Raw genomic sequence first — 576,716 nt, 5'->3', positions numbered from 1 at the left:
GCCGAAAAGAGCTCGGTAAAGTTTGACAGCCCATCCACAGACCCTTAATACGGGATAAGAAGGAATTCAAATGTATACTTCGCAATACCTCGAAGCTTGATTTAAAACACGTACGGCACGATGATACATGACCCCCCAAACACGGATTCATACATACATACTTTTACTATTTCACTAGGTCATACCCTTTTCCCACCTTCTTCTCTCCTCCCTTACCCAATCATAGAAATGTATTTACATATGACATATATTTTTCTCTTTTTGAACTGTTTTAGGAAGTGGCAGTTATTGGTGACTGCCAAAGGGTGTACTGTCAAAGTCAAAAATATTACATAGAGAGAACATACAAACTGCACACATTTAAGTCGCTATACTTGCAAATATGCGTAGCGAGCACAGCAATATATGGTAACACACGCATTTACACGGACGTGGCACAGAGATGGATTCGACACTTATTTCATACAGTACATAATTATAATAATATCAAGCACCAGACATCATGGAGATTTAAAATTAGCTAATGAATTAATGTCATGAATGTGTATTATTTGAACAGAACCAGATACACCCGTCATGTTTAATATTGAAACAAGCAGATTGGTGTGTAGATTAATTTGATACTTGTTGTGAAGTTGTGGGACATTGCTGCGGATAGTTATGATTATATGTATAAAAGCTAAAAATCACTTTGTTAGAACAATGCAGTGAACAGGGAACTGAAGACAACCCTTTTGGCAGATTTCAGGGCTGAACCTGATCAGCATATACAAAGCAAGAGAGACCCCTCCCCCAGGAACTAGTCAAACAGGAAAGTAGTTCCTGGCTAAGAGAAGAGGTCAGAGTTCAGTTGCTTGTGATCTCAGAGAACAGATGTACTGTAGCTACACTCAGAACCAAGCTGGCATCCAGAAGAAATGGCTTGCTTATCACCAGGCTCCAAGCGAAAGGCTAAGTATTGAATCCACATGGCTGATTGGCATAGAATAGTTTAAAGTAGTTGTGAAATGATTGGTATTGAATAGTTAGTGGAGATACAAATGGCTTAAGGTTAATGAGGCTTGTGCAGTTGTGTGATTGTTATGTGTTGGTGATAATACTCTATGAAATCTGTAATGAATTGGAACAGTAGACAATCTGTAGCATAGTATTCCTGGTATACATTTATGGATGGTGATTTATAACAGATTATAGTAGTTTTACATGATGCATCTTGCTGAAGGCTTGCAGTCAAAACATACTTCCTTTTGTTACTGTAGTCATGTGCTTGTAGCAATGGCAGGCTGATATGTGTGGTTACATTGTGATCTGGTCTTGTGATGATTCATATAGCATAGCCAGCATACCATATGCTCAGGTTATTGAGATACTGAGTTTGTTTGGAATGTGAAATTGAATAAGATGGTTCTAGGAAGTTGGATTGGAATGTGGAATAAGATTAGTTGGTTTGTAGAAAATGGCTGCTGCTGGGTGTTTTCTCCTCCCCCTTTGAACCATGTGTTGCAGTCTTTGGAATCATGGGAGTTTTCCCAAAATGGAGTCTAGCTTCTGTCCCATGCGGTATTGTAGGGTTGTGTATATAGGGACAGCCAGTATGGGTAAGCTCAAGTATTCTCTCCACAAAGATTCTCAGCATTGACTAACTGCGCAGCGATTGTTTCTCACATGTGTAAGTTTCTCTGCAACCATATTGCCTTTATTGTTATTGTAAGCCATTCTCTCTCTCTCTCTCTCTCTCTCTCTCCTTCCCCTTAAACGTACTTGTGTCTTTATTGTATTATATGTTAGTTACTTGGTGTGGCCGGAGAGCCCCCAGCCACGAGGCAAATGGCCGCCCTGGCACTGAAGGGGTTAATCCTTAGTGCCCGGCGCCATTCGCCAAGACAAAGGGGCTCTTGGCGCCAAATTTGAATTGCATTGCGGACGCTAGGCGCCGTGTTTTATAAATGTATAAAATGTATTTTTATGTATTTTTAAATGTGCCGTGGTCCCGGACCCCTCCGGAGACCACGGCAGGGAGGACAGCCCCCGGCGCGCTCAGCAGAGTGTGCGCGCCGGGGGAGAGGAGGCAGCCTCTGACCGCCGGAGTCCGGGAGCTCCGCTCCCGGCAGCGGTCAGTGTAGCCCCGGGCGCCCTGGAGTGTGCGCGCCGGGGAGAAGGGTGAGCGCTGCGGCTGGGAGCTCGGCTCCCGCTGCAGTGCTCTATGTGAGAGCCGCCGCTGGGGGCCGGGAGCTCTGCTCCCAGCGCCTCAGCACAGCACGGGTGGCCAGCCGCAGCAGCCGGGACGGACGTCCCGGGCTGCTAGGCGGCGAGGGGGGTGCGCTGCAGCCCGGCTCCCCGCCGGACGCTGCAGCGAGGCCAACAGACAGGCGCCGCTCATGGGGGACCGGGCTAGCCGGCTCCCTAGCGGCGTGGGCACATTAGGCGGGCCAGCAGGATGGTGAGCGCTGGGGTCCGGGAGCTACGCTCCCGGCGCCTCAGCGCTGAAACAAGCCAGGGTCACGGCGGCCGGGACAAGTGTCCCGGTCCGCCGGGCTTATGGTACAGGGGGGTGCGCCGCTGCGTGCGGCGAGGCCACTGATTAGTGCCACCCTGGGGGGACAGGGAGAGCCAGCTCCCTGGAACCCCAGAGGCAGAAAAGCAGGCTGGAGGATGGGGGAAGCCAGCCCCATACCTCCAGCACACAGAGAGCCCTCGCAGCCAGGCTGCAGGGCTAGGGAAGGCACTGCAGTGCCTGAGTATGTAGAGCCTGTGCAGGGCACAGGCTCAGTGTATATTTAACAAAGGGAAATGTACAGTGTGATTCAAAAATGTAATGTATTTAAAGATAAAATGCACTTACTTGATTGTGTGTCCCAGGAGGGGGGAATCCATAGCTGTGCAGGCTGATGGATTCTCCCAGACCTTTTCCCTAAAAACGGAATGCATTCCCATCCAGCCTCACAGTTCCAATAGGGACAGGGAGAAAGAGAAGCAGCTCAGCTATAGAACAAGCTGAGGGGTTTCTTGGAGCTCCATGGAGATCAGCCGTAGTGAACCAGAGACCTGGACCGGGGAGCCAGGCTGCCCAGCTCTGGAGCCCAAATCCAGGCTGCAGGCAGTGAGAGGGGTCCCGGGCAGGTTTCTGGAAGTCAGTTTAGGAGGGAAAAACTTCCCCCCAGCCAGACTGAACGGCACCGTGGGAGTAGCCTGCTCTCCCAGATGGGAGAGACAAAGGAGACCGGCCACTCCCCACTGTCCATTGGGGACAATGTTAGGTGTGCATGAGTCCAGAGCATGCACAGCTCATGGGTAAACATTGATTGGTTGTACACCACAGGGCGGGCTTACCCCCTGTGGTAGAGGGTCTTGGAGAGGGATAAAAGGAGGGCAGTTGGCCCATAGTATTGTGTATTGTAACATCTTCTTCTGCTGAAACATCTTAATTGTATGCTGTTGCCCCTAGCAATAGGGAGGAGCCTTTTTCAAGGTTTTTGAGCAATAAAACACCTTTGCCTCAAGAAGACTGCTTCATCTTGTGACCAACAGGGTTAGGCCAAACCTAGCCCCGTTCTCCGGCTGTCCAGGGAAGCACCTGACGTCTCCAAGCTCCGCCTTCCGCCAGCTACCGGTAGAGGCCTAGCAAGTGGCTAGTGGGGATTCGTCGACACCACGCAGGTGTGGTAAAGCAGTGCGTCGGCACATACAGAGCAGAACCGTGGTTCCAAACGCCACGGCAGGTTAGGAGTTTGGTGGTGGCAGCGAGAACCCGCCCACAGCGCAGTGGGTGGAGTCAGTAACAGGCGGTTACTGACGGTAAGCGGGAATCCCCTATGTGGTCAGGCCTCGTGCGGCTTGACCTTCCATTCTGTGCGCAGTCAACGGGACGCGGAAGCTGCGAGTGCTTTCGTACGGTATCGTCCTGTCACAGAAATTGGTGGCAGCGGTGGGATAATCCCAGGCGGCTTTTCATCACCCGATTGGAGAAGCCGAGTTACTCAGGAGAGGAGTAACTGCAGCGCAGGAGAACGCACAAGATGGCGGAATTCAGCGGAATGTCCAAGGAGGATCTGGAGATCGTATGCCAGGGGAAGGGTGTGGATATCCCTTCCAACGCGTCCAGAAGCGTCATGAAGGCGGCGCTCAGGAGCGTGGAGGAGTCTCATCGGGCGGAGGTGGAAAGCACTGACGGCGTCAGCATCGCAGAGGACGGCCCAACAGTGGACCTTCGTAAGGAACCGGTGAGAACCACAAGCCCCGCCCCCTTTCACAGCAGCCATGTTTCCCAGCAATCCCTAGCAGGGCCAGGATCCCAACGTCCCAGGGGGGGCAGTACGGATAGCCTAGCAGATCGGCTAGCGGAATTGGGGGAAAGGGCAATGGAGCAAGAGCGCTTGATCATCATCCAGATGTGGCGTGATGAGCGGGCACCACAGGCCGTGATACCCCGGGAGCCGTTGTCAGCTGTTGTACACAGATCAGGACGTATTCAGTTTGCCAAGTTTGCAGACAGTGATGGGGACATTGATGGACATTTGCAAGTTTTTGAAAGGACTTGTAAACTACACGATCTACCCAAGTCAGAGTGGGTGAGACACCTTGTGCCCACTCTGCATGGAGAGGCCTTGGAGGCCTATCGAGGAGTGGCGACGGAGGACTGTGGGAACTACGACGAAGTCGCGAAGGCCCTCCTCCAGCGATTCTTCATCACTCCAGAGTCTTACAGGAAGAAATTCAGAGACTTGCCCAAGAATCCTAGCAGCACCCATGAGCAGTTCGCCACCCAGCTGAGGCAGTACGTGGTGAAGTGGGTGAAGGATTCGGAAGCCACTACATGGGACGCATTGATCGACCTGATCTGCAGGGAGCAGTTCTACCGCCGGTGCGCCCAAGAAGTGAAGGAGTGGGTGCTAGATCGGGAGCCACCCAGCTTAAAGATGGCTGCCCAATTAGCCGACAAGTATGTGGCAATTCGGCCACGGGGGCAGAAGCGCCCCGCCAGCAGCCAGCTCCAACAGACTGTACCACCAAGGGGACCACCCTCTTCAGCTCATCAACCCCAAAGACAAGCATCTTCCAACCCGGGTGCTCTTGGCCAGCAACCGCACCGCAGCGTCCCTGCAACTGATCAGAGATCATCGGTGCCACGACTGGAGAAGAAGTGCTACGGCTGTGGGAAAATCGGACATCTGAGGATGAACTGTCCTGCATCCCAAGCACCCCAGACTCGTGCCCCAAATCCGAGTGCTGGAGCCCGGATCGCTTGTTTGACGAGAGGAGATGAGCCTACAGAGACTGTTCCCCCTCCAGTCAGTCCGATGGAGTGTGGCGAGAGACAGGTGCACTCTGCGGAGAGAGTCACCTGCATGGCCAAACAGCCCCTACACAACATGTGGAGGCACCTGCAGCCGGTCCACGTGGGACCCCTGCAGGGGGAAGGCCTAAGAGACTCTGGGGCCTCAATCACTGTGGTGAGCCCCCACCTTATAGATCCTGCTGCAGTATTGCAGGGTCGCACTGCCACGATCACCCTGGCAGAAGGAACAGAAAAAGCGGTTCCCATGGCAAGAGTCTACCTGGACTGGGGAGCTGGACCCGAGTTGCGAGAAGTTGCCGTCATGGATGGTCTCCCAACTGATGTGGTCCTAGGAAATGATCTGGGTGGTGGGATCGTCACTATGTTTGTTGGCGCCATTCCCCGGAGTCAAGTTCCAAAACCACCATTGACATCAGCTACTCCAGCACCGCCCAGCCCAGAGGAAAAGACTACAGCTGCTAGACAACTGCCAGCACAGCCAACCACAGCATCAACCAGCCCAGAGGAAAAGATTACAGCGGCTAGATCAGCACATCTACCCCGCATGCCTTTTGCCTCTGGTATGCCTACGTCCCCTAGCAACGCAGAGGATGTCGGTTCCAGCTCGTTTGATCCTGTGGGGGTGCCCAATGATGCTCCTGACCCAAGTGGTTTGCCAACTCCGGCGGTGAGTATGAGAAACCACACTGACTTTTCCATGACTGACCCCTACCAGACTGACCCTAGTAGTCCCCACCTAGATCCCCCTGTAGAGTGTCCCAATTTAGGAGAGATTGAGGGCCACAGGCAGGAGTTTAGGGAGGCTCAACTCTCTGACCCATCCCCACAAGGCATGAGGCGCCACTCTGGCAGCGGCCTTAACAGGGTTGGGGCAGGAAGTTTGACCTGGCGGGAAGGGATAAGGTACAGGGTAGCCAGGAAAGTGGGAGGGGTTAGGCCAGATAGGGAATGTGTCCAACTGGTCCCCTCAGGGAACGTTCCTGCGCAACCGGTGTCGGTTGCCAGCGAAACCCCTTTGGACAGCAACCCGGAGACAGACCGTACCCTGAAGTGCCTGACACAGAGCTTACCCTGGTCTGGAATGTCGGATGACGCCCAGACCACAGGTAAGGCTGGTGCCATGCGTTGGCAGCCGGGGCACTCCAGCGTTTGTGTTGTCTCTGGGCCTCTGCCCATAGGAGAACCCTTGCAGCAAGTTGCTGTGGACATAGCAGGTCCCCTGCCTGTGCACAGTAGATCGGGGAAGACACGCAGCCTCCCTGTAGTGGATGCCACACAGGATCCAGAGGCTGGTGGTCTGGCCGCCATCGCTGTGGCACAGATAGCGGACGAGGAGGAAGGAGTAGGCCTAGGTGACAGGGTAGGTTTCCCGAGTCATAGGTCGACAGAAGAGGATTGGAGGGCAGGTCTGACAGTTAGGGCAGACAGTTGCCAGATAGGTATGACGGAGGTGCAGTGCCTGGGGCACCATGTGGGAGGAGACAGGGGTAGGCCCAACCCAGAGGGGGTGGAGGCAACCAGAGGCTGTCCCCGACCCACATCACCCAGACCGGTACTGACCTTAGAACCTGTAAGGCCCTACGGACATGTTGTCATTGACTTTAGTCCTGTAGTGAACCCCTTGACAGAGATGGCTAGGAAGGGCATTCCCAAGTCAGTGGACTTTGCACCCGCTTGCGAGTTGGCATTCCAGTCATTGAAGGAGGCTCGGGTACCCGCTCCAGTGCTGATGGCGCACATTCTTGACCAGGACTGTGTGTTACGAACTATTGCGCCACTGCACGGACTGGGAGCAGTACCGAGCCAGAAAGAGCCATATGGGCAGGAGCACCCTGTGGCCTGTTTGAGCAGAAGACTGCTATTGTGGGAGGTGGGGTATGCCACAGTTGGGACACCGTGGGTGGCACTTGTTTGTAACCGGCCCCCCACCGTGGTGACTTACCACCTACCTGTTAGGTGGCTGCAACCGACCTTGGGGGAATTGGACAGACTTTTGTGGTGGAGCCTTGAACTTGGACTTCAGGTGGACTATTTGAACATTGTGCACCCACGAAGAGAGGCCCACTACACTATGGATGAACTGTCTAGGCCAGAGTCTACAACCCCCAGGTAGCGTCCCCTTCACCCCAACGGACTGCGGGACCAGGACCCAAATCGTTGGGACATGGGTCCCTGGTTGACCCGCTTGAATGGGGGGGGAGGAGTGTGGCCGGAGAGCCCCCAGCCACGAGGCAAATGGCCGCCCTGGCACTGAAGGGGTTAATCCTTAGTGCCCGGCGCCATTCGCCAAGACAAAGGGGCTCTTGGCGCCAAATTTGAATTGCATTGCGGACGCTAGGCGCCGTGTTTTATAAATGTATAAAATGTATTTTTATGTATTTTTAAATGTGCCGTGGTCCCGGACCCCTCCGGAGACCACGGCAGGGAGGACAGCCCCCGGCGCGCTCAGCAGAGTGTGCGCGCCGGGGGAGAGGAGGCAGCCTCTGACCGCCGGAGTCCGGGAGCTCCGCTCCCGGCAGCGGTCAGTGTAGCCCCGGGCGCCCTGGAGTGTGCGCGCCGGGGAGAAGGGTGAGCGCTGCGGCTGGGAGCTCGGCTCCCGCTGCAGTGCTCTATGTGAGAGCCGCCGCTGGGGGCCGGGAGCTCTGCTCCCAGCGCCTCAGCACAGCACGGGTGGCCAGCCGCAGCAGCCGGGACGGACGTCCCGGGCTGCTAGGCGGCGAGGGGGGTGCGCTGCAGCCCGGCTCCCCGCCGGACGCTGCAGCGAGGCCAACAGACAGGCGCCGCTCATGGGGGACCGGGCTAGCCGGCTCCCTAGCGGCGTGGGCACATTAGGCGGGCCAGCAGGATGGTGAGCGCTGGGGTCCGGGAGCTACGCTCCCGGCGCCTCAGCGCTGAAACAAGCCAGGGTCACGGCGGCCGGGACAAGTGTCCCGGTCCGCCGGGCTTATGGTACAGGGGGGTGCGCCGCTGCGTGCGGCGAGGCCACTGATTAGTGCCACCCTGGGGGGACAGGGAGAGCCAGCTCCCTGGAACCCCAGAGGCAGAAAAGCAGGCTGGAGGATGGGGGAAGCCAGCCCCATACCTCCAGCACACAGAGAGCCCTCGCAGCCAGGCTGCAGGGCTAGGGAAGGCACTGCAGTGCCTGAGTATGTAGAGCCTGTGCAGGGCACAGGCTCAGTGTATATTTAACAAAGGGAAATGTACAGTGTGATTCAAAAATGTAATGTATTTAAAGATAAAATGCACTTACTTGATTGTGTGTCCCAGGAGGGGGGAATCCATAGCTGTGCAGGCTGATGGATTCTCCCAGACCTTTTCCCTAAAAACGGAATGCATTCCCATCCAGCCTCACAGTTCCAATAGGGACAGGGAGAAAGAGAAGCAGCTCAGCTATAGAACAAGCTGAGGGGTTTCTTGGAGCTCCATGGAGATCAGCCGTAGTGAACCAGAGACCTGGACCGGGGAGCCAGGCTGCCCAGCTCTGGAGCCCAAATCCAGGCTGCAGGCAGTGAGAGGGGTCCCGGGCAGGTTTCTGGAAGTCAGTTTAGGAGGGAAAAACTTCCCCCCAGCCAGACTGAACGGCACCGTGGGAGTAGCCTGCTCTCCCAGATGGGAGAGACAAAGGAGACCGGCCACTCCCCACTGTCCATTGGGGACAATGTTAGGTGTGCATGAGTCCAGAGCATGCACAGCTCATGGGTAAACATTGATTGGTTGTACACCACAGGGCGGGCTTACCCCCTGTGGTAGAGGGTCTTGGAGAGGGATAAAAGGAGGGCAGTTGGCCCATAGTATTGTGTATTGTAACATCTTCTTCTGCTGAAACATCTTAATTGTATGCTGTTGCCCCTAGCAATAGGGAGGAGCCTTTTTCAAGGTTTTTGAGCAATAAAACACCTTTGCCTCAAGAAGACTGCTTCATCTTGTGACCAACAGGGTTAGGCCAAACCTAGCCCCGTTCTCCGGCTGTCCAGGGAAGCACCTGACGTCTCCAAGCTCCGCCTTCCGCCAGCTACCGGTAGAGGCCTAGCAAGTGGCTAGTGGGGATTCGTCGACACCACGCAGGTGTGGTAAAGCAGTGCGTCGGCACATACAGAGCAGAACCGTGGTTCCAAACGCCACGGCAGGTTAGGAGTTTGGTGGTGGCAGCGAGAACCCGCCCACAGCGCAGTGGGTGGAGTCAGTAACAGGCGGTTACTGACGGTAAGCGGGAATCCCCTATGTGGTCAGGCCTCGTGCGGCTTGACCTTCCATTCTGTGCGCAGTCAACGGGACGCGGAAGCTGCGAGTGCTTTCGTACGGTATCGTCCTGTCACACTTGGTTAGATATTTTATGTTATTTTGGTAGTGTATAGCTTGTATTGTATTATTCTTTTTGAACGTTCATTCTCTCACTAAAGGCGTTAGAACCTTAGACCGGTATTTGGTTGATTATTGTATTACTAAGGGGTTCTCAGAGCGTCATAGTCGCTCATACAGCTTTTAAGCTAACAAGGTTACACTGCATTACATCTACACATTATCACTGCACAAATGTTTACAGTATAAGTACATTCCTTAAGGTATAGTTAAGGGCGTACCCTTGCGGTACTTTTTGCGCCAATTGCGTACTGTGTTCTTTAACCTTTAACGTGTTTTTAATAGGACAAATATTATAGACATTGTCAACATGCATTGGGTTTAGCGGAGTATAATGGCATGGCCAGCGGGTGTCACAGAGGAACAGGGAATCTTTCTGTGTGTTTTAGATCCTCTTATGGCCCACAGATGTTTTGTGTACGTGTATATAGTTTTTGCCCTATATGATTATATAATTTTTACATCATTTATTTTTCAAGCACGACGTGGCTGCTATGTTGACCAGAATGTTTTCAGGCCAGCACAGACCCATGGGAAGGTGGTGAGTGCGGGCATGCTGCTGAAGAGTAACTCAGAAATAATCGTCCTGTAGGCATTAGTGCAATAGCATGCAAGCGGAACCTGCTACTTTTCTGACTTTAAGCCTAAAACAAGTGCTTGTAAATGGCTCGTCTATAAAGTTATGCATTCATCTGTGTAACAGTTGGTGGTGCAGTACACTCATACAGCCTACAGGTGTCACTGTTTCTGGAGGGCTGCCGGTTAGTCGGCAGTGACCCTTCTTTATGAATGACAACAGAGACCACTATATGCAGTGTAGCATTCTGTGACCATATCAGAAACAACACATTCCTTTTCTGTTGCTGTAGTGATGTGTATCTCCTGTCATGCTGCCCGTGAATGCCAGAATTGTACACATGCTGATATCCTGTCTATGCTGCTTGCCGGTTCTAATACTTTCTTTATTCCTTACAGGAGAATGCTAATCGGGAGACTGATGGAGACACGTGGACGACTATCCTGTCTGAAGTGAAGCAAACAATTCAGCAGCTCTAAAGGTACTGCAAGAGCATGATGGGGGAGGCTTGGTAGATACAGGTGGCAATACTACACGTATAATTCCTTCCTACAAATGGTCCCAGTAGGACTAGTCTCCTAGGAACAGAAGGATCAGTCATAGTTCCTTAACTCAATTATTTCAAAGCAGCTGTCATTATAGCAGACTGTGTGCCCTGGGCATATCTCATGCTGGACGCCAACTGTAGATGGCAGTGTCGGGTTGTAGTGAGAGTGCCTGTAACTATTTAATTGTTTTTTTTTCTGATGCATGAAGCAAATACATATTCCAACTCAGTGGGTCGGCATTACCAGATTGGGGCTTCTAGCAGTTAGAGGCGGTCGGCAAAAAAATGGGCAAAATCTTACACCAGAGCTTGGTATGGAATGTGGAGGAGCACCGATATGGCAACAGTAAGTGGGTAACTCTGGTGTTTGTGTGTTTTGCACTATGGGGGTAATTCCGAGTTGATCGCACGTAGCAACTTTTTACTGCTCGTGCGATCAACTAGACGCCGCCTATGGGGGAGTGTATTTTAGCATAGCAGGTTTGCGATCGCTTGTGCAGCCCTGCTATGCTAAAAAAAGTTTTGTGCAGAATAAGACTAGCCCTGCAGTTACTTACCCTGAGCAATAGATCCATCGATGAAGGTCCCGGAATTGACATCAGACAACCGCTCCCCAAACGCCTGGACACGCCTGCGTTCGGATCTCCACGCCTGGAAACCGATGAGTATCCGCCCCGGAATGCCTCCCCGCTGTCAATCTTCTTGCGATCGCGCTAGCAATCACTTTCTTCTTTCTACTGGTCGTTGCCCGACGACGGCTATCACTGGGCAACGACACGCGTGCGCATTGCGGACACCACACATGCATATTTCCGACCCATTCGCACCGCAGCGACGAACCGCTGTGTGCGAAGGGGTCGGAATGACCCCCTATATACAATGTGATACTCATCATCACTACAGTACTTAGACTCTGGTGAACACTTGTGCCCCCTGCAGGCCGGAAGCAGTCTAAAGGGCCCTACACACTGGCCGATCTGCCACCGAGCTGCCCGACGGCGGATACGGCCAACGAGCGACCCGGCAGCGGAGGGGCAGTGATGGGGGGAGTGAAGTTTCTTCACTCCCCCCGTCACGCGGCTCCATTGAAGTGCAGGCAAATATGGACGAGATCGTCCATATTGGCCTGCATGTACAGCCGACGGAGGACCAGCGATGAACGAGCGCGAGGCCGCGTATCGTTCATCGTTGGAGCCTCCACACTGAAAGATATGAACGAGTTCATATCTTTCAAACAAATCGGCCAGTGTGTAGGGCCTATAAGAGAGAGAGAAGGAATTGCACACTCTGCTGCAGATGAATGTTGGAAGGAACCTCAGATTTTGGGAGCTCCATGTATCGGCCTTTCTGCAATTTATAGACTAGAACTAAAGATCCAGTCCTCAGGTACCCGAACAGGTCATGTATTCAGGATTTCTTTAATCACACACTGGTAACGGTCATACGAGTACATTTAGCTGGGTCAGTAACTGTCCCACTGTTGCCACAGACAGGCTTGATGAAACCATGAGGTTCTGGAGGTCAGAACTACCCTGTGGGGCCTGTGGAGTGTTTCCAGAAGCATTATCGGGTCACAGTAGTGACTTCTGATGGAAACTTGCACATAGTGTTATAGTCACATTAGCTGTATGCGGAAAACCTGCCTGTATATATGTGACATGCTGTGGATTTGGTTTATTCAGGAGCCCCAGGATTCAGCATATTTTATGGTGTATAAATCATCATTGGTAATGGTTTAAAATGCTAAAGTTATAAACTGTACAACTCTGAACATGTCAGATGTCTTAGAGGACAGTGGCTGTGAGACAGAACAGATGATACTACTGTTCCTGTCTGTAGTGGAAGATACTGACCATGAGGAGCTACAGTCAGGAACACAGATACAGCTCCTCCCCCCTGGCCTAGGTCACACTGGACACCAGCATGGCCTACTGGCTTCATCCCAAGAGCACGGTGAGTGGACACATGGACTGTGATGGCACATCTAATAAATGCCTACTTTGGCTAATGGGTAATTGTAATATGTTGTCATGGATTATTTTTTTTCACTCTTTAAATAAAAAACTGAAAAACTAAGAAAGTTATAAGGTTCCATCTGAAAACCTAGTTTCCACAAGAATAAAGGCCCAGGCACTAGATATGCACCACAGTGGGACGTAGAAATTCTCTCTAATCAGACAAAGCATCCTATGCAAAGTATTCATGGTAGGACAGAAGTCATACCTGACACTACAGGATGTCGATTCAATTGCGGGTGATGTCAGTGATGTAAAGCACTCATATGACACACTAACAGTAGCACCGAGATAATGTATTTCAGTTGCAGTCATATGGGGCTATGAACAAAAAAATCTTTGAAATTGGGGAGATTTGCTGTGCCGTTACGGCTGTCTGCATGCCATTGCAACGGCACACCGCCCACAATTGAATTAACCCCCAGGGGTCAGAAATAATAATAATAATAATAATTTTATTTATATAGCGCTCTTTCTCCAATAGGACTCAAGGCGCTTAACAGATACATAGCATAATATAGTACAGAAAATAATGAAGTACATTTTCATAAAATACAGAAGCATGAAGATACTAAAAGGGACACTATGGAAATGCTTTAGTAAACAGAAAAGTCTTGAGTCTACTTTTGAAGGATTCTATAGTTGGGGCCTCTCGCACTGTGCGGGGAAGTGAGTTCCATAGAGTCGGAGCCGCATGACTAAAAGCTCGACCCCCAGATGAATTACGGTAGATTCTAGGTACTGCTAAAAGTCCTTCATCTACAGATCGCAGTAATCGAGTGGGGCAGTATGGGGTCAGAAGCTGTTTCAGGTACCTTGGGCCTTGGTCATGTAATGCTTTGAAACTCAGTAAGCCAATCTTGAAGATGATTCGCCATCTTACAGGCAGCCAGTGAAGGGAGTAGAGGATGGGTGTTATGTGGCTAGAACGGGGCTGGTTGGTTAACAGCCTGGCAGCTGTATTTTGCACCAGCTGTAAGTGTTGCAATTCTTTTGCTGGTAGACCAAGGTAGAGGGCATTACAGTAGTCTAAACGAGATGATACAAATGCATGTATGACTTTTGGCATGTCATCTGAGGGAATTAAGTGCTTGATTCTGGCTATGTTCCTCAGGTGAAAGAATGAGGATTTGATTGTGGCTGATATCTGATGTTTAAGTGTCAAACCACCATCCAGGACAACGCCAAGATTCCGCACACGATCACTGGTCTGTAAGTCTGAATCCCCCAGTGTAAGTCCAGTTGGTTGGCTATGCTGCAGTCTTGTCCTTTGATGTTGCGGTCGTATCAAAAGGACCTCTGTTTTATCTGGGTTCAGTCGCAGCCAACTGGCGCTCATCCACTCCTGTAGTTCAGCTAGACAGCCATTTAGGGTTGCTATTGGGTTATCAGTGCCCGGAGCAAAGGACAAGTACAGTTGTGTATCATCTGCATAGCAGTGGTAGACCAGGCCATGGCGCCTGATTATTTCGCCCAACGGGAGCATGTATACTGCAAAAAGCATGGGGGATAGTATAGAACCTTGTGGGACACCACATGGCAATGGCACTGGTGGTGATGAGTATAATCCAGATGATACTCTCTGTGACCTGCCTGTGAGAAATGATTTGAACCAGCTTAGGACTGTGCCATCCAGACTACAGAAATGTATCAGTCGCTCAATCAGAAGCCCATGGTCCACGGTATCAAAATGTATCAAATAAGAGTGACATACACTAAGAAAACATCAAGGATCCTTCTGTCTGTAAAACTGACTGTACCTAATAGTGCGAGGTGCTAAGATAATATAGGGCCTAATTCAGACCTAATGCACTTGCAGTGTACGCAGGCTGAAGCCCAGTGAGGTGCACACGCGCAGCAGCCGCACTGCGCGTGCGCATACAGTAAGATGCATCGGCATCTCCCTTGTGCGATCACCTCTGCCTGATTCACAGGCAGAGGCGGTCGCAGGGCGTGTCCAGACCGTTGCTGGAGCGGCTGTGTGACGTCACACACAGCCACTGCGGCCAAAAACATGGCTAGTCTGCGTAGGCAGAGAGCTACTCGGCAAGTGCGAAAGCATCACCGGCGTGCGATGCTTTCGCATGTCTGCGGGATAAGGGGGGGGGGGGGGGGGGGCAGAACCCAGCATATGGGGCAGACTTACCCTGTTCTGGGCGTCCCCCAGCATGTCATAGATTGTGATTGTAGATGTGTGTTTTTCCGCACATCTACGATCAGGTCTGAATTAAGCACATAGACAGTTTTTTTGCCCTGCTTCCCAGAAGGGGAAACCTTCTCTCACCAACTTTCTGCAGGTCTCATTCTTTCATTTAGAGCCCACAGTAAATCACTAATTAATGTCTTTCATTGTGCTCATCTATCATATAGTACAACCTGTTAATGCTACATGTTGCCGTTACATACTGGATCTCTGCTCATTATAAGAAACTAAGTGAAGTGATATGTATTAAAAGTACTGATGCACATGAGAAAGATGTAATCCCTAGCGGCCAATCAGGTTCTCACAGATACTTTTCTAGAACGGATTAGAAAATGAAGGCACCCTTGTCCTGAGACCCAGTTTTTGGGAATTAGTCCCCTTCAACATATCTGGTACAAATGTGATTTGATCCTTACTTATTTGTACATCCCAGCAGGTTCAGGTCCAGCTCCTGGGTAACCCAGTCATTTGGTATTCTGCAAATGTTGGCGTCGTCTTTACGCAGTGCTGTTCCTTTATTACTTGCTGTACCAGTGCAGAGCAATCCGAGGCATTCCACAAGGTCTGATTAGAACACTGGAGAATATACAGCCGTAATTAATACTTTATACACAATTTCATTGCTCCAGAACACTTACAGTTCATGTGTAATCATTATTAGGATAGCTGTACTGTATGTCAGTCGCTCAGATTACATACATTTATTGCTGTTTGTTTGGTCTGCAGGTTACGGACAGTCCTTGCAGCTGGCCAGGGCGTTGTGTCTCAGGGGGTGGGCAGTGAATTACTTGCCTTTCTTCTTAATGTAGGAACCCCTCTTCCTGTATCACTACCTGCCAGCTCTTGCTGCTGCTGCCCACTCTGAGCACACTCACCAGCACTCGCTCGGGTAAGCTGACTAGAGAAAGGGAGATGGATACATATAGAGTAAACCCTCTGTCGTATGTCTGATCCCTTTCAATCTCTGTAACTGCAGGAGGGGAGGAGATACAGGTGAGGCTTCCTGACTCATCCTTTATCAGTCACTGTGCTCCTCATAGTTAGGCTTACCATACTATCCCTTTAGACCAGAAGGCTAATGGATTACACAGGTTCTGTGGCTGATTACAACCAGGTGAAATGCAGGTTTGAAGTCAGGCAGCCACAGGACCTGCGTAATACATGTTCCAGTTTAAAGAGATAGGGGGATATTCAATTATCCGCAAATTCGCGGCAATTTTTCGCCCGAAAATTTTTCGCAGCAATCGGCCGAAAATTGCCGCGAAAACGCTCCATTTTTCGACCTATTCAATTCCGACCGGGTTTCACGTGAAAATTCTTGCAGTGAAAAGTGCAGGTGAAAATGGGGAAATCAGCCTGTACCCCAAAAAATGCTAAACTAACATAGGAAAACAGAAGAGAAGTGTGTTAGAGATCACATTAGAGAGTTTTTGGGGACATAAATTGTGTGAAATGGCGGTTATATGCATTTTTTTTTAAATGCAAAAAAATGATAGAAAGCAAGTTTTTTTGAGCAAAATAAATGCTCGCATTAAATTTGGGGTACATGAAAATGGGTATAAGTATATATTTGGGTCATTTTAGGGTACTTTAAAAAAAAAGTGGAAACAGACCGATTACTCCCATCTGCAAGCCTAAAAAAACACCTGTCCCACTCATAAAGCACCCCAATATACCTGTCCCATACCTTGAACCCCAATTTCCATCACTTTTTACTTTTTCACCCCAAAAATGACATGTCATTATTGGCCAATTAAAAATAATTAAAAACTTCAACGTGCCTAATTAGTCATAAAGGGGGGTGTCCCAGGAGTTCTGTACCATATCCAAACATTTTTACCTTAAAATAGTGACTTTTCCCAACTTTTCACCTGCTTCAGAGAAGGTGAAGTGAAATTAGTGAAAACATGATCACCGATAAATTTTCCAGGATAATTGAATAGGCTGTAATTGCATTTCACGTGAAAAGTCCGGTTTTTCACCCGAAAACCGGACTTTTCACGTGAAAAGTCCGTTATCACTGCTAATTGAATATGGCCCATAGTATGGTAAGCCTGCTCATAGTGAATGCAGGAAGAAGAGCATGGTGAAATCAGTGTGTGAAGGTGAAGCATTGGGGGACAGTGAGCAATGGACATGTGATCCATCTCTCATACCCCCAGCCAGGAACAGACCCAGTTGTACAAGCAGAGATTTAAACTGTTCTAGAGTCGCCTCCTCATCTTCCTATTTACTTCTGAACTTGAGGCAGTGGCAGGGCTTGCTGGGGGTTGCAGTTCAAATAGCTGAAGAGTTGCAAGTGGTCTTTCCTTGTAGTGTAGTCTTCTAAAGTGTGTGTATATGTATTTATGTATATATATATATATATATATATATATATATATATATATATATATACACACACACACACACATATCTCTATCTCTATATAATCTATATACACACACACGCAATACTGTACAGGCCGGTGTGGGAAAAATGCGATAGAAATGTTAATAGTTTATTTTTTATCCATGAACAGAATGCAAAGTGAATGAACAAATCCTAGATTGCAAGCTCTGTCCCCTTCGCTCTCTTTAATTACAGCTCTCCTATGTAGCGAATGTCTATATCTGCATCTCCTCTCGCTCATTACGGTTTCTTTTCCAGTGGCTGCCTGCCCCTAGTAGTACACCAATTACTCCTTTGCTTACTTACTGTACATCTCAGCTGTAATGTATGCTGTGAATTGTGCTAATTGTTACCTGTGTTGTTTTATATTTTTTTAGTTACTGTAATGTTAAATTCTGTGTACCCTGTATTGTTCTAATGTCTGCCATATGTACGGCGCTAATGTAATGTAATAATAATATTTGGTGTGACCAACCTTTGCCTTCAAAACATCATCAATTCTTCTAGGTACAAGGTACACTTGTACAAAGTCAGGGATTTTGTAGGATTATAGTCAGGCGGAGGATTAACCGATCATACCAAATAGGCGATAATAATCACCATTTCATATGTAGGTTGAAACGGTCCTTAACTGAAACAGAAACAGCTTTGTACGGGGCTTAAAACTGGGAGAGGAACAGACAAACTCTGCTACAAAGGTGAGGCTGTGGAAGACCGTTTCATGTCACAGGTCATACCAAAGGGCTGGAGAGCAGTAAAATAATGTGTCTGCAGGCAACAGTGAAGCATGGTGCAGATACCTTGCAAGTTTGGGGCTGCATTTCAGCAAATGGAGTTGGGGATTTGGTCAGGATTAATGGTGTCCGTATACAGACAGGTACTTATCCATCATGCAATACCATCAGGGAGGCATCTGATTGGCTCCAAACATACAGCCAATGTCATTAACAAATATCTTCAGTGTGAAGAAAACAGGAGTCCTGGCTCCCTGGGAGATATGGCCCCCACAAAGCCCTGATCTCAACATCATCATCTGGTATTACGTGAAGAGAGAACAATTTGAGCAAGCCTACTTCCACAGAAGATCTGTGGTTAGTTCTCCGAGATGTCTGGAACAACCTCCCTGCAGCGTTCTTTCAAAAACTGTGTGCAAGTGTACCTAGAAGAATTGATGCTGAATTGCTTACACCAAATATTGATTTGATTTAGATTTTTCTTCTGTTCATTCACTTAGTTTATTTTTATCAATTAAAAAAATGCAATTAGCACTTCCATTGTTGAAAGCATTCTTACTTTGCAGCATTTTTTTCCACACCTGCCTAAAGCTTTTGCACAGTACTGTATACATACATTGCTATTTTAAAATGTGTACTTAAGTTTTAGAATTCAGATACATTGTTGCCTGTGGGCAATCTTGATTTTTAGATCAATCCTGGCTGCACATAATTTATAAGCTTAGTCATCGCACATTAGGAAGAGACACAGCATGCCCTGCAGCTGCTGTTAGTAAAATCACTTCTGTAAACAGCAATCTTTCAGGACATGTGGGTGTGACTACATGTAATCCTCCCTTGCTCTGCTTTCAGGTCTGACACACTGCAGAATATGTTTTCTGCCCTCCCGCTGGTGTAAATTTCCAGTGTTGTCCTGATATACAGCAAGCTGAACCCACTGACCTACGGTGATTTCCCTACTGCCACCGGCAGAGTTGAGGAGTCTGCTGTGGAAAGACACTTGGGACATACTGATCGGAAAGCCGTGACACTCACTTTGTGTGTTTGCGCCAGGTAGCAGAACAGGAATACATACAAGTTACAGACGGCTGAAGAATAGACTAAATCACGTCAGTGAAGGGTAAACATTTGCTCTGCCTATAGTAGTTGTTATAGACTGAATGGAATGAACTTGGATGTTTGAATAACTAGAAAGCCATAGACTAGAATAGAGATGGGCAATATGTAGCCTTATGATTGACACCAATTGCCAGCTCAGTGCAATCTAGTAGTGTAGCATCATTTATGAAAGATGTTGATGTCTTCTCACCAGCAGCCACTAGGACTGTACAAATATAGAGTAACCTGTGGGTGGCGCTATGGTTCAATGTCAAAGGAGGGAAGCAATTGAGAGTAGCCGATGGGCCAAAGATCAGATGTGAGGCATCTGATAAATCCGTTCACCATTCAGCTACAATAGTATTGGTTGGCTGAACAGATTTGCTGGTCTGCACTCTCTTGATTGCTGGTCGAGCTCATTTAGTATATAGAGCAGTGATGGGGAACCTTTGGCACTCCAGCTGTTGTTGAACTACACATCCCAGCTTGCCTTGCTACAATTTTAGCATGCCCAAATAGCAAAACTGTAGTAGGGCATGCTGGGATGTGTAGTTCAACAACAGCTGGAGTGCCAAAAGGTTCCCCATCACTGATATAGAGTAACTGTATTCACTCTGTGGAGGATGCACTTTAAAAGGACCTGTTTCAGGGCATGAAGAGACTGATCACACAAGAACGGTGCTTTAATGATGAAACAACACTTTTTTTTGTAGTATGTTTTTCCAATTTAATGAAAATGATGGAAGTGCGATGTAGCAGACATATAAATGCATTATACAAGCTCTGTAAACAGAAAAGGATCAGAATACTGTTTCGTACGGAGGTCTGAATCCTACTGGAAAGGATCCCTGCTTTATCAACATTTCTACCAATATAAAATATTTCAAACACAGATACAAGAATATAACAGTCTTTACAAAGAAATGTCTTATGAGCTCATAGCCTTGGATACTGAGAAGCTGCTTGTTCTGGTTGACCAACACAATTTATTATCCTGATAGGATGCAGTGAAACATATTTATACTGAGACAACAGGTTCAGTCTATGCACAACTATTGTTGGTCTACTGAAATGTGTTACTAGCTCTATTACGTGAATCCCTGCAGTGTAGGCAGTATTCCAAGTACCCCCAACAGGTCTTGTTTTCTGGATTTCTTTAATCATGCATAGAGGAGTTGATTTATTTTGCGGAGTCAATAATTATCCCACAGACAGAAATTCTGAATACATGTCTTGTTGGGGTTACTTGATGCATGGACTTGATAACCACCGGATTATGTAATTTAATAGGAATCCACTACATGTATAGAGCAACAACTATGGAAACAGTCTGAAATGTTCATCGTGAAATCTAGTGGCAGATCTACTTGATAGACAGAAAAGTGCAGATGAGACGAGACTCAGGTTCAGTCATATGAAATACAGAACATTTTGACTAAAGCAGATTTGTGAAACCTGTGGCATTCTAGCTATTGTAAGACCACAAGTCCCAGCATGTCCTGGGCTATTTTAGCTGAAAAGCCACAAGCTATTCAAGCCTCAGCTAAAGTAAAGTAAAGTGCTGACATAAAACACAATTACTGTTTAAAGTGAATTGAAATATATACAGCAGGAGTGGAGCATGTGTCCTACACCACCAGTGCTGCTAAGTAATAAAGTACTTCAGAGTACTATCTTCATTCAAGCCGCTCTGCCCATATTATGGGGTCTATTCATGAAGCAGTGAAAAGTGTGGAGAAGTGAGCCAGTGGAAAAGTTTTCCATGGCAACCAATCAGCATTGATGTAACATTTATAATTTGCATACCAATTATACGGAGCAGTTGATTGGTTGCCATGGGCAACTTCTCAACAGGGTCACTTCTCCGCTCTTTTCACTGCTTCATGAATATACCCCTATATATCTAAGCAAGACAGGTAAAACAGTTAAAACGTTACCAGTGTCCAGGCAAGTAAGCATTATGGAGCTATAGGAATGGCCATTTGCAGGAGAGCACTCTGGGATTGATTTTGGCGGTTAAAGCCGCATCTCAGCCTAATTAAGTGTACCACAGAGGGCCCAAACAAACTGTCCTGGTACCTGCCCTCTGGGGCAGGAGTCCACCATCCTTCATGCAGATAGAGCCAACTCTGTAGGTGCCCCCAGTATGGTCCTGTCTATGCATAGCATTTATGAGACACATGGTGAATGTAAAGGAAGCACACCATACATAGCTAATGGATATCCCCTTCATAATGCCATGCTGCTACAACCTTCACAACGTTTCTTATTTGCTTCAAGGAACGCAGGAATGAAATCTATTGCTTATACGCAAGATTGCGCCCTGCCAGGTAATCTGCGTATTCCCTGGTGTAAACTGGACAAACCAGAGCCAGAACCTACAGTCATTCCAATGTGTCCGCATTACTTCTTGCCTTGAGTTAGAAGTCCACATGTTTAAGCTGTTACCCATCTCCTGAAAGCTACAGGGAAAGACTACTAGGAAGATAAATGCATATAATCTCCCATCACTTTCTTTCCTAACCATGCCAGCAGGTCTATAACAGCAGACTTCTCACAGAGCACCCATAGCCGACACCCAGAGCGCCCACCATAGGGTGCTGAGCCAATGTTTCATCTCACAAGGATCCAGTGACATCACTATGCATTACATCTCTTGCCGTCACTGGTTCATAGGGAATGTATATGTCGCATTCCCATGGAAAATGCTGCAGCCGCCACAATGGCTGCCCCCCCCATCTGTGTAGGTGATGAGATCGCTTTCTGCCTCACTCTCTGTCTAGAGCAGACTTTCCCAACCTCCGTCCTCAAGGCACACTAACAGTCCAGGTTTTAGTGAAATCCAGGCTTGAGCACAGGTGACTAATGAGTACCTCAATTATTCTGACTTAACCATGTGTATGAAGCCTGGATATTACTAAGAGCTGCACTGTTAGTGTGCCTCGAGGAGCGAGGTTGGGAACGCCTGCTCTAGAGTCTCCACTTAAAATAAAAAAACAACCTTCAAAAAGGTTTCATCTTCACATAACCCAAATGTAACGCAACTGAACTCTACACCGGATATTACTGGAAAAGCCGCGTACACGTCAGAGAATATGGTCAGCCTGTAGGGACTGCTGTTTCTACTGTACTTACAGGACCATCTCCATAAAAGACATTTATAAAAAAGAGGAATTAAGCAGATTTTCCAATAATAAATGGCAGCATTCAGTCATTTTAGCTCAAACATTTAATAATACCCCTTTCAGACCGCCAGCTATGAACACAGGTTATTGGCACATGAATGCGCATAACCCGTGTTCATGTGCGGTCTGACAGGTGCCAGGGTTGATATACCAGGTCGAGCGACCCGGTATTCCAACTCGGGTAGCGAGCAGGGTTGAACTTGTGTTCAACCCGGCTCGCTCTGCGGTGTGAACGGGAGCCGGGTCGATGCGACCCATTTCCCGTTCACTGTGTGTGGACAGGCGGTGCTTGGAGATCATGTGATCTCCAAGCGCCGCATCATCGCTGACATCAACAACCCGGCAATATGCTCTTGTATCAGGCACCCTGGTGCGACCCGCCTCAGGGGGTCTAAAAGGGCTATAATATCACTATCGTTTAAGTGGAAGAACAAATGGACACGTCAACATGAAAGACCGTGGTCACCCTCCCATATAATCAAGTTTATTATTTCTAAATAATTCTATTTCGCTTTCAATAATTCTATTTAGATTTAAAGGATGAGCATAATATAGATTATGTTCTCTATTTGCAGTCTTGATGTTACACAAAACAGTCTCTACACGTATAAAGCTTATTTAGCCAAACCCCAGGGCAACTGTTGCTCTGTAGGAAAAAAAATCCCTCTCTCTGAGATCTGGGAATTATGTGTAACTCACATACATGAGCTATGCGTGTCTGAGTTACACGCACATTGCTGCTGCATATTTCCTGTACTCTCTCAGGCACCCTATGAGATCCTGCGTTACAATCACTCTGTATAGGTATTGGCCTATCCCCTTCTTCCTATAGGGCTATTTTATAATCCTCTGTTCTAAACCTAAAAAAAAAACAGTCGCTTTATTCTTAGGTGGAGTTAAAAGAAAACAAAACCCCATTCCCAGCACCCAGACACAGTGCAAGCGGGTGTAGATGGATCCGATTCCTGAGATACAGAATAACTGTAGTCATTGTTTAAACTAATAGTTGACCAATATTCTGTAGGATTAAAAAATCTGCTAGTTTTGGGTGACATGATTCTACATTCAGAGGTAAATTCTCTCAATGTTTGGGATCGATGTCCCACACTATCATAAATAAGCCCTTTTCCTTCTATTATCTTCTGTACTCAACGTGTAAAAATAAAAGGATTTTTACAGGATTGGTATAACAAGAAATAATAATAATAAAAAATAAAAAAAGTAGATGCTTTATGGAATTAGCATATGGACTGTAACCCACTCTCCCCTAGCCAGCTTCTAATACCTCGTAGCTGCAACAGACATACAGTAAGAAGTCAGGTCTTGCCAACGCTGGCAGTGAACAATGGCTCCATGTGGGAGGAAAGGTAATTGATAGACCCAGAACCAGCTCAATGTGGCCTACTGCTGGACTCCAGGTGAGTGCGTTTGCCAGGCAGCAGCACGCCTCCGGATTCCCCCTGTCCCGACAAGGCCCTCTTCTGCGATCGTCCATTCACAGACCCTCGCTGCCACTTACAAATGTCTCCGTTCAGAATGTCCTGGATGTGCTGCACAATCAGGTTAATGGCGACTGGGGGAGAGACCAGAAAATCAGAATTTTATTAAAGAGAGCAACATACTGTGTATTAATACTGGTGTTCAGTACAGGTGCTATCATTTTACTAAAAGACATAAAGAAACCGTTTGATTTATAGTTTGATGCTTGGGCTCATCAAAAAATAGCTTTCTTCTCTGTCTAATGGACGAAATCAGAACACGGGGGTATAGCTGGTACTGGGAGGAGCCTGGCACTTTAACTCTAATAACCAGCAGGGCATGGCTTGGGGAGGAAAACCAGGCTCACTCCTCCTCCTTGGGTTTCAGTGATAGGAACAACGACTGATTCAGCTGATCCATAGACGTACCGGCTTGGGGACAGCCATTGACAGTTAGCAGCCATCGATGTCAGAAATGTTATGGTTCACTGCAATCGATTGCACGGGTAGAGATGTTTTATCTTTCCTTGCCCCAGCGCAGGGGGAAGGGCGTTTCATCCCACCCCCTCCCCTGACTGTCCCACTGCCTGGCTTGGCAATGGCTTTCCACCAATGGTTTCATGCCGACTGATGGCCTTAACTATGCCTACTTAGGGCCTCATTTGTCTACTTTACCAGTGTCATCACTGGGATACACTGGAAACATGCAATGGGTCATAAAGGGTTAAATAAGCTTCTCAGTGATGTACCCAACATCACCCCTTTCCCCACATTCAGCTTTAAACCCCACAAACACTCACAGCGGTGGCTGGATTGAGTGAATGAGAACATAGCTATCCACAGTACATGTTATGTAAAAGATAATGATAATTCAGTTTGACTCTATATAAATCCAGTGCATTATGGCTGCATTCAGGGACTGCACCTGGATAGCTGTAAACGTGGCAGGAAAATATTACCATTAATCCCTACAGTATACACATTCTTAGTGCAAATAGACGATAGTCCTTCATTTGTCTGAAAGCATTTTAAGGGGCATTAAGGATGCATTTACCCCAGGAATCAATCCCCTTATGTTTATATGCATAATGATACAACCTGTAGTCTACCTATCCAGTGCAGGGAGCTCAGCAGATATGGTGATACCCCAGGTAAACAAATACAACTGCCTGATGAAATAAAATTGTCAAGAAGCAAGGTCTAGGCAACCTGTGGTAGTCCAGTTTCTGTGGAACTACACATCCCAGCATGTCCTTCCACAGTTTTGCTGGAGTGCCACAGGCTGCCTACCCCTGGTCTAGGCAGCGTATTTAATAAATATGTGAGAGGTTATGTACAAGCCAGTACAATGCGAACAACCACTTTACATGCAGTTCTCCAGCCGATGTTGGCCTACTGCCCCTAGTTAGGGACTAAAGAGACACCACTTTAAAGATAGTCCCTAACCGAGAACACACAGGAAGCAGCAACTCACCCATATTATCCACTCCACGTGGAATGATGACGTCTGCATACTTTTTAGTCTAGAAATAGAAACATCAGACGCTCAGATTACTCATAACTCATCTACAACAACTGAAGAGGCTTTATTAAGAACCTAATGAAAACCTGTCCCAGAGATACATATACACTTATTAGTACCCACATTATCATATACACTGGAAGTATGGGGTATAGGCCCTGTCTCCAGGAGATTAGACACTATGGGGGGAATTCAAATGTTTGAAAAGTCGGTCGGGTGTCTGGTTTTTCCTGCCTATTAGATAGGAAAAAACAGACACCCAACTGACTTTTCAGACAATTGAATTCCACCCTAAGGCGGTGAATTGTGTCACCCCCTAATTCCCCCTCCCCAAGGCTGTCATGTCTGCAAATACTGCAAGTATAGAGATGCAGTGGACTCAGAGAGCTTAGTAGTTCTGTGCTGCAGTTTTAGATGAAAATTAAAAACCATCGGAAGGGGGGCCAATGGCTACCATCGATGGTGTGAAACTAGTTGTTTCACTGCCATTGATGGTAAAACCATCTTACATTGGGTGATGATCATTGATGGCCATCCCTCTTTCAGCTCACAGCCTCCTGAGCGCCCTAACCAGGACTTTAGACGTGTTTAGCCGCTTTGAGTCCCTAAACCCAGTACTAATAGATGCGTACACACGGCATTCATATCAAAGGGGGAAGGGCAACTGAACCGCTCTGATGGACGCCCACAAAACTATTGAATTCCTTAAAGGGCTGCGGCAGATACAGATGTGTATTTCTTCCATTTATACTTCATGCAACCCAGGTTTATGTTGTACAGTTGTAGACGGGTTATTCCATTAAACACTGTTAAACCAATAAACATGAGAGTAAAGTGACATAAAATGTTCCTTCTACAAAACTGCACCATTGCCCAGCCATGTAAGTTAGAGATGTATGCTAATGATGTAACATGGAGATACGATCGTCTGCTAACATCATGTAAGCAAATAATGCGTTCAACCAGCTGGAATGATAGGGTGAGCAGGGAAGGGCGGGAGGCGGAGGGTCAGATCCGTACAGAAGGAAACTAAACAGACAATGATATAGACAGAGTTACCGGGAGTGAGAACTCCTCGAATGCTGGCTTGACAAAGGTGGTGTACTGCGTGAGAATCTGCTCCAGGTCTCTCCCCCGCTTCATGTCCCGCAGAACTGGAAGACAAAACACCCCTGTGAGTAGCCTGCATGTAATATAATACATACTGACAATAATATAACCTCAAGCCAAGCAGAATATTACAATAGCACGAAGGAGGTCGTGGTGGTGAAGGTACAACCGACCCTGCCCCACACCCACACAAATTAATGAATTCCTTATTTTAAAAAAAAAAAGAAAAAAGAAAAAAAAAGAAAAACCAGCATAAAACATAACATATTCTAGAATCATAAATCATAATTACATATGCAGAGTTTTTCCTGCCTTTTAGATTCTCCCTCTATCCCAGTGAAGATGTTTTCTAGGTTATCATTTGGTGGAGAGTCAGGGGTGATAAGTACTGAGCACAAATATGCTAAAGCTACAGGAGGCGGCTTGTATTAGGACACCTTCTTCATGCTTGTGTGATCTACTGCTGCGTCTGAGGACCCAGCATTGCATCATCTGTGAGAACATCAGCCATCTAAATTAACCCTCATGTTACTCAGAATGACCATCTCACATCAGGAGCTGATGCCAGTAAATCAGACGCAGACAGTGGCTTTGGCACTCCCAGAAAGCAGAGGTGACATGCACCCGTTTTCAATAATGCTGCCTGTTGGGCCCAGAAATGCCAGAATAGGAAGGGCCTCTCACCTTCCCATCCCGGGAGCCAGTTGCTGGAAAAGGCCGCAAGACATCAGGTGGTGTCCCTATGCACGACCGCGGCAGGCTGGAACCACAGCAGCAGCACAGGGAAGGAGTCCGGATCAGGCAACCATAAAGGGACAGCGCCGCCAGTATTCTTATTATCTCCAAATTTAAAATGATGCCAGTGCTGCCCCACTATGGCAGCCTGTGGTGTGCTCCAATCTACACCGCTGTCATGTGGGCCCCTTTGCAGCCCAGGCCCGGGAATAGTGTCCCCCCTCCCCTCCCCTCCCCCCCCCCCCCTGAAGGTGGCCTTGCCTGAAGCACCAGAAAGCCCACGTTTGCCTGAATAGCACAGTGTACAGCAGAATCTGGGTGATATCCTATTAGCCCCAGTAATTTACCGGGGCTAATTGTGCTGCTGGGGAGCTATCTAATTAGCCCTGATAAACCGGCACGAGACACGGCTTATCAGGGATTATATTTCACCTGCCTCAGGCATGCGAAACCAAATCCCCGGAAACAACCCCGTTTTCATGCGAAAATGGGACTGTTTCTACAGAAAACACACAGCTTTCACTGAACCAGTGTGTTTTCGGGAGAAAGGGCATGTTTTTACAGGCGATCAATCAGGACAGCCTGTAAAAATAATAATTGGTGAAACATCGAGAAAAATCGAGAAAAACATACCTTTTCGCACCCGATGTTTACCGGGGCAAATAAGATATCCCCCCTCTGGCTGAAGCCCTGCAAACCTGGGCACTGCTAGTTTTCTGTGACCAGAAGATGAGAAAACACTTCTGGGAGGTATACTAGTCCCTTCAATGCAATCAGTCCTCCGTGATATAACACTTAAGTAGGGAGACAAACTGTTACCTTAAATTATTAGTGTTTATGACGCGACACAAAACTCTGCTGTACTGTACACTGAGATACAGTGATCTGCTGTGGATGGTGAAACTGACACTCAGCTTCACAGACCGCTGCTAAGAAGACGAAGGCTAGGAGAGTCTTACCCCTGCGGGACAGCCTGACGTCAGAGTCCGTGTCCACAAACAACTTCAACTGAAACATGTCCCTTATTTCTTGGTTATAGAACACCAAAATCCCCTCGAACAGCAAGACGTCGGCCGGATACACTGTTGTAGTCTCTGACAATCTGGAGAAGTAACAGACAGTAAGGTGCACAGCCCACCCTTCAGGAAGCGACAGTTCTGAGCACAGGTCAACAACATCTACTCTATGGCTCAACTACTGGAAGAGTTCAATTAAGATGAAACGCGTTGTCAGACAGATACATTCATAGCATTCAGGAATGTGTATATCATTTCTCCTAAAATAAGTGCACACTGAGACTAGCTTCTAAAACAGATGAAACTAATGATAAAAAGGAGTATAAAACATTAGAGCTATATAACAAAGCAACAGTTTATTACATTTCAAACTTCAGTTTTATCCCATTTAATAGACGATACCTGTATTTCGACGACAGCTCCCTTTACTCATATGAGTGTAACGTGAGTGCCTCACCTTGAATGAGTGACAAAGTCATATGTAGGAACGTCCACTATTTGCCCTTCTAATATGCAGGTAAGCGTCCGGTACATCAATTCGTTATCAAAAGCGTCTGAAAAGAGAGTGACAACATGGACAGACACTGGTATTACAGGGAATGCTTATCCTACGACCCTACAAATAAAAATAGGATTTTGGTACCTACCGGTAAATCCTTTTCTCCTAGTCCGTAGAGGATGCTGGGGACTCCAAAAGGACCATGGGGTATAGACGGGATCCGCAGGAGCTTGGTCACACTGAAAAGACTTAAACTGGGTGTGAACTGGCTCCTCCCTCTATGCCCCTCCTCCAGACCTCAGTTATAAGAACTGTGCCCAGGAGAGATGGACATTTCGAGGAAAGGATTTTTGTTTAAACTAAGGGCTACAAACATACCAGCCCACACCACAAACACACCGTACAACCGGAGTAACAGTAAACCAGCTAACAGTATGAATTAACAACAGCAACAAGCTGAAAACGAGAAATACACCACCGTATATAAACTAAGTTAACCAACAAGAAAACACTGCAAGTAACAGTCCGCACTGGGATGGGCGCCCAGCATCCTCTACGGACTAGGAGAAAAGGATTTACCGGTAGGTACCAAAATGCTATTTTCTCTTACGTCTTAGAGGATGCTGGGGACTCCAAAAGGACCATGGGGTTTATACCAAAGCTCCAGACCGGGCGGGAGAGTGCAGACGACTCTGCAGCACCGACTGAGCAAACACAAGGTCCTCATCAGCCAGGGTATCAAACTTATAGAACTTAGCAAAAGTGTTTGAACCCGACCAAGTAGCTGCTCGGCAAAGCTGTAAAGCCGAGACGCCTCGGGCAGCTGCCCAAGATGAGCCCACTTTCCTGGTAGAATGGGCTTTTACTGCCTTCGGCACTGGTAGCCCGGCCGAAGAATGAGCCTGCTGAATCGTACTACAAATCCAGCGTGCAATAGTCTGTTTTGAAGCAGGATGACCAATCTTGTTGGAAGCATACAGCACAAACAGCGCCTCAGTTTTCCTGGCAACAGCCATTCTGGTGACGTAGATCTTCAAAGCTCTCACAACATCCAGAGACTTTGGAACCGCCACAGCATCTGTAGCCACAGGCACCACAATAGGCTGGTTAATATGAAATGAAGAAACCACCTTCGGCAGAAATTGTTGACAAGTCCTCAATTCCGCCCTATCCGAATGAAAAATCAAGTACGGGCTCTTATGAGATAAGGCCGCCAACTCTGACACTCGCCTGGCAGACGCCAGCGCCAACAGCATGACCACTTTCCAAGTGAGAAATTTCAACTCAACCTTACGCTAAGGTTCAAACCAGGAAGACATAAGAAACTGTAAGACCACATCAAGATCCCATGGAGCTACCGGAGGCACGAACGGAGGATTGATATGCATTACTCCCTTCACAAAAGTCTGCACCTCTGGGAGGACAGCTAATTCTTTTTAAAAGAAAATAGACAAAGCCGAAATCTGTACTTTGATGGAGCCTAATTTCAGGCCTGCATCTACTCCTGCCTGCAAAAAGTGGAGAAAGCGACCCAAGTGAAAATCTTCCGCAGGAGCCCTTTTAGACTCACACCAGGAAACATACTTTTTCCAAATACGGTGAAAATGTTTCGCCATAACCTCCTTCCTAGCCTTAAGGAGAGTGGGATTGACCTCCCCCGGGAATACCTTTACAAGCTAAGATCTGGCACTCAACTTCCATGCCGTCAAACGCAGCTGCGGTAAGTCTGGAAACACGCATGGACCCTGCAACAACAGGTCCTCTCTTAGAGGAAGTGGCCAAGGATCTTCCACCAGTAATTCCTGAAGATCCGGGTACCAGGCCCTTCTTGGCCAATCTGGAACGACGAGAATCACCTGAACCCGTGCTCGTCGAATGATCCCCAGTACCTTTGGAATGAGAGGAAGTGGAGGGAACACATACACCGACTGGAACACCCACGGAGACACCAGGGCGTCCACTGCACTGGCTTGGGGGTCCCTTGACCTGGAACAATACCTTGGGAGCTTTTTGTTGAGACGAGATGCCATCATGACGATCAACGGAATTCCCCAACGCTTTGTCACCTCTGCAAATACCTCTTGGTGAAGAGCCCACTCTCCCAGGTGGAGATCGTGCCTGCTGAGGAAATCTGCTTCCCAATTGTCCACTCCCGGTAGGAAGACCGCTGACAGGGCGCTCACGTGTTGTTCCACCCAGCGAAGGATTCTTGTGGCCTCTGCCATTGCCGCTCTGCTCCTTGTTCCGCCTTGACGGTTTATATGTGCCCCCGCTGTGATGTTGTCTGACTGTACCAGGACAGGTCGACCCTGAAGAAGGCCTCTTGCTTGTTGCAGGCCGTTGTAAATGGCTCTTAACTCGAAAACATTTATGTGGAGATAAGCTTCCTGGAGCGACCATTTCCCCTGGAAGCTTCTTCCTTGGGTGACTGCGCCCCAGCCCCGGAGACTTGCATCTGTTGTCAGAAGTACCCAATCCTGGATACCGAACCGGCGTCCCCCTAGGAGGTGAGAACTTTGTAGCCACCACAGGAGAGAAATTCTGGCTCTGGGAGATAGACTTATCTTCCGGTGCATGTGCAGGTGAGACCCGGACCATTTGCTCAGCAAGTCACACTGTAACACCCGGGCATGAAACCTGCTGAACGGAATTGCTTCATACGCCGCAACCATCTTTCCCAGAACCCGCGTACAGTGATGGATTGACACACTCGTTGGCCTCAGGAGTTCCCTGACCATCGTCTGCAGTTCCAGAGATTTTTCTTCTGGAAGAAATACTCTCCGTAATTCTGTGTCCAGAATCATGCCCAGAAAAGGCAGCCGAGTGGTCGGAATCAACTGAGATTTTGGCAAATTGAGCACCCAACCGTGCTGTCGCAGAACCGACAGCGACAAATTTACACTTCTCAGTAACCGTTCCCTGGACCTCGCCTTTATCAGGAGATCGTCCAAGTACGGGATAATTGTAACCCCTTGCTGGCGAAGGAGAACCATAATTTCTGCCATGACCTTAGTGAAAATCCTCAGGGCCGTGGAAAGCCCAAACGGCAACGTCTGAAATTGGTAATGAGAATCCTGTATCGCAAACCTGAGGAAGGCCTGATGCGAAGGATATATCGGGACATGTAAGTAGGCATCCTTTATGTCGACTGACGCCATAAAATCCCACCCTTCCAGGCTGGCAATCACCGCTCTAAGAGATTCCATCTTGAACTTGAAAACTTTCAAGTATGGATTGAGGGATTTTAGATTCAGAATCGGTCTGACCGAACCGTCCGGTTTCGGCACAACAAAGAGGCTCGAGTAGAACCCCACCCCCCGTTGGGACGGGGGAACGGGAACAATGACCCTCTATTGACACAATTTTTGTATCGCTGCCAGCACCTCCTCCCTTTCCGGAAGAGACACTGGTAAGGCCGAAATGAAAAACCGGTGAGGGGGCACCTCCTGAAACTCCAGCTTGTATACCTGAGACACAATCTCTATGACCCAAGGATCCAGGCCTGATTGAATCCAGACCTGACTGAAGATTCGCAGACAGCCCCCCACCGGTCCGGACTCCCCCAGGAAAGCCCCAGCGTCATGCGGTGGACTTGGTAGAGGCAGGGGAGGACTTTTGGTCCTGGGCGCCTGACACGGCAGGCGACTTCCTTCCCCTTCCTCTACCCTTTGAAGCGAGGAAGGACGAACCTTTTCCTCGCCTGTATTTATTGGGACGAAAGGACTGCATCTGCTGAGAATCTGGTCTGAAGATCGACAGTGTCTAGGTCGACAATATTTAGGTCGACCACTTTAGGTCGACAGTCACTAGGTCGACATGGATGGAAGGTCGACAGGGTTTCTAGGTCGACACGTGCTAGGTCGACAGGTCTAAAGGTCGACATGAGTTTCACTTTTTTTTTCTTTTTTGAATTTTTTCATACTTAACGATCCACGTGGACTACGATTGGAACGGTAAAGTGTGCCGAGCGAAGCGAAGGTACCATGCCCGAAGCATGGCGAGCGAAGCGAGCCATGCGAGGGGACGCGGTGCACTAATTTGGTATCCCGGTCACTCTACGAAGAAAACGACACCAACAAAAGAAAAAAAAAAAAATCCTCATGTCGACCTTTAGACCTAGCACATGTCGACCTAGAAACCCTGTCGACCTTCCATCCATGTCGACCTAGTGACTGTCGACCTATAGTGGTCGACCTAGACACTGTCGATTTGATGAACCACACCCATCTGCTGATGGGGTGCCTTTTTCTGTTGAATGGGAACATAGGAAAGAAAAGAGGACTTACCCACAGTCGCGGTAGAGACCAGGTCGGCCAAGCCGTCCCCAACAAGACAGTACCTTTGAAGGGTAAAGCTTCCATAGCCCTCTTGGAGTCGGCATCAGCATTCCATTGATGTATCCACAACGCCCTCCTGGCCGATATTGACATGGCATTGGCTCTTGATCCCAAGAGACAAACATCCCTCGTCGCATCCTTCAGGTAATCTGCAGCGTCCTTGATATAACCAAGAGTCAAAAGAACATTATCTTTATCAAGTGTATCCATATCATTAGCTAAATTCTCAGCCCATTTAGCAATAGCACTACTCACCCATACCGACGCCACAGCAGGTCTGAGCAATGCACCCGTATTAGCAAAAATGGACTTCAGAGACGTCTCCAGCTTGCGATCCGCCGGATCCTTGAGAGCTGCCGTGTCAGGAGACGGAAGCGCCACTTTCTTAGACAAACGGAATAGAGCTTTGTCAACATTTGGAGACGACTCCCATTTTTCCCTGTCATCAGAGGGGAAAGGATACGCCATGTAAATCCTCTTGGGAATCTGCCACCTCTTGTCTGGCGACTCCCAAACTTTTTCACAAAGAGTATTCATTTCATGAGAGGGGGGAAACTTCACCTCAGGTTTTTTTCCCTTGAACAAGCAAATCCTTGTTTCCTGTACCGCGGGTTCATCAGAAATGTGTAAAACCTCTTTTATAGCCACAATCATGTATTGAATACTCTTAACTAATCGTGGATGTAACGCAGCCTCAGTGAAATCGACATCGGAATCAGAGTCCGTGTCGGTATCAGTATCTACCACTTGATTAAACGCCCGCTTTTGCGACCCCGATGGGGTCTGCACCAGAGACAAAGCATCCTCCATGGACTTTTTCCACACCTGTGTCTGTGACTCCGACTTATCCAACCTCTTTGATAAAGAAGCCACATTCGTATTAATCGTACTGAGCAATGTGAGTAAATCAGATGTCGGCTGCGCCGACAGGCCCAAATCTAGACCCGCATCCGCTCCCCCAATAACCTCCTCCGGTGAATAACATTCAGCCTCAGACATGCTGACACGTAGTAACGACACACAGAATGTCTCAGCTAGGGGACAGGCCCACAATGAAGCCCAGATACAGGACACAGAGGGAGTATGTCAGCTCACACCCCAGCGCCCATATATCCCCTCAAGTGATATATGTGACCAGAGCTGCTTAACCACAATAAAATGCACCACAACTGCGGCCCCCCCTCCCGATTAGCTCCCCGTTACTGTGAGAGGAGTTGCGGAGGTGCCGGCAGCGTCTCCTTCAGCCGCGTGTTGGAGGAGAAGATGGCGCTGTGAGCCGCGCGACGAAGCTCCGCCCCTTCCCGGCGCGCTTCAGCCCGCCAAGTTTGAAAATGTAAAAGTGCCGGCGGGGGTCTGAGAAACCGAAAAGGCTTCTGCCGGCCCCGGACTTCAGTAACATGCTGCCCAGGGCGGCCCCCCAGCGCCCTGCACCCTGTGAGTGCCTTTCCTGATAATGTGTGGGAGCATGGAGCGCAGCATACCTGGTCACTGAAGTCTTCTGATCTTCTCATACTCACCCGACTTCTGACTTCTGGCTTCAGTGAGGGGGGTGACGGCGTGGCTCCGGGAACAAGCAGCTAGGCGCACCAAGTGATCGAACCCTCTGGAGCTAATGGTGTCCAGTAGCCGAGAAGCAGAGCCTTTAAACTAAGAAGAAGTAGGCCCTGCTTCTCTCCCCTCACTCCCATGCTGCAGGGAGCCTGTAGCCAGCAGGTCTCCCTGAAAATAAAAAACCTAACAAAAGTTTTTTCAAGAGAAACTCAGGAGAGCTCCCCTAGTGAGTGTCCAGTCAGTCCTGGGCACAAAGTCTAACTGAGGTCTGGAGGAGGGGCATAGAGGGAGGAGCCAGTTCACACCCAGTTTAAGTCTTTTCAGTGTGCCCAAGCTCCTGTGGATCCCGTCTATACCCCATGGTCCTTTTGGAGTCCCCAGCATCCTCTAGGACGTAAGAGAAATATAATAACTGTATGACTAGGTCTTAGAGGTGGACTCAACAATGTCTATTCAGGATCCACTCAGTGAAATTAGAAAATGTAAACAAACTAAAATCCATAGTAAAGTTCCACAGCACAGTGGTTAGCATTGCTGTGTCATAGCACTGGGATCATGAGGTTAATTGCTGACCTCATCCTCATCTGTGTGCAGTTTGTATGTTCTTCTCATGTGTGAATTTAGACTGTAGGTTCCACTGCAGCAGGGATGGATACATTCTCTACGGAGCCGGGTGGAGATTTACAAGATACCGAATTCGATTACATTTCATAAAACTATTAGCAGGATGGGCAGGTTAGAGCCACACACTCCACTCACCAGGGTGATCAAAGTTGTACTGTCCTTTGAGGGCTCTGGCTTTCTGCTCGGGGGTAAGTACCTTGTAGAACCGGTCCTGGCTCAAAATAACGACTTTCCTCTGTCTGTGATCCACCTCATTCTGCCCCAGGAGCTCCATGATCTTCTCACATACTGTGGACTACAGTAGATGGGCAATATCACAAATGTTATCTTTTATACAGTGCCAGTATATTACACAGTGCTATACATTGCGGGGATCATGATTGACATACAGGGACATTGGCATTACTGGGCTATGGCCGGCAGTGCGGTACGACTGGAAGAAGGAGAGAAGGTGGAAGAATCTTAAAGACAGCTAGCTACTGTCACCCATATCTGTTCTTCACTATTCATATCAGTGCTGGGCAAAAGGCACCAGTGGGCCCCCATCAGCCCAGCTCTGTACCATGGGGGTAATTCAGAGAGGGGGGGGGGGGCAGATATAACATGTGCAGAGAGAGAGAGAGATTTAGGTGGAGTCTTTTGTTTCTGTGCAGGGTAAATACTGGCTACTTTAATTTTACACTGCAATTTAGATTTAAGTTTGAACACACCCAACCCAAATCCAGGGCCGGTTCTTGCCCTTGTGGCGCCCCGGGCAAAGTATAGGGCGTGGCTTCAAATGGGGGCGTGGTCAGTTACGCCCCCATTTGTGCCCCCTGTAGCGCCGCTGAAAGAAAAAATAAAATAAAAAAAAGTATACTTACTATCCCCGTTCCTGATCCAGAACACTGCAGACCTCCTCCGCCGGCGCCGCTCTTCTCTCCTCTCCTCGATCTATGGGAGAGACGTTATTGCGTCTCTCCCATAGAACAGCATAGACACTAGAGGTCAATTATGACCCCTAGTGTCTGTGCCACTATGCTGTGCGGTGCGCGATGACGTCATCGCGCACCGCACAGCAAAGGTCCTCTCCATGAAGGGAAACTAGACGCTACGCGTCTGGTTCCCTTCAAAGCGGGAGGCACAGCTGGGCACTACAGGGGGCACAGTGGCGGATCTTGCCATGGTGCGGCGCCCTCCGGATGGCGCCAGCGCCCTCCAGAAGGCGGCGCCCCGGGCAAAAGTCCTGCTTGCCCGTGGCAAGTTCCGCTACTGCCCAAATCTAACTCTCTCTGCACATGTTATATCTGCCCCACCTGCAGTGCACATGGTTTTACCCAACTGCTAACAAATTTGCTGCTGCGATCAACTCTGAATTAGGAATTTGCATTTATCAGAGAAGACTGAAGCAGAGAATAGGACTCCCACGTCACATGATATCCTCTGCAAACAGTAGGGAGGTCACATCTCATCTGAGTGAGGGGCATTTTGATATGAGTGATGTGGGGGGTACTGAGGTCTTTTTAAGATTTATGTAATGAAGGTTGGGAGCCTAACATGCCTGGTCTTCCATAATTTGTATCATCTGAGCCTCCCACCATCTTCTGTTCTAGACAAGACTTTTGCACTGAGGATGGACCCTAGTGGCTTTTCCAATAGCTGTGCTGTCCCAAGTGGCCATGAGAACAGCCCCATAAATGGCCATAGAGATTAACGATCCCATTTTAAATCTCTGCTGGCAACTCTGCACATAAACTGGGCCCATATATTTCACATTGCATTTTACAAACAGTAAAGTCCTTCAGACCTACGCTCGTCTACAGATCTTTCCAGTCTGATCACCGGTACAAGCAAAACAACAGGGGGTCCGAAGCATGGGTCTGCTTACATAGGACACTGGACACTACAATTACTACAGCTTGTCATCAGCAGTCACATATTAACAAAGGCCAATATTTACAGCAGAGCAAAGTCTGCCGCTGGCTGCCCCCTGCATCATCTCCAGGAGGATAGAGCTGGCAAAAGGTCATGCCACTGGCATCCACCCTGTTGGTACAGATGGTAACAGGCTATAGCACATAATGGTGCATTAATGCTTTTATGTTCCTGTGGTAATTAACAAGACAATTATAGCCCTTTAATACAGTCATCTACAGCGGCTATAAAAGTATTTTTACATCATGGAATCAAAACAGATTGAATCAGAATTGTAACAAAGAATTCTGTGATGTCGAATATAATGAACAGTAAGTACTTTTTTTTTTTATATTTAATTTTTTATTTTTATTTCAGTCATGCTTGGAATATACTGGTCACCAGATACACTCTTGGGTTCACCCAGGTATGACACCCACCGACTCAGATTTTCATGACACTTTGTACACGTGATACTACCACAGAGCTACTAACCCATGCCAAGCTTTTCTTCTCTAGGCCTCGCAGTATTTGAGATATAGGGGTCAAAGTTTCACAAAATTGCTGGGAAATGCCACTCCTGATGCTCCGTTTTTTCTGAGGTGTATCTGGAACAAAATTCACATCTCGTTGCCTAATCCACGTATCACTTTGAAATTTTTGCACATGCTCAGAGTAGGCAAAGTTTAATTCACGGTAGTAAAATTATCGACAATAAATTATTGCAGCTAATTGAATAGGGGTTTTTCACGATTTGCAGTACAATCGCAGTTTTTCACGCAAAAAATGGGTTATCGCCGCTAACTGAATACTCCCGTATATGTAATTAGAAATCTGCACATATACATAAAAATATACAAATTAAAAGACTCCCCTGGTGGGCAAAAATATACCTCATGGTAATTTTCATTTTTAACGAGAGAATTATAATTAAACGTTGACATACTCATACAGGCAATCAAAATTCCATTATTTTTGTTTCATAGCTTTTTTAAGTATACTTTTATCTGCCTTAGGTTGATAATGCTAATTAAACTTTTTTTTTTTTTCCCACCAAAAAAATTATTAAGTATGAAGTAAAGGAATGTATAATGAACTCTCGGAGTCAGGCAAGATTGATAAAACGTTTTTTTTTTCTAGAATCTCCATATTTTGATTGTCAAAGGGCCAAAATTTCAAACTGATACATGGATTAGGCACCGAGATGTGAATTTTTTCCCCAGATACACCTCAAAAAACAAACAAAAAAAACCAGAGCATCAGGAGTGGCATTTCCCAGCAATTTTTCGAAATTTTTACCCCCTATATCTTGAAAACTGTGAGGCCTACAGAAGAAAAATTTGGCATGGGTTAGTAGCTACGTGGTAGTATCAAGTGTACAAAGTATCATGAAAATCTGGGTCGGTGGGCGTCATGCCTGGGTGGGATGGCAGTCATTAGGTCGACCACTAATGGTCGACATGCATTAGGTCAACATGGTCATTAGGTCGCCGTGAGTTTTTCACATTTTTTTCCCATTTTTTGACCTTTTTCATACTTTACGATCCACGTGGCCTACAATTGGGAATAGTAACGTGAGCCGGGTGCAGCGTGGCACCTTGCCCGAAGCGAGCCATGCGAAGGGACATGGTGCATTAATTGGGGTTCCCTGTCACTTTACGAAGAAAACGACACCAAAAACAGTCAAAAAAACTCATGTCGTCCTTTTTTCATGTCGACCTAGTACATGTCGATCTAATGACCATGTCGACCATTAGTGGTCGACCCAATGTATGTCGACCTAATGAACCACACCCGCCTGGGTGACCCGACATGGAATGACCCTACTGATATTGCTACTTGGCAACTTACTAAAGCTCACCATCTGACTAGTTTTATAACTTCCTTTAATAATGGCAAAGCAATTGCCTAATGACTAAACAACTTGCTCCAATTCACCTGGTTGGGTCTCTCAGTGATGATGGTGATACACTATGATGACCATGTAACTCCATACACTATTACAGTGAAAGTAGCAATGCACTATGGTACCAGGTAACTACCATACACTAGTACAGTGACATTGCACTATGATGACTAGGTAATTCCTGTAGACCAGGGCTGGCCAAACCGGTCCTCGAGATCTACCAACAGTGCATGTTTTCCAGGCCTCCTGGAGATCTGTAGAATTGTCAGTTAGGAATGAATGCAGCACATCTTAATTAGTAATGACTACACCTGTGCACTAGCTAGGTGGTCTGGAAAATGTGAACTGTTGGTAGATCTCGAGGACCGGTTTGGCCAGCCCTGCTGTAGACTATTACAGTAACGGTGACAATGCACTATGATGACTAGGTAACTCTCATATACTTTTACAATGATAGTGACAATGCACTATGGTGACTAGATAATGTCTATACACTATTACAGTGACAATGCACTACCGTGACCAGGTAACTACCAATACAATCTTCCCATGATAATGGTGATACAGAATGGTGACCAGATAAATTCTATAAATCTTCCCATGATAATGCAGTATGGTGACCAGGTAACTACTATACAATCTCCCTGTGATAATGGTGATCTACTATGGTGAATACGTAACTCCATACACTATTACATAAGATAGTGACAATGCAATTTGGTGAACAGATAACTCTCATACACTACTACAGTGATAATGACAATGCACTATGGTGATCAGATAATTCATACACCATCTCAGTGCTAGTGACAATGCACTATGGTGACCATGTAACTGTTGTACACTATTACAGTGATAGGAACAATGCACTATGGTGACCATGTAACTGTTGTACACTATTACAGTGATAGGGACAATGCACTTTTATCAGGTAACTGCCATACAATCTCTCAGTGATATTGCCAATGTACTATGGTGACCAGGTAACTGCTATACAATCTCCCTGTGATAATGGTAATACAGGTTGAGTCTCCCTTATCCAAAATGCTTGGGACCAGAGGTATTTTGGATATGGGATTTTTCCGTATTTTGGAATAATTGCATACCATAATGAGAGATCATGGTGATGGGACCTAAATCTAAGCACAGAATGCATTTATGTTACATATACACCTTATACACACAGCCTGAAGGTAATTTTAGCCAATATTTTATATAACTTTGTGCCGTAAACAAAGTGTGTCTACATTCACACAATTCATTTATGTTACATATACACCTTATACACACAGCCTGAAGGTCATTTAATACAATATTTTTAATAACTTTGTGTAATAAACAAAGTTTGTGTACATAGAGCCATCAAAAAACAAAGGTTTCACTATTTCACTCTCACTCAAAAAAGTCCGTATTTCGGAATATTTGGATATGGGATACTCAACCTGTATATAGTGACCACATAACTCCATACACTATTACAGAAGATAGTGACAATGCACTATGGTGACCAGGCAACTCTTATACACTATTACAGTGATCGTGACCATGCACTATGGTGACCAGGTAACTATTATACACTATTACAGTGACAATGCACTATGATAACTAGGTAACACTCATACACTAATACAGTGATAGGTACATTGCACTATGATGACTAGGTAACTCCTGTAGACTATTACAGAGATATGGTGACCAGGTAACCACTATACACCATTACAGTGATAGTGACAATGCACTATGGTGACCAGGCAACTCTCATACACTATTACACTGATCATGACCATGCACTATGGTGACCAGGTAACTACTATACACTATTACAGTGACTGTGACAATGCACTATGATAACTAGGTAACACTCATACACTAATACAGTGATAGGTACATTGCACTATGATGACTAGGTAACTCCTGTAGACTATTACAGAGATATGGTGACCAGGTAACCACTATACACCATTACAGTGATAGTGACAATGCACTATGATAACTAGGTAACTCTTGTACACTTTTACAGTGATAGTGACAGTGAACTAAGGTGACTAGATGACTTCTACACACTACTACATTAACAGCCACAACGCAATATTGTGACCAGATAACTACCATACGTTATTACAGAAGATAGTGACAATGCACTATGGTGACCAGATAACTCGCAAACACTATTACAGTAATAGGGACAATGCACTTTGGTGACCAGGTTACTGCCATACAATATCCCAGTGATAGTGACAATGCACTATGTTAACTAGGTAACTATTATACAATATCAAGGTCTATACACACTGGGCGTTTTTGCCCAGTGTGTATGCTGGGCGATGATGTGAACATCACTGGCAGGAAAATAGCTCAGTGCATACACACTGAGCGATTTTCATAGAGATGAGCGGGTTCGGTTTCTCTGAATCCGAACCCGCACGAACTTCATGTTTTTTTCACGGGTCCGAGCAGACTCGGATCCTCCCGCCTTGCTCGGTTAACCCGAGCGCGCCCGAACGTCATCATGACGCTGTCGGATTCTCGCGAGACTCGGATTCTATATAAGGAGCCGCGCGTCGCCGCCATTTTCACACGTGCATTGAGATTGATAGGGAGAGGACGTGGCTGGCGTCCTCTCCATTTAGATTAGGGTTGAGAGAGAGAGATTGACCTGAGGCTGTGATACTGTAGAAGAGAGTGCAGAGTTTAGTGACTGACGACCACAGTGACCACCAGACAGTGCAGTTGTTTGTTTTATTTAATATATCCGTTCTCTGCCTGAAAAAAACGATACACACAGTGACTCAGTCACATACCATATCTGTGTGCACTGCTCAGCCCAGTGTGCTGCATCAATGTATATATATATCTGACTGTGCTCAGCTCACACAGCTTATAATTGTGGGGGAGACTGGGGAGCACTGCAGTGCCAGTTATAGGTTATAGCAGGAGCCAGGAGTACATAATATTATATTAAAATTAAACAGTGCACACTTTTGCTGCAGGAGTGCCACTGCCAGTGTGACTAGTGACCAGTGACCTGACCACCAGTATATATAATATTAGTAGTATACTATCTCTTTATCAACCAGTCTATATTAGCAGCAGACACAGTACAGTGCGGTAGTTCACGGCTGTGGCTACCTCTGTGTCGGCACTCGGCAGCCCGTCCATAATTGTATATACCACCTAACCGTGGTTTTTTTTTCTTTCTTTATACATACATACTAGTTACGAGTATACTATCTCTTTATCAACCAGTCTATATATTAGCAGCAGACACAGTACAGTGCGGTAGTTCACGGCTGTGGCTACCTCTGTGTCGGCACTCGGCAGCCCGTCCATAATTGTATATACCACCTAACCGTGGTTTTTTTTTCTTTCTTTATACATACATACTAGTTACGAGTATACTATCTCTTTATCAACCAGTCTATATATTAGCAGCAGACACAGTACAGTGCGGTAGTTCACGGCTGTGGCTACCTCTGTGTCGGCACTCGGCAGCCCGTCCATAATTGTATATACCACCTAACCGTGGTTTTTTTTTCTTTCTTTATACATACATACTAGTTACGAGTATACTATCTCTTTATCAACCAGTCTATATATTAGCAGCAGACACAGTACAGTGCGGTAGTTCACGGCTGTGGCTACCTCTGTGTCGGCACTCGGCAGCCCGTCCATAATTGTATATACCACCTAACCGTGGTTTTTTTTTCTTTCTTTATACATACATACTAGTTACGAGTATACTATCTCTTTATCAACCAGTCTATATTAGCAGCAGACACAGTACAGTGCGGTAGTTCACGGCTGTGGCTACCTCTGTGTCGGCACTCGGCAGCCCGTCCATAATTGTATATACCACCTAACCGTGGTTTTTTTTTCTTTCTTTATACATACATACTAGTTACGAATATACTATCTCTTTATCAACCAGTCTATATATTAGCAGCAGACACAGTACAGTGCGGTAGTTCACGGCTGTGGCTACCTCTGTGTCGGCACTCGGCAGCCCGTCCATAATTGTATACTAGTATCCAATCCATCCATCTCCATTGTTTACCTGAGGTGCCTTTTAGTTGTGCCTATTAAAATATGGAGAACAAAAATGTTGAGCTTCCAAAATTAGGGAAAGATCAAGATCCACTTCCACCTCGTGCTGAAGCTGCTGCCACTAGTCATGGCCGAGACGATGAAATGCCAGCAACGTCGTCTGCCAAGGCCGATGCCCAATGTCATAGTACAGAGCATGTCAAATCCAAAACACCAAATATCAGTAAAAAAAAGGACTCCAAAACCTAAAATAAAATTGTCGGAGGAGAAGCGTAAACTTGCCAATATGCCATTTACCACACGGAGTGGCAAGGAACGGCTGAGGCCCTGGCCTATGTTCATGGCTAGTGGTTCAGCTTCACATGAGGATGGAAGCACTCAGCCTCTCGCTAGAAAAATGAAAAGACTAAAGCTGGCAAAAGCAGTAGCACCGCAAAGAACTGTGCGTTCTTCGAAATCCCAAATCCACAAGGAGAGTCCGACTCCAATTGTGTCGGTTGCGATGCCTGACCTTCCCAACACTGGACGTGAAGAGCATGCGCCTTCCACCATTTGCACGCCCCCTGCAAGTGATGGAAGGAGCACCCGCAGTCCAGTTCCTGATAGTCAGATTGAAGATGTCAGTGTTGAAGTACACCAGGATGAGGAGGATATGGGTGTTGCTGGCGCTGGGGAGGAAATTGACCAGGAGGATTCTGATGGTGAGGTGGTTTGTTTAAGTCAGGCACCCGGGGAGACACCTGTTGTCCGTGGTAGGAATATGGCCGTTGACATGCCTGGTGAAAATACCAAAAAAATCAGCTCTTCGGTGTGGAAGTATTTCACCAGAAATGCGGACAACAGGTGTCAAGCCGTGTGTTCCCTTTGTCAAGCTGTAATAAGTAGGGGTAAGGACGTTAACCACCTCGGAACATCCTCCCTTATACGTCACCTGCAGCGCATTCATAATAAGTCAGTGACAAGTTCAAAAACTTGGGCCGACAGCGGAAGCAGTCCACTGACCAGTAAATCCCTTCCTCTTGTAACCAAGCTCACGCAAACCACCCCACCAACTCCCTCAGTGTCAATTTCCTCCTTCCCCAGGAATGCCAATAGTCCTGCAGGCCATGTCACTGGCAATTCTGACGAGTCCTCTCCTGCCTGGGATTCCTCCGATGCATCCTTGCGTGTAACGCCTACTGCTGCTGGCGCTGCTGTTGTTGCTGCTGGGAGTCGATGGTCATCCCAGAGGGGAAGTCGTAAGACCACTTTTACTACTTCCACCAAGCAATTGACTGTCCAACAGTCCTTTGCGAGGAAGATGAAATATCACAGCAGTCATCCTACTGCAAAGCGGATAACTGAGGCCTTGACATCCTGGGTGGTGAGAAACGTGGTTCCGGTATCCATCATTACTGCAGAGCCAACTAGAGACTTGTTGGAGGTACTGTGTCCCCGGTACCAAATACCATCTAGGTTCCATTTCTCTAGGCAGGCGATACCGAAAATGTACACAGACCTCAGAAAAAGAGTCACCAGTGTCCTAAAAAATGCAGCTGTACCCAATGTCCACTTAACCACGGACATGTGGACAAGTGGAGCAGGGCAGGGTCAGGACTATATGACTGTGACAGCCCACTGGGTAGATGTATGGACTCCCGCCGCAAGAACAGCAGCGGCGGCACCAGTAGCAGCATCTCGCAAACGCCAACTCTTTCCTAGGCAGGCTACGCTTTGTATCACCGGTTTCCAGAATACGCACACAGCTGAAAACCTCTTACGGCAACTGAGGAAGATCATCGCGGAATGGCTTACCCCAATTGGACTCTCCTGTGGATTTGTGGCATCGGACAACGCCAGCAATATTGTGTGTGCATTAAATCTGGGCCAATTCCAGCACGTCCCATGTTTTGCACATACCTTGAATTTGGTGGTGCAGAATTTTTAAAAAAACGACAGGGGCGTGCAAGAGATGCTGTCGGTGGCCAGAAGAATTGCGGGACACTTTCGGCGTACAGGCACCACGTACAGAAAACTGGAGCACCACCAAAAACTACTGAACCTGCCCTGCCATCATCTGAAGCAAGAAGTGGTAACGAGGTGGAATTCAACCCTGTATATGCTTCAGAGGTTGGAGGAGCAGCAAAAGGCCATTCAAGCCTATACAATTGAGCACGATATAGGAGGTGGGATGCACCTGTCTCAAGCGCAGTGGAGAATGATTTCAACGTTGTGCAAGGTTCTGATGCCCTTTGAACTTGCCACACGTGAAGTCAGTTCAGACACTGCCAGCCTGAGTCAGGTCATTCCCCTCATCAGGCTTTTGCAGAAGAAGCTGGAGACATTGAAGGAGGAGCTAACACGGAGCGATTCCGCTAGGCATGTGGGACTTGTGGATGGAGCCCTTAATTCACTTAGCAAGGATTCACGGGTGGTCAATCTGTTGAAATCAGAGCACTACATTTTGGCCACCGTGCTCGATCCTAGATTTAAAGCCTACCTTGGATCTCTCTTTCCGGCAGACACAAGTCTGCTGGGGTTCAAACACCTGCTGGTGAGTAAATTGTCAAGTCAAGCGGAACGCGACCTGTCAACAACATCTCCTCCTTCACATTCTCCCGCAACTGGGGGTGCGAGGAAAAGGCTCAGAATTCCGAGCCCACCCGCTGGCGGTGATGCAGGGCAGTCTGGAGCGACTGCTGATGCTGACATCTGGTCCGGACTGAAGGACCTGACAACGATTACGGACATGTCGTCTACTGTCACTGCATATGATTCTCTCCCCATTGAAAGAATGGTGGAGGATTATATGAGTGACCGCATCCAAGTAGGCACGTCACACAGTCCGTACTTATACTGGCAGGAAAAAGAGGCAATTTGGAGGCCCTTGCACAAACTGGCTTTATTCTACCTAAGTTGCCCTCCCACAAGTGTGTACTCCGAAAGAGTGTTTAGTGCCGCCGCTCACCTTGTCAGCAATCGGCGTACGAGGTTACATCCAGAAAATGTGGAGAAGATGATGTTCATTAAAATGAATTATAATCAATTCCTCCGTGGAGACATTGACCAGCAGCAATTGCCTCCACAAAGTACACAGGGAGCTGAGATGGTGGATTCCAGTGGGGACGAATTGATAATCTGTGAGGAGGGGGATGTACACGGTGATATATCGGAGGATGATGATGAGGTGGACATCTTGCCTCTGTAGAGCCAGTTTGTGCAAGGAGAGATTAATTGCTTCTTTTTTGGTGGGGGTCCAAACCAACCCGTCATATCAGTCACAGTCGTGTGGCAGACCCTGTCACTGAAATGATGGGTTGGTTAAAGTGTGCATGTCCTGTTTATACAACATAAGGGTGGGTGGGAGGGCCCAAGGACAATTCCATCTTGCACCTCTTTTTTCTTTTCTTTTTCTTTGCGTCATGTGCTGTTTGGGGAGGGTTTTTTGGAAGGGACATCCTGCGTGACACTGCAGTGCCACTCCTAGATGGGCCCGGTGTTTGTGTCGGCCACTAGGGTCGCTTATCTTACTCACACAGCTACCTCATTGCGCCTCTTTTTTTCTTTGCGTCATGTGCTGTTTGGGGAGGGTTTTTTGGAAGGGACATCCTGCGTGACACTGCAGTGACACTCCTAGATGGGCCCGGTGTTTGTGTCGGCCACTAGGGTCGCTTATCTTACTCACACAGCTACCTCATTGCGCCTCTTTTTTTCTTTGCGTCATGTGCTGTTTGGGGAGGGTTTTTTGGAAGGGACATCCTGCGTGACACTGCAGTGCCACTCCTAGATGGGCCCGGTGTTTGTGTCGGCCACTAGGGTCGCTAATCTTACTCACACAGCTACCTCATTGCGCCTCTTTTTTTCTTTGCGTCATGTGCTGTTTGGGGAGGGTTTTTTGGAAGGGCCATCCTGCGTGACACTGCAGTGCCACTCCTAGATGGGCCCGGTGTTTGTGTCGGCCACTAGGGTCGCTTATCTTACTCACACAGCGACCTCGGTGCAAATTTTAGGACTAAAAATAATATTGTGAGGTGTGAGGTATTCAGAATAGACTGAAAATGAGTGGAAATTATGGTTTTTGAGGTTAATAATACTTTGGGATCAAAATGACCGCCAAATTCTATGATTTAAGCTGTTTTTTAGGTTTTTTGGAAAAAAACACCCGAATCCAAAACACACCCGAATCCGACAAAAAAAATTCGGTGAGGTTTTGCCAAAACGCGGTCGAACCCAAAACACGGCCGCGGAACCGAACCCAAAACCAAAACCCGAAAAATTTCCGGCGCTCATCTCTAGATTTTCACTGTGCCCAGCGATGTTCATGGGAGGTGAACCACTTTCCACAGTAGGAGACTGTGGAAAGTGGTTCACTCGGCTGGTAAAACAACCCGACGGACGGCGACGGCCAGTGATGATGCAGGAATGCGCATCAGCACTCATCGCCCGTCCATACACACTGGCCGAGTTTGAGCTCAGAACGCCAAAAGTAAGCTACTTTGAGCTCAAAATCGGCTAGTGTGTATGGGCCTTTACAATGATAGTGACTGTAATATGGTGACCAAATAACTCATACACTTCAGAGATAGTGACAATGGACTATGGTGACCAGTTAACTCCTACATAGATTGACCAGGTAACTACTATACACTATTTTAGTGACAAAGCACAGACCAGATTACTACTATACACTAAAAAGTGATAGTGACGGTGTCCAGGTAACTCCTATACACTATTATAGTGACAATGCACTATGGAGGCCAGGTAATTCACTATACACTATTATACTGACAATGCACTATGGTGACCGGGTAACTCCTGTACACTATTCCAGTGATTATGACAATGCACATAGGTTGACCAGGTAGCTCCTATACACTATTATAGTGACAATGTACAGACCAGATATAGTGACCAGGGGGTAAATTTACTAAATTGGGAGTTCTATTGAAGATGGGATGTTGCACATAGCAACCAATCAGATTTCAGGTATTATCTTGTAGAAGGTGCTAGATAAATGAGAAGTACAATCTGATTGGTTGCTATGGGCAACATCCCATCTTAAATAGAACTCCCATCTTAGTAAATTTACCACCAGGTTACTACTATACGGTGACAGTGACGATGCACATACAGAAGGTTGTCCAGGTAACGCCTATACACTATTACAGTGACAATGCACTATGGTGACCAGGTAACTCCTATACAATTTTCCTGTGATAGTGACAATGCACATACAGTAGGTTGACCAGGTAACTCCTATACACTATTATAATGACAATGCACTATAGTCACCAGGTAACTCCTATACATTATTATAGTGACAATACACAGACCAGATATGGTGACTAGGTCATTACTATACACTATTCCAGTTATAGTGATGATGCACATACAGTAGGTTGTCCAGGTAACTCCTATACACTATTACAGTGACAATGCACTATAGTGACCAGGTAACTCCTATACACTATTATAGTGACAATACACAGACCAGATATGGTGACTAGGTCATTACTATACACTATTCCAGTTATAGTGATGATGCACATACAGTAGGTTGTCCAGGTAACTCCTATACACTATTACAGTGACAATGCACTATAGTGACCAGGTAACTCCTATTCACAATTATATAGACAATGCACTATGGTGACTAGGTAACTCCTATACACTATTATAGTGACAATACACAGACCAGATTTGGTGACTAGGTTACTACTATACAGTGACAGTGACAATGCACATACAGTAGGTTACCCAGGTAACTCCTATACACTATTATAGTGACAATGTACAGACCAGATATAGTGACCAGGTTACTACTATACAGTGACAATGCACATACAGTAGGTTACCCAGGTAACTCCTATACACTATTATAGTGACAATGCACTATGGAGACCAGGTAATTCACTATACACTATTATACTGACAATGCACTATGGTGAACGGGCAACTCCTGTACACTATTCCAGTGATAATGACACTGCACATAGGTTGACCAGGTAGCTCCTATACACTATTATAGTGACAATGTACAGACCAGATATAGTGACCAGGTTACTACTATACAGTGACAGTGACGATGCACATACAGAAGGTTGTCCAGGTAAAGCCTATACACTATTACAGTGACAATGCACTATGGTGACCAGGTAACTCATATTCACAATTATAAAGACAATGCACTATGGTGACTAGGTAACTCCTATACACTATTATAGTGACAATACACAGACCAGATATGGTGACTAGGTTACTACTATGCACTATTCCAGTGATAGTGACAATGCACATACAGTAGGTTGACCAGGTAACTCCTATACACTATTATAGGGACAATGCACTATGGTGACCAGGTAACTCCTATACACTATTATAGTGACAATGCACATGGTGACCAGGTAACTACTATACACTATTATAGTGACCAGGTAACTCCTATACACTATTATAGAGACAATGCACTTTGGTCACCAGGTGACTACTATACACTATTATAGTGACAATGCACAGACCAGATATGGTGACCAAGTTACTACTATACAATAACCAGTGATAGTGATGGTGTCCAGGTAACGCCTATACACTATTACAGTGACAATGCACTATGGTGACCAGGTAACTCCTATACACTTTTCCTGTGATCGTGACAATGCACATACAGTAGGTTGACCAGGTAACTCCTATACACTATTATAATGACAATGCACTATGGTCACCAGGTAACTCATATACATTATTATAGGGACAATACACAGACCAGATATGGTGACTAGGTCATTACTATACACTATTCCAGTTATAGTGATGATGCACATACAGTAGGTTGTCCAGGTAACTCCTATACACTATTGCAGTGACAATGCACTATGGTGACCAGGTAACTCCTATACACTATTATAGTGACAATGCACTATGGTGATCAGGTAACTTCTATACACAAGTATAGTGACAATGCACTATGGTGACCAGGTAACTCCTGTACACTAAGAGACAATGTACTATGGTGACCAGGTAACTCCTATACACTATTATAGTGACAATACACAGACCAGATATTGTGACTAGGTTACTACTATACACTATTCCAGTGATAGTGACAATGCACATACAGTAGGTTGTCCAGATAACTCCTATACACTATTATGATGACAATGCACTATGGTGACCAGGTAACTCCTTTACACTATTATAGTGACAATGCACTATGGTGACAAAGTAACTCCTTTACACTATTATAGTGACAATGCACTATGGTGACCAGGTAACTCCTATACACTATTATAGAGACAATGCACTATGGCACAGGTTCTGAAACTCGGTCCTCAGTATTCCACACGGTTCATGTTTTGCAGGTCACCTGTAGATTTTTCAAATGTGACAGTTGGTAATACACAGTGAAGCTGCTGGGTGACATGGAAAACGTGAACCGTGTGGGATCCTGAGGACCGAGTTTGAGAACCACTGCACTATGGTCACCAGGTAACTCCTATACACTATTATAGTGACAATGCACTATGGTCACCAGGTAACTCCTATACACTATAATAGAGACAATGCACTATGGTCACTGTCACGATCCGGGTATCTGGACGCCATTACTTGCCTTTTAGATGTCTCCTGAGGCTGGCTCAGCGTTCCAGGGCCGGATCTCATCTGTGTTACTGATGTCCACACTCTGCATATCCCTCCTGTCACTCTGAGACGCTGTCACAGCTGCGCCATGTTTGAATCCTGCATGGCGTCTCCCGTCCTCCGCGGCCGCTTCCGCCGCTCCTGTGTTACAGTATGCAGGTTGTCAGAGTGGTGTCTCTTGCCTGCCGCGGTCTCCGTTGTCATCCATGTGTCTCAGTGTGCAGTTGTCAGTCTGGAGTCTCCTGTCCTCCGCGGCCGGCGCCGCCATTGCTGCTGTGTTTCCACATGGATTTCCAAAACCAACTTTCCCTCCAAGTACTTGGGCGCAGCCATGTTGGTTTCAGTCACATGTTCAATCTCCACCAATCCGCTGCGCTGTGGAATCTGCATGATTGACCAGCCAATGCCTGCATTGCAGCAGGTATAAGTATCCTGTGCCTGAACCAGGAAATGGTCAGTGCTTTGTTTGGAAAACCTAGTTCCAGTCTCTCCTCTCTCCTGTGGTTGTTTCTCCAGGTTCCAGCTCCTGTCTCCAGCATCCACTAAGAAACCCGCACCTGCCTTCCATCCTGCGGTGCAGCCTGACTCTGCAGTCCTCCGTGGCTATTCCAGCTTCTATCCATCTGCTTCCAGCGGTCAGCTTCCAGCAGTATCCAGTTTCTTTAAAGTGCCGGTGTTCCAGCGGATCCCTACTTACCAGCAGTATCCACTAACCACCGGTAATCTCTTTTCAACTCTCCAGTTTCCACGCTCCCTAGCATCTTCCAGCATCCACTCCGTGTCTTCATCACCTGTCTGGTTCCATCCAGCATCCACTCCGTGTCTTCATCACCTGGCTGATTCCATTCAGCGTCCACTCCGTGTCTCTACCACCTGGCTGGTTCCATCCAGTATCTACAACAGTCTATTCAAGTTACCAGCTTCATCTAATACATCTACTGGCGTGTTCCTCGGCTATCTTCACTACTACAGCCAGGCCTGGTAAGGTTATTCCATCAAAGGACTTTAACATCTGTTCCTCAACCTACCAGTGCTCTGTGATACCTTCTATGGTTAAAGTGATCCAGGAACTGTATTATTTGCCACTGCTTATTATCAACTGTGAATACTGTTGTTTCTGCACGGAGTCTGTTAATAAAACTTTTATTGACTTTTAAACCTGGTTGTCATGGTCACACCTTTGGGTAATCCTTCTACACTTACATGTCCAGGGGTCAGATTAAACCTCCCAAGTTTAATTTCATTTCAGCCCCTACAACTGAGGCTTCCTCCGGTCAGCCTAAACCCTCAGTTGTGACAGTCACCAGGTAACTCCTATACACCATCATAGAGACAATGCACTATGGTCACCAGGTAACTCCTATACACTACTATAAAGACAATGGGGTTGATTCAATTCGGCAACAGATGAATAGCGCTGGGAATGCCTGTTCTTACCGACTTAACAGGTAGTTTTGTCAGGAGAACGACTTAACTACCCGTGGTGATGTTGATTCCCCACAGAATCAGCATTGCGGCAGCACTTTTGTCGGTTTTCTTCTCTCACCCCCCGGGGGTGAGAGAAGAATTCCCGACAATTGCAGGTAACTAGTAGCTGAATTGAATAGAGTCGGGAGCTAATTCCCGGCGCTATTCATCTGTTGCCGAATTGAATCGACCCCAATGTTACTCTTTTACACTATTCCAGTGATAGTGACAATGCACATACAGTAGGTTGACCAGGTAACTCCTATACACTATTATAGTGACAATGCACTACGGTCACCAGGTAATTCCTACACTATTATATTGACAATGCACTATGGTCACCAGGTAACTCCTATACACTATTATAGAGACAATGCACTATGGTCACCAGGTAACTCCTATACACTATTATAGTGACAATGCACAGACCAGATATGGGGACCAGGTTACTACTATACAATAACCAGTGATAGTGACGGTGTCTACGTAACTCCTATACACTATTATAGTGACAATGCACTATGGTGACCAGGTAATTCACTAAACACTATTATAGTGACAATGCACTATAGTGACCAGGTAACTTCTATACACCATTATAGTGACAATGCACTATGGTCACCAGGTAACTCGTATACACTATTATAGTGACAATGCACTATGGTGACCAGGTAACTCCTATACACTATTATAGTGACAATACACAGACCAGATATTGTGACTAGGTTACTACTATTCACTATTCCAGTGATGGTGACAATGGTGGTCATTCAGAGTTGGTCGCTCGTTGCCGGTTTTCGCAATGCAGCGATTAGGTGGAAAATGCGCATGCGCCTGGTACGCAGCGCGCATGCGCTAAGTACTTTCACACAAAACTTAGTAGATTTGCACAAGCTCGAGCAACATTTTTTCATCGCTCGAGTGATCGTAGTGTGGTTGACAGGAAGTGGGTGTTTCTGGTCGGAAACTGGCCGTTTTCAGGGAGTGTGCTAAAAAACGCAGGCGTGCCAGGTAAAAACGCAGGAGTGGCTGGAGAAACGGGGGAGTGGCTGGCCGAACGCAGGGCGTGTCTGTGACGTCAAACTAGGAACTAAACGGACTGAGGTGATCGCAGTCTAGGAGTAGGTCTGGAGCTCCTCAGAAACTGCAGGGAATTATTTAGTAGCAATTCTGCTAAGCTAAGATACACTCCCATAGGGCGGCGGCCTGGCGTTTGCAATGCTGCTAAAAGCAGCTAGCGAGCGAACCACTCGGAATGACCACCAATGCACATACAGTAGGTTGTCCAGGTAACTCCTATACACTATTATAATGACAATGCACTATGGTAACCAGGTAACTCCTATACACTATTATAGTGACAATGCACTATGGTGACCAGGTAACTCCTATACACTATTATAGTGACAATGCACTATGGTGACCAGGTAACTCCTATACACTATTATAGTGACAATGCACTATGGTGACCAGGTAACTCCTATACACTATTATAGTGACAATGCACTATGGTGACCAGGTAACTCCTATACACTATCATAGTGACAATGCACTATGGTGACCAGGTAACTCCTATACACTATTATAGTGACAATGCACTATGGTGACCAGGTAACTCCTATACACTATCATAGTGACAATGCACTATGGTGACCAGGTAACTCCTATACACTATTATAGTGACTATGCACTATGGTCACCAGGTAACTCATATACACTATTATAGTGACAATGCACTATGGTGACCAGGTAACTCCTATACACTATTATAGTGACTATGCACTATGGTCACCAGGTAACTCATATACACTATTATAGTGACAATGCACTATGGTGACCAGGTAACTCCTATACACTATTATAGTGACTATGCACTATGGTCACCAGGTAACTCATATACACTATTATAGTGACTATGCACTATGGTCACCAGGTAACTCCTATACAATATTATAGCGACAATGCACTATGGTCAGTGGCGTCACTAGGGTTGGTGTCACCCGGTGTGGTAACTCATGGTGTCACCCCCCCATGGACGTCCTCCCGTAGCACACCACACGGTTTCTTATCAGTGTGTGTGTGTGCATAATATATATATATATATATATTATATATATATATATACATACATACACACACATACATATATACATACATATATACACACATACACACACACAGTGATCGAAGAGGGAATTTTGAAGTGGGGGTATGGAAAATTGAAAGGCGTAGTGTCCACTCGAGGGTGTACTGTGGCAGATGCCGAAGTGTGGCCAATCAGAAGGCAGGTGTCCTTAAGAGGCACTGGGTGAGAGGGAGGACACATGGTGGAGGAAGGGACTGAGGAGGACGGGGGCATTAGGTGAGAGGGGGATGCAGGGTGGGAGAAAGACATAATGGATGGAGGGACAGAGGAAGGGAGAGATGCTGGTTGGCAGAGGACGTAGAGTGAGAGGAGGACATACTGGGGATTGGGACACCGGGTGGGAGAGGTTGCAGAGTGGGAGGGGGACATACTAGGGATTGGGGCATTGGGTGGGAGAGGGACAGACTGGGGCACTGGGTGGGAGAGGGACAGACTGGGGATTGGGACGCTGGGTGGGAGAGGACACTGGATGGGAGAGGGACAGACTAGGGATTGGGACACTGGGTGGGAGAGGACGCAGAGTGGGAGAGGGACAGACTAGGGATTGGGACACTGGGTGGGAGAGGACGCAGAGTGGGAGAGGGACAGACTAGGGATTGGGACACTGGGTGGGAGAGGATGCACAGTGGGAGGGGACAGACTAGGGATTGGGACACTGGGTGGGAGAGGATGCAGAGTGGGAGGGGGACATACTGGGGATTGGGACGCTGGGTTGGAGAAGAACATACTGGAGACTGTCATTTAATTTTAAAGCCTACCAGCTCCAGCGGCGGCAGGTACAGGAACCAAGCGCCCGGCGGTGCTCCTTCAGCGGCAGGGACGCGATCCAGGCGTATCTCCTGTGCGCGCCCGGCAGTGGCAGGCAGGGAGGAGAGCCGGGTACTCCGCTAGCTGCAAAGACGGGAGCCGGGCGCACCCCACGTGGGCATCATGCACTCGACTCCCATTCTCCCTCACAGAATGGTTGGTTCTATATCGGAGTGGGAGAAGGGACCTTGTGACGTACCTAGGGGAGGAGACACATCACAAGGGGGAAAAGCTACGGCCGAACAGGGTACCCGAAAAGTACCCTCGTGGGCTCGCTTCGCTCGCCACGCTTCGCTCGCCACCTAATTACTAAAGGTAATAGTTGGTGGCGGGGATAGTAGAGCAACTGTTCCACTGGACTAGCTCCTCCCACTTGGGTTGTGGCTCCTCCCCCTGACGGAAAAGGTCTCTTAGGCCACTTGGATCTAGCCTCAACCCTCACAGAATGGCATGGCCTGCCCTGCGGTGCCGGCGTGCGTGATGATGTCACGGGGGTGACGTCCTGAACCCGGCATCTATAGATTGCGGTAGTACAGATCCGGCGGCGCTGCGGCCGTGAAAATGGTCAGTCCAGGCAGGTGCCTGAATTATTGGCGGAAGTGAGTGTGGGTGTACAGCTCTTTTTGGTGTCACCCCCTTGAAGGGTGACACCTGGGTGCGGGCCGCACCCCCCTCATGACGCCACTGACTATGGTCACCAGGTAACTCCTATACACTATTCTAGAGACAATGCACTATGGTGACCAGGTAACTCCTATACACTACTATAATGACAATGCAGTATGGTGACCAGGTAACTCCTATACACTATTATAGTGACAATACACAGACCAGATATGGTGACCAGGTTACTACAGTACACTATTCCAGTGATAGTGACAATGCACATACAGTAGGTTGTCCAGGTAACTCCTATACACTATTATAGTGACAATGCACTATGGTGACCAGGTAACTCCTATACATTATTATACAGGTTGAGTATCCCATATCCAAATATTCCGAAATACGGAATATTCCGAAATACGGACTTTTTTGAGTGAGACTGAGATAGTGAAACCTTTGTTTTTTGATGGCTCAGTGTACACAAACTTTGTTTAATACTCAAAGTTATTAAACATATTGTATTAAATGACCTTCAGGCTGTGTGCATAAGGTGTATATGAAACATAAATGAATTGTGTGACTGTACACACACTTTGTTTAATGCAAAAAGTTATTAAAATTATTGGCTAAAATTACCTGCAGGCTGGGTGTATAAGGTGTATATGTAACATAAATGCATTCTGTGCTTAGATTTAGGTCCCATCACCATAATATCTCATTATGGTATGCAATTATTCCAAAATACGGAAAAATCCGATATCCAAAATTCCTCTGGTCCCAAGCATTTTGGATAAGGGATACTCAACCTGTAGTGACAATACACAGACCAGATATGGTGACCAGGTTACTACAGTACACTATTCCAGTGATAGTGACAATGCACATACAGTAGGTTGTCCAGGTAACTCCTATACACTATTATAGTGACAATGCACTATGGTGACCAGGTAACTCCTATACACTACTCCAGTGATATGTTAATATGATATGTCAATGCACATGTTAAGCACCAGAGTACTGCACCAAATGCTCCCACTGACCTGGTCACTGCTACAGTATATCACTGGCTGCTCCAGATGCCGGGGTAACTATAGCAAACAAACAGCGGGGCCATGTCTCACACACACACCCCAGTGCACCCCTCACCTTGCCGCTGGCGGTGCCCCCGCTCACACCGATCAGGAAGGGCCGCTGGTGACCGCGTTCCGAAGCCTCCAGGTTCCCCGCTGAAGCCATGGCCAGGACAACCTGCGGTCAGCGGGGTTACAGAAGAACTACATTTCCCACAAGCCACCCGAACGCGCAGCACATAGATCAGCGAGTGAGGCGCACACTAGAGCATGTTGGGAGTTGAAGTTCCGTGTGACGGCTGTTGCGCATGCGCGGTCAGTGAGAGCATGTGACTGGCTGGGAAGTGACAGCTCTGGGACATGTGAGAGTTGTCACTGTCAGATAAGTTACTGTGTGCAGGGAGGGAAATGTACCCGAGTCATGCCTCATATTGCTGCCTCCTCCCCCTCCCAATAACCTGCTGCTGCCTCACTATTACCCATTGTAGGTAGCGGTATTCCTGCAAAGACTGGGCTGGAAGATATAGGTGACAATTCCTACGGATATAGGCTCAATAATTATTTCTAACGATATAGGCTGGATAATCATAACTATATTGGCTAAATAATACTTACTAATGATAAAGGCTGGATAAGCATTAATTACTACTAATATAGGCAGGATCATCATTACCTCAGTATATAGGCTGGAAAGTAATTACTCTATTTTTGTTATTTATTTATTTATTTATTTATTGTAATGCTAAGTTCTGTGTCCCTTGTACTGTCCTTTGTGCGGCGCTGCAAAACACTTGTGGCGCCCTGTAAATAAAATGTAATAATGAAAAAAATTATGATAAAAGCTGGATAATAATTACCACTGATATAGGCTGGATAATCTTTACTATGGGTTGGTATCGCATAACTCTGGTCACCATACTGACACCGGGATCCCGGCATTGAGATGCCTTGGGGGAGGGGTGTAGCAAGGGCCAGTGTACTTGTGCGGTCACTGGCCCTGCTACTGGCATGCGCGTCCCTCCTCACCTGGGATGCCCCGGCACCGTCCCATGGGGCCGGAGGTAGCGCGGGTTTCGGGCGGTGCTGGGGACCGGACCTGGTCCGGTCCCCACCTGCCCAGCTGAATGCAGAGTTCAGCAGCGGGCGTGGGGACGGCGGTGCATATCCACCGCCGCTCCACGCGGGTGATGGCGGCGGGCCTGCATCTTCCGGGACGCAGACCCTGCCAATCGCCGCCCAGCATTTTGAATTTGGCGCCAGCCGCGAGCCAATCACGGCTCGTGAACTGGCAGCCAATCGGGAGTGGCGGCGGCGAGCCAATCCCGGCTCGCCGCGTCATAGCCCCGCCCCCCGGCACTGGCTTGTATTAGCCAGCGCCGGGCGCGAGAGTTCAGTTCGACGGCAGAGAGGGAGCGGAGAAGAGCTCCTGAAGAGTGAAGGAAGAGTGAAGGAAGAAGACGGCGCCGGAAGTCCGGCGAAGACAACGCGGTGGGCGTGGCCGGACCAGGCTTGGTCCAGCCGTGGCCCTTTGGACGGGTAAGTGCAGGTGCCCCCCCCCCTTCCCCTAGACCACCAGGGATCTGGCATTAGGCCCGTGGGCATAGTCAGGCCCTTCCGGCCTGTGGGTGCAAAGTCGGGCCCTCCCGGCCCGTGGGAATTTCTGGTCGGGCCCTCTTGGCCCGTGGCGCAGTTGAGCGGGCATTAGGCCCGAGGGCAAATAGTGGGCACTAGGCCCGAAAGGATAGTCAGGCCACCGGCCTGCGGCACCAGTTAGGCGGGCACTAGGCCCGTGGGGCAAAAACAGGCACTAGGCCTGCGCAGCAGAGGGCGTTAGGCCCCCATCATTCCCCACACAGTTAGGCAGGCCCACAGCCTGAGCAGCAGAGGGCGCTAGGCCCCCATCATCCCCACAGACAGGCAGACATAGGCAGGGGGGCTCAGCGCTATGGGGTGTACAGTAAGTCGGCGATAGGCCGCAGGTTGCTGAAGTCGGCGATAGGCCGCAGGTTGCTGAAGTCGGCGATAGGCCGCAGGTTGCTGAAGTCGGCGATAGGCCGCAGGTTGCTGAAGTCGGCGTTAGGCCGCAGGTTGCTGAAGTCGGCGTTAGGCCGCAGGTTGCTGAAGTCGGCGATAGGCCGCAGGTTGCTGAAGTCGGTGCTAGGCCGCAGGTTGCTGAAGTCGGTGCTAGGCCGCGGTTTGCATAATTTGGCGCTACGCCGCATGTGTGATGAGTTCTCAGTTTTCCCCACAGCCAGGCCCCCATGGAAGGTAGGCTGTCGGAAGTACGCGTTGGTGAGTACCCCAAGGTTGAAACAGTATTACGGTGTCGTGCTATAACCTCTGTATAAGTGTCTCTCCGTCATAAAGCGTAAGCAGCGCCACGTCCTGTGGGTTGTATTGTGTGTTCTCTTCCAGGAGTAAAGAAGAAGGGCCAGTCGTCTGGCGGAAGCCAAGTGTATAGCTGGTGAGTATAAAGGTGTTTCGTGTGTGTTCGTGGTGTATGTTGCCCCCTCCCCCACCTCGCCTTTGGGCATTTTCGTTCAGGGTCGCCCCTGGTGCTTCGAACCACTACGGGGGCACCCAGTCTGAGGCCACAAGTGCCGATGATGACCCTTCACTGAGCCCAGTGTAGGCCACCCCTGCGTAGTGTGTGTTCCCCCCCCCCCCCCCATTCGTTTCAGGTAACCTAGGAAGTTCTTCTCCGTGTCTGGACGTGTGCCAGTATCGTCTGAGCTACCTCGACGGACTGAAGGTGGAGGACGGGAGGCGTGAGGTACGTAGGCCTGGTAAGTGATCGCACAAATTTTGTTCTCCAGGGCCCCACCCCCGTGCCTCTTACAGGGGGGCGGGCGCGAGCGCAACAAAGCCCCTTGCAGGATCGCCACAGGTTCTATTCCCCCTCTATGGGGATTAGTCCCTGTTGGTCGGCGTGCCGACTGTAGGGATTGTGAGGGGGCGGGATGTAGGTGTCCGGATTGTGACTGGTGGCCTCCTGACCGCGGGTCACATAAACACATCCCACTACTACAGTATATAGGCTGGATAATAATTACCACTGATATAGGCTGGATAATTATTACTACTGCCTTACCACCTCAAACTTAATATTTCCAAAACAGAATTAGGGGTACATTTACTAAGCAGTGATAAGAGTGGAGAAGTGAGCCGGTGGAGAAGTTGCCCATGGCAACCAATCAGCACTGAAGTAACATCTATAATTTGCATACTATAGAATGATACAGAGCTGCTGATTGGTTGATGGGGAAATTTCTCCACTGGCTCACTTCTCCAATCTTATCACTGCTTAGTAAATGTTCCCCTTAATTCTATTTCTCCTTCGTCCTAGACGATGCTGGGGACTCCAAAAGGACCATGGGGTATAGACGGGATCCGCAGGAGACATGGGCACTTTAAGACTTTAAATGGGTGTGAACTGGCTCCTCCCTCTATGCCCCTCCTCCAGACCTCAGTTAGACTCTGTGCCCAGAGAGACTGGACACACACTAGGGGAGCTCTACAGAGTTTCTCTAGAAAATATTTTTTTAGGTTTATTTTCAGAGAGCACTGCTGGCAACAGGCTCCCTGCTTCGTGGGACTGAGGGGAGAGAAGCAGACCTACTTCTGTGAGTTAAAGGCTCTTCTTCTTAGGCTACTGGACACCATTAGCCCTAGAGGGTCTGACAACTTGGTATAGCCTAGCTGCTCGTTCCCGGCGGAGCCGCGCCGCCGTCCCCCTCACAGAGCCAGAAGAGAGAAGCCGGGTGAGTAACCAAAGCAAAGAAAACTTCAGTGAAGGCGGCAGAAGACATCAGTCTCGGAGGTACCGCGCAACGGTCGCGCTGCGCGCCATTGCTCCCACACACCAACGGCACTTCTTGGGTGCAGGGGGGTGGGGGGGGGGGCTGCGCCTTGGGCAGCAATAAGACCTCAAATCAGCCTGGCAACAGTACATACAGTGCATAGGCACTGTATACTAACCCCCGCCAGTATAAAAAAATAGCTGGACATACGCGCGCCGTTACGGGGGCGAGGCTTGGTCCTCCCAGCTCTAATCAGCGCCATTTTATCTCCACAGTGAGCTGCATGAGACGCTGGTCCTGACCTCCTCCACTTCTGTGACAAGTAACAGGGTGCTAAATGGGGGAGGGGGCACAGCAAAATTGGTGTTGATTATTATCATTAAAAGCGATGCCAGGGGTATTATATATATATATATATATTTCTCTAACGTCCTAGTGGATGCTGGGGACTCCGTAAGGACCATGGGGAATAGACGGGCTCCGCAGGAGACTGGGCACTCTAAAGAAAGATTTAGTACTATCTGGTGTGCACTGGCTCCTCCCTCTATGCCCCTCCTCCAGACCTCAGTTAGAATCTGTGCCCGGCCAGAGCTGGGTGCTTTTAGTAGGCTCTCCTGAGCTTACCAAGAAAGAAAGTATTTAGTTAGGTTTTTTATTTTCAGAGAGCTTCTGCTGGCAACAGACTCTCTGCTACGTGGGACTGAGGGGAGAGAAGCGAACCTACCTAACTGCAGCTAGGTTGTGCTTCTTAGGCTACTGGACACCATTAGCTCCAGAGGGATCGAACACAGGTACCTAACCTTGATCGTCCGGAGCCGCGCCGCTGTCCCCCTCGCAGAGCCAGAAGTACAGAAGCATGAAGACATCGAAATCGGCGGCAGAAGACTCCTGTCTTTACTTAAGGTAGCACACAGCACTGCAGCTGTGCGCCATTGCTCCCACAGCACACCCGCACACTCCGGTCACTGTAGGGTGCAGGGCGCAGGGGGGGGCGCCCTGGGCAGCAATTAAGATACCTGATGGCAAAAAGAGACATATATACAGTCAGGCACTGTATATATGTACGAGCCCCCGCCATTTTTACATATAAGAAGCGGGACAGAAGCCCGCCGCTGAGGGGGCGGGGCCTTCTTCCTCAGCACACCAGCGCCATTTTCTCTTCACAGCTCCGCTGGAAGGACGCTCCCCAGGCTCTCCCCTGCAGTATACAGGTGCAGTAGAGGGTAAAAAAAGAGAGGGGGGGGGGGCACATAAATTTAGGCGCAGAGGTATATAAAACAGCAGCTACTTGGTAAACACTAAGGTACAGTGTAATCCCTGGGTTATATAGCGCTGGTGTGTGTGCTGGCATACTCTCTCTCTGTCTCCCCAAAAGCCTTTGTGGGTCCTGTCCTCAGTCAGAGCGTTCCCTGTGTGTGTGCGGTGTGTCGGTACGCCTGTGTCGACATGTTTGATGAGGAAGGATACGTGGAGGCAGAACAAGTGCAGACAAATGTGGTGTCGCCGCCGACGGGGCAGACACCTGATTGGATGGATATGTGGAAGGTGTTAAATGATAATGTAAGCTCCTTGCATAACAGATTGGATAAAGCTGTAGCCTTGGGACAGTCAGGGTCTCAACCCATGCCTGATCCCACAGCGCAGAGGCCGTCAGGGTCTCAAAAGCGCCCAATATCCCAGTTAGTTGACACAGATGTCGACACGGAATCTGATTCCAGTGTCGATGACGATGATGCAAGGTTGCAACCTAAAATGACTAAAGCCATCCGCTACATGATTGTAGCAATGAAGGATGTATTACACATTTCTGACAAGAGGATTTATATGTATGGGGAGAAAAAAGCAAGAAGTGACTTTTCCCCCGTCACATGAATTGAATTAATTATGTGAAAAAGCGTGGGATTCCCCTAATAGGAAGGTGATAATTTCCAAGAGGTTACTGATGGCGTACCCTTTCCCGCCAACGGACAGGTTACGCTGGGAATCCTCCCCTAGGGTAGACAAGACGTTGACACGCTTGTCTAAGAAGGTGGCCCTGCCGTCTCAGGATACGGCCACCCTAAAGGATCCTGCGGATAGAAAGCAGGAAGCTATCCTGAAGTCTGTTTACACACATTCTGGTACACTGCTGAGGCCAGCAATTGCTTCTGCCTGGATGTGTAGTGCGATAGCAGCATGGACGGATACTCTGTCTGAGAAGATAGATACCCAGGACAGGGACCCTGGCACATATCAAGGACGCGGTCCTATATATGCGGGATGCCCAGAGGGACATTTGCCTGCTGGGCTCTAGAGTAAACGCAATGTCCATTTCTGCCAGAAGGGTCTTATGGACTCGGCAATGGACAGGGGATACAGACTCTAAAAAACACATGGAGGTTTTACCTTATAAGGGTGAGGAATTGTATGGGGACGGTCTCTCGGACCTAGTTTCCACAGCTACGGCTGGGAAGTCAAATTTCTTGCCTTATGTCCCTCCACAGCCTAAGAAAGCACCGTATTACCAAATGCAGTCCTTTCGTTCTCAGAAGAGCAAGAAAGTCAGAGGTGCTTCCTTTCTTGCCAGAGGCAGGGGTAGAGGAAAGAGGCTGCACCATGCAGCTAGTTCCCAGGAACAAAAGTCCTCCCCGGCTTCCACTAAATCCACCGCATGACGCTGGGGCTCCACAGGCGGAGCCAGGAGCCGTGGGGGCGCGTCTCCGACATTTCAGCCACCAGTGGGTTCGCTCACAGGTGGATCCTTGGGTTATACAAATTGTGTCTCAGAGATACAAGCTGGAATTCGAGGTGACGCCCCCTCACTGTTACCTAAAATCGGCCTTGCCAGCTTCCCCCATGGAAAGGGAGGTAGTGTTGGCGGCAATTCACAAACTTTTTCTCCAGCAGGTGGTGGTAGAGGTTCCCCCCCTTCAACAGGGAAGGGGCTACTATTCCACTATGTTTGTGGTACCGAAACCGGACGGTTCGGTCAGACCCATTTTGAATTTAAAATCCCTGAACATTTATCTGAAGAAATTCAAGTTCAAAATGGAATCGCTCAGAGCGGTCATTGCAAGCCTGGAAGAAGGGGATTTTATGGCGTCTCTGGACATCAAGGATTCTTACTTGCATGTCCCCATTTATCCACCTCATCAGGAGTACCTCAGGTTTGTGGTACAGGACTGTCATTACCAATTCCAGACGTTGCCGTTTGGCCTGTCCACGGCACCGAGAATATTACCAAGGCGATGGCGGAAATTATGGTGCTCCTTCGGAAGCAAGGGGTTACCATTATCCCATACTTGGACGATCTCCTCATAAAGGCAAGGTCCAGGGAGCAGTTGCTGTTCAGCGTAGCACACTCTCAGGAAGTGTTGCGTCAGCACGGCTGGATTCTGAATATTCCAAAGTCGCAGCTGATTCCTACGACGCGTCTGCCCTTCCTGGGCATGATACTGGACACAGCATCTTCAGATGCATCGGATGATCTCCCTGTCCCCCAGGGCCAGGGTGTCTCTTCTGTGGTGGCTGCAAGGTGCTCACCTCCTCGAGGGCCGCAGATTCGGCATACAGGACTGGGTCCTGGTGACCACGGATGCAAGCCTCCGAGGGTGGGGAGCAGTCACTCAAGGAAGAAACTTCCAAGGGCTGTGGTCAAGTCAGGAGACTTGTCTGCACATAAATATTCTGGAGCTACGGGCCATATACAACGCCCTGAGTCAAGCGGAGCCTCTGCTTCGAGACCAACCAGTGCTGATTCAGTCAGACAACATCACGGCGGTCGCCCATGTAAACCGCCAGGGAGGCACAAGAAGCAGAGTGGCAATGGCGGAAGCCACCAGGATTCTTCGTTGGGCGGAGAATCACGTGCAAGCACTGTCGGCAGTGTTCATTCCGGGAGTGGACAACTGGGAAGCAGACTTCCTCAGCAGGCACGACCTCCACCCGGGAGAGTGGGGACTTCGTCAAGAAGTCTTCACGCAGATTGTAAATCGATGGGAACTGCCACAGGTGGACATGATGGCGTCCCGCCTCAACAAAAAGTTAAAGAGGTATTGCGCCAGGTCAAGGGACCCTCAGGCGATAGCGGTGAACGCACTGGTGACACCGTGGGTGTTCTGGTCGGTCTACGTGTTTCCTCCTCTTCCTCTCATACCCAAGGTACTGAGAATCGTAAGGAAAAGAGGAGTGAGAACAATACTCATTGTTCCGGATTGGCCAAGAAGGACTTGGTACCCGGAACTGCAAGAAATGCTCACAGAGGACCCATGGCCTCTGCCTCTCAGACAGGACCTGTTGCAACAGGGGCCCTGTCTGTTCCAAGACTTACCGCGGCTGCATTTGACGGCATGGCGGTTGAACGCCGGATCCTAGCAGAAAAGGGCATTCCGGATGAAGTTATTCCTACGCTGATAAAGGCTAGGAAGGACGTGACCGCAAAACATTATCACCGTATATGGCGAAAATATGTCGCTTGGTGTGAGGACAGGAAGGCCCTGTCACGATCCGGGTATCTGGACGCCATTACTTGCCTTTTAGATGTCTCCTGAGGCTGGCTCAGCGTTCCAAGTCCGGATCTCATCTGTGTCTACACTCTGCATATCCCTCCTGTCACTCTGAGACGCTGTCACAGCGGCGCCATGTTTGAGTCCTGCATGGCGTCTCCCGTCCTCCGCGGCCTCCGCCGCTGCTCCTGTGTTGTAGTTTGCGGGTTGTCAGAGTGGGGCTTCATGTCTGCCGCGGCCTCCGCTGTCATCCATGTGTCTCAGTGTACAGTTGTCAATCTGGCGTCTCCTGTCCTCTGCGGCCGGCGCCGCCATTACTGCTATGTTTCCACATGGTTTTCCAAACCAGCTTTCCCTCCAAGTACTAACATGGGCGCAGCCATGTTGGATCCAATCACATGCCTCAGTTCCACCAATCCGCTGCCTCTGCAAATCTGCATAATTGCCCAGCCAATGCCTGCCTTGCTGCAGGTATAAGTATCCTGTGCCTGGGCCAGGAAATCGTCAGTGCTTTGTTTGTCAAACCTTGTTCCAGTCGTTCTCTCCTGTGGTTGTTTTTCCAGGTTCCAGCTCCTGTCTCCAGCATCCACTAAGAGACCCGCACCTGCATTCCATCCTGCGGTGCAGCCTGACTCTGCAGTCCTCCGTGGCTGTTCCAGCTTCCAGCTATTAACCCATCTGCTTCCAGCAGTCAGCTTTCAGCAGATTCCAGCTTCCTTAAAGTGCCGGTGTCGATCCAGCGGATGCCTACTTACCAGCAGTATCCACTAACCACCGGTAACCACTTTTCAACACTTCTGTTTCCACGCTCGCTAGCATCTTACAGTATTCACTCCGTATCTTTATCACCTGGCTGATTTCATTCAGCATCCACTCCGTGTCTACATCACCTGGCTGATTCCATTCAGCATCCACTCCGTGTCTCTACCACCTGGCTGGTTCCATCCAGTGACTACAACAGTTCATTCCAGTTACCAGTTTCACCTAATACACCTACTGGCGTGTTCCTCGGCTATCTCCACTACTACAGCCAGGCCTGGTAAGGTTAATCCATCAAAGGACTTTAACAACTGTTCTTCAACCTACCAGTGCTCTGTGATACTTCTCACGGTTAAAGTGATCCAGGAACTGTATTATCTGCCACTGCTTATTTTCAACTGTGAATGCTGTTATTATTACACGGAGTCTGTTAATAAACCTTTTATTGACTTTTAACCTGGTTGTCATGGTCACACCTTCGGGTAATCCTTTCACACTTACATGTCCAGGGGTCTGATTAAACCTCCCAAATTTCATTTCATTTCAGCCCCTACAACTGAGGCTTCCTGTTGTCAGCCAAAACCCTCAGTTGTGACAGGCCCCTACGGAGGAATTCCAGCTGGGTCGATTCCTACACTTCCTACAGTCAGGTGTGACTATGGGCCTGAAATTAGGGTCCATAAAGGTCCAGATTTCGGCCCTATCCATTTTCTTTCAAAAGGAACTGGCTTCACTGCCTGAGGTTCAGACGTTTGTTAAGGGAGTGCTGCATATTCAACCTCCTTTTGTGCCACCAGTGGCACCTTGGGATCTTAACGTGGTGTTGGATTTCCTGAAATCCCACTGGTTTGAGCCACTTAAGACAGTGGAGCTAAAGTATCTCACGTGGAAAGTGGTCATGCTGTTGGCATTAGCCTCAGCTAGGCGTGTGTCAGAATTGGCAGCTTTGTCATGTAAAAGCCCCTATCTGGTTTTCCATATGGACAGGGCTGAATTGCGGACTCGTCCGCAATTTCTGCCAAAGGTGGTGTCATCTTTTCATTTGAACCAACCTATTGTGGTGCCGGCGGCTACTCGTGACTTGGAGGATTCCAAGTTGCTTGACGTAGTCAGGGCTTTGAAGGTTTATGTAACCAGAACGGCGGGTGTCAGGAAGACTGACTCGCTGTTTATCCTGTATGCACCCAACAAGGTGGGTGCTCCTGCTTCAAAGCAAACTCTTGCTCGCTGGATCTGTAACACGATTCAGCAGGCTTATTCTGTGGCGGGATTGCCGCATCCAAAATCAGTGAAAGCCCATTCCACAAGGAAGGTGGGCTCTTCTTGGGCGGCTGCCCGAGGGGTCTCGGCATTACAGCTTTGCCGAGCTGCTACTTGGTCGGGTTCAAATACTTTTGCAATATTCTACAAGTTTGATACCCTGGCTGAGGAGGACCTTGTGTTTGCCCATTCGGTGCTGCAGAGTCATCCGCACTCTCCCGCCCGTTTGGGAGCTTTGGTATAATCCCCATGGTCCTTACGGAGTCCCCAGCATCCACTAGGACGTTAAAGAAAATAAGAATTTACTCACCGGTAATTCTATTTCTCGTAGTCCGTAGTGGATGCTGGGCGCCCGTCCCAAGTGCGGACTTTCTGCAATACATGTATATAGTTATTGCCTAATAAAGGGTTGTAGTTATGTGGCATCCGTTGAGTGATGCTCAGTTGTTGTTCATACTGTTAACTGGGTAAGTTTATCACGAGTTATACGGTGTGATTGGTGTGGCTGGTATGAGTCTTACCCTGGATTCCAAAATCCTTTCCTTGTAATGTCCGCTCTTCCGGGCACAGTTTCCTTAACTGAGGTCTGGAGGAGGGGCATAGAGGGAGGAGCCAGTGCACACCAGATAGTACCTAATCTTTCTTTAGAGTGCCCAGTCTCCTGCGGAGCCCGTCTATTCCCCATGGTCCTTACGGAGTCCCCAGCATCCACTACGGACTACGAGAAATAGAATTACCGGTGAGTAAATTCATATATGTGTGTGTGTGTGTGTGTGTGTGTGTGTGTGTGTGTGTGTGTGTGTGTGTGTGTGTGTGTGTGTGTGTGTGTGCGCTTTCAGACTGGGATAGGCGCTGGGTGTGAGCTGGCAAACTCCCTCTGTGTTTCTCTAATAGGCCTTATTGTGGGTCTGTCTCCTATAGCCCAGTGTGATAGTGGTGTCGGTATGAGTGTGTCGACATGTCTGAGGCTGAAGGCTCTTCCCAGGAGGAGGCTGGAGTAGTGAATCTGTCGGCACCGCCGACTGCTGATTGGGTAAATATGTTGAGTGCCTTGAATGCAAATGTGGCTTCATTAAATAAGAGATTGCATAAATCTGAGGCTCAGAACCAAACATAGAGACAATCCATGGAAGATGCTTTATCCCAAACGCAGGCTCCCTCAGGGTCACACTCAGAAACGGCTGTTTACCCAAATAGCAGACACTGATACCGACACAGATTCGGATTCCAGTGTCTACTATGGTGATGCCAGGTTGAATCCTAAACTGGATAAGAGCATTCAGTACGTGATTGTGGCAATAAAAGAAGTGTTACATATCACGGAAGACCCTGCTGTTCCGGAGACAATGGTCTGTATGTTTAAAGGAACGAACCCTCCGGTAACGTTTCCTCCCTCTCATGAACTGAACACTCTTTTTGAAAAGGCTTGGGAAGATCCTGACAAAAAGTTGCTGATTCCCCAAATAATTATTATGGCATACCCGTTTCCCTCTGAGGATAGGAAAAAGTGGGAGTCGACCCCCAATGTGGACAAGGCTCTAGCACGGCTGTCCAAGAAGGTGGCGCTTCCGTCCCCTGACACGGCGGCCCTAAAAGATCCTGCGGATCGTAAGCAGGAAACTACTTTGAAATCTATTTATGTCACTACGGATACACTGCTCAGACCTGCAGTGGCGTCAGCATGGGTGAGTAGTGCTATTGAGAAGTGGGCAGATAACCAGGGACGTGCAGTCAGGGGAGGCAGGGGAGGCAGTGCCTCCCCTGTCATTAATGATTGCAGTAATACAAAGAAGATACTTGTGACACATATTCTGTCATAAGTATCTTCTTTTATTATTCTAATAATTTAAACACATCAACATTAGCTTGGGAGGCACCGATAGCTAGTGCCTCCCGTTGACAATTATAACGGGATAAAGCGGGGTGGGCGGGGCCATGCACTGGGCTGTAAAAGCCCATTAAATATAGTGGAGAAAGCGGCACTAGTGTGAGTGCCTCGTTGACAGGGATGGGCTTTCAGCACACATTAAAGCACGCCCCTGTCAGCGAGATTGATTTGATTGGACAGCGGATCCAGTGATGGATCCGCTGTCCAATCACCCACACTGTGGAGCAGGGAAGCAGCGGCAGGACAAGAAAGCAGCTGGTGTACACACCAGGCAGCAGAGCATGTGTACCTCTGTGGGTGCTGCGGCTGCCTGGCAGATAGTATCCTGGACAGCGCAGGAGCTCCGGCCTCAGCCTCTTACCACTGCCGCCGGCAAGATAACTGCAGGGGAGCCGCGGCCCCGCTCCGTGCCAGACAGGCGTACAGAGACCAGCGACGGCGCGGCCTTCTCCCTGTCCTCGGAAGCGGCGCCCAGCAGCGGTGTGTGTCTCCGACCTGCAATGAGGGGTAAGAGAGAGACGCACAGATGGGAAATGAGGATGTCAGCATTTGTAATTGTCAGGTGTGTGTCTGTGTGTGTGGTGGTGGGGGGGGGGGGGGGGTGTTACTGGGCAGACAGCAGCACACTAATGCTCCCATTTCTGTGAGAAAGACCTGTATTGTTTAGTTAGCAAGACCCCACAGAGCTGTTTTAAGTGTCAGTACTATATTTTTCTTCCCCTAATTGATCTAATTCCCCTCATTCTTTCTAGTAGAGGGCCTCAAGATGTCTAGTGTGCTCTGGTCCTGGGTCACAATGAGTCCCATCAGCTCACCTCCTCTCATTCCCCCTGACTCGCCTTGTGGTGATAGGAGCCTGACAGCAGCTGCGGCCCAGTGATCTCTCTCCATTACCCCGCCACGGTTGGCACTGGGGAGGGGGGCAGAGCCAAGTGCAGCTAATCTGCGGCAGCCCCTGAGGCAACGAGAAGCCCAGAGCTGGGAGTGCATGCAGTGGCCGGTGCTCTTCCCTCTCCTTCCTCCTCCCAGCCAGCAGCAGCACTGGTGCCTGCACTCTCACAGACTGGGGACTCTACACAGGGCACATCTGCCCAGGACCCAGGTGAGAAGGGGGCAGCTGGGCTAGGTGGGAAGTGACTGGGCAGCTCACCCCCAGCTCCTCTACAGCCACCCGGGTGACATGGGCTGCAGGGAGATATTGGGGAGGGGGATTCAGAAGCCAATTGGTGATGTGCCCATACCATCCTGTGTAGATCTGTGCTGAGGGGGTAATTCAGACCTGGTCGCACGCAGGCGTTTTTATGCACTGCTGCAACCAGGCAATCCCTGCCTACAAGGGAGGGGATAATGCCTGTGCATGGGTGCAATGGGCTGTGCAGTGAGCTGCACAAACTGCACAGCCCAGGACTTACCTGCTGCAATAATCCAGGAAGCAGCTGACGTAAGGGACCCTCCTCTGCAACGGCCGGACATGCCTGCGTTTCTTCCGACACTCCCAGAAAACGGTGAGTTGCCGCCCAGAAACGCCTTCTGCCTGTCAATCTTCTTGCGATCACCCCTGCGATTGCTTTCTTCATAGAATCCGCTGCTCTCCAGCAACCCGTCGCCGGGCAACAATGCGTCTGCGCAATGCGGCCCACACGCATGCGCAGTTCAGACCTGTTCGCACAGCTGCGAGAAAATGCAGCGTGCAAATGGGTCTGAATGACCCCCTCTAACCACAGTATATACACAAGGCTGCAGGACCAACCCACCACCTTGTGCACTCTATTGTATCTGCTGTTCCTACAAAGTGAGCTGAGATTTCTGTTCTTATGCTGTTGGGGATGTAGTGGAGAAACCAGTGCCTCCCCAGCCTTTGACCTCACTGCACGCCACTGCAGATAACTTATCATCTGACTTGGACACCCTGGATAGGGATAGCGTTCTTTTGACCCTGTGTCATATCAGGGACGCTGCAGTCTATCTAAGGGAGGCTGCAAGAGATATTGGCCTCTTGGGATCAAGGGCCAATGCCATGGCAATCTCGGCTAGGAGAGCATTATGGACTCATCAATGGAATGGTGATGCCGACTCTAAGAGGGCTATGGAGGCGCTGCCGTATAAAGGTGGTGTTTTGTTTGGTGAGGGCCTCGCAGACCTGGTATCTACAGCTACCGGGGTAAGTCGTCTTTTCTACCTTTCTCTAACGACCTAGAGGATGCTGGGACTCCGTAAGGACCATGGGGAATAGACGGGTTCCGCAGGAGACATGGGCACTTTAAGAAAGACTTTGACTCTGGGTGTGCACTGGCTCCTCCCTCTATGCCCCTCCTCCAGACCTCAGTTTGATACTGTGCCCAGAGGAGCTGGGTGCATTTCAGGAGCTCTCCTGAGTTTCCTGTAAGAAAGCATTTTTGTTAGGTTTTTTATTTTCAGGAGCCTGCTGGCAACAGACTCCCTGCATCGAGGGACTGAGGAGAGAGAAACAGACCCACTTCTCTGAGTTTCAGGGCTCTGTTTCTTAGGCAACTGGACACCATTAGCTCCAGAGGGAGTCAGAACACAGGTCTCACCCTGGAGTTTGTCCCGGAGCCGCGCCGCCGTCCTCCTCACAGAGCCGGAAGATAGAAGCCAGGTGAGTATGAGAGGAAAAGATCTTCAGAGGCGGCAGAAGACTTCATTGATCTTCACTGAGGTAACGCACAGCACTGCAGCTGTGCGCCATTGCTCCCATACACCTCACAAACGGCCGTCACTGTAAGGGTGCAGGGTGCAGGGGGGGGCGCCCTGGGCAGCAATATAAACCTGTTATTTGGCAACAGAGAGCATATATACAGCTGGACACTGTATATATGCATGAGCCCCCGCCAATTTTACACTTTTAGCGGGACAGAAGCCCGCCTCCGAGGGGGCGGGGCTTCTCCCTCAGCACTCACCAGCGCCAGGTTTTTCTCCACAGCACCGCTGAGAGGAAGCTCCCTGGACTCTCCCCTGCTTATACCACGGTAGAAGAGAGGGTTTTAAAGAAGAGGAGGGGCACATAATTCGGCGGAGATAATAACAGTGCTACGGGGTAAACATTAAATTGCTGTGTTTTTCCTGGGTCATATTGCGCTGGGGTGTGTGCTGGCATACTCTCTCTCTGTCTCTCCAAAGGGCCTTGTGGGGGAACTGTCTTCAGAAGAGCATTCCCTGAGTGTGTGGTGTCGGTATGTGTGTGTCGACATGTCTGAGGTAAAAGGCTCTCCTAAGGAGGAGATGGAGCAAATGTGTGTGTGTGGTGTCTCCATCGACAATGCCGACACTTGATTCGAAATGTGAAATTAAGTGCTAAGATCAGACTTGCCTACCCTCCCGCATTCAGCGGGAGGCTCCCGATTTTTCAATGAGCCTCCCGCTGCCCCGCTTACCTTACCTGCCCTCCCGGTTTTTAATTAGCTCCCTGTAAATCCGGGCTGCGCATGCGCGAGTCCGGAAATGCGGGGGGCGGGGCCTGCACGTAAGAGGTCAGAGCCGTGGTTGCAGTCCTGCCTCCTGCTGTGCACTCAGAGTCTGCAGCTTGAGCGGAGGCAGGAGAATAAACAGCAGAGCAGCTGGCCTACTGACAGCCAATGCACTGCTTCACTGCTGCTGGCCCCGCCCACCTCACTCACAGGGCTGCGCGTAGCAGAGTACAGCCCAGCTTACATCTTCCTGCTCCTCCTCATGTTCCTGCCCAGTGCTGCTGCCTCCCTCCACCACAGTGTCCCGGCCCCGGCTCCTGCTCTGCACAGGAAGGAGCAGCAATAGCCAGGTGGGTGCTGTATGTGCTGGGGGGTTTTATGAGAAAGGGGGAATGTGTATAATGTGGTCGGGGGAGGGGTGTGTGTGCTGTGCATGCTATAAAGACATATGGTACTTTCTGTAATAAGGGGGAGTGGGGGGCTGTGTGATATGTAATGTGCTATCGGGTGTAATATTAGGGGGGGAGGGAATTGTGCTGTGTATAATATAATGTAATATGGTGCTGTGTACTATCTGTGATATGGGGGGGGGGGGCTGTGTGAAATGTAATGTGCTACTCTGTGTAATATTGTTGGGACTGTGTAGGCTGTGTATAATTTAATGTAATATGGGTCCGGGTGTACTGGCTGTAATATGGGGGACAGGGGCAATGTATAATGTAATGCAGTGGTTAAAGTCGGGCGGAACTGCGTTCCGTCACTTCTAATGGCAGGCGGAACCAGTTCCGCCTTTGCCCGGCCACAGCATCAGGTCCCTGCTGTGTTGTAATGGTGGCAGCGGCCGCCAGCCAATCCCGGCTCGCGGACCGGCTGCAGCACCAATCAAAAATAGGGGCGGCTTTTTAAAATCTGGCGTGAGCCAATCACGGCTCGCGGACCGCCAGCCAATGAGAAGCTGCCAAGTGGCAGCTTCTCATTAGCTGGCGGTCCGCGAGCCGTGAATGGCGCACAATTGGCGCCAGATTCAAAGTGCGGCCTCGCTTCTTTCAATAGCAGACGATCCGTGAGCCAGGACTGTCTGGTAGCCGCTGATAGCTTTACACCGCAGCCGGGACCTAATGCTCCAGCCCACAGCCACTGAAGCACACAGCCACATTGAGGAGGGTGCTGCTGGACTAAGGAGCAGCAATGACAGGGGAGAGGATTTGACGCCGGGCAGCTCATGGACCGGCAATGGAGCACTAGTATGTGGGGCAGGCAATGTGAATAAAATTGTGCTACTGTGAGACATTTTGAATTGGGGTACTTGTGTGTGGCCACGCCCCTTCCTTGTGAGGCCACACCACTTTCTGCGGCACGCGCGCCAGCAGGAACAGTCATGGGGGAGGTGAGTTCCCCTGCCTCTCCAGGACCACTTTAAGCCCTGATGTAATATAATATGGTACTGTGTGTGCTTGCTGTAATATGAGGGAGTGGGGCTTTGTATAATGTAATATGGGCCTGTGTGTACTGGCTGTAATTTGGGGAACTGGGGCCAGGGCCGTAACGAGGTGTGTGCCACTGGAGGCGCAGAACCACCAGCAACACCCACCTGGCCGCTCCGTCGCACTGTGGGGTCCGACCCTTCTCCCCCCGCCATCACCGCTTCTCTCACCTAGGTAGCCAGGCAGCGCTGCAACTCCACCTCCGCTCCCTTCCTATGTGCTGGGAGAGATGACGTCTCTCCCAGCCCGCCCCCAGCCCACCCATAAAGCCCTGTGCTGTGGGAGCATAGGGCGGGGAGAGGAGAGGCATGCCAGCTTGTCAAAGGTGAGTCTCTCTCTCTCGCCTGCCATAATGTATGAATAAGGTGGATTGCCTACCATAATGTGTAAAAAAAAAAAAAAAAAAAAAAAAAAAGGGGGATTGCCTGCCGCACTGTGTAAAAAAAGGGGGACAAGTTGCTGTAATGTGTAAAAAAAAAAAAAAAAGGGGACTTTGCCTGCCGTAATGTGTAAAATGAAGTTCTGCCTGCCGTAATCTGCAAAAGGGAGCTCTGTGGCCACGCCACTTCCCCATGAAGCCACGCCCCTACCGATGCTGTTTCTTGCACACAGTGCTAAAAATAAATAAATGTCTATTTAAGGCACTGACTGGGGCTATGTATAATGTAATGTTATGTGGTACTGGGTGTACTGGCTGTAATATGGGGGAGTGAGACTGTGTATAATGTAATATGGTACTGGGTACAATATGGGGAGGGGGGCTGTGTATAATATAATGTATTATATGCTGTGTGTACTGGGTGTAATATACTGTCCGTTTCTTCTCAGAAATGTACACGGTATCATAATTTAGTGCACCTGTATTATTACTCTAGTGTACCTATAGTATTACTCTTTTTTTTTTGCTGCTTTTAGTACTAATTTTCACCTGCCATTGCAGGACACACCCTTGAGCAGTGGCATAACTACTGCCTACGCAGCCCTCGCGGTGGCTTGGAGGCGCAGGGCTGCAGGGGGTGCCGCCACTGATTTAGAACAGATTGACATGCGGATGAGCCGTCCGCATGTCAATCTGCTGTCTCCCTCCTTCCCTAGCCGCTGCTGTGAAGGAGGGACACGCCTCTCCTGTGTCCCTCCTGCGTCTCCGGCGGGTCTATTGAATGAAGCGCCCGTTCGTGAGCTCTGATTGGCTCACAAACCGGCACTTCATTCAACAGACACGCCGGAGACGCAGGAGGCGCGCGCTGTTCCCGCCTCCTTCACAAAACAGCGGGGGGGGGGAGGGGGTAGCTGTACCTGGCACTGGGGGAGGGGGGACATATTTGGCACTTGGGGGGGGCATATGTGGCACTGAGGGGGCATATGTGACACTGGGGGGTATATGTGTACCTGGCACTTGGGGGGGGGGGGCATATTTGGCATTGGGGGCATGTGTGTACCTGGCACTGGGGGCATGTGTGGCACTGGGAACACAGCCCTAGCAACAAGCATTACCCCCTAGCAACGAGCATGACACCCAGTGCATGAAACCCCTGGCAACAAGCATGACACACTGAGCATGAAAACCCCTGGCAACGAGCATGACACCCAGTGCATGAAACCCCTGGCAACGAGCATGACACCCTGAGCATGAAAACCCCTGGCACCGTGCATGGAACCAAGAGCATGAAACCCCTGGCAACGAGCAGGTAATTTTAAAGTAATAAGAAGCCTTACTGTAGGACTTAATGTGTAAGTCCTACAGTACGGTGTGCGGCATACTATAACACAGGCATTGCGGTGTGTGGCATAATGTATCACGGATATTGCGGTGTGTGTCATAATGTGTCACAGGCATTGCGGTGTGTGGCATACTATATCATGGGCATTGTGGTATAATGTCTCAGGGGCTTTGCAGTGTGGCATAATGTATAACGGGCATTGCGGTGTGTGGCATAGGGTATAACTGGCATTGCGGTATGTGTCACAGGCATTACGGTGTGTGGTATACTATATCACGGGCATTGTGGTATGTGGTAAAATGTCTCAGGGTCATTGCAGTGTGTGGCATAATGTATCACGGACATTGCGGTGTGTGGCATAATGTGTCAGGCATTACGGTGTGTGGCATACTATATCACCGGCATTGTGGTATGTGGTATAATGTCTCAGGGTCATTGCAGTGTGTGTCATAATGTGTCACAGACATTGTATGTGCTATAATGTATCAGGGTCATTGCAGTGTGTGGTATAATGTCTCAGGGTCATTGCGGTGTGTGTCATAATGTGTCACAGTCATTGTATGTGCTATAATGTATCGGGCATTGCAGTGTGTAGCATAATGTATAACGGGCATTGCGATTCCTGTCATAATGTGTCACAGGCATTAGGGTGTGTGGCATAATATGTCACAGGCATTACGGTGTGTGACATAATGTGTCGGGGGCATTATGGTGTGTGCATATTGTGTCATGTGCATTATTGTGTGTGGCATAATGTCTAAGGGCCATTGCAGTATGTGGCATAATGTATACTGGGCATTACTATAATGAGGAAAATTGACAAATAATGTAAGGGGCATGAATCAGCATTATTTTTCTTTCCTGTGGTGGCCAACGTCTGGGCGTGCAGGTTGCAAAACTGGGGTATAAGGTACTATTTTCCTGCAATAACCACACCCCTTTATTTGAAGCCACGCCCATTTCCACAAAGCCACACCTATTTTTGGCGTACACGCCTTCGGCGCGCGCAGATTCATCCCTTTACTAGTGGCAATTATGGGGGATGAGGCGCTGGAGATTTTTTGGGCTTGGGGAGAAAAATTTCTAGTTACTCCACTGCCCCTGAGTGTCAATAAATACGCTAATAGGTAGTCCTCAACATGCACTTTGGGCGAAGCATGACCCCCCCCCCCCCTCAATGGCGCGCCACACTTTGTGCGGTGTATTCTGCTGCCTGAAATCTCCCTGAAACTAGTTTTCAAAAGTCGGCAAGTATGGCTAAGATGAATTTATTACACAAAAGATTAGAGAACAGACAGGGAATCTACCCATGTCTGTCCCTATGTCACAGAGACCTTCAGAGTCTCACAACGCTCACTATCCAAAATAATAGACACTGATATCGACACGGAGTCTGACTCCAGTGTCGACTACGATAATGCAAAGTACAGCCAAAACTGGCAGAAAAGTATTCAATATATGATTATTGTAAGTAAAGATGTTTTGCATATCACTGATGACTCATCTGTCCCTGACACGAGGGTACACATGTTTAAGGGGAAGAAAGCTGAGGTAAAATTTCCCTCCTCTCATGAAGAAAAAGAGCGGGAATCTCCAGACAAGAGACTGCAGCTTCCCGCAAAGAATTCTCAGGGAGTATCCTTTCCCTAATGGGGCCAGGATACGATGGGAATCTTCCCCTAGGGTGTACAAGTCATTGACACGTTTACCCAAAAAGGTAGCGCTGACTTTAGTCCATTTACACACATTCTGGTACACTACTCAGACCGATTGTGTCGGCATGGGTTTATAGCGCTGTAGCAGCGTAGACAGATACCTTATCAGCGGAGAATGAAACCCTAGATAAGGATACCATGTTACTGTCCCTAGTGTGTGTGTATATATATATATATATATATATATATATATATATATATATAAAAAAATTTAATGATATATATATATATATATATATTTATATGTATATGTAAAAGATGTTGTCATATATATATATATATATATATATATATAAAGACATGCCTAAAGAGACGCTAGTCTACTGGGTTCTAGAGTCAACGCTATGTCGATTTCTGCTAGACGTGTCCTGTGGAACATGCAATGGACAGGTGATGCCGACTAAAAGAGGCATATGGAGTTGTTGCCTTACAAGGGTGAGAAATTGTTCAGAGAGGGCCGCTCGGATCTCGTCTCCACAGCTACGGCAGGTAAATCAAATTTTTTGCCATATATTCCCTCACAATCTAAGAAAGCGCCTCATTATCAAATGCAGTCCTTTCGTTCCAATAAAAGCAAGAGAGCACGTGGATCGTCCTTTCTTGCCAGAGGTAAGGGCAGAGGGAAAAATCTGCACAACACAGCTAGTTCCCAGCAACAGAAATCCTCCCCGGCCTCTGCTAAATCCACCGCATGACGCTGGGGCTCCCCTGAGGGAGTCAGCTCCTGTGGGGGCACATCTTCGACTGTTCAGCCATGTCTGGGTCCACTCACAGGTGGATCCATGGGCAATAGAAATTGTTTCTCAGGGTTACAAGATGGAATTCGAAGAAGTGCCTCCTCGCCGGTTTTTCAAATCGGCCCTACCGAAACAACCCCTGTGTTACATGCGATTCACAAATTGTGTCTGCAACAAGTGGTGGTAGAGGTTCCCCTGCTTCAAAGAGGGCAGGGGTACTACTCAACTCTGTTTGTGGTTCCGAAACCGGACGGTTCGGTCAGACCCATTTTAAATTTAAAATCCCTGAACTTTACTTAAAACGGTTAAAGTTCAAGATGGAATCACTCAGGGCGGTCATCGCCAGCCTAGAAGGGGGAGATTTTTTTGTATCTCTGGACATAAAGGATGCATACCTGCATGTCCCCATATATCCTCCTCATCAGGCGTACCTGAGATTTGCGGTACAGGATTGTCATTACCAATTTCAGACGTTGCCGTTTGGGCTTTCCACGGCCCCGAGAATTTTCACCAAGGTAATGGCGGAAATGATGGTGCTCCTGCGCAAGCAGGGTGTCACAATTATCCTGCACTTGGACGATCTCCTCATAAAAGCGAGATCACGGGAGAAGTTGCTGAGCAGCGTATCACTTTCACTGAATGTGTTATAGCGACACGGCTGGATTCTCAAGCTGAATCCTACAACTCGTCTGCCCTTCTTGGGCATGATTCTGGACACAGACCAGAAAAGGGTTTTTCTTCCGAAGGAAAAAGCGCAGGAACTCATGACTCTAGTCATGAACTTGTTGAAACCAAAACAAGTGTCAGTACATCATTGCACTCAAGTTATGGGAAAGATGGTGGCAACATACGAAGCCATTCCATACGGCAGATTCCATGCAAGGACCTTCCAATGGGACCTATTGGACAACTGGTCCGGGTCGTATCTGCAATTGCATCAGCGGATCACCCTGTCCCCCAGGGCCAGGGTATCTCTCCTGTGGTGGCTAAAGTGCTCACCTTCTAGAGGGCCACAGGTTCGGCATTCAGGACTGGATCCTGGTGACCACGGACGCGAGCCTCCGAGGTTGGGGAGCAGTCACACAGGGAAGAAATTTCCAAGGACTTTGGTCAAGTCAAGAGACTTGTCTTCACATCAACATCCTGGAACTAAGGGCCATATACAACGCCCTACGTCAAGCGGAGATCTTACTTCGCAATCGACCAGTTCTGATCCAGTCAGACAACATCACCGCAGTAGCTCATGTAAAACCGCCAAGGCGGCACAAGGAGCAGAGTGGCAATGGCGGTAGCCACCAGAGTTCTTCGCTGGGCGGAGAATCATGTAAGCGCTCTGTCAGCAGTGTTCATTCCGGGAGTGGACAACTGGGAAGCAGACTTCCTCAGCAGACACGATCTGCATCCGGGAGAGTGGTGACTTCCCCATGGTCCTTACGGAGTCCCAGCATCCTCTACGGACTACGAGAAAAAGATTTACCGGTAGGTTTAAATTCTTATTTTTGTCCCTCCACCGCAAAAGAAAACGCCTCAGTATCAGATGCAGTCCTTTCGGTCTAGTAAATTCAAAAAAAGGACAAGGGTCCTCCTTCCTTGCTGCTAGAGGTAAGGGAAGGGGAAAAAGATCGCCGGCTGTGGCAAGCTCCCAGGAGAAGTCCTCCCCGGCTCCTGCCAAGTCCACCGCATGACGCTGGGGCTCCGCTGCGGGAGTCCGCACCGGTGGGGGCGTGTCTTCAACTCTTCAGTCGGGTCTGGGCTCACTCAGGCCTGGATCCTTGGGTGCTGGAAATTGTGGCCCAAGGATACAAACTGGAGTTTCAAGACGTACCCCCCCCCCCATCACCATTTTTTAAAATCGGCCTTGCCAGCTTCTCTTCCGGAAAGGGAAGTGGTGTGCGCTGCAATACAAAAGCTGTGTCAACAGCAAGTCCTTGTCGCGGTAACCCCGTCACATCGGGGAGAGGGGTTTTATTCAAGCCTGTTCGTGGTCCCGAAGCTGGATGGCACGGTCAGACCTATTCTGAATTTAAAATCCCTCAATCTATATTTGAAAAGATTCAAATTCAAGATGGAATCTCTCCGAGCAGTGATTTCCAGTCTGGAAGGGGGGGATTTTATGGTGTCGGTCGACATAAAGGATGCTTACATACATGTCCCCATATATCCTCCACATCAGGCTTACCTGAGGTTTGCGGTTCAGGATTGTCAATACCAATTTCAGACGTTGCCGTTTGGTCTTTCCACGGCCCCGAGGATTTCCCTAAAGTAATGGCGGAAATGATGGTGCTCCTGCGCAAGCAGGGTGTCACAATTATCCCGTACTTGGATGATCTCCTGATAAAGGCGAGATCAAAGGAGCAGTTATTAAAAAACGTTGCGCTCTACCTGACCGTTCTGCAGCAAAATGGTTGGCTCCTAAATTTGCCAAAGTCACAGTTGATTCCGACAACACGGCTGTCGTTCTTGGGCATGATTCTGGACACGGAACTGCAGAGAATTTTTCTCCCGATGGAAAAAGCTCTGGAAATACAGAACATGGTCAAGGGGATTCTGAAACCGGCAAGGGTGTCGATTCATCAATGCACTCGGGTGCTGGGGAAGATGGTGGCGGCCTACGAGGCCATCCCGTTTGGCAGGTTCCATGCCAGAGTTTTTCAGTGGGACCTGTTAGACAAGTGGTCCGGGTCTCACCTACAATAACAGCGGTGGCGCACATAAACCGCCAGGGCGAAACAAGGAGCAGAGCGGCAATGGCGGAGGCCACAAAAGTACTTCGCTGGGCAGAAAAACAGGCAAGCGCTTTGTCGGCAGTCTCCATTCCAGGCGTGGACAACTGGGAAGCAGACTTCCTCAGCAGACACGATCTCCATCCAGGAGAGTGGGGTCTTCATCAAGAGGTCTTTGCAGAAGTGACAAGTCGTTGGGGAATTCCTCAAATAGGCATGATGGCGTCTTGCCTCAACAAAAAACTTCAGACATATTGTTCCAGGTCGAGGGACCCTCAAGCAGTAGCAATGGACACCCTGGTGACACCGTGGGTATATCAGTCGGTCTATGTGTTCCCTCCACTTCCACTCATCCCAAGGGTGATAGGGATTATAAGAAGAACAAGGGTTCAGGTGATACTCGTTGTTCCAGATTGGCCATGGAGGGCCTGGTATCTGGATCTTCAGGAATTACTCATAGAAGATCCCTGGCCTTTTCCTCTAAGAGAGGATCTGTTACAGCAGGGGCCGTGCGTGTTCCAAGACTTACTGCGGTTGCGTTTGACGGCGTGGCAGTTGAATGCAAAATCCTAGCACGTAAGGGTATTCCCGGTGAGGTCATCCCCACTCTACTGAAAGCTAGGAAGGAGGTAACAGCGAAACATTACCACTGTATTTGGAGGAAATATGTCTCTTGGTGTGAATCCAAGAAGGCTCCAACGAAAGAATTTCAGCTGGGTAGATTTCTCCATTTTTTACAAGCAGGTGTGGATGCGGGTCTGAAGTTAGGCTCCATTTAAGTGCAGATTTCGGCCTTATCAATTTTCTTTCAAAGGGAATTGGCCTCGCTTCCGGAGGTACAGACTTTTGTGAAGGGCGTGCTGCACATCCAACCTCCATTTGTGCCCCCAGTGGCACCATGGGACCTTAACGTGGTGTTATAGTTCCTTATGTCACATTGGTTTGAACCTTTACAAACGGTTGAGTTGAAATTTCTCAATTGGAAAGTGGTCATGTTATTGGCCTTGGCGTCCGCAAGGCGGATGTCGGAATTGGCGGCTTTGTCTCACAAAAGCCCCTATTTGATTTTCCACGAGGATAGTGCGGAGTTGAGAACTCGTCAACAATTTTTACCAAAGGTGGTTTCTTCGTTTCACATGAACCAACCTATTGTGGTACCTGTGGCTACTGAAGCCTTGGCTGATTCAAAGTCTCTTGATGTGGTCAGAGCTTTGAAAATTTATGTTGCCAGAACGGCTCATATTAGGAAAACGGAGGCTCTGTTTGTCCTGTACGCTTCCAACAAGATTGGGGCTCTTGCCTCTGAGCAGACTATTGCACGCTGGATCCGTGGTGTGTTTTGGCATGCTCATTCTACGGCTGGATTGCCGTTACCGAAATCAGTGAAGGCTCATTCTACCAGGAAGGTGGGCTCATCTTGGGCGGCTGCCCGGGGAGTCTCGGCGCTGCAACTTTGCCGAGCAGCTACTTGGTCGGGTTCACACACTTTTGCAAAATTCTACAAGTTTGATACCCTGGCTGATGAGGACCTCATGTCGGTGCTGCAGAGTCATCCGCACTCTCCCGCCCGGTTTGGAGCTTTGGTATAGACCCCAAGGTCCTTTTGGAGTCCCCAGCATCCTCTAGGACGAAGGAGAAAATAGGATTTTAATACCTACCGGTAAATCCTTTTCTCTAACGTCCTAGTGGATGCTGGGGACTCCGTAAGGACCATGGGGAATAGACGGGCTCCGCAGGAGACTGGGCACTCTAAGAAAGATTTAGTACTACTGGTGTGCACTGGCTCCTCCCTCTATGCCCCTCCTTCAGACCTCAGTTAGAATCTGTGCCTGGCCCGAGCTGGGTGCTTTTAGTGGGCTCTCCTGAGCTTGCGAATAAGAAAGTATTTTAGTTAGGTTTTTTATTTTCAGAGAGCTTCTGCTGGCAACAGACTCTCTGCTATGTGGGACTGAGGGGAGAGAAGCAAACCTAACTGCGGCTAGGTTGCGCTTCTTAGGCTACTGGACACCATTAGCTCCAGAGAGATTGAACACAGGATCTGACCTTGTCGTCCGTTCCCGGACCCGCGCCGCCGTCCCCCTCGCAGAGCCAGAAGATAGAAGCCGGCAGAAGCAAGAAGACATCGAAATCGGCGGCAGAAGACTCCTGTCTTCACATGAGGTAGCGCACAGCACTGCAGCTGTGCGCCATTGCTCCCGCATTACACCCACACACTCCGGTCACTGTAGGGCGCAGGGGGGGGCGCCCTGGGCAGCAATTAAGTACCTCCTGGCAAAAGCAGCATATATACAGTTGGACACTGTTATATGCATGAGCCCCCGCCATTAATTTTACACAAAATCGCGGGAGAAGCCCGCCGCTGAGGGGGCGGGGCCTTCTTCCTCAGCACTCACCAGCGCCATTTTCTCTCCACAGCTCCGCTGAGAGGAAGCTCCCCAGGCTCTCCCCTGCACGATAGAGAGGGTGTAAAAGAGAGGGGGGCACATAAATTTGGCGTAAAAACAAAATATACAGCAGCTACTGGGTTAACACTAAGTTACTGTGTGATTCCTGGGTCATATAGCGCTGGGGTGTGTGCTGGCATACTCTCTCTCTGTCTCTCCAAAGGGCCTTGTGGAGGAACTGTCTTCAAATAGAGCATCCCCTGTGTGTGTGGTGTGTCGGTACGTGTGTGTCGACATGTCTGGGGTAAAAGGCTCCCCTAAGGAGGAGATAGAGCAAATATGTGTGTGAGAGGGTGTCTCCGTCGACAACGCCGACACCTGTTTGGATATGTGTAAGTGCTGAGGTGAATTTATTGCACAAAAGATTAGAGAACAGACAGGAAATCTACCCATGTCTGTCCCTATGTCACAGAGACCTTCAGAATCTCACAATGCTCACTATCCAAAATAATAAACACTGATATCGACACGGAGTTGACTCCAGTGTCGACTACGATAATGCAAAGTTACAGCCAAGATGGCTGAAAGGTATTCAATATATGATTATTGTAATAAAAGATGATTTGCATATCACTGATGACTCATTTGTCCCTGACACAAGGGTACACATGTTAAGGGGAAGAAAGCTGAGGTAAATTTCCCTCCTCTCATGAGGAAAAAGAGCGGGAATCTCCAGACAATAGACTGCAGCTTCACACAAAAAATTCTCAGGCAGTATCCTTTCCCCACTAGGGCCAGGATGTGATGGGAATCTTCCCCTAGGGTGTCACGTTTGCACAGAAGGTAGCACTAGCTATTCTCAAGGATCCTGCAGATAGCGTGCACATTCTAGTATACTACTCAGACCGGCGATTGTGTCGGCATGGGTTTATAGCGCTGTGGCAGCGTGGACAGGTACCTTATCAGCAGAGATTGAGACCCTAGTATGCATATAGATAGATAGATAGATAGATAGATATATACATACACACACCATTCCACAGACTGCCGGCACTCAATCCAAATACCCCATCTGCTCAGGTGCCTATCCATAAACAGTAATATCCAATAGCAACAAAGGATGGCACTCAGAGTCTGTTCATATGAAAAAGGACCTCTGTATTAAGACGTTGCTTCAAACGTTTTCGGAGCGTCTGCCCCGTCCTCAGGACAACATCTAGAACAGCAAAATAGACACAACAAACTTACATAAATACCCTTACCGAACGCCCGACTCCCGCTCCGCCCAGCGCTCCACCATCACGCCTACCGGAACTAGCCTCCGCGTCACTTCCTGGCTCACGGCCGCCGTTACTATGGGAACCACTCTGCTTGTGTTCCACAAGCCGGCTTCCAGCGTTCCATCAGGACAGCAGGGTATCACGTCGTAGAAATGATGAGAGAGCTGTAGGGGAAAGGAGCAGACGTATACATAATGAAAACCACCAATATAAAAATATATATGCAAAGTGAAATTTACACATATAGTAGAGACAGCACGGGGTTGATACCTAAAAAACAGAACTTCAGCCTACATCTCAATTATTAGACAGTATTCTTCAGCCTTTTTTGACAAGAGAACATACCTTCTTAAAAGATACAACTTCATTTTTGAAACGCCTAGGGGACATTGGCACTGTTCCGCCTGGAACTATGTTATGCTGTCTCGACGTGTGCAGCTTGTACACTTCAATCCCACATGAAGGGGGCATGTTAGCAATGAAGTATTTCCTCGAACGTCATCTTCCTGTATCTACGTTTGACCATATGTTGTTTTTGTCTCTTCTAGAATTAACATTAAGACGCAATTATTTTTTGTTTGATGGTGAATTTTTTCTTCAACTGCGAGGGTGTGTGTTAGGGTCTCCTGCTCTGTGCTGCCACGTCGTCATGGCAACCGGGAGACAAGTGCTAGCGGAGTAACCTGAGCGTAGCTGATACTCCGGTTCGGGTCTTTTGCTGTGCAGTGGTTACAGGCTCTGTGCACGGCAGGGGATCCGGTGCTGGTTTTTGTGCTCACAGTCTGTGAGGTCTGAGTGGGGCGTGGACAGCACCTGCTATATAAACCCTCTTCTCAGGTTAGGCAGATGCTGCTGAATCTTTGTTGGTTAGTCAGTTCCTGAAAGCTAGCTAGTACTGTGTAAACTTTGTATTTGTTTGTTGCTTACTGCAAATAGGCCTTGGGATTTGGTATTACACTCTGCCAATCCAGACCTAGCAGTAAGACTGGAGTCAGTCGTTTAACCTGCTGGGGTTCTTTTGCTACTCTGTGAACCTAGCAAGTTTGCGGCTGTATTCTCAGACAGGCCTGCCAAAATCCTTTCTCACTGTGCAAGGTGTTCAGGTGTCAGTTTAGTGGCAGTAAGCTGAACCAGTGCACTGCAAGTGAGGACTAGGATTGTGGAGACTCTCCTTGTGTCTATTATTCCATCTCTGACCAAGGAGTTTACTGCCACACCCGTTGGTAACCCTTTAGGGTTTTGCTGTTGCCCTTAGCAACAGCATTTCGGGTTCTCTACGTATTAAATCACTACATCTCGCTTCTTTCCATCTGAGCATTCCTAATACTAGGGAGACACCCAGTTTATTAGCCTTTGGGCTTCTCTGTTCACTTTGTGTTTATTTTGTTACCCTACCACCTTCTGTGTATGTAATGTCATATTCCCCAGTCTGTCTGTGAGTTCATTTGTTTTGCATCCCTCACCGTTCAGACACCAGTACATTCCTGCTGGCACTGGTGTGCATAACATATTCAGCAGCCTAATACTCCTGTTGAAATTTTGTGGGAATATGGAGCATACCCCTCAAAATACTTTGCAACAGGTGGTCGATCAGGTGCAGGTCCTGACACGACAATTTAATGATTTGTCCATTAAAATGCACACCTCGCAGGCCGCTGGCGGAGCTCCTGCAGCAGCAGTACCTTCAGGGGTTAAGGAGCCGAAAGTAAATCTCCCGGATCGTTTTTCTGGAGATCTCTCGCAGTTCTTTTGTTTCAAGGAGAGCTGCAAGCTATATTTCCAGCTTAGGCCTCAGTCTTCTGGGTCGGAGATTCAGCGGGTGGGCATAGTGATTTCCTTGCTGCAAGGAGACCCACAGGTCTGGGCATATGGGTTGCAGCCTGACTGTCCGTCGCTTAAAAGTGTTGATGCTTTTTTTACGGCACTGGGCATGTTGTATGATGACCCTGACAAGACGGCCTCAGCCGAGGCTCAGATTTCGATCCTTAAGCAAGGGCGAAGGCCAGTTGAGGTTTATTGTACGGAGTTTCGGAGGTTGGCCCATGATACCCAGTGGAATGTCCCAGCCCTGAGACACCAGTACCGAAGAGGTCTTTCTAACCAGTTAAAAGACCAACTGGTACAATATCCCTTGCCTGATAGCTTGGATCAGCTCATGCAGTTATCCATTCGGGTGGATAGACGGCTGAGAGAGCGTAGGCTTGAAAGGGAGACCGAGGTTTCCTTCTATCCCAAGGGAACCTCAGACTCTGAGGAATTTTCCGAGGAGCCTATGCAGATTGGGGCTACCCGCCTCTCCTCGCGTGAGAAGACGCGGAGGAGACAGCAGGGGTTATGTTTGTACTGTGGGAATAAAGGTCATGTGGTAGTATCATGCCCAGAAAAGCCGGAAAACTTCAGGGCCTGAGGGTGATGGGAAATATCCTGTCAGGTCAGAAGTCGGAATTTCCCAAGAAGACTTTTATCATTCCGGTGACCTTGAAGATCCTCGGTCAAACTGTCAAGACTGAGGCCTTTGTGGACAGTGGGGCCGACGGGGTTTTTATGGACCGCCAATTCGCCCTGAAACACTCTGTTCCCTTAGTACCCTTGGCATCGGAAATTGAGATGTGTGGGTTAAACGGGGAACCATTATCCCAGGGTAAAATGACCTCTTGCACTAGCCAGATTTCTTTGTTTATTGGAGCCACACACTCTGAAAAATTGTCCTTTTATGTGACTGTCTGTACTTTTGCCCCATTGGTGTTGGGGTTACCCTGGTTAAGGGCCCACAATCCTCAATTTGACTGGGTCTCTGGGGAGATTCTTAGTTGGGGTACTGATTGTTTCAGGAGTTGCTTGAGCCTTCCAGTCAGGCTTTCGCAGCTAAGTTTGCCAGGATTGCCAGGATGTTATGCAGATTTTGCGGACGTGTTCTCCAAAAGAGTTGCAGAGGTACTACCTCCCCATCGCCCCTATGACTGTGCCATTGATTTGTTGCCGAATGCTAAGCTTGCCAAGAGCAGGTTGTACTCCCTGTCACGTCCTGAGACTCAGGCTATGGCAGAGTACATTCAGGAGAACTTGGCTAAGGGATTTATCAGACCTTCACAGTCTCCAGTTGGGTCGGGGTTCTTCTTCGTGGGTAAAAAGGACGGTTCGTTGCGACCCTGCATCGACTTCAGGGAATTGAACCGTATCACGATTAAAAACTCATACCCACTGCCTCTCATTTTGGTCTTGTTTGACCAGCTTCGTACTGCCACCATTTTTTCTAAGATTGACCTACGCGGTGCGTACAATCTAATCCGAATAAGAGAGGGGGATGAATGGAAGACTGCCTTTAATACCCACTCAGGGCATTATGAATATTTGGTGATGCCTTTTGGGCTCTGTAATCCCCCGGCAGTCTTCCAGGACTTCATGAACGATGTGCTCAGGGAATATTTGGATAGATTCTTAGTTGTATACTTAGATGACATCCTAATCTTCTCCCATTCCCTGGAGGAACATCGGAAGCATGTACGCTTAGTCCTCCAGAAACTCAGAGACCACCGGCTTGGGGCGAAGCTGGAGAAGTGCGAATTTGAAGTTCAGCAAATCGCATTTCTAGGATATATTATCTCCCCAGAAGGTTTCCAAATGGAGGGTTCCAAGGTACAGGCAGTCCTGGATTGGGTGCAGCCCACTAGTTTGAAGGCGCTTCAGCATTTTCTGGGCTTTGCGAATTTTTATAGACGATTTATCGCTGGATTTTCGTCTATAGTGGCGCCCTTGGTGGCACTCACTAAGAAAGGGGCGGATGTTGCTCACTGGTCTTGTGAGGCCAAAGCGGCTTTTGCCCGTCTCAAAAGGGCATTTGTCTCGGCCAAGGTGCTGCGACACCCAGATCCAGAGCGTCCTTTTGTGGTGGAGGTGGATGCCTCTGAGATGGGTATTGGGACAGTGCTCTCTCAGATGGGGGTGTCTGATAATCGCCTTCATCCCTGTGCTTACTTTTCCCGTAAATTTTCGCCTGCCGCGATGAATTATGACGTGGGTAACCGGGAATTGTTGGCTATTAAGGATGCACTCGAGGAGTGGAGACACTGGCTTGAGGGGGCTAAGTTTGTGGTCTCAATTCTCACCGACCATAAGAATTTGGCATATTTAGAGTCAGCGAAGCGCCTCAATGCCAGGCAGGCACGATGGGCTTTGTTTTTTGCTCGCTTTAATTTTTTGATAACATATCGCCCTGGGTCAAAAAACATCAAGGCTGATGCGCTCTCGCAGAGTTTTGCTCCAATCCAGGAGACCACCGAGGAGCCATTGCCCATTGTGTCCCCATCATGTATTAAAGTGGGCATTACCCAGGACCTCTTGTCATTAGTCCTTAGAGCACAGGAGCAGGCTCCTCCAGACCTTCCGGTAGGTCTTTTGTTTGTGCCTCCTAGGTTAAGACAGCGAGTGTTCCTGGAATTCCATGCCAAGAAGTCGGCAGGTCACCCGAACTCGGGAGTTGCTATCTAGGGCGGTGTGGTGGCCCTCGGTGGCTAGGGATGTGGATCAGTGGGTTCGGGCATGTGACATCTGTGCCCGAAATAAGACTCCTAGAGGGGTTCCTGTTGGCCCATTACATCCACTCTCTATTCCATCTAAGCCATGGACCCACATTTTAATGGATTTTGTGGTGGACTTGCCCAAATCCTCGGGGATGACAGCCATCTGGGTTGTCGTTGACAGGTTTTCGAAGATGGCGCATTTCGTTCCATTGGTTGGGCTGCCATCGGCCAGACGCCTGTCTGAATTATTTATGCTGCATGTTGTGCGCCTCCACGGGTTGCCACTTGATGTGGTCTCTGACCGCGGATCCCAGTTTGTGGCCAAATTCTGGAGGGCATTTTGTTCCGATCTCCAGATTTCTGTCAGCTTGTCGTCAGGCTACCATCCGCAGTCTAATGGGCAGACTGAAAGGGTGAACCAGTCCTTGGAGCAGTTCCTCAGGTGTTATGTCTCCAAGTGTCAGACTGACTGGGTGGCTCATCTGTCCATGGCGGAGTTTGCCTATAACAACGCGGCTCACTCTGCTACAGGGATCTCTCCCTTCCTTTGTGTGTATGGGCATCATCCTAAGGCCAATTCTTTTGACCCCCTGGACTCCACGCCTGGTGGTTCCTCTGTGGTTTCGGTCCTTAAAGGTATTTGGAGGAAAGTGAAGAAAGCCCTTGTGTCTGTGTCATTAATGACCAAAAGGGTTTTTGATAAGCAGAAAAGACCCTGCAGCTTCAAATTAGGAGACTTCGTCTGGTTGTCTACCAAGAATTTGAAGTTGAGACAGCCATCTCATAAGTTAGGCCCCCGGTTCATCGGTCCTTATAAGATCACTAGGGTTATCAATCCGGTGGCATTTCAGTTAGATCTACCCCGTTCTTTGGGTATCAATAAAACATTTCATTGTTCCCTTTTAAAACGGGCGATTAGTAATCCTTCTTCCGGTGGAAGACCTTCCCCTCTTCTGATACGTGGCCAGAGGGAGTTTGTTGTTGAAAGGATTCTTGACTCCAAGATGGTTCGGGGTCGGCTGTCATTTTTGGTGCACTGGAAGGGGTATGGCCCGGAGGAGTGGTCGTGGGTGCGCAGTTGTGATCTTCATGCCCCCAGACTGTTACGCTCTTTCTTCTCACAGTTCCCCGATAAACCCTGTGGTAGGGGTTCTTTGACCCCTCGTCAGAGGGGGGGTACTGTTAGGGTCTCCTGCTCTGTGCTGCCACATCGTCATGGCAACCGGGAGACAAGTGCTAGCGGAGTAACCTGAGCGTAGCTGATACTCCGGTTCGGGTCTTTTGCTGTGCAGTGGTTACAGGCTCTGTGCACGGCAGGGGATCCGGTGCTGGTTTTTGTGCTCACAGTCTGTGAGGTCTGAGTGGGGCGTGGACAGCACCTGCTATATAAACCCTCTTCTCAGGTTAGGCAGATGCTGCTGAATCTTTGTTGGTTAGTCAGTTCCTGAAAGCTAGCTAGTACTGTGTAAACTTTGTATTTGTTTGTTGCTTACTGCAAATAGGCCTTGGGATTTGGTATTACACTCTGCCAATCCAGACCTAGCAGTAAGACTGGAGTCAGTCGTTTAACCTGCTGGGGTTCTTTTGCTACTCTGTGAACCTAGCAAGTTTGCGGCTGTATTCTCAGACTTGCCTGCCAAAATCCTTTCTCACTGTGCAAGGTGTTCAGGTGTCAGTTTAGTGGCAGTAAGCTGAACCAGTGCACTGCAAGTGAGGTCTAGGATTGTGGAGACTCTCCTTGTGTCTATTATTCCGTCTCTGACCAAGGAGTTTACTGCCACACCCGTTGGTAACCCTTTAGGGTTTTGCTGTTGCCCTTAGCAACAGCATTTCGGGTTCTCTACGTATAAAATCACTACATCTCGCTTCTTTCCATCTGAGCATTCCTAATACTAGGGAGACACCCAGTTTCTTAGCCTTTGGGCTTCTCTGTTCACTTTGTGTTTATTTTGTTACCCTATCACCTTCTGTGTATGTAATGTCATATTCCCCAGTCTGTCTGTGAGTTCATTTGTTTTGCATCCCTCACCGTTCAGACACCAGTACATTCCTGCTGGCACTGGTGTGCATAACAGTGTGCCATGGGATCTCCTGTGGCCCCCTCATATGCAAATGTATATATGTTTTTTCAAGAAACTGATATGTTTTTCAGTGACCCTAGCGTTAGTCAACACATTTTGTTCTTTACCCGGTACATAGATGATGTGTTTCTTCTATGGACCGGGGGGAAGAAAGTTTTTTGCAATTGATGTCTCGCATCAATAATCTTGAGTCTCCTATTAAGTTTACCTTTTGTTGTAGCACTAGTAGTGCAAATTTTCTGGATGTACGGGTAACAGTTACTAATGGTAAGATTGAGACTGGTGTCTTTACTAAAAGCACAGATAGAAACACTTTTCTGAGGGCTTCGAGTCATCATCCTCCGGCTCTTAAAAAGGGCCTTCCCTTGTCCCAAATGATGCGTTTTGCTCGCATCATTAGTGATCCCACCCAATTGTCTGAGGCTTTGGATGATCTTGTCCTGAAATTTATTGATAGAGGGTATTGTCCCTCAGTCCTTGGGGAACAAAAAATTAAAGTTTTGGCCATGGATCGGTCTACCTGTCCTGATGGAACGCTGGAAGCCGGCTTGTGGAACACAAGCAGAGTGGTTCCCATAGTAACGGCGGCCGTGAGCCAGGAAGTGACACGGAGGCTAGTTCCGGTAGGCGTGATGGTGGAGCGCTGGACGGAGCGGGAGTCGGGTGTTCGGTAAGGGTATTTATGTAAGTTTGTTGTGTCTATTTTGCTGTTGTAGATGTTGTCCTGAAGACGGGGCAGACGCTCCGAAAACGTTTGAAGCAACGTCTTAATACAGATGTCCTTTTTCATATGAACAGACTCTGAGTGCCGTCCTTTGTTGCTATTGGATATTACTGTTTATGGATAGGCACCTGAGCAGATGGGGTATTTGGATTGAGTGCCGGCAGTCTGTGGAATGGTATAGTTGTGCTGATTCTCAGCACCTTTTGCAAGGCACCACTGCAGTTAATGTGATATTGTTTTTTAGCCACATTTTTTACTATCTACCATTACCGATTTTTGTTTGAAACACTGTGTAATAAAGTTCTGTTATGGAGTCATCTAATTCTGCACAAGTACGTGATACATCTGGTTGCCAAGGGTTATTACTCACCCCTCCGGGAGAGACTTTCAGCTTTTCAGCTACAGAGATTGAAAACCTTCTGTCCAAAGAAATTTTAACCCTTACTGATCCGGCCTTGAAAGCGGAGGACATTTATTTTCAACTTCTTAAAATGAAGAAACGGGAAACGGACTATTTGTTACACAGTGTTTCATTATCGAATTATTTTAGAGAGCACAAGATACCACGGGGGTTCAGGATACGTAATGTACCGACTATTGGCAGGAGTAATCCTGAGTTTGTGAGGAAATGGATCGCCATCCTCAATAAGTGTGCATTTGACCTCATGATCCTAGTGGTCGATGAGGCCAATAAAGAGTTAAGTGCAGTCAGAAACAAAATTATGGCTTTTGAAAAAGACAATAAGCATAAACTCAAAGAGGATGTTAGCCAGAATTGGCTACACAAACTGGAAATTCAATGTGACCGTTATCGCTCTGACTTAGTAAAGTTCAAAAGAAACAAAAAATTTGCGGTCGATTCAGATTATGAAGATAATCGCGTATATAAATGGCTATATGGTGGCGATAATTCTCAATTTACGACTGAAGGTGGTATGAAACGCAGGCCTTGGCAGAAGCGATATCAGGGAGGCAGAACTGATCACCATAAATCAAGTAGTGACAGTGATTTCAAGATTTCGGATTCTGAAGACAACAGTGCTCAGGCACGGGTCCCTTTAGACCAAAGAGGAAAGGAGGCGAGAAATCCACACGAATCACTCCCACCCGCAGGGGGGGCCAGAACAAGAGAGCCCAGAAAAGTTACATTAGTCAACAAAAACAAGACCTAGTCTTCAACTTATCTAATAGAACCCTTACTCCAATTGAATTAAGGGTCTTAAATCTGGGACTCAGCTTTGTACCTACTAATAAGCACAATGAATTTGAGTGGAAATTTAACCTCCATAATTTCTCAAAGAAGTTGCGACTCAAGGAACATTTTCAATATAATACACCGCAGAGTGATGACAGCATTTTCAGTACCTTCCTGAAGTCTGCTTCCAGGTCGAATTACGATCCAATATCGACTAATGCTTCTCTAAAGACTTTTAACCGCCTGCTAGATGAGTCTGTCACCAAATATACATCTACCCCATGCCAGGTGCGCCCCAATCTTTCTAAAGCTGAATATCTTGCACTCAAAGATCTTGAATCATATAAAGATATTGTCATCAGGCCCGCCGATAAAGGCGGGGCCATTGTGGTCCAGGATCTGGACAAATATAGATCTAAATTATGAGCCAGTTAGAAGACCAGGAGGTGTACCTACGATTAGGGAGAGATCCAACGATAGTGTACCAAAAAGAATTGTTTGAAATTTTGGATAAGGCTTATACTGAGAATAAAATCCCTCAGAAAGTATTGAAAGCTCTTTGTGTACAGTATCCAAAGGTGCCGGTACTGTACACTTTACCGAAAATACATAAGAGTATGACAGAGCCACCGGGCAGGCCTAATATCTCCGCCAGAGAGTCTTTACTTCAGCCTACATCTCAATTATTAGACAGTATTCTTCAGGCTTTTTTGACAAGAGAACATACCTTCTTAAAAGATACAACTTCATTTTTGAAACGCCTAGGGGACATTGGCACTGTTCCGCCTGGAACTATGTTATGCTGTCTCGACGTGTGCAGCTTGTACACTTCAATCCCACATGAAGGGGGCATGTTAGCAATGAAGTATTTCCTCGAACGTCATCTTACTGTATCTACGTTTGACCATATGTTGTTTTTGTCTCTTCTAGAATTAACATTAAGACGCAATTATTTTTTGTTTGATGGTGAATTTTTTCTTCAACTGCGAGGGTGTGCCATGGGATCTCCTGTGGCCCCCTCATATGCAAATGTATATATGTTTTTTCAAGAAACTGATATGTTTTTCAGTGACCCTAGCGTTAGTCAACACATTTTGTTCTTTACCCGGTACATAGATGATGTGTTTCTTCTATGGACCGGGGGGGGGGGAGAAAGTTTTTTGCAATTGAAGTCTCGCATCAATAATCTGGAGTCTCCTATTAAGTTTACCTTCTGTTGTAGCACCAGTAGTGCTAATTTTCTGGATGTACGGGTAACAGTTACTAATGGTAAGATTGAGACTGGTGTCTTTACTAAAAGCACAGATAGAAACACTTTTCTGAGGGCTTCGAGTCATCATCCTCCGGCTCTTAAAAAGGGCCTTCCCTTGTCCCAAATGATGCGTTTTGCTCGCATCATTAGTGATCCCGCTCGATTGTCTGAGGCTTTGGATGATCTTGTCCTGAAATTTATTGATAGAGGGTATTGTCCCTCAGTCCTTGGGGAACAAAAAATGAAAGTTTTGGCCATGGATCGGTCTACCTTATTAAATCCTGCTAAACGTAATCAGGACAATATCATCCCTTGGGTCAGCAATTTTACCACAGCCAGCCCTATCATCCGTAGGGCTACTAATGCTCTTTGGCCTATTGTCAGTTCGGATAGGGAGCTCCCTATCTTTAGCCATAAAAAACCGTTGGCAGCATTTAGGCGGGGCAGCAATCTACGAGATAGGCTTGTCCATGCAGACATCACCGGGCTAGCGGATATCAGACCCAGTAATGTGTACACAAAACCATCGGGTTGTTATAAGTGTTATCAATGCATCACATGTAAATATATGGTATCATGCACAGATTTTAAACACCCTCATAGGGACAAAGTTTATGACATTCGATTTGTTTTGACATGTAATACTACACATGTAGTGTACATTATTGTGTGCCCTTATGGCTTTTATTATATTGGCCAAACATCACGCAAATTCAAGGAACGAATGAATGCCCACCGGTCGGCAATCAATATGACCCTTAAAGGGAAAAATATTGATCAGCCTGTATCCCGACACTTTAATGAGGCAGGACATAATCTAGAAGATTTGAGATATTTTATGATTGACCATGTCCCGGAGTCTCTCAGACGCGGTGATCGGGGTAAACAATTATTACTTAAAGAATCTAGATGGATTATTCGTTTGGGCACCATAAAACCAATGGGTTTAAATGACAAAATCAATTGGAACAGTATGTTATAACCTGTCTCTTATACATTTGCAATTCCTTTGGTTCTGTTTTTTAGGTATCAACCCCGTGCTGTCTCTACTATATGTGTAAATTTCACTTTGCATATATATTTTTATATTGGTGGTTTTCATTATGTATACGTCTACTCCTTTCCCCTACAGCTCTCTCATCATTTCTACGACGTGATACCCTGCTGTCCTGATGGAACGCTGGAAGCCGGCTTGTGGAACACAAGCAGAGTGGTTCCCATAGTAACGGCGGCCGTTAGCCAGGAAGTGACGCGGAGGCTAGTTCCGGTAGGCGTGATGGTGGAGCGCTGGACGGAGCGGGAGTCGGGCGTTCGGTAAGGGTATTTATGTAAGTTTGTTGTGTCTATTTTGATATAATATATATATATATATATATATATATATATATATATATATAGATAGATAGATAGAGAGATAGAGATATATATATATATATATATATATATATATATATATTAAAGATGCTGTCTTAGGTGATAGGTTTATATATATAAAACATGCCCAAAGAGTCATGAGTATACTGGGTCCTAGAGTCAAAGCTATGTCGATTTCTGCTTGACGTGTCCTGTAGAATATGCAATGGACAGATGATGCCGACCTAATAGGCATGTGGAAGGCTGAGGATTGTGTGGAGAAGGGTTCTCGAACCTGGTCTCCACAGCTATAGCTGGTAATTCTGATATTTTGCCTTATATCCTGCACAGCCTAGGAAAGCACGACATTATCAAATGCAGCCTTTCGAATAAAGAAACAAGAAAGTCCGAGGTGCGTCCTTTCTTGCCAGAGGCGGGGGCAGAGGAAAGAAGCTGCACAACAAATCTTATTTTCTCAAACGTCCTAGTGGATGCTGGGGACTCCGTAAGGACCATGGGGATTATACCAAAGCTCCCAAACGGGCGGGAGAGTGCGGATGACTCTGCAGCACCGAATGGGCAAACACAAGGTCCTCCTCAGCCAGGGTATCAAACTTGTAGAATTTTGCAAATGTGTTTGAACCCGACCAAGTAGCAGCTCGGCAAAGCTGTAATGCCGAGACCCCTCGGGCAGCCGCCCAAGAAGAGCCCACCTTCCTTGTGGAATGGGCTTTCACTGATTTTGGATGCGGCAATCCAGTCGCAGAATGAGCCTGCTGAATCGTGTTACAGATCCAGCGAGCAATAGTTTGCTTTGAAGCAAGAGCACCCAGCTTGTTGGATGCATACAGGACAAACAGCGAGTCAGTCTTCCTGACTCCAGCCATTCTGGTTACCTAAATCTTCAAAGTCCGGACTACGTCAAGCAACTTGGAATCCTCCAAGTCACAAGTAGCCGCAGGCACCACAATAGGTTGGTTCAAATGAAAAGAGGACACCACCTTTGGCAGCAATTGCGGACGAGTCCGCAATTCTGCCCTGTCCATATGGAAAACCAGATAGGGGCTTTTACATGACAAAGCCGCCAATTCTGACACACGCCTAGCCAAAGCTAAGGCCAACAGCATGACCACTTTCCACTTGAGATACATCAGCTCCACAGTCTTAAGTGGCTCAAACCAGTGGGATTTCAGGAAACCCAACACCACGTTAAGATCCCAAGGTGCCACTGGTGGCACAAAAGGGGGCTGAATATGCAGCACTCCCTTAACAAACGTCTGAACCTCAGGCAGTGAAGCCAGTTCTTTTTTAAAGAAAATGGATAGGGTCGAAATCTGGACCTTTATGGACCCTAATTTTAGGCCCATAGTCACTCCTGACTGTAGGAAGTGCAGGAATCGACCCATCTGGAATTCCTCTGTAGGGGCCTTCCTGGCCTCACACCAAGCAACATATTTTCGCCATATACGGTGATAATGCTTTGCTGTCACGTCCTTCCTAGCCTTTATCAGCGTAGAAATAACTTCATCCGGAATGCCTTTTTCGGTAAGTCTTGGAACAGACAGGGCCCTTGTTGCAACAGGTCCTGTCTGAGAGGCAGAGGCCATGGGTCCTCTGTGAACATTTCTTGTAGTTCCGGGTACCAAGTCCTTCTTGGCCAATCCGGAACAATGAGTATTGTTCTTACTCCTCTTTTTCTTACAATTCACAGCACCTTTGGTATGAGAGGAAGAGGAGGAAACACATAGACCGACTGGAACACCCACGGTGTTACTAGTGAGTCCACAGCTATCGCCTGAGGGTCCCTTGACCTGGCGCAATACCTTTTTAGCTTTTTGTTGAGGCGGGACGCCATCATGTCCACCTGTGGCAGTTCCCATCGATTTGCAATCTGCGTGAAGACTTCTTGATGAAGTCCCCACTCTCCCGGGTGGAGGTCATGCCTGCTGAGGAAGTCTGCTTCCCAATTGTCCACTCCCGGAATGAACACTGCTGACAGTGCGCTTACGTGATTCTCCGCCCAGCGAAGAATTCTGGTGGCTTCTACCATCGCCACCCTGCTCCTTGTGCCACCTTGGCGTTTACGTGAGCCACTGCGGGCTGACTGGATCAGAACCGGTTGGTCGCGAAGCAGGGTCTCCGCTTGACTTAGGGCGTTGTATATGGCCCTTAGTTCCAGGATATTGATGTGAAGGCAAGTCTCCTGCCTTGACCACAGCCCTTGGAAATTTCTTCCCTGTGTGACTGCCCCCCCACCCTCGGAGGCTTACATCCATGGTCACCAGGACCCAGTCCTGAATGCCGAATCTGCGACCTTCGAGAAGGTGAGCACTCTGCAGTCACCACAGGAGAGACACCCTGGCTGCACACCAGTAGTACTAAATCTTTTTTAGAGTGCCCAGTCTCCTGCGGAGCCCGTCTATTTCCCATGGTCCTTACGGAGTCCCCAGCATCCACTACGGACTACCAGAAATAGATTTACCGGTGAGTAAAGTCTTATTTTCTCTTAGTCCGTAGAGGATGCTGGGCGCCCGTCCCAGTGCGGACTCTATCTGCAGTACTTGTTCATGGTTATTGCTTTTGTTACACAAAGGTTGTGGTTTGGTTTCAATCAGCCTGTTGCTGATTTTTTGGTTCATGCTGTTAACTGGTTTAGTTAAATGCTGTGTTGTACGGTGTGTTGTGGTGTGAGCTGGTATGTGTCTCACCCTTGGTTAACAAAAATCTTTTTCCTCGAATTGTCCGTCTCCCTGGGCACAGTTCCTATAACTGAGGTCTGGAGGAGGGGCATAGAGGGAGGAGCCAGTTCACGCACATTTAAAGTCCTAAAGTGCCCGTGTCTCCTGCAGGTCCCGTCTATACCCCATGGTCCTTTTGGAGTCCCCAGCATCCTCTACGGACTAAGAGAAAAGGATTTACCGGTAGGTATTAAAATCCTATTTTCTACCGACCAATAGTAGTTACCAACATGATATCTCTATCACTGTTAATAATTCAACAGCCATACCAGGGGTGTATCTAGGGGTCCGAGCGCCCCTGGCAAAGTAAGGGGCTGGCGCCCCCCCTACACACATTTGGAATAAGGTGTGCGTATTGGAAATGGGGCATGGTCTTGTGGGGAAAGGTGTGGACACGAGAATACTTCCAATTCAAATTATGCCACACAGTAGTGTCCCTTATCGCATTACACCACACAGTAGTGTCTCGTATTCACGGTACACCATCCCTCCCCCCTAACCCTAACCCACCTTTCCCATAGCCTGACCCTAACCCACCCCACCCAGCCTTTTCAGTGGTGCCTAACCCTAACCCACCCTTCCTAATCTTCCTCCCTGCAGCCTAACCCTAGCCCTCCGACCCTCGCAGCCTAACCCTAACCCACCCACGTGGCTTACCAGTGGAGAGTTTGGCACCAACTCAATCCGGATTTTGGCATTCTGCATCGCTATCTATGTTGGGATGCCAGCATCAGCATTCCTAGCAGTTTTGGGATGCTGGCGTCAGCTTTCCGACCGCCGGGATGCCAAACGCCGGCATCTTGACTGCATCCTGAATGAAATGCTAATGAGCTGCTGTGAGATGAGCCTCAAATGGACCCGGCCATTAACCAAACACCATTAGTTGGATGGTAGAAGTGCCTCCTGTTAGAAAAAACATCAGGGTGCCATAACTTCCAAGATAAAATGATCAATTATACAATTACCTGATACACAGTTCCTTGAACCTGGCCTTGAAATAGGTAAGATAAGTATGTATGTACGTTCTTTATTACACTCAACAAGTTAAATTTTTCGCTTACTTACGTACATCTAACATGCATGAAAATCATGTAGTTGTCCAGGTACTACAGTCCCTTCTCCCAAACACTGACACTTTATTATCTTCAACAACAAATAGATCTATAGTACTGTGCTATATAACAATTGCTGTGTACCTGGTGAGAGTCTGTCCGTCAGCACCGCATACCGCACTGCACAAGTGATCAGACAAGTGTCCGGCAGCACCGCACTTGTAATCAGACTCACAATAAACTACAGTAGACTCACCATTACAATACACTTTGGGCAATATTCAATTCTTGTCGCCCCCTTCCACACCTGTTCTGTTTCTGCTGACAGGTGTTGTATCATCATTTCAGTTTGCTTCCCCTGGGGTAGCAAGGCGCCCAACCCTTAATGCAGCTAAACCTGATTACTATGGGCGTAATATGCGTGATAGCGGGATCACTTTAGAAAGGAGATTGGGCGTGATATATCATTTGAATACCGCCTATGAATGCAGCATCAAGGTAAATCTTCCACGATAGACAGTTATAGTTTGCTGATCTGTTCTGTCATTCCTTCCATTGGTTACCTGTATTCTACCAAATTCAATATGATATACTTTTACTTACACACAAGGCTAATAACCACACTGCACCAACATACATCTCTTATCTCAAAATGTCTCCCAACCCAACCTCTCTGCTCTGCACAAGATCAGCGTCTCTCATCCACACTCATTACTAGCTCCCTGTCAGGAATCAGCGTTCAGTGGTACCTCACTTACTAGCGCGTTGGTGTGCAGGCCTTTAGAGGTCACGGCCCCAGTTAGTTGCTGCATGAGTACCCTGTCCGTGGAGCACAGTACCCATTATCACTGTGTACCCTGAAGTCCATCCAGCATGTACCCCGCTGTGTGCCCACCATCTGTACAGTATGGGCGCCACCAAGACACTTGTGATCAGCTGACCTGTAACACCCAATCCTGCGCTGTGTCTGCACACAACTCAAGCATCCAATGCCTGCTGACCAGGGGGTATAAATCCAGAACATCGGCTCAGTCTCATTGCCTTGAACAATGTGTCACATCCAGTGCACAGTGGCTCCTGGTGTCAGCCTCCTGTCTCCAGTGATTTCCTAGCTCTAGTGTCTCCGTGGAACTACAGGCACCAGCCATCCAGATCTGCTACAACTCCTTCCACAGTCAGCTTCCACTTCTACATGCAGTACTGTAAGAGACTCTCTCCAGGTGCTGCCTCTTCATTCTCACCTGTGTGTTGTTAATCTGCATTCAGCATTGTGCTTTTACATCCAGCACTTAAAGCAACCAGCCTGTATATTACCAACTGTCTCCTGCTATAGCCTTGCTTGGCTCTGTGGACTTTGTGCATATCTACTGACTGTGTGAATCTATTGCTGACGGTTTCCAGACCGATTACTGGCGTTACTTATTGCCTGTATACATACCTCCCAACATGCCCCTCTCCAGGAGGGACACAATGGTCTGCTTCTGGACTTCCCTCTTAATGTATGATTGCCGGCACCTGTGTTGAACAGGTTAGTGGATAAGAAAGGTGTTTCACCACAGGTGTCTGCAATCATAAATGAAGAGGGAAGTCCAGGAGCAGAGCATTCTGTCCCTCCTGGAGAGGGTCATGTTGGGAGGTATGCTGTATATACTGCCATCGGTTGCATTACTTACCTACTGCATATTGATCCTATTACTATCGCATACCTCCCAACATGACCCTCTCCAGGAGGGACACAACGCTCTGCTTCTGGACTTTTCTCTTAGTGTATGATTGCTGGCACCTGTGTTGAACAGGTAAATGGATAAGAACTGTGTTTCAGCACAGGTGATGGCAATCATACATGAAGAGAAAAGTCCAGGAGCAGAGCATTCTGTCCCTCCTGGAGAGGGTCATGTTGGGAGGTATGCTATCGCCTTCCAAGCTGGCCATCGTTGTTCGCCATCGGCTTCCAGGCCGATCATTGCTGTTTGCTAATCACACTGGTTTCCAGGCCAGACCATTACCTGTGGCTGTTATTATACCTTTGTTGGCTTCCTTGCTAAAAGCCATCTGTATTGCCATTTGCTCCAGTTGCTGTTTATACCTCTGTGTGCTAAATAAACATCATTGCGCACATGCGCAGTCACTTACTGCAGCTTCCTCGTTTCCTCCATCGCACCACCACTGACCCACTTGTGCCATACTTGCCTACCTGACCCTCTCCATGAGGGAGAAAATGCTGTTCCTGGACTCTCCTGGTAATGTATGATTGCCATCACCTGTGGTGAAACACCTTTCTTATCAATTACCTAGCTCACCACAGGTGATGGCAATCATACAGTACCAGGAAAGTCTAGGAACAGAGCATTGTGTCCCTCATGGAGAGGGTCAGGTAGGCAAGTATGACTTGTGCCCCCTCCGGTAACAGACAGTTACAGACATGACACTTCCACTCCTGACTGCAGAACTTTCTTCAGGCTGCATCCACTCTGGAATGCCCACTGAAGCACAAGAAGACTCTCCTCTAGTCTCCAAAACTTGAAGTGTTCCCTGAAAACTCAGCTCTTCAGACAAGCTTATCCTATTCTGGAACTGCCCACGCAACCTACATAAAGTACCCTACCTAATTACATCCCCTCTATGCAGGGCCAGATTAAGGTACATATAGGCCTGGAGCTGAAATTAAGGAAGGGCCTATTGTGTGCCTCGGCAGGAGGTGTGACAAGCGCTGCAGTGGTGTGACTAGTGATGTGGGGGTGTGATCAGTGTGGTGTGGGTGTGGTCTAAAAAGGGTGTGTGGCCTGTGCCATATGAGTGACACAGTCACCACTTACTGACAGACACTACTTACTGACACACACACACACACACACACACACACACAACACAAAGCTTACTGACACAATCACCACTTACTGACAGACACTACTTACTAACACACACACGCACAACACAAAACTTACAGACACAGACACCACTTACTGATAGATATTACTGACTGACACACACGCACAACACAGATACCACTTACTGACACAGACATTATTTACTGACACACACACACACACACACACAACACAATACTTATACCGCTCTCACATCACAATGCCGGGTCCCACCTGGGAATTGGAAATGGGTCCATTCCTGGGTGGGACCCGGCATTTGACCATACACACCGCCAACCCGAGCCGGCAATTTGCCGGTTCAGGTTGCCAATCGTGGGCGGAGATGGAGTCGGCATCAGGGGCGGGTGCGGAGGCGGCGCTGGGAGATGAGATCATCTCCGAGCCGCCACTCCCTATGCAGTGAACGGGTCCCGGGTTGTATCAACCTGGGTGACCCGTTCAGACCGCACCTGACCTGGTATTTAATCCGGGAATAACCCTCCTTTATTCCCGGGTTGAATTACCGTGTCAGGCAACCCGGAATTCGCCAATGACCCCTTTCACAACGCACATCGAAACGTGTCGACCCGGCAATATACCCAGTCTATACCAGGTTATTTTTGTGGTGTGAAAGGGGTATTACTGACACAGACACCCACCACTTACTGACAGACATTACTTACTGACACACACAGTACAAAACCTACTGACAGACACTACTTACTGACACACACACACAACACAAAACTAACTGACATAGACACCACTTACTGACAGACACACACACAATGCAAAACATACTGACAAAAATACTACTTACTGACACACACGCACAACACAAAACTTTTTGACACTGACACCACTTACTGACAGACTTTACTGACACACAAACACAAAACTTACTGACACAGACACCATGCAAAATGTACTGACACAAACACTACTTACTGACAGACACTTCTTACTGACACCAGTGGTGCACACAGAATTTTTTTCTCAGTGGTACTGTGCCTGTGCGCCGTGGGCATGGTCATATGTCATTAAGGGATGTGACCATGTGACACTAGGTGGAGTTGTTATATATTATGTGAATCCATGGCACAGATACCCCCTGTCCCTGTGGACTACAGAGACAAGGACAGCAGGATGTGACACTGGTTATAGAATAAAAAATATTATATATAAGCTGTGTACCCAGCACTCATCCTGTTATGATGTGAATATTTGCTCCAGTGCCCTCCTTCAGTTTTTCAAGCTGTGGACAGAGTACAATGAGGCGTCACTCCCGAGTTTTTTTTCTGGTGCAATAAGATTTATTAAGTAAGATTCTGGATCAATAAATCTTACTGCACCAGCAAAACTCGGGAGTGCCGCCTCATTGTACTTGTGGGGAGGGGTCCTGACCATTAGAGTTACTCACCGGGGCATAGTATGAGTTGCCGGTGGTCAGGTCCCTGGCGGCCAGCATACCGACGCTGGGATCCCGACCGCCGGCTTCCCGACAGCAGGGCGAGCACAAATGAGCCCTTTGAGGGCTTGCCGCGCTCGCCACGCTGCGGGCACGGTGGCGCGCGTAAGCACAACGCTATCCTCCCTCCAGGGGGGTCGTGGACCCCCAAGAGGGAGAAAAGGTGTCGGTATGCTGGTTGTCGGGATTCCGGCGCCGGTATAATGTGCACCGAGATCCCAACAACTGGTATACTGAATACCACCCACACACCGCTGGCCCGGCAGCCACTGTCACTTTTTCTCTGCCAGTCTGCCAGGTGCGGGAGGTTGATGACATGCTCCCAGCAGTCCTTTTCCTGGAAAAGGAAGGAGGTGCTGGCGGCGACTCCGAGCAAGATCTAGGAGCTTGGTGGTGGTGTTTTACAGTGTGGCGGGGGAATGGCGTACTGGCGGACACATTCTTAAAGGTATGCCGTATCGGAGCGTACCGCCACACTTGCAGGACTGACTGACACACACACACACAACGCAAAACATACTGACACACACGGCACAACACAAAACTTACACAGACACCACTTACTGACACACACACAATGCAAAACTTACTGACACAGACACAATACAAAACTTACTGACACTACTTACTGACACACACACAACGCAAAACCTACTGACACTAACACTACTTACTTACACACACCTCAAAACTTACTGACATAGACACCACTTACATAGGAGACCTCAGGGCCTGGTGTGGGCTGCTACTCACATGCCCCATCAGCTCTGACATCCAGGGACCCAGCTCTCCTAAAAGATAGCAGCCTCCTGTCAAGACCCTTCCCCTCCTTCATGAGGCATGTTATTGTTGGGAAGCTGCAGCAGGAATGGTATACTGCAGCAAAAGCATTTATGTTTGGATGGACAAGGGGGCGGGGCTTTGGACGGACATGAGGGCGGAGCCTCGGAGCTATTTTCGAGGCTCCACCCCCATGCCCGTCCGAAGCCCCGCCCCCTCGGCCATCAAAACATAAATGCTTTTGCTGCAACATACCACTCCTGCTGCAGCTTATATAATAACATGCCTCATGAAAGAGGGGAAGGGTCTTGACAGGAGGCTGCTGTCTCGGAGCTATTTCCAAGGCTCCGCCCCCGTGCCCGTCCGAAGCCCCGCCTCCTTGCAACACGAAGAGTTCAAGAAGACACAGGCTAACCAGTTTAGGGTGAGGGTGAATGAGCAGCCGGAGGTGAGTGAGCTGCTGTATGTGCTGATAGGAAATTGTTTTTTTCCTGTCAGCACTGCTACTACCTGCACTGCAGGGAGGTCTGTGGGCCTATTTTCAATGGGGGGCTTGGAGCTGCAGCTCCATCCGCCCCATTGTTAATCCGGCCATGCCTCTATGCAGTCCACACATATCCTCACATATTTCCTCATTCTTAACCTTCCCATCCTCCTGATCCCTGGCCAGCATTGCTGTGTGACCCTATCATACAGCCCACCGAGAACCTTTGCAATCTGGCTGTATCAATGCATATTTCCCTATAAATTGTAAGCCTGCAAGCAGGGCCTTCCTACCTCTGTCTGTTATTACCCAGTTTTGTTCTATCACTGTTGTTTCCAATTGTAAAGTGCACTGGAATATGATGCACTATATATAAGACCCTATTAATAAATAATAAATAAGTAATGTGTGCTGGAACTGAAATCCCAGAGTCAGCCTCACCGTGAAACTGATGTCGGAGAATAAAAGTCAGACATTGATAGTCACAGAGACTGTGTATGAGGTTCTGCCAGTTGTGCCGTTCAGAGGGTGATTGGGCACACACGTTACACCTCCATAGGTGCCCACTGGACAAGTGCGTTGGCCTCAGACTCTGTAACATGATACCTTCCACCTGTACAGATATAACTTGGTCACACCAAATATCAGAACCTTTTCCAGACTACTAAGAAGCTGAGAAGTATGTCCACGTTTTGCGGCATCATGCACATAAGAAAGAGATGTGACATAGACAGGGTATAGCTGCGTCAGGTTGGGACATGCCACATCCTCCCAGTAGTGTGTCCAGGGCTTTGAAGTCACTAGGCCGCCCCCATCCTGTTCCCTAATAAGACCCTTTCAATGCAGCGCGCACCTACAGCAGACGCATTCAGTACCCACCTCCCAACTGTTCTGAAATTGGAAAGTCCTGCCATGACTGTGCAGCCTACATCAGAACAGTAGGGGGTATATGTTAAACGGGATGCGGTTACCATCCCGGCGGTCGGGATCCTGACGGTCAGCATACCGATGCCGGGAACCATGCCGGCAGGGGGCCCAGGACTATTCCCACTAGTGGTTGTCCACGACACCAATAGAGTGGGAATAAATCCTGTGGAGAGCACATTGGTAAAGTTAACTGTTAACATTAATTATTTTAAAATGAACCAGCCAGCTGACACATCCACCTCTCTGTGTACATTGCCTTTCAATTCCCTAGAAAACGATTCTATGACTTAGGGGTTAGTAGGCTACATAAACATACAATACAACACCAAGCAAAGTAATCCTCATTAAATCAGGCCCACCTTCTGGACATTACAGAGGGGGAGAGGGCCATCCTGACATTCACTAACTCACAGCATTCTTCTCCAATAGCAATACCAGGTTATGGGTAGACACTGAAGCCAATTAATGAGGTTTATTGTCACCTTACACTCGTTTGCAGAATTCAGTCAAGGAGAGACTACTGGGGTGTCATGTACAAAGGGCTCATTAAATCTCTCAGTTTTTGCCGTGGTGAAATAAAGTACTGTAAAGTTCCTTGCCTATATAAAGTAGAGCTAGTGATTAGCTTAGGGCCTTATATGTAGCCACATTACTTTCACGTGTCCTATAAATTGCGTGAGCATTGTGGAAAGCATGTTCAGGCTGCGGCCCCTGATTGCGACCACTGTCCAAGAAATTGCTGTTGCTAAGCTACAAAAATGTCTTAACATGAGCAGAGTCCTTCTGCATGAGGTTATCACAGTATTAAAAAGAAAGATACCGGCGCACTGCACTTTCACTGGAATCCCTCTCTGCTAGACCCGGTACTTAATATACAAACTCAGACTTACCCATGGCCTTCAGACTACCTACTAATTTAACCTACCATTGTCCTCCCACAACTTCAGACTGCGTGAAGTCCATGCAGAATAAAATGGCCTAATATGATTTCTGCAGTTGGAGCCCCTCATGGGCGGATCCAGGAAAAAATTACAGGGGGGCACCATGACTTGGTGGTACTTTGTGCGCCAAAGGCAAGCACGGTCCTGGGAAAGTGGGTGTGGCCCCACAATAATAAGCATGGCTTCAAAAGGAATGCTGTATCCATGAGCTAGGGGGTGACAGGAATGGTTGACAGGGAGAGACTGCGGGTGACATGGAGAAGGTATCAAGAAGAGGCAGAGGGTGTTAGGGAGAGGCAGAGTGTTACGGAGAGAGGGTGATGCTTTGGAGAGGAAGAGGGTAACAGGAGAGAGAGGCGGATGTCGAGATAGTGATGCAGGGGAAAGGCAGTGTGTAGAAGGAGAGGATGACAGGGAGAGGAAGTGGATGATGAGAGGGAGATGGTGACGGCAGAGGCAGTGGGAGACGTAGAGGGTGACGGAGAGGTAGTGGGTGACAGGGAGAGGCAATGGATGACACCAGGTAGCGGTTGACGGGGAGAGGCAGTGGATGATATATAGGGGGGCACTGGGCTGGATGGGAAAGAGGCAGTGACATGGTGGGAAGGGGTGGCACTATGTTGGAGTAGGGGGTACACTGGGCTTAATAAGGGAGGGAATACCCAGGGCTGGTAGGGTGGGAGACATTGGGATGAGAGGGGGGTCAGTGAGATGGTGGGGGACGCTAGGCAGGATGGGAAGGGGGCATGGGGATCCCTGTGACAGAACTGGCTGGTAGGTTCTAGGTGGGGGGCAATGACATCGATGGGTGCAGTGGGCTGGTAGGGGGCACACAGAATTACCCCTACACACTGAAATACCACCCCTGTACCCCCACACTACACTGTTGATTGCCCCCTGCCATGGGAACTGTTCACTGGTACCGGCCTTGAGATGAGTGGATGGAAGGTACCAGGGGTAGGACGGGGAGCGGACCTTTACCTGAGGTCAATTATGGAGATCTGGGTGCAGGCGGTGAGGAGCAGGATGCTGGCCACAATCACAGTCTTGAGTCAGATGGCGGGGGGAGCTGGAGACCTGGGTGCTGGTGGGGAGCAAGACGCCGGCCACAGTCACATTTAGGAGCTGGACGGGAGGCGGAGCTGTAGATTCAGGTGCAGGCAGGGAGCAGGACGCCGGCAGCAGTCACAGCAGCAGAATGCGGGCCGGACGGGGGACTCAAGGAGGATGCATGCTGAAAACTGCTCCCAATTGGCCACCATACAGAAACAGGAAGTGCAATTTAGCAACAGGACTGCACCATCTTCGCCCGTACCGCGGAGGCCACGGAGGTTGGAGCGTCCCATTTTCCCCATCAGTGTTTCTGCACTAACAATAAAAAAAAATCTTCGAAACGACAGAGGGGCACGTGCCTTGGTGCCCCCTCCCCCCTGAATCTGCCACTGAAGCCCCTGACCTAACCCCAGTAGAGTTGGGTGTGGATCATAGGGTCGACAGTCATTGGGTCGACCAAACTATTGGTGGACAAGGTCAACATGGAAAAAGGTTGACATTAGTTTTTTTTATATATTTTGGTGTCGTTTTCCTCGTAAACTGACCGGGAACCCCAATTAGTGCACCGTATCCCCTTGCATGGCTCTTCGGGCAAGGTTACTATTCCCAATTGTAGTCTATGTGGATCGTAGAGCATGAAAAAAAATGTCACTATTTTTTGGGGGTGTTAAAAAACTCATGTCGACCTTTTCATGTATCTACCTATTACCATGTTGACCTAATGCATGTCAACCAATAGTGGTCGACGCATTGTGTGTCGACCTAAGTGCTGTCGACCTAAAGAGATGCAGGCTTGGGTGATACTTATGCAGGACTACTGGAGAAATTGGACAACAGTTGTAGTCTAGTCCCTCCTGCTTTTCCATTGGTTCCAGCGGTGGGAGCTATGTTGTATTGTTGTATACAAAAACACACACACACACACACACATGAAAAGGAACTCCTTACTATGAAAGAAATAAAGGAGCAGCAATATCTTTTGGAAAGTGTTGCACTTCCATTACTAGTGATAACAGATCATAAACACCCGTGCTATCTATTACTGCTGTAATTGTTCACTAGTTCCCAAAGTCATTTCATTCCACTTGAAATCTGCAAATATTTAAGCGTAGCTCTCTGCACACATTATTTGGAATTACTGGTAAAGCTAGACCCATGTCATCCAAATGGATAAGCATTTCCTTCTCCTTTAAGATGGCAGATATCATCATCCTTTGTCCTTCTGGCAGTAAAACAGTAAAATCCTCTCACACCCCATATTCAACCTTGATTTGTCAGCATTGCCTTGAATGGCATTTACTACCTGGAATGGGGAGGGTGACAGTGACTGCACTTTCTGAGCCTGTAGATAAGGTGACGGGTGGCTTGGTCAGAAATGAATGTTGTATATTCTTGTTCTCCTGGTGATTCTGGCTTATTCAGAACATCTACAGGGAAGACATCGAGATCTTCTTTTCCTTGCCCGGCAAACAATAGGTGCATCGTTAGGAACATTAAGTGCTTAGCAAAGACACTGCTGATTAGGTATGTGTAGTAAGCGTATTGCACATTCACACATGGGGCCTAATTCAGGTTGGATTGCAGTAAGCGATCCAACCGCAAATTTTGAGAAAAAGATGCGGGCACATGTGCAGCGCCTGTCCTGCGCATGCGCCTGCATTTTCTGTCAATCAGGCAGAGGCAGTCACGGGGCGGGGCAACGCTCTGTTTCCTGGAGGAGACGGAGTGTTGCTGTGGTGGTGCTGCGTGAACGGGGGCGCAGGCGGCCAAACGGAGCCGTGTCAGAGGCGTGATCACGGTGGCTGCGTGACTTCACACGTAGCCGCAGCGATCGTGAACATGGCAGCAGGGGACTCCAGCGGGCGCCGGCAGGAGCCATCCTTAGTTTCTACTAACAAGCAGAAATTGGGATGCGTTCACAATTTCTGCTTGTTCAACGGGGGAGGCGGCGAGCAGCATGCTGTACGGCCTTGCCCAGCGATGGGCGGCCCCCAGCATGTGATCCAAAGGATTGCAAATTCTGCTAATTAGTAGAATTTGTAATCCTTACTGAATTAGGCCAATGATTCAGTGGACAGAAGGGCGACTCTGCTGCTTACTTGGTAGCAGCAGCAGCAATGCTTACATATGGTAATGCAGCAGGAGGCATCTGGAATGAGTAGATGCCTCCTGCACGCCTGTGTGATCCCCTGCTGCATCCATGGGTACCATTGGTCGGCTGATGAGGTTACGCAGACCGTCTGTCACAGCTCCGTTGCCGAACCCAGCAAATCTCCGTTGTAAGATGGAGACCCTGGCTTTGGCACTCCCACAACACTGAGGGGAAACAAGCCATCGCTGCCCCCAAATGGCTTCAGACTGACAATCATCTGATGTCTACAGCCGCTTTGCAAGCAACATCATAAGACACATATTGCACATGCGCAGTATGGGTCTTGCACATGCGCAATGTACCAAACATGGGTGCAGTGCATTTTTCACCTTAGTGCGACTGAACTTGAATCAGGCAAGCGGTGTTCTCAGTGCAGAACAGGGTGTACGACATAGCCCATCCTATGTTACCCATTCCTGGTTATAAGGACCTTCTTTCGTAATACTTCAATTTAATAACAGGATTATTTCCAGGGGAAATCCTTTAAAGTGTCCAGCACGCCAGGCCTGATTTATATCACCTGACCCACCGGGAAAGAGGATTGGTCTAGACAGAGAGAGGCAATTGGCCCGCTCAAGGTGTGGTATTGTCAGATCGGCTGAGGCTTCCTTAGCAGGTATGTCCATTGATAGACTATGGGGGAGATTTCTCAAACCTTCTAAAAAAAACAAATTAAGACGTTACCTATTGCATCTAATCAGCTTTATAGAATGTACTAAATAAATATCTAAAATCTAACTGGTTGCTGTGGTCAACACTTCCACTTATTCCTCCTGCGCCCGCCCCCCCCCCCCCCTTCCTCCCCCGATGCCAGAAAGTAGATGCAGATACTCGTACACCGTACTGTGAATGTATATTCTGAAGTTGCAGTGACTGCCTTCTCTTTGGCCTATCTCCACCACCCAACTAATCATTAGTGTTTGTTAATCAGGACAGCATTCCAATGTTATGTTATTGTAGGTTTCCATCAACAGAGGTCACCTTGCCGTAATAGATGGGCAGCCAGTTGGATCAAAATGTGCCCCAAGGACTCTGTCTAAGGCAGATGTTCCTAAACAAGGTCCTCAAGGCACCCTAATGGTCAAGTTTTTAAGTATGTCCATGCTTGGCCACAGGTGACTTGATTAGTACCTCAGTCAGTTTGATCTGACCTGAGCCATGGATATCTTTAAAACCTGGACCATTAGGGTGCCTTGAGGACTGTGTTTGGGAACCTCTGGTCTAAGCGATAAGTTTATATATGTGATCCCACCAATATACTAGAACCAAAACTGCCACAAGAACGCAGTGGCAGCACAGTTTAGAAGACAACAGCCTGATTTTCCCCATTAAAAGTAGTGAAATCATTTAAATTAAAACAACCAACCTCACTTGGGGGAGTCAATCTCCCCTGCTTGGAAGACCACTCCTTGGCGGCTAATTATAGATGTGACTTAGATTGGATAGGTAATGGGGACAATTTTGTTAACAAGGCACTGGAACAGGCTTTGTCTCCTAGTCATGATTTACTAAGGATATTACATTTTCCGAATACATCCATATTACAGGATATAAAGTCAATTCCATTACTGTATAAGGCATGGCATCAAATTAGAAAACGTTCTAAACTCACTCTGGCACATTCCTTGTTCCAGCCTTTATTAGGGAATCCGGCTCTCCAGGGAGGGGTAGCAGATGAGGTTATACACAGTTGGCACCTCCAGGGACTCTGTTCATTATTTCAATTCCTTAAATGATGACTGTTCAGCGGTATTATCATTGTCCCAATTACAAGATAGATACCCGACTTTAAACTTTCCTTTTTATGTATATTTTCAAATGCGTAATTTTGCAACATCCGTTATGGCTCACCTACAGCCCATTGATCTCACTTTTCCACTGGATGGAATAGTACGACGACGTCTAGATTCCCCTCACTCCACATCTTTAATATGCACTTATATCAGACGAAAGATTGACTATACTAAACTCACCACGGGCACAGCTAAATGGAAAGAGGTCTTCACGGGAGCGGATATACACACTATTATTAAGTGGTCTAATCTGCTTAATAAACAGTTGGTATCTTCCTCATATACGGAGATGCATTTGAAAATTCTACATAGAGCTTATTATACTCCTCGGCTACGGTTCCTTACAGGGGCAGCAAACGACTCTCTGTTTCAAATGTGGGTCCCCTGATGTTGATATTATACATTGTTTATGGTCTTGCCCAGTTATACAATCATTCTGGGATCTAATACAGGTATACATTAAGATTAACTTGGGTATTCCATTTACATTAACAATGGGATGGGCCTTTTGGAACTATATAGAACCCCAAACTCCTGCAATAACTAAGGGTACACGACTGCTTCTGGCTCGCATTACAGCTGCGGCGAAGACAACAATATTATCTCAATGGATACAAAAAGACCATATCTCTATTTCTCTTATGCTGCTCGGTTATTATTTCTATTCCAAATGGATTGGACCGACTGTTCTTTAGATGCTGAATCTCATGCTGCTATGTTTTTTGCGATCTGGCTTCCTTTTTTACTCACGTTGCCTGTTGATACCAAAGAAAGTATCCGTAAAGTTGTTAGATTAACGACTTGGTATAATGTAGCAACTCTTACTGATGGGTCACCACCGTTCTGATTTTCTTTAAATGGGACTCTTGCCATTAGATATCTACCATTCCACCTTTACTTATTGCCATACTTTTATGTAGTTGTTTATTGTTATACTGTACTTCATGACCATTAGGGAATTTCTAATTCTGTTTCATAGTATTCTACAATTAAACATATCACTGTAATGTACGGACAGTTGACTTGACTGTCTGCCTTTAATGTTCCATATTGTATTATTACATGTGTGTTACATTTCTTCTTTTCCATAAACACAATTTAAAAAAACAAGTAGTGAAATCTCAGATTTACTAAGTGATGGGTTTTGCACCCACCACAAAGCCACAACAATCCTGCCCTCAAAATATTACTTGGCTCTGGCAAGTATGTTGGCAGAAAGAACTGAATAGATTCCTATATAACTGAATGTATATGAGATAAGATCATCTCTATGGGGAAGTATTATTACCTTTTACAAGCACACTGGACTTCTTATTAAGATCATTGAAAGACACTGCTATTAGCTTCTATACATTTGTGGAGGTCACACGATTGGAGCAACTGGTATCTTGCCCTGTAAAAGTGGTGTCATTCACCCCACCTCTTAATGTCTTCCTTCCTTATAAACCTTTGCCTTATAGAACCTGTAATGTATGAACCAGGCTGAAGTTTTATTGTCACTGCCAACTCCCCATGTATAACAGTCACGTTGGAGAACTTTGGTCAAAGAAGAAAACGATTTGTTTAAATTATCCCTTTTTAAAATGGTACCATTGTATGTCATCAGGTTGTTGTTTTTTTAAACATTTTATTTACACCAGGAGAGACTGAGAAATATACAATACAGATTCAATTGCATAATAAAATGTGAAAATCAGTCACCATGGTGGTAATTTTTCAAATAATTTTGTGCATATTTAAACAGATATACATGGAGAAAACAGGGACAACGGGGAATAATGAGAGAGGGGGGGGGGAGACAAAGAGAGTGAGAGAGAGAAGAAGAAAAAAAAAAGGAACAATAGAGCCGTTCTATGCCATGAGAGAAGATAAACATCCAATATATCTATGGAGATTGTATACGCTAAACAATGTATAAGTAGACATTTGGGTTACGTACCATCACACAGGGCCGGCTCCAGGCCTACTAGCACCCTGAGCGAAAACATGTAAAAGCGCCCCCCCCACCCCCACCCCCATGCGCGCGCCGAAGGCGCGCGCTCCAGGAAAAGTGTCCGTGGCCTCTTGGAAAGTGGGCGTGGCCTCATAGCTTCATATTATTAGACTTTAAATAAATATGTTTTCACACCCCCTCTACGCACACAATTAGCAGCCTTACACATAACAGCCACAGTAGTGTTCCTTACACACAATGTCTCCAGTATAGTGCCAGATAGACATGATATGCCCCCCAGCAGTGGCAGCTACACACAATATGCCCCCCTAGCAGTGCCAGTTACACGATAGTGTTCACTTTTTAGGGCAGGGAGGGCACATTTTTAAGTTAGGAGGGCAAAATGACGTACATACTGTAATGCTTGGTGCTCATCTACCTACATGGCAAACTTTGGACAGTGCGCGCCGAAGGCGCGCCGCAAAAATGTAGGGGTGTTGCTTCGTGGGGAAGGTGCGTGGCCACATAATAGTGGCAATTCGCATTACACAACACAGTAGTGCAGTTAATACAAACTGCACCAGGTAGAACCTCCTAGACACTTTGCGCCAGGCAGAGTACGTTAGACACTTTGCGCCAGGCAGAGCACGTTAGACACTTTGCGCCAGGCAGAGCACGTTAGACACTTTGCGCCAGGCAGAGCACGTTAGACACTTTGCGCCAGGCAGAGCACGTTAGACACATTGCCTAGCGGGAACACTATAGGATATGCTCCCCAGCCGTGCCAGCTACACATGACATGCCCCCCAGCAATGCCAGATACATAAATGGCCACACAGTGCCATCCATAAATGCCCCCACAGTGCCATCCATAAATGCCCCCAGTGCCAGATAAATGTCCCCACAGTGCCAGCCATAAATGCCCCCACAGTGCCAGCCATAAATGCCCCCACAGTGCCAGATAAATGCCCCCAGTGCCAGATAAATGTCCCCACAGTGCCAGATAAATGCCCCCACAGTGCCAGCCATAAATGCCCCCACAGTGCCATCCATAAATGCCCCCACAGTGCCATCCATAAATGCCCCTAGTGCCAGATAAATGTCCCCACAGTGCCAGCCATAAATGCCCCCACAGTGCCAGCCATAAATGCCCCCAGTGCCATCCATAAATCCCCCCAGTGCCAGATAAATGCCCCCAGTGCCAGATAAATGCCCCCACAGTGCCAGCCATAAATGCTCCCACAGTGCCAGCCATAAATGCCCCCACAGTGCCAGCCATAAATGCCCCCAGTGCCATCCATAAATGCCCCCAGTGCCAGATAAATGCCCCCAGTGCCAGATAAATGCCCCCACAGTGCCAGCCATAAATGCCCCCACAGTGCCATCCATAAATGCCCCCACAGTGCCATCCATAAATGCCTCCAGTGCCAGATAAATGTCCCCACAGTGCCAGCCATAAATGCCCCCACAGTGCCAGCCATAAATGCCGCCACAGTGCCAGCCATAAATGCCCCCACAGTGCCAGCCATAAATGCCCCCACAGTGCCAGCCATAAATGCCCCCAGTGCCATCCATAAATGCCCCCAGTGCCAGATAAATGCCCCCAGTGCCAGATAAATGTCCCCACAGTGCCAGCCATAAATGCCCCCACAGTGCCAGCCATAAATGTCACCACAGTGCCAGATAAATGTCCCCACAGTGCCAGATAAATGCCCCCACAGTGCCAGCCATTAATGCCCCCACAGTGCCAGCCATAAATGCCCCCACAGTGCCAGCCATAAATGCCCCCACAGTGCCATCCATCCTTAAATGATTCACCTACCCCCCCATACCTGCGGCGTTGGAGGGGGAGTACTGCTGTCCGGGTCCAGGTCCGGGTCCGGGTGCGGGCGGCCGGGTGCGGGGTCGGGGGGAGGGCGGCCAGCCAGGAAGCGTCCAAGGCGCTTGTGTGCGCTGTGTGCGATGCGCGGCACCGGCGTCTGACGTTAGATACCGGCGCCGCTCGCACACAAGCGCCTGCAGTCACCAGGGCCGGCTTCATGTTCGAATATGGCGGCGCCCATTAAGGGTGGCGCCCTGCGCGGCCGCTCTATTCGAACATGCCTAGAGCCGGCCCTGCCATCACATATCCAATTGAGACCTGGGAGGGCAAGACTGTCATCAGGTTTTTATACAGCAAATCCAAATTGGTGCAAGTGTGGGTATTGTTTGCTTCAGGACAGATTATCTAATCAGTAAATGATTGGATTGTTTCAGATGTCACTGAGTAATAATATGAGTGATTGATGTGATAATTCGACTATCAAACTGTCCGGCTAGATAAGAACAAAATTGATGTGTGCTACTAGCATTAGTGTGTGGGAAAGCGGTTCCCATGATTATCTGCTAATGACATGTGTTTCTATGTGTTAGCCAACACTTTGACCTCGAAGGTCACTTCTGTGCCCTGTAGTATGGCCACGTGGGATCTGCTCCCAACTTCAATGTCAGCTCAATGCTTGATTTTATCACACATTATAGACTGTTTGGGCCAATAAACACCCAAATAAGCAGTGGTGGCGTAGGAGCCCCAGCAGTCTGTAAAACCAATGGAATGGAATTTACCTTTCTTTCCTAAAGCATCTTTAAATTATTATTTATTATTATTATTATTATTAGGCCTGTGAACTTCTTTAACAGCTGGGCACAATCAGGACTGTCAACATAGGCGTATCTACAGTATATTGGGTGCAGTGCACGCGCCCTCCTGAGTCCAATACGGTCCACACCGTACACACTGCCCCTATCGTTTTACTTACCTCCTAGCCGATGCATGCACAACTTTCCAGCACTAGCTTTAGACATATGGCACGGCACCATGTTTGCAATGACTATGCCAGAGATCTGCCCATACCATGCACAAGATTCTGGCCAGAGTCTTTCATAATGGGCACATGTGCTAGCACCAGGTTTTTTTTCCTAGGAGGGGGAGGCACACAGGCATTTGCACACAGACATGCGCACATGGAGCCCCTCCCATCTTTATTCATCTTAGACTGGTATGTATCAACTCTGCACAGCGTTTGCTCTATTCTGACCTTGTGTTATGGATGGCCATTGACCATCGATGGTTAGCAACCACTGATGGTTAATGTTTTGCTATACATAGCGGAGATCTGATGGTTCTCTGCCATCTATGGCTCACAGCACAGTGAGGTTTTTTTCCTGTCTGGCAGCATTAAGCCCGCCTGGCACCAAGCTCCGCCCCTGACATGCCCCATATGGCCCAGACACTTTCCCTGATTGCCAAACTAAATGCAGAGTCACACTTCTCGATCATTGAGAGCAGCTACACTGATGGCTGTTGCTGGTTTAGACCATTAATGGTTTCCTGCCATCAATGTAAAACACAGATGGCAGATTGATGGAGACCAGAGATGGTACATTGTGTGTAGTGGTTGCGGAGGAGCATGGTGCCAGGAAGGGTGGTGTCAGGCTGTAACACCATAGCTTGTGCTGCTCTCCTACCCCTTTACCAACTCTCCTATTCTCCATCTATACGTCCCCTTTAGGTGAGCTCCTCAGTTGTCTTGACTTCCAATACCATCTCTATGCTGATGACACTCAGATCTACATTTCCTCCCATGACCTCTCTCTCCTCACTTGTATCTCCAACTGTCTCTCTGCTATCTCTTCCAGGATGTCCCAGCTCTTTCTCAGACTGAGCTGATCATGGGGGTCATTCCGAGTTGATCGCTAGCTGCCGTTGTTCGCTGCGTAGCGATCAGTGAAAAAAAACTGCTAATCTGCGTATGCACCGCAATGCGCACGCGCGTCGTACGGGTACAAAGTCCTTTGCAGTTTTGCACTGCTTCTAGTGACGATTCCTAACGCATAGCCAACGAAAGGAGATTGACAGGAAGAGGGTGTTTATGGATGTCAACTGACCGTTTTCTGGGAGTGTTTGGAAAAACGCAGGCGTAGCCGGGCATTTTCTGGGCGGGTATCTGACGTCATTACCGTGTCACTCGTCGCAGCAATCATCGCACAGGATAAGTAACTACAGGGCTGGTCTTGTTTTGCACAAAATGTATTTGCAGGCGCTCTGCTGCACAGGCGTTCACACTCCTGCAAAGCGAAAATACACTCCTTCGTGGCCGGCGACTATGCGTTTGTACGGCTGCTAAAATCTGCTAGCGAGCGATCAACTCAGAATGACCCCCCATCTTCCCACCATCCCACATAGCCTCACCTCCCACTATGTCATTATCTATTGACAACATCACCATCTCCTCTAGCCCCAAAGTGCGCTACCTTGGAGTTATATTTGACTCCTCCCTCTCTTTCAAACCACACATTCAGTACTTTTTACAGTCCTGCCATTGCCATCTCAAAAATACTTCCAGGATCAGACCCTTTCCCACCCTGGATGCTACTAATACCTTCTTCCAAACACTGGTCATCTCCAGATTGGACTACTGTAACCTTCTCCTATCTGGCCTCCCTTAATAACACCTCTCTCCAGTTCAATCTGTCCTGAATGCTGCAGATCAGTTCTGGTGTGAAAGGGGTGCAGCACCCCATTATTGGAGCTGCCACGAACTGTAATGTGACTTTTGTGCCCCTTTCTTGCTAAATGCATCCCTGGCTGGACACTATTAAACTTGCAGCAGGGATAGGGTTAACTATGACCTGAGTGCTGCATCTGGCACAAGGACACTGACCAGTCAGCAAGAGGTGTATGAATCCCAGGGAGAGAGAGATGTCTTGCGCTGTGGCAGTTACAGCCATCTTCAGGGACAGTTGGAAGTTGGGCAGCGGCCATTTTAGAAGGACACAGAGCAGTGATAGTGTAGGAGCTTCCGCAGTATAGCAAATATATATTGATTCACGCTTTTTTGCATTTATTAAAATATTTACTGTTAATCACAATATGGGTTCATGTGTCCTTAAGAAAAATGTGCAGACCTGGTCAGAATACTATATTTGCTGAATAATCTTGTTTTAAGGCATGACTTGTACAAGACAAATGTAACATTAAATGTATCCAAGGCGAACAAACAACACCAGATATATCCAAGGCTAATTGAGAAGAATAAAGAAAGAAATCTTTTGAGTTTATGTCCGAAAGACTGATAAACGAAACAATAACCATTTTCAAGGCTGTTCTAGTTGCCACTTGGAACATTGTATGACAATCGATGTATTTCAAGACATACATGGTGTATTCTGATTGGCTAAATGTATTGGCAAACATGAACCCTTTTGTCTTCAAGCTATAAATAATAAAGCTATGATGGCCCCTAGCAGGTCATTTATGATTTGATTAAGGTTACACATGAACTTGTGTCCTTTTTTCATTCACTGATCTCCAACCGGTTGCAAAAGAAACAGAATTCTGACTGATGACTGCAGAGAGTTTATAGACCAGACCTGAATAGGCTAACATACCCTATCATTTGGGGACATCGTCCGGGGATATTCCAGCATCTCCTCCACTGGCAACAAATCCTCTGATCTTTCAGGAACCGCTGATAACAAAAACCGGTAAGTGAGATTCATTGTGTAGATTTCTACCTGCTCATTTGAATCAGCGTTTCTTGAATGCATCTGAGAAAGTCCAGTCGAGAAGATCAGAGAATATCTTAAAGAGCCCAGTGTCAGTCAGAAGAAGAAAAAAAAATTTTAAGGTAAAAAAATATATATTGTGATGTTATATTGTTGAATTGTGGGTAAATATCTTCAGCTAATTTGTCACAAGTGTACAGGGGGAATTAATCAAATATTCAGAAAAATTTTACATTTTTAAAAGGTGGCGTATGGCCAAGGTGTATTCTAATGCTGATAAACAGTTTGAATTGATAAATAACCAAAGAGGTGTATGCAAATCTTGTACCTGTGTTGTTGTGTTAAGAAAATACAAAGGGTCTGTAGCACCGAGATTGGTGGCAATTACAAGCACTGAAGTCTCATTTGGTTATGTGGAAAATGATGATGAATTTTATTGTACAATAGGTTGTCATTTAAAAAGAAAATTGTTGGAACATTGCATTGAGAATGATTGGTCTAATATCATAACCTATTGGCCTAGGAACCACATAATCCCAGGTCTAAGACCCATTTGCCCGTACAGCCTCAAACAGTTGCCGTGCACACAAATAACAGACATAGCAGTAAGAGGGTATCCAGAAGACAGAGAAATCAGATATAAGAAGTGGTCGTCTGTCAGAAAATAGCATTTACTGTCATTCTTGGTTTTTTTTGGATCCTTGCACTGTTGTATGTATTCTGTCAATATGCTTTTGAAAAGGTGGGGGGGAGTCGGGGTGTCTGCTGAATAATGAAACCAGTGTCAGTAACTAGATTCTCCTGCACACATTGTACTGTATATATTGTATGTCCCTATGCAAGACAGTTAAGGGGTAGGATTGGGTCAGTAATAAAGAACAGCTACTGTCTGAAAGAGACACAAGGTGAACGTATTCCAAGAATAGTGGGGAGTTTACCAAGAATTCAAGGAACAACAGGGGAACTGGTACAAGCAGGAGTCTATATAGGCAGGGGGATAGACCCTTGGAGTGACTTAACAATAATATTAGGGATGCATCTCAGTGATCCAGAAGAAATAATCTATTATGCAGGTCTCACTTGGGGAGCAGTACTAACAGATTTTCCACCAATACAGGGAGGAAGGGGCAACACTACAACCCCAGTCATTTGTCCACAGACGGATTTAAGGAGCTCTTTAGGTACAAGGATAGAAGAGATTCTTCAGAGTCAGCGTCACACAAGGAGATTTTAAGTCCCTCATAAGGGGTTACTAAAATACCACATCAGGATGGGTTCAAACCCGTGGATATTGTTAGTAACAGGGAGGGGAGGAAAGCTCTGAAAGGAATAAGTAAAATTTTCAAAAGAGCAGGTTTTCCGTCAGAAGGGACACTAGACTTAGAGAAATGGGAAAAATTTGCCTCCTGTAACAAGAGTTGGATAATTAAGCATAATTGTAGACATCAAGCATCCATCTGGATCACTGTAGCAAAAGAATTAGAAGCAGAGGATAGAATGATTTCCCCATTGTACCAGAGTACCCAATAGCACCACAACCAGCGTTAAACTCACTGCCTGTAATTTCAGCAACAGCACCTCCACACTATACCCCACCTCTATACCCAGACATGCATGCACACCCAGGTACCCCTAGTATGAACAGAATTGAATCATCTGCAAGCTCACTAACAGTGAAATTGAAAAGAGATGAAACAGGAAAATAGAACAACGTTTGAAAGTGGAAAGATGTACATGACAAGACTTAAGAGATGGTGTCATGCACAGACACTCAGGGCACCAGCAGCCCCAGACTTGAAATAGGAGAAGATTGAGTCCATCAGAACTTACTATGATAAAGTCACTATACGACACACAAGATGATAGAATATGAGGGTGTGAAACTCCCGTGTCGGCAACAGTGTACTCAGTCACCACTGGCAGTTCGATAAAAGTGACTTTACCCACAGGAGACACAAGGGTTTCAAGAGCTGTTTTTATGCACAAGCAGATTCCTCTACATTTACTTACAGATCAGGCCATTGCAACGACTGGATTGGGAGGTTAAGCCCTACCCCCGCAAGAAAGCAAAGATGTAACCTGAAATACAAGCTGCTATACAAGTCTATCTCTCACAGTAAAAGTAAGACAAAGAGGAACAACAACTCCCAGCATGAACATCATTATGTTGAACATCAGCCTGGGTGGACTTGGACTAAGAAGATGACATGCCAGCAGCAGTGAGAAAGAATATGCAAGTGAAGAAAGGACAAAGTATGAAGAATAATGAATGAATCATAAAGAGAGGTGACTGGAAAAAGAAAAGTTGAGAAACAATATGAAGGTCGCATGAAAGTTTGGAGACTAAAGGAAGTCTGCTTTAAAAAGGACAAAGAAAGACATCTGACAAGTGGTCAGTACTACATGGCAAGATTACAGAGATAATGCCATGATTTAAAGCAACAGAAGCTTCGGGGTTTAAAGCAAATAATAAGGAACAAGACAGAAAAAGTTCCAGAAGACAAATGAATTATGCTTCTTCTGCCAATATGAAGTACAAGCTTCTTCAGGTACTCCCCAGTGAACATAATGTCTCCAGAGGAAACAGCAGAAGATATGATTACAGTCACCTTGCCCACTGGAGAAATACGTTTGTGCCTAATGAATACTGGAGCCAGCACACGCAGAAGACAGCGGAGGGAGATACCACAAGAACTGATGATATCAGAAATTCTTAAAAGGACAGGAGATGCAAGAACTACAGTCACCAATACCAGCCCAGTTCTTAACCTCGGAGTACATGTCCAGTGACTTTGCTGAAGCACAATGTACTAAAGCTTATCCAAGGAGAATACAGTACACACCAGCAGAAGTTTAACTTTCTAGCAACTTATCAAAGGAAAGAACAAAAAAGCAATTTAGAAGCAAGTTAGAACAGAAGTTCAGTATTGACTTATTCCCGCAGTACCAGTTGTAGAAGAAAGTAAGCAATACTACTGGACCAGGATAGCCTGTGGAGGGGCTATATCACCAAGTGATATATCCACAAAACACACAGCTAAATACAGGATGTGAATGAACTGTTGATTGCCACCACTACTAAAAGAAGCACCAAGAAGGGGCAGTGTCCTTAGTGAAGTTTCTGGAAGAACAAGACTGCAGAGCCTCAGAAGGAGAAATTGCAGCTAGTCAAGCAAGAGTTAATCTTCCTAGGACACTCAAGGTACCCGACATCTAACAAAAGTGAGAAGGAAAAGATTTATACTGCAAGCTAAGATGCCAACTAGTGTCAAGCAAGTCAGATGATCATTCCTGGGCCTAGTAGGACACTACAGAACATGGATACCTCTAGCACCAGTCTACATGCAAGCATTGTATGACAACACTGAAAGGGAGGAGGGTCCGCATCCTACATACAGCAACAGATGAATTAAGCTATTGAACACTTGGAAACAGCAGTTGCCTCATCTCAAGCCCTAGAACTACCTGACTATTAAAGAAAGAGGCCATACATAGAAGTCCTTACGCAAAATCATGAATTGAGGTGAAGACCAGTGGCCTACAACTCAAGCAAGCTTGACAGCAGTAATCAAAGAGCACCTACCGGCATCAGAGCAGTGATAGCAGCAACAGTCTTAGAAGAGTATAAGAGCACAGACACAGTGCTGAATCAGTAGTCCTAGAAGAGGACAAGAGCACAGGCATAGTGCTGAATCATGAACTTATCATCCAGGGTCCACATGCAGGTACAGAGAAGCTTCAACAAGCAAGAACCATGACACCTGTCAGTGGCAAGGTTGACCATGTATGAAGTAGCACTGCCAGAGTGCGACAAGTAACCGTCAGAAGATGTATTACCCTCAACTCAGCAACCCTTTTCCAACATTAATCAATAAAGGTGTTGAATCTCAAGATTCAAAAGGAGGGAAAAACAGATTATCTACTGATGAATGGGAAAGCCAGAAGTTTCTAACATTCACTCATGAAGGTAAACAATATTGTTGGACACGATTACCCCAAGGGGGAGCAACCAGTCCATCAGATTTTTAAGAGGCAAAGGCAATGGCATTAATCCTGCAGAAATAGAGACCGCACTTTACAGACTCCCAGTTAGTTCAACATGTCGATGATCTGCTTATTGCTGCACAGACAGAAGAGAAGTGCAAAAAAAAGGAAACAGCATTACTACTCATCTTTTTGGCAGAAGAAGATTGCAGAGTGTCAAAAGCCAAACTACAGCTAGTACAGAAAAGAGTTATCTTTTTAGGACACTGCATATCCCAAGGAACAAGGCATCTTACTGATGAAAGAACAAAAGCAAGAACTCAAGCAAAAACCCCAAGAACATTAAAAGAAATCAGAGCTTTCCTGGGCCTTATTGGTTATTGCAGAGAATGGATACCCTCAGCCTCATTACTAATGCATCCCCTATATGAATTAACAAAAAAGGAGGCGTCAGCAGAAAACAGGGACACCATTGAAGAAGCAGTAAGAAAACTAAAGCAAGTCATAATAACAACCCCAGCATTAGGATTGCCTGATTACTTACAACGAGCCTTTTAACCTATTCTGCCATGAAAACAGAGGGCATTCTTTAGGGGTGCTCACCCAGAAATACGGACCAAAACAAAGGCCAGTGGCATACTATTCAGCCCAGCTGGATCTGATTATCAGAGGAGCACCATCCTGTGTCCGAGCAGTGGCAGCAGCAGCAATACTGAAGGAAAAGGTGGCAGACATTGTGCTTGATCATCCACTGTGTATACAAGTACCGCACGCTGTAACAGAAATACTAAGTCAAGAAAAAAGCAAGCATCTTTCTGCAGCCAGACTTACCAAATATGAAGTAGCGCTATTAAGCACCTCCCATGTCACCATCACAAGATGAACTGTACTAAACCCAGCTACACTCCTTCCCATCAATGATTCAAAAGAGGGGAGGAGAGGGGGAAATGGTAATAATGGTGAATCGTCAGATGAGGAGGAAAATGCTGCTACAGACGCAGAAAATACAACACAAACATTTCCACATGATTGCCTAGCCCTCATGGAATTAGGGACTTTACCTCTTCCTAATGTCCAAGATACACCACTGGACAATCCAGACATGAACCTGTTCGTCGATGGATCAAGATATTATTATAATGGATCCCCAAGGACAGGATATGCAGTAACAACTGAAACTGAAGTCATAGATTCTGGACCAAGAATGTCAGCACAAGAAGCAGAACTCATAGCAATGACCAAAGCCTGCATACATGCTGAAAACATGACAGCTAACACCTACACGGATTCACGCTATGCTGGGGGGGGGGGGGGTGTCCCAGGATTACGCTGTTATTTGGAAAAGTAGGGACTTCAAAGGTGCAAATGGAAAACCCATCAAACATGCCAGTTTGATTATGGAACTACCTAAAAGGATTGGCATAATCAAGGTACAAGCACATACTAAGAGCCAAACCATGGAAGCTAAAGGAAATGCATTTGCAGATGCAGAAGCCAAGAGAATTGCCTTACAATCAAAAGAACCTGAGCAAGTCTTAGTAGCTCAAGATGTGAAGCAAATGCCTAATGAAGAGGAGCTGATCAAAATTCAACAACAAGCATCACAAGGAGAAAAGGAGAAATGGAGATGATTGGGGGCAGAAGAAGATGAACATGGACTTTGGAAGTCAAGAGAATTAAAGTACTGTCTACCAGCAGCTCTATTTCCACCTATGTTACAAGTAGCTCATGGACAAGTACATCATTGAAAGGAAGCCATGGTAAATAGAGTACAAGAGCATTGGATAGCTCCAGGCTTCAATAAAGCTGCAACAAACTTTGTAGCAGGATGCTGGATCTGTGGAATCAGCAATCCAGGACAAAGAACCAAGACACCTCTAGGAACTATACCCAAAGCCTCTTACCCATTTCAAAAGACTACAAATCAACTATATACAGTTGCCACGAAGCGGTCCATATGAATATGTACTAGTAACAACAGACATGTTTAGTCACTGGGCCGAAGCCTGGCCAGTAAGCAAAGCCACAGCAAAAACCACTGCAAAGAAACTGATAGCAGAAGTAGTATGTAGATTTGGGATACCTGAAGTTATAGAATCAGATAGAGGTACACATTTCACAGGAGAAGTCATGCAGCATATAATGAAAGATTTGGGGGTACAGCAGGCCTTCCACGTGCCTTACCGTCCCCAGGCAAGTGGGGAGGGGGAACATCTGAACTTTGACCTTAAGCTAAAACTACAGAAAATGATGACAGAAACCAAAAGAACTTGGCCAGAATGCCTACCTATAGTCTTGTTCAATATTAGGACCACACCTATGAGACCTAGTAAACTGACTCCATATGAAATATTGTTTGGGTCAGCTCCAAGAACAGGTTGTTATTATCCACAACAATTACAACATAATCATGGTGATTTAACAGGTTATGAACAGGAGGTCTGTAAAACATTGACTAACCTCCATTGCCGAGTGTTTTCTTCCATTCCAGACCCAGAAGGATCAGCTACGCATAAACTAAATCCAGGAGATTGGGTCTATTTAAAAAGACATGTGAGAAAGACCTTTGAACCAAGATATGATGGTCCATATCAAGTGCTGCTAACCATGCCTACCTCAAATTAAGGTGAAAGGTTGTGATACCTGATTACATGCATCCCACTCGAAGAAGCTGACAGTGACTCTCCAGCCAGAAGAATAAAGTTGCTTATCCTTTGGATGTTTGGACTATAAGTCCAGGCAACTGGTTTACTAAAAGGGAATAGTTCAGGCCTAGTGTAGGTAGAATAGGGAGAAAAAGTGGAATCAAAAAGAGGGGAAATGATAGTGTAGGAGCTTCCGCAGTATAGCAAATATATATTGATTCACGCTTTTTTGCATTTATTAAAATATTTACTGTTAATCACAATATGGGTTCATGTGTCCTTGTGCAGACCTGGTCAGAATACTATATTTGCTGAATAATCTTGTTTTAAGGCATGACTTGTACAAGACAAATGTAACATTAAATGTATCCAAGGCGAACAAAGCAACACCAGATATATCCAAGGCTAATTGAGAAGAATAAAGAAAGAAATCTTTTGAGTTTATGTCCGAAAGACTGATAAACGAAACAATAACCATTTTCAAGGCTGTTCTAGTTGCCACTTGGAACATTGTATGACAATCGATGTATTTCAAGACATACATGGTGTATTCTGATTGGCTAAATGTATTGGCAAACATGAACCCTTTTGTCTTCAAGCTATAAATAATAAAGCTATGATGGCCCCTAGCAGGTCATTTATGATTTGATTAAGGTTACACATGAACTTGTGTCCTTTTTTCATTCACTGATCTCCAACCGGTTGCAAAAGAAACAGAATTCTGACTGATGACTGCAGAGAGTTTATAGACCAGACCTGAATAGGCTAACATACCCTATCAGCAGCAATTTGGAGCAGAGGGAGCTGCAGAGTAACTTACCCAATTTGGTGGTCACGGTGACCGGAGGGAAGGAAGTGTGACAGCGACAGTCAGAAGACCTGGTAAAGGTGCAGGTACCACAGAGAGAGACTCATGCACTACCACTCCATATTTGCCAACCCGCACGGAATGGCTGGGAATCTCCCGAAAATTGGGTGGCCCTCCCAGCCCCCCAGAAAGGTGGGCAGGTCTCCTGCTTTAAACATAGAAACATAGAATTTGACGGCAGATAAGAACCACTTGGCCCATCTAGTCTGACCCTTTTTTATTTTATCCTTTAGGCAATCTCAACCCTTTTTTAACCTTGATTCTTTGTAAGGATATTCACATGCCTGTCCCAAGCATGTTTAAATTGCCCTACAGTCTTAGCCTCTACCACCTCTGATGGGAGGCTATTCCACTTATCCACTACCCTTTCTGTGAAGTAATTTTTCCTTAAATTTCCCCTGAACCTCCCCCCCTCCAGTCTCAATGTATGCCCTCGAGTTCTAATACTTCTTTTCCTTTGAAGAATGTTTCCCTCCTGAACTTTGTTAAGACCCTTTATATATTTGAAAGTTTCTATCGTCTCCCCTTTCCCTTCTCTCCTCCAAACTATACATGTTAAGATCTTTTAGCCTTTCCGGGTAAGTTTTGTGATGTAGGCCATGCACCATTTTAGTTGCCCTTCTTTGTACACTCTCTAATGTATTTATTAGAGATGAGCGGATTCGGTTTTACTCGGTTTTACTCGGTTCTCAAAACCGAATCTTATTGGCTCACGGATGTCACGTGTTTTGGATAGCCAATAAGATTCGGTTTTGAGAACCGAGTAAAACCGAGTAAAACCGAATCCGCTCATCTCTAGTATTTATATCCTTCTGGAGATAGGGTCTCCAGAACTGGACACAGTATTCCAGATGGGGCCGTACCAATGACCTATACAGTGGCATTATCACTTCTTTTTTCCTGCTACTGATTCCTCTCCCTATGCAACCAAGCATCTGACTTGCCTTTCTCATTGCTTTGTTGCATTGCTTTCCTGCCTTCAAGTCACTTGAAATAGTGACTCCTAAATCTCTTTCCTCCTCAGTCGTTTCCATTATAGTACCCTTGATACTATACTTAGCCTTTGGGTTTTTGAGACCCAAGTGCATGATTTTGCATTTTTTAGCATTAAACTGTTGCCACGTTCTTGACCATTTCTCAAGCCTACCTAGGTCATTAATCATTTGTTTGACCCCTCCCGGTGTGTCTACCCTGTTGCATATGTTTGTATCATCTGCAAAAAGGCATATCTTCCCTTCAATACCATCTGCAATGTCACCAACAAAGATATTAAAGAGAACTGGACCAAGTACAGATCCCTGGGGTACTCCACTGGTAACATTGCCCTCCATAGATTGCACTCCATTAACTACGACTGTCTGTTTCCTATCCTGCAACCAGGTTCTTATCCATTTAACTGATTTATAATCCACCCCCAGGCTTTCAAGTTTATTTAGCAGTCTGCGATGTGGGACAGTGTCAAATGCCTTACTAAAGTCTAGATATGCTACATCTACAGCTCCCCCTTGATCTATTATTTTCATCACAGAGTCAAAAAAGTCAATAAGATTTGTTTGGCATGATCTCCCACCAGCAAATCCATGCTGTTTTGGATCCTGTAAGTTGTTTGATTTAAGATATTCCACTACTCTTTCTTTTAATAGTTTTTCCATTACTTTCCCTACTACTGATGTAAGGCTTACTGGTCTGTAGTTACTTGCTTCTTCCTTGCTTCCACTTTTGTGCAGTGGAACTACATTTGCTCTTTTCCAGTCCTCTGGAATAGCACCTGTATTTAGTGACTGGTTAAATAATTCTGTTAAAGGTGTAACCAGCACATCTTTTAGCTCTTTGAGTATCCTTGGGTGTATCCCATCTGGTCCCATTGATTTATCCACTTTTAGTTTTGAAAGTTCTGTTAGGACCTTCTCCTCTGTAAATGTATTTTCATCTACCTTATTTTTATGAATGTCCTTGCAATTTAACTGTGGCCCCATCCCTTCTTCTGTAGTAAATACTGAGCAAAAATAATTATTTAGGTGATCTGCTATTGCCTTGTCTCCCTCCACCAAATGCCCACTCCCTGTCTTAAGTCTTATTATTCCTCCATTTGATTTTCTCCTTTCACTTATATACTTAAAAAAGGTTTTGCCCCCTTTATCTACTGACTGGGCCATTTTCTCCTCAGCTTCTGCCTTTGCACGTCTGATCACTTTCTTAGCATCCTTCCGTCTGTCCAGATACACCTCTTTGTCGTTATTATTTTGAGTCTGTTTGTATTTCCTAAAAGCCATCTTTTTTGCTTTCACACTAGTTGATACTACTTTTGTGAACCACACTGGCTTCCTTTTCCTGGTGCTTTTCCTAACCATTTTGATACAAAGGTCTGTTGCACTTAGTAATGCACTTTTCATTTTTTTCCACCTCTCCTGCACTCCTTCCAAGTTCCTCCAGTCTGCCAATGAATCACTTAAACATCTCCCCATTTTTGCAAAGTCTGCATTTCTAAAATCCAACACCTTTGTTTTTGTGTGAGAGGAGTTGGATCCTGTCTTTATACTAAACCATACTGCTTGATGATCACTGGATCCCAGGTGCTCACCCACATATATATCAGATATCCTATCACCATTTGTAAGAATTAGATCTAATATTGAGTCTTTGCGAGTGGGCTCCCTCACCAATTGCTTGAGAGATGCTCCCTGTAAGGAATGTATAAATTTGCCACTTGTAGCTGAACTTGCAAAAGACCCCTCCCAATTTACATCAGGTAAATTAAAGTCTCCCATGATTATGACTTCTCCCTTAAAAGCCATTTTAGAGATGTCCAACAATAGGTTCCTGTCCAAATCCTGCCCCTGGCCTGGTGGTCTATAGATCACCCCAATGCGAATAATGTCCTTCTTCCCAGTTTCTATGGTGACCCAAAGGGCCTCAGTTTTTGCTTCAATATTTTGTATTAAAGTAGCATTTATGCTTTTTTTTCACATACATTGCTACCCCTCCTCCTATTCTTCCTATTCTATCTTTCCTAAATAAATTGTATCCTGGTATAGCTAAGTCCCAGTCATGATTCTCATTGCACCAAGACTCTGTAATTGCCACAAAATCCAGGTTATCCCTTGTCATTATCGCAATTAGCTCTGGAATTTTGTCTCCTAAGCTCCTAGCATTTGCAGACATAGCTTTAAGAATTTTGTCTGTGCATTTGTTATTAGTAGCCATGTCCAGAGCGTACAAAATAAATGACAAGTTTAAAGTTGAAATTACCTGTTTGGGATGTTGCTCAGTATTTGTTTTCTTTTACTAATCAGTAATCATACTCTGTCCTTTACACCATGACTATACCTTACTAAATATAAAGACATAGTACACCGGACCACAATGGGTAAATGTTCAAAGGAGGTAATCACCAGTCAGTATGCAATAATAAACTGTTTCACTGAGCAACTTCCCCACACATGCAATGACATTTACAAGAAATCATTACATAAAGAAACATACATAAGTTTGCATAAGAGAGAACTGTAGTGAGCAAATTGGGGATGCCTTTTCATAGGTTTTTTAAAAACAGATGATATGCATAAGATGAATTACATACTTTTGAGGCATTAAGGCAGTCCTATTGTGGTAGTGTTGGTGTGTTGATGTTTTCCTTCTGTTTTCCTTTGGTTTAACGCAGGTATAACGCTATTTTTATAATAACACTTTAATGTCAGCACTTCTATGGAAGCACATCCAGCCGATGGCTATCCAGCCGTATACTAGACTTCAAATAGGAACAATATCCATGTGAATGCAATGATTGCAAACTCCACCCAAAACCATCCCCCTTTAAACTAAGGCCATAAATTAGCTTAGAAAAACAGACATTACATACCAATAAGGCAGCCAACTATATCTCTACAAAGAGAAAAACATACAAAAAAACAAAACACCCTTTTTCAATATACCTAGGCTATTCAATCATGAAATTCATTTGACATAATCAGCAAATGCAGTACAACTTGCTGGGATGTGTAGTTCCACGAATCATACCTAGCCTATTTCTCTGCCAGCCCCTCCGCAACCCCCCTCAGCTGCCCACAGCAGAGAACAAATGGGGGGTCCGAGGGGATCCGATGACGCGATTCGCACTGAATTGTATCATCGCATACCCTCCAACTGTACCTTTTTGGCAGGTACATTCCTTTTTTTTTTTTTATGGTCTACACCGAGTCTCCAAACCGTGACCACGCCCCCTTACAAATGGTCACGCCCCTTTCCTGATTTGTACCAATTTTTATGTGTAAAATGTTGGAGGGCATGATCATCGTAGCTCCGTCCCCTCTATATATAGTGCCTATTTTCTCAGCACTGTATAGTGGGGGTGGAGCCACAAAAACAGGATCATGATGCAACGCCAGCCACACGCCCGGACAGCCCACCTTGTCTCCTGGCCATGCCCCCAGACAGCCCATTTTTCCACGAGCCACGCCCCCATGCGCATACTACTGGAGGGGGGGCAGCAAAGTAGGCAAGTATGTACCACTCACAGAAACTTATTGCAGTGAGAGCCCCAGTTATCATTCCTCATTTAGAAAGATAGAACTATAGACTCCCCAGAGTATTTACTAAACGACTTTACACATGCATACCAAGCCCAGCACAGCTAGGTGACTACAGCTGCAGTAGCAGTCCACTGTAAGCACTGCTAACCCACAGCAGCACAGAAAAGTCTAAGGGGGTAATTCCAAGTTGATCGCAGCAGGAATTCTGTTAGCAATTGGGCAAAACCATGTGCACTGCAGGGGAGGCAGATATAACATGTGCAGAGAGAGTTAGATTTGGGTGGGGTGTGTTCAATCTGCAATCTAATTTGCAGTGTAAAAATAAAGCAGCCAGTATTTACCCTGCACAGAAATAAAATAACCCACCCAAATCTCTCCGCACATGTTATATCTGCCTCCCCTGCAGTGCACATGGTTTTGCCCAACTGCTAAAAAATTTCCTGCTGCGATCAACTTGGAATTATCCCCTAATATAGCTTCCATAATACTTACCCGAGTGTCACATTAGTATTACAAAGCCTTCACCAGTGTCTTTCCTATTTACATCTCTGACCTCATCTCCCTTCACACTCCTGCCCGCCCACTACTCTCCACAAATGACTGCCGCCTCTCCTGCCTACTTCCTCACACTCCTGCCTCCAAGATTTTGCACATGCTGCTCCCTATCTCTGGAATATTCTACCTCTCGCTATCAGACACTCCACGTCTCTACAAAGCTTTAAAAGGGCTCTTAAGATGCACTTCTTCATCAAACCTAGCCATTTATCTCTCTTCCTAACCCTCTGTTCCATGCTCACTGCCTTACCATTTCTGTCACCCCTGTCTGCCTGCCCCTCCACTTTAGAATGTAAGCTCCCACGAGCAGGGCCCTCTCCCCTCGTGTGCTTTTCTTTTTCTTACTAAAGGCCCATACACACTAGCTGATTTTGAGCTCAAAGTAGCTCACTTTTGGCATGTTGAGCTACTTTGAGCTCAAACTCGGCCAGTGGTGGTCATTCCGAGGTTGTTCGCTCGTTATTTTTTTCCGCAACGGAGCGATTAGTCGTTAATGCGCATGCGCAATGTCCGCAGTGCGACTGCGCCAAGTAAATTTGCTATGCAGTTAGGTATTTTACTCACGGCATTACAAGGTTTTTTCTTCGTTCTGGTGATCGTAATGAGATTTACAGGAAGTGGGTGTTTCTGGGCGGAAATAGGCCGTTTTATGGGTGTGTGCGAAAAAACGCTACCGTTTCTGGGAAAAACGCGGGAGTGTCTGAAGAAACGGGGGAGTGTCTGGGCGAACGCTGGGAGTGTTTGTGACGTTAAACCAGGAACGAAACTGACTGAACTGATCGCAGTTGCCGAGTAAGTCTGGAGCTACTCAGAAACTGCTAAGAAGTGTCTATTCGCAATTCTGCTAATCTTTCGTTCGCAATTTTACTATGCTAAGATTCACTCCCAGTAGGCGGCGGCTTAGCGTGTGCAAAGCTGCTAAAAGCAGCTTGCGAGCGAACAACTCGGAATGACCACCCGTGTGTATGGCCGGGCGATGAGCAGTGAGTGCTGATGCGTGCTCCCGTATCATCGCTGGCCGCCATCCGTCGGGCTGTTTGAACAGCCGAGTGAAGCACAGCCGAGTGAAGCACTGTCCATAGTGCCCCCCCCCCAGTGTGTATATACGTTTACACTATTCTCTACTCCATATTCCTTACTACACCACCAAACCCTTGATTTCTGCCACCCTTATGCTTATTTCAGTGTTATGACCACTGATGCTGCAATGTCTATATACCATGTACTTATATTGTCTTGTACTGTAAGTCGCTGTTTTCTTGTTTTGCTTATTTGTTTTATGTACTTTGTTAGGCGCTCCGGAACCCTTGTGGCGCCATATAAAGGATAATTATAATAGAGAGTACCAGCCAGCAGCCTCACTGGTAAGAAGCTGCTGATTGCTGCCCCCTCCATGTCAGCAGATGGTGCATAGTGAGGGGGGACCCTTGGTGACATAGACACTGGGGGGAATTCAAGTGTTATCGTGCCCCGACCACCCATCTAAAGTGACGGGAGATCACAGGGGCGATATTCAATGGGTCCCTGTTATCACACCATAAGTGTCGGGTTTAGCTGCAGCTAAAACCAACTAAACGAGTAGGCGCAATCCCAAAAAGTGCAGTTTGGGCGCCCAAACAGGTCACTTTTCACACGTCAGCTCGCACCCCTGTGGGGCTGGTAGCCGATCGCGCCTGGAGTTACAACTGAATATCTCTGTTGGGCACCATCTGATGGCTGGCGGCGTGAATTACATTTGAATTCCGCCTACTCATCATGTCACTCATTCTACAGTTGCTCCCTGTGCACCCGGATAAGGACCATTTATGGAAACGTTCTGTGGTTTCCTGGAAACTATGCTGCTTCTTACTTTCTGCAAAGGACTCGCTTTTTACATGTCCTCAGATTTGGTGGGGTCCTCATGAGCCTATACTGCCCCCACCCCTGAAGTCCCTTTGTTCTCGGTTATAAAATAAGCAGGTGTAGAGTAGAGATGAGCGGGTTCGGTTTCTCTGAATCCGAACCCGCACGAACTTCATGTTTTTTTTCACGGGTCCGAGCGACTCGGATCTTCCCGCCTTGCTCGGTTAACCCGAGCGCGCCCGAACGTCATCATGACGCTGTCGGATTCTCGCGAGACTCGGATTCTATATAAGGAGCCGCGCGTCGCCGCCATTTTCACACGTGCATTGAGATTGATAGGGAGAGGACGTGGCTGGCGTCCTCTCCATTTAGATTAGGAGAGAGAGAGAGAGATTGACCTGAGGCTGATACTGTAGAAGAGAGTGCAGAGTTTAGTGACTGACCACAGTGACCACCAGCAGTGCAGTTGTTTTATTTAATATATCCGTTCTCTGCCTGAAAAAAACGGTACACACAGTGACTCAGTCACATACCATATCTGTGTGCACTGCTCAGCCCAGTGTGCTGCATGCCTGCATCATCTATGTATATATTATATATCTGACTGTGCTCAGCTCACACAGCTTATAATTGTGGGGGAGACTGGGGAGCACTGCAGTGCCAGTTATAGGTTATAGCAGGAGCCAGGAGTACAAGACAGTCACATACCATATCTGTGTGCACTGCTCAGCCCAGTGTGCTGCATCATCTATGTATATATATTATATATCTGACTGTGCTCAGCTCACACAGCTTATAATTGTGGGGGAGACTGGGGAGCACTGCAGTGCCAGTTATAGGTTATAGCAGGAGCCAGGAGTACATATTATATTAAAATTAAACAGTGCACACTTTTGCTGCAGGAGTGCCACTGCCAGTGTGACTGACCAGTGACCTGACCACACTGACCACCAGTATAGTTAGTAGTATACTATATTGTGATTGCCTGAAAAAGTTAAACACTCGTCGTGTGACTTCACTTGTGTGGTGTTTTTTTTTTTATTCTATAAAAAACTCATTCTGCTGACAGACAGTGTCCAGCAGGTCCGTCATTATATAATATATATACCTGTCCGGCTGCAGTAGTGATATATATATATTTTTTATATCATTATTTATCATCCAGTCGCAGCAGACACAGTACGGTAGTTCACGGCTGTAGCTACCTCTGTGTCGGCACTCGGCAGTCCATCCATAATTGTATACCACCTACCCGTGGTTTTTTTTTCTTTCTTCTTTATACATACATACTACTACATCTCTTTATCAACCAGTCTATATTAGCAGCAGACACAGTACAGTACGGTAGTTCACGGCTGTGGCTACCTCTGTGTCGGCACTCGGCAGTCCGTCCATAATTGTATACCACCTAACCGTGGTTTTTTTTTCTTTCTTCTTTATACATACATACTACGACATCTCTTTATCAACCAGTCTATATTAGCAGCAGACACAGTACAGTACGGTAGTTCACGGCTGTGGCTACCTCTGTGTCGGCACTCGGCAGTCCGTCCATAATTGTATACCACCTAACCGTGGTTTTTTTTCTTTCTTCTTCATACATACATACTACGACATCTCTTTATCAACCAGTCTATATTAGCAGCAGACACAGTACAGTACGGTAGTTCACGGCTGTGGCTACCTCTGTGTCGGCACTCGGCAGTCCGTCCATAATTGTATACCACCTAACCGTGGTTTTTTTTTCTTTCTTCTTTATACATACATACTACGACATCTCTTTATCAACCAGTCTATATTAGCAGCAGACACAGTACAGTACGGTAGTTCACGGCTGTGGCTACCTCTGTGTCGGCACTCGGCAGTCCGTCCATAATTGTATACCACCTAACCGTGGTTTTTTTTTCTTTCTTCTTCATACATACATACTACGACATCTCTTTATCAACCAGTCTATATTAGCAGCAGACACAGTACAGTACGGTAGTTCACGGCTGTGGCTACCTCTGTGTCGGCACTCGGCAGTCCGTCCATAATTGTATACCACCTACCCGTGTTTTTTTTTTCTTTCTTCTTTATACATACATACTACTACATCTCTTTATCAACCAGTCTATATTAGCAGCAGACACAGTACAGTACGGTAGTTCACGGCTGTGGCTACCTCTGTGTCGGCACTCGGCAGTCCGTCCATAATTGTATACCACCTACCCGTGGTTTTTTTTCTTTCTTCTTCATACATACATACTACGACATCTCTTTATCAACCAGTCTATATTAGCAGCAGACACAGTACAGTACGGTAGTTCACGGCTGTGGCTACCTCTGTGTCGTCACTCGGCAGTCCGTCCATAATTGTATACCACCTAACCGTGGTTTTTTTTTCTTTCTTCTTCATACATACATACTACGACATCTCTTTATCAACCAGTCTATATTAGCAGCAGACACAGTACGGTAGTTCACGGCTGTAGCTACCTCTGTGTCGGCACTCGGCAGTCCGTCCATAATTGTATACTAGTATCCATCCATCTCCATTGTTTACCTGAGGTGCCTTTTAGTTGTGCCTATTAAAATATGGAGAACAAAAATGTTGAGGTTCCAAAATTAGGGAAAGATCAAGATCCACTTCCACCTCGTGCTGAAGCTGCTGCCACTAGTCATGGCCGAGACGATGAAATGCCAGCAACGTCGTCTGCCAAGGCCGATGCCCAATGTCATAGTACAGAGCATGTCAAATCCAAAACACCAAATATCAGTAAAAAAAGGACTCCAAAACCTAAAATAAAATTGTCGGAGGAGAAGCGTAAACTTGCCAATATGCCATTTACCACACGGAGTGGCAAGGAACGGCTGAGGCCCTGGCCTATGTTCATGGCTAGTGGTTCAGCTTCACATGAGGATGGAGGCACTCAGCCTCTCGCTAGAAAAATGAAAAGACTCAAGCTGGCAAAAGCAGTAGCACCGCAAAGAACTGTGCGTTCTTCGAAATCCCAAATCCACAAGGAGAGTCCAATTGTGTCGGTTGCGATGCCTGACCTTCCCAACACTGGACGTGAAGAGCATGCGCCTTCCACCATTTGCACGCCCCCTGCAAGTGATGGAAGGAGCACCCGCAGTCCAGTTCCTGATAGTCAGATTGAAGATGTCAGTGTTGAAGTACACCAGGATGAGGAGGATATGGGTGTTGCTGGCGCTGGGGAGGAAATTGACCAGGAGGATTCTGATGGTGAGGTGGTTTGTTTAAGTCAGGCACCCGGGGAGACACCTGTTGTCCGTGGGAGGAATATGGCCGTTGACATGCCTGGTGAAAATACCAAAAAAATCAGCTCTTCGGTGTGGAACTATTTCAACAGAAATGCGGACAACAGGTGTCAAGCCGTGTGTTCCCTTTGTCAAGCTGTAATAAGTAGGGGTAAGGACGTTAACCACCTCGGAACATCCTCCCTTATACGTCACCTGCAGCGCATTCATAATAAGTCAGTGACAAGTTCAAAAACTTTGGGTGACAGCGGAAGCAGTCCACTGACCAGTAAATCCCTTCCTCTTGTAACCAAGCTCACGCAAACCACCCCACCAACTCCCTCAGTGTCAATTTCCTCCTTCCCCAGGAATGCCAATAGTCCTGCAGGCAATGTCACTGGCAATTCTGACGAGTCCTCTCCTGCCTGGGATTCCTCCGCTGCATCCTTGCGTGTAACGCCTACTGCTGCTGGCGCTGCTGTTGTTGCTGCTGGGAGTCGATGGTCATCCCAGAGGGGAAGTCGTAAGCCCACTTGTACTACTTCCAGTAAGCAATTGACTGTTCAACAGTCCTTTGCGAGGAAGATGAAATATCACAGCAGTCATCCTGCTGCAAAGCGGATAACTGAGGCCTTGACAACTATGTTGGTGTTAGACGTGCGTCCGGTATCCGCCGTTAGTTCACAGGGAACTAGACAATTTATTGAGGCAGTGTGCCCCCGTTACCAAATACCATCTAGGTTCCACTTCTCTAGGCAGGCGATACCGAGAATGTACACGGACGTCAGAAAAAGACTCACCAGTGTCCTAAAAAATGCAGTTGTACCCAATGTCCACTTAACCACGGACATGTGGACAAGTGGAGCAGGGCAGGGTCAGGACTATATGACTGTGACAGCCCACTGGGTAGATGTATGGACTCCCGCCGCAAGAACAGCAGCGGCGGCACCAGTAGCAGCATCTCGCAAACGCCAACTCTTTCCTAGGCAGGCTACGCTTTGTATCACCGCTTTCCAGAATACGCACACAGCTGAAAACCTCTTACGGCAACTGAGGAAGATCATCGCGGAATGGCTTACCCCAATTGGACTCTCCTGTGGATTTGTGGCATCGGACAACGCCAGCAATATTGTGTGTGCATTAAATATGGGCAAATTCCAGCACGTCCCATGTTTTGCACATACCTTGAATTTGGTGGTGCAGAATTATTTAAAAAACGACAGGGGCGTGCAAGAGATGCTGTCGGTGGCCAGAAAAATTGCGGGACACTTTCGGCGTACAGGCACCACGTACAGAAGACTGGAGCACCACCAAAAACTACTGAACCTGCCCTGCCATCATCTGAAGCAAGAAGTGGTAACGAGGTGGAATTCAACCCTCTATATGCTTCAGAGGTTGGAGGAGCAGCAAAAGGCCATTCAAGCCTATACAATTGAGCACGATATAGGAGGTGGAATGCACCTGTCTCAAGCGCAGTGGAGAATGATTTCAACGTTGTGCAAGGTTCTGATGCCCTTTGAACTTGCCACACGTGAAGTCAGTTCAGACACTGCCAGCCTGAGTCAGGTCATTCCCCTCATCAGGCTTTTGCAGAAGAAGCTGGAGACATTGAAGGAGGAGCTAACACGGAGCGATTCCGCTAGGCATGTGGGACTTGTGGATGGAGCCCTTAATTCGCTTAACAAGGATTCACGGGTGGTCAATCTGTTGAAATCAGAGCACTACATTTTGGCCACCGTGCTCGATCCTAGATTTAAAGCCTACCTTGGATCTCTCTTTCCGGCAGACACAAGTCTGCTGGGGTTGAAAGACCTGCTGGTGAGAAAATTGTCAAGTCAAGCGGAACGCGACCTGTCAACATCTCCTCCTTCACATTCTCCCGCAACTGGGGGTGCGAGGAAAAGGCTCAGAATTCCGAGCCCACCCGCTGGCGGTGATGCAGGGCAGTCTGGAGCGACTGCTGATGCTGACATCTGGTCCGGACTGAAGGACCTGACAACGATTACGGACATGTCGTCTACTGTCACTGCATATGATTCTCTCACCATTGAAAGAATGGTGGAGGATTATATGAGTGACCGCATCCAAGTAGGCACGTCACACAGTCCATACTTATACTGGCAGGAAAAAGAGGCAATTTGGAGGCCATTGCACAAACTGGCTTTATTCTACCTAAGTTGCCCTCCCACAAGTGTGTACTCCGAAAGAGTGTTTAGTGCCGCCGCTCACCTTGTCAGCAATCGGCGTACGAGGTTACATCCAGAAAATGTGGAGAAGATGATGTTCATTAAAATGAATTATAATCAATTCCTCCGCGGAGACATTGACCAGCAGCAATTGCCTCCACAAAGTACACAGGGAGCTGAGATGGTGGATTCCAGTGGGGACGAATTGATAATCTGTGAGGAGGGGGATGTACACGGTGATATATCGGAGGGTGATGATGAGGTGGACATCTTGCCTCTGTAGAGCCAGTTTGTGCAAGGAGAGATTAATTGCTTCTTTTTTGGGGGGGGTCCAAACCAACCCGTCATATCAGTCACAGTCGTGTGGCAGACCCTGTCACTGAAATGATGGGTTGGTTAAAGTGTGCATGTCCTGTTTTGTTTATACAACATAAGGGTGGGTGGGAGGGCCCAAGGACAATTCCATCTTGCACCTCTTTTTTCTTTTATTTTTCTTTGCGTCATGTGCTGTTTGGGGAGGGTTTTTTGGAAGGGACATCCTGCGTGACACTGCAGTGCCACTCCTAAATGGGCCCGGTGTTTGTGTCGGCCACTAGGGTCGCTAATCTTACTCACACAGTCAGCTACCTCATTGCGCCTCTTTTTTTCTTTGCGTCATGTGCTGATTGGGGAAGGTTTTTTGGAAGGGACATCCTGCGTGACACTGCAGTGCCACTCCTAAATGGGCCCGGTGTTTGTGTCGGCCACTAGGGTCGCTAATCTTACTCACACAGTCAGCTACCTCATTGCGCCTCTTTTTTTCTTTGCGTCATGTGCTGATTGGGGAGGGTTTTTTGGAAGGGACATCCTGCGTGACACTGCAGTGCCACTCCTAAATGGGCCCGGTGTTTGTGTCGGCCACTAGGGTCGCTAATCTTACTCACACAGTCAGCTACCTCATTGCGCCTCTTTTTTTCTTTGCGTCATGTGCTGATTGGGGAGGGTTTTTTGGAAGGGACATCCTGCGTGACACTGCAGTGCCACTCCTAAATGGGCCCGGTGTTTGTGTCGGCCACTAGGGTCGCTAATCTTACTCACACAGTCAGCTACCTCATTGCGCCTCTTTTTTTCTTTGCGTCATGTGCTGATTGGGGAGGGTTTTTTGGAAGGGACATCCTGCGTGACACTGCAGTGCCACTCCTAAATGGGCCCGGTGTTTGTGTCGGCCACTAGGGTCGCTAATCTTACTCACACAGTCAGCTACCTCATTGCGCCTCTTTTTTTCTTTGCGTCATGTGCTGATTGGGGAGGGTTTTTTGGAAGGGACATCCTGCGTGACACTGCAGTGCCACTCCTAAATGGGCCCGGTGTTTGTGTCGGCCACTAGGGTCGCTTATCTTACTCACACAGTCAGCTACCTCATTGCGCCTCTTTTTTTCTTTGCGTCATGTGCTGATTGGGGAGGGTTTTTTGGAAGGGACATCCTGCGTGACACTGCAGTGCCACTCCTAGATGGGCCAGGTGTTTGTGTCGGCCACTAGTGTCGCTTAGCTTAGTCATCCAGCGACCTTGGTGCAAATTTTAGGACTAAAAATAATATTGTGAGGTGTGAGGTATTCAGAATAGACTGAAAATGAGTGGAAATTATGGTTTTTGAGGTTAATAATAATGTGGGATCAAAATGACCCCCAAATTCTATGATTTAAGCTGTTTTTTAGTGTTTTTTTAAAAAAACACCCGAATCCAAAACACACCCGAATCCGACAAAAAAAATTCGGTGAGGTTTTGCCAAAACGCGGTCGAACCCAAAACACGGCCGCGGAACCGAACCCAAAACCAAAACACAAAACCCGAAAAATTTCAGGCGCTCATCTCTAGTGTAGAGTAGCAGGGGGGCTACAGAGAAATCCAGCTGGTTTATACTCCGGTACCACCGCTGTCCTACTGCTGCAAACGTACTGTAGATTGCAATGGAATCTGAATGGCACACGTTCATGTGGAAAGTACTGCACATTTATGGCTCAAGTTTAGTACATGGGACCCCTGGGCTATTTGTTTCACTATCCATGTGGACATCTAATGGGAATAGTAACCTGTGGCATGTGGGCTAGCAAGCCACCGTGCTTGAAGCGTGGCGAGCGAAGCCGGGGTACACCTTTTAATGTTCTGGACAAGTTTAATGATGTTCTGAAGCAGCTTAGTTATGCTATTCCAGGGGTTCCCATGTTCTGAACTCAACCCCACATTTATATGGGTTTAGTATGAAATACCTATAATCAAAATCCTGACGGTCAAAATACCGACATTTAAAATACCGACAAGGACAAAATACAGACATTTAAAATGTTGACAGGTCAAAAAGTCAACACAGGTTTTTGGTCTGTATGTCGACATCGGCCGACATGGACACAGTATGGGTGTACCGCGTCCCCTCGCATATCTTGCGCTCGGCACACTATTATATTCCCCCTCCAGGTCCACTGGGATGGTAAAGTATGAACAAGTCAGTTTCAATTAAAAAATCATGAAAAACTCATGTAGACTTTTTGACCTGTTGACACTTTATATGTCGGGATTTTGACCGTGTTGGGATTTAGTCGATGTCAGAATTTTGAGTACCAAACCCTACTGAACATTACGTCCCGAGCCCGGATCCAAGCCCGGCTCGGGACTTCCTGCCAGACTCGGAAACCAGAACGAGGCAAAATGTCATCTTCTCGCTGTCAGATTCTCACAGGTTTTGGATTCCATATAAGGAGCCGCGCGTCGCCGCCATTTTCACTCTGGTCCTGGAGAGTGTAGTGAGAGGATGTGTCTCTCTCCTCAGTGTCTGTCTGTGCGGTAAAGTGGTGTGGCGACCTGCTCTGTCTTATGTGTGTCATTCCAGTGCTGTGTTGTGCTGCATCAGTCCAGTCACAGTGGTGATGTCCTCTGCTGCCATATGTCCAGTGCTGCTGTATAAATCCAGTCCATTGCAGTAGTGCTGTGTTGTCCTGCATCAGTCCAGTGGTGATGTCCCTGTGCTGCCGTGTATGTCCAGTGATATTGCCGTATACGTCCAGTCCAGTGGTACTGTCGCATAAGTACAGTGGAACTGTCGTATAAGTCCAGTGATACTGCTGTATATGTCCAGTGATACTGCTGTATATGTCCAGTGGTACTCCCGTGTAAATACAGTGGTACTGCCGTATATGTCCAGTGGTACTCCCGTGTAAATCCAGTGGTACTGCCGTAATATGTCCAGTGGTACTGCCGTATAAATCCAGTGATACTGCCATATCTGTCCAGTGGTATTGCTGTATATGTCCAGTGCTAATGCCGTATAAAATCCAGTGGTACTGCCGTATAATCCAGTCCAGTGGTACTGCCGTATAATCCAGTCCAGTGGTACTGACGTATAAATCCAGTCCAGTGGTACTGACGTATAAATCCAGTCCAGTGGTACTGCCATATATGTCCAGTGGTACTGCCGTGTAAATCCAGTGGTACTGCCGTATATATGTCCATTCCAGTGGTACTGCCGTATATGTCCAGTGGTACTGCCATATCTATCCAGTAGTATTGCTGTATATGTCCAGTGCTAATGCCGTATAATCCAGTCCAGTGGTACGGCCGTATATGTCCAGGGGTACTGCCGTATATGTCCAGTGGTACTGCCGTATATGTCCAATGGTACTGCAGTATAAATCCAGATATTACTGCCGTATATGTCCAGTGGTATTGCAGTATAAATCCAGTGGTACTGCTGTATATATGTCCAGTGAAATTGTACATATATGTACAGTGGTACTGCCGTATATGTCCAATGGTACTGCAGTATAAATCCAGATATTACTGCCGTATATATCCAGTGGTATTGCAGTATAAATCCAGTGGTACTGCTGTATATATGTCCAGTGAAATTGTATATATATGTATATATGTCCAGTGAAATTGTACTGCCGTATATATGTCCAGTGGTACTGCCGTATATCAGTCCAGTCCAGTGGTACTGCCGTATATCAGTCCAGTCCAGTGGTACTGCCGTATATCAGTCAGTCCAGTGGTACTGCCGTATAAATCCAGTCCAGTGGTACTGCCGTATATGTCGAGGGGTACTAGCGTATATGTCCAGCGGTACTGCCGTATATGTCCAATGGTACTGCAGTATAAATCCAGATATTACTGCCGTATATGTCCAGTGGTATTGCAGTATAAATCCAGTGGTACTGCCGTATATATGTCCAGTAGTACTGCCGTATATCAGTCCAGTCCAGTGGTACTGCCGTATATAAGTCCAGTCCAGTGGTACTGCCGTATATCAGTCCAGTCCAGTGGTACTGCCGTATATCAGTTCAGTCCAGTGGTACTGCCGTATATCAGTTCAGTCCAGTGGTACTGCCGTATATCAGTCCAGTCCAGTGGTACTGCCGTATATCAGTCCAGTGGTACTGCCGTATAAATCCAGTCCAGTGGTACTGCCGTATATGTCGAGGGGTACTAGCGTATATGTCCAGCGGTACTGTCGTATATGTCCAATGGTACTGCAGTATAAATCCAGATATTACTGCCGTATATGTCCAGTGGTATTGCAGTATAAATCCAGTGGTACTGCCGTATATATGTCCAGGGGTACTGCCGTACAGTGGCGTAACTACTGCCCCCGCAGCCCTCGCGGTGGCTTGGGGGCGAGGGGCTGCGGGGGCGCCGCCACTGATTTAGAGCAGATTGACATGCGGACGAGCGTCCGCATGTCAATCTGCTGTCTCCTCTCCCTCCCTGCTGTAAGGAGGGACACGGAGGGCACAGCGCGCCGCGCGCGTCTCTCCCGTGTCCATCCTGCGTCTCCGTCTGGTCTAATAATGGAAGTGCCGTTCGTGAGCTCTGATTGGCTCACGAACCGGCACTTCATTTATTAGACCACACGGAGATGCAGGAGGGACATGAGAGAGGCACGCGCTGTGCCCTCCTTGTCCCTCCTTCACAGCAGCGGGGGAGGGACACTGAGGGGGCATATATGGCACTGGGGGGGTACTGAGGGGGCATGTATGGCACGGAGGGGGCACTGAGTGGGCAATTATGGCACTGGGGGGGCACTGAGCGGGTATATATGGCACTGGGGGGGCACTGTGGGCATATATGGCACTGAGGGGGTACTGAGGGGGCATATATGGCACTGCATGTGTACCTGGCACATGGGGGGGGGCTATATTTGGCACTGGGGGCACGTGAGCACCTGGCACTGTGAAGGAATATCTGGCACTGGGGGCATATGTGGTACTGGGAGCACAGCCCTAGCAACAAGCACTACCCCCTAGCAACGAGCATGACACCCAGTGCATGAAACCCCTGGCAACGAGCATGACACCCAGTGCATGAAACACCTGGCAACGAGCATGACACCCTGAGCATGAAAACCCCTGGCACCATGCATGGAACCAAGAACATGAAACCCCTGGCAACGAGTAGGTAATTTAAAAGTAATTAGAAGCCTTACTGTAGGACTTAATGTGTAATGGGCATTACGGTGTGTGGCATAATGTATCACAGACATTGCGGTATGTGTCATAATGTGTCACAGGCATTACGGTGTGTGGCATACTATATCACGGGCATTGTGGTATAATGTCTCAGGGGCAAGGCAGTGTGGCATAATATATAACGGGCATTGCGGTATGTGTCGCAGGCATTACGGTGTGTGGCAAACTATATCACGGGCATTGTGGTATGTGGTATAATGTCTCAGGGGCATTGCAGTGTGGCATAGGGTATAACGGGCATTGCGGTATGTGTCACAGGTATTATGGTGTATGGTATACTATATCACGGGCATTGTGATATGTGGTATAATGTCTCAGGGTCATTGCAGTGTGTGGCATAATGTATCACGGACATTGCGGTATGTGTCATAATGTGTCAGGCATTACGGTGTGTTGTATACTATATCACGGGCATTGTGGTATGTGGTATAATGTCTCAGGGTCATTGCAGTGTGGCATAATGTATGACAGGCATTGGGGTATGTGTCAGGCATTACTGTGTGTTGTATACTATATCACGGGCATTGTGGTATGTGGTATAATGTCTCAGGGTCATTGCAGTGTGTGGCATAATGTGTCACAGACATTGTATGTGCTAATATGTATCAGGGGCATTGCAGTGTGTAGCATAATGTATAACGGGCATTGCGATTCCTGTCATCATGTGTCACAGGCATTACGGTGTGTGGCATAATGTGTCACAGGCATTACGGTGTGTGGCATAATGTGTCGGGGGCATTATGGTGTGTGCATATTGTGTCATGTGCATTATTGTGCGTGGAATAATGTCTAAGGGCCATTGCAGTATGTGGCATAATGTATACTGGGCATTATTATAAGGAGGAAAAATGACAAATAATGTAAGGGGCATGAATCAGGATTATTTTTCTTTCCTGTGTTGGCTAACGTCTGGGCATGCAGGTTGCAAAACTGGGGTATAAGGAAGTCTTTTCCTGTGATGCCACGCCCCTTTATGCAAAGCCACGCCCATTCCAACAAAGCCACACACCCTTTTTGGCGGCGCGCGCCTTCGGCACGCGCATGTTTGTCCCTTTCATAGTGGCAATTATGGAGGATTGGGCGGGGAAGGGGGGGCGCCGAAGAATTTTTTGGCTTGGGGGAGAAAAACTTCTAGTTACGCCACTGCTGCCGTATATATGTCCAGCAGTACTGCCGTATATCAGTCCAGTCTAGTGGTACTGCCGTATATCAGTCCAGTCCAGTGGTACTGCCGTATATCAGTCCAGTCCAGTGGTACTGCCGTATATCAGTCCAGTCCAGTGGTACTGCCGTATATCAGTTCAGTCCAGTGGTACTGCCGTATATCAGTCCAGTCCAGTGGTACTGCCGTATATGTCCAATGGTACTGCAGTATAAATCCAGTATTACTGCTGTATATGTCCAGTGGTACTGCAGTATAAATCCAGTGGTACTGCCGTATATATGTCCAGTGGTACTGCCGTATAAGTCCAGTCCAGTGGTACTGCCGTATATATGTCCAGTGGTACTGCCGTATATATGTCCAGTGGTACTGCCGTATATATGTCCAGTGATACTGTGAGGTGTGAGATGTTCAGAATAGACTGTAAATGAGTGAAAATTAATGTTATTGAGGTTCATAATATCATTAGGATCAAAATTACCCCCAAATTCTGTGATTTCAGCTATTTTTAGAAGGAGACAGAGCAAGAGATACAGGTAAGACTCTGTAGGAGAGGTTGGAGCACGGCGGACAGCCCTTATAGGTCTAGAAGCAGTAATCCATATCATCTCCAAGACAGTGATCGTGTCTCAGTTGTTCTGGCAACCGTGATGCGCTAAAACCTAGCGTCATCCCGGTCATCCAGGCCACTGGCGAGGACAGTCAGTCTGGAGTCATATACTTGAATACCAGCATCTTGATTCCCCCGCCAGCTGTACATAGGGGTACCCCGCAATGTAAAGATCATCAATATTGTTTTTCTACAAGATCTTGTTCACCCTCCGATCATCTCAGATCAGTTACAAACAATACTGAGCTCTGGATATTATTGATATAAGACACTACCCAACTGACAGAGTTTTGGGACGCCACCCTCTGAAGGGACTCATTCATTCACTTTTAGTTGAACACCAGAATATGGGGGTAATTCCGAATTGATCGCAGCATCAAATTTGTTAGCAGTTGGGCAAAACCATTTGCACTGCAGGTGTGGCAGATATAACATTTGCAGAGAGAGTTAGATTTGGGTGGGGTGTGTTCAAACTGAAATCTAAATTGCAGTGTAAAAATAAAGCAGCCAGTATTTACCCTGCACAGAAACAAAATAACCCACCCAAATCTAACTCTCTCTGCAAATGTTATATCTGCCCCCCCTGTAGTGCACATGGTTTTACCCAACTGCTAACAAATTTGATGCTGCAATCAACTCGGAATTACCCCCTATATACGTAGTATTTCTCATACGTCCTAGAGGATGCTGGGGACGACATCAAGAGCATGGGGTATAGACGGGATCCGCAGGAGACATGGGCACTCTAAAGACTTTTCATTGGGTGTGAACTGGCTCCTCCCTCTATGCCCCTCCTCCAGACTTCAGTTGTAGAAATGTGCCCAGGTCGACTGGATGCACTCTGAGGAGCTCTACTGAGGTTCTCTGAAAAAGACTTATGTTAGGTTTTTTATTTTCAGGGAGATCTGCTGGCATCAGACTCCCTGCTTCGTGGGACTGAGGGGGCAGAAGCAGAACCAACTTCCTCAGAGTTTCATGGCTCTGCTTCTGGCTGACAGGACACCATTAGCTCCTGAAGGGAACTGAATGCTAGCCCTGTCTAGATGCTCACTCCCACAGCACGCCGTCACCCCCCTCACAGAGCCAGAAGTCAGAAGACAGGTGAGTATAAGAAGAATGAACTTCTATCAAGTAAGTGACGGCTGAGGTGCGGCACGGCTGGCGGGAGCGCAGCGCGCCATTGCAGCCCACACACACAGGCACTACAGGGTGCGGGGCGCCCTAGCCAGCATTAAAATTACCTCAAACTGGCTTACAGGGGGGATAAGTTGCCACTGGCACAGCCCTACCCCTGCCAGTATAAATATTACAGTGTATATATGAGTGTAAGGACGCGCTATTGCGGGGGCGGAGCTTCTTCCTCACGCAGCCAGCACACTACTCAGTGCCATTTTCTCTCTCTCCTCAGGCTGCAGAGAACGGTTCCGGTATGAATGGTCGACCATGTTATGGTCGACAGTCATTAGGTCGACCACTATTGGTCGACATTGACATGGTTGACATGGACACATGGTCGACACATGAAAATGGTCGACACATGAAAGGTCGACGCGTGAAAAGGTCGACATGAGTTTTTTTTTACTTTTTTTCTTTTGGGGAACTTTTCCATACTTTCCGATCCACGTGGACTACGATTGGAACGGTAATCTGTGGCGAGCGAAGCGAAGGCACCATGCCCGAAGCATGGCGAGCGAAGCGAGCCATGCGAGGGGACGCGGTGCACTAATTGGGGTTCCCAGTCACTTTACGCAAAAAACAACACCAAAAAAAGTAAAAAAACTCATATCGACCTTTTCATGTGTAGACCTTTCATGTGTCGACCATTTTCATGTGTCGACCATGTGTCCACACATGAAAATGGTCGACACATGAAAGGTCTACACATGAAAAGGTCGACATGAGTTTTTTTAACTTCTTTTGGTGTCGTTTTTTGCGTAAAGTGACTGGGAACCCCAATTAGTGCACCGCGTCCCCTCGCATGGCTCGCTTCGCTCGCCATGTTTCGGGCATGGGTGGTCATTCCGAGTTGTTCACTCGGTATTTTTTTCTCGCAACGGAGTGATTAGTCGCTAATGCGCATGCGCAATGTCCACAGTGCGACTGCGCCAAGTAAATTTGCTATGCAGTTAGGTATTTTACTCACGGCATTACGAGGTTTTTTCTTCGTTCTGGTGATCGTAATGTGATTGACAGGAAGTGCGTGTTTCTGGGCGGAAACAGGCCGTTTTATGGGTGTGTGCGAAAAAACGCTACCGTTTCTGGGAAAAACGCGGGAGTGGCTGAAGAAACGGAGGAGTGTCTGGGCGAACGCTGGGTGTGTTTGTGACGTCAAACCAGGAACGACAAGCACTGAACTGATCGCAGATGCCGAGTAAGTCTGGAGCTACTCAGAAACTGCTAAGAAGTGTCTATTCGCAATTCTGCTAATCTTTCGTTCGCAATTTTGATAAGCTAAGATTCACTCCCAGTAGGCGGCGGCTTAGCGTCGCAAAGCTGTTAAAAGCAGCTTGCGAGCGAACAACTTGGAATGAGAGCCATGGTGCTTTCGCTCCGCTACCGCTTCGCTCGGCACAAATTACCGTTCCAATCGTAGTCCACATGGATCGTAAAGTATGGAAAAGTTCCCCAAAAGAAAAAAAAGATAAAAAACTCATGTCGACCTTTTCATGCGTTGACCTTTCATGTGTCGACCATTTTCATGTGTCGACCATGTGTCCATTCGACCATGTCAATGTCGACCAATAGTGGTCGACCTAATGACTGTCGACCATAACATGGTCGACCATGTGAACGGATACCGCAGAGAACACGCTGATCCTCTCCTCCACTTCTGACAAGTACAGGGTGCTATTAAGGGGGCACAAAGCGATTGTGGTGCATTTGATAGTGTGTATTACTATTTAAAAAGCGCTGTTAGGCTGTGGACATACTGTGCTCACAGGAAATACTGTCGCTGGGATTGTGAACTGGTTGCTCCTATCCTGTGTCCCTCTAACAGATTTTACTGTGGGTCTGTCCCCAAAATAAGTCCCAGTGTGTCTGTTGGTGTGCTGTACACGTCTGAGGCAGGGAGTTCCTCCCCGGAGGAAGCCATTTTAGGGACACATGGTGGCGCTACAGGCAAACCAAGAGCCTGCATGGGTGAAAGAGCTACGTGACATTATGCATTTGATTAACCATAGATTAGATAAGTCTGAATCTAAGGCTGCATGCTGGAGAAAATCTGTGGAAGATGTGATTTTTCAGGATGCTGTTATTCCTTATGCGGGTGGCCCCTCTGGGTCACATAAGAGACCATTTGCAAATGTTGTAAACACTGATACCGACACGGATTCTGACTCTTGTGTCAACGATAGTGAATCCCGAGAGATAGATCATAAATTGGCAAAAAAAATATACAATATATGATTGTGGCTATAAGGGACGTGTTGGAGGTTACAGAAACCACTCCTGTACCTCAGGAGAAGGCTTATTTATGTAAAGAAAAGAAGTCCAAAGTCACTTTCCTCCCTTCACACGAACTAAATGCTCTGTTTGAAGGGATGTGGGTGAATCCTGATAAAATATTTCGTATTCCCAAAAGGATTCACATAGCTTACCCTTTCCCGGCTGAGGACAGGAAAAAGTGGGAGTCACCCCCAGTGTTAGACAGTGCACTTTCCAGGTTGACAAAGGAAGTAATTCTCCCTGCTCCTGGCACGGCTTCTCTTAAAGAGCCGGCAGACCACAAAATGGAGACGACATTGAAATCCATTTATGTTACCAATGGTACACTGCTCAGGCCCACTATTGCCTGCGCATGGGTGAGTCGCGCTATTGAAAAATGGTCAGAAAGCGTGTCATCAGAAATTGACACGTTTGATAAAGATGAGATACTCCTTAAATTAGGGAATATCAAGGACGCTGCCGCCTACATGCCGGAAGCAATGAAGGATATTGGACTCTTGAGTTCATAGGCCGCTACCATGGCAGTACCGGCTAGGCAGGCATTATGAATTCGCCAGTGGAACGCGGATGCAGATTCCAAAAGAAACATGGAGGCTCTCCCATATAAAGGTGAGGCCTTATTTGGCGATGGCCTGGATGCGTTTCGGCGGCTACCGCAGATAAGTCGACATTTTTGCCCTCTGCGCCTGCACCGGCAAAAAAGACCTATCACCCGCAAATGCAGTCCTTTCGGCCCAATAAATACAAAAAAGCGAGAGGTTCCCCCTTCTTTGCAGGTAGGGGAAGGGGAAAGAGGCCCACAGCGGCTCCAGGTTCCCAAGAGCAGAAGTCTACCCCTACTTCTGCCAAATCCCCGGCATGACGCTGGAGCTCCCTTGTGGGAGGCCGCTCGGGAGACTCTTCAGCCAAGGTTGGATTCTGTCTGGCCTGGATCCCTGGATGTTGCAAATAGTATCCCAGGGATACAAACTGGAGTTTCAAGACGTGCCTCCATGCCGATTTTTCAAATCGACCTTGCCAGTTTCTCTGCCAGAAAGAGAAGCAGTAACAGCGGCAATCCAAAAATTATGTCAAGACCAGGTCATAGTCCTGGTACCGTCGTCTCAACAAGGGAGGGGTTTTTATTCCAGCCTCTTTGTTGTACCGAAGCCGGACGGCTCGGTCAGAATGATCCTAAATTTAAAAGCTCAGAATTGTTACCTAAAAAGGTTCAAGTTCAAGATGTAATCACTTTGGGCAGTGATTGCCAGTCTGGAGGAGGGGGACTACTTGGTGTCGGTGGACATAAAGGATGCTTACCTGCATATTCCCATTTATCCTCCTCACCAGGCTTATCTGAGATTCGCGGTCCAGGATTGCCATTACCAATTCCAGATGTTGCCTTTCGGTATCTCCATGGCTCTGAGGGTATTCACCAAGGTGATGGCGGAGATGATGGTCCTCCTTCGTCAGAAAGGAGTCAATATAATTCCTTATCTGGACGATCTCCTGATACAGGCGAGATCCAGGGAGCAATTGTTACAAAACATATCACTCTCTCTGTCAATACTCCAACAACACGGGTCGATCATAAATTACCCAAAGTCACAGTTGGAACCGACGACAAGGTTGTCTTTCCTCGAGATGATTCTGGACACAGAAGTTCAGAGAGTATTTCTTCCGCTGGAAAAGGCTCTGGAAATCCAGAACATGGTAATACAGATATTGAAACCATCAAGTGTGTCGATCCATCAGTGCATTCGGTTGTTGGGGAAGAGGGTGGCGGCCTACGAGGCGATACAGATTGGCAGGTTCCATGCCAGAGTATTCCAGTGGGACATGTTGGACAAGTGGTCGGGGTCACACCTACACATGGACAGAAAGATAATCCTGTCGTTAAGAACCAGGATTTCGCTCCTGTGGTGGTTGCACAGCTCTCACCTGCTAGAGGGACGCAGGTTCGGGATTCAGGACTGGGGCCTGGTAACCACGGATGCAAGTCTCCAAGGCTGGGGAGCAGTTTCTCAGGGAGAAAACTTCCAGGGACGTTGGTCACATCAGGAAGCTTGCCTTCACATAAACGTTCTGGAACTAAGAGCCATTTACAACGTCCTTCAACAAGCGGTACATCTTCTTCAAGACCGTCCCATGCAGATCCAAGCGGACAGTGTAACAGCAGTCACATACATAAACAGGCAGGGCGGAACGAAAAGCAGAGCGGCAATGGCAGAGGCAACAAACATCCTCCACTGGGCAGAAAAACATCTACAAGCTCTGTCGGCAATATTCATTCCGGGAGTAGACAACTGGGAAGCAGACTTCCTCAGCAGACACGATCTCCATCCAGGAGAGTGGGGCCTCCACCAAGGAGTCTTCACAGAGGTGACAAGTCTTTGGGGAGTTCCTCAAGTAGACATGATGGCATCTTGCCTCATCAAGAAGCTTCAGAGATACTGTTCCAGGTCGAGAGACCCTCAAGCAGTAGCAGTGGATGCACTGGTGACCCAGTGGGTGTTTCCATCAGTGTATGTCTTCCCTCTACTTCCGCTGATCCCAAAAGTACTCAGGATCATAAGAAAAACAAGGGTTCGAGCAATCTTCATTGCCCCAGACTGGCCAAGGAGAACTTGGTACCCAGATCTTCAGCAGTTGATCATAGAAGATCCTCAGCCTCTTCCTCTTCGATAGGACCTGCTGCAGCAGGGGCCGTGCGTGTACCAAGACTTACCGCTGCTACGTTTGACGGCATGGCTGTTGAGTGCCGTATCCTAGCCAGAAAGGGTATTCCCAAGGAAGTCATCCCCACCCTTATTCTGGCCAGAAAGGGAGTAACGTCGAAACATTACCGCCGTATTTGGAGAAAATATGTGTCTTGGTGTGAATCCAAGAAAGCTCCTACGGAAGAGTTTCACTTAGGACGTTTTCTCAATTTTTTGCAGGAAGGTATGGAGGCGGGCCTCCGATTGGGGTCAGTCAAGGTCCAGATTTCAGCCTTGTCAGTGTTCTTACAAAAACAATTGGCCTCTCTTCCAGAGGTTCAGACCTTCGTGAAAGGGGTTCTGCATATCCAGCCTCCATTCGTTCCTCCAGTGGCACCATGGGACCTTAACTTGGTATTGCAGTTCCTTCAATCGGATTGGTTTGAGCCTCTACAAAAGATAGAGTTGAAGTTTCTCACTTGGAAAGTGGTGATGCTTTTTGCATTGGCATCCGCGCGGCGGGTGTCTGAATTGGGGTGTCACACTCCAGGGGCAGTGGCCGCCGCGCTAACCCCTACGTTGCTGCTGGTCCGTTTGTCGGTCCCCACCTCCGGTGGTCCTCGGGTCCCGGCGTCTGGCTGGCACGGCTCCCGGCTGTTCCCCGGAGCGTGGGCGCCGCCATGACAGCCGGCGTCACGTGGGCGGGGAGCAGGTGATGTCACTAACCCGCTTCACCAATCCAGTAGAGGCGGGAGATTAAAAACCAGACGCCAGGCAGAGCCTCGGCGCCTGAGTATCGTCTCTTTTCTGAAGTGGATGCCAGAGCTCCCGTACGCAGTGTGTTCCCCAGCACCTATACTCCAGTGCTTCCAGCATTCAGGGTGCCTTCCTGCAGCACAGTCTCCAGTGATCCTAGCAACTAGTGTGTTTCTCTGCAGTGCAGTTGCCAGCGCTTCCTGGATCCAGCATGACCTGCGGGCTGAACCAACTCTAGTGTTTTCAGCGTTCAATGTCTTTAAACATCGCTCACAAGTTCTTCATTCATCAGTGTCTTTAAACATCGCTCACAAGTTCTTCATTCATCAGTGTCTTTAAACACCGCTCACAAGTTCTTCATTCATCAGTGTCTTTAAACATCGCTCACAAGTTCTTCATTCATCAGTGTCTTTAAACATCGCTCACAAGTTATTCATTCTTCAGTGTCTTTCACCATCGCTCACAAGTTCTTCATTCATCAGTGTCTTTAAACATCGCTCACAAATTCTTCAGTGTCTTTCACCATCGCTCACAAGTTCTTCATTCATCAGTATCTTTAAACATCGCTCACGAATTCTTCAGTGTCTTTCACCATCGCTCACAAGTTGTTCATTCATCAGTGTCTTCAAACATCGCTCACAAATTCTTCAGTGTCTTTCACCATCGCTCACAAGTTCTTCATTCTTCAGTGTCTTTCATCATCGCTCACAAGTTCTTCATTCATCAGTGACTTTAAACATTGCTCACAAATTCTCCAGTAGCCTTTTGACATTGTCCATAAGTCCTCTTTTCTTTCATGTGTCGCTGTATTGCTCCCTTCCCATAATAAAGTTCCTCAGCATTTTTTCACCAATCCTAACTATCAGAGTCTTGTATGAGGAAAACCTATATCCGACCATCTCTGCTCCGACCCATCTGTGGTTACTCTTCCCGACCATCGGAAGAACCCCCGAGTTCACAACATCCCCAACCCAGGTCAGTGACAGTATACTCAGGCCACATGGACCCGGTGGATCGGAACCCAGAGGCAAGCGCCATCCAGGACCTGGTTTCCCGAGTTCAAAGTCAGGAGGCGGCACAGAGCCAGGTGATGCAGTATCTTCAGGAGTTATCAGGTCGGTTGGATCAAATTCAGGCTTCTCTGGCTTCAGTAGTTCCGGCTCCAGCTCCAGTACCCGCTCCTGTGGTTGTCCCTAGTAATGTTCAATCCCTGTCTGGAACCAGGTCACGCCTTCAGCTTCCCACTTCTTCTCGCTATAATGGGAGTCCAAAGAATTGCCGTGGTTTTCTCAACCAATGCGAGGTACATTTTGAACTTCTCTCACACAACTTCCCCACAGATCGGTCCAAGGTGGCGTACATTATTTCCTTTCTTGAAGGTTCAGCGTTGGATTGGGTGTCTCCGTTATGGGAGCGGTCTGACCCGTTGGTTTCCAGTTACACCAATTTCATCACGTCATTCCGAAGGATCTTCGATGAGCCCGGCAGAACGACCGCTGCTTCTTCGGACTTGCTCCGAGTCCGACAAGGCTCCCGTTCAGTGGGACAGTATGTGATTCATTTCCAAACCATAGCCTCAGAACTGCGCTGGAATAACGAGGCTCTCCGGGCCGCTTTTTGGAATGGGCTCTCCGACCGTCTAAAATATGAACTGATCACTAGGGATCTGCCAGATTCTTTAGAACAGTTGATCTCACTGTGTGTAAATGTGGATCTTCGTATGCAGGAACGAGGTGGCAAACGTAGGAGGTCAGAGCGATCCAGATTCCGGTCTCTCCCGTCTAAGCAAACGGTTACCCCAAGTCCAGACGAACCTAAGCAAATTAATCGATCTCGGCTATCCCCGGAAGAACGACAGCGCCGTCGTGAGGGTAGACTCTGCCTCTACTGTGGAGCTGCGGATCATTTTCTCAAGTTTTGTAAGTCCCGTCCGGGAAACGGGCAGTCCTAGCTTGATCCGGAGGAGTCAAGTTAGGGGTTACGTCTAAACCTTCTCCGACAGTGGACTGTTTGCTCTCCGTGTCTCTGTTTTCTGAGTCTATAGCCAAACCCGTTAAGGCTCTGCTGGAGTCCGGGGCTGCAGGAAATTTTGTTTCTCTTTCCTGTGTCCAAAATCTGGGTTTACAGTTACAGTCCGTTGAACGACCCATTACGTTGACTGCTATCAATGGTACCCAAATTTCTAATGGTCTTATTTCAAGTCGCACAGTGCCAATCAAGCTGCAGGTTGGAGCTCTGCATCAAGAATATCTGGAGTTCCTGGTGATTCGGGAGATGCCTCACGATCTGGTTCTTGGTCTTCCTTGGCTTAAAGTACACAACCCTCACGTCGACTGGAAGTCGTCACAAATAGTATCCTGGAGTTCATTTTGTCATTCTAATTGTCTCACTCCTGTCTACCCGCTCCGTGTATCTTCCAAGTCAGATGAGGAGCTCATTCCGGAGGTCTATCGGGAGTTCACAGATGTGTTTTTGGAACAGGCGGCCGATCAGTTACCACCCCATAGACCCTGGGACTATCACATTGAGCTCATCCCAGGGAAAATGCCTCCTCGGGGAGGCACTTATCCCTTATCATTACCCGAGACCCAAGCCATGTCGGACTATATCAAGTCTAATCTGCAGAAAGGATTAATTGGCCCCTCTACTTCCCCGGCGGGAGCAGGCTTCTTTTTTGTGAAGAAGAAGGACGGAGGGTTGAGACCATGTATTGACTACCGCGGTCTAAACGATATCACCATTAAGAACAAATATCCTTTGCTGCTCATCACGGACCTATTTGATAGAGTTCGCAGAGCCCGTGTCTTCACCAAGCTCGACTTAAGGGGAGCCTATAATTTGATACGTATTCGACAGGGGGACGAATGGAAGACGGCCTTTAACACCAGGGACGGGCATTACGAATATCTGGTAATGCCGTTTGGCCTCAGCAATGCCCCTGCCGTCTTCCAAGGATTCGTGAATGAAATCTTCAGAGATATGTTGTATCTAAGTGTAGTGGTATACTTGGATGACATTCTGATATTTTCTAAGGATCTCACAGAGCACAGAATACAGGTCAAGGAGGTACTTCTTTGTCTACGAAGGAATCATCTCTACGGCAAGATCTCCAAATGTACCTTTGAGGTTCCTTCAATTCCATTTCTTGGTTACGTCATCTCAGGTACGGAGCTTTGCATGGATCCGGATAAACTTACTGCCATTCGGGACTGGACTCAGCCTCTTTCCTTGAAAGCGGTACAAAGATTTCTGGGTTTTGCGAATTACTACCGGAAATTCATAAAGGGATTCTCTACCATTGTGGCACCTATTACTGCCCTAACCAAAAAGGGGTCTGACCCAAGTCACTGGTCTTCTGAAGCTGTAGCAGCATTCGCACAGTTGAAAGCAGCCTTTATGTCCGCTCCGGTACTCCAGCAACCAAATTTTTCAAAACCATTCTTCTTGGAGGTCGATGCTTCCTCTGTAGGCATCGGTGCAGTGCTTTCACAGTACTCCTCTGACGGGAAGTTACATCCATGTGGTTTCCATTCTCGCAAGTCCTCTCTTGCTGAACGAAACTACACCATCGGAGACCAGGAACTCTTGGCAATAAAATCTGCCCTGGAAGAATGGAGATACCTATTGGAAGGTGCTAAACACCTAATTACGATTTACACCGATCACAAGAACTTGCTGTATCTCAAGACAGCCCAGTGCTTGAATCCCCGTCAAGCTAGATGGGCGCTCTTCTTCACTCGATTCTCGTTCATCATTAAGTACCGTGCCAGGACTTTTAACACTAAGGCTGATGCTCTATCTCGCTCCTTAACGGCTTTGGATGAGGAGAATCCCGTTGGAAAGGCTTTGATTCTCAGTCCAGTTTCTATTTCGGCAGCTCCCACTGCTTTGGGTCCTCCTCCTGGGAGAATGTCTGTACCAGCTAAATTTTGACCGAAGTTGCTGCAGTGGGCTCATATCTCCAAGTTTTCCGGTCATCCTGGAGTTCAAAAAATGTGGGAGTTTCTACGAAGGTCATACTGGTGGGACACTATGAAGAAAGACATACAACATTACGTCAACTCATGTCCTCAATGTGCTCAGCACAAACTTCTTAGTTTGCCTCCTGCGGGGTTGCTTCATCCACTGTCCATTCCTAAGAGGCCTTGGACCCATATTTTATGGACTTTGTCACCGAATTGCCCTGCTCTAAGGGCCACAATACCGTCTGGGTGATTATTGACCACTTTTCTAAGATGGCACATTTCGTTCCTTTGACCGGGTTACTGTCAGCTCCCAAATTGGCTTTATTATTTATCCGTGAACACTTCCGCCTGCATGGGTTACCTCAGGAAATAGTCTCTGATCGGGGGGTGCAGTTCACTGCAAGATTCTGGAGGCCTCTCTGTTCAGCCTTACAAATAAAACTCAAGTTCTCATCTGCCTACCATCCGCAGACCAATGGGCAAACTGAACGCGTCAATCAAGATTTAGAGACTTTTCTCTGCGTTTATCTTTCTCCTTCGCAAGATGATTGGGTGGAACTGTTGCCCTGGGCCGAGTTTGGCCATAATCATTTGTACCACTCTTCCACTGGTGAGTCCCCATTCTTCATTAATTATGGATTCCATCCTCAAGTTCCATAATTACCCGTCTGTCCTTCGGAAGATGTTCCTGCTGCAGCCTTTACTCTTCAGCACTTCAGTCAAATCTGGAGTAGGGTTCACGTTAACCTTAAGAAAATCTCCAGCCGCTACAAATTCTTTGCGGATCGGAAGCGACGGGCAGCTCCCCAATACAAAGTTGGTGATAGGGTATGGCTCTCTACCCGCAATCTCCGTTTAAAAGTGCCCGCTATGAAGTTTGCCCCTAGGTTCATTGGTTCTTACCCCGTGTTGCAAGTTCTGAACCCGGTCGTCTGCAAATTGGGTTTGCCTTCCCACTTTCGGGTACCAAATTCCTTCCATGTTTCTCTCCTTCGTCCCCTCATTGTATATCGGTTCCATTCAGAGTCCCCTAGGCCAACCTCTGTAGAGACTGAAGCCGAAACGGAATTTGAAATCCAAGCTATTCTTGACTCCCGTTATCTTCACAAGAATCTGCAGTACTTGGTAGAATGGAAAGGTTATGGCCCTGAGGAGAGGAGCTGGGTCAACGCTACTGAAGTTACGGCTCCCCGACTGGTGCGGATCTTCCATTCCAGACATCCAACAAAGCCCGGGAAGTGTCCAGGGGCCACTCCTGGAGGCAGGGGTACTGTCACACACCAGGGGCAGCGGCCGCCTCGCTTTCCCCTGCGTGGCTGCTGGTCCGTTTGGCGGTCCCCACCTCCGGCGGTCCTCGGGTCCCGGCATCTGGCTGGTGCGGCTCCCGGCGGTTCCCCGGAGCATGGGCGCCGCCATGACAGCCGGCGTCACGTGGGCGGGGAGCAGGTGATGTCACTAACCTGCTTCACCAATCCAGTAGAGGCGGGAGATTCAAAACCAGACGCCGGGCAGAGCCTCGGCGCCTGAGTATCGTCTCTTTTCTGAAGTGGATGCCAGAGCTCCTGTACGCAGTGTGTTCCCCAGCAGCTATACTCCAGTGCTTCCAGCATTCAGGGTGCCTTCCTGCAGCACAGTCTCCAGTGATCCTAGCAACTAATGTGTTTCTCTGCAGTGCAGTTGCCAGCGCTTCCTGGATCCAGCATGACCTGCGGGCTGAACCAACTCTAGTGTTTTCAGCGTTCAGTGTCTTTAAACATCGCTCACAAGTTCTTCATTCATCAGTGTCTTTAAACATCGCTCACAAGTTCTTCATTCATCAGTGTCTTTAAACATCGCTCACAAGTTCTTCATTCATCAGTGTCTTTAAACATTGCTCACAAGTTCTTCATTCTTCAGTGTCTTTCACCATCGCTTACAAGTTCTTCATTCATCAGTGTCTTTAATCATCGCTCACGAATTCTTCAGTGTCTTTCACCATCGCTCACAAGTTCTTTATTCATCAGTGTCTTTAAACATCGCTCACGAATTCTTCAGTGCCTTTCACCATCACTCACAAGTTGTTCATTCATCAGTGTCTTCAAACATCGCTCACGAATTCTTCAGTGTCTTTCACCATCGCTCACAAGTTCTTCATTCTTCAGTGTCTTTCATCATCGCTCACAAGTTCTTCATTCATCAGTGACTTTAAACATTGCTCACAAATTCTCCAGTAGCCTTTTGACATTGTCCATAAGTCCTCTTTTCTTTCATGTGTCGCTGTATTGCTCCCTTCCCGTAATAAAGTTCCTCAGCATTTTTTCACCAATCCTATCAGAGTCTTGTATGAGGAAAACCTATATCCGACCATCTCTGCTCCGACCCAGCTGTGTTTCCTCTTCCCGACCATCGGAAGAACCCCCGAGTTCACAACATCCCCAACCCAGGTCAGTGACATGGGGGCCTTGTCTCACAAGAGCCCTTACCTGATCTTCCATGAAGATAGGGCAGAGTTGAGAACTCGTCAACATTTTCTTCCGAATGTGGTTTAATCTTTCCACATAAACCAACCTATTGTAGTGCCAGCAGTTACTGACACATTCATTGATTCAAAATCTCTAGATGTGGTTAGAGTTTTGAAAATCTGTGTTGCCAGAACGGCTCGTATACGGAAAACAGAGGCTCTGTTTGTCCTGTATGCTCACAACAAGATTGGCTGTCCTGCTTCCAAGCAGACTATTGCACGTTGGATTACGAATACGATTCAGCAAGCTCATACTACAGCTGGATTGCCGTTACCGACGTCGGTAAAGGCCCACTCCACTAGGAAGGTGGGCTCATCCTGGGCGGCTGCCCGGGGGGAGTCTCGGCATTACAACTTTGTCGAGCAGCTACTTGGTCAGGGTCAAACACATTTGCTAAGTTCTACAAGTTTGACACCTTGGCCGATGAGGACCTATAGTTTGGTCAATTGGTGCTGCAGGGTCATCCGCACTCTACCGCCCATACTGGAGCTTTGGTATAAACCCCATGGTCTTGATGTCGTCCCCAGCATCCTCTAGGACGTATGAGAAAATAGGATTTTGATAACCTACCGGTAAATCCTTTTCTCCTAGTCCGTAGAGGATGCTGGGCGCCTGTCCCAGTGCGTTTTTTACCTGCAGTTTAGTTATTACAGTTACACAAGTTGTGTTATCTTGGTTTCAGCATGTTGCGGCATTTGGTTCATGCCTGTTGCCGTGTGTTATGTTGAATGCCATGTGTGCGGCATGGTTGAGGGTATGAGTTGGTAAATATCTCACCAATAGTTAAGTAATTCCTTTCCTCGAAATGTCAGTCTCCCTGGGCACAGTTCCTACAACTGAAGTCTGGAGGAGGGGCATAGAGGGAGGAGCCAGTTCACACCCAATGAAAAGTCTTTAGAGTGCCCATGTCTCCTGCGGGTCCCGTCTATGCCCCATGGTCTTGATGTCGTCCCCAGCATCCTCTACGGACTAGGAGAAAAGGATTTACCGGTAGGTTATCAAAATCCTGTTATTGTGTATATCCCCTCCCTGTATTCCCTTTCCCCCCTCCCACATTTCTTATAATCGCACTTATTTTAATAATTCATGTTTGAACAAGTAAAGCAACATTTGTGTTTTCACATAACCAGATATATTCCATTATTATTTATTTATGCATGGTACACTTCAGGCGCAACTGCAGTATAAATTCTATTGCTGTAACCTATGTGAAGTATACAGGGGTAACTTCATCTGCTAACTGCTGCCAATAACATATAACCATAGAAGTGAGCGCTAAGTATATTTTCCTTTAGCTATTTTTATGTTTTTTTTTTTTTCAAAAATCTTCCAGATCCAAAACCAAAACCCGAAAGGGTGGTTTTGGCAAAACCTATCCAGATCCAAAATACGAGCGGGGATCAAGATCCAAAACCAAAACACAAAACACGAAAAGTGCCCGCCCCACATCTCTAAAAAAATAAAAATAAAATAATAATAAAAATAAAATTTTATATATATATATATTGTTATGCACACCAGTGCCTGCAGGAAAGTACTGGTGTCAGAACTGTTATGCACTCCAGTGTCTGCAGGAATGTACTGGTGTTTGAACTGTTATGCAAAACAAATGGACTCACAGACAAACTGGGGAATATGACATAACGTACACAGAAGGTAATAGGGTAACAAAATACACACAAAGTGAACAGAGAAGCCCAGAGGCTAAGGAACTGGGTATCTCCTTTGTATTAGAACTGCACAGATGGAAAAAGCAAGATGTTGTGTTTTAATACATAGAGAACCCGAAATGCTGTTGCTAAGGGCAACAGCAAAACCCTAAAGGGTTACCAACGGGTGTGGCAGTAAACTCCTTGGTCAGAGATGGAATGATAGACACAAGGAGAGTCTCCACAATCCTATTTCTCACTTGCAGTGCACAGGTTTTAGCTTACTGCCACTAAACTGACCCCTGACACCTAGCACAGTGAGACAGGATTAGACAGGCAAGTCTTAGAATACAGCCGCAAACTTGCTAAGTTCACAGAGTGGTAACAGAACCCCAGCAAGCTAAACGACTGACTCCAGTCTTACTGCTAGGTCTGGATTGGCAGAGTGTAATACCAAATCCCCAGGCCTATTTGCAGTAAGCAACAAACAAATACAAAGCTACACAGTACTGGCTAACTTTCATGAACTGACTAACCAACAAAGATTCAGCAGCATCTGCTTACCCTGAAAAGAGGCCTTATAAAGCAGGTGCTGTCCACGCCCCACTCAGACCTCACAGACTGTGAGCACAAAAACCAGCACCGGATCCCCTGCCGTGCACAGAGCCTATAACCACTGCACAGCAAAAGACCCGAACCGGAGTATCAGCTGCGCTCAGGTTACTCCACTAGCACTTGTCTCCCGGTTGCCATGACGACGTGGCAGCACAGGGCAGGAGACCCTAACAGTACCCCCCCTCTGACGAGGGGTCAAAGAACCCCTACCACCGGGTTTATCGGGGAACTGCGAGAAGAAAGAGCGTATCAGTCTGGGGGCATGAAGATCACAACTGCGCACCCACGACCGCTCCTCCGGGCCATACCCCTTCCAGTGCACCAAAAATGACAGCCGACCCCGAACCACCTTGGAGTCAAGAATCCTTTCAACAACAAACTCCCTCTGGCCACGTATCAGAAGAGGGGAAGGTCTTCCACTGGAAGAAGGATTACTAATCGCCCGTTTTAAAAGGGAACAATGAAATGTTTTATTGATACCCAAAGAACGGGGCAGATCTAACTGAAATGCCACCGGATTGATAACCCTGGTGATCTTATAAGGGCCGATGAACCGGGGCCCTAACTTATGAGATGGCTGTCTCAACTTCAAATTCTTGGTAGACAACCAGACGAAGTCTCCTAATTTGAAGCTGCAGGGTCTTTTCCGCTTATCAAAAACCCTTTTGGTCACTAATGACACAGACACAAGGGCTTTCTTCACTTTCCGCCAAATACCTCTAAGGACCGAAACCACAGAGGAACCACCAGGCGTGGAGTCCAGGGGGTCAAAAGAATTGGCCTTAGGATGATGCCCATACACACAAAGGAAGGGAGAGATCCATGTAGCAGAGTGAGCCGCGTTGTTATAGGCAAACTCCGCCATGGACAGATGAGCAACCCAGTCAGTCTGACACTTGGAGACATAACACCTGAGGAACTGCTCCAAGGACTGGTTCACCCTTTCAGTCTGCCCATTAGACTGCGGATGGTAGCCTGACGACAAGCTGACAGAAATCTGGAGATCGGAACAAAATGCCCTCCAGAATTTGGCCACAAACTGGGATCCGCGGTCAGAGACCACATCAAGTGGCAACCCGTGGAGACGCACAACATGCAGCATAAATAATTCAGACAGGCGTCTGGCTGATGGCAGCCCAACCAGTGGAACGAAGTGCGCCATCTTCGAAAACCTGTCAACGACAACCCAGATGGCTGTCATCCCCGAGGATTTGGGCAAGTCCACCACAAAATCCATTGAAATGTGGGTCCATGGCTTAGATGGGATAGAGAGTGGATGTAATGGGCCAACAGGAACCCCTCTAGGAGTCTTATTTCGGGCACAGATGTCACATGCCCGAACCCACTGATCCACATCCTTAGCCACCGAGGGCCACCACACCGCCCTAGATAGCAACTCCCGAGTTCTGGCAATACCCGGGTGACCTGCCGACTTCTTGGCATGGAATTCCAGGAACACTCGCTGTCTTAACCTAGGAGGCACAAACAAAAGACCTACCGGAAGGTCTGGAGGAGCCTGCTCCTGTGCTCTAAGGACTAATGATAAGAGGTCCTGGGTAATGCCCACTTTAATACATGATGGGGAAACAATGGGCAACGGCTCCTCGGTGGTCTCCTGGATTGGAGCAAAACTCCGCGAGAGCGCATCAGCCTTGATGTTTTTTGACCCAGGGCGATATGTTATCAAAAAATTAAAGCGAGCAAAAAACAAAGCCCATCGTGCCTGCCTGGCATTGAGACGCTTCGCTGACTCTAAATATGCCAGATTCTTATGGTCAGTGAGAATTGAGACCACAAACTTAGCCCCCTCAAGCCAGTGTCTCCACTCCTCGAGTGCATCCTTAATAGCCAACAATTCCCGGTTACCCACGTCATAATTCATCTCGGCAGGCGAAAATTTACGGGAAAAGTAAGCACAGGGATGAAGGCGATTATCAGACACTCCCATCTGAGAAAGCACTGCCCCAATACCCATCTCAGAGGCATCCACCTCCACCACAAAAGGACGCTCTGGATCTGGGTGTCGCAGCACCTTGGCCGAAACAAATGCCCTTTTGAGACGGGCAAAAGCCGCTTTAGCCTCACAAGACCAGTGAGCAACATCCGCCCCTTTCTTAGTGAGTGCCACCAAGGGCGCCACTATAGACGAAAATCCAGCGATAAATCGTCTATAAAAATTTGCAAAGCCCAGGAAACGCTGAAGCGCCTTCAAACTAGTGGGCTGCACCCAATCCAGGACTGCCTGTACCTTGGAACCCTCCATTTGGAAACCTTCTGGGGAGATAATATATCCTAGAAATGCGATTTGCTGAACTTCAAATTCGCACTTCTCCAGCTTCGCCCCAAGCCGGTGGTCTCTGAGTTTCTGGAGGACTAAGCGTACATGCTTCCGATGTTCCTCCAGGGAATGGGAGAAGATTAGGATGTCATCTAAGTATACAACTAAGAATCTATCCAAATATTCCCTGAGCACATCATTCATGAAATCCTGGAAGACTGCCGGGGCATTACAGAGCCCAAAAGGCATCACCAAATATTCATAATGCCCTGAGTGGGTATTAAAGGCAGTCTTCCATTCATCCCCCTCTCTTATTCGGATTAGATTGTACGCACCGCGTAGGTCAATCTTAGAAAAAATGGTGGCAGTACGAAGCTGGTCAAACAAGACCGAAATGAGAGGCAGTGGGTATGAGTTTTTAATCGTGATACGGTTCAATTCCCTGAAGTCGATGCAGGGTCGCAACGAACCGTCCTTTTTACCCACGAAGAAGAACCCCGACCCAACTGGAGACTGTGAAGGTCTGATAAATCCCTTAGCCAAGTTCTCCTGAATGTACTCTGCCATAGCCTGAGTCTCAGGACGTGACAGGGAGTACAACCTGCTCTTGGGAAGCTTAGCATTTGGCAACAAATCAATGGCACAGTCATAGGGGCGATGGGGAGGTAGTACCTCTGCAACTTTTTTGGAGAACACGTCCGCAAAATCTGCATAACACCCTGGCAATCCTGGCAAACTTAGCTGCGAGAGCCTGACTGGAAGGCTCAAGCAACTCCTGAAACAATCAGTACCCCAACTAAGAATCTCCCTAGAGACCCAGTCAAATTGAGGATTGTGGGCCCTTAACCAGGGTAACCCCAACACCAATGGGGCAAAAGTACAGACAGTCACATAAAAGGACAATTTTTCAGAGTGTGTGGCTCCAATAAACAAAGAAATCTGGCTAGTGCAAGAGGTAATTTTACCTTGGGATAATGGTTCCCCGTTTAACCCACAAATCTCAATTTCCGATGCCAAGGGTACTAAGGGAACAGAGTGTTTCAGGGCGAATTGGCGGTCCATAAAAACCCCGTCGGCCCCACTGTCCACAAAGGCCTCAGTCTTGACAGTTTGACCGAGGATCTTCAAGGTCACCGGAATGATAAAAGTCTTCTTGGGAAATTCTGACTTCTGGCCTGACAGGATATTTCCCATCACCCTCAGGCCCTGAAGTTTTCCGGCTTTTCTGGGCATGATACTACCACATGACCTTTATTCCCACAGTACAAACACAACCCCTGCTGTCTCCTCCGCGTCTTCTCACGCGAGGAGAGGCGGGTAGCCCCAATCTGCATAGGCTCCTCAGAAAATTCCTCAGAGTCTGAGGTTCCCTTGGGAAGGAAGGAAATCTCAGTCTCCCTTTCAAGCCTACGCTCTCTCAGCCGTCTATCCACCCGGATGGATAACTGCATGAGCTGATCCAAGCTATCAGGCAAGGGATATTGTACCAGTTGGTCCTTTATCTGGTTAGAAAGACCTCTTCGGTACTGGTGTCTCAGGGCTGGGTCATTCCACTGGGTATCATGGGCCAACCTCCGAAACTCCGTACAGTAAACCTCAACTGGCCTTCGCCCTTGCTTAAGGATCGAAATCTGAGCCTCGGCTGAGGCCGTCTTGTCAGGGTCATCATACAACATGCCCAGTGCCGTAAAAAAAGCATCAACACTTTTAAGCGATGGACAGTCAGGCTGCAACCCATATGCCCAGACCTGTGGGTCTCCTTGTAGCAAGGAAATCACTATGCCCACCCGCTGAATCTCCGACCCAGAAGACTGAGGCCTAAGCCGGAAGTATAGCTTGCAGCTCTCCTTGAAACGAAAGAACTGCGAGCGATCTCCAGAAAAACGATCCGGGAGATTTACTTTCGGCTCCTTAACCCCTGCAGGTGCTGCTGCTGCGGGAGCTCCACCAGCAGCCTGGGAGGTGTGCATTTTAATGGACAAATCATTAAATTGTCGAGTCAGGACCTGCACCTGATCGACCACCTGTTGCAACGTATTTTGAGGGGTATGCTCCATATTCCCACAAAATTTCAACAGGAGTATTAGGCTGCTGAATATGTTGTGCACACCAGTGCCTGCAGGAAAGTACTGGTGTCAGAACTGTTATGCACTCCAGTGTCTGCAGGAATGTACTGGTGTTTGAACTGTTATGCAAAACAAATGGACTCACAGACAAACTGGGGAATATGACATAACGTACACAGAAGGTAATAGGGTAACAAAATACACACAAAGTGAACAGAGAAGCCCAGAGGCTAAGGAACTGGGTATCTCCTTTGTATTAGAACTGCACAGATGGAAAAAGCAAGATGTTGTGTTTTAATACATAGAGAACCCGAAATGCTGTTGCTAAGGGCAACAGCAAAACCCTAAAGGGTTACCAACGGGTGTGGCAGTAAACTCCTTGGTCAGAGATGGAATGATAGACACAAGGAGAGTCTCCACAATCCTATTTCTCACTTGCAGTGCACAGGTTTTAGCTTACTGCCACTAAACTGACCCCTGACACCTAGCACAGTGAGACAGGATTAGACAGGCAAGTCTTAGAATACAGCCGCAAACTTGCTAAGTTCACAGAGTGGTAACAGAACCCCAGCAAGCTAAACGACTGACTCCAGTCTTACTGCTAGGTCTGGATTGGCAGAGTGTAATACCAAATCCCCAGGCCTATTTGCAGTAAGCAACAAACAAATACAAAGCTACACAGTACTGGCTAACTTTCATGAACTGACTAACCAACAAAGATTCAGCAGCATCTGCTTACCCTGAAAAGAGGCCTTATAAAGCAGGTGCTGTCCACGCCCCACTCAGACCTCACAGACTGTGAGCACAAAAACCAGCACCGGATCCCCTGCCGTGCACAGAGCCTATAACCACTGCACAGCAAAAGACCCGAACCGGAGTATCAGCTGCGCTCAGGTTACTCCACTAGCACTTGTCTCCCGGTTGCCATGACGACGTGGCAGCACAGGGCAGGAGACCCTAACATATATATATATAAATAATCAAACACAATTCCCAAGTGCGCTATATGAGATGTAATTTACAGTGATTCTTCCAAGGAAGTCCCCATGGATATGTATTGTATCGGAGAATAGTGGTAACTGGGGACCTGTAATAGATAACCCTTCACCAAGATAGTCGCCCAAACAAGAGGCCAAAGCCCAATTAGTAAAACATATTTGATTTAATGTCACAAATTTGAACAGACAGATGTTGAAGATAGTTCTCTGCACAGTATTTGCATATAAAATTTTATAAAATACAATAAAACAGAAAATGCCAGTAAGACAAAACCAGTGTGTTCAATGTTAATTTCAGATACTCCCTCACCTTTTTCAAGGTTTGAGCTCAAGGAAGGAGTATCTTCACAAACTGGACTGATAGCTTTTGACTGACAGAACCAACGCGTTTCGTCTAAACGACTTCATCCGGGGTAACAATAGAAAATAAAGCCTATTAGAGGCCAATAGATTTTATCTATGAGGGATCACACCTTTAGGAATAAAGGTTCATCACTGCTAAAGCTCCCTATGAAAGTTCTGGTTAAAAACTCTACTGTGGAGTGTTTGCAACCGTGAACTAATGTTGTATTACGACCACCTGGGTATAGTGCTCGACTCCTATAACCATAGGTGTTCCGCTTCAAGCTTTAGTACGGAAATGAATATATCAAGATAATATAGCTGGTTTAACAGACATAAGCACTGAAACTTCCTCTATACAGTTCCCAAAAAAAGATCCCTGGTAAGTTCAGCAGCAACCATGTGTGTGGAAGTAGCAGGCTCTGTATGGGGGCCCCAGCGTTAGCACTGTAGCGGGCACCAAGATTTCTGTTGCCAGCCCTGTAAACATAGACCGCACCTCTTTGCCTGTCAGTTTATCCCCAGTCTTGGTTGTCTTCATTTTTGTGTTCACAATTGTAAAGCACAGCTGCGGAATAGGTTGGCGGTATATAGATAAATGTTAATAATAAATAGTAATAGTGACACAACAAATATTACCTTTTACATGTACATTGATTAGGAGTTAATCTGGCTCCTACACAAACATGGGGACCGTGGTGACATAACCCCGTACCACACACCGACCCGTCCTATCTGCACCCTTTGTACCATCGTGGCATTGAGCAAAACGGTACTACCAGCCTTTGCTGTGAAATCAGCACCAGGAGCTGAGTTCCTATTTGCACAGCCTTCCTCAAACAGGTTTGTCAATTATTAATGATACAGCTGAGAGGCAGGAAACTGAGACCAGAGGGAGGGAGAGAGAGAGCAGAGGAGATCAGTAAGGATAAAGAAAGGTGTGAGTGAGGAGAAGAAGAAGAGAAGAAGCAATAACAGGAGAAGTTGTGTGTGAGGGAAGGATGATGATCTGCCACACAGACACAGTACTATAGGCTGAAGCACAGGATTAATGACACAGAGCTGACACAGGGGCTCTCGGTAGCAGCTGCTCCACTTCTAAAAGTGTGGAATCCTGGACCTACCTCCTAGCAGGAGTGTGTGTGTGAGGCACAGAGACCATGGCAACAGGTAAGTGTGCATGGCGCTCTGCACTGCCTTACGTCACTCCTAGAAATCACTTAGCCTGATGGTCAGGAGTTTAACTATGTAGATCATAGATGGATAACTCTTTGACCCAGTATTTAAAAACTCGTCTAAAAGACAAGTTCTGAGAGCATATGCCTGGGCACACCTGAATAGGTATATGTGTGTGTATGTATGTATGTATGTATGTATGTATGTATGTATGTATGTATGTGTATATATGTATGTATGTGTGTGTGTATATATATATATATATATATATATATATATAGTGTCACAATATCCCTTCAAACCAGGACACCTATGTTTAATGTAGGTTCTTTGTCTGCCTAATTTTAGCCTGCATTTCACCTAGTTTTAATTAGCCACAGTGTGTACATTGACTGGTGACCAAACAGGTTTAACAATTGGAGGGGGGTGGATAAGTGTAAGTACGGAATTTACAGCCCTACAAACACTGGACAGGTGTAGTACTTCCAAGTGTTGTTATATAGTACCGTCAGGAGGATGTTCCTTTTTACTGACATCTATTATTTAACTGGCGCAGCCTGTCCATTCAGTTTCTACATGATGTCCATATTAACGTCAAAAGTGTTATGTCTGGGGAGTGGTGGGAACCACCCAAAGGATGGAGCATGTGATCTCGGTGAGCCGGCTAATTAGGAAAAGGAGTTTAGGTTTTAAAAAATTAGATTTTGTCCATTAGTACGTTATCTGACTTTTGACAATAATACTTTCCTTGCTGCACTATTCAGTACATCCACCATTGTTATTGTAGCTGAGGCTCAAAGGGAGGGGGACTGTTATATCTGCAACTAATACACATGCAACATAGCATCGGGTTTTACTGTCATTGCTGGAAATGTGTTTGCTCACCATTAGCATCACTGTAAAATTCAGCAACTATGGTGCAAGTTGGTTTCATATCCTGATAATCTGCAAAATATTTGTCTGTCCCAGCTGTTCCCCAGCAGGTACATAGCCATATGTTTTGCAGACTACGGACAGTCTACCTGCTGGTCACAGTTTAGCTGCACAGCGCAGAAAGCAGTGACTGGTCACCTGTGCCAGATACTACATGCCAGCTGTCCACCCATGAGTAATGCTGGATAACATGATCTAACAATTCCAAATATTTTTTTAGTCTGAATCCGCAATCTGTGAACCCCATATGATACATTGCAGATTAATTTGCACAATCATCCGCAAAACAGGAAACTGCCCCAATCGATTGCTGATGTATGGGGACCTTGACACTCAGAATTCTGTGGTCATTTGTAGTAGCACTAAACTGGCCGCACAACTATTTGGGTCCTAGACGGATCATTCACTGTGCTCTGAAAAGAGAATTCCAGGATGTGTTTTATAACATTAGTGTTATATAGAAATACAAAACTTAGCAATTTATCTGCACACACAGGGATCGTAATGAGGCATATGTGGGCGTAAAAGGAAACCATCTACAGCAGTGGTTCTCAAACTCAGTCCTCAGGACCCCACACAGTGCATGTTTTGCAGGTAACCCAGCAAGTGCACAGGTGTATTCATTATTCACTGACACATTTTAAAAGGTCCACAGGTGGAGCTAATTATTTCACTTGTGATTCTGTGAGGAGACCTGCAAAACATGCACTGTGTGGGGTCCTGAGGACCGAGTTTGAGAACCTGTGATCTACAGGACCCCCATCTACTACAGGAGGTGCTGCAGCGTTTATGGTTCAGCTGCCCACATGTATACAGGAGCTCACAGACTCTGATCACAGTTATAGACGGCTTATCATTTGTTGTTTCAATAATTCCAGCCAAGTGGCCTTTGGATTCAGTTTATTTCATATTATGAAGCTTGATTAAAGTGTTACATTTTTATTATATGTGGAGTCTGAACTTGCATGGTGTGTCTTTCGTTTATAGACCCGTTTAGTTCCTATAAACGATATGCCAATATCGGCTAATACAATCACCAGTGGACCATAGAGTCTCAGCTTTCCTCTATGCCCCACAAACTGCGTACTTCTTACCAGGGCCGGTGCAAGGTTTCTCGACACCCTAGGCTATGGGTCTTCAACCTGTGGCCCTCCAGCTGCTGTGGAACTACACATCCCAGCACCGTCCACTGTACACTGAATGGGCAACACAATGGGAAAAAAGCGCTATAGTATACTTTGCCCTGCCTACTTGGTGATCTGAATGCAGGGTCGGATTAAGGGTTACTCAGGCCTAGGGCTGAATATGACCAAAGGCCTATTGAGAGAAGGGGAGTAGATGTAACAAGTACTGTGTGGGTGTGGCCAGTGCCATGTGGGCGTGTACATCCCTACACTCTCAGCCCAATGTCTCCACAAATACCGGTGATGTGCGGTCAGGGTGTCGTACTCCAGTATACTCCAGAGTTTTGACTAAAAAATAATTAGAATAATACATCTTTGTCTAATCATTTTTATAGTCAAATCTCACCAAATTTGCAGCACTTTGCTGGGTATACAAAGACTGTCAGGGAGAATTGTAGGTAAATTGCATCATTTTGTGAGGGGGAAAAAAGAAATAAAATTCTAATACTAATTATTTATGGCAGACCATGCGGTCATCTGGGGGGCTTTTTCGTTGTCGTCATCATCATCATCTTATGATTATGTGGAGGCTTGGAGCTGTAGCTCCATCTGCCCCATTGATAACTCGGCACTTGTCATCCTAAGTCACATGACCTATGTATAGACAGTCTGTGTCGATCTTTTGGATTGGTCCGTTGCTTATCAATCAACGGAAGTAACAATATTTTAGAATAACAATATCATCAGCCACACCTGCGCACAAGAGACCTGCATCCTCAAGAAAAGAATGCCATTAGTTAATATACTGAAATATTAATGGTTTGTTTCAGGGCTCCTTTAGCATAGAAAGAGCAGAATGCTGGCAAGAGCAGCTGCCATTACTTTTGAGTTTCTCCTCATTATGCTCATTAGGCTGTGTACACATTGGCCCTAATTCAGACCTGATCGTAGCCCTGCAAAATTTTGCAGGGCTACAATCAGGCACACTGACATGCGAGGGGACGCCCAGCGCAGAAGCGGCAATGCTTTTGCACATCAGGAGTAGCTCCCGGCCAGTGCAGCTTTTGCGTGCTGGTCGGGAGCTAGTCGCCGCAGCCCGGGTCGCAGCGGCTGCGTGTGACGTCACGCAGCTGCTGCGGCCCGCCCCCCGCACGGTCCGACCGCGCCTGCGTTGGCCAGACCGTGCCCACAAAATGGCGGCCAAACGCTGCTGTGCCGCCCCCTTCCGCCCAGCGACCGCTAGGCAACGATAGCCGTTGACTGTCAGCTATGTGCCGACGCACTGCTGACCTGATCGCTGCGCTGAGCGGCAGCGTGCGATCAGGTCAGAATGACCCCCATTATGCGATATCACATGCGATACGGCTGATATTGTATGATCGCGTACGATATCGTGTAATGTGTAAACATGATATTGCATGCTGTATACAGTGTGCTCCCGTGGGTCGTATCCTGCATCGCAGGTCCGACGTGCGAAATTGCCTAACCCCATAATGCCAATTGTATCACATCACGACCAAATAAATTAGCATAAATGTCTGATGGCTCAAATATGATACAAAAAAAATAAATAAATAAAAAAATATATATATATATATATATATATATATATATATATATATCTGTTCAGTTACTAAAGGGGATATTCAGTTAGCCGTGGTAATTTACCATGGCTAATTGTTCCCCTGGGGGCTATTCAAATAGCCAGCAGTATAGTGGATTTTTTTTTTCTTCAAGTGACTAAGGCAGGAGAAAAAAGAAACTGCGATGATGGAACAATTTTTGCGGCCGTGATTGCAAAATCACATGGATCCTGTAAATTAGCCCATATCCTGTGTGTTTTTACACGCAAACATTTTGGTAAGGTAATTGAATTGCCTGATAATGAACATCAGGCAAAACTCGCAGGGGAATTTTTTTTTTCCTGCGAAAATTTACCGCGCCTAATTTAATTAGTATTTATATATTATTTTCTGCCTGTTTTATGTATTAGGTTTTATAGGGTTAAGAGAAGTGGTGATTCTCTATCACATAGGGGCCTATTTATCAAATGGTATTATACATATAAAATCAAACACATTTACAAATGTTACCCAGAAGCTATGTACTCATTAAGTCTACATTCAGAATGTTGACATGGTCTAAAAGTCAACACTGTGAATGTAGACAGATGATTTTATTGGGGTTAGGGTTAAATGAAGTCTATATAAAATCGCATTGTCAACATCTGAAATGTGGCAGTCTATCCATACTGACATTCTTTAATGTTGACTTTACATATCACAACCCAGAAAGTTGTGTTGGGTAACTGCCAAAATCTGTAAACCCAACAACAGATGCATACCCTCCAACTGTACTTTTTTTTTTTTTTTAATGCTCTCTACTGATTTTTGGCTTTGAAAACTTCCATTGAAAGTATAGGAAAAGGATGTGACCACACCCCCTTTACCTGTGGCCATGCCCCTTTCCCTAATTTGTACTGCTTTTCATGTGTAAAATGTTGGAGGGTATGCAGATGTGTGCAGGTTTAGGCTATACAATGTATTTCTAATCTCTATTATACAACGTTAAAGAAAACACTGCGACTTTACTCAAATTATATAATGTACTTAGATCGGGCCAAATAAAAAATGAGAACCTTCCTTTGTGTTCTCTATATCAAGTGAGTGTTTCCTGCCCTATCCATCTTGCTGTTAATCCAGCACTGAGGGATGACCGTAGAGGGTGGAGCACGGCCGCCGGCAACCAGAAAACCACCCGGCCGTAGACCATCATTGGTCTGTGACCAATGGCACTTGGAGGTCTGATGGCAGATGTCTGCATATGCACTGTCCTATTTTGCGCATACACACCACCCAACCATCAGTGATTTCCTATTGATGGTTTAAAATCATAGTCCATGGCCAGTGTCGGACTGGGGCATGATGGGCCCACCGGGGGAATGCAGTGACAGGGGCCCATACTTAGGGGTGTGGACATCCTATCAAGGGGGTATGGCCAGCCTCCACTGAGGCTTGAAATTCACAATAGTTTAGTGCAGTGTAATACAACATATCTACCATGTACAATACAAGTGCACAGTCTTGAACCTGATCCCTAGAGGAAGGATTGGGTCCTCAGGCAGTGGGGCCTACCGGTGGTTTCCCTGGTACCCCTGTGGGCCAGTCCGACCCTGTCCATGGCTTACTCTCACAGTCCAAATATCCAACTGGCTGCTGGTTGTTCTATCCCTGCCCACCTCAGAGCGTTGTGCGTCCCACACCAGCAGATGACAGTGTGATGTTCAGACCCTTTTAACTTATAAAAAAAAGAAAAGAAATAGCAGTATAAAATGTGAAAAAAGTAAAAATGACATGCTGCTCGGGCCATTCAGTGACGTATGAGGTATTTCTGTGCAATGTTCCCGTTTTATCTGACAGGCCAATATTTACGTGTCAGGATGTGATGGAATTGTGTGCTGTCGGATTGGAGTAGCTGGGAGCACTTATGCACCACTCCACAAATGTGTTTATGTGTGGTACATATTATTGAAATGTTATTTAATGTGTGGAGGGGACGAGTTTGATAATTGAGAATTCTCTCAAATATTTAATAAGATTTGTTTTCCCCCCCCCCATCTTGATGTGAGTACAGGCATTTATATATACCCAAAATAAATGTAGTACAAATACTAAATCACACATATGGACAGTCCTGTTGTCTCCTCACAATCAGGATTCATTTCGGACATAAAGAAGGAATCAGTAATGTTTAAAGAAAAAAACTATTTAAACTCCTCTTAGATAGAGTAGAGGGCCCGGTAATTTGCAGGGACAACCCGTGTCCTCCTTCTATGTCAAAGGGTCAACCTGGGTCACAATTCCGGGGACACCTGTCACGACCAGGGTTGAAGTTTTAGCAATTGCAGCCCGGGTTGACCCTTTCATGCAGATCACTGGGTCCAAATACTTGACAAGACAATTTCATCTTTGGTCTGAAATGGGGTACTAGGCTGGGACCGGGAACCAACCTGTGCTCCAAAATCCGGGTAAAAGCCGGATTGAAGCCCCGGCTCCTGTGTGAAAGTGGCATTACTGAAGGATGCGTGTAAGTTATATGACTTTCATGAGATGTTTTCAGCTTTTACATCTTGAATATCCCCAGCTGGGCATGCACTCCTTCACCAGTACAGACAGCACGTTTGTGTGAGACAGACAGCCTGAGATGATGGGGCATACTACCAGGCCACGCTCGTCTTCCAAAGCAAAAAATGGTGTATCAGTGTGGCATGTAATGTAGTCACGTATTCTCCAGCTCCGAGGGTACCCGGTCATGCCATCTGCATTGCACACACGTTCCCAGTTTTTCCACGTGATCATTTTGCTGAGTAACTTCCTAAAAAATCAGAATGTGGGTGCACATGGCAGAGGAATAGGCAGTTATGTGCAAGAGAAAATCGCCTTTTTGTTTCCACATTGTACACATTTTTGTGCTATCATGAATGATTTAGCAGGGGCGGGTTGGGAACTGAAAGTGTATAGATGTGGTACGACGTGGGCAGCACCAGAGGTATAGCATGACGTTTAGCCAAGGCAGCATCACTGGATGGCAGTTAGTGTACTGCAGAGATGGAATGAATGGGGACAAGGCACTGGTGTATTTCTGAAAAGCCTGACATACAGAAATATACAGGAGCTAGTTGACTGATACTTTATCTATCGCCACTTTATCACTTTAATGATGCCCCCCAAAAGCATCGGGTTTAGAAGGGTAAATGGGCTAAACCTGACTAAAGTCCTGACCGTGACTCAGAAGCGCATTTGAGTGCCCAAACGGGATGCTTTTCGCAGATTTCTGCTATTCGCCTCAGGAGGTGGAGAGCAGAAATGTCTGCCCCGGTGGCACTTGCGCCCTATTGGCAGGACAGTTGAATAGCACAGAGGTTCCCAAACGCGGTCCTTAAGGCACGCCAACAGTCCAGGATTTAGGTATATCCATGGCTCAGCACAGATGGTTAAATCAAATTGACTAAGGTGCTAATTAAGTCACCTGTGGCCAAGCATGGATAAATTTAAAACCAGGACCGTTGGGGTGCCTTGAGGACCGCTTTTGGGAACCTCTGGAATAGCATTTTTTTTGTGTGTGTGTGTGTGTGTTTGTTTTATTGTTTTTATTGTTGCTCTTTAAAAGGTAACAAGGAACTAGACATCAACATATTATTCAATGGCCAAAGTTCACTGGACACGAAAGATAACCTTTAAATAAACAAAATAAGATTATTTATACTCTTAAATGTGTCAAGAAAATGTTAATCTCCATGATTTTACGCTAATCTGACCTCCATAATCTGGAAACACAACTGGCCCACAGTATAGAGTTGCAACTTTTTTGTAACATACTTTTATTGAGCATTTTCAATGCCGGTACAATTTAAAATCAGCAAATATCATCAAACAAAATAATGACCACCGTAGGCGTAGCTATTACACCAATGGCATTGGATTATGATCCAGCCGGGATGCGTCGGTCGGGTTCCCGGCACACAGCATACCAGTGCCGGAATCCCTACACGTGACAAAATGCAGACACGGGCCAGGACACAGACACCGGAATCCCGACCGTCAGGAACCCGATCATCGAGACAGGAACCCGATCATTGAGACAACCAGATGGGTATGTACTACGCTGGGCAGGGCCGTCTTAACAGCAGTATAGGCCCCCTACCCATCCTCCTGGGCCCCCTACCCATCCTCCAGCGGTAGGGGTGGGGGGTGTTATCAGCAGCAGCATTGATGTCCCGTGGGTGGTAGGGGGTGTTCTATCTGCCACTCAGCATGTAGGACCTGGAGCAGTAATTTATGCTAATTACTCCTTTACTGCACAGATGGTGTAAGATGGGGTGGGAGGGAGAACACTAAACTGTAGAAGAGGCATTGGGATGAATGAAGGGGCCCCAGTACATAACTTCCAGGGTGGTAGGGGAGGTGTAATACGCAGTGGAGAGGTGGATAGTGGAGTGGCCTTAATATTCATCATTTTCCGGTGGGAGGGCAGCTTGGTTGACTGCAGATATCTCCAGTTCCAGGAAATAGATTTCTTAGCTTTGAAGGCGATAAAAAAACTAGAGAGTCCGACCTTTCAAGAGGTTCTGGGGACTTGGGGATCAGAGTTCAGGAGCCAGAGCAAGCCACCGGCAAAAATATAAAACTGCAAACCAGATGTGTGGAGCTGGAGCAGGGATCAGCTGCTTGAAGGCTTATATCTCCGGTTCTGGGTATAGTAGTGACAAGCTGCCAGTGTCCACTAAAAGGGGAGAATCCCAGGTTTTAGACTATACCCTCCAAAAAAACCTCTAAGTCAGACAGAACCTGAGATATCTGGCTGGGAAGAGCAATTAACAGTCTTGGATGGGGTACACTGTTTTGAAGTCGGATATCTCCGGTTCCCCAGGGCCGATTTTAAAAAATCTGGTACCGCTGGAAAGAGGGGACCCCCAGCTATCAGCCTAGGGCCCTTAGACTTCTGGGGCCCTTGGGCAAGTGCCCATTGAGCCCATACGAAAAGATGGCCCTGATGCTGGGGATAGTTGGGGGAGCTAGGTTTAGGTGGCCCCTGGGGGATTTAGGATTGTGGGGTTGTGGGGGTGGGGGGGAGGAGAGTCGGGTTTAGGGTGTGTGGGAAGTTTGGGGTTAGGATGCAGGGGGATGCTTAGGTTTAGGGTGCAGGCAGGGTGAGTTCATCTTAGGTGCCCCCCCCGGGGAGTGTGTGGGTGGGTGGGTGGGTGTGTGTGGGGGGGGGGTAGGGTTAGGCACCTAATAAGGAGGGTAGGGTAGGGAAAGGGGTACCCTACTTACCACCGCTTGTCTGGTTTTCTACATGGAACTATCAGTAACCACTCTAGGGGTCAGTAATGGTCATTGACGGAAATCAAACATGTAATTATTATTACACAGGCAGAGAGCAAAAAAATCTAAGACTAGCGAGAATATGAGAAGTACAATATTAGCCATTGATAGGTAAAACATCAGACAAGCATAGGCAAACGCAAGGGGGGTTTCTGGTTGCCCGGAAACCCCCCTCTGCTTGGACAGATGCTCAAAGTAGTACCACAATAGCAACAGCATATAATACTATTGCTAGAGCTTCTGCCACAACATGCAGTGTAAGGGACAGAGCAGAGCTGCTGCACCTGCCTGGTGGTAGTAGCTTCTTTTGTCAAGTTTGTGTATCTGTATGTGTGGATCTGAGCCCTCAATCAGTGCACTAGACCAGAGAGCAGCTACCAGGAAGGAGAAACAGATGCCTTGCCGTGAGGTAGGAGAATGTTTGCTTAGAAAGTGCAGTTCTGTCTCCTACTGGTTCTATTAGATTTGTGTTGTTATTTATTATGGGATGTTTAACCTTTTCCTGACCACTTGTTATTTATATTTCTTAAGTTTGTATTATACAGCCTATACTATAGACCATCTGTACTAGGTACTTCTGCCACTTTCTCAGACTCCTGCACTTGCTCCAATGTTCCACGGAGTGAAAGATTGTGGATGATATTTGGAAACCCCCCTCTAGAAATCCTGTGTTTGCCCCTGGACAAGGGCTACCGGTGAATAGACACAAGTGCCCAGAAGATAGTATACTATTCTACCATCAGACATCGAGGGGAAGACACCTGCAGAGAGGGTGGGGAATGGGGGGTGATGTGACATAGCATCTGTGCAGAATATGAGCATAAAAATAAGAGACTCATATTGAGCAGAGATCCATCATCATCCGTTAAGGTGACATTAACAGCTGTCTATGTAAATACCACTCAGTGGGTTAAATTAGCTGAAAGATCAGGTCTTGGGTGTCAGAATCCAACGTATAAATATCAACATCCCATTTTCCGTAGAATCTGACCACTCCTTTCTCAGTAGCTGGCAGAGTGAAGTGTCTATAGTAATACATTCCTTTCAGTAACATCTGAGTAGCTGTAGATAGGGAGGGTGAGCTTCCTGCTGTCCAACGTTGTACAAGAACTCTTTTTGCCACAGTTACTAAAACGGTGAGAAAGTAGCGGTCTACCCCCATTGCTTCCCAAATCCCAATTCACAAAGTGAGCGTTCGATAGAGCTGTCGGGTCCAGTTTGAGCTGCAAATAGAATATGGAATTAATGAATATTATGAACTTATTCCAGAACTTCTTGGTGACGCCACAATCCCAGTAATTATGTATAAATGTAGCCACGGAGCTATGGGATTTTGGGCAATGATCAGTTTCATCTGGCACCATGAATTTGCGTTGAACCTGGGAAATATATGCCCTATTCATGGGTATGGGACTCAGGGTTGACAGTATCTAGGTCGACACCTATTGGTCGACACATGAACTAGGTCGACATGCAAAAAGGGTGACACAAGTTTTTTATTTTTGGGTGATGTTTTCTTCATAAAGTGCACCGTGTCCCCTCGCAGCTCGCTGCGCTCGGCACAAGTTACCGTTCCCAATTGTAGTCCACGTGGATCGTAAAGTATGAAAAAGGGGGGGGAAAAAGTGAACTCATGTCGACCTTTTTCCATGTCGACTTAATGGTCGTGTCGTCCTATTTCCGGTGTTAACCTATTCACTGTCGACCAATGGGTGTCGACCTAGAGTCCGAATACCCCTATTGACATTGACAACCACTATAATGAAATGTGGCCGATTGTAATGTTCGCAAAGTAGAAGGGGTTTATTCATGAAGCAGTGAGAAGTGTGGAGAAATGAGCCAGTGGAGAAGTTGCCCATGGCACCCAATCAACATTGAAGTAACACTTATAATTTGCATACTATACTATTGTACGGAGCAGCTGATTGGTTGCCATGGGCAACTTCTCCACTCTTTTTTCACTGCTTATAAACTCTGAACAATTTATTAACGTGGGTAAATCCCTAGAGTGGCACTTTTAAATAGGGATTACAGGGGTAGAATGCAAAGGGTGACATCTAGAATGTGATATGATAATGTTTTGTGGGAATAAAATCTCTGCAAACGCAGGAAAGCAATGGGATTAGCACTGTGTAAGGGCTTGCTCGCTCCTGCAGTCTGCTGCTGCCCTTGGCATATATTTTAAATCCTTACTGTAAACATGAATTAACGTCTCGTATAACCAGCTGGCTAATGTTTATATTGTACACACTGTGTCAGGATTTTCCTTGCAGCTAAGGAGAGCAAGAACCTGCCTCCTGCAGTGCGAGGGACATGGGGGTAATTGTGATAGTGACAGTTCTTCTGCCATTATCAGGGAATTATGATGGAGATAAAAGGAGATTATCTATGTAATGCTATATAGATAGAAAGAGTCAATACACGTTCTGTAAGCAATCAGCCTTATCTGTATATTTTCAGTTTAAGACCTAAACAACAGATCTGGTTGGCTAACTTGCTTCCTTACAATCAAATTGGCCTGACATTCTATACTGGCCTCCCTACAGTCCGCTTACAATGTGGCTGATGAACATTTTCCATCTCTACTTATAGGAAGTCGCTCCTAAAGCATTTGAACATCTCTGCCAATACCCTTGCGCTAGAAACAGACCCTCTTCCATTACAGAACGGTTTGGTAGGATAGATATGTGTACTGTATATGTGTATGGATGATCTGCTGCTATCAATCCAGGGAAAACTTAATGGCTTTGTTGCCACTTGGCTTGGTTGGCTGGCCCAATTGACACCCAATCTCCCCCTCCCTTCCCCCTTTATCTTTTCCAGTGACAAGGGCCCTCATTCCGAGTTGTTCGCTCGCTAGCTGCTTTTAGCAGCATTGCACACGCTAAGCCGCCACCCTCTGGGAGTGTATCTTAGCTTAGCAGGATTGCAAACGAAAGATTAGCAGAATTGCGAATAGAAAATTCCTAGCAGTTTCTGATTAGCTCGAGACTTACTCTGCCACTGCGATCAGTTCAGTCAGTTTCGTTCCTGGTTTGACGTCACAAACACACCCAGCATTCACCCAGACACTCCCCCGTTTCTTCAGACACTCCCGCGTTTTTCCCAGAAACGCCAGCGTTTTTTCACACACTCCCAGAAAACGGCCAGTTTCCGCCCAGAAACACCCACTTCCTGTCAATCACAGTACGATCACCAGAACGATGAAAATTCCTCGTTATGCAGTTAGTAAAATACCGAACTTATGTGTAAAATAACTAAACGCATGCGCTCTGCGAACCTTGCGCATGCGCTCTGCGAATCTTGCGCATTAAGCGACTAATCGCAATATAGTGAAAATCGGCAACGAGCGAACAACTCGGAATGACCACCAATATTTCAGTCTGCCGAATGCTTTAAACGGTATGTGACTCATTTTTTATTTTTTTGTTCTTGTGAAAGTCACTAAAGTGGTGTGTGTGTGTGTGTGTGTGTGTGTGTGTGTTATTAGCATCTGTAAGCAGTAGTAAGTGGTGGCAGAATATGAATTTGGTAAACAAGAAAAGCTTTGCATTATATACTGGTCACCAGTAAACCAGTATGTCATTGTATAATGGTCACTGGTATGGGTTCTGCATTGTGTATTGGTCACCAGTAACCAGTATGTCATTGTATAATGGTCACAGCACGGGCTCTGCAATGAGTAACCAGTATGAGTATGTTATTGTATAATGGTCACTGATACGGGCTCTGTATTGTGTATTGGTAACCAGTATGAGTATGTCATTGTATAATGGTCACTGGTACGGGCTCTGCAATGAGTAACCAGTATGAGGATGTCATTGTATAATAGTCACTGGTACAGGCTCTGCATTGTGTATTTGTAACCAGTGTCAAAGTCGAAAAATATCATGATGCGAATGCCTTGTACTAACCCCAATGCACATGCCCGCTGCTCGTACACCCACTCCCCCGTACGTGCACATACCCGCAAGTTGCGTAGGGGACGCTACAGCGTCTCGTGCGCATGAGATGTGTATTTACGGCGGAGTTTGTGAGCGTGTAGCGTGCGACTCGATCGTAGCATATTTAACCTAAATAGTGCATATTGTAGATAACATTCCCCTAGACAATGTCAGCAAGTATGTTTAGTTTAAACGGTTCCTGGACAGAGAGATTCCTCTTTGCATGATAGGAAGGGTCAGATAAAGGTTGAAAGGTGGTGTCTAGTATCCAGCTGTAGGGTATTTTAAGGGTAACATTTCGGTGTTGGTTAGGAAAGGATCGCTCGCTCCTGCGTATAGTTATGTGCAAAAGTAGATTATGGACATTAATTGTATTTGCTGTTTATTACACATGCGGTGGGAATCTTGAGGATACCTCCCACCTGAGCAGTTGGGGAAAGACACAGCCCACCTGTTCAAATCCACCTATGACCTTTGCTATAATGTGGAGACACATTCCTGTGTCCAATGAACAATGAGATTATAGGGACCATTGTATTATGAATGTATGTTGTGTATATAAAGACCACCATTGCCTGGCCAGTCACTCTCTCTCTCTGAAGGCTTTCTCTCTGAATGCTGAGGGCTGGATCCAGGACGCGCTTGCGAATCATCCCCACGTATGTATATTTCTCTGTAGCCATTTTGTTATCCATTCTGTTCGCCATTTGTTCACTCTTGTTTGTTGTTCATATTATTCTCTGTTATTGTGTTAGATTTTGATGTTAGTTTGTAGTGTATAACTTGTATTGTGTTATTCACCTTTTCTCTAAACCATCCACAGCGGTGTTAGAACCACTGTGGTTTTTAAATCCAAACCAGGTTTTGTGTTTTCACTCCTTACTAAGGGCTTTCTTAGCGTCACAATCGCTCAAACAGCATACACATTGTTAAGGGTTTTAAGCGTTACATCATTGTAGTATTTGATTACTAAGGTTTAGAGCATGGGTCTTCAACCTGTGGCCCTCCAGCTGCTGTGGAACTACACATCCCAGCATGCCCTGCCTCAGTTTTAGCATACATTAATAGCAAAACTGTGGCAGGGCATGCAGGGATGTGTAGTTTCACAGCAGCTGGAGGGCCACAGGTTGAAGACCCATGGTTTAGAGTATAAGCATATTCTTACTGTGTAAGGTCTACTGCGTATCATTCTGTGAGCGTCTGCGCTGCTCGTGTCTCACTCTCACGGCGCAGCGTCCGCTACGCCAACAGCGTAGCAGTACGGTACTCGGTACGCCTATAGCATGCTTGATACGAAGCGTGAATCCGTGAGCATGCGTGTCGCTCGTGCGTCACGCCCACGGCCTAGCGTCTGTTACGCTAAGTGTGTACCTCTACGGTACTCAGTGCGCCAATAGCGTACTTAGTCCGTAATAGTATATAGCTTATGTTTAAAGGTAATATTTGACATTATCAATTGAGGGCTCGTCCGGTCCTCCTCATATCCGTAACCTAGCAGGACAAGGCAGACTTTTATCCATCAGCAAAGGGCGGGAAGGTAGTATCCCCTGTTAGCCGTTTGGTGGTCGGGGATACAGTAGTGCTGATTAGATAAGCGTCTGCTCCGCTTGGTTTGTAGGGATGCTGGTGGGATCCGGATCCGAAAGGTAAGAACGTTAAGCTATTGTCTTTTAAATCTGTTAAATTTCTGTTTGGTGCAAACTGCACACGCACACACCTGTATTTTCATTTGTGTATTTTCGCATATCTACCCTCTTGTTTGCCATTAGCATTGATTATTAGATACATTTTGACCCGTGCTGAGAAATTTGTTGCTATTTAGTTAAAATATAAAGTAATATTTAAGGGAGTACATGTAAAACACACACGCAGCCTGGCCCAGTTATAAAGGTTTATACAGGAGATTCTGTGTGGTGTGGGTAAGCGATTATAGTTGAATATCGTTTACATTTATAGAAGCGTGTTATTTGCATTGTTGCGGACGCATCCGGCCTTTGTATACGTGTCTCGGACCACGTGCGAGATTGCGTACGCAACGCAAAGGCCTACACACGTGGCGTATATTACGCAACGTGCGTACGGATACGCCCACTAAATACAAATCACACGATAGCATTGTTTTAGTTTAGGCGATACGGTAGCCACGCGATAATAGCACAAATTGATCAGTATCCAATATTTAGTTTAAAAACACCTTTTTTTCTGTATTACCTCTGGGGAGAGCTATCAGTTTACAGGAAATTATTTTTCTGATCAGAAAACTATAGAATGATAGTGTGGGCTGAAAAAGGTATGAGTGTATTGAATCCCGCTTGGTGGTCTTAGTGAAGCTTGGTGATCTTGGTGAAGCACGGTCTAGGTGAAAACGTGCGAGCACGGTTTTGGTGAACACGTGCGACGGAGTGTGATAAAAGTTTTCGTGGTATTACGCTCCGGCTGTTGTGGAGCACAGTAGGGAGACTCCAATGATCCTACCATTTATAGACAACAAGTGTCTATAAGTGGTACGATTGGACCGCACGGTTGTAGGTGTAAACCCGTGACGCAACGTGATATGAGGTCGCATATTCATGCGTAAATTGCCCTCATACGTGTTGTAGGGAGCACATGCAAGCGTGATTTGTGTAAAATAAAGGTAGGGAATTTTCGCTGGTCTCTCAGGAAAATCCCTAGAAGTAGGGCCTGCAACGGCTACACGTGTCTGCTAGAAGGCGGACCGGGGATACCCGGAGCAGAAGAAGTTCAGTGGAAGAGCTTTAAGGATTTCCACCGTAGACTTCTGTGTTTGGTGCATTTTAGGAAGTTTTTCTGTGTTAAAAAGGTCCACAATGGAAGCCAAGTGCACAACACAGGGACGTTTAGCAGTCAGGGTTCAGACTGCAGAGATTTGCAGACCCCGGGGGTCTGCTCGGTTAGTAATGTGGGGGAAGTATGGTCCCCACACTGAGACCTTTTGTGATGAATGGACACGAATGACTGTGGGGGATAAAGCACCATTTCCTGGGATAGGTAGTTTTGACTCAGAGGTATTGCATAATCTAAGGCTTAGGATCTGTCTCATAAAATCCCAAAAACAGAGGATCAGACACACAAACTGTTTACATTTATGGCAACAAGAGAGTGATATACAGAGGGAATTAGCTTACATAGCTGGTTCCAACACTAGCAGGAAACTGATGGCGACTGGAGAAACAATGGCTACAGAGAATGACAAACTGGGATATGATGATAATAGTGCACTTAATAAATGTATTAATGACAATAAGAGTAAACGTAATAAATGCGTTAATGACGATAGGAGTAAAACTGATAAATGTACAAATTCTAACCCGTGCAAGTTGCACCCCATGTTAAACTTCCCTCAGGATTACAAGCAAGAAAGTGAGCCCAGCACGATGTCGGCACTTTCTCCAGCAGCCACCATACGAGACACCCAGGTGGGCACGGCCCAATCGGTAAAGGCAGTAGTAAAGCCCCCTAACGGAGGGTCAGGTGAGGTCGTGTCCACAGGTAAGTACGGTATTGTATGTTATGCACAGACAATTGCACCTCACATTGTAGAGTCAACACAAGATGATGTAGTTGAACTTAATCCTGTCAGGGTGATTGCAGTCCCAAATGGACAGACTGACACTCTGGGAGTCACTCCCGTCAGGAACATTGCAATGCATTGCCCCTGGTCCCGGACAGAATTAAGGACAATTATGTCTGAATTTCCTGATCCCAGGAAAGATCTAGCCGCATGCCAAAGGTTTATTAAAGAACTAGAAAACGCCACGAACCCCATAATAAAGATTGGCGGACATTGCTGAGGGTATGTCTACCCTCCAATATTGACCCTGCGAAATTCATCACTGATTGTAAGTTAGACGCAGAAGTACCTCTCACTGAGGAATACAATCAGGACAATGTAAAACAGATCAATCTGCAGTTAGGAGTATATTTCCCAACTGTTGTCAAGAGGAAATTTTTTTTCTCCATTAGACAAAAAGAAGGTGAAACTGCTTCTGATTATTTTAATCGAGCACTGTAGGTAATGGCTAGATCTACTGGGATCGCGGACATTGACGAAAGTGTACATCATAGAGAGGTAGCGGTGTCCGTATTAATGGAAGGTTTAAAAGAAGTGTTGAGAACAAGGGTACAGACCACTCAACCTAACTGGAGAGGTATCTCGGTGGCTGCATTAAGAAAGTCCGCTGTTAAGCACGATCGGAACATCAGTAAACACAGGGAGTCACAGGGGGGTAAGCAAATGACAATAAGTATAAAAGTCCTGACAACGAAGCCACATCAGCCTAAACCCCAGACCGCTGTTGGTAAGTCGTATGTGGTAAAATGTTATAACTGCCAGAGGGAAGGACATTATGCACGGAGTTGCAGATTTAGAGACCCACATAAGGTATATCGACCCCCTAGCCCTGAACATGACACACAGTATGACGCACGTAATTGTAATCAGGGATTATATAGGAAAAATTTTGGGCCGCACCTGTAATTTGCAGCCAGTGAAGTTGATTGTTAGCCTTGATAGTAAGCCTGAGGTTACAGTCGATGTAATTGGTAGGTCATTCCTTGTAGACACAAGGGCGGCCAGGTAAACTCTGTGATTTATCTTTAAAGGTTTCCTCTTCATCTCTGACGTTCACCAGCAGAACTACAGCTCAAACGTCACATGTCTACTTGGTCTTTTCAGAGGTCTACCCAACCCCAGTATATCTTACCAGCATCATTGTGCCTGGCCACGCACAGAGGGTGGAGAGTGGAAATACTGGTGGGGGAGACTGTGCAGAGATACCGATGGACATGTTGGTGTGACAGCCTGATGGTAAACGGAAATCTGACAATGTTTTTTTTTTTATTGTTCTCTCTCTTTTTGTTCTTTCATGTTCTACGGATGGTATGTCACACAACAGTTAAACAAATGGTAATGCAAGATTTATGCTCCTTACAGAAAGGTCGCTGATTCAGAAAGAATATCGTATCACTGGAGTGTTCGTTTTGGGAAGACTGAGAGACAGCACTGTTGAGACGACATCTGAGCAAGAAGAACAACAAGACTAGAGGACAATTATCGTAACAATTTTCTTTCCCTTCAATTATTTTCTTTACCCCCATTACAACCCTTTCTTTCTCCTCCTGCAAGATGGACTTGCCCCAAGAGACCGCATTCCGTGTTTTCCTGTTGACCCTGTTGTTGACCAGAGCAATATGTAAAACAGAAAAATGCAGCGCTTAAATGGTCACATAAGCAAAAACAAAAACAAATAACGTATAAAATGCTTATTTAATAAAACTTATTTAAAAGGTGATCTGTATTAATGAAATATATCTAGTAAAACTTTCACAAAATTTTCAATCATGATAGGTGTTTTTCATATATCAAAATGTCCTTGTAGAAGGTCGGTATTAAGGAACCTGTTCCTATAATAGTCCCCTTGCAAAGAAGGACCCTTTGTCCTATCCGTGAGTTTATAGTTACCACCAGCGTCCCTTGAGGTAATTAAGCGAAGCTGCGTCCGCAAAGTGGCTGCTCCTCAGAGGGTGGTAGATGTGGCTCCTCCACGGTAGTTGTAGGTTCTTTTAAGGGTCCAATTTGTTGAGAGGCAATTGCGGGGGCTTGGTCCAGGTCCAATCCTTCCAAGGTTTAGGTAAACACGCTATCAGGCAAGTCCCACCGTGGGACTTGCCTGATAGCGTGTTTACCTAAACCTTGGAAGGATTGGACCTGGACCAAGCCCCCGCAATTGCCTCTCAACAAATTGGACCCTTAAAAGAACCTACAACTACCGTGGAGGAGCCACATCTACCACCCTCTGAGGAGCAGCCACTTTGCGGACGCAGCTTCGCTTAATTACCTCAAGGGACGCTGGTGGTAACTATAAACTCACGGATAGGACAAAGGGTCCTTCTTTGCAAGGGGACTATTATAGGAACAGGTTCCTTAATACCGACCTTCTACAAGGACATTTTGATATATGAAAAACACCTATCATGATTGAAAATTTTGTGAAAGTTTTACTAGATATATTTCATTAATACAGATCACCTTTTAAATAAGTTTTATTAAATAAGCATTTTATACGTTATTTGTTTTTGTTTTTGCTTATGTGACCATTTAAGCGCTGCATTTTTCTGTTTTACATATTGTTTAGGGGTCTGACCAACCCTTTTCTTACAGCTGCTGTGGGGAACCACTCATCTAGCGCCTGGGTATAGGTAATACCTTTGGGTATTGCTTTTCTATTTCCTTTGCATGTTGACCAGAGCAGTCTGTTTCGGTGAGAGTACCAGAGAGGTCGAGAAAGGATCTGGAATGGGTTCTGATGACCAGGATAGATTCGTAAAATTCCGAGAGCAACACAATCACCGAGCAAAGGCGAGTATCAGAAAACGATCTGGTAGCCATGACACTAAGAGACATTGTGAAGGATTGTTAGCTGAAGAGAATTGTATCTGTAGGAATTGTGAAAACATAGTTGAGGACGGGTGCATCCAGAGTTGTCAGTCCAGCCTTAATATCAACATGGACCGACATCCATTGAGTGACTATCACTCATTAGTGGGTAAGGTTTTAAACCAAACGGAATGTTGGATGTGCTCACAAGTACCTCAAGGTCATAGAAAGTCAGGACTAGTGCCATACGCTTTAACAATAGATGAGGTACTTGAATTAAGGGGTGGGAGACCGGTGGACAAGAAATTTAATATTTCTAGGCCTCCTAGTTTGAAGCTCCACCAATATCATGTGGATAGGTCCTTAATATGTTTTAACATTTCCAATTCCCGAAAGCCGGGAAATTGGGAAGTGACATGGAACAACCAAACCATGGCATTTTCACATAGAGCCGATAGAATGCCCGTAGACTCAGAACTTATATGCCAAATAGCCAACGGTGGGAGATATTTTCAGTACAGGTATACTCTAGGAAGTAGGACCATGCGGGTTGGAGAAGTATCGCCAGGATACTGTGCGCATATCATACAGCCTGATACGTGTACTAGACAAATGAGAGAGTTAGGGATAGGATTTTTCACCTGGAAGGTTTGTAATATGGTGATGTCATATTCTGTCCCATATGTCCTCCCCGATGATACATGTTTCATATGTGGGAGGAGAGCGTATAAGTGGCTTGCCCCAAACTCAGAGGGATTGTGTTACATTGGAAGAGTGTTACCGGAAGTAATGACCATTACCCATGAAAAGATGAAAGACGTTCACCGCAATGCTCAAGCTCCTTACACTCACTACGAACACATAGTAAAGAGACACCTTATAGGACAGAGCATACAGCCTCTGATTTGATCCACGAATCCACCGGGATTCAATTCCTACTCGCGCTAGATATCACCCGTACCGCCAGAGGAGTTATAAATTTTAGGTATATAACTGCGCTAGCGAACCTGATAGACAATATCACCGAGATGTATGATGACACCTTCAGGTATACTGGGAGAGAATTGCAAGCTTACAAAACGGAACTGATCCAGCACAGGATGGTTCTCAATTACATCACAGCGGTGACAGGCAGGTATTGTGTCACCCTAGCAACTCAGTATGGTGTGAAGTGCTGTACTTATATCACAAACAGCACCGAGGACCCAACAGAGGTCATGGATCAAAAGATGGACGATATCTTGCAATTGAAGTGGGAATTCCGAAGGAGACACAACCTTACCCTTGCTGCTGTGGGTAATGAACTGACCGGCTGGGTTTCATGGTTGAACCCACGCAATTGGTTCTCAGGTTTAGGAGAATGGGCTCAAAATGTTATCGTTACTGTAGGGAAATTTCTCTTATGTATCCTAGGAGTTGTCATAATGATTGGTTTGATATTCAGATGTGTTCGGATTTTAATGCATTGCAAGCGAAGTACCAAATTGATGAGTTTGAGGAGTGAGGGCATTGTTACAACAACTGGTTTAATTTATGACCCATCAATCGAGACCATGCTGTGATAAGACGTGATTCCACGGTCCGTTTCTTTCACCTGTTTCTCTCCAAGGTAAAAAGACATCCACTCGGAAGAAGATTTTGATGACCCTTTATACAGACCATTGATGAACTTTTTCACAGACATTTGATGAACTTTTAGAGACTTTAACTTTCTATGGACACTTGAAAAACTTTGCTTACCACTTACAGCAAAGATACAGCAATCCGGACAAGACGTCAACAAGACTTCAACAGACGCCCAAGGACGACCACATACATTATCATATGAATGCATTTATAACGCATGTTTCTTATCTTCATCTCTACGATCTTCAGGTAGTGACACACATAGTCGACAGGTAATATAGGCACATATATTAGCACTCACATATTTTCCCGCTTCATGTATCATCAACTAATGTGCACCCCATTTGTTGGAACTAAAAGCCGAAAAGAGCTCAGTAGAGTTTGTTAGCCCACTTACAGACCCTTAATACGGGATAAGAAGGATTCAATGTATACTTCGCAATACCTCGAAGCTTATTTTAGAACATGTACGGCACGATGATACATGACCCCTCAGACATGAATTTCATACATACATGCTTTTACTATCCCACTAGGTCATACATTTCCCACCTTCTCCTCTCCTCCCTACTCCCAATCATATATAGGTATTCCACGGTATTATATATTTTTCTGCTTAGTTGTTTAGATAAGTGGCAGTTATTGTTGACTGCCAAAGGGTGGACTGTCAAAGTCGAAAAATATCATAATGCGAATGCCTTGTACTAACCCCAATGCACATGCCCACTGCTCGTGCACCCACTCCCCCGTACGTGCACATACCTGCAAGTTGCGTAGGGGACGCTACAGCGTCTTGTGCGCATGAGATGTGTATTTACGGCGGAGTTTGTGAGCGTGTAGCGTGCGACTCGATCGTAGCATATTTAACCTAAATAGTGCATATTGTAGATAACATTCCCCTAGACAATGTCAGGAAGTATGTTTAGTTTAAACGGTTCCTGGACAGAGAGATTCCTCTTTGCATGATAGGAAGGGTCAGATAAAGGTTGAAAGGTGGTGTCTAGTATCCAGCTGTAGGGTATTTTAAGGGTAACATTTCGGTGTTGGTTAGGAAAGGATCGCTCGCTCCTGCGTATAGTTATGTGCAAAAGTAGATTATGGACATTAATTGTATTTGCTGTTTATTACACATGCGGCGGGAATCTTGAGGATACCTCCCACCTGAGCAGTTGGGGAAAGACACAGCCCACCTGTTCAAATCCACCTATGACCTTTGCTATAATGTGGAGACAAATTCCTGTGTCCAATGAACAATGAGATTATAGGGACCATTGTATTATGAATGTATGTTGTGTATATAAAAACCACCATTGCCTGGCCAGTCACTCTCTCTCTGAAGGCTTTCTCTCTGAATGCTGAGGGCTGGATTCAGGACGCGCTTGCGAATCATCCCACGTATGTATATTTCTCTGTAGCCATTTTGTTATCCATTCTGTTCGCCATTTGTTTCCATTTGTTCACTCTTGTTTGTTATTGTTCATATTATTCTCTGTTATTGTGTTATATTTTGATGTTAGTTTGTAGTGTATAACATGTATTGTGTTTTTCCCCTTTTCTCTAAACCATCCACGGCGGTGTTAGAACCACTGTGGTTTTTAAATCCAAACCAGGTCTTGTGTTTTCACTCCTTACTAAGGGCTTTCTTAGCGTCACAATCGCTCAAACAGCATACACATTGTTAAGGGTTTTAAGCGTTACATCATTGTAGTATTAGATTACTAAGGTTTAGAGTATAAGCATATTCTTACCGTGTAAGGTCTACTGCGTATCATTCTGTGAGCGTCTGCGCCGCTCGTGTCTCACTCTCACGGCGCAGCGTCCGCTACGCCAACAGCGTAGCAGTACGGTACTCGGTACGCCTATAGCGTGCTTGATACGAAGCGTGAATCCGTGAGCGTGCGTGTCGCTCGTGCGTCGCGCCCACGGCCTACCGTCTGTTACGCTAAGTGCGTACCTCTACGGTACTCAGTGCGCCAATAGCGTACTTAGTCCGTAATAGTATATAGCTTATGTTTAAAGGTAATATTTGACATTATCACCAGGATGTCATTGTATATCGGTAAACTGTATGGTCTCTGGCTTGTGTACTGGTAACCACAATGAGTATGTCATTGTATAACGGTCACCGGTACCAGATTAGGCTGTAGTTTATATACTGGTCACCCAGTGGGGCTGTGTTTTGTATGCTAGTCACTGAATATGGCTTTGTATACAGACTGGACAGCTTTGTACTATGGGGGTCATTCCGACCTGATCGCTCGCTGCAGTTTGTCGCAGCGCAGCGATTGGGTCAGAACTGCGCATGCACCGGCGCCGCAGTGCAGCTTTCGTTGCCTAGCGATCGCCTCTGAGACTGAGGCGGTCGCTGGGCGGGAGGGGGCTGAACGGAGGCGTTAAGCCGCCATTTAGGGGGAGCAGTCTGGCCAACGCAGGCGTGGCCGGACTGTTGGGGGGGCTGCGTGACGCCTCACGCATCCGCTGTGGCCAGCGGCAGCGACAATTAACTCCCGGCTAGCCGCAGGAGCTGCGCTGGCCGGGAGTTACTCCTCAAATACAAAGGCGATGCTTTTGTATTTGTGCGGGGGGGGCAGCACTGACATGCGGGGCGGACTAGCCCTATGCTGGGCTTTCCCCCGCATGTCTGAGTATCTTATCGTAGCTGTTCTACTATCAACTCGGAATGACCCCCTATATCACTGTTTGCAATGATAAAGCCTCCACCCAGTGCGCCAAGTTAAAGCTATAAAAGGTAATTCCAAGCTTGTTAGGATTTTTTTTTTGCATAGAGCAGTTTACATGTTAGGTTTCAGGTGTCCTTTAAATTCAGGGACCTTTTGGTGCTACACCAGGGGTGGGGAACCTTTGGCCCTCCAGCTGTTGTTGAACTACACATACCAGCATGCCTTGCTGCAGCTTTGCTATTTTGCCATGCTAAAACTATTGCAGGGCATGCTAGGATGTGTAGTTCAACAACAGCAGGAGGGCCGAAGATTCCCCATCCCTGTGCTACACGAATACTGGTGAGAAGAGAGATATACACTGACTCATGACGGAAGTTTGGAGATTGGGATGAATGCGTAAATCGCATACTGCGCTTCATTCCAGACCCTGCGAATGCAGACGCAGTATGATCAGAGGAATCATGTACATCACACTGAACATTGTTTTCATATTGTTCCAACAGAAATGGAGGCTGGGATTCAACAGGAAGGAGAAGGAAGTGGAGCTACAGCAGAATTGAGCCACAGAGCTAACACTCCATGCGCAGGAATTGTCCAAGCGCCTGAACAGCCCAAGCATATTTCAGAAGAGCCAAAAGGCATAGAGAACACTGGATTTGTTGGGGATCCTCCACCTTATTCTCCTCCAGACCCAAAGATTGCACACCTGCTGTACCCAAATTATCAGCCTAACTTTTCTGGCCCTATGCCAGTCATGTACCAGCCCGGACCCCCAATGCAAAGTGCCTACGCTCAACAGAACCTGCCGCCAGGATCATACCCCTATATCATAGTAAGTCCATCTCTTTACTCTGTAGCATCCAAATGTCCATACTATCTAGGCGCCCACAAGAACACAGATGTTTTAGCATCATTTCGTCCCATTCGGAATACAGTGCATTGATGCAGCTCCATTTTACCTCTTTACTTGGACCAAGCCTGTTATTTGCAATAGCAAATGTTGAGTTTTGAATATTCATATTAAGCATTTACATGGACAAGAATAGCATCACTGCGATGACCATGTATAAGGCAGTACTCAAACATACACCACATGCAGTATGTATAGCCTCACATGTTCCCTGATCACATAATTATTGGCCCTCATCAACCTTTTCCCTTATCTCCCTATGAGGATTATAACCCCCCCCTCTTCCCCAACTGCATCCAATACAAAGCAGGGGATTGTGATGTGGGCTACTCCATTCATATATTTAGTGGGTGTGCACAGCTGCCTAGATCTATATATCTGAGGACAAGAATCTTTCAGAAAGGATTGCGTGGCTTATGGTGGGTTGCTGTTTGTTGACTCCATATTGTTAAAGGCTGTTATAGTGGTGATCATCCACTGTTCTGCCATTGATGGTGAATGGTTTTACACCATCGGTCAGATGCCATCAATGGTTTGTGTTTTACGAATCTGACTCCATCATCAATAGTATACCATTAGCCTATGACCATTGATGGTTGCTAACCCATCGAAGGTGGATGGTCAACCCTAGGCTGTTATTCAGCTGGATGTTCTTATTCTCAATATAGTGTTGGTGAAGTCTGAACGTTTAAACTGCTGCAGTTCTTTTGATCTTGTGCATTAATGTTGTGAAGACGTAGTCTCCTGTGTTAACATCCTTTTCAACGCACTACATATTCTGATTAGGAGTGAGCCTCATTGAATTAAGATGTAGCTGGTTATAACCGCTGTACCCTTTGCGGAGGCTTGTTGGCATGCTCACTGATTTTGTGATTTTTTTTTTTTCCTGGTTTCAGTTGCTTGAGTCTCTGTGCCCTTCAGGTACATGATGGGTTAAACATAAGCTTCCCATGGGGAATGGCAAGGAAACCAGATATTAGGAAGTCACTTGTTGGGAGTTTCTTGTTCTAGAAAGGCAATGTATTATTAATGACCCCTGATCCAGTGCGGTCACTGACTCGGAGACAGCATTAATGGAAGTCTGCAATATGCAGAAATCCATCTGCTGGGCCGACCATCACACGGAAACGTCCATTTATTGTCCAGGAATAACATTTTGAGCGACATACAGGAGAATATTTTAAGTCCTCTTTTCATGTTTGAAAGAGAACTAGTTTAGGTTTAGTGATATCAGGTTAAGGTCCATTTCAGGGGGATACATACGATGAATGGGATGCCAGCGGTCATATGACCAACACCGAAATTCCAAAGCAGAGATTCTGCACTATTCCCCCCTAACCCTACCCTCCCTTCCCGCAGCCTATCCCTAGTCCTCCCCTGGAATTACCAGGGTGCATTTATTGGAAGATAATCTATACCAGGGGAATGTTTCCTTTATTTGATAGAATGAGTACACTATTTACACCACAATTTTCCCCCCAAAATAGGAATTTAATACCTACCGGTAATTCCTTTTCTCGTAGTCCGTAGTGTATACTGGGGATCTGAACTTTATTACCATGGGTATAGATCAGGTCCACTGGAGGCTGGCACTTTAAAACCTTTAGTTTGTATGTGTGTGCTGGCTCCTCCCCTCTATGACCATCCTACCAGACGCAGTCTAGGAAACTGTGCCCGAGGAGACGGATATACCACGAGAGAAGAAAACAGGTACAACAGAGGTGAGGCACTAAGCCAACACACAACCATAACCGAAAGGAGGGCGCTAACTAAAACAGTGGCTAGCAACACCAACCTAACCAGGATAGCAAAGCTATCCCAACAACAAAATGGGACCGCAACGGTGGGCCAACCCAAAAGCTTACTCAGGTAAGCAGGAATTGAAGTACTGAGGCGGGCGCCCAGTATCCACTACGGACTACGAGAAAAGGAATTACCGGTAGGTATTAAATTCCTATTTTCTCTTTTACGTCCTAGTGGATACTGGGGATCTGTACTTTAGTACCATGGGGAAGTCCCAAAGCTCCCAAACGGGTGGAAGAGTGCTGAGACCCCTGTAACACCGCCTGACCAAACTGAAGGTCATCCTTGGCCAAGGTGTCAAACCGAACTTTAACAAAAAGTGTTCGAACCAGACCAAGTAGCAGCTTGGCACAACTGTAAGGCCGAGACACCCCCGAGCAGCCACCCTGGAAGAGCCCACAGATTTCGTCGAGTTGACCTGAATAGACGTCGGCAAAGGCAGAGCCGCCAAAGTATAAGCTTGTTGAATGGTCAACCTGAGCCAACGAGAAATTGATTGCAATCTTGGGGGCATCATAAAGGCCAAACGGCGAGTCAGATATCTACTTTCACACCAGGAAACATTCTATTTCCAGATACGATGATAACCATGGTGGAAATAACCCAGGAGGGAAGAAGTTTTCTAGCTGGAATCTCCCTCTTAACTTCCAAGCCATCAAATGTAGCTGTGGTAAGTCTGGATAGATGAACGGCCCTTGCTGAAGAAGATCCTTTAGAACAGTGGTTCTCAAACTCGGTCCTCTGGACCCCACACGGTTCACGCTCTGCTCTGAAGAGCTTTTTGAGAAGAAAAGTGAAGACTTCAAGGGCTGCAGCAGTGTGTACATGTCTAGTGACATTCACTGCTGCTGCTCCATCTCTCCCCAGCGGCGCTGTACGCTCCCGAGCCCTAGTTGCTGGGTAAATACAGCAGGAGGCTCCGGTTTTCTTCTAAAGTCAGGCACACACGACGGGGGCTCTCCGGGATCGCGTGGCCGCGCTTCGGGAGGTGGTGAGTGGGTCCCGTGTACTTTATCGCGATCCGGCGCGGTCAGTGGGAGGCGGGCCGCGCGGGCTGGCGGTGGACACTGTGGCAGTACAGGCGATCCCACTAGATCACCAGGGCATGGGTGCAGGTCAGGTTTTCCCTTTAAAACCGTTTTACTAGTAGCCCACAGTACCAGTTCTCTGTGATTTTAGTCACCATATCTCTCCTGTATCTCTGCTTGTGCTGACTACACTGCGCAGGGGTTTGGGTAAGAGGTATTGTGCTGCTGCCAATTGTACTGTGTTACCTGATACTGCAAGTTATATCATGTCTGCTTCTGAAGGTAACGGTTCTGGGGCTGAACACACTGCCGGTGGTGCTGAAGCCACAGACCCCTATGAGGAGACTATAGCAGCTGTGGGCTCTGGTTCTGGGGGCTCCTTGCCCCCCAGTGGGACTGTGGCAACAGGGTTACATAATGACCCACTGTGGGCTACTTTGTCCACACTTCTACACACGCTAGTTACTAAACTAACACTCCCTATGGGACCTCCTATGCCGGTGCAACCATATGTGGTCCCCGCAGCTAACCCGCCGTGGGTGGATAATTTGTCTGCTCAATTGAAGAAGTTGAACCAGTCCTTGACTACTAAAAAGTCTGACCCTCGCTCGCCTAAGACCAAGGGGTCCTCTAAGCGAGCTCTTATCTCCTCACAATCCACTGCTGTCACTGACACCTCGTCTGATGAAGATCGCGCTTACACTGACCCCACAGATTCTGACACAGATACTGCTGATGGGGAGGGTAGTTCACATGTGGATGTTCCTGATCGTTTGGAGGCTATTAAGTTAATTTTACAGATTACGGATGATCCCGAGCCATCCGCCCCTCCTAAGAAACCAGATAGGTTCAAGCATCAGAAGGTGGTTAAACAAGTTTTACCTCACTCTGACCACCTAGTGGATATACGTCAGGAACCCTGGAGAAACCCGGGAAAGAAGTTTGTGCCTTAAAAGAAGATGCTGGCTTGCTATCCCCTCGCGCCAGAGCTGTCTAAAAAATGGGAAACGCCTCCTCCAGTAGATTCACATGTGGCTAGGATGGTGGTTTCCTCAGCTCTACCTGTCACTACCGTCTCGTCTCTAAAAGAGCCTACGGATAAACGTGTGGAGGGTTGTCTGAAAGCGATGTGCAGCACCCGTGAGGGTGTAAAAAGGCCCACTATTGCAGCAACATGGGCTGCAGAGGCTATTGAAGCATGGGCCCTAGAGTTAGAAGCTGAAATCTCTTCTGACCATGCTAGACAATGCTGGTCATATATTGTCACAGCTTCTCACTATATTAAAGAGGCGGCTTCTGATGCCGGTATCCTAGCAGCCAAGGCCTCTACTACATCAGTCCTGGCTCGCCGGATATTGTGACTGAGATCCTGGCCTGTGGATCTGGACTCTAGAAAAACCTTGGAGGTACTTCCTTTCAAGGGAGATATTCTGTTTGGGGAGGACTTAAATAAGATAGTGGCTGACTTGGCTACAGCCAAAACTGCCTGTCTGCCAAGTACCGCTCCTTCTGTGTCGAAGGCTAAAGGTACTTCCTTTCGCCCCTTTCGTCCTTCAGGTAAAGCAAAAGGTCAGGCGTACAACAAGCAGGCCTGCACTTCCAAACCTGGTAAGCAGAAGCCCAAAAGAGCCTGGGCTGCCCGTCGGCCAGCTGCCAAGACCGATAAGCCTGCCGCATGACGGGGCGGGCCTCCCCCTGGGGGATCCCAGGGTGGGGGGGCCGGCTTCTAGGGTATACCCAGGAATGGTTGAAGACCACTTCAGATGCCTGGGTACGGGAAGTCGTCACTCGAGGTTACGCCATAGCCTTCAAAAACCGCCCCCCTCATCGATTTTGCCGGACAGACGTCCCATTGGACCAGACAAAGGCAAACACTCTACATTCGGTGGTACAGAACCTACTGGATACAGGAGTCGTAGTACAGGTGCCTCTTGCTCAGAGGGGCCGGGGGTACTATTCTCCGCTGTTTCTGGTCCCGAAACCGAATGGATCCTCCTTGCCCATTCTCAACCTCAAGGCATTGAACAGGTTTGTGAAAGTTTCCAAGTTCTGTATGGAAATCCTTCGCTCTATAGTTCTGGCCTTGGAACCTGGGGACTACATGGTCTCCCTGGACATACAGGATGCTTACCTGCATATTCCTATAGCAGTGTCACATCAGCAATACCTGAGGTTTGCGATTGGCAACCTCCATTACCAGTTTCAGGCGTTACCTTTTGGCTTAACTACGGCTCAGCGAGTCTTCACCAAAGTCATGGCGGTGATACTCCGCCGTCAAGGGGTCAGGATACTGCCGTATCTGGACGACTTGAAAATCCTGGCAAATTCCCCAGAACTTCTCCTACGTCATCTGGATATGACGGTCTGGTTTCTACAAGCCAACGGGTGGCTCATCAACTGGAAGAAATCCTCCCTGGCCCCTGCTCAGAGCATGGTGCACCTGGGAGCGCTATTGGACACTCACAACCAGCGGTTGTTCTTGTCTCAGGAGAAAGATTCGTTGCTTCCTTTCTCGTCCGCAAGTGTCGATACATTCGGCGATGCAGGTGCTGGGCCTCATGGGGTCAGCATTCGACATGGAGTATGCTCAATTCCATTCTCGCCCCCGTCAGAGGCTGATTCTAGCCAAGTGAGACGGCCTGCCTCACCGTATCAGGTCTCACATGATCTCATTGACTCCGGAGGTCCGTCTGTCGCTGCACTGGTGGCTCCAGGACCAACGATTGTGCAGGGGCCGTCCCTTCTGGATATCCGACTGGGTCGGTGGACCAAGGAGGAATCTCTCCTCTCGATCAACATTCTGGAATTGCGGGTGGTCTTCAATGCGTTGAACCTGGCCCAGCATTTAATTCAGAACCATCCTGTTCAAGTACAGTCGGACAACGCCACCACAGTGGCTTACATAAATCATCAAGGCAGCACTCGAAGCCGTTTGGCAATGAAGGAAGTCTCACGGATTCTACATTGGGCGGAACGCCATCTACCGGCCATATCGGCAATAATAATTCCGGGAGTCCTGAATTGGGAAGCGGACTTTCTCAGTCGTCAGGACGTACATGCTAGAGAGTGGGGCCTCCATCCAGAAGTGTTTCAACTCCTAGTGGAAAAGTGGGGCCTACCAGACGTAGATCTGATGGCATCTCGACACAATCACAAGGTTCCGGTCTTCGGAGCAAGGACAAGGGATCCTCAAGCAGCATTTGTGGATGCGCTGGCAGTGCCATGGAGGTTTCGGCTGCCGTACGTGTTCCCTCCGGTGTCACTCCTGCCAAGGGTAATTCGGAAGTTCAAGCAAGAAAGAGGAATTCTGCTTCTCATAGCTCCAGCGTGGCCCAGACGGCACTGGTTCTCAGACCTGCAGGGCCTATCGTTAGAGCGTCCAATTCTACTTCCACAATACCCAGACCTCCTCGTTCAGGGCCCCTGTGTCTACCAGGATCTAGCCCGGCTGTCTTTGACGGCGTGGCTCTTGAAGCTTCCGTCTTGAGTGCTAAAGGGTTTTCTGAGGCGGTCATTCAAACTATGTTGTGGGCCCAGAAACCGGCTTCTGCTCGGATTTACTATAGGGTCTGGCATTCTTACTTTGTTTGGTGCGCATCTAACCGTTATGACGCTTCCAAGTTTAGTATAGCCAAGCTGTTGGCCTTTCTTCAGCAGGGCCTGGACTTAGGCCTGCGTCTGGCCTCCCTCAAGGTTCAAATATCTGCCTTGTCGGTGTGGTTTCAGAGAAAGATTGCGACCTTACCTGATGTGCATACCTTTTACTCAGGACGTGTTGCGTACCCAACCTCCCTATGTCCCTCCTGTGGCTCCTTGGGACTTGTCGGTGGTTTTGGAGGCGTTACAAGAGTCTCCGTTTGAACCTCTTGGTTCAGCTGATCTTAAGTGGCTTTCCCTTAAAGTGGTGTTTCTGCTGGCTATTGCTTCAGCTAGAAGAGTGTCGGATTTGGTTGCCTTGTCTTGTAGTTCCCCATATCTGATATTTCACCGTGACCGGGCGGTTCTTAGGACTCGTCCCGGATATTTACCTAAGGTGGTTTCTTCGTTCCACCTTAACCAGGAGATTGTGGTTTCCGGCACTTGTTTCTCCTGATCTGTCTCTCAAAGAGCGGTCTTTGGATGTGGTACGGGCTCTCCGTATCTATGTGAAGAGAACTGCTTCTATTAGGAAATCTGATTCTCTCTGTGCTGTTTGGATTTCACAAACGGGGCTGGCCTGCTCACAAGCAAATTTTGGCCAGATGGATTAGAATGGTGATTGCACATGCTTATGTGAGGGCTGGTCTATCAGCTCCTGCTCACATTACGGCCCATTCTACTCGGTCTGTTGGACCTTCTTGGGCGGCCCGCCGTGGTGCGACCCTTGAACAATTGTTCAAGGCGGCTATGTGGTCCTCTGTGAACACGTTCATAAGGTTCTATGCTTTTGATACTGCTACTTCCCAGGATGCTTCCTTTGGACGCTGGGTTCTTGTGCCCGCTACAGTGCATCCCCTCCCATAAGGAACTGCTTTAGGACATCCCCTATGTCTTTTCCTTGCGGAGCCCAGTGTACCACGCAGCAGAAAACGAGTTTTATGGTAAGAACTTACCTTTGTTAAAACTCTTTCTGCGAGGTACACTGAGCTCCACAAGGCGCCCACCCTGACGCACTTAGCTTCTTTGGATTGGTATGGCATTAGCCGCTGACACTTCTCCTGTCGTGAGAGTGTGTTGTATGTGGCTACTAACCGTTGTCGTCTCTTTTCCTGCTACTGCATTGGGTTGGTTAACTAAAAACTGAGCTCCTGTGCAGGGAGGCGGGGTTATAGAGGAGGCGGCGCTATGCATTCTGGGAACAGTCAAAGCTTTTGAGCCTATTGGTGCCTCGGATCAAGATCCTACTCTACACCCCCTATGTCTTTCCTTGTGGAGCCCAGTGTACCTCGCAGAAAGAGTTTTAACAAAGGTAAGTTCTTACCATAAAACTCGTTTTTTGTTCCCCCTTGTCGGTTTATGTACACCACCGCTGTGGCGTTGTCCGATTGGACCTGGATCGCCTGATCCTTCAGGAGATGGGAAGCTTGCAGAAGAGCATTGTAAAATTGCCCTGAGTTACAGGATGTTTATCGGCAGAGCAGATTGCTGAGCTGACCATATCCCCTGGAACTGGGCCCCTTGGGTCACGGCTCCCCAACCCCGGAGGCTGGCATCCGTTGTGAGTAGAATCCATGAGTGGATATTGAAATTCCTGCCTTCTACCAGGTGAGGAACTTATAGCCACCATAATAGAGAAATCCGGGCTTTTGGAGATAAGGTCACTGTCTGATGCATGTGAAGGTGAGACCCCGACCATTTTTCCAGCAGAGCCAGCTGAAATGGATGGGCATGAAATCTGCCATATTGCAAGAGCGAACCATAGCCTGGATAGATATTGGAAAAAACACCTTCTGAGACACAGTATCCAGTATCATTCCCAGGAACTAAAGACGTTGTGTCGATTCCAGGTGAGATATCTGGAAATTTAGGATCCACCCATGATCGGTAAGCAGGCGAATCATCAAATTCGATGCTGTGCAACAGACGCTCTCTGGACATAGGGGGTCATTCCAAGTTGTTCGCTCGCTAGCAACTTTTTGCAACGCTGCAGTCAGATAGTTGCCGCCTATGGGGGAGTGTGCGAACGCTTTTGCAGCTGACGGCACAAAAAAGTTTTTTGCAGTTTGAGTAGCTCTGGACTTACTCAGCCGCTGCGATCACTTCAGTCTTTTTGGTCCCGGGATTGACGTCAGACACCCGCCCTGCAAACACTTGGACACGCCTGCATTTTTCAAAAAATTCCCAGAAAACGGTCAGTTAACACCCACAAACGCCCTCTTTCTGTCAATCACCTTGCGATCGGCTGTGCGAATGGATTCTTCGTTAAATCCATCGCCCAGCACCGATCCTCTTTGTACCCGTACGATACGCCTGCGCATTGCGATGCATACGCATGCACAGTTTTGCAGAGATTTAACCTGATCGCAGCGCTGCAAAAAGTTGCTAGCGAGCGATCAATTCGTAATGACCCCCATAGCCTTTACTAGGAGATCGTCCAAGTAGGGGACAATGTTGACTCCCATCATGCGCAGTTGCAGCATCATCTCCGCCATGACCTTGGTGAAGACCCTCGGAGCTGTGGACAGGCAAAGCCTGAAACTGGAAATAACCTGAGGTAAGCCTGATGAGGGGGCCACATGGGAATGTGTAGGTAAGCATCCGTGACATCTAGGGATACCAGGAATTCCCCCCTCTTCCAGACCGGACACCACTGCCCGCGGGGATTCCATCATGAATTTGAACACCCGCAGATACGGGTTTAGTGACTTAAGGTTTAAGATGGGTCGCACCGAACGGTCTGGTTTTGGAACGACAAAAAGACTGGAGTAAAAACCCCTGTTGCGTAACGGAGGAGGTTCTGGAATCACCACCCCTGTCCACAAACGTTTTGAATAGCCTCTTGCAAGGTAACTTTTGCTGCGGGTAAAACTGGCAAGGCCGATTGAAACTTCTGTGAGGAGGAAGTGCTTGAAATTTCAGCCAGTATCCCTGGGAAATGAGGTCCATCACCAAAGGGCGAAGTGTTTAAGGCGAGCACCCACCTGGAAGTCGTCTTGCTGATGGGGCCAACAGTCACGCGAAAGGCTTAGCGGCAGGGAGTCCGGTGGTCTGGTCCAGGGAGGCAGCAGCTGTAGGTTTACGGGACTTACTATAAGATCCTCTGGGAGTGGTGGAGACCCCTTGGCCCCTGCCTCTGAACCTTGCCACAAGAAAAGACTGCAAGGAGGGTCCTGTGTAAGAATGTCTAGCAAGTGGCGCAGCCAACGGCAGATACGTAGACTTACCCGCCGTTGCCTGGGAGATCCATTTATTTAATTCGTCCCGAAACAAGGCATCGCCTGTAAAGGGAAGTTTTTCTACACTCTTTTTTTGAATCGGCGTCTGCTGACCACTGACGCGACCACAGAGCTCTGCGTGCCAAAACAGCCATAGCAGCAGTGTGGCCATTTATCTTACACAATTCTTTTATAGCCTCGCTCATAAAATTTGCAGCATCCAGAGTAATGACCTCATCCCGGGGCAGAGAGTCTAAACCATCAATAACAGTATCAGACCACTTGACTACCGCCCTGGAAATCCACCCACTGAGAAGTCTTTCTGGTATCTGCTGCTTTAGACATATAATCAATAGACTATTTCAACACCTGTCTCTCCTTTTTTAGCTCCAGCTTATTCTGAATTTACATTCTGAATCATGCTTTTAAAATTATCTAACCAGTCAGGTGCCTGTGAACTGTGGAGATAAGGAACACTGTTCACACATGAGGGACCCCACTGATGAAGGGGTAGAGTTACAAGCAGCACACATAACCATGTCCACAGACATATGTACACAACAGTAATACAGCACAGCTCACTGAAACACCTCCACACAGACCCTAGAGAGCCCCTGGAGTGACACCGAGGAACGGAGACCAGCACACAAACACAGCAGCACAGTGTGTGAAAATAGGTGCACAATCTGATAGAAGTGCAGTGGCGCTACCGCTAGCGAGCCCTCCCCCCCACCCCCTGCTATGACCCCCTGGTACCAGTACAGAGTCTGTCACAGCCTGGGTCCCTGGAGGAGCAGCGTGCATGCAGTTTTGATGATCCGCAGCAGCAGGAAATGGCGCCTTCCCGCCTCTGGTCCTGCTCCGGGAAGTCTGTCCCCTTGCAATGGCGCGCGGTCCCTGTAGTTTTATACTGGCCATGTTAACATCAAATATACTTAACAGTACACACAAAACCTTGATTGACAGTGAGCACTGTGGGGCATGAGCCCTGAGCCAGTGTAGTCGGCGGGGGATCGGTATGAAATACCTCCAATCAAAATCCCGGCACCAATTGACCGATGGTCAAAATCCCGACATGTAAAATGCCGACAGGTCAAAATACCGACATGCTGTTTTTGTTGTTTTGTGTGTGTATATGTCGACATAAGTCAACATGGACACCATATAAAGTGTACCGCGTCCGCTCGCCATGCTGCGCTCGGCACACTATTATATTCCCCCTCCAGGTCCACTGGGATGGTAAAGTATGCACAAGTCGGTTTCAATGAAAAAAATCATGAAAAACTCATGTCGGTATTTTGTCCATGTCGGGATTTTGACCATCGGTCAATTGGTGTCGGGATTTTGAACATCTGGATTTTGATTGGAGGTAAACTGACTGCATCCCGTCGGCGGCGGGCACCGCAGCTCGTGGCCAGTGACATGCCGCCAAAACCGCACTAGGGACCCCAGTGTAACACTCACCACACCTATCTATCTTCGGCATCTGTTAGAGGGTGGTGGCTAGCTACTGGCATGGGCACACATACTAATGGTGTGTGAACAGTACCTCGGGAGCTCAGTGTCCTGTCAGCTGGGATTACGTACCATTAACCCTCAGGAGGTTAGTTCAGTCCCCCCTCTAAGTTCCACGAAGCAGGTAGACTCGTTGCCAGCCAGTACTACCTGAAAATAATAAACTAAAATAAAAGGAAACTCTCTGGAGCTTCAGAGAAATGCACCCGCCTCCTTGGGCACATTTTTCTAAACTGAGTCTGGTAGGAGTGGCATAGAGGGGATTTAAAGATTTACTGGAGTTTAACAGGTCATTTCATATAATTTCCTACTCTTAATATGTAGTGTTGCCTACATTACATATACTCTATAAAGGAGACAGTGTACACTGGTATTAGTAGACCTTGGCACAAGCTCTCTACTACTGGCATGCACCTATTTTAAACCCAGGTTTAAAAAAAAAAAAAAAACCCAACACACAGTATTTTCAGTTTCAACTGTGTTTTTTTTTTTTTTTTTTTTCACATTTTAATGGAAAAAACATGGATTCCTGCTTGGGGTAGCACAGATGGCATTGGTGCCTCACAGTGCTGAGGTCATGGGTTCAGTTCCCACTATGGAGTTTGTATATTCTCCCATACTTGCGTGGGTTTCCTCCTACAATCCAAAAATATACTGGTAGGTTAAATGGCTCCACACAAAATTGACCCTAGCGTGAATGTGTGTGCGTGTACATGTGGTAGGTAATATAGATTGTAAGCTCTACTGGGGCAGGGACTTATGTTAATGGCCAAATATTCTCTGTAAAAGTGCTGGGTGATGTGTGCTATATAAATGACTGGTAATACATATTACACTGCTCAAATAAATAAAGGGAACACTAAAATAACACATCCTAGATCTGAATGAATGAAATATTCTTATTAAATACTTTGTTCTTTACATAGTTGAATGTGCCGACAACAAAATCACACAAAAATTATCAATGGAAATCAAATTTATTAACCCATGGAGGAAAAACACACTACAGGCTGATCCAACTTTGAGGTAATGTTCTTAAAACAAGTCAAAATGAGGCTCAGTAGTGTGTGTAGCCTCCACGTGCCTGTATGACCTCCCTACAATGCCTTGGCATGCTCCTGATGAGGTGGCGGATGGTCTCCTGAGGGATCTCCTCCCAGACCTGGACTAAAACATCCGCCAACTCCTGGACAGTCTGTGGTGCAACGTGGGTTTGGTGGATGGAGCGAGACATGATGTCCCAGATGTGCTCAATTGGATTCAGGTCTGGGGAACGGGCGGGCCAGTCCATAGCATCAATGCCTTCATCTTGCAGGAACTGCTGACACACTCCAGCCACATGAGGTCTAGCATTGTCTTGCATTAGGAGGAACCCATGGCCAACCGCACCAGCATATGGTCTCACAAGAGATCTGAGGATCTCATCTCCGTACCTAATGGCAGTCAGGATACCTCTGGCGAGCACATGGAGGGCTGTGCGGCCCCCCAAAGAAATGCCACCCCACACCATTACTGACCCACTGCCAAACCAGTCATGCTGGAGGATGTTGCAGGCAGCAGAATGTTCTCCTTGACGTCTCCAGACTCTGTCACACGTGCTCAGTGAGAACCTGCTTTCATCTGTGAAGAGCACAGGGCGCCAGTGGCGAATTTGCCAATCTTGGTGTTCTCTGGCAAATGCCAAACGTCCTGCACGGTGTTGGGCTGTAAGCACAACCCCCACCTGTGGATGTCGGGCCCTCATACCACCCCCATGGAGTCTTTTTCTGATCGTTTGAGTAGACACATGCACATTTGTGGCTTGCTGGAGGTCCATTTTGCAGGGCTCTGGCAGTGTTCCTCCTGGTCCTCCTTGCACAAAGGCAGAGGTAGCGGTCCTGCTGCTGGGTTGTTGCCCTCCTAATGCCTCCTCCATGTCTCCTGATGTACTGGCCTGTCTCCTGGCAGCGCCTCCATGCTCTGGACACTACGCTGACAGACACAGCAAACCTTCTTGCCACAGCTCACATTGATGTGCCATCCTGGATGAGCTGCACTACCTGAGCTGCACTACCTGAGTGGGTTGTAGACTCCGTCTCATACTAGCACTAGAGTGAAAGCACCACCAGCTTTCAAAAGTGACCAAAACATCAGCCAGAAAACATAGGAGCTGAGAAGTGGTCTGTGGTCACCACCTGCAGAACAACTCCTTTATTGGGGGTGTCTTGCTAATTGCCTATAATTTCCACCTGTTGTTTATTCCATTTGCACAACAGCATGTGAAATTGATTGTCAATCAGTGTTGCTTCCTAAGTGGACAGTTTGATTTCACAGAAGTGTGATTGACTTGGAGTTACATTGTGTTGTTTAAGTGTTCCCTTTATTTTTTTGAGCAGTGTATATTAATACTGACACATTGCTATGTATTAGAAAATAAGAATTTACTTACCGATAATTCTATTTCTCGGAGTCCGTAGTGGATGCTGGGGTTCCTGAAAGGACCATGGGGAATAGCGGCTCCGCAGGAGACAGGGCACAAAAAAGTAAAGCTTTTACCAGATCAGGTGGTGTGCACTGGCTCCTCCCCCTATGACCCTCCTCCAGACTCCAGTTAGGTACTGTGCCCGGACGAGCGTACACAATAAGGGAGGCAATTTGAATCCCGGGTAAGACTCATACCAGCCACACCAATCACACCGTACAACTTGTGATCTAAACCCAGTTAACAGTATGATAACAGAAAGAGCCTCTTAAAGATGGCTCCTTAACAATATAACCCGAATTTGTTAACAATAACTATGTACAGTATTGCAGATAATCCGCACTTGGGATGGGCGCCCAGCATCCACTACGGACTCCGAGAAATAGAATTATCGGTAAGTAAATTCTTATTTTCTCTATCGTCCTAAGTGGATGCTGGGGTTCCTGAAAGGACCATGGGGATTATACCAAAGCTCCCAAACGGGCGGGAGAGTGCGGATGACTCTGCAGCACCGAATGAGAGAATTCCAAGTCCTCTTTTGCCAGGGTATCAAATTTGTAGAATTTTACAAACGTGTTTTCCCCCGACCACGTAGCTGCTCGGCAGAATTGTAATGCCGAGACCCCTCGGGCAGCCGCCCAAGATGAGCCCACCTTCCTTGTGGAATGGGCCTTAACAGATTTAGGCTGTGGCAGGCCTGCCACAGAATGAGCAAGTTGAATTGTGTTACAAATCCAACGAGCAATCGTCTGCTTAGAAGCAGGGGCACCCAACTTGTTGGGTGCATATAGTATCAACAGCGAGTCAGATTTTCTGACTTCAGCCGTCCTTGAAATGTATATTTTTAAGGCTCTGACAACGTCCAACAACTTGGAGTCCTCCAAGTCGCCAGTGGCCGCAGGCACCACAATAGGTTGGTTCAGGTGAAACGCTGATACCACCTTAGGGAGAAAATGCGGACGAGTCCTCAGTTCTGCCCTATCCGAATGGAAGATTAGATAAGGGCTTTTATAAGATAAAGCCGCCAATTCAGATACTCTCCTGGCGGAAGCCAGGGCCAGTAACATAGTCACTTTCCATGTGAGATATTTAAAATCCACCTTTTTCAATGGTTCAAACCAATGGGATTTGAGGAAATCTAAAACTACATTTAGATCCCACGGTGCCACCGGAGGCACCACAGGAGGCTGTATATGCAGTACTCCTTTAACAAAAGTCTGTACCTCAGGAACTGAGGCCAATTCTTTTTGGAAGAATATTGTCAGGGCCGAAATTTGAACCTTAATAGATCTCAATTTGAGACCCATAGACAATCCTGATTGTAGGAAATGTAGGAAACGACCCAGTTGAAATTCCTCCGTCGGAACACTCCGATCCTCGCACCACGCGACATATTTTCGCCAAATGCGGTGATAATGTTTCGCGGTGACTTCCTTCCTTGCCTTAATCAAGGTAGGAATGACTTCTTCTGGAATGCCTTTCCCTTTTAGGATCTGGCGTTCAACCGCCATGCCGTCAAACGCAGCCGCGGTAAGTCTTGAAAGAGACAGGGACCCTGTTGTAGCAGGTCCCTTCTCAGAAGTAGAGGGCACGGGTCGTCCGTGACCAACTCTTGAAGTTCCGGGTACCAAGTCCTTCTTGGCCAATCCGGAGCCACTAGTATTGTTCTTACTCCTCCTCACCGTATAATCTTCAATACCTTTGGTATGAGAGGCAGAGGAGGAAACACATATACTGATTTGTACACCCAAGGTGTTACCAGTGCGTCCACAGCTATTGCCTGTGGATCTCTTGACCTGGCGCAATACTTGTCCAGTTTCTTGTTGAGGCGAGACGCCATCATGTCTACCATTGGTCTTTCCCAACAGTTTACTAGCATGTGGAAGACTTCTGGATGAAGACCCCCCTCTCCCGGGTGAATATCGTGTCTGCTGAGGAAGTCTGCTTCCCAGTTGTCCACGCCCGGGAAGAACACTGCTGACAGTGCTATTACGTGATTCTCCGCCCAGCGAAGAATCTTGGTAGCTTCTGCCATTGCACTCCTGCTTCTTGTGCCGCCCTGTCTGTTTACATGGGCGACCGCCGTGATGTTGTCCGACTGAATCAACACCGGTTTTCCTTGCAGGAGTGGTTCCGCCTGGCTTAGAGCATTTTAGATTGCTCTTAGTACCAGAATGTTTATGTGAAGAGACTTTTCCAGGTTCGTCCATACCCCCTGGAAGTTTCTTCCTTGTGTGACTGCTCCCCAACCTCTCAGGCTGGCGTCCGTGGTCACCAGGATCAAATCCTGTATGCCGAATCTGCGGCCCTCCAATAGATGAGCCTTTTGCAACCACCACAGAAGATATACCCTTGTCCTTGGCGACAGGGTTATTCGCAGGTGCATCTGAGGATGCGACCCTGACCATTTGTCCAACAGATCCCTTTGGAAAATTCTTGCATGGAATCTGCCGAATGGAATTGCTTCGTAAAAAGCCACCATTTTTCCCAGGACTCTTGTGCATTGATGTACAGACACCTTTCCTGGTTTTAGGAGGTTCCTGACAGGTCGGATAACTCCTTGGCTTTTTCCTCGGGAAGAAAAACCTTTTTCTGAACCGTGTCCAGAATCATCCCTAGGAACAGCAGACGTATCGTCGGAAAACAGCTGCGATTCTTGGAATATTTAGAATCCAGTCGTGCCGTCGAAGAACTACTTTAGATAGTGCTCTTCCGACCTCCAACTGTTCTCTGGAACTTGCCCTTTTTAGGTCGTGCAAGTAAGGGATAATTTAGATGCCTTTTTTCTTTGAAGAAACATCTTTTCGGCCATTACCTTGGTAAAAAGGCCCGGGGTGCCGTGGATAATTCAAACGGCATCGTCTGAAACTGATATTGACAGTTCTGTACCACGAACCAGAGGTACCCTTGATGAGAAGGACAAAATTTGGACATGGAGGTAATCCTTGATGTCCAGGGACACCATATAGTCCCCTTTTTTCCGGTTCGCTATCACTGCTCTGAGTGACTTTATCTCGATTTGAACCTTTTATGTAAGTGTTCAAAACATTTTAGATTTAGACTATGTGTCACCAAGCCGTCTGGCTTCAGTACCACAATATAGTGTGGAAAAATAATACCCTTTTCCTTGTCGTAGGAGGGGTACTTTGATTATCACCTGCTGGATATACAGCTTGTGAATTGTTTCCAATGCTGCCTCCCTGTCGGAGGGAGCCGTTGGTAAAGCAGACTTCAGGAACCTGCGAGGAGAAGATGTCTCGACTCTCCAATCTTTACCCCTGGGATAATACTCGTACGATCTAGGGGTCAACTTGCGAGTGATCCCACTGCGCCCTGAGACTCTTGAGACTACCCCCCCACCTTGAGTCCGCTTGCACGGCCCCAGCGTCATGCTGAGGACTTGGCAGACGCGGTGGAGGGCTTCTTTTCCTGGGAAAGGGCTGCCTGCTGCAGTCTACTTCCCTTACCTCTATGTCTGGGCAGATATGACTGGCCTTTTGCCTGCATGCCCTCATGGGAAAGGAAAGATTGAGGCTGAAAAGACGGTGTCTTTTTTAGCTGAGATGTAACTTGGGGTAAAAAAGGTTGGATTTCCCAGCTGTTGCTGTGGTCCCCAGGTCCGATGGACCGACCCCCAAATAACTCCTTCCCTTTATACAGCAATACTTCCATCTGCCGTATGGGATCTGTATCACCTGACCACTGTCGTGTCCCTGACATCTTCTGGGAGATATGGACAACGCACTTATCTTGATGCCAGAGAGCAAATATCCCTCTGTGCATCTCACATACATATATATAGAATGCATCCTATTAAATGCTGTACATGAATAAAGTATTTTCAGTCAGGGAATCCGACCAAGCCAACCCAGCACTGCATCTCCAGGCTGATGGCGATCGCTGGTCGCAGTATAACCACCGTATGTGTGTATATACTTTTTAGGATATTTTTCCAGCTTCCTATCAGCTGGCTCCTTGAGGGCGGCCGTATCTGGAGACGGTAACGCCACTTGATAAGCGTGTGAGCGCCTTATCACCCTAAGGGGTGTTTCCCAACGTACCCTAATTTCTGGCGGGAAAGGGTATAACGCCAATATTTGCTATCGGGGTAACCCTACGCATCATCACACACTTCATTTTATTTTATCTGATTCAGGAAAAACTACAGGTAGTTTTTTCACTCCCACATAATACCCTTTCTTGTGGTACTTGTAGTATCAGAAACACGTAACACCTCCTTCATTGCCCTTAACGTGTGGCCCTAATGAGAAATACGTTTGTTTATTCACCGTCGACACTGTATTCAGTGTCCGTGTCTGTGTCTGTGTCGACCGACTGAGGTAAATGGGCGTTTTTTTTTTAAAAACCCCTGACGGTGTTTCTGAGACGCCTGGACCGGTCCTAATAGATTGTCGGCCGTCTCATGTCGTCAACCGACCTTGCAGCGTGTTGACATTCTCACGTAATTCTCTAAATAAGCCATCCATTCCGGTGTCGACTCCCTAGAGAGTGACATCACCATTACAGGCAATTTCTCCGCCTCCTCACCAACATCGTCCTCATACATGTCGACACACACGTACCGACACACAGCACACACACCGGGAATGCTCTGACAGAGGACAGGACCCACTAGCCCTTTGGGGAGACAGAGGGAGAGTCTGCCAGCACACACCAAAAACGCTATAATTATATAGGGACAACCTTATATAAGTGTTTCTCCCTTATAGCATCTTTTATATATATACAATATCGCCAAAATCAGTGCCCCCCCTCTCTGTTTTAACCCTGTTTCTGTAGTGCAGTGCAGGGGAGAGCCTGGGAGCCTTCTCTCCAGCTTTTCTGTGAGAGAAAATGGCGCTGTGTGCTGAGGAGATAGGCCCCGCCCCTTTTTCGGCGGGCTCGTCTCCCGCTATTTTTGAAGTTAGGCAGGGGTTAAATATCTCCATATAGCCTCTGTGGGCTATATGTGAGGTATTTTTTTGCCTCTAATAAGGTTTTTATTTGCCTCTCAGAGCGCCCCCCCCAGCGCTCTGCACCCTCAGTGACTGTTGTGTGAAGTGTGCTGAGAGGAAAATGGCGCACAGCTGCAGTGCTGTGCGCTACCTTTATGAAGACTCAGGAGTCTTCAGCCGCCGATTTTGGACCTCTTCTCTCTTCTGCGTCTGCAAGGGGGCCGGCGGCGCGGCTCCGGTGACCATCCAGGCTGTACCTGTGATCGTCCCTCTGGAGCTAGTGTCCAGTAGCCAAGCAGCAAATCCACTCTGCACGCAGGTGAGTTCACTACTTCTCCCCTAAGTCCCTCGTTGCAGTGATCCTGTTGCCAGCAGGACTCACTGTAAAGTAAAAAACCTAAGCTAAACTTTCTCTAAGCAGCTCTTTAGGAGAGCCACCTAGATTGCACCCTTCTCGTTCGGGCACAAAATCTAACTGGAGTCTGGAGGAGGGTCATAGGGGGAGGAGCCAGTGCACACCACCTGATCTGGTAAAAGCTTTACTTTTTTGTGCCCTGTCTCCTGCGGAGCCGCTATTCCCCATGGTCCTTTCAGGAACCCCAGCATCCACTTAGGACGATAGAGAAAACTTGATTGACCATATTTTAATGCTTTCTAACATTTACAATCCAAAGTTATTAGGCTTTGATGATTTAACATCATTCAATACAACCAATGTTTTACTGCTTATTATTCCTATTACAGATGCGTCCTCCCTCGCTGTTGCTGCAGTCACATTAAACATCTCTTCTAGTTGCGCCTAGTCCTGAGCGCGTTCACTAACGCAGAGCATTATTTTGTGCGTCTTTTTCCCTGAAACGTGCCTTATGCGCAACACTATGCAAATAAGGCCGTCCAACAGATCATGCCTCCAGTGCGAGATGGCGCGATGTACTATGCATTGCATCATTAACAATGTCTTCTGATTGTGCAATACAGCCAACCAGAAGATATTAACGTGCAGTTGTGGGTACACACTGCACGACCCGGACAACGTCATTCTAATTTGGCTGGAAATGACTTGGTGTACCGATGTCATCCTCATAACATATGAAGGCTAGACCAGGACGGACACCTCTGAATATATGTAGACCTATAAAAAAAAAAGATACAAAGTACACTAAGTGATAGATGAAATTGAATATAGGAATGTTAAACTTCCTCACCATAGTGCAACATAAAGGCACAAAACTGGTCCTACTAAGAGAATAAGATGTCAGCCAAGACCAGGCCTGCTTCAGAGGTGGACGCAAAGCTGATACTTGCACAGAGGGACAATGTTATTGCTAGTGTGCATGTGCCGCCATGGTACTTGTAGTGTAGGTTAGGACCGGTAGCAGAGGTGTGAAGAGAGAAATGCAGGCATGTCAGGGCGTGTCACAGTCAGCGACTGAGTTTTCTTACACAGTGATACTGGTCCTGGCGTCTTACTTGGGCTGTGCATTCTGAACAACCATAGGATTGCCAGATGAGGTGCCTTTGTACACAGGCGGGCGGCGGATCTGAGAAGTCGGTGGTGGGTGTCTCCGTACAAAGGTCTGTGCCGGCGACACTTGCATATCTTGTCACATCCGCTGCGTACAAAGATGTAACAATCGGCGCAATTAGCACCTACCTCTGTATCAGGACAATAGTGTTTATGATCCCTACTACAACCTTTCTTATTGGTCCATTCACCACTGTGGGGAAATTGTGCGCAGGGAGAATGCAGAATGTTACACGACACTTGCTGTACACATTGTATAATGAAGACTCTTTTGTGAACTGAACAAATATTCAGCCTATCACAGCTTCACCTAGGAGCTAGGGAGAATACTGGGGTGTAAGGCATTAATGCATTGCAATGATTGTGACTTTTGACCATGGTCCATACTATGTGGAGTTTGTATATTTTCCCCGTGCTTGATTGAGTTTCCTCCCACAATCCAAAAATATACTGGTAGGGTAACTGGCTCCCAAACACAAAATCTAACCTAAGTGTTTGCACGTACCCGTGTTCAGGGCAGACGAGATGGGTCGTGTTCTTATCTGCCATCACATTGTAAGCTTCTATGTATTAGAGCCCTTTTATTTTCACCACCACCTGCTTGTGCTCACTGACTGAGACATTGCCTCCCTGCAGAATGACGGCTCGCTGAACATGTCGCCTTTGCAGCCAGAAGTGAGGACTAAAGATTACATGGTGGAGTCCGTGCTGGTCATGTTCTTCTGCTGCTTTTTGACTGGAATCATAGCCGTGGTTTATTCTCATGAGGTAAGTCACCGGCAGGCGCTGGAATGGACTAGCTTTTTCTGTGATTAATTCTACCTAGCACAGTATACAGTATATGGATAGATTAAATGATTTGTGAGACTGGGGTCCTCATTTAAATTAGAGCAGTCACCTAAATACAGCAGGCATTTCGCGGGTTGAGGCACTGAGTTTTCAATACAGGGGTGGGACGGTAAAATGGCTGCCTCCACAGTATAGGTGCAGTCTACTTTTAAGAGGAGCAAGAAACCCATGAAAAGGCAGAAAGATAGGAAAGACATCTCATTGTTATCTGAAGCAAGCTTCTCCCTATAGACTTTGGTGCAGAATCAGCTAAGCGTGGTAGAGTCTCCAGCACCTGTTTTGGCGGCTCCGTGCACTAACGCACAGGAGGCTGTGCAGAATCAGCTTACCGTAATGGCAGGATGAATTTACAACACAAGCTGCTCACACTTATTTGAATCTGCCCCCTTAATGCAATTAGATCAATTACTCCAACCTCTAAAAGATAAATTCACATAAAGCAAAGGTTTTAAATAACCTCAGAATTCCAAATTCCAGTCCGACCTTATTGAATTACACATAAATTGCTAGGGGTGGGTGAGGACTGGATTTGAGAAACCCTGTTCTATAGTTTGACTATTGGCTTTTTGATTCCCATATCTTACAATGTGTTATTTATCATAATGAAATGCCATTTTTAAGTAACACATTAACATATAGTAGTCTTATGTTTTTAAATCACCACTTGGATTAAATTATGACACTCTTATGTCTGCACAATCCCTCAGATTTACTTTTTACCCAAATAACTATCAGAATGGAGAGACACGAGGCTAGATGCCCGGCCTGTAAATGTACAGTAAATAATGGTGCCATTTGCCAATAGAAGCGATTTCAGTTCTACCGTAGGCCTACAAACCTGACTAATGCACAGATGTTATTACACAGGGGCCGTGGCGAGGGGAGGGGGTTTAAGCCTAGGAGCCTAATTGCTGAAGTGGGTGAAAAATAAAACCTATAAATATTTTAAGCATTCAAATGCTTTTCAGTATCTGGTTTAGCCTAACTCCTCCTATACCAGTGATGCCCTGCAGGGGCGCATGTGTTAGCCTTGTACCCTTCAAACGTGCCGCACATTACCCTTAGTCTCTGCAGTTTACATTTAATCAAAGGAAGAGACCATTTTCTGGAATAACAGCAGCAGGCATTCTACACAAAAGGAGAACTCTGGCTGTAAAGTAGGAATGAGCAGGGGCTCCAGATGAGCTTATGTGGCCCATTACAGCCCTACAGTAGTCTAGGCCGATAACTGGCTGGTTGCTACCTAAGGCTTTAAAGTGCTTTATGGTTTATCTTCCATAAGGCTAGAAGACTTTTAAATAGATAGGATGCAGTTAATATACCGGCTGTCTGGATCCGGGTGATCAGGAGACTGAGGCAGGAATCCTGACAGCCGGTGAAATGCCAATGGATGTAATATCGACCAACACAGGTTATTTCCACTCTGTTGGTGGGTCCACGCCACCAACCGAGCGGGAGTATAACCTGCGGCAAGCGAACTTCCCATCTGCCGGTATAATGACAGCCGGCACCCTGTCTGCCGGTAAAACTTATGTCTTCCAAAGAGATCACAAAGTCTAAAATATAAAAGTTTACCTGTTTAGGAGATCTATTTAATGAAAAGTTGAGACCGTCTGTAAAGAAACCGTTACGTCTTAGACTGGTGCAAAGTGTCCGGTTGTATAATTCTGCACTTCTGATAGTGCTTATGGCCAAAATGTAAAAGGGTAATAATTTTAGTAGTCATGATTTTCTAGTAAAATCATTTTCCTTTTTTTCATTTTGGCCATAAATACGATCAGAAGTGCTTCATAAATAAACACCTTAGTCAGGCATGGCTAATGTACTATAAAGATTTAATACAGTATAAAATTGTATTTGCAAGGTCTGAATGAGGGTGCTACTCATATTCTGTAATAGTAACACAAATCTTAACCATTGCCTGGCATGGTCGCATCAGATGCAGCCCACCAGCAAGTGCTTTATCTGACCTGGTCGCACAGGATGCGACCAGTCAGATAAACAGTGTTCGCAGCTGCAGGGAATATAAACTTCCCTCCGCTGCTGCTGGCAGAGGGACCGGAAAAGGTCCCTCTGCCTTCCTGCACTCTCACCTACTGATTATCGTGCTGCCGATCACTGCTGATTGGTCAGCATGGCAGGAGCTCATCTCCGTGCCGCCTCTCCCTATCGAGTAATCCGTTTATGCATCCACTGACCCGGTATTCAACCTGGGATTAACACTGCTTATAACCCGGGTTGAATTTCCGGGTCAGGCGACCCGGGAATTCGGACTTGACGCTTTCACACTGACGCGTGTCGATACCGGGTTATTTGTGGGGGGTGAAAGGGGTACTATTAACCTTTATACTTCTTTTTTGTTAATAGGTGTGCCCATATCTTAATTATGATTTCTCTTACATCCTAGAGGATGCTGGGGTCCATTTTAGTACCATGGGGTATAGACTGTTCCGCAGGAGCCTTCAGCGCTTTAAGACTTTTCAACAGTGTGAACTGGCTCCTCCCTCTATGCCCCTCCTCCAGACCTCAGTTTAGAAAATGTGCCCAGGAGACTGGATGCACACTAGTGGAGCTCTACAGAGCTTTGCTGGAAAAAGACTCTTAGGTTTTTTATTTTACAGGGAAGCTGCTTGCAACAGCTTCCCTGCTTCGTGGGACTTTGGGGGGGGGGGAGGGAGAGGAGGAGAGAGAGAAAGAGTAGGAACCACCTTCTCAATTAGTTAATGGAACTGCTTCCGCTGACAGGACACCATTAGCTCCTGAAGGGTACTGAACACAGCCCAAGCCTGGCCAGCGTTCACTCCCACAGCACGGCCACCACCCCCTAACAGAGCCAGAAGTCAGAAGGCTGGTGAGTATAATACTGGAGTCCTGCAGAGAGGGGATCCCCCGGTCATTGTTGGTGGCATACAGGTACATGCGCAAGTGGGACGCTGCGCGCCATGTCTCGCAGCACAAGGGTGTAGAGCGTGCTCTGAGGGCATGTTTTAAAACCTTACTCTCACTGGCAAAAAGGGTACATACATGTACAGCCGCTGATGTGCCATCCCCAGCCAGTATAAATATTACATTGGCGGGGCTTCTCCTCAGACTTGCCAGAACACTCACTGGGTGCCATTTTCTCCTGCAGAAACTCCAGTGTGAAGCTCCTGAACGCTGTTTCTCCTCATGACGACGCTGATCCAAGTACAGGGTGTTATAGAAGGGGCAGAGAGTGTTCATTATAATTAGGTCTGTGGGCCTATTATTGGTATATGCGCTGTAAGTGGGTAATATTTCCACAATTCACAATAAGGCGCGGTGTGTGGCCTGGCAAATCCCTCTGTCTCTCTCTGACTTTAGTGTGGGTCTGTCCCCAATAGCTCCCCTGTGTGATAGGTGTGTGTGTGTACAAGTGTGTAACATGTCAGACATTGGGGAGGATTCTTCCCAGGAAGAACCCATTTTAGATGCACAAGAGGGTAATGTGGTGGCCCTTCCCTCAGAAGGAACCGGAGTGGGTGAGAATGTTGCAAAAGAATATGTCAATGCTTGCAAAGAAATTCTCGGACTCTGAACAACAGATTAATATTGGAGGCAGTCTGTGGAGGATGCACTCTTTACTGACCCCTCCATATCATCCACTTGGGTCCCATCCAGTTCCCAGAAAAGGTCTCTGGCCCAAATAATGCAAGGGGACACAGATTCCGACTCTGACGTCGACACCGAGGATTTGAGAGGGGTAGACCCCAAATTAGCCAAAAGCATACAATGTATGATAGTTGCTATAAAGGAAGTGTTGGAGTTTCCTGAAACAACACTGGTCCCAGAGGAAAAGGATTTTCTCTAACGTCCTAAGTGGATGCTGGGGACTCCGTAAGGACCATGGGGAATAGCGGCTCCGCAGGAGACTGGGCACATCTAAAGAAAGCTTTAGGATTATCTGGTGTGCACTGGCTCCTCCCCCTATGACCCTCCTCCAAGCCTCAGTTAGATCTTTGTGCCCGAACGAGAAGGGTGCACACTAGGGGCTCTCCTGAGCTTCTTAGTGAAAGTTTTAGTTTAGGTTTTTTATTTTCAGTGAGACCTGCTGGCAACAGGCTCACTGCATCGAGGGACTAAGGGGAGAAGAAGCGAACTCACCTGCGTGCAGAGTGGATTGGGCTTCTTAGGCTACTGGACATTAGCTCCAGAGGGACGATCACAGGCCCAGCCTGGATGGGTCCCAGAGCCGCACCGCCGGCCCCCTTACAGAGCCAGAAGGCAGAAGAGGTCCGGAAAATCGGCGGCAGAAGACGTCCTGTCTTCAACAAGGTAGCGCACAGCACTGCAGCTGTGCGCCATTGCTCTCAGCACACTTCACACTCCGGTCACTGAGGGTGCAGGGCGCTGGGGGGGGGGGGGGTGCCCTGAGACGCAATAAAAAACACCTTGGATGGCAAAAAATGCATCACATATAGCTCCTGGGCTATATGGATGCATTTAACCCCTGCCAAAATACATAAAAAAACGGGAGATAAGGCCGCCGATAAGGGGGCGGAGCCTATCTCCTCAGCACACTGGCGCCATTTTCCCTCACAGCTCCGTTGGAGGGAAGCTCCCTGTCTCTCCCCTGCAGTCACTACACTACAGAAAGGGTTAAAAAAGAGAGGGGGGGCACTAATTACGCGCAGTATTAAAGATACAGCAGCTATAAGGGGAAAAACACTTATATAAGGTTATCCCTGTACATATATATATATATATATATATATATATATAGCGCTCTGGTGTGTGCTGGCAAACTCTCCCTCTGTCTCCCCAAAGGGCTAGTGGGGTCCTGTCCTCTATCAGAGCATTCCCTGTGTGTGTGCTGTATGTCGGTACGTTTGTGTCGACATGTATGAGGAGAAAAATGATGTGGAGACGGAGCAGATTGCCTGTAATAGTGATGTCACCCTCTAGGGAGTCGACACCTGAGTGGATGAACTGTTGGAAGGAATTACGTGACAGTGTCAGCTCTGTATAAAAGACAGTGGTTGACATGAGACAGCCGGCTACTCAGCTTGTGCCTGTCCAGACGTCTCATATGCCGTCAGGGGCTCTAAAGCGCCCGTTACCTCAGATGGCAGATATAGACGCCAACACGGATACTGACTCCAGTGTCGACGGTGAAGAGACAAATGTGCTTCCAGTAGGGCCACACGTTACATGATTGAGGCAATGAAAAATGTTTTACACATTTCTGATAATACGAGTACCACCAAAAAAAGGGGTATTATGTTCGGTGAGGAAAAACTACCTGTAGTTTTCCTGAATCTGAGAAATTAAATGAGGTGTGTGATGATGCGTGGGTTTCCCCCGATAACAACTGATAATTTCTAAAATGTTATTGGCATTATATCCTTTCCCGCCAGAGGTTAGGGTGCGTTGGGAAACACCCCCTAGGGTGGATAAAGCGCTCACACGCTTGTAAGGGCTCTACCCTCTCCTGAGATGGCCGCCCTTAAGGATCCTGCTGATAGAAAGCAGGAGGGTATCCTAAAATGTATTTACACACATACTGGTGTTATACTGCGACCAGCAATCGCCTCAGCCTGGATGTGCAGTGCTGGCGTGGTCGGATTCCCTGACTGAAAATATTGATACCCTAGATAGGGACAGTATATTTTTGCCTATAGAGCATTTAAAAGATGCATTTCTATATATGCGTGATGCACAGCGGAATATTTGCCGACTGGCATCAAGTCTAAGTGCGTTGTCCATTTCTACCAGTAGAGGGTTATAGACACGTCAGTGGTCAGGTGAGGCGTATTCCAAACGGCATTTGGTAGTATTGCCTTATTAAAGGGAGGAGTTATTTGGGGTCGGTCTTTCAGACCTGGTGGCCACGGCAACAGCTGGGAAATCCACGTTTGTACCCCAGGTCGCCTCTCAACATGAGAAGACGCCGTATTATCAGGCGCAGTCTTTTCGTGGACAAGCGGGCAAAAGGTTCCTCATTTCTGCCCCGTGACAGAGGGAGAGGAAAAAGGCTGCAGAAATCAGCCAGTTCCCAGGAACAGAAACCCTCTCCCGCCTCTGCCAAGCCCTCAGTATGACGCTGGGGCTTTACAAGCAGAATCAGGCACGGTGGGGGGCCCGTCTCAATGAATTTCAGCGCGCAGTGGGTTCACTCGCAAGTAGACCCCTGGATCCTTCAGGTGATATCTCAGGGGTACAAATTAGAATTCGAGACGTCTCCCCCTCGCCGTTTCCTAAAGTCGGCTTTACCGATGTCTCCTTCTGACAGGGAGACAGTTTTGGAAGCCATTCACAAGCTGTATTCCCAGCAGGTGATAATCAAGGTACCCCTCCTGCAACAGGGAACGGGGTATTATTCCACACTGTTGTGGTACCGAAGCCGGACGGCTCGGTGAGACCGATTCTAAATCTAAAATCTTGAACACTTACATACGGAGGTTCAAATTCAAGATTGAGTCACTCAGAGCAGTGATTGCGAACCTGGAAGAAGGGGACTACATGATGTCTCGGTACATCAAGGATGCTTACCTTCATGTAAAAATTTACCCTTCTCATCAAGGGTACCTCAGGTTTATGGTACAGAACTGTCACTATCAGTTCAGACGCTGCCGTATGGATGGTCCACGGCTCCCCGGGTCTTTACCAAGGTAATGGCCGAAATGATGATATTCCTTCGAAGGAAGGGAATTTTAGTTATCCCTTACTTGGACGATTCCCTGATAAGGGTAAGATCCAGGGAACAGTTGGAGGTCGGTGTAGCACTATCTCAGGTAGTGTTGCGGCAGCACGATTGGATTCTCAATATTCCAAAATCGCAGCTGGTTCCGACGACTTGTCTTCTGTTCCTAGGGATGATCCTGGACACAGTCCAGAAAAAGGTGTTTCTCCCGGAGGAGAAAGCCAGGGAGTTATCCGAGCTAGTCAGGAACCTCCTAAAACCGAGCCAAGTCTCAGTGCATCAATGCACAAGGGTTCTGGGTAAAATGGTGGCTTCCTACGAAGCAATCCCATTCGGCAGATTCCACGCAAGAACTTTCCAGTGGGACCTGCTGGACAAATGGTCAGGGTCGCATCTTCAGATGCATCAGCGGATAACCCTGTCACCAAGGACAAGGGTGTCCCTTCTGTGGTGGTTGCAGAGTGCTCATCTTCTAGAGGGCCGCAGATTCGGCATTCAGGACTGGGTCCTGGTGACCACGGATGCCAGCCTGCGAGGCTGGGGAGCAGTCACACAGGGAAGGAATATCCAGGGCTTATGGTCAAGCCTGGAGACATCACTTCACATAAATATCCTGAAGCTAAGGGCCATTTACAATGCTCTAAGCTTAGCAAGACCTCTGCTTCAAGGTCAGCCGGTGTTGATCCAGTCGGATAACATCACGGCAGTCACCCACGTAAACAGACAGGGTGGCACAAGAAGCAGGAGGGCAATGGCAGAAGCTGCAAGGATTCTTCGCTGGTCGGAAAATCATGTGATAGCACTGTCAGCAGTATTCATTCCGGGAGTGGACAACTGGGAAGCAGACTTCCTCAGCACGACCTCCACCCGGGAGAGTGGGGACTTCACCCAGAAGTCTTCCACATGATTATAAACCGTTGGGAAAAACTCAACAGGTATTGCGCCAGGTCAAGGGACCCTCAGGCAATAGCTGTAGACGCTCTGGTAACACCGTGGGTGTACCAGTCAGTGTATGTGTTCCCTCCTCTGCCTCTCATACCCAAGGTACTGAGATTGATAAGATGGAGAGGAGTAAGCACTATATTCGTGGCTCCGGATTGGCCAAGAAGGACTTGGTAACCGGAACTTCAAGAGATGCTCACGGCGGATCCGTGGCCTCTACCTCTAAGAAGGGACCTGCTCCAGCAGGGACCCTGTCTGTTCCAAGACTTACCGCGGCTGCGTTTGAGGGCATGGCGGTTGAACGCCGGATCCTGAAGGAAAAAAGGCATTCCGGATGAAGTCATCCCTATCCTGATCAAAGCCAGGAAGGATGTAACCGCAAAACATTATCACCGCATTTGGCGAAAATATGTTGCGTGGTGCGAGGCCAGTAAGGCCCGACGGAGGAAATTCAACTGGGTCGATTCCTACATTTCCTGCAAACAGGAGTGTCTATGGGCCTGAAATTGGGGTCCATTAAGGTTAAAATTTCGGCCCTGTCAATTTTCTTCCAAAAAGAACTAGCTTCAGTCCCTGAAGTTCAGACCTTTGTAAAAGGGGTACTGCATATACAGCCTCCTTTTGTGCCTCCAGTGGCACTTTGGGATCTCAATGTAGTTTTTGGGTTCCAAAAGTCACATTGGTTTGAACCACTTAAATCTGTGGAGTTAAAATATCTCACAGGGAAAGTGGTCATGCTGTTGCCCTGGCCAGGCGCGTGTCAGAATTGGCGGCTTTATCCTGTAAAAGCCCTTATCTGATTTTCCATTCGGACAGGGCGGAATTGAGGACTCGTCCTCAGTTTCTCCCTAAGGTGGTTTCAGCGTTTCACCTGAACCAACCTATTGTGGTGCCTGCAGCTACTAGGGACTTGGAGGACTCCAAGTAGCTAGACGTTGTCAGGGCCCTGAAAATATATGTTTCCAGGATGGCTGGAGTCAGGAAAACTGACTCGCTGTTTATCCTGTATGCACCCAACAAGCTGGGTGCTCCTGCTTCTAAGCAGACTATTGCTCGTTGGATTTGTAGTACAATTCAGCTTGCACATTCGGTGGCAGGCCTGCCACAGCCAAAAATCTGTAAATGCCCACTCCACAAGGAAGGTGGGCTCATCTTGGGCGGCTGCCCGAGGGGTCTCGGCTTTACAACTTTGCCGAGCAGCTACTTGGTCAGGAGCAAATACGTTTGTAAAATTCTACAAAATTGATACCCTGGCTGAGGAGGACCTGGAGTTGTCTCATTTGGTGCTGCAGAGTCATCCGCACTCTCCCGCCCGTTTGGGAGCTTTGGTATAATCCCCATGGTCCTTACGGAGTCCCCAGCATCCACTTAGGACGTTAGAGAAAATAAGAATTTACTTACCGATAATTCTATTTCTCGTAGTCCGTAGTGGATGCTGGGCGCCCATCCCAAGTGCGGATTGTCTGCAATACTGGTACATAGTTATTGTTACCAAAAAATCGGGTTATTGCTGTAGTGAGCCATCTTTTCTAGAGGCTCCTCTGTTATCATGCTGTTAACTGGGTTCAGATCACAAGTTGTACGGTGTGATTGGTGTGGCTGGTATGAGTCTTACCCGGGATTCAAGATCCTTCCTTATTGTGTACGCTCGTCCGGGCACAGTATCCTAACTGAGGCTTGGAGGAGGGTCATAGGGGGAGGAGCCAGTGCACACCAGATAATCCTAAAGCTTTCTTTAGATGTGCCCAGTCTCCTGCGGAGCCGCTATTCCCCATGGTCCTTACGGAGTCCCCAGCATCCACTACGGACTACGAGAAATAGAATTATCGGTAAGTAAATTCTTATTATTTTAAATTAAATAAAAAGCAGGTTGTGACTTTTCCTCCTTCAAAGGATTTGAATGCGTTCTTTGAAGAATCATGGGCTAACCCTGAGAAGAAATTTACCCTTCCCAGAAGGATACATGTAGTGTACCCTTTCCCTGAGGAAGACGGGCATAAATGGGAGACTCCCCCAATGATAGACACCTCAGTTTCGCGGCTGTCTAAGAAAATAGTTTTGCCTGCCCCTGGTTCAGCCCCTTTAAAAGATCCAGCTGACCGTAACTTAGAAACAACCCTAAAATCCATATATACGGCTAACGGAACGGTGCTCAGGCCCACCATTGCTTGTGCGTGGGTAGGTAACGCTGTGGAAAAATGGTCTGACAACTTGCTTGTTAACATAGACACAGTTGACAGGGATGAAATAGTCTTAACTCTCGGCCATATCGAAGATGCTGCAGGTTACTTAGTTGAAGCTATGAAGGATATTGGGTTGCTGAGTTCAAGATCCTCCGCTATGGCAATTTCAGCCCGCAGGGCGCTGTGGATCCGCCAATGGAATGCTGATGCAGAATCAAAAAAAAATATTGAGGCACTTCCTTACAATGGAGAAGCCCTCTTTGGAGACAAGCTGGATGCTATGATTTCAACAACTACATCAGGCAAGTCAGCATTTCTGCCTTCCGCAACTGCTCCACCTAGGAAAGGATTTCATTCTCAGACTATGCAATTCTTTCGACCCAAAAAGGCAAAGGGTACCCCCTTCTTCGAGGAAGAGGTAAAAAAAAAAAAAATCTACACCACCATCAGGCTCGCAGGAGCAGAAGTCAACAGCTACTTCTGCTAAAACCTCAGCATGACGCTGGGGCTCCCCTGCGGGAGTAGGATCAGGTGGTGGCACGTCTACTGTCTTTCAGCCAGGTCTGGGTTCACTCAGATCTGGATCCTTAGGTATTGCAGATAGTATCCCGAGGGTACAAATTGGAATTTCAGGACCTTCCCCATGCCGATTTTTCAAATCAGCCTTACCAGCTACTGTTCAGGACAGAGCAAAAGTGCTGAACGCAATACAGAAATTATGTCAAGACAACGTAATTTCCTTAGTTCCTGTGTCACAACAGGAAAGAAGGGTTTTATTCAAGCCTGTTTGTAGTGCCAAAACCGGTTCCAGATGGAATCCCTGAGAGCGGTGATCTCCAGCTTGGAGGAAAAGGAATTTCTGGTATCGATGGACATTAATGACGTTTATTTACATGTTCCCATCTACCCACCGCATCAGGCATACCTGAGGTTTGCGGTGCAGGACTACCACTACCAATTCCAAACATTGCCTTTCGGGCTCTCCACGGCTCCGAGAATATTCACCAAGGTGATGGCGGAGATGATGGTTCTTCTTCGCAAGAAAGGAGTCCAAGTCATCCCATACTTGGACGATCTCCTCATAAAAGCAAGATCCAGGGAGAAACTAGTGCAGAACATTGCACTTTCCTTGACGGTGCTTCAACAGCACGGTTGGATCATAAACCTTCCAAAATCACAATTGGAACACACAATGAGGTTATCATTTCTGGGAATGATATTGGACACGGAAGCACAGAAAGTATTCCTACCGCTGGAAAAGGTTCTGGAGATCCAGAGGATGGTCAAACCAGTTTTAAAATCAGCACCCGTATCGATTCATCAGTACATCCGCCTGCTGGGGAAGATGGTAGCGTCCTACGAGGCGCTACGATTTGGGACCTACTGGACAAGTGGTCTGGATCGCACCTACACATGCACCGGAGGATAATCCTGTCAACAAAAGCCAGTATTTCACTCTTGTGGTGGCTTCAAAGTTCTCACCTCCTGGAGGGACGCAGGTTCGGGATTCAGACTCGGATCCTGGTGACCACAGATGCAAGCCTCCGAGGTTGGGGAGCAGTCACGCAAGGGAAAAGCTTCCAAGGACGATGGTCAAGTCAAGAAGTACTCCTTCACATAAACATTCTGGAATTGAGAGCTGTGTACAACAGCCTTCATCAAGTGGCACACCTTCAAGGTCGTCCCATACAGATCCAGTCAGACAATGTAACGGCAGTAGCTTACATAAACCGCCAGGGCGGAACAAAAAGCAAAGCGGCAATGGCAGAGTTGACAAAGATACTCCTCTGGGCAGAAAACTCTGTCTGTAATTTTCATTCCCGGGAGTAGACAACTGGGAAGCAGACTTCCTCAGCAGACACAATCTCCATCCAGGAGAATGGGGCCTCCACCCAGAAGTCTTTGCAGAGGAAGCAGATCGTTGGGGCGTTCCTCAAGTAGATATGATGGTATCAACAAGAAGCTTCAGAAATATTGTTCCAGGTCGAGAGACCCACAAGCAATAGCAGTGGCTGCACTGGTGACCCAGTTGGTGTTTCAGTCCATGTATCTGTTCCCTCCACTTCCACGAATACCAAAAGTTCTCAAGATCATCAGAAGAACAAGGGTTCGAGCAATTCTCATTGCTCCAGACTGGCCAAGGAGGGCTTGGTATCCAGATCTTCAGGAGTTATTACTGGAAGATCCTCAGCCTTTTCCTCTTCGCGAGGACCTGCTTCAGCAGGGGCCATTTGTTTATCAAGACTTATCGCGGTTGTGTTTGACGACATGGCTGTTGAGCGCCAGATCCTAGCCCATAAGGGTATTCCCAATGAAGTCATTCCCACACTTGTTCTGGCCAGGAAAGGGGTAACGTTCAAACATTACCATCGTATTTGGAGAAAATATGTATCTTGGTGTGAATCCAAGAAGTCTCCTGCGGTGGAGTTTAAATTAGGACGTCTTCTCCTATTTCTACAGGCGGGTGTGGATGCTGGCTTGAGATTAGGGTCTATCAAGGTCCAAATTTCGGCCTTGTCCATTTTCTTTCAGAAACAGTTGGCTTCCCTTCCTGAGGTCCAGACGTTCGTGAAGGGGGTTCTGGGCATCCAACCTCCCTTTGTGCCTCCTGCGGCGCCATGGGATCTTAATGTGGTGTTGCAGTTCCTTAAATCAGACTGGTTTGAGCCTCTACAAGAACTAGAGTTGAAGTTTCTCACTTGGAAAGTGGTCATGCTGTTGGCCTTGGCCTCAGGCAGATGAGTGTCTGAATTAGGGGCTCTGTCACACGAGTCCTTATTTGGTTTTTCATGATTATAGAGCTAAACTGTGGACATGTCAGCATTTTCTTCCAAAGGTTGTCTTATTTCCATATCAACCAACCTGTGGTGGTACCAGTGGCTTCTGACACCTCAGCCGTTTCAAAGTCCTTGGATGTCGTCAGAGCGTTGAGGACTTATGTTGCAAGAACGGCTCGGATAAGGAAAACAGAATCTTTGTTTGTCCTCTATGACCCCAACAAGATTGGGGGTCCTGCTTCTAAGCAGACTATTGCGCGCTGGATCAGAGGTACCATTTAGCACGCTTATTCCACGGCAGGATTGCCGTTACCGAGTTCGGTAAAGGCCCACTCTACAAGGAAAGAGGGTTCTTCCTGGGCGGCTGCGTCTCTGCGTTGCAAATTTGCAGAGCAGCTACTTGGTGAGGGGCAAACACGTTTGCTAAGTTTTATAGGTTTGACACCTTGGCTGCTGACGACCTTCAGTTTGGTCAGTCAGTTCTGCAGGAACATTAGCACTTTCCCACCCGTACTGGGAGCTTTGGTACATTCCCCATGGTACTAAAATGGACCCCAGCATCCTCTAGGACGTAAGAGAAAATAGGATTTTAATTACCTACCGGTAAATCCTTTTCTCGTAGTCCGTAGAGGATGCTGGGCGTCCGCCTAGTGCTCATTTTTCCTGCAGAATTACATTTTGTCTTTTTACACAGGTTCTCATGTGTTAAGATGTTCACAGCTGTTACGTTATGCATGCACGTTAGCATGGGTTATGTTAGAGGCCATGTTAGGCGACATGTTTTTGGTATGGTGTGAGCTGGTGTGAATCTCACCACTAGTTTAATGTAAAATCTTCTCTCGAAGTTGTCCGTCTCCTTGGGCACAGTTCCTATACTGAGGTCTGGAGGAGGGGCATAGAGGGAGGAGCCAGTTCACACTGTTGAAAAGTCTTAAAGTGCCGAACTGTCCATACCCCATGGTACTAAAATGGACCCCAGCATCCTCTATGGACTACTAGAAAAGGATTTACAAGTAGGTAATTAAAATCCTATTTTTATCTAATGATCCCTTAATCATTGTTTAAAAGAGCAGCAGCAAAAACATTTACAGCTATAATACAGCCTATAAATATAGAACGTCCTGGCTGATCATTAATAAGTTGTTCATAGCACAGTGGACTGCCTGTTGGTACTCCTGTAGTTACCCAATAAGAATGGCAGCTAACAGTTAATGGGATCCAGTCTCTAGGTCAACAGTAACTAGGTTGACCACTATTGGTCGACAGGGTCTCTAGGACGACATAAGTTTTTCATAATTTGTTTTTTCTTTCTTTTAAAACTTTTTTCTTGCTTAACGAACCACACAGACTACGATTGGGAATAGTAACCTGTGTCGAGCGTAGCAAAGCACCTTGCCCGAAGCATGGCGAGCGAACATGGTGCACCAATTGGGGTTCCTGGTCCCTGTACGGAGAATACAACACCCAAAAAACTCATGTCGACCTAGTTACCATCAACCTTGCATACCACACCCACAGTTGATAGCACATTTAAATAACTCATTCTAATAAACGGTATGGAAACTTTTACACCTACAAATAAAATGTGAATATTACATTTATACATTCAGCAAAAACCTGTGTTTTTGCTGTGTGTGAACAGAAATGACCCACGTCAAAGTCCCAGGTCCACAACCAGTGGTTTTCCCGGGTGCCACCCAGCTCACCTCTAATGTGAACACATCCACCGTTTTCCTTTTATTCTCACTCTTTTTGGGCTTTACTACCTTCATTTAAAATCTAAACTACTTACCTAGATCAGTGGTAGGTGACATTTGCAGGTTATTGCAGAATTTACACAATTACATTTTATAGAGATCACAAGACAGAAGGAAATGAGCATGTCTTTAGAAGTAGACTGTGCATTAAATAGATGAGATTACATTTATTCATGAGCTTTATCGGAAACCCCAGCAGTGATAGCAGAACACTAGGAGTAACCACAAATGCACCTCTGTCTCCTATAGACCCGGACCGCTCTGAGGAGGGGCGACGTGCTGCAGGCACAGGAGTCTTCCCGTAAAGCGCGCTCCCTTGTCCTCTTCAGTCTGCTCTTCGGAGTCTTTGTCTCCATCAGCTGGATTATATACGTGGTGGTGACCATCTTCTTATGATGGAGGAGTTGCTGAGAACTGCCCCATTTTCTGCAGAATCCTACTGTATTAAACATTGTGCTCATCTGAAGAACGCAATCCGTTATAAGCCCATCTGGTTATCCCGGACTCCAGTGCTGGGAGGAAAGAAACTGTTTATAGGATGAATGCTGCAATATAATTGTGCTGCTCAGGTAACAGAGGAATGTGTATATGTACAGAAAACATTGAAATAAAATATACTTTTTTTTAAAAAAAAGTCTTCACTTTTTTTTCCAATTTATGTAAATATACAATAGCTTTTCTGTCCTATCTGCAGAGATGGGCACACTATCCTAGCGAGACGGGTTGGCATTAATAAACACAGCTACTACTAAAATTGTGCCGCACAGAAAGAACGGACACAAATATCCTGCATCTATACAATCTGTTGTAGTAGCGCCACCTTCTGGTTCAGAAGGTACACAGCAATTCCTTATATTACAACACTGTACACTTGGATCGGGTGGCACTGGATATACCGGCTGTCGGGATCACGGCGCGCACCATACTGGCGCCAGAATTCCAACCACCGGGATACCGACAACTATTCGCCCTCTTGGGGTGTCGACGGCACCCCTGGAGGGAAAATAAATAGAGTGCAAGGGGCTCTTTTGCGCTCGCCCCGCTGCCAGCATTCCAGCGCTGGTATACTGGCTGCCGGGATCCCAAGCACCGGAGAAGCATACTACACCACTTGGCTCATGTTATGTTCAGCCCAACTACAGTTGCTTGTTATGCTTATTATAAAGCGGATATAATAATAAACAGAAGACATGTGAAGCAGTAAAGGGTTTCTCTATTCATGATATATGTTACAATTTAGGGTGTGTAGCATATATCTACCCCTGCCCCTCAATGCCTAGTACAGCTCCAATACATAGCTACCCCCAACAGGTCATGTTTTCCACATATATGTATACCTGTATTAAAAATCTCCTGTATATTACCCAGCAAGTCATGAGAAGGCAGTTCAATTGGAGATCTTTAATACGTGTGTGTGTGTATATGTATATATATATATATATATATATATATATATATATATATATATATATATATATATATATATCAACCTCCACAAGCCGGCACTCCTTGGATTGCTTACAAATACCTGGCCAGGGTGCTCTCTCTGGGCCATCTGCCCCTTTAATACAACAAGCCATGCATAGAGGCAATCCCGGACTGCAGAATTAGTGAATCAAATGCAGTGATTTATTCAACGTTTCGGGGTACTGCCCCCGTCATGAGGACACACACACAATTGGAGATCTTTAATGTGTGTGTGTGTGTATATATATATATATATATATATATATATATATATATATATAAAAACAGATTGGCTTTGTATCACAGAGAGACTGATCTATTTACCCTCCAACTGATGTGAGGAATTCAAATTGCTATATATTCTGTACTGTATTGGACTGTAACAATATGTTCTGATGTCATATAGATATATATATGTATACTCCAAACGCAGTCTCTCTCTCTTAGAGAGATAGATATATATCTATATATATATCTATCTATATATATCTATCTATATCTATATCTATTTAGAAACCCCAAGCGCTGTTCTTCCGTTAATTTGTTTGCTTTTCCATATAGGAACTTCACACACTCCTTAACAGCTGCTAAATATTTGCACCATTCTCAGCCAATTTTCTGCACATTTGTCACAAATGTGTGAAGTCAAATGATCTTACATAAAATGAGGCCCTGGTCTGGAAACACTTTAAGGTTCCTATAAGGCTACCTGGTCCAAGGACAAAATATATATGAGGAAAGTTGTAAACTGCATAAACTTCTAGCTAGAGAAGGAGGTAGCGGATCCAGGACTGGGTGACCTGGTTATTTAGGCATGTAAGGCAGTGATAGATTCCTTGGAAAGTCTTAGGGGAGCAGTTTAATTCTGGGCTACAGGTGTGATTTGCTGTTGTGTTTAAACGCCAGCAATGGCATCTTTTGCGCGTCCGAATACCAAGTCACTCCAGGACGCCTATCCCAAAACCACTGTCACTGCTGTTAGTTGCTGAAGCCCAAACTGTGCCACACCTTGAGGACACTGCCCTAATGCAATGAATAAGGCAGCAGTATATAAAACAAACCAATATTTGGCAAAACTATAATTAAATCCCCGCCAGGGAAAGCTGGCTGATGGAGTAGGGTGCAGTGAGCCGGCCAGGTAATGAGACCTGCTGGAGAAGCAATACATGCCCCTAATGGGCTGTGTGCAATGAACAAACCATCATGTTTTCCTGATCAAGCTGGTGAGACAATGTGAGCGTGTGACATCACTATCCACAGACTAACCTGATGGTAGGAATCCACTGTCCCAGCTCAGTCACTGGGACCAGAGAATGAAACAACTTCTCACCCAGAGGTCCTCATGTGACCCACTTCTGTCTAAGGCAGAGGTAGGAAAATGTTTGGTTGCAGAGCGCACAGGTCACATGTATCGCCACAGAGGAACCGTTTTCTTCCTGCAGAAGCCAGGCAGGACTGCACAGAACTGTTTAAAACATTTATTTGACCTGTTGTGAGACACTGCTCCCATGGTATGCCACTTGCACAGATTCAGGATCTGGCATGTCATTTCTCCTCTATATACATTACACAATCAGTCTCTGTATACTTATCATGCAACAGCATAAAAGAAAAAAATAATATATATAATAATACATATAACATTACTTCTGCCTCCCTCCGAAACAGAATGTGGATATTTACAGGAGCTGTGCGCTGCCCTCTGCTGGGGGTGGAGGAGAAACAGAACCAAAGTAAAAAACAAACCTGTGGGTTATGGGGGGAAAAAAAAAACAACAACCCTAAACGATAACTTTAAGGATCTGGGCTCAGCATACAGTCTTTACCAGCTTGTTGACACCAGTTAGTCCTCGGTTCATGAATGGGGAAGGTCTGCCCTAGTCGCCTAAACCACAGCACAAAATCCAATATGTCCGACTTTCCGATTTTGTGGGAAATAGGATACAGGTCTGTACAGAGACATGGCACGGAACGGTGTGTGATCGCAACAGTCCAGGAGACCGTAAAATAACAACGTAAGACACAAGACGACAGTGGGCGGGGTAACCCAACTCTTTGGGAGGGGGCAGCGACAACTAGTAAACACGATGAATATCTCCATCTACCCCTTGATTTCCCCCCTCAGTCAGGGAGATCTCTTCTTCAATGTCCACTTGGCAGTCATTCCCCCAATTTATGTTTTCTCATCTCTTTCTGTTTTCCTCCGGGTGATATTCCGAGGTTTGATTTTCAAGGACAGTTCCCATAACGCCTCCTCGGCCAGGTGATCACTGAAGTCATTGAAGAAAGAGATGATGTCGTCATTCCGGCGAATTTCATAATGACTGCAGGGGAGAGACCGCAATACACACATTATATTGAAGAAACATGGGCGTTACACAGGTCACAGTGTAAGTCAGTGACTTCATACAGGCAGAATGTTTTTGTGTTGTCACTGTATGCAGTTACCTGCACATTTCCTGTGAGTAGGTTCTATCCTACACAGCCCCGAATGGCAAGCATGCCCACTGGCCAGAACCGGTTCAACAGACACACAGACAGACAGGCAGGCACAGATATTTAATTAGCAGGGGTATTGCACAAAGGCAATATGGTCTGTCCCCGTGCTCTATGAGGTTTCACAGGTTGCCAGTTATACAGTCCGGTCCATAAATATTGGGACAACGACACAATTCTCATATTTTGGGCTCTATACACCACCACAATGGATTTGAAATGAAACAAACAAGATGTGCTTTAACTGCAGACTTTCAGCTTTAATTTGAGGGTATTTACATCCAAATCAGGTGAACGGTGTAGGAATTACAACGGTTTCTATATGTGCCTCCCACTTTTTAAGGGACCAAAAGTAATGGGACAATCGACTCAAAAGCTATTTCATGGTCAGGAATGGGTTATTCCCTCGTTATTTCATCATCAATTAAGCAGGTAAAAGGTCTGGAGTAGATTCCAGGTGTGACATTTGCATGTGGAATCTGTTGCTGTCGACTAAATATGAGATCCAAAGACCTGCCACTATCAGTGAAGCAAGCAATCATTAGGCTGAAAAATCAAAACAAACCTATCAGACAGATAGCAAAAACATTAGGTGTGGCCAAATCAACTGTTTGGAACATTCTTAAAAAGAAAGAATGCACTGGAGAGCTCAGCAACACCAAAAGACCCGGAAGACCACGGAAAACAATTGTGGTGGATGACTTATTTACCTGGTGAAAAAAAAACCCTTCACAACAGGTGCCCAGATCAAGAACACTCTCCAGGAGGTAGGTGTATATGTGTCAAAGTCAACAATCAAGAGAAGACTTCACAAGAGTGAATATAGAGGGTTCACCACAAGATGTAAACCATTGGTGAGCCACAAAAACGGGAAGACCAGATTAGAGTTTGCCAAACAACATCTAAAAAATCCTTTACAGTTCTGGAACAACATCCTATGTACATATGAGACAAAGATCAACTTGTACCAGAGTGATGGGAAGAGAAGAGTATGGAGAAGGAAAGGAACTGCTCATGATCCAAAACATACCACCTAATCAGTGAAGCATGGTGGTGGTAGTGTCATGGCGTGGGCATGTATGGCTGCCAATGGAACTGGTTCCCTTGTATTTATTGATAATGTGACTGCTGACAAAAGCAGCAGGATGAATTCTGAAGTGTTTTGGGCATTATTATCTGCTCATATTCAGTCAAATGCTTCAGAACTCATTGGACGGCGCTTCACAGTGCAGATGGACAATGACCCGAAGCATACTGCAAAAGCAACCAAAGGGTTTTTTTAAGGCACATAAGTGGAATGTTATGCAATGGCCAAGTCAATCACCTGACCTGAATTCGATTGAGCATGCATTTCACTTGATGAAGACAAAACTGAAGGGAAAATGCCCCAAGAACAAGCAGGAACTGAAGACATTTGCAGTAGAGGTCTGGCAGAGCATCACCAGGGATGAAACCCAGCGTCTGGTGATGTCAATGCGTTCCAGACTTCAGGCTGTAATTGACTGCAAAGGATTTGCAACAAAGTATTAAAAAGTGAAAGTTTGATTTATGATTGTTTAGTTTGTCCCATTACTTTTGGTCCTTTAAAAAGTGGGAGGCACATATAGAAACCATTGTACAGGTTGAGTATCCCTTATCCAAATATTCCGAAATACGGAATATTCCGAAATACTGACTTTTTTGACTGAGATTGAGATAGTGAAAACTTTGTTTTTTGATGGCTCAGTGTACACAAACTTTGTTTAATACACAAAGTTATTAAAAATATTGTATTAAATGACCTTCAGGCTGTGTGTATAAGGTGTATATGAAACCTAAATGAATTGTGTGAATGTAGACACACTTTGTTTAATGTACAAAGTTACAAAAAATATTGGCTAAAATGACCTTCAGGCTGTGTGTATAAGGTGTATATGTAACATAAATGCATTCTGTGCTTAGATTTAGGTCCCATCACCATGATATCTCATTATGGTACGCAATTATTCCAAAATACGGAAAAATCTGATATCCAAAATACCTCTGATCCCAAGCATTTTGGATAAGGGATACTCAACCTGTAATTCCTACACCGTTCACCTGATTTGGATGTAAATACCCTCAAATTAAAGCGGAAAGTCTGCAGTTAAAGCACATCTTGTTTGTTTCATTTCAAATCCATTGTGGTGGTGTATAGAGCCCAAAATATGAGAATTGTGTCGTTGTCCCAATATTTATGAACCTGAATGTATCTGAATACTCCTAATGGCACGGATTTGCTAAACACAGCATAGGGATAAACATGGGGAATGAAAAGACAATACTTAACCCTCAGTATGTCAGATCGGAGATTTACAGTAGCTGGAAAAGTGTACCTAGCGGGCCTCTATGCTCATGGCTCATGCTTGTGGGCCTAAAGTGGCTCTTTCCCTAATAATCTCTAAGAGGGTGGCAGAGGCAGGGCATGGATGAACCTTAAAAGGTGGGGAGATGCAGGGATGAGTGAGGACACTGAAGGGAGAAAATGTGAATGACTGACTGGCACGGCCACTGTAGAGGTGCATCTATGCGTGGAGACTGCTGGGATTGGATGCTGAAACCTTAGTGGAGAGGGATTTGGCCAGTAGTATGATCTGTGGGGTAACTCAGGTGTAGCAGGGGTCAGTTTTGGGATTAGTGGCTACATTATCACACCGGGAGGGGTCAAACAAATGATTGATGACCTAGGTAGGCTTGAGAAATGGTCAAGAACGTGGCAACTACAGTTTAATGCTAAAAAATGCAAAATCATGCACTTGGGTCTCAAAAACCCAAAGGCTAAGTATAGTATCAAGGGTACTATAATGGAAACTACTGAGGAGGAAAGAGATTTAGGAGTCACTATTTCAAGTGACTTGAAGGCAGGAAAGCAATGCAACAAAGCAATGAGAAAGGCAAGTCAGATGCTTGGTTGCATTGGGAGAGGAATCAGTAGCAGGAAAAAAGAAGTGATAATGCCACTGTATAGGTCATTGGTAAGGCCCCATCTGGAATACTGTGTCCAGTTCTGGAGACCCTATCTCCAGAAGGATATAAATACATTAGAGAGTGTACAAAGAAGGGCAACTAAAATGGTGCATGGCCTACATCACAAAACTTACCCGGAAAGGCTAAAAGATCTTAACATGTATAGTTTGGAGGAGAGAAGGGAAAGGGGAGACATGATAGAAACTTTCAAATATATAAAGGGTCTTAACAAAGTTCAGGAGGGAAACATTCTTCAAAGGAAAAGAAGTATTAGAACTCGAGGGCATACATTGAGACTGGAGGGGGGGAGGTTCAGGGGAAATTTAAGGAAAAATTACTTCACAGAAAGGGTAGTGGATAAGTGGAATAGCCTCCCATCAGAGGTGGTAGAGGCTAAGACTGTAGGGCAATTTAAACATGCTTGGGACAGGCATATGAATATCCTTACAAAGAATCAAGGTTAAAAAAGGGTTGAGATTGCCTAAAGGATAAAATAAAAAAGGGGCAGACTAGATGGGCCAAGTGGTTCTTATCTGCCGTCAAATTCTATGTTTCTATTATCCAATTCTGCCCATACTATAAAATAATCTCAGCACTGAGAAACCACCTGTGCCTGTAACCTCTTATGGTCTTTACCCGTTAGGAAGAGTGACACTGGCTGCAACATGCACCAGGTGCTCAGGTCATGTTAGCAGGTAATAGGAAAGTTAAGTAATACATATACAGTCACAGGAAGAGACAGCAGGCATTACTGGTCACTTACGCTTGCTGGAAACGTCTCATGCTGTCCAGGATATTGAACTGTTGCCACCGTTTAGAGAAGTTCACTTTCCCATCAATGTGGTCTGGATTTCCCAGGTGCACAAACGTAAGGTCTTGTAAGATTAGACCCCTGGGTGGGGAGGAGAGGAATGAGACAAGGTTAACCAAACAGGTCACCTACTATATGGCTAAACAATATTGAAAAGGAACTCTTACAAGTATGGTATACACGGCGGCTCAACTTCAGAGAGCGCTGCACGGTAGGCCCGGAAAGACGACGAGCTGTCAATCAGAGTGCAGTATTCAGCAAGCCCCTGAGGAATGTCACATAAACCGTATTACTAGACCGCAAGACACTGCCACTTCCTTGTAAGCAGCAATTACTCATGACCTCACCTCTGATGTCTGCTTCTGCCACTCCAGCCGACGGATGGGGGCGGAATCCAGGGCAGAGAGGATGGCAAGGTAGGAATTAAAATTGTTCAGTTTTCTCAGGTGCTAAGGAGAAGAAAAGATGGAGACCGGGCCGTGAGCCTCAAAAGCACAGAAACCACAAAGGCAACAGATCTAGTGTTCACTTATGTTGGTAAGAAATGGGGACTCTCCTTAGCACAGCGGCCCAACATTGTCACTCCTGCATCCTGTGTGACCTCACCAGTATAACACCAATGCAAACAGAAGCGGTGACACGCATGCTTATTGTTCCCTCTCTGTAAGCCATTCCTTCTCAGTCTGTCAGTCAATTTGGATACAGGTTTCCAGCTACCATTGTGCTAATCTGCAATGGAAAAGCTATAGGTTTGGAGAATCTCCCTGGAGAGGGATACATAGTTATTTAGCCTGTAATGCCTAAAACTCGGTCGTCAAGACTCCGTAACAGTCCAGGGTTTAAGGACATCCAGGTTTGAGTACACATGGTGAAATCAAGCTGACTGAGGTACTAATTAAGTCACCTGTGCTTAAGTATGGATATCTTTAAAACCCAGACTGTTAGGCCTGTGTTACCCAAGACACACTAATGTATGAAATCACTGCTAAGGGGCAGAAGCAGGTTATTCATGTACGTCTGACAGAGCGGCTTTTCTCCCCTATGTTGCTGCACAACAGTAACGTTTGGCAGGTTGGGATAAGTTGGCGAGTCACCGGGTGCTTCCACATTGCCAGCACAGTTTGTGGCTGCTCAGTGATTTGTCCATTACCCCCTCTGGTATCTGCACCAAGACAAGTCAGCTCACCTCATTTATAAAGGGCTCATACAGATGCACATAAAACCAATTTGCCCATCTGATCTACAGTACCCTCAAGGCTCTAGACTCTTCACCAAGGCTACAGACACCTCCAAGTGCTCACAGACTTAGTTATAGGTCCATACAGTGATCTCATTTCTAGAAACTTTTTCTATATAGATTTACAAGTTTATTTAAAATTATATGAATTTGTTTCATATTGTCATAAGTGTGTATTATTTTCCAAGCCCGGTATTGGTAGTAAGTGCAGTCTGCTTGAGTACAGACAGCTGTTGGTAGACTGATCCGGTCTCTAGCAGCAACTATCAATGCACAAGATCTTGCTTTCTACTTCAAGGACAAAATCCCTAACTAAACCCTCTGCCACATTCTCTTCATTTGATCACAAAACTGAAGATGAAGTATCATTACTCTTCTCATCATCCTACAAATCATTAAACTCTGTCTCCTGTGCTCATCCCAACCTTAACTAAGGGGGTAATTCAGACCTTATCATTGCTGTGCATTTTCAGGTCCAAACTGCGCATGCACCGGTGCGTCGCACAGGTACAAACCGGATCACCGCTCAGCGATGGGTTTGTGCGATGGATCTGTTTGCACGGGCAATCGCAAGGAGATTGACAGTAAGAAGGGGTTTGTGGGTGTCAACTGACCATTTTCAGGGAGTGGTTGGAAAAACGCAGGCGTGTCCATGCGTTTGCAGGGAGGGTTCCTGACGTCAATTCCGGTCCCGGACAGGCTGATGTGATCGCAGCAACTAAGTCCTGGGGTGCGCAGAGACAGCACAAAATCTGTTTGTACAGCTCTGCTGCACATGCGTTCACACACTTGCACAGCTAATAGTCACCACCTACAGGGGTAGTGTATATCTGATCGCAGCAGTGCAAAGATCGCTTGCTAGCAATCAGGTCTGAATTAGGCCTTAAGTCTGTAATCTTACTGTTCAAGCATGAGATGATTACTCCCATTCTGAAAAAAATAAGATTTTACTTACCGGTAAATCTTTTTCTCGTAGTCCGTAGTGGATGCTGGGGACTCCGTAAGGACCATGGGGAATAGACGGGCTCTGCAGGAGACAGGGCACTTTAAGAAAGAATTTGGATTCTGGTGTGCTCTGGCTCCTCCCTCTATGTCCCTCCTCCAGACCTCAGTTAGAGAAACTGTGCCCGGAAGGGCTGACCGTACAAGGAAAGGATTTTGGAATCCAGGGCAAGACTCATACCAGTCACACCGTATAACTTGTGATAAACTTACCCAGTTAACAGTATGAACAACAACGGAGCATCAGATCAACCCTGATGCAACCATAACATAACCCTTATTTAAGCAATAACTATATACAAGTATTGCAGAAGAAGTCCGCACTTGGGACGGGCACCCAGCATCCACTACGCACTACGAGAAATAGATTTACCGGTAAGTAAAATCTTATTTTCTCTAACGTCCTAGTGGATGCTGGGGACTCTGTAAGGACCATGGGGATTATACCAAAAGCTCCCAAACGGGCGGGAGAGTGCGGATGACTCTGCAGCACCGAATGAGCAAACACAAGGTCCTCCTCAGCCAGGGTATCAAACTTGTAGAACTTTGCAAAAGTGTTCGAACCTAACCAAGTAGCTACTCGGCAAAGCTGTAATGCTGAGACCCCTCGGGCAGCCGCCCAAGAAGAGCCCACCTTCCTTGTGGAGTGGCTTTTACAGATTTTGGCAGCGGCAATCCAGCCGCAGAATGAGCTTGCTGAATCGTGTTACAGATCCAGCGAGCAATAAATTGCTTTGAAGCAGGAGCACCCAGCCTGTTGGATGCATACAGGATAAACAGCGACTCAGTTTTCCTGACTCTAGCCGTTCTGGCTACATAAACCTTCAAAGCCCTGACCACATCTAGTAACTTGGAATCCTCCAAGTCACGAGTAGCCACAGGCACCACAATAGGTTGGTTCATATGAAAAGATGACACCACTTTTGGCAGAAATTGTGGACGGGTCCGCAATTCTGCCCTGTCCATATGGAAAACCAGATAGGGGCTTTTATGTGACAAAGCCGCTAATTCTGACACACGCCTAGCTGAAGCCAAGGCTAATAGCATGACCACCTTCCACGTGAGAAATTTTAACTCCACGGTTTTAAGTGGCTCAAACCAGTGTGACTTCAGGAAACCCAACACCACGTTAAGATCCCAAGGTGCCACTGGAGGCACAAAAGGGGGCTGAATATGCAGCACTCCCTTTACAAACGTCTGAACTTCAGGCAGAGAAGCCAGTTCTTTTTGAAAAAAAATAGACAGGGCCGAAATCTGGACCTTAATGGAACCCAATTTTAGGCCCAAAGTCACTCCCGCCTGTAGGAAGTGAAGGAAACGGCCCAGCTGGAATTCCTCCGTGGGGGCATTCCTGGCCTCACACCAAGCAACATATTTTCGCCATATACGGTGATAATGTTTAGCCGTCACGTCCTTCCCAGCCTTTATCAGCGTAGGAATAACCTCATCCGGAATGCCTTTTTCTGCTAGGATCCGGCGTTCAACCGCCATGCCATCAAACGCAGCCACGGTAAGTCTTGGAACAGACAGGGCCCCTATTGCAACACGTCCTGTCTTAGAGGCAGAGGCCATGGGTCCTCTGAGCATTTCTTGCAGATCTGGATACCAAGTCCTTCTTGGCCAATCCGGAACAATGAGTATTGTTCTCACTCCTCTTTTTCTTATGATTCTCAGCACCTTGGGTATGAGAGGAAGAGGAGGAAATACATAAACCGACTGGAACACCCACGGTGTCACTAGTGCGTCTAGAGCTATCGCCTAAGGGTCTCTTGACCTGGCGCAATACCTCTGTAGCTTTTTGTTGAGGCGGGATGCCATCATGTCCACCTGTGGCAGCTCCCACCGACTTGCAATCTGCGCAAAGACTTCTTGATGAAGTCCCCACTCTCCCGGGTGGAGGTATTGCCTGCTGAGGAAGTCTGCTTCCCAGTTGCCCACTTACGGAATGAACACTGCTGACAGTGCGCTTACGTGATTCTCCGCCCAGCGAAGAATTCTGGTGGCTTCCGCCATCGCCACCCTGCTCCTTGTACCGCCTTGGCGGTTTACATGAGCCACTGCGGTGTCTGACTGAATCAAAACTGATTGGTCGCGAAGCAGGGTCTCCGCTTGACGTAGGGCGTTGTATATGGCCCTTAGTTCCAGGATATTGATGTGAAGGCAAGTCTCCTGACTTGACTACAGACCTTGGAAATTTCTTCCCTGTGTGACTGCCCCCCACCCTCGGAGGCTTGCATCCGTGGTCACCAGGACCCAGTCCTGAATGCCGAATCTGCGGCCCTCGAGAAGGTGAGCACTCTGCAGCCACCACAGGAGAGACACCCTGGCCCTGGGGGATAGGGTGATCAGCCGATGCATCTGAAGATGTGATCCGGACCACTTGTCCAACAGATCCCATTGAAAGGTCCTCGCATGGAACCTGCCGAAGGGAATGGCCTCGTATGATGCCACCATCTTTCCCAGGACTCGCGTGCAGTGATGCACCGACACCTGTCTTGGTTTTAATAGGTCTCTGACCAGTGTCATGAGCTCTTGAGCCTTCTCCATCGGGAGATAAACCCTCTTCTGGTCTGTGTCCAGAATCATGCCCAGGAAGGGCAGACGAGTCGTAGGAATCAACTGCGACTTTGGAATATTTAGAATCCAGCTGTGCTGTTGTAACACTTCCCAAGAGCGTGCTACGCTGATCAGCAACTGCTCTCTGGACCTCGCCTTTATGAGGAGATCGTCCAAGTATGGGATAATTGTGACCCCTTGCTTTCGCAGGAGCACCATCATTTCCGCCATTACCTTAGTAAATGTTCTTGGTGCCGTGGAGAGACCAAACGGCAACGTCTGGAATTGGTAATGACAATCCTGTACCACAAATCTGAGGTACGCCTGATGAGGTGGATAAATGGGGACATGAAGGTATGCATCCTTTATGTCCAGAGACACCAAAAAATCCCCCTTCCAGGCTTGCGATGACCGCTCTGAGCGATTCCATCTTGAACTTGAACCTTTTCAGGTATATGTTCGGGGATTTTAAATTCAATATGGGTCTGACCGAACTGTCCGGTTTCGGTACCACAAACATGGTCGAATAATAACCCTTTCCTTGTTGAAGGAGGGGAACCTTGACCACCACCTACTGAAGATACAATTTGTGAATTGCAGCTAACACTATTTCTCTCTCTAAGGGGGAAGCTGGCAGGGCCGATTTGAGGTATCGGTGAGGGGGCATCTCCTCGAATTCCAGCCTGTATCCCTGAGACACAATCTCTATTGCCCAGGGATCCACCTGGGAGTGAACCCACTTGTGGCTGAAATTTCAGAGACGCGCCCCCACCGGGCCTAGCTCCGCCTGTGGAGCCCCAGCGTCATGCGGTGGATTTAGTGGACGCCGGGGAGGACTATGTTTTTGTGCCTAATTTATGTGCCCCCCCTCCCTTTTTACCCTCTTCTACCGTGAATCTGCAGGGGAGAGCATGGGGAGCTTCCTCTCAGCGGAGCTGTGGAGAAAAAATGGCGCTGGTGAGTGCTGAGGAAGAAGCCCCGCCCCCTCAGCGGCGGGCTTCTGTCCCGCGTTTCTGTACAATATAATGGCGGGGGCTCATGCATATATACAGTGCCCAACTGTATATATGCCCAACTTTTGCCAAGAGGTCCTAATTGCTGCCCAGGGCGCCCCCCCCCTGCGCCCTGCACCCTACAGTGACCGGAGTATGTGGGTGTAGTGTGGGAGCAATGGCGCACAGCTGCAGTGCTGCGCGCTACCTCAGTTTGAAGACTGGAGTCTTCTGCCGCCGATTTTGAAGTCTTCTTGCTTCTTTCAGCCGGCTTCTGTCTTCCGGCTCTGCGAGGGGGACGGCGGCGCGGCTCCGGGATCGGACGACAAAGGGTGAGATCCTGTGTACGATCCCTCTGGAGCTAATGGTGTCCAGTAGCCTAAGAAGCAGGACCTAGCTTCAGAGAGTAGGGCTGCTTCTCTCCCCTCAGTCCCACAATGCAGGGAGTCTGTTGCCAGCAGATCTCCCTGAAAATAAAAAACCTAACAAAATACTTTCTTATAGCAAGCTCAGGAGAGCTCACTAAACAACACCCAGCTCGTCCGGGCACAGATTCAAACTGAGGTCTGGAGACGGGACATAGAGGGAGGAGCCAGAGCACACCAGAATCCAAATTCTTTCTTAAAGTGCCCTGTCTCCTGCGGAGCCCGTCTATTCCCCATGGTCCTTACGGAGTCCCCAGCATCCACTAGGACGTTAGAGAAAACAAAAACGGTGACCCTCTCTCAAACTACTGTCCCATATCTCAGCTCCCATGCACCTCCAAGCTACTTGAGAGAGACTTGCTTACACTCGCCTTACACAACTCACACAACTTCCTGGACCCACTTCAGTCAGGCTTTCATTCCCAACAATGATCTGGTCAAGTCTAAAGGCCATTACTCACTTCTTATTCTGCAAGGTCTTTCTTCTACTTTTGACACTATTGACCACTCTATTCTCATACAAACACTACAATCCCCAGGACTCCAGGGAACAGCCCTTTCTTGGTTCTCATCCTATCTAATCGCTCTTTCAGTGTTAGGTCTCTCAAATCCACCTCCTCTTCACTACCTCTATCAGATGGAGTACCGCAAGGCTCAGTCTTAGGCCATTTGCTTTTCTTAATCTATACCACATCTCTTGGCAAACTAATCAGTTTGAATTTCAGTATCATCTGTACGTGGATGATACTCAAATCTACTTATCCTCCCCAGATTTGTCACCATCTATATTGGTCTGCCTCACGGAATGCCTTTCTGCAGTTTCATCTTGGGTGTCATCTCGCCACCTCAAACTTAATATTTCCAAAACAGAATTAATTATATTTCCACCGGCCAACAGTAGTTACCAACCTGATATCTCTATCACTTTTATTAACTAGTCAATCAACACTACCCCACAAGCTCACTGCCTGTGTGTCATTCTTGACTCTGTCTCAAAATCATGTTAGATACATCTAAAAAACATATCCAAAATACGACCATATCTTACACAAGACACTGCAAAAATGCTAATCCATGCTCTCATTGACTCCCGCATTGATTATTGCAATAGTCTCCTTGCTGGTCTTCTCAAAAACAGAGTCTCACCACTACAATCCATTCTGAATGCAGCTGCGAGGCTAATCTTCCTCGCTAAACGTTCATCGTCTGCTGATCCATCAGTCCCTCCACTAGTTACCTGTTTTCTACCATATTCAATATAAAATACTTTTACTTACACACAAGGCTAATAACTTATACTACACCAACATACATCTCTTCGCTTATCTCAAAATATCTCCCAACTTGACCTCTCCGCTCAAGATCTACATCTCTCCTCCACACTCATTACTTGCTTCAGGCTGCACCCACTCTGTGGAATGCCCTCTCCAAACATTAAAGCGTTCCCTAAAAACCCACCTCCTCACACAACCTTCATAAGCTTTCCTACCTAAGTACATCCTCTCTGTACAGTCCACACATATCCTCACATTTTTTCTCTTTCTCACATCCTCCTGACCCCTGTCCAACATTGCTGTGCGACTTTATCATACAGCCCACCAAGAACCTTTTTAATCTGGCAGGACCAGTATGCAATAGATAGCACCTATCCTTGTGTATAAATGCCTATTTCCCTATAGAATATAAGCTTGTGAGCAGGGCCTTCCTACCTCTATGACTTTCTGTAATTACCCAGTTTTGTTCTAATACCTCTGTTTCCAGTTGTAAAGCACAACAGAATATGCTACGCTATTTAAGAAACGGTTAATAAATAACAATTCGCGTTAATAGCAGAACACAACTTAAGACAGGACAGTTCTTGTTCTAGATTCAGCAAGTGGGTCATTATATACTTATGGACACCCAGTCCATTGCTCACCTTCATAATTTTGATGAATTTAAGCAGCAACCTCTCCCGGTCCTGTGCCTTCTCCTGAAGCATGATGATAGATCGGACCCTGTCGTAGGACAGGTTTCAGAGTTAATATAAAATATCTGGGCTAGATTTGTCATTGTGAATACAAGGTAGCGTCCTCTCCACAGGCTTTCCCCAGCTAACCCCCCAGCTATGCCCCCTCTCTCACCAGTAGGACATGTTGTTAAAGTGCTCTGTGAACTGTGTCAGATTTGGGCTCTTCTCCTCGTTTTGCTCTTTTGCCCACAGCAAAACCTCGGGGATCTGGGTTGGGAAATGGGAAGAATATTAATACAAGAGGCCAGGCTTTTACAGTGGAGGCAGCTAGGAGAATGCAGCCCGTTAATTCACTACAAACCAGCCAGTGTCATTTCTGAGGCAGACACACCTCATACCTCAGTAATATCACTAGATCATATTGATCATCAAATGGACTGCCTCCACAGTCTGCAGGCGACGGGTTCAGTTTAATACAACAGAGTTGAAGCAGCTGCAGCCTGGAAATTAATAACTTCACACCCTCCTATCCGGCATCCTCACCTCAATCTTGTAGAAAAGTTCTGCATCCAGGAGAGTAAGTTGTTCGGCAATTTCATGGCTATGAAAGTCATGGAGAGTTCCTGGCCTGCAACAGGAATGTATACTTTAATTCCCTGAAACATCTAGTGAACAGCTAGACTCGAGAGTGAGTCAACGTTTTGTGCATGTTAGGCCAGGGATGCAGAAGGTCAGATGCTCAGTTGAAAATAAACATCTTTATTGACTATTTGATATACAGTATATGCAACAGAGATCTCTGAATTGGCTGCCACCATGTAGTTTTTAAACCTTGTTGCTGATGTCATCCCGTGTGCTCGGGGATACCTGTTTTTTGCTTCTCGTCTAGAATAACCCCCCCTTTCAGGCTCATGGATGACATTACTAATTGGATTGAGCAGTTACCAAAATTCTTTTTTCTTCTGACTGTTTGATCAGTAAGTGGAGATATTCATGAAACATCTTTGAGCCTCTTTATGGCTTGAGGTTTTGCCAGGCTTCAGTAGCCGCAGTTCATGCCCATTCAGGAGCAGTTTAATTAGGTGGGCTGTATTGAAATGGAGCTGTAACTATAGCCAATGGCTAGTGGTGTGTGTGTATACAGTATATATATATATATATATATATATATATATATATATATATGTGTCCTAATATTCCAGTGCTGCAGTCATGCCGAGACCGTTAGCATCAGGCGTCTTTTGCGGAAAATGTGTTAGTCACAATGCAATGCGACTAGGATTCATCAGGAGATTATGCTGATTAATTTGGTATATCTGTGAGTAACGGAGTCTCTGCATCTGTACACGAAGTGCTACAATATAGCAGCCGCAGCTTTTTTCCAATACAAGTTCTGTTCTGCTCCATATACAGTCTCAGTCATACACAATATCCAAGTGTAATATATCACATTCATCAGCACAGTCCCTGGTACGTACTAGTTGCATTGTGTTATGACGAAGATCAATTTTTCGGGAAAAAAAAAAAAAGATGCTCGATGATCGCAGAGTTGCACGGAACCTGGCAGCTCACGCACACCAGGCATCTTACACTGCGTGGTGTACTGAGGCTAGATGTACGAGGACGCATTTGCATGGTGGGAGTACGGTCTAAAGAAGTAGGAGTTTCTTCAAGGGCACTTGAGGCTATCCATACCAGGCGATGGTGCTAGGAGGCCGCACAGAGTAGGCCACTCAATGCAGATATTACCAGACACTATAAAGCTAATAAAAACTAGGACCCAAAGCCTTATATCCATATCCTATACAGGGCACGTAATAAAATGAGGGGGAGCAGGAGGACTGTATGGTAGAGGGTCAGGACATTAAATCCAGGGCTCAGCTTCTTTATCTTCCTACTGCGAGGAAGAAAGAATAGGATTTTGGTACTTACCAGGTAAATCCTTTTCTTTGAATCCATAGGGGGCACTGGAGTACTCTTGGGATATGGACAGTGTTAGCAAGGACTGGGCACTGAATATTCAAATTTCAGTAACTCTCCTCCCCTCCATACTCCCAGAATACCAGTGTTTTTTCCTGAGGCGAACAGGAGAGGATGAACAATGGAGAATTACCTATAATATTATAACATAACGGACAACAATAAAGTTGACACATAACGTAACTGACAACTAACCAGTTGACACCATAACCGATAAATCGGTGAGAATGTGTTACCATAAGATCCCCTGAACTTACCACAACCAGGTAAAACTGCTCTGGGTGGGCGTCCAGTGCCCCCTATGGATTCAAAGAAAAGGATTTACCTGGTAAGTACCAAAATCCTATTTTCTTTTTCATCCACTAGGGGTCACTGGAGTACTCTTGGGACGTACCAAAGCTTCCCTCGTGGGCGGGAGAGCTGTTTGGCACCTGTAACACTAGGCGGCCAAAGCTAGATGCTGATGTCGCAAACGTATTAACTTGTAAAAGCGCACAAACGTGTGCACTGATGACTATGTAGCCGCACGGCAATTCTACGTCGTAGACACCCCACGACCAGCTGCCCCTGAAGTTTCCACAGAACGTGTGGAAAGAGCTGTTACTGATGTAGGCGGCTGTAACCTAGCATTAAGGTAAGCCTGACGTATGGTCAGTATAATCCATCTGGATAAGGTCTGCTTAGAAGCTGGCCAACCCATTTTGGCAGCATCATAGAGCACAAACAACGTAACCGTCTTACAAACTGTAGACGTTCGGGATACATAAACGCGTAATGCGCGTACCACATCCAAAGTTCCAGACTGTCCTGTTAACACAGGAACTACTATTGGTTGATTGATGTGAACATATGACACTACCTTTTGCCAGAAAGCGGGATTCGTACGAAGCTCCGCTCTGTCATCATGAAAACTACAAACAGTGGCTTGCATGCCAATGCACCCAAATCTGAAACACGCCTTGCTGAAGCTAAGGCTAGGAGAAAAAATCGTTTTCCAAGTGAGAAACTTAACATCCACTTGATGTAAGGGTTCAAAGTATGAAGCTGTACAAAATCTAAAACCAGATTCAAGTCCCATGGCGCTGTAGGTGGAATGAATGGAGGCTGTACTCTGAGAACACCTTGTAGAAAAGGTGTGTGAGACGGCAATAGAGCCAATATTCTTTGAAAGTAAATTGACAAAGCAGATACCTGCACCTTTAGTGTAGATAAACGCAGTCCTCCATCTAACCCCGTTTGTAGAAATAACAAAAGACGGGATAACTTGAAAGATGATGTCGGAAACTTCCGAACTTCACACCAACCTATATAGGCACGCCAAATCCTGTAATAATGAGCTGTCGTAACTGGATTTCTAGCACGTAACATGGTTGTTATAACCGATAGTGGAATGCCCTCTCTTCTTAAGAGGGCGGTCTCAACAGCCACCCCTTCAAACGCATCCGCGCTAAATCGGGGTAAAGGAATGGACCCTGTCGTAACAGGTCCGGACGTAACGGAAGCGGCCAAGGATCGTCTGCGAGTAAGCAACAGAGAGAGCAGCGGAAACGGTGGAAACAGATACCCGAGGCTGTACGGCCAAGCAATAGTGAGAGCATCCACTGCCACTGCCTTTGGATCTCGCGTTCTAGACACATACTGGCTTTTGGTGATTGTGGCGAGATGTCATCAGATCCACTGGAGGGTAACCCCACCTCTGGACCAACATGTGAAACACTTCTGGATTTAATGCCCATTTTCCTGGATGAAAATCCCGATGGCTGAGATCATCCGCCTCCCAGTTGTCCATTCTCGTAATGAACACTACCGCCAATATCACATGGTGATGTTCGGGCCAATTGAGGATTCGAGCTACTTCCCGCATTGCCATGCGGCTTCTCTTTCCCCTTTGTTTATTGACGTACGCGACCGCCGTTGCGTTGTCTGACTGCACTTGGACCGTCTGAGACCGAAGCAAGTGCACTACTTGTCATAGCACATTGTAAATTGGTCGGAGTTCTATGACATTTATAGACAGCAATCTGTCGTGATCCTCCCAGAGACCCTGGAGCTGACAATTTTGAACTACAGCTCCCCAACCTCTGAGACTCGCGTCTGTGATTAGCACTATCCAATTCCAGACGCCTAACCGAGTTCCTGCGGATAGATTGTGTACTTGGAGCCACCAGAGTACAGAAACTCTGGCCCGTGGAGACAACCTCACCCTCTAGTGAAACTGCAGATGCGAGGCCGACCACTGTGCGAGCACATGCAGTTGAAAAGGAAGTGAGTGAAATCTTCCGAACAGAAGCGCTTTGAAAGCCGCCACTATTGTGCCTAACAGGCGAATGCACAAACATACCGAGGCTTGAGCACTAATCGTACCAGATGACGAATAGTCTGTACTTTCTGTTCTGGTAGACAAATTCCTCGATCTACCGTATCGAGAATCATTCCTAGGAAATGAAGTCGTTGAGACGGAATCCGATGTGAATTCTTGAACATGACAAACCAACCGTGCTGAACCAGCACATTGTACCTTAGCAACGCATGTTGAAGGCGCATTTGGTTGAGACGGAGCTTTGATGAGCAAATCGTCTAAGTACGGAACTATTATCACTTACAGGAATATGAGATGAGCCATCAAAACATACATCACTTTGGTGAATACCCTAAGCTCTGACGAGAGGGCAAACGGTAGAGTCTGAAACTGATAATGGATCTGCCGTATTGCAAACGCAAGAACCTCTGAAGAGGAGGCCAAATCGGAATGTGTAAGTACGCATCCTCGAGATCCAGCGCAATCATGAATTCCTGTGGCTCTAAACCTGCAAGTACTGTCCGCAGAGATTCCATCTTGAATCTGTAGTAAGTATGCAATATTGGCCTGACCAAGCCATCCGGCTTTGGTACCACAACAGACTGGAATAATAACCGTAACCTTGTTGGTGTACAGGGACCGGAATCAAAACTGCCGACTCCAGCAGAGAGTGAATAGCAATTTACCGAACCGTCCTCTTCCTACACAGGCAGTCCTGTGTTGAAAAAACGCAGAGGCGGTAGACTGCTTTTAACACTAAATTGCGGATCCACCCATCTGTGGATATCTGCAACCATGCCAAATGAAACGTCTGAAGGCGTGCTCCCACAACTGGAGCACCGAGATGGGCTGGGAGAACGTCATGCCACTGGCTTGCCGGTGACCGTAGCGTCCGGACGACAGGCGTTGGTTTGTTGAAAACCACGTCCTCGACCTTGCCTACCAGGCGTGGCTGTTTGTCTACCACGGCCTCGAAAGGGCTGAGGTCTAAAGGATTCGAACGCTGGTCCAGAGTATCCCGTGAAAAATACCTTTGTCCAAATCAGGACCAAACAACCTTCGCATAATGTAATGCTTCTATTCTTCTCTCGACCTTTGCCTCCGCCTGCTAAGGACGCAGCCAGAGCGCTTGTCGTGCCACAACGAGTGACGCTGAAAGGCGAGAACTGACTAGGCAGACGTCCGTAGAAGCTGTACATAGATAATCAGCAGCTTCGCAGATTTGATCAGCGAGAAGCATAAGGTGGACGTTTTGTAGGGCGGACCTGAGTCTTGTTATCCAGACAAGCAACGCCGTAGTTACCCAAATGCCAACCAAACACGGTCGAAGCAACACCCCTGCTGCTGTATACAGCGACTCTAGCATAGCTCCCATGGAGATGTCACTGACTTTAGAAACGGGTAACTAGACCGAAATCGGCGAGGTTTCGAAACCTGTGTATCAGGATCCTATTAACATCTTATTTAGAGATTCCACGCTGGAGATCTGTGGCCTTAGTAAAGACCACCTTATAAATTGTCAGAGCCTCTTCAGTCCCTGTAAACTTAAGAGTCTGACGCACTCACACTATCTGACTGCTGGTCTATTCACCCTTCTCACATTCATCTTGCGCAGTTAGGCCTGGCATAGAATCGTCAGGATTGCAACATAGCAGAAACTGGGAATTTATAAGGCAAATGAAAACTATCTTTGCAAAATAGGAGATGAAATGGGAGTATAAAATATACTGTGCATGTGGTAGACCTCACCGGGAACCCACTGGTACAGACATTGCAGTGAAACAACTTTTCCGTCTTTGCTGGTGACTGACTTATTATGTAACCAGACAAATAAATAGACAAAGACAAACCAATTCCACCTCAGTAAAATTGTCAAAGTCCAGTGCACGTGGCCAGACCATAAGAAACCTGATGCAAAAATTCCTACCAACACCCCTGCGCCATCCGGTGGAGCAGTGTTGTAGGACAGGAACGTTCTGGAAAAGAAACAGAAAGTATGATTAAAATGGCCTCCAGCCATGTGCTTATAGTCAAAGAACATATAGCATATTTTGTTACATGACCATATATACATACATACAGTATTTTATATACATTTCCTATGGTATAACATTGTCTATGGTATAACAAGTGCTACACGAATGCATATATAACACAATGCAGCCCTTCTTTAGCATAGGCTGTCTATTGCTGCTGCTGTGGCATAATCTCTCCCCCCTGCAGCTGCGCTACAAGTAATAGGGACAGGGAAACTCCTGACTGCCCAGCATGAGCCCACTAGTTAGTAGAGGGCTGTTTTACAGGGACAGACCGCGGCAGCAGTGTGCACTATCCGCGGTCTGAGTGATCAGAGGCGCCGGCATCCTCCCCCCCCCTGCTACCCTTAGTGTGTGCAGGGAGCGCTGGCAGTGCTGAGCTGCCGGCCGTTATTGAGACAGACCGCGGCAGCAGTGAACGCTGTCCGCGGTCTGAGGGAGCAGTTACCTTCCCCGAAGCGACGGAGCCTCCGGCCGTTACAGGGACAGACCGCGGCAGCACTGAACGCTGTCCGCGGTCTGATTGCATTACAGGCAGGGAGCGCTGAGAACGGCGCTTGCAGCGGCCGTCCAGCGCGTCCCTCTGAGCGGCGCCAGGACTAGGGGAGCTGATAACAGCGGTGGCGGGGACGGAGCAGCGGCTCGGGCGACGCACATAGCAGTAACCCCACACGGCGGGGCGGCAGTGTGAGCTGACCGCCCCTGTCATAAATACCTGGGTTCCTGTGCTCTGACGGGGCTTCTACAGCAAGCTCCGTTCTGCATTCTCAGCTGAAGGTAGCTGATGTACTTGGACTCTGACGGGGCTTCTTCCAGCAAGCGCCGTCCAGTCCTTTCTGCAGTCTCAGCTGTTGTTAGCTGAGCTGCTTGTGGCTGTGAGGGGGCTCCTTTGTGAGGCCCGACACGCCAAGAGCTGCACGCAGCAGCTTCTATAATCCCGTACCCAGAGCTTTTGTGTAAGCTTGGAAGGGATTGTAATGTATAAAAAAGAAAAACAAAAATGTTTAAAAGTAAAAAATGTATGTCCCCCTCTGGAGGTCCACACTTGTGCTTCCTGTCCATGTGAGCACCGAAAAAACACTGGTATTCTGGGAGTATGGAGGGGAGGAGAGTTACTGAAATTTGAATATTCAGTGCCCAGTCCTTGCTAACACCGTCCATATCCCAAGAGTACTCCAGTGACCCCTAGTGGATGAAAAAGAAATAGCATAAATACACCTCAAGTGCAAAACCGCTACAAATAACATATGCAAATGCAGGTGCAAACTTTTCAGGTGCTTGCAGAACTGTGTACAAAAGTAAAGTTTTGTTTTTTAACCTCTGACTTATGCTTCCTGCCAGTAACTCCGACGTAGCTCCCCGCAGCCTTTATAACTGCAATGGAGTCATGTTACAGGCCCAACATTGCAACTCCTGTCATTATACACAAGCTTTTAAAAATATGTAAGTAATGCTGCTTTCACATCGCAAAACCTGCTTTTGAAACGGTTCTTTAAACGGTTCTCAAAACGGGTCTGAGCAGTTAAACCCCCTTCACATCGCATGTTGTAACCAGTATATTACCATTTCAGAACCGTTTTGGTACCTTTCACACTGAACCCGTTTCACCCATAGAAAACAGTGGTTGTCATTATAAATGGACTTTTCTGGCCCACACATTATTATTAATTAATTATTAATAATTTGGATAGTCGTACGATGGAACCCAGCAGCTTGAAGCATTTTAACCATGTTTTTATATACGAGTGCATCCTTGACTGTCCCAGTTATTTGTCTGCAGATTTCCTCATCCCCTCTGATTCTTAACAGCTCCCTCACCTCTTCATCACTCCAAGTTGCCATTGTATAATATACTGTATTTGCAGTAAGAAAACGCTTCTAAACCCACTCTCATGTGTCTGATGTGTTTTTCCTCCAGCTTCCTGCTTCTGCCAGGTGACATCACACATGGAGACAGCCTATCACCTCCTGTGGCTTGGAAATACCGTTTCAGAGCCTTTCACACTGCACAGTGAAACGGTTCTGAACCGGGTAGGACCCTGCTTTTTAACCGTTTCAAAATACCAGTATTTTGAAAACTGTAAATTCAAGGTGGCCCTTTCAGACCGCAGCTAGAACCGTTTAGGAAGGCTGAAAAATCGGCAATTTACCGGGTTAAAGCTGCGGTGTGAAAGGGGTATTAATAATCCTACAAATTAATTTGTACGTTTGGTTCAATTGCCCTTTAAATATAGGTCAGCTTGGTCCTCATGTCATCAGGATAGTGATTACAGTCATGCTGGAAGACCCCCATACCTTGCGGCTACCCCCCTGGCAGCGAGTGGTCTCATAGCAGAGTTGCAGTGACTCTGCATCCTCTTGTTATCCACTTTCTCCAGAATGTTCTTGCGCAGCACGCGGGCCAGGCTGAGCTCTCCTTTACACACCAGCCGGAACACTAGTTCCATCAGCAGCTTCAGGATTTCGTCTGTCAGTTCCACCAAGCTGGAGGGAGGGAGGGAAGGGGCAGAAAGCGGTATGAGTACAGTATGTCCAACACACTTACATGTAAGAGCTGCACACATGGTCCTATTAATGTATACAATAAGGGTAAATGGAAAACAATGGGAGCTATTTATGAATACAGAATGTACTGTCAGAGGATGGCTTTTGGGACCACTGATTGCAGGTTTCATTTGCAAAGGAACAATTTATAGTCCGTTTGGATAGAGGTAGGTAAACAGCCTAAGCTTCATTATTTAGGTACTGGAGTCGGCACAAACTGTCTAGTTTGTACGAAGTCTCTGGGTTTTTTCACCATGTGAATGCAATGACTACCACCACCATGGAGGTAATGTTATCCACTACCTAAATACATCTTGTAAAACCCTAAATACTGGCACTTGCCGTTTCTAAATACACAAATGACACTATCCTCAGTGTACAGACACAAAGGATGTGATAAATGAATGTGGGTTGAATGAGAGCAGTACATTAAAAGACATGATGATAACAAATAATGACCGAGTGGCGAAACGCGCAATAAGCAATGCCCTGCCTAGACTTTTATCACAGATCACAACGTGCAAAGGATGTGAGAAGAGGGCAACTATCTGTACAGAAACAATAGCTCATGGGGGCAGGATAAAGGATGTAACGCACGCAAATATAGTAAGTTATACATCCGGAGGAGCGCAACACTGATCTAAATGTATGAAACATGGCACTACGCAATTCACACTTACATAGGTGACTGCTCTTACTTACCATAACTCATCCACCACTCGCACCAGCACAAAGAAGGTGTTTTTGCTCACACGCTGCTTGAACGTGTCCTGGAAGTGACAGAATCTCTCATATGTTGACAAGGGTTAAAGAAAATTGTGTGTGTTACCATGACTAATTCAGACATGCTTTTCTCCATAGATGCCAAATATAATAAGAATTTACTTACCGATAATTCTATTTCTCGGAGTCCGTAGTGGATGCTGGGGTTCCTGAAAGGACCATGGGGAACAGCGGCTCCGCAGGAGACAGGGCACAAAAAGTAAAGCTTTAGGATCAGGTGGTGTGCACTGGCTCCTCCCCCTATGACCCTCCTCCAAGCCTCAGTTAGGATACTGTGCCCGGACGAGCGTACACAATAAGGAAGGATTTATGAATCCCGGGTAAGACTCATACCAGCCACACCAATCACACTGTACAACCTGTGATCTGAACCCAGTTAAACAGTATGATAACAGCGGAGCCTCTGAAAGATGGCTCACAACAATAATAACCCGATTTTTGTAACTATGTACAAGTATTGCAGATAATCCGCACTTGGGATGGGCGCCCAGCATCCACTACGGACTCCGAGAAATAGAATTATCGGTAAGTAAATTCTTATTTTCTCTATCGTCCTAGTGGATGCTGGGGTTCCTGAAAGGACCATGGGGATTATACCAAAGCTCCCAAACGGGCGGGAGAGTGCGGATGACTCTGCAGCACCGAATGAGAGAACTCCAGGTCCTCCTTAGCCAGGTTATCAAATTTGTAGGATTTTACAAACGTGTTTGCCCCTGACTAAATAGCCGCTCGGCAAAGTTGTAAAGCCGAGACCCCTCGGGCAGCCGCCCAAGATGAGCCCACCTTCCTTGTGGAATGGGCATTTACATATTTTGGCTGTGGCAGGCCTGCCACAGAATGTGCAAGCTGAATTGTATTACACATCCAACTAGCAAAAGTCTGCTTAGAAGCAAGAGCACCCAGTTTGTTGGGTGCATACAGGATAACAGCAAGTCAGTTTTCCTGACTCCAGCCGTCCTGGAACCTATATTTTCAGGGCCCTGACCACATCTAGCAACTTGGAGTCCTCCAAGTCCCTAGTAGGCGCAAGACACCACAATAAGCTGGTTCAGGTGAAACACTGACACCACCTTAGGGAGAGAACTGGGGACGAGTCCGCAGCTCTGCCCTGTCCGAATGGACAAACAGATATGGGCTTTTTTGAGAAAAAAAACCACCAATTTGACACTCGCCTGGTCCAGGCCAGGTCCAAGAGCATGTTCACTTTTCATGTGAGATGCTTCAAATCCACAGATTTGACTGGTTTTAAACCAATGTGTTTTGAGGAATCCCAGAACTACGTTGAGATCCCACAGTGCCACTGGAGGCACAAAAGGGGGTTGTATATGCAATACTCCCTTGACAAACTTCTGGACTTCAGGAACTGAAGCCAATTCTTTCTGGAAGAAAAATCGACAGGGCCGAAATTTGAACCTTAATGGACCCCAATTTGAGGCCCATAGACACTCCTGTTTGCAGGAAATGCAGGAATCGACCGAGTTGAAATTTCTTCGTGGGGCCTTCCTGGCCTCACACCACGCAACATATTTTCGCCACATGTGGTGATAATGTTGTGCGGTCACCTCCTTTCTGGCTTTGACCAGGGTAGGAATGACCTCTTCCTGAATGCCTTTTCCCTTAGGATCCGGCGTTCCACCGCCATGCCGTCAAACGCAGCTGCGGTAAGTCTTGGAACAGACATGGTACTTGCTGAAACAAGTCCCTTCTTAGCGGCAGAGGCCATAAGTCCTCTGTGAGCATCTCTTGAAGTTCCGGGTACCAAGTCCTTCTTGGCCAATCCGGAGCCATGAGTATAGTTCTTACTCCTCTACGTCTTATAATTCTCAGTACCTTAGGTATGAAAAGCAGAGGATGGAACACATACACCGACTGGTACACCCACGGTGTTACCAGAACGTCCACAGCTATTGCCTGAGGGTCTCTTAACCTGGCGCAATACCTGTCCCGTTTTTTGTTCAGACGGGACGCCATCATGTCCACCTTTGGTAATTCCCAACGGTTTACAATCATGTGGAAAAACTTCCCCATGAAGTTCCCACTCTGCCGGGTGGAGGTCGTGCCTACTGAGGAAGTCTGCTTCCCAGTTTCCATTCCCGGAATGAAGCACTGCTGACAGTGCTATCACATGATTTTCCGCCCAGCGAAAAGTCCTTGCAGTTTTTGCCACTGCCCTCCTGCTTCTTGTGCCGCCCTGTCTATTTACGTGGGCGACTGCCGTGATGTTTTATCCCACTGGATCAATACCGGCTGACCTTGAAGCAGAGGTCTTGCTAAGCTTAGAGCATTATAAATTTACCCTTAGCTATATTTATGTGGAGAAAAGTCTCCAGACTTGATCACACTCCCTGGAAATTTTTTCCTTGTGTGACTGCTCCCCAGCCTCTCGGGCTGGCCTCCGTGGTCACCAACATCCAAAACTGAATGTCGAATCTGCGGCCCTCTAGAAGATGAGCACTCTGTAACCACCACAGGAGAGACACCCTTGTCCTTGGATATAGGGTTATCCGCTGATGCATCTGAAGATGCGATCCGGACCATTTGTCCAGCAGATCCCACTGAAAAGTTCTTGCATGAAATCTGCCGACTGGAATTGCTTCGAAGGAAGTCACCGTTTTTTTACCATGGCCCTTGTGCAATGATGCACTGATTTTAGGAGGTTCCTGACTAGCTCGGATAACTCCCTGGCTTTCTCTTCCGGGAGAAACACCTTTTTCTGGACTGTGTCCAGAATCATCCCTAAGCACAGGAGACTTGTTGTCGGGATCAGGTGCGATTTTGGAATATTTAGAATCCACCCCTGCTGTTGTAACAGTATCCGAGATAGTGCTACTCCGACCTCCAACTGTTCCCTGGACTTTGCCCTTATCAGGAGATCGTCCAAGTAAGGGATAATTAAGACGCCTTTTCTTCGAAGAAGAACCATCATTTCGGCCATTACCTTGGTAAAGACCCGGGGTGCCGTGGACAATCCAAACGGCAGCGTCTGAAACTGATAGTGACAGTTCTGTACCACGAACCTGAGGTACCCTTAGTGATAAGGGCAAATTTGGGACATGGAGGTAAGCATCCCTGATGTCTCGGGACACCATATAGTCCCCTTCTTCCCGGTTCGTTATCACTGCTCTGAGTGACTCCATCTTGATTTGAACCTTTGTAAGTGTTCAAATTTTTTTAGATTTAGAATAGGTCTCACCTAGCCTTCTGGCTTCAGTACCACAATATAGTGTGGAATAATACCCCTTTTCTTGTTGTAGGAGGGGTAATTTAATTATCATCTGCTGGGAATACAGCTCGTGAATTTTTTCCCATACTGCCTCCTTGTCGGAGGGAGACCTTGGTAAAGCAGACTTCAGGAGCCTGCGCAGGGGAAACGTCTCGACATTCCAATCTGTACCCCTGGGATACTACTTGTAGGATCCAGGGGTCCTGTACGGTCTCAGCGTCATGCTGAGAGCTTGTCAGAAGCGGTGGAACGCTTCTGTTCCTGGGAATGGGCTGCCTGCTGCAGTCTTCTTCCCTTTCCTCTATCCCTGGGCAGATATGACTCTTATAGGGACGAAAGGACTGAAGCTGAAAAGACGGTGTCTTTTTCTGCAGAGATGTGACTTAGGGTAAAAAACGGTGGATTTTCCAGCAGTTGCCGTGGCCACCAGGTCCGATGGACCGACCCCAAATAACTCCTCTTCCTTTATACGGCAATACACCTTTGTGCCGTTTGGAATCTGCATCACCTGACCACTGTCGTGTCCATAAACATCTTCTGGCAGATATGGACATCGCACTTACTCTTGATGCCAGAGTGCAAATATCCCTCTGTGCATCTCGCATATATAGAAATGCATCCTTTAAATGCTCTATAGTCAATAAAATACTGTCCCTGTCAAGGGTATCAATATTTTTAGTCAGGGAATCCGACCAAGCCACCCCAGCTCTGCACATCCAGGCTGAGGCGATCGCTGGTCGCAGTATAACACCAGTATGTGTGTATATACTTTTTATGATATTTTTCCAGCCTCCTGTCAGCTGGCTCCTTGAGGACGGCCCTATCTATAGACGGTACCGCCACTTGTTCTGATAAGCGTGTGAGCGCCTTATCCACCCTAAGGGGTGTTTCCCAACGCGCCCTAACTTCTGGCGGGAAAGGGTATACCGCCCATATCTTCTATCGGGGGGAACCCACGCATCATCACACACTTCATTTAATTTATCTGATTCAGGAAAAACTACGGTAGTTTTTTCACATCCCACATAATACCCTCTTTTGTGGTACTTGTAGTATCAGAAATATGTAACACCTCCTTCATTGCCCTTAACGTGTGGCCCTAATAAGGAATACGTTTGTTTATTCACCGTCGACACTGGATTCAGTGTCCCTGTCTGTGTGTGTCGACCGACTAAAGTAAACGGGCGTTTTAAAACCCCTGACGGTGTTTTTGAGACGTCTGGACCGGTACTAATTGTTTGTCGGCCGTCTCATGTCGTCAACCGACCTTGCCGCGTGTTGACATTATCACGTAATTCCCTAAATAAGCCATCCATTCCGGTGTCGACTCCCTAGAGAGTGACATCACCATTACAGGCAATTTGCTCCGCCTCCTCACCAACATCGTCCTTATACATGTCGACACACACGTACCGACACACAGCACACACACAGGGAATGCTCTGATAGAGGACAGGACCTACTAGCCCTTTGGAGAGACAGAGGGAGAGTTTGCCAGCACACACCAAAAACGCTATAATTATATAGGGACAACCTTATATAAGTGTTTTCCCTTATAGCATCTTTTTTATATATTTCTAACGCCAAATTAGTGCCCCCCCTCTCTGTTTTAACCCTGTTTCTGTAGTGCAGTGCAGGGGAGAGCCTGGGAGCCTTCCCTCCAGCCTTTCTGTGAGGGAAAATGGCGCTGTGTGCTGAGGAGATAGGCCCCGCCCCTTTTTCGGCGGCCTCGTCTCCCGCTCTTAACGGATTCTGGCAGGGGTTAAATATCTCCATATAGCCCCCGGAGGCTATATGTGAGGTATTTTTAGCCAAATTAGGTTTTCATTTGCCTCCCAGGGCGCCCCCCTCCCAGCGCCCTGCACCCTCAGTGACTGCCGTGTGAAGTGTGCTGAGAGGAAAATGGCGCACAGCTGCAGTGCTGTGCGCTACCTTTAGAAGACTGAGGAGTCTTCTGCCGCCGATTCTGGACCTCTTCTCGTTTCAGCATCTGCAAGGGGGCCGGCGGCGAGGCTCCGGTGACCATCCAGGCTGTACCTGTGATCGTCCCTCTGGAGCTAATGTCCAGTAGCCAAGAAGCCAATCCATCCTGCACGCAGGTGAGTTCACTTCTTCTCCCCTAAGTCCCTCGTTGCAGTGATCCTGTTGCCAGCAGGACTCACTGTAAAATAAAAAACCTAAGCTAAACTTTTCTAAGCAGCTCTTTAGGAGAGCCACCTAGATTGCACCCTTCTCGGCCGGGCACAAAAATCTAACTGAGGCTTGGAGGAGGGTCATAGGGGGAGGAGCCAGTGCACACCACCTGATCCTAAAGCTTTACTTTTTGTGCCCTGTCTCCTGCGGAGCCGCTGTTCCCCATGGTCCTTTCAGGAACCCCAGCATCCACTAGGATGATAGAGAAATATGGCTTTTGAAGGTGTAAGGATCATCGATTAGGTGAATGGGTTTTCTTTTCTCTCAATGTAAAAAAGTATTTCTACAGATGTGGTGAGGTGATTACAGTAGTAAACAACAGGGGGCAGCACCAGCCCAGCAAACCTACGTACACAGTAAGAGCTCAGCAGGGATTTTCTGTCTTTGTATGAATCATCTTGTGCATGGGCCATCTCAGATTGCTTGTTTTCTACATGACCTCCTAGACAATACGCCACGTATTATTAGCAGATAAAATATTTCGGTTTTCGTTACTCTGCCATACAAATGCATTGAATACAGAGCAGAGGAAGTTTTGTTGTATCCCCAAACATGTAAAATATCCAATTTATAGAACAGTAAAATAACTACATTATCAGCACTGTGGGGGAGATGAATCAAGCCTTGGAGAGACAAAGTGAAGTTGCACAGAGTATCCAGTCAGCTTCTATGAGAGACGCTGATTGTTCGCTTCTGGCAACTACTCCCTACTCCCTTTAGCTCTCTCCAAGGCTTGATTCATCTCCCCTTCTGGCTGAAAGTGATCAGCAATCCCTAATCATCACCCTACTGGCTGTATGTAAGGTTGAGCATGTTCCCAGCTGTCCTAGCCCTGTGTATACCTGCCGTAAGACAAATGGCCTATACTCAGTAACCACCATAAAGCTGAGCCCCACCCTCTGATCTGCAGACTCGGCAAAGGATATCTATACTGTAGCTTCTGAATCAGCTCCTCTGGTGAGATGAAGGTCCGATATGTGGTCAGAAAGGCCTCACAATATAGAACCAAATCTGTAAATCAGAACAGAAAGTCATTATAAGTAGGCTGTATAGGCCAGAGTACAAAAGTAAAAAAGCTTAAACACAAACATTTCCAACTCTACATGTAGACACATCAAAGCAACATGAAGACCTATAGTCACTGAAAGGCAGACAGATCAGTACAAGAGATTATCTTCTTGCCTTTACTGAGGAGAACAGATATCCAGATCAACATTGTGGCCCAAGCACAGGGCAATCAAGATACTGTCACAGTGCTTTACTCCGGCACTTTGTATCTTACATCTTTACATTTTGAACTTTTAAATATATTATATAATTGTGTGGTTAGAACAGTAAATAGGATAGCGCTGACACACACCCCTTGGTGCCATCCTTTACTCTGGCTCTGTCCTTCTCGCAGACCTGATGCCTCCACCCATGATATATACTAGTACCTCGCAACCTTATCCATTCCATCAGCTACCATCTTATGCATGCTGCCTTCCCCAGCACACAACTCCCAGCACTGGGAACACATTCTCCCGGATCGAATTCAAACTACTCATCATGGCCCATAAAGTGGCAAAAATAATTTCATACAATCTACTCTCCTTTCACGCCCTCCTAAATCTGGTCTGTTAACCATTCCCACCTAAAAGATCTCCCGCTACCCATCAGGCTTCTCTTCCCAGCCTTCAAATCCTTAAACACAATCTAAATAACCCACCTCCAAAAGCCTTTTCCATGTACCCACCAATACAACTCTAGTACACACTGGCTCCTGTCCCGATCTCCTCTCAGACTCACTTCTCCTGTCTCCTCCTAGATGCCAAGCGCTCTCCCTAACCTTCGCTTTCACATCTAGCATTTACTGTCGCTACCTTGTATGTTCCTCTTCTAGGTACGTACGTTGCAGTGGAGCACTGTCATGCCTTTGATAAACATAAGAAAGCACTTCATGTATGTCCGCCCGCAGCTGACAGAAACCATCAGGTCATACATTATGCCCCCACAAGATGAGCCTGGGGTCGGTCCTCATCCAAAATGAATTCAGTAACAGCCTCTCGCCTAACCAGATATTTGAGTGGAATGGTGACAGAAGTCATGAGAAGAATTTGCCAACTAGATCTAGAGTATAGCAGAAAATGACATCACTGAGAGGATGCACAGCATGCTTGTAACAGTGTATTTATGGATAGAGCACACCAGTGCAAGAGCTGGTCTTCCGTCTTTAAATACCTCGAGTGACTTCTGCACGGTAGGTGTCTATATACCGGCGCCCGTCATCCTGGCAGTCAGAATCCCGAATGCGGGTTGTAGAGTGCCAGAATGGCAACAGTGGAGCAAGCGCAAAAAAAACCCTCGTGGGCTCGCTGCCTCCAGTGACGTGCTACGCACACCATGCTGTTTATTCTCCCTCCAGGGGTGTCGTGGACACACCAAGAGGAGGAATAGGTGTCGGTATCCCAGCGCCGGTATGCTGAGCGCCGGGATATTGAATGCATCTCCTTCTGCCAATGGTAGTTAAAAGTAACAAGTTTTGTTGTGGATATAGCTGGATAATGGAATAGGTTTCTAGCTGTTAGAGGTATGTGTAAGGTGATCATTACCTTTTCTATCTGTCTCCGTGGCATGGACAAGAAGGATGTCCCCAGAACCGCCCCTCACGTCCGGACCATCATCACCCTATTCAAAGATGTAGTATTTAATAACCATTCTTTATATGTCATTCTTTATATATCGCACACATATATACACAGTGCTTTGTATAGAATATTTAGTCATTCACATCAGTCCCTGGATCAGTGGAGCCTACAAAATATAATCCCTAGCACATGTCCACACCAGGGTTAAAAATTAATAGAAGCCAATAAATCTACCAGTAAGTTTTCGAAGTGTGACAGGAAACCACAGTAAAAGTTGGAAACCCACACAGACAGGTGGAGGACATACAAACTCCACACAGGGCCCTGGTTGGAATCTAACCCAAAACATAAATGCCACAGGGCAGCAAAGCTAAACATTGTGCCACTGTGTGGGTTATGGTACAGTGTAACTAGCCTAAGCCATAATTCACCTCTTGTTTCAGCGTAAGCTTGGCCATGATCTCATTGTGGTCAACAAGAGAAAGCTCCTCCGTCTCCTCACTTTCTTCAGCCTCTTCCTGTTCTTCATCGTGTCCATCAGGAGAGTTTGGCGGCCTGAGAACGTGGGAAAGATAGGCTGTAACAACTGTGATAAGGATATTGGTGTCCATTCACATTGGAGTGTAACTAATACCACCCAGTACTATGAGGAGCTACATACTACTGGTGGTCGTTCCTTTGCATTAATATAATACATGGATGCATAATGGTGAATAGACAAGGCTGTATCTCCAGCCATGCAAGTCATCGCACACTCAGGAAAACATCAGGAGCACGAGACTATCCACACCATCGCTTATATACACGATCTACACCAGTAGTGGCTTCAGAGGTGGGGCTGCAGAACAGTCACACCAACTGCACCCCTAAATGCTGCCAAAAATTGCTGTTTGGGACTCGCTGGAAGTTGGTGTCTCCCACCAATTAGAATTTTGGACTGCACTGCAGCCCCACCTCTGATTGACACCATTGCTTATATACACTTATACATCATCGTTTATATACACACACTACAGATGTGTCCACTTACATCCCTGCACGCTAAACAGCCCTTCTAGTCATAGAATGCTGTAGTAGTAGCGCCAAGCATCTTTATGTGCAACATTTTCCATTAAAATGCACCTTAATCGCGTCACTATGTGAATAGGACACACGAGCAGACTCTGCTGATTAAAATGACATGCGGCATGCCCATATTCTGTGGCTGTATCTGCATACAGAATGCTTTCGTTACAGTGAATTTCAGGAAAACACTGACGTACCGTTTCAGCAGCTGTCAGCTCACTGACGCCAGGCATCTCCCGCTGTGTGGCGTATTGAGGCTAGATGTACGAGGACACTTCTGTATATACACCATCGCTTATATACGCACCATTTATTTATTTATTATTTATTAGCAGTTTCTTATATAGCGCAGCATATTCCGTTGCGCTTTACAATTAGAACAACAATTATAGAACAAAACTGGGCAAAGACAGACAGACAGAGATAGGAAGGCCCTGCTCGCAAGCGTACAATCTATAGGGAAATAGGCATTGATACACAAGGATAGATGCTACCGGTTACATAATGGTTCCCCAGGTTGCTAGGTTCTTAATGGGTTGTATATGATATGATCACCCAGCAATGTTGGAAGACAAAATGTGAGTTTATGTGGACTGTACAGAGGGGATGTAACTTGATAGGGAATCTGTGAAGGTTATGTGTGTGGGTCTGAAATTTGGTAGGCTTGTCTGAAGAGATGAGTTTTCAGAGAACGTTTAAAGGTTTGGAGACTAGAGGAGAGTCTTATTGTGCGTGGGAGTGCATTCCACAGAGTGGGTGAAGCCCGGGTAAAGTCCTGTAATTTTGAGTGGGAACAGGTAATACATGTGGATGAGAGATGCAGATCTTGTGCAGAGCGGAGAGATCTGGTAGGGAGATATTTTGAGATGAGTGAGGAGATGTATGATGGTGCAGTTTGGTTAATAGCCTTGTATGTAAGTAAAAGTATTTTATATTTGACACGGTAGAAAACCGGTAACCAATGCAGGGCCTGATAGAGCGGATCAGCAGATGAAGAACGTATGGCGAGGAAGATTAGCCTCGCAGCTGCATTTAAAATGGATTGAAGTGGTGATAGCCTATGTTTGGGAAGACCAGTAAGGAGACTATTACAATAATCAATGCGGGAGATGATGAGTGCATGGATTAGAGTTTTTGCAGTGTCTTGTGTAAGATAAGGGCGTATTATGGATATGTTTTTAAGGTGCATGCAACATGATTTAGAGACAGATTGAATGTGTGGAACTAAGGACAGTTCAGAGTCAAGGGTGACACCTAGGCAACAAGCTTGTGGGGTGGGGTGGATAGTTGCATTGTCAACAGTTATAGAGATATCAGGTTGGTATCTACTCTTAGCTGGTGGGAAAATAATTAATTCGGTTTTGGAAATGTTGAGTTTGAGGTGGCGAGATGACATCCAAGATGAAATGGCAGACAGGCATCCAGTGACACGAGCCAATACTGGTGGTGACAAATCTGGGGAGGATAGGTAGATTTGAGTATCATCAGCGTACAAATGATACTGGATTCCAAAGGAGCTGATTAGTTTACCAAGAGAGGAGGTATAGATTGAGAAAAGCAGAGTACCTAAGACTGAGCCTTGAGGTACTCCAACTGATAGAGGTAGAGAAGAGGAGGTAGAATCAGAGAAGTGAACACTGAAAGAGCGATTAGATAGGTAGGATGAGAACCAAGAAAGGGCTGTGTCTTGAAGACCTAGGGATTGTAGTATTTGTATGAGAAGAGAGTGGTCAACAGTGTCAAAAGCAGCAGAGAGATCTAGAAGAATAAGTAGTGTGTAATGGCCTTTTGATCTAGCAGTGACTAGATCATTCACTACTTTGGTCAGTGCCGTCTCTGTGGAGTGTTGGGCACGGAAGCCTGACTGAAGTGGGTCCAATAAGTTGTGCGAGTTAAGAAAGTGTGTAAGGCGAGTGTAGGCAAGCCTCTCAAGTAGCTTGGAGGGACTGGGTAGCTGAGAAATGGGACGGTAGTTAGAGTGTGTTTGGGTCAGAGTTGTGTTTTTTTAGAATGGGAGTAATGACTGCATGTTTAAACAGAGAGGGAAAGATACCAGTAGAGAGAGAGAGAGATTACAGATTTTAGTTAAGGTTGGGATAAGCACAGGAGACAGTTTTACTGACCTGTGAGGGTATAGGATCAAGAGCAGAGGTAGTGGAGTAGGAGGATGAAAATAAGAATTTACTCACCGGTAATTCTATTTCTCGTAGTCCGTAGTGGATGCTGGGGACTCCGTAAGAACCATGGGGAATAGACGGGCTCCACAGGAGACTGGGCACTCTAAAGAAAAGATTAGGTACTATCTGGTGTGCACTGGCTCCTCCCTCTATGCCCCTCCTCCAGCCCTCAGTTAAGGAAACTGTGCCCGGAAGAGCTGACACTACAAGGAAAGGATTTGGAATCCAGGGTAAGACTCATACCAGCCACACCAATCACATACCCAGTTAACAGTATGAACAACAACTGAGCCTCATTCAACGGATGGCTCATAACAATAACCCCTTATTAAGCAATAACTATATACAGGTATTGCAGAAGAAGTCCGCACTTGGGACGGGCGCCCAGCATCCACTACGGACTACGAGAAATAGAATTACCGGTGAGTAAATTCTTATTTTCTCTGACGTCCTAGTGGATGCTGGGGACTCTGTAAGGACCATGGGGATTATACCAAAGCTCCCAAACGGGCGGGAGAGTGCGGATGACTCTGCAGCACCGAATGAGCAAACACAAGGTCCTCCTCAGCCAGGGTATCAAACTTGTAAAACTTAGCAAATGTGTTTGAACCCGACCAAGTAGCAGCTCGGCAAAGCTGTAACGCCGAGACCCTTCGGGCAGCCGCCCAAGAAGAGCCCACCTTCCTTGTGGAATGGGCTTTTACCGATTTTGGATGCGGCAATCCAGCCGCAGAGTGAGCCAGCTGAATCGTGCTACAGATCCAGCGAGCAATAGTCTGCTTCGAAGCAGGAGCACCCAGTTTGTTGGGTGCATACAGAATAAACAGCGAGTCAGTCTTCCTGACTCCAGCCGTTCTGGAAACATAAATTTTCAAAGCCCGGACTACGTCCAGCAACTTGGAATCCTCCAAGTCCCGAGTAGCCACAGGCACCACAATAGGTTGGTTCAAATGAAACGATGATACCACCTTAGGGAGAAATTGGGGACGAGTCCGCAATTCTGCTCTGTCCATATGGAAGATCAGATAGGGGCTTTTACATGACAAAGCCGCCAATTCTGACACCCGCCTAGCCGATGCTAAGGCCAACAGCATGACCACTTTCCACGTGAGATATTTTAGCTCCACGGTCTTAAGTGGCTCAAACCAGTGGGATTTCAGAAAATCCAACACAACGTTAAGATCCCAAGGTGCCACAAAAGGAGGCTGAATATGCAGCACTCCCTTTACAAACGTCTGAACCTCAGGCAGTGAAGCCAGTTCCTTTTGAAAGAAAATGGATAGGGCCGAGATCTGGACCTTTATGGACCCTAATTTGAGGCCCATAGTCACACCTGACTGTAGGCAGTGCAGAAAACGACCCAGCTGGAATTCCTCTGTAGGGGCATTCCTGACCTCACACCAAGCAACATATTTCCGCCATATACGGTGATAATGGTTAGCTGTCACATCCTTCCTAGCTCTTATCAGTGTAGGAATTACTTCATCCGGGATACCCTTTTCCCGCTAGGATCCGGCGTTCAACCGCCATGCCGTCAAACGCAGCCGCGGTAAGTCTTGGAACAGACAGGGCCCCTGTTGCAACAGGTCCTGTCTGAGAGGCAGATGCCATGGGTCCTCTGTGATCATCTCTTGTAGCTCTGGGTACCAAGTCCGTCTTGGCCAATCCAGAACGATGAGAATTGTTCTCACTCCTCTTTTTCTTACTATTCTCAGCACCTTGGGTATGAGAGGAAGAGGAGGAAACACATAGACCGACTGGAACACCCACGGTGTTACCAGTGCGTCCACAGCTATCGCCTGAGGGTCCCTCGACCTGGCGCAATATTTTTTTAGCTTTTTGTTTAGGCGGGACGCCATCATGTCCACCTGTGGCCGTTCCCACCGATGTGCAATCTGCTCGAAGACTTCTTGATGAAGTCCCCACTCTCCCGGGTGGAGGTCGTGCCTGCTGAGGAAGTCTGCTTCCCAGTTGTCCACTCCCGGAATGAACACTGCTGACAGTGCTTGCACGTGATTCTCCGCCCAATGCAGAATCTTTGTGGCTTCCGCCATTGCCACCCTGCTTCTTGTGCCGCCCTGGCGGTTTACATGGGCGACCGCCGTGATGTTGTCTGACTGAATCAGCACTGGTTGACCTCGAAGCAGGGGCTCCGCTTGACTCAGGGCGTTGTATATGGCCCTTAATTCCATTATGTTTATGTGAAGACAAGTCTCCTGACTTGACCACCGCCCTTGAAAGTTTCTTCCCTGTGTGACTGCCCCCCATCCGCGGAGGCTTGCATCCGTGGTCACCAAGACCCAGTCCTGTATGCCGAACCTGCGGCCCTCGAGAAGATGAGCACTCTGCAGCCACCACAGAAGAGACACCCTGGCCCTCGGGGACAGGGTGATCATCCGATGCATCTGAAGATGCGATCCAGACCACTTGTCCAACAGATCCCACTGAAAGATCCTGGCATGGAACCTGCCAAAGGGAATGGCTTCGTATGACGCTACCATCTTTCCCAAGATCCGCGTGCAGTGATGCACCGACACCTGTTTTGGTTTCAGGAAGTCCCTGACCAGCGTCACCAACTCCTGAGCCTTCTCCTCCGGGAGAAACACCTTCTTCTGTTCTGTGTCCAGAATCATACCCAGGAAGGGCAGACGCGTCGTAGGAATCAGCTGCGACTTTGGAATATTCAGAATCCAGCCGTGCTGTTGCAACACTTCCTGAGAGTGTGCTACGCTGAGCAACAACTGCTCCCTGGACCTCGCCTTTATGAGGAGATCGTCCAAGTACGGGGTAACTAACTCCTTGCTTCCGAAGGAGTACCATCATTTCCGCCATTATCTTGGTAAATACTCTTGGAGCCGTGGACAGACCAAACGGCAACATCTGGAATTGGTAATGACAGTCCTGTACCATAAACCTGAGGTACTCCTGGTGAGGCGGATAAATGGGGACATGCAAGTACGCATCCTTGATGTCCAGAGATTCCATAAAATCCTCCTCTTCCAGGCTTGCAATGACCGCTCTGAGCGATTCCATTTTGAACTTGAACGTTTTCATATAAATGTTCAAGGATTTTAAATTCAGAATGGGTCTTACCGAACCGTCCGGTTTCTGTACCACAAACAGTGTGGAATAGTAACCCTTTCCCTGCTGAAGGGGGGGTACCATTATCATCACTTGCTGGAGATACAGCTTGTGAATTGCCGCCAGGACTACCTCCCTCTCCGTGGAAGAAGCTGGCAAGGCAGATTTTAGGTAACGGTGAGGGGGGGGGGGTCACTTTGAACTCCAGCTTGTATCCCTGAGATACAATCTGTATAGCCCAAGGATCCACCTGTGAGCGAACCCACTGATTGCTGAAGTTTCGGAGACGCGCCCCCACCGCTCCTGGCTCCGCCTGTGGAGCCCCAGCGTCATGCGGTGGGCTTAGTGGAGGCCGGGGAGGAATTTTGTTCCTGGGAACTGGCTGCATGGTGCAGCTTCTTTCCTCTACCCCTGCCTCTGGCAAGAAAGGATGCCCCTCTGACTTTCTTGCTTTTTTGAGAACGAAAGGACTGCATTTGGTAATACGGTGCTTTCTTAGGTTGTGAGAAAACCTGTGGCAAGAAAGTCGACTTTCCAGCTGTCACTGTGGATACGAGGTCCGAGAGACCGTCCCCAAACAATTCCTCACCCTTATAAGGCAAAACCTCCATATGTTTTTTTAGAGTCGGCATCCCCTGTTCATTGCCGAGTCCATAAGACCCTCCTGGCAGAAATGGACATTGCATTTATTCTAGAGCCCAGCAGGCAAATGTCCCTCTGGGCATCCCGCATATATAAGACAACGTCTTTAATATGGTCAAGGGTTAGCAATACGGTATCCCTGTCCAGGGTATCTAACCCCTCCGACAGAGTATCTGTCCATGCTACTACAGCACTGCACATCCAGGCTGAAGCAATAGCCGGTCTCAGTAGAGTACCAGAGTGTGTATACACTGATTTCAAGATACCCTCCTGCTTCCTATCCGCAGGCTCCTTTAGAGCGGCCGTATCCTGAGACGGCAGGGCTACCCTCTTAGATAAGCGCGTCAGCGCCTTTGTCCACCCTAGGGGAGGATTCCCAACGTAACCTATCCGTTGGCGGGAAAGGGTACGCCATTAGTAATCTTTTGGGAATTACCACTTTCTTATCAGGGGAAGACCACGCTTCTTCACATAACTCATTTAATTCATGAGACGAGGGAAAAGTCACTGCCTGCTTTTTCTCCCCGAACATATGTACCCTCTTGTCAGGGACAGGGTCATCCTCTGAAATGTGTAAAACATTTTTCATTGCAATAATCATGTATCGGATGGCCTTGGTCATTTTAGGCTGTAATGGTGCCTCATCCTCGTCGACACTGGAGTCAGACTCCGTGTCGGCATCCGTGTCAACCAAGTGAGATAGTGGGCGTTTTTGAGACCCTGACGGCCTCTGAGGCGCCTGGGCAGGCCCGGGTTGAGGGCCCGGCTGTCCCCCGGCTGCAACGTCATCAAACCTTTTATGTAAAGAGTTTACATTGTCATTTAAGACCTTCCACATATCCATCCAATCAGGTGTCGGCACAGACACCACATTTATCTGCACTTGCTCCGCCTCCACGTAACCCTCCTCATCAAACATGTCGACACAGCCGTACCGACACACAGCACACACACAGGGAATGCTCAGACTGAGGACAGGACCCCACAAAGGTCTTTGGGGAGACAGAGAAAGAGTATGCCAGCACACACCACAGCGCTATAAAACACAGGTATACACTGATTACTCAATAGCTGCTGAAATATAACTTTTGCGCCTAAATTTGTGTGCCCCCCCCTCTCTTTTTACCCGTCTGCTACCAGGATACTGCAGGGGAGAGCCTGGGGAGCGTCCTTCCAGCGGAGCTGTGAAGAAAAATGGCGCTGGTGTGCTGAGGAAGAAGGCCCCGCCCCCTCAGCGGCGGGCTTCTGTCCCGCTTTCAGTGATAGAAAATGGCGGGGGATTTACATATATACAGTTCCTGACTGTATATATGTAGTTTAATGCCACAAGGTACTCAAATTGCTGCCCAGGGCGCCCCCCCCCCTCCCAGCGCCCTGCACCCTACAGTGACCGGAGTGTGTGGTGTGCTGTGGGAGCAATGGCGCACAGCTGCGGTGCTGTGCGCTACCTTAAATGAAGACAGGAGTCTTCAGCCGCCGATTTCACTGTCTTTCCAGCTTCTGTTCTTCTGGCTCTGCGAGGGGGACAGCGGCGCGGCTCCGGGAACGGATGACCGAGGACAGCTGCCTGTGTTCGAACCCTCTGGAGCTAATGGTGTCCAGTAGCCTAAGAAGCGCAACCTAGCTGTGAACAGATACGTTTGCTTCTCTCCCCTCGGTCCCACGTAGCAGTGAGTCTGTTGCCAGCAGAAGCTCACTGAAAATAAAAAACCTAACAAATACTTTCTTTAACTAGCAGGCTCAGGAGAGCCCACTAGGAGCACCCAGCTCTGGCCGGGCACAGATTCTAACTGAGGTCTGGAGGAGGGGCATAGTGGGAGGAGCCAGTGCACACCAGATAGTACCTAATCTTTTCTTTAAAGTGCCCAGTCTCCTGCGGAGCCCGTCTATTCCCCATGGTCCTTACAGAGTCCCCAGCATCCACTAGGACGTCAGAGAAAAGAGTGTTGATACTTCATATTCACTTGTGGGATCAAATGAAGAGAAAGTGCCAGAGGGTTCAGGTAGGGAATTGAGCAGGTCACTGGCTGAGTTAGAGCATACCATTTCATCTCGGATTTTATCAATCTTATCCTTGAAGTAGGAAGCAAGTTCTTGTGCACGGATAGTAGCTAGTGGGGGAGGTGAGGGAGGGTAAAGAAGTGATTTAAATGTATTAAAAAGTAGCTTGGGGTTGTTGGCATGATAAGAGATGAGAGATTGGAAATATGTTTGTTTGGCAGTGTCCAGGGCCTGACGATAGGAGTGGTAGGTAGTCTTATATGTGAGAAAGTCACTTGGATTCTGAGATTTCCGCGACTGACGTTCTACTTTACGTGACAGTTTTTGTAGGTGTCTTGTTGATTTAGAGTGCCATGGTTGGCATCACTTATATACATTGTCTACACCATCGTTTACATTCACACCATCAAGGGTTGATGTGGGCATTATACACAGGTGCAGCAGTATATACTGCTGGAAATTTGGTGAGTTTTGATCAGATGTGTGCGGAAAAGATAGGCACTGCCTCACCTGCCATACACTATTTCAGAGTTTTGACTATAAAAAAATATTAGAATGCAAAGAAGATATTTATGATATATTATTTGTATTTTTCTTTTACTTTATATAGTCAAACATCTGGTGTATACGTTAGTATGACAGGAAAGGCTCTGCCTCATCCCACCACACGTCACTGTTATCTACACTACTTATATACCATCCCTTATATTACACTATCTACACCCCCGCTTAAATACACCGTTGCTTATATACAACGGTATGCAGCTGAGCTGCCGACAGTCGGGATCCTGGCAGTCAGCATGCAGATGCCGGGATCCCAACCGCTGACCATGCTGACAGATGGAATCCCGGCTAAATGGGGCGGGTGCAGCGAGCCATCGAACACGCAAGGGGACTTATTGCGCTCACCCCTCTGCCGGCATACTAATGACCGGGATGCTGTTGTTGGTATACTGACGGCCGGCATCCCGATCATCGGTAAATCCTACTGATCCCTATACAACATCACTCAGATTATTTTGCTAACGAATGGTCTGAACATAAGAAGCTCCATGCTAAAAAGTAGTATTTTGCTGACTGTGTCCTGCAGGGAAACGCTGGAACACCCTCCACCAGAGACTGCTCCCCGCTACACAATTTCTCCCAATGGCCATTCACCATACTGGAGATGTATGGGCTCTGTGCAAACTTTACATCATTGTCCCCAGTCTGACCTGTACTAAAGTCAGTATTTTGAGCAATTCAGTGTCTGCAAACAAAACTGAGATGCAGGTAGAGTTACCTTTACTCTGCCCCAGACTTTGGTTTGGTACAATAAGGGAGTCGTTGAGACGGAACGGAACATAGATGGAATAGCGAGACTGCAACAAACATTTGAAGCCAAATGATTTTGGCAATGCGGAATAACGCAGACACATACGAAAGGAGGTAAAATATTGTGCTATACTATTTCTGCATTTGTCATTTAGGGGTAGATTACTGCACTGCTGTGACTTAAGGCAACACCTGCTGGTCTACAGCTTAGCAAGGAGGGAAGGAGGCAAACCTTACACCATGGGATGGGATGGCCTAAATCTGGTGCACGGGAAGTAGAGGTCTCTAGAGGTACGCTTATTAGCCAAGGCAGATAGCTTTAAATAAAGATTTGAAAAGTTTTGTCTATACTAATGATTTCATTTACTAATGTTCACCCAGAGGCACATAAACAGGGAAGATAAAGAAAGGGAGCTCAAAGACCTAACTATAGGAAGTAAGTACCTGTCTGTGGTCTCTTGATCCTCGTTTCCAGGTACACAGGGCTGTGATGAAATTCTCTGGAGTCCATCCTCGGGAATAGGAGATTCCTGCAGAAGGGTAACAGATTTGTGTTCAGGCAGGTAAGGGATATTGATATTGTAAGCTGTAACCGTCCACTCCTCCCTATCCTTTATACAATGTGTTTGGAATGCGGCTGTGTTAGAAGCAATGTACTCTACCTCCCCCCCCCCCCTCCCCTTGACCTGAACACTCTTCATGCAGCAATGGTGTGGGGAGTACTGGTCTGCCATCAGCAGTGGAATCTTCACACGCTACTCTCTGCAATGCCAACACCAGCAGTCAAATAAAACTAACTTCTAGCTGGAACTAAGATCTGATACATATTATAATGTGGTTCAAATAGAACAAATGTTCTAATAAGAAACAAGAAAAACCCAAAACGTAGCTCTAATTGGAGCTGGCCGAACATTGATTGTCTGGGGCCATCAGCCCTATTTGCACAACATTAAAAACCAACTTGAGCTTCCACACAAGGAAACTGCTACTGCAAAACCCCAAAACATTCCCACAAACATAAGGCTATGTGAAAGATCAGTATAATCGTATTTGATGGGGTTTTCTATTTTGATCACTGTACCAAATCCCTTTTCTTCCAAATAGTATTTTAAAGCAGGGTTTTTTTCCTGTCCCATGGTGCCATCGGTCACGTATATAGCCGCGTCCGCTGCTGGTCACCATTGGCGCTGCTCTATTCTCTCTCGATGGGAGAGATCTAAGGTAGCTTTTTTAATTAAAGACTTTAAGAGCTCTCTGTCAAGTAGTTCCATTTTCCTGTGGGTGTGTAGATTATGTAGCACCTGATTGGAGACATGCCACGGCCAATCCTAGCAGGCGGTGCATAAACGCCTCTCCCCCAGTCATGGCTTATTGAACACTTAGGATAGTAAAAACCAACAGCGCTGACCGACGTTAGCTTCCAATGGAAGGGTTCCCTACTGAAGGGGTATATGTGGATAACTCCTTTCATATAAAACAAATACACCCCCCCCCCCCCTCACAATTTAACCAGGGTTTTAAATAGACTCTGAAAAGAACATTACTGTCATAGTGAAACTCATTATTAGCACATGGTGAAAAAGGTAGTGAAACTTGCACAGTAGGACATCAAGCAAGCACAACAACATTCACAAGCGGTGTAATTAGAGCACATGGAAGCAATGCAGGAGAACACAGCCCCAACTGGATGGTACATGTATGTCCACAAATTGCCACAAGTGGTTACCTACAGCAAACTTCAGGGGCAAAACTTAGGGCTACCCCACCACACGGCTTATGCATGGCTGGAAAACCTGTGTAGACCAGCTTACATTATGCCCTAGTGATGATCTGGTGGGCATATTAAAACACACCCGTTGCCCACATACACAGAGGAAGCAGCCATTTGTGGGCTGTGCCCATATCAGCCAATCTATTCTCAAGATGTCATGACATCGCTGACCAATGATGCACTTGGGATGTCCATAAACCTTAGTGAATCGGTAGGGTGCATGCTGAGGATGGTTCAGCTCATTCTGGCACAATAGCCAGAAATATCAGATACGTCGTCCTTTGTGTGTGAGTATGCCTAACACGCAGTGAAAGCTGGTGTTTTAACACATTAACAGAGACCCTGGGCCTGACTCAGAGATGACCACAGGGTCAATGTTTGTGCAACTGAGCGTCTCCCCGCTGCGTGAAAACCCTTACTGCGCATGTGCAGACCAATGTATCCGATGGTGTATGCATCATAACGCAACAATGCTATCACTTGAGATGGCGTCTACAATCCATGGACGTTTCAGGGTAGAGACTGGAAGGTGACGTGAAGTGATTGCAACAAGAGGTATCATGGGTGTATTATGGGAGTGTTATGGAAGTGTTTTGGCATCGGCAGCAATCTTTTTTGCAGCACTGTGGTCATACTCTGAGAAAGTTACAAGAGAGGCTGTGCGCCAGCCAGGGGCTAATCGAGGAGTCAATGTTGCGACCAATGGAGGAGAGATCGGATCGACCAGGGTAGTGGCACATTGCTCAGATATGTAAAGTGGGCGTCACAGGGTTTACTCAATCCGTCACATGGAAGTACACAAGAGGAATGTACAAGCGGACATTTGGATATTTTTGCACTTACAAATCCATGAGAAATTGCAGTCGCACAAGATTTGCATGCACCTCTGAATCAGGCACTATTAAGCTGCTGAAATATGGAGGCAATGGTTGAAAAGATGGTCCAGATCTGTCCAGGGGTATTCAATGCATGTCGGATCCTCCCAACGGACAGTGCGGTATTCAATTAGCGGGCAATTCCGACAGGTTTTGCCCATTTCCGACAATGCTGATGCGACTATTTTAAGTTGGATCAGCATTTTTGAAAACGGGCCAAAAAACTGCCGGAATTGGCCGTTAATTCGTCAAAACACGTGGATCCGCGGCTAATCCATAGATACACGTGTTTTCCAACAAGTCGGAAAAATGGCAGCTCCATTGAACAGGTCGAATCCTGATTCTTCCAAAAAGTCGGAAACTGTCGTTTTTCAGACTTGACAGCAGTTTCGACTTCAATTGAATACACCTAATAGGGGTCATCCACAGAAGACTTTCCAAAAAGGTATTTACTGGTCTTCCAAATGGAACATAATGGAAGTATACGGTCAACCAAATACACTTGATCACAAACTGCATTTTTACAAAAGAAACAAAAACTACTAAACACAACTTTTAAAAACTTACAGTATTTATTTTAATGCTAACATTTTTTACTTTAGTAATACAATATAAGTAGTTTGTGGCTGCTGGTTATAAAAATAAACACAATTAAAGTTTGTGGCTTCAGTTTCACTGCTTAACTACACGCTGTGGTTTATTGTTTTTCCAGCAGTACAGTAATTACAAGTTTGTCTTTCTATTTTTTTTTTTTGGATGACAAGTTAACAAAATAAGACTTTCAAATGTTCACCTGTTAAAGTGTCCGTCAAGCCTGAAAACGATCTAACCAACTATGATCAGATTATTCATGGCCACGCCAATCGTTAGTGGCCAGGTGACAAATCTGGACAACGGTCATAACGTCTTTTTTTTTTTTTGAGAGAGAGAGGCTTAACTAACACATATACACATTATAATTATATATTTATTATTGATAATTTGATATTTCTAGGTGTATTCGCGCTTTAAAATGGGACTCTACCATCTGCTAGCTGTACAGTAGGACATCAGCGCTTTATTTATTTTATTTATTACCAGTTATTTATATAGCGCACACATATTCCGCTGCGCTTTACAGAGAATATTTGGCCGTTCACATCAGTTCCTGCCCCACTGGAGCTTACAATCTCTGGGGTAGATGTATTAACCTGGAGAAGGCATAAGGAAGTGATAAACCAGTGATATGTGCAAGGTGATAAAGGCACCAGCCAATCAGCTCCAGTATGTAAATTAATAGTTAGGATCTGATTGGCTGGTGCCTTTATCACCTTGCACATATCACTGGTTTATCACTTCCTTATGCCTTCTCCAGGTTAATACATCTGCCCCTCTATTCCCTATCACATGTACACGCGCACACATTCATACTAGGGTTCATTTTGTTGGGATCCAATTACGGTAACCTACCAGTATATTTTTGGATTGTGGGAGGAAACCGGAGTACCCGGAGAAAACCCACACAAGTACAGGGAGAATAGACAAACTCCACAAAGGTAGAGCCATGGTGGGAATTGAACCCATGACCTCAGTGCTGTGAGGCAGTAATGCTAACCATCACACCATCCGGCTTTAGTGATTTTATGAACTTTTGGTGTCACCATACTGTTAATGATTTAAACTCTGCATAGAATACTGTGAGGACTCGCCGTAAATAATTTGGTTACTATTATGGAAAACCAAAGTGAGCAAAACAAAAAAGCATTTTTATTTATGAGGTGTATAACCTAAAATTAAACATTAGTACACCACAGTGTGTAAATGATAGATTGATTTTTAAAGGCAATGATGAAACACAGTTTAATACTGCCCATGTGTTTATCTAACATGGAATGCCAAAGCTGTGCACATCCAATCATTCAGCACCACAGCAGTATCACATGGGGCCTATTTATTCTAGTCCGCCAATCAACCCTCACCAAAGGCAGTTATGGGTCAATGAGATTTTCTTGGCTGTCTGCTCAGGATTTAAACCCATTTAAAAACGTTTGATGCCCTATTATTTTTAGTTGTTTGTGTTCCATTAGGTCCAACTGTAATGCTCCTTAGTAAGATCAGATTTCTAGTTCTTTCTGTTTTGCAAACATAATGGGCCTCTATTATTACAGTTAGGAATTAATTCAACTAGAATTTAAATTGTGGGGACCACTCTAAATTGCAGTGCCGAAATACAGCTGTCCGGGATATTTGTATCCCTTTTATTACCACAGGGCTTGTCCACGGGCAGATTTATACATTTGATCTGGATTTGCTTCCAACTCTAAACCAGGCCCAAAAAGAGTCAATCAACTGAAAAGAATAATCAGCTCTTTGTTCATTTATCAATAATACCCCTTTCAGACTTAAAACCCCTGGCTTGGACCTGGGACACTGAGCACAGATTGAAGACAGGGTTTTCTGTACTTACCCCTCTTCACGCATCGGTTATTCTCGGGTAAACACCCTTCACAACGGACCCGGGACTTCTGCTTTACAGGGGGCGCTTGGAGATTGTGTAATCTCTAATCGCTACTGTGCCCCACCAATGAATTTCTTTTAGGCATGACCCAGGTCATTCCTGTCACACGTATGCCAGGGCACTGACCCGGGTTGAAAATCTCGGGAATAATCCTGGTTTATTAAAAGGGCACGAACCCAGGACTCTCAACCCAGATTATTCCTTTCAGAAATAGGGCAGACAAGGGTCGATAAGTATGCATGGCAAAACACCTGGGGTTTTGGCTTACATCTGAAAAGAGGTAGAAGTGGGAGAGTCATTGCTTTCATGGGTCAGAAGATCTAAGGTGAACCAGGATTATACCATGTTCCCGGAAGTATTCACAACTACCCAATGTACTGGAGAGGAACAGCTGATATTTAAATACCCTTTTAACCAAGTTAAAGAGACAAGATCACAAGTTGGAGGCAGGCAGTTTGGGAGCTAACCAAGGTTTATAATAAAGCATTCATCTTCAGATTGGCTGCCTCCCCTGTACATTGGCGATGTTGCCAATGTACAGGGGAGGCAGCCAATCTGAAGATGAATGCTTTATTATAAACCTTGGTTAGCTCCCAAACTGCCTGCCTCCAACTTGTGATCTTGTCTCTTTAACTGGGTTAAAAGGGTATTTAAATATCAGCTGTTCCTCTCCAGTACATTGCGCTGGTGAAACCGGAATTGCAGGAGAAATGTTTGCTAGGAGCCTTGGTCTATTGTAGAACCTGGAATTGTCATGGCTGACGTGGCAGGAGAAGTTTTGATAAAAAGGATCATCTAATCATAGGCGGTTATACTCTTAAGAAGTGTTGTGAGAACAGACCTTGGGAGAATTCAATTAGCAGAGATACCCAATTTTTGCAGTAAAAACAGGGATTTCTATTCAATTGTCCGCAAATTTACGGCAATAATTCTCCATAGGTTTACCGCAAATTTTGTTTTACCACTTCTGAGCAGGTGATAAGCTTAGGGAAAATACCAATTTTAAAAGGTAAAAATGTTGGGATTTGGTTCAGAACCCCAGGGACATCCCTTTTAATGACTAATTATGTACTTAGTTTTTAATTATTTTTAATTGGCTAATAAATGAAACTTGTTTTGGTTGAAAAAAAAATGCAAAATGATGGAAATTGGGGTGAAAGTCATGGGGCAGGTAGATTGGGGTGCTTTAGGGAGTGTGACAAGTTTGCAGGTGGGAGTAAATTACACAACAAAAAGTTAAAATGGCTCAAATAAACACATACCCATACTATGTACCCCCAAATCAAGTAGAACAATTATTCTGCAGTAAAGAAATAGCTTTCCATAATATTTTTTAAACATTTTTGAAAAATGCATTCAACATTCATTTGACACAGTTTAAGTACCCCAAATCTTTTTTTTTTTTTTTTTTTTATTATGACGACTAATAGACTTCTATACTGTTTTCCTATCTTAGTTTGGCAGATTTCCCCATTTTAACCAGTACTTTCCTCTGGTTTTGACTGCAAGAATTAACACGCGAATCCCGTTTTTGCGCATTTGCAATGTCGAATCGCGGGAGTGTGCTATTCCGTGAAAAGCATTTGTGCGATAGCAGTGATAAGCTTAATCGCTGTAAATTCCCACGTTTTTGTGAACTGATTCCCCCCCAATCCCAGCATAAAAATTCTTCTTTGCCTTTAGTTTGTGACAATCGGTGCAGAAAGTAATTTCAATCTGTCAAGTCTGAAAGTGCTTATGTCTCTCTGAACTAAAGAGAAAGATGGACCAACTGCTTGACTGTATCGGACTATTTGTTACCAGACTGTCATCTAACATGCATTGGAAAGCAAGCATGCATTCATTTATCTGCCGTTGATAATATTTGGAAATGTTGGGGGTTACTTACAACTGTAGCTAATAATTAATGTTCATCAATCTTCCAAAGATTTTATTAACATTTAAGACAAAGAGTCCACGATTCTTCTTCGTTACTTTTAAGCAATTCATAATGATGGAGCCATGCTCATCTATCCGGGGCAGTCGGACTTAATCAAAAAGAAAAGATATCTGGCAGTGGAGTGCGCAACTAAACCCTGGAAATCAGCCCAATAGAAATACAAAGGAAGTTTCACCTGCTTCCCAAACGATTCTAGTAGCACAAAAAGAGGAGTATTTTGCTTGTCAAGGAGTAGCCTCATACACCTATTAGTTCACCTTTTAGGATAAAAAAAACCCTAAAAAGAACATGTGTCCATGCTTGTCACACAAAGCATGGTTCAAAATGAAAGAAAGAGAAAAATAAACATATAGAGGAATATCCAATTATCCCCGTTAAACATCGGGTCCGAAAAAACAGGCGTTTTCTGAAGTTTTTCTGACTTTTTTCAGATGTTTCACCAATTTTTTTTTTTACTGGCTCTGTGGGGCTTGTCTCTTCCAAGTGCTGATTGGATTTCTAAGTATGAGTTTTAAACAGCAAAAAGGTGAACTCTGATTAATCTGTCTATCCATATAGGGATAGTAATATTGTGAGAGAAAGTAATCTGATTCTGATTGTTAGTATCTATACTATATCTATAATCTGATTCTGATTGTTTGTATCTATACTGTTTCTTTTTGTTTTAATATATCTGTACTGGGTTATTTTTTTATTTTTTTTTGGAGGAAAAAAAAAAAAGTGTGAGGTGAAAAGCCAGAGGGGTTAACTCAGGTGTGAGTAATCAGGAGTAATCAGGAGGAGGAGGGGCTGATTAAGGCAGCTGGCTGGGCCTATATAAGCAGTGACTAGACTCTTGGAGCTCGCTCTGTGGGGCTTGTCTCTTCCAAGTGCTGATTGGATTTCTAAGTGTGAGTTTTAAACAGCAAAAAGGCGAGTTAGAATACAGAAAAAGGTGAGTTTTATAATACACAATCAGGAACACACATTTGCAGTACCATTAAACTTCCGGTGAGGCTGCAAGGGGCTGACCTTGTGAGTGAGTGAGAGGGTCTCTTACTTGGAGTAGCAGCTTGGAGTAGCAGAGGAGCTGTGATTGGGATTCACAATCTCGAGCGTAGTTTAGACAGAACGGTGGAGGAGTTGCGGGAGGGGTCACTGGTAGAAGAGGATGATGATCAGGTAGCCAGTTGGGTCACAGTTAGAAGGAAGAAAAAGAGGGGGAGGCACGACATCTCCGAACTATCAAACCCGAACAAATTTGCCCGATTGGACGAGGAATCGGAGGATGATAGTGAAGAAATGACGGTGCCGGAGGAGACTGCTCCCTCTAGCATCCAGAGGTGCGGTCCCTCTGGCGCGGTTGGGATAAAAGATTGAGAGGTACCTAGTCAGATGGTGGTGGTAGGGGATTCTATCAGGAAGGCAGATAGGGCAATCTGCTACCGGGACCGTGATCGCCGTACAGTCTGTTGTCTCCCGGGTGCTCGGGTACGGCACATCGCGGACCGGGTAGATTGTTGGGAGGGGCTGGCAAAGACCCGGCGGTCTTGGTGCACGTTGGCACCAATGACAAAGTTAGCGGAAGGTGGGATGTCCTTAAGAAAGTCTATAGGGACTTAGGAAAGAAACTGAAGGCAAGGACATCTAAGGCAATATTCTCGGAATTATTACCCGTGCCACGCGCTAGTCCATGGAGGCAGAGGGAGATTAGGGAGGTAAATGTGTGGCTTAGGGATTGGTGCAGGAAAGAGGGGTTTGTGTTCCTGGAACACTGGGCGGACTTCTCAGTCAGGCGCCATCTCTTTTGTCGTGACGGATTGCACCTGACTGAGGAGGGGGCAGCGGTGCTGGGGGGAAGGATGGTTAGAAGGTTGGAGGAGATTTTAAACTAGGAGCCTGGGGGGAGGGTTTAGCTAGAAACTACGGGTCATGCAGTGAGAATAGTGGGGATGGCGGTAGTAAACGAAATGGGGGAGAAGTTGGGGGGAGGGTAAGAGCAGGCGGTAAGGTTACTAACACGGGTACTAAAAGGGATTTTAACAAAGCACTAACCAATGACGATTACAGGTCATCCTTGCTACATAAGGTGAAAGATGTCACTAACGCAAGGGAAAATACTTATCTTAGTTGTATGTATGTAAACGCCAGAAGCATTACTGGTAAAAAGGGTGAACTAGAAATACTTGCAGCAAGCAAACAGTATGACATTATAGGCATTACTGAAACTTGGTGGGATGTATCTCATGATTGGACAGCCAATCTAGAGGGCTATACACTGTTTAGGAGAGACAGACTAAATAAAAAGGGTGGAGGGGTGTGTCTTTACGTAAAGCCGTTTTTAAAACCTAATATATGGGAAGATATTCAGGAGGGGACTGTAGACACTGTCGAGACATTATGGGTAGAAATTGCCAGGCCCGGCGACAGGGGGGGTCAAAGGGGACATCCATCCCGGGCCCCGACGTTGTGAGGGGCCCCAAGGTCCACCTGCAGCAGTGCAGCATGGATTCACGTTTGTAATTGTAGGTATAAGTTTTGATATCGCGGCATCTCGCCGCCCGCCCGCTGTGTGTAGCTCCCATCTCCCCAGGTCAGCTGTCCGGAACTCCTGAAGTTGTGCAGCGACGTCGCGCCGGGCTATGCGCGACACCGCTGCGTCCTCCACTTCTCTCCTCCCCGACCGCCCTGTGTCTCTGCTGTGAGGAGAAGCCGAGCAGGAGCGGGACTTCAATCGGCTATAGAGACCGCACGGCCGGCGCAGCTCACAGACAGACTTGAGGAATACAACAGCCTCAGGCTGTCTGGAGACTCGGAGCCTTGTCTGGATAGCGGCAGGCAGCTGTGTATATTGGTAAGTGTGCGCTCTTGGCTCTCCAGGAGTTTGGGGATTTGGAACTAGGCTTCTGAAAGTAGCTGATAAATGTTTTCTTGATGCACTGGATAAAACAATATTAATAGAATTATATGTTAAATATGCTTATCCAGGGTGTTTATGTTATGTGAGATTTATTTTATTGATTAATGCCATTGTTGTTATACAATGTATAATTATTTTAATATTGTTCTATCCAGTCAAGAAATCATTTATCAGCGCCACCATCTCTTTCTTTTTATATATTGTTTATTGTGGGTCTGACTACCCTCTTTTTATGGTGGCAGCTTGCAGCAAAGCACACCATTTCAAGCGCCTGGGTTGTATTTATTTACCATTTTAGCTTCTTAAAGGACTGTTTCCCACGGAATGTAGTTGGGATCCTGGCAGTCAGAATGGTGACGCCGGCATCCCGAACGTAAGTATGCCAAGGAGGGTTAGGGTTAGGCTGCGGGGGAAGGGTTAGGTTTGCAGGCAGGGATGTGTGGGTCTGAGGTCAAGGGGGAATGGGGAGTAGGTTGGGGAGGGGGAGGGGGGGGGGCCCGCAGAGATATCAGTGTACCGGGCCCCAAGATTTCCGTTGCCGGCCATGGAAATTGCATGCGGGGAAAAAGGAATAAAAAAGTTAGTATTGGGTGTATGCTATAGGCCCGCCTGGTATCAACGCATCTGATGATGAATTGTTACTAAAGCAAATTGAAAGAGCAGCAGGAGTAGGAGACATAGTAGTGATGGGAGATTTTAACTATCCAGAGATAAACTGGAAAAACGACTTATGTGATACTGCTAGGGGCAATATGTTTTTAAACACACTTAATGATAACTACTTAGTCCAACTAATTGAGGAACCAACTAGGTACAATGCAATCTTAGACCTGGTATTAAACAATGGGGATTTGGTATCAGGTATTATAGTAGGGGAACCCATAGGAAACAGCGACCACAATATGGTCACATTCAATATCAGTTTCTATAAACAGTCCTATACTGCCTCAACTAGGACTTTAAACTTTAGCAAAGCAAATTTTGAAAAGATGAGAGTATTTTTCAGGGATATTGAATGGGAAGGTTTGTTTTTAGGAAAAAACACTACGGAGAAATGGGAGGTACTAAAATTCCTGCTAGCTAAAAATACACTCAAATGTATTCGAATGAGTAGCAAAAAAAGGAATAAAAATCATAAACCGATGTGGCTTAACAAAAAGATTAAGGAACTTATGGGCAAGAAAAGGCGAGCATTTAAAAAATACAAATCTGACAGGGAAGCAGAGTCATTTCAGCACTATAAGGAATGTAACAAAATTTGCAAAAAGGAAATAAGAGCGGCTAAAGTAGAAACTGAAAAACTAGTAGCAAAGGAAAGCAAAGCGAATCCCAAAAAATTCTTTAAATACATTAATAGCAAGAGATTAAAGAAGGAGAGTATAGGCCCTTTAAAAGACAAGTTGGGAGTCTTAAGCAAAAATGATAATGACATAGCGGACACACTAAATGAGTTTTTTTCAACAGTATTCACTAGAGAGGACCCAATTCAGGGACTGACACACAATCTCAATAATGAGAATATCACACTGATAGGTACTTATTTAAGCGAGGAAGTAGTCTGTGACCGATTAAAACATTTAAAGATTAATAAATCACCAGGGCCCGATGGCATTCATCCAAGGGTTCAAACCGCTATCTTTGATCTTTAAGGATTCAGTTATATCAGGTATGGTTCCCAAAGACTGGCGTATAGCGGAAGTAGTGCCTATATTCAAAAAGGGAAGTAAAGCTGAACCAGGTCATTATAGACCAGTTAGTCTTACATCTATAGTGGGGAAAGTATTGGAAGGTATTCTAAGAGATAGTATTCAGAAGTTCCTTGAAACCAATAAGGTCATTAAAAAGAATCAACATGGGTTTATGAAGGACAGATCCTGTCAAACCAACTTACTTGGCTTTTATGAAACAGTAAGCGCAAACCTAGATCAGGGTAAAGACTTAGATGTAATCTTTTTAGACTTTGCCAAAGCGTTCGATACTGTACCACACATGAGACTTATCTACAAGCTACAAGAATCAGGGCTAGGAAGCACAATATGCACTTGGGTCAAAAACTGGTTAGATAATAGGGAGCAGCGCGTTGTGGTTAATGGATCTTTTTCAACTTGAACTGAAGTGCTAAGTGGTGTGTCGCAAGGCTCAGTATTAGGACCGCTATTGTTCAATATTTTCATTAACGACCTAACAGAAGGTCTAGAGAGCATGGTGTCAATTTTTGCAGATGATACCAAATTGTGTAAGGCTATAAATACAGAGGTGGATGCCGAGTCTCTTCAGAACGACTTAATTAAATTAGAAGCATGGGTAGCCAAATGGAGAATGCGCTTCAACACAGACAAGTGTAAGGTAATGCACTGTGGTAACGAGAACAAAAATTACACCTACCTACTAAATGGGGTAAAATTAGGGGATTCTGTACTGGAAAAGGACTTAGGTGTCCTCATAGATAGCAAGCTAAGCAGTAGTACCCAAAGTAGGACTGCAGCAAAGAAGGCTAATAAGATATTAGCATGCATAAAACGGGGTATTGATGCTAGGGACGAGAGTATTATACTACCGTTCTATAAATAACTAGTGAGGCCACACCTTGAATACTGTGTACAATTCTGGGCACCGTACTACAAAAAGGATATCCTGGAGCTTGAAAAGGTACAGAGGAGGGCGACCAAACTAATTAAGGGCATGGAGACGATGGAATACAAGGAAAGGCTTGAAAGACTAGGCATGTTTACATTGGAAAAGCGGAGACTAAGAGGGGATATGATCAACATCTACAAATATATAAGGGGACAATACACAGAGCTTGCGCGGGACCTGTTTTTGGTTAGATCAACACAGAGGACTCGTGGACACTCGCTCAGGTTAGAGGAGAGGAGATTCCGCACAATACGGCGTAAAGGCTTTTTCACGGTAAGGACAATACGTGTTTGGAATTCCCTGCCCGAGGGAGTTGTAATGGCGGAATCTGTCAACACCTTTAAGAATGGGTTAGATAAATTCCTAATGGATAAGGATATCCAGGGGTATGGTGCATAGTCATGCATTATAGTTACTATAAATAGGGATAAAATGCAACGGCTGACAGCAGCATCAGTCAGAAATTTTAGGCAAATCATCATGCATAGGAGACCACAAATAGGTTGAACTCGATGGACAATTGTCTTTTTTCAACCTCAGATACTATGTTACTATGTATCCAGATTGATTGCCTGTAAAACAAAACAAAACAAAAAAAACAACCCTTTCTCCCGAAAACACACAGGTTCAGTGAAACGTGTGTGTTTTCGGACGAAAACGGGGCTGTGTCCGGGGATTTGGCTTTGCCTGCCGGTGGCAGGTGAAACAAAATCCCCGATAAGCTGCGGCACGCGCCGGCTTATTGGGGCTAATTAGATAGCCCCCGGTGGGACAATTAGCCCTGGTTAATTACCGGGACTGATTGGATATCCCCCATGGTGTAGTAATCCTTATAATGTCAATTTGTGAGTGTGCACCTGCTATGTGAAAAACATAGCAATGTAAAATCACAGGCACATCACGGTTTCTTTCTAGGCGGTAGCCAGCGAATATCACAAAGGATTGGTCTTCTCCTCCAGAGTTCACAACCTATAGATAGTGTGCCTATCTCTGCCTTATTAGCAATACACAGTTTTTACACACATTAAGAGAAGGAGAACAATAGTGCAGAAATCCTTTAAAAATTGTAAAGATTTTTATTTTTACAAGTTACACTCACATGACATAGAAAGATAAAACAGGATATCATATTCTTTTCCACAGTTGCCAGGAGATCAAACCAGGATACTGAGATGGTAACGGTGCCGGCTTCTCACTGCATTCAGGTGCGGGTCCTTCCAGGGGATACTCCAGCCTTGCTCAGCTCTGGGCTGGAAATGACGAGTGCTCCCTTGAGCTGCTGATCCACAAGGGTCTGGACGGAGCGAGAAGCCGGCACCGTTACCATCTCAGTATCCTGGTGTGATCTCCTGGCAACATGCAGGCTATGCAGTTGATACACAACCGTACTTGTCATTTGCTCTGGGCACTGATAACCCAATAGCAACCCTAAATGGAGATCCAGGAGTGGATGAGTGCCAGTTGGCTGCGACTGAACCCGGATAAAACAGAGGTCCTTATGATAGGACCGTAACATCAAAGGACAAGACTGCAGCTTAGCCAACCAACTGGACTTACACTCTTGGATTCAGAATTACAAGCCAATGATCGTGTGTGGAATCTTGGCGTTGTCCTGGATGGTGGCTTGACACTTAAACATCAGATATCAGCCACAATCAAATCCTGAGTTCACCTGAGGAACATAGCCAGAATCAAGCACTTAATTCTCTCAGATGATCTGTCAAAAGTCATACATGCATTTGTATCATCTCGTTTAGACTACTGTAATGCCCTCTACCTTGGTCTACCAGCAAAAGAATTGCAGCGCTTACAGCTGGTGCAAAACACAGCTACCAGCCCTGTTCTAGCCACATAACACCCATCCTCTACTCCCTTCACTGGCTGCCTGTGAGATGGCGAATCATCTTCAAGTTTGGCTTACGGAGTTTCAAAGCACTACATGACCAGGGCCCAAGGTACCTGAAGCAGCTTCTGACCCCATACTGCCCCAATCGATTACTGCGATCTGTAGATGAAGGACTTTTAGCAGTACCTACAATCTCCCGTAATTCATCCGGGGGTCGTGCTTTTAGTCATGCGGCTCCGACTCTATGGAACTCACTTCCCCGCACAGTGCGAGAGGCCCCAACTATAGAATCCTTCAAAAGTAGACTCAAGACTTTCCTGTTTACTCAAGCATTTCCATAATTGTCCCTTTAGTATCTACATGCTTCTGTATTTTATGAAAAGCTTTTGTGTACGTCATTATTTTCTGTACTATATTATGCTATGTATCTGTTAAGCGCCTTGAGTCCTATTGAAGAAAGAGCGCTATATAAATAAAATTATTATTATTATTACTACACTATGGGTTTTTTTCTTCTTTCATTGTGAACCATGCTTTGTGTGACAAGCATGGACACATGTTTTTTTTAGTTTTTTAATCCTAAAAGGTGAACCAATGGGGGTATTATTATTATTATTACTAGCCTTTATTTATATGGCGCCACAAGGGATCTGCAGCGCTCATTACACAGTACATAATCAAATGAGCAAACAAGAAAACAGCACTTACAGTTCAAGACAATATAGGACAGGTATAGAAAACCCGGGGTTAGGTGCCATCAAAGGCAGTAAGGAGTATAAGATAGTGTAAGTAAAAGGAAAGGCACATGAGGAAAGAAGTCCCTGCTCTTGCGAGCTTATGGATATTCCTTGACATGCAAGCCTTGGAAAGCCCTGAGTAAAATACTCCTTTTTGTGCGACTACAGTCGGACTTAATCCCCTGCTGTATTGTTCTCTGTATTGTATTGCAGCTGAGAACAATAGATGAACGGCTTATGCTAATAAGCCTTGGTGCACCTAGGTGCAGCACGGAAGGCTAGATGAGCGTGGCTCCATCTGTACCTCCTTAGAAATGTTCAAAGTGTAACACTTTAGTTCTCTCAAGTGCAGGTATAGCTAAATATGTGACTTTGTATAAAACCCAGACACACTCAAAGCAACCAATATGCTCATATAAATTATCACCAAGGTGAGGCTAAGCGGGATTTAGGGTCAGGAGTAGTCTCACTAACAATGTGGTAATGGTGTAATTTGTGTGTGTTCTAGCCATGCAGAATGCGGGAACGTCACAAAGGGGGAGTCAGAAGTAATTTTATTCTCTGCATTATTTTTACTAGGTCCATGCCGCCTGTTTCTCTGCTACAATGGAAGCCTTATGCATTGAGTGACATAAAACTCAATAGGAACACTATGAAAAATTGCTCAACAGACATGGTCATTGAAGAGGAGCTCCTGACTTGCCGTCCTGTTTAGGTGCCAGTTAGAAATGACTTTGAAGTCTGAACTGCTTTCTACTTACAGCAGGGGGTTGGGAGGTGGTGGAAACAGAAGAGATTAGTGTATATTGATACTGTTTCAGGTGTTCACCTTGCTTCTAATTCAATTAGTGGTGAAGCCTGTGATTTAGTGCACTCCTATCTGTACATACGGAAGCCCCTAAGTCTTGTATTTTAATATGCACCATTATTATGCGGTGAATGAGAATGCGCAATCTAAGGACGATTTTGTGGCAGAACTGTTGTGATTTAGGTTAGGCCTTCCAATGAAATATGGTGACCGCAGCGATCAACTCGCCCCTAATTAAACTGACTCAAATTAATCAATCCCTAAAGCCCTCCTGTCAATCTTCCTGATAAATGATAACCCACTTCCAGAACATATAAGATTGGAGCAGGACAAATGTCAAGGGATCGCTAGAGGGTATAGTCAGACTTCCGCTAACATTTCCGCTCAGAGAGAACAGAGCGGTGTCGAGCATATGCTCTGCTAGGCAGCATACAACAAAGATACATTTGGATGGTTTTACTGCCTTCAACTGCAATCACTTTACAGAGGAAGCTTATCCCAAAATACAAGTTGGCTCACATTAATGACAATTAAAATGACATATGTAAAAGTTTCAGGCGCTTATGAGATATGAAGATATTTGCTATGCAGCATTAATGTTAGATTTTCCTTTGCCTACAGACGCCTGTATCCTAAAGGACATGTATTGCCCTACTGTGTGGGCTAAAACCATATTTGTGAGAAAGTAGCATATCATTCCATTAGGAAATTGAGCAGCAAATATTGGCTGGGCCTGATGTACTGTATATGGGCAAGAAACATAACAGCCGTCACTGAGGGTTTCCAAAGGATGGAAATGAAAGTTCAACAGATGAGTCACTGATGATAAAAATAAAAAGACACAAGTTGTAAAAGATGCACTTTAGGTCTCTGTGGCCTCAAAAAAGGAAAATGTAAGAATAAACAACAGACCCTCTGGCGCTGATCTATCTCTCAGGCAATGGGGCAGATGTATTAAGCCGGGAGAAGTGATAAAGCAGTGATAAGTGGAAGGTGATAATGCACCAGCCAATCATTACAAGTTCGAAAAATGGCAGTAAAGGTGCTCATACGCCTAAAGATTTATCTTCCAATCTGGCAGGTTGGAACGAAAATCTGGAAACGGATGGATGTCATTTGCTCCCATCCATTACCAGATTTTCACTCCAACCAGCCAGATTGGAAGAGAAATCTTTAGGTGTATGGGCACCTTTAGGAGCTGATTGGCTGGTGTGTTATAACCTTCCACTTATCACTACTTTATCACTTCTCCGGGTTTAATATATCTGCCCCAATATTTACAATATACATAAAAAGTATGTCTAATGTATGGGCATGGTCAGTAATATAAACTATGTATGTACAACAATCACGAAATCTCAAGATACCAGTTTATCATGTAACAAAACCCTGTGGAAGTATAAATATATCCATAGTTCATATTGCTATTTAACAGACAAGTGTAGGAGACAAAAATGCTAACTCTGTGCTAATGCGTTTCTCTACTAACTGCAAATAGTTTCTGCAGAAGAGATGCTACATAGGAGCGTACTTCTAATTGCCCTTGTTTGATAGAGTATATAACCTCACTTTTCACAGGAGTTTGTACATTTTGTTATTTAGATCTATTTCTTGATTACCGATTTATACCCCTTTTCCACCTACGAGCACGGGTCGCAGCCGAGTGCCTGACATGGGAGCTGCCCCCTGCTGCGACCCGTGCTCGGTCCCTTTCCCATCAGCAGTCATAACCCGGCATATGCCGGGTTGGTGACGCTTCTAGTGACGTGGCAGGGGCGGCGCAGGGAGATCACATGATCTCCCAGCGCCGCCCTTCCATACAGTGTAAACGGGAGCAGTGTCGCATCGACACTGCTCCCGTTTACACTAGAACCCTACCCGGATCATTCCTGTGTCCTACCCAGGTAGATAGCCGGGTAGGATTCACGGGTCACTTGATCGGGGTTGACCCTTTTCCACTTGCAAAATACACGGGTAAATGCGCGCGCCCGTGCATTTACCCATGTTTTTTGAGCTAGTGGAAAAGGGGTATTATATACTTGTTTTACACTAATATATACAAAAGTATTTCTAAATATTGATATATTAAAATACTTTTCTTTGTAATATGTAGTTTAGAAATATTGTCTGTGTGGAAATGATCTGTTCTGAGATAAAGATCAGCACCAGAGGATATATTGGTGCAGGTTGGGCAGAAAGTTCCTCAGTTCCTAGTGTAGGACAGAAACAGATTGCAGAGTCAGCACCCTGTAGAGGCTTGCTGCAGCCCAATAACAATGTGTTCCTCTATCTGCACACTGTTACAGGGGGCTGGAGCAAGGGAGAACAGCATGACACATTAGGTTAAGCCATTGCGTATATTTCTCCATGGATACATTTGTAAGACATGGAGGTGTGTATCTGGCGAATTCCAGCTTTTATGAACCACAAGCTTTGAGTGTGCAACCCAATGTTAACCACCTGTTTTGCTGCAGTTTCCAGTAAATTATCATTCGGGAATCTGCCTCCTGCAGGTTACAGGTTCTCGTTTAGCCTTATGATGAACACAACAGCCGTTGCTGGCGCTATTCTGTTATCCATTATTCCAGGCACAAATGTAAATTCAGTGCAAGGCCAAGTATATAAAAAATAAGAATTTACTTACCGATAATTCTATTTCTCGGAGTCCGTAGTGGATGCTGGGGTTCCTGAAAGGACCATGGGGAATAGCGGCTCCGCAGGAGACAGGGCACAAAAGTAAAGCTTTCCGATCAGGTGGTGTGCACTGGCTCCTCCCCCTATGACCCTCCTCCAAGCCAGTTAGGTACTGTGCCCGGACGAGCGTACACAATAAGGGAGGAATTTTGAATCCCGGGTAAGACTCATACCAGCCACACCAATCACACCGTACAACTTGTGATCAAACCCAGTTAACAGTATGATAACAGAGGAGCCTCTGAAAGATGGCTTCCTAACAATAACCCGAATTAGTTAACAATAACTATGTACAATTATTGCAGATAATCCGCACTTGGGATGGGCGCCCAGCATCCACTACGGACTCCGAGAAATAGAATTATCGGTAAGTAAATTCTTATTTTCTCTATCGTCCTAGTGGATGCTGGGGTTCCTGAAAGGACCATGGGGATTATACCAAAGCTCCCAAACGGGCGGGAGAGTGCGGATGACTCTGCAGCACCGAATGAGAGAACTCCAGGTCCTCCTTAGCCAGAGTATCAAATTTGTAAAATTTTACAAACGTGTTCTCCCCTGACCACGTAGCTGCTCGGCAAAGTTGTAATGCCGAGACCCCTCGGGCAGCCGCCCAAGATGAGCCCACCTTCCTTGTGGAGTGGGCCTTTACAGATTTAGGCTGTGGCAGGCCTGCCACAGAATGTGCAAGTTGGATTGTGCTACAGATCCAACGAGCAATCGTCTGCTTAGACGCAGGAGCACCCATCTTGTTGGGTGCATACAATATAAACAACGAGTCAGATTTTCTGACTCCAGCTGTCCTTGCAATATATATTTTTAATGCTCTGACAACGTCCAGTAACTTGGAGTCCTCCAAGTCACTTGTAGCCGCAGGCACTACAATAGGCTGGTTCAGATGAAATGCTGACACCACCTTAGGGAGAAAATGCGGACGAGTCCGCAGTTCTGCCCTGTCCGAATGGAAAATCAGATATGGGCTTTTGTAAGATAAAGCTGCCAGTTCTGACACTCTCCTGGCCGAAGCCAGGGCTAGTAACATGGTCACTTTCCATGTGAGATATTTTAAATCCACCTTTTTTAGTGGTTCAAACCAATGAGATTTTAGAAATTCCAAAACCACATTGAGATCCCACGGTGCCACTGGAGGCACCACAGGAGGCTGTATATGCAGCACTCCCTTAACAAAAGTCTGGACTTCAGGAACTGAAGCCAATTCTTTTTGAAAGAAAATCGACAGGGCCGAAATTTGAACCTTAATAGATCCCAATTTGAGACCCATAGACAATCCTGATTGCAGGAAATGTAGGAATCGACCCAGTTGAAATTCCTCCGTCGGAGCACTCCGATCCTCGCACCACGCAACATATCTTCGCCAAATGCGGTGATAGTGTTGCACGGTTACTTCCTTCCTTGCTTTAATCAAAGTAGGAATGACTTCTTCCGGCATGCCTTTTTCCTTTAGGATCCGGCGTTCAACCGCCATGCCGTCAAACGCAGCCGCGGTAAGTCTTGAAACAGACAGGGACCCTGCTGAAGCAAGTCCCTCCTTAGAGGTAGAGGCCACGGATCTTCCGTGATCATCTCTTGAAGTTCCGGGTACCAAGTCCTTCTTGGCCAATCCGGAACCACTAGTATCGTTCTTACGCCTCTTTGCCGTATAATTCTCAATACTTTTGGTATGAGAGGCAGAGGAGGAAACACATACACCGACTGGTACACCCAAGGCGTTACCAGCGCGTCCACAGCTATTGCCTGCGGATCTCTTGACCTGGCGCAATACCTGTCCAGTTTTTTGTTGAGGCGAGACGCCATCATGTCCACCATTGGTCTTTCCCAACGGGTTACCAGCATGTGGAAGACTTCCGGATGAAGTCCCCACTCTCCCGGGTGAAGGTCGTGTCTGCTGAGGAAGTCTGCTTCCCAGTTGTCCACTCCCGGGATGAACACTGCTGACAGTGCTATCACATGATTCTCTGCCCAGCGAAGAATCCTTGCAGCTTCTGCCATTGCACTTCTGCTTCTTGTGCCGCCCTGTCTGTTCACATGGGCGACTGCGGTGATGTTGTCCGACTGGATCAACACCGGTTTTCCTTGAAGCAGAGGTTCTGCCTGGCTTAGAGCATTGTAGATTGCTCTTAGTTCCAGAATGTTTATGTGAAGAGACGTTTCCAGGCTCGTCCACACTCCCTGGAAGTTTCTTCCTTGTGTGACTGCTCCCCAGCCTCTCAGGCTGGCGTCCGTGGTCACCAGGATCCAATCCTGTATGCCGAATCTGCGGCCCTCCAATAGATGAGCACTCTGCAACCACCACAGAAGAGATACCCTTGTCCTTGGAGACAGGGTTATCCGCTGGTGCATCTGAAGATGCGACCCTGACCATTTGTCTAACAGATCCCTCTGGAAAATTTGTGCATGGAATCTGCCGAATGGAATTGCTTCGTAAGAAGCCACCATTTTTCCCAGGACTCTTGTGCATTGATGTACAGACACCTTTCCTGGTTTTAGGAGGTTCCTGACAAGCTCGGACAACTCCTTGGCTTTTTCCTCCGGGAGAAAAACCTTTTTCTGAACCGTGTCCAGAATCATCCCTAGGAACAGCAGACGAGTTGTCGGCATTAACTGGGATTTTGGAATATTCAGAATCCAGCCGTGCTGTTTTAGCACTTCTTGAGACAGTGCTAATCCCCTCTCTAGCTGTTCTCTGGACCTTGCCCTTATTAGGAGATCGTCCAAGTATGGGATAATTAATACGCCTTTTCTTCGAAGAAGAATCATCATCTCGGCCATTACCTTTGTAAAGACCCGAGGTGCCGTGGACAATCCGAACGGCAGCGTCTGAAACTGATAGTGACAGTTTTGTACAACGAACCTGAGGTACCCCTGGTGTGAGGGGTAAATTGGAACGTGGAGGTACGCATCCTTGATGTCCAAGGACACCATAAAGTCCCCTTCTTCCAGGTTCGCTATCACTGCTCTGAGTGACTCCATTTTGAACTTGAACTTCTTTATGTACAGGTTCAAGGACTTCAGATTTAGAATAGGTCTTACCGAGCCGTCCGGCTTCGGTACCACAAATAGAGTGGAATAATACCCCTTTCCCTGTTGTAGAAGAGGTACCTTGACTATCACCTGCTGAGAGTACAGCTTGTGAATGGCTTCCAAAACCGTCTCCCTTTCGGAGGGGGACGTTGGTAAAGCAGACTTCAGGAAACGGCGAGGCGGATCTGTCTCTAGTTCCAACCTGTACCCCTGAGATATTATCTGCAGGATCCAGGGATCTACCTGCGAGTGAGCCCACTGCGCGCTGAAATGCTTGAGACGACCGCCCACCGCCCCCGAGTCCGCTTGAGAAGCCCCAGCGTCATGCTGAGGCTTTTGTAGAAGCGGGGGAGGGCTTCTGTTCCTGGGAAGGAGCTGCCTGTTGGTGTCTCTTCCCCCTTCCTCTGCCTCGTGGCAGATATGAATATCCCTTTGCTCTCTTGTTTTTAAAGGAACGAAAGGGCTGCGGTTGAAAAGTCGGTGTCTTTTTCTGTTGGGGAGTAGCTTGAGGTAAAAAGGTGGATTTCCCGGCTGTAGCCGTGGCCACCAAATCTGATAGACCGACTCCAAATAACTCCTCCCCTTTATACGGCAAAACTTCCATATGCCGTTTTGAGTCCGCATCGCCTGACCACTGTCGCGTCCATAAACTTCTTCTGGCCGAAATGGACATAGCACTTACCCGTGATGCCAGTGTGCAGATATCCCTCTGTGCATCACGCATATAAAGAAATGCATCCTTTATTTGCTCTAAAGACAGTAAAACATTGTCCCTATCCAGGGTATCAATATTTTCAATCAGGGACTCTGACCAAACTACTCCAGCACTGCACATCCAGGCTGACGCTATAGCTGGTCGTAGTATAACACCTGTATGTGTGTATATACTTTTTTGGATATTTTCCATCCTCCTATCTGTTGGATCTTTAAGTGCGGCCGTCTCAGGAGAGGGTAACGCCACTTGTTTAGATAAGCGTGTGAGCGCCTTATCCACCCTAGGAGGTGTTTCCCAGCGCGCCCTAACCTCTGACGGGAAAGGGTATAAAGCTAATAACTTCTTTGAAATTAGCATCTTTTTATCGGGGGCAACCCACGCTTCATCACATACATCATTTAGTTCTTCTGATTCAGGAAAAACTATAGGTAGTTTTTTCACATCCCACATAATACCCTGTTTAGTGGTACCAGTAGTATCAGCTAAATGTAACGCCTCCTTCATTGCCAAAATCATATAACGTGTGGCCCTACTGGAAAATACGGTTGATTCGTCACCGTCGCCACTGGAATCAGTGCCTGTGTCTGGGTCTGTGTCGACCGACTGAGGCAAAGGGCGTTTTACAGCCCCTGACGGTGTTTGAGGCGCCTGGACAGGCACTAACTGATTGTCCGGCCGTCTCATGTCGACAAACGACTGCTTTAGCGTGTTGACACTATCCCGTAATTCCATAAATAAAGGCATCCATTCTGGTGTCGACCCCCTAGGAGGTGACATCCCCATATTTGGCAATTGCTCCGCCTCCACACCAATATCGTCCTCATACATGTCGACACACACGTACCGACACACAGCAGACACACAGGGAATGCTATTAACGAAGACAGGACCCCACTAGCCCTTTGGGGAGACAGAGGGAGAGTTTGCCAGCACACACCAAAAGCGCTATATATGACAGGGATAGCCTTATAATAAGTGCTCCCTGTATAGCTGCTTTTATAATATAATTTTTGCCACTATTTTGCCCCCCCTCTCTTGTTTTACCCTGTTTCTGTAGTGCAGTGCAGGGGAGAGACCTGGGAGCCGTCCTGACCAGCGGAGCTGTGTAAGGAAAATGGCGCTGTGTGCTGAGGAGATAGGCCCCGCCCCTTTTCCGGCGGGCTCGTCTCCCGCTCTTTAGTGTATTCTGGCAGGGGTTAAATATCTCCATATAGCCCCGGAGGCTATATGTGAGGTATTTTTTAGCCAAATAGGTTTTCATTTGCCTCCCAGGGCGCTCCCCTCCCAGCGCCCTGCACCCTCAGTGACTGCCGTGTGAAGTGTGCTGAGAGGAAAATGGCGCACAGCTGCAGTGCTGTGCGCTACCTTTAGAAGACTGAGGAGTCTTCTGCCGCCGATTCTGGACCTCTTCATGTTTCAGCATCTGCAAGGGGGCCGGCGGCGAGGCTCCGGTGACCATCCAGGCTGTACCTGTGATCGTCCCTCTGGAGCTGATGTCCAGTAGCCAAGAAGCCAATCCATCCTGCACGCAGGTGAGTTCACTTCTTCTCCCCTAAGTCCCTCGTTGCAGTGATCCTGTTGCCAGCAGGACTCACTGTAAAATAAAAAACCTAAGCTAAACTTTCTCTAAGCAGCTCTTTAGGAGAGCCACCTAGATTGCACCCTTCTCGGCCGGGCACAAAAATCTAACTGGCTTGGAGGAGGGTCATAGGGGGAGGAGCCAGTGCACACCACCTGATCGGAAAGCTTTACTTTTGTGCCCTGTCTCCTGCGGAGCCGCTATTCCCCATGGTCCTTTCAGGAACCCCAGCATCCACTAGGACGATAGAGAAACTCTGATTAGCAGGATACACTAGGCAAATGGCTGTGCATTCAGATGTGCATCATCACTTGTGTTTTTATTCCCCAAATCTCCCTCATCTGCTGCTTCCAAATCTATCTATAGACACACATATGGAGTGGAACTCTCCATGCTTAATTAAGCAAATAAATACACATTTTAATGTCATGATAACCTATTCCAATGGTTCGGATTTCTCAGACACAATATTCCTTATATATAATGTATCGATGAGGGAGGCTCTTAATTTTGGGGATTGATTCGGTTGCCTCGGAAATCTGTATATATATATATATATATATATATATATATATATATATATATATATATATATAGATATATATATATATAGATATATATCTATCTAAAGAACACACAATATGTGTGTGTATATATATATATATATATATATATATATATATATCACACACACACATATACACACACACATACAAGTAACAAACAAGAATTAATCTTAATTTGCAGTTAACATGATTGAATTGATGAAGTAATGGTTTTAATTGTATATGAGAAGTTATTTGTAAGGTCATGCACACATGTTAATTTCTGTGGGTGCATGGGTGTCTAGTAGACCTGTAGTCAGGCAGGGCCAAGAGGTTAGTGTTAGGCAGAGGGCAGCAGGTGAGGTGGGGGTCATCTCCTTAAGGGTCATGCGGTGCAGTGGTTTGGCACAGCAGGGAGGTCAGTGGGGTGTGCGTTGCATAATGTGGAGCATGCAGCGGGCTGGGTTTGGTTTTCATGTTCCCACCGTGCCCCTTTTCACCCCAGCTGTCTCTTTACTTACAACATCACAGGGAATGGGGTCTCCGTTGCTTTGCCCAGAGGAATACAGGTTGACGTATTCCCCATCTCCCGCCTCCTCACTGGCATTTTCATTCTACGGTGGGAAGAGACAGGGTGGAGGGAACGGTTGGCAGTGTATCTAATATACAGTCTTGATGCTCTTGGGGCCTTCAAAATAACAGTAAATTCCTGCAGAAAAGTAACTAAGACAATCTCGTAGTGTGGTGGAAGTGTAACGCCAGCCGAAAAGCAGAGACCATCGTACTTCTTGTACTTTTCTACTCACAAAACAGAGAACATTCCTTAGGGCTTGTCCCTCTGAAACAATTTATAACCGGAGAATACACACACCCAGAGGGGTAATGTGCTGTACATTCCCTTTTGTCATTTGGACAGTGAACCATGTACTATGGTTCATCTTCACCTGGTTGTGAGAACAGTATCTTACCACAGGGCTGCAGTACAAGTCAGTGAACTAAATGCAGAATGCAAGCTTGTATAACATGATGAATATATACAGCAGAACTACAGGAATTAGACTAAAAAGGGATCCAGTCTTTGCTGCATCTTAACCAGATGTTTGCTGCAGCTTCGGTGACTAGATGAGTGTACAGTGCACTGATACAAGTAACACCTCGCTATTTCACCCGAGCGAAAGCTAATAAAGATAAAATGGTTCTAAATCGCTTATTATACAATCCTACCATCATTTCAGGCTCATATACAAAAGTTTTAGGCAGTAATTGCACTTTTCGTATTAAACCTAGGCACACACCAAAATCATGTGAGGTTGAAGAACACAGCGTGAAGTGTTCAGGTTTTTGTTTTCTATTGGAATAACATAAACCTCCGTCTGATGAGCAGATGGGAATAATGTGTTTTATAAATAAAAAATTCTCCGATTAGGTATTATAGGTATATACTTAAAACAAAAAAAGTGTGAATTGTACAGCTGTGACCTATAACGATCTGCGAGCGAATGAGGATTTTATTTAGTGTCATTTACACGTCCACCGACAACTATTAAATAGCACGCAGGACTTCTCTTTCCAGCTTTGGTGTGATCATTCATGCAGTTCTTTTTTATGTTGCTCTAGAACACAGGTTCTCAAACTCGGTCCTCAGGACCCCACACAGTGCATGTTTCGCAGGTCTCCTCACAGAATCACAAGTGAAATAATTTGCTCCACCTGTGGACCTTTTAAAATGTGTCAGTGAGTAATTAATACACCTGTGCACCTGCTGGGTTACCTGCAAAACATGCACTGTGAGGGGTCCTAAGGACAGAGTTTGAGAACCTGTGCTCTAGAACACAAAGCCACTCTCCGCATACATTTGGACCAATGCAAAATCCTGTTTGTTTTTTTGGGGGATCGGTATGTGATCCCGCTGCACGGGATGCCAAATGTCAGTATACAGACATCGGCATCCCGAGCGCTAGAATGCTGGCAGGGGGGGGCAAGCGGAATGAACCCCTTGCGGGCTAGCTGCAAACGCCACACTGTGGGCTCAGTTCTATTCTCCCTCTTTGGGTGTCGTGGACACCCACAGAGGAGGAATCACCTACCTCACCAGTATTCTGGCGGCAGTATAGTACCCCCATTCGGGATTCTGGCGTCGATATTGCGATATCCGGGATCTCGCCGGGCAGTATGTTAACCGCATACAGTTTTTTTGTTATATACGAGGGAAAGATAAACATTTCTTGAAGATATAAAAACATGACTAAAAAGCAGACAAGTTGTGGAAGAACGGGTTGTGTCATAGGAAATCACAATATGTAATTAGTGCAATGTGGTTTGGGTGCCCAACCCAAGACCATTGGTACCCACACTAAAAGCCCTGGCTCAGTAGATGTGTTATAGAGCCAGACCACAGAACCAACCTAGGCGCAGATGCTCATGACCAACGGCTACTGCAAATGGTTACTGTATGACTGCAATGGACACAGTAGGCACACGTACAGACGGCATGGGGAGGTGATGAAATCTGCAGCAGGACAGTGCAGGGTGTATGAGAATGGGACACGGACAGAAGCTGGTTTGCCATTCACAAATACCCCCATTAACCCGTCCAGCCGGGCCCCCTCCCCCGTTCTCACCGCTGATGTCTGGAAAGAGCCGGAGAAAGGAGGCTCAAAAGGAAGGCAGGCAGGAGGGGTCCCGCAGGAGCTGCCGCCCTGAGAGGAGGGTAAAGGAGGACAGAGAGTAGCTGGAGGCATGGCAGGAGTAGGGTGCACAGATTCCGGGAGCACTGGGGAGAAGCGGGAAGCGTAAAAGATGGAGGGACTCAGCAAGGGAAGGGCAGGAGACTGACTGTGAGGCGCAAAATCCTGGGAGTAGGAGCGGAACACAGATTTGTACTGGGAGAAGGATGGTGGTGGTGGGAGGGAGAGGGGGGGGGGGGGAGGCAGGAGAGAAAGAGAGAGGGTAAAAAGAACAGCATATTAGTGAACAAGCAGTTTAGTAGCTGGCACAGAAGGAAATTGAGTGAACCTCTAACAGTGATACCTGCCCCATTGGCTCATCATTACAAGAACATGGATGTAGAACAGACCAATATTGTAGAGCTACAACCCCTCCCTTTGCATCTGTTCAATATTAACAGTTCAACACAAAATGTCCTATTGGTGGATCTGTATTACCTAAGAGCAAACGTTACATACAGGCACTAAAGAAACGGAGACTTAAAATAAGAGTTTTACACCTACATGTGACATTCATTTACTGGCTTGTATACATCTGCTTGCAACTTGTGCAGCCTCCCAGGCAATTCAATTAGTAAGAGAGACAGGATGGCATGTACAGTATTAGTCTAAATGTATGAATAAAATCCCCTTAGCCACTCAATACAGGAAAACTACTGTGTGAGAATCAGCCGCCATCAAAGATTCAGGGTTGCCAAACGTTAACACGCCACTGGCTGGGAAGGGTCTCTGTTATGTGCTTTATATATTACACGGGCTTTGCTGCAGCATACACCAACACTCCCTTCTCCTCTTCCTTCCTCTCACACATCCCCTCCTTTCCTCTGCCCCACTCCTTCTTTCCTTCCTTCCTCAGATTCCTGCATGCCACATTCTGCCTGTGGAATCCCAGCTATGTGCTCTCACAGAGGGGAAGCTGGAATGCACAAGTGTCCCCCTCCTCCCTTCCTTCTATTAATCTCCTTTCCATATGGTCTGCATTCCCTTCCATCTCCTTCCCTACTAGAGGCGCAGTAGGACCACAACAAACTCCTCAGCCTTCGGCAGCGTGAAAGCTATTTTCACGGTTTTCTGCAGAGTCTGGTTACGAACAGGTGAGTGTCTGGGCGCAGACGCCTGGAACACTCAGATGTGAAACCCCCTCCGGCTATAAAATGACAGAGGAGGGAGGGGGCAGCTTGAGAACTTCTTAGAAGTTAGGATCCCATGATCTTTTCTAACGGGGCCGGCACCAAACACTGCTATATGAATCCCATCGCACACGGTAGATGTTAATATATATTACTGGAGAATCATCTGGACATAGTCAACCTCGATACATACGAAGAGGAATACAATTCCATGCCCTGAATAAAGTTGCTTATCATGAAGCATTGTTAGGGTCAATAAACTCTTATGACTTGTAATATTCATTTCTCTAACGTCCTAGTGGATGCTGGGGACTCCGTCAGGACCATGGGGAATAGCGGGCTCCGCAGGAGACAGGGCACATCTAAAAAGCTTTTTAGGTCACATGGTGTGTACTGGCTCCTCCCCCTATGACCCTCCTCCAAGCCTCAGTTAGGTTTTTGTGCCCGTCCGAGAAGGGTGCAAACTGGATGGCTCTCTTAAGGAGCTGTTTAGTAAAGTTTTTTTTTTTTAGGTTTCTAATCAGTGATTCCTGCTGGCGACAGGATCACTGCAACGAGGGACTTAGGGGAGAGACTTGCAACTCACCTGCGTGCAGGAGGATTGAAGTTTTAGGCTACTGGACACTGAGCTCCAGAGGGAGTCGGAACACAGGTCAGCCTGGGGTTCGTCCCGGAGCCGCGCCGCCGATCCCCCTTACAGACGCTGAAGAAAGACGGCGGAACGGAGGTCCGGAAACAGGCGGCAGAAGACTTCACAGTCTTCAGAGAGGTAGCGCACAGCACTGCAGCTGTGCGCCATTGTTGCTACACGGCTCACTGACACGGTCACGGAGGGTGCAGGGCGCTGCTGGGGGCGCCCTGGGCAGCAATATAAATACCTATTTGGCAAATAAATACATCACATATAGCTATATGTATGTATTTAACCCAGGCCAGTTTTCCTAATAACCGGGAGAAAAGCCCGCCGTGAAAGGGGCGGAGCTTATTCTCCTCAGCACTCAGCGCCATTTTCCTGACCAGCTCCGCTGGTGAGGAAGGCTCCCACTCTCCCCTGCACTACAGAAACAGGGTTAAAGAGAAGGGGGGCATAAATTGGCGATATAATTATATATTAAGAGCCCATATATAGAAACAACACCTTCTAGGGTTGTTATATACATTATGGCGCTTTTGGTGTGTGCTGGCAAACTCTCCCTCTGTCTCCCCAAAGGGCTAGTGGGTCCTGTCCTCTATCAGAGCATTCCCTGTATGTGTGTGCTGTAGGTCGGTACGTGTGTGTCGACATGTATGAGGAAAATGTTGGTGAGGAGACGGAGAAAATTGCCTGTAATGGTGAGGTCACTCTCTAGGGAGTCGACACCAGAATGGATGGCTTACTTATGGAATTACGTGATAATGTCAACACGCTGCAAGCCGGTTGACGACATGAGACAGCCGGCGGACAAATTAGTATCGGTCCAGGCGTCTCAGACACCGTCAGGGGCTTGTAAAAACGCCCATTTACCTCAGTCGGTCGACAGACACTGACACGGACACTGACCCCAGTGTCGACGGTGAAGAAACAAACGTATTTTTCCTTTAGGGCCACAAGTTACATGTTAAGGGCAATGAAGGAGGTGTTACGTATTTCTGATACCACAAGTACCACAAATAAGGGTATTTTGTAGGGTGGGAATAAACTACTTGTAGTTTTGCCTGAATCAGATAAATTAAATGAAGTGTGTGATGATACGTGGGGTTCCTCCGACAGAAAGTTATGGGCGGTATACCCTTTTTCCCGCCAGTAGTAAGGGCGAGTTGGAAAACACACCTTAGGGTGGACAAGGCGCTCACACGCATATAAAAAACATGGCGTTACCGTTTCCAGATACGGCCGCCCTCAAGGAGCCAGCTGATAGGAAGCTGAAAAATATCATAACAGTATATACACACATACTGGTGTTATACTACGACCAGCAATCGCCTCAGCCTGGATGTGCAGCGCTGAGGGGGCTTGGTCGGATTTCCTGACTGAAAATTTTAATACCCTTGACAGGGACAGGATTTTATTGTCTATAGAGCATTTTAGGGATGCATTTCTATATATGTGTGATGCGCAGAGGGATATTTGCATTCTGGCATCAAAGAGTAAATGTGATGTACATATCTGCCAGACGAAGACACGACAGTGGTCAGGTGAGGCAGATTCCAGACGGCATATGGAAGTATTGCCGTATAAAGGGGCGGTCCATTGGACCTGGTGGCCATGGCAACAGCTGAAAAATCCACCTTTTGTTACCCCGAGTCACATATTGGCAGAAAAGGACACAGTCTTTTCAGTCTCAGTCCTTTCGTCCCCATACGGGCAGGCGGGCGAAGGCCAGTCATATCTGCCCAGGGGGAGAGGAAAGGGAAGAAGACTGCAGCAAGCAGCTCATTCCCAGGAACAGAAGCTCCTCACGGCTTCTGCCAAGTCCGCAGCATAACGCTGGGGCCGTACAAGCGGACTCAGGTGCGGTAGGGGGTCATCTCAAGAGTTTCAGCAACACTCGCAAGGGAACTCCGGGATCCTACATGTAATATCCCAGGTGTACATTGGAAATTCGAGACGTCTCCCCCTCACACAATTCACAGGCTGTATTCCCAGCAGGTGATAATCAAAGTACCCTTCTTACAACAAGGAAGGGGGTAGTATTCCACACTATATTGTGGTACTGAAGCCAACCGGCTCGGTGAGATCTGAAATATTTGAACACTTACATACAAGCGTTCAAATCAAGATGGAGTCACTCGGAGCAGTGATAGCGAACCAGGAAGAAGGGGACGATATGATGTCACTGGATATCAGGGACGTTTACCTACAGGTCCAAATTTGCCCTTCTCACCAAGGGTACTTCAGGTTCCTGGTACAGAACTGTCACTATCAGTTCAGACGCTGCCGTTTGGATGGTCCACGGCGCCCCGGGTCTTTACCAAGGTAATGGCCGGAATGATGATTTTTCTTAAAAGAAACATGGACGCTTTCCTGATAAGGGCAAGGTCCAGAGAACAGTTGGAGGTCGGAGTAGCACTATCTTAAGTAGTTCTACGACAGCACGAGTGGATTCTAAATATTCCAAAATCGCAGCTTTTTCCGACGACACGTCTACTGTTCCTAGGGAAGATTCTGGACACAGTCCAGAAAAACGTGTTTCTCCCAGTGGAGAAAACCAGGGAGTTATCCGAGCTAATCGGGATCCTCCTAAAACCAGGAAAAGTGTCAGTGCATCATTGCACAAGAGTCCTGGTAAAAATGGTGGCTTATTACGAAGCAATTCCATTCGGCAGATTTCCCGCAAGAACTCTTCAGTGGGATCTGCTGGACAAATGGTCCGGATCGCATCCTCAGATGCATCAGCGGATAACCCTATATCCAAGGAAAAGGGTGTCTCTCCTGTGGTGATTACAGAGTGCTCATCTTCTAGAGGGCCGCAGATTCGGCATTCAGGATTGGATGCCGGTGACCACGGAGGCCAGCCTGAGAGGCTGGGGAACAGTCACACAGGGAAAAAATTTCCAGGGAAGTGTGATTAAGTCTGGAGAATTCTCTCCGCATAAATAAGCTTAGAGCAAATTTATAATGCTCTAAACTTAGCTAGACCTCTGCTTCAAGGTCAGCCGGTATTGATCCAGTGGGATAACATCACGGCAGTCGCCCACGTAAACAGAAGGGCGGCACAAGAAGCAGGAGGGCAGTGAAAACTGCAAGGATTTTTCGCTAGGCGGAAAATCATGTGATAGCACTGTCAGCAGTGTTCTTTCCGGGAGTGGACGACTGGGAAGCAGACTTCCTCAGCAGGCATGACCTCCACCCGGGAGAGTGGAAACTTCATAGGGAAGTTTTTCAACATGATTGTGGACCGTTGGCAAAGACCAAAGGTGGACATGATGGCGTCCCGCCCGAACAAAAAACGGGACAGGTATTCCGCCAGGTCATGAGACCTTCAGGCGATAGCTGTGGATGTTCTGGTAACACCGTGGGTGTACCAGTCTGTGTATGTGTTCCCTCCTCTGTTTCTCATAACCAGGGTATTGAGAATTATAAGACATAGAGGAGTATGAACTATACTAGTGGCTCCGGATTGGCCAAGAGGGACTTGGTACCCGGAACTTCAAGAAATGCTCACAGAGGACTAAGGGCCTGGGGAGCTAAGAAGGGACTTGATTCAGCAAGTACCATGTCTATTCCAAGACTTACCGCGGCTGCGTTTGACGGCATGGCGGTTGAATGCCGGATCCTGAGGGGAAAAGGCATTCCATAAGAGGTCATACCTACCCTGGTCAAAGCCAGGAAGGAGGTGACCGCACAACGTCATCACCACATGTGGTGAAAATATGTTGCGTGGGTGAGGCCAGGAAGGCTCCACGACGGAAATTCAACTAGGTCGATTTCTACACTTCCTGAAAACAGGAGTGTTTTGGACCTCAAATTGGGGTTCATTAACATTTAAATTTCGGCCCTGTAGATTTTCTTCCAGAAAGAATTGACTTCAGTTCCTGAAGTCCAGATTGTAAAGGATGTATTGCATATACAGCTTTTTTGTGCCCCTAGGGGCACCGTGAGATCTCAACATAGTGTTGGGATTTCTTAAAATCATATTGGTTTGAACCGCTCAAATCTGTGGATTTGAAATATCTCACATGGAAAGTGACCATGCTGTTGACAAATATCTCACATGGGAAGTGACCATGTTGTTAGCCCTGGCCTCGGCCAGGCGATTGTCAGAATGGGCGGCTTTGTCTTACAAAAGCCCATATTAAAATTTTCCATTTGAACAGGACAGAACTGGGACTCGTCTCCAGTTTCTTCATGAAGGGGTGTCAGCGTTTTCACCTGAAACAACCTCTTGTGGTGCCTGCGGCTACTAGGGACTTGGAGGACTCCAAGTTACTAGACGTGGTCAGGGCCCTAAAAATATATATATATATATATATATATATATATATATATATATATATATATATATATAGTTAGGACGGCTGGAGTCAGAAAGTCTGACTTGCTGTTTATACTGTATACACCCAACAAGCTGGGTGCTCATGCTTCTAAGCAGTCTATTGCACGCTGGATTTGTAGTACAATTCAGCTTGCACATTCTGTGGCAGGCCTGCCACAGACGAAATATGTAGATGCCCATTCCACAAGGAAGGTGGGCTCATCCTGGGCGGCTGCCCGAGGAGTCTCGGCATTACAACTTTGCCGAGCAGCTACGTGGTCAGGGGAGAACACGTTTGTAAAATTTTACAAATTTTGATACTCTGGCTAAGGAGGACCTGGAGTTCTCTCATTCGGTGCTGCAGAGTCATCCGCACTCTCCCGCCCGTTTGGGAGCTTTGGTATAATCCCCATGGTCCTGACGGAGTCCCCAGCATCCACTAGGACGTTAGAGAAAATAAGAATTTACTTACCGATAATTCTATTTCTCGTAGTCCGTAGTGGATGCTGGGCGCCCATCCCAAGTGCGGATTGTCTGCAATGCTTGTACATAGTTATTGTTACAAAAATCGGGTTATTACTATTGTTGTGAGCCATCTTTTCGGAGGCTACTTCGTTTTGTTATCATACTGTTAACTGGGTTCAGATCACAAGTTGTACGGTGTGATTGGTGTGGCTGGTATGAGTCTTACCCGGGATTCAAGATCCTTCCTTATTGTGTACGCTCGTCCGGGCACAGTACCTAACTGAGGCTTGGAGGAGGGTCATAGGGGGAGGAGCCAGTACACACCATGTGACCTAAAAAGCTTTTTAGATGTGCCCTGTCTCCTGCGGAGCCCGCTATTCCCCATGGTCCTGACGGAGTCCCCAGCATCCACTACGGACTACGAGAAATAGAATTATCGGTAAGTAAATTCTTATTATAATTTACACAAGGGGGGTAGACAATCCTATATCACTCCTACTCCACCCATCAATAACCCACTGCATGAGAGGTACTGGCCACACAGACATTTGTAACTTGTGATAAACAGGCCAGGGAGCGCGGCAAGTGATCAGACAGCTGCTCAATCACGCTCTCCAGCTAGGGGATCCCTCATCATCTCTCTGCTCAGGGTCACACACACACACATATATATATATATATATATATATATATAATACATGTGTCAAGGCAGAGTAGGAGGTTTCCAGGTAAGTGGCGTTTTATCTTTTATACAGCATTACGTGAATGAATGGCAATAAACAGCTATACCATGGAATTAAAGTGAAAGGATTACAGTCACTGATAAAAGCTATTTATGGAGTAGGGCTGTGGTTCTCAAACGGTGTGCCTATGCACCTGGTGGGGGTGGGGTGGGGGTTGCCTCGGAGCACTTACAGGGATGTTTGGATTGGTGGCCCAGGACCAATTGAAAATATTTATGGTCAATGTAATGTTCAAAACCAGTGCTGCTGGCTGTCCGTCATAAAATATGTGGACAAACAGAATAAAATCTTGTCCCTTCCCACACAATTGAACCCAAGGATGACATATGCATAATCACAATTTACTCACACCGAATAGGACTATTAATAATGCCTGGCAGAGTGTAGAGTCTATATCAGAGATGCTATGACTATATTGTATGTATTTATTTGACACAGAGTGATAGGATTCTATAGGCAGATTTGTAATACCAGTTGAGGCACCTTGGATCATAACACTCCCTTAACAGTGTGCGGTCAATAGATCTACACAGTGTCTAGTTAGACAGTCACTAGGTTGATAGGTCGACATATGAAAGGTCAACAGTGCTTATGGTCGACAGGTACAAAAGGTCGACAAGTCAACATGGTTGAACACATATGGTCGACATGAGGGTTTTTTTAAATTAATTTTTCCCTTTTTTGAACTTTTTCATACTTTACCATCCACGTGGACATCGAATGGGAATAGTAACATAAGCATGGCGAGCAGATGCGGTGCACTAATTGGGGTCCACGTGCCCAGACGGCAAAAAAATAAATAAATGCAAAAATGTTGTGTCAATCATTTTCCATGTCGACATTTTGCACCCGTCGACCTACTGACCATGTAGACCTTTTCACAGTCGACCATATGTTGTTGACCTAATGATTGTAGACCTACCTGTAGAATTATTGATCCGTAGCCTCCCATAACAACGTGAAAGACAAATGCTCACTATGAAGGGAATATACTGGGAATAAACTAATCCCAAAGTAATGGCTGCTCTAGGCTAGAAGCACCGGGTACAGAAGACTTAGAGCAATGACACAGGGAGCGCTAACGGAGCAGTGTTCGCTTTACGCAATAGGCAGGTGTGTAAACGTAGTATTCGCTCTATTAACTGTGAACATATAATAGAATCACGTAGCCTTTGTGTAACCAGTTACACATAAGTAGAGAAGATACGGATGTGGAAATTGTGATCGAACAGGCTTTACTTAGTGCTGTAGTCATGCAATATGCATATAAATTCTGATTGCATTTGTTACAGGCAAATAGGATTCAGCAGCCGTTGTTAATTAGAATCCTTTGCGGAGTCTGTTCTGACAAGAGAGAGAGAGCCTAGCAGCAGGTTATTGACACCTATCCCTCAGAGTACTCACTTGGAAGGAAGGATATACATAGATACATCAATCAATCTTAAGAAAATGCTGCTTGTCCACACTACCTGCATGTATTTTATGTTGATGATCACTACTGCTTGCAGGGCGATGTGAAAACAAGATGCAAACTGGGCACAGATTTCAGATTTACGGTTAAAGAAAACATTGCTGCATGTTATAAGAAAAGACACTACAGTCCACTGCTTGCACTCTACACAAGAGACAACTGCACACCAGAAACAGGAACACGCAGGTGCTACAGTCCATTCCTTGTACTGCACACCAGAGGAACACGCAGGTGCCACAGTCCATTCCTTGTACTGCACACCAGAAACAGGAACACGCAGGTGCTACAGTCCATTCCTTGTACTGCACACCAGACACAGGAACACGCAGGTGCCAGTCCATTCCTTGTACTGCACACCAGAGGAACACGCAGGTGCCACAGTCCATTCCTTGTACTGCACACCAGAAACAGGAACACGCAGGTGCTACAGTCCATTCCTTGTACTGCACACCAGACACAGGAACACGCAGGTACCACAGTCCATTCCTTGTACTGCACACCAGACACAGGAACACGCAGGTGCTACAGTCCATTCCTTGTACTGCACACCAGAAACAGGAACACGCAGGTGCTACAGTCCATTCCTTGTACTGCACACCAGACACAGGAACACGCAGGTACCACAGTCCATTCCTTGTACTGCACACCAGACACAGGAACACGCAGGTGCTACAGTCCATTCCTTGTACTGCACACCAGAAACAGGAACACGCAGGTGCTACAGTCCATTCCTTGTACTGCACACCAGAGGAACACGCAGGTGCCACAGTCCATTCCTTGTACTGCACACCAGACACAGGAACACGCAGGTGCCACCGTCCATTCCTTGTACTGCACACCAGACACAGGAACACGCAGGTACCACAGACCATTCCTTGTACTGCACACCAGACACAGGAACACGCAGGTGCCACAGTCCATTCCTTGTACTGCACACCAGACACAGGAACACGCAGGTGCTACAGTCCATTCCTTGTACTGCACACCAGACACAGGAACACGCAGGTGCTACAAGTCCATTCCTTGTACTGCACGCCAGACACAGGAACACGCAGGTACCACAGTCCTTTCCTTGTACTGCACACCAGACACAGGAACACACTCGCGCTACAGTCCCCCCCTTGTACTGCACGCCAGACACAGGAACACGCAGGTACCACAGTCCATTCCTTGTACTGCACACCAGACACAGGAACACACTCGCGCTACAGTCCATTCCTTGTACTGCACACCAGAGGAACATGCAGGCACTACAATCCATTCCTTGTACTGCACACCAGACACAGGAACACGCAGGTGCTACAATCCATTCCTTGTACTGCACACCAGACACAGGAACACACACAAGCTACAGTCCATTCCTTGTACTGCACACCAGACACAGGAACACACTCGCGCTACAGTCCATTCCTTGTACTGCACACCAGCCACAGGAACACACTCGCGCTACAGTCCATTCCTTGTACTGCACACCAGCCACAGGAACACGCAGGTGCTACAGTCCATTCCTTGTACTGCACACCAGACACAGGAACACGCAGGTGCCACAGTCCATTCCTTGTACTGCACACCAGACACAGGAACACGCAGGTGCTACAAGTCCATTCCTTGTACTGCACACCAGACACAGGAACACGCAGGTGCCACAGTCCATTCCTTGTACTGCACACCAGACACAGGAACACGCAGGTGCCACAGTCCATTCCTTGTACTGCACACCAGACACAGGAACACGCTGGTGCTACAGTCCATTCCTTGTACTGCACACCAGACACAGGAACATGCAGGTGCTACAGTCCATTCCTTGTACTGCACACCAGACACAGGAACACGCAAGTGCTACAGTCCATTCCTTGTACTGCACACCAGACACAGGAACACGCAGGTACCACAGTCCTTTCCTTGTACTGCACACCAGACACAGGAACACACAGGTGCTACAGTCCATTCCTTGTACTGCACACCAGACACAGGAACACACACAAGCTACAGTCCACCCCTTATATTGCACACCAGATACAGGAACACACTCGCGCTACAATCCATTCCTTGTACTGCACACCAGACACAGGAACACGCATGTGCTACAGTCCATTCCTTGTACTGCACACCAGACACAGGAACACGCAGGTGCTACAGTCCATTCCTTGTACTGCACACCAGACACAGGAACATGCAGGTGCTACAGTCCATTCCTTGTACTGCACACCAGACACAGGAACACGCAAGTGCTATAGTCCATTCCCTGTACTGCACACCAGACACAGGAACACGCAGGTACCACAGTCCTTTCCTTGTACTGCACACCAGACACAGGAACACACAGGTGCTACAGTCCATTCCTTGTACTGCACACCAGACACAGGAACACACACAAGCTACAGTCCACCCCTTATATTGCACACCAGATACAGGAACACGCAGGTACCACAGTCCTTTCCTTGTACTGCACACCAGACACAGGAACACACACAAGCTACAGTCCATTCCTTGTACTGCACACCAGACACAGGAACACGCAGGTACTACAGTCCATTCCTTGTACTGCACATCAGACACAGGAACATGCAGGTGCTACAGTCCATTCCTTGTACTGCACACCAGACACAGGAACACGCAGGTACCACAGTCCTTTCCTTGTACTGCACACCAGACACAGGAACATGCAGGTGCTTCAGTCCATTCCTTGTACTGCACACCAGACACAGGAACATGCAGGTGCTTCAGTCCATTCCTTGTACTGCACACCAGACACAGGAATACGCAGGTACCACAGTCCTTTCCTTGTACTGCACACCAGACACAGGAACACACAAGCTACAGTCCACCCCTTATATTGCACACCAGATACAGGAACACACTCGCGCTACAGTCCATTCCTTGTACTGCACACCAGAGGAACATGCAGGTGCTACAATCCATTCCTTGTACTGCACACCAGACACAGGAACACGCAGGTGCCACAGTCCATTCCTTGTACTGCACACCAGACACAGGAACACGCAGGTGCTACAAGTCCATTCCTTGTACTGCACACCAGACACAGGAACACGCAGGTGCTACAGTCCATTCCTTGTACTGCACACCAGACACAGGAACACGCAAGTGCTACAGTCCATTCCTTGTTCTGCACACCAGAGGAACATGCAGGCACTACAATCCATACCTTGTACTGCACACCAGACACAGGAACACGCAGGTGCTATAGTCCATTCCTTGTACTGCACACCAGACACAGGAACACGCAGGTGCCACAGTCCATTCCTTGTACTGCACACCAGACACAGGAACACGCAGGTGCTACAGTCCATTCCTTGTACTGCACACCAGACACAGGAACATGCAGGTGCTACAGTCCATTCCTTGTACTGCACACCAGACACAGGAACACGCAAGTGCTACAGTCCATTCCTTGTACTGCACACCAGACACAGGAACACGCAGGTACCACAGTCCTTTCCTTGTACTGCACACCAGACACAGGAACACACAGGTGCTACAGTCCATTCCTTGTACTGCACACCAGACACAGGAACACACACAAGCTACAGTCCACCCCTTATATTGCACACCAGATACAGGAACACACTCGCGCTACAATCCATTCCTTGTACTGCACACCAGACACAGGAACACGCAGGTGCTACAGTCCATTCCTTGTACTGCACACCAGACACAGGAACACGCAGGTACTACAGTCCATTCCTTGTACTGCACACCAGACACAGGAACACGCAGGTGCTATAATCCATTCCTTGTACTGCACACCAGACACAGGAACACGCAGGTGCTACAGTCCATTCCTTGTACTGTACACCAGACACAGGAACACGCAGATACCACAGTCCTTTCCTTGTACTGCACACCAGACAAAGGAACACACACAAGCTACAGTCCACCCCTTGTACTGCACACCAGACACAGGAACACGCAGGTGCTACAATCCATTCCTTGTACTGCACACCAGACACAGGAACACACTCGCGCTACAGTCCATTCCTTTTACTGCACACCAGAGGAACATGCAGGCACTACAATCCATTCCTTGTACTGCACACCAGACACAGGAACACGCAGGTGCTACAATCCATTCCTTGTACTGCACACCAGACACAGGAACACGCAGGTGCTACAATCCATTCCTTGTACTGCACACCAGACACAGGAACACACACAAGCTACAATCCATTCCTTGTACTGCACACCAGACACAGGAACACACACAAGCTACAGTCCATTCCTTGTACTGCACACCAGCCACAGGAACACACTCGCGCTACAGTCCATTCCTTGTACTGCACACCAGCCACAGGAACACGCAGGTGCTACAGTCCATTCCTTGTACTGCACACCAGAGGAACATGCAGGCACTACAATCCATTCCTTGTACTGCACACCAGACACAGGAACACGCAGGTGCTACAATCCATTCCTTGTACTGCACACCAGACACAGGAACACGTACGCACTACAGTCCATTCTTTGTACTGCACACCTGAGATCAGTACACATACGCTCTACAGTTTATTGCATGTACTATACACCAGACAGGAACACGTTTGCGCTACCGTCCATTCTTTATCCTGCACACCTAAGACAGGAACAAGCATGTGCTACAGAACATTCCATTTACTGCATACCAGACACGGGAACATGCAGGTGCTACAGTCCATTCATTGTACGGCACGCCAGTCAGGAACACGCTCGTGCAGCAGTTCATTCCTTGTACTGTACACTAGACAGGAATATGTACACAGTATAGTTTATTACTTGTACTTTACACCAGACACAGGAACACGCTCGCGCAGCAGTCCATTACTTGAACTGCATGTCAGACAGAAACACGCTCACGCTACAGCCCATTCCTTATCGTGCACACCTGAGACAGGAACAAGCATATGCTACTGTTCATTCCTTGCAATGCACTCTTGAGACAGGAACATGCTCACGCTAGAATCCATTCGTTATAATACACACCAGAAACAGGGACACACACAAGCTAACATCCATTCCCTTGCACTGCACGTCAGAGGCACACAGTTGAGTGGACACTCACCGAAGGCACAGGGAAAGAGCCATGGCGGCTCAGAAAGCAGTTAGAGACTGAGAGACTGATGCCCTGAGGGAGGCTGCTGTCCTCAGGTGCGAAGACCCCTTTGGTTGGCTGTGCACAGTACGAGACAGAGGAGAAGGAAGAGGCAGCAAAGGAGGCCTGCAGGAAGAATTAGATACAGAGGCAGGTGGAAGGAAAAAGGAAGATAGATCCAGGTAGCAATTCCTCAACAACAGACAGACATAGCTCTTATTGAATGACAAGGCTGTAATTACACTAAGACTTAAGTACAATATACAGTAGGTGACAAGAACATAGGACATCTCGGATATATAAACACACATATCAACTTCCCAACAATAATTACAAAAATCATTTACTTGTTTAGATGCATTATAGTAGGAGCTGACACATCGCTTTCTTTCCATGTCTCAGTATCTGCCCCTTTAGCTTATAGTGCACCAGCTGTGTATACAGGGCTAGCAGCCATTCTGTGGTGCCGGTCAGTATTTCTGCTATTGCGGAATGAATATCTGTTCAGACCTCCACTGGCGTCAGCGACATCGCTGGTTCTCAGTCTATCTTGTGAATGTTTGTTCGCTCCACAAAACGCCAGCACAGTGTATAGACAACGGGTGGACTTCAAGACTATAATGTTCATGATATCTATGCGGCATCTACTGCAACTATAATATATTCCCATTCACCTTCCTCCTCCACTACTGATCAGCTAAAATACATGGTGGGGGAGGGGGGTGTATCACCCCTTCTGTTATAGAGAGGATGCACTTTAATCTTGAATTTGGGGGCACGCGTTTGTACACAAGACATTTTTTGTTGTCCCAACAATTAAAGTGACAGTCCCGCTAATCAGAAGACATAACACCACATTAAGTTAGGTGGCTATTACATTTTTCAGTTAATGTAATAAAAGTTCCACTTGCGCATAGTCTGACACATGCACCCAGGTTTTATATAGATTTGTATCTGCACATTTTGTACAGTACTTATAAATTCAGATCTCCTTTCTACCTTAATAAAGGCAATTATACATAATTAATGCTTGGGGCCCACTTGCACTTTGACAGCAAGTCCAGAGACAAAAAAAGAATATATAAAATCAGTAATTTGTTACCTACTTTGGCCTCGCTTCCAAAATAATAGTTTGTGCACGCATTGTACGGCTTTCCTTCTTTTACTAAAATTGCTAAATATAACTAGCACTATAATATACTACTGTGATATAAAAACACTGCTTATGAATAAAAGATAAAGGACATTGGGACAGGTCAGGTAGCATAATCTACTGCGAAATCTGTGAGTAATTTCCTATTTGTGGAGATGATTACACAATAAGATGCATGTGACTAATGGAAACTTAATCGACAATGCTGGAAGCCGTCCTTTCCGTGGCTAAAATAGAGGAGGAGGAAAATGTATGACAACTGGAGCTGCACAGGAAGGTGCTGTCATCCAGCAGACATTTAGAAAATGAAATTAAAAGACTGTTTGGTTGATATGGGCTGCTGTAGTAGTGAGTGCACCGTTTTCACTGATGTCTGCCCTTAAATCAGTGCAATTTCTTGTTGCCAACGTACTTTCTGTATAAAAACATGCTACCAATGCGTAGATAATACCAGTCTGCGTCCTGTTGATACAGGTCAAGGACATTTGCAGTGACACAGCCCTAACATTTAGCACACTGCTACAAAGCAAGAAGAGACAAACAGTCCTGGGCACAGTGTCCTGCGCTGAATCGTAAACTTCAACTTAGACTCCCAGGTTGGTACTTACCAGCTGCCTCTGTTTAGGGGGAAGTGCAGGGGGTGGCGCCCGCTCAATGCCAGTGTCTGAGCCACTGAATGAATCATTAAAGCCATAGACCTCGCGCAGATGTTTGTTCTTCTGCTGGTAGATGTGCTCGTTCTGCGGCGTCTGATAGAAAACGGATGGCTGTGGCTCAGAATAGTCCTCCACGAAACGCATATATGTCATCACTGAAACATAAAGTAGATGGAAAGGGGTCATCAAAGGATGAGAGTCAATGAGCTGAACCAGGACACTTCAGTGTACAGACATGTAGCTACCACAGGACCTTAGAAGACAACACATCACCGAGACACACACATTCGCAGCATCTGCCTGCCAGTACCACATGGTGTGCATTAGGAATCTTGGAGGCCAGACCATCCACCTGTTATGGGACTGGAGGCCAGGCTGTCCTTCCAACCGTCCCATAGGACTGGAGGCTAGGCCAACCGTCCTTCCAACCGTCCCATGGGACTGGAGGATAGGCCAGACCGTCCTTCCAACCGTCCCATGGGACAGGAGGATAGGCCAGGCCGTCCGTTCGTCATGGGACTGGGGAACTGGGTGACTGGAGGCCGTCCGTCCTTCCTGTTCAGGCAGTCATGGCGATTTTGTGACAGAGTGTGCTCATGTTAGCTGAATGTATGAAAGAGTAGAAGGCCACAGGGCAACAACAAAATAAAAATTAGAACTTCTAGCAGTTACGCTTAGGAGGACTTGCATCCGTGGGAATGTTTACCATTTTATTACAATGGCTGGCACAATGCACTTCTCCTTTGCGATTCTCAGGGATTCTACAATGCCTGGCTTTAAGCAACTGTCTGGCGGAAGGGAGAGGGTGGCAGGGGCGGAATGCGGGAGAACAGCTGTGAGTTTACATCATTCTTCCCTCAAACATCAACAGATTTCTTCCTGTGACATGGGAAACTGAGATGCAGCACTGTACAGTAAAACCCCAAGCTAAACACATTTGCTGTGGGACCTAACCAGTTCCAGGTTGTAACTATGAAATCGTAACAGATTTTTTCATATTAATTCAGATATATGTTTTGCAACACAAACCCTGCTGCAAACTGCAGTGTTTCCATACAGTGCTCAGACAGCCTCAGTTCCACACTCTACGAGGTGTCTATTCGCCTGTCACAAGCCCTAAGAGAGCTGCCCAGACCTTCAACAATATCCAAGAGGATTTCCCAATTGCTGGGCAGGAGTTTCGCCACTTAATCAGCAGAATTGAATTGGCTTCAGTCCAACGACACGGCACTCCTTATATGGCAGTTTCAATACACAAACCTTAGGCTGCCCAAAAGCCTTGCAAGTCTTTCACAGCTGATTTATTTGCAGAGCGTCTCCAAGCAGCTTGGCTTGCAGGGATCAAGAGCTGCACAATTGTCCAAGAAGCTTCTATCCGGGTAAAATGATTTGGTACAAATTGTATCGAAAATGATGCCATTTTAGGATGTGAAGCCTCTTGGAAACTGTAGAGCTTTAACCTGAAGACCCATAACATTCTGCTCTCTGGTTTCCAAGCAGGGTTGGAACGAATCAGTTTTTTTTTTGGTTTGTTTTTTTAAAACCCCCCCCCCCCCCCCCCCCCCCCGCTTTTTTGTTTTGTTTAAACCATGTGGGGTTTTTTTTTTTTGCATTGTTTTAATGGGGAAAAAAATGAACCACGTATTAGAGACCTTGATCAACCATGTTTAAATACTATCTAACATTAATAATGTTAATAGGCTTTGATTTGATTTTGCATCTTTTAAAAAAACAAAAATGTTTTACAGCTTATTATTCCTATTACCTATAAATATATGTAGGATAGACTAAACATAGTAATACATAAAGTACATTCAGAAATAGATGAAACTGAAAATAAGAACAAGTTAATGTTAAGCATTAGTCCTACTCATTACTTATTAAAATAAAAATAAGAATTTACTTACCGATAATTCTATTTCTCGGAGTCCGTAGTGGATGCTGGGGTTCCTGAAAGGACCATGGGGAATAGCGGCTCCGCAGGAGACAGGGCACAAAAAGTAAAGCTTTAGGATCAGGTGGTGTGCACTGGCTGCTCCCCCTATGACCCTCCTCCAAGCCTCAGTTAGGATACTGTGCCCGGACGAGCGTACACAATAAGGAAGGATTTTGAATCCCGGGTAAGACTCATACCAGCCACACCAATCACACTGTACAACCTGTGATCTGAACCCAGTTAACAGTATGATAACAGCGGAGCCTCTGAAAAGATGGCTCACAACAATAATAACCCGATTTTTGTAACTATGTACAAGTAATGCAGATAATCCGCACTTGGGATAGGCGCCCAGCATCCACTACGGACTCCGAGAAATAGAATTATCGGTAAGTAAATTCTTATTTTCTCTATCGTCCTAGTGGATGCTGGGGTTCCTGAAAGGACCATGGGGATTATACCAAAGCTCCCAAACGGGCGGGAGAGTGCGGATGACTCTGCAGCACCGAATGAGAGAACTCCAGGTCCTCCTTAGCCAGGGTATCAAATTTGTAGGATTTTACAAACGTGTTTGCCCCTGACTAAATAGCCGCTCGGCAAAGTTGTAAAGCCGAGACCCCTCGGGCAGCCGCCCAAGATGAGCCCACCTTCCTTGTGGAATGGGCATTTACATATTTTGGCTGTGGCAGGCCTGCCACAGAATGTGCAAGCTGAATTGTATTACACATCCAACTAGCAATAGTCTGCTTAGAAGCAAGAGCACCCAGTTTGTTGGGTGCATACAGGATAACAGCAAGTCAGTTTTCCTGACTCCAGCCGTCCTGGAAACATATTTTTCAGGGCCCTGACAACATCCAGCAACTTGGAGTCCTCCAAGTCCCTAGTAGGCGCAAGGCACCACAATAAGCTGGTTCAGGTGAAACACTGACACCACCTTAGGGAGAGAACTGGGGACGAGTCCGCAGCTCTGCCCTGTCCGAATGGACAAACAGATATGGGCTTTTTTGAGAAAAAACCCACCAATTTGACACTCGCCTGGCCCAGGCCAGGGCCAAGAGCATGGTCACTTTTCATGTGAGATGCTTCAAATCCACAGATTTGACTGGTTTTAAACCAATGTGATTTGAGGAATCCCAGAACTACGTTGAGATCCCACAGTGCCACTGGAGGCACAAAAGGGGGTTGTATATGCAATACTCCCTTGACAAACTTCTGGACTTCAGGAACTGAAGCCAATTCTTTCTGGAAGAAAATCGACAGGGCCGAAATTTGAACCTTAATGGGCCCCAATTTGAGGCCCATAGACACTCCTGTTTGCAGGAAATGCAGGAATCGACCGAGTTGAAATTTCTTCGTGGGGCCTTCCTGGCCTCACACCACGCAACATATTTTCGCCACATGTGGTGATAATGTTGTGCGGTCACCTCCTTCCTGGCTTTGACCAGGGTAGGAATGACCTCTTCCGGAATGCCTTTTTCCCTTAGGATCCGGCGTTCCACCGCCATGCCGTCAAACGCAGCTGCGGTAAGTCTTGGAACAGACATGGTACTTGCTGAAGCAAGTCCCTTCTTAGCGGCAGAGGCCATAAGTCCTCTGTGAGCATCTCTTGAAGTTCCGGGTACCAAGTCCTTCTTGGCCAATCCGGAGCCATGAGTATAGTTCTTACTCCTCTACGTCTTATAATTCTCAGTACCTTAGGTATGAGAAGCAGAGGAGGGAACACATACACCGACTGGTACACCCACGGTGTTACCAGAACGTCCACAGCTATTGCCTGAGGGTCTCTTGACCTGGCGCAATACCTGTCCCGTTTTTTGTTCAGACGGGACGCCATCATGTCCACCTTTGGTATTTCCCAACGGTTCACCATCATGTGGAAAAACTTCCCGATGAAGTTTCCACTCTCCCGGGTGGAGGTCGTGCCTGCTGAGGAAGTCTGCTTCCCAGTTTCCACTCCCGGAATGAAACACTGCTGACAGTGCTATCACATGATTTTCCGCCCAGCGAAAAGTCCTTGCAGTTTTTGCCATTGCCCTCCTGCTTCTTGTGCCGCCCTGTCTGTTTACGTGGGCGACTGCCGTGATGTTTTTCCCACTGGATCAATACCGGCTGACCTTGAAGCAGAGGTCTTGCTAAGCTTAGAGCATTATAAATTTACCCTTAGCTCCAGTATATTTATGTGGAGAAAAGTCTCCAGACTTGATCACACTCCCTGGAAATTTTTTCCTTGTGTGACTGCTCCCCAGCCTCTCGGGCTGGCCTCCGTGGTCACCAGCATCCAATCCTGAATGCCGAATCTGCGGCCCTCTAGAAGATGAGCACTCTGTAACCACCACAGGAGAGACACCCTTGTCCTTGGATATAGGGTTATCCGCTGATGCATCTGAAGATGCGATCCGGACCATTTGTCCAGCAGATCCCACTGAAAAGTTCTTGCATGAAATCTGCCGACTGGAATTGCTTCGAAGGAAGCCACCATTTTTACCAGGACCCTTGTGCAATGATGCACTGACACTTTTCCTGGTTTTAGGAGGTTCTTGACTAGCTCGGATAACTCCCTGGCTTTCTCATCCGGGAGAAACACCTTTTTCTGGACTGTGTCCAGAATCATCCCTAGGCACAGCAGACGTGTCGTCAGGATCAGCTGCGATTTTGGAATATTTAGAATCCATCCGTGCTGTTGTAGCAGTATCCGAGATAGTGCTACTCCGACCTCCAACTGTTCCCTGGACTTTGCCCTTATCAGGAGATCGTCCAAGTAAGGGGTAATTAAGACGCCTTTTCTTCGAAGAAGAATCATCATTTCGGCCATTACCTTGGTAAAGACCCGGGGTGCCGTGGACAATCCAAACGGCAGCGTCTGAAACTGACAGTGACAGTTCTATACCACGAACCTGAGGTACCCTTAGTGAGAAGGGCAAATTTGGGACATGGAGGTAAGCATCCCTGATGTCCCGGGACACTATATAGTCCCCTTCTTCCTGGTTCGTTATCACTGCTCTGAGTGACTCCATCTTGATTTGAACCTTTGTAAGTGTTCAAATTTTTTTAGATTTAGAATAGGTCTCACCTAGCCTTCTGGCTTCCGTACCACAATATAGTGTGGAATAATACCCCTTTCCTTGTTGTAGGAGGGGTAATTTGATTATCACCTGCTGGGAATACAGCTTGTGAATTTTTTCCCATACTGCCTCCTTGTCGGAGGGATACCTTGGTAAAGCAGACTTCAGGAGCCTGCGAGGGGGAAACGTTTCGACATTCCAATCTGTACCCCTGGGATACTACTTGTAGGATCCAGGGGTCCTGTACAGTCCCAGCGTCATGCTGAGAGCTTGGCAGAAGCGGTGGAAGGCTTCTGTTCCTGGGAATAGGCTGCCTGCTGCAGTCTTCTTCCCTTTCCTCTATCCCTGGGCAAATATGACTCTTATAGGGACGAAAGGACTGAGGCTGAAAAGACGGTGTCTTTTTCTGCAGAGATGTGACTTAGGGTAAAAACGGTGGATTTTCCAGCAGTTGCCGTGGCCACCAGGTCCGATGGACCGACCCCAAATAACTCCTCTTCCTTTATACGGCAATACACCTTTGTGCCGTTTGGAATCTGCATCACCTGACCACTGTCGTGTCCATAAACATCTTCTGGCAGATATGGACATCGCACTTACTCTTGATGCCAGAGTGCAAATATCCCTCTGTGCATCTCGCATATATAGAAATGCATCCTTTAAATGCTCTATAGTCAATAAAATACTGTCCCTGTCAAGGGTATCAATATTTTTAGTCAGGGAATCCGACCAAGCCACCCCAGCTCTGCACATCCAGGCTGAGGCGATCGCTGGTCGCAGTATAACACCAGTATGTGTGTATATACTTTTATATGATATTTTCCAGCCTCCTGTCAGCTGGCTCCTTGAGGACGGCCCTATCTATAGACGGTACCGCCACTTGTTTTGATAAGCGTGTGAGCGCCTTATCCACCCTAAGGGGTGTTTCCCAACGCGCCCTAACTTCTGGCGGGAAAGGGTATACCGCCAATAATTTTCTATCGGGGGGAACCCACGCATCATCACACACTTCATTTAATTTATCTGATTCAGGAAAAACTACAGGTAGTTTTTTCACATCCCACATAATACCCTCTTTTGTGGTACTTGTTGTATCAGAAATATGTAACACCTCCTTCATTGCCCTTAACGTGTGGCCCTAATAAGGAATACGTTTGTTTATTCACCGTCGACACTGGATTCAGTGTCCGTGTCTGTGTCTGTGTCGACCGACTAAGGTAAACGGGCGTTTTAAAACCCCTGACGGTGTTTTTGAGACGTCTGGACCGGTACTAATTGTTTGTCGGCCGTCTCATGTCGTCAACCGACCTTGCAGCGTGTTGACATTATCACGTAATTCCCTAAATAAGCCATCCATTCCGGTGTCGACTCCCTAGAGAGTGACATCACCATTACAGGCAATTGCTCCGCCTCCTCACCAACATCGTCCTCATACATGTCGACACACACGTACCGACACACAGCACACACACAGGGAATGCTCTGATAGAGGACAGGACCCACTAGCCCTTTGGAGAGACAGAGGGAGAGTTTGCCAGCACACACCAAAAAACGCTATAATTATATAGGGACAACCTTATATAAGTGTTTTCCCTTATAGCATCTTTTTATATATTTCTAACGCCAAATTAGTGCCCCCCCTCTCTGTTTTAACCCTGTTTCTGTAGTGCAGTGCAGGGGAGAGCCTGGGAGCCTTCCCTCCAGCCTTTCTGTGAGGGAAAATGGCGCTGTGTGCTGAGGAGATAGGCCCCGCCCCTTTTTCGGCGGGCTCGTCTCCCGCTCTTCAACGGATTCTGGCAGGGGTTAAATATCTCCATATAGCCCCCGGAGGCTATATGTGAGGTATTTTTTGCCAAAAAATAGGTTTACATTGCCTCCCAGGGCGCCCCCCTCCCAGCGCCCTGCACCCTCAGTGACTGCCGTGTGAAGTGTGCTGAGAGCAATGGCGCACAGCTGCAGTGCTGTGCGCTACCTTAAAAAGACTGAGGAGTCTTCTGCCGCCGATTCTGGACCTTCTTCTCTTTTCAGCATCTGCAAGGGGGCCGGCGGCGAGGCTCCGGTGACCATCCAGGCTGTACCTGTGATCGTCCCTCTGGAGCTAATGTCCAGTAGCCAAAGAAGCCAATCCATCCTGCACGCAGGTGAGTTCACTTCTTCTCCCCTAAGTCCCTCGTTGCAGTGATCCTGTTGCCAGCAGGACTCACTGTAAAATAAAAAACCTAAGCTAAACTTTTCTAAGCAGCTCTTTAGGAGAGCCACCTAGATTGCACCCTTCTCGGCCGGGCACAAAAATCTAACTGAGGCTTGGAGGAGGGTCATAGGGGGAGGAGCCAGTGCACACCACCTGATCCTAAAGCTTTACTTTTTGTGCCCTGTCTCCTGCGGAGCCGCTATTCCCCATGGTCCTTTCAGGAACCCCAGCATCCACTAGGACGATAGAGAAATAAATCTGAAATACAAAATGGAAATTGAAAAAGCACTTTTCAAAGAGAAACCCACACAAAAAGGAGGAATTAAGCATTAGCAGAGGACATGCCAATGGCATAATAGGATTTTTTTTTTTTTAAGTCACGGCGCCGTGCTAGTAGTCACAGCAAAATAAACAAAAGTGGATTTTTTTTATTTTTAAAAGCTTTAAATCGCTACCGAGTCACGCCATAGCATGGGGCGAACAGAAAGGCTTAACGCGTAACGAGGCTAAATGTATGCGGACACATCTGTACTAGAAAAATGTTTAAAGAAAAAACACCCAGCGCCAGCTGATATTTAAATATCTGCAGCCTCCAAAGTGGGTATGCTCCTCCCACACCAAGACAAAAAGGACTAAAGAGTTTTTTTCTCCCCACGAATGGAGAAAAAAAAGGGGTAGAGGCGCTGATATGAAAATATTATTGATAGATACACAATATAACAATGTATATAGTTAATAGTTTATTTAAACAATAAAATTGTTATTATTTATATTTATATTAATACCGGCCGGTAAATACAATCAAATACATTTCCTTAAAATTAAGCAATTTAAAACAAATTCATTCCTGGATCTAAAGAACTGCACCACAGAGTATCTCTTATAGTAAACACGTATCCAGATGCTTATAATGAACACGTGTGCCCAACTCAGCAATTATAATCACTCTTCCCGTCCGCTGGTTGCAATTCCTTTATGTGCGGACATATCTGGAAATCCGGTGAGTATATTTAATTCACAGCTGGTTTTTATGATACTCAAAATTGGTGTTAATTTGCCCAGTAAGTTTCACTGTAAGGCAGTCTCTTAATTACTGAGCCACAGAAACGGTACACTGTAGGCAGTCTATTGATCACTGTACCACAGGAGGGGCACAATTTTCCTTTGTGTGCATGATACTTTAATTAATAATGGGAGAGCTGGACGGCAATATTTCCATTTATATGAGATGTGTATTAAGGTGCTCACCTCGTCCTTTACGCTGGACTATAAGCCGCTTCCAAGTTGAGCCGCCGGCGTCGCTCAAAGCGTTTATCTCTCCCGCAGCCGTATCATGAACTGCTCCCTCTGTGCCGTAGTGTCGAGCTCCACGATGCACACGAGCCGCACGGCAATTGATGTCCTCAGTGCCGCTCGCTCCCGGGCCAGGTTACCGGCGCTGCCTTGAGCATTTGTCCCTCCTGCAGCCATCTCCTGGTTAGCTCCCTCTGTGCCTGCAGTGTCGGACTCCACACTGCATGTGAGTCGTACGGCAATAGTTGTTCTCCGTGCCGCTCCTCCTCGGATATCAGTTCACTCTCAGGGCATATGAACCAATAAGTAAATAGCCGGCTTGTAGTACAAAATATGAAAAGGTTTACGCGTTTCTCTGCCTTTAGATCAACTCGGCAGCTTCCTCAGAACACAATGAGGTTGTCTGTATAGAGGTGTGTATTTAAGACATTCATGATTCCATACACCTGTGTGGGATTTGGATTTAACCACTCCTATTTTAACTCTTTCCAATGTATTATTACCAATCCAGACAGTCTCTCATTACTTATATACATATTAGAATCACAGAAAAGGGGTACACATTGTATATATTTGTTTATTTATTTATAACTTCATTGAGATGTGTTCCCACAACTAAACTATTAAAATCAGTAACATATATTATAGTATATTATAGACAGAAAGAGCGTAAAGTGAAAGATTATAGAATTCTTGTCATACCACTACCACTGAATTTACAACAAATTCTGATTGAGGTATATATAATTTCGTAGAAACAAAGAGAGAGATATTTCCAAAAATTAAAGCAGTGGTTCCATATGTAGCACCATCTAAACACGATTACTTAATAAATATACATAATAATATGTATATTTATTAAGTAATCGTGCTTAGATGGTGCTACATATGGAACCACTGCTTTAATTTTTGGAAATATCTCTCTCTTTGTTTCTACGAAATTATATATACCTCAATCAGAATTTGTTGTAAATTCAGTGGTAGTGGTATGACAAGAATTCTATAATCTTTCACTTTACGCTCTGTCTATAATATACTATAATATATGTTACTGATTTTAATAGTTTAGTTGTGGGAACACATCTCAATGAAGTTATAAATAAATAAACAAATAAATATATACAATGTGTACCCCTTTTCTGTGATTCTAATATGTATATAAGTAATGAGAGACTGTCTGGATTGGTAATAATACATTGGAAAGAGTTAAAATAGGAGTGGTTAAATCCAAATCCCACACAGGTGTGGAATCATGAATGTCTTAAATACACACCTCTATACAGACAACCTCATTGTGTTCTGAGGAAGCTGCCGAGTTGATCTAAAGGCAGAGAAACGCGTAAACCTTTTCATATTTTGTACTACAAGCCGGCTATTTACTTATTGGTTCATATGCCCTGAGAGTGAACTGATATCCGAGGAGGAGCGGCACGGAGAACAACTATTGCCGTACGACTCACATGCAGTGTGGAGTCCGACACTGCAGGCACAGAGGGAGCTAACCAGGAGACGGCTGCAGGAGGGACAAATGCTCAAGGCAGCGCCGGTAACCTGGCCCGGGAGCGAGCGGCACTGAGGACATCAATTGCCGTGCGGCTCGTGTGCATCGTGGAGCTCGACACTACGGCACAGAGGGAGCAGTTCATGATACGGCTGCGGGAGAGAAGCGCTTTGAGCGACGCCGGCGGCTCAACTTGGAAGCGGCATATAGTCCAGCGTAAAGGACGAGGTGAGCACCTTAATACACATCTCATATAAATGGAAATATTGCCGTCCAGCTCTCCCATTATTAATTAAAGTATCATGCACACACTGTGGTACAGTGATCAATAGACTGCCTACAGTGTACCGTTTCTGTGGCTCAGTAATTAAGAGACTGCCTTACAGTGAAACTTACTGGGCAAATTAACACCAATTTTGAGTATCATAAAAACCAGCTGTGAATTAAATATACTCACCGGATTTCCAGATATGTCCGCACATAAAGGAATTGCAACCAGCGGACGGGAAGAGTGATTATAATTGCTGAGTTGGGCACACGTGTTCATTATTAGCATCTGGATACGTGTTTACTATAAGAGATACTCTGTGGTGCAGTTCTTTAGATCCAGGAATGAATTTGTTTTAAATTGCTTAATTTTAAGGAAATGTATTTGATTGTATTTACCGGCCGGTATTAATATAAATAATAACAATTTTATTGTTTAAATAAACTATTAACTATATACATTGTTATATTGTGTATCTATCAATAATATTTTCATATCAGCGCCTCTACCCCTTTTTTTTCTCCATTCGTGGGGAGAAAAAAACTCTTTAGTCATATCTGTACTAGCCATGACAGATATGTAAATAATCCCAACGATAACGTGTGCTAGAACGTTCTTACATCACGATACCACGCTTATACTACAAGCTTGATGCTCTGTGGAATATCAAACCATTCTGACAATGAAATGTTAAGAGAAGTACGGGGATGCAATGTCCTAGGACACATCTGTGTAGGAAGATTGTGACAATGACACTTACTGTGTTTGTTCTTCTTTTCTGGAAGAGGCGGTGGCTTCTCTGGAATCTCATCACACTCCACCGCTGAGAAGTCTGCTAGGAATTCAATCTGAGGTGCGCCTCCACACTGGAACGGCGAAACTGCAGCAAAAGGAGGAACGGAGGGGGCGAGCAGCGGGTCGTCCTCACAAATGTTGTCGTATTGGGAGGGGTGGCGTTCGTAGCAGGCTCGGGAGCCATCGGAATTGTGGGGAACGGGACCTCTCCGTTTTTTCTCGGGGAGAGCAGGAGGGGTTTCTACAGCACACTGGTTGGGGGTTTCTGAGTGTTGGGGGTTGTTAGGAGGTAACTGGAAGTTTTGTCCATGAAAGGGGGAAACAGATTCTCCTAGGGACTCGGGGAGAGGGCTGAGGACTCCAGTTCCTTGGCCCAGCATCTGGTCTGTGCTGGATAGGTCTTGCTGCAGGAACTCATAGTCTGGGTCATAGTTATCTGTGTAGAAAATAGTGAAACAAAAATATCGTCAAAAAGGAAAGCAAAGAAACATGTTAGGGTCAAGTTAAAAACATATTGGATAATATCGCTAATTTTATCATTTCCTTTTGACCACCGTCTTTGTTCTTTATCGATCTGCTAGAAGTACCGACATATATTAGGTTGCATAGCAGTTTTTACCAGTCACCTATACACAGTGCACGCTGCAATTCTGTGGACTGTGGGCCTGATTCAGGTTTGCTAGCAAAGCAAAAAAGCACACACCTGGGCAAAACCATGTTGCACTGCAGGTGGGGCAGATGTAACATGTGCAGAGAGATTTAGATTTGGGTGGTGTTAGCTCTTCTGCTCCACGGGTGACTGTATGAAGGGGAAACACTCTAATGTCACTGCTTTCAAGTGCCATTGTAACAAAATATGGCATAAACACAGCCATTGGTCGGAATGGGGCGGTTTCTCATCCCTAGCACACGTCACAGGGGGCATGGCCACTGCTCACAGGGGTGTGCCACAACTCAGGGGTGCCTGGCCATGCGGCATGCCCCCATCTTTGTATGACACAGGCACGTTGGGCAGGAGGGCGGACAAAGAGCCGGAAAAGCAGCGCAGGACCATCCCGATCCTCTGTGTGGCTGGACTGGCCCAACAGGCCATCGGCCCTTCTGGCATTTGCCAGAAATGTGAGATGGCCAGTCCAGCCATGAACACAGCAATAAAAGAATATGAAAAACATGTTTTTTATTCCAACGTTAATGACCTTTTCCACTTTCGGCCCCTTATTCATTCTATAGCAGTCTACAATAGTCCAACAGTATCTGAAATAGATGGCTGGCAATACATCTCTATTTGAGGAGCGATGGACGGGTTGTAGAGTGCTCATGTTTCCTGCAGAGTCTACAATTTTGCTCTGATGCAGCCCCTGACATACAATGAAAGGGACAGTCTCCAATCAGCAATGTCTTTTCCCTATCTCCTGAAATCATTGCACAGGCCTGCTGGATTAAATAGTGTTTGCATCATCAGAAGTCTTCATGGTGTAGGTTTATTATGTCCTCCAGCAGAAATGCACGTGTTAGGTTTTATCTGTGCTTTTCAGCCATGCATTTACACACCAATAGACTTTTTTCCATCCTCCCGCAATACAGAGGATAGGAATTAGGTTTCACACTCCCAAGAGACACAATAAAAAACTAACCCTGACAGATAACACTACATGGCTGAGAAACACAGACATAAGATAAATCTAAAAATAAACGTTAGTGACAGCCAGGCAGCACATAGAAACCTACAGGGCGATCTGAAGGTGGGAAATCCCTTAATCATCAGACTCCATTGTGTCAGAGTTCCTCTGCTGACACTGAGGGAAAGAAAGGGGGGTTGCTGCTTTTTCCTTAGAATTTACACTTTATAAAATAGCTCCACCAATGTTGTGTAGCTATCTGTGGTCTCACAGCTGAGACAGTCGCCGGCAACCACAAACCGGAAACAGTGTCCTTCTGAGAAAAACTGCACTAATAAAAAAGAGAGAGAGGCAGATATAGAGCAAGAAAGAGGAAGGGAGACAGAGCAAGAAAGAGGAAGGGAGGCAGAGAAAGAAGGAAGGGAGCAGACAGAGTAAGAAAGAGGGGAAAGGGTGCAGAGAGATGGAGTGAGAGGGAATGGTGGGGAGAGACAGTGTGAAAAAGAGAGGGGTAGAGGGTAGAGAGAAGACTGGCAAAGAGAGAGAGGAGAGAGACACAATCTTCCTTGTGTTTGTCTCCCTATGTCAAATCAATTCAAAATGCTTAGATGGTTTAACAGAGAACTTATACAAGCATTACACCTTATTACGAGTCTCCCAGGTTTGCAGGGGCACCTATGTGTTAGCACTGCAGTACTGTAGGTAATCCAGCTTCCAACACTCACTGTACTGACCCTATCCTATCCCAACGATGTACCCAACGCATAAAACTGCCATACGATTGTACACAAGCATCCCTGGCAATAGTATTGTTGCACAATTTCTAATTATGTATTACAGGGGATCCGGTCTGAAGATCGACAGTATCTAGGTCGACAATGTTTAGGTCGACCACTGTAGGTCGACAGTCACTAGGTCGACATGGACGGAAGGTCGACAGGGTTTCTAGGTCGACATGTGCTAGGTCGACAGGTCTAAAGGTCGACATGAGTTTCACATTTTTTTTTAATTTTTTCATACTTAACGATCCACGTGGACTACGATTGAAACGGTAATCTGTGCCGAGCGAAGCGGTAGCGGAGCGAAGGCACCATGCCCGAAGCATGGCGAGCGAAGAAAACGACACAAAAATAAATAAAAAATCCTCATGTCGACCTTTAAACCCGTCGACCTAGCACATGACGACATTTAGACCTGTCGACCTAGCACATGTCGACCTAGAAACCCTGTCGACCTTCCATCCATGTCGACCTAGTGACTGTCGACCTACAGTGGTCGACCTAAACATTGTCGACCTAGATACTGTCGATTTGATGAACCACACCCGTATTACAGACCCTGGTATTTCTGTACAATGGACTGAATATTTGCATAACAAATAAAAAACGGAAATAAACAGGTAATAAGCACAATTATATACAGACTGAATGTACTCGCTTTAAGGAAGGGTCACAAAAGCATATTAGAAAAAATAAGAATTTACCCACCGGTAATTCTATTTCTCGTAGTCCGTAGTGGATGCTGGGGACTCCGTAAGGACCATGGGGAATAGACGGGCTCCGCAGGAGACTGGGCACTCTAAAGAAAGATTAGGTACTATCTGGGAAACTGTGCCCGGAAGAGCTGACATTACAAGGAAAGGATTTTGGAATCCAGGGTAAGACTCATACCAGCCACACCAATCACACCGTACAACTTGTGATAACCTTACCCAGTTAACAGTATGAACAACAACAGAGCATCACTCAACGGATGGCTCATAACAATAACCCTTATTAAGCAATAACTATATACACGTATTGCAGAAAGTCCGCACTTGGGACGGGCGCCCAGCATCCACTACGGACTACGAGAAATAGAATTACCGGTGAGTAAATTCTTATTTTCTCTAACGTCCTAGTGGATGCTGGGGACTCCGTAAGGACCATGGGGATTATACCAAAGCTCCCAAACGGGCGGGAGAGTGCGAATGACTCTGCAGCACCGAATGAGCAAAAACAAGGTCCTCCTCAGCCAGGGTATCAAACTTGTAGAACTTTGCAAAAGTGTTTGAACCCGACCAAGTAGCCGCTCGGCAAAGCTGTAAAGCCGAGACCCCTCGGGCAGCCGCCCTAGAAGAGCCCACCTTCCTTGTGGAATGGGCTTTCACTGATTTTGGATGCGGCAATCCAGCCGCAGAATGAGCCAGCTGAATCGTGCTACAGATCCAGCGAGCAATAGTTTGCTTTGAAGCAGGAGCAACCAGCTTATTGGGTGCATACAGAATAAACAGCGAGTCAGTCTTCCTGACTCCAGCCGTTCTGGAAACATATATTTTCAAAACCCGGACTACGTCCAGCAACTTGGAGTCCTCCAAGTCCCGAGTAGCCGCAGGCACCACAATAGGTTGGTCCAAATGAAACGATGATACCACCTTTGGGAGAAATTGGGGACGAGTCCGCAATTCTACCCTGTCCATATGGAAGATCAGATAGGGGCTTTTACACGACAAAGCCGCCAATTATGACACACGCCTAGCCGATGCTAAGGCCAACAGCATGACCACTTTCCACGTGAGATACTTTAGTTCCACGGTCTTAAGTGGCTCAAACCAGTGGGATTTCAGGAAATCCAACACAACGTTAAGATCCCAAGGTGCCACTGGTGGCACAAAAGGGGGCTGAATATGCAGCACTCCCTTAACAAACGTCTGAACCTCAGGCAGTGAAGCCAGTTTTTTTTTAAAGAAAATGGATAGGGCCGAAATCTGGACCCTTATGGACCCTAATTTTAGGCCCATAGACACTGACTGTAGGAAGTGCAGGAATCGACCCAGCTGGAATTCCTCTGTAGGGGCCGTCCTGGCCTCACACCAAGCAACATATTTTCGCTATATACGGTGATAATGCTTTGCTGTCACGTCCTTCCTAGCCTTTATCAGCGTAGGAATAACTTCATCCGGAATGCCTTTTTCCGCTAGGATCCGGCGTTCAACCGCCATGCCGTCAAACGCAGCCGCGGTAAGTCTTGGAACAGACAGGGCCCTTGTTGCAGCAGGTCCTGTCTGAGAGGCAGAAGCCATGGGTCCTCTGTGCGCATTTCTTGCAGTTCCGGGTACCAAGTCCTTCTTGGCCAATCCGGAACAATGATTATTGTTCTCACTCCTCTTTTTCTTACAATTCTCAGCACCTTTGGTATGAGAGGCAGAGGAGGAAACACATATACCGACTGGAACACCCACGGTGTCACTAGCGCGTCCACAGCTATCGCCTGAGGGTCCCTTGACCTAGCGCAATATCTTTTTAGCTTTTTGTTGAGGCGGGACGCCATCATGTCCACCTGTGGCAGTTCCCATCGATTTGCAATCTGTGTGAAGACTTCTTGATGAAGTCCCCACTCTCCCGGGTGGAGGTCGTGTCTGCTGAGGAAGTCTGCTTCCCAGTTGTCCACTCCCGGAATGAACACTGCTGACAGTGCTTGCACGTGATTCTCCGCCCAACGAAGAATCTTTGTGGCTTCCGCCATTGCCACCCTGCTTCTTGTGCCGCCCTGGCGGTTTACATGGGCGACCGCCATGATGTTGTCTGACTGAATCAGCACTGGTTGGTCTCGAAGCAGGGGCTCCGCTGGACTCAGGGCGTTGTATATGGCCCTTAGTTCCAGTATATTTATGTGCAGACAAGTCTCCTGACTTGACCACAGCCCTTGGAAGTTTCTTCCCTGAGTGACTGCCCCCCATCCGCGGAGGCTTGCATCCGTGGTCACCAGGACCCAGTCCTGTATGCCGAACCTGCGGCCCTCGAGAAGATGAGCACTCTGCAGCCACCACAGAAGAGACACCCTGGCCCTCGGGGACAGGGTGATCAGCCGATGCATCTGAAGATGCGATCCGGACCACTTGTCCAACAGATCCCACTGAAAGATCCTCGCATGGAACCTGCTGAAGGGAATGGCTTCGTATGAGGCCACCATCCTTCCCAGGACTCGCGTGCAGTGATGCACCGACACCTGTTTTGGTTTTAGGAGGTCCCTGACCAGAGTCACTAACTCCTGGGCCTTCTCCTCCGGGAGCAACACCATCTTCTGTTCTGTGTCCAGAATCATGCCCAGGAAGGGCAGACGCGTCGTAAGAATCAGCTGCGACTTTGGAATATTCAGAATCCAGCCGTGCTGTTGCAACACTTCCTGAGAGTGTGCTACGCTGATCAACAACTGCTCCCTGGACCTCGCCTTTATGAGGAGATCGTCCAAGTACGGGATAACTGTAACTCCTTGCTTCCGAAGGAGTACCATCATTTCCGCCATTACCTTGGTAAATATTCTCGGTGCCGTGGACAGGCCAAACGGCAACGTCTGGAACTGGTAATGACAGTCCTGTACCACAAACCTGAGGTACTCCTGGTGAGGTGGATAAATGGGGACATGCAAGTAAGCATCCTTGATGTCCAGAGATACCATAAATTCCCCCTCTTCCAGGCTTGCAATGACCGCTCTGAGCGATTCCATTTTGAACTTGAATTTTTTCATATAAATGTTCAAGGATTTTAAATTCAGAATGGGTCTTACCGAACCGTCCGGTTTCGGTACCACAAACATTGTGGAATAGTAACCCCTTCCCTGTTGAAGGAGGGGGACCATTATTATCACTTGCTGGAGGTACAGCTTGTGAATTGCCGCCAGCACTACCTCCCTTTCCGTGGGGGAAGCTGGCAAGGCTGATTTTAGGTAACGGTGAGGGGGAGTCACTTCGAATTCCAGCTTGTATCCGTGAGATACAATTTGTAAAGCCCAGGGATCCACTTGCGAGCGAACCCACTGGTTGCTGAATTTTCGGAGACGCGCCCCCACCGCACCTAGCTCCGCCTGTGGAGCCCCAGCGTCATGCGGTGGACTTAGTGGAAGCAGGGGAGGACTTTTGTTCCTGGGAACTGGCTGCCTGGTGCAGCTTCTTTCCTCTACCCCTGCCTCTGGCAAGAAAGGATGCACCTCTGACCTTCTTGCTTCTCTGAGAACGAAAGGACTGCATTTGATAATACGGTGCTTTCTTAGACTGTGAGGAAACCTGAGGCAAGAAAGTCGACTTTCCAGCTGTCGCTGTGGACACGAGGTCCGAGAGACCGTCCCCAAACAATTCCTCACCCTTATAAGGCAAAACCTCCATGTGTTTTTTAGAATCGGCATCCCCTGTCCATTGCCGAGTCCATAAGACCCTCCTGGCAGAAATGGACATTGCATTAATTCTAGAGTCCAGCAGGCAAATGTCCCTCTGGGCATCCTGCATATATAAGACGGCGTCTTTTATATGGCCCAGGGTTAGCAAAACAGTATCCCTGTCCAGGGCATCTATGTCCTCTGACAGAGTATCTGTCCATGCTGCTACAGCGCTACACATCCAGGCTGAAGTAATAGCTGGTCTCAGTAGAGTACCAGAGTGTGTATACACTGACTTCAAGATAGCTTCCTGCTTCCTATCCGCAGGATCCTTTAGGGCGGCCGTATCCTGAGACGGCAGGGCCACCTTCTTAGATAAGCGTGTCAACGCCTTGTCTACCCTAGGGGAGGATTCCCAACGTAACCTGTCCGTTGGCGGGAAAGGGTACGCCATCAGTAATTTTTTGGAAATCACTACTTTCTTATCAGGGGAACTCCACGCTTCTTCACATAACTCATTTAATTCATGTGACGGGGGAAAAGTCACTTCTTGCTTTTTCTCCCCAAACATATACACCCTCTTGTCAGGGACAGGGTTAACCTCTGAAATGTGCAATACATCTTTCATTGCAATAATCATGTAGCGGATGGCCTTGGTCATCTTAGGCTGTAAATGTGCCTCATCATCGTCGACACTGGAGTCGGACTCCGTGTCGGCATCTGTGTCAACCATCTGAGATAGTGGGCGTTTATGAGACCCTGACGGCCTCTGAGTCGCCTGGGCAGGCCCGGGTTGAGACCCCGGCTGTCCCAAGGCTGCAGCGTCATCAAACCTTTTATGCAAGGAGCTTACATTATCATTTAAGACCTTCCACATATCCATCCAATCAGGTGTCGGCCCCGACACCACATTTATCTGCACTTGCTCCGCCTCCACGTAACCCTCCTCATCAAACATGTCGACACAGCCGTACCGACACACAGCACACACACAGGGAATGCTCAGACTGAGGACAGGACCCCACAAAGGCCTTTGGGGAGACAGAGAGAGAGTATGCCAGCACACACCACAGCGCTATATAACCCAGGGATTTTCACTATAAAAAGTGATTACCCAATAGCTGCCGATTTTATGTCTTTTGCGCCTAAATTTATGTGCCCCCCCTCTCTTTTTTACCCTTCTTGTACCTGGATACTGCAGGGGAGAGCCTGGGGAACTGCTTCCAGCGGAGCTGTGAAGAGAAAATGGCGCTGGTGTGCTGAGGAAGAAGGCCCCGCCCCCTCAGCTGCGGGCTTCTGTCCCGCTTTCTGTGTGAAAAAATGGCGGGGGTTTTTACATATATACAGTGCCTGACTGTATATATGTATTTTATGCCAAAAAGGTACTACAATTGCTGCCCAGGGCGCCCCCCCCAGCGCCCTGCACCCTACAGTGACCAGAGTGTGAAAGTGTGCTGGGAGCAATGGCGCACAGCTGCGGTGATGTGCGCTACCTTAAATGAAGACAGGAGTCTTCTGCCGCCGATTTCGCAGTCTTTAAGCTTTTGTTCTTCTGGCTCTGCGAGGGGGACGACGGCGCGGCTCCGGGAACGGACGATCGAGGACAGATGCCTGTGTTTGAACCCTCTGGAGCTAATGGTGTCCAGTAGCCTAAGAAGCGCAACCTAGCTGCAGATAGGTAGGTTTGCTTCTCTCCCCTCAGTCCCTCGTAGCAGTGAGTCTGTTGCCAGCAGAAGCTCACTGAAAATAAAAAACCTAACAAATACTTTCTTTTACTAGCAGGCTCAGGAGAGCCCACTAGGAGCACCCAGCTCTGGCCGGGCACAGATTCTAACTGAGGTCTGGAGGAGGGGCATAGAGGGAGGAGCCAGTGCACATCAGATAGTACCTAATCTTTCTTTAGAGTGCCCAGTCTCCTGCGGAGCCCGTCTATTCCCCATGGTCCTTACGGAGTCCCCAGCATCCACTAGGATGTTAGAGAAAAGCCTAATATTCCGAATAAGCACTCATCTGGTTGTACCCTTGCTCTTTACATTCACGTGTGAGATTTGATGGCAATTTCTTTTATGAAATTATGAAGTTTGTGTTTCAGGTTTCTGACTGATTACTATATGCAACATGTTACATTAATACCATTATTATGCCTAATGTTCCCATCTTACCTAGGGTCTCGCAGCTGGTATTTCGGGAGCACTGTCCGCTATCCCTATCAAGAGAGGAGAGTTGCTCGTCGGATTTGCTAAGCTTTCCTATGCTGCTACATGGGGATAGGCGAGGAGACTCGCCCCCGTAGGACTGGCTCCCGCCAGATAGTCGTCTATGTGCATAACAGTTCACGTCAAAATCCTGCAGTAAACATAAGTGACATAGAACATTACATGCAGATATAAGCAGGGTTTGCACTGTTATAAAACATCTGTCAGGTAACTCCTATACCTGGGTATGTATGCTGCCGATGGGTAAACTAGACCCACTAGTAGCGCGGCTCATAGGAGCTACAACAGCCACACGGGTGGGCGAAGGTGCAGATTGTCGCTTCTTTGGAGGTAATGCGGGAGGCGGGCTATGGAGAGAGAGAGAGAGAGAGAGAAACAAATTATAATTCAAAGTTACAGGCTAAGGTTCTGCTATGTCTGACAGCTTAAAAGCAAAACAATAAAATATTTTCTGTTTACACGTTCCCTTCTATATAACTCAATTAGTAGATCGTTATAGCACAGAGATCAAAATTGGTCATATATACAGCAGTGAAATGAGTGGGAAAGTGGACCAACCAATCAGCTTTGAGATAGAATTGTACCACGTACATTCTATAAAATTATAGGTACACACTGATCAGTTGCTATGGGCAACTTCACTACGGATTGATACTTTTACTCCCAAGGGAAATGAGGCTTGGTGGGTGTGAGGACGAGGGAAATAAAAATAAAAATTTTGTAGTACCAACCAATCAAAACAAGATTTACCAGGCATACAAATAAATCAAGAAGTAATAATCAAGATAGTTTAAAAAGATACAGAAGCATTGACCTAGGCACAGAGGTTCTCAAACTCTGTCCTCGTGGGCCCACACAGTGCATGTTTTGCAGGTAACCCAGCAGGTGCACAGGTGTATTAATTACTCACCGACACATTTTAAAAGGTCCACAGGTGGAGCTAATTATTTTACTTGCAATTCTGTGAGGAGACCTGCAAAACATGCACCGTGTGGGCCCACGAGGACCAAGTTTGAGAACCTCTGACCTAGCAGGTCCGCAAGCGGCACTAGATTGCCATTTTAACTGCTATGAGCTGAGTAGACTACACACAGCAATATTTGAGTGAATTACACCAAATAGTCCAATCGTTGCACAACACCCATTATAGAGATGTTTCCTCATACACCTATATATTTTTTTGCGGCATATGGTGGCCGGTATGACCTACGGGTAGCAGTTCCCATGCTGCATACCTTTTTCTCAGTTTGTGTCTTAGTTAGCATATATAGTGTACTCCGGAATGTATGTATATATGTGTGTGTATACATATATATATATATATATATATATATATATATATATATATATATATATTTATATATATATATATATACTAGGTGCTTCATCGCGCCCTACGGGCGCTCTTCACACCGTCGCAAGGGGCTACGCCCCCTTAACCCTTGCATGCCTTTCTGGGGTTCAATATTTGTATTATATAAAGTATTACCTGCATTCCTTTGTTAGTGGTTAAATATTGCACAATGAAAGGGCGTGCGATGGTGAAGGAGGCGCAGCCCCTTGCGACGGCATGAACAGCACCTGCAGGGCACGATGTACAGAATGTAGCGGGTGCGGGGGGGAATTGCGATGGTGTCTGTAGATGCTGCAGGTGGAGGGGGGGCAGAAGTGGGGGTGGGGCCCGGATGGGGAAGAGTCGGGAGGTGCTGCGGGTGGGGGAGGGGCAGAGGAGTGGGGGATGCAGATTGGGGAGGGGTCCGGAGGCACTGCAGGTGGGGGAGGGGCAGGGGTGCCATGGGTGGGAGAGGGGCAGGTGTGGGGATGTTGTGGATGGGTGAAGGGTTCCGGAGGTGCTGTGGGATGGGAAGGGGCGGGAGTGCCGGGGGTGGGGTAGTGGTCCACAGGCGCCATGGGTAGGGGAGAGGCAGGTACGGGTGGTGCGGCGCATAGGGAAGGAGGTCCGGAGGTGGTGCTGGTGGTGGAGGGGCAGGTGCGGTGGTGCCATTGGTGGGGGAGGGGTGGGTGAGGGGGGACCGCGGATGGAGGAGGGTGTCTGCAGATGCTGCGGGTGGAGGGGGGCAGGTGTGGGGGGAGACATATAAAGGGGGTGGATGGTGGAGGGGGCCTGGAGGTGCTGTGGGTGGTGAAGGGGCGGAGGAGTGGGAGCCGCGGGTGGTGTAGGGGGTCTGGAGGCACAGCGTGTGAGGGAGGGGTGGAGTGCCGCATGTGGTGGAGGGGAAGGTGCGGAGGTGTGGTGCATTGGGGAGAGGTCTGGAGGCGCTGCGGGTACTGTACCTACCAAAAAGGTAGTTGGAGAGTATGCAGTAACAGGGTCAGAACAGGGTTGACGGGCCAGGACAGGGGTGACAGGGTCAGAAAAGGGGCGACGGGGCCAGGACAGAAATGACAGGGACAGGACAGGAGTGACAGGCCAGGGTAGGGGTGGCAGGAACAGGACAGGAGTGACAGGGCCAGTATAGGGTTGACAGGGCAAGCACAGGGGTGACAGGGCAAGCACAGGGGTGACAGGGCAAGCACAAGGGTGACAGGGCAAGCATAAGGGTGACAGGGCAAGCATAAGGGCCAGCATAAGGGTGACAGGGCCAGCATAAGGGTGACAGGGCCAGCATAAGGGTGACAGGGCCAGCATAAGGGTGAAAGGGCCAGGATAAGGGTGGCAGGGCAAGGCCAGGGGTGACAGGGACATGACAGAATACAGGGCACGGGAGAGATTGGTATTAGGGACAAAACAGTGGTGACAGACAGATGTGTCTTACCGGAGTCACTGCTGCTGGCTGCTGCTGTTCCACTCCAACCTGTTGGGATCTGCTGCTGGTGGAGACTTGGCATGGCTGACTCTCTTAGGCTGGAGTCCTGCTTCCTCTGCCCGTCTGCATCCCTCCCCCCCTCCTCAGTCACACACCGCAGACCTCGCGCAGCTGCCGGGCACTGTGGTAAGGGGAGACTGGGAGTGACTGGTTAGCCCCCAGGAGATGCTGCGGCTGGAGGGAGGAGGGGGTCGGAGCCTGCAAGCAGCTCGGACTTCTGCAGCGTTACCCGCCGGCTAAAGTGTGTGAAGGAGCTGGGCGCACCTCACTGTGGGTGGCAGCGCTGCAGCTAGCGGTGGGGTTGCCGGGGCTGGAGATAACAGAGGCAGTACGGAACCTGCACAGCGGCAGGTGCCCCACAAAACTGCAGCTAAGAAGCGTGGAGTGTGCCAGAAAGTGACGCTCCTCCGCGCCAGAGAGGGGGGGGGGGGGTCAAGCACACAGTGAGCCGGTGCCCGTCTGTCTGTACGGCATACCCCCTCACACACCCCCATACCTCCCAAATGTCCCGATTTTCGCGGGACAGTCCGATTTTTTTGGGTCTGTCCCGCTGTCCCACCCGCGGGTCGCAGTGTCCCGCGGTAACGGGGGGGGGGGTCAGTTGGAAAGCTCCTGTACTCGCTGTTCTGCTTAGCAGAGCAGCGGTGAATAGTGGAGACAGAGGGAGAGGGGGCATCAGGGAGCATGGATTAAGGGGGGGTTCCAGCAGCAGAGCCAGATTAAGGGGGAGGGGGGGGGGCAGGGGGTACGTACTGTTGGCCCCACAGTTTTAGGGGGCCCCCGGCTCGAGAAGCTCCCCCGTCCTGCCAGCAACAACGGCAGCATTGTGCTACTGTCAGCACACGCTGCTGCGTATTGGCAGGTCTGTGGTGTTGCAGGGAAGCAGCAGTCTCCCTGCTTTCTTCTGCCTGTGCGGGTGTGTAGAGGGGAGCGACCACCCCCTCTGGATTTACCCCTAGCTGAGGGGCCAAAATTCCATTTAAAAAAAAAAATCCCGGAATTTGCGTAAGGGGGCGTGGCCTCGCGGCCACGATTAGGCCACGCCCCCAACCCACAGCAGGCACAGCAATGAGATAGGGCTCCCCTGTCACAAGTGCCCTGGGCCCCCCGGACTCATAATCAGCCCCTGGGGGCATGCCAGCAGCTCACAGAGCGCTGGGCATGCCCCCTCATTGACGAAAACGGGGGCCCTCCCGTGAAGCCACTCCCCCTTTTCGCCGAGTGTGTGTCCCTCCTTCTGCCTGGAGAAAGCGCCTGAAGAAAGCTGGGAGGTATGCACCCCTGCCTGTGCCATGCCCATACTATCTGCTTCTGCTCCTAGTCTCCTATAGATTTGGCCAGATCTGTGACTCATTTGACTAACTCCGCCCAGTGTTGTGACTCCGCCCAGCGTTAGCAAATGAATCACAAAGTCACAGATCTGGGCTATTATATAGGAGATGTGTGTATATATATATATATATATATATATATAAATATATATATATATATATATATATATATATATACACACACACACACACACACATACATACATACATACATACATACATACACACACACACATATATATATATATATATATATATATATATATATATATATATATATATATATATATATATATACACATAACTACATATATATATATTTTTTTTGTTGCAAAATAATTTGTATAAAGTCCCATATTAAGCATGATTATGTATCAGACCATATTTTCCCTTTTTACCCTAAATTGAGTACTTTTCTCTCTTATTTCGCTTTTAGTATACTAGATACTTAGGATTAGGGTTTTGGAGAGTCCAAGGCACAAAGGGGGTAATTCAGAGTTGATCGTAGCAGCAAATTTGTTAGCAGATGGGCAAAACCATGTGCACTGCAGGGGAGGCAGATATAACATGTGCAGGGAGAGTTAGATTTGGGTGGGTTATTTTGTTTCTGTGCAGGGTAAATACTGGCTGCTTTATTTTTACACTGCAATTTAGATTTCAGTTTGAATACACCCCACCCAAATCTAACTCTCTCTGCACATGTTATATCTGCCTCCCCTGCAGTGCACATAGGGGTCATTCTGACCTGATATCATGCTGCAGTTTATCGCAGCGGTGCGATCGGGTCAGAACTGCGCATGCGCCGGCCAGACAGCCTCAGGTGTGGCCGGACCGTGCGGGGGGCGGGCTTCAGCGGCCGCGTGACGTCACAACGGGGAGCAACGAGTAGCTCCTTGCCAGCACGCTAAAACTGCGCAGGTCGGGAGATACTCAAAGTGCAAAAGCATTGCCGCTGTGCGATGCCTTTGCACTTCTGCGGGGGCGGGGGCTTCTGCGGGGCGGGATAGCCCTGTGCTGGGCGTCCCTCCGCATGTCCATGGTCATTATCGTAGCCCTGCAAAATTTTGCAGGGCTACGATCAACTCAAAATCACCCCCATGGTTTTGCCCATCTGCTAACAAATTTGCCGCTACAATCAGGTCTGAATTAGGCCCAAAGTCCATAGCGTGTTAAATGGGCTATTTGGTGCTACCTGAGGATCAGTGTATGTAGACACAATGAACATTTGATCCTACTGGACAGGATTACTCAGGTGTTGCTAAGAAACAACTTAAACAACCCCGGCTTCCCAAGATTTCAGGAGTCTGTCTTTGACACTAAAAGGGGGTACACACGGCGAGATCCGTGCTTAAATTCTAACTGACTAGATTGCTTGGAAATTAAGCCCGGATCTCTCCTTGTGTATGCCCACAGCGATAGCGATGCACGGCCCCGCTATCACTGACTCTAGATTTAGTTAGATCGCTCATTTCAGCGCTGGGCGAAATGAGCGCCCCCGCTCAGCGCACATTGCGCTGTGTGCTGAGCGGGGGAGAGATGTGTGCTGAGCGGGGGAGAGATGTGTGCTGAGCGGTCTGAGCTAGATCGCTCAGCACACATCTCCCGCGTGTGTACGGGGCTTAAGTCAATGGATTGCCTTTTTTCTGTGCTCGGGAGAACAGTTTATCTCAGATGAAGAACTTCTCAGATCAGTGAAAGTAGGCCATTCACGTGTATACACAGGGTAAAATCTCAGGCTGATAAAAAACAAAAACGATACTTCAGTGTTTTCCCACTGCTAAAAGAGGAACACGATAAAAAGGTAGCACAGCACATTAGATATATTTCGCTAAGACTGCTGATAAAATTTTTTGCAGCTGAACGTAGCCGTTTTAAAAGACAGAAACAGATGGCGCGCAAGAAACAAATACACACTATAAACATTGCACAGAGAGTCACAATTTACCAATTTTCCACCACTCGTATGCCAGGTAACGGGGGTTTGGGTGGAGCCAGTTCATCGGTTTGTAAACTATCTACTGGAACTTCCTTGCAAGGCGGTTCCGGGGTCTTGTTGAGAATCTCCAGCTCTCGCTCTGACAATGGCAGCTCTTGGATACTGGAAGAAAAAGAAATAAATAAAAGTTAAAACATCGCAAGAAGCGAGGAATGCGTATGAAGCTACCAGCATCAGCCAGCAGAAGAGAAAACCCAGCAGGGTGGCCTATGCCGTTCATGGATCACATCAAACATACCCACCTTGTGCAGGCCTGTACCAATGCTAATTGTGCCACAAAACAAAAATATGAATCCTTCAAAAACTCACCTGTCCGATTTAGAAGCGGGTAAGGTGGGTTTCACAGGGCTAGTGGGCGATGGGCGCTCCTGCTTCTCTATCATCAACCGCACCAGCTCCTGAAAGAAGAAATCAGGTGATATTAAATTTGCAGGCATACAGGACTAATTCATACATAGTCAGACGTTAGATATAAGTGATCACTTGACGCTAAAATCTATTCAACCACTTCTGCCACAAAGCATCCAATAAATCTGCATTGTAGGCTGGCTCACAGATAGAATGTGTATGCCCCTCTGTGCATACATATACGGCTACAAGTCCATCCACATAAGGAGCGTTTTGTGTTTGCTGAAATTAGAACAGTTATTTTTATTTGACTTTAGTACAGAACCTACAAGGCTCGCACAGAACACAGAGGTGACGCTCCCAATTACAAATGATCAATTAGCAGATACAGCAAATCATCGATACAAGCATTGGCGTACTGATACAGGATGCATTCCGATTCAGCCCGCAAACGGTTTCCACGGTGTGTTTATGCGACAGGGCCACTTTACGCTCTGACTGTATAATGACACAAACTAAAATGCACTGAAATGCATCATGCAAGTACACTGAAGCTGTAATGTGAAAGAGAAAACATAATACCACCACAGTAAGACATTAACAAATCATTCTTAATAAACCAGACTAGACTACTAACATGTTCCCCAGCTCTTACAACAGTCAAGCAGTTTAATGAAATTTCCATTGAACGTCAAAAGCAGGTGAGCCTGACACATGATAGAGGTAGCGGCCCACAGCTCTTGCAGGTTACGGAGGTGCATCCAGACTTCTCAATGCACTGATCATGCGGTGACACTCACTCATACTGATCTATTGCCAGAATTGCATCCAAAGAAAGGGTCATAAAGGACCTTATTCCAAGCAATGTAGAGGCAATCTCACCCAATTTATTTATCTTTTACATATTCCTCTTATATTGGTATATAGGAAATTGTTTGAGACAGAGGATTATATTCAATAAGAGTCGGGTCCATTCCGACATGCAGCTGTCGGAATGGACCCGACAACCCCTATTCAAAAGAGCGGCCAAATCTGACCGTCGGATTTGGCAGTTCCCTGACCTGCTGCTGCTGTCAGCGCTGCAGGTGCGCTGACAGCAGCGGCAGAGGGGGCTGTCAGCGGCGCCGGAGGTGAGGGGGGAGCGGTCAGTGGCGCCGGGGGTGAGATGTCTGCGGCGGTGGGGAGAGCAGTGGAGGAGATGAAGCGGACGGGGAGAGGAGGACACGGGGGAGCAGTGGCTGCAGCAGCGGAGGCTCACGGCGGCATCCACCCGGCTCCAGTAAGCGGGACCTCGACCCCCCCCCCCCCTTCCCTCCCCGTCTCCTGGTCTCAGCTCCCTCATCTCAATCCGGCTTTTTTTTTTAAGTCGGATTGAGATTGTCGGAAACGGGGCTAAAACCTGTCCGGTTTGGCCCGTTTCCGACAATGCACGCTGATCGGCGGCTGAAGCCACCGATCAACGTGCATTCCGACAAGTCAGGTTTCCCAACTTGTCGGAATAAATGGGGCCGTAATGAATAGGTCGGGACCCCTTCCGATCTAAAACTGTCGGAAGCTGCCGTCTTCCCGACAAGACGGCAGCTACCGACAGTTATTGAATATACCCCAGAATGTATAATGATTTAAGATTTTACTGAACTGCAGAAGTGCATATTGCTGCAGTCTGCCAATATACATAATCCTGTCCTTTACAGTATGGGGTCAATGCAAATAGCCTCCATTGCAGCTCAATCTTGCCCCATACTCGCTCTATGGGGCTGGGGACATACATCTGAGAGTTTCCAGAGGCACCACAAATACGTCATATGGCTGCACTGACTGGTGGGTAATTAAATCGAACCCTGCAGTCACTCTCATTCATGTGTGTCCATTCTCTCAGTGCAATAGCTGGCCAGGTCTGGTATAGTGTATAGAAATTAATCCTTAGGGATGTTGTCACAGTAAGGGTGCCAGAAACATGGCAAGGCAAGAGTAAGTTTGCTCATGGCCTGTACAGACGTATAGCATAAATATTTTTCAGTACGTGTTCCCTTGTACTATGCACAGAAGAACTTCTCCAAAACAAGGCAAGGAATTGTGTTTTTAGGTTTGAGCCCCTTTAAATACTGGCGGAGATCAACAAAGGTATCAGGTTAATGTTAATTTCTTAAGAGGTTGGGTTGGTAAGAATCTGGTCCTAGTTGTGAAGAAAATGCTGCTTTTCATGTTCAGACAGGTTAAAATTTCTATCACATTGAATGATTCCTTAATTTGGTACATTTTTGTGGACACAAAGCATGTTAACATCACACTACTACTTCATGTGTCGTACACATGAAAGTACACAATATATACAGTCTATCTGAACATGGACCAGCAAGCCAGGTGCGGACCTCCTGGAGGAAACGAAGGAAGAGGCTAAGCAGCTCAGCTGCACATAAAATAGCATTACACAGCTTCAGAGCATAAGACCACAAAAGCAACCAGATGCACTATAACAGTGCCGTGCGGTGGGCACGTCCCTGCACTATAAATAGGTGTGTGAGAAGACGTGTGCCGTTTACATACAGTAATCTGGTACAAATGTGTTCTTACAGTGTATGAATGTCAGCCTTGGTGCATCAGGGGGAAAAGATCTACATGCATTCCGGGTAGATATTTGGTGTGCACCGATATAGAAAGGCAAGCTCTGCAGTAGAACGTGCTCAGAGATGCTGGAGACACTAGGCCATGATTCCAGTTTGTACTCCGAGTGAGATGTGATGTGATAATGAGGGTGGCAGAGACCCCAATGGTTTGTATACAGCAGGATGATACACCGTGTGCTAGGAGATGAAATCACAGCCATGGAGCTGAGTGCAGAATGGGAGGGAGGGGAGTCCTGGGTGGCTTCCAAATATCTGACTTCATTCCCTGGATGACCTCACGGATGCAGACTCCAGCTGTGTCCCCCTAGAGGGGATGTGCTGGCTGCCAGGCGCATGGCTGGGCTTAACCCTTCAGCCCCTGTTACACATCATAGACGACTAGTACTGTATGAATGGGCCTGCAAAATGATGTACACACAACGGTAATCCTGTAGCATACAAAGGGGACTGAAATGGAGGAGACATTCAAATGGAAAAGGGAGGCAAACAGAGGTATTGCAGCATTTGATTTAAGGGCTGCGGCATTGAATAGCGGTACCACATTGCATATATAGGACTGGTGTTCTCCAGTATTCTCCCCAGCTATGTGGAATTGTGATGACTGATTGATAACTTGTGGGGGTCCGAGAGGTGGATCACCTGTCAATCTAACCCACTTTCTGTGTCACGGGATCCTGAACACACTAATTCAAACGTCTTTAGGGCTACATGGAACCAATAATACATGCACTAATTTGGAATAGACACCACTGGTACCGCCTCAGTTAATGATAAATGGTTTTCAATGTGTTTTAATATCTCGATCGGGTAGCCAACAGTGTCCGCGTAGTCTTGGAGGATCGCCATGGCAGCAGTGCCTGTAGAATGTACAGGGACTAAGCAGAATTTGGTTACGATACAGCATGTATCATCTTCTTCTGGCATCAGTCTTATCTTCCATGCATCCCATCAATTAATCTTGTATTATCAATGGTATTTTCTATATATTTCATATTTGTATATATTTATTTCAGTCAATAAAAAATAATAATAGTTTGTAGTTTACATTATAGTATTCATGTATTGCTCTACTGCTACTGATGGTATATTTTTTCTGCATGTTCGGGAACAGGAACATTCTCCTTAAAGAGTGTTGGATAAATGAACTAGTGATTTTCCTAATTGCGCAAAAAAAAAAAAATAGTGGTGCAGCTATGAGAAAATGAGGGATTCTTCACACCAATCCCAATGACATATAAACAACAAGAAAATATTTTCTCAAGTAAGCGCAAACACATACATGTTCTAAAAGACTTTATGTCCTCCTTCAATGGTAGAAAAGATGGTACCACGGATTTAGCTTCAAATATATGAAGAAATTTTCAGGCAATATCAGTTCCTTATAATGCCGCAATCATTAGAAGAAGACGATGGATCTCAAAATAAAAAGAAAATTCATAGTGCAATATTGCCATGAGATAAAATCAAAGTATTTATTACAATTATGCACTCACAATAAATAAAACAGGTAACAGCATGTAACCAAAAAAATGGTAGATGGTTCTTAGCCTGGGGACACAGCAGTTATCACGGACACCCTCTAAATGGAACAGATCCGGACTATTTCACAGAGAGGAACCGTTAGCAGCTCACCCGACCAATCCACCGTAACAGCTCACACAGCCTGAAGCTTTTCGGACATCCAGGTCCTTCGTCAGAGGCATAGTGAGCATTCAAACATAAAGCAAATAAATAACCCATACAATTAACATTATGAGGAACAGGTGTATTCAAAATTAGCGCTCGTTCGCGTTTAGCCGGAACCGGAAGTGACATACCGCTCCGTCCAGCGGAAGTGACGTTTTTGCGTGTCATCATGCGGAAGCGGAAATGACGGGTTTTGCGTGTCGTCATGCGTTCCCCACAGCCTCCGTTCCAGGAAGTGAATCTTCACCATAATTCATTACACTTAAGAGAATGTCCATCATCATAGAATCTTATCCAGTTAGGTATCCATTGATTCATATTAGATAACGTTGAAACATAAAACATAAAGAGTAGAAATATATTATAAAAATGAGGTAAGAACATTCAGATAAAAGAACCAATTAAAACCCAGGGACATTATTATAAAAACCACTTCAGCTCAAACTCTGAATTCAGCCCTTTGGGGATTAACGTTTTCAATCTAAAAATCCATTGCATTTCTGCTTTGGCTAGTATAGCATCGATATCCTTACTCCTCCATGTAGAGCTAATAATTTGGATCCCCCAAAAAGCCTTCATAAATTTAGGATTACAATTATGACCATTTTTAAAATGTGAGGAAACAGAGTGAGTTAAAAGTCCTTTTCTAATATTGTAAACATGTTCAGCCAATCTTGTTTTTAGGTTCCTCGAGGTTTTTCCAATATAAGTAAATCCACATTCACATTGTAAAGCATATATAACGTTTTTAGAATTACAAGTGATAAAATCCCTAATTTGGTATGGGGTGTCATTAACTACAAATTCTTTAATTTTACTAGCACCTTTTGGGGTGCGACACATTAAACATAAGCCACACCTGTGGAAACCATGACTACGCGTACTGGACCTATTGGAAATATTAAGAGCACTATGCACCAATTTATCTTTAATATTCTCTGATCTACGGTAAATAAAAGACGGTTTCTTAGGTATCCTAGACCCAATAATCGGGTCCTCCTTTAGTATATCCCAATATTTTCTAAAAACAGTTTCTATTTCCTTATGTTGTGAGTTAAAACCACATATAAAAGACCATTCATGTTTATTGGAGACCTTCTCATTCGATTTTGATGTTAAAATAAGATTTTACTTACCGATAAATCTATTTCTCGTAGTCCGTAGTGGATGCTGGGGACTCCGTCAGGACCATGGGGATATAGCGGCTCCGCAGGAGACAGGGCACAATAATAAAAGCTTTAGGATCAGGTGGTGTGCACTGGCTCCTCCCCCTATGACCCTCCTCCAAGCCTCAGTTAGGATACTGTGCCCGGACGAGCGTGCATAATAAGGAAGGATATTGAATCCCGGGTAAGACTCATACCAGCCACACCAATCACACCGTACAACCTGTGATCTGAACCCAGTTAACAGTATGATAACAACGAAGGAGCCTCTGAAAAGATGGCTCACAACAAGAATAACCCGATTTTTGTAACAAAACTATGTACAAGTATTGCAGACAATCCGCACTTGGGATGGGCGCCCAGCATCCACTACGGACTACGAGAAATAGATTTATCGGTAAGTAAAATCTTATTTTCTCTGACGTCCTAGTGGATGCTGGGGACTCCGTCAGGACCATGGGGATTATACCAAAGCTCCCAAACGGGCGGGAGAGTGCGGATGACCCTGCAGCACCGAATGAGAGAACTCCATGTCCTCCTCAGCCAGGGTATCAAATTTGTAGAATTTAGCAAACGTGTTTTCCCCTGACCAAGTAACTGCTCGGCAAAGTTGTAAAGCCGAGACCCCTCGGGCAGTCGCCCAAGATGAGCCCCCTTCCTTTTGGAATGGGCTTTTACCGATTTTGGCTGTGGCAGGCCTGCCACAGAATGTGTAAACTGAATTGTATTACAAATCCAGCGAGCAATCGTCTGCTTAGAAGCAGGAGCACCCATCTTGTTGGGTGCATACAGGCTAAACAGCGAGTCAGATTTTCTGACTCCAGCCTTCCTGGAAACATATTTTTCAGGGCCCTGACAACGTCAAGTAACTTGGAGTCCTCCAAGTCCCTAGTACCCGCAGGTACCACAATAGGTTGGTTCATGTGAAAAACAGAAAACACCTTAAGGAGAAATTGAGGACGAGTCCTCAATTCTGCCCTGTCAGAATGAAAAATTAAGTAAGGGCTTTATATATGATAAAGCCGCCAATTCTGACACACGCCTGGCTGAAGCCAGGGCTAATAGCATCGTCACCTTCCATGTGAGATATTTTAAGTCCACAGTGGTGAGTGGTTCAAACCAATGTGACTTTAGGAAACTCAAAACAACATTGAGATCCCAAGGTGCCACTGGGGCACAAAAGGAGGCTGTATATGCAGTACCCCTTTTACAAACATCTGAACGTCAGGCACTAAAGCCAGTTCTTTCTGGAAGAAATTCGACAGGGCCGAAATTTGAACCTTAATGGACCCTAATTTTAGGCCCATAGACAGTCCTGTTTTCAGGAAATGTAGGAAACGACCCAGTTGGAATTCCTCTGTAGGGGCCTTCTTGGCCCCACACCACGCAACATATCTTCGCCAAATGCAGTGAAAATGTTTTGCGGTTACATCCTTCCTGTCTTCGACCAGGGTAGGGATGACTTCATCTGGAATGCCCTTTCAGGATCCGGCGTTCAACCGCCATGCCGTCAAACGCGGCCGCGGTAAGTCTTGGAACAGACAAGGCCCCTGCTGGAGCAGGTCCTTTCTTAAAGGTAGAGGCCACGGGTCTTCCGTGAACATCTCTTGAAGTTTCGGGTACCAAGTCCTTCTTGGCCAATCCGGAACCACGAGTATCATTCTTACTCATCTCCCTCTTATGATTCTCAGTACTTTTTGTATGAGAGGCATAGGAGGGAACACATACTCTGACTGGTACATCCACAGTGTTACCAGAGCGTCCACCGCTATTGCCTGAGGGTCCCTTGACCTGGCGCAATATCTAGTTTTTTGTTCAGGCGGGACGCCATCATGTCCACCATTGGTTTTTCACAACGGTTTACAATCATGTGGAAGACTTCCCGATGAAGTCCCCACTCTCCCGGGTGGAGGTCATGCCTGCTGAGGAAGTCTGCTTCCCAGTTTTCCACTCCCGGAATGAACACTGCTGAGAGTGTTATCACATGATTTTTCGCCCAGCGAAGAATCCTTGCAGTTTCTGCCATTTCCCTCCTGCTTCTTGTGCCGCCCTGTCTGTTTACGTGGGCGACTGCCGTGATGTTGTCCCACTGGATCAATACCGGCTGACCTTGAAGCAGAGGTCTTGCTAAGCTTAGAGCATTGTAAATTGCCCTTAGCTCCAGTATATTTATGTGGAGAGAAGTCTCCAGACTCGATCACACTCTCTGGAAATTTTTTCCTTGTGTGACTGCTCCCCAGCCACTCAGGCTGGCATCCGTGGTCACCAGGACCCAGTCCTGAATGCCGAATCTGCGGCCCTTTCATAGATGAGCACTCTGCAGCCACCGCAGAAGAAACACCCTTGTCCTTGGAGACAGGGTTATCCGCTGATGCATCTGAAGATGCGATCCGGACCATTTTTCCAGCAGATCCCACGTAAAGGTTCTTGCGTGAAATCTACCGAATGGGATCGCTTTGTAAGAAACCACCATTTTTCACAGGATCCTTGTGCAATGATGCACTGATACTTTTCCTGGTTTTAGGAGGTTCCTGACTAGCTCGGATAACTCCCTGGCTTTCTTCTCCGGGAGAAAACATCCTTTTCTGGACTGTGTCCAGAATCATCCCTAGGAACAGTAGACGTGTCGTCGGAAAAAACTGCGATTTTGGAATATTTAGAATCCACTCGTGCTGTCGTAGAACTACTTAAGATAGTGCTACTCCGACCTCCAACTGTTCTCTGGACCTTGCCCTTATCAGGAAAGCGTCCATATTTCTTTTAAGAAGAATCATCATTTCGGCCATTACCTTGGTAAAGACCCGGGGTGCCGTGGACAATCCAAACGGCAGCGTCTGAACTGATAGTGACAGTTCTGTACCACGAACCTGAGGTACCCTTGGTGAGAAGGGCAAATTTGGACATGTAGGTAAGCGTCCCTGATATCCAGTGACACCATATCGTCCCCTTCTTCCTGGTTCGCTATCACTGCTCTGAGTGACTCCATCTTGATTTGAACGCTTGTATGTAAGTGTTCAAATATTTTAGATCTCACCTAGCCGTCTGGCTTCAGTACCACAATATAGTGTGGAATAATACCCCTTCCCTTGTTGTAGAAGGGGTACTTTGATTATCACCTGCTGGGAATACAGCCTGTGAATTTTTCCCAATACTGCCTCCCTGTCGGAGGGAGACGTTGGTAAAGCAGACTTCAGGAACTTGTGAGGGGGAGACGTCTCGAATTTCCAATGTACACCTGGGATACTACGTGTAGGATCCAGGAGTCCACTTGTGAGTGAGCCCACTGCGTGCTGAAACTCTTGAGATGACCCCCTACCGCACCTGAGTCCGCTTGTACGGCCCCAGCGTCATGCTGCGGACTTGGCAGAAGCTGTGGAGGGCTTCTGTTCCTGGGAATGGGCTGCCTGCTGCAGTCTTCTTCCCTTTCCTCTACCCCTGGGCAGATATGACTGGCCCTTTTGCCCGCCTGCCCTTATGGGGACGAAAGGACTGAGACTGAAAAGACTGTGTCCTTTTCTGCTGAGATGTGACTTGGGGTAACAAAAGGTGGATTTTCCAGCTGTTGCCATGGCCACCAGGTCCGATGGACCGCCCCTTTATACGGCAATACTTCCATGTGCCAACTGGAATCTGCATCACCTGACCACTGTCGTCTGGCAGATATGGACATCACATTTACTCTTGATGCCAGAATGCAAATATCCCTCTGCGCATCTCGCATATATAGAAATGCATCCTTAAAATGCTCTATAGTCAATAAAATCTTGTCCCTGTCAAGGGTATCAATATTTTCAGTCAGGAAATCCGACCAAGCCCCCTCAGCGCTGCACATCCAGGCTGAGGCGATTGCTGGTCGTAGTATAACACCAGTATATGTGTATATACTTTTAGGATATTTTTCAGCTTCCTATCAGCTGGCTCCTTGAGGGCTGCCGTATCTGGAGACGGTAACGCCACTTGTTTTTATAAGCGTGTGAGCGCCTTATTCACCCTAAGGTGTGTTTCCCAACTCGCCCTAACTTCTGGGCGGGAAAGGGTATACCGCCAATAATTTTCTATCGGAGGAAACCCACGTATCATCACACACTTCATTTAATTTATCTGATTCAGGAAAAACTACAAGTAGTTTATTCACACCCTACATAATACCCTTATTTGTGGTACTTGTAGTATCAGAAATATGTAACACCTCCTTCATTGCCCTTAACATGAAACGTGTGGCCCTAAAGGAAAATACGTTTGTTTCTTCACCGTCGACACTGGAGTCAGTGTCCGTGTCTGTGTCTGTGTCGACCGACTGAGGTAAATGGGCGTTTTTACAAGCCCCTGACGGTGTCTGAGACGCCTGGACAGGTACTAATTTGTTTGCCGGCCGTCTCATGTCGTCAACCGACCTTGCAGCGTGTTGACATTATCACGTAATTCCTAAATAAGCCATCCATTCCAGTGTCGACTCCCTAGAGAGTGACATCACCAATACAGGCAATTTGCTCCGCCTCCTCACCAACATCGTCCTCCTACATGTCGACACACACGTACCGACACACAGCACACACACAGGGAATGCTCTGACAGAGGACAGGACCCCACTAGCCCTTTGGGGAGACAGAGGGAGAGTTTGCCAGCACACACCAAAAACGCTATAATTATACAGGGACAACCCCTTATACAAGTGTTTTCCCTTATAGCATTTTTATATATGTAATCATATCGCCAAATAAGTGCCCCCCCTCTCTGTTTTAACCCTGTTTCTGTAGTGTAGTGCAGTGCAGGGGAGAGCCTGGGAGCCTTCCTCACAGCAGAGCTGAGCAGGAAAATGGCGCCGTGTGCTGAGGAGAATAGGCCCCGCCCCCTTTTCTGCGGGCTCTTCTCCCGGAGTTTGTGAGATCTGGCAGGGGTTAAATACATCCATATAGCCTCAAGGGCTATATGTGATGTATTTTAGCCATAAAAAGGTATTATACATTGCTGCCCAGGGCGCCCCCCCCAGCGCCCTGCACCCTCAGTGACAGTTGGTGACTGTTGGTGAAGTGTGCTGACAACAATGGCGCACAGCTGCAGTGCTGTGCGCTACCTTATGAAGACTGAAAGTCTTCTGCCGCCTGTTTCTGGACCTCTTCAACTTCGGCATCTGCAAGGGGGGTCGGCGGCACGGCTCCGGGACGAACCCCAGGGTGAGACCTGTGTTCCGACTCCCTCTGGAGCTAATGGTGTCCAGTAGCCTAAGAAGCAAATCCATCCTGCACGCAGGTGAGTTTTCTTCTCTCCCCTAAGTCCCTCGTAGCAGTGAGCCTGTTGCCAGCAGGACTCACTGAAAATAAAAAACCTAACTTAAACTTTTATTCTAAGCAGCTCAGGAGAGCCACCTAGATTGCACCCTTCTCGTCGGGCACAAAAATCTAACTGAGGCTTGGAGGAGGGTCATAGGGGGAGGAGCCAGTGCACACCACCTGATCCTAAAGCTTTTATTATTGTGCCCTGTCTCCTGCGAAGCCGCTATATCCCCATGGTCCTGACGGAGTCCCCAGCATCCACTAGGACGTCAGAGAAAAGGGAGCTGCGTTGGAGCTTATTGACCCTATCTTGCACCTCCATAATCTTATCCTTATTATATCCTTTATCTATAAAGTGTTGACCCATTTCCTTCATTTGATCATCACATATATGGTTTTCTGTACAGTTACGCTTAACGCGTATAAACTGACTAAAGGGTACACTGTCCAGCCAATTACTATGATGTTGGCTGGACTTTTCTATATAGCTGTTAGAATCAGTAGCCTTCCTAAATACTTTTGTGTGTAGTTTACCATCTTTAGTATATAACACTAAATCTAAAAAGGATATTTCACATTGGCTAATGGAGAAAGTTAATTTAATATTAAAATAATTAAGATTCAATTCCCTACAAAAAATGAATAGCTCATCTTCATTACCTCTCCAAATAAATAAAACGTCATCAATAAAACGTTTCCAGGACACCAGGCCCGCCCCAAGCCCTCCATCTTTCCAGATAGTGAGATCTTCCCAATATGCCATATATAAATTGGCATAGCTGGGGGCGAACCTGGTGCCCATGGCGGTACCGATCTGCTGTATATAATAGACCCCATCAAAATAAAAATAATTATTCGTTAAAATGAATTTAATTGCTTTAATAATAGATAATTTAATGTCATTCGAAAGATCAGATTTTTCTAAAAAATATTCCACAGCTAAAATTCCTTTCTCCATATTAATAATGGTATATAAAGTTGATACATCACAGCTAGCCAAAAAATAATTATCTTTCCATTCTAACTGGTCTACAATTTTAAGGACGTCTGTAGTGTCCTTTAAAAAAAGCTTTTGTGGTTTTAACCAATGGTTGTAGATAAAAATCAACTACCGCAGACAGGTTTGAAGTAATACTATTGGTTCCAGCTATGATAGGTCTCCCGGGAGGGTGGAGGGGGTCCTTATGGATTTTGGGGAGCACATAAATAGTAGGAATAGATGGATGTTTAATATTTATGAATTCATATTCGGATTTTGTTATAGCACCATTAATCAAGGCTTCATCAGTAAGAATTTTTAATTCATCAATAACTCGAATAGTGGGGTCATTTCTTACTTTCTTATAGGTGCCATCATTATTTAATTGCTTCATAATTTCACCTACATAATGCTCTTTATCCATAAGGACCACCCCTCCACCCTTATCTGCAGGTTTTATAATCAGATTAGTATCTTCCCTTAAAGACTTCAATGCTGACCATTCATTCCTGGTTAAATTACATTTCCTCTTGTTTTTAATTAAAATAACGTCTACGTCTTTATTAACCATCTTATTAAAACACTATATAATTCCCTTTTACATGAGTGGGATAAAAAGTTGATTTTGGGCGGAACCTAGAAACTGATTCTTCTACTGGTTCAATTATTTCTTCCTCATTATTTTTGGAAGCAAAGAATTTTTTAACAGTAAGTTTCCTAATATATTTATTTAAATCAATATAAAATTCAAATGGATCAATTTTACTAGTGGGTGCAAATTTCAACCCCCGCTTTAATACTTTCTCTTCATCGGATGTTAGTGTGTGTTTACTTAGATTGAAAATTTTTGTGGTTTCCTTCTCGAGTTATTAAGGGGAGAATGGGTTTCTCTTTCTTTTTACAGAAAGGTGGTTTCTTTCCACCCCTACAGCCCCTTCGAAAATGCTTGTATTTAATTGGAGTATTTAATATCTTCTTCTCGTTCCCTGATCCCAGTCTAAAAAAGGGCGAGAATCACGGTCATTTGTCCGAAGGACATCATACCTGTTTCTATCAACATAGGGCGATTGATATTCCACATCTTCTCTAAATGGCCTCATATTTTGTCTCCAATTACCATTCCTTGCATTAAACCGCCTATTTTGAAAATTCCTTTGATTATAATTGGTGTTAGGCCTTCTCCTCTTATCAACTCTCGTCCATTCTCTATCTCTATTCATATTATCTGCTCTTTCATTCTGGGAGCGTTCTCTATACTGATTGGACGATAATTTACCAACTCCACCTTCACCATGAAATTTACAACCTGTATCCTCATACTGATCCTCTAAAATACCTTTATCCCTAATATATTTAATATATATATTTAATATTTCCGCTGTTTCCTTTCTTTTAACTCCCTAGTTTCTTTATTGAGTTTTCTCATTAACCAGGAATGAATGGTCAGCATTGAAGTCTTTAAGGGAAGATACTAATCTGATTATAAAACCTGCCGATAAGGGTGGAGGGGTGGTCCTTATGGATAAAGAGCATTATGTAGGTGAAATTATGAAGCAATTAAATAATGATGGCACCTATAAGAAAGTAAGAAATTACCCCACTATTAGAGTTATTGATGAATTAAAAATTCTTACTGATGAAGCCTTGATTAATGGTGCTATAACAAAATCCGAATATGAATTCATAAATATTAAACATCCATCTATTCCTACTATTTATGTGCTCCCCAAAATCCATAAGGACCCTCTCCACCCTCCCGGGAGACCTATCATAGCTGGAACCAATAGTATTGCTTCAAACCTGTCTGCGGTAGTTGATTTTTATCTACAACCATTGGTTAAAACCACAAAAGCTTTTTTAAAGGACACTACAGACGTCCTTAAAATTGTAGACCAGTTAGAATGGAAAGATAATTATTTTTTGGCTAGCTGTGATGTATCAACTTTATATACCATTATTAATATGGAGAAAGGAATTTTAGCTGTGGAATATTTTTTAGAAAAATCTGATCTTTCGAATGACATTAAATTATTTATTATTAAAGCAATTAAATTCATTTTAACGAATTATTATTTTTATTTTGATGGGGTCTATTATATACAGCAGATCGGTACCGCCATGGGCACCAGGTTCGCCCCCAGCTATGCCAATTTATATATGGCATATTGGGAAGATCTCACCATCTGGAAAGATGGAGGGCTTGGGGCGGGCCTGGTGTCCTGGAAACGTTTTGTTGATGACGTTTTATTTATTTGGAGAGGTACTGAAGATGAGCTATTAATTTTTTGTAGGGAATTGAATCTTAATGATTTTAATATTAAATTAACTTTCTCCATTAGCCAATGTGAAATATCCTTTTTAGATTTAGTGTTATATACTAAAGATGGTAAACTACACACAAAAGTATTTAGGAAGGCTACTGATTCTAACAGCTATATAGAAAAGTCCAGCCAACATCATAGTAATTGGCTGGACAGTGTACCCTTTAGTCAGTTTATGCGCGTTAAGCGTAACTGTACAGAAAACCATATATGTGATGATCAAATGAAGGAAATGGGTCAACACTTTATAGATAAAGGATATAATAAGGATAAGATTATGGAGGTGCAAGATAGGGTCAATAAGCTCCAACGCAGCTCCCTTTTAACATCAAAATCGAATGAGAAGGTCTCCAATAAACATGAATGGTCTTTTATATGTGGTTTTAACTCACAACATAAGGAAATAGAAACTGTTTTTAGAAAATATTGGGATATACTAAAGGAGGACACGATTATTGGGTCTAGGATACCTAAGAAACCGTCTTTTATTTACCGTAGATCAGCGAATATTAAAGATAAATTGGTGCATAGTGCTCTTAATATTTCCAATAGGTCCAGTACGCGTAGTCATGGTTTCCACAGGTGTGGCTTATGTTTAATGTGTCGCACCACAAAAGGTGCTAGTAAAATTAAAGAATTTGTAGTTAATGACACCCCATACCAAATTAGGGATTTTATCACTTGTAATTCTAAAAACGTTATATATGCTTTACAATGTGAATGTGGATTTACTTATATTGGAAAAACCTCGAGGAACCTAAAAACAAGATTGGCTGAACATGTTTACAATATTAGAAAAGGACTTTTAACTCACTCTGTTTCCTCACATTTTAAAAATGGTCATAATTGTAATCCTAAATTTATGAAGGCTTTTTGGGGAATCCAAATTATTAGCTCTACATGGAGGAGTAAGGATATCGATGTTAGACTAGCCAAAGCAGAAATGCAATGGATTTTTAGATTGAAAACGTTAATCCCCAAAGGGCTGAATTCAGAGTTTGAGCTGAAGTGGTTTTTATAATAATGTCCCTGGGTTTTAATTGGTTCTTTTATCTGAATGTTCTTACCTCATTTTTATAATATATTTCTACTCTTTATGTTTTATGTTTCAACGTTATCTAATATGAATCAATGGATACCTAACTGGATAAGATTCTATGATGATGGACATTCTCTTAAGTGTAATGAATTATGGTGAAGATTCACTTCCTGGAACGGAGGCTGTGGAACGCATGACACGCAAAACCCGTAATTTCCGCTTCCGCATGATGACACGCAAAAACGTCACTTCCGCTGGACGGAGCGGTATGTCACTTCCGGTTCCGGCTAAACGCGAACGAGCACTAATTTTGAATACACCTGTTCCTCATAATGTTAATTGTATGGGTTATTTATTTGCTTTATGTTTGAATGCTCACTATGCCTCTGACGAAGGACCTGGATGTCCGAAAAGCTTCAGGCTGTGTGAGCTGTTACGGTGGATTGGTCGGGTGAGCTGCTTAACGGTTCCTCTCTGTGAAATAGTCCGGATCTGTTCCATTTAGAGGGTGTCCGTGATAACTGCTGTGTCCCCAGGCTAAGAACCATCTACCATTTTTTTGGTTACATGCTGTTACCTGTTTTATTTATTGTGAGTGCATAATTGTAATAAATACTTTGATTTTATCTCATGGCAATATTGCACTATGAATTTTCTTTTTATTTTGAGATCCATCGTCTTCTTCTAATGATTGCGGCATTATAAGGAACTGATATTGCCTGAAAATTTCTTCATATATTTGAAGCTAAATCCGTGGTACCATCTTTTCTACCATTGAAGGAGGACAAAGACTTTTAGAACGTGTATGTGTTTGCGCTTACTTGAGAAAATATTTTCTTGTTCCTTAAAGAGTGTGACAAGGGAGATTTGTTTACTTTCGTTACCACTAGATACAACTTATGGGCAAAATTTCTGTCCATTACACAGCTCACCTGTTATCATAGCTAGGCTGCAATATCGCATAGGATCCGGCCGATATCAGGCGGTTTCTAACGATATTGTATAATGTGTACATTCAATATACCATACGATGTGTGCTCCCATGGGTCATATTGCTGCATCGCACATTGGACCTGCATGCAGGTCAGACGTGCGATGTTGCTTACGAGGGACTACGCTGCTGAATGCAGCATGGCCCCGCTCTTCCCCCCACCAACCGCTCGTCGCAGCAGACATCGGCAAGTGTGTATGCACTTGCCGATGTCGGAGTCCCATTGCAGGCGATGTCGCATTGTGCGAACACCGCGCTGATGAGTACATAACCTAAGAGCAATGAACAGACTAAGCAGCCACGACAAGCATCCTTCATTCTTTTTATTTATTTTAAAGGAACTATGGAAAGTCTGTGACAATCCTCACCTTAACACCGTCCAGGACCGCCTTTATGACCTCTCTCACAGTGGTTACCACCTCCTTATCCTCAGAGTTCACCCCTTCTAGCATCACCTGATCAGACCAGCGAATGAGATTGGCAAGAGACTGGTACACTCGGCTGTAGCAGGAGGAGATTGCAGTGCTGACAACAAGAAATATAAAAGTCATTAAGCACAGGGATAGAAAGCAAGATGGCCCTAGCTAGAGTGGCTATGGCGGGGCAGGGGGATGGATATGAATGAAAGGCCATTAGATAAGTCAATACATTCAGCTAGATAAATGCTTGAGAGCCTATGCTACAAAGTAGAGAAGAAGATACAAAAATAGCTGGGAATTACAATTACACATAAAAGCAAAATCATTATTCATCCATATTTCTGGCAAGATGGTTACAACATGAATCAGGCTCGGCTCAAGCGAGTGATGCGCAGCCACTTGTGTGATGGGATGATGTACTATACTTGAATGGGTAAAGGCCAACAGCAGAACGAGGCACCAAACTGTATTCCACTGTAAACATACGAGGATGTGACAATGGTCTTGGAATGTTAAAAGACAAACCATCATTGGGACTGAAGAGTAGAAAAGGTGGCGGTAATACTAAGGACGTGCCGTGGTAAAGACTTCTGTAGGGATTGACAATCACATTTCATAGAATGCAAGCAGAGCCACAAACCTTTGCTGAGAGTGTGTATCCACCTGAACCAGTGGCAGAATAGCTTCCAGTACTTTGCTGGCCGACCCCGGCAGCATCACAAGCACCATCTTGTCTACGGCCATCTTGTCTACAATGGTCTTGAAGTACCGCAAGGCATTGACGACCTCCTTTTCCTGTTCCTCCAGGCGGCTGAGAGTCTAGAGAGGGGATGGCGATGAGAAAACATGTTTCCATAGCGATGAACAAAGCGATTGCATACTTTAAGAACATTCAGTAAGGGACAATCTAAGCAGTAATTCTACGCAAATCATTAAAACTAGTCTCAAAATGTAATGAGCAGATTTTATAAGAAAGAGAGCAATCATCTTTCTGTATTTTCCCATCGCATGGTGAAAAATAAAACCCTGAATGACACTACAGACGCTCATACATGAAACTAAAAACATTATCATCGCCCACATTACAACAGCTAATCCTGTTACCCATATATTAGTCAGTACAGTCTCTCTCTAAAACTGCACATTATCTAGGTTTTAACATTTCATGGAAACGTCATTTTAAACTACTAAGCAACATATTCTCTGTCAAGGGGCAAGTAAAAGTTTAAGGGGGGAAATAAAAAGTTTTTTGGGTGCCCTATGCCCAATGGAGCAATTCAATTGTTGCTCCATTTGGGCTTGAAAACTGCAGGCGCCCATTACCTCTGCTCACACCCTCCTGAAGGGGTGAGCAGAATGTGTTAGAAGCCTGGCTTGTCATACATTTTTCTAGTCGCGCCCATTAGTTTAGATGGGTTTAGACATTTTACGCAGCCAAAGCCAGTCTATTTGTACATGATCAGCGCAAAAATGGAATGGAAGAACAATTGATTATCACCCCGTCTAAAGTGACGCGTGACTGGGTGCGGCAAAACAACTGAACCACCCCCTAAAAGCCTTTAAGGTGAAATTGATTTTTGAGGAATTAAGACAGCAAACTATCAAACCCTTACAGATGGTAAACGGAAAAATAAATGGCGCTTACATCACATCAGACCTGTAAATGAATTCCAAGACAAATAATAATAATAATTTAGTTTAGAGTAGGGGTGTCACTCATTTCACCGTGTAGGACAGTAGGAGCTGTAGAGATATTATATATTGGTCGCCCCCTTTACAGTAAATAAAAGCATCTTTCCAAGGAGTGCTTGTTTACAGAAATGTAGCATTGTTTTGTTTAATGGAGCAATTATCAGGATTGTAGCAGAAGGCACACTTTTCCTGTCAGGTCCATGCCATAGCAACAGAGCAAACATCCATCTCCTGACATTCAACAGTCTTGTGCATATGTAAACCCAGCCGCAAGCCTGAAGATGTCCAGTGCCCGGTGAGAGGCTGAAGTCACAACAATAGGGACAAAAGCCCAGAACTGGAATACCAGAAGACACATAGGAGGGCCCAACAACAATACATATGGAAGCACACAACATTCTAGCGCTGCTTCCTCATTTTGTACATTATCTCCTTCCAATTATCAGTAATTCAATGGGGATGATTCAATTGTTGGTCGCCACGTCTGCAACTAGATGGCACCCAATGGCGCAATTCAATTGTTGCTCTGTTCAGGGACACATGCAACCGGAAAAGGAGGCGTGGAAGAGAGCTGAAATGTGTGAAAAATACATGGTTTGGGCGCTCAGACCAAGTATTAATGGCCGTGCAAGCGGACATTCATGCCCAACGAGCTTGGGGGGGGGGGAGTGAAGAACCAATGAATCCGTTGGGTGCCCATCTGGTTTGGGTGCCCAAAAAACAATTGAATTGTCCCCATTGTATCTGCTCCCATTGACTTTCCAACCCCCAAATATAGGAAACGTGTATGCTCCCATTCCCACATACAGCTGAAACAGCTCCCACATCCCCAACTTCAATTCAGAAAATAATGCACCTTGTTGGTGACCTAATTTAGATGTACAAGTATTACAATTCCAATAGAGATTTTTGTAATGAACTCTTTATACTTAAAAACCATAGATGGCAAGGGGTCACCACTAGTGAAAATTCTGCCAACCGTGTGGCATTAAGAAATAGCCGGGTGAGGATATAGTCTGGATGCACCCAGATAGCATTCTTAAAGACTCTTGAAGGTACTGCCCACTTGCTGGCTGGACACCAATATAATTGTGTCCAGCAATGCATGCTGAGACACCGTGCACCTCTGCACTCTCTGTAAAGTTATCGCCATCCAAACCGTGCCCTGTCTTTTAAAAATGGGGAAGGATCTCTGCTGCTGTGCCTGTCACAGTAGTGTAAGTGCAGAGAGACTGATTTTGGCCATCAGACCGCTGGAGCAGGATAGTGCCGAGTAGCATATAAAAAAAAAGAAGTCTCATCTACGTCCCAGAACAATTGCACCATACAGCAAAGTTCCCAGGATAATGGCCCAACTGACTAAAATAAAAAAAGTAAAGTTTTACTCTGACTCTTTTATTGTGGATTTATAAACCTATGGTTTAGGTTTCGCTCTTGTCTAAGGGATGATATTATCCAGCACACGCTCAGATCTCACTGGTGGGATGCTGGATGTTTGGTGGCTCTGGAAGCTGCAGACTTCCAAGCAGCTGGGTGGGGACCATCTCAGCTGTTGGGCGTGGTGGAATACCGGCCTCATAGGGAGAATAGCAGAGAGCCCACACTCCAGCTGTAGGGTGGGAGATCTATTAATGAAATCAACGAGAATCATGGTGACCCCTTCTATCCTGCCAGAAGATTACACGCCACAAAGTGTTTAAAGCAGCTATAAAAAAGTTTTTACTTGGTAGCAAGAAAGGGAACAAAGAGTACGTCTTAGTATGTTTATCTGATTAGAAGTGAGATCACCTACCAGTAGTGTCTTCGTGGTGTCTCCCAAACCTACTCTTTGCTAATCAGTACCACAGATCATACACTTCAGGAGGAGGAGGATATGGATTCCTTCATGCCCCTTATTAAAACGTTTCTCTCTCATACAGCCTCCCTTAAAAAGGTACAGGAAGGGTTCCAATAGGCTCTTGCTATTAAGGCATGCTAAATACTGTAGAAGGGCATGCTGAGAGGTGTAGTTCCACATCAGCTGGAGGGCACATTGACTTCCTCCTGCTGTAGACTTTCCATAAAGCAAAAGTTTCCTCCGAGTACAACTTTATTTGTCCGATAAGATCAATCTCTCCGCTAAAGCAGACAGCAAGAACTTACTTTATTAACCGGTTTCTCCTCGGTCTTTACCGTCAGGTCGGCCGGCTTGCCTTTCTTGGAGGGAGTTCGTTTGATGATTTTGGGAGAATGGAACTTGTCCTTCAGTTTCATAGTGAAGGAGGAGAGGTGGGAACGCTGGCTGTCTGAAGATAAATAAGACAACAGAGGAAATATCGTTAGAACGATTGAACAATCGCATTAAAAAGCAAATAAAATAAAAAATTATATAATTTTTTTTTTTTTTTTTTTTTTTACAGATACTAGACCCAGAAAATAACTTTGCCCCCCCCCCCCCCCCCTCCCTCCCCACATCCCTTGTGGCATCCAGGGTTACTGTGCATTAAGAATACTGGCACTATGAAAAGGCACTAGTACAGCCGTGGCATAGATTATACTGAATACTTGGGATTGTTTTACTAGGTTATGATTTTATTTTTCCCACAATATTTTTAATTGCTCCAGTCTTTCCCACAAAACCCTTAGCGTTGCTGCCCGCAATACACCATTTAGCAGTGCTCCTAGCAGTGACTGTATGAAGAGGTGCTCAGTGGTCACGTCTGTGAGCAACAATGTTATGTATGAACAGTAACTTAATGCTTATTAATGCGGAAGCTAACCCCTCGCACACACTTATGGATTATTCAGTCATAGGGATCATTTTAGTACTATAATCGGAGAAATAATTCTGACTGGCCACATGCTGCTATATCATTCCAACTAGCCAATATCGCAGGCCAGATCCAGCATTTGGACTAATCTACCAGATGCCACAAAGGATGAAGAATTTACGGTCTCACAAATCTTGCTAAAGCAGCAGTGTGGGGGGGGGGGGGGGGGGGGACAGCTCTTTTTTTCCTACCCAGGCTCCCATGTTTGATCTCACAGATATATGTAACCACCTTCAAGCCTGCATCTCTTCACAAGCAACAGATCGCAGACAGTTTTTAAACATTTGAAACATAGAATTTGAAACATAGAATTTGATGGCACTTGCCCATCTAGTCTGCCCCTTTTTTTTATCCTTTAGGCAATCTCAACCCTTTTTGAACCTTAATTCTTTGTAAGGATATTCATATGCCTATCCCAAGCATGTTTAAATTGCTCTACAGTCTTAGCCTCTATCCCCTCTGATGGGAGGCTATTACACTTATCCACTATATAACATTCACTATACCCCTTCATGAAACTGATTTATAGGAGAACCACCAGAAAAAAAATGACTTTCAGTATCATAAAAGTACAAAACTTAAGTCCAACATGTGGCCTTTTAACCTGGCAGTGGAAAATAAAGATGGCGGAACACACAAAGCATGTGGCGGCGTCACCAAGAGCTGTGCTGAAGTCTCAGCAGCTGTTTCATGCAGGGAGGGACAGCACCTAGCATGAGTAATTCAGAGTTCTCTGAAAAACCACAGCTAGAAATAGTCAGGACGAGTCAAATGCAGAGGGCGAAGACCGCAACCCTCGCTGTATAACTCCTCAGCAGCTGAGAGAACAGGTTGTGTGCACTGTAAGCTCTGAGGGGTGGTATGGGCCATAGAGCAGCATGCACTGAACTACAAATGCTATAAGTACACTATGGTCTTCAGGACGGTAACTCCACACTGGGTTTACAACCACATAAGCATCTGACTCAGTCTTACTAAGAAAGATTCTGGCAAAATCCAATATCTATTTCACATCTGATTGGCTTTCAGGACCACAAAACCAGGCAAGGCTTACTGCTTGTGCTAAATTCACAGCACAATTATCTGTAAAACTTCTACATTAAGATAAAAAAAATTCACAGCCCGGTTGACCAACACTAACCTGTCTACACCATAATGTAAGGAAGACTGAACTAGATCTACAGTATATACTTTAACCACAATAGTGCCACCTAGGATTAAATTGTGTGGGAACAAAAACAACTTTACCATAGACCAGAAATTCCCAAACATTTTTGAATCAGGGCACCCTAGAGTATCAGGATTTTATTCACGACACCCCTTGACCAAAAGTTTCTTACTGAGAAATTTATAAAGAAAAATTAGATGAAGTAAAATGGCAATTTAATACCTACCGGTAATTCCTTTTCTCCTAGTCCATAGGAGATACTGGTATGGTAATAGTTACCATGGGGTATAGATGGGGTCCATTGGAGACATGGCACTTTAAAAAGTCTTCAGTGTGCTGGCTCCTCCCCCTCCATGCCCCTCCTGCAGACTCAGTTTAGGAAAACTGTGCCCGAGGAGATGGACATACTTTGAGAAGATGAATACAGACAAGAAAAAAGTGGTGAGATACGAACCAGCACACAAATAACAACAAGAGGATAGCAACGCTAACCACAACTTGAAAATAGGGACAGCAACAGCAGACCCAAACAAAAAACAAACAAGAACAACTCTTGCAGGAAAACTCGAAGCACAGAGACGGCCGCCCAGTATCCCCTACGGACTAAGAGAAGAGGAATTACCGGTAGGTATTAAATTCCTATTTTCTCTAACATCCTAGGGGATACTGGGATGGTAATAGTTACCATGGGGATGTCCCAAAGCTCCCAGAACGGTTTGGAGAGTGTTGAGACCCCTGCAAAACCGAGCAATCACACTGAAGGTCCTCAGTAGCCATGGTATCAAACTTGTAAAACTTTACAAAAGTGTTTGAAACAGACCAAGTAGCAGCTCGGCATAACTGCAAAGCCAAGACACCACGGGCAGCCACCCAGGAAGAACCCACTGACCGCGTGGAGTGGGCCTGAACAGTACTCATCAGCGGCAAGGCTGCCGAAGAGTAAGCCTGTTAGATTGTCATCCGGATGCAACGAGCAATTGACTGTTTTGAAGCAGGACAGCCAACCTTCGTAGCGTCAGAGAACAAAAATGGAATCAGATTCCCAGCGACGAGCTGTTCTCTTGACTTAAATCTTCAAAGCTCGAACAACGTCCAAGGACTTTGGAGAAACTGCAGTGTCAGACAATACAGGAACCACTTGATGGGACGTGAAATTTTCGACACCACCTTAGGCAGAAACTGCGGGTGAGTCCTGAGCTCCACTCTATCCTAGTGAAACACCAGGTAAAGGGCTTTCAGGATAAGGCCCCCAAATTCTTAGACCCGCCGTGCTGATGCCAAGGCCAATAACATGACAGTCTTCCAAGTCAAAAAATTTAAGTCCACCCAGTGCAAAGGTTCAAACAAGTCTGATTGGAGAAAAGTTAGAACCACATTGAGATCCCACGGAGCCGTGGGAGATATAAAGGGTGGCTTAATACGAAGGACACCTTTTAGGAACATCTGAACTTCCGGAACTACAGCCAACTGTCTCTGAAAAAAAAACAGACAGTAGAGATTTGAACCTTAATGGAGCCTAAACGAAGGCCCATATCCTCACCAGCTTGCAAGAAGAGCAAGAACCTGCCCAGATGAAACTCTACAGTGGAGTACTGTCGACCTTCACACCAGGAGACATACTTCTACCAGATACTGTGGTAATGCTTAGACGTGACCACCTCCCTAGCCTGAACCACAGTAGAGATAATCTTGACGGGAAGCCCTTTACGGGCTAATATCTCCCTTTCAACCGCCATGCCATCAAACATAGCTGCTGTAAGTCTGGATAGACTAATGGACCTTGCAGTAGAAGATCCTTTTGAAGCGGCAGAGGCCAGGGCTCTTCCAGGGACATGGCCAGGAGGTCCGCATACCAGGCAGGGCGAGGCAAATCCGGAGCAATGAGAATTGCCTGTACGCTTTCCCTTTTCAGTCGTTTTAAGACCCTGGGAATCAGAGGAATCGAAGGGAACGGGTACATCAACGGCACCGAAAGGCGTCCACTTCGCAGCCTGCGGATCCCTCGTCCTGGATCAATACCTACACAGCTTCTTGTTGAGTCGAGATGCCATCATGTCGAGCGGGCAACCCCATCGCTGAACCAACAGCTGAAACACTTGCGAACACCATTTTAAAAAAGGTTGCTGAAAACCTTCCTTTCACGTGGGATGCTTTGTTTGGTGAGGAACTGAACAAGTGGACTTTACAGGCTACTGCCGGTAAATCCACCTATCTGCTGTCAGCGGCTCCTCCGGCCAAACGTGCTTATCCCGGCCCCTCTTTCCAGTCCTTTCGTGTGGCCAGATTTTGGGGCAGAGCCAGAGGTGCTTCCAACGCTGCTCGAGGAAACCAAGGTAAAGCACGCAGACCAGCGGCCGTTAGTTCCCTGGAACAGAGTTCAGGCTCTGCCTCTACTAAACCCTCTGCGTGACTGTTGGCAGGGTCTTTTAAGAAGATAGCACCTGGTACAGGCAGCACAGTCTTACGTGACAGCCTGGACACTGAGGTATCCATAATTGGAGGATTCTCCCACCCCTTCCTAACCTCAGGGGGGAAAGGGAAGGAGTTTAGCAACCGCTTAGGGGTTTGAATTTTTTGTCAGGAATAACCGAGGCCTCTTTAAAAAGTGTGTTTAACTCCTTAGAGACAGGAAAGGTGGCAGTAAACTTGTTTTACATTTAAAAAAAAAGAGGCTCCTCCTCAGGTTCTGCCTTTTTATCAAGGATATTCAGGACTTCCCTAACAGAATAGTTAAGGGCTTCCATTCCCTCCAAATATGGCATCTCATTATCAGAGTCAGACTGGAGCACATGGGGCAGTGTGCGTTTCTGGGAAACCAGCAGAAGGGGTTGGGAGGCAGGTCTGATATCAGAAGTATGAGTCAGAAAATCATCCATAGATTTCTTAAACACTTGTCTTTCCTGCCTGGCAGTAGCCAGTTCAGAGTATATGATAGACATCATCCCTTTTATGGAATACAGCCATTCTGGTTCCTGTGTGCTGCTTCCCTGTGAAGGGAGACTACACTGAGCACACAGCAGAGACCCCCCTGTGGAGGAAAACTTTGTGCTACAAGACTGACAAATCACCTTGTCTTGGCAGACATGTTCATACAGCAGAACACACACACACGAGCAGTGAGACAGAGAGGGAGAGAACAACACACCGCTGCCTCCATCAGCTAAAGCAGTGGTTTGCAGGGCAGAAAACTAGAGCCTTAATAAGGTAACTAGTGTGTGTGTATATATATATATATATATATATATATATATATATATGTTTGTTTGTATATTTATATATATTATTGCTCCCCCTTCTACAAAATCCCCTGGTACCAGTATAAGGTGTGTTTTGAAGGTCCTTGGAGGAGCAGCGCTTCCCTGCATGCAGCCTCTAGAATGATGCAGCAGGAAATGGCGCCTCTGAGCAGTTGGTCCCGCTCTTCGGGAAGCCCCGTCCTCTTTATGGCACGCGGTCCCTGCATAGTACTGGCAATTACTCAAATTTTACAGAAAACGGAGTTAAAACCCCCTTTCTGTGACAGTGCCAGTGTGGGTATATGAAGCGGGCACCGCAGCCTGCAGCGCCCTTATGTCACCATTGTAACCGGGGACCCGCTAACCGGGACTCCGGTGTCTGTACTCACCTCTCCAGCATCTTCAGCTCTGTTACGGGTGGCGGCATGCTGATGGAGTGCACGCACACCCTGGAGGTAATGCGAAACACCACCTCAGGAGCTAAGTTCTGTCAGCGGGGATACGGACCATTAACCCTTCAAGAGGTTGGTCCGGTCCCCCCGCTAAGTCCCACGACGGAGACAGACTGGTGCCAGCCAGTGCTGCCTGAAAATAATAAACTAAAATAAAGTTTTGAAGAAAACTTCTCTGGAGCATGCACCCAGCTCCTTGGGCATAGAGGGGAGGAGCCAGCACCCTGAAGAATTTTTAAAGTGCCATGGCTCCAATGGACCCTATCTATACCCCATGGTAACTATTACCATCCCAGTATCCCCTAGGACATTAGAGAAAATGTTTGTGTGTTATCCTTAGGTTCAGTTGTATGGTGAGGGACAATATCTGCTTCTGTCTGTCCACATAATTTATGATTGGAAGCCACCAGCACTGGTTTTGCCTATTATATTGACCATAAATAATTTTTATTAGTCCTGCACCACCAACCTAGGGAACCCCTGCAAGTGTCCTGAAGCACCCCAGGGTGCCATGGCACACAGTTTGAGAACCACTGGCCAAGGTTAATTATTTGCCCTATAGGTGCCCTATTACACATGATGTTACATTGTAGGGCTGCCAGTACAAATTATGTATGTGCCCCAAAATCACATTATGCCATGCAGAGTGCCCCCGTTCATATTATTCCACTTACAGTGCTGCCACTAGTTTATATGCAACTACAGTATATATATTTTTAGTCCCCAAGGCAATACATTGTAAGGGCTCCAAAGTACCACTCAATAGTGAAAATATATAGAACACAATTTTGACAGGGAAGGTGGGCACCTCTCAGCTCTGGGGCTCCATAGCAGCTGCACTCCCTGCACCTATGGTAGCTATGCCCTTGCCTCAGGTCAAGAGTACCAGTCAGTACAGGCAGGATCATTGCTCCAACATTCAATGGTCCCTCATGTATTGTGGAGAATGACCAAGCACGTTATTCTCAATCATGAAGATATTTTAAATCAGCTCTGAGCTTGTCTAACCAGGGCAAGACCTATAAGCTTCTTACCATTTGCTTATATACCATCATAGGTCTCCTAAAATTCCTAGAAAGTATGCTATCCCACACAAATACACTAGTACAGAGGTTCCCAAACTCTGCCATTGCAGTCCAGGTTTTAACCACTTGCCTTTCATGGTCGCATCAGATGCGACCATGCCTGCAAGTGCTCTATCTGACCTGGTCGTACAGGATTCAACCAGGTCAGATAGAGAGGGTTAGCAGCGGCAGGGAAGAGAAACTTCCCTCCGCTGCTACTGTCAGAGGGACCGGAAGGTCCCTCTGCCTCCCTGCACTCTCAGGATTTTAATACCTACCGGTAAATCCTTTTCTTAGTCCGTAGAGGATGGTGGGGATGCTTCAAGAACCATGGGGTATAGACGGGATCCGCAGGAGACATGGGCACTTTAAGACTTTAAATGGGTGTGAACTGGCTCCTCCCTCTATGCCCCTCCTCCAGACTCCAGTTATAGGAACTGTGCCCAGGGAGATGGACACTTCGAGGAAAAGGATTTATTGTTAAACTAAGGGTGAGATACACACCAGCCCACACCACAAACACGCCGTACAACATGGCATTAGCAAAAAAGTCCAGTCAACGGCATGAACAAAATCAGCAACAGGCTGACCATAACCGAAACACAACCTTTGTGTAACACAAGCAATAACTATTAAACAAGCACTGCAGATAGTGTCCGCACAGGGACGGGCACCCAGCATCCTCTACGAATTAAGAGAAAAGGATTTACCGGTAGGTATTAAAATCCTATTTTCTCATACGTCCTAGAGGATGCTGGGGATGCTTTAAGAACCATGGGGTTTATACCAAAGCTCTAGAACGGGCGGGAGAGTGCGGATGACTCTGCAGCACTAATTGACCAAACAAGAGGTCCTCCTCAGCCAGGGTATCAAACTTGTAAAACTTCGCAAAGATGTTTGAACCCGACCAAGTAGCAGCTCGGCAAAGCTGTAATGCCGAGACCCCTCGAGCACCCGCCCAGGATGAGCCCACCTTTCTGGTAGAATGGGCTCTTACAGATTTCGGTAACGGCAATTCTGCCGTAGAATGAGCCTGCTCAAACGTATTACAGATCCAGCGTGCAATAGCTTGGAAGCAGGAGCCCCAATCTTGTTGGGAGCCCACAGGACAAACACAGCCTCTGTTTTCCTAATCTGCGCCGTTCTGGCGACATAGATCTTCAAAGCTCTGACCACATCGAGAGACTTCGAATCCGCCAAGGCACCAGTAGCCACCGGCACCACAATAGGCTGGTTTACGTGAATGATGAAACCACTTTTGGCAGAAATTGCTAACGAGTTCTCAACTCAATGGCCCTCATTCCGAGTTGTTCGCTCGGTATTTTTCATCGCATCGCAGTGAAAATCCGCTTAGTACGCATGCGCAATGTTCGCACTGCGACTGCGCCAAGTAACTTTACTATGATGAAAGTATTTTTACTCACGGCTTTTTCTTCGCTCCGGCGATCGTAATGTGATTGACAGGAAATGGGTGTTACTGGGCGGAAACACGGCGTTTCAGGGGCGTGTGGCTGAAAACGCTACCGTTTCCGGAAAAAACGCAGGAGTGGCCGGGGAAACGGTGGGAGTGCCTGGGCGAACGCTGGGTGTGTTTGTGACGTCAACCAGGAACGACAAGCACTGAAATGATCGCACAGGCAGAGTAAGTCTGGAGCTACTCTGAAACTGCTAAGTAGTTAGTAATCGCAATATTGCGAATACATCGGTCGCAATTTTAAGAAGCTAAGATTCACTCCCAGTAGGCGGCGGCTTAGCGTGTGTAACTCTGCTAAAATCGCCTTGCGACCGATCAACTCGGAATGAGGGCCAATATCCGCTCTATCAGCATAGACTATTAAATAGGGGCTTTTGTGAGACAAAGCCGCCAACTCAGATACCCGCCTTGCAGATGCCAAGGCCAACAACATGACTACTTTCCAAGTAAGGAATTTTAGCTCAACCTTACATAAAGGTTCAAACCACTGAAATTCTTCCGTAGGAGCCTTCTTGGATTCACACCAAGACACATATTTCCTCCAAATACGGTGGTAATGCTTTGCCGTTACTACTTTTCTAGCCTGAAGAAGTGTGGGAATGACTTCACTGGGAATACCATTTCGGGCTCGGATTTGGCGTTTAACCGCCATGCCGTCAAACGCAGCCGCGGTAAGTCTTGATACACACACGGTCCTTGCTGTAACAGGTCCTCCCGTAGAGGAAGAGGCCAGGGTTCTTCTATGAGTAATTCTTGAAGATCTGGATACCAGGCCCTCCTTGGCCAATCTGGAACAATGAGTATCACCTGAACCCTTGTTGTTCTTATCATCTTGATCACTTTTGGAATGAGAGGAAGTGGAGGGAACACACATACCGACGGAAACACCCACGGTGTCACTAGGGCATCCTCCGCTACCGCTTGAGGGTCCCTTGACCTGGGACACTATCTCTGAAGTTTCTTGTTGAGGCGGGGCGCCATCATGTCTATTTGAAGAATTCCCCAACGACTTGTCACTTCTGCAAAGACCTCTTGATGAAGACCCCACTCTCCTGGATGGAGATCGTGTCTGCTGAGGAAGTCTGCTTCCCAGTTGTCCACTCCTGGAATGAAGACCGCTGACAGAGCGCTTGCATGTATTTCCACCCAGCGAAGAACCTTTGTGGCCTCGGCCATTGCCGCTCTGCTCTTTGTTCTGCCCTGGCGGTTTATGTACGCCACTGTTGTTATGTTGTCTGACTGAATCAAGACGGGCAGACCGCGAAGAAGATGTTCCGCTTGCAGAATGCCGTTGTAAATGGCCCTTAATTCCAGAATGTTTATGTGCAGACAAGCTTCCTGGCTTGACCATTTTCCCTGAAAATTTCTCCCCTGCCTGACTGCTCCCCAGCCTCAGAGACTTGCATCTGTGGTCACCAGGATCCAATCCTGAATCCCGAACCTGCGTTCCTCCAGAAGGTGAGAACTGTGCAGCCACCACAGAAGGGAGATCCTGGTCCTGGAAGATAGGATTATTTTCCGGTGCATGTCCAGGTGGAACCTGCCATACTGAATGGCCTAGTAGACCGCCACCATCTTCCCCAGCAACCGAGTGCATTGAAGAATCGACACTCTTGCCGGTTTCTGAATCTGTTTTACCATGTTCTGTATTTCCAGAGCCTTTTCCACTGGAAGAAACACTCTCTGTAATTCTGTATCCAGAATCATACCCAGGAACGACAGCCGTGTCGTCGGAACCAACTGTGATTTTGGCACGTTTAGAAGCCAACCATGTTGTTGCAGAATCGTCAGAGAGAGCGCAACGTTTTTCAGCAATTGCTCCTTGGATCTCGCCTTTATGAAGAGATCATCCAAGTCCGGGATAATTGTGATTCCCTGCTTGCGCAGGAGAACCATCATTTCCGCCATAACCTTGGTGAAAATCCTCAGAGCCGTGGACAGACCACACGGCAACGTCTGAAATTGGTAATGACAATACTGAATAGCAAACCTCAGGTAAGCCTGATGTGGAGGATATATAGGAACGTGTAAGTAGGCATCCTTTATGTCGACCGACACCATAAAATCCCCTTCCTCCAGACTGGAGATCACTGCTCAGAGAGATTCCATCTTGAAGTTGAATTTTTTTAATTTATTTTTTTAGAAAGAAATTGAGGGATTTTAGGTTCAGAATCGGTCTGACAGCCATCTGGCTTTGGTACCACGAACATACTCGAATAAAAACCCTCCCACTGTTGTGACGGGGGTACCATGACAATAACTTGATTTTGACACAGCTTTAGTATCACAGCACATACCACCTCCCTTTCTGGAAGAGAAGCTGGCAAGGCCGATTTGAAAAATCGGTGAAGGGGCACGTCTTAAAACTCTAATTTGTACCCTTGGGTCACTATTTGTAATATCCAAGGATCCAGGGCCGAGCGAGCCCAGACCTGACTGAAGAGTTTGAGACGTGCTCCCACTGGTGCGGACTCCCGCAGAGGAGCCCCTGCGTCATGCGGTGGATTTGGCAGAAGCCGGAGAGGACTTCTGTTCTTGGGAACTTGCCACAGCCCATGACCTTTTTCCCTTTCCTCTTCCTCTCGCAGCAAGGAAGGAGGATCCTCGTCCTTTTTTGTATTTATTAGGCCGAAAGGACTGCATCTGATAGTGGGGCGTTTTCTTTTGTTGCGCAGGAACATAAGGTAAAAATGACGACTTACCCGCGGTAGCCGTAGATACCAGGTCAGTGAGGCCGTCACCAAAACAAGACACTACCTTTAAACGGTAGAGACTCCATAGCCTTCTTCGAGTCAGCATCAGCATTCCATTGATGAATCCACAATGCCCTTCTAGCCGAGACAGCCATGGCATTGGCCCTTGATCCCAAAAGGCCAATATCCCTTGCAGCTTCTTTTAAATATGCTGCAGCGTCCCTGATATGACCCAGAGTCAAAAGCACGTTATCCCTGTCTAGGGAATCTATCTCAGATGACAAGTTATCTGCCCATTTTCCAATAGCGCTACTCACCCATGCCGAAGCAACGGCAGGCCTGAGTAGCGAACCTGTAGAGACATAAATGGATTTTAGTGTATTTTCCTGCTTACGATCCGCAGGATCCTTTAGGGCTGCCGTGTCCGGAGACGGAAGCGCCACCTTCTTGGACAGACGCGATAGAGCTTTGTCCACTGTGGGGGTTGACTCCCACTTTTCCCTGTCCCCCGAGGGGAACGGATATGCCACTGGAATTCTTTTGGGAACCTGTACCTTCTTGTCAGGATTTTCCCAAGCCTTTTCAAAAAGAGCGTTCAGTTCATTAGAGGGAGGAAACGTTACCTCAGGTTTCTTTCCTTTAAACATACAGACCCTAGTATCAGGAACAGCAGGGTCCTCAGTGATATGTAGTACCTCTTTTATCGCCACAATCATGTACTGAATGCTCTTAGCCAGTTTAGGATTTAATCTGGCATCACTATAGTCAACACTGGAATCAGAGACCGTGTCGGTATCTGTTATCTGGGTAAATGCATGTTTCTGTGACCCCCAAGGGGTCTGAGCTTGTGACAATGCATCTTCCATGGATTTCCTCCATGTCTGGTTCTTAGACTCTGATTTATCTAATCTCTTAGTCAACCGAGCCACATTTGCATTCAAACACTCAACATATTTACCCAATCAGCAGTCGGCGGTGCCGACAGGGTCATTCCCACCTCTTTTTCGTTCCCCACTCCAGCTTCCTCCTGGGAAGAGCACTCAGCCTCAGACATGTCGACACACACGTACCGACACCTACAATCACACTGGGTTATAGGGGACAGACCCACAGCAAAGCCTGTTAGAAAGACACAGAGGGAGTTTGCCAGCTCACAACCCACCGCCCAACCCGGTACTGAGACCTTACATACAATGCCTCAGACCTGCTAGCGCTTTTATAATAATGATAATAGCACCAAATCTACTGTGTGCCCCCCCCCCCCCCCCCCCCGCCCCGCCCGTTTTGCACCTTGTTACTTGTACAGCAGTGTGGAGGTCAGGGCCAGCGTCTCTGCAGCTTCTGTGAAGAGAAAATGGCGCTGGTCAGAGCTGTGAGGGCTAAGCCATGCCCCCTCACCGGTGCGCTTCAGTCCCGCTCAAATCAACATAATTATACTGGCGGGGGTCTATATTTAGTGCCTAGGCACTTTTAATATACTTATTTGCCAGTCAAAACTTCAGTTTTCATGCTGCCCAGGGCACCCCCCCCCCCTGCGCCCCGCACCCTGCTAGTGCCGCTGTGTGTGTGGGAGCATGGCGCGCAGCGCGACCGCTGCCCCGTACCTCCACACTGAAGTCTTCTGCCGTCACTGAAGTCTTCTTTTCTTCTTTTACTCACCCGGCTTCTTTCTTCTGGCTCTGCAAGGGGGGGTGATGGCGCGGCTCCGGGAACGAGCAGCTAGGCGCACCAAGTGATCGGACCCTCTGGAGCTAATGGTGTCCAGTAGCCTAAGAAGCAGAGCCTTTGAACTCACAGAAGTAGGTCTGACTTCTCTCCCCTCAGTCCCACGATGCAGGGAGCCTGTTGCCAGCAGTGCTCCCTGAACATAAAAAACCTAACAAAAGCCTTTTTTCAGAGAAACTCAGTAGAGCTCCCCTGTGTGTAACCAGTCTTCCTGGGCACAGAATCTAACTGGGGTCTGGAGGAGGGGCATAGAGGGAGGAGCCAGTTCACACCCATTTAAAGTCTAAAAGTGCCCATGTCTCCCGCGGATCCCGTCTATACCCCATGGTTCTTGAAGCAACCCCCGCATCCATTAGGACGTATGAGAAATATATATATATATATATATATATATATATATATATATATATATTTTTTTTTATTTTTATTTTTTTTTTAACTAAAAAAATCATTTGGGATAGGGTTAAATTCATCTTCTTCACCTAATTCACTCATAATAAAAAAAACACGACAATTTCGGAGCGGTTTTTGGCGAAATAGTCAGTTAAGTGGTTAAGGAGAACTATGCTTTAGCCCATGTGACTTCATTTTGTAGCTCAGTCAGTTTTATTTAACCATCTGTCATGGCGGAGTTTGGGAAACTCTTAAATAACTGCTCTCAATAAACAAGATACTAAATAACATTATATAAGCACAGCTTATATTGGCATGAAAATCACAACAGTTCAGAAATACAAAATTATAGAAGCAGGCAAGTGAGTCTATAAATTAAAAAAGTGATCCACAATCTATAAGGACACGTGAACAGATAGACAGGGTTTACACTCAGTCTGCAAACCAGCGTTCAGTTGCTATGTGGCTATAAATGACTGGATGAGGCAGCTTGCCGATCCCTTACACGAGGCAGGGAAACAGATGTCTTCGGTGCCCTGCCAATGCCTCAGATTGCACAGTGACAAAATAGGATTCACACCTTAAATTAAATATCTCAGCTGTGGGGCGAGGAGCTTCTGGAAAGGGCTAAGTGCAGCCGTTCCCCATTTGTACAGAAAAGAGCTGCCACTTGTATCCTTTCTTCTTCCTTTCAACTCCAGACAAGACTGATTAACGCACCACTTTATCACATATCAGCTGTCCAGGAGCTTTAGGGCTGTATTATTAGAGTAGACACTGATCCACACAAAGTGTGGACCCTGGAAACTTGTTCCAACCTACTGGTAAAGACAGATAATTTGGTCACTTTGCCTAAATCTCTCTGGAGTCGTGAGTGCAAACTGTATTGTTTTACTGTTGCTAGAACGGAGATGTGATGTGAAATAATGAGAATTTACTTAACGATAATTCTATTTCTCGTAGTCCGTAGTGGATGCTGGGGACTCCGTAAGGACCATGGGGGATAGCGGCTCCGCAGGAGACAGGGCACAAAAGTAAAAGCTTTAGGATCAGGTGGTGTGCACTGGCTCCTCCCCCTATGACCCTCCTCCAAGCCTCAGTTAGGATACTGTGCCCGGACGAGCGTACACAATAAGGAAGGATTTTGAATCCCGGGTAAGACTCATACCAGCCACACCAATCACACTGTACAACCTGTGATCTGAACCCAGTTAACAGCATGATAACAGCGGAGCCTCTGAAAAGATGGCTCACAACAATAATAACCCGATTTTTGTAACAATAACTATGTACAAGTATTGCAGACAATCCGCACTTGGGATGGGCGCCCAGCATCCACTACGGACTACGAGAAATAGAATTATCGGTAAGTAAATTCTCATTTTCTCTGACGTCCTAAGTGGATGCTGGGGACTTCGTAAGGACCATGGGGATTATACCAAAGCTCCCAAACGGGCGGGAGAGTGCGGATGACTCTGCAGCACCGAATGAGAGAACTCCAGGTCCTCCTCAGCCAGGGTATCAAATTTGTAGAATTTTGCAAACGTGTTTGCCCCTGACCAAGTAGCAGCTCGGCAAAGTTGTAAAGCCGAGACCCCTCGGGCAGCCGCCCAAGATGAGCCCACCTTCCTTGTGGAATGGGCATTTACATATTTTGGCTGTGGCAGGCCTGCCACAGAATGTGCAAGCTGAATTGTACTACACATCCAACTAGCAATCTTCTGCTTAGAAGCAAGAGCACCCAGTTTGTTGGGTGCATACAGGATAACAGCAAGTCAGTTTTCCTGACTCCAGCCGTCCTGGAAACATATATTTTCAGGGCCCTGACAACATCTAGCAACTTGGAGTCCTCCAAGTCCCTAGTAGCCGCAGGTACCACAATAAGCTGGTTCAGGTGAAACGCTGACACCACCTTAGGGAGAAACTGGGGACGAGTCCGCAGCTCTGCCCTGTCCGAATGGACAATCAGATATGGGCTTTTGTGAGACAAAGCCGCCAATTCTGACACTCGCCTGGCCGAGGCCAGGGCCAACAGCATGGTCACTTTCCATGTGAGATATTTCAAATCCACAGATTTGAGCGGTTTAAACCAATGTGATTTGAGGAATCCCAGAACTACGTTGAGATCCCACAGTGCCACTGGAGGCACAAAAGGGGGTTGTATATGCAGTACTCCCTTGACAAACTTCTGGACTTCAGGAACTGAAGCCAATTCTTTCTGGAAGAAAATCGACAGGGCCGAAATTTGAACCTTAATGGACCCCAATTTGAGGCCCATAGACACTCCTGTTTGCAGGAAATGCAGGAATCGACCGAGTTGAAATTCCTCCGTGGGGGCCTTCCTGGCCTCACACCATGCAACATATTTTCGCCAAATGTGGTGATAATGTTGTGCGGTCACCTCCTTCCTGGCTCTGACCAGGGTAGGGATGACCTCTTCCGGAATACCTTTTTCCCTTAGGATCCGGCGTTCAACCGCCATGCCGTCAAACGCAGCCGCGGTAAGACTTGGAACAGACATGATCCTTGCTGAAGCAAGTCCCTTCTTAGTATCTCTTGAAGTTCCGGGTACCAAGTCCTTCTTGGCCAATCCGGAGCCACGAGTATAGTTCTTACTCCTCTCCGTCTTATAATTCTCAGTACCTTGGGTATGAGAGGCAGAGGAGGGAACACATACACCGACTGGTACACCCACGGTGTTACCAGAGCGTCCCTGCTATTGCCTGAGGGTCTCTTGACCTGGCGCAATACCTGTCCAGTTTTTTGTTCAGACGGGACGCCATCATGTCCACCTTTGGTCTTTCCCAACGGTTCACAATCATGTGGAAGACTTCCAGATGAAGTCCCCACTCTCCCGGGTGGAGGTCGTGCCTGCTGAGGAAGTCTGCTTCCCAGTTGTCCACTCCCGGAATGAACACCGCTGACAGTGTTATCACATGATTTTTCGCCCAGCGAAGAATCCTTGCTGCCATTGCCCTCCTGCTTCTTGTGCCGCCCTGTCTGTTTACGTGGGCGACTGCCGTGATGTTGTCCGACTGGATCAGCACCGGTTGACTTTGAAGCAGAGGTCTTCCTAGGCTCAGAGCATTGTAAATTGCCCTTAGCTCCAGTATATTTATGTGGAGAGAAGTCTCCAAACTTGACCACACTCCTTGGAAATTTCTTCCCTGTGTGACTGCTCCCCAGCCTCTCAGGCTGGCATCCGTGGTCACCAGGACCCAGTCCTGAATGCCGAATCTGCTGCCCTCTAGTAGATGAGCACTCTGCAGCCACCACAGAAGAGACACCCTTGTCCTTGGAGACAGGATTATCCGCTGATGCATCTGAAGATGCGATCCGGACCATTCGTCCAGCAGATCCCACTGAAAAATTCTTGCGTGAAATCTGCCGAATGGAATCGCTTCGTAAGAAGCCACCATTTTTCCCAGGACTCTTGTGCATTGATGCACTGACACTTGTCCTGGTTCTAGGAGGTTCCTAACTAGCTCGGATAACTCCCTGGCTTTCTCCTCCGGGAGAAACACCATTTTCTGGACTGTGTCCAGAATCATCCCTAGGAACAGCAGACGTGTCGTCGGAATCAGCTGCGATTTTGGAATATTTAGAATCCACCCGTGCTGTCGTAGAACTACTTGAGATAGTGCTACTCCGACCTCCAACTGTTCTCTGGACCTTGCCCTTATCAGGAGATCGTCCAAGTAAGGGATAATTAAGACGCCTTTTCTTTGAAGAAGAATCATCATTTCGGCCATTACCTTGGTAAAGACCCGGGGTGCCGTGGACAATCCAAACGGCAGCGTCTGAAACTGATAGTGACAGTTCTGTACCACGAACCTGAGGTACCCTTGGTGAGAAGGGCAAATTGGGACATGGAGGTAAGCATCCTTGATGTCCAGGGACACCATATAGTCCCCTTCTTCCTGGTTCGCTATCACTGCTCTGAGTGACTCCATCTTGATTTGAACCTTTGTATGTAAGTGTTCAAAGATTTCAGATTTAGAATAGGTCTCACCGAGCCGTCTGGCTTCAGTACCACAAATAGTGTGGAATAATACCCCTTTCCTTGTTGTAGGAGGGGTACTTTGATTATCACCTGCTGGGAATACAGCTTGTGAATTGTTTCCAATACTGCCTCCCTGTCGGAGGGAGACGTTGGTAAAGCAGACTTCAGGAACCTGCGAGGGGGAGACGTCTCGAACTTCCAATCTGTACCCCTGGGATACTACTTGTAGGATCCAGGGGTCCACTTGCGAGTGAGCCCACTGCGCGCTGAAACTCTTGAGACGACCCCCCACCGCACCTGAGTCCGCTTGTACGGCCCCAGCGTCATGCTGAGGACTTGGCAGAAGCGGTGGAGGGCTTCTGTTCCTGGGAAGGAGCTGCCTGCTGCAGTCTTCTTCCCTTTCCTCTACCCCTGGGCAGATATGACTGGCCTTTTGCCCGCTTGCCCTTATGGGGACGAAAGGACTGAGGCTGAAAAGACGGTGTCTTTTTCTGCTGAGATGTGACTTGGGGTAAAAAAGGTGGATTTTCCAGCTGTTGCCGTGGCCACCAGGTCCGATGGACCGACCCCAAATAACTCCTCCCCTTTATACGGCAATACTTCCATGTGCCGTTTGGAATCTGCATCACCTGACCACTGTCGTGTCCATAAACATCTTCTGGCAGACATGGACATCGCACTTACTCTTGATGCCAGAGTGCAAATATCCCTCTGTGCATCTCGCATATATAGAAATGCATCTTTTAAATGCTCTATAGTCAATAAAATACTGTCCCTGTCAAGGGTATCAATATTTTCAGTCAGGGAATCCGACCAAGCCACCCCAGCGCTGCACATCCAGGCTGAGGCGATCGCTGGTCGCAGTATAACACCAGTATGTGTGTATATACTTTTTAGGATATTTTCCAGCCTCCTATCAGCTGGCTCCTTGAGGGCGGCCGTATCTGGAGACGGTAACGCCACTTGTTTTGATAAGCGTGTGAGCGCCTTATCCACCCTAGGGGGTGTTTCCCAACGCGCCCTAACTTCTGGCGGGAAAGGGTATAACGCCAATAATTTTCTATCGGGGGAAACCCACGCATCATCACACACTTCATTTATTTTTTTGATTCAGGAAAAACTACAGGTAGTTTTTTCACACCCCACATAATACCCTTTTTTGTGGTACTTGTAGTATCAGAAATATGTAACACCTCCTTCATTGCCCTTAACATGTAACGTGTGGCCCTAATGGAAAATACGTTTGTTTCTTCACCGTCGACACTGGAGTCAGTGTCCGTGTCTGTGTCGACCGACTGAGGTAATGGGCGTTTTAAAGCCCCTGACGGTGTTTGAGACGCCTGGACAGGTACTAATTGGTTTGCCGGCCGTCTCATGTCGTCAACCGACCTTGCAGCGTGTTGACATTATCACGTAATTCCCTAAATAAGCCATCCATTCCGGTGTCGACTCCCTAGAAAGTGACATCACCATTACAGGCAATTGCTCCGCCTCCTCATCAACATCGTCCTCATACATGTCGACACACGTACCGACACAGCACACACACAGGGAATGCTCTGATAGAGGACAGGACCCCACTAGCCCTTTGGGGAGACAGAGGGAGAGTTTGCCAGCACACACCAAAACGCTATAATTATACAGGGACAACCTTATATAAGTGTTTTCCCTTATAGCATCTTAATATATTATAATATCGCCACACAAAATGCCCCCCTCTCTGTTTTAACCCTGTTTCTGTAGTGCAGTGCAGGGGAGAGCCTGGGAGCCTTCCTAGCAGCGGAGCTGTGTAGGAAAATGGCGCTGTGTGCTGAGGAGAATAGGCCCCGCCCCCTTTTCGGCGGGCTTCTTCTCCCGTTTTTCTGACAACCTGGCAGGGGTTAAATACATCCATATAGCCCCAGAAGCTATATGTGATGTATTTGTAGCCAGCATAGGTACTTTCATTGCTGCCCAGGGCGCCCCCCCCAGCGCCCTGCACCCTCAGTGACCGTTGGTGTGAAGTGTGCTGAGAGCAATGGCGCACAGCTGCAGTGCTGTGCGCTACCTTATGAAGACTGAGAAGTCTTCAGCCGCCGATTTCTGGACCTCTTCTCTTCAGCATCTGCAAGGGGGTCGGCGGCGCGGCTCCGGTGACCCATCCAGGCTGTACCTGTGATCGTCCCTCTGGAGCTAGTGTCCAGTAGCCTAAGAAGCCAATCCATCCTGCACGCAGGTGAGTTCACTTCTTCTCCCCTAAGTCCCTCGTTGCAGTGAGCCTGTTGCCAGCAGGACTCACTGAAAATAAAAAACCTAACAAAACTTTTACTCTAAGCAGCTCTTTAGGAGAGCCACCTAGATTGCACCCTTCTCGGCCGGGCACAAAAACCTAACTGAGGCTTGGAGGAGGGTCATAGGGGGAGGAGCCAGTGCACACCACCTGATCCTAAAGCTTTTACTTTTGTGCCCTGTCTCCTGCGGAGCCGCTATCCCCCATGGTCCTTACGGAGTCCCCAGCATCCACTTAGGACGTCAGAGAAAATAACAGTATACAGGCTGCATCGCCGGGCAGCTAGGGGTGTTCCTCTACCAGCAGCCCTGCACTGGCAGACACGGATTATGAAAGTCACATTATGTAACAGTCTGCTAAAATCAGGTCTTGCCTGCAGCTACAACCACAATCTATTTAGGCTCTGGACAAAACAGGAATTGACTAATATAGAGTAGTGGACACACAGACAGAAACAAACAAACAAACAAACAAACAACAATTCAGTTATATACACACACATATACACAGTTTATATTCATACTCTAAAAGCAGCTTCAAGATAATACCCCTTTTACACCACCAGCATATAACACAGGTTACTGCACATAAGCGTGCACAACCCGTGTTGCTGCTCAGTGTAAAGGGGCAGAGTTGGAATAAACCGGGTAGAGAATTCCAACTCCAGTAGCTTGCAGGGCTGTACACGTGTTCACCCCGGCAAACTGTGCTGTGTAAACGGTAGCCGGGTTGCATCGACCTGGCTTCCCGTTTACAGTGAATGTACGGGCAGCGCTTGGAGATCATGTGATCTCCCAGCGCCACCCCCACCGCGTTACAGGCAACATTACCAGCCCGGCAATATGCTGGGCTGGTGACTGCAATGGGAAAGGGGGCTGACGCGGGTCGCAGCCGGGTAGCACCCGTGTCAGACTCCCGACTGTGACCCGCGATATTGGTCTAAAGGCGGTATAAGGTAGATGTTGCTGTACACTACACTACAGAGAGGGGTTGAGTATGTGTGACCTGGGGGCAAGAGAAACAAGCCCCTTTCGGGCTTGATGCGCTCGCCACAGGTTCTATTCCCACTCTATGTTGGAATAGTGGGAATCCCACTCGAGTGGGAATAGTCCTTGCTAGTCGACATGCCGACTGTCGGGATTCCAATGGGGCGGGATGTAGGGAGAGGTACTGTGACTGGTGGTCTCTATGTGACCACCAGTCACATAACTACATCCCGCAGGGAGAGGCTCCGTCACCTGCATGTCCATCTGAGCTACAGGCCGATTCCGGCCGCAGAGTGCCTGGGGGAAAGGGGTCTCGAGCGCAACGAAGCCACTTGCAGGCACGGTGGCGGACACCCATGAGTGGAAATAGTCCCTTTGTCAGGATTTTCAGGGTTCGGTTTGTAGGCGGAGGTTTTGTGACCGCAGGTCACATATCTACACTCCATCATGGTTATGCCTGGAAATAACAGAGCATAAGCAAAGACAAACCGTGGTCACTGGGGAATCTGCCTCCGGTTTCTCGCAGGAGTGTATTCAAATCATACAACAAAAGACGTGCTGCAATTTTGTTTTGAGACCATTTTAAATAATCATTTGGATTTTATACCAACATTGTTTCCTCTGACAAATCTATCGACTAGGTGTAACATAACCTCGTTACTCAGCAGAGGATTAACGGGGAAGATAACGCAATTCTCTTCTCCATTCATACCCAGCTCGCTGAGTACTGCACAGTGAGGATCACTATATCGATCTCTATTGTGGTTTAATGTTTTATGCTATCAGCAAGCATCAAACCAGATGGTGATAAGTCGACTTCCGCCCCTTCAGAACTACTTTCCCGTACACACATAACTGGGTCTGATTCAGAGGCGCATGCAGTGTTGATGAAGAACATGAGCAGCCAATGATCTATATCTGCACATGGGTCCAAGTTGCTGGTGTTTTTAACTGTTATGGGACAGCTTCTTGCACAATTCTGTATCTCCTGATGACGGTCTATGTTTGACCGAAAACGTTTGAGAGGACATATGAACCTTTGGTGGACTGTAATGGACAGTCAGTTTATGCTGTCTGGTGAATAAAACCCTGCTGATGTTTAATTAAGTAGAGACTGGTGAGTGCTCCATTTCCTGTTTCTATGTATATATATGTATATGTATATATATATATAGATATAGATAGATATAGATAGATATAGATAGATATAGATAGATATAGATATGTCTCATACACACAGTAGCAGTTATACAGGTTGAGTATCCCTTATCCAAAATGCTTGGGACCCGAGGTATTTTGGATATCGGATTTTTCCATATTTTGGAATAATTGCATACCATAATGAGATATCATGGTGATGGGACCCAAGTCTAAGCACAGAATGCATTTATGTTTCATATACACCTTATACACACAGCCTGAAGGTCATTTAATGCAATATTTTTAATAACTGTGTATTAAACAAAGTTTGTGTACATTGAGCAATCAGAAAACAAAGGTTTCACTATCTCACTCAAAAAAGTCTGTATTTCGGAATATTCCGTATTTCGGAATATTTGGATATGGGATACTCAACCTGTACAAACAGCTCGGAATCATCCGCACCAGTCTTGCTTGCTCTACTCTTCCTCTCTACCTTCTCCCTCCATTTCTAATACTTACCCTCCTCCAGTCCTGTTCATCTTAATGTGCACGGCACATTAAAATACTCCATGCAGGCAATCAAAATCCCTTTCATAGCCTTATAAAGTATATTTTAAGGTTCAGTATAAACAGAAAAGGGACACAGTAACTCCTCTTCCTTAGGTAGATAATGCTTATTGAACCCACTTTTTAAGTTGTTTGGTGCAAAAAAGAAAAAAAAAAAAAGTATGAAGTAAGGGAATGTATAATGGCTCTCGGGGGAATTCAGTTGTTTTCCTAAGGGGTGTCTATTCTGTCATCTTAATTTGCGGCTATCGCACCTGTTCAGACTGACAAGACATCTCTGAACAACCGCAATTCAGTTATTTATATTAGTCATGATTTTGGCGGGAAAAGGGAGTGTGGTGCGAGCAGGAGCAATGGACGTCTAGGTGGAGTTTACTCGGTATTTGGCGCCTATTCATCCATTATGGACAGCGTGGCTACAGTGCCAGGTGCCTGAATTACAGAGCATAGCTGGCAGCTCTTGGGGTCAGAAGGGGAGGGGGCTGCACGGGCAGGTGGCCTGTCAGCTGAAGTGTGCGTGTCCGTGAGCTCTCGCTTTGTGTGTGTGTGCCCGAAGCGTGGTGAGCACACTTGCTGTTGAGATTGTGACAGACAGGATGCTGCAGTCTATATACGGACTACCGGCATCATATATACGGAAATATAAACCAGAGGGTGCTATGACTCCATACTACTGTCCACAGAGGAGTCCATACACAAATTAATGTCCGAATATTTCAGTGCATTTCCCAAAGAGATTTGATTGAAACCTCATTCTGGGACTGTTGTTGGATGGATTCTTTTTAACCACCAAATTGGTATTTCACCTGAAAGATACCCTCACACCAAAATGGACACCCAAAACATGGCACAAAGGCCTAATATTAATAGACCATCTGATTTTTATTCATGACATTCAAACAAGATGGTACATATAAAGATGATACAAAAAGTTTAGGTCTTCTGTAATAAAAAGGTGTTATCCGGAAACCAGTGTTACATATGAACAGATGTTATAGGATGCCACCAACCACCCTAGGGTGTGAGCTCAATGGTGGGTGTTCTTAATGCAAACAGTGGGTCCAATCACCTGAAACCCTACGCGCTTCATCCTTTCCACAGGACTTCTTCAGGGGTAAAATCGATAACTGAAGGTGCGACTATAAGGTCCACCAGCTTGCCATTATTCTTAGGCAACAGAAAAAAGCCAAAATAAATAAAAATGTGGGTAGAACACTACTGTCCCAGACATATATATAGAAAATCCCTATTTCAAAAGGTAAAAATGTCAGGATTTGGTTCAGAATCCCTAGGACAATTCCCCCCGCCCTAATGACTAATTACGCACTTTAAAAAAAAAAAATATTTTTTAATTGGCCAATAACAACATGTCACTTTTGGGGTGAAAAAGTGCAAAGTGATGAAAACAATATATGGGATAGGTATACTGGGGTGCTTTATGAGTGGGACAAGTGTTTTTGGGCTTGCAGGTGGGAGTAGTCTGTCTATTCCACTTTTTTTAGGCCCCTTAAACCGGCCCACATATATACTTATACCCATTTTTATGTACCCTGAAGCACAAGCAACTGGCACCCCGGGTACGACAGGTTCCCCAGCACCCTGGGTACGACAGGTGCCACCAACACCCCTTGTATGAACGGTGACCCCAGCACCACGGGTACATCATAGAGGCATGCGCTTCCACAATCACTGCCTGAAAGGCATGCCCCACCAACATCAGAGAGGAAAGCGCCCCCATTACCAGCAACAACGTAGCGGGACACATCTGATTTAAATCAATCACTTTCATTAAACAAAAGTTTAGAAGAGAGTGCAGGCTGTGATAAGTGGTGCTTTGGAACGAAAGAACATTGGGCACTCATTGCACCTGAGTAGAGTACTGAAGGGGAGATGTATCAAACATTGGATAGAGATAAAATGCAGAAGTCACCCAAAAGTAACCAATCAACGCCTGTCATTTATCTAGCACAGTCTTTTAAAAGACAGAAGCAAATTGTTTTGGACAATTTCTCCACTGTAGCTCTCTCCAAGGCTCGATACCTCTACCCCTAAGACATTTTACTACAGCAACATTTATTGTACAGATAATATCCTGAATAAGCAGATCTACTCCATCGGGTGGTATTCATGTGATCGGCGGTCGGGAGACCGCCGGTCACATGACATCCCGCCCCCTCACTATCCCGATGGTCGGCATGCCGAACAACAGGGACTATTTCCACTCGTGGGTGTGCACGACACCCATAGAGTGGGAATAGAACCCATGGCCACCGCAGGTCACCACCGAGCCCGCAACGTGGCGAACGCAGCGAGCTCGCAAGGGGCTTGCTGCACTCGCCCCTCCCCGCCGGGATCCCGGCGTCGGTATGCTGACCGGCGGCCTCCTGACCGCCGGTCAGACATACTACACCCACTCCATCAACCAAAAAAGGCAACACAGTGCAATGGCCGCTCCTCATAAGTGGCACACTACTATTCCGCTACACCATCCTCAACAGTGATGCAGATTTAAAAACAAAAAAGTAGTCTTTAGTTCAGAAGAACAAAGTATCTGTTTATAATCACTCCCTTCTTTCCACGACTGGCAGGAATGATAAGGGGTCATAGGACATACACCTGAAGTTAGGCAGCTGCTGCATAGTGCATAAAGTAGACTCCGCAAACCAGATGCTGGTTACCTAACACTGCTTTAATGGCATTTGCCTTCTGACACAGTTTCAGAAATTTAATGGTGACAATTATCTAGAACAGGGGGTGGAGAACCTTTTTTCTATCATGGGCAAATTGGATATTTATAAAATCCTTCGGGGGCCATACAAAAATGATCAACTTCAAAATGAACCTGCCCCCAGTGGTTATGCCCCAGTAGATATTCCCCCAGTAGTTATGGCCCCAGTCAGTAGTTATGGCCCCTGTAGATGTGCCCCCTGGTAGTGCTGCTTACACACACACAAAACCCCCCCCACAATACTCACCAGTCCACTCCTGCTTCCAGACCGCTGCCCTTACACTCCTAGGAACTATGGGAGAGACGTTGCCCATAACGCACAGCCGCACACTGCCTGAGCCAGAAGCAGGAGATCAGGAGTAAGCTCCTGCCTCCGGCTGCCACTGAGTGGAAGGAGCCGGGCGCCCGCTGGTCACACAATCTCAGCGGGCGCACGGCATCTTCCTCCTGGGTTAGGTGAGCCGCGGGCCTGGTGAAGAGGCTGTGCGGGCCTCAAAAGGCCAGCGTGCCGGACGTTCCCCAGCCCTGATCTAGAACCACAGTGTGGCCTCACCTGACAGACCCCAGTTCCTGTTTCTTGTAGCCGAGAGAAGAACTAAGATGGAACAAACATCAACAAAATACCCCAATAAAATGAATAAAGTATACAGTAGAATAAATGATTACTACAATTAAAGAACACATAATATAATACAGTTGGTACCATGAGCGTCCGCTTACTTCTTTTCTGTTTTGTTCCAAACTTTTGTTTGGTGCAATCATGCATGCTTCCAGTCAATGCTATAATGCGAGTGTGGCCAGCCCGTCAGGATGTTACCCTCTGTACCTGAGAGAGGAGTGCGTTTAACTGCAATGCAATGGTGTGTTGGGCATGGTAGGAATTTGCTGAGAATTGGGGTCCCTTGACCACAGGCTGCAAGTAGGGAAGCCAATCCCCCTATTTTTATAATCCCAGGGGGTTCCCAGGATTGAACTGTAAACAGACGAAATATAGCCAGCACCTCCCCTCCTACACACACACACGGGGAATGGATCATTAGGTCGACAAGACTTAGGTCGACATGGTCATTAGGTCAACATGTACTAGGTTGACATGGAAAAATAGGATTTTATTACCTACCGGTAAATCCTTTTCTCCTAGTCCGTAGAGGATGCTGGGGACTCCAAACGGACCATGGGGTATAGACGGGATCCGCAGGAGCTTGGGCACACTATAAAGACTTAAACTGGGTGTGAACTGGCTCCTCCCTCTATGCCCCTCCCCCAGACCTCAGTTATAGGAACTGTGCCCAGGAGAGACGGACATTTCGAGGAAGGTATTTTTGTTTAAACAAAGGGCGAGAAACATACCAGCCCACACCACAACATACCGTACAACTGGAGTAGTATGAAACCAGATAACCGTATGAACGAACAACAGCAACAAGCTGAATAACCAAATACACAACCCATGTGTAAACAGATACAGCCAGTAATACTACACCTGCAAGTAACAGTCCGCACTGGGATGGGCGCCCCGCATCCTCTACGGACTAGGAGAAAAGGATTTACCGGTAGGTATTAAAATCCTATATTCTCTTACGTCCTAGAGGATGCTGGGGACTCCAAAAGGACCATGGGGTCTATACAAAAGCTCCAGACCGGGCGGGAGAGTGCGGACAACTCTGCAGCACCGATTGAGCAAACATGAGGTCCTCATCAGCCAGGGTATCAAACTTGTAAAACTTAGCAAATGTGTTTGAACCTGACCACGTAGCTGCTCAGCAAAGCTGAAGTGCGAGACCCCTCGGGCAGCCGCCCAAGAAGAGCCCACCTTCCTAGTAGAATGGGCCTTTACCGACTTCGGCAACGGTAGCCCAGACGAAGAATGAGCCTGCTGAATCGTATTACAAATCCAGCGAGCAATAGTTTGTTTAGAAGCAGGATTTCCAATCTTGTTGGAAGCATACAGGACAAACAAAGCCTCTGTTTTCCTGGTAAGAGCCGTTCTGGCGACATACATTTTCAAAGCTCTTACAACATCAAGAGACTTCGGAACCGCCACAGCATCCGTAGCCACAGGCACCACAATAGGTTGGTTAATGTGAAACGAAGAAACCACCTTCGGCAGAAACTGCTGACAAGTCCTCAATTCCGCTCTATCCGAATGGAAGATCAAATAAGGGCTCTTGCAAGACAGGGCCGCCAACTCTGAGACTCGCCTAACCGATGGCAGAGACAAAAGCATGACCACTTTCCAAGTGAGAACTTAAACTCAACCTTACGCAAAGGTTCAAACCAGTGAGACATAAGGAACTGCAAGACCACTTCAAGATCCCACGGCGCCACCGGCGGCACAAGTGGAGGGTGGATATGCAGCACTTTCTTCACAAAAGTCTGAACCTCGGGAAGGACGGCCAATTCTTTCTGAAAGAAAATAGATAAAGCCGAAATCTGCACTTTTATGGAACCCAATTTCAGGCCTGCATCTACGCCTGCCTGCAAAAAATGGAGTAACCGACCCAAGTGAAACTCCTCCGTCGGAGCTGCTTTGGTCTCACACCATGAAACATATTTCCGCCAAATACGGTGATAATGTTTTGCCGTAACCTCCTTCCTAGCTTTAAGGAGAGTGGGGATGACCTCCCCGGGAATACCCTTCCGAGCTAAGATTTGGCACTCAACTTCCACGCCGTCAAACGCAGCCGCGGTAAGTCCGGAAACACGGAGGGCCCCTGCAACAACAGGTCCTCTCTTAGAGGAAGCGGGCAGGGATCTTCCACTAGTAATTCTTGAAGATCCAGATACCAGGCCCTCCGTGGCCAATCTGGAACGATGAGTATCGCCTGAACCCTTGTTCGTCTTACGATCCTCAGCACCTTCGGAATGAGAGGAAACGGAGGGAACACATACACCGACTGAAACACCCACAGACTACCAGGGCGTCCACTGCACTGGCTTGGGGGTCCCTTGACCTGGAACAATACCTCGGAAGCTTCTTGTTGAGGCGAGACGCCATCATGTCTATCAGAGGAATTCCCCAACGCTTTGTCACTTCTGCAAATACCTCTTGATGAAGAGCCCACTCTCCCGGATGGAGATTTGCTGAGGAAGTCTGCTTCCCAGTTGTCCACACCCGGGAGGAAGACTGCTGACAGGAGCGCTCACGTGCTGTTCCGCCCAGCGTAGGATTCTTGTGGCCTCGTCCATTGCCACCCTGCTCCTTGTTCCGCCTTTGCGGTTTACGTACGCCACCGCTATTATGTTGTCCGACTGGATCAGGACAGGGAGAGCCTGAAGAAGGTTCTGTGCTTGCAGCAGGCCGTTGTAAATGGCTCGCAACTCGAGAACATTTATATGGAGACAATATTCCTGGCTTGACCATTTTCCCTGGAAATTTCTTCCTTGCGTGACCGCGCCCCAGCCTCGGAGACTTGCATCGGTTGTCAGCATGACCCAGTTCTGGATTCCGAATCGGCGTCCCTCTAGAAGGTGCGAGAATTGCAGCCACCACAGGAGCGAAATACTGGCCCTGGAAGATAGACTTATTTTCCGGTGCATGTGCAGGCGAGACTCAGACCATTTTTTCAGTAGATCCCACTGAAACACCCGGGCATGAAACCTGCCAAACGGAATGGATTCGTAAACCGCAACCATCTGCCCTAGTACCCGAGTGCATTGATGAATCGACACCCTGGACGGCTTCAGAAGCTCCCTGGCCATGGTCTGGATTTCCAGAGCTTTGATCTCTGGAAGAAACACCTTCTGTATCTCCGTGTCCAGGACCATGCCCAGGAAGGACAGCCGAGTGGTCGGGATCAACTGAGACTTTGGCAATTTTAGCATCCAACCGTGATGCCGCAGAACAGACAGAGAGATCCACATTTCTTAACAACTGTTCCTCGGACCTCGCCTTTATCAGGAGATCGTCCAAGTACAGGATAATCGTGACCCCTTGCTTGCGAAGGAGGACCATCATCTCTGCCATTACCTTGGTGAACACCCTCGGGGCCGTGGAAAGCCCAAACGGCAACGCTTGAAATTGGTAATGACAATCCTGCACCGCGAATCTCAGGAAAGCTTGATGAGGAGGGAAAATTGGGATGTGTAAGTAGGCATCTTTTATGTCTACTGACACCATAAAATCCCCCCCTTCGAGGCTGGAGATCTCCGCTCGAAGAGACTCCATCTTGAACTTGAAAGTTTTCAAGTATGGATTGAGGGATTTTAGGTTCAGAATCAGTCTGACCGAACCGTCCGGCTTCGGTTCCACAAAGAGGCTCGAATAGAACCCTTTCCCCCGATCTGACGGGGGAACCGGCACCACGACCCTCTGTTGACACAACTTTTGTATTGCCTCCTTCACCACCTCTCTTTTGGGAAGAGAAGTTGGCAAAGCCGACACGAACAACCGGTTGGGAGGCATCTCCTGAAACTCCAGTCTGTACCCTTGGGACACTAATGCCTAATACCCAAGGATCCAGGGCCGAATGAGCCCAGACCTGACTGAAGAATTGGAGGCGGCCCCCCACCGGTAGGGACTCCCCCTGGGGAGCCCCAGCGTCATGCGGTAGACTTGGTAGAGGCAGGGGAGGACTTTTGGTCCTGGGTGCCCGACACTGCAGGCGACTTCTTTCCCCTACCTCTACCCTTTGAAGCGAGGAAGGACGAGCCCTTACCTCTTTTGTATTTATTAGGCCGAAAGGACTGCATCTGCTGATGGGGTGCCTTTTTCTGTTGTGTGGGAACATAGGGAAGAAAAGATGACTTAACCGCCGTAGCGGTCGACATCAGGTCAGCCAGGCCGTCACCGAACAAGACACTACCTTTAAAAGGGAGAGCTTACATATTCTTCTTGGAGTCGGCATCAGCATTCAATTGGTGAATCCACAGGGCTCTCCTGGATGAAATCGCCATGGCATTGGCTCTTGATCCCAAAAGGCCAATATCCCTCGCCACATCCTTTAGGTAATCTGCAGCGTCCTTGATATAACCAAGAGTCAAAATCAGGATTTTGGTACTTACCGATAAATCCCTTTCTCCGATTCCACAGGGGCCACTGGAGTGTAGTTACAATGGGGAGATAGTAGGTGGTATTGGTAGCTGGCACTTTAAAAATTCTCACACTGTGGCTAGCTCCTCCCCTACTATCTCCCCTCCAAGCCAGTCTACGTTAAACTGTGCCCGAGGAGAGCTGTAATAAACAAACCGTAAGGTAGAGGAGGTTAACGACGCCCTGTAAACCAGGCGAACACAAACTAAACCTGGAACAGAACCTGACAAAAAACCAGGCTAGCCTGAACCCAACAAGCAGTCATATGGTGATCTGCAATCGTTAATCAAACAAAAATCAGGAGAAACAGCGCTGGGCGGGCGTCCAGTGGCCCCTGTGGAATCGGAGAAAGGGATTTATCGGTAAGTACCAAAATCCTGATTTCTCCTTCATCCACTAGGGGCCACTGGAGTGTAGTTACAATGGGGACGTCCCAGAGCTCCCAAAAAACGGGTGGGAAAGCGCTGAGAGTCCTGTAAAAACTGCTCGGCCAAACAGTGATGCAGAGGCCGTAAAAGTGTCAAACTTGTAGAATTTGACAAAACGAATGTCGGTTTGACCAAGTAGCCGCCCGACAAAATATTCATGGAGACCCCGCGGGCGGCTGCCCACGAAGGTCTTACAATGCGCGTAAAGCGCGCTGAATTGGAAAACGGAGGTTCCCTAGTAACCGCCAAGAAGACTGTCTGATGATCAGATGTATCCAACTGTCCAGCATATGCTGGGGCCCCGGCTATTTAGTACGGGAGCATCGTCCAGAGCAAAGAAGAAAAAACACTTCATCGAATAGCCTGAGACCTCTGTAGAGAGAGTTGACGAGCCCTGACAACATTCAGAGAGGATTGAAAACCACTAGTGTCAGATTTATATGAAAAATGGACCTCCCCTCTGGAAGAAACGACCGCTGAGGCCGAAGCCGAGCCCGGGGAGTTGCCAATAGAGTACTCCCTGAACAAGAGGCCGAACTTACGGCCGCTAGGCTAATCTCATTTGGAAGAAAAGCGAAAAAGGCAGAGACCTAAAATTCCGGTCAGTGTGGTTTGAAGCGCAGCGGAGCAAAAAACCTCCCAGAGAAACCAAAGATGAATGGTAACTGGAAGAAGGGGGAAAAACCCCCTTTTATCTTCATTATGTTCCATAAAGTTTTCCCAAAGTGGCAAAAGCGAGAAGAGGTAATAGACTTCTGAAATCGGAGCCCAGTAGGCCTAACCGAACTAGGGAACTCCTCCCTTCTGAGGTCTCGTGAACAGTCACACGGGTAACCGAAACCAGTGTAAAATTGAACAAGGAGAAAAAAAAAAGGAGCCTGTTGAAGTAGACAGTCCCGTCGAGGTAGGAGCCAAGGCTCCTCTACTGACAACAGGCGTATCTGTATCTTCAAGTCATGCGTGGCCCAACCAGCGCCACCGAGAGGACTAGCACGCATAATCCCCTCCTGTGTTACTGAACATGAAGTAGAAATAGAAAAGGAGGCAGGATAGAATAACCAGAAAACTCCCCGGAGCCCTGAGGGCCTCCACGGCTACTGCCGTCCGAGAGTAATAAAGGGTTAAAGAGTCAGTCAGAACGCCCTGAGGTCGATCCGAAATCTCCGCCCACAGCGGACCAGCTGACAAAACTCCGGGGCATGTTCCCTCACCCAGGAGTCTGACCTGGTGGCTTGATCTGGAAACAAGATTGTTGTCCCCCGTTCCGAGAGGAATGGAGGCGACCACTCATTACGTCGCAACTTGACTGAAGAAATAGAGTCTCTGGTGCCGAGGAATGAAAAAACCTCTGACGGACCGTGTTGAGAAACGTCTATGCGGAGCATAAATTGGATCTGTGTCGAATCAGAAGCTCGTGGATCCTCCGGATATTCAGAAGCCACCTAATGTACAGAGTGGGATAGTAGCAGTAAATTGTCCCATTAGGGAACCAACGTCACCCACTGCCCTTGAAAAAGAGTTATTCTGTTATCTTCCTAAACTCTGTGGGAGCGGAAGAGAGAAGAGTAAAGGACTTACAGTGAAAATGAGAATCCTGTTAAGGGGGAATCTGAGAAAAGCCTGTCCAACGGAAATCAGTAAACAGGCATCTCTGAAGACAAGGGACACGTAAAACTCCCTTTCTTGTTTAAACTAGCAATCACAGACTAAAAGGATTGTAAGGCCAGAATAGGCCTGTCCGAGCCACTTGGCTTCGGAACGTGAAAAGAAAACAAAGGCCTGAGAACTGTCCTAATTCAAATGATATGTGTAAAACAGGGATCAACACCCTTTGCGGTTAGAAACCTATGGAGCGCAGCCTGCAGTATGACTCTCTTGTCATCGTAAATCAGCCGACCCATGCCGAGGGACTCCTGAGACGGTTGTAACCGCCCAAGCCTTCTCCCATCGACCTGCGCCTACCCTGGGACCCTGCAGGTGTAATGGGTGTATAGGATGACATAAAATCAGACTGGACTGAGGATGTTGAACCTCTGCTTCAGCCTTTTTACCCTGAGAACCCCTGGCGACGAAGATATCACCCGTGTGGAGTCAAAAACCTGAAAGGGCACGAAACAATCTAAAGGGAAGACCAGTAAAGGTCTGTCTTGGAGCTGGGGCAGTAGTAGGAGAAATCAAAGTGGACCTACCTCCATTGGTTCAAGAAATCCTGCAGAAAGTTCCTTCCCCAGAACCATCTGCCCCGTAGGATTTCATGTTTACTTGTCACTGTCGCAGCCCCAGAGGTCGTCGGGTTAAGACAGCCCAAGCGAAGATGCAGGGTCCGAGTCTGTAGACATGGAGACCTCCAAGGAACATAAAGCAGAATCGTGATTCTGACCTGTATCAAAGTATCAATTGATCCTGATGCGAAGCATCCTGTAACCTAGAGGACAATTGTTCCCCAACCTACCTGCTCCGGATACGGTAGAACCATGCTGCCGCATATGTCGATGGATCCCTGAGCAAGGTTGCCTCAGGAAAACGGCGGCTTGATGGACCGGCGATACACCGAGGTGTATACCCTAGAGAGGTTCTGATACCATCTCCTGCCATCTGCGGGGAAAAGATAGGAAAACAAACCCTGTTTGATACCTGATATTGTGTATTCGGGTGTCTGTCGGCCGCCTACCGGAGCCTGCCCAGCTCATCCGAAACTGAACCAGTCGCTGTCATTTTCGTCAATGGCGTGGAACCCTGATGGACTTGACGTGTCCTCCTCCTTTACCTGCAGTATCAGATGAACTGCTGTATTATGTACCTGTATATTCTGAGACACTGGTTCAGATCCACAGAAAACAGACATCAGTAATGCATGGAATGTTAGCAAAGTTTCTTTTTGGAAAGGTGTGTTTGGTCCCGCTGTGATTTGATCCTGTGACCTTGGAAACCAAAGTCCAAGGGCTTACCTGATGAGCTATTGTCTGGTTAATAGTGACATTACCTGCATCATTGATCAAACAGGGGTGTGCAGGTGCGTGGAGGGCGAAGCAGATGGCTCCGCCGCATACTTCACACCTAAGAGGGAATTCTTCGACTATCCCAGGAGAGACAAACGAAAGGAGAAAAGGTGGGTTAAATAAACAGAGCCCTACGTAAGGTCTGCACTATAATGTGTAGTGACCGATACGATTAAAATAAACTTTCTGGAGCAGCGGAGACCTGAACCAGCAACGCTGCGCTGTGGGACAGGAGTCTTAGCCCTAGGCTATAGGAGTTCTCCTTAAAGTTTTGTTTGGATTCAAACCCCTGTTCAGATACCCGCTACTAGCGTACTGAGCCGCAGCGCTATTTGTCTGATGCCTTACACGCATTCCACAATTACAAATAGCATTAGTAACTAGTGACAACAAGGAATAATAAAGGGAAGGCAACACCCCGCCCTGTATTTAGTGTACCGCTAATTAAGGTGCACCAGATGTTTCTCTGAGGTTCCGCTGGCTTTTCAAAATGGTGACCAGCCTGTGAGAAAGATGGGGGAAAATGTTATGTGCAAGATGTTGTTATTAGAAAACATTGCGGAAGTAGCCTACAGCACCTGGTATTCCCAGGCGGTCTCCCATCCAAGTACTAACCGGGCCTGACCCTGCTTAGTTTCCGAGATCAGACGAGATCGGGCGTGTTCAGGGTGGTGTGGCCGTAGGCTTTTATCCCCTATATCTGGTATTTTATGGATTTATCTATATACATACCTACACGCACTTAAATATATATATCTATATATATACATGCACAAACATAACTATATATGTATATATACACACACACCGTAGGTAAATAAATACTGCACAGTAGATCCTTTTAATTATTATTGAGCTGAGTCCCAGCTACTGTAATAGAGCAGGTTCCCTGATTTGCAAGTAGGAAAATGCTGGGTAGAGGACTCTACTGCAGGAGGAATGTATCTATATTTCAGCAGCCTGAAGTATCGAAAAGTTACAAATCCCAGAGCTGTTGCCTAGCGACGGGGAGACCTGGGAGCCCGCTGAGTAAAGCGGGTTAACTGTTAATATACCTGGGACTTTATTTGTATTTGTCTCTGAGTATGCAAGATTAGCCCACTGGGCTATAGGAGACACTGCAAATATGAAGCCAGGTCTGTGCAGGGAGGAAATGGCCGCCAGAGTGAGACTCCTCTGGGCTATGCGATAAAATCTATATAGTGGATAACTGGATTAGTGCTGAGCCACTCTGACTATATCACATTCTCCTCAGCACCATGTGCATTAAACTCACATAAATGCCTATTACACTATAACAGTGGCCGGGGAGCGGAGAATGCTGAGCCCGCTGTACAGAGCAGGAGTTAGCTCCGCCCCCCGGCTATGGCGCCTTATTGCAAAACTAAGCGGGAAGCGAGCTGTACCCTCCGCTGGGCCTGCGAGTCACCGCCGGGGAGCGCTGAGCGCTGAGCCCGCTATACAGCGCTAGTAGAGCCCTGTATCTGCTAGCCGCCGCCGGGGAGTGTTGCGCTGAACAGAGCGCGAGTCGCCGCCTGGGAGCAGGGAGCGCTGAGCTCGCTCTACAGAGCGGGACTTAGCTCCGCCCCCTCCGTACAAGGCGCCAAATTTAAACATTGCTTTGCGCTCGAGCGGGATCCCTGTGCCGGCTCTGTGAGTCGCGCTGAGTGGGTGCGGGGGGTGCGGGGAGCTGGGGGAGCAGAGGGTTATCAGAATGACACACACCCGTTTTTCAGTCAGGGTTGTATAAACACATACTCAGCCTCCCCCAATCATCCTGTCTGTTTCTCCATGAGGAGGACAGGTAAGGATACAATAAAGTACATTACAGCCCCAGAGAGCCCTTCTGGAGTGGGTTGTACAACAATAAACAGATTGCTCTAAAAACATACATAGCCACCACAAATAAAGTATACTTCACTCACCACTGTGTTCTTGGTGGATCGGCCCCGACACACGCCGCACGCAGCGGCGTCCAGCCGGAATCTTCTGTGGTGGGGTGGTCCCGACACAAGCCGCACGCAGCGGTGTCCGACCATTTTTGATACTCACCGCTGCCATGCTGCCGGAATCTTCTGCTGGATGGAGTGGCCGCGACACGCGCCGCACGCAGCGGTGTCCGCCAACTCAGGAGAGCTCAGTGTCTCCCTCAGCCGGGGCCCATCCCTAGCCGCACGCAGCTGCGATGGGACCCCGCCGGCAGCTCCCACGGTGCAGACTGGCAGTGGCAGAGCTGCCAGTCTGTGAGTGTGTTGTAAGAAAAATAAAATAATAAAGAAAAAAGAAGAAAATTCTTCAGCTAAACCCAAGTGAACCAGCTACCTCGGGCACTTAACTAAGACTGGCTTGGAGGGGAGATAGTAGGGGAGGAGCTAGCCACAGTGTGAGAATTTTTAAAGTGCCAGCTACCAATACCACCTACTATCTCCCCATTGTAACTACACTCCAGTGGCCCCTAGTGGATGAAGGAGAAAGAATATTATCTTTATCAAGAGCATCCATATCAGAAGCCAAATTCTCAGCCCACTTCGCAATAGCACTACTCACCCATACCGACGCCACAGCAGGTCTGAGCAATGCACCAGTATTGACGAAAATGGACTTCAATGTCGTCTCCAGCTTGCGATCCGCCGGATCCTTGAGAGCAGCCGTGTCAGGAGACGGAAGCGCCACCTTCTTGGACAATCGCGATAGAGCCTTGTCCACATTCGGAGACGACTCCCATTTTTCCCCATCGTCAGAGGGGAAAGGATATGCCATCAAAATTCGCTTGGGAATCTGCCACCGTTTTTCAGGCGACTCCCAATCCTTTTCACAAAGCTCATTCATTTCATGAGAGGGGGGAAATTTTACCTCAGGTCTTTTCCCTTTAAATAAACAAACCCTTGTGTCAGGAACGGCAGGTTCCACAGATATACGTAAAACATCTTTAATGGCTATAATCATGTACTGAATACTCTTGACAACTCGTGGATGCAAAGAAGCCTCATTCAAATCGACATCGGAGTCAGAGTCCGTGTCGGTACCTGTATCTGCCATCTGGTTAAAAGCACGCTTCTGTGATCCGGATACGGTTTGTACCTGAGACAATGCATCCTCCACCGACTGTCTCCATGTTTGTGTTTGAGAATCAGATTTATCTAGTCTCTTGGACAATAAAGCCACATTCGTATTAAGTGTACTCAGCATAGTCATCCAATCAGCAGTCGGCTGTGCCGACAGACACATACTCAAATCTTTTTCTGCAGCCCCCATAACTTCCTCCGGGGAGGAACACCCAGGCTCAGACATGTTGACACCTCGTGCCGACACACTCACAGAGTTCACAAGCCCGGGGACAGACCCACAGAGAAGCCCCAGGAAGAACACAGCGCCGACCATAGAAATTGAAAATCACAAAAATGTATGTGCCCCCCCACCCCGTTTTTCCTCCCCGTGTACTTGCGGGAGCTCGGAGGTCCGGGCAGCGTCTCTGCAGCGCTGTAGAATAGGAGAAAATGGCGCTGGTGAGCAATGTGCGGCTAAGCCCCGCCCCCTTCCCGGGGCGCTATAGCCCGCTAAAATTTTAATTTGGAGACTGGCGGGGGCACTCTATACGGCAATCGGACACCGTATAGACCTTTTTCTGCCAGCCAAAACCTCAGTAACTGCTGCCCAGGGCGCTCCCCCCTAGCGCCATGCACCCTGTGAGTGCCGTTGGTGAAGTGTGTGGGAGCATGGAGCGCAGCGCTACCGCTGCGCTGTACCTCCGTTACTGAAGTCTTCGGTTCTTCTAATACTCACCCGGCTTCTTTCTTCTGGTTTCTGTGAGGGGGTGACGGCGCGGCTCCGGGAACAAGCAGCTAGGCGCACCAAGTGATCGAACCCTCTGTAGCTAATGGTGACCAGTAGCCTAAGAAGCAGAGCCCTTAACTAGGAAGAAGTAGGTCTGACTTCTCTCCACTCAGTCCCACGATGCAGGGAGCCTGTAGCCAGCAGGTCTCCCTGAAAATAAAAAACCTAACAAAAGTATTTTTCCAGAGAAACTCAGTAGAGCTCCCCTAGTGTGTGTCCAGTCAGTCCTGGGCACAAAGTCTAACTGAGGTCTGGGGGAGGGGCATAGAGGGAGGAGCCAGTTCACACCCAGTTTAAGTCTTTATAGTGTGCCCAAGCTCCTGCGGATCCCGTCTATACCCCATGGTCCTTTTGGAGTCCCCAGCATCCTCTAGGACGTAAGAGAAAAGGATGTGTCGTTGTCTTCGTAAAGTGACGGGGAACCCCAATTAGTGCTCCGCTTCACTCGCCACGCTTCGGGCAAGGTGCCTCGCTCCGCTACCGCTGCACTTGGCACAGGTTACTATTCCCAATCGTAATCCACGTGGATCGTAAAGTATGAAAAAGTAAAAAAAATAAGAATTTACTTACCGATAATTCTATTTCTCGTAGTCCGTAGTGGATGCTGGGGACTCCGTCAGGACCATGGGGTTTAGCGGCTCCGCAGGAGACAGGGCACAATAATAAAAGCTTTAGGATCAGGTGGTGTGCACTGGCTCCTCCCCCTATGACCCTCCTCCAAGCCTCAGTTAGGATACTGTGCCCGGACGAGCGTGCATAATAAGGAAGGATATTGAATCCCGGGTAAGACTCACACCAGCCACACCAATCACACCGTACAACCTGTGATCTGAACCCAGTTAACAGTATGATAACAACGAAGGAGCCTCTGAAAAGATGGCTCACAACAAGAATAACCCGATTTTTGTAACAATAACTATGTACAAGTATTGCAGACAATCCGCACTTGGGATGGGCGCCCAGCATCCACTACGGACTACGAGAAATAGAATTATCGGTAAGTAAATTCTTATTTTCTCTAACGTCCTAAGTGGATGCTGGGGACTCCGTCAGGACCATGGGGATTATACCAAAGCTCCCAAACAGGCGGGAGAGTGCGGATGACTCTGCAGCACCGAATGAGAGAACTCCAGGTCCTCCTCAGTCAGGGTGTGCCCCTGACCAAGTAGCAGCTCGGCAAAGTTGTAAAGCCGAGACCCCTCGGGCAGCCGCCCAAGATGAGCCCACTTCCTTGTGGAATGGGCTTTTACTGATTTTGGCTGTGGCAAGCCTGCCACAGAATGTGCAAGCTGAATTGTACTACAAATCCAGCGAGCAATCGTCTGCTTAGAAGCAGGAACACCCATCTTGTTGGGTGCATACAGGCTAAACAGCGAGTCAGATTTTCTGACTCCAGTCGTCCTGGAAACATATATTTTCAGGGCCCTGACAACGTCAAGTAACTTGGAGTCCTCCAAGTCCCTAGTAGCCGCAGGTACCACAATAGGTTGGTTCATGTGACAAACAGAAAACACCTTAAGGAGAAATTGAGGACGAGTCCTCAATTCTGCCCTGTCAGAATGAAAAATTAAGTAAGGGCTTTTATATGATAAAGCCGCCCATTCTGACACACGCCTGGCTGAAGCCAGGGCTAATATCTTCACCTTCCATGTGAAAATAAGATTTTACTTACCGATAAATCTATTTCTCGTAGTCCGTAGTGGATGCTGGGACTCCGTAAGGACCATGGGGATATAGCGGCTCCGCAGGAGACAGGGCACAATAATAAAAGCTTTAGGATCAGGTGGTGTGCACTGGCTCCTCCCCCTATGACCCTCCTCCAAGCCTCAGTTAGGATACTGTGCCCGGACGAGCGTGCATAATAAGGAAGGATATTGAATCCCGGGTAAGACTCATACCAGCCACACCAATCACACCGTACAACCTGTGATCTGAACCCAGTTAACAGTATGATAACAACGAAGGAGCCTCTGAAAAGACGGCTCACAACAAGAATAACCCGATTTTTGTAACAATAACTATGTACAAGTATTGCAGACAATCCGCACTTGGGATGGGCGCCCAGCATCCACTACGGACTACGAGAAATAGATTTATCGGTAAGTAAAATCTTATTTTCTCTGACGTCCTAGTGGATGCTGGGACTCCGTAAGGACCATGGGGATTATACCAAAGCTCCCAAACGGGCGGGAGAGTGCGGATGACCCTGCAGCACCGAATGAGAGAACTCCATGTCCTCCTCAGCCAGGGTATCAAATTTGTAGAATTTAGCAAACGTGTTTGCCCCTGACCAAGTAACTGCTCGGCAAAGTTGTAAAGCCGAGACCCCTCGGGCAGTCGCCCAAGATGAGCCCCCTTCCTTTTGGAATGGGCTTTTACAGATTTTGGCTGTGGCAGGCCTGCCACAGAATGTGTAAACTGAATTGTATTACAAATCCAGCGAGCAATCGTCTGCTTAGAAGCAGGAGCACCCATCTTGTTGGGTGCATACAGGCTAAACAGCGAGTCAGATTTTCTGACTCCAGCCGTCCTGGAAACATATTTTTCAGGGCCCTGACAACGTCAAGTAACTTGGAGTCCTCCAAGTCCCTAGTACCCGCAGGTACCACAATAGGTTGGTTCATGTGAAAAACAGAAAACACCTTAAGGAGAAAATGAGGACGAGTCCTCAATTCTGCCCTGTCAGAATGAAAAATTAAGTAAGGGCTTTATATATGATAAAGCCGCCAATTCTGACACACACCTGGCTGAAGCCAGGGCTAATAAAATATCTCACATGGAAGGTGACGATGCTAAGTCCACAGTGGTGAGTGGTTCAAACCAATGTGACTTTAGGAAACTCAAAACAACATTGAGATCCCAAGGTGCCACTGGGGCACAAAAGGAGGCTGTATATGCAGTACCCCTTTTACAAACATCTGAACGTCAGGCACTAAAGCCAGTTCTTTCTGGAAGAAATTCGACAGGGCCGAAATTTGAACCTTAATGGACCCTAATTTTAGGCCCATAGACAGTCCTGTTTTCAGGAAATGTAGGAAACGACCCAGTTGGAATTCCTCTGTAGGGGCCTTCTTGGCCTCACACCACGCAACATATCTTCACCAAATGCGGTGAAAATGTTTTGCGGTTACATCCTTCCTGTCTTCGACCAGGGTAGGGATGACTTCATCTGGAATGCCCTTTCAGGATCCGGCGTTCAACCGCCATGCCGTCAAACGCGGCCGCGGTAAGTCTTGGAACAGACAAGGCCCCTGCTGGAGCAGGTCCTTTCTTAAAGGTAGAGGCCACGGGTCTTCCGTGAACATCTCTTGAAGTTTCGGGTACCAAGTCCTTCTTGGCCAATCCGGAACCACGAGTATCGTTCTTACTCATCTCCCTCTTATGATTCTCAGTACTTTTGGTATGAGAGGCATAGGAGGGAACACATACTCTGACTGGTACACCCACAGTGTTACCAGAGCGTCCACCGCTATTGCCTGAGGGTCCCTTGACCTGGCGCAATATCTGTCTAGTTTTTTGTTCAGGCGGGACGCCATCATGTCCACCTTTGGTTTTTCCCAACGGTTTACAATCATGTGGAAGACTTCCCGATGAAGTCCCCACTCTCCCGGGTGGAGGTCATGCCTGCTGAGGAAGTCTGCTTCCCAGTTTTCCACTCCCGGAATGAACACTGCTGAGAGTGTTATCACATGATTTTTCGCCCAGCGAAGAATCCTTGTAGTTTCTGCCATTTCCCTCCTGCTTCTTGTGCCGCCCTGTCTGTTTACGTGGGCGACTGCCGTGATGTTGTCCCACTGGATCAATACCGGCTGACCTTGAAGCAGAGGTCTTGCTAAGCTTAGAGCATTGTAAATTGCCCTTAGCTCCAGTATATTTATGTGGAGAGAAGTCTCCAGACTTGATCACACTCTCTGGAAATTTTTTCCTTGTGTGACTGCTCCCCAGCCACTCAGGCTGGCATCCGTGGTCACCAGGACCCAGTCCTGAATGCCGAATCTGCGGCCCTTTCATAGATGAGCACTCTGCAGCCACCGCAGAAGAAACACCCTTGTCCTTGGAGACAGGGTTATCCGCTGATGCATCTGAAGATGCGATCCGGACCATTTTTCCAGCAGATCCCACGGAAAGGTTCTTGCGTGAAATCTACCGAATGGGATCGCTTTGTAAGAAACCACCATTTTTCACAGGATCCTTGTGCAATGATGCACTGATACTTTTCCTGGTTTTAGGAGGTTCCTGACTAGCTCGGATAACTCCCTGGCTTTCTTCTCCGGGAGAAAACATCCTTTTCTGGACTGTGTCCAGAATCATCCCTAGGAACAGTAGACGTGTCGTCGGAAAAAACTGCGATTTTGGAATATTTAGAATCCACTCGTGCTGTCGTAGAACTACTTAAGATAGTGCTACTCCGACCTCCAACTGTTCTCTGGACCTTGCCCTTATCAGGAAAGCGTCCATATTTCTTTTAAGAAGAATCATCATTTCGGCCATTACCTTGGTAAAGACCCGGGGTGCCGTGGACAATCCAAACGGCAGCGTCTGAACTGATAGTGACAGTTCTGTACCACGAACCTGAGGTACCCTTGGTGAGAAGGCAAATTTGGACATGTAGGTAAGCGTCCCTGATATCCAGTGACACCATATCGTCCCCTTCTTCCTGGTTCGCTATCACTACTCTGAGTGACTCCATCTTGATTTGAACGCTTGTATGTAAGTGTTCAAATATTTCAGATCTCACCGAGCCGTCTGGCTTCAGTACCACAATATAGTGTGGAATAATACCCCTTCCCTTGTTGTAGAAGGGGTACTTTGATTATCACCTGCTGGGAATACAGCCTGTGAATTGTTCCCAATACTGCCTCCCTGTCGGAGGGAGACGTTGGTAAAGCAGACTTCAGGAACTTGTGAGGGGGAGACGTCTCGAATTTCCAATGTACACCTGGGATACTACGTGTAGGATCCAGGAGTCCACTTGTGAGTGAGCCCCCTGCGTGCTGAAACTCTTGAGATGACCCCCTACCGCACCTGAGTCCGCTTGTACGGCCCCAGCGTCATGCTGCGGACTTGGCAGAAGCTGTGGAGGGCTTCTGTTCCTGGGAATGGGCTGCCTGCTGCAGTCTTCTTCCCTTTCCTCTACCCCTGGGCAGATATGACTGGCCCTTTTGCCCGCCTGCCCTTATGGGGACGAAAGGACTGAGACTGAAAAGACTGTGTCCTTTTCTGCTGAGATGTGACTTGGGGTAACAAAAGGTGGATTTTTCAGCTGTTGCCATGGCCACCAGGTCCGATGGACCGCCCCTTTATACGGCAATACTTCCATGTGCCGTCTGGAATCTGCATCACCTGACCACTGTCGTGTCTTCGTCTGGCAGATATGGACATCACATTTACTCTTGATGCCAGAATGCAAATATCCCTCTGCGCATCTCGCATATATAGAAATGCATCTATAGTCAATAAAATCTTGTCCCTGTCAAGGGTATCAATATTTTCAGTCAGGAAATCCGACCAAGCCCCCTCAGCGCTGCACATCCAGGCTGAGGCGATTGCTGGTCGTAGTATAACACCAGTATGTGTGTGTATACTTTTAGGATATTTTTCAGCTTCCTATCAGCTGGCTCCTTGAGGGCTGCCGTATCTGGAGACGGTAACGCCCCTTGTTTTTATAAGCGTGTGAGCGTTTATCTGATTCAGGAAAAACTACAAGTAGTTTATTCACACCCTACATAATACCCTTATTTGTGGTACTTGTAGTATCAGAAATATGTAACACCTCCTTCATTGCCCTTAACATGAAACGTGTGGCCCTAAAGGAAAATACGTTTGTTTCTTCACCGTCGACACTGGAGTCAGTGTCCGTGTCTGTGTCGACCGACTGAGGTAAATGGGCGTTTTTACAAGCCCCTGACGGTGTCTGAGACGCCTGGACAGGTACTAATTTGTTTGCCGGCCGTCTCATGTCGTCAACCGACCTTGCAGCGTGTTGACATTATCACGTAATTCCTAAATAAGCCATCCATTCCAGTGTCGACTCCCTAGAGAGTGACATCACCAATACAGGCAATTTGCTCCGCCTCCTCACCAACATCGTCCTCCTACATGTCGACACACACGTACCGACACACATCACACACACAGGGAATGCTCTGACAGAGGACAGGACCCCACTAGCCCTTTGGGGAGACAGAGGGAGAGTTTGCCAGCACACACCAAAAACGCTATAATTATACAGGGACAACCCCTTATACAAGTGTTTTCCCTTATAGCATTTTTATATATGTAATCATATCGCCAAATAAGTGCCCCCCCTCTCTGTTTTAACCCTGTTTCTGTAGTGCAGTGCAGGGGAGAGCCTGGGAGCCTTCCTCACAGCAGAGCTGAGCAGGAAAATGGCGCCGTGTGCTGAGGAGAATAGGCCCCGCCCCCTTTTCGGCGGGCTCTTCTCCCGGAGTTTGTGAGATCTGGCAGGGGTTAAATACATCCATATAGCCTCAAGGGCTATATGTGATGTATTTTAGCCATAAAAAGGTATTATACATTGCTGCCCAGGGCGCCCCCCCCAGCGCCCTGCACCCTCAGTGACAGTTGGTGACTGTTGGTGAAGTGTGCTGACAACAATGGCGCACAGCTGCAGTGCTGTGCGCTACCTTATGAAGACTGAAAGTCTTCTGCCGCCTGTTTCTGGACCTCTGGTTTCAACTTCGGCATCTGCAAGGGGGGTCGGCGGCACGGCTCCGGGACCGGACTCCATGGCTGGGCCTGTGTTCGATCCCTCTGGAGCTAATGGTGTCCAGTAGCCTAAGAAGCAAATCCATCCTGCACGCAGGTGAGTTTACTTCTCTCCCCTAAGTCCCTCGTAGCAGTGAGCCTGTTGCCAGCAGGACTCACTGAAAATAAAAAACCTAACTTAAACTTTTATTCTAAGCAGCTCAGGAGAGCCACCTAGATTGCACCCTTCTCGTCGGGCACAAAAATCTAACTGAGGCTTGGAGGAGGGTCATAGGGGGAGGAGCCAGTGCACACCACCTGATCCTAAAGCTTTTATTATTGTGCCCGGTCTCCTGCGGAGCCGCTATATCCCCATGGTCCTTACGGAGTCCCAGCATCCACTAGGACGTCAGAGAAATATTTTAATTCCACAGTGGTGAGTGGATCACCAATGTGACTTTAGGAAACTCAAAACAACATTGAGATCCCAAGGTGCCACTGGGGGCACAAAAGGAGGCTGTATATGCAGTACCCCTTTTACAAAAGTCTGAACTTCAGGCACTGAAGCCAGTTCTTTCTGGAAGAAATTTGACAGGGTCGAAATTTGAACCTTAATGGACCCTAATTTTAGGCCCATAGACAGTCCTGTTTTCAGGAAATGTAGGAAACGACCCAGTTGGAATTCCTCTGTAGGGACCTTCTTGGCCTCACACCACGCAACATATTTTCGCCAAATGCGGTGAAAATGTTTTGCGGTTACATCCTTCCTGGCTTCGACCAGGGTAGGGATGACTTCATCTGGAATGCCCTTTCAGGATCCGGCGTTCAACTGCCATGCCGTCAAACGCAGCCGCAGTAAGTCTTGGAACAGACAAGGCCCCTGCTGGAGCAGGTCCTTTCTTAAAGGTAGAGGCCACGGTTCTTCCGTGAGCATCTCTTGAAGTTCCGGGTACCAAGTCCTTCTTGACCCATCCGGAACCACGAGTATCGTTCTTACTCCTCTCCTTCTTATGATTCTCAGTACTTTTGGTATGAGATGCATAGGAGGGAACACATACCCTGACTGGTACACGCACAGTGTTACCAGAGCGTCCACCGCTATTGCCTGAGGGTCCCTTGACCTGGCGCAATATTTGTCTAGTTTTTTGTTCAGGCGGGACGCCATCATGTCCACCTTTGGTTTTTCCCAACGGTTTACAATCATGTGGAAGACTTCCCGCTGAAGTCCCCACTCTCCCGGGTGGAGGTTATGCCTGCTGAGGAAGTTTGCTTCCCAGTTTTCCACTCCCGGAATTAACACTGCTGAGAGTGTTATCACATGATTTTTCGCCCAGCGAAGAATCCTTGCAGTTTCTGCCATTTCCCTCCTGCTTCATGTGCCGCCCTGTCTGTTTACGTGGGCGACTGCCGTGATGTTGTCCCACTGGATCAATACCGGCTGACCTTGAAGCAGAGGTCTTGCTAAGCTTAGAGCCTTGTAAATTGCCCTTAGCTCCAGTATATTTATGTGGAGAGAAGTCTCCAGACTTGATCACACTCCCTGGAAATTTTTTCCTTGTGTGACTGCTCCCCAGCCACTCAGGCTGGCATCCGTGGTCACCAGGACCCAGTCCTGAATGTCGAATCTGCGTCCCTTTCATAGATGAGCACTCTGCAGCCACCGCAGAAGAAAACACCCTTGTCCTTGGAGACAGGGTTGTCCGCTGATGCATCTGAAGATGCGATCCGGACCATTTTCCCAGCAGATTCCACTGAAAGGTTCTTGCGTGAAATCTACCGAATGGGATCGCTTTGTAAGAAACCACCATTTTTCACAGGACCCTTGTGCAATGATGCACTGATACCTTTCCTGGTTTTAGGAGGTTCCTGACTAGCTCGGATAACTCCCTGGTCTTCTTCTCCGGGAGAAAACATCCTTTTCTGGACTGTGTCCAGAATCATTCCTAGGAACATTAGACGTGTCGTCGGAAAAAGCTGCGATTTTGGAATATTTAGAATCCACTCGTGCTGTCGTAGAACTACTTGAGATAGTGCTACTCCGACCGCCAACTGTTCTCTGGACCTTGCCCTTATCAGGAAAGCGTCCATATTTCTTTTAGGAAGAATCATCATTTTGGCCATTACCATGGTAAAGACCCGGGGTGCCGTGGACAATCCAAACGGCAGCGTCTGAACTGATAGTGACAGTTCTGTACCACGAACCTGAGATACCCTTGGTGAGAAGGGCAAAATTTGGACATGTAGGTAAGCGTCCCTGATATCCAGTGACACCATATCGTCCTGGTTCGCTATCACTGCTCTGAGTGACTCCATCTTGATTTGAACCCTTGTATGTAATTGTTCAAATCTTTTAGATCTCACCGAGCCGTTTGGCTTCAGTACCACAATATAGTGTGGAATAATACCCCTTCCCTTGTTGTAGGAGGGGTACTTTGATTATCACCTGCTGGGAATACAGCCTGTGAATTTTTTTCCAATACTGCCTCCCTGTCGGAGGGAGACGTTGGTAAAGCAGACTTCAGGAATTTGTGAGGGGAAGACGTCTCGAATTTCCAATGTACACCTGGGATACTACGTGTAGGATCCAGGAGTCCACTTGCGAGTGAGCCCACTGCGTGCTGAAACTCTTGAGATGACCCCCCACCGCACCTGAGTCCGCTTGTATGGCCCCAGCGTCATGCTGCGGACTTGGCAGAAGCTGTGGAGGACTTCTGTTCCTGGGAATGGGCTGCCTGCTGCAGTCTTCTTCCCTTTCCTCTAACCCTGGGCAGATATGACTGGCCTTTTGCCCGCCTGCCTTTATGGGTACGAAAGGACTGAGACTGAAAAGACTGTGTCCTTTTCTGCTGAGATGTGACTTGGGGTAACAAAAGTGGATTTTCCAGCTGTTGCCATGGCCACCAGGTCCGATGGACCGCCCCTTTATACGGCAATACTTCCATGTGCCGTCTGGAATCTGCATCACCTGACCACTGTCGTGTCTATAAACATCGTCTGGCAGATATGGACATCACATCTACTCTTGATGCCAGAATGCAAATATCCCTCTGCGCATCTCGCATATATAGAAATGCATCCTTAAAATGCTCTATAGTCAATAAAATATTGTTCCTGTCAAGGGTATCAATATTTTCAGTCAGGAAATCCGACCAAGCCCCCCCAGCGCTGCACATCCAGGCTGAGGCGATTGCTGGTCGTAGTATAACACCAGTATGTGTGTATATACTTTTTAGGATATTTTTCAGCTTCCTATCAGCTGGCTCTTTGAGGGCGGCCGTATCTGGAGACGGTAACGCCACTTGTTTTTATAAGCGTGTGAGCGCCTTATCCACCCTAAGGTGTGTTTCCCAACTCGCCCTCACTTCTGGCGGGAAAAGGTATACCTCCAATAATTTTCTATCGGAGGAAACCCACGTATCATCACACACTTTAATTTATCTGATTCAGGAAAAACTACAAGTAGATTATTCCCACCCTACATAATACCCTTATTTGTGGTACTTGTAGTATCAGAAATATGTAACACCTCCTTCATTGCCCTTAACATGTAACGTGTGGCCCTAAAGGAAAATACGTGTTTCTTCACCGTCGACACTGAAGTCAGTGTCCGTGTCTGTGTCTGTGTCGACCAACTGAGGTAAATGGGCGTTTTTACAAGCCCCTGACGGTGTCTGAGACGCCTGGACAGGTACTAATTTGTTTGCCGGCCGTCTCATGTCGTCAACCGACCTTGCATCGTGTTGACATTATCACGTAATTCCTAAATAAGCCATCCATTCCGGTGTCGACTCCCTAGAGAGTGACATCACCAATACAGGCAATTTGCTCCGCCTCCTCACCAACATCGTCCTCCTACATGTCGACACACACGTACCGACACACAGCACACACACAGGGAATGCTCTGATAGAGGACAGGACCCCACTAGCCCTTTGGGGAGACAGAGGGAGAGTTTGCCAGCACACACCAAAAACGCTATAATTATACAGGGACAACCCCTTATACAAGTGTTTTCCCTTATAGCATTTTCACATATGTAATCATATCGCCAAATAAGTGCCCCCCCTCTCTGTTTTAACCCTGTTTCTGTAGTGCAGTGCAGGGGAGAGCCTGGGAGCCTTCCTCACAGCAGAGCTGAGCAGGAAAATGGCGCCGTGTGCTGAGGAGAATAGGCCCCGCCCCCTAAAACGGCGGGCTCTTCTCCCGGAGTTTGTGAGATCTGGCAGGGGTTAAATACATCCATATAGCCTCAAGGGCTATATGTGATGCATTTTAGCCATAAAAAAGGTATAATACATTGCTGCCCAGGGCGCCCCCCCCAGCGCCCTGCACCCTCAGTGACCGCTGGTATGAAGTGTGCTGACAACAATGGCGCACAGCTGCAGTGCTGTGCGCTACCTTATGAAGACTGAAAGTCTTCTGCCGCCTGTTTCTGGACCTCTGGACCTCTTCAACTTCGGCATCTGCAAGGGGGGTCGGCGGCACGGCTCCGGGACGAACCCCAGGGTGAGACCTGTGTTCCGACTCCCTCTGGAGCTAATGGTGTCCAGTAGCCTAAGAAGCAAATCCATCCTGCACGCAGGTGAGTTTACTTCTCTCCCCTAAGTCCCTCGTAGCAGTGAGCCTGTTGCCAGCAGGACTCACTGAAAATAAAAAACCTAACTTAAACTTTTATTCTAAGCAGCTCAGGAGAGCCACCTAGATTGCACCCTTCTCGGCCGGGCACAAAGATCTAACTGAGGCTTGGAGGAGGGTCATAGGGGGAGGAGCCAGTGCACACCACCTGATCCTAAAGCTTTTATTAATGTGCCCTGTCTCCTGCGGAGCCGCTAAACCCCATGGTCCTGACGGAGTCCCCAGCATCCACTTAGGACGTTAGAGAAATTTAAAAAATAAAAATGTGAAAACTCATGTCGACCTTTTTCCATATCGGCCAATAGTGGTCAACCTAATAACTGTCGACCTAATGACTGTATCCCCACACACACACACACACGAGTATAGCCAGTACCTCATCCTAGGCACTAACCCCGCTGAGCGTCGCCTGCAGAGTCTTGCTGTATTAACAGTATACGATACAATGATCCACAAATCTCTCCGATACACCGGGCACCTTGGAGAGCAGAGCGCCAAGTGAAAGATCGTCTTCAGCTCCTTGTTCACCAGATGGTAGGGGTGATCTGTAATGCAGCTCTCTGTCATTGATTGGCTGGGAGCATGCTGTATAGTGATGTCACTGCGCAGCGCACTCCCAGCCTGACTGACAGCAACTTCATTATGAGACTCCATCTATTTTATGGGTAGCTGGGAGAGCATAAGAGGACCAGTAAGTATTATCCCACTGTCCCTGGCCCAGTGTGTTTTGATGCCATAAAACCCGGGATTTGAAGATTATAATGCCAGGTATTTTTGGGACTCAAAAATGACTGGGGTCCAAGGATCCTGGGATCGGGAATCCTGGGACTGGCTTCTCTATCTGCAAGATGAAATATTGTTTAAAATATGAACAAAATCCCTAACCTTTTATTTGCTATACACAGGGATTTGTAGTATATTATTGTAAGCACAGACAGAAAAAGTCTTTCTAGGTTGAATACACAACACAATTAAAGCATGGTGTCAGGGACAGTTTTATGTAACAGTTTTATTCCCAGGATGCTGATGAGCAGCATACAGGCTCAATCCTATACCGAATGAGTATCCCTTATCCAAAATCACACATATGTGGGTCCCCTACTGAGATAATAACATATATATTATATATGTGTATATATAGATATATTATATCAATATATAATATAACATCTATCTGTATAATAAAAGCCAAGTCTGCTCCTTATCTCTTAGCTGACACTGTGCTCAAACAGAAAGTGAAACTGAAGGGAGGTTACAACCTCCTAACCTGATATTAATACTGATCTGACTGTTTCACACTTGCTGCATACGGAGAGAACGGGCTGGGGAGAGAGAGTGGGGGTAGGGGCAGATAGGGACTGGGGAGGGGGAGTAGGGGCAGATAGGACATGGGGGGGGTTAGACAGGGACTGTGGAGAGAGATGCAGGTTTTTTTTCAATATAGTCACCTCTGTGTGACACGGACAAACACACACACTCCCACCATATACTGTCCCTACATACACACTGCACCCCCATCCTTTTCCAAATTTTGCACCCCCCCCACCATATACTGCCCCTATAACACACTGTACCCCGATACCACTCTATTTAATGCCCCCTATATACATGGCACCCCCTCCTGATGCAGGAACCACCAGACGGTCCCGTAGAGGCACTGGAGACATGTGTGGCCACTTACCAGCGGGGGGAGACCGAGAAGGGGAATCAGTCTGTCAGGAAGAGGTGAGACCCTGTGTCGGGGGAGCAGCGCGGTGAAAGGGAGGAGGAGGGGTCAATGCTGGGGCTACAGATGATGTGGGTAAGGAGGAGGCAGATAACCGGCTTAGCTGCACTGAGTGAATACATACATTGAAATGTATGTGTTCACATTGAAATTCCGCCGTCCTGTCATCCGCCTCAACAGCAGCATACTGCGGTCGGATCCGGTGGCGGGCTGCCACATGTGTGTGCGCCTGCATAGGCGCCCATGTGCAGTCTCCTTCCAGCCAAGTGGGTCCCGCTGAACGGGACCCACTTGGCTGCTATGTGTGGCCCTACCCTTACATACAACTTCATATGTTCATATGTCCTGGCCAGCTCCCCCCTGCAGCCTTTGGACGGTGCGGCAGTGCAGGGGCAGCAGCCGCCGCTGGATAAATACACTGCTTTTTGAAACGAACAAAGTGCTATCCTGTATGTTTACCAGCGGTGTGTCCCACCAGGATCACACAGCTCAGAGTGAACTCCCCAGCAATAACGCCAGTTAAACACATTACAAAACCAATCACTGGTTAATGGTCAAAAATAGACCTGATGGAAACCTTGGTGCTTGTCATGATCAGGGAATTGGTGCAATTATACTAGTTCCCGACAGACGTCTAATCCTTCAAAACACAGCACACCTGGAGCTCATCGGCAGGTAAAACAGCTTACTGCGGGGATGAAGCAACAATGGGCCTGATTCAGGTTTATTAGCAACAGCACACAACTGAGAAAAATCATGTTGCACGGCACGTGAGGCAGATGTAACATGTGCAGAGAGTTAGATTTGGGTGCGTTATATTGTTTCTGTGCAGGGCAAATACTGGCTGCTTTATTTTTACTCTGCAAATTTAGAGTTCAGTTCGAACACACCCCACCCAAATCTCTCCGCACATGTTACATCAGCCCCGTCTGCAGTGCAGCATGGTTTTGCTCAGTTGTACGCTTTTTTGCTTTGCTAACAAACCTGAATCAGGCCCAATGTCCTGATAAAAGCAGGTGTGTGAAAAGTACAGGTTATGACATTTGTTTGCACATACCTGCCATAGCAAGTACAAGAAGCCAACGTGATGTCACACCTGCGTATTGCTGATGAATCACCCCCTGTACGTGACTCGCACATGAAAATATTCATAGCCGGAAGGCTTTATAGGATTACATCAGTGGTTGAGATATGCTAGAAGCGCCTGAACTACAATGAAACACAATCCTACCCACCTACTACCGAGACAGACGATGAGCTTCCTGCAGATGCTGCGCGGTGTAACGCAGGGAGGGAAGGTGCATACTGCTGTATAACAAGTATATGTGATCACCAATGCTTTGGTACTTCTAGATTACAAATAGCATGTTGGAAACAAGGAGACCTACCCGTAACACTTAGGGGTATATTCAATTGACGTCGAAAGCTGCCGTCTGTCGAAAAGACGGCAGTTTTCGACTTTTTTTTAGGTCGGAAAGGGGTTCCAACCTATTCAATATATTCAACTTGTCAAAAAGCATGTGGATCGGTGGAATAGCTGCAGATCCACGTGCTTGTGTCGGTTTTGGCCCCCTTTTCGACCATCTCAGTCCGACATAAAAAGATGTTGGACTGTCACTGAGATGTGGACCCAGAGGAGGAGAGGTGGGGGGGAAAGCCGCTGGGAGACAGCCGTGGGCAGCCAGAGGAGATCAGCGCTACAGCACAACACTGCAGCAGTATGTCACACAGCCGCGCCGCTCAAAGCAGCTTCCACCCGGCTCCAGCAAGTGAGGTCACGCTTGCTGGAGCCGGGTGGACACTGCCGTAAGGTCGGGCGGCTGTGTGACATCCTTCTGCAGCGCTACTGTAATGCTGATCTCCTCCGTCTGCCGGCGGTCCTCCCCCGCTGGTCTCCTCTCTCTCCCCCCCCCCCCCCCCCCCCCCCCCTCCTCCTCCTCTGGGTCCCTCATCTCAATTCGACTTGAAAAAGTCGAATTGATATGAGATTTGAATAGGGGTTTGTCGGATCCATTCCGACAAATGCATGTCGGAATGGATCCGACGCCAATTGAATATACCCCTATAAGCTGAAATACTGCGTATTGTCTAATGCATTCTATTATGAAAACTTAAAATGCAGTTGCCCACCTTCAGATAACTTTGGGGCTAATTCAGACCTGATCGGTGTTGTGCGTGTGTTGACGGCTGTCTTAGCCCTGCGATCACCTCTGCCGCGGTTGCTGGGCGGGCCGGCGGCGTTTAGCCGTTTAGGGGGCACGGTCCGGGCAACACAGGTGTGCCTGGACCGTTGGGGTAGGGGCAGCGACGAGTATCTCCCTGCCAGCGCGCAGTACAAGAGCATCACCGCTGTGCAATACTTTTGTACTTGTGCGGCGGGGTAGGGCCTGACATGTGGGGCGGACTAGCCCTGTGCTGGGTGTCCACCCGCAAGTCAGGGAAGCTGATCGTAGATGTGCTAAATTTAGCTTATCTACGATCAGGTCTGAATCACCCCCTTTATTGGCTTCTCTACAAAGGAATACAACTTATAACACATCGTTTCAGCTTTTAGACTTGCTCTTTGTCTTATTATTTCATCATTCAAATTGCCTAATTTTGTTGCTGTGGCCCGCATTCAGCTGGTGAGTAGGTCTCATCTATCAGTCAGACGGTTTCCCACAGCAATCAATAGGACACAGCCGGTCATATTACGGTGTAAAAGTATGTAACAGGGGTAATAACCACTCCCTACAGGATGTGCTTGCCTCCTCACTATAACGGAGGATCAGCGCATGTTCTCTGGAAGGTACCACGAAAACGTCCAGCGCATGGTTTAAACCGGTCACCAAGGAAACCACTTAGTTAATCCATCGGCAATGGATGAGAGAACAGCAGCTGGCAGAGCTTTGCTGCAGAACAGGAATGCATGAAGTGGGCTCAGATATTTCCATCCATCTGCAAATTCTGTCCTACTGAACGATGCTGTTCCACTAGAAAATACGCTTTGCACTGTGACCATCTTGATGTAATAAGCCAATGGAGAACACATACAAGGTTGGAGAGGAAAAAAAAACAATTAAACAGGACCCAGTGGTTGGATGCAACTCTTAAAAGTACTGCAACGCCCAGTGATCTTGCCATAACGAATCATTAAAATGTTATCCTGAGGGCCTCAATAAAAGAATATAAAATAATACCAAGATTAAATAAAATATAGTTATGGAATAAACAGGCTATAGAATAAGGTGTTTCTGTATATATGAATAGAAGAGGGACAAAATGTCAAATCTAAAATTCAAGTACAATTAAATCTGCAAAGCTTGCCAACATTCAGGTAAAATATTCTACAGCTGGCAGAGAACAATAACGCTGTATACAAGGGTTATTTCCCGAGCTAGGAGTTTTCTGTATTATATTAATATCAATAATACTGCTACATGGGCACCGAGCTCCCATCTAAAGGGAACTGGGAGCTAATCAATTGTTTTTTGGGGCTGGCCCAGAGGCTGCACTTAATTCCCACAATGGCCCCTTTCTTGCTTGATAATGCACAGGATAGCTGCGTTAAGCTGCTTTTCCCGTGCTAAGCGCCAGGCAAGCTGCAGTTGAGGTGTGACCAGCCCCAAAGCCCTACTTCTGCTCGCCCATCAGGAGGATGCTAGCAGAAATCAGTCATAAGTGCAGCCCAGGGCTGGATGTGCAAGACAACCGAATAGGCACTATTCCAGGCACTTTATACGGGAACTACAATTACGACAAACAATTGAATCACCCCTTAGAGGCATCAATGCAGAAGTGGAATTGATTGTATTGCTAGGGTGAGGAGAAGGCGGTTAGCGCCTTGGATGAGAAGATCTGCTATTATACATTCCGTAAGTGCTTATCCCGGGTCATCTACAATTATACGCATTCTTTAGCTTCTACATTGTAAATATCTTTAGTTTATCAGGATTTTTTTTTTTCAACAATATTTGTTTTATGACAGGCGCAACAATTGAATTGTTCCGTCGTGCAACCGGGAGCGACCGATGCCGCAAGAAACAACTGAATCTAGCCCATAGAATTTGACGGCAGATCAGAACCACATGGTCCATCTAGTCTGCCCTAAACACATGTTCTTGCACAAACTAGGGCTATTTTCTTGTCGGGTAACCTACCGGCATAATTTTGAATTGTGCTAGGAAATCTACGCAAGCACGGGGAGAATGTACAAAACCTACACAGAGCCATGGACACAGCAATGGCGGGAATCGAACCAACGACCTCAGTGCTGTGAGACAGTTATGCTAATCATTACACTATCCACACTGCTATTTTATAGTGTTCACTCAATTATACATTTGGTGTAAACCTATATACAGGTAATTGAAAAATTAAATTACCCTTTTAGAATTTTTTTTTTTTTTTTTTTAAACCAACGGCCTAAATTTCTTGGACGAACGCCATTGTCCAAGTATGAAAAAAAAAACGCACTCATTCATTATCCTGTAGAAACGCTACATTACTGTGTTCAGCATTGAACAGGCGACAGAGTGCATCTGGCTCATTATTACAGGGTTAAATGCAGTGAAGGGTCTAATTAATCCTGCAGGGTAACTGGTGCTGAACTTCACGCTAGGAGCATCTCCTAATTATCACTCCCACCAGTCTAATGAAACAAGAGTCTTGTTACCGACCAGCCATGCGTTAAGCAGGACCAAACAGGGCTCTCTGCCTATGGCTTTGCTGTGGAAGCTTAATTTATGCTGGCTGGACATTAAGCAACACTAATTCAGCTGATGAAGTGATGCAGACTGCCATTAACTCACACTGTCACTGGCCATGGCCTTGGAGCCATAGAGATGGAAAGAAACCCTTCATACTGTAGAGATACATGAAGAGAGACTTTACATAGTAAAAATAACAGAATGGGGGGTGGGGAGGGACAGCAAACATGAGGCAACAAGACAAAAGGCAGAATCTGTTAGGAATAGTAATGAATGAGCAGCTCCTATGTAAACACACCTCTGTCCTCCCTGCCTACTAAAGTCACCACGTCACCCGTAAACAAGCAGGCAATGCCATAAAATCCTTGCAGAGTCCGTGAACTCAGTGGTCCCACCCAGGGCGACACTGGATACACATTTTTCCTAAATGATACGGTATATCAAATTGTTAAATAAGAGGGGATGTAGAGAATGGTTAGAAGTCAGGGCGTATGCCATATTGTTGTATACATGATGTAACGAGTTGGTTACAGGATCCCGGTGCTCAGGGATCCCAGTAGTCAGAATACAAACGCCGGGATCCGGACCGGCGGGGAGGGCGCAAACGAAGCCCCTTGCGCGCTCGCTACAGATTCTATTCCCACTCCATGGGCGTCATGGACACCCGGGAGTGGGAATAGCTGTGGCAGTGCTGCCAGCGTTTTGGCGGTCGGAATCCCAGCGGCAGCATTCTGACTGCCGAGATTCCGACTACATCCCGATGTAACAACCTCTGCATGTCACCAATACCAGAATGCATTAACAGATAAGTGCTACCACGCAGGGGTCACCCAAAGGAAACAAGTCCTGGCCAGGTGAATAGTCACCTACAAAGAGATAGCTTTATCTAACAGGAGAGACACCATCAAAGTAGGACACTAACTAGAGATAAGCCCACAAAAGTTAAGGGGGTACACACGGAGAGATCTGTGCTTAAATTCTAAGCAATCTGACTAGATTGCTCACAAATTAAGCATGGTTTTCTCCGTGTATAGGGTGCCGACGTCAGCGATGCGCGATCCCGCGCGTCACTATCGCCGGCTCTAGATTTGGCATGCATGCATTCCACATCAAGAGAGATCGCTCACTTCACTGCTGGGTGAAGTGAGCGCCCCCCCACCTCTCACTCAGCACACATCGTGCTGAACAGGGGGAGAGATGTGTGCTGAGCAGTCTGTGGATTCAGTGAGAGCTCAGAGATCACAGACTTGGATGATAAGGAATACGAACTCTTGGATCACAAAGGGCATGGTCCAGGAGACACCATTTATAAAGGATTACAGATTATATAAAGAGACTTCAGGATACACTCACATAGAAGTGGTAACTATCTAATATATAAAAATGAAAATTGGTCCTTCTGTCCTTCTATACAAAACCACAGTTTACAAACCAAGATAGTGAAAGTTTACATACGAGCGTATTAAAACATGGCGGAGGCAACTAAAACAATTTCAAATCCCTAGCACCCCTAGAGGGGCAGACAGCAGCACAGAGTATATCAGGAGACAGCTTAACTCCGGAATTACTGGAGCAATGCACTCAAAAATTGGTACACACATGCCTTACACTCTGTCAACAAACACTGTGGAGGGGAAGACACCCCTATCACCCCGAGGGGTGAGGCAGCAGCACAGAGTTTTTCAGCAGACAGCATAACTCTGGAATGCCTGAAGCAATTTACACCAAACTTGCTACACATATAACTTACACTCTGGGAACAAACACTGTGGGGGCAACACACCTCTAGCACCCCTAGGGGTGGTCCAGCGGCACAGACTATATCAGGACATGTATGATATGTCAGTGATGACAGGGCTCCATGTGACAGAGCCAGTGACATGATGTGAGGAGGGGAAGCAGGTAGCACAAACCCACACACAGAGTTATATAGTGGAAGTAACACGGTCCCCCAACAGCACAGAGTATATCAGGAGATGCATAATGTGCTGCGCTATATAAGAAACTGTAAATAAATCGATCATTTCACAGGGGCACTGACATGATGTGATGAGGGGAATGGAGGCAGCAGTAAGCCACAGAGAGTTGTATAGAAGGAAGAGCAGGGTCCCTTGGGGGACCAAAAAGGGGTCCGGCCACTACACAAAGTGCGTCAGGGAAGCAAGATATGCCTATATACTAGATCTCCAACCAACATAAATTAACGAACAACTATCATTCTAATTTACCATCCTCATCCCGTAGCGAAGCACGGGTATTCAGCTATCTACAATGTTATTTATACTGTGTGTTTAATACTTACATTTATTTTTGTAAACAGACATTCTTAAAATCCTCGGCAACGCTGGGTACTCCAGCTAGTATGATATATAGGGTGTAAGATGTACAAGACAGAAAAATATACAGACCCTTCTCTTTTAAAGAACAGTAATCATTAGGATATTCCTTATCCTTTACATCAGAGGTTCTCAAACTCGGTCCTCGGGAGCCCACACGGTGCATGTTTTGCAGGTAACCCAGCAGGTGCACAGGTGTATTAATTACTCACTGACACATTTTAAAAGGTCCACAGGTGGAGCTAATTATGTCACTTGCGATTCTGTGAGGAGACCTGCAAAACATGCACTGTGTGGGCCCCCGAGGACAGAGTTTGAGAACCTCTGCTTTACATTATGTACTTTCCCTGAATCGCTGTAATAAAAGATAATCCCTTTGGGGGATTTAGATGTTTGGGGTCTTGTCTCCCTGCGTTGGGCTTAGGGACATGCTCTCATCAGCAGGGACGATATCAGAATCCATAACAGTCAGTGCACCCCTACCACCACTATGGGGCACACTCCTGATCATGTCAGGACTGTTGTTTTCAAGGGAGACTGCTGCAGTGACAGGCCCACTTTCTAAAAAAGCATATCCAACATTGATCTTTGCAGCAGCTCCATCATCATGATAGGAGTAGAACATGCAGTCTTCAGTCCATAAGACACAACTTTTTAAATGTAATATTGCTCTATCATATGGCTCAATAATACTACTGTATACGTAGATTTGACTGCAGGCGCCACAAATATTGTAAGTGATCAGGAACCCCCAGACTCGGCTTCTGTGCATCAATCTAGGCCAATGGTTCCCACCTTTTTTCAATGACGGCACCCTGGGCTGTCAGAATGTTTTCATGGCACTCCTAGAACAAAAGTTTCTTATTGCGTAATTTAGAAAGATATTAAATTAAGTAAATTGAGTGTATAGGTAATCCTTAGGTTCATTTGTGTGGTGATGAGTAAGATTTGCTTGTTTGTACACATTTTATGAGTGACAGCCATGACTGTGACCAAAAATAATTCACCCCCAATCCAAGGCACCCCTGCAAATGTCCCGGGGCACCCTGGGGAGCCACGGCACACGGTTTGAGACAGCAGTTATTGCTGGCACTGTCCCTGCAAGTTTCAGCGAGTGCATCCCTGGCACATTTTGGTAAATGTCCAGACTAGACAGACTGTTACCGATTGTGGCATTACTGCAATTACTACATAGGCCCCTGTGGGCTACAATTTAGACACTTCTGCTAAGGTTCCGGCTAGATGTGAGAACGCATCAGAAAGAGGAGGCTCCACTCCCATAAACAAGAGGTCTCTTCCCCTAATGCACTAACATCTAAACTCTGTTAGAGAATTCATTTAACAAGCTCTTGCTAGGAAGTCTAATGGCGGGTGCCCTGTCCTGGTTGTGTCCCTGTAACAAAGCAGTCACTGGGAGCAGCGAGATATGTTCCCGCGGGATCCGGTCTGAAGGTCGACACTGTCTAGGTCGACAATGTTTAGGTCGACCACTATAGGTTGACAGGGATGGAAGGTCGACAGGTCAAAAGGTTGACATGATTTTTTAAATTTTTTTCTTTTTTTGAACTTTTTAATACTTAACGATCCACGTGGACCACGATTGGAATGGTAATCAGTGCCGAGCGAAGCGAGGCAGCTTGCCTGAAGCATGGCGAGCGAAGCGAGCCATGCGAGGGGACACGGAGCACTAATTGGGGTTCCCGGTCACTCTACGAAGAAAACTACATCCCCAAAAAAACACCTCATGTCGACCTTTTGACCTGTGGACCTAGCACGTCGACCTAGAAACCTGTCGACCTTCCATCCCTGGCGACCTAGTGACTGTTGACCTATAGTGGTCGATCTAGATACTGTCGATTTGATGATCCACACCCGTTCCCGCATAGGGGGCTGAAAGGTTATATTATGGAATATACTTGCTCCAAATACCACCCAAAGTGCCGTACACATAACATGTCGGATTGTCCCAAGAACAAAACCGCTTGCTGGAAAGGTCCTACGACACATGTAAAACATCTGCATGAACGCTAGTCACAGAAAACCCTATGAGGATGTGTAATATTTGCTCACGAAACAGCACTGGCAGGAAATCGCATAAGTGCATCCTACGGAGTTTCCTGTTAGGCGACTTCCCAGATTTCTTGTTACCAGCAGGTGCTAAGGTTACTTAGATCATTCCTCGCTCCCACGCTGTGACAATAAAACACGCTCCCCACCTCTTCTATCGCGCCCTCTTTGTTCTGTGACATGAGGTAACGTTGTGTTCAGATCACTTCCTATTATGTGAAGAGGCGGCCAGATGCAGCAAGCTGGAAAGCGAGTGCAATTCTCTGTACCTTTTTGCAGATACCACCCACACGTCATTCAGCCTCTACTCACGCGCGGCACTGACAGAGGTCTATTAATATCACCTGTGTGGACCCAATCATTTATCACAAACCACTTCACATACATCCAACACAGGTCTTTGTAATGGGCGCTACACACTGGTAGATATTTAAGAATGATATGAACGATAGTTAAAAAATTAACAATATAGCGTTCATATCGTTCAGTGTGGATACACCAACGATGAACGATGCGCGTCCCCGCAGTTATTCATCGTTGGTCTATCATCGTTTATCATTGCAAGCCAGTTTGGACGATATCGATGTATACAATGTCAAATAGTTTATACAAATGTATTTATTTACAGTTTCTTATATAGCGCAGCAAATTCCGTTGCGCTTTACAATTGGAAATAACAATGATATAACAAAACTGGGTAATAAACTGTCATAGAGGTAGGAAGGGGTGGTATTCATGTGACCGCCGGTCAGCTGACCGACAGTCACATGACCTCCTCCACGAGCCCGATGGCTCACTTTCCCGATGGTCGGCATGCCGACCAACAGGGACTATTTCCACTCGTGGGTGTCCACGACACCCATAGAGTGGGAATAGAACCCGTGGCGGCCACCGAGCCCGCAGCGTGGCGAACGCAGCGAGCCCGCAAGGGGCTTGCTGCACTCGCCCCTCCCCGCCGGGATCCCGGCGTCGGTATGCTGCCGGGATCCCGGCGTCGGTAAGCTGACCGGCGGTCAGGAGACCGCCGGTCAACCATACTACACCCGTAGGAAGGCCCTGCTCACAAGCTTACACTCTGTAGGGAATAGGCATGTATACACAAGGATAGGTGCTATCTATTGCATAGCTGTCCGCCAGATTGCAAAGGTTCTTGGTGGGCTGTATGATATGGTCACACAGCAATGATGAACCGGGGTCGGGAGGGAGGGAAAGTGAAGAATGAGAAGACATGTGAGGATATGTGTGGACTGTACAGAGTGGATGCAATTTCACAGGAAAGTTATGTGGGCGATTCTGGAATTTGATACGCTTGCCTGAAGAGGTGAGTTTTCAGGGAACGCTTGAAGGTTTGGAGACTAGAGGAGAGTCTTATTGTGCGTGGTAGGGCATTCCACAGAGTGGGTGCAGCCCGAAGAAAGTCCTGCAATCGTGAGTGGGAGCGAGTAAGGAGTGTGGATGAAATTCGCAGATCTTGTGAAGAGCGAAGAGGTCGGGTTGGGAGATATTTTGAGATCAGTGTGTATGCAAAAAATTGTTACTGAAAAGTTCATATCATTCAAATTATCCAAATCGCACAGTAAGAGATAAAGCGGAAGAGCCGTGGAATATTTATTCCTACTTTTTACTTTCTGTCTATTTTACCTATTGCTCATCCATGTCGGACTTTCCAAATGTATTCCATTATCCAGCTCTGCCCTCATGCACACTAACATGTACAGTATGATCCTCACCGGAAACCACCGCGGTGCTAGAATGTATACGAGTTAAAAGGTCCTCATATATAACTCACTGTTCCGAGCACCAATCAAGCCTGTTAATAACTTATGATTACTGCAGGTACCAATACTAGAATGATAGAACATTCAAAATATTACTGGGGCATCACCACTACATCAAAATCATGAGAGGGGCTTATTGCAATAAATCAGGGGCATTCATCATTTGTCCCCCAGCTGCTGTTGTACTACAAATCCCAGCATTCCCTGCCACAGTTTTAGCAGGCCCCAACGGCAAAAATGTGGCATGGCATGCTGGGATGTGTAGTTCCACGGTAGCCAGGGGACAACATGTTGTATAAATTTTATCTTTTGCTAGGCTTCACCAATAAAGGGGGATACACACGGCAATGTGGTCTCAGCCACATCGCAGCGGGTGTCTGTGTTCTAGCCTGATCCTAAACACTAACAGGCTGCCATACAGGAGCTGGTCCTGCTACTCAGGCACAGATCAATGTCCAATTTGGTCACATGGGTAGGATACCCAATATTGTCTGCTGTAGTTGGACTACCTTCACCTAGCACTATAGTCAATCTGCTCATCTTCCAATTGCACAAACAAGCCACTCAATAATATATCACCTACATTTGCGTGCTGAAACATCAGGTCAATACTGCAGCATGTGGTCAGCGTAACCGGACAGGAGTTTATAAACCTTTCCCAGCCCTTAGTTTTCATTTATAAGGGTCTAAACCAGTGGCTCTTAAACGAGCTCCTCAAGGCACCCTAACAGTCCAGGTTTTAAGGATATCCATGCTTAAGCACAGGTGCCTGAGATGGCATAATCAAACTGGCTGAGGTACTAATTAAGGCACCTGTGCTTAAAACCTGGGCTGGACCTCTACTCTTAAGCCTGGTACACACTAAACGATGTGTGTACCTGGCGATATTGGCGGTCGACAGGGCGCCAATATTGTCAAGTGTACACACACTTGCCAATGTTGACAGTGCCTGATTTGGCAGCATGTCCCTTGCTGGCTATATCACCCGTCTCACCTGCATGCAGGAGGATGGAGGATGTTGCTGACGACACACCAGAGCATGCATCGTACACACTAGACGTTGTGAGCGACATATCATCTAGATCAGTGGTTCTCAAACTCGGTCCTCAGGATCCCACACAGTGCATGTTTTGCAGGTCTCCTCACGGAATGACAAGTGAAATAATTAACTCATTCTGCGGACCTTTTAAAATGCGTCAGTGAGTAATGACTACACCTGTGCACCTGCTAGGTTACCTGCAAAACATGCACTGTGTGGGGTCCTGAGGACCGAGTTTGAGAACCTGTGTTCTAGTACAGTGGTTCTCAAACTCGGTCCTCAGGACCCCACACAGTGCATGTTTTGCAGGTAACCCAGCAAGTGCACAGGTGTATTCATTATTCACTGACACATTGTAAAAGGTCCACAGGTGGAGCAAATTATTTCACTTGTGATTCTGTGAGGAGACCAGCAAAACATGCACCGTGTGGGGTCCTGAGGACCGAGTTTGAGAACCTGTGGTCTAGTATGTACCCCCCTTTAGTTTCAGACTTTGCAACAATTCTCTCTCCAGTCACGGACTGAGCAAGCTTCATTGTATATTACTGTACTTCAGCACGGAGGAAGAACAGGACAAGATAATACAGTTCTATATCGTAAGAGCCAGTAGAGGAAACAAGGCCATTAACACATGTATGTATGTATGTCTATGCGTGCGCGCAAAATGTCTGAATACTGCTTAAGTAAATACGTAAGCTTCAGGATCCTTACCGTTATACTGTTGCAGGGAAAGCTAGGTTTAAAAATGGAGTAGGGGTCTGTCGGATCACTGAAACACTGGACAAACTCCAGGTGCCAGGGTCTCTGCGGACACTGTTCTTTAATTCTAAACATCTGTGTTGACAAAAAAAAAAAGAAAAAAAAAAAAAAAAGAAGACATTCTTGTGGGTAACGTTACCACCCAACCCCCAAATTCATGCTTGGAATGGTCTAGATGGTTTAGAAAAAGTTTGGAGAAAAAATAGGGAGCACTAAAAAACCTACCCTAAATCAGACTTAATTTTTCCATTCCGGAAAACTGCCAAACACTGATAGATGGATAGAACCATACTGCAATAGGGAAGATTTCAGTTTATTTGGCTGTGTTAACATTGTGCAACTCCCTGAAAGCAATGGTTTAGGATCTGCACGATACGTCTATTTCACAGTGACGATAGTCACAATAATAATAATAATTACCGGAGACAAAACTTCTGACAGATAAATTGCAGTGCACATTGTGCCCAAATTGCAAGTTAAAATGAACATTTTTCCTTAGAACATCAAGTTCAGCCCATCCTCCCTGTTAAGGAGGACTGCATTGGCTTCAGCTATTTTAAATCACCAGTAATTACCCTACACGATATGAAACTGTTAACCTTTTCAGCAGATGCTCTTAAAAGTTGGCGACATGTAATGGCTGCAGTGCTTGCGGAATGGCATTCATGGAGGTCGCTGTAAATCCACAATGCCTCCAAATGAAGCAGTCTACAAAGACAAGGGGGTCGATTCTGAAAGGGTAGTGGATAAGTGGAATAGCCTCCCATCAGAGGTGGTAGAGGCTAAGACTGTGGGTCAATTTAAACATACTTGGGACAGGCATATGAATATCCTTACAAAGAATTAAGGTTAAAAAAGGGTTGAGATTGCCTAAAGGATAAAATAAAAAAGGGGCAGACTAGATGGGCCAAGTGGTTCTTATCTGCCGTCAAATTCTATGTTTCTATGTTTCTATGATTCAATTCACTGACAGTTGAATGGCGCCGGGAATTAGCTCCCGATGCTATTCAATACAGCGACAAGTGACCCTCAATTGTCAGGAATTCTTCTCTCCCCCCCCGGGGGTATCATCTAAACATTACCGCCGTATTTGGAAAAAATATGTCTCATGGTGTGAGAACAGGAAATTTCCTGCAGTGGAATTTCAACTGGGACGTTTTCTCCTTTTTTTACAGTCAGGTGTGGATGTGGGCCTACGTTTGGGCTCCTTGAAAGTCCAGATTTCGGCCTTATCCATTTTCTTCCAGAAACAATTGGCTTCCCTTCCTGAGGTTCAGACGTTCTTGAAGGGTGTTATGCACATCCAGCCGCCCTTTGTGCCTCCCACGGCACCTTGGGATCTTAACATGGTGTTGCAGTTTCTGCAATCGGACTGGTTTGAACATTTACAGGAGGTTGAAGTTAAGTTTCTTATGTGGAAGACTGTTACACTGTTGGCCTTGGCTTCTGCAAGGCGTGTGTCCGGGCGTTGCTTCACAAAAGCCTCTATTTGATTTTTCATGAGGATAGAGCTGAACTCAGAACTCATCAGCAATTTCTTCCTAAGGTGGTGTCTGTGTTTCATATCAACCAACCTATTGTGGTTCCGGTGCTTACTGACACCTCTGCTACCTCAAAGTCCCTGGATGTTGTGAGGGCTTTGAAGATCTATGTGAAGAGGACAGCTCATCACAGAAAATCTGACTTGTTTGTTCTCTATGATCCCAAGAAAATTGGGTGTCCTGCATCAAAGCAATCTATTGCTCACTGGATCAGGCTCACTATCCAGCATGCTTATTCTATGGCAGGATTACCGGTTCCTAAAGTACAGGCCCACTCAACTAGGTCGGTGGGTTCGTCCTGGGCGGCTGCCCGTGTTGTCTTAGCTTTACAGCTCTGCCGAGCAGCTATTTGGTCTGGATCGAACACGTTTGCTAAGTTCTACAAGTTCGATACTTTGGCCTCTGAGGACCTTCAGTTTGGTCAATCAGTTCTGCAGGAACCTCAGTACTCTCCCATCTGGTTTGGGAGCTTTGGTACATACCCATGGTACTAATGTGGACCCCAGTATAGTCTAGGACGTAAGAGAAAATAAGAATTTACTTACCGATAATTCTATTTCTCATAGTCCGTAGTGGATGCTGGGGACTCCGAAAGGACCATGGGGAATAGCAGCTCCGCAGGAGACTGGGCACAAAGTAAAAGCTTTAGGACTAGCTGGTGTGCACTGGCTCCTCCCCCTATGACCCTCCTCCAAGCCTCAGTTAGGATACTGTGCCCGGACGAGCGTACACAATAAGGAAGGATATTGAATCCCGGGTAAGACTCATTACCAGCCACACCAATCACACCGTACAACTTGTGATCTGAACCCAGTTAACAGCATGATAACAGAAGGAGCCTCTGAAAAGATGGCTCACAACAACAATAACCCGATTTTTGTAACAATAACTATGTACAAGTAATGCAGACAATCCGCACTTGGGATGGGCGCCCAGCATCCACTACGGACTATGAGAAATAGAGAAAATAAGAATTTACTTACCGATAATTCTAACGTCCTAGTGGATGCTGGGGACTCCGAAAGGACCATGGGGATTATAACAAAGCTCCCAAACGGGCGGGAGAGTGCGGATGACTCTGCAGCACCGAATGAGAGAACTCCAGGTCCTCCTCAGCCAGGGTATCAAATTTGTAGAATTTAGCAAACGTGTTTGCCCCTGACCAAGTAGCTGCTCGGCAAAGTTGTAAAGCCGAGACCCCTCGGGCAGCCGCCCAAGATGAGCCCACTTTCCGTGTGGAATGGGCTTTTACAGATTTTGGCTGTGGCAGGCCTGCCACAGAATGTGCAAGCTGAATTGTACTGCAAATCCAACGAGCAATCGTCTGCTTAGAAGCAGGAGCACCCAGCTTGTTGGGTGCATACAGGATAAACAGCGAGTCAGATTTTCTGACTCCAGCCGTCCTGGAAACATATATTTTCAGGGCCCTGACTACGTCCAGCAACTTGGAATCCTTTAAGTCCCTAGTAGCCGCAGGCACCACAATAGGTTGGTTTAAGTGAAATGCTGAAAACACCTTAGGGAGAAATTGAGGACGAGTCCTCAATTCCGCCCTGTCCGAATGGAAAATCAGATAAGGGCTTTTACAGGATAAAGCCGCCAATTCTGACACGCGCCTGGCCCAGGCCAGGGCCAACAGCATGACCACTTTCCATGTGAGATATTTTAACTCCACAGATTTAAGTGGTTCAAACCAATGTGACTTTTGGAATCCAAAAAAAAAACTACATTGAGATCCCAAGTGCCACTGGAGGCACAAAAGGAGGCTGTATATGCAGTACCCCTTTTACAAACGTCTGAACTTCAGGGACTGAAGCTAGTTCTTTTTGGAAGAAAATTGACAGGGCCGAAATTTGAACCTTAATGGACCCCAATTTCAGGCCCATAGACACTCCTGTTTGCAGGAAATGTAGGAATCGACCCAGTCGAATTTCCACCGTCGGGCCTTACTGGCCTCGCACCACGCAACATATTTTCGCCAATTGCGGTGATAATGTTTTTGCGGTTACATCCTTCCTGGCTTTGATCAGGATAGGGATGACTTCATCCGGAATGCCCTTTTTCCTTCAGGATCCGGCGTTCAACCGCCATGCCGTCAAACGCAGCCGCGGTAAGTCTTGGAACAGACAGGGTCCTTGCTGGAGCAGGTCCCTTCTTAGAGGTAGAGGCCACGGATCCTCCGTGAGCATCTCTTGAAGTTCCGGTTACCAAGTCCTTCTTGGCCAATCCGGAGCCACGAATATAGTGCTTACTCCTCACCATCTTATCAATCTCAGTACCTTGGGTATGAGAGGCAGAGGAGGAAACACATACCCTGACTGGTACACCCACGGTGTTACCAGAGCGTCTACAGCTATTGCCTGAGGGTCCCTGGACCTGGCGCAATACCTGTCAAGTTTTTCCCAATGGTTTATAATCCTGTGGAAGACTTCTGGGTGAAGTCCCCACTCTCCCCGGGTGGAGGTCGTGCTGAGGAAGTCTGCTTCCCAGTTGTCCACTCCCGGAATGAATACTGCTGACAGTGCTATCCCATGATTTTCCGCCCAGCGAAGAATCCTTGCAGCTTCTGTCATTGCCCTTCTGCTTCTTGTGCCACCCTGTCTGTTTACATGGGTGACTGCCGTGATGTTGTCCGACTGGATCAACACCGGCTGTCCTTGAAGCAAAGGTCTTGCTAAGCTTAGAGCATTGTAAATGTCCCTTAGCTTCAGGATATTTATGTGAAGTGATGTCTCCAGGCTTGACCATAAGTCCTGGATATTCCTTCCCTGTGTGACTGCTCCCCAGCCTCGCAGGCTGGCATCCGTGGTTACCAGGACCCAGTCCTGAATGCCGAATCTGCGGCCCTCTAGAAGATGAGCACTCTGCAACCACCACAGGAGGGACACCCTTGTCCTTGGTGACAGGGTTATCTGCTGATGCATCTGAAGATGCGACCCGGACCATTTGTCCAGCAGGTCCCACTGGAAAGTTCTTGCGTGGAATCTGCCAAATGGGATTGCTTCGTAGGAAGCCCCCATTTTACCCAGAACCCTTGTGCATTGATGCACTGAGACTTGGCTCGGTTTGAGGAGGTTCCTGACTAGCTCGGATAACTCTCTGGCTTTCTCCTCCGGGAGAAACACCTTTTTCTGGACTGTGTCCAGGATCATCCCTAGGAACAGAAGACACGTCGACGGAACCAGCTGCGATTTTGGAATATTGAGAATCCAATCGTGCTGCCGCAACACTATCTGAGATAGTGCTACACCGACCTCCAACTGTTCCCTGGATCTTACCCTTATCAGGGAATCGTCCAAGTAAGGGATAACTAAAATTCCCTTCCTTCGAAGGAACATCATCATTTCGGCCATTACCTTGGTAAAGACCCGGGGTGCCGTGGACCATCCCTACGGCAGCGTCTGAACTGATAGTGACAGTTCTGTACCATAAACCTGAGGTACCCTTGGTGAGAAGGGTAAATTTTGACATGAAGGTAAGCATCCTTGATGTCCCGAGACATCATGTAGTCCCCTTCTTCCAGGTTCGCAATCACTGCTCTGAGTGACTCCATCTTGAATTTGAACCTCTGTATGTAAGTGTTCAAAGATTTTAGAATCGGTCTCACCGAGCCGTCTGGCTTCGGTACCACAATAGTGTGGAATAATACCCCGTTCCCTGTTGCAGGAGGGGTACCTTGATTATCACCTGCTGGGAATACAGCTTGTGAATGGCTTCCAAAACTGCCTCCCTGTCAGAGGGAGACGTCGGTAAAGTCGACTTTTGGAAACGGCGAGGGGGAGACGTCTCGAATTCCAATATGTACCCCTGAGATATTACCTGAAGGATCCAGGGGTCTACTTGCGAGTGAGCCCACTGCGCACTGAAATTCTGAAATTCATTGAGAACGGGCCCCCCCCCGTGCCTGAGCTTGTAAAGCCCTAGCGTCATACTGAGGGCTTGGCAGAGGCTGGAAAGGGTTTCTGTTCCTGGGAACTGGCTGATCTCTGCAGCCTTTTTCCTCTCCCTCTGTCACGAGCAGAAAAGAGGAACCTTTTGTCCGCTTGCCAACAAAGGACTGCGCCTGATAATACGGCGTCTTATTTTGAGAGGCGACCTGGGGTACAAACGTGGATTTCCCAGCTGTTGCCGTGGCCACCAGGTCTAAAAGACCGACCCCAAATGTCCCCTTTCAAAGGCAATACTTCCAAATGACGTTTGGAATCCGCATCACCTGACCATTTTACTGGTAGAATTGGACAACGCACTTATACTTGATGCCAGTCGGCAATTATTCCGCTGTGCATCATGCATATATAGAAATGCATCTTTTAAATGCTCTATAGGCAATAATATACTATCCTTATCTAGGATATCAATATTTCCAGTCAGGGAATCCGACCATGCCAACCCAGCACTGCACCTCCAGGCTGAGGCGATAGCTGGTCGCAGTATAACACCAGTATGTGTGTAAATACCTTTTTTTTTTTGATACCCTCCTGCTTTCTATCAGCAGGATCCTTAAGGGCGGCCATCTCATGAGAGGGTAGAGCCCTTGTTCTTACAAGCGTGTGAGCGCCTTATCCCCCCTAGGGGGTGTTTCCCAATGCATCCTAACCTCTGGCGGGAAAGGGTATGCAGCCAATACTTTTTAAGAAATTATTAATTGTTATCGGGGGGAAACCCACGCATCATCACACATTTTATTTCTCAGATTCAGGAAAACTACAGGTAGTTTTTCCCTCACCGAACATAATACCCCTTTTTTGGTGGTACTCGTATTATCAGAAATGTATAAAACATTTTCCATTGTCTCAATCATGTAACGTGTGGCCCTACTGGAAATCATGGTTGTCTCTTCACCGTCAACACAGGAGTCAGTATCCGTGTTGGCGTCTGTATCTGCCATCTGCCTGACGGCCTATGAGACGTCTGGACAGGCACAAGCTGAGTAGCCGGCTGTCTCATGTCAACCACTGTTTTTTTATATAGAGCTGACACTGTCACGTAATTTTCAACAGTACATCCACTCAGGTGTCGACCCCCTAGGGGGTGACATCACTGTTACAGACACTCTGCTCCGCCTCCACATCATTTTCCTCCTCATACATGTCGACACACACGTACCGACACCCAGCACACACACAGGGAATGCTCTGATAGAGGACAGGACCCACTTAGCCCTTTGGGGAGACAGAGGGAGAGTTTGCCAGCACACACCAGAGCGCTATATATGTATAGGGACAACCTTACAATAAGTGTCTATCCCTTATAGCTGCTTATATCTGTTATTTTGCCAAATAAGTGCCCCCCTCTCTTTTTTACCCTGTTTCTGTAGTTGCAGGATGCAGGGGAGATTCTGGGAGCCTTCCTACCAGCGGAGCTGTGTGGGAAAAATGGCGCTGTGTGCTGAGGAGATAGGCCCCGCCCCCTTCACGGCGGGCTCTTCTCCCGCTTTTTACTGGAAAACTGGCAGGGGTTAAATACATCCATATAGCCCAGGAGCTATATGTGATGTATTTTTCGCCAACTAAGGTAAATTCATTGCTTCCCAGGACGCCCCCCCCCAGCGTCCTGCACCCTCAGTGACCGGAGTGTGAAGTGTGCTGAGAGCAATGGCGCACAGCTGCAGTGCTGTGCGCTACCTTATGAAGACAGGAAAGTCTTCTGCCGCCGATTTATGGACCTCTTCTTGCTTCAGCATCTGTAAGGGGGCCGGCGGCGCGGCTCTGGGACCCATCCATGGCTGGGCCTGTGATCGTCCCTCTGGAGCTAATGTCCAGTAGCCTAAGAAGCCCAATCCACTCTGCACGCAGGTGAGTTCGCTTCTTCTCCCCTTAGTCCCTCGATGCAGTGAGCCTGTTGCCAGCAGGTCTCACTGAAAATAAAAAACCTATTTAAACTTTTACTCTAAGCAGCTCAGGAGAGCCACCTAGATTGCACCCTTCTCGTTCGGGCACAAAATCTAACTGAGGCTTGGAGGAGGGTCATAGGGGGAGGAGCCAGTGCACACCAGCTAGTCCTAAAGCTTTTACTTTGTGCCCAGTCTCCTGCGGAGCCGCTATTCCCCATGGTCCTTTCGGAGTCCCCAGCATCCACTAGGACGTTAGAGAAAATAGGATTTTAATAACCTACCGGTAAATCCTTTTCTCGTAGTTCGTAGAGGATACTGGGCACCCGCCCAGTGCTTCGTGTTTCCTGCATAGTTACTTTGTTAAGTAATGTTGTTGGTCCAGAGGTTGCTGTTCCTGTTCAGTTTTGGTTAGCATGGCTTTCCTCTCGTTTGTGTGTGCTGGTTCGAATCTCACCACTGTTCGGTTACATCCTTCCTCAGGATATGTCAGTTTCCTCGGGCACAGTTTCTAGACTGAGTCTGGTAGGAGGGGCATAGAGGGAGGAGCCAGTGAACACTATTGATTTCTTAAAGTGCCCAAGGCTCCTAGTGGGCCAGTCTATACCCCATGGTACTAATGTGGACCCCAGTATCCTCTATGGACTATGAGAAAAGGATTTACCGGTAGGTAACTAAAATCCTGTTATCATTGAGGCCACACTTATCAATGAGGCCTGTTTGTAACTCTTGTAGGCGGCTTACATATGGAGACAGACTATCTCACTGCTTGCAGCAGTACAATATCCAGATGCCCATCAGTAAACGGGGGAAGGGACATTTTTCTATTAATGTCTATGATGGTTATGTGCTGAAGCCTTGCAGAGGACGGTGTGCCGTCTATATAAAGTAACACAAGTACATTTAATGGGAATTTGTACATAATACTGCACACTGTTGGTCTCCTAACCAATGTAGAATTTTTTTGCCATTACTCGCTACTCTTCCTAAGAAATATGTGGTCTGATTATTAGCAGACAATATTGAACTTAGTAGCGTCTACATAAAAACGGAACATAGAGGGCTATAAGCAAACCCTGTGTGAGCTAGGTTTTCTTCACAATTTGAAAATAAAACCTAAAAGGGCCCTACACACTCGTAGATCTCACTGCACAATATGAACGAGAACTCGTTCACATCGTGCAGTGTGTAGGCACCAACGATTAATGATTCTCGGCCCCACGCATCGTTAATCGTTGGTGCCCCGTCGCTTATACATGCAGGCCAATATGGATGAGATTGTCAATATTAGCATGCATTGCTATGGCACTTGGTGACGGGGGGAGTGAAGAAACTTCAATCGCATCGGCGGTCGGGCAGCTCGGCGGCGGGTCGCCCAGTCTGTAGGGCCCTATAGACCATGGAGTACCATGTGTACGATCAGCTGATCAGCGGGGGAAGTTGTGTCCTACTGCTGGAAAGGGTGGCTGTGTGATCACTAGACCAGCTTACAGCACGGTACTGAATGCAACTAGGATGTCCACAGTTTATTACCGAAGCAGCTCATCCAGATGCTTGCATCAGTGCATCAGAATGTGCGCAACAGCACAGAGTATTTCAGGGGACAATTGTGCTCATCTCATCCAATAGTCCGAGTACAGTGGGGATAAAAGCTTCATTTGACACAGGCAGCATCAGTTGCTGGATTGTGGCATTAAATTGCAGCCATCTAATGAGTCACATGGGGCAACACTGATTAAAGAATACCTGATACCTACACAAGGTGGAGAAAGTCATACTGGGGTCTGAATGAACATTCAACCTTAGCTAGGCTCAACATGCCTCTATGGAGCACAAAGCAAACTCTATTCTATTTCTTATGAATACTGGCACCGCCCACAACATGGCTGCTTCTATTGCGTTGAAGTATTTTCACCGTGGTATATAGTAAATATCCAAATTAAAAAAAAACATTACAGGAAGTATAGAACAATTTATAATTCAGGAGACGGACAAGTTCCAACACATTCCCATGTTACATACTCGTAACAGTACAATCAACTGTACTGAAAATGTGTTCACGGCACATAACAAATATTTTACAAATGTGATATTTTATGGTGAGCCCGGCACCGTCAAAGCTTATTTGTCCCTTTTGTAATGCACTTTCATGTGTTTATTAAAAAGAGCCACAAAATAAAAATGACACTGTGAATGAACTTCTTAGGTTTAAAGCGTAGGGACAAGCGGCATGCCATCTGCAGGGCTGCAACCCTTCAGTTCTGCCTATTGCTCAAACATCTAGGGCAGTATGGATGGTGTAATGGTTAGTATTACTGCCTCACAGCACTGAGGTCATGGGTTCGATTCCCATCATGGCCCTAACTGTGCGGAGTATGTATATTCTCCCCGTACTTGCGTGGGTTTTCTCCGGGTTCTCCGGTTTCCTTCCACAATCCAAAAATATTGTCAAAGTCGAAAAATATTGCAGAACACACATCACGTACAAACAACACACACATGCCCGCTGCGCATGCACTTGTTCCGCCGTGCGTGCACACATCCGCAATTTGCGTATGATCGCTCCCGCGGTCCAGCGTGGTATTTACGGCGGAGTTTGTGAGCGCACATTGTACTGCATCACATCAGAAAGTAACAACAGTTTAAATGATTCCAGAACAAAAGGGATTCACCTTTACAGGATAGGAGGGGACAGAACAAGGTTATAAGGTGGTGTTTGGTATCCAGCTGTAGGGTATTTTAAGGGTAACATTCCGGTGTTGTTTTGCGGAAGATCGCATGTTCCTGAGGATAGTTATGTGCAGAAGCAGAATATAGGTTTAAACTGTATTTACTGTATATTATGTATGCGGCGGGAACCCAGAGGAGACCACCCACAAGAGCAGTTAGGAAAGACATTGCCCACCTTTTCAAATCAACCTATGACCTCCCCTGTACTGTAACGGTGCAATCCTGTGTCCAATGGACAAATGGATTACAGTATCCATTGTATTGCTTTTAGAAGAATTGTATAAATAAAGCCTGCTGCAGCCTGGCCACACACAAGACTCACAACGCTATCTACCTGATTGCGGAGGACCGGGCCGGGTTGCGCAAGCGAATCTACTCACGTATGTACATTGACTGTAGCCATTTACTCTGTTGTATTGTAGTGCATAAATTGTATTGTTAACCCCCTTTCAGAAATATTACTCTGTGGTGTCGGAACCCAGTGATTAACTACAAATCGGTGTTGTGTCCTCTTTTCCCTGCTAAGGTTTTAAAGTGTAATAATTAGGTGTGTACACGCTGCGGGTACTTTGTACCGTCAGCGCTGCATAAGGTTTAAAATAAGAATTTACTTACCGATAATTCTATTTCTCATAGTCCGTAGTGGATGCTGGGACTCCGTCAGGACCATGGGGAATAGCGGGCTCCGCAGGAGACAGGGCACATCTAAATAAAGCTTTTAGGATCACATGGTGCGTACTGGCTCCTCCCCCTATGACCCTCCTCCAAGCCTCAGTTAGGTACTGTGCCCGGACGAGCGTACACAATAAGGAAGGATCTTGAATCCCGGGTAAGACTCATACCAGCCACACCAATCACACCGTACAACTTGTGATCTGAACCCAGTTAACAGTATGATAACAAAAAACGAAGTAGCCTCTGAAAAGATGGCTCACAACAATAGTAATAACCCGATCTTTGTAACAATAACTATGTACAAGTATTGCAGACAATCCGCACTTGGGATGGGCGCCCAGCATCCACTACGGACTATGAGAAATAGAATTATCGGTAAGTAAATTCTTATTTTCTCTAACGTCCTAGTGGATGCTGGGACTCCGTCAGGACCATGGGGATTATACCAAAGCTCCCAAACGGGCGGGAGAGTGCGGATGACTCTGCAGCACCGAATGAGAGAACTCCAGGTCCTCCTTAGCCAGAGTATCAAATTTGTAAAATTTTACAAACGTGTTCTCCCCTGACCACGTAGCTGCTCGGCAAAGTTGTAATGCCGAGACCCCTCGGGCAGCCGCCCAAGATGAGCCCACTTTCCTTGTGGAGTGGGCCTTTACAGATTTAGGCTGTGGCAGGCCTGCCACAGAATGTGCAAGTTGGATTGTGCTACAGATCCAACGTGCAATCGTCTGTTTAGACGCAGGAGCACCCATCTTGTTGGGTGCATACAATATAAACAACGAGTCAGATTTTCTGACTCCAGCTGTCCTTGAAATATATATTTTTAATGCTCTGACAACGTCCAGTAACTTGGAGTCCTCCAAGTCGCTAGTAGCCGCAGGCACCACAATAGGCTGGTTCAAGTGAAAAGCCGAAACCACCTTAGGGAGAAAATGAGGACGTGTCCGCAGTTCTGCCCTGTCCGAATGGAAAATCAGATATGGGCTTTTGTATGATAAAGCCGCCAACTCTGAAACTCTCCTGGCTGAAGCCAGGGCCAATAGCATGGTTACCTTCCATGTAAGGTATTTTAAATCTACCGATTTTAGAGGCTCAAACCAATGAGATTTGAGAAAATTCAAAACTACGTTCAAATCCCACGGTGCCACTGGAGGCACTATTGGGGGTTGTATATGTAGTACACCTTTGACAAAAGTTTGTACTTCAGGCACTGATGCCAATTCCTTCTGGAAGAAGATTGATAAGGCCGAAATTTGAACTTTAATGGACCCCAATTTTAGGCCCATAGACAATCCTGCTTGCAGGAAATGTAAGAATCGACCCAATTGAAATTCTTCCGTTGGAGCCTTCTTGGCCTCACACCACGCAACATATTTTCGCCAAATGCGGTGATAATGTTGTACAGTCACTTCCTTTCTAGCCTTAATCAAGGTAGGAATAACTTCCTCTGAAATGCCCTTTTCTTTTAGAATCCGGCGTTCAACCGCCATGCCGTCAAACGCAGACGCGGTAAGTCTTGGAACATACAAGGTCCCTGCTGAAGCAGATCCCTTCTTAGAGGTAGAGGCCATGGATCCTCCGTGAGCATCTCTTGAAGTTCCGGATACCAAGTTCTTCTTGGCCAGTCCGGAGCCACCAGTATTGTTCTTACTCCTCTTTTCCGTATAATTCTCAGTACCTTTGGTATGAGAGGCAGAGGAGGGAACACATACACTGACTGGTACACCCACGGTGTTACCAGAGCGTCCACAGCTATTGCCTGAGGGTCTCTTGACCTGGCGCAATATCTGTCCAATTTTTTGTTGAGGCGAGACGCCATCATGTCCACCTTTGGTCTTTCCCAACGGTTCACAATCATGTGGAAGACTTCTGGATGAAGTCCCCACTCTCCCGGGTGAAGGTCGTGTCTGCTGAGGAAGTCTGCTTCCCAGTTGTCCACTCCCGGGATGAACACTGCTGACAGTGCTATGACATGATTCTCCGCCCAGCGCAGAATCCTTGCAGCTTCTGTCATTGCTCTTCTGCTTCTCGTGCCGCCTTGTCGGTTTACGTGGGCGACTGCCGTGATGTTGTCCGACTGGATCAACACCGTCTGACCCTGAAGCAGCGATTTTGCCAGGCTTAGAGCATTGTAGATCGCTCTTAGCTCCAGTATATTTATGTGAAGGGACGTCTCCAGGTTTGACCACACGCCCTGGAAGTTTCTTCCCTGTGTGACTGCTCCCCAGCCTCGTAGGCTGGCATCCGTAGTCACCAGGACCCAGTCCTGTATGCCGAATCTGCGGCCCTCTAACAGATGGGCACTCTGCAACCACCACAGGAGAGACAACCTTGTTCTTGGTGACAGTGTTATCCGCTGATGCATGTGCAGATGCGATCCGGACCATTTGTCCAGCAGATCCCACTGAAATGTCCGTGCATGGAATCTGCCGAATGGAATCGCTTCGTAAGAAGCCACCATCTTTCCCAGGACTCTTGTGCATTGATGTACTGACACAGTTCCTGGTTTTAGGAGGTTCCTGACAAGTTCGGATAACTCCCTTGCTTTCTCCTCCGGGAGAAACACCTTTTTCTGAACCGTGTCCAGAATCATTCCCAGGAACAGCAGACGAGTTGTCGGGGTCAATTGAGATTTTGGAAGATTCAGAATCCACCCGTGTTGCTGAAGCACTACCTGGGTTAGTGCTACACCGACTTCCAGCTGTTCTCTGGACTTTGCCCTTATCAGGAGATCGTCCAAGTAAGGGATAATTAATACGCCTTTTCTTCGTAGAAGAACCATCATTTCGGTCATTACCTTGGTAAAGACCCGAGGGGCCGTGGACAAACCAAACGGCAGCGTTTGAAACTGATAATGACAGTCTTGTATCACGAACCTGAGATACCCTTGGTGTGAGGGGTAAATTGGGACATGCAGATAAGCATCTTTTATGTCCAGGGACACCATGAAGTCCCCTTCTTCCAGATTCGCTATCACTGCTCTGAGTGACTCCATCTTGAACTTGAATTTCTGTATGTACAGGTTCAAGGATTTCAGGTTTAGAATAGGTCTTACCGAACCGTCCGGCTTCGGTACCACAAATAGTGTGGAATAATACCCCTTTCCCTGTTGTAGGAGGGGTACCTTGACTATCACCTGCTGAGAATACAGCTTGTGAATGGCTTCCAAAACCGACGTCCTTTCTGAGGGAGACGTTGGTAAAGCAGACTTTAGGAACCGGCGAGGGGGAGACCTTTCGAACTCCAACATGTAACCCTGAGATATTATCTGCAGGATCCACGGGTCCACTTGTGAGCGAGCCCACTGATTGCTGAAAATCTTGAGTCGACCCCCCACCGCTCCTGAGTCCGCTTGTAAAGCCCCAGCGTCATGCTGATGGCTTTGTAGAACCCGGGGCGGGCTTCTGGTCCTGGGCAGGGGCTGCTTGCTGCCCTCTCTTACCCTTTCCTCTGCCTCGCGGCAGATAAGACTGTCCTTTTGGTCGCTTGTTTTTATAGGAGCGAAAGGACTGCGGCTGAAAAGACGGTGTCTTTTTCTGTTGGGAGGGGGTCTGAGGTAAAAAAGTGGATTTGCCGGCAGTTGCCGTGGCCACCAGGTCCGAAAGACCGACCCCAAATAATTCCTCTCCTTTATATGGCAATACTTCCATATGCCTTTTGGAATCCGCATCACCTGACCACTGTCGCGTCCATAAACTTCTTCTGGCAGATATGGACATCGCGCTTACTCTTGATGCTAGAGTACAAATATCCCTCTGAGCATCTCGCATATAAAGAAAAGCATCCTTTAATTGCTCTAGAGTCAATAAAATACTGTCCCTATCCAGGGTATCAATATTTTCAGTCAGAGAATCCAACCACACTACCCCAGCACTGCACATCCAGGCTGAGGCTACTGCCGGTCGCAGTATAACACCAGTATGTGTGTATATACTCTTCAGTGTAGTTTCCAGCCTCCTATCTGCTGGATCCTTGAGGGCGGCCGTATCAGGAGACGGCAACGCCACTTGCTTTGATAAACGTGTGAGCGCCTTATCCACCCTAGGGGGTGTTTCCCAGCGCGCCCTAACCTCTGGTGGGAAAGGGTATAATGCCAATAACTTCTTGGAAATTAGCAGTTTTCTATCTGGGTTAACCCACGCTTCGTCACACACGTCATTCAATTCCTCTGATTCTGGAAAAGCTACAGGTAGTTTTTTCACCCCCCACATAATACCCCTTTTTGAGGTACCAGCAGTATCAGAGATCTGCAAAGCCTCCTTCATTGCCGTGATCATATAACGTGTGGCCCTATTGGAAAATACGTTTGTTTCTTCACCGTCGACACTAGATTCATCTGTGTCGGTACCCGTGTCGACTGACTGAGGTAAGGGACGTTTTACAGCCCCTGACGGTGTCTGAGACGCCTGAGCCGGTACTAACTGGTTTTCCGGCCGTCTCATTTCGTCAACTGACTTTTGTAATGTGCTAACATTATCACGTAATTCCATAACTAAAGCCATCCATTCCGGTGTCGACTCCCTAGGGGGTGACATCACCATTACCGGCAATTGCTCTGCCTCCACACCAACATCGTCCTCATACATGTCGACACACATGTACCGACACACAGCAGCCACACAGGGAATGCTCTAATCGAAGACAGGACCCTCTTAGCCCTTTGGGGAGACAGAGGGAGAGTTTGCCAGCACACACCAAAAACGCTATAAATGTATATAAACAACCCTAGAAGGTGTTGTTTTTGATATAAGCGCTTTTAATATATCAATATCGCCAAATTATGCCCCCCTTCTCTTTGTTACCCTGTTTCTGTAGTGCAGTGCAGGGGAGAGTCCTGGGAGCCTTCCTCACCAGCGGAGCTGAGCAGGAAAATGGCGCTGAGTGCCGAGGAGAATAAGCTCCGCCCCTTTTTCGGTGGGCTTTTCTCCCGGGTTTTAAGAAAACTGGCCTGGGTTAAATACATACATATAGCCTTAATGGCTATATTGATGTATTTATTTTGCCACTAAAGGTATTTAATATTGCTGCCCAGGGCGCCCCCAGCAGCGCCCTGCACCCTCCGTGACTGAATCAGTGAGACGTGTAGCAACAATGGCGCACAGCTGCAGTGCTGTGCGCTACCTTCATGAAGACTGAGGAGTCTTCTGCCGCCTGCTTTCCGGACCTCCGTCTTCAGCGTCTGTAAGGGGGATCGGCGGCGCGGCTCCGGGACGAACCCCAGGAGGACCTGTGTTCCGACTCCCTCTGGAGCTAAGTGTCCAGTAGCCTAAGACTCCAATCCATCCTGCACGCAGGTGAGTTGGAAATCTCTCCCCTAAGTCCCTCGATGCAGTGATCCTGTTGCCAGCAGGATTCACTGAGATTTAAACCTAAAAAAAACTTTTTCTAAGCAGCTCTTTAGGAGAGCCACCTAGATTGCACCCTTTTCGGACGGGCACAAAAACCTAACTGAGGCTTGGAGGAGGGTCATAGGGGGAGGAGCCAGTACGCACCATGTGATCCTAAAAGCTTTATTTAGATGTGCCCTGTCTCCTGCGGAGCCCGCTATTCCCCATGGTCCTGACGGAGTCCCAGCATCCACTAGGACGTTAGAGAAAGTGTAATAGCATCATTGCAGTGCATTGCTGCATAAGGTTTAAAGTGTAATATCATTGCATTGCATTATCAATCAAAGGTTTAAAGTGTATCTCTGGGTGTGTGCGCGCTGTGTGTACTTTGTACCCCCAGCGCGGCGTTTGTACGCTAAGTCCGTACAAGGTACAGGACTCTGTACGCAAATAGCGTAAAAGGTACGTAGAGTGCATATTAAGTCTAGCGGCCGCAGCAGCTCCAGGTAAAAGTGTGTTTAAAGGTATAGCTTTCTGTTTTAATATAAAATCGACATTATCAATATACTGGTAGGTTAACTGGCTCCCAACAAAATTATCACTAGCGTGAATGTGTGCAAGTGTACATGTGATAGGGAATATAGATTGTAAGCTCCAATGGGGCAGTGACTCGTGAATGGGCAAATATTCTCTGTAAAGCGCTGCGGAATGTGTGTGCGCTATGTAAATAACTGGTAATAAACATCTACCAGGTAAATAAAACCATTTCCTGCTAAACAAAACCGGAAAACTAGAAGTAGAAATCTGCCCCAACTTGCAACGAGTCTGTGCAACAGTCTGGAGCAAATGGTCCCTGTTGACACAACGCTGCCAATTAGTATAAAGCAGAGACGACACTTTCCCTCCAGACACTCGGTCCCCTGTGAGAAGGACAATGTGTGTGTGCAATCATACAGCTGCTGGAATGACAAGGGGATGAGGTTTCAAATGCATTCTCTATCCCTTGAGATATACACACACACATACAAATAATAAGATTTTACTCACCGGTAAATCTATTTCTCGTAGTCCGTAGTGGATGCTGGGACTCTGTAAGGACCATGGGGAATAGCGGCTCCGCAGGAGACTGGGCACAACTAAAAGAAAGCTTTTGGTCTAACTGGTGTGCACTGGCTCCTCCCCCTATGACCCTCCTCCAGACCTAAGTTAGGATACTGTGCCTGGAAGAGCTGACACAATAAGGAAGGATTTTGAATCCCGGGTAAGACTCATACCAGCCACACCAATCACACCGTATAACTCGTGATACTATACCCAGTTAATAGTATGAACAATAACTGAGCCTCTCAACAGATGTTTAACTAAAGGGTTATTGTTGAGCCAATAACTATGTACAAGTATTGCAGACAATCCGCACTTGGGATGGGCGCCCAGCATCCACTACGGACTACGAGAAATAGATTTACCGGTGAGTAAAATCTTATTTTCTCTGACGTCCTAAGTGGATGCTGGGACTCCGTAAGGACCATGGGGATTATACCAAAGCTCCCAAACGGGCGGGAGAGTGCGGATGACTCTGCAGCACCGAATGGGCAAACTCTAGGTCCTCCTCAGCCAGAGTGTTAAACTTGTAGAATTTAGCAAATGTGTTTGACCCCGACCAAGTAGCTGCTCGGCAAAGTTGTAAAGCCGAGACCCCTCGGGCAGCCGCCCAAGAAGAGCCCACCTTCCTCGTGGAATGGGCTTTCACTGATTTAGGATGCGGCAGTCCAGCCGCAGAATGTGCAAGCTGAATCGTACTACAGATCCAGCGAGCAATAGTCTGCTTTGAAGCAGGTGCACCCAACTTGTTGGGCGCATGCAGGATAAAAAGCGAGTCAGTCTTTCGGACGCCAGCTGTCCTGGAAACATAAATTTTCAGGGCCCTGACTACGTCCAACAACTTGGAAGCCTCCAAGTCTTTAGTAGCCGCAGGCACCACAATAGGTTGGTTCAAATGAAAAGCTGATACCACCTTAGGGAGAAACTGGGGACGGGTCCTCAATTCTGCCCTATCCATATGAAAAATCAGATAAGGGCTTTTACATGACAAAGCCGCCAATTCTGATACACGCCTGGCCGAAGCCAAGGCCAACAACATGACCACTTTCCACGTGAGATATTTCAAATCCACGGTTTTAAGTGGCTCGAACCAATGTGACCTCAGGAATCCCAAAACCACATTGAGATCCCAAGGTGCCACAGGAGGCACGTAAGGAGGCTGAATATGCAGAACTCCCTTGACAAAAGTCTGAACTTCAGGCAACGAAGCCAGTTCCTTTTGAAAGAAAATCGACAGAGCCGAAATCTGGACCTTAATGGACCCCAATTTGAGGCCCATCGTCACCCCTGCTTGCAGGAAATGCAGGAAACGACCCAGTTGAAATTCCTCCGTTGGGGCCTTCCTGGCCTCACACCAAGCCACATATTTCCGCCAAATGCGGTGATAGTGGGTTGCAGTCACATCCTTCCTGGCCTTGATCAGGGTAGGAATGACTTCCTCCGGAATACCTTTTTCCTTCAGGATCCGGCGTTCAACCGCCATGCCGTCAAACGCAGCCGCGGTAAGTCTTGGAACAGGCAGGGCCCCTGCTGCAGCAGGTCCCGCCTTAGCGGTAGAGGCCATGGGTCCTCTGAGAGCATCTCTTGAAGTTCCGGGTACCAAGTTCTTCTTGGTCAATCCGGAACCACAAGTATAGTTCTCACTCTTCCCCTTCGTATTATTCTCAGCACCTTGGGAATAAGAGGCAGAGAAAGGAAACACGTAAACCGACTGGTACACCCACGGTGTCACTAGAGCGTCCACAGCTATCGCCTGAGGGTCCCTTGACCTGGCGCAATATCTTTTTAGCTTTTTGTTGAGGCGGGACGCCATCATATCCACCTGTGGTCTTTCCCAACGGTTTACAATCAATCGGAAGACTTCTGGATGAAGCCCCCACTCTCCCGGGTGAAGGTCGCGTCTGCTGAGGAAGTCTGCTTCCCAGTTGTCCACACCCGGAATGAACACTGCTGACAGTGCTAGCACGTGATTTTCCGCCCATCGGAGAATCCTTGTGGCTTCTGCCATTGCCCTCCTGCTTCTTGTGCCGCCCTGTCTGTTTACATGGGCGACCGCCGTGATGTTGTCTGATTGGATCAGAACCGGTTTGTTTTGAAGCAGAGGACTTGCTTGGCATAGGGCATTGTAAATGGCTCTTAGCTCCAGGATATTTATGTGTAGTGAAATCTCCTGATTTGACCACAGCCCTTGGAAATTTCTTCCCTGTGTGACTGCTCCCCAGCCCCGAAGGCTGGCATCCGTGGTTACCAGGACCCAGTCCTGTATTCCGAATCTGTGGCCCTCTAGTAGATGAGCCCTCTGCAGCCACCACAGTAGTGACACCCTGGTCCTTGCCGACAGGGTTATCCGCTGCTGCATCTGGAGATGCGACCCGGACCATCGGTCCAACAGGTCCCACTGGAAAATACTTGCGTGGAACCTTCCGAATGGAATTGCTTCGTAGGAAGCTACCATTTTTCCCAGGACTCGCGTGCATTGATGTACCGACACCTGTCCTGGTTTTAGTAGGTTTCTGACTAGAGATGACAACTCCTCGGCTTTTTCCACAGGAAGAAACACTTTTTTCTGGTCTGCGTCCAGAATCATTCCCAGGAACAGAAGACGTGTCGTCGGGACCAGCTGTGACTTTGGGATATTGAGAATCCAGCCGTGCTGTTGCAGCACTTCCCGAGAAAGTGCTACCCCCACTACCAACTGTTCCTTGGACCTCGCCTTTATCAGGAGATCGTCCAAGTACGGGATAATTAAAACCCCCTTCTTCCGAAGGAGTATCATCATTTCGGCCATTACCTTGGTAAAGACCCTCGGTGCCGTGGATAACCCAAACGGCAGCGTCTGGAACTGATAGTGACAGTCCTGTACCACAAACCTGAGGTACTCCTGGTGAGGAGGGTAAATGGGGACATGCAGGTAGGCATCCTTGATGTCCAGGGAGACCATGTAATCCCCCTCGTCCAGGCTCGCAATAACCGCCCTGAGCGATTCCATCTTGAACTTGAATCTTTTGATATATGTGTTCAAGGATTTTAAATTTAAGATGGGTCTCACCGAACCGTCCGGTTTCGGTACCACAAACATTGTGGAATAGTAACCCTTTCCTTGTTGAAGGAGGGGTACCTTGACAATCACTTGCTGTGAATACAGTTTTTGGATAGCCACCAACACTGCCTCCCTGGCAGAGGGAGTTGCTGGTAAGGCAGATTTTAGGAAACGGCGGGGGGGAGACGCCTCGAATTACAGCCTGTACCCCTGAGATACTGCTTGAAGGATCCAGGGATCCACCTGTGAGAGAGCCCACTGTGCGCTGAAATTTCTGAGACGGGCCCCCACCGTACCCGGGTCCGCCTGTGAAGCCCCAGTGTCATGCTGTGGACTTACCGGACGCGGGGGAGGACTTCTGCTCTTGGGAACTGGCTGTATGCTGCAGTTTTTTTCCCTCTATCTTTGCCTCTCGGCAGAAAGGATGCGCCTCTAGCCCTCGTTTTTATGGGGCCGAAAGGACTGTACTTGATAATACGGTGCTTTCTTTTGCTGTGGGGTAGCCTGTGGCAAAAATGTCGATTTCCCAGCCGTAGCTGTGGAAACGAGATCTGAAAGACCATCCCCAAACAGTTCCACCCCCTTATAAGGCAAAACTTCCATGTGCCTTTTTGAATCGGCATCACCTGACCACTGCCGAGTCCATAACCCCCTTCTGGCGGAAATGGACATTGCGCTTATTTTTGATGCCAGCCGGCAAATATCCCTCTGTGCATCACGCATGTATAAGACAGCGTCTTTTATATGCTCTATTGTCAGCAAAATATTGTCCCTATCCAGAGTATGAATATTATCCGACAGGGAATCTGACCACGCAGCAGCAGCACTGCACATCCATGCCGATGCAATCGCTGGTCGCAATATAATGCCCGTGTGTGTATATATAGCTTTTAGGGTAGCCTCCTGCTTTCTCTCAGCAGGTTCCTTTAGGGCGGCCGTATCCGGAGACGGTAGTGCCACCTTTTTTGATAAACGTGTAAGCGCTTTATCTACCCTAGGGGGTGTTTCCCAACGTGACCTATCCTCTGGAGGGAAAGGGTACGCTGCCAATAACCGTTTAGAAATTATCAATTTCTTATCGGGGGAAGTCCACGCTTCCTCACACACCTCATTTAATTCCTCAGATGCAGGAAAAACTACTGGTAGTTTTTTCTCACCAAACATAATACCCTTTTTTGTGGTACCTGGGGTACTATCAGAAATGTGTAATACATTTTTCATTGCCTCAATCATGTAACGGGTGGCCCTATTGGAAGGTACACTAGTCTCATCGTCGTCGACACTGGAGTCGGTATCCGTGTCAACATCTGTGTCTGCCATCTGAGGTAGCGGGCGTTTTAAAGCCCCTGATGACATTTGAGACGCTTGGACAGGCACAAGCTGAGTAGCCGGCTGTCCTATGTCGTCAAACCTTTTATGTAAGGAGCTGACACTGTCACGTAATTCCTTCCATTAGTCCATCCACACAGGTGTCGACCCCGCAGGGGGTGACATCACATTCACAGGCATTTGCTCTGCCTCCACATCATTATCCTCATCATACATGTCGACACAACAGTACCGACACACAGCACACACACAGGGAATGCTCTTACAGAGGACAGGACCCCACAAAGCCCTTTGGGGAGACAGAGGGAGAGTATGCCAGCACACACCAGAGCGCTATATAACACAGGGATATCACTATACAGAGTGTTTTCCCCTATAGCTGCTTGTATTATATATACTGCGCCTAAATTTATTGCCCCCCCTCTCTTTTTTACCCTTTCTGTAGTGCAGGACTGCAGGGGAGAGCCAGGGAGCGATCCTTCCAGCGGAGCTGTGAGGGAAAATGGCGCCAGTGTGCTGAGGAAGATGGCTCCGCCCCTTTTTCGGTGGGCTTTCTCCCGCTGTTTGTGTAAATCTGGCAGGGGTAATTTACACCTATATAACCTCTAGGGCTATATATGGTGTCAGTTTTGCCAGCCAAGGTGTTAATATTGCTGCTCAGGGCGCCCCCCCCCCCAGCGCCCTGCACCCATCAGTGACCGGAGTGTGTGGTGTGCATGAGGAGCAATGGCGCACAGCTGCAGTGCTGTGCGCTACCTTGGAGAAGACAGAAGTTTTCAGCCGCCGATTTTCCGGACACTTCTTGCTTCTGGCTCTGTAAGGGGGACGGCGGCGCGGCTCCGGGACCGGACGACGAGGTCGGGTCCTGTGTGCGATCCCTCTGGAGCTAATGGTGTCCAGTAGCCTAAGAAGCCCAAGCTACCACCAGTTAGGTAGGTTCGCTTCTTCTCCCCTTAGTCCCTCGTTGCAGTGAGCCTGTTGCCAGCAGGTCTCACTGTAAAATAAAAAACCTAAAATATACTTTCTTTCTAGGAGCTCAGGAGAGCCTCCTAGTGTGCATCCAGCTCGGCCGGGCACAGAAATCTAACTGAGGTCTGGAGGAGGGTCATAGGGGGAGGAGCCAGTGCACACCAGATAGTCCTGAATCTTTCTTTAATTGTGCCCAGTCTCCTGCGGAGCCGTCTATTCCCCATGGTCCTTACGGAGTCCCCAGCATCTAATAGGACGTCAGAGAAATATATAAATACTAGGGTCTCAATCTCTGCTGATAAGGTACCTGTCCACGCTGCTACAGCGCTATAAACCCATGCGGACACAATCGCCGGTCTGAGTAGTGTACCATAATGTGCACGCTATCTGCAGGATCCCTGAGGATAGCGGTTAAGTCAGGGCTACCTTTTGGGCAAACGTGACACCCTAGGGGAAGATTCCCATCGTATCCTGGCCCTAGTAGGGGAAGGATACTCCCTGAGAATTCTTTGTGGGAAACTGCAGTCTCTTGTCTGGAGATTTCCGCTCTTTTTCATCACGAGAGGAGGGAAATTTACCTCAGCTGTCTTCCCCTTAAACATGTGTACCCTTGTGTCAGGGACAGATGAGTCATCAGTGATATGCAAATCATCTTTTATTACAATAATCATATATTGAATACTTTCCTGCCATTTTGGCTGTAACTTTGCATTATCGTAGTCGACACTGGAGTCAGACTCCGTGTCGATATCAATGTCTATTATTATGGATAGTGAGCATTGAGAGACTCTGAAGGTCTCTGCGACATAGGGACAGACATGGGTAGATTCCCTGTCTGTTCTCTAATCTTTTGTGCAATAAATTCACCTTAGCACTTAATTACACATATCCAAACAGGTGTCGGCGTTGTCGACGGAGACACCCCTCACACACATATTTGCTCCATCTCCTCCTTAGGGGAGCCTTTTACTTCAGACATGTCGACACACACGTACCGACACACCACACACTCAGGGAATGCTTATCTGAAGACAATTCCCCCACAAGGCCCTTTGGAGAGACAGAGAGAGAGTATGCCAGCACACACCCCAGCGCTATTAACCCAGGAATAACACAGTAACTTAATGTTAACCCAGTAGCTGTTGTTTATAATGATTTTTGCGCCTAATTATGTGCCCCCCCCCCCTCCCCCTCTCTTTTTACCCTCTTCTACCGTGTATCTGCAGGGGAGAGGCTGGGGAGCTTCCTCTCAGCGGTGCTGTGGAGAAAAACATGGCGCTGGTGAGTGCTGAGGAAGAAGCCCCGCCCCCTCGACGGCGGGCTTCTGTCCCGCTTAAATATACATTTTCTTGGCGGGGGCTCATACATATATACAGTGCCCAACTGTATATATGTGTACTTTTGCCAAAGAGGTCCCAATTGCTGCCCAGGGCGCCCCCCCTGTGCCCTGCACCCTCTACAGTGACCGGAGTATGTGAGGTGTGTGTGGGAGCAATGGCGCACAGCTGCAGTGCTGTGCGCTACCTCATATGAAGACTGGAGTCTTCTGCCGCCGATTTCGAAGTCTTCTTGCTTCTTATGCTCACCCGGCTTCTGTCTTCCGGCTCTGCGAGGGGGACGGCGGCGCGGCTCTGGGATCGGACGACGAGGGCGAGATCCTGTGTACGATCCCTCTGGAGCTAATGGTGTCCAGTAGCCTAAGAAGCAGGACCTATCTTCAGAGAGTAGGGCTGCTTCTCTCCCCTCTGTCCCACGATGCAGGGAGTCTGTTGCCAGCAGAGCTCCCTGAAAATAAAAAACCTAACAAAATACTTTCTTACAGCAAGCTCAGGAGAGCTCACTGAACAGCACCCAGCTCGTCCGGGCACAGATTCAAACTGAGGTCTGGAGGAGGGGCATAGAGGGAGGAGCCAGAGCACACCAGAATCTAAATTCTTTCTTAAAGTGCCCATGTCTCCTGCGGAGCCCGTCTATTCCCCATGGTCCTTACGGAGTCCCCAGCATCCACTAGGACGTTAGAGAAAAAAAAAAAAAAAGGGGCAGACTAGATAGGCCAAGTAGTTCTTATCTGCCGTCAAATTTTATGTTTCTATGTTGTTATTTCCAATTTGGTTCATGTGAGCCTACCATACAACTGCACTTTATTTTTAGCAGTAGTCGTGTTTCAGTATTACAACGCAGAGAGCTGCTACGTTAGAAATGCCTCAGAGATTAGTTTCCCTCACCAAAGACCGCCTCAGCTGGTGCAATTATCCTTCTGCCAAACATCCCCACTCGTGGATCATAACTGGCGCCAGTGTGCTGCCCAACTGCTCCCCCCCAAACAGACTGTTGCTGGTGAGAGCCTCAGGTTCTTGCTCTCATGTGGTTTCAGCACCTGTTGAGAGTTCGGAATGAAAACAGATTCTTGAGCAAAAGATTTGACATGCAGGAGAGCACTCTTCCCGAGCTGTGAATTACCCAATGGCCTTACATCCATTTATCACTTTGCTCCACTGTGAAATTGATGCGTATAGTCCTCTCATAGACAATTACAACTATAGTCCTCCCGTAGACAATTCATTACAAAACAGGGGTGGGGGTAAATTCCTGTGACTACAATACAAGCATGACTTTCATTTAATTCAAAAAAGGAACAGAAAACATTTGAATGAATATAATATGTAGGCTATAGAGCTACGTAACTGCTGTAGCGGCACATGTGCTGTAGATAAAAATAAGAATTTACTTACCGATAATTCTATTTCTCGGAGTCCGTAGTGGATGCTGGGGTTCCTGAAAGGACCATGGGGAATAGCGGCTCCGCAGGAGACAGGGCACAAAAGTAAAGCTTTCCGATCAGGTGGTGTGCACTGGCTCCTCCCCCTATGACCCTCCTCCAAGCCAGTTAGGTACTGTGCCCGGACGAGCGTACACAATAAGGGAGGAATTTTGAATCCCGGGTAAGACTCATACCAGCCACACCAATCACACCGTACAACTTGTGATCAAAACCAGTTAACAGTATGATAACAGAGGAGCCTCTGAAAGATGGCTTCCTAACAATAACCCGAATTAGTTAACAATAACTATGTACAATTATTGCAGATAATCCGCACTTGGGATGGGCGCCCAGCATCCACTACGGACTCCGAGAAATAGAATTATCGGTAAGTAAATTCTTATTTTCTCTATCGTCCTAGTGGATGCTGGGGTTCCTGAAAGGACCATGGGGATTATACCAAAGCTCCCAAACGGGCGGGAGAGTGCGGATGACTCTGCAGCACCGAATGAGAGAACTCCAGGTCCTCCTTAGCCAGAGTATCAAATTTGTAAAATTTTACAAACGTGTTCTCCCCTGACCACGTAGCTGCTCGGCAAAGTTGTAATGCAGAGACCCCTCGGGCAGCCGCCCAAGATGAGCCCACCTTCCTTGTGGAGTGGGCCTTTACAGATTTAGGCTGTGGCAGGCCTGCCACAGAATGTGCAAGTTGGATTGTGCTACAGATCCAACGAGCAATCGTCTGCTTAGACGCAGGAGCACCCATCTTGTTGGGTGCATACAATATAAACAACGAGTCAGATTTTCTGACTCCAGCTGTCCTTGCAATATATATTTTTAATGCTCTGACAACGTCCAGTAACTTGGAGTCCTCCAAGTCACTTGTAGCCGCAGGCACTACAATAGGCTGGTTCAGATGAAATGCTGACACCACCTTAGGGAGAAAATGCGGACGAGTCCGCAGTTCTGCCCTGTCCGAATGGAAAATCAGATATGGGCTTTTGTAAGATAAAGCTGCCAGTTCTGACACTCTCCTGGCCGAAGCCAGGGCTAGTAACATGGTCACTTTCCATGTGAGATATTTTAAATCCACCTTTTTTAGTGGTTCAAACCAATGAGATTTTAGAAATTCCAAAACCACATTGAGATCCCACGGTGCCACTGGAGGCACCACAGGAGGCTGTATATGCAGCACTCCCTTAACAAAAGTCTGGACTTCAGGAACTGAAGCCAATTCTTTTTGAAAGAAAATCGACAGGGCCGAAATTTGAACCTTAATAGATCCCAATTTGAGACCCATAGACAATCCTGATTGCAGGAAATGTAGGAATCGACCCAGTTGAAATTCCTCCGTCGGAGCACTCCGATCCTCGCACCACGCAACATATCTTCGCCAAATGCGGTGATAGTGTTGCACGGTTACTTCCTTCCTTGCTTTAATCAAAGTAGGAATGACTTCTTCCGGCATGCCTTTTTCCTTTAGGATCCGGCGTTCAACCGCCATGCCGTCAAACGCAGCCGCGGTAAGTCTTGAAACAGACAGGGACCCTGCTGAAGCAAGTCCCTCCTTAGAGGTAGAGGCCACGGATCTTCCGTGATCATCTCTTGAAGTTCCGGGTACCAAGTCCTTCTTGGCCAATCCGGAACCACTAGTATCGTTCTTACGCCTCTTTGCCGTATAATTCTCAATACTTTTGGTATGAGAGGCAGAGGAGGAAACACATACACCGACTGGTACACCCAAGGCGTTACCAGCGCGTCCACAGCTATTGCCTGCGGATCTCTTGACCTGGCGCAATACCTGTCCAGTTTTTTGTTGAGGCGAGATGCCATCATGTCCACCATTGGTCTTTCCCAACGGGTTACCAGCATGTGGAAGACTTCCGGATGAAGTCCCCACTCTCCCGGGTGAAGGTCGTGTCTGCTGAGGAAGTCTGCTTCCCAGTTGTCCACTCCCGGGATGAACACTGCTGACAGTGCTATCACATGATTCTCTGCCCAGCGAAGAATCCTTGCAGCTTCTGCCATTGCACTCCTGCTTCTTGTGCCGCCCTGTCTGTTCACATGGGCGACTGCCGTGATGTTGTCCGACTGGATCAACACCGGTTTTCCTTGAAGCAGAGGTTCTGCCTGGCTTAGAGCATTGTAGATTGCTCTTAGTTCCAGAATGTTTATGTGAAGAGACGTTTCCAGGCTCGTCCACACTCCCTGGAAGTTTCTTCCTTGTGTGACTGCTCCCCAGCCTCTCAGGCTGGCGTCCGTGGTCACCAGGATCCAATCCTGTATGCCGAATCTGCGGCCCTCCAATAGATGAGCACTCTGCAACCACCACAGAAGAGATACCCTTGTCCTTGGAGACAGGGTTATCCGCTGGTGCATCTGAAGATGCGACCCTGACCATTTGTCTAACAGATCCCTCTGGAAAATTCGTGCATGGAATCTGCCGAATGGAATTGCTTCGTAAGAAGCCACCATTTTTCCCAGGACTCTTGTGCATTGATGTACAGACACCTTTCCTGGTTTTAGGAGGTTCCTGACAAGCTCGGACAACTCCTTGGCTTTTTCCTCCGGGAGAAAAACCTTTTTCTGAACCGTGTCCAGAATCATCCCTAGGAACAGCAGACGAGTTGTCGGCATTAACTGGGATTTTGGAATATTCAGAATCCAGCCGTGCTGTTTTAGCACTTCTTGAGACAGTGCTAATCCCCTCTCTAGCTGTTCTCTGGACCTTGCCCTTATTAGGAGATCGTCCAAGTATGGGATAATTAATACGCCTTTTCTTCGAAGAAGAATCATCATCTCGGCCATTACCTTTGTAAAGACCCGAGGTGCCGTGGACAATCCGAACGGCAGCGTCTGAAACTGATAGTGACAGTTTTGTACAACGAACCTGAGGTACCCCTGGTGTGAGGGGTAAATTGGAACGTGGAGGTACGCATCCTTGATGTCCAAGGACACCATAAAGTCCCCTTCTTCCAGGTTCGCTATCACTGCTCTGAGTGACTCCATTTTGAACTTGAACTTCTTTATGTACAGGTTCAAGGACTTCAGATTTAGAATAGGTCTTACCGAGCCGTCCGGCTTCGGTACCACAAATAGAGTGGAATAATACCCCTTTCCCTGTTGTAGAAGAGGTACCTTGACTATCACCTGCTGAGAGTACAGCTTGTGAATGGCTTCCAAAACCGTCTCCCTTTCGGAGGGGGACGTTGGTAAAGCAGACTTCAGGAAACGGCGAGGCGGATCTGTCTCTAGTTCCAACCTGTACCCCTGAGATATTATCTGCAGGATCCAGGGATCTACCTGCGAGTGAGCCCACTGCGCGCTGAAATGCTTGAGACGACCGCCCACCGCCCCCGAGTCCGCTTGAGAAGCCCCAGCGTCATGCTGAGGCTTTTGTAGAAGCGGGGGAGGGCTTCTGTTCCTGGGAAGGAGCAGCCTGTTGGTGTCTCTTCCCCCTTCCTCTGCCTCGTGGCAGATATGAATATCCCTTTGCTCTCTTGTTTTTAAAGGAACGAAAGGACTGCGGTTGAAAAGTCGGTGTCTTTTTCTGTTGGGGAGTAGCTTGAGGTAAAAAGGTGGATTTCCCGGCTGTAGCCGTGGCCACCAAATCTGATAGACCGACTCCAAATAACTCCTCCCCTTTATACGGCAAAACTTCCATATGCCGTTTTGAGTCCGCATCGCCTGACCACTGTCGCGTCCATAAACTTCTTCTGGCCGAAATGGACATAGCACTTACCCGTGATGCCAGTGTGCAGATATCCCTCTGTGCATCACGCATATAAAGAAATGCATCCTTTATTTGCTCACAAGACAGTAAAACATTGTCCCTATCCAGGGTATCAATATTTTCAATCAGGGACTCTGACCAAACTACTCCAGCACTGCACATCCAGGCTGACGCTATAGCTGGTCGTAGTATAACACCTGTATGTGTGTATATACTTTTTTGGATATTTTCCATCCTCCTATCTGTTGGATCTTTAAGTGCGGCCGTCTCAGGAGAGGGTAACGCCACTTGTTTAGATAAGCGTGTGAGCGCCTTATCCACCCTAGGAGGTGTTTCCCAGCGCGCCCTAACCTCTGACGGGAAAGGGTATAAAGCTAATAACTTCTTTGAAATTAGCATCTTTTTATCGGGGGCAACCCACGCTTCATCACATACATCATTTAGTTCTTCTGATTCAGGAAAAACTATAGGTAGTTTTTTCACACCCCACATAATACCCTGTTTAGTGGTACCAGTAGTATCAGCTAAATGTAACGCCTCCTTCATTGCCAAAATCATATAACATGTGGCCCTACTGGAAAATACGGTTGATTCGTCACCGTCGCCACTGGAATCAGTGCCTGTGTCTGGGTCTGTGTCGACCGACTGAGGCAAAGGGCGTTTTACAGCCCCTGACGGTGTTTGAGGCGCCTGGACAGGCACTAACTGATTGTCCGGCCGTCTCATGTCGACAAACGACTGCTTTAGCGTGTTGACACTATCCCGTAATTCCATAAATAAAGGCATCCATTCTGGTGTCGACCCCCTAGGAGGTGACATCCCCATATTTGGCAATTGCTCCGCCTCCACACCAATATCGTCCTCATACATGTCGACACACACGTACCGACACACAGCAGACACACAGGGAATGCTCTTAACGAAGACAGGACCCCACTAGCCCTTTGGGGAGACAGAGGGAGAGTTTGCCAGCACACACCAAAAGCGCTATATATGACAGGGATAGCCTTATAATAAGTGCTCCCTGTATAGCTGCTTTTATAATATAATTTTTTGCCACTATTTTGCCCCCCCCTCTCTTGTTTTACCCTGTTTCTGTAGTGCAGTGCAGGGGAGAGACCTGGGAGCCGTCCTGACCAGCGGAGCTGTGTAAGGAAAATGGCGCTGTGTGCTGAGGAGATAGGCCCCGCCCCTTTTCCGGCGGGCTCGTCTCCCGCTCTTTAGTGTATTCTGGCAGGGGTTAAATATCTCCATATAGCCCCGGAGGCTATATGTGAGGTATTTTTTAGCCAAATAGGTTTTCATTTGCCTCCCAGGGCGCTCCCCTCCCAGCGCCCTGCACCCTCAGTGACTGCCGTGTGAAGTGTGCTGAGAGGAAAATGGCGCACAGCTGCAGTGCTGTGCGCTACCTTTAGAAGACTGAGGAGTCTTCTGCCGCAGATTCTGGACCTCTTCATGTTTCAGCATCTGCAAGGGGGCCGGCGGCGAGGCTCCGGTGACCATCCAGGCTGTACCTGTGATCGTCCCTCTGGAGCTGATGTCCAGTAGCCAAGAAGCCAATCCATCCTGCACGCAGGTGAGTTCACTTCTTCTCCCCTAAGTCCCTCGTTGCAGTGATCCTGTTGCCAGCAGGACTCACTGTAAAATAAAAAACCTAAGCTAAACTTTCTCTAAGCAGCTCTTTAGGAGAGCCACCTAGATTGCACCCTTCTCGGCCGGGCACAAAAATCTAACTGGCTTGGAGGAGGGTCATAGGGGGAGGAGCCAGTGCACACCACCTGATCGGAAAGCTTTACTTTTGTGCCCTGTCTCCTGCGGAGCCGCTATTCCCCATGGTCCTTTCAGGAACCCCAGCATCCACTAGGACGATAGAGAAAAGGTTATGCCCAAATTGGACTACAGTATGTGGGATTCCACTGTGCCAAGTATGCCTGCTGTCAAGACTGGTTCACTACGATATGCCGGCGGTCGGGCTCCCGGTATGGCGCCGGGAGCCCGACCGCCGGCTTACCGACAGTGTGGCGGGCTCGCGCGCCACACTATTTTATTCTCCCTCCAGGGGGGTCGTGGACCCCTACGAGGGAGAATAAGTGTCGGTATGCCGGCTGTCGGGATCCCGGCGGCGGTATACTGTGCGCCGGGATCCCGTCAGTCGGCATACAGAAGAGCACCCGTCAAGACAAGTGCTTCCATCAAGAAGGATGCCGGATCTGTTGATATGCGTATTATAAATGGGAGGCAATTTGCCGGCTGCCGGGGTCCCGGCGGTCAGGATCCCAACAGCCGGAATATCGGCCCACAGGCTATTCCCACTAGTGGGTTTCCATGACACCCAGAGAGCAGGAATAGATCCTGTGGTGAGCACAGCAAGCCACAGAGCCCGCAGCATGGCGAGCGCAGCGAACACGCAAGGGGACTCGTTGCGCTCACCCCACTGCCGGAAATCTGGTGGGATGCCACTGTTGAGATACTGACAACCGGCATCCCGCCTGCTGGGATTACATATGAACGTACTCATAAATCACCAAAGCGGTCTGATGTTATTTCTAGAAACAGAGAAGGCTTCTCTACACTCCTTGGCTTAAGAGACCCAGTACAAATTGGGAGTAATTCAATTGCGGCGCATTACGGCAGCCACTAGATGAAGCCCAACAGAGCAATTCAATTATTGCTCCGTTCAGGCGGGATGGCTGCCGGCGCCTCCATTTCAGCTCGCAGCTCGACAAACTGAAATGCATGAAAAGTGACCTGTTTAGGCACCCAAACGTCACTTTACGCTTTGCATGGCTAAACCTGACCTTTATGGGCACGATTAGCATGAAAAGAAATAAACAATTGCATTGCACCCCCTGAAATCTTCCGTTACTTTAGACGGGAGATCAAGGGCGAAAAACAAACAAATGAATACCGCCCATTGAATCAAAGGGTTTCTACAAATGGGCATCAATATTAACTTCCACCATGAGCTAAATCCCTTTCAGTCTTTGTTCTACCCATGATGGGATATGTTTGTGTCCAATGCACAGAGCATTGCACATACGCATTGTGCCCAAGGCAACATCTTCCTAGTATAAAACAAAGTAGTGCAATAGGATAGAATGAGATAGAAGTGGGAGGAAGTATTCAGAAGACAGGAAAGTCGGCGTGCATTAGCAGAGCGAAGAGGACAGGTGGGAGCGTAAAGGGAGATAAGGTCATAGATGTAAATGGGAGGAGTGGATGAGGGCTTTGTTATACCCCTTTTCCACTAGTGATGTAGGTCGCAGCCGGGAGCCTGACACGGGTGCTACTGGGCTGCGACCCGCATCAGAGCCTCTTTTCCCCCTGCACTCAAAAACCCGGCATATTGCCGGGTTGGTGACGCTGCTGGCGACGCGGCAGGGGTGGCGCTGGGAGATCACATGATCTCCCAGCACCGCCCTTCCATACACTGAAGGGGAGCAGTGTCGCATCGACACGGCTTCCGTTTACACTGCACAGCTTGCCGGGTTGAACTTGTGTTCAACCCGGTAAGCTACCTGGATCACTTGGGAGCCGTTTCCACTAGCATAAAACACAGGTAAATGTGCACCCCGTGCATTTACCCGTGTTTTTTGAGCTAGTGGAAAAGGGGTATAAGTGAGTGTGAGAAGTTTGAATTGGATTCTGAAAGGGAAGGGAAGCCAGTGAAGGGATTGTAGGAGAGGGGAGGTGGATGTAGTGCGTTTGGTGAGGAAGATGAGCCGGGCTGCAGCATTGAGGATAGATTGGAGTGGAGAGAGGTAATTGTCAGGCAGGCCAGTTAGGAGGAGATTACAGTACTCCATATGTGCCAATAATTGAAATTCATTGTCTGGTGAAAGATTATGGAATTTGGGTACTTGGGGGAAGAAAACACAATGAAATAGTAGGTCAGAAGCTTGTCAATAATCCGTCCTAAGAATTTAGAAAGCAAATGGGAGCAAAGACATGGGGCTGTAGTTACAGCAAGAGAGGTTTTCCTGACATTAGGCGAAAATAAAGGATGTATGAAGGCGGAGGGGAAGAAATCAGTGGGGAGGGACAGATGAAAGAGGTGGCCAAGGTGGTGTCTCGCCACACAACATATTTACTTCTAAACCAGTGGTTTCCAAACTTTTTTGTGTCACGGCGCCCTAGAATATCGGAATTTTTTTCACGGCACCCCTAGGCCAAAAAATTCTTACTGAGAAATTTAGAAAGAAATATTAAATTAAGTAGATTGTGTTTATATGTCATCCTTAGGCTCAATTGTGTGGCGAGAGACAAGATTTGCTTCTGTTTGTCCCCATATTTTATGACTGACAGCTACTAGCAGAGCCGGATTAAGACCATGGGGGGCCCGGGGCACTTAAGAGAGTGGGGCCCCTAATAGAGAAGGCAGAAAATATATATATACATACATACACACATATACACACATATTTGCCTCCCCAAGCAGCACACCCCCTGCCACACCGCAGATCGGATCTCTCTTCCGTTCCGATCTGCGGTGCTGTGCTCCCCGGATCCCGTCCTCACTGCAGCAGCGGGCGCACAGACAGGACAGCTGAGCTGAGCGACGGCTCAGCTGTCCAATAAAGTATGAATGAAGCAGCCTGCCGCTCAGTCATTGGCTGGGCACGCAGGCTGTTTCATTGATACGCCACTGGGCTCAGCTGTCCAATAATGTAACTAGATATTTTTCTCCCCGAAGCCAAAAAATCCTTCGGCGCCCCCCCCCATGCCCCCCGTAATTGGCACTAGCAAAGGTAGAAAAATGTGCACGCCGCAGGCGCGCGCCAGCAAAAAGGGTGTGTGGCTTTGTCGAAATGGGCGTGGCTTTGCGTGGAGGGCGTGGCATTGCAGGAAAAGACTACCTTATACCCCAGTTTTGCAACCTGCACGCCCATACGTTGGCCACCACAGGAAAGAAAAATAATCCTGATTCATGCCCCTTACATTATTTGTCATTTTTCCTCCTTATAGTAATGCCCAGTATACATTATTCCACATACTGCAATGGCCCTTAGACATTATTCCACACACAATAATGCACATGACACAATATGCACACACTGTAATGCCCCAGACACATTATGCCACACACCGTAATGCCTGTGACACATAATGACAGGAATCGCAATGCCCGTTATACATTATGCTACACACTGCAATGCCCCTGATACATTATAGCACATACAATGTCTGTGACACAGTATGACACACACCACAATGATCCTGAGACATTATACCACATACCACAATGCCCGTGATATAGTATACAACACACCGTAATGCCTGATACATTATGACACACACCGCAATGTCCGTGATACATTATGCCACACACCGTAATGCCCATTACACATTAAGTTCTACAGTAAGGCTTCTAATTACTTTTAAATTACCTGCTCGTTGCCAGGGGTTTCATGCTCTTGGTTCCATGCACGGTGCCAGGGGTTTTCATGCTCAGGGTGTCATGCTCGTTGCCAGGGGTTTCATGCACTGGGTGTTATGCTCGTTGCTAGGGGGTAGTGCTTGTTGCTAGGGCCATGCTCCCAGTGCCACATATGCCCCCAGTGCCAGATATTCCCCTACAGTGCCAGGTATATGCCCCTAGTGCCAGATATTCCCCCACAGTGCCAGGTACATGCCCCCAGTGCCACATATACCCCCCCCCCAGTGCCACATATGCCCCCTCAGTGCCTGCTCCCCCCAGTGCCAAATATTCCCCCACAGTGCCAGGTATATGCCCCCAGTGCCAGATATTCCCCCACAGTGCCAGGTATATGCCTCCAGTGCCAGATCTTCCCCCCACAGTTCCAGGTATATGCCCCCAGTGCCAGATCTGCCCCCACAGTGCCAGATCTGCCCCCCACAGTGCCAGGTATATGCCCCCAGTGCCAGATCTGCCCCCCACAGTGCCAGGTATATGCCCCAAGTGCCTGCCCCCCCCCCCCCCCCCATGTGTTGGAGGGACACGGAGCGCATCGCGCGTCTCTCCTATGTCCCTCCTGGCTCACCCCTGGCTGGTCGAATACAGGAAGTGCCGGTTCGTGAGCCAATCAGAGCTCACGAACGGCACTTCCTTAGACCGGCCGGGGGAGAGCCAGGGAGGGACACAGGAGAGACGCGCGATGCGCTCCGTGTCCCTCCAACACAGCAGGGAGGGAGAGGAGACCGCAGATTGACATGCGGACGCTCGTCCGCATGTCAATCTGTTCTAAGGGAACCGGGGAGCGGAGCACAGCACCGCAGATCGGATCGGAAGAGAGATCCGATCTGCGGTGTAGCAGGGGGCCCTTTTGGAAAGGGGGGCCCGGGGTACGTATCCCCCGGGCCCCCCCCCTTAATCCGGCTCTGGCTACTAGCACTAGTTTTGCCTATTATATTGAACATAAATAATTTGAATTGGTCCTGGACAACCAATCCAAGGCACCCCTGCAAGTGTCCCGAGGCACCCCAGGGAGCCACGGCACACAGTTTGGGAACCACTGTTCTAAACAATTAAACTGAATGATCAGATTGCCGCGTGCGATATGTGCGTCACTTTTTATTTTGTATCAGCAGGCTGGACTAGTACTATTTCCCTATGCTAGTGGGGAAACATACAGCTCAGTACTCACATTCCTCAGATAGTTGGAGAACGCAGAACAGGAAGTTATAACAAAATCTGCTGTCACTGGAATGCGTGTGTGGAATAGTTCAGTGACCAGCAACACACCACAACTCACTGACTGCGCAGTCTCATGGAAAGCTGGAGAGCAACACACAGTATATCACTGTTACATCAAACTCCTTGTCGCCAAGCAACAGCACAAATGCCACTGTACAGTCACAGTAAGGGATCGAATCAATTATACTTGCACTGCAAGTCTGCGCAACCATAGGCTGCACTTATGGTCGCTCAGGACTCCCCGGTTTTTGTTTGCAGCCACATTAGGGCGGAGTCCAGGTCAAGATCAGGCTACGAGGGGTGTGAGAATGAGTGCAGTCACTGGCACTACCATGCAGATAGCAAATATACTACTAGAAAGCAGCTGCTCTAGGACAATGTGCAATAACTACAATTGTAGTGTATAGAATAGGCAAAAAAGCAACAAGTCAAAAATAAAAATAGTGGTCTCAAAGGGGCTTATCAATTGTTAACGGCCCCCGATCTCCCATCTAAAGTGACAGGAGATCGCAAGGGTGATATTCAATTGATGTCCCTTATCGCGCCCATTAGTGTCGGGTTTAGCCGTGAAGAGCTAATGAGCTACAATTGAATGGCTCCATCTAGCGTCATCTAGTGGCCACTGGCGTGACCAACATTTGAATCTCAGCCCCAAAAGGCTTTAAAAAAATGCATTACACATGTATAAAATCTGAAATAAATTCAACACTAGTTTGTTAAGCTTCCGGGATGAATACCCAGTGCTACTCAATGGCTATAAACGGCATAAGTGTCCGAAGCAATGCCTGCAAGAGGTAACACCGCGACTAGGCACTAGATAGCGCAGTTTTCTGCCCACACCTCAGGAGGGTGTAAGCAGAAATCTGCTAATCATGGGCAATGAATAGCACTGAGCACACATCCTGGGAGCTTAAACTCACCAAAAATATAATTTTCAATAAGCACAATAAATGGAGACGGCTGAACAGTAACAACGACTATTAAACTTCAAACTAGCTGCTGTTTGCAGACCATGGGGTAAATTTACTAAGATGGGAGTTCTATTTAAGATGGGATGTTGCCCATAGCAACTAATCAGATTCCAGGTATTATATTCTAGAAGGTGCTAGTTAAATGAGAAGTAGAATCTGATTGGTTGCTATGGGCAACATCCCATCTTAAATAGAACTCCCATCTTAGTAAATTTACCCCCATGAGTTTGCACAATCATTCTTATAGTCCCTACACACTGGCCGATTTGTTTGAAAGATATGAACGATCTCGTTCATAAATGAACGAGAACTCGTTCATATCTTTCAGTGTGGAGGCTCCAGCGATGAACGATGCGCGGTCCCGCGCTCGTTCATCGCTGGTCCCCCGTCGGCTGTGCATGCAGGCCAATATGGACGATCTCGTCCATATTTGCCTGCACTTCAATGGAGCCGCGTGACGGGGGGAGTGAAAAAACTTCACTCCCCCCGTCACTGCCCCCCCGCCGCCGGGTCGCTCGTCGGCCGTATCCGCCGTCGGCAGCTCGGCCAGTGTGTAGGGCCCATTAGGAACGTGTGATCAGTGCACTGAAACGCGTAGCCCTGATTGTTGCTGAATACTTGCAGCACAGGGGAGAGATCTGTCTTGAAAATGAACTTTATGATCATCTTTGCTACATCATCTACTTCAGGCTTTCCCAACCACGGTCCTCAAGGCACACCAACAGCGCAGGTTTTAGTGATATCCAGGCTGCAGCACAGATGGTTAAGTCAAAATAACTGAGGTGCTAATTAAGTCACCTGTGCAGAAGCCTGGATATCACTAAAACCTGCACTGTTAGTGTGCCTTGAGGACCGTGGTTGGGAATGCCTGATCTACTTACTGAAAGATAATGTACTTTACAGCAGCAGATTTCTATACACACATAGGGTATTTTACCAATACTTAAGTTGAATATAAAATAAGATTTTACTTACCGATAAATCTATTTCTCGGAGTCCGTAGTGGATGCTGGGGTTCCTGAAAGGACCATGGGGAATAGCGGCTCCGCAGGAGACAGGGCACAAAAAGTAAAGCTTTTTCCGATCAGGTGGTGTGCACTGGCTCCTCCCCCTATGACCCTCCTCCAGACTCCAGTTAGGTACTGTGCCCGGACGAGCGTACACAATAAGGGAGGATTTTGAATCCCGGGTAAGACTCATACCAGCCACACCAATCACACCGTACAACTTGTGATCTAAACCCAGTTAACAGTATGATAACAGCGGAGCCTCTGAAAGATGGCTTCCTTCAACAATAACCCGAATTAGTTAACAATAACTATGTACAATTTATGCAGATAATCCGCACTTGGGATGGGCGCCCAGCATCCACTACGGACTCCGAGAAATAGATTTATCGGTAAGTAAAATCTTATTTTCTCTATCGTCCTAGTGGATGCTGGGGTTCCTGAAAGGACCATGGGGATTATACCAAAGCTCCCAAACGGGCGGGAGAGTGCGGATGACTCTGCAGCACCGAATGAGAGAACTCCAGGTCCTCCTTAGCCAGAGTATCAAATTTGTAAAATTTTACAAACGTGTTCTCCCCTGACCACGTAGCTGCTCGGCAAAGTTGTAATGCCGAGACCCCTCGGGCAGCCGCCCAAGATGAGCCCACCTTCCTTGTGGAGTGGGCCTTTACAGATTTAGGCTGTGGCAGGCCTGCCACAGAATGTGCAAGTTGGATTGTGCTACAGATCCAACGAGCAATCGTCTGCTTAGACGCCGGAGCACCCATCTTGTTGGGTGCATACAATATAAACAACGAGTCAGATTTTCTGACTCCAGCTGTCCTTGCAATATATATTTTTAATGCTCTGACAACGTCCAGTAACTTGGAGTCCTCCAAGTCACTTGTAGCCGCAGGCACTACAATAGGCTGGTTCAGATGAAATGCTGACACCACCTTAGGGAGAAAATGCGGACGAGTCCGCAGTTCTGCCCTGTCCGAATGGAAAATCAGATATGGGCTTTTGTAAGATAAAGCTGCCAATTCTGACACTCTCCTGGCAGAAGCCAGGGCTAGAAGCATGGTCACTTTCCATGTGAGATATTTCAAATCCACCTTTTTTAGTGGTTCAAACCAATGAGATTTGAGGAAATCCAAAACCACATTGAGATCCCACGGTGCCACTGGAGGCACCACAGGAGGCTGTATATGCAGCACTCCCTTAACAAAGGTCTGGACTTCAGGGACTGAAGCCAATTCTTTTTGAAAGAAAATCGACAGGGCCGAAATTTGAACCTTAATAGATCCCAATTTGAGACCCATTGACAATCCTGATTGCAGGAAATGTAGGAATCGACCCAGTTGAAATTCCTCCGTCGGAGCACTCCGATCTTCGCACCACGCAACATATTTTCGCCAAATTCGGTGATAATGTTGCACGGTTACTTCCTTCCCTGCTTTAATCAAAGTAGGAATGACTTCTTCCGGCATGCCTTTTTCCTTTAGGATCCGGCGTTCAACCGCCATGCCGTCAAACGCAGCCGCGGTAAGTCTTGAAACAGACAGGGACCCTGCTGAAGCAAGTCCCTCCTTAGAGGTAGAGGCCACGGATCTTCCGTGATCATCTCTTGAAGTTCCGGGTACCAAGTCCTTCTTGGCCAATCCGGAACCACTAGTATCGTTCTTACGCCTCTTTGCCGTATAATTCTCAATACTTTTGGTATGAGAGGCAGAGGAGGAAACACATACACCGACTGGTACACCCAAGGCGTTACCAGCGCGTCCACAGCTATTGCCTGCGGATCTCTTGACCTGGCGCAATACCTGTCCAGTTTTTTGTTGAGGCGAGACGCCATCATGTCCACCATTGGTCTTTCCCAACGGGTTACCAGCATGTGGAAGACTTCTGGATGAAGTCCCCACTCTCCCGGGTGAAGATCGTGTCTGCTGAGGAAGTCTGCTTCCCAGTTGTCCACTCCCGGGATGAACACTGCTGACAGTGCTATCACATGATTCTCTGCCCAGCGAAGAATCCTTGCAGCTTCTGCCATTGCACTCCTGCTTCTTGTGCCGCCCTGTCTGTTCACATGGGCGACTGCCGTGATGTTGTCCGACTGGATCAACACCGGTTTTCCCTGAAGCAGAGGTTCTGCCTGGCTTAGAGCATTGTATATTGCTCTTAGTTCCAGAATGTTTATGTGAAGAGACGTTTCCAGGCTCGTCCATACTCCCTGGAAGTTTCTTCCTTGTGTGACTGCTCCCCAGCCTCTCAGGCTGGCGTCCGTGGTCACCAGGATCCAATCCTGTATGCCGAATCTGCGGCCCTCCAATAGATGAGCACTCTGCAACCACCACAGAAGAGACACCCTTGTCCTTGGAGACAGGGTTATCCGCAGGTGCATCTGAAGATGCGACCCTGACCATTTGTTCAACAGATCCCTTTGGAAAATTCTTGCGTGGAATCTGCCGAATGGAATTGCTTCGTAAGAAGCCACCATTTTTCCCAGGACTCTTGTGCATTGATGTACAGACACCTTTCCTGGTTTTAGGAGGTTCCTGACAAGCTCGGATAACTCCTTGGCTTTTTCCTCCGGGAGAAAAACCTTTTTCTGAACCGTGTCCAGAATCATCCCTAGGAACAGCAGACGAGTTGTCGGCATTAACTGGGATTTTGGAATATTCAGAATCCACCCGTGCTGTTTTAGCACTTCCTGAGACAGTGCTAATCCCATCTCTAGCTGTTCTCTGGACCTCGCCCTTATTAGGAGATCGTCCAAGTATGGGATAATTAATACGCCTTTTCTTCGAAGAAGAATCATCATCTCGGCCATTACCTTTGTAAAGATCCGAGGTGCCGTGGACAATCCGAACGGCAGCGTCTGAAACTGATAGTGACAGTTTTGTACAACGAACCTGAGGTACCCCTGGTGTGAGGGGTAAATTGGAACGTGGAGATACGCATCCTTGATGTCCAAGGATACCATAAAGTCCCCCTCTTCCAGGTTCGCTATCACTGCTCTGAGTGACTCCATTTTGAACTTGAACTTCTTTATGTACAGGTTCAAGGACTTCAGATTTAGAATAGGCCTTACCGAGCCATCCGGCTTCGGTACCACAAAAAGAGTGGAATAATACCCCTTCCCTTGTTGCAGAAGAGGTACCTTGACTATCACCTGCTGAGAGTACAGCTTGTGAATGGCTTCCAACACCGTCTCCCTTTCGGAGGGGGACGTTGGTAAAGCAGACTTCAGGAAACGGCGAGGTGGATCTGTCTCTAATTCCAACCTGTATCCCTGAGATATTATCTGCAGGATCCAGGGATCTACTTGCGAGTGAGCCCACTGCGCGCTGTAATTTTTGAGACGACCCCCCACGGTCCCCGAGTCCGCTTGAGAAGCCCCAGCGTCATGCTGAGGCTTTTGTAGAAGCCGGGGAGGGCTTCTGATCCTGGGAAGGAGCTGCGTGTTGCTGTCTCTTCCCTCGACCTTTGCCTCGTGGCAGATATGAATAGCCCTTTGCTCTCTTATTTTTAAAGGAACGAAAGGGCTGCGGTTGAAAAGTCGGTGCCTTTTTCTGTTGGGGAGTGACTTGAGGTAGAAAGGTGGATTTCCCGGCTGTAGCCGTGGCCACCAAATCTGATAGACCGACTCCAAATAACTCCTCCCCTTTATACGGCAAAACTTCCATATGCCGTTTTGAATCCGCATCGCCTGTCCACTGTCGCGTCCATAAAGCTCTTCTGGCCGAAATGGACATAGCACTTACCCGTGATGCCAGTGTGCATATATCCCTCTGTGCATCACGCATATAAAGAAATGCATCCTTTATTTGTTCTAACGACAGTAAAATATTGTCCCTGTCCAGGGTATCAATATTTTCAATCAGGGATTCTGACCAAACTACCCCCGCACTGCCCATCCAGGCAGTCGCTACAGCTGGTCGTAGTATAACACCTGCATGTGTGTATATACTTTTTTGGATATTTTCCATCCTCCTATCTGATGGATCTTTAAGTGCGGCCGTCTCAGGAGAGGGTAACGCCACTTGTTTAGATAAGCGTGTTAGCGCCTTGTCCACCCTAGGAGGTGTTTCCCAGCGCTCCCTAACCTCTGGCGGGAAAGGGTATAATGCCAATAATTTCTTTGAAATTATCAGCTTTTTATCAGGGGCAACCCACGCTTCATTACACACGTCATTTAGTTCTTCTGATTCAGGAAAAACTATAGGTAGTTTTTTCATACCCCACATAATACCCTGTTTAGTGGTACCTGTAGTATCTGTAACGCCTCCTTCATTGCCAAAATCATATAACGTGTGGCCCTACTGGAAAATACGGTTGATTCGTCACCGTCACCACTGGAGTCATCGCCTGTGTCTGGGTCTGTGTCGACCGACTGAGGCAAAGGGCGTTTCACAGCCCCTGACGGTGTTTGAGTCGCCTGGACAGGCACTAATTGATTGTCCGGCCGTCTCATGTCGTCAAACGACTGCTTTAGCGTGTTGACACTATCCCGTAGTTCCATAAATAAAGGCATCCATTCTGGTGTCGACTCCCTAGGGGGTGACATCCTCATATTTGGCAATTGCTCCGCCTCCACACCAATATCGTCCTCATACATGTCGACACACACGTACCGACACACAGCAGACACACAGGGAATGCTCCTAACGAAGACAGGACCCACTAGCCCTTTGGGGAGACAGAGGGAGAGTTTGCCAGCACACACCAAAAGCGCTATATATATATCAGGGATAGCCTTATAATAAGTGCTCCCTTATAGCTGCTTTGTTATATCAAAATATCGCCATAAATGTGCCCCCCCCTCTCTGTTTTACCCTGTTTCTGTAGTGCAGTGCAGGGGAGAGACTTGGGAGCCGTCCTGACCAGCGGAGCTGTGAGAGGAAATGGCGCCGTGTGCTGAGGAGATAGGCCCCGCCCCTTTTCCGGCGGGCTCGTCTCCCGCTATTTAGAAAAATTAGGCAGGGGTTAAATATCTCCATATAGCCTCTAGGGCTATATGTGAGGTATTTTTAGCCTTTATAGGTACTCATTTGCCTCCCAGGGCGCCCCCCTCCCAGCGCCCTGCACCCTCAGTGACTGCCGTGTGAAGTGTGCTGAGAGGAAAATGGCGCACAGCTGCAGTGCTGTGCGCTACCTTTAGAAGACTGCAGGAGTCTTCAGCCGCCGATTCTGGACCTCTTCTGATTTCAGCATCTGCAAGGGGGCCGGCGGCGTGGCTCCGGTGACCATCCAGGCTGTACCTGTGATCGTCCCTCTGGAGCTTGATGTCCAGTAGCCAAGAAACCAATCCATCCTGCACGCAGGTGAGTTGACTCCTTCTCCCCTCAGTCCCTCGCTGCAGTGATCCTGTTGCCAGCAGGAATCACTGTAAAATAAAAAACCTAGCTAAACTTTCTCTAAGCAGCTCTTTAGGAGAGCCACCTAGATTGCACCCTTCTCGGCCGGGCACAAAAATCTAACTGGAGTCTGGAGGAGGGTCATAGGGGGAGGAGCCAGTGCACACCACCTGATCGGAAAAAGCTTTACTTTTTGTGCCCTGTCTCCTGCGGAGCCGCTATTCCCCATGGTCCTTTCAGGAACCCCAGCATCCACTAGGACGATAGAGAAACATACATTGCAGCAACAAGTTTGCATTGAAGTAGTAGGGTGTTTTATAGTCATTGCTACTCTTCTGCAATATCCTGGCATACTGTGCTTATTGAACATGATAGCTGGTTTTAGATCTTGTACATATGTAATAAATCTTTCCTTTTAAAAAGCATGTGGAGACCACATTTTTTTTTTTCAAACTACACAGGCTGCTGCTCTCCTTTATAGAGAGACAGAGAACTGAAATAAGGCAACAGCAAAAGTACATTTAAAGCACAGAACAAAAAGGCATCTTTGCTTTAACACAAATTAAATGGTGAGCAAATGGAACACACAAAAAAGCAGTCAAAACTAAAGCGCAGAGTCATCACAGCTGGATGAAGAGGAAGCCGACTGATTGCCAGCTGCATTGTTTCAACCAAAGAAAACTCAGCTTCGTCCTAATCTCTGTCCTGGCATTTCCTCTCTCTTCAGCCATGAGACAGGCGGCAGCTCTCGTGGTATCCGCAAAACAATTGAGAAGACAGGACAGATTAGCTCTCATGAACTAATGCTAGCCATTCACCAAGATATTGTTTCAACCAGCCAACTAGTTGGCTGGTTGGAACGATAATCTGGCCAGAAACGGTCTGTCCAACTAGTTGGGAAAATCAAACTTGTTTGATTTTCCCAACTAATCGTTCTGGTGTAGGGGGAACTTTCCCCCCCATCTGAACGATAAGTAGGCGGACACTGGCCAGTAGTGTCCGCCTACTTCTTCACCATTACTCAGCCGTATTTCACTGCTGCCCCTCTGACACCGGGACCCCGAGCAGTGGCGGCAGAGATGGAGGAGAACCGGGGGCAGCGGCGGCAGTATTTCACTGCTGCCCAGCTGCCCCTGTCAACCCGGCAGCGGTGGTACTGTGGTGTGGTAGCTGTCCAGATGGGTGTGTGGGGGTCCGATAGCCGGCACCTATCTCAAATCCCGCATACTACCCCCGCAATCACCGCTGCATCCCCACACCCTGCCACATGCTACTGCAGCACTCCCTTCCCCTCTACCCGCGATCGCAAGTAAAAGCATATACCTGGGCGTGCTGTCTGCTGGCTATAGTGACTCTGAGCCGTCAGGAGCAGTGGCGTCGCCTGTACGCTGCCTGGCCTGCTTACTTACAGTAACTGAGTGCATTGGGGTCAGTGGCGTGCCCTCCGCTGTCCTCAGGACTGTGTGTCCGATATGCAGTACCGCTGGCATTGTCTGTGGGTCACCTGACTAACGGCGGGATGTACTAATGCAAATAGCTTTTCATAACAATAAAGTGTAATAACCGGGCCAAAATAGTGAATAAATATATGTTTTTTATTCTTCGCACATAAAAGGCAGCTTTGCAGAAGGGTGTGGTTCATAGGGGCGACCACACTTAGGTCGACAGTGTCTAGGTGGACCACTATTGGTCGACAATAACTAAGTCGACACCCAAAATAGGCCGACAAGCATTAGGTCGACGTGAGCATGGTCGACGTGACAACATGTCGACCTGGGCGTGGTTTTTTTGTGTGTAGTTTTCTTCGTAGAGTGACCGGGAACCCCAATTAGTGTACCGTGTCCCCTCGATTCGCTCACCAAGCTGTGGGCAAGGTGCCTCGCTCTGCTACCGCTGCGCTCGGCATTACCTTTCCCAATTGTAGTCCACGTGGATCGTAAAGTATGAAAATGTTGAAAGCAATGGGAAAAAATAGTTAAAAACTCATGTCGACCTAGTGACCATGTCGACCAATAGTGGTCGACCTAGTGACTGTCGATCTAGAGACCGGATACCTTGCAGAATAATACAAGTTGTAATATATGTTTACAACAGGTACCTCACACAGAGTAGAAGGACAGTCGTGAGCTGAACGTACTAATATTTATGAGGCTGTAACCTATCAATTCACAAGAAGCTATTAACTCATGTATACATATATACAATTCAGACCAAATGAATAGACTTCATGCGGTTTCAGCTTGAAAAATAGCTGCGGTCACTGTGTAGGTGACTAATTCACTTTATACGAAGAAGTGATCAGTCATCTGCAACATACAGCATTGAGTGTCATTACGGTTAAACTTTTATTCTCTAATGGATCTTATTATTACCAGTTATTTATATAGCGTACACATATTCCGCAGCGCTTTACAGAGAATATTTGCCCATTCACATCAGTGCCTGCCCCAGTGGAGCTTACAGTCTATATTTCCTACACACATTCACGCTAGGGTTAACTTTGTTGGGAGCCAATTAACCTACCAGTATATTTTTGGATTGTGGGAGGAAACTGGAGAACCCGGAGGAAACCCATGCAAGTACGGGGAGAATATACAAACTCCACACAGTTAGGGACATGGTGGGAATCGAACCCATGACCTCAGTGCTGTGAGGCAGTAATGCTAACCATTACACCATCCGTACTGATATTAGGTGCAAGGGGGACAACTGCGTAGAAACATTGGCAACTGCACTGTCCTTTCCACCCTCATCCCCACGACACTATGGGGCTGCAAACAAAAATCAGCAAGTTAGGATGTAGCGTAGATATAGCCACATTTCCTCACAGCTAATGGGATCTGAATATACCAGTCAGCTGAATGGCAAGTTGGTTACTATTTTTTCTCATCCCAAGGGCTTCAGACATGGCTCCCTAGCACATTATGTACTGTTTCGGTAGATAGGCATCCAAGTATAGGTGCAAACACGGATTTAGGGTACACACAGATATATAATACTGGATGAATAAGAGGGCCTGGGAAAGAGTGCAGCCAATGAATCTATTAAACTATCTGACTCCACATGTATCAGTATCTGGGCAGTGATAGTAGCGGCTTTAGAACATCATGTCATGGGACTCTAGCAAGATGCAGTAGTGTTTATGGATTCCATATCCCATTCCATAGATTCTCTCATTGTATGTCAGGTGCCAACATCTGTTGGCCAGATGTTAGCGTGCGGCAGGCCTAAGAGCTACCGACATGCAAACACAGCAGCATCCAGTCCGGGCAATGGGGAATGTTACAAGACGAACACTGCTAACCAGCAAACATAAGAACCAGCCACAGAGATACATCACAAGAGAACTCCACCTACTAGAAACATTTTTCCATAATCACCGCTAACAGTTCCATCAGGGTTTTATTCCCAAGGACCCTCTTAGTTTAAGGATCCCTGAATCCCAGAAATAAAACAGTAACTGGGGGGGATATGTATCAAACTTTATAAAGATGACAGGTGGAGAGGTTGCTTATGGTAACCAGTCTCTAGCCATTTTAGAGACTGTACTAGACACCTGTCCTTCTTAAGGGCCCTACACACTGGCAGATCTCACTGCATGATATGAACGAGAACTCGTTCCTATCATGCAGTGTCTAAGCACCAACTATTAACGATATGCGGCCCCGCGCTCGTTAATCGTTGGTGCCCTGTCGCTTATGCATGCAGGCCAATATGGACGAGATTGTCCATATTAGCATACATTGCTATGGAGCCTGGTATAGGCGGTCGGGCAGCTCGGCGGTGGGTCACCCAGTCTGTAGGGCCCTTTAGTTGCTATCACCTAGGAGAAGACTGTTGTTGGCTGCCGTGGAAGATGCCCAGTCAGCTCCATTTACCTTCACATGTCAGATAGAAGATACCATTAAAGGCTGTAAGTATCTCTTGTACCGCAAGGGTCGCAAGATAACAGCAGATGGAGCGAGACTATATTGATAGTAGGTGCAGTTCTCCTTGAAGAATCCCAGAATAGACAGCCCAATTAGCAAGTCAGCATCAACACAAAGATTAACATAATCTGTTGTGACTGTCACCACGAGAAAAGACACCAGCAATGTTTATACTCCATATGATATTTTAGATCCTCTGTGGTAACAAGACATATTGTAATTATATTTGGAATTCTGCCTTCAAAACGAGAGCATTTTTATAGTCCGCAGGTCTATTCTTATCCTTTATTTATAAAACACCAAAGTATCATAGCGCTGTACATGCCAAGGCCAGATAACCAGCTTTAGTGCTCATACACCAAGCATGTGTATACCCACATCAAGTGTATGATCCAATTCAGCATGCATCTCCCCGTGTGATATACTTACAGAGAGGTGAGGAAACGGCGCACAGGACCTACACAAATAACAACGCTACATGCACATTATTACTCTGTGCACGTCGGCGTTTCCTCTGGGTCAGATAAAGGACTCTTATAGCACCAATCCAATGTTTCTGTTAGCAGACACTATGCTAACGCCATAATCACTGGGATTCAGTATGTTCTATCGGCAGACGGGATGCCGGCTGTCAATATCCTGACCGCCAGAAGTGGCCACAGGATCTATTCCCACTCTATGGGTGTCATGGACTCCCACGAGTGGGAATAGCCCTGGTGCGCCAGGATTCCGGCGTCTGGATCCTTCAGCCAGCAAATAAAACGCATACCAATTACTGACGTTCTCAGTCATCACACACACATTCTAGTTACAAAGCAAAATTAAACTGCAAGAGAAATACTGGTGGTGGGACGCTACTGGTGCAGGAAACAACAACATGTTTATTATTATACATTTGAGGGGTGATTCAATTGCTTATGGGGTCTGCAAGCAGAAATGCCGGCGACAGCGGCTGTCCGCACCTGAATGGAGCAACAATTGAATTGCTCCTTTTTTTGCCTCTCTTAAAATTACATTCAGTCCCTTTCCCAGTCTTGACACTTCCACCTTTTCCAGGATCAGATCCTTTCTAACCCTGGAGGCAAGGAAGACCCTAGTCACTGACCATCTGTAGATTAGACTACCTCCCACCCCTCTCCATAAAGACCTTACACTGGCTCACCTTCCCAGTGAACACAACTCACACTCCTCACCCTCACCTAGAAAGCTCTCACCCAAATAGTCTCCCTGCTACATCTCCGACCTCATTTCCCTCCACACTCCCCCACTTCACTCTGCTATCGACTGGCGCTTATCCTCCCAACTATTTATCTTCTATCACTCCCACCTCAAAGATTTTGCTTGTGCTGCTCCCCACCGATGGTAACTCTCCAACCCATTACATGGGTTCTAAAAACCAAATTTTTTATATACTTACAGCTTTCATCCTAACGCACCTCTGCATTATCATAGCTCTTGGTCTCTCCTCTCTGCGTCACCCCTGTCCGTCCCTCCCCGTAGATTGTAAGCTCTCCCCTGCAGGGCCCCACTTCACTCATGTGGTATTCTCTCTCTCATATACCATCATCTCCTCCCCTTTGCCATTAACCGCACCAAATTTCTGGGTAAAGCCTATTGTAACCTATGAAGCGCACCATGGAGGTAAAGCCCATTGTAACCTATGAAGCGCACCATGGAGGTCTGTCTCGTTGGCACAACTGTACCATAAGCTGGATAAGCAACTAGATGATTTACTCATACATCGGTTATCTGGTTAGTTCACCATTTCTTATGCTTGTATGTCTTACTTTCCATGTATCGCTTACTCGCATATTGTAACCAATGTAGTGCACCCAACATGGCTGGCTCGCCAGGTAATCTGTGTAGAATGAACAACATAAGGATCTGTTGAACTTGTCAAGATCCTATCTAGTATTTTTATCTCCCTTATAGTGTGTCTTCAGACACAAAATGGCTATTGTAATATGTTCTTGGAAACATGTATTATGCTCATAATGTACTATCTGTTAAGCTCTTTGGGCGAGATTGAAATGTTGCTCTGCTGACAGCCACTAGATGGCGCCCAAACAGAGCTATTCAATTGTAGCTCCGTTTGGAAGCGAATGGCTGCTGATGTCTGCATTTCAGCTCGCACCATGCGCAAAAAGTGATCAGTTTGGGCGCCCAAACTGCACTTTTCGCGATAGCACCCAGCACTTTGGTCGGGTTTTGCTGCTTTATGCGGATAAACCTGACCTCTATGGACTCAACTGAATATTGCAGCCAAGATCTCCTGTCACTTAAGACGGTAGATCGGGCGTGAAAATTGATTAAATTCTGCCCATTGAGTCCTATTTGGAAAAATAGCACTATATAAGTAGATTATTTTTATGAAGCCAGCACTGCTTTTGTTGGTATTTTGACTGCATGGGTAGCAGTGATTACATACTGTAGCTTGTGTACTATGTTCTGCTGTGATTTGTACTTTAAGGGGGGTATCCTATTAGCCCCAATGCAATTTCAGCTGTAAAAAATGGCCGGATATCGCAATTAATGTACGATGGTCATTATCGCCGTATCCAATCAGAGGCCCGAAATTGGACCCACAATCGCACGATAACATGAGATCAGGGATAAGTTCACAATTCTGGTGGCGGGTTGGGTATAGTGACCGGCAGTCAGCATACTGTCAAAGTCAGAAAAATGTCTCTATGCACGTTGCCATATTTGCACCGCACACTGGTCCGTGCTGCGCATGCGTACGCTCTCCCGTGAAGGCGCATACCCGCAATAGCGTGCACTCGCAGGCGCGGTATGCGTATTTACGGTAGAGTTTATGTAGTCGTAGCGTGCGACTCATTCGTTACATATTTTCACAATTAATGTAGTTTATAGATCATGATCCCTTTGATAGTTTCTGAAAGTTTGGTTAATATAGAAGGTCCCTGTTTAAAGTAATCCCTCTTTGTATCGTACGAAGGGTCTAACAAGACTCATACAGCAGTGTTTGGTACCCATCGGAAGAGTATTTAATTAGCAATATTCCGGTGTTGGTTTGGAGCGTATTAATCGCTCGTGCGAATAGTTATGGACATAAGAAGTTTATGTCCATTTCTACTATTTACTCATACTCAGGTATGCGGCGGGAAACCTAGTTCCCCACCCACCTGAGCTGTTTGAAATCGTCACAGCCCACCTGTATGAATCAACCTATGACCTTTTGTTGTGATACAGGGTCGAATTCCTTCATCCAATGGACAATGGGATTGTAGGGACTATGAGATTGCATTGTGTGTGGGGCATAAATAGGCAGGCCGACCACATCCAGCTCTCACTCTTCAACGGTTCTCATTGCTGAAAATCGGGTGCTGGATGTCCAGGCGCATGCGATCGTTTACCCTTGTGCGTAAGTTTCTCTCCGTAATCATTGTCTTTCTGTGAGCCAATTTCTCTCATCTCTCTCTCTCTCTCTCTCTTTCCCTTCTCTTTCTCTCGTATCTCCCCTAGACTAGTATTGTATTGTATTAGATAGTATTGTATTTTGGTTAGGAAGTCTTTGTTATATTGTAGTGTATCATTTGTACTGTTATCCCCTTTTTACAAGTATACTAGATATAATACAGTTAATAGGCTTTGGACCCTAAACCAGTATCTGTGTATTTCCTATAGTGTTAAGTGTTCACTTGAGCGTCGGTGACGCTCAAGCAGCTTTGTAGTTAGTCAGGTTACACAAGGTTGCACTTACACCCTGTATTCACATTAAGGTATTCCGTGTATTTCATTGGTATAAGGTTTAGACATAAAGGTATAGCGTTGTGAGCGTCTGCGCCGCTGGTGATCTCCTCGTGGTCTCGAGCGTCCGCTACGCCATAGCGAATCATTACTCTAGTCATAGCCAATAACGTGTCCTGTGATCGCTGGGCCGTGAGCGAACGTGACGCTTGAGCGTCTCGCCTACGGCTGAGCGATCGTTACGCAACTAGCGTACCATTACGGTACTTCTTAAGTAAACAGCGTACAGTGTTCTTAGCTTCATAAAGGGTTGTTTATACGACAAGGGAATTTAGCATTGTTAATTGGGGACTCGTCCTATCCTTCTCATATCTGCACTAGGTAGATCAGCAGACATTATCCCCCCAGCAAAGGGTGGGAGGTTGTCTCGCAGTGCTGACGGGATAAGCGTCTGCTTCGCTTAGATAAAGAGTGCTGAAGGAATCCGGGAACCGGAAGTAAGAACAAAACGCTTGTGTCTTTTAAAACTGTTTTATTTCTCTTCTGTCTTGCGTATACACGCACACATACATTTATCTGCATTTCTTTTTCAAATTTCGTATATCACTATTCCTGTTTGCCAAGTTTTATAGTTGATAGAAAGTGCAAAAAGAGATTTGCTGTTATTTCATAGTAGAGGTAATAGTTAAAGTATAGACCAACACACGGCTTGTCTGGGAGATAAGACAGTCAGTGTGGTGTGCGGTAGATGATCAGGGATCATCTACATTGATAAAGGTAGAAATTGTGTTACGGTGGATCTTTGTTTTGCGTACACGTGTCCCTAACAAAAGACTTGCGTACGCAATCCAAACGGCAGACGCACGCAGCGTACATTACGCAACGTAGCGTCTGGTTACGCAACGTAGCTCAAGTCACGAAAAGTTGAATTAGCGCGAAGCGATAATTAGCGCAAAGGCGATAAGTAACGCACAGCGGTAAATAACGCAAATCTATTTTTGGAAAATCTGAAATTTAGTTTAACAGATCCTGCTCCTAATTAGTAACACTGTTGGACTGAAGACAATTTCTGCGCAGAAATAGATATAGAAACAAAGTGTACATGTGTTGAGTGAGTGTGTTTTTATTACATAAGTTTATATAACTTAAGAGGTTGAACCAAAAGGAAAGTCGGGTACTCGTCAAGGGACACACGTGTAAGTGACATATACGGTGGCTAGGGAGGCATCCTTGGTTTAATAATATTTGAGCATTAGAGTATAGCGGACCATAAGGTAACAGACCAGGAGGTCATAAGGTAACAGACCAGGAGGTCATTAGGTAACAGGTAAAATAGACAAAGAGGTCCGCTATAAAAGTCCAGTGGCACAACGCCTGGGGTGTTGGTGCAGAACCCATATAGGCCATAAGCTCTTGCTGAAGGAATCGCGGCCGGAAACATCGATTCCATTGATCTTTCAGTACATGACAAGTAGTGCTTATGTACTGAACGATTGGACCGCACGTAATTGTGTGCAGTAGTTAGTAATCTGACCTAATACCATTAGAGTAAAGTGGTCACAAACGCTATCTGTACATTCTGACGTGATTTGTGTAATTTTTTATTTTTGGAAGGGAAGTTCGCTGGTCACTCAGGAACTATCTAACAACCCCACCTTTACTGGAAAGAGTAAGTGTCCTGCGGGTAACCCTCATATGTTCCAGTAAACTGAAGGTTCCATAGGGGCCCTGTATCGAGTACGCCAGCACCATATCGGTGTGATCAGGTCGTATTGGTCGAGGTGGGCGAGTGAGTGGGGTACTCGGTAAACCGCCACCGTCGGCCTATTTTTGGACAATTTGGTTTGCTGTAAGGGTTCGCTGAAAACCTTGAGATAAAGATCCAAGGAGGAATAAGCAACACCTGCAGAATTATGGGGGCCAGTTGTTCAGGTAGGGGGCGATCAACCTCGGTTCGGGTTGATTCAGAGAACCGACCCGTTGGGTCGGCAAGGTACATCATGTGTGAAAAATACGGAAGTCACGCAGAATCTTTATGTGATGAATGGGAGAGAATGACTGTACAAGACAGGGACAAATTCCCAAGAATAGGTAGCTTCAGTCCAGACGTGTTACAAAATTTAAGGAGGAGGATATGTCTCGTAAAATCATCAAAGAGACGAATTCAGCATCATGATTACTTACAGTTATGGCACCAGGAAGGTGAGATACAGAGAGGTTTGGCTCTGGCAGCGGGATCTGGGGCAGTCAGGAAGCTGATAGCCACAGCTCCACCTCCACCATACATTGCAGGAGAGAAGCTGATTACGGAGAGAAACGCACTGGGTCGTAAAACACAAACTCTTAGTAACCCTGTAAATGTTAATGATGTTAACCAAATAACTCATGCAAGTATTAACCCGTGCAAGATGTACCCTGTTTTGAACCTTCCTCAGGAGTGTGATCAAGAAGAAGATTCGGCAACAATTTCAGCGCTCTCTCTAGCGGCCACCATATCAGAAACCACAGTGGGAACTGCACCACCCACGAGATTAGTGAAGGCCCCTAGCGGAGGGATAGGTGAGGTCGTGTCAACGGGTAAGTACGGCACCATGCACTACACTGAAACAATTGTACCACAAGTTGTAGAATCTACGCAGAATGAGGCTGTTAGAATTGCTCCTGTAAAGGTGATAGTAGTTCCCAATGGGAAAACAGATGCATCAGGAGCCACACCCGTCAGGAACATTGCCATGTATTGCCCGTTCACTAGAATGGAATTGAGGACCATAGTGTCTGAATTCCCAGACCCCAGAAAAGATTTAGTGGCAAGCCAAAAATACATCAGGGATCTAGGAAACACTTTAGAGCCCAATAATAAGGATTGGCAGATAGTGCTAAGAGCTTGCTTACCTTCCAATGTCGACTCAGTTAAATTCTTGGCTGATTGTGGACTAGATAAAGATGTACCGCTTACAGATGTGTACGACCAGGATAATGTAAAAAGGATAAATTTACAGCTAAAGGAGTATTTCCCAGCCGTTGTTAAATGGAATAAAATATTTTCCATTAAGCAAAAGGAGTCCGAAACGGCAGCAGAATATTTCCACCGGGCACTATCAGAAATGGCAAAATACACTGGTATAGAAGACATTAAGACCAACCCAAACCATCGAGAAGTAGCAGTATCTGTACTGATGGATGGTTTGAAAGAAACATTAAAAACTAGGGTACAGACCACACAACCATGTTGGCGAGGTCTGTCAGTGTCCACCTTGAGAGAGGCTGCTGTTGATCACGACAAAAACATCACTAGACACAGGGAGTCGCAAAGTGATAAGTTGATGTCCGTAAGTATACAGGCGCTGACCACAAGGCAGCCTGCGTATGTACCACCGAATCCTGTGGGTAAGGCAAGTGTAATAACATGTTTTTCTTGTAACAGACCGGGACACTTTGCACGAGAATGTAGAACAAAGAATGTACAAAGATCTTTTCAACCCCCTAGACAACAACACAACACACGACATTGGGAGCAGGGTCCACAGAGGCGGAGTTTTGAGCCACATACAGGGGAAACAAAAAGATATCCCCCGAACAGAGATTGGCATGCCTCTGGTAGTTCCCAGCTAACTCCCCCACAAGTAGTTGCTGCCAATGGGATTCAGGGAGGTCAGCATACCCAATAGGGGTGTGGCCACACCTGTAATCTGCAGCCAGTTAAATTGATTGCCAGTCTTGGAAGCGAACCAGAGATTGCAATCAATGTAGCTGGTAAAACTTTAAACTTTCTTGTAGACACAGGGGCGGCCAAGTCAGTGATAAATTCGACAGTGGGCATGAGAACCACTGGTAGGACAATTCCAGCCATGGGAGTAACAGGAGTAGTCCAGCACTACCCTGTTAGCAAACCAGCCGAGATTACAATAGGGCCTTTGCATACCAAGCATTCCTTTTTGCTGGCTGCATCGGCACCAACTAATCTCCTGGGGAGAGACTTACTATGTAAAATGGGTTGCGTCATTTATTGTACTCCTGAAGGTGTATTCTTGGACATTCCTGAGAATCACGCTCAGGAGGTACGAGACATGTTAGACTCCCCATCAAAATTAATGTCACATTCCATTATGACAAATAGGAACCCATCCCAAGTAGAAGAGATGACATCTCAGATACCAGAGTCACTTTGGACAAAAGATGGACAGGACACTGGATTAATGGCAAACGTAGCTCCAGTAGTTGTACAAGTAAAAGATGGTAGGATAGCTCCAAAAATCCCACAGTATCCTCTGAAGCCAGAGGTGGAGTTAGGAGTTTTCCCAGTAATAGAACGCTTGCTGCAACAGGGCATTCTGGTAAGAACGTCCAGCACAGCCAATAGTCCCATCTTCCCTGTTAAAAAGAGTGGGGGGAGGGGTTACAGGCTAGTGCAGGATCTAAGGGGGATTAACAAAATAGTTGAGAGTCAGTTCCCCGTAGTGCCTAATCCAGCTGTCATCCTAATGCAAATTCCTCCCACTGCCAAATTTTTCACTGTTATTGACCTCTGCTCCGCTTTCTTTTCGGTACCTCTGCACCCTGACAGCCAATATTTGTTTGCATTCACATACAGAGGAGTCCAATACACGTGGACTCGGCTACCCCAAGGTTTCATAGATAGTCCAAGTATATTTTCTCAGGCTTTGCATGATTGTTTACAGTCTTTCCAACCAGACAGTGGATCAGTATTGATACAGTATGTGGACGATTTATTACTGTGTTCAGATTCACTGGAAGCATCTCTGAAGGATACGAAACAGCTCCTGTTTCATCTTTCAGACACAGGTCACAAGGTTTCCAAAGACAAGTTACAATTATGCCAAACTAAGGTAAAATATTTGGGACACTGTCTAACACAAGGACTGAGACACCTGACCGCTGATAGAATCCAAGCCATTAGAGACATGACACTGCCACAAACCCAGCAACAAATCAGGACGTTTTTAGGAATGTGTGGGTATTGCCGTAATTGGATCCCAGGGTTTTCCATATTGGCGTTACCTTTGCAGGAAATGGTCTCTTCAAACAAACCTGACCGGATTTCGCATACAGACGAATCCGAAACAGCATTTGAGAGACTCAAACAGTGCCTAACGCAGGCACCAGCACTAGGTATGCCAGACTATGGGAAACCCTTTGAACTATACGGAACAGAAAGTGCTGGGTGCGCAGCAGGTGTACTAACCCAAAAACACGGTGACGCCAGCAGGCCAGTCGCATACTACAGCGCCCAGCTAGACACGGTAGCGCGATCCCTCCCCACATGCTTGCGTAGCGTTGCGGCGATAGCATTGCTAGTGACAAAAAGCGAAGATGTCGTGCTAGGCCACAACCTCACAATCCATACACCACATGCGGTATCTGCCTTATTGAATTCTGCCCAAACCAGACACGTCTCATCTGCAAGGTTTACAAGATGGGAATTGGCATTAATGGCCCCAGTAAACATCACCATAAGGAGATGCAGCGCATTAAATCCTGCAACTTTTCTCCCAGGTGTGCCTGGTCAGGCACAAAGGGTGGAAGGTGAGAGTGATGGGGAAGGAGGATTTAATGCAAAGGAAGATACACATGATTGTATGGAATATTTGACCCAAAATTTCACCGCAAGGCCTGACATCAGTGACAACCCACTGGAAGATGCAGAACTAACGTTCTACACGGACGGTAGTTGTCATAGACAGTCAGACTCGGGAGACTTGTGTACTGGATACGCAGTCGTAGATGACCAAGGCACCATAGAAGCGGAACCGCTAGGCCCACCTCACTCAGCCCAGGTTGCTGAACTGGTCGCCCTAACCAGAGCATGTGAATTGGCTAAGGGTAAGTCAGCCAATATCTACACCGATTCTAGATACGCCTTCGGGGTAGTCCATGATTTCGGAGCCCTATGGCGGCTCAGAAATTTCATGACGGCGGCTGGTACACCGATAGCGCATGCAGCTCACATAAAAAGGCTTCTAACAGCGATACAGGAACCCGACAGAGTGGCTGTTATCAAATGTAAAGCACATACATATAGCCAAGACCCAGTATCCCTTGGTAACAGCCGAGCAGACGAAGCCGCAAAGCTTGCAGCTGCTACCCCCATACAGACAGACACCACACAACTGATGGTATTTAATACCATCAACACACAAAAGTTGTGTGAGATGCAGAATTTGTGTTCCACACAGGAAAGAGCAGTCTGGAAGGCAAAGGGATATGGCCAGGAGTCCTCAGGGCTCTGGACGGATGGACATGGTAAACCAGTGGCCCCCAGGGCATACCTTCCATGTCTGGCTGAAGCAGCTCACGGGCTGACTCATCTAGGCAAGGAGGGGATGTGCAAATTGGTAAGAGCATACTGGTGCGCCCCAGGATTCTCCTCTCATGCGAGTAAAAGAGCAATGTCATGCCTTACCTGTCTGAGAAAGAATATTGGAAAAGCAATACCTACAGAACCATCCCATATCCCACCTGCCGGCGGCCCTTTCCAGGTAATACAAATTGACTTCATTCAATTACCCCCATGTCGAAATTTGAAATATGTACTTGTTTGTATAGATGTTTTCTCGAATTGGGTCGAAGCTTTCCCAGCAGCTACAAATACCGCTATGTTTACAGCTAAGAAAATTGTGCAGGAATTTGTATGTAGATATGGTATCCCTAGAATCATTGAAAGTGATAGGGGTACCCATTTTACAGGTGATGTCTTTCAAGGAATGTGTAAGTTGATGGGAATTGATAGCAAGCTGCACACTCCGTACCGTCCACAGGCGAGCGCGAAGGTCGAAAGAGTGAACAGCACTATTAAAAATAAATTGAGTAAAGTAATGGCAGAGACAGGATTGACGTGGCCAGAAGCTTTACCCATTGTTTTGTATAGCATCAGAACCACTCCCAGGTCCCCTCTTAATCTGTCTCCTTTTGAAATCTTGTTTGGTCGACAACCGCATGTCATGATTAACCCTCAGGATGATTTGAAATGTAACAATGAAGTAACTGTAAAGTACTTGATTAACATGAGTAAGCAGTTGAGGAATCAAAATGATAATCTGAAGTTGGTGATTCCTGATTTACCAGAGATAGTAATTGTCATGACATTGAACCTGGGGATTATGTAATGATACGAAATTTTCTACGCTCAGGTTGTCTTATTGATAGATGGGAAGGACCATACCAGGTCTTATTGACTAGCACCACAGCATTGAAGGTGGCTGAGAGAGAGACTTGGGTCCATTCATCCCACTGCAAAAAGGTTGCTGATCCAGAGAAGTCCCGTGATAAGGAACAGACGGTAGAGGTTGTATCACTGGAGTGTCTGTTCCAGGAGGACTGAGGCGGCACCTGAGCCTTGAAGACCGAAAGCAGTTGTCGACTCCCTTCTCCCTTTTATTGTTTTTCTCCACTTCCCATCCCCTCTTCCTTGAAATTTCTTTTTTCCCCCTTCTCATTCTTCTCTATTTCCTCCTCAAAGATGGACTTGCCCCAAGAGACTGTGATCCGGATTTTGATGTTAACCATGATGTTGACCAGAGCAGTCTGTTCCGGCGAGAGTACCATAGAGGTCGAGAGAGGTTCTGGAATGGGTTCCGATTATGATGATGGAGGCGTAGTTTTCCAAGATCAACCAAACCAACAAGCAAAGGCGAGTATCAGAAAACGATCCGATAGAAGAAATTGTGATGGATTGTTAGCTGAAGAAAATTGTATCTGTAGGCTCTGTGATAATCTGGTTGAAGATGGATGCATAAAGAAATGCCAATCCAGTTTTAATATCCATATAGACCGGCATCCATTGAGTGACTATCACTCTTTAGTGGGTAATGTGTTAAACCAAACAGATTGTTGGGTATGCTCTCAAGTACCTCAGGGTCATAGCAAATCAGGGCTAGTACCATTTCCTTTAACGTTAGGGGAGGTACTTGAGCTAAGTGGTGGGAGACCGGTGGACCGGAGGTTTAATATCTCCAGCCCTCCTAGTTTGAAGCTCCACCAATACCATGTGGATAGGTCCCTCTTATGTTTCAATATCTCCAATCCCAGAAAACCGGGAAATTGGGAAGTGTCATGGAGCAACCTTACCATGACCTTTTCACACAGAGCAGATAGAATGCCTACAGATACAGAGCTGGTACGCCACATAGCCAGTAGAGGAAAATCTTTTCGGTATCGATATACCTTAGGAAATAGGATTACTAGAGTTGGAGAGGTATCACCAGGATACTGTGCACATATCGTACAAACTGATACGTGCATTAAGCAGATGGAAGAATTAGGGTCAGGAGATTTCACCTGGAAGGTTTGTAACATGGTCATGTCCTTCTCCGTCCCATATGTTCTCCCCGATGACGCATATTTCATATGCGGGAGAAAGGCGTACAAGTGGCTTGCCCCAAACTCTGAAGGATTGTGTTATATTGGAAAAGTATTGCCTGAAGTGATGACTGTAACACATGACAAAATGAAGGACATACACCGTGGTGCCCAAGCTCCTTATACTCACACTCATTACGAGCACCGAGTTAAAAGACAACTGTCAGAAAGGTTAGAGCATCCGGCCTCTGATCTTATCCATGAATCCACCGGGATTCAGGTCCTGGTCGCGTTAGATTTCACTCGCACCGCTCGGGGAGTGATGAATTATAGATACATTTCCGCACTCGCCAATTTGTTAGATAATATCACTGAAATGTATGATGACACGTTTAGATACACTGGAAGAGAACTTCAAGCTTATAAAACAGAACTAGTTCAGCATAGGATGGTTCTTAATTATCTTACAGCAGTAACAGGCGGATATTGTGTTACATTGGCAACACAGTACGGCATAAAGTGTTGCACTTATATCACGAATAGCACCGAGGATCCGGTAGAGGTCATAGACCAAAAGATGGACGATATTCTCCAATTGAAGTGGGAATTTCGTCGAAAACACAATCTCACCCTTGCTGCTGTAGGTAATGAGCTGACTGGTTGGGTGTCATGGTTGAACCCGCGAAATTGGTTCTCCGGTTTGGGGGACTGGGCTCAAGGAGTCATAATGGATGTTGGAAAGTTTCTACTATGTATCTTGGGTGTCGTTATATCGATTGGATTGATATTTAGATGCGGGCAGGCTTTAATGAGGTGCAAACAAAGTACAAGAGTGATGAGCTTGAGGAGCGAGGAAACTGTAATTAACCTGGATTTGATTTATGACCCAATGATAGAAACCAGGATGGGATGAAAATGCGATTATACGGTCCGTTTCTTTCACCTGTTTTTCTGCTTTTCTCCAAGATACAAAGACCCCCTTGGACGAGGAAGTTGACGAGACGCTATACAGACAACAGACAAGCACCAAAGATGAAGTTTTGACAACCTATGATATGGACACTTGATGAACTTTGCCATGGATCCCCAGTTTCCCTAGTACTTTTAAACTCACGCTAGCCCAACATTTTTTGTAAATCTGATGGCTCAGACAAAGCTATTTGCTCATGCCCAAGGAGCAATACAGCGCAAAGAAGACGACTCTCAACAGATACCGAACACAACTTCGACGACAGATGTACATTTCCCTGACATAGAATATCATTGCATTTTCCATAAGTGTTCTTTATCTTCATCTCTACAACCCTCAGGTAATGACACACATAGACGATAGGGAATACAGGCACAGATATCAGCAACCACATACCTCCCCCATTCATGTATCATCAACTAAAATGTGCTCCCCATTTTGTTCAAAATCCGAAAAGAGCTCGGTAAAGTTTGACAGCCCATCCACAGACCTGTACCACAGGATAAGAAGGAATTCAAATGTATACTTCGCAATACCTCGAAGCTTGATGTACAACACGTACGGCACGATGATACATGACCCCCCAAACATGGATTCATACACACATGCTTCTGCTATCTCACTAGGTCATACCCTCTTCACACCTTCTCCTCTCTCCTCCCTTACCCAACCATGGAAATCAATTAACCCCTGACTTGCATTTTTCTCCTTAAATGTTTTGTGGCAGTTATTATTGACTGCCAAAGGGTGGACTGTCAAAGTCAGAAAAATGTCTCTATGCACGTTGCCATATTTGCACCGCACACTGGTCCGTGCTGCGCATGCGTACGCTCTCCCGTGAAGGCGCATACCCGCAATAGCGTGCACTCGCAGGCGCGGTATGCGTATTTACGGTAGAGTTTATGTAGTCGTAGCGTGCGACTCATTCGTTACATATTTTCACAATTAATGTAGTTTATAGATCATGATCCCTTTGATAGTTTCTGAAAGTTTGGTTAATATAGAAGGTCCCTGTTTAAAGTAATCCCTCTTTGTATCGTACGAAGGGTCTAACAAGACTCATACAGCAGTGTTTGGTACCCATCGGAAGAGTATTTAATTAGCAATATTCCGGTGTTGGTTTGGAGCGTATTAATCGCTCGTGCGAATAGTTATGGACATAAGAAGTTTATGTCCATTTCTACTATTTACTCATACTCAGGTATGCGGCGGGAAACCTAGTTCCCCACCCACCTGAGCTGTTTGAAATCGTCACAGCCCACCTGTATGAATCAACCTATGACCTTTTGTTGTGATACAGGGTCGAATTCCTTCATCCAATGGACAATGGGATTGTAGGGACTATGAGATTGCATTGTGTGTGGGGCATAAATAGGCAGGCCGACCACATCCAGCTCTCACTCTTCAACGGTTCTCATTGCTGAAAATCGGGTGCTGGATGTCCAGGCGCATGCGATCGTTTACCCTTGTGCGTAAGTTTCTCTCCGTAATCATTGTCTTTCTGTGAGCCAATTTCTCTCATCTCTCTCTCTCTCTTTCCCTTCTCTTTCTCTCGTATCTCCCCTAGACTAGTATTGTATTGTATTAGATAGTATTGTATTTTGGTTAGGAAGTCTTTGTTATATTGTAGTGTATCATTTGTACTGTTATCCCCTTTTTACAAGTATACTAGATATAATACAGTTAATAGGCTTTGGACCCTAAACCAGTATCTGTGTATTTCCTATAGTGTTAAGTGTTCACTTGAGCGTCGGTGACGCTCAAGCAGCTTTGTAGTTAGTCAGGTTACACAAGGTTGCACTTACACCCTGTATTCACATTAAGGTATTCCGTGTATTTCATTGGTATAAGGTTTAGACATAAAGGTATAGCATTGTGAGCGTCTGCGCCGCTGGTGATCTCCTCGTGGTCTCGAGCGTCCGCTACGCCATAGCGAATCATTACTCTAGTCATAGCCAATAACGTGTCCTGTGATCGCTGGGCCGTGAGCGAACGTGACGCTTGAGCGTCTCGCCTACGGCTGAGCGATCGTTACGCAACTAGCGTACCATTACGGTACTTCTTAAGTAAACAGCGTACAGTGTTCTTAGCTTCATAAAGGGTTGTTTATACGACAAGGGAATTTAGCATTGTCAATACCTCTGCAGGTATACCGGCAGCAGAATGCCGGCGGGGGAAGCGCTAAGAGTCTTGCTGCGCTCGACACAGGTTCTATTCCCACTCTATGGGTGTTGTGGACACCTACGAGTGGGAATAGTCCCTGCTAGTCGGCATGCCGACTACCGGGATTCTCAGGGGGCGGGATGTAGATGTTATGTGACCGGCGGTCAGGATACATCCTAGTGTTCACGCTAGGCTGTGTAAGCAGGGTGCAGCGCCCTGACCAATTTTTTAAGGGCAAAATCCGCCCTGCCCTTACAGCGGCACCCTGCTAAAACAGCCGTCCGCTTCCTGCCCTCCCAGCACGTAAAGATGCCGTGCGCATGCGCATGGCATCCATTCATTCATGCTAGGGAAGAGAGCTTTGGGGAAGCCCAGCACCTCCGTAGGTGCTGGGCATGCCCGCAAGTGACGCCACCGGCCGGCCGCCCACGCCCTCTGCAGTAGTGTCTGTGGCCGCACCGTCCAAGTAAATGACGTTAGATGGCCACGCCCCCTATTGCACATGGCCACGCCCCCTTTTCAGACACGGGCGTGGCAACATATGCCCCCGCAGTCCGGCACCCTGCCTATTATCATTTCTAAAGTGAACACTACATCCGTTGGTTGCTGCATATCGGGGATTACGCATCACGTGTCCGAGGCACACCAAGCCTAATCCTTGATAAGTACCGGAATCGAGCAGAAAAGGACGCTAGCATCAGGGCTTTCTGTTTTCTTGTTTACTTTGCACTGCTTCTATTTATGTAATATGTGAGGTGCTGTGGAACTCTTGTGGTGCCATATAAAGGAAAATAATTACAATGGATAGGACCGCTTCCTTTTTAAACTACTAGATTGCCTCATGAATCTGTCCCCCATATATAATTTGCACTGGCTTTATCAGTAAAGAAGTAGCAGAAGGTGCACACGGTGGTAAATGATAATTTATGGCAACAGATTTATATTAATCCATTATTAGGAGTAAAATAAGCAGAGATATGAATCATAGAAGCTGGATAACTGGTTCACAGACTAAAGATGAAATTTAAGTATATGTAATGTACATGGTAATTTAAAACCATCAAATTCTGACAGTATTTTGGATTTGATGTCAAATCTTAAACTCAGAATATTCTCCAAGATCTGTTTTCCTAAGAAGCCCTCAGGTGGTTCTTAGAATTCTTTACTGAACAAGTCATAAGAAAGGCTCAAAACAAATCTACAGTGTTACTACAACCTGTGAATTGCAGAGCATATGTCTTCGGTTTATTTCAGTTGCCATTGGTTACAACAGAAAGCTGGGTACAAATGTATGGAAGCACAAGATTTATAACCCCAAGCAACAAATAGAAATAGTTATACTTGACTGTACAAACAATGGCTGAGAGGTATATACGGGAGCGAGAAAGAGGATGTCATGTTAGTAAAAGTTGCTTTACACATTATATGTAGCAGCAGAGAATGGCCCATACTATCCAATAATGAAGAGCAAGACTCCGGAATTGTGAGTTATTACATTGTTACAGATAAATAAGACAACTGCAAACAGCTCACTGTCAAATGCTGGGCTCTACCAATTGAATGCCCTCTGAAAGAGATGTGTAACAAACATTCTCACTTCTTTACTGTAAATTGCATTAGTTGCTGTGGAAAGCGTACTTTAATGCATTCAAAGAGTCCACTTCTGTAGGAGCAACATTGCCCACACACATAGGAAACAACTCTGACAATAGATGAGGACTTTTAAACATCAGAAATCATCAATTTTGTAACTAAAACCAGGAAAACAGCAGAAGCCCTCACTCTTACACCCTTTATTCTTGGTCAGCCACCATTACTTATTCCTAATATCATGCTATCCAATTCAGGTTGCCAGCATTGGGCAAGAGGGCACAAGGTTGGACGGCTTACCCAGGAACATTCACTGTAGGCCACAAATCAAAGCAATGGGTAAAGTAACAGCAGCACCCCGCATGGAACAGGGTCTGTAGTTTATATATTTGAGAATCGCAATAAGGAAACATTACAATTTAAAAAAAAAAATATATTAATAATAATAATAATATTCTGCACATTTATCAAGATAGATCCTCATTTAATGCTCCCTACACATGCCTCCCCACGGGCAAATCCTTGATCCCTACACATGCCTCCCCACGGGCAAATCCCTGCTCCCTACACATGCCTCCCCACGGGCAAATCCCTGCTCCCTACACATGCCTCCCCACGGGCAAATCCCTGCTCCCTACACATGCCTCCCCACGGGCAAATCCCTGCTCCCTACACATGCCTCCCCACGGGCAAATCCCTGCTCCCTACACATGCCTCCCCACGGGCAAATCCCTGCTCCCTACACATGCCTCCCCACGGGCAAATCCCTGCTCCCTACACATGCCTCCCCACGGGCAAATCCCTGCTCCCTACGGGCAAATCCCTGCTCCCCACGGGCAAATCCCTGCTCCCTACACATGCCTCCCCACGGGCAAATCCCTACACATGCCTCCCCACGGGCAAATCCCTACACATGCCTCCCCACGGGCAAATCCCTACTCCCTACACATGCCTCCCCACGGGCAAATCCCTACTCCCTACACATGCCTCCCCACGGGCAAATCCCTACTCCCTACACATGCCTCCCCACGGGCAAATCCCTACTCCCTACACATGCCTCCCCACGGGCAAATCCCTACTCCCTACACATGCCTCCCCACGGGCAAATCCCTACTCCCTACACATGCCTCCCCACGGGCAAATCCCTACTCCCTACACATGCCTCCCCACGGGCAAATCCCTACTCCCTACACATGCCTCCCCACGGGCAAATCCCTACTCCCTACACATGCCTCCCCACGGGCAAATCCCTACTCCCTACACATGCCTCCCCACGGGCAAATCCCTACTCCCTACACATGCCTCCCCACGGGCAAATCCTTACTCCCTACACATGCCTCCCCACGGGCAAATCCTTACTCCCTACACATGCCTCCCCACGGGCAAATCCTTACTCCCTACACATGCCTCCCCACGGGCAAATCCTTACTCCCTACACATGCCTCCCCACGGGCAAATCCTTACTCCCTACACATGCCTCCCCACGGGCAAATCCTTACTCCCTACACATGCCTCCCCACGGGCAAATCCTTACTCCCTACACATGCCTCCCCACGGGCAAATCCTTACTCCCTACACATGCCTCCCCACGGGCAAATCCTTTCTCCCTACACATGCCTCCCCACGGGCAAATCCCTGCTCCATACACATGCCTCCCCACGGGGAAATCCCTGCTCTCTACACATGCCTCCCCACCGGCAAATCCCTGCTCCTTACATATGCCTCCCCACCGGCAAATCCCTGCTCCTTACATATGCCCCCCTCCTCTCCTGCAATCCCTGCTCCCTACACATGCCGCCCCCCCTTGCAAATCCCTGCTCCTTACACAAACCCACTACCCTGCAACCCCTGCTCTGTACACATCTGCCCCTGTGATAGCGCTGTCTCCCAGCGCTGCTGTCAGTATGGGCTCGGCCGCTAAGCTCAGTAGAATGTGTTCCCCGGGGCGGTGCAGGGAGCGGCCAGATGCACAGAGGATAGCCTGAAGCTTCGGTAGTTCTATTGCTGCCACAGAGTACCGGGGCCTCCACCGCGGCCTGTCCGTGCTCCACAGGCCGTCCGTGTTCTTGCAGCCTGTCCACCCGCAGACTCTCACTCACCGGCTTTCTCTATTTTCCCGGACATCTCCGCCTCCGAGGCCTCCCCCCGGGGCCCAGCTTCCTCTCTCCGGTAACGTGTGTCCGGGCACCGGGGAGGCCCCGGTCCCTGTGGTTCCGGATCCCCGTCCTATGCCAGCAGCTGCATGTCCCGGCGGTACGGCTTGGTGTAACCGGAGCGTGCCTCACTCCCTGCCTACAGCTAGTAATCTCCCGGTGCCGCCGCCGCTGCTGCTGCTGCGGTCACGGCGCCGCCTCCAGTACTGAGCTGACACACAGGGTGCCCCTAGCGGGATCGGCCGTTATTACGCGGGACCGAGCCAGCCGGCGTCATCCACCTCTCCATCATCCTGTACTTCATTACGTACAACACACACACACACACACACACACAGCGCGCCTTGTCTCTACCTCTGTATAACACCGCCCCACTGTCTGCACATACGTCACTTCAAGACATGTGTATTCATGTTATCATATATCGCCTCATATATAACAACATCCTCACTGCACTATATATAGCATCTTATATTCATAAGCCCCTTGTGCCCTTATGGAGAAAGAGCGCAATATAAATAAAATAATAATAATAATTATTATTATTATCATCGTCATCACCCCGTTATAATCCTCTGTAGTACCAGCATTATTACATGTGTCAGGTCAATTCCAAAAGTATCACATAAACCCATTATAACACCATCCTTACATATCACCCCCCCCCCCCCCCCATAACACCATCCTTACATAACACCCCCTCTATAACACCATCCTTACATAACACCCCCTCTATAACACCATCCTTACATACCACCCCCTATAACACCATCCTTACATATTACCCCCTCTATAACACCATCCTTACATATCACCCCCTCTATAACACCATCCTTACATAACACCCCCTCTATAACACCATCCTTACATACCACCCCCTCTATAACACCATCCTTACATAACACCCCCTCTATAACACCATCCTTACATACCACCCCCTATAACACCATCCTTACATATCACCCCCTCTATAACACCATCCTTACATAACACCCCCTCTATAACACCATCCTTACATAACACCCCCTCTATAACACAATCCTTACATATCACCCCCTCTATAACACCATCCTTACATAACACCCCCTCTATAACACCATCCTTACATACCACCCCCTATAACACCATCCTTACATATCACCCCCTCTATAACACCATCCTTACATATCACCCCCTCTATAACACCATCCTTACATAACACCCCCTCTATAACACCATCCTTACATATAACACCATCCTTATCAGGGTTGGTGCTAGGGTGTTTGGCGCCCCCCTGCAACCGGGAAGGGGCATGGCCACACAATAGTACCCCCATTTAAAATTACGCCACACAGTACCACAATCTTATTCAACTTATACATAATGCTCCCCCCCCCAGTAGTAGCATCGTTATACGTAATGCCCCCCAGTACTAGCGTCGTTATACGCAATGCCCCCCCAGTAGTAGCGTCGTAATACGTAATGCCCCCCCCAGTAGTATCGACGTTATATGTAATGCCCCTTAGTACTAGCGTCGTTATACATAATGTTCCCCCCCAGTAGTAGCGTCGTTATACGTAATGCCCCCCCAGTAGTTACGTCCTTACATGTAATGCCCCCCCCTCGGTAGTAGCGTTCATAATGCGCGCGCACACAGACATACCACACACACATACACACCCCCACCATACACACACACACCCAACCTCCATACACATCCACCATACACACACCAACCATACACACATTTCTCTCTCACCCTCCACTTACCACTTACCTAAGTCTGGCTGGTTGCCACTGTAATTACTCTCCAGTCACCCTCTGTACAGCATCCTGGTCCGTGTAGCCCCGCCTCCTTTTGTCCAATATAGCTCCTCCCTCTTTTGTCCCATATAGCTCCGTCCCGTGTAGCTGCGCCCCCTCCTCTGATCCGTACACAGCGCTGTCACACAGGTGAGGGGAGGGGGAGAGCAGGTTTTTCATGCTCTCGGCACCACTGCTTGTCATACAGTGACAGGCACAGCAGCTGGCAGCAGCAGCAGGAGAGACAGGACAACGCAGCAGCAGGGAAGGGATGCAGAGCAGGGACAGCGCCTCTCCGTCCCAGCGCCTCCCTGCACTGCATCCCTTCGCTGAGAGGATAGCGCCGCGGGCCTGCTTATCATCCACCTATAACACCATCATTATCACCCCCCAGGGGCGTAGCTAGAATTTTATGGGCCCCATAGCAAAATTTTATGGGCCCCCACCCAATGTTGACAGAAACGGTAAGAAGATTGTATTCCGATAGAAATGTAAATTTTAAATGAAAATATCCCCACTATGTACACACAGTGACCTGTTTTATACATACCCTCCAGCTGTACCTTTTTAATAAGTACAGTAACTTTTTTTATGGTCTGTACCAATTTTTGGCTCACCAAACTTCCATTGAAAGTATATGAAAAGGGGCATGTTCTAATCTGTTCTGATTTTTATGTGTAAAATGTTGGAGGGTATGTTTATACCCTCGTCAAACTGCATTGTCCAGCCCCCTTTCCCCTCTATAATAATACAACATATTAGTGTGTGCCAGGATGTATCTTATACTGTCCTCACACATTACTGTACGGTCCCTTCACCCCTGTATAATAATACCATATATCAGTGTGAGCCGGGAGCAGTGTTATTCCCCCTCATATTTCACTGTACGGTCCCCTCTCCTGTATATAATAATAATACCACATATCAGTGTGTGGCAAGAGCTGCATACCTCCCAACTGTCCTGATTGTCCCGTTTTTGGGGGACTGTCCCGCTGTCCCACCCGCGGGCCGCAGTGTCCCGCGGTGGGGGGGGACAGTTGGGAGGCTCCTTCACTCGCTGCCCTGCTTAGCAGAGCAGCGGTGAATAGACGCTGTGCGCATGCGCACAACGTCTATTCACTTGAGTCAAAGGGAATGGGGGCATGCCAGCGGCTCTCAGAGCGCTGGGCATGCCCCCTCAGTGATGAAAACGGGGGCGTGGCTCGCGATCGCGGGTCCTCCGTGAAACCACGCCCCTTTTCTTAGGCCACACCCCTTTTTCGGGAGCGCGCGCGGCTTCGCCGTGCGTGTGTCCCTCTTTAGAAAACAAAGAAGTTGGGAGGTATGGAGCTGTACTATACCCTCCTCATATATCACTGTACAGTCCCCTCTCCTGGAATAATAATACATCATTTCTCTAACGTCCTAGTGGATGCTGGGGACTCCGTCAGGACCATGGGGAATAGCGGCTCCGCAGGAGACAGGGCACAAAAGCAAGCTTTTAGGATCACATGGTGTGTACTGGCTCCTCCCCCTATGACCCTCCTCCAAGCCTCAGTTAGGTTTTTGTGCCCGGCCGAGAAGAGTGCAATCTAGGTGGCTCTCTTAAAGAGTTACTTAGAAAAAGTTTTTAGGTTCTTTATTTTCAGTGAGTCCTGCTGGCAACAGGCTCACTGCATCGAGGGACTTAGGGGAGAGATTTTCAACTCACCTGCGTGCAGGATGGATTGGATTCTTAGGCTACTGGACATAGCTCCAGAGGGAGTCGGAACACAGGGCTCGCCCTGGGGTTCGTCCCGGAGCCGCGCCGCCGACCCCCCTTGCAGACGCTGAAGATGAAGAGGTCCGGAACCAGGCGGCAGAAGACTCTCAGTCTTCATCAGGTAGCGCACAGCACTGCAGCTGTGCGCCATTGTTGTCAGCACACTTCACACAGCGGTCACGGAGGGTGCAGGGCGCTGGGGGGGGGCGCCCTGGGCAGCAATGTATAATACCTGTATGGCGAAAAATACATCACATATAGCCCTTGAGGCTATATGGATGTATTTAACCCCTGCCAGATATCTAAAACTCCGGAGAAGAAGCCCGCCGAAAAGGGGGCGGGGCCTATTCTCCTCAGCACACAGCGCCATTTTCCCTCACAGAAAGGCTGGTGGGAAGGCTCCCATGCTCTCCCCTGCACTGCACTACAGAAACAGGGTTAAAACAGAGAGGGGGGGCACTGATTTGGCGATATGTATATATATTAAAATGCTATAAGGGAGGAACACTTATATAAAGGTTGTCCCTGGATAATTATAGCGTTTTGGTGTGTGCTGGCAAACTCTCCCTCTGTCTCCCCAAAGGGCTAGTGGGTCCTGTCCTCTATCAGAGCATTCCCTATGTGTGTGCTGTATGTCGGTACGTGTGTGTCGACATGTATGAGGAAAATATTGGTGAGGAGGCGGAGCAAATTGCCTGTAATGGTGATGTCACTCTCTAGGGAGTCGACACCGGAATGGATGGCTTATTTATGGAAATTACGTGACAATGTCAACACGCTGCAAGCCGGTTGACGACATGAGAGGGCCGGCGAACAAATTAGTATCTGTCCAGGCGTCTCAAACACCGTCAGGGGCTGTAAAATGCCCATTTACCTCAGTCGGTCGACACAGACCCAGACACGGACACTGATTTCAGTGTCGACGGTGAAGAAACAAACGTATTTTCTTTTAGGGCCACACGTTAAGGGCAATGAAGGAGGTGTTACATATTTCTGATACTCCAAGTACCACAAAAAAGGGTATTATGTGTGAGGTGAAAAAACTACCTGTAGTTTTTCCTGAATCAGATAAATTAAATGAAGTGTGTGATGATGCGTGGGTTTCCCCCGATAGAAAATTATTGGCGGTATACCCTTTCCCGCCAGAAGTTAAGGCGCGGTGGGAAACACCCCTCAGGGTGGATAAGGCGCTCACACGCTTATCAGAACAAGTGGCGGTACCATCTACGGATAGGGCCGTACTTAAGGAGCCAGCTGATAGGAGGCTGAAAAATATCCTAAAAAGTATACACACACATGCTGGTGTTATACTGCGACCAGCGATCGCCTCAGCCTGGATGTGCAGAGCTGAGGTGGCTTGGTCGGATTCCCTGACTAAAAATATTGATACCTTTGACAGGGACAGTATTTTATTGACTATAGAGCATTTAAAGGATGCATTTCTATATATGCGAGATGCGCAGAGGGATATTTGCACTCTGGCATCAAGAGTAAATGCGATGTCCATATCTGCAAGAAGATGTTTATGGACACGACAGTGGTCAGGTGATGCAGATTCCAAACGGCACAAAGATGTATTGCCGTATAAAGGGGAGGAGTTATTTGGGGTCGGTCCATGGGACCTGGTGGCCAGGGCAACTGCTGGAAAATCCACCGTTTTTTACCCTAAGTCACATCTCTGCAGAAAAAGACACCGTCTTTTCAGCCTCAGTCCTTTCGTCCCTATAAGAGTCATATCTGCCCAGGGATAGAGGAAAGGGAAGAAGACTGCAGCAGGCAGCCCATTCCCAGGAACAGAAGCCCTCCACCGCTTCTACCAAGTTCTCAGCATGACGCTGGGACCGTACAGGACCCCTGGATCCTACAAGTAGTATCCAAGGGGTACAGATTGGAATGTCGAGAGGTTTCCCCCCTCGCAGGTTCCTGTAGTCTGCTGTACCAATGTCTCCCTCCGACAGGGAGGCAGTATTGAAAACAATTCACAAGCTGTATTCCCAGCAGGTGATAATAAATTTACCCCTCCGACAACAAGGAAAGGGGTATTACTCCACACTATATGGTGGTACTGAAGGCTAGGTGAGACCTATTCTAAATCTGAAAAATTTGAACACTTACAAGGGTTCAAATCCAGATGGAGTCACTCAGAGCAGTGATAGCAAAGAACAAGGGGACTATATGGTGTCCCGGGACATCAGGGATGCTTACCTCCATGTCCCAAAATTTGCCTTTTCTCACCAAGGGTACCTCAGGTTCGTGGTACAGAACTGTCACTATCAGTTTCAAGACGATGCCGTTGGATTGTCCAAGGCACCCCGGGTCCTTACCAAGGTAATGACCGAAAGGAGGATTCGTCTTCAAAGAAAATGGACGACCTCCTGATAAGAACAAGGTCCAGAGAACAGTTGGAGGTCGGAGTAGCACTATCTCAAGTAGTTCTACGACAGCACGGGTGGATTCTAAATATTCCAAAACCGCAGTTGTTCCGACGACACGTCTGCTGGTCCTAGTGATGATTCTGGACACAGTCCAGAAAAAGGTGTTTCTCCCAGAGGAGAAAGCCAGGGAGTTATCCGAGCTAATCGGGATCCTCCTAAAACCAGGAAAAGTGTCAGTGCATCATTGCACAAGAGTCCTGGTAAAAATGGTGGCTTATTACGAAGCGCTTCCATTCGGCAGATTTCACGCAAGAACTCTTCAGTGGATCTGCTGGACAAATGGTCCGGATCGCATCTTCAGATGCATCAGCGGATAACCCTATATCCAAGGACAAGGGTGTCTCTCCTGTGGTGATTACAGAGTGCTCATCTTCTAGAGGGCCGCAGATTCGGCATTCAGGATTGGATGCTCGTGACCACGGAGGCCAGCCTGAGAGGCTGGGGAGCAGTCACACAAGGAGTGTGATCAAGTCTGGAGAATTCTCTCCACATAAATATACTGGAGCTAAGAGCAAATTTATAATGCTCTAAGCTTAGCAAGACCTCTGCTTTAAGGTCAGCCGGTATTGATCCAGTGGGATAACATCACGGCAGTCGCCCACGTAAACAGAAAGGGCGGCACAAGAAGCAGGAGGGCAGTGGCAAAACTGCAAGGATTTTTCGCTAGGCGGAAAATCATGTGATAGCACTGTCAGCAGTGTTCATTCCGGGAGTGGACGACTGGGAAGCAGACTTCCTCAGCAGGCACGACCTCCACCCGGGAGAGTGGGAACTTCATCGGGAAGTTTTCCGCATGATTGTGAACCGTTGGGAAAGACCAAAGGTGGACATGATGGCGTCCCGCCCGAACAAAAAAATGGGACAGGTATTGCGCCAGGTCACGAGACCTTCAGGCGATAGCTGTGGACGTCCTGGTAACACCGTGGGTGTAACAGTCGGTGTATGTGTTCCCTTCTCTGCTTCTCATAACCAAGGTATTGAGAATTATAAGACATAGAGGAGTAAGAACTATACTCGTGGCTCTGGATTGGCCAAGAGGGACTTGGTAACCGGAACTTCAAGAGATGCTCACAGAGGACTAATGGCCTCGGGAGATAAGAAGGGATTTGCTTTCAGCAAGTACCATGTCTGTTCCAAGAGGAACCGTGGCATCGGCCTTTAAGAAAGGACCTGCTCCAGCAGGGACCTTGTCTGTTCCAAGACTTACCGCGACTGCGTTTGACGGCATGGCGGTTTGAACGCCGGATCCTAAGGGAAAAGGCATTCCGGAAGAGGTCATACCTACCCTGGTCAAAGCCAGGAAGGAGGTGACCGCACAACGTTATCACCACATGTGGTAAAAATATGTTGCGTGGGTGAGGCCAGGAAGGCCCCACGAAAAAATTTCAACTAGGTCGATTTCTGCACTTCCTGCAAACAGGAGTGTCTATGAGCCTCAAATTGGGGTCCATTAAGGTTCAAGTTTCGGCCCTATAGATTTTCTTCCAGAAAAAATTGGCTTCAGTTCCTGAAGTCCAGACGTTTGTCAAGGGAGTATTGCATATACAGCCCTTGTGTGCCTCCAGTGGCACCGTGGGATCTCAACGTAGTGTTGGGATTCCTCAAATCATATTGGTTTGAACCACTCAAATCTGTGGATTTGAAATATCTCACATGGAAAGTGACCATGCTGTTGGCCCTGGCCTCGGCCAGGCGATTGTCAAAATTGGCGGCTTTGTCTTACAAAAGCCCATATTTGATTTTCCATTCGGACAGGGCAGAACTGCGGACTCGTCCCCAGTTTCTTCCTAAGGTGGTGTAAGCGTTTCACCTGAATCAACCTATTGTGGTGCCTGCGGCTACTAGGGACTTGGAGGACTCCAAGTTGCTAGACGTTGTCAGGGCCCTGAAAATATATATATATATATATATAATTCCAGGACGGCTGGAGTCAGAAAGTCTGACTTGCTGTTTATATTGTAGGCACCCAAAAAGCTGGGTGCTCCTGCTTCTAAGCAGACTATTGCTCGTTGGATTTGTAGTACAATTCAGCTTGCACATTCTGTGGCAGGCCTGCCACAGCCAAAATCTGTAAATGCCCATTCCACAAGGAAGGTGGGCTCATCTTGGGCGGCTGCCCGAGGGGTCTCGGCTTTACAACTTTGCCGAGCAGCTACTTGGTCAGGGGCAAACACGTTTGCTAAATTCTACAAATTTGATACCCTGGCTGAGGAGGACCTGGAGTTCTCTCATTCGGTGCTGCAGAGTCATCCGCACTCTCCCGCCCGTTTGGGAGCTTTGGTATAATCCCCATGGTCCTGACGGAGTCCCCAGCATCCACTAGGACGTTAGAGAAAATAAGATTTTACTTACCGATAAATCTATTTCTCATAGTCCGTAGTGGATGCTGGGCGCCCATCCCAAGTGCGGATTGTCTGCATTACTTGTACATAGTTATTGTTACAAAAAAAAATCGGGTTATTATTGTTGTGAGCCATCTTTTTTAGAGGCTACTTCATTGTTATCATACTGTTAACTGGGTTCAAATCACAAGTTGTACGGTGTGATTGGTGTGGCTGGTATGAGTCTTACCCGGGATTCAAGATCCTTCCTTATTGTGTACGCTCGTCCGGGCACAGTACCTAACTGAGGCTTGGAGGAGGGTCATAGGGGGAGGAGCCAGTACACACCATGTGATCCTAAAAGCTTGCTTTTGTGCCCTGTCTCCTGCGGAGCCGCTATTCCCCATGGTCCTGACGGAGTCCCCAGCATCCACTACGGACTATGAGAAATAGATTTATCGGTAAGTAAAATCTTATTATCAGTGTGTCCTGGGAGGTGATGATTAAAACCGGCTCACTTAACTAAATCAATACCTGCCAGAAGGTCACTTGCCTTCTGCTAGTGCTTTCCCTTCATTTTTTGCACTCAGTGTGCTCCTCATTGCTCCCACGTAGTGTGGCCACTGGGGTCCGGGGGGAGGAGGATGCGGGTCCCAACTGACGTGGCACTGTGGGGAGGTAAGGGTCGGGCGCTCCGCCTGCACCCATGGGCTGTGCTGCAGCTGCACTGACAGATAATTATTAAATTAGTTCTCCAGAACATCCGTTTACCTGCCATTCCCCGCCTCCGCTCAGAGCTGGCCCTAGCCAATTTGCTGCCCTAGGCAAGATTTTGGCTGGTACCTATGATCCAACACCCCTCTCCCAGCACAGTTTCGGGGCCCCATACCTGAGAGGAAGCGGGGATACATAAAGCCAGGGAATGGCGGTGCCGCTGCCTCCTCCACTCTCAGCAGCTGCAGCCCCTAGACCAGAGCTGGCCAAACCAGTCCTCGAGATCTACCAACCGTTCACATTTTCCAGACCACCTAGCTAGTGCACAGGTGTAGTCATTACTAATTAAGATGCGCTGCATTCATTCCTAACTGACAATTCTACAGATTTCCAGGAGGCCTGGAAAACATGAGCTGTTGGTAGATCTCGAGGACCGGTTTGGCCAGCCCTGCCTTAGACCCTTCTCGCAGCTATCGCTGCCCGTACTGTACACCATGTCAGTCGCACCATTTGCGTGTAACGCTGTCACGCCAGACGACACCTTGTGGCCATCACATGACCGTCCTGGCTGCTTCCTTCTCCAGTAACGTGTGTGTACCATCAATTAGTGGGGGCCCCCACAAGCCTTACTCTGGCCCTGCCCACAGTACAGAGGTGACAAGGGCAGGACAGTGGGGACAGGACAGAGGGGACTGGACAAAGGTGAAAGAAACAGAATAAAAGTGACAGGGCCAGGGCAGTGACAGGGCCAGGGCAGAGGTGAAAGGGACAGAATAAGGACAATGGAGACAGGACCAGGACAGAGGGGCTAGGATAAAGGTGACAGGACCAGGAGGAACAGGGCCAGGACAGGGGCGACAAGGTCAGTACTGAGATGACAGGGACAGTACAGTGGGGCCAGGACAGAGTGACAGGACAGGAAAAAGACAGGGGTTATGTGGCCAGGACAGAACAAAAGGGACAGGAGAGATGGGTGACAGGGCCAGGGCAGGTGTGTCGAGGGCCAGGGCAGGTGTGTCGAGGGCCAGGGCAGGGGTGACGAGGGCCAGGGCAGGGGTGACGGGGGCCAAGACAGGGGCGATGGGCCAAGGACAGGGGCAAAAGGGCCAGAACAGGGGCAACAGGGCAAGGACAGAGGCGACAGGGCCAAGAAAGAGGTGACAGAGCCAGGACAGAACACAGGGCACGGGAGAGATTGGTATTCGGGACAAAACAGTAGTGACAGATAGATGTGCACTGCCTTACCAGAGTCACTGCTGCTGGCTGCTGCTGTCACACTCCAACCTGAGGGGACCCGATGCTGCTGCTGGAGACTGGGCTGTGTTCATTCTCTAAGGCTGGGGTCCTGCTTCCTCCCCCCACGCTCCCTCCCTCAGTCAAACACCACGGTTCCTCGGGGCATATCTCTAAGTGAGCGGGGACTCTGGAGAGACGTCTCTCGCAGGAGACGCTGTGGCAGGAAGTGGGTATGTGGGAGGGGGCGGTTCATGCGACAGACTTCTGCAGCGCTGCCCGCCGGCTAAGTGAACAGTGCAAGAGGGAGCTGGGCGCACCTCACTGTGGGCGGCAGCGCTGCAGCTGGCTGGAGCAAGGGAGTACGGGACCTGCACAGCGGCAGGTGCCCCAAAAAACTACCGCTGCCCCAGGTTGAGCCGGCTCTGCCTCCGCTCACTTATACTATGTATCTCCTGTTCCGAGCTGCTCAATATGGAGAGCAGTGTCAGCGAATTAGCCTCACCTGTCCTCTCTCCTCTACCTAATGGATGGTCCTGAGCACACCCAGACCATCCCGTCTATCCCAGCAATACAAGGAGCTCAGCCAGGTCCTCTCAGCAGCGTTTTTGACCACGGGAGGGAGGACGGCGGGCAATCAGGGGCCTCTGCAGTGCAGTTTGATTTGATAGATGGAAGAGGATGGACATCAGGGACTTTACTCTTTCCAGTGGGACAGTGACTGGGTGCAGGGGGAAGGCGGGCCCCAGAGGTAGTCGGGGCCCTGTAGCAACTGCACTCCCTGCACCTACGGTTGCTACGCCCTTGTCACCCCCGCTATAGAAACATAGAATTTGACGGCAGATAAGAACCACTTGGCCCATCCAGTCTGCCCTTTTTTTAACCATATTTTTATCTCAAAACTTATTTGATCCTTATTTCTTTGTAAGGACAGTGGCCAAAAAAAGTATTTGGACAACCACCGATTGTGCAAGTTGACCCACTTAAAAAGATGAGAGAGGTCTGTAATTTCCATCATAGGTACACTTCGACTGTGAGAGACAGAATCTGAAAAAAATCTGTATAAAAGACACCTGTCCACACCCTCAAACAGTCAGACTGCTACCTCTCCACCATAGCCAAGACCAGAGAGCTGTCTAAGGACACCAGGGACAAAATTGTAGAGCAGCACACGGCTGGGATGAGCTACTCGACAATAGGCAAGCAGCTTGGTGAGAAGAGATCAACTGTTGGCGCAATTATAAAAAAATGGAAGAAATACAAGCTCACTGACAAACTCCCTCGACCTGGGGCTCCATGCAAGATCTCACCTCGTGGGGTATCAATGAATTTGAGAACGGTGAGGAATCAGCCCAGAACTACACGGGGGGACCTGGTCAATGACCTCAAGAGAGCTGGGACCACAGTCACAAAGGTTACCATTAGTAACACACTAAGGGGGTAATTCCAAGTTGATCACAGCAGGATATTTTTTCGCAGTTGGGCAAAACCATGTGCACTGCAGGGGGGACAGATATAACATGTGCAGAGAGAGTTAGATTTGGGTGGGTTATTTTATTTCTGTGCAGGGTAAATACTGGCTGCTTTATTTTTACACTGCAATTTAGATTGCAGATTGAACTCACCACACCCAAATCTAACTCTCTCTGCACATGTTATATCTGCCTCCCCTGCAGTGCACATGGTTTTGCCCAACTGCTAAAAAATGTCCTGCTGCGATCAACTTGGAATTACCCCCTAAGTCGTCATGGATTGAAATCCTGCAGCGCCCGAAAGGTCCCCCTGCTTAAGCCATCACATGTCCAGGCCCGTCTAAAGTTTGCCAGTGACCATCTGGATAATCCAGAGGAGGATTGGGAGAATGTAATGTGGTCAGATAAGAGCAAAATCGAACTTTTTGGTATAAACACCATTTGCCGTGTTTGGAGGGAGAAGAATGATGAATGGCATCCCAAGAACACCATACCCACTGTAAAGCATGGGGGTGGAAACATCATGCTTTGGGGTGGCTTTTCTGCAAAGGGGACAGGACGACTGATCTGTATTAAGGAGAGGATGAATGGGGCCATGTATCGTGAGATTTTGGATAAAAACCTCCTTCCCTCAGTAAAAGCATTGAAGATGGAACATGGCTGGGTCTTCCAGCATGACAATGACCCCAAACACACCGCCCGAGCAACTAAGGAGTAGCTCCGTAAGAAGAATTTCAAGGTCCTGGAGTAGCCTAGCCAGTCTCCAGACCTCAACCCAATAGAAAATCTGTGGAGGGAGTTGAAAGTCAGTGTTGCCCGACGACAGCCCCAAAACATGACAGATCTAGAGAAGATCTGCATGGAAGAGTGGGCCAATATACCTGCTACAGTGTGTGCAAACCTGGTCAAGAACTACAGGAAACGTTTGACCTCTGTAATTGCCAACCGAGGTTATATTATAAAGTACGGAGTTAAACTTTTTGATTGTCCAAATATTTATGGAGTGGAAGTTAAATGTTAAATCAGTGCCGTAACTAGACATTTTTAGTTACATTATTACACATTACTGCAGACAGAGTCCACCTTTTACACATTATGGCAGACAGAGTCCACCTTTCACACATTATGGCAGACAGAGTCCCCTTTTCATACATTACGACAGGCAGGGCCGGTTCTAGGCCTTTTTGTGACCCGGGCGGGGAATAGGGGCGTGGCTTCATACAGGGGGCGTGGTCAGTTACGCCCCCTGTACAGTAGAGTAGCGCCGCTGAAATGCTGTGCAGTGCGCGATGACGTCATCGTGACGTCATCGCACACCGCACAGTAAAGGTCCTTTCCACGAAGGGAAACTAGACGCTACGCGTCTAGTTCCCTTCACAGCGGGCAGCGGGACACAGCGGGCAGTGGGGGGCACAGCAGTAGCGGGTCTTGCCATGATGCGGCGCCCTCCGGATGGCGCCGGCGCCCTCAGGAAGGCGGCGCCCCGGGCAAAAGTCCTGCTTGCCCGTGGCAAGATCCGCTACTGACGACAGGCAGAGACCACGTTTTACACATTACGGCAGACAGAATACGTAGGGTGATAGACAAAATAGATGATAGGTACTTACTGTCTCTCCGCTGGCTCAGGCAGTCAGGCTTCTTGGTGCAGCAGCTGCGGTCAGAACCCGGGCAGGGGAGGAGGAGGAGGGAGGGGGAGGAGGAGCCACAGAAGCGCACTGTAATTGGTGGTGGTGCCGCTGCAGCTGTCCCTCTCCTTCCACATTGGCTGGCCGCCACCGCTGTGAATGCTGGGATGAGGAAAGTACAACCCAACATTCACAGCGGCGGCCAGCCTATGTTGAAGGAGAGGGACAGCTACACCGGCACCGCCACCAATTACAGTGCGGTGCTGCGGCTCCCGAGTGCCCTCCCTCCTCCTCCTCCCCTGCCCCCGAAGCTGCTGCTCCTCTCCTCGCACACACAGGCGGCTTGTAATGAGTCAGTTTGACTCATTAGAATGCCGCTGACTAAAGTCCACTTGGAACGGGGATGCGGCCAGTTGCGCCCTCAGGGCGACTGCGTCAGACACACCTGGCACACACGTAGTTACGGCCCTGAAATGTTAAGTAAATCTTCTCTTAGAAAATCAGATGAGATACATATCTATATGCGAATTCATGTATACTGAATTATTAAATACTTGCAAAGCTTGGAGAGAAAAAATGAAAGAGCTAAAGTACCAACTAATCAGCTACTAACTGTCAGATTACAGGCTGTTTGAAAAATGGCAGTTAGAAGCTAATTGGTTGGTGCTGTATCTTTCTCCAAGGTTTGATACATTTCCCCCAAAATCATAATTTGCCCTTTCATGCTTTGTATAGCTTTCTACGCTTGCACACATCTGATCAGACTGAGCATGGCTTTTCACTAAACCAATGATAACGGGGATGTCCAGTTCTTCAGCTACAAGAGAACTGAGTAAGGGCCTAACTCTGAGTCAGATACAGCAGCGATATCAGACGCAATGGAGCAATTTTTCTTCTGCACGTGTCTAAGTTGTACACAGAGTCAGAGCTGTGACTGAGACGCATGGGCCTCTGTTGGATCTGAAGCCGCCGGATTGCGCAAACTAGCGAAGGTGATTTGATGTTGCATCCTCGGATGTAGCACGGATCACTAATGTAAGCAGTAGGTGTCTACTTATATCAGACGCCACGTGCTGCATTACCATATTAGTGCTATTGCTGCTGCTTCCAGGTTAGCAGCAGCGATTGGCTCCTTCAGCCACATCTGAATCAGGCCCAGAGACAGTGGGCCTAATTCTGAGTTGATCGCAGCAGCAAATTTGTTAACAGTTGGGCAAAACCATGTGCACTGCAGTGGGGGCAGATATAACATGTGCAGAGAGAGTTAGATTTGGGTGTGGTGTGTTCAATCTGCAATCTAAATTGCAGTGTAAAAATAAAGCAGCCAGTATTTACCCTGCACAGAAACAAAATAACCCACCCAAATCTAACTCTCTCTGCACATGTTATATCTGCCTCCCCTGCAGTGCACATAGTTTTGCCCAATTGTTAACAAACTTGCTGCTGCGATCAACTCAGAATTACCCCCAGTATTATAATGTCTGATGACGCAGCCAATAGGTCAGGTAAGGATTAAGAAGTGGTATCTTTAGAGTAGTAGTGCCCCTTGGTGTCTGTGTGCGGTATTGCAGGAGAGTATTACGTCACTCCACATTCTCTCCAGACGCTGACTCAGGAGAATGGGATGAATGACTGGAGGGCAGGCAATGCATTCCATTCACAGTAATGCAGTATCATCTGGAGCCAGGTAATCTAAGCAAGAAAGAAACTACAGCACACAAGGCCTGACTCAGAGGTGGATGTAGCACCCATGTTTGTGCAGTTGACCATTTTTTCACTACATAACAATACAAAACAAAACAAAAAAAACACAATGACAAATGCTCATAATAAACTTTCTAAAGTTTATATAAATTCTAGATGCATTTGCATTTTCCCAGATTGGTTGTCACAAATCAATGAGTAAAGCCCCATACACACTAGGCGATATTGTGAACAATGGGGGTAATTCCAAGTTGATCGCAGCAGGAATTTTGTTAGCAGTTGGGCAAAACCATGTGCACTGCAGGAGGGGCAGATGTAACATGTGCAGAGAGAGTTAGATTTGGGTGGGGTGTGTTCAAACTGAAATCTAAATTGCAGTGTAAAAATAAAGCAGCCAGTATTTACCCTGCACAGAAACAAAATAAACCAACTAAATCTAACTCTCTCTGCAAATGTTATATCTCCCCCCCCTGCTGTACACATGGTTTTGCCCAATTGCTAACAAACTTGCTGCTGCGATCAACTCAAAATTACCCCCAATATCACTCATCGTTAACCACCCCCTCCCTCGTCTGAACATGTACAGAAGAGGGAGGTCCTTGTTAATGACAGCATGAGTGTCATTCCCCCCGCCGCCCCCCCCCCCCCCCTTTCCCCGCCGTCGCTTCCATCCCCGCTGGCATCGGCAAGTGTGTATGCCCTTGCCGATGTCGGCACACTGCCGACATTGGCAATTGATGTCGGACAATTGATCTACGCTAAAAAGGTCTACAGTCAATAGGTCTACCACTAATGGTAGACATGCATTAGGTTTACAGGGTCATAAGTTCGACATGTAAAAGCCAGACAGTTCAAAAGGTTGACAGGGTCAAAAAGTCGAGATGATAATGGTAGACACATATGGTAGATAAGTTGTTTTTTTATTATTATGTTTTTTACTTTTTCATACTTTACTATTCACGTGGACTACGATTAGGAATAGTGACCTGTGCTGAGCGCAACAGTAGCAGAGCGAGGCACCTTGCCCGAAGCATGGCGAGCCATGTGAGGGAATGTGGAACACTAATGGGGCTTGTTTGTGGCCGAAAAGTGACAAAACGCTCCAAAAATGATGTCTACCTTTTTTGTGTGTCGACCATTTACATGTCGACCTTTTCACCATATTGACCTTTCCTACTGTCTACTTATTCTATGTTGACCCTTTGACCCTGTGGACCTAATACATGTCTAAAATTTGTGGTAGACCTATTGACTGTATACCTTTTTAGTGTAGATCTAATAATCCACACCCGCCTGTGTGCCGACCTGAGAGTTAAGTGACAGAGTCACCATAGCGTTTGGCCAGAAGCAAGAAGAAAACTTGGCCAAGATCCAGACTTTTGTCAATTGGGCCGAGCAGCAAGACTCACTTCCAGCTTTATTGCAGACAGTGCTATCTGAAGGCTGATAGTGATCATCTTCATTTTACGCTACATGGTGCTTTCACTATATTTTTATATATAGATTTTGAGAGGGTTATTAACCGGTGTTGCTGTATATTAGTTGTCTCACACTCAGCTATAACAGGCCAATTGCCAAGCAGTAATGCAATGTACAAGGCCAGCTAAATAGGGGCCATCAGGTGATACACACTGACATGCTGGAACATCCTGATATTGGGCCCGATTTATGGATGTATGGAATTGTACAGCCGCAGGGAAGGAGCTGCGCAATTCCGTCTAACTAAAATTGTAACGCAGCAAGAGGCGTCTGTATGAGACAGACGCCTCCTGTTAGCAGTAGCGAGGATCTGAGTGCTGTGTCTGGGGACGCAGCCTCGGATCACCATATTCATGATGGTTACAGGCACCAACCAGACAGCTGAAGCTTACTCAGGGTGGCCGGGCGACATGCCCCCGTTTTGAAGAACGATGCAGGTAGCTGACCCCCTCCCCAGCATGTCAATCATACTGCAGCTGACAGGGGCTTGCGAGCGACATTGCAAGAACCGTTGTGCACATAGGCAGAACGGGTCTTGCGCCTGTGCAGACCCCCAAACATCGTATTTGTGCACAGACCAGCCGGTTCTGTACAAATATGAAACAGGCCCATAGTCTATAAATCAGACATTGGTAAATCTCTCCGTGGTCCCTCTGTACTGCAATGTATTATGGGGGTCATTCCGAGTTGATCGCTAGCTGCCGTTGTTCGCAGCGTAGCGATCAGGCTAAAAATTGGCATTTCTGTGCATGCGTACGGGCCGCAGTGCGCACGCGCGACGTACTTTCACAAAAAACAATGTATTTTCACACAAGGCCGAGCGACGCTTTTCAGTCACTCTGCTGATTGTATAGTGATTGACAGGAAGTGGGTGTTTCTGGGTGGTAACTGACCGTTTTCCGGGAGTGTGCTAAAAAACGCAGGTGTGTCAGCTAAAAATGCAGGCGTGCCTGGGGGAATGGGGGAGTGGCTGGCTGAACGCAGGGCGTGTTTGTGACGTCAAAGCAGGAACTAAACGGTCTGAAGTGATCGCAAGGTAGGAGTAGGTTTGGAGCTGCTCAGAAACTGCCTGAAAATAATTCAGCACTGTACTGCTAACCTTTCATTCACACTTCTGCTAAGCTAAGATACACTCCCAGAGGGCGGCGGCTTAGCGTTTGCACTGCTACCAAAAGCAGCTAGCGAGCGATCAACTCGGAATGAGGGTCTATGTTTGTACAGGTAAAACTGCTACTAAATCTGTATCATATTTTCTCTGACATCCTAGTGGATGCTGGGACTCCGTCAGGACCATGGGGAATAGCGGCTCCGCAGGAGACAGGGCACAAAATTTAAAAGTTTGACCACTAGGTGGTGTGTACTGGCTCCTCCCCCTATGACCCTCCTCCAAGCCTCAGTTAGGTTTTTGTGCCCGTCCGAGCAGGGTGCAATCTAGGTGGCTCTCCTAAAGAGCTGCTTAGAAAAAGTTTGTTAGGTTTTTTATTTTCAGTGAGTCCTGCTGGCAACAGGCTCACTGCAACGAGGGACTTAGGGGAGAAGAAGTGAACTCACCTGCGTGCAGGATGGATTTGCTTCTTAGGCTACTGGACACTAGCTCCAGAGGGACGATCACAGGTACAGCCTGGATGGGTCACCGGAGCCGCGCCGCCGACCCCCTTGCAGATGCCGAATAGAGAAGAGGTCCAGAAACCGGCGGCAGAAGACGTCTCAGTCTTCATGAGGTAGCGCACAGCACTGCAGCTGTGCGCCATTGCTCTCCGCACACTTCACACCAGCGGTCACTGAGGGTGCAGGGCGCTGGGGGGGGCGCCCTGGGCAGCAATGTAATATACCTATTCTGGCTAAAATATATCACATATAGCCCCTGGGGCTATATGGATGTATTTAACCCCTGCCAGGTTCCAAAAAAACCGGGAGAAGAAGCCCGCCGAAAAGGGGGCGGGGCCTATTCTCCTCAGCACACAGCGCCATTTTCCTGCCCAGCTCCGCTGCGAGGAAGGCTCCCAGGACTCTCCCCTGCACTGCACTACAGAAACAGGGTAAAAACAGAGAGGGGGGGCACTTATTGGCGATATTTATAATATTTGAGCTGCTATAAAGGGAACACACTTATTAAGGTTGTCCCTATATATATTTATAGCGCTTGGGTGTGTGCTGGCAAACTCTCCCTCTGTCTCCCCAAAGGGCTAGTGGGGTCCTGTCTTCTATCAGAGCATTCCCTGTGTGTCTGCTGTGTGTCGGTACGTGTGTGTGTCGACATGTATGAGGACGATGTTGGCGTGGAGGCGGAGCAATTGCCTGTAATGGTGATGTCACCCCCTAGGGAGTCGACACCAGAATGGATGGCTTTGTTTATGGAATTACGGGATTAGTACCTGTCCAGGCGTCTCAGACACCGTCAGGGGCTGTAAAACGCCCTTTACCTCAGTCGGTCGACACAGACCCAGACACTGACACTGAATCCAGTGTCGACGTTGAAGAAACAAACGTATTTTCCAGTAGGGCCACACGTTATATGATCACGGCAATGAAGGAGGCTTTGCATATCTCTGATACTGCAAGTACCACAAAAAGGGGTATTATGTGGGGTCTGAAAAAACTACCTGTAGTTTTTCCTGAATCAGAGGAATTGAATGACGTGTGTGATGAAGCGTGGGTTACCCCTGATAAAAAACTGCTAATTTCAAAGAAGTTATTGGCATTATACCCTTTCCCGCCAGAGGTTAGGGCGCGCTGGGAAACACCCCCTAGGGTGGACAAGGCGCTCACACGTTTATCCAAACAAGTGGCGTTACCGTCTCCTGATATGGCCGCCCTCAAGGATCCAGCTCATAGGAGGCTGGAAAATACTCTAAAAAGTATATACACACATACTGGTGTTATACTGCGACCAGCAATCGCCTCAGCCTGGATGTGCAGTGCTGGGGTGGCTTGGTCGGATTCCCTGACTGAAAATATTGATACCCTGGATAGGGACAGTATTTTATTGACTATAGAGCAATTAAAGGATGCGTTCCTTTATATGCGAGATGCACAGAGAGATATCTGCACTCTGGCATCAAGAGTAAGTGCGATGTCCATATCTGCCAGAAGAAGTCTATGGACACGACAGTGGTCAGGCGATGCGGATTCCAAACGGCATATGGAAGTATTGCCGTATAAAGGAGAGGAATTATTTGGGGTCGGTCTATCGGATTTGGTAGCCACGGCAACAGCCGGGAAGTCCACCTTTTTACCTCAAGTCCCCTCCCAACAGAAAAAGCCGCAGTCTTTTCAGCCGCAGTCCTTTCGTTCCTATAAGAACAAGCGAGCAAAAGGACATTCATATTTGCCCCGAGGCAAAGGAAAGGGTAAGAGACTGCACCAAGCAGCCCCTTCCCAGGAGCAGAAGTCCTCCCCGGCTTCTGCAAAGGCCTCAGCACGACGCTGGGACCTTACAAGCGGACTCAGGGGCGGTGGGGGGTCGCCTCAAGAATTTCAGCGCACAGTGGGCTCACTCGCAGGTGGACCCCTGGATCCTGCAGGTAGTATCTCAGGGTTACAGGTTGGAATTCGAGAAGTATCCCCCTCGCCGGTTCCAAAAGTCTGCTTTGCCAACGTCTCCCTCCGACAGGGCGACGGTATTGGAAGCCATTCACAAGCTGTATTCTCAGCAGGTGATAGTCAAGGTACCCCTTCTACAACAGGGAAAGGGGTATTACTCCACGCTATTTGTGGTACCGAAGCCGGACGGCTCGGTAAGACCTATTCTAAATCTGAAATCTCTGAACCTGTACATACAAAAATTCAAGTTCAAGATGGAGTCACTCAGAGCAGTGATAGCGAATCTGGAAGAGGGGGATTTTATGGTGTCCTTGGACATCAAGGATGCTTACCTTCATGTCCCAATTTGCCCTTCACCAAGGGTACCTCAGGTTCGTGGTACAAAACTGTCATTATCAGTTTCAGACGCTGCCGTTTGGATTGTCCACGGCACCCAGGGTCTTTACCAAGGTAATGGCCGAAATGATGATTCTTCTTCGAAGAGAAGGCGTATTAATTATCCCTTACTTGGACGATCTCCTGATAAGGGCAAGATCCAGAGAACAGCTGGAGGTCGGAGTAGCACTAACTCAAGTAGTGCTCCAACAGCACGGGTGGATTCTGAATTTTCCAAAATCCCAACTGATCCCGACGACACGTCTGCTGTTCCTAGGGATGATTCTGGACACTGTTCAGAAAAAGGTATTTCTTCCGGAGGAGAAAGCCAGGGAGTTATCCGAACTAGTCAGGAACCTCCTAAAACCAGGGACAGTGTCTGTGCATCAATGCACAAGAGTCCTGGGAAAAATGGTGGCTTCTTACGAAGCGATTCCATTCGGCAGATTCCATGCACGAATTTTTCAGTGGGATCTGCTAGACAAATGGTCCGGATCGCATCTGCAGATGCATCAGCGGATAAAATTGTCGACAAGGACAAGGGTCTCTCTGCTATGGTGGTTGCAGAGTACTCATCTGTTAGAGGGCCGCAGATTCGGCATACAGAACTGGGTCCTAGTGACCACGGATGCCAGCCTGAGAGGCTGGGGAGCGGTCACACGAGGAAGAAACTTCCAGGGCGTGTGGTCAAGCCTGGAAACGTCTCTTCACATAAATATACTGGAGCTAAGAGCAATCTACAATGCTCTAAGCCTGGCAAAACCTCTGCTTCAGGGTCAGCCGGTGTTGATCCAGTCGGACAACATCACGGCAGTCGCCCACGTAAACAGACAGGGCGGCACAAGAAGCAGGAGGGCAATGGCAGAAGCTGCAAGGATTCTTCGCTGGGCGGAAAATCATGTGATAGCACTGTCAGCAGTGTTCATTCCGGGAGTGGACAACTGGGAAACAGACTTCCTCAGCAGACACGATCTTCACCCGGGAGAGTGGGGACTTCATCCAGAAGTCTTCCACATGGTTGTGGTCCATTGGGAAAGACCAATGGTGGACATGATGGCGTCCCGCCTCAACAAAAAACTGGACAGGTATTGCGCCAGGTCAAGAGACCCTCAGGCAATAGCTGTGGACGCTCTGGTAACACCATGGGTGTACCAGTCAGTGTATGTGTTCCCTCCTCTGCCTCTCATACCCAAGGTACTGAAAATTATACGGCAAAGGGGAGTAAGAACGATACTCGTGGCTCCGGACTGGCCAAGAAGGACTTGGTACCCGGAACTTCAGGAGATGCTCACGGAAGATCCGTGGCCTCTACCTCTAAGAAGGGACCTGCTTCAGCAGGGACCGTGTCTATTCCAAGACTTACCGCGGCTGCGTTTGACGGCATGGCGGTTGAACGCCGGATCCTAAGGGAAAAAGGCATTCCGGAAGAGGTCATCCCTACCCTGGTCAAAGCCAGGAAGGAGGTGACTGCACAACATTATCACCGCATTTGGAGAAAATATGTTGCATGGTGTGAGGCCAGGAAGGCCCCGACAGAGGAATTTCAACTGGGTCGATTCCTACATTTCCTGCAAACAGGATTATCTATGGGCCTCAAATTAGGGTCCATTAAGGTTCAAATTTCGGCCCTGTCGATATTCTTCCAGAAAGAATTGGCTTCAGTTCCTGAAGTTCAGACTTTTGTAAAAGGAGTACTACATATACAGCCCCCGGTTGTGCCCCCAGTGGCACCGTGGGATCTCAATGTAGTTTTGGATTTTCTCAAATCCCATTGGTTTGAGCCACTCAAATCGGTAGATTTGAAATATCTTACATGGAAAGTAACCATGCTACTGGCTCTGGCTTCAGCCAGGAGAGTGTCATAATTGGCAGCTTTATCATATAAAAGCCCATATCTGATTTTCCATTCGGACAGGGCAGAATTGAGGACGCGTCCTCATTTTCTGCCTAAGGTGGTATCAGCGTTTCACCTGAACCAGCCTATTGTGGTGCCTGCGGCTACTAGCGATTTGGAGGATTCCAAGTTGCTGGACGTTGTCAGAGCATTGAAAATATATATTTCAAGGACGGCTGGAGTCAGAAAATCTGACTCGCTGTTTATACTATATGCACCCAACAAGCTGGGTGCTCCTGCTTCTAAGCAGACGATTGCTCGTTGGATTTGTAGCACAATTCAACTGGCACATTCTGTGGCAGGCTTGCCACAGCCTAAATCTGTCAAGGCCCACTCCACAAGGAAGGTGGGCTCATCTTGGGCGGCTGCCCGAGGGGTCAGGGGAGAACACGTTTGTAAAATTCTACAAATTTGATACCCTGGCTAAGGAGGACCTGGAGTTCTCTCATTCAGTGCTGCAGAGTCATCCGCACTCTCCCGCCCGTTTGGGAGCTTTGGTATAATCCCCATGGTCCTGACGGAGTCCCAGCATCCACTAGGACGTCAGAGAAAATAAGATTTTACTTACCGATAAATCTATTTCTCGTAGTCCGTAGTGGATGCTGGGCGCCCATCCCAAGTGCGGATTGTCTGCAATACTTGTACATAGTTATTGTTACAAAAAAATCGGGTTGTTTATTGTTGTGAGCCATCTTTTCAGAGGCTCCTACGTTATCATACTGTTAACTGGGTTCAGATCACAAGTTGTACGGTGTGATTGGTGTGGCTGGTTTGAGTCTTACCCGGGATTCAAAATCCTTCCTTATTGTGTACGCTCGTCCGGGCACAGTATCCTAACTGAAGCTTGGAGGAGGGTCATAGGGGGAGGAGCCAGTACACACCACCTAGTGGTCAAACTTTTAAATTTTGTGCCCTGTCTCCTGCGGAGCCGCTATTCCCCATGGTCCTGACGGAGTCCCAGCATCCACTACGGACTACGAGAAATAGATTTATCGGTAAGTAAAATCTTATTTTTACATATTTTATTTTAATTCTTTGTACTTGTTACCAGACTTCATATAGTATTAGAAATGTTAGGGACCCATGTGATGAAGTCACCTGGCCGCGGTACATGGGCCCGCATATTTGCGCAAATGTGTGCTAAGAACTTCAATTATACTCCATTTTAATTGTGAGAGTTTATTTAAATTATTTTTACTATCAGTGTTCTTAGTGCTAGGAGTGAGCATCTGCATCTCTCTTCCTCCAGCATAGTATTAGAAGCCTCAGCATGATAGCACCTCTTGAAATCTTTAGAATTAGGGTGTGCAGTCCAGGCCCCCCCTTTTTTCCTTCATATTTAGTAAGATGCTTGCTTGCTGTAGGCTGATTATTATCGGGACTGTCTTTATGTAAAACACTACAAGTATAGCTTATCCTTAGATGAATTACTATTACCCCTTTCACACCGCACAATTAACCCAGTATATTAGTGGTCATTCCGAGTTGATCGCTAGCTGCTGTTCGCTGTGCAGCGATCAGTGGAAAAAATGGCTAATCTGCGCATGCGTAGGCACCGCAATGCGCACGCGCGTTGTACGGGTACGAAGTCCATTGTGGTTTTGCACTGGTTCTAACGACGATTCCAATCGCACAGACGGCCACAAAGTGATTGACAGAAAGAGGGCGTTTCTGGGTGTCTGACTATTTTCAGGGAGTGTTTGGAAAAACGCAGGCGTTCCGGAGAAAACGCAGGCGTGGCTGGGCGAACGCTGAGCGGGTGTGTGACGTCAAAAGCCAACACTCCAACATTAGAATCAACGCACACGAAGAGTAAGTTCAGGGCTGGTCTTGTTTTGCACAAAATGTTTTTGCAGGCGCTCTGCTGCACAGGCGTTCGCACTTCGCGTCTAGTTTCCCTTCATAGAGAGGACCTTTACTGTAATGATGTGCGGTGCGCGTTGACGTCATCACGCACCGCACAGCAAAGGTCCTCTCCACAAAGGGAACTGGACACGTAGCGTCTAGTTTCCCTTCGTGGAGAGGACCTTTGCTGTGCGGTGTGCGATGACGTCATCGCGCACCGCACATCATTTCAGCGGCGCTACTACTGTACAGGGGGCGTAACTGACCACGCCCCCTGTATGGCGCAAAAAGCCCCTGAACCGGCCCTGGTTTTCCATCAACATAATCAATCTGATTCTAATGGCCCATACACACGGTGAGATTCGGGCTATGCCCGATTCTCACTATGCGACAGGGGCTAGGTCGGCACATAGTCAGTATCGCAAGCACACTCAGTATGTGCTTGCGATACTGACTATTGGGGTCATTCCGAGTTGATTGCTCGCTAGCAGTTTTTAGCAGCCGGGCAAACGCTATGCCGCCTCCCACTGGGAGTGTATTTTAGCTTAGCAGGAGTGCGAACGAAAGGATCGCACAGCGGCTACAAAATTATTTTGTGCAGTTTCAGAGTAGCTTCAGACCTACTCAGCGCTTGCGATGACTTCAGACTATTCCTGTTTTGACGTCACGAACACGCCCTGCATTCGCCCAGCCACGCCTGCGTTTTTCCTGGCACGCCTGCGTTTTTTCGAACACTCCCTGAAAACGGTCAGTTTACACCCAGAAACGCCCTCTTCCTGTCAATCACTCTGCGGCCAGCAGTGCGACTGAAATGCTTCGCTAGACCTTGTGTGAAACTACATCGTTCGTTGTAATAGTACGACGCGCGTGCGCACTTCGCCGCATACGCATGCGCAGAAGTGGCATTTTTTTTGCCTGATCGCTGCGCAGCGACCGAAAGCAGCTAGCGATCAACTCAGAATGACTCCCTATGTGCGATATTGGCTAAGTGTCAATTTTGACTATCTCTTCTATAGAGATAGTCAAAATTGACTTGCCTGCAGTCTATCTAGGCTTGCGATGCCGACCGCGCATCGGCATCGAATCGGGATCGCAAGGTGACTTTCACCTTGCGATCTGCACTAACTTTGCTTACGATTTTGACTATATAATCAAAATCGTAAGAAAAAATCTCACCGTGTGTACACACCATAAGTCGCACGCAATCCTCATGCAATGCTGATGTTCATGTAGCTGAGCGATTATTTGCACCCGTGTATGTGCAAAACGTGCTGCACACCACTATAGCCCATGCATTACACAGAGTGCACACACACGTGGTTGCTATCGGCAGGGACGGAACTCCCATGTGCAATGGAGACACCTGCCTCTGGGATCCAAGCCCTAAAGGGGTACCTGCACAGCGGCAAATGCAGGATTTCTAGACAGGGATTTCCAACTGCTTGATGTTAGAGTGCATGTGGTCAGTCCATGAAGAGGGCATAACTGGCACTAAAGCAGGTGCAGGACACTTCAAGAAAGGACAGTCACTCTCCCTCTGCATAGTCTGCCCGCACCCAGGACCACTGAGACATCATGTGCGACCATTGTGTGTGTGACTCTAAATCATCACCAAAATGTAAATAAAGGGACGCTATTAGGTGTTGGGGAACAAAGAATGAACCCTACGATTGCCCAGCTCCATCCGTTTACGGCTTAATAGAGAATTTCTTTGATTATCCTCAAAATACAGAAAGCCTGACGGAATGGAGAGTAAAACACACTTACAGTGACGCTAAACTCACTATTTATAGAGCTAGTTGTGAGAACCATCTTTTCATACATTCACAATTATTAAATAAAATAAAAAACAATTTGTGTACTGGACCCATTTCTTCCATGAGGATCTGTCTGAATGAGGGCGGTGCTGTGTATACGGAGTAGAGACCATTTAATCATTACAACAAAAAAATAAGTGGATTTTTTTTTTCCGGCGCTCACAGAAACCAAATGTCACTTTCCTTCTGCAAGGGGAATGTCCTTCTGTTCCGTATGGAATCCACACTAGGACAGAAGTTCCAGGATCCAATCTATTCGCAACTGTACACTTTTTTTTTTTAATTCCTTTTTTTATTTCAGTTGAAGCATAACAATAAATTCACAATAAAGTACACCAAAGCATACAATCAGTAAAAGGTATAGCGGAAACATTTGTCTATCCAGTAATAAAAATAAAGCAGCAGTGTGAACCAATATGAGAACCAATATACATAGTAGAGTCACAATAAAGGTTCTTTCAAGTATTGAAGACAAACAATGTAAGCCCGGATCCATGCCCACACTAACACCAACGTCCACTCTTTCTCAGAGTAGAGCATTATGTTCCCCCCCCCCTAAATTAGCCTGGTAAAAAACTAAGTAGCATCAAATTAAATTGGGGGGTCCTGGCCATAAACCCTAGTTTCGTACCATAAAGTGTTGTTAAAGCATCTCCACACCTGTTCCTTTAATGGGCGGGACAGGGTTTCTCTATAGCTTTCCCATGTCTTGAAAAATTTCATGGTAAACCTTTCCTTTTGTAAAGAGGCCTCCAGCCATTCCATTCTGAAAATATGAAAGATCTTCCCTAAGAAAAGCGATAGAGGCGGGGCCGAGGGCTGTAACCACAGCTGTAAAATACAGTTTTTAGCTGCTGCAGAAATTATCATCAGCAATTTTTTAACACCCTGTGCCACCCTAGTACCCTCTGGCATTATACCAAATATTGCCCATTCAGGGGTAAGCGTTATATAGTGAACTAGGTGTTGGGTAACGTATCTCCATATCTGGACCCAAAATCTCCAGATTATGGGGCACCCCCATAGGTAGTGAAACAGCTCAGCCCGTTGTGTACCACATCTAGGGCAGGAAGAGTCTTCTAACAAACCCATTAGGTGTCTACGGTGTGGCGACAAGTACGTTCTATGCCAGATATTCAAAAAGAGTTCGACATAGGACGCAGCAGGTATTAATTTAATGCAGGGGTGGGGAACCTCCGGCCCGCGGGCCGTATAAGGCCCGCAAAGCCGTTTGCTCCGGCCCAACCGCTTCTCCCAGTGAGACACGCCGCCGCTCAGTCCGGCGGCAGCGTGTCTCAGCTGTCAGTGTCAGAACAGGGAGGAGAGCGTGGTGGTGGCATGCAGAACTTGAAACCAGCCGCCGGTTCGTGAGCCAATCAGAGCTCGCGGCTGCCGGTTCGCGAGCTCTGATTGGCTCTCGAACTGGCGGCTGGTTTCAAGTCCTACACGGCGCCGCCCAACATAGCCGCGCTCTCCTCCGTGTCCCGCCGAAAGGAGCGGTAAGTAGCACGGGGGGGGGCACTGTGGGGGCATCTGTATACCTGGCACTGTGGGGGCATCTGTATACCTGGCACTGTGGGGGGCATCTGTATACCTGGCACTGTGGGGGCATCTGTATACCTGGCACTGTGGGGGCATTTGTATACCTGGCACTGTGGGGGGCATTTGTATACTTGGCACTGTGGGGGCATCTGTATACCTGGCACTGTGGGGACATCTGTATACCTGGCACTGTGAGGGGCATTTGTATACCTGGCACTGTGGGGGCATCTGTATACCTGGCACTGTGGGGGGCATCTGTATACCAGGCACTGTGGGGGGGCATCTGTATACCTGGCACTGTGAGGGGCATTTGTACACCTGGCACTGTGAGGGGCATTTGTATACTTGGCACTGTGGGGGCATTTGTATACCTGGCACTGTGAGGGGCATTTGTATACCTGGCACTGTGGGGGCAATTGTGGATCTGGCACTGCACTATTGGGGGCATATGTGTATCACATCCCATTTTAACTGGCCACACCCATTTTTTTGGCGCGCGCGCCTCCGGCACGCACACACAGTACCTCTAAGGGGCAGACCTACTGGGGGTCAGGGTAATTTTTTAAGTTGAGAATTTTTGTATGGCCCCCGAAGGATTTTATAAATATCCAAATGGCCCTCGGTAGAAAAAAGGTTCCCCACCCCTGATTTAATGGATAGCTCAAAGGACCTCAACAATTTTATCATAGTAAGAGATGGAAAATAATCTCTCCACTGTGCCATTCCCGTCGTCATGTCATCATATTGTAGGCTGTGAACCTAGCCTTTGGACATAGCAGCAGGCGCTTTTAACAACAACAATAGCGCCGGACGCTGTGTATATATTCTATATTGTAAGGGCGTGTGCAAGAATGAATAATGGGTAGAGATTGCCTTGGAAGAGGGGTTCCCACCCATTAATAATTTGTCTAATGGGTTGTCATAGTCCTGCGGGGATAACAACCTAGAAGCAACAGCCACGTAATGTTGAGCTTGTAGGTACGCTAAGGGAAATCTATTCAATATTGGAAAGAGTGCCACCGCCTGTGCAAGCGTGAGTGGTTTTCGTGACTCACCATTTGTAATTTGACGTATGGAAGTAATGCTGTGTCTTTCCCAGAGAGTGAAAGGATGGTTAGCGTTTCCGTCCTAAAAATGGGTATTGCGAACTAGGGGAAGGAAAAGGGACACATGTGGGTTCAAGGAGCATTTACGCCGTAAGATGTGCCAAACTCTCTGAGTGGACATCAGCAGTGGATTCGCGCGAACCAAAATGGGTATCTCTTCTTCATGTAGATGCAGGAAAGAGACAATACTATCACCACCCAAGAAGGCAGTCTCCAGGGTCGTATTGGAATACAGATTTCCACCGTGTAGCCAATCTCTTAAATAGCGTAAGTGGGAGGCATGACTATATTCCAATACATTAGGGAGATTCACACCTCCATTGTGTCTACGCTGCTGCAGTTTCACCAAACTAATTCGTGCCCGCTTGCCGTTCCAAATGAAAGTACGCTTTATTTTATTCATTTCTGTCGTAGCACTCCTAGACAATAAAATAGGGAGGGATTGCAGTGGGTATAGAAGTCTAGGAAATAGAATCATTTTCACCAAGTTCACTCTGCCCAAATACAAGATTTTAAGATGTCTCCAACGTTCTGTATCCTCCCTCATGCTACGCACGATCTGCTTCAGATTAAGACTGTACAAGTTGTTTAAATTTTTTGGGATCTGTACCCCTAGAAAAGTAATTGCTTTAGTTGTCCAACTAACTGGCGCCTTCCGAAACCAAGCCGGGCGTGCGCAGCCTGGTTTTAAATACAGGGCCGTGGACTTTTCAAAGTTGGCCTCGAATCCCGACACCTGCCCAAATTCTCTGACACGTTCCATCAGCGGTCCCAGGGCCCTCCTTGGTTCCGACAAGAATAAGAGGACGTCATCGGCAAATGCCGATATCTTTACCTCCTCCACGCCAATGCTAATGCCTCTGAATTAGGACCAATTCTGTAGCACCCGCAACATGGGATCCAATGCCAAATTGAAAAGCAAGGGCGAAAGGGGGGCAACCCTGTCTCGTCCCTCTGGTAAGTTCAATGTTGTCCCCCTTAGTCCCATTAATCAGTAATGAGGTGTACGGGTGGGTATAGAAATTTTTTATCAAGGATTGGAATGTCCGTCCAAAACCCCTCCTCTCTAATATATCGTATAGATAGGGCCAAGAGACCATATCAAATGCTTTAGTCGCATCTAGGCTCAAAAGCATATTCGGAGTATCAGTCTGGAGACTCGCCGCCATCACCGCAGCTATGGCAGTGCGAATCCCCTTCACCGAGTGTCTGCCCTTGGTGAAGCCTAGTTGATGGTCTGTGAGAATAGACGCTAAAAAGGATTGGAACCTGTCTGCCATTGTCTTAGCCAAGATTTTGAAGTCAGTGTTCAAAAGTGTAATGGGTCGGTAAGAGGATGGCAGGGAATGATCTTTATTGGGTTTTGGCATAAGGGTTGTAAAAGCCTGATTGAAAGTGGGGTATAGAGGAGACTCTGATTGAATATGTCTGTATAAGGCGTGTAATGCTGGGATAGCATCATGATGCAGGAGTTTATAATATTCTACGGAATAGCCATCCGGTCCCGGCGCCTTGTTTAGATGCATAGAGGAGATAGCCTTAGCAATCTCTTCCTCTGTGATCGCCCTCTCAAGGTCTTCCCGCTACAGGGGTGTTATACAAGGGAGATTTGCCTCGTCTAGCAGTTTAGCCGACAAAGTCGGATCATGTGGGGTCGGTGTGTAAAGTTGGCGAAAATAGTCCTGGAACGTCCGCATGATGTCCGCAGTTTTAGTGTGTAAGATATCAGTGCGACTGTCACGTACTATAGAAATGTGGCTACGCCGCTTAAAGCTTTTGGTCATGTTTGCTAGCAAAGTCCCCGTTTTGTTGCCCCAGCGAAAATATTTTTGTGTAGTGTAGTCCAGTTTTTGCTGTGCTACTAAAAAACTATCATACAGGCAGCGGGAGTCAATATAAGCGTTGTGAGTGAGGGAGTTAGGGTTTGAGATATACTCTGCCAAGCGTGTCTGCATTGTGTGTAACAGGTCATCGTGTTGCGCCTTGTATACCCGATTTCTATTCGTTACATATGACATAATGTGCCCCCTCATCATCACTTTGGACGTTTCCCAAAACAAGACAGGGTTGTCCCAGTGTTCCAGATTATCGTCCGAGAACTCCACCCATTTCAACTTGAGAAATCTTTTGAACTGTTCTGAGTGAAAAAGGTAAGAGGGGAATCGCCAGAAGAGAGGGCGTGAGCCCATGAAGCGGGCACTGAGCTTAACCGACACCGATGCATGGTCAGACAGCAATGTCCCCCACCTGGGCATCCGTAGTGTCCGAGAGCAAAGGCGTGGACAACAGTATGTAATCTATGCGGGAGAAGGACCCATGGACCGACGAGTGAAATATGTAAGACCTATCAGTGGGATTAAACAACCTCCACGGATCAACTAAAGAATGATCCACTAGTAATCGAGAAATCTGACACCATTGGGGGTGCGTTCGGTTTATCGGGGTCGGGCATTTATCAACTGAAGGGTCCGAGATTGTATTGAAATCACTGCCTATTATGAATTCATGATTGCTCCTACTTTGAAGAATTTGCGAGATACGTTGGTAAAAAGCCGACTGTTCAACATTAGGAGCATACAGATTGAGCAGAGTGAACTTCGTATCGTATATCTGAACATCCATAAGAATATAACGACCCTCCGGGTCTAGATCCGTATTCAAAACAGTATAGGGAAGGTGCCGGGCAAAAACTATTGCTACTCTGCGTGATTTGGTGCGGTAAGGCACAGAAAAACAGTCACCTATCCACCCATCGCGCAGCGCAGTGTCCTCCCCCCTCTTCCAATGCGTCTCTTGAACATAAACAATATCAGGCTTAAGTTTTTTAAGGGCGGAGGTCACCTTTTTGCGTTTTATTGGGGTGTTGAGACCCCCCACATTCCAGGAGGTGATTTTGACAGAACAGGGCAGTCGTTGGAGAGAGCCGTGTGATCTAGGACAAGAAGTTGTCATCCTATACCTGTCAGTGGATGCGTGCAAATGCGAGTACATTTAGCCAATGCGGGGCCACCCCTGTCCCAGCAAGCAGGGCAAACCCCAAGGGTGCATAATAGGCATGGATCCGGGCCCAATACATAAAGTAAAATCGTACACAATGGGTATAACCATAAAGAAGTCAGCCTCAAAAGAAAATTTTCAAACCTTTTCCCTTCCAAACAAACATAACGCCGGCCCCTGAAGCTCATTTCAGGGGGTGGCAAGCATAAATGTGAGCAAAACCAAACATAGAAAATAAACATCATAACAGTTGCGAAAGATAACATACAAGTGGTATGACCAAAAGTATCAATTACCACAAATTCAGGAGAGCGTATCATCTCATTTTCCAGAAAGCCATAAAGGCTCATTAATGTGATCGGGCAGGTGAGCCCCCAGATTGACGAGTCGGCTGTAAGTGGGCCCGGGCCTCAGTCGGATTGTCAAAAATAAATGTCTGCCCATTTTCAGTGATTCTTAATTTAGCCGGGTACAACAATGCAAAGCGCTTGTTATCAACCAGGAACTTACAAAGCGGGGAGAACTCTTTGCGTTTCTGGGCCACCGCAACGGAGAAGTCCTGGAAAATGAGAATACGATGATCCTCAATGACCAGATCACGGTTCAGTTTAAAAGCAGTTAAGATCCTCTCCTTGTCACGGTAGTCCAGAAATTTAGCGATTACTGGGCGGGGCCTCCTATCAGGACCGTCACGTTCCGGGCCTAACCGATGAGCCCGCTCAATACGTGGGGTGTCCATGTCACTATGGAGGTTGAGCGCCTCGACCAGCTGAATACCTATAAAATTTATCAGGGCCGACCCCCTAACCTGTTCGGGGATATCCACAAAGTGGAGGTTTACCGCCTGTGATGATTTTCTAAGTCGTCCACCTTGTCGACAAGTGCTTGATAGGAGGCCATAGTAGATGTGTTGGACGACTGTATGGTACGCAAGTCATCCTCAACGTCACTAACCCTTTGTTCCAGTGTACCTAGCCTATTAGAATGGTCAGACAAGGAAGTCAAGGCTGAATCTAAAGATGTTTGTAATTTGTCCAACCTTTTGTCAATTTTGGACATTAGCTGGTCAAATTTAACCTCAAATCTGGTGAGGAAATTCTGAAGTTTTTCATCTATCATAGGCATGAGTAGCTCAAATTTCTCCTTGATTTTCGGCATTAACACCTCAAGTAATGCCGATGCCACGTCTGGAGACGGTGCACGAGGTCCTCCTCTCTCCCCAGCGGGATGTGCGAGGGAGGAGCCATCATGTGGTGAGGGCGGGGAGGGGCCAGGCTTTGCTGGCATTTTTTGGGCGTTAACCATAGTACGAGTAGTTCTGGGTGGGAGTGAGGACAGGGATCTGTTAAGAAACCTGTCCATACACCAGGCTAAAAGACAGACAACCCAAACTCCAAAGTATCAAAGGATAAAGCAGTTCCAACCCGGGAATGATATAACAAATAGAAAAGAGACCGCTCTCCAAGGAGTCAGCGATATCACATCCTAGAAGTCAAACAGTAAATACTAAAATGAAAATTACCCTAAGGATAATGTAACAGTAAGTGTGCAAGAGCAGTTGTATAATATTCTGAGTAGCAGTTAAAGCACAAATATTGAGACCCAAGAAACATTACATACAATGGCAACAAGAATTACTTATCACGAATGTGAGGCCTCTCGGGAAACACAGCAGGCTTCCAAACAGTACAGTGCTATGTAGACCGGGTCAGCATGTTAGGGTGTCGTAAAAACACTGAAGGGCTTGGGGCATGCATAGGGCAGTATCTGCATATAGTGTAACTGTAGCACACGTTCTTGCACAGGGCGTAATGGTCAGCTGATTCCAGGAAGCGTGTAGTAGGGAGGATCTGGGGGGGACGAATCCAGGAGTCAGAGGACCGGGACGCAGGAAGCGGGGATCATCAGAGGAGCCCAGGCACCTCACAGCCGATGATATTGCAGCAAACCCCCAGTCAGGATCAGACACCTCCGCAGCAGCGCCGGGAGTATCCACGGTCAGATATCACAGCCAGCCAGGTTGGGTTAATAGCGGTGATGGTGTCCACAGCAGCAGGGTGCCAGCGTCAGTCCGGTGTCATGGGAAACGTGCAGGGCCGGGATGGAGAGCGGCCGCACCACTCCAGCAAATGAGCCGCCATGGATCCCCCCGAAGCAGGGGAGCCCCCGTCAGCTGGCGCGCAGGCTGCGGTTACCAGCGGCAAGGAGAAGGCAGGAGTCCCTTATCGTGATGTCCACCGAGCTTCCGGCTCAGTCGTTAGGCCTCCCGTGTGTCTCCCTTGAGCAGGCAGCGACCAGCACGGCACCTGCCGCAATGGGGACAAATGGTGTCACTCGCTAGGATGCAGGCACGGATTACAGTGCCCAAGATAATTAGAGGAATCCTCGCTGAGAGCTGCAGCAGCAGTTTTATGTGGCCCAGCGCTGCTGCTGTGAGCTTGGCCACAAGATATCGTGAGCTGGGAGCAGGAGGTAAGAGTCCTGGGCAAAGGCGAGCGGTGGAGGCAGAGGAGTGCGTGCTGACTGTGAGAAGCACCCATGGCATCAGAAACTTCAATGTTTGGCTAAGGACATGGTGCAATGAGGAGAGATTTGGATTTATAGGCCATAGTCACACCATCTGGCAAGATAGGAGCTTATACAAAAGTGACGGCCTGCACCCATCTTCAAGGGGAACGAGAATACTAACTGAACAGTTTGGATGCTTCATCAAGAACTATTTAAACTAACAAAGGGGGGCAGTGAACCAAATAGGAATAAAGAAATCTGCTCCCCCAACACAGAGGTATTGTTTCTGCAGGCAAAAGGAATAGGAAGCATATCCACAGCAACAGAAGATAATTCAGATCAAAACCAAATAAAAATAGGCAGAGAGAAGAACATAGCTAGGAACAGAAAAAGCACAAACAAAACTCTAAAAGCTATGTGTGCAAATGCTAGGAGCTTAGGAAATAAAATCCCAGAACTAACTGCAATAATGACAAGGGATGATCTAGACATTGTGGCAATTACAGAGTCATGGTACAATGAAAATCATGACTGGGACATAGCTATACCGGGATATACTTTATTTAGGAAGGACAGAATTGGAAAAATCGGAGGAGGGGTAGCAATGTATGTAAAAAATGCCATAAATACTACATTAATACAAAGTATTGAAGAAAAAACTGAGGCCCTTTGGGTGACCATAGAAACAGGGGAAAAGTTGATTATTCGTATTGGCGTGATATACAGGCCACCAGGTCAGGAAGAGGAACTTGACAAGAACCTATTGCAGGACATAACTAAAATGGCATTAAAAGGAGAGGTAATAATCATGGGAGACTTTAATCTTCCTGATGTAAACTGGGAGGTGTCTGTTGCTAGTTCCACTAGAAGTAGGAACATTTTAAATTCCCTTCAGGGAGCATCCCTCCACCAATTGGTGAGGGAGCCCACTCGGAAAGACGCAATATTAGACTTAATACTTACAAATGGAGACAGATTATCGGACGTAAAAGTGGGTGAAAACCTGGGATCCAGTGATCATCAAGCAGTATGGTTCAGCATTAAGACAGAGACTGACTCGTCCCATACAAAAACAAAGGTGTTGGATTTTAGGAAGGCTGATTTTGTAGGGATGGGAAAATGTGTAAGCGATTCTTTGGCAGAGTGGAGGAACTTGGAAACAGTGCAGGAGAGGTGGGAAACATTCAAATGTGCAATATTGAAGGCAACAGACCTTTGTATCAAAACTGTTAGGAAAAACACAAGGAAAAGGAAGCCAGTGTAGTTTGCAAAAGAAGTAGCAAATATTGTGAGAGCAAAAAAGATGGCTTTTAGGAAATATAAGCAGACACAAAATAATGAAGACAAAAAGATATATCTTGTTAGACAGAAGGAGACAAAGAAGGTAATCAGATGTGCAAAGGCACAAGCTGAGGAGAAAATGGCCCAGTCAGTGGGTAAAGGAGGCAAAACTTATTTTAGGTATATAAGCGAAAAGAGAAAAACAAAAGGCGGAATTATAAAACTAAAGACGGACACTGGGAGTCTTGTTGAAGGAGACAATTTAATAGCAGATCATCTTAATGATTATTTTTGCTCAGTATTTACTACTGAAAGAGAGGGGAAGGGGCCACAGTTAAGTTGCAGGGATATTCAGGAAAATGAAACAAGTACATTTACAGAGGAGAAGGTCCTAACAGAACTCTCAAAGCTGAAAGTGGACAAATCTATGGGGCCAGATGGGATACATCCAAGGATATTAAAAGAACTTAAAGAGGTGCTGGTAGCACCATTGACAGAATTATTCAACCAGTCATTAGCTACAGGAGAAATTCCAGGGGACTGGAAAAGAGTAAACGTAGTCCCACTGCACAAAAGTGGAAGCAAGGAAGAGGCAAACAACTACAGACCAGTGAGTCTTACATCAGTAGTAGGGAAATTGATGGAAACACTCTTAAAAGAAAGAGTTGTAGATTATCTCAAATCCGGCAATTTACTGGATCCCAAACAGCATGGATTCACTGGGGGGAGATCATGTCAAACAAATCTTATTGACTTTTTTGATTGTGTGACTAAAGTGATGGATAAAGGTGGAGCCATGGATATAGCTTATCTAGACTTTAGTAAGGCTTTTGACACAGTTCCACATCGCAGATTGCTAAATAAACTTGAAAGTTTGGGATTGGATATTAGGATTATTGAATGGATAAGATCTTGGTTGAAGGATAGAAAACAGAGAGTTGTGGTAAATGGAGTGCATTCACAGGAGGGAAATGTTACCAGTGGAGTACCCCAGGGATCTGTACTTGGACCAGTGCTTTTTAATATCTTTATTGGTGACATTGCAAATGGCATTAAAGGGAAAGTATGCCTTTTTGCAGATGACACAAAGGTATGCAATAGGGTAGACACACCAGGTGGGGTAAAACAAATGATTGAGGATCTAGGTAGACTAGAGGAATGGTCAAGAGTCTGGCAATTACAGTTTAATGCCAAAAAATGCAAAATCATGCACTTGGGTCTAAAAAATCCTAAAGCTAAATACAGTATTAATGGCACTATACTGGAAACTACTGAGGAGGAAAGGGATCTAGGAGTCACTATTTCAGATGACTTAAAAGCAGGTAAGCAATGTAACAAGGCAATGAGGAAGGCTAGTCAGATGCTTGGCTGCATTGGGAGGGGAATCAGCAGCAGAAAGAAAGAAGTAATAATGCCACTGTATAGGTCATTGGTACGGCCTCATCTAGAATACTGTATTCAGTTCTGGAGGCCATATCTTCAAAAGGATATTAATACATTAGAAACTGTACAAAGGAGGGCAACTAAAATGGTGCATGGCCTACATCACAAAACATACCCAGAAAGACTAAGAAATCTCAATATGTATAGTTTGGAGCAGAGAAGGGAAAGGGGGGACATGATAGAAACTTTCAAATATATGAAGGGTTTTAACAAAGTCCAGGAGGGAAACATTCTCCAAATGAAGAGAAGCAATAGGACACGAGGACATGCACTGAGACTGGAGGGGGGGAGGTTCAGGGGAAATTTGCGGAAAAATTATTTCACAGAAAGGGTAGTGGACAAGTGGAATAGCCTCCCATCAGAGGTGGTAGAGGCTAAGACAGTAGAGCAATTTAAACATGCATGGGATAGACATAAGGATATCCTTACAAAGAAATAAGGATCAAATAAGGTTAGTGTTAAAAAATAATATAAAAAAAATAAAAAAAAATAAGGGGCAGACTAGATGGGCCAAGTGGTTCTTATCTGCCGACAAATTCTATGTTTCTATGGCGTTGGAGGCCGGGGACCCGCTTGTGACGTCATAAACCGCCGTTACAAGGGATCGCTGCGAACCTTGGTCCTCTGTCCAGGGAACCAGCGGCTGTTCGTCCCGTAGACCAGGGTCCCGCCAGCTGAGGTGAGGGAGTGGGCGGCCTTGGTACAGGGCTCCCGGCTGGGACACTGCAATGTTGGAAGCGGGTAGGACTAAGATGGCGGCCGAGGGTGCCGGCATCTTCCTAACGCCTTCGTTCCGGCAGGGTAAGGGTGGTGGGGAGCCGGGATTGGGGCCCACTTACCCACTATTATCTCCCAAGGGTGCCCCGATGTTGGGGGGGCCCGTACCCAGTGAGAAGGGGGTAAATAAGATGTTTCCCCAGCAGGGAGCGGAGAGCTCATGTAAAACGTGGCCTGTTGTCAGGCCCGCCCCTGAACATACACTTTTGTCCACTCGCATGCTATTTTCTCCGGCACATGTGAATGAAAGCAAAAGAGAAAGGACCATAGCATAGTACGTTCTTTTAATATCACATACAAATAACATATAAAACACTTTTAAAACATATATGACAACACTCAGATTAGAATCAGGGTCATAAGGGGTGTGGATAGGTCAATCACCGGATTAAGGGGGACATTTACTATGCAGTGATAAGAGCGGAGAAGTGAGCCAGTGGAGAAGTTGCCCCATCAACCAATCAGCAGCTCTGTATAGTTTTATAGTATGCAAATTATAGATGTTACTTCAGTGCTGATTGGTTGCCATGGGCACTTCGCCACTGGCTCACTTCTCCGCTCTTATCACTGCTTAGTAAATGTCCCCCTCAGTTGGAACTGTTGTTGAAGCAGTTCCCTAAGAGCATGAGAGATTGAATCATCAGGTGGTCTCCCGAGTCAGCCTCCTGGTCTCCAGCTCATTTCCAGAAATATCCACTCCACAACCTCTGCGTCCCCTGTCCTTCCAACGTGTTTCAATCCCTTCTGGGATCTTTCTGAAGTTTTCGGAGTGTCTCTAGTATCCAAAGAATCCTTAAATATGTGAACTGCCCATCCCTGATCGAATCTAAACAAGGGAAATCGCTAATCATTGTAGAGATTATTTACACCTACATGGGTGAGGTAGAATCATAGAATTTGACGGCAGATAAGACATACTTGCCTACTTTTGAAAAAGCATTTCAAGGAGATTATGAAAGTAACACCTATAAGCGTGGGCGTGTACTGCTACATCGGAGAAGCGTGTCATGAAAATGACTTGCATCCAAATGTAAATGAGCCCCAAAGTTAGTAAGATCTATTATTGAAGAAATTACACTGATATTTTGCAGGATTTGTTTGTGTATTGTATTCTACAAGAGGTTCAATATACTGTAAGTAGCCACGAGAAACCTTATTTCAAATGTATGTAGCCATAGGGATCATTGTGCCCTATAACCAATGCAGGGAAATGGCACTGATGAGCACATTTGAATGTATGTATCTGATTTATTCCCCCCCCCCCAAGAATGTAACAGCTACATAATGGGGGTCAGGTGCAATCAGGGAGATTGCTGGACTTTTCGGGGAGTGCGGGAGATTGCTGCTATTTCAGGGAGTCTCCTGCAGAATGAGGGAGGGTAGGCAACTATGGGGCAGAGACATACATGGGATGGAAGGGGAGGGGGGCAGAGACATGCATGGGGTAGGAGAAGGGGGCAGAGACACGCATAAGGTGGGAGGGGGCAGATACATACATGGAGAGGCTTGGAGCAGAGGCACAGCTGAGGAACTTTTTTCATCTGAGTGCCTGTGTCTAGCACAGGCAGGGCAGCAGAGAGAGAAGGGAGCAGCTACTGGAAACCTGGGGACGGGACACCTCATGGAGGTGTCAGGACTGGAGGAGAGCGAGGAAGCTGATTTAGGTCTATGTAGCAAAAGACAGAGGGACCATCTGGTGCTGAGGATCCCAGCTCCGATGTGCACAGGCAGCCATCTGTGACTGCCAGTGAGTGAGAAGCAGGCTGCAGCCCCGATCTCTAGCACCAGCAGGTCTCTCTGAGGTAGGTCCTGAACTCAGCATATTCCCCTGTACAGAAGTTCATTCTGCCCCTCTCCGTAGCCAGCTCTACCTGCCGATCACCTCTTCTGCCGGCCCGGCCTCTGAGCATGAGTACACTGTACCGTGCAACCCCAAAAGCTCCGCCAAGCAGCAGCTTGTCAGTCAGCCCTGCCCCCGTTGGCTGGCTGACTGACTGACTGCTATTACATGATGTGGGCCGGCCCCGCAGCACACCCTCCAGCTGCCCTGCCTGCCTGTATTGCTATGTGGCGCCGGGGTTTCCGCCGGGAGTTCAGCATTGCTGATCGGATCGGTAAAAGAGATCCGATCTGCTGTGGGTGGAGGGGGGCCCTCGTAGAAAGTGGGGCCCATGGTACTTACCCCCAGGGCCTCTCCCTTAATTCGGCTCTGCGCTCGGGTACACCCGCCGCGCTGAACTGAGGCTTAGTACGCCGCTCATGTATTCCTATGGGTGCTTGTATTTCAACGGACAAGTGCGTCCTAGTCGTGGGCTCGCTTGTCGCGCCTGGATTGCCGCAAATACGCCAAGCTGCAGGATGGATGAGCGTGGCTACATCTGTATAATTAAAGTGTGAAGGGGGCAGGGCAATTGAATGAAGGCACTTGCTACAACCCATGATGCAGGCCACACAATAGGCCTTTTATAAATTTCAGCTCCAGGCCCATATGAACCTTGATCTGGGACTGCCCACTGCACATGTGAGAACAGTTTTTATGCTAGGAATAGTGTTCGGTCAGTGCTTTTCACATACTCTGGGCATGAAACGCCAAATATTCTCCTATGCAAAAGCAAGAAGCCCCCAATTGAATTGGTTTCACATTTGCAGGGTTGCACAGTTTCTCTCTGCAAAAAAAAACACAGGAAAAAAAAGAGAGTGAAATTTAGAATTTAAAATCTGGAACTACATCGCCATCTTGTGGTAGAATAAAGTTTTGACATGTTATAACTTTTATTTTAATTGTTTCTAGATTGTTTTTTATTTATGACTTGTTATTATTTTGCACGGATATAGGACACAGGGAGAGATCAGTCAGCTCCTAACTGCCATGTTACACGCTGTACTAGAAAGTTTCAAGCTGATTGGTTAGTACTTAAGTTTATCTCTCTCCAAGATGTGATAAATCTCCCCCAGTCTGTTAACAATAAAAAAAAATTAACTTTTTATTTTTATTGTTACAATAACAAAGAGCAGACTCCTGTTACAAATGTGTTACTTAATGTGATTTATTTTACCTACAGGAACAGTCCTACTCCGTGACCAGCCAGAATCCGTGTTGGCCAAAAAATTACACCAAACCGTTTACATTTGGAGACATTTATGAGAGTTCCTGTACTTCGAGCGAATGACCTGCGAACTATGACACTTCCCTGACCATCACGATGACTGGTAGCGGAGACAGCGAGCAGTGCCAGAAACATGTGAATAGCCTCTTCCAGGTCTCCGATTGCCCCTTCTCCTCCTGTTCCTTTGATAAAATCTTCCAGCCCCAAGTGTCCGGGAAATTCATTGTAAGTTCAGTGCTGAATTAAAAATCCAAATTTTTATTTTTTTGCATCAGTGGCGGTACTGCTGACGTTGCGGGCTGTGCAGCAGCAGTGAGGTCCGGCGGGAAGGTAGTTCCGTCACTGCCGGCAACCACTGTCTTATTGGAGCAAGTGCAGTGAAGCTGAAATCTGGCCCCACAGTACATACCAGTGACGTGCGGTGGGGTGAGGCAGAGCCTTTCCTGTCATACTAACGTTCTGTACTGTATAAAGAATATGAAAAATACAAAGAATATCTTTGAAATATCTTCTTTGCATTATTCTAATCACTTTTGTAGCCAAAACTCTGGAGTAAAAAGTCTATAGCAGGTGAGGCAGTGCCTCACCTGCCTATCTTTTCAGCACATCTCTAATCAAAACTCACCAAATTTCCAGGGGTTTATAATGCTACACATGTGTATAATGCCCCCATGTACCCTTTGGCTCATATATTGCGTGTAAATCTGGTTCTGGCACTAGCCAGTGCCCCCTGAGCCATTTAGCTCACCGCACGTCCCTGGATACACAGTTACCTGTAAGGGACCATGTACTGCATCGCTTGGCATCCTTCATCAAACATTGCTATGGTGTCTGTTGATGCATTGTTCGGCTGTTAAGCGCAGTGGTTATAAAGAATATGGAGCACTGGACGAGGTGTGGGTGTGAGCTGGTATCAATTACAGGACATGTGTTGCCCCCTAGTGGTAAAAAAACCCAACATGTTTAGACAATGGTGTAGTGAGGGCATGGATATGGGGAGGGGGGGTCAAAGCATTACTGTATTAACGCTTTTACTTCCTGTACTGTAAATCAATACTGTTGGGAATTGGCGTTTACTGGAAATTTCTTGTACCACATTTGCTGTATGCTTAATAGTAATACCCCCCCCCCTCCCCCCCTGTGCAAACCGCTACAAGCCAGGGGCCAGCTCGACCTACTGTTGCTGTGACAATACTCTAGTGCAGGCTTCAGGCCTCTATAGCAATTGTAATATAAACAAAAGAATATAGCTCTATAAAATCTACTGTATGGGGACACTATGGTACGTTAATGGCTACTGCTTGTTGTTTCAGGCTTTTGCAGCTTTTTATTACACCATATACTTCATAAAATCGTGCTGAAGATGCCTGTGGAATCCCTGGAGGATCTCCGTACAGCCACTGATGCCATCTGCTCCTCCACTTACACGAATGTGAGTCACGATAGAAGCGGAATGACTTCATGATCTCTGTGTAATGTCGTTACATGTCGGCTTAGTCAACAAGTCAGATCTATAGTCACTCCTTACATCCTCTTTATGCCGGACACTGGCTTTGCAATGTTTTCTGTTTATTAGTTCACAGTTACCGATGTTTTTAACATACTTTACACTTTACTGGTGACCTCAGCGTGTCACATGCCTTGCCCTTCATGGACCTTTGTGCACTACTGTCCCCATCCCGGGGCAAGCACAGGACTTGTAGAGGGAAGGGAGGGGGGGGGGGGGGGTTAAGGTGTTCCAGTTCTGCCACAATACATGTTCTCTTAGATTATTGTCATTTAAAAAAAAAAAGTTTTGTTCTATTAATACAGGTGTTGTTTTTTTGTTTGCTTTCTGAATGGGAGTAGCTTTTTTTTCTTTAGGAGGCAGAGAGATGATTGAGACAGATGGACACTTGAAAAAAGGAGGGGGGGGGGGGGGTAAGAGACCCAGACAAGAGAGAAACAGCAAACATTTGAGGCATGTCAATAGGGGATGTGATTAGCATCCTGGCAGTTGGCATGCCAGCAGTCATGTGATCAACGCCAGAATCCCGACACCACTGAGCCCGATAACTGACATTTCTCATTCTACTTACTAATTGTGGTCACACACTGAAACGCGTGGGTACTCTAGCAGCTGCCCTGGGTGTTTCACAAGGCAGTCTGGAACACACCCAAAGCGGTCGGATCACTGAATAGTTTCAAATTGTTCTGCATCAATTGAAGCCGTTCCACAATCCATGCTTATTCCCATATGATCCTGTGTGGGCGATTCAGCCAGCTGTGAGGCTCCCAAGGTGGGCAGTAAATGGGGATTGCACATTGGAAGCAGTAGGTGTGACCTTATGACTAGTGAGACCGCAATAAACGATCCCTCGGTCTGTCCTGTAAATCTGTCCCAATGTGGCCCTGATCTACATCCGTGACCTGTTCCTTACTGCCTGTCAAGGATATAAAGCCTGTTCTCTCTCTGTCCCACAGCTATCCAACAAGTCACCACCCTACCTGCAGAAACACCTCAATGGGTACTGCATCACCTCAAGCTTCATCTACCTGATCATCAGCAATGGATACAAGTTTGACAATGAGACTTTCCCAGACATCTCTTATGAGAAGGTGGGTATATGAATCTCTATGCTCATCCGTCAAATTCCAGAACCACCCACATAATCTCCCTAATCTGTTCTACCTGATAACTAACCCCTCTACACAGTTCACACAAATGTTACATGTGTTCCTGTTTCATATCCAAACTGTCTATTGACCCCAGGCCAACATCGCTGTGTGACTGGATCACATAGCCCATTGAACACTTATTACCCGTACAATCCGGCTGGCCAATATGCATTATGTAGAACATTAACCTCCGTGTATCAAACTCCTATTCCCCTATAAATTGTAATGTTGCAGATGGGTCCAACTCACCTCCCTGTCTATCTGTTATTACCCAGTCTAACTTTACAATTGTATTTTAACAGCGCAAAGTAATATGGTGGCACTATATAAATGTTTACTGCTTCATATTTCCCCCCCACAGGCTGGAGACACCTCTATTGGCTGGGTCCTGGGCTACATGCTGAATCTCATCAACATGATCCCTGCAGAGGAAAACTCCAAAGCCACCAACTTCAGCTCCTGGACCGCACTGATCTTCGTCGTCCTTATTATTTTGGCTCTGATCATCTTTGCCGTCACCTTCAGGTCTAATAAACAGCAGCAAACCATCTGATTCCCATTGGAGGACAAGAGTCTGAGCCTTACTTGCCGTCCCAGTGCAAAACGGAGAGGATTTTGCAGCAGCTTCTACAAGCTCCACACTCTTCACGGAGTGATATAATGACCTTCTTCCACCTGGTCACTTTCTCTGAAGCCCGGGCATGAAATGCGATATTGAATTGGAAATATAGGTCACAGCTTCTCACCATAGGATGGAATCCCCCCTCTCTGACGTTTAAGTTCTAGTTGTCACTATGGGAGGCGGGCGCTGGCTCGATGTCGCTCTCTCTGTAGCGGACTCTCAGTCACTTATTGCGCACAATGTTGGGTTTTTCCAGAAATGTCTAGTCTGCTAAATGTAAAACATCTACAGGAGTAGTCCTCCAATGGGAATCAGATGGTTTGCTGCTGTTTATTTACTAGAGCTGTTGCCCATAGCAACCGATTAGATTCTATGGCATCCTAGAAAATGATAGACCGAATCTGATTGGTTACTGTGGGCAACACCTCTGATTGTCTGTTTTTAAAAGCTTTAGTAAATCTACCCCATAGGATGAAACCACTGTACACGCACATACACACACTGCCGATTACAGGAATTACAGTATTACAATATTTCTCAGAGAGTTTTCTGTCAGACTCTGCATGTGTTGGGCCCTGTGCTGTTGTCTCCTGTGCAAAAACGTGGGGTCATTATTCTGCTATTTCAGTAGGTTACAGGTACAAGAACAATATTATTTGCTTTTGAATTTCCAGTTGTGTAAAAATAAAAACACACACAAAATAAAAAAAAATACAAACTGAATTTTTTTTTTAACACAACTTTACTATCAGTGTGTCACAGCGTCTGCTGCCAGAGCTGCCATGCAGTAGACCACCATTGTTTGTGTACTGGTTCTACGATCCACTGATCACAAAACCATCTTCTGCTTCTTAATCATGTATGGTGACCCCTATCTATACAATCTGTGGTCTGAGGTCATTGATGGTGACCCTTAACTATACAATATGTGGTCTGAGGTCATTGATGGTAACCCCTAACTATACAATCTGTGGTCTGAGGTCATTGATGGTAACCCCTAACTATACAATCTGTGGTCTGAGGTCTTTAATGATAACCCCAAACTATACAATCTGTGGTCTGAGGTCATTGATGGTAACCCCTAACTATACAATCTGTGGTCTGAGGTCTTTGATGATAACCCCAAACTATACAATCTGTGGTCTGAGGTCATTGATGGTAACCCATAACTATACAATCTGTAGTTTTAGGTCATTGACGGTAACCCCTAACTATACAATCTGTGGTCTGAGGTAATTGATGGTAACCCCTAACTATACAATATGTGGTCTGAGGTCATTGATGGTAACCCCTAACTATACAATATGTGGTCTGAGGTCATTGATGATGACCCCTAACTATACAATCTGTGGTCTGAGGTCATTGATGGTAACCCCTAACTATACAATCTGTGGTCTGAGGTAATTGATGGTAACCCCTAACTATACAATCTGTGGTCTGAGGTCATTGATGGTAACCCCTAACTATACAATATGTGGTCTGAGGTAATTGATGATGACCCCTAACTATACAATCTGTGGTCTGAGGTCATTGATGGTGACCCCTAACTATACAATATGTGATCTGAGGTCATTGATGGTAACCCCAAACTACACAATCTGTGGTCTGAGGTCATTGATGGTAACCCCTAACTATACAATCTGTGGTCTGAGGTCATTGGCGGTAACCCCTAACAATACAAACTGTGGTCTGAGGTCATTGATGGTAACCCCTAACTATACAATCTGTGGTCTGAGGTCATTGATGGTAACCCCTAACTATACAATATGTGGTCTGAGGTCATTGATGGTAACCCCAAACTATACAATCTGTGGTCTGAGGTCATTGATAGTAACCCCTAACTATACAATCTGTGGTCTGAGGTCTTTAATGATAACCCCAAACTATACAATCTGTGGTCTGAGGTCATTGATGGTAACCCCTAACTATACAATCTGTGGTCTGAGGTAATTGACGGTAACCCCTAACTATACAATCTGTGGTCTGAGGTCATTGATGGTAACCCCTAACTATACAATCTGTGGTCTGAGGTCTTTAATGATAACCCCAAACTATACAATCTGTGGTCTGAGGTCATTGATGGTAACCCCTAACTATACAATCTGTGGTCTGAGGTAATTGACGGTAACCCCTAACTATACAATATGTGGTCTGAGGTCATTGATGGTAACCCCTAACTATACAATCTGTGGTCTGAGGTCACTGATGGTAACAGTATGAAAAGCAGAGATAAACATGCAATAACATAAACAAATGCAGCATAGGCACAGTAACGCACATATAGTGTTTGGATACCTGTGCATTGTCCATGTGATCCCCTAGGGAGTAATTGAGGAGATAAATGAGAAGTGGAGACTTTAGTAATTATGTAAACACCTTTCACCTCTGTCCATTATTTCCTGTCCCAGGATTTCAACATTTGATTGTGCCTATTTTATTTTTTACCAATTGTTCAGTAGAACTTGTCTCATATGTATATCTCTTGGTTTCTATCCTGACTGCTTACTCAACTGGATCCTATAGCATTGGAGTATTGTAAAGGACATTAATCCATTTTGTTTTTCAATGTTTGTTTGTATTTGTGTAATGCAGACATGGTCACTGTATAAAAATACTTTTGTTCCGGAACTGTGCTTAGCTTCTATGGTGGCGCCAGTAAGACTACTAAGTACAGTCTCATTACTTCCCCTCTCTTCCCTGATAACCTCCCAGATCCCTCCTGTCACTTCTACTGAGGTGTGATAATCCTCTCACAATACCTTAACCTGGAGCTGGTGAGGCCTATTGCTATGATACATACATGATGAGTTGGTTGGGGGATATATTTATCCTTGGAGAGAGATAAAGTAACAACCAATCAGCACCTGTCATGGTAAAGGCTGTGTTTTTAAAATGACAGTTAGGAGCTGATTGGTTGGAACTTTTATTCCTCTCCACTACTTAGTACAGGTTGAGTATCCTTTATCCAAAATTCAAAATCACACATTTGTACTGTACATCTGTGTGATGACTTTGGGGTGAAAATGTAACTTGAGCATTTAAAGAGGTGTCTGATTCAAACCTCTGGATTTGCTCACAGCCTACACAGAGGGACAACCTGAAACGACATCTTATATAAACAATTTTTTAAATAAATAAATCTCCATGGCGGACTACAACGATCTTGATATTCACTATTTATCTTTGGCTTGTTATTCAGGCTACTGTTAATCAATTCTAATTCTACAGTGTGTACGCCCATGGGAGCACATGTCACATGATATAGTGAGTAGAGGGGCTTCAGGATGCCAATCTGAATTATTTTTGCACTGTGACATCCTCCCCCTCCTTCTCCCTCCCCTGCCGTACCATTACAGTCTGATAGAGCTGTGTGAGCCTGTGTCTGTATAGCAGAATCCCCTACTGTGTCTGGCAGCCATATGTACAGAGTAGACAGTAATTTGTACAAGGATCGCTAAGAAATGTGATCAGATACAAGTGTAAAAATAAGATTTTACTCACCGGTAAATCTATTTCTCGTAGTCCGTAGTGGATGCTGGGAACTCTGTAAGGACCATGGGGGAATAGACGGGCTCCGCAGGAGACTGGGCACTCTAAAAGAAAGATTAGGTACTATCTGGTGTGCACTGGCTCCTCCCACTATGACCCTCCTCCAGACCTCAGTTAGGATACTGTGCCCGGAAGAGCTGACACAATAAGGAAGGATTTTGAATCCCGGGTAAGACTCATACCAGCCACACCAATCACACCGTATAACTTGTGATACTATACCCAGTTAACAGTATGAAATATAACTGAGCCTCTCAACAGATGGCTCAACAATAACCCTTAGTTAGGCAATAACTACATACAAGTATTGCAGACAATCCGCACTTGGGATGGGCGCCCAGCATCCACTACGGACTACGAGAAATAGATTTACCGGTGAGTAAAGTCTTATTTTCTCTGACGTCCTAGTGGATGCTGGGAACTCCGTAAGGACCATGGGGATTATACCAAAGCTCCCAAACGGGCGGGAGAGTGCGGATGACTCTGCAGCACCGAATGAGAGAACTCAAGGTCCTCCTCAGCCAGGATATCAATTTTGTAGAATTTAGCAAATGTGTTTGCCCCTGACCAAGTTGCAGCTCGGCAAAATTGTAAAGCCGAGACCCCTCGGGCAGCCGCCCAAGATGAGCTCACTTTCCTCGTGGAATGGGCTTTTACTGATTTAGGATGCGGCAATCCAGCCGCAGAATGCTCCAGCTGAATTGTGCTACAAATTCAGCGAGCAATAGTCTGCTTAGAAGCAGGAGCACCTATTTTGTTGGGTGCCTACAGGATAAAAAGCGAGTCAGTTTTCCTGACTCCAGCCGTCCTGGAAATATACATTTTTAAGGCCCTGACTACGTCCAGTAACTTGGAATCTTCCAAGTCCCTAGTAGCCGCAGGCACTACAATAGGTTGGTTCAAGTGAAAAGCTGATACCACCTTAGGGAGAAACTGGGGACGAGTCCTCAATTCTGCCCTATCCATATGGAAAATCAGATAAGGGCTTTTACATGACAAAGCCGCCAATTCTGACACACGCCTGGCCGAAGCCAAGGCCAATAACATGACCACTTTCCACGTGAGATATTTCAAATCCACAGTTTTAAGTGGCTCAAATCAATGTGATTTTAAGAAACTCAACACCACGTTGAGATCCCAAGGTGCCACAGGAGGCACAAAAGGGGGCTGAATATGTAGCACTGCCTTTACAAATGTCTGAACTCCAGGCAGTGAAGCCAGTTCTTTCTGGAAGAAAATCGACAGAGCCGAAATCTGGACCTTAATGGAACCCAATTTTAGGCCCATAGTCACCCCTGACTGTAGGAAGTGCAGAAAACGACCCAGCTGAAATTCCTCCGTTGGGGCCTTCCTGGCCTCACACCACGCAACATATTTTCGCCAAATACGGTGATAATGGCTTGCGGTTACTTCTTTCCTGGCTTTTATCAGCGTAGGAATGACTTCTTCCGGAATGCCCTTTTCCTTTAGGATCCGGAATTCAACCGCCATGCCGTCAAACGCAGCCACGGTAAGTCTTGGAACAGACAGGGCCCCTGCTGTAGCAGATCCTGTCTGAGCGGTAGAGGCCATGGGTCCTCTGATATCATTTCTTGAAGTTCTGGGTACCAAGCTCTTCTTGGCCCATCCGGAACCACGAGTATCGTTCTTACTCCTCGTTTTCTTATTATTCTCAGTACCTTTGGTATGAGAGGCAGAGGAGGGAATACATAAACCGACTGGTACACCCACGGTGTCACTAGAGCGTCCACAGCTATTGCCTGAGGGTCCCTTGACCTGGCGCAATATCTAGTTTTTTGTTTAGGCGGGACGCCATCATGTCCACCTGTGGCCTTTCCCAACGGTTTACCAACAGTTGGAAGACTTCTGGATGAAGTCCCCACTCTCCCGGGTGTAGGTCGTGTCTGCTGAGGAAGTCTGCTTCCCAGTTGTCCACTCCTGGAATGAACACTGCTGACAGTGCTAAGACGTGATTTTCCGCCCATCGGAGAATCCTTGTGGCTTCTGCCATCGCCATCTTGCTTCTTGTGCCGCCCTGTCGGTTTACATGGGCGACTGCCGTGATGTTGTCTGATTGGATCAGTACCGGCTGGTTTTGAAGCAGAGGCCTTGCCAGACTTAGGGCATTGTAAATGGCCCTCAGTTCCAAAATATTTATGTGTAGGGACGACTCCTGACTTGACCAAAGTCCTTGGAAATTTCTTCCCTGTGTGACTGCCCCCCAGCCTCGAAGGCTGGCATCCGTGGTTACCAGGATCCAGTCCTGTATGCCGAATCTGCGGCCCTCTTGAAGATGAGCACTCTGCAGCCACCACAGTAGAGATACCCTGGTCCTTGGAGACAGGGTTATCAGACGATGCATCTGAAGATGCGATCCCGACCACTTGTCCAAGAGGTCCCACTGAAAGGTTCTTGCATGGAACCTGCCGAATGGAATTTTGCTTCGTAAGAAGCTACCATTTTTCCCAGGACTCGTGTGCAGTGATGCACCGATACCTGTTTTGGTTTCAGGAGGTCTCTGACTAGAGATGACAGCTCCTTGGCTTTCTCCTGCGGGAGAAACACTTTTTTTCTGTTCTGTGTCCAGAACCATCCCCAGGAACAGTAGGCGTGTGGTAGGAACCAGCTGTGACTTTGGAATGTATAGAATCCATCCGTGCTGTTGTAGCACTTCCCGAGATAGTGCTACTCCGACCAACAACTGCTCCTTGGACCTCACCTTTATAAGGAGATCGTCCAAGTACGGGATAATTAAAACTCCCTTTTTTCGAAGGAGTATCATCATTTCTGCCATTACCTTGGTAAAGACCCTCGGTGCCGTGGACAGTCCAAACGGCAGTGTTTGGAATTGGTAATGGCAATCCTGTACCACAAATCTGAGGTACTGCTGGTGAGGATGGTAAATGGGGACATGTAGGTAAGCATCCTTGATGTCCAGGGATACCATGTAATCCCCCTCCTCCAGGCTTGCAATAACCGCCCTGAGCGATTCCATCTTGAACTTGAATTTTTTTTTGTATGTGTTCAAGGATTTCAAATTTAAAATGGGTCTCACCGAACCGTCCGGTTTCGGTACCACAAACAGTGTGGAATAGTAACCCCGTCCTTGTTGAAGTAGGGGCACCTTGACTATCACCTGCTGGGAATACAGCTTGTGAATTGCCTTTAGCACAGCCTCCCTGCCTGAGGGAGTTGTCGGCAAGGCAGATTTGAGGAACGGCGGGGGGGGAGACGGCTCGAATTCCAGCTTGTACCCTTGAGATACTACTTGAAGGATCCAGGGATCCACCTGTGAGCGAGCCCACTGATCGCTGAAATTTTTGAGGCGGCCCCCCACCGTACCTGGCTACGCCTGTGGAGCCCCCGCATCATGCGGTGGACTCAGAGGAAGCGGGGGAAGCTGTGCAGAAAGGAAGCGCCTTTGACCCGCTTGCTTTTCTGAAGCCGAAAGGACTGTACCTGATAATACAGTGCTTTCTTAGGCTGTGAGGAAACCTGAGGTAAAAAATTTTCTTCCCAGCTGTTGCTGTGGATACGAGGTCCCAGAGACCATCCCCAAACAATTCCTCACCCTTATAAGGCTCTATGTGCCTTTTAAAGTCAGCATCACCTGTCCAGTGTCGGGTCTCTAATACCCTCCTGACAGAATGGACATTGCATTAATTCTGGATGCCAGCCGGCAAAATATCCCTCTGTGCATCCCTCATATATAAGACGACGTCTTATGTTCGCAAAATAGTATCCCTGTTTGACAGGGTTACAGACCATGCTGCAGCAGCACTATCTGCAGGTCTCAGTCTAGTACCTGAGTGTGTAAATACAGACTTCAGGATAGCCTCCTGCTTTTTATCAGCAGGTACCTTCAAAGCGGCCGTATCCTAAGACGGCAGTGCCACCTTTTTTGACAAACGTGTGAGTGCCTTATCCACCCTAGGGGATATCTCCCAGCGTAACTTATCCTCTGGCGGGAAAGGGTACGCCATCAGTAACTTTTTAGAAATTACCAGTTTCTTATCGGGGGAACCCACGCTTTTTCACACTTCATTCACTCATTTGATGGGGGAACAAAACACTGCCTGCTTTTTCTCCCCAAACATAAAACCCTTTTTTAGTGGTACTTGGGTTAATGTCAGAAATGTGTAACACATTTTTTATTGCCGGGATCATGTAACGGATGTTCCTAGTGGATTGTGTATATGTCTCAACCTCGTCGACACTGGAGTCAGACTCCGTGTCGACATCTGCGTCTGCCATCTGAGGGAGCGGGCGTTTTTGAGCCCCTGATGGCCTTTGAGACGCCTGGGCAGGCGCGGGCTGAGAAGCCGGCTGTCCCACAGCTGTTACGTCATCCAGCCTTTTATGTAAGGAGTTGACACTGTCGCCTATCCATCCACTCTGGTGTCGGCCCCACAGGGGGCGACATCACATTTATCGGCATCTGCTCTGCCATCACATAAGCCTCCTCATCAAACGTGTCGACACAGCCGTACCGACACACCGCACACACACACAGGGAATGCTCTGACTGAGGACAGGACCCCACACAGCCCTTTGGGGAGACAGAGAGAGAGTATGCCAGCACACACCAGAGCGCTATATAATTTTGGGATTAACACTATATTGAGTGAATTTTTCCCAATAGCTGCTTGTATATACAATATTGCGCCTAAATTTTGTGCCCCCCCTCTCTTTTTATCCCTTTGAGCCTGAAAACTACAGGGGAGAGCCTGGGGAGCTGTCTTCCAGCTGCACTGTGAAGAGAAAATGGCGCCAGTGTGCTGAGGGAGAAGCCCCGCCCCTTTTTCAACTGACTTTCTCCCGCTTTTTCTGGAATACTGGCAGGGGTAATTTTACATCTATATAGCCTCTAGGACTATATATGATGTAGATTTGCCAGCCAAGGTGTCATATATTGCCCTCAGGGCGCCCCCCCCAGCGCCCTGCACCCTCAGTGACCGGAGTGTGAAGTGTGCATGAGGAGCAATGGCGCACAGCTGCAGTGCTGTGCGCTACCTTGGTGAAGACCGAAGTCTTCTGCCGCCGATTTTCCGGACCTTTTCTTGCTTCTGGCTCTGTAAGGGGGACGGCGGCGCGGCTCCGGGAACGAACACCAAGGCCAGTTCCATGCGGTCGATCCCTCTGGAGCTAATGGTGTCCAGTAGCCTAAGAAGCCCAAGCTAGCTGCAAGCAGGTAGGTTCGCTTCTTCTCCCCATAGTCCCTCGATGCAGTGAGCCTGTTGCCAGCAGGTCTCACTGTAAAATAAAAAACCTAAAATAAACTTTCATTCTAGGAGCTCAGGAGAGCCCCTAGTGTGCATCCAGCTCGGCCGGGCACAGAAATCTAACTGAGGTCTGGAGGAGGGTCATAGTGGGAGGAGCCAGTGCACACCAGATAGTACCTAATCTTTCTTTTAGAGTGCCCAGTCTCCTGCGGAGCCCGCCTATTCCCCCATGGTCCTTACGGAGTTCCCAGCATCCACTAGGACGTCAGAGAAAAGGTACAATACCCTATGTGGCATTGCTCTCTGTCCACGTTGGATAGTTATAGAACCTGGCCTATAGGAGTAGCACCACTGGAGATGCAGAGTCCCTGCACATTATATTCTGCTATTGGAAAAGCTGTCGATTGCCTATGTACAGGCCCAGTGACAGGGATAATGTGGGTCCAGCCCTTTGTAAGGATCAGTACTCTGGCACTCTGAGCCAATTGTGAGTATCCACATTCCAGCTTGTAATGTTCTCCTAAAATGTCCTTTACTAGATCCAGATCCATCAGTCAGGGAGTTTGTATGATGTCCAGCAAGCTTTGTTTCTCTACAGTGTTAGATTCACCTTTTATATCTGTGTTTCTTGGTTTCTATACAATAGATGATGGATGGGCTGGGAAGCTGTACGTGACCTTACAACTTGCACAAATGATACGGGCATGATTATTAATGGGTATGTTACTGGAGGGTATATAATGAGTGTGTGAAGAGACCCCCTGAGGTTGCCGGCATAAAACAACTATATCCTTTGCCTGGATTTGGACATGTGGGGGTCTTGAGCCCTAGATTCAGTTTTAGGGTCTTAAGGGCCCTACTCATTTAACGATTTGCCGCCGAGCTGCCCGACGGTGGATACGGCCGACAGGCGAACCGGCGGCGGGGGGGCAGTGACGGGAGTGAAGTTCTTTCACTCCCCCCGTCACCCGGCTCCATAGAAGTGCAGGCAAATATGGACGAGATCGTCCATATTGGCCTGCATGCACAAGCAACGGGGCACCAGCGATGAACGAGCGCGGGGCCGCGCATCGTTCATCACTTGTTCCTCCACACTGAAAGATATGAATGGTATCTCGTTCATTAATGAGCGAGATCGTTCATATCTTTCAGTCAGATCGACCAGTGTGTAGGGCCTATTAGCTTTGTGTATCTGTCACGTAGTTATTACTTGAGCTGCAGTTCCTGAGAGGCTGCTCTCAGTGATCTCTAATTACTCAGTGATTCTTGCCTATTCCTAATGAGTGCTGCGCCTGTGCTTGTCTCCCTGTGTGACAGCTTCAGCTAGTGTGCCCCGGCATCTCCCCCGCATTTATGGGCGTTGGCTTGTTCCCGATTCCTTCCACTGTGGAAACTGGACTCCTCATCTGATACCAGGTCCATAATGTCCTCTGTGTCTATCCAGGGGCAAGATAAACCCACCGTGGGCCCTGGGTGATGATGAAGCCATTGCCCCCTACTCCTTACACCTCTTATCATGTATCCGCTCCGGGTGGTTTATTACTATGTGATCTTCAAAGCTCAGGTAACTGCAACAAAGCGCAAGTTCTCTGTAATACTGCACATACCCCATGTGTATTAATGTTCTCTGCACGCCTCGTACTCCAAGTACTGGCATTTTAGCAGGGACGTATATTCCGAGACCCTCCACCCAAGCTCCAGGTCACTAGTGGGGGTTTTCCTGCCTGTTCATGACTGGTAATAAAGGTGATGAGATTTCCCTTTTACTACAATCCAGCGTAATACATGAAACATGTGCAGGCGTCAAAGGATTTTTATTCAACCCTCATTATGTCAATGTAAAACCCCAATAAATGTAACAGACAGGATAAGACAACGTCACACCAGTAAGTAACACAATGGCTTCTTTAGTATAGCGTTTCATCAGTAAATTACTCGTACGTAGGGGGAGATTTATCAAACCGTCTTACGAGGACAAGTGGTGCTGTTGTACATATCAACCAATCTACCCATCATTAGCTAGTACAAGGACTGGAGGTGTGACCTGGAGCTTGGGTGGAGGGTCTCGGAATAGACGTCCCAGCTATAATGCCAGTACTTGGAGTACGAGGCGTGCAGAGAACATTAATACACATGGGGTATGTGCAGTATTACAGAGAACTTGCCCTTTGTTGCAGTTACCTGAGCTTTGAAGATCACATAGTAATAAACCACCCGGAGCGGATACATGATAAGAGGTGTAAGGAGTAGGGGGCAATGGCTTCATCATCACCCAGGGCCCACGGTGGGTTTATCTTGCCCCTGGATAGACACAGAGGACATTATGGACCTGGTATCAGATGAGGAGTCCAGTTTCCACAGTGGAAGGAATCGGGAACAAGCCAACGCCCATAAAGGCGGGGGAGATGCCGGGGCACACTAGCTGAAGCTGTCACACAGGGAGACAAGCACAGGCGCAGCACTCATTAGGAATAGGCAAGAATCACTGAGTAATTAGAGATCACTGAGAGCAGTCTCTCAGGAACTGCAGCTCAAGTAATAACTACGTGACAGACACACAAAGCTAATAGGCCCTACACACTGGTCGATATGACTGAAAGATATGAACGATCTCGCTCATTAATGAACGAGATACCATTCATATCTTTCAGTGTGGAGGAACAAGTGATGAACGATGCGCGGCCCCGCGCTCGTTCATCGCTGGTGCCCCGTTGCTTGTGCATGCGCTTGTGCATGCAAGCCAATATGGACGATCTCGTCCATATTTGCCTGCACTTCTATGGAGCCGGGTGACGGGGGGAGTGAAAGAACTTCACTCCCGTCACTGCCCCCCCGCCGCCGGTTCGCCCGTCGGCCGTATCCACCGTCGGGCAGCTCGGCGGCAAATCGTTAAATGAGTAGGGCCCTTAAGACCCTAAAACTGAATCTAGGGCTCAAGACCCCCACATGTCCAAATCCAGGCAAAGGATATTGTGGTTTTATGCCGGCAACCTCAGGGGGTCTCTTCACACACTCATTATATACCCTCCAGTAACATACCCATTAATAATCATGCCCGTATGTTTGTGCAAGTTTTTTAGGTCAACAGTTCAAAAGGTCGACATGAGCTTTAAAAATTTTTTTTTCAATTTTTAGACTTTTTGATACTTTATGATTCACATGGACTACAGTTGGGAATGGTAACCTGTGCCGAGCGCAGCGGTAACGGAGGGGACACGGTGCACTAATTGGGGTTCCCCATCACTTTACGAAGAAAACGACACCAAAAAAGTAAAAAAACTCACGTCGACCTTTTGACTCGTCGACTTAGTACATGTCAACCTAATGACCATGTTGACCTAATGCATGTCGACCAATAGTGATCGACCCAATGCCCCATACCCTACATAGAAGCAACATTACACCCTAGGTCCCGAGGGGGCAAGTTATAAGGAAAGGAAACTCACATCTCCTGTGTTCCTGCAATCAGTGTGGTTAGGTCCCTACAGCCCATCTGCAAGGGGCTATGGGGGTCATTTTGAGCTGTTCGCACCAAGCAACTTTTTGCTGCTGGTGCGATCAACTAATCCCCGCCTATGGGGGGGGTGTATTTTAGCATAGCAGGGCCGCATTAGCTTGCGCAGCCCTGCTACGCTAAAAAAGTTTTGTGCTGCTGAAGAGTAAGTCTGGTTATACTTACCCTGTGCGACGGATCCAGCGATGATGGGGCCGGCTTTGACGTCACACCTCCGCCCTCCGTTCACCTGGACATGCCTGCGTTTTACTTACCACTCCCCGAAAATGGCAGAAAACGCTAAGGTGACGCTCAGGAACGCCCTCTTGCTTTCCATCTTCTTGCGGCCGCCGCTGTGTCCGCTTTCTTCGTTGCCAGCGTGGTTGCCCGGCGACCCCTGCGCACACCACTTATGCGCATTCCGGACCCGTTCGCACCGCAGCGAAGAACCGCTGCGTACGAACGGGTCAGAATGACCCCCAATAAACATTCATATTACAGTGTCATAGCACGTGTTCTTATTGCTGGAGTCCTGCCTTATTGTTATGTTGTTTTTTTGTTTGTGTTTTACTTTTGTTATCAAGTTTCTTTTATTTATTTTTATTTTATATTTTTAATTAACTTTGTATTATTATTTTTTTAACACATTACTGAATTTAGCTGTATTTATTTATTAGCATTTCCATCACCTATGTAGCATTTATTGAGATGATGATTAAATTGGCAGCTGCTCATATATACCAGAGAGATCTGGAAAATCATTAATTTGATTGTTGGCAGTCCTTCATACCCGTAACCCGCCCTAGTCCTCCAGTCTTTGGAACATACCTTCCTCCCCCCATAACCCGCCCTGCTCCTCTGGCCTTTGGAACATAATTTCCTTTCCCCGTAACCCGCCCTACTCCTCCTGCCTTTGGAACATACCTTTCTCCCCCCATAACCCGCCCTACTCCTCCTGCCTTTGGAACATACCTTTCTCCCCTGCGTAACCCACCCTACTCCTCCTGCCTTTGGAACATACCTTCCTCCCCGCTGGCCTCCAGAACATACCCTATCCTGGGTGATGAGAACCTGGGGAGCCAGAGTGAGCTGGGGACAGTTAAACACACTGATATAGGTGCAAATATTTCATTGTACATATGATCAACTTTCCAGTCATTGAATTTATTCCAAGAGGTGATAGTAGCTCAGAGTTACAGGTACAATGAGCTGGCGTATACAGTGTGTAGCAGCGTTAGCACAAAGGGGCAGCGGGCAAGGGCGGTGTATCAGCGTTAGCACAGAGGGGCACTGGGGAAGGGCAGAGTAGTAGTGTTAGCACAGAGGGGCAGCGGGGGAAGGGCAGTGTATCAGCGTTAGCACAAAGGGGCAGCGGGGAAGGGCGGTGTATCAGCGTTAGCACAGAGGGGCACTGGGGAAGGGCAGAGTAGTAGTGTTAGCACAGAGGGGCAGCGGGGGAAGGGCAGTGTATCAGCGTTAGCACAAAGGGGCAGCGGGGAAGGGCGGTGTATCAGCGTTAGCACAGAGGGGCACTGGGGAAGGGCAGAGTAGTAGTGTTAGCACAGAGGGGCAGCGGGGGAAGGGCAGTGTATCAGCGTTAGCACAAAGGGGCAGCGGGCAAGGGCGGTGTATCAGCGTTAGCACAGAGGGGCACTGGGGAAGGGCAGAGTAGTAGTGTTAGCACAGAGGGGCAGCGGAGGAAGGGCAGTGTATCAGCGTTAGCACAAAGGGGCAGCGGGGAAGGGCGGTGTATCAGCGATAGCACAGAGGGGCACTGGGGAAGGGCAGAGTAGTAGTGTTAGCACAGAGGGGCAGCGGGGGAAGGGCAGTGTATCAGCGTTAGCACAAAGGGGCAGCGGGGAAGGGCGGTGTATCAGCGTTAGCACAGAGGGGCACCGGGGAAGGGAAGTGTAGCAGAGTTAGCACAGGAGGGGCAGCGGGGAAGGGCAGTGTAGCAGCGTTAGCACAGAGGGGCACCGGGGAAGGGCAGTGTAGCAGCTTTAACAGAGAGGCACTGGGAAAGGGCAGTGTAGCAGCATTAGCACAGAGGGGCACCGGGGAAGGGCAGTGTAGCAGCTTTAACACAGAGAGGCACTGGGAAAGGGCAGTGTAGCAGCGTTAGCACAGTGGGGCACAGGGGAAGGGCAATGTAGCAGCATTAGCACAGAGGGGCACCGGGGAAGAGCAGTGTAGCAACTTTAGCACAGAGGGACACCGGGGAAGGGCAGTGTAGCAGCGTTAGCACAGAGGGACACCGGGGAAGGGCAGTGTAGCAGCGTTAGCACAGAGGGGCACCAGGGAAGAGCAGTGTAGCAGCATTAGCACAGAGGGGCTCCGGGGAAGGGCAGTGTAGCAGCATTAGCACAGAGGGACACTGGGGAAGGGCAGTGTAGCAGCGTTAGCACAGAGGGGCACCGGCGAAGGGCAGTGTAGCAAGGTTAGCACAGAGGGACACAAGGGATGGGTAGTGTAGCAGTGTTAGCACAGAGGGATCACCGGGGAAGGGCAGTGTAGCAACGTTAGCACAGAGGGGCACCGGCGAAGGGCAGTGTAGCAAGGTTAGCACAGAGGGACACAAGGGATGGGTAGTGTAGCAGTGTTAGCACAGAGGGATCACCGGGGAAGGGCAGTGTAGCAACGTTAGCACAGAGGGGCATGGGGTAAGGGCAGTGTAGCATCTTTAGCACACAGGGGCACGGGCGAAGGGCAGTGTAGTATAGAGGGGCACTGGGTAAGGGCAATGTAGCAGCGTTAGCACAGAGGGGCTCCGGGGAAGGTCAGTGTAGCAGCTTTAGCACAGAGGGGCACCGGGGAAGGGCAGCATTATAGGCCCTAGTTACCTATCTTGTTTTAGTCATGTAATAATATTATAACAACAAGAGTAGAAGATGCTGTATATGCTGCTTGGTCATTATAGGCCAACTTGGCAGACAAGTATAGAACCAAACATTTAGTTAGGGGTCTTGCCTCCTGGGACCCCAACTCTGCAAAAGAGCATCTGTCAGCAATTACTTTACTTATTAAATTCTCCTTCCATCCTCTGTCCGACCTCTGAGCACATATGTGTGTGGCCTGCTTTATAGACATAGGGAGGATTTTATAACAATTTTATAGCATTTACACTATGCAAACTGGCGCCAGCCTCACTTTATGGAGGAGACCATGGCATAACAAGGGCAGGGCATGCAGGGTGCGTGCCCTGGTTGCCCAGGCAGTGCCAGGGAAGAGGGGGTGCTTGCTAGGGCCAACAGAGAGCCACCGCTAAAGGTAATTGGAGGTCTGGAGGCGGGAGAATGACAATGGAGGGGGTGTGTGTGAAACCACGCCCCTGGCCAGTCACTGACCATTTTTCGAGAGAGCGATTTTCCCTCTGTGGAGGATGGGAGGAATTGCGCTGTTTTCCATAGTGCCATGGGCGCCAATAGTCCCCTTTATGCCTCTGGGGGGAGATCTATCAAACATTTGAGAGAGATATAGTGGAGAGGTTGCCCATGACAACCAATCAGCTTCTAACTGACAACAATCACTGCAGTATATAGTGAAGTAATTTTAGCCTCAACAAATAGCAATCATGTTCCTCCATTGTGTGCCTGAATTGTCCACAGATCCGCTTGTGTGCGTATGTGGTGAGGTGATACCAGCCTAGTAAGGCCATCAACCACCAGTGGTTTCCTCCTCATGATAGTCATCCCCTCTGCAGACTAACCCTCTCCCTAGTGCCTAATCTTAATCCTAACCCTAGAATTTATGATAAACCATGTATTGACCTTTTCGGTGTTGACCATTCACATATTAACTTCTTGAAAACTTTGACCTTTTTAAACATGGCGATCAAGTTCCTTGTTGACCATTTAACTGTCTGTCAACCTATTGCCTGCCGACAATCGGGTGTTGACCCATCTATCGACTATCTACCATTCGGTTACCCTAGTAAAATGTACAGTAGAAAAATCTGCGTCTGCAGTGCATCTGACTCAGAAGCAGGCCCCTTTACCACAAACCCATACACAGCAGGTTGCAGTGACTGGATGCTTTATATATCTGTGATGCACCTTCTTACTTGGGGATGCTTCCTACTGAGCGTGGGCCTGCTTATAGCCTACGTGGAGGAAGTACATCTGGTATAGCAGGGTGAGATTTCAATTAGGTAAATAGGCTGAGAATAATAATAACAACAATAATTTTATTTATACAGCGCTTATCTCCCTCGGGACTCAAGGCGCGTTATATACATCAAAAAAACAAGGTACATTGGGGGTCATTCCGACCCGTTCGCACGCAGCGGTTCTTTGCTGCGGTGCAAACGGGTCGGAACTGCGTATGCAATGCGCACCCGCGTCGTTGTTCAACGAGAGCCGTCGCCGGGCAATGACCAGAAGAGTGAAGAAAGTGATCGCTAGCGCGGTCGCAAGATTGACAGCGGGGAGGCGTTCCGGGATGGATACTCACCGTTTTCTAGCCATGGAGATCTGAACGCAGGCGTGTTCAGGCGTTTGGAGGGCGGATGTCTGACGTCAATCCCGGGACCTTCGCCGCTGGATCCATCGCACAGGGTAAGTCTTACCCTGGTCTTGTTTTGCAGGAAACTTTTTTAGCATAGCAGGGCTGCACAAGCGATCGCAGCCCTGCTATGCTAAAATACACTCCCCCATAGGCAGCGTCAAGTTGATCACACAAACAGTAAAAAGTTGCTACGTGCGATCAACTCGGAATGAGGGCCCTTGTACAAAAGCATTAGAATTACAGCAAGTCGCAAAACATACAGAAATGATAGTCAACAACTAAACCTAGAGAGTACAATAAGCATACTGGGGCAGACATTTTGGGTATTAACTTCCCGGGGGTTATATATTCCACCCACTAAAGGTACCATGCGAGGCAGCCATGTTGGGCATACTACGTAGGATTACCCTGGGTGGAATAGGTCACGCCCAGAAGATATGACCAAAAATGGGTGGTTATAGTATCTTAATACTAGGAGTAGGATTCCACCATGCTTTGGATGTATAGTCTACACGTATAGCATACTTTGGGGTGGAGGTACATGGTAAGACACAAAAACAGTAGATGCAGAGGTGACAGAGAGAGAAAAATTCTGTAAATGTATGACGCACTAAGTCTTCGTAAACAGGGCCCATTTGTGGAGTCACCAGGAGTGGATGGGGGAAGGGGGGGATCTACTCCTGTGGGGATCCAGGGGCAGGCACAATACCGAGGCATCATGGACATGGAGGAATTGGGGAGCCAGGCAGCAGGCCACAGACAGCCTCAGGAATCCAAGTTGACGCTTCAGCGTGCACCACATCAACAGCCAGGCTGAATGGCTCCATGATGGGTCTGTCCGCCGTTGAAGGGGGGCCTGGTGCAGAGGGGATTGACCTTTTAATCAGGGTCTGCTTATCGGATGTCTTCTCTAGAAGACACCCTCCCCAGGTTGCTGAGGGTCCTCTCCAGCCAAGTCCTCTCCAGGCCACTTCTCAGGGTGGCAGTGGTCAGGTCTTTGGCAGGGGCACACAATGCTGCAGACAGCAACAGCTCGGGATGGCGGTGCTGAGGCCATGCACGATGCCCGACTCCGGTAATGGCGGCAGTGAAAGAAGTGCACTTCCGGTCAGCGGGTAGCTCCGGATAATGGTGTTGTGACCACACATGAATCGGTTGGTGGATGAGCGCACTGTGGCTCCGGATGGTGTTGGTTGAGGCCACACTTCAGCGGTACTCCGGCAGTGGGTGTACGGATTCATGCTGGGTGATTGTGGATTGTGGGGCCAGGGAAGGGAGCTCTGTGAGCAAGTGACCATCTCCGGCCATCACTGGCCAGAGAAGGTTCAAAAAGTCTACATAAGGCAGGACCTTGATGTAGGGTTGGCCATCTATGGTTAGAAATTTTGGTGGGGTGTGTTCAAACTGAAATCTAAACTACAGTGTAAAAATAAAGCAGCCAGTATTTACACCGCACAGAAACAGAATAACCCACCCAAATCTAATTCTCTCTGCACATGTTACATCTGCCCCCCCTGCAGTGCAGCATGAGTTTGCCCATTAGTGTGCTTTTTTTGGTTTGCTAACAAACCTGAATAACCCCCATAGATTGTAAACTACACTGGCGCAGGGTCTGATGTGAATGGCCAAATATTCTCTGTAAAGCGCTGCAGAATATGTGTGCGCTATATAAATGGAATCACCTACTAACGTTCTAAATGTATACACAACCACCCCCACACCACCGTGTGTGGACTGGTGTGTATACCCCTGGGCGCTGGTTCCTACCAGAAAGATGGAGATCAAATATCAATGCGGACTGCTGCTCCTAATAAAGGATAATTGCAATCCTCACAAAAACCAAAAGAAAACACACTGACTACAGGGGTGTGACACCCTGTAGAAAATCAAGAGCGCTGTCCGCACTGATAAAGGAGACTATTTACTATACAATTAAAATATTTGACAATAACAAATTGTTAACAATTTTTATTAAAAATGAATAAAATTAATGAAGTAGTACAACCTGACTGGCCTTCAATCAGCCTATATAATGCGTACTTAATATCATGATATAGACAATTCATATACAACCATTATTATGGCTATGTGTTACTGAAATTATGAGGCTTAGACATGTCTTGATAAAGACCAGCTGAGAGTGTGGATCTATTCGAATATACTACATAGATATTCTACAATTGACGGTCAAGCACCAGCAGAGGGAGTTTCTGAATTCGGGACTGTCACAGCATTAATTCATTATCCTGGAGGTGAACCCATAATATCCGTGGATGGTAACTATTCATTAAATTGCTATATGTGTGCACACATGTTCAAATTGGAACATTTAAAGAACTGAGGACCTCCAAACACACTCAGTGTTTGGAACGCCATTTATAGCCTTTTCATCTTCCAACAAGTGGACATTATGAATTTTAGTTGCATCAAATTCTAAGCCTCATAATTTCAGTAACACATAGCCATAATAATGGTTGTATATGAATTGTCTATATCATGATATTAAGTACGCATTATATAGGCTGATTGAAGGCCAGTCAGGTTGTACTACTTCATTAATTTTATTCATTTTTAATAAAAATTGTTAACAATTTGTTATTGTCAAATATTTTAATTGTATAGTAAATAGTCTCCTTTATCAGTGCGGACAGCGCTCTTGATTTTCTACAGGGTGTCACACCCCTGTAGTCAGTGCGCTATATAAATAACTGGAAATTTGGGACAGCTGGGAGCCAGACGTAAAATGTATCACATGCATAGGCCAATAAGGATGGACTCTGTGATACCTTCCAAAAGAGTGTTTTTCGCTTCTAAGTTGATAAATCCTTTCACTACTAATATTAATGGGCATTTTAGGTCTTGTTCTCGTCTACCGAATCTTAATGCTCTTCGTAGCTCTTAAAAAGATAATTAGAAACTGAAAAGTATTAAATGTAACAGTGTAGTCCCCATCGATGGCTTCCAATATCTCAACTCTGCCTTTGATCTTTGAATATAGGGGGGGGGGGGGTTTCAGTGTTGAAGATACGCCCGTTTGTGGAGCATAATTTTCTCTATGGACGTTGTAGTTATACATGTTTTGACCAAAGAAGCAAAAGTAGGTTGTAGTTGGGCGTTCTCATCCCAGGCGAAGTGTTAGAACCAATGTAATAGCTACTGCTATCACTTTCCTTCCAGGTTCACAGCCTGCGAGCATAATTGCACACATGCAGGCCCGGTGACAGGGGGGACAAAGGGGACACTAGTGCAGGGCCCCGAGGTTCAGGGGGACCAGGTACACAAATAACGGAGCCACAGTGCCAATATTGCTTTTTAAAGTGTATGCTCCAACTGCTCAATTTAAGTAGGAATATAATTAACAGGCCCCCAAAACCATCCCCCGTCTTTTTACCCCATCACTGTGTCCAGTCACTGTGGTCCATGCTGTATTGCCATCATTATACATGTCGCTGCGCTGGCGCTTTTCTGTATGTCCCTGCCACCGCCACCGAAGAGCCGGGTAGCCCAGCAGGAAAAGCACCTGCCGGGCTCACTGACAGTCCAAGTCAAAGTTAAGGGGGTTGCGGGGAGGCCCATAGATATCAGTGTGCTGGGCCCCAAGATTTCTGTTGCTGGCCCTGATCCTAACCCAGACCCCTAAACTAATCCTAATGCCTGCAGTAAAATTCTGTTTCTATGTATATAGGTGGTCATTCTGAGTTGTTCGCTAGCTACATTCGTTCGCTGTGCAGCGATGAGGCAAAAAAAGGCACTTCTGCGCATGCGTATGCAGGCAATGCGCACGCGCGGTGTACTATTACAACGAACGATGTAGTTTTACATAGCGATGCTTTACAGTCGCACAGGCAGCCGCAGAGTGATTGACAGGAAGGGGGCATTTCTGAGTGTCAACTGACCGTTTTCAAGGAGTGTTCGGAAAAACGCAGGTGTGCCAGAAAAAACGCAGGCATGGCTGGGCGAACGCAGGGCGTGTTTGTGACGTCAAATCAGGAACGGAATGGTCTGAAGTGATCGCAAGCGCTGAGTAGGTTTGAAGCTACTCTGAAACTACACAAAATTATTTTGTAGCCGCTCTGCGATCCTTTCGTTCACACTTCTGCTAAGCTAAAATACACTCCCAGTGGGCGGCGGCATAGCGTTTGCACGGCTGCTAAAAACTGCTAGCGAGCTATCAACTCGGAATGACCACCACGGTGTATTGCAAGAAAACATCTGTGAAACCAACGGCACAGTAAGTGCGGTAAATTTCTGCACTTCTTCCCGGAGTGAGAACGTCTCCCCTAATTGAATTCAGCCCTATGAATAGAGGGTGTGTGATCCCTGTGCAGCAGGCACAGAAAGGTTAATCTCTGCAGTTTGTCACTCACATTACATTGTTGCATTGTTCTGCAGAGCTGAGTTGGGAGCTGTAACCCACAGACCAGCTGCAATCATAGTATACACTAGACCAGTGGTTCTCACTAGTGATGAGAGGGTTCGGTTTCTCGGAAACCGAACCCCCCCGAACTTCACCCATTTTACACGGGTCCAAGGCATACTCGGATTCTCCCGTATGGCTCGGTTAACTCGAGCGCGCCCTAACGTCATCATCCCGCTGTCGGATTCTCGCGAGATTCGGATTCTATATAAGCAGCCGCGCGTCGCCGCCATTTTCACTCGTGCATTGGAAATGTTAGGGAGAGGACGTGGCTGGCGTCCTCTCCGTTTATTCATTGTTGAGTTGATGCAAATATTTGTGCTTGCTTATATCATTGTGGGGACTGGGGAGCAGCTTTATATTACTATAGGAGTACAGTGCAGAGTTTTACCACGAGTTTTATCCGTTCTCTGGCTGAAAAAAACGCTCCTTATCTGTGCTCAGTGTGCTGCATATATCTGTGCTCACACTGCTTAATTGTGGGGACTGGGGAGCAGCTGTATTATATAGCAGGAGTAGAGTGCAGAGTTTTGCTGACAGTGACCACCACCAGTATACGTTGTCTGCCTGAAAAACACTCCATATCTGTGCTCAGTGTGCTGCTTTATTGTGGGGACTGGGGACCACCAGTATAATATTATATAGGAGTACAGTGCAGAGTTTTGCTGACCAGTGATCACCAGTATATAATATATAGCATTACGGTACAGTAGGCCACTGCTGTACCTACCTCTGTGTCGTCAAGTATACTATCCATCTAGATTCTATACCTGTGGTGCATTTTAGTTTTGCAGTTTGCTGACACAGTGACCACCAGTATATATAGCAGTACGGTACGGAAGGCCACTGCTGTACCTACCTCTGTGTCGTCAAGTATACTATCCATCTACATTCTATACCTGTGGTGCATTTCAGTTTTGCAGTTTGCTGACACAGTGACCACCAGTATATATAGCAGTACGGTACGGAAGGCCACTGCTGTACCTACCTCTGTGTTGTCAAGTATACTATCCATCCATACCTGTGGTGCATTTCAGTTTTGCACAGTTTGCTGACCACCAGTATATAATATATAGCATTACGGTACAGTAGGCCACTGCTCTACCTACCTCTGTGTCGTCAAGTATACTAGCTTAGTCACACAGCGACCTTGGTGCGCCTCTTTTTTTCTTTGCATCATGTTCTGTTTGGGGACAATTTTTTTGAAGTGCCATCCTGCCTGACACTGCAGTGCCGCTCCTAGATGGGCCAGGTGTTTGTGTCGGCCACTTGTGTCGCTTAGCTTAGTCACACAGCGACCTTGGTGCGTCTCTTTTTTTCTTTGCATCATGTTCTGTTTGGGGACTATTTTTTTGAAGTGCCATCCTGCCTGACACTGCAGTGCCGCTCCTAGATGGGCCAGGTGTTTGTGTCGGCCACTTGTGTCGCTTAGCTTAGTCACACAGCGACCTTGGTGCGCCTCTTTTTTTCTTTGCATCATGTTCTGTTTGGGGACAATTTTTTTGAAGTGCCATCCTGCCTGACACTGCAGTGCCGCTCCTAGATGGGCCAGGTGTTTGTGTCGGCCACTTGTGTCGCTTAGCTTAGTCACACAGCGACCTTGGTGCGTCTCTTTTTTTCTTTGCATCATGTTCTGTTTGGGGACTATTTTTTTGAAGTGCCATCCTGCCTGACACTGCAGTGCCACTCCTAGATGGGCCAGGTGTTTGTGTCGGCCACTTGTGTCGCTTAGCTAGGTCACACAGCGACCTTGGTGCGCCTCTTTTTTTTTCTTTGCATCATGTTCTGTTTGGGGACAATTTTTTTGAAGTGCCATCCTGCCTGACACTGCAGTGCCGCTCCTAGATGGGCCAGGTGTTTGTGTCGGCCACTTGTGTCGCTTAGCTAGGTCACACAGCGACCTTGGTGCGCCTCTTTTTTTCTTTGCATCATGTTCTGTTTGGGGACAATTTTTTTGAAGTGCCATCCTGCCTGACACTGCAGTGCCGCTCCTAGATGGGCCAGGTGTTTGTGTCGGCCACTTGTGTCGCTAAGCTTAGTCACACAGCGACCCCTTGGTGCGTCTCTTTTTTTCTTTGCATCATGTGCTGTTTGGGGACTATTTTTTTGAAGTGCCATCCTGCCTGACACTGCAGTGCCACTCCTAGATGGGCCAGGTGTTTGTGTCGGCCACTTGTGTCGCTTAGCTTAGTCACACAGCGACCTTGGTGCGCCTCTTTTTTTCTTTGCATCATGTGCTGTTTGGGGACTATTTTTTTGAAATGCCATCCTGCCTGACACTGCAGTGCCACTCCTAGATGGGCCAGGTGTTTGTGTCGGCCACTTGTGTCGCTTAGCTTAGTCACACCGACCTTGGTGCGTCTCTTTTTTTCTTTGCATCATGTGCTGTTTGGGGACTATTTTTTTGAAGTGCCATCCTGCCTGACACTGCAGTGCCACTCCTAGATGGGCCAGGTGTTTGTGTCGGCCACTTGTGTCACTTAGCTTAGTCACACAGCGACCTTGGTGCAGCTCTTTTTTCTTTGCATCATGTGCTGTTTGGGGACTATTTTTTTAAAATTCCATCCTGCCTGACACTGCAGTGCCACTCCTAGATGGGCCAGGTGTTTGTGTCGGCCACTTGTGTCGCTTAGCTTAGCCATCCAGCGACCTCGGTGCAAATTTTAGGACTAAAAATAATATTGTGAGGTGTTCAGAATAGACTGGAAATGAGTGGAAATTATGGTTATTGAGGTTAATAATACTATGGGATTAAAATGACCCCCAAATTCTATGATTTAAGCTGTTTTCTAGGGTTTTTTGAAAAAAACACCCGAATCCAAAACACACCCGAATCCAACAAAAAAATTTCGGTGAGGTTTTGCCAAAACGCGTCCGAATCCAAAACACGGCCGCGGAACCGAATCCAAAACCAATACACAAAACCCAAAAAATGTCCGGTGCACATCACTAGTTCTCACACTGTGTGCCTCAGGACACTTGCAGGGGTGCCTTGGATTGGTGGCCCAGGACCAATTCAAATTATTTATAGTCAATGTTATAGGCAAAACCAGCACTGGTGGCTGCTAAACCAGCCCCACCATATAACTGAACCTATGTATAACATACTGCATATAGATAGATTAGATAGATAGAGACAATTTTTTTAAAGCCCCCCCAAGTTAAGGGGGGTTGAGGGGGCCCCCAGAGATATCAGTGTACCAGGCCCCAAGATTTCTGTGACTGGCCCTGACTCTAACCCAGACTCCTAAACAGACCCTAATGCCTCAATGCTAAACGGCAGACTGATGACGAAGCCAAGCCGTAACTAGACATTTTGGTGCCCTGTGCCAGAAATAGAGTTGGTGCCGCTCCCAGGACCCTCTTTATATAAGTAAAAACAGGGGCCATGGGTGTTGACAGGAGTGGGGGAGGCTGATCTAGAGCCACGAGGGGAAAGAAAATGAAAAAGAGGAGCTGAGGAAGAGGGGAGGAACACAGGATGCAGGAGGGCGGTGAGAGACACTGGCCAATGATAAGTACTAGACTGGTCAGAGGGGAGGGGAGGCGTGCCAACAGAAACAAACTAGCCTATCAGGGACTGAACTGGGTGCAGACGTCTCTCCCTGGAGGCACTGCAGGGGGAGGATGTGGTCATCGTATCCGGGGGAAGATGGCGCTGCAAGCCTCCCCTGTATAGTCGTGCGCTCTGCAGCAGAGAAGGAGCTGTGCGCACACCACTACACAGGGCAGTGCTGCAGCAGCGGAAGGCCGTGCGGGTGGTCCTGCCAGATGGTGCGCTCACAGTGCATATGCGCAGTGGGCAAGGCACTACTGGCCCACACTTGCTTATGGCCCTGTTACAAGGTGATGACCTCAAAACATTGAAGCAGGAATAAACAGTTTTGTCATTTGAGCTGCGGTGCCGTGCTGTATGACGGTGGTTACACATCATCCAATCCTGTAAAGGGGCCCCAGAGATATTGGTGTACCAGGCCCCAAGATTTCTGTTGCCGGCCCTGCGCGAATGTCAGTATGGGCCGGTAGATAGGGGGGAAATATTCTACTATGGGCTAAGGCCATCTTATGACAGTTTAGCAGGCCATGTATAAACCTATGAGAGATGCTTTTAGGAACAGCAGACCACAGTAGGAGTGCCCATGGTGATATCGACTGCACCATCACATACCCTACATTAGTGGTTCTCAAACTCGGTCCCCATGGAGCTCTAACGGCCCAGGTTTTAACTAGATCTATACTTGGCCGCAGGTGACTTAATTAGTACCTCAGTCAATATGATTTTACCATCTGTGCTGAACCATGGATATACTTAAAACCTGGACTGTTAGTGCCCGTTGAGTTTAGAAACCACTGCCCTACTATATATCATGACCCCTTCCACCAGGCACAGAATGCTCTGGACTTCCCCCTTCAGTTACAATCACAGTCACCTGAATTGACTGACCCACCCTTTTCATCAATGAAGTAGTTCAACACAGGGGCGACTATAATGATAACTGAAGTGGGAAGTCCAGGAGCAGAGCATTTATTACCTGGTGGAAGGGGTGATGTTGGAGGGTCTATCATCAAGGCCCTGCCCATTTCAGAAGAAAATGCAGCAGGATCCAGATGGGTGGCCTCCTCTGCTGCAGGCCTGGAGGTCTCCTTAGAATATGGGAGTCACCTGGACATTCTGGGATAATGTTTGCTTAGTCACAGATGTAGCCATGCTCATCTAGCCTGCAGCTTGCCGAACATGCGCGTGCGCTCAAGTACAGGCGCCTATAGTAATACATGGGCGGCGTACTAAGAAGTGTGCTAGTGCGGCAATGCCGCAGGCTGGATGAGCGTGGCTATATCTGTACATGCCCCCGTTTTATGGTATCCTGTCTGGTGCTGCCCCAAACCGGCCGCAGCTATTGAATAAGGCTGCGGCTTAGGGGGTACTGGGTGCGACTCGCCATCAGCGGTCTGAAAGAGCAATAAGAATACAACAAAATCTGGGAGCCTGAGTTACTTCTCATATGGCCATAGTTCCACATAGAGCTGGGATCTGGGTGTTATTAGGATACATTCCAGCAATGGCTCCAGAGTCCGGCACATGTGTCTGTGCTGTGTATGGCTACCGGCAGATGGGCCCCATGTGAGATATTGGAAGACACGTATATAATTCCATTGGGCGTATGGTGCACCTGCTCTCATCTTCTATAGAATAGTGAGGTGTACAGTCAGTATACACATATATATATATATATATATATATATATATATATATATACTGTAATGTCCCGATAGGCAGCACTCCCCACAAACAGTGCCTAATGACGAAGGATTAAACCTTCGAAACGTTGAAGCAAACCTGCGTGTGTATGGCCTTTTTTCCGGAACACTGCCGATACAGTAATCTATATACTGTATATACTGTGTTATATTCTCAAATATAGTATATAGTAGTGAGACTGATGTAGTGATTATCATCTCTGTAATATATGACTCTCCTCCATATAAAAGTAATAATAGTGTTAATACATACATACAGTCATTTAACACTGTAATGTATATAACACTGCAATGTATATATTGTCAAAGTAAAAAAACAGGATTTTAATACCTGTGTGACAGCTCCCCAGCCTCGGAGTCCTGAATCCCGAACCTGCGTCCCTCCAATAGGTGAGAACTGTGTAGCCACCACACGAGCGAAATCCTAGCTTTGGGGGACAAGATTATTTTCCGGTGCATGTGTAGGTGGGATCCGGACCACTTGTTCAACAGGTCCCACTGGAATACTCTGGCATGAAATTGGCCAAACTGTATGGCCTCGTAGGCCGCTACCATTTTCCCCAAAAACCAAATGCATTGATGGATCGACACGCTTGTTGGTTTCAATATTTGTTTGACCATTTCCTGGATTTCCAGAGCCTTTTTCACTGGAAGAAATACTCTCTGTACTTCTGTGCCCAGAATCATCCCTAAAAAGGACAATCTTGTCGTTGGTTCCAACTGCGACTTTGGAAAATTCATGATCCAACCGTGTTGTTGGAGTATTGACAGGGAGAGTGTGATGTTCTGCACCAACTGTTCCCTGGATCTTGCTTTTATCAGGAGATCGTCCAGATAAGGAATTATATTGACTCATTTTTGACGAAGGAGGACCATCATCTCTGCCATCACCTTGGTGAATACCCTCGGTACCGTGGAGAGTCCGAACGGCAACGTCTGGAACTGGTAATGGCAATCCTGTACTGCAAATCTCAGATAAGCTTGGTGAGGAGGATAAATGGGAACATGCAAGTAAGCATCCTTTATGTCTACTGACACCATGAAGTCCCCTTCCTCCAGACTGGAAATCACTGCCCTAAGGGATTCCATCCTGAACTTGAACCTTTTCAGGTAGAGATTCATTTTTTTTAGGTTTAAAATCGGTCTGACCGAGCCGTCCGGCTTCGGAAATACAAAGAGGCTTGAATAAAAACCTTCTCCTTGCTGTGACAAGGGTACCAGGACAATGACCTGATCCTGACATAATTTTTGAATTGCCGTTGTTACTGCCTCTCTTTCTGGAAGAGAAGCTGGCAAGGTCGATTTGAAAAATCGGCATGGGGGAACGTCTTGAAACTCTAGTTTGTAACCATGGGACACTATTTGTAAGACCCATGGGTCCAGGCCAGATTGAATCCAGATTTGACTGAAAAGTTTCAGACGTGCTCCCACCCGAGCGGACTCCCGCAAGGGAGCCCCAGCGTCATGCTGCAGATTTGGCAGAAGTAGGGGTTGACTTCTGCTCCTGGGATCCTGGAGACGCTGTGGATTTCTTTCCTTTTCCCCTTCCCCTACCTGCAAAGAAGGGGGAACCTTTGGCATTTTTGTATTTGTTGGGCCAAAAGGACTGCATGTGAGAGTGATGTCTTTTTCGCCGGTGCAGGAGCATAAGGCAAGAATGTCGACTTACCTGCGGTAGCCAAGACTAACGCATCCAGCCCATCACCAAATAAGGCCTCACCTTTATATGGGAGAGACCCAATATTTCTTTTGGAATCTGCATCAGCATTCCACTGGCGAAACCACAACACCCTTCGAGCCGATACTGCCATGGTAGTGGCTGTTGACCCCAAGAGTCCAATATCCTTCATAGCTTCAAACATGTATGCGGCAGCGTCTTTGATATTACCTAATGTTAGGAGTATCTCGTCTCTATCAATCGTGTCAATTTCCGATGACAAGTTATCTGACCATTTTTCGATAGCATGACTCACCCACGCGCAAGCAATGGTGGGTCTGAGCAGCGTACCGTTGGCCACATAAATAGATTTTAACGTAGTCTCCATTTTGCGGTCTGCCGGCTCCTTTAGTGAAGCCGTCCCAGGTGCAGGGAGAATCACCTTTTTTGTTAACCTTGACAGTGCACTGTCTAACACTGGGGGTGACTCCCATCTTTTCCTGTCCTCTAATGGAAAAGTATAAGCAACCTGAATCCTTTTGGGAATATGAAATTTCTTTTCAGGATTCACCCAAACTCCCTCAAAAAGAGTATTTAGCTCGTGGGAAGGAGGGACAGTTACCTTACATTTATTTTCCTTATAGAAATAAGCCTTCTCCTGAGGTACAGTAGGGGCTTCCGTAACTTCTAAGACCTCCTTTATAGCAACAATCATATATTGTATGCTTTTTGCCAACACAGGATCTATACCCCTGGAATCACTATCGTCGACACAGGAATCGGAGTCCGTGTCGGTATCAGTATGTTCAATGTTTGCAAACGGTCTCTTATGTGACCCAGAGGGGTCGCCTACAGATGAGAAAGCAGAACCCTGAAAAATCACATCTTCCACTGATTTTCTCCAGCTTTCTGCATGAGACTCAGACTTATCTCCTACTGATATGATTCACACTATCACGTATTTCTTTCACCCATTCAGGCTCGTGGTGTGCCGGCAGCGCCACCACATTACAACTCTGTGTCCCTAAAATGGCTCCCTCAGGGGAAGAACTCCCTGCCTCAGACATGTCACACACATGCACAAACACACCACAGACCCTCCGGGACTTATAGGGGACAGACCCACAGTAAAATCTGTCAGAAGGACACAGATAGGAGCAGCCAGATCACAAACCCAGTGCCAGTAACACAATGCCTGTGAAAAATAAAATGCCCACTGACATGCAGCGCTTTTTTATAATGTAAATACACAATATAAAGCACCAATTTCACTGTGCCATGAAACTATTTAGGAAGTTGGTTCCTACTTCTGCCCCCTCAGTCCCACGAAGCAGGGAGACTGTTGCCAGCAGTCCTCCCTGAAATAAAAAACCTAACATAAGTCTTTTCAGAGAAACTCAGTAGAGCTCCCCTGGAGTGCATCCAGTCTGCCTGGGCCCATTTCTAAAACTGAGGTCTGGAGGAGGGGCATAGAGAGAGGAGCCAGTTCACACCCTTTGAAAAGTCTTAGAGTGCCCATGGCTCCTGCGGAACCGTCTATACCCCATGGTACTGAAGTGGACCCCAGCATCCTCTAGGACGTATGAGAAATATTACATACACACCACATACAAACTCCAAACAGATGGGTCTCTGTGCGTGCGCATACATGCAGCGTGCACAGCGATATATGGTAGCATACGCATTCACACAGACAAGCCACAAAGATATATTCAACACATATTTCATACAACACATAAATTAAACATGTCAAGCACCAGACATTATAATGTATTTATATAAGAGAGGGTAACATCAGATATATATGTATTATTGGAACGGAACAAGATAAACATATCATGCTTAGTGTCAAAATGATCAGGAGAATGTGTGTTAATTTGATAGCTATGGGTAGATTGTACCACATTGCAACGATTAGTTATTACCAATTGTATGAATACAAAGGATTTCCTGAAGACAGCATGTGTGCAGCAAAAACCAGTGGCTTACCCCTATAATTGCATCATCAAACTAGACGTTGCTTGCATATGAACTGACCAACCAATAACACATCATGAATGAGAGACCTCCCTCCCCTGGACCAATAAGTCCCAGACATGTACCTCCCCCAATACACAGTTATTTCCCCTTGCCCAGGAAGCTCTGTTAGTTGCTGTTGGTGCAGATTCAAAGATGGAGAGGACTGTGCATTGAGGGACAGGGTGAAGTATGCTAGCTGTAACTGATCCTTATGTAACTATCTGCTTCCTATGTAATTGTAACTCTGTAACCATATATATGTTATAACTGAATGATATATTGTACATGGTAATAAGATGCGCCATGCGTCCGCAGCATATATTAACGCTGGCATTTGAAATATTTATTAGAAATAATTTGAACTTTACAGTTGGGGGCTATGTCCGCGATATCACATACTTAATGATGCGCAGTACAGATGCTGCCATGGTCTACTAGCTAAGGATGGACGCATCTAGATGCTGCTGAACCACATCTGTTTTTTCGTGTTATCAGTAAGGCGCTGATATGAATCAAGGGACAATATATTTCTTTGTTGCTGTAAGTGTGACAAAAACGCACAATATTACAAATGCTACAGCATATTTTTAATGTTGCTAAACGAGGTTCAATAAGTCATATTGTGTTTGATTCAGATTGGATTGTTTATCCATTAAGTAAATTTAAAGAACGTTTAAAAGTTGGTGCATAGTATGGATTTAGCTCTGTTAGCATGCTGAGGCCTATTCGCATACTGCTAACGCAGGCCTGAAGTAACAAACTTCCGGTGCTTGTATAATTTGTGATTTATTTGTGACAAAAGAGCAATGGTCATTTTAGGACGTAAGGTCACTCCCTATCCACCTAGCTAACAGCTGACTTTCAGTTTGTTAAACAATCTGTAGCCTTTGTCACAATATAAACAAATATATGTACAAATCCAACACCATTTAAAAGCTACCAATGAATTTAATTAACCCACACCATACTCAATTATAAATAGTGTTTCAATTGGGCCTAGAGAGAGAAATAGTGAGATAAATACTTAACTTGATGTAAAAATTACACACAGATGATAGTTTCCCCCCCCCCCAGGATTTGTTAACCCTCTGCTTGCTACAAGACAGGCAACTGAAATGTTAATGAACCTGTTCAACCACTCTAGAACAACAAGCATGTGAACATCTGAGATGCAAATTAGAGGCTCTGTAGAAACTGCATTCATTCATTCATTCATTCATTCATTCATTCATTCATTCATTCATTCATTCATTCAGTATGTGTGTATGAATACATGTGCTGTGTGGGGGTTTTATGAGTCAAATAATGTATGTTCTGCAAGATAGAACAATCTGAATCATAGCATTTAAATTATAGTCAATAGCCATATTATATTGAAGTGTTTTAAAATAGATTGATAAAGTGTTATTGTTAACGAAAATTCGCAAAATATTTGCATTTCATAAGTGAAGCTCCGTTCCTGCCTAAAAGTTTAGGTAGCACGTAGCGGAAGCTTTCCGGCAGGGGACTTCCGGTGCTCAAAGGGAACATGGAGGCATTTATCTAACTACTACAATACAATACAAATAGTGGGGGGGGGGGGGGAGTGTTTAAATTTATTTATTGTATTACTAGAGTTGGGTAACAGAGTGTGGCAAGCTGCGTGCAAAGGTACACAGCGATACACATTTGTGTACGCAAGTATACACGTGTCATAGTACAATAGTACGTGGACGCGTATATAGCGACGCATGGGTACACACCTGGACGCACAGGCGGGAAACGTGAGTGCGTATTTACGCAAGCGGAAGTTAGCCATGTAATAGAAATTGATTGTTAAGGTGGGATAAAACACATTTTAACAGGTAACTATCCAATTTTAAAGCACATTACTATAATACTTTGTTTAAAGTGTAATACCTTTAAGGGGACGTTATCAATCACTGGTAAATGACTTTTTTTTTCTGTACAGAAAATCTAAAAGTGTGGGGGTGTTGAAAGTAAGTGTGAGTGGATTGAACCAGGACAAAACGGGATCTCGTCGGTGAGGCACTGAGTTAGCAGAGGCTCGGTGGCGTGATGGTTAGCGACCTTACGTATTAATTGGTATTTGAGGCACGTAGTGTGTGTGTTTTTTTAAAGGTAAACCGTGCGGAGGAGCGTGATATATATTGACCAAAGGGTTGGTGTTACGCTCCTGCTGTGGAGCACAGCTTGTGAATTAGACACCCGTGATCATAGGGCGTATAGATAACAAGTATCTATAAGCTGTGCGATTGGACCACACGTGTGTGTGTGATACGTGGCGTAACGTGATACCATTTGTGTAATTTTGTGCAAACTGCGTCATCATACGCGCTGTGTTAGCATACACAGATGTGATTTGTGTAAAGTAAAGGAATTTTTCGCTCTCTCTCAGGAAATCTTCCTGGTGGACATTCATTGGAAAGGGTGATCGATAAGTTGTTTCTCGACCCAACAAAATTCCAGTGGATATAAACCCAAAAGTAGCAGGCCTGTAACCTCCACTGAAAAAGGTGGGGTATTAATTTATTGCTGTTAATACTTCAATACTTCCAGTGCTGAGGGGTCTGGTAGGGGCCTAGTCTGGGTACGCGGGGCGATCACTACTGGAGTGGACCGTGGTACTGGCCAGCGGAGGCAGGAGCGGGTGAAAAGCGCTCGGTAAGGAACTTTTCACCGTCGTCTCGTGTGGGCCATTTGGTGTGTTATGAAATAAGCCCACAATGGGAGCCAAATGGGCATGCGAGAGGCGTTCTGGAGCTAAGGTTCAGGCTGAGGAGCAGAGACCAAGAGGGTGCGCTCGGTATATTATGTGTGGGAAGTATGGTCCCTATATGGAGGCTTTTTGTAATGATTGAGTACGTATGAATGGTGAAATATAATTTCCAGTGATTGGTGGTTTTGATCCTGAGGTATTGCAGGTAGTATGTTTAACCAAAGTCATATAATACAAGAACGAAAACATAATAACTGTTTGAACTCGTAGCAACAATAAATAAGAAAAAAGATAAAACAAGTACACCGCCATATGTGGATGTGGAAGCAGTTACAGCCAGTTTACGAACTATAGAAAATAATAAAAATAAAAATATGAAAATGATGAATGTAACCTATATATGTACTAATGAATGTCAAAGTTTTATTTAGGATGAGAAGGTGACCAGACTGGTTTCAGCCATTTCTCATGCACTCAGAGGAGTAATATCCAACCGGTAAAAGAGGAGCTGTAGCCTGCAGGGGAAGTGGTTGAGACTAGTGGAACTGGTAAGTATGGAGCCATCCAAGTACATATATAGTAAACCCAGAAATAAAATAAAAATCAAGAAAGTAATGTCATAAATGGAGAATATCCTGTCCGCACATTAGTATTTCCCAGTAGGAAAGCGGACAGAGATGGGGTAACCCCCAGGGTATTTCTTTTTAATTACCACATAAGAAGTATTTATTTCTAGGAATGACCTTGTCTAGATAAGCTCGGAAATGTTTGTTGGACCATGTACAGACCCTTAACACGGGATGAGAAGGATTGAATGAATACTTCGCATGACCTAGAAGCTTGTTTTTTTTGCAGTACTAGAAAATTCTCCGTCCGGATAAGATCACTGGTAAACACTAATTCGGCAAATGGGAGGAACGAGAGAAGTGCAACATTACCCTTTGACAAAACCTGCAGAAGTTACGATTGGGTCTCTATGATGCTAAACCTTTTTCTTTTCACCTAGCAGCAGTGGCCCCTGACTAACTTAACCAGAGGCGGATTGGCCATAGGGTTCACAGGAAGATTCCCGGTGGGCCGGCGCACCCGCGGGGCCTGTTTTGTTTGAGGACGTGGTCCTTTTTATAGACATAATGAATAAGATGCTAAATAATTTACATATATGAAAATTACTTTGCCACTTAGCCTGTGATTGCAGATGATCTAGTGTATGCTCTGTCTGCCTGCTTGGCTGACATATAAGATTGAGTGAATAGTGATTGGGATACTGTTGGTGTAATAAGCAAGAAAATATATATTTCTAAAGAATGATATAGTTTCCTAAATTCTGAAGGTCTATCATATAATGTGCTCATAATATTTAAAATAAGAATTTACTTACCGATAATTCTATTTCTCGGAGTCCGTAGTGGATGCTGGGGTTCCTGAAAGGACCATGGGGAATAGCGGCTCCGCAGGAGACAGGGCACAAAAAGTAAAGCTTTAGAATCAGGTGGTGTGCACTGGCTCCTCCCCCTATGACCCTCCTCCAAGCCTCAGTTAGGATACTGTGCCCGGACGAGCGTACACAATAAGGAAGGATTTTGAATCCCGGGTAAGACTCATACCAGCCACACCAATCACACTGCACAACCTGTGATCTGAACCCAGTTAACAGTATGATAACAGCGGAGCCTCTGAAAAGATGGCTCACAACAATAATAACCCGATTTTTGTAACTATGTACAAGTATTGCAGATAATCCGCACTTGGGATGGGCGCCCAGCATCCACTACGGACTCCGAGAAATAGAATTATCGGTAAGTAAATTCTTATTTTCTCTATCGTCCTAGTGGATGCTGGGGTTCCTGAAAGGACCATGGGGATAATACCAAAGCTCCCAAACGGGCGGGAGAGTGCGGATGACTCTGCAGCACCGAATGAGAGAACTCCAGGTCCTCCTTAGCCAGGGTATCAAATTTGTAGGATTTTACCAACGTGTTTGCCCCTGACTAAATAGCCGCTCGGCAAAGTTGTAAAGCCGAGACCCCTCGGGCAGCCGCCCAAGATAAGCCCACCTTCCTTGTGGAATGGGCATTTACATATTTTGGCTGTGGCAGGCCTGCCACAGAATGTGCAAGCTGAATTGTATTACACATCCAACTAGCAATAGTCTGCTTAGAAGCAAGAGCACCCAGTTTGTTGGGTGCATACAGGATAACAGCAAGTCAGTTTTCCTGACTCCAGCCGTCCTGGAACCTATATTTACAGGGCCCTGACAACATCTAGCAACCTGGAGTCCTCCAAGTCCCTAGTAGGCGCAAGGCACCAAAATAAGCTGGTTCAGGTGAAACACTGACACCACCTTAGGGAGAGAACTGGGGACGAGTCCGCAGCTCTGCCCTGTCCAAATGGACAACCAGATATGGGCTTTTTTGAGAAAAAAACCACCAATTTGACACTCGCCTGGTCCAGGCCAGGGCCAAGAGCATGGTCACTTTTCATGTGAGATGCTTCAAATCCACAGATTTGACTGGTTTTAAACCAATGTGATTTGAGGAATCCCAGAACTACGTTGAGATCCCACAGTGCCACTGGAGGCACAAAAGGGGGTTGTATATGCAATACTCCCTTGACAAACTTCTGGACTTCAGGAACTGAAGCCACTTCTTTCTGGAAGAAAATCGACAGGGCCGAAATTTGAACCTTAATGGACCCCAATTTGAGGCCCATAGACACTCCTGTTTGCAGGACATGCAGGAATCGACCGAGTTGAAATTTCTTCGTGGGGCCTTTCTGGCCTCACACCACGCTACATATTTTTGCCACATGTGGTGATAATGTTGTGCGGTCACCTCCTTTCTGGCTTTGACCAGGGTAGGAATGACCTCTTCCGGAATGCCTTTTTCCCTTAGGATCCGGCGTTCCACCGCCATGCCGTCAAACGCAGCTGCGGTAAGTCTTGGAACAGACATGGTACTTGCTGAAACAAGTCCCTTCTTAGCGGCAGAGGCCATAAGTCCTCTGTGAGCATCTCTTGAAGTTCCGGGTACCAAGTCCTTCTTGGCCAATCCGGAGCCATGAGTATAGTTCTTACTCCTCTACGTCTTATAAGTCTCAGTACCTTAGGTATGAGAAGCAGAGGATGGAACACATACACCGACTGGTACATCCATGGTGTTACCAGAACGTCCACAGCTATTGCCTGAGGGTCTCTTAACCTGGCGCAATACCTGTCCCGTTTTTTGTTCAGACGGGACGCCATCATGTCCACCTTTGGTATTTCCCAACGGTTTACAATCATGTGGAAAACTTCCCGATGAAGTTTCCACTCTGCCGGGTGGAGGTCGTGCCTGCTGAGGAAGTCTGCTTCCCAGTTTCCATTCCCGGAATGAAACACTGCTGACAGTGCTATCACATGATTTTCCGCCCAGCGAAAAGTCCTTGCAGTTTTTTCCATTGCCCTCCTGCTTCTTGTGCCGCCCTGTCTATTTAAGTGGGCGACTGCCGTGATGTTTTTCCCACTGGATCAATACCGGCTGACCTTGAAGCAGAGGTCTTGCTAAGCTTAGAGTATTATAAATTTACCCTTAGCTCCAGTATATTTATGTGGAGAAAAGTCTCCAGACTTGATCACACTCCCTGGAAATTTTTTTTTTCTTTGTGTGACTGCTCCCCAGCCTCTCGGGCTGGCCTCCGTGGTCACCAGCATCCAATCCTGAATGCCGAATCTGCGGCCCTCTAGAAGATGAGCACTCTGTAACCACCACAGGAGAGACACCCTTGTCCTTGGATATAGGGTTATCCGCTGATGCATCTGAAGATGCGATCCGGACCATTTGTCCAGCAGATCCCACTGAAAAATTCTTGCGTGAAATCTGCCGAATGGAATTGCTTCGTAGGAAGTCACCATCTTTACCAGGACCCTTGTGCAATGATGCACTGATTTTAGGAGGTTCCTGACTAGCTCGGATAACTCCCTGGCTTTCTCTTCCGGGAGAAACACCTTTTTCTGGACTGTTTCCAGAATCATCCCTAGGCACAGCAGACTTGTCGTCAGGATCAGCTGCGATTTTGGAATATTTAGAATCCACCCGTGCTGTTGTAGCAGTATCCGAGATAGTGCTACTCCGACCTCCAACTGTTCCCTGGACTTTGCCCTTATCAGGAGATCGTCCAAGTAAGGGATAATTAAGACGCCTTTTCTTCGAAGAAGAATCATCATTTCGGCCATTACCTTGGTAAAGACCCGGGGTGCCGTGGACAATCCAAACGGCAGCGTCTGAAACTGATAGTGACAGTTCTGTACCACGAACCTGAGGTACCCTTAGTGAGAAGGGCAAATTTTGGACATGGAGGTAAGCATCCCTGATGTCTCGGGACACTATATAGTCCCCTTCTTCCTGGTTCGTTATCACTGCTCTGAGTGACTCCATCTTGATTTGAACCTTTGTAAGTGTTCAAATTTTTTTAGATTTAGAATAGGTCTCACCTAGCCTTCTGGCTTCAGTACCACAATATAATGTGGAATAATACCCCTTTTCTTGTTGTAGGAGGGGTAATTTGATTATCACCTGCTGGGAATACAGCTTGTGAATTGTTTCCCATAGTGCCTCCTTGTCGGAGGGAGACCTTGGTAAACCAGACTTCAGGAGCCTGCGAAGGGGAAACGTCTCGACATTCCAATCTGTACCCCTGGGATACTACATGTAGGATCCAGGGGTCCTGTACGGTCCCAGCGTCATGCTGAGAGCTTGGCAGAAGCGGTGGAATGCTTCTGTTCCTGGGAATGGGCTGCCTGCTGCAGTCTTCTTCCCTTTCCTCTATCCCTGGGCAGATATGACTCTTATAGGGACGAAAGGACTGAGGCTGAAAAGACGGTGTCTTTTTCTGCAGAGATGTGACTTAGGGTAAAAACGGTGGATTTTCCAGCAGTTGCCGTGGCCACCAGGTCCGATGGACCGACCCCAAATAACTCCTCTTCCTTTATACGGCAATACACCTTTGTGCCGTTTGGAATCTGCATCACCTGACCACTGTCGTGTCCATAAACATCTTCTGGCAGATATGGACATCGCACTTACTCTTGATGCCAGAGTGCAAATATCCCTCTGTGCATCTCGCATATATAGAAAATGCTCTGCACATCCAGGCTGAGGCGATCGCTGGTCGCAGTATAACACCAGTATGTGTGTATATACTTTTTATGATATTTTCCAGCCTCCTGTCAGCTGGCTCCTTGAGGACGGCCCTATCTATAGACGGTACCGCCACTTGTTTTGATAAGCGTGTGAGCGCCTTATCCACCCTAAGGGGTGTTTCCCAACGCGCCCTAACTTCTGGCGGGAAAGGGTATACCGCCCATAATTTTCTATCGGGGGGAACCCACGCATCATCACACACTTCATTTAATTTATCTGATTCAGGAAAAACTACGGTAGTTTTTTCACATCCCACATAATACCCTCTTTTGTGGTACTTGTAGTATCAGAAATATGTAACACCTCCTTCATTGCCCTTAACGTGTGGCCCTAATAAGGAATACGTTTGTTTATTCACCGTCGACACTGGATTCAGTGTCCGTGTCTGTGTCGACCGACTAAAGTAAACGGGCGTTTTAAAACCCCTGACGGTGTTTCTGAGACGTCTGGACCGGTACTAATTGTTTGTCGGCCGTCTCATGTCGTCAACCGACCTTGCAGCGTGTTGACATTATCACGTAATTCACTAAATAAGCCATCCATTCCGGTGTCGACTCCCTAGAGAGTGACATCACCATTACAGGCAATTGCTCCGCCTCCTCACCAACATCGTCCTCATACATGTCGACACACACGTACCGACACACAGCACACACACAGGGAATGCTCTGATAGAGGACAGGACCCACTAGCCCTTTGGAGAGACAGAGGGAGAGTTTGCCAGCACACACCAAAAACGCTATAATTATATAGGGACAACCTTATATAAGTGTTTTCCCTTATAGCATCTTTTATATATTTCTAACGCCAAATTAGTGCCCCCCCTCTCTGTTTTAACCCTGTTTCTGTAGTGCAGTGCAGGGGAGAGCCTGGGAGCCTTCCCTCCAGCCTTTCTGTGAGGGAAAATGGCGCTGTGTGCTGAGGAGATAGGCCCCGCCCCTTTTTCGGCGGGCTCGTCTCCCGCTCTTTAATGGATTCTGGCAGGGGTTAAATATCTCCATATAGCCCCCGGAGGCTATATGTGAGGTATTTTTAGCCAAAAAAGGTTTTCATTTGCCTCCCAGGGCGCCCCCCTCCCAGCGCCCTGCACCCTCAGTGACTGCCGTGTGAAGTGTGCTGAGAGGAAATGGCGCACAGCTGCAGTGCTGTGCGCTACCTTAAGAAGACTGAGGAGTCTTCTGCCGCCGATTCTGGACCTCTTCTCGTTTCAGCATCTGCAAGGGGGCCGGCGGCGAGGCTCCGGTGACCATCCAGGCTGTACCTGTGATCGTCCCTCTGGAGCTAATGTCCAGTAGCCAAAGAAGCCAATCCATCCTGCACGCAGGTGAGTTCACTTCTTCTCCCCTAAGTCCCTCGTTGCAGTGATCCTGTTGCCAGCAGGACTCACTGTAAAATAAAAAAACCTAAGCTAAACTTTTCTAAGCAGCTCTTTAGGAGAGCCACCTAGATTGCACCCTTCTCGGCCGGGCACAAAAATCTAACTGAGGCTTGGAGGAGGGTCATAGGGGGAGGAGCCAGTGCACACCACCTGATCCTAAAGCTTTACTTTTTGTGCCCTGTCTCCTGCGGAGCCGCTATTCCCCATGGTCCTTTCAGGAACCCCAGCATCCACTAGGACGATAGAGAAATTTATTTATTTTTAACTTCCCCCTTGATGCTGGGCATGCCCACTATCTGGTAAGTTTTGGGGGAAGGGTGCTGCTGCCATGGCCCATGGCTAGACCCAGGGGTGTATCTTTCTATTGGCCAGGATGGCACTTGCCAGGGATGCCGGCCAGGGGGGGGGGGGGGGGGGGCGCCGCCCAGCAGTGCCACCCACGCCAGGGGGTAGAATTACATAGTAGTTCTCACTGAGTACATCCCTTAGCAGTGCTCATCCACTGCCGGACTCTCAGGAGCATATTGCACTCTGACACTCTCTGTGACTACGGTCACAATGATGGTGAATACAGCCAGGTAGCGGGGCACTTCCAGGTATGGGGAGAGGCGAGGCACCTCCTCTTCCTTATCCGCTCCCCTTCTCATTGGTCCCACGCGGTCTGTCACCAAACACCAGCCACTACAATCAGCACCAGTCAGCAGTGCAGCATGAGCATACCTGTACATTTTCTGTCGTACCGTAGCTGCACTGCATGGTGTATCTTGGCAGTCTGGATCACAGGTTACAAAGAGCTCTGTATGGAGAGGTATCTAGACCAGTGACTCCTGTGAGACTACAAATCCCAGCACACCTTGTCAACTGGATTTGCTGGGACATGTAGTGCCACCACACCTAGACAGGGGTTTTTAACTGTATGTATGTGTGCATATATCCCTTCGGTGTCCCTGTCCGCACCCTCCTTGTAATTCCCCCTTAGCGTCCCTGCCCGCACCATCCCTGTAACTGCCGCCTCAGTGACCATGCCCATACACTCCTGTAATTGCCTCTCAGTGTCCTGCCCACACTCTTCCCATAATTCCCCCTCAGTATCCCTGCCCGCACCCTCCCCGTAATTCCCCCTCAGTGTCCCTGCCTGCACCCCTCCCTGTAATTCTCCCTCAGTGTTCCTAACCTCAGCCTCCCTGTGACTCCCCCCTCAGTGTCCCTGCCCACACACTCCTGTAATTCCCTCTCAGTGTCCCTACCCGCACCCTAACTGTAATTCGTCATCAGTGTCCTTGCCTGCACACACCTCGTAATTCCCTCTGTGTCCCTGTCTGCACCCTCCCCATAATTCCATCTCAGTTTCCCTGCCCACACCCTCATCGTAATTCCTCCTCAGTGTCCCTGCCTGCACCCCTCCCTGTAATTCTCCCTCAGTGTTCCTAACCTCAGCCTCCCTGTGACTCCCCCCTCAGTGTCCCTGCCCGCACACTCCTGTAATTCCCTCTCAGTGTCCCTTCCCGCACCCTCCCTGTTATTGTGCCTCAGTGTCCTTGACCTCAGCCTCCCTGTAGCCCCTCCCTCTCATTTTCACTACCTGAACCCTCCCTGTAATTCCCCTCTGTGTCCCTGCCCATACCCTCCCCGTAATTCCCCCTCAGTATCCCTGCCCGCACACTCCTATAATTCCCCCTCAGTGTCCCTGCCCACACCCTCCCTGTAATTGCCCCTCAGTGTCCCTGACCTCAGCCTCCATGTAAGCCCTCCACCTCATTGTCCCTACCTGGAAATAGGCAAACGCAGGGGGCGGGGGGGGGGGGGGGGGGGCATAGTTCCAGGCAACCGGAAAACCCCCTCCTCTTGGCAAGTGACTCAGATTATGAAAACAATAGCAATGGTATATAATACGATAACTAGAGCTACCACTACATAATGCAGTTTAAGGGACAGAGCAGAGCTGCTGCACATGCCCAGTGGTAGCATCTTCTTCTACCAAGTTTGCTGTGTGAATCCTCAATCAGTACACTGGACAAGAGAGTAGCTACCAGGAAGAAAAGACAGGAGCCTTACCATGAGGTGGGAGAATGTGTGCTTAAAAAGTGCATTACTGGTTCTATTATGTTTGTGTATTTATTTATTAATTTATGGTATGTTTAATCTTTTTCCTGACCACTTATTTATATTATTTAAATGTGTGATATAGCCTATACTATAGACCATCTATAGTGTTAAATATTAATACTGTATTCCATACTGTATACATTAATGTCCAGGGTCTTTACTAGGTTCTTCTACCACTCCCCAGACTCCCACAATTGCTCCAACGTTCCGGAGAGTGGGAGATTGTGTACTGCATTTGCAAACCCCCCTCTAGAAATCCTGCGTTTGTCACTGTACCCGCACCCTCCCTGTAATTCTC

At 47.1% G+C, this 576,716-nt stretch overlaps 4 protein-coding genes and 1 non-coding gene across 13 annotated transcripts; 2 read left to right on the top strand and 3 right to left on the bottom strand.

The window, feature by feature from the left end:
- Window positions 1–19,913: 19,913 nt before the first annotated feature.
- On the bottom strand, window positions 19,914–101,646 carry UCK1 (uridine-cytidine kinase 1). 3 transcript variants are annotated; one of them, XM_063936777.1, is made up of 7 exons: window positions 101,603–101,646; window positions 35,413–35,572; window positions 28,724–28,820; window positions 28,210–28,352; window positions 26,465–26,559; window positions 25,358–25,406; window positions 19,914–23,978 (listed from the first exon to the last, which is right to left on the bottom strand). In XM_063936777.1, exons 2-7 carry the CDS (start codon window positions 35,549–35,551, stop codon window positions 23,797–23,799), a joined length of 705 nt encoding a protein of 234 aa, XP_063792847.1. In that variant the 5' UTR covers window positions 35,552–35,572; window positions 101,603–101,646; the 3' UTR covers window positions 19,914–23,796. The 3 variants fall into 3 exon arrangements, with proteins under 3 accessions (XP_063792847.1, XP_063792846.1, XP_063792845.1); XM_063936776.1 differs by having other exon boundaries at window positions 101,542–101,614; XM_063936775.1 differs by lacking the exon at window positions 101,603–101,646 and adding an exon at window positions 56,910–57,096.
- A 67,041-nt stretch (window positions 101,647–168,687) lies between these two features.
- PRRT1B (proline rich transmembrane protein 1B) lies at window positions 168,688–229,383 on the top strand. 3 transcript variants are annotated; one of them, XM_063935573.1, is made up of 4 exons: window positions 168,688–168,940; window positions 193,039–193,367; window positions 214,223–214,354; window positions 229,005–229,383. In XM_063935573.1, exons 1-4 carry the CDS (start codon window positions 168,931–168,933, stop codon window positions 229,149–229,151), a joined length of 618 nt encoding a protein of 205 aa, XP_063791643.1. In that variant the 5' UTR covers window positions 168,688–168,930; the 3' UTR covers window positions 229,152–229,383. The 3 variants fall into 3 exon arrangements, with proteins under 3 accessions (XP_063791643.1, XP_063791644.1, XP_063791642.1); XM_063935574.1 differs by lacking the exon at window positions 168,688–168,940 and adding an exon at window positions 169,030–169,111; XM_063935572.1 differs by lacking the exon at window positions 168,688–168,940 and adding an exon at window positions 169,501–169,601.
- Window positions 229,384–231,685: 2,302 nt separating this feature from the next.
- Window positions 231,686–491,221, bottom strand: RAPGEF1 (Rap guanine nucleotide exchange factor 1). 5 transcript variants are annotated; one of them, XM_063936770.1, is made up of 25 exons: window positions 490,842–491,221; window positions 362,458–362,600; window positions 359,264–359,442; window positions 358,573–358,729; window positions 342,084–342,172; window positions 341,724–341,876; window positions 335,840–335,966; window positions 335,566–335,749; window positions 326,620–327,090; window positions 315,561–315,763; window positions 313,770–313,925; window positions 299,845–300,105; window positions 273,087–273,172; window positions 262,794–262,917; window positions 262,327–262,402; window positions 260,662–260,746; window positions 254,239–254,331; window positions 253,288–253,476; window positions 245,221–245,305; window positions 244,850–244,944; window positions 244,645–244,723; window positions 236,862–236,963; window positions 236,682–236,779; window positions 236,467–236,595; window positions 231,686–232,546 (listed from the first exon to the last, which is right to left on the bottom strand). In XM_063936770.1, exons 1-25 carry the CDS (start codon window positions 490,864–490,866, stop codon window positions 232,396–232,398), a joined length of 3,540 nt encoding a protein of 1,179 aa, XP_063792840.1. In that variant the 5' UTR covers window positions 490,867–491,221; the 3' UTR covers window positions 231,686–232,395. The 5 variants fall into 5 exon arrangements, with proteins under 5 accessions (XP_063792840.1, XP_063792841.1, XP_063792842.1 ...); XM_063936771.1 differs by lacking the exon at window positions 299,845–300,105 and adding an exon at window positions 297,745–297,837 and having other exon boundaries at window positions 490,842–491,220; XM_063936772.1 differs by lacking the exon at window positions 299,845–300,105 and having other exon boundaries at window positions 490,842–491,220.
- On the bottom strand, window positions 396,052–396,170 carry LOC134952499 (5S ribosomal RNA). Its single transcript, XR_010185008.1, has one exon. It is a non-coding gene; the product is annotated as a 5S ribosomal RNA (ribosomal RNA).
- Window positions 491,222–532,955: 41,734 nt separating the features above from the next.
- Window positions 532,956–535,548, top strand: LOC134947506 (ectonucleoside triphosphate diphosphohydrolase 2-like). The gene is made up of 3 exons (XM_063935571.1): window positions 532,956–533,068; window positions 534,100–534,234; window positions 534,656–535,548. The coding sequence occupies exons 1-3, from the start codon at window positions 533,000–533,002 to the stop codon at window positions 534,845–534,847; spliced, it is 396 nt and encodes a 131-aa protein (XP_063791641.1). The 5' UTR covers window positions 532,956–532,999; the 3' UTR covers window positions 534,848–535,548.
- Window positions 535,549–576,716: the final 41,168 nt, after the last annotated feature.

Source organism: Pseudophryne corroboree, chromosome 8 (genome assembly GCF_028390025.1).
Source record: "Pseudophryne corroboree isolate aPseCor3 chromosome 8, aPseCor3.hap2, whole genome shotgun sequence".
NCBI lineage: Eukaryota > Metazoa > Chordata > Amphibia > Anura > Myobatrachidae > Pseudophryne > Pseudophryne corroboree.
The sequence above is the reverse complement of the archived record's forward strand: the minus strand, read 5'-3'. Positions and strand labels throughout refer to the sequence as shown.

Excerpts from the sequence above, each read along its gene's own strand:
- UCK1 (XM_063936775.1), bottom strand. The coding sequence starts at position 56,999 with ATGGCTTCAGCGGGGAACCTGGAGGCTTCGGAACGCGGTCACCAGCGG. Across the intron at positions 35,573-56,909 it reads GGGGCACCGCCAGCGGCAAG|TCCACAGTATGTGAGAAGAT; the intron begins GTGAGGGGTGCA and ends CATCTACTGTAG. Across the intron at positions 23,979-25,357 it reads ACGTGGAGTGGATAATATGG|TCGCCATTAACCTGATTGTG; the intron begins GTGAGTTGCTGC and ends TCTCTCCCCCAG.
- PRRT1B (XM_063935572.1), top strand. The coding sequence starts at position 169,523 with ATGATGTCCATATTAACGTCAAAAGTGTTATGTCTGGGGAGTGGTGGG. Across the intron at positions 193,368-214,222 it reads GATCATACCCCTATATCATA|AATGACGGCTCGCTGAACAT; the intron begins GTAAGTCCATCT and ends GCCTCCCTGCAG. Across the intron at positions 214,355-229,004 it reads CCGTGGTTTATTCTCATGAG|ACCCGGACCGCTCTGAGGAG; the intron begins GTAAGTCACCGG and ends TGTCTCCTATAG.
- RAPGEF1 (XM_063936770.1), bottom strand. The coding sequence starts at position 490,866 with ATGTCCGGGAAAATAGAGAAAGCCG. Across the intron at positions 335,967-341,723 it reads ATACGAGTGGTGGAAAATTG|CCCGCCTCCCGCATTACCTC; the intron begins GTAAATTGTGAC and ends CTCTCTCCATAG. Across the intron at positions 262,918-273,086 it reads GATCAAGAGACCACAGACAG|GCCGCCAAACTCTCCTGATG; the intron begins GTACTTACTTCC and ends CCACGTTCTCAG.
- LOC134947506 (XM_063935571.1), top strand. The coding sequence starts at position 533,000 with ATGCCTGTGGAATCCCTGGAGGATCTCCGTACAGCCACTGATGCCATC. Across the intron at positions 533,069-534,099 it reads GCTCCTCCACTTACACGAAT|CTATCCAACAAGTCACCACC; the intron begins GTGAGTCACGAT and ends TCTGTCCCACAG. Across the intron at positions 534,235-534,655 it reads CAGACATCTCTTATGAGAAG|GCTGGAGACACCTCTATTGG; the intron begins GTGGGTATATGA and ends TCCCCCCCACAG.